General features: G+C 43.1%; 9 protein-coding genes, 1 long non-coding RNA gene and 1 pseudogene across 18 annotated transcripts; 5 read left to right on the top strand and 6 right to left on the bottom strand.

Moving 5' to 3' along the window:
* Positions 1-105,485: 105,485 nt before the first annotated feature.
* On the top strand, positions 105,486-108,901 carry DLX2 (distal-less homeobox 2). Its single transcript, XM_066639367.1, has 3 exons — positions 105,486-105,858; positions 106,133-106,317; positions 108,506-108,901. The coding sequence occupies exons 1-3, from the start codon at positions 105,486-105,488 to the stop codon at positions 108,899-108,901; spliced, it is 954 nt and encodes a 317-aa protein (XP_066495464.1).
* A 16,195-nt stretch (positions 108,902-125,096) lies between these two features.
* Positions 125,097-127,997, bottom strand: DLX1 (distal-less homeobox 1). The gene is made up of 3 exons (XM_066637694.1): positions 127,685-127,997; positions 126,831-127,030; positions 125,097-125,351 (listed from the first exon to the last, which is right to left on the bottom strand). Exons 1-3 carry the CDS (start codon positions 127,995-127,997, stop codon positions 125,097-125,099), a joined length of 768 nt encoding a protein of 255 aa, XP_066493791.1.
* Positions 127,998-134,823: 6,826 nt separating this feature from the next.
* Positions 134,824-237,703, bottom strand: METAP1D (methionyl aminopeptidase type 1D, mitochondrial). Of its 3 annotated transcripts, none has more exons than XM_066637643.1 (10): positions 237,663-237,703; positions 189,949-190,118; positions 185,647-185,796; positions 175,979-176,127; positions 175,178-175,220; positions 167,053-167,216; positions 138,953-139,050; positions 136,939-136,986; positions 135,684-135,762; positions 134,824-135,455 (listed from the first exon to the last, which is right to left on the bottom strand). In XM_066637643.1, exons 1-10 carry the CDS (start codon positions 237,679-237,681, stop codon positions 135,344-135,346), a joined length of 1,032 nt encoding a protein of 343 aa, XP_066493740.1. In that variant the 5' UTR covers positions 237,682-237,703; the 3' UTR covers positions 134,824-135,343. The 3 variants fall into 3 exon arrangements, with proteins under 3 accessions (XP_066493740.1, XP_066493750.1, XP_066493758.1); XM_066637653.1 differs by lacking the exon at positions 237,663-237,703 and adding an exon at positions 230,797-230,853; XM_066637661.1 differs by lacking the exon at positions 136,939-136,986.
* An 8,442-nt stretch (positions 237,704-246,145) lies between these two features.
* On the bottom strand, positions 246,146-281,125 carry HAT1 (histone acetyltransferase 1). Its single transcript, XM_066634733.1, has 11 exons — positions 280,975-281,125; positions 276,335-276,406; positions 275,212-275,287; positions 271,839-271,959; positions 259,725-259,904; positions 259,370-259,491; positions 258,762-258,866; positions 258,359-258,465; positions 253,006-253,157; positions 251,172-251,288; positions 246,146-246,638 (listed from the first exon to the last, which is right to left on the bottom strand). The coding sequence occupies exons 1-11, from the start codon at positions 280,979-280,981 to the stop codon at positions 246,471-246,473; spliced, it is 1,227 nt and encodes a 408-aa protein (XP_066490830.1). The 5' UTR covers positions 280,982-281,125; the 3' UTR covers positions 246,146-246,470.
* Positions 281,126-288,387: 7,262 nt separating this feature from the next.
* On the top strand, positions 288,388-348,107 carry SLC25A12 (solute carrier family 25 member 12). Its single transcript, XM_066612225.1, has 18 exons — positions 288,388-288,480; positions 290,600-290,653; positions 300,767-300,909; positions 305,856-305,971; positions 310,508-310,647; positions 311,906-312,052; positions 313,639-313,777; positions 314,776-314,869; positions 316,710-316,794; positions 321,882-321,966; positions 323,834-323,992; positions 328,634-328,686; positions 328,893-328,973; positions 341,025-341,165; positions 343,840-343,978; positions 345,927-346,085; positions 346,230-346,320; positions 347,506-348,107. Exons 1-18 carry the CDS (start codon positions 288,469-288,471, stop codon positions 347,699-347,701), a joined length of 2,034 nt encoding a protein of 677 aa, XP_066468322.1. The 5' UTR covers positions 288,388-288,468; the 3' UTR covers positions 347,702-348,107.
* LOC136637434 (5S ribosomal RNA) lies at positions 316,811-316,928 on the top strand (annotated as a pseudogene).
* Positions 348,108-352,744: 4,637 nt separating the features above from the next.
* DYNC1I2 (dynein cytoplasmic 1 intermediate chain 2) lies at positions 352,745-407,410 on the bottom strand. Of its 2 annotated transcripts, none has more exons than XM_066612227.1 (16): positions 407,273-407,410; positions 404,020-404,137; positions 398,067-398,181; positions 389,733-389,823; positions 380,741-380,856; positions 365,378-365,467; positions 364,951-365,113; positions 364,763-364,862; positions 364,232-364,357; positions 363,392-363,538; positions 360,375-360,488; positions 359,402-359,535; positions 358,407-358,551; positions 356,421-356,561; positions 354,455-354,580; positions 352,745-353,513 (listed from the first exon to the last, which is right to left on the bottom strand). In XM_066612227.1, the coding sequence occupies exons 2-16, from the start codon at positions 404,125-404,127 to the stop codon at positions 353,400-353,402; spliced, it is 1,830 nt and encodes a 609-aa protein (XP_066468324.1). In that variant the 5' UTR covers positions 404,128-404,137; positions 407,273-407,410; the 3' UTR covers positions 352,745-353,399. The 2 variants fall into 2 exon arrangements, with proteins under 2 accessions (XP_066468324.1, XP_066468323.1); XM_066612226.1 differs by lacking the exon at positions 407,273-407,410 and adding an exon at positions 407,026-407,198 and having other exon boundaries at positions 352,746-353,513.
* On the top strand, positions 407,106-464,793 carry LOC136636893 (uncharacterized). The gene is made up of 3 exons (XR_010793565.1): positions 407,106-407,495; positions 423,303-423,438; positions 461,452-464,793. It is a non-coding gene; the product is annotated as an uncharacterized lncRNA (long non-coding RNA).
* CYBRD1 (cytochrome b reductase 1) lies at positions 450,356-471,196 on the bottom strand. Its single transcript, XM_066612228.1, has 4 exons — positions 471,005-471,196; positions 458,412-458,620; positions 454,323-454,477; positions 450,356-454,220 (listed from the first exon to the last, which is right to left on the bottom strand). The coding sequence occupies exons 1-4, from the start codon at positions 471,189-471,191 to the stop codon at positions 453,944-453,946; spliced, it is 828 nt and encodes a 275-aa protein (XP_066468325.1). The 5' UTR covers positions 471,192-471,196; the 3' UTR covers positions 450,356-453,943.
* A 5,452-nt stretch (positions 471,197-476,648) lies between these two features.
* On the bottom strand, positions 476,649-508,256 carry DCAF17 (DDB1 and CUL4 associated factor 17). Of its 4 annotated transcripts, none has more exons than XM_066634726.1 (15): positions 508,170-508,256; positions 506,942-507,172; positions 505,516-505,619; positions 501,750-501,840; positions 498,499-498,635; positions 492,977-493,055; positions 492,237-492,326; positions 490,403-490,510; positions 488,226-488,331; positions 487,592-487,734; positions 486,250-486,359; positions 484,389-484,476; positions 480,658-480,741; positions 478,805-478,960; positions 476,649-477,166 (listed from the first exon to the last, which is right to left on the bottom strand). In XM_066634726.1, the coding sequence occupies exons 2-15, from the start codon at positions 507,113-507,115 to the stop codon at positions 476,975-476,977; spliced, it is 1,662 nt and encodes a 553-aa protein (XP_066490823.1). In that variant the 5' UTR covers positions 507,116-507,172; positions 508,170-508,256; the 3' UTR covers positions 476,649-476,974. The 4 variants fall into 4 exon arrangements, with proteins under 4 accessions (XP_066490823.1, XP_066490824.1, XP_066490825.1 ...); XM_066634727.1 differs by having other exon boundaries at positions 508,110-508,189; XM_066634728.1 differs by lacking the exon at positions 492,237-492,326.
* Positions 508,257-508,395: 139 nt separating this feature from the next.
* On the top strand, positions 508,396-548,187 carry METTL8 (methyltransferase 8, tRNA N3-cytidine). 3 transcript variants are annotated; one of them, XM_066634723.1, is made up of 10 exons: positions 508,396-508,477; positions 524,622-524,777; positions 527,076-527,167; positions 535,395-535,768; positions 536,701-536,750; positions 538,017-538,080; positions 539,894-540,033; positions 540,760-540,866; positions 540,957-541,022; positions 544,124-548,187. In XM_066634723.1, the coding sequence occupies exons 2-10, from the start codon at positions 524,635-524,637 to the stop codon at positions 544,312-544,314; spliced, it is 1,227 nt and encodes a 408-aa protein (XP_066490820.1). In that variant the 5' UTR covers positions 508,396-508,477; positions 524,622-524,634; the 3' UTR covers positions 544,315-548,187. The 3 variants fall into 3 exon arrangements, with proteins under 3 accessions (XP_066490820.1, XP_066490821.1, XP_066490819.1); XM_066634724.1 differs by lacking the exon at positions 508,396-508,477 and adding an exon at positions 508,684-508,735; XM_066634722.1 differs by lacking the exon at positions 508,396-508,477 and adding an exon at positions 508,939-508,981.
* Positions 548,188-576,716: the final 28,529 nt, after the last annotated feature.

The following is a 576,716-nucleotide window of genomic DNA, read 5'->3' as shown; positions in this document are numbered from 1 at the left end:
TCTGAGTAGCTCCATAGGGCAGGCTGGGGCATTACTCTGGGTAAAGGGGAAAATATCCACTTACCCCCAAGGCGACCTCCATCTTGCTCCTATCCTCCACTGGATAAGCACAAGCCATGTGGCCTGGCTGTACCATCACAGGTTAGGATTGCCCTGGAAGTTATTCTTCATAACATGTCAAGGTTTTTTCCTTCATTGTCTAGCATAAAGTGGAACATGTCAAATTTTAATTTGTTTTCATATTAATAAAAAGAACAAGGTATTAAGTTCTTTTTCATCAGTGTGTGGGAGGTGCAGAAGCCTGGCTGACTCATGGGATGTAGCTGAGGTTGAACGTTTAAAGACTTGAATCAGCATATACTCTGAGTATTTTGGTCAATGAAGGACCAAGCTCATTGCACCAGACAACTCCTCAGTTTCTTTGTGTAAGCAAAATTTCTGCATAGTTGTCATTAGTTACCAGAATGCAGGGAAACTCTGTCACTTGGCACAGCAGTGGTACATCAGAACAGAGTTTGGAGAACAATCGTTCTACTAGGAATAAAATCTTCTATTCTGTTGGTGTGTGAATTAATCTGTGGCCTTTCAAGCATTACTAGAAGTTCTTCTGGCTGAGATTTATGAGCTAAAGTCACTTCACATGCTGTATTGCTCATGTGACACACAAAAAAAGAAGCAGCCAAAGATAACTTGTAGGAGGCGAACACATGACACCATTGCAGTGTTTTGCACACAGAAGGTCCCAGATCCTGGCATCTCCAAGCAGGTCTGTGAAAGATCCCTGGGGACCCACTATACTACCGGTAAGTTTAGATAGGGCTAATCTAGTCAGTGGTTTTCCACCAGTGTGCCACAGTATATTGGTGTGTCATGAATATACATGGGATGGTGCGCCATCCCATGGTCTGCAGATGTACCATGGGAGTTGGGGGGATTTATTAGTAGGGCCATTGTGGGATGTGAGCCTTCCACCAGCAGTGCAGTATACCTTGTCAATTGTCAAAAAAAGCTGATGGAGTGCCCTGACAATTTTAGCACCTTTCATTGTGCCATGAGATTAAAAAAGGTTGCAAATCACTGCAAAGTGAACCAGTTGTCTGACAAAGTATACATCAACATCATACAGGAGAAGTATGAAGATATGTGCTTATTTGGACCCAGCTATATTCCAAAGGCACATTATACAGCACTCTTGGAAGCCAAATAGTGAAGCAAGATACTGGGACTTTAAAACAGCTGTGGTAGAAGGTCCAGAGTCAATATTTCCAGAAAGCAACACCAGTGGTTGTGCCTCACAAATCTCCGCTTGTTGTGACTTGACCTGAAAAGAACTCAGACGGTTCCTGAGAGCTACATTTATAGAGCTACACCTAGAAATATTAATATAGTCAAACTGGAAACCCTATATATACATATCAATTTTATTGAACTAGTCTTCAGAGCTGTCAATATCTATAAGAGGAAAAATCCAACCAATTCAAATCTCACTCTACGCATTTCATGTCAGCTAACCAGGGTTTGCCACTGAGTAAACAATTAAGGGCACTGCAGATAGTCCTAGCTCTTTGATAAGTGTACCTGAATGACATATATTTTTCACTACCAGAACAATTGCATCCTGGACAACTGTCCGGATCAAATGCCTTCTGGTATTGGATATTTGCATCTGTTGTTTTTGTGTCCCAGACATTTGTGTCCCAAAATACTTATATTTATATTAGATGTACTTTTTATTTCTAAAACACAAACTTAGGCTTAGAGCAGGGGTCTCCAAACCCCGGCCAGGGAGCCAGATGTGGCCTGCAGCCAGCCTCTTTCCAGGCTGCAGCCAACCTCTGCTCTCCTGAAAGCCTCTGGCCCACTCAGCTGAAGATGACCAGAACTGATTGTGACTGGAGGGTATTCTGAGGGCCAGAGAGGTTGAATGAATGAGCCCATTCATTCATTTATTCACTCATCTAAGTTCCATCTCTAATTGATTGATTTAAATTTTATATTTAAATTTTTTTCCGGCCCTCCACACCATGCCAGATATTTGATGTGGCCCTCTGGCCAAAAAGTTTGCAGACCCCCTGGCTTAGAGTTACGGCTGAGATAAGAGGCTTAGGATATATACCATTGTATTTGTTACCCAGTTACAGTGGGATGTAAATAACTGGGACACATACACACAAACCAACCAAACACGAATGTTTAGGGTTGCCAATGACTGGGATGCATTTGATCAGGACACAATCATCCAGGACACAAATACCCCAGTACCAAATTTTTCCCAAACATGTATTCACCTCATGAACACATTGCCTTTTACATATACACTTCCAACTAATCTTCAGTAAACACAGAGCATCTGAAATGTGAGCAGTAGCCCTATGTCTTTTCCAAATAGAAAAAAAAGCCAACTCTGCCCAAATGGTTGAAGTAGGTCCCGTTCTCTCATATTCTATCACAAACATTGCTTCTTTCTGTGAAATCCTGCACACATGTACAAAAAACCAGACACACTTGCTTTCAGAAAAGAACATTCTGCTGCTTAACATTACCCACCGTGCATCATAGCCAATGATGATGATAATATTTATTGAAATGTATAACACTTCTCAACAGAAAAAAAAATACAAAGCAGGTTACATAGGAAATGAAATTTGAGGTGGTTCCCTTTCCCAGAAGTGCTCACAGTTCAAAAAGAAACACAAGGAAGACACCAGCAAACAGCTACTGGGAACGACACTATGCTGAGGCGAAGAGCGACTGTTGCTCACCCCCTGCTAAATATAACATTAAAAAAATGCCTCTTCACCCTGTTAGCAGGGCCATTATGTGCCCAGTTATTTCTAACTAAAATTTTAAGGTGGGTGATTTTTTTTTACTCCTGCTTAAATTCATCCACTGAAATACATTTTACTTCTAGTCATTCATTATAACTTAATTACTCCCCCCCCCCCCGAATTGGAGCCTAGCTGTAGATATTTGGAAGCTCTGGTCTCGCAGTGCTGGCGTTTTGTTTCTTTTCTGTATTCTGATGTGCTTCTCCCCACCCCCCACCTCCTGCCAAGCAATTCTCATTCACTGTTTCTTGCTCGGAACTTTTTAAAAGGGCAAAAGACCTTGCAAAGTAAAAGAGAAATGCCAGACGGGAAACGATTTTTTCTGTTAGCCTCTAAGCATTCTTGAATGAAAGGGGAAAGGGCTCCAGGAATACACACACACACACACACACACACACACACACACACACACACACACACACACACACACACTTTCTAAGAGTGCTCAGGGTTCACTGCGGAGTTCCAGTTTCACCCTTTGAAAAGCTTGATTGCATTATGCTGCCATGAACAGACAAGCTTAGCAAGTGAACAGTAAATCTAATCAGTTTGGCACAAGGACTTTCATGGGATCTGGGCAAACAATAGGAATAGTTGTGCTGGCTTCACTGACTTCAAGTGATTCACTAGTTCATCCAAAAGTGCCAAAGAGGCAACAAAGCAACCATTAATTAAGGAGGTGCAGGTCTCAAAGAAGATGGGGAGAAGTGACCCACTGGAGACAATTCCAGAAAGGCATTGTTTTAAAAGAAAGATTTAATATATTGCACCTTCCTCCAATTCCATTCTTTTTTACCATTCATTTATTGGTTCCCCAAGCTTTTGCTCCACTGGGATCTTCAACAAAACATAGAAAAACCTCAAGAACTGAAACGTGTTCCTCATAGTTCTGAAGGAGATACTGGATTACAATAAGATTGTCTGCTGGCAAGTTTTACCCAATGTCAGTCATTCCCGGAGGAAGCTTTTCAGAGGAGTCTCCTCTCAACCTTGACATTCTAGTGCAAGAATAATATTTTCCACACCTTGTTTGTTGCAAGTAACAACTTGTTGCTCAGACTTCAGACTCAGGTTCTCAGAACTGTTCCATGTTCTTGTAAGGTTGGGTAGAAAAGTTCTAGGGTTGCTCCTACTTTTTCACAATTAAGAGTACTGTAATAGCAAAAATTGTGTTAATTATGTTAATTTTATTTACACTACACCTTTAGTGCACTGGGAATGTGAGAACAAATCCAGCCCCATTTATTTCCCCTTCCTATCTTGCTAACTGGACAAAGAGGTACTTTTGAAAGTGGTGTTGCTCTTATATTTAGAACCACTGTTCCTCTTTTACTAGAGCACAGTGTCATTTCTAGTGACTGTTACCTGGTGTGCCTGTTTTTAAAGACTAGGACAGGGAAACATCTTCTCTTTCCTTTTGCACATTCCTAAAACCACTTTTATGAATTTTTTTATGTTGAAAAGTCCGTATCATAACATTTTTAGTCAATTACAATAAGAATTGATACTGATATATTTGTGAAAGAACCAAGATATAGAAAATATCACACTTTTGTTAGTTCCTTTGTTCCTTCCATCAGTGTCATGGTGTCTGGGGCAAAGCCCTACACTGGGAGGCCTCACAGTGTCCCCCACCCTTTGATGGCACATTGAGTGTTATCACTGATGACTCCAGGGTTGGCCAAGTAGTGTCCTCTGAAAGGCATGGCCCCTCAGTCAGTATCCTACCTGGTTGACACTATCCAAGTGACACTATCCAAGCCTTCAATAAACATAGCACAAATTCTTTTAAAGCATTGACTGCAGCTTTGTGATATTGGTCGTATATAAGAAGCGAAACAAAAGAGAAAGAGAAATTTGGGTGACTGAATCTGTCTTTGCTTTCTGGAAAGACATGCACAGGCTCTCTTCTTGCTCAAAGACATTTCTTCATCATGACTACAGTGAGCCAACACCTAAATATTTTGGTGTGCTTTGTCTCCACATGCCAGAGTTGAAAAAGATGCATGCCCTCCAGTGGCTTTTATGTCAGGTATTTCCACTATTGCTCCTGGGTATGTGTTATGTACTCCCGTAATGGGAGGTCGAAAACAGCATGAGAGTTAAGCAATCATACCCAATGAAGCAAATACTACCCCTAGTATAATGAACTAGCAATCTTTTAATATCAAACAGATTAACGTTCACTGAGTCATCGACAGCCAGCTCTGCAAACCACGTAAGTCAGCACATTTGGGTTTCTGCAGATTAAGACCAAAATCACTCAGGCATTTTTAAGTGCTTTAATGATCACCCAGGAATCTTCCCCCACTTCAGAGAACGTGCATTACTACTCTTCACAACTTATGTTTTTCCTGCTTTAAATGTCACTGCACTCCATCCAGCTAGTGTGGGAGAAGATGCTCACCCACTTGCCTACTTGGGATCCTGGCCCATTCTGCCAGCAGCTGTAATGAAACTCTGATGCAAGTCCATCGCGATGTGATTGCTGACAGTCCTGACAATGTGCAACCCCTGTTCTTCATTACTACTATTATCATGGCTATCACCCTTTTCTGCACTGCCCACCATTCCCAATTTCCATGAAACTGATAGTTTCAGTTTGGGAAAAGCTTTGTCAGTATACCACAGGTGGCTTTCTGGATTTGGGTGTGATTATGTTGAAGAAGCCCTGTCAATTTCACGTTGCTTTCCCAGCTCAAAAAAGGGGAGGGTCACATTCACCAGCATTGAAAGGAAAAAAAATGTTGCGGAATTGGCAAGACTGGTATGTTTTATGGACAGCCAGAGAGCCCAACCCTATCTACCTTAACTTTCCCACACTAGTGCAATTGCAGTGCAGCCCTGAGGTAAGGGAGCAAATGTTCCCATATCTTGAGGAGGCTTCTTCGACGGCCTCCCCACCACAGGATGCAAAGTTTCCCCGTTGGCACAGTTGCACAGGCACTGGATAATTAGATAGGATTGGACCAAGAGACAGGAGGACAGTGCAGGAAATAACTGTGATGTGGGTGTTCCTTCTCCTGGAAAAGAAGGAGGAATTGGGTAGAGGCACTGGGCATCATTTGACAGTGACCAGAGAAAAATCTGTGTAAACAAAGGTTAAAATATGAAAAAGCCATTCCCAGATGTGTGCAATTTTATGGGGGGGGGGGATGGTGGGCTAAATGACTATAATGCACCTGAAAGGGACATACCTGTTGATAGGCAACACAAAATATGCAAGAAGGTTGAAATATCTTTGTTAAATCCATTTTTCAGCATGGCATTGCTCATCAGTTCATCTAAACACCTGATTCAATTACATTTAAAACTGCGTGTTTGTATTTCACACATGCACACCAATGAGGAGACAGAAGTTCAGGATGCAATCCTGTGTGCACTTACTTGGGAACTTACTTCTTATACTACTATCAATGCATTTACTACATCAATGGAGCTTAATTCTGACTAGACATGCCTAGGAGTGCATTGTCAAGAGCTCTTTAATTGGGACAAGTGAAATTGGTCTTAGTCCCACAAAAGACTAAAATAAATTCACCAATCTTTAATGGCTTAAGCGTCTGTTTTATTTGGATAACTGATGCACAGCCCTTGAAGACAAAACATTCTGCATACAGTATATTTAATATATTTCAGTGTTTGGTCAAATTCTGTTTTGCAAACAGGAAGTAAACACCTGCTCCATAGAATATCCTGGGGTTTAGGGGGGGTGGCCTCAAAAATGTGAATCTATACTGTGACTTGTTTCTCACTGCCAATGACCAGCCATTTGAGTTTCATGGTTGAGGAGAGATTTAAATCTGGGTCTTCCCAGTCCTAGTCTAATGCTGCGCCCACTAGGCATCAGCTTAAAATTGCACTTACCTGGTTATCAGCAACCACTCAAATGTTATTTCAAATCTTTTAAATAAAACAGAATGAATAATGTATATGCCACTCACTTAAATTGAAATACACTTAACTAATGCAAGCATTCAGGCCATGCAGCCTAAAGTCCTGTGGGAACAATTCATCAGGCACTGCTGGGGCTTTTCCACTCCCAAGCTTTCAACAAAGCTTGTTTAGGCTCCGTCATAACCTGTGCAGTGGCAACAACTGTAGCAGTGGCAGTGCTTTCTGGAGGTTCCCCAGACTCAGTAGACTTGAATAGGTCCCATTAGGCAAGAATAAATTAAATATATCACTGTGTTTAGATTACTTAATATTTTTGAGCAAGACTTATTGATTTGATTTACGCTCCTTAAATTGCCTATTGCTGAATTATATTTCCACTCTTGAAAGGGCAGCTTCGCCATCAACTGTTGGTGAGTACAATTGCCACTCTGTTATACAAGATTCAAACCAGTGATCTATTGCATTTCCCTTTATGTTTCTGCTTTATTTTAGGCCTAGGCAGCAGAAGCCTGGCATTTTTCTGGCATTATTCACTGATTTGGCCCCATCAGTGCAGAACAGACTTTGATGGTGGTGGAAAGAGCTCATTTTTTAAAAAAAATGCTAAAACCTATAGATTGTATAAAAGGCTTTATCCTCTACACAACAATACAAGTTCGGAGAGCTTTTAAAGTTATTATCTTTAATTTAGAAGTCAATGCTGGACAGCTATGAAAGATATACAATAGGACACTGTTGTAAATAGTAGACAATAGCAGCCTGTCATTTTCTCCTTAATTTTCTGCTAGGCTGTTTGTATGCAAAGCCTCTGTATAAATGCTGAATGCAAACCATTTTCAGCAACAATGAAACAGATATTCTTACAAAGAAATTCTGACAACATCCCACTTCTGCTTTGACCAGAACTGGCAACACATTTATACACCACAGCGATGGCAATCTAAACAAGAGCAGGGCAAACACTGTCATTCTGGGGAATTTACAGGAGCACAGCAGGATTCAAAAGTCCATCCACATAATACCTCTTGGGGGGGGGGGGAAGCCCTTCATCCAAGTAGACGGTGAACATGCAAATTAACTGAAAAAGAAGACGTATGATTGGTTGAGGGCTTAACAGTATTCTAGCAGAGCAGTGATGAAAGTAGGTAGGAACCAGACTGACGTTCCAGGTGTTAAGCAAAGCATTCCACTCGCATTGTTTACTCAGCTTGGAGTACTGGCAAAACATGATGGAAGTTCTGGGAAATGTGCAGTTCACTCTCAGCATTGCCACAGGAACAGGTCCAGGTGCTTTGGCAGATAGGCTGGTGCTTGGAGCTATTTCTGAATCAAAAACTTGGGACTCCATATTGGCTACATAAAGGTAGATCAAGGACTGATTCACACATGCATAGTTATCACTTGTGGTCATAATGACAAGCCTCACTGGGTCAAGCCAAAGGACCTTGTAATCTGGCATCCTGTTTCCCACAGTGGTCTCCATGGAGTTCACAACCAGGAGGTGAAGGCAGCAACCCTCTTTTGGTTACCCATATGCAGTGGCATGACTAGTAGCCTCTTGTCAGGCTTCTCCCCCATGAATTAGTCTGATCCCTTTTGGAAGCCATCAGTGACTATCATCACATGTTGTGGTATCAATTCCACAAAATAGGATGGAAAATAAGATGTTAAAAAATGCTGTATTAAGTGTTCCATACACTGATTGAACACCACAGATAGAACTTGGGTCTCAATTTGCAATTCCTCCAAAGCACTTGTCAAATGCTTGTCAACTGAAGTAATTTGCACATTAATAATTCACCTGAGTAACCTGTGGCAAGAAACCAAATGATGTGTGCACATGAACCAGCCCTAACTTGGGGCAGGGCCGGCCCATTCATGAGGCCAACTGAGGCAATTGAGACCCACTCACCTCCACTGCTCTACCTCCCACTCCCCATTTGAGTAGGCCCCATTGAATTCAACACTTACTTCTGAGCAGGGCTGGCCCACCCATGGGATTGACTAAAACAGTTCTCTCCGCAGATTGGTGGGGAGACAGTAATCTCCATCTGCCCACCCTTCTCCCATGTTCCTGCTCCTGCTTGGACTGAAAAAGGAAGAGGGGACAGAGTGGAAGAGGAAGTGTGGAGGAGAATGGTGGGCTGAATCGTTGGAGACTCTCCTCCCCTCCACACTTCATCTTCTGCTTCATTCCTCTCTCCACAGAGCAGAAGGAGCTGAGGCTGCTACACTCTCACTTTAGGAGAGACTGGCTCACCTTGCAGGATTGACAAGGGCTGTCTGATCAGCAAGGGCTTGGCTTTCCAAGGCAACTGAGGAGGAATGGGAGCATGGTGTGGCCTGCAGGGCACCAGGCCAATCTCCACTGAGCCCCACCCTCACCAAGGAGAAACAATGTGTGCTTAGCACACAGCCAGCAGGCACTTGCCTCCTCCCTCCCACAGCAGGCAGCAACAAAGGGAAAATGGCAAAGCTGTCTGGGATTGCAGTGAGACATGCTGGGGAGGGGAAAGGCACCAGGGGGCAGGGGATAGGAATGGAGGGAAATGGGAAGGGAGGGGACTGGACTGGAAGAACAGAGGACAAGAGAGCCTGCCAGGGAGGAAGAAGGGAAGACTCAGAGGTGACGTGGAGGCTGATGTGGAGGCAGACCCTCTCCCTGTGAAAAGCCCACCCTGGGTTGGAGGGTGCAGTAAACTCCCTCCTCACCCACTCTGAGGTCGTCACAGGGGGACTGGGCACCAAAAAGGCTAGGTGCCCAGGGATGAAGGAGGTGGGCCAAGGCACAACCCCCACCCCCAGCAATCCTGCAGAGGGGGATGAGAAACTGATAACCTGACCCAGGGAGCACCCAGAGTGAGGATAGAGTATGGCAACAGCATTTGGCATTCTACCTCAGGTGCTAAGATGGAATTCTGTACTTAAGAGTAGAATGAATGTCGTGTACTGCTTCAGACTATGAACTGTCACTCTTCTGCAGGAGAACAGACGCTCAGGTGTTGGGGTCCTCCACATGTTAATTGTCAATTCACTGCTACCCGGTTTCATTCCCATCCACAGTCACTTTCATCCAAATTTGGATTTAGGTGTAATTACGTTGGCACAAAGGGCAAAACAAAAAAAGAAACTGGAAGTTGTCTGAAAGTGAAGTTACATATCTGTAGTTCTGCAATTGTTTTTTTAGAACTTTAAAAAATGCAGTCTAGACACTGAGGCTGCAATCTGAAATGAAAAACCAGCATAGAAGGCTTCTTAAGCCTTTGCCGTTTTACCACTCAGAATCAGCCACTAGGCTGCTTTTGCCTTTGCTGGGGAAAACCTCTGGGAACTGTTTGCTTTTCCAATGGCAGTGAAAGCAGTACCAAAACACAATCACAGGACCATGTCTAGTTTCATCCCAAGTGCCCACCATGTGGTTACAACGTTCATTGCTGGAGCCTGGAAGCCCCATATAAACTCCTCTCATACACAAGAATTAAGGTGATAAACTGAAAGAGGAACCAAAATAAAAAACATTTGCCATCACTATGGTCTCACCATTACTGATGTAAAGGAATAGGCACTAGTTGAAGTCCCTTGCTGATTGGAGGATCTGTGTGGACCCAGCCCTAAATCTTCAACCCTGGTGGCAGCACTAGCACCCAACATACCATCAAGGGGAAGTGGGGTTGCCATGGAGAGCTCATTGCAGAGTTTTGACCCAGAGCCCCCAACAAAATGGTGCCAGTATTGAAGTCGATCTTGATTTAAAAAGGAGACCCTTGAATGTGCCCTGTGTTCCTTGGAGAAAAGGCTGGATAGAGCAGCAAGGATTCATTTGAAGGCTATCAACATGTCTACAGTTGTTAAGAAGTTCTGCTATAATCTTTTTACCCATTCAGTATGTAAAGTGGAGTAGGGAGGTGTGGGGGAGATATAATCACATTTCATATAATGAGCCTGACAAAATTTGAAATGAATCTGTCTCACTTTTTATCTGGTTTTAACAAAGATTGTATTTTCAAGTTACCTGAATGAAACATGTGTAGTACAAAATACATTTTAGTCTTATACATATTTCATGTGAAAGCACAATCCTATGCATTTCTACTCAGAAGCAAGTCCTATTGTTTTTAATGAAGCTTACTCCCAGGAAAGTGTGTATAGGATTGTAGTCTATGGGTGCAATTGTATATACACTTACCTGGGAGTAAGTCCTATTGAACTCAATGGGATTTACTTCTGAGTAGACATGCAAAGGATTGTGCTATAAGACAAACATTACAATTGGTCATCAATTTTGATTTTAAAAACAATTTTCTTCCAATGGACATATATTTGTGGACAAGCCCATCAAAATTGCATACTATCTCACCAGTATCTACCTTGATTCTTGATCATTTTCATAGAGTTTATTTAGTATATTTAGCATATTTAGCATATGTGATATGAAATATCAATATGATCTTGTACAGTATTGTTTTCTTTCATTATTAATATTGAAAGAAGCTGTTGCACTTTTTATAAAGATTTGTTCTCAAACATCCTGAATGGGCAGTTTCCCATTTGGTTTTGAGATTATTTCCTGCCTGGTCATCTAGTTCTAATAAAATGGAATCCATTTTTGACCACAATACTTTTGTTGACTTAGGGTTGATGAAAATTCTTCCAAGACATTTCACCATTTAGAGAATTACTGAACAATCCAAGGTCACTACTGTACTAACTAACATGTAATTATTACACCGCTTATGTAAGGGTTGCACAATTCCAGGTAAATATTTTGCAAGCCAGTATGCAAGCACTGCTCTGTCCAAATGTAGGAGTCCAAAAAGTCCCCCTTGGTGGTCCTATATCTTCAGAGAAGAATGTGTGGGAATTCTACATTCTACATTTGAAAACTCTGCGTCTTGCAGGAATATTAGGGAGATAGCTCCTCATACAAGTTAAACTGCTTGATGCCCACCAACATAACTGTCATGGTTTCCCCCAAAGAATCTGAGGATTGTGAGTTTTGTGAAGGCTCTGAGGATATAGATATGCAGCTTCTTCACAGACTAAACAACAATTCTGGGATTTCTTGATTGGCAGCTATGACAGTTATATCCCCTTAAAACTGGTTTACATCTGTACAGTAGACACAGAGGCGGCATCAGGGGTCAACCCGAATGGGCATCGGACAAGGGCCCATGCCCATCAGATATCCCGCCCAGCTGGACTGACTCTTGAACTTTCACTACTGGTGATAGCAGTTTTGTGCAAGTCAAAATCAGGGGCAGGTGGAGGCACCCTGGAGGGAGGACCCCAGGGACTTCAACAACCTGACACTGACATTGTATAGAGTAGACAATTTTACTGCTATTTTTTTTACTTTATCTTCTGCCCCCAGACCACTTAGAGCCTCTCCTAGCCCCTTGATGGTTCCGAAGCCTTTAGCCATGTTAACTTCCCCCGTTACACAAAACTAAACATTTGCTCATTGAAGCCTGCAATGCTCTTGTCTGTCTTAGCCTCCAAAAATAAATAACAGCATCTTACACTCTGTAACGGAAACCTAGGCAGACAAGTTTCTAACTCTTATGCAAATCTCTTTCACTGTTGATTCCTCCTTCAGAAGCAGGCTGAGCTAGCCTCTCACCAGCAGCCTTCTTTTTTATGAGATCTGCAACAGGGTGCTGCTAAATGAGGAAAGCCAAGGAGGTCTTTTCCACCCTCTTCTCTGTTCACTTGGACTGTGTGATGCACCCTGCCCAAAACCATTCCAGCTGTCAGGACGGCAGGTGCCAAAGACAAGGAGGAAATAGTTCCTGAGCATTCTGGGATATTAGAAAGTCCCAAGCCACTGTGAGGTGCATAAAACAACACAGCCAAAGGGATTCTTTCCTTCTATGCTATCCGTTAGGAATCGTCTCTCTGGTAAACATTCCATAGTAAGTGTTATTTCATGTGTCCTCTAAAGCTCTCTTGACATACATGACCAATACAATGTATAAACTATTATCTTCTTTATTTACACTGTTCCTAGTAGATTAACTGTTTCAAACAAAAATGAAGGGAAGTTGTGGTGGGGTTTATTGTGGCTGGCATAAGATAAACACGAAAACCGCCATATACAGGGGAGAACCCTTTTCTTTATGTAACAGTTTCAGCGTTGTTTATATAAAGACCCAAAAAAGAGAGAAGGGAAGCAGTTGTTTCCTGTGTGGAGCATTTGCCTTGGCCATTGCCCAGCAATTTTATTAAAGGATTGGCAACCGCTATGCTACTTCCCAAGGAGAACGAAAAAGCTACTTGCACAAAATCTCAACTGTTCGAAAGGGGGACTTTCCTCATTTTGCTCTCTGTTGTCACGGCCCATATCATATTCACTGTTTCGCACAGGTAAAGGAAGGACTTGTACTCAGGTGTTCCTACCTCCATGCTGTCAGCTCTCTCATTGCACTGTTCCACTCACAGAAAGCTAGAAACAAGCAAACTTTTTTTTGTCTTCCACAGGAATTGTACTAGTTGTGAGAAAAGGGTAAAAGGCAGAAGAAACAATCATTGGAAATTGCAGCAGCAGACTGAAAAGTGAGAGAGCAACACTGGGGAAATACTGTATTGTCAAGGCCTAGATGGGTTAGCTGGGTTTCTCCAGGGACAGTTTCATTCTTGACATGAGAGGTAACATATTATAGCTGCATGAGACCACAGAAGAAATACCTAAGAAGGGAGAAGGAGATGAAAAGCTCTCACTGTATGTGGTAAATAAATTCTATTTTAAGCCATTTATACCCAAAGTTGCATATACGCAAAAGGGACCAAATGTGTACACCAGTGGGTCAGACAAAAATGGGTTAAACAACCACCAACAGGTAGACTTCAAAACCATGTTTTGCCCTCTTTAAAGGCAAGCAATCAGGCCCTCTTTAATCCAGGAACAGATACCCTGTTCCTGTCTTTTGGTCTGCTTGGTCACTCCAGTCATGACTTAATGTTCCTTTGTATCACCCAGCTTTCCATTCCTGGCTCTGTTCTCCACAAACACAAGTGTCATACACACACCAACCACTTGCATCTTTCTTCTCTACAAACTCCATATTGTGTGGGCTTACCGTGAACAGGGGGTTAATGGGGGCTTGCTAGGGCTTACTGGAATAAGATGCGGAATGTTCAGGAATGCTGGGAATGGACGCTAATGCCATCTGTAGACATATTTAGGCATGTTTCTATTTTGGAAGTTTGTAAGTTAAATGTCATTAAGTAGAAGAGCTTCTGTATTTACCATGTACTAAGCCTGCTGGTGCTTGCAGCGGTGTCAGGGAACTGAAGTGAGACAAAGAAAGACCAGAAAAGAGAAGGTTGCTATAATCAAAGTAGGCGACCACCAGTGTGTGTGTCAAGTGGTTTGCCGGTGAGATAAAGAGCAAATGGATATGTTTCAAGAATATTATGAAGGCAGAAGGCAGATTTGTGACGTAGGGGCCAAAGGCGAGAGGGAAGTCAAAGAGAAAATCAAGGCTATGTGCCTTATGGAGACACTGTCAATAGACTGGAAGAGGAAAAGCTTGGGTAGAAAGATGTGGGCTTCGTTGTTGTGGCTTCTGCTTGTCTTTCCCATATAGCCTGCTCACTGGTTCAGTAGACTAGAGGCAAAAACATATGCCTTATGATGAGGTAGGGAGCTGTAGAGAATGTGCACCCTCTCGTAGTTTAGACTGTGCTTGTGGTACATTTTTCAAAGAGGTTGCCACCTCTGATTTATGGTACAGGGAAAATGTGTGAGCATTCCATTCACAAAGATGTAATTATACACCTTCAGTCTCACAGAGCCGTGAGTATATCACAAGACAAATGGTTCAATGGTTCACCTTGATCAGGTTCATTGAAGTACAACCCTCCCCACTCCAGCTTGTCTATAGTACTTGTTTGCAGAGCCACAGTACTTGCATCAGAAATGTGATGGGCTACACATGCAAGTAGGAGTCAAACTACATGTGACAATGATTTCATTGCTGCCCCCCAAATTATTATTCCTAAAACAGCTTGAGGGGACTCTAGTGAGTAATGAAAAGCTTCCACTGAAAGACAATGGAAGCTTTTTTACTACTGTAAATATTGCACAGGGGAGTGCAATCCAGATCAAAAGCATGACAGGAGCAAAGCATGACAGGCCCCCTAGCTCCTCAACTTGGTTTCTCTATGGATCACCACTCCCCCAGAATGCTATTTTTAAGAATAATGAATAATTTAAGGGGACAGCACACCCTATTCATTGTCATGTGTAGGTTGCCGTTGACCCGGCGCAACTGCCCTCTTGATTGAATGTGAATAGTGGTGCTCACTAGCGGGGTGCGGGGAGTGTGGGCCACACTGGGTGATGCACATGGGGGGATGACATCATTACTGGCCAAATTTTTTTAAATATTGGCATTTTTTAATAGTACCATCATGTTATATATCATTTCATATGTAATTTCATGCAGAATGTAATGAAACAAACCCAGTTGAAATATCTCTATTCTATCAAAAATTATTATTATTATTATTATTATTATTATTATTATTATTATTATTATTATTATTATTATACCACTTTTCAACAAAAAGTTCACAAAGTGGTTTACAGAGAAAAATCAAATAGCTAATGATTCCCTGTCCTAACAGGGCTCACAATCTAAAAAGATGCAAAAGAACACCAGCAGGCAGCCACTAGAAAAGACACTGCTGGGGTGAGGGAGACCAGTTACTCTCCTGCTGCTAAATAAAAGAGGAGCACTCACTTGAAAAAGTGCCTCTTACCCAGTTAGCAAGGGTTATAGTTATAGCCAAAAAACACACCAGAGTGGGACAATGGTGCATCACCATGCCTACTGCCAGAGCGTTGCCCTGCCCACTGCATGAGAGGAGGTCCATCACGGGGGTGAAGCTCTGGCCCCCCACACTGGGTGCCACAAAACCTAGTGATGCCACTTCATGTGAATATCTGTTTTGCATTACAGTATTCTCTAGCTGTGGCTGGGGGGTTAGCAAGCAACTCTGTGGAGCAACCAGTGGTTCTAGACCTCCTTCCGTCTGATCTTTCAGCCCTGCCTTGGGTGTTTCTGGCCAGTCATGATAAAGGGGAGTGCCTTGCTGGTGAGGGGAAATCCCTTGGCTGGGCTCAGGTCCATCTTGTCTGGCTCCCAGCCTGTGTCTTTGTGCAGTGAGCCACTGCTTGTGTGTTAGCTCTCTTGGAAGAGGGCGGCCAGGTCAAGCAATCTTTCTCCCTGTGCTGTACTCTGCTCAAAAAAGCATTCCTTGGAAGTATGTGTTTATATGGATGGGATAAGGGAACTTGACCCCTGGAATCAGGGTCTCTAGCAGTTCTTTGCTTCTGCCCCTTTGCTGCTCATGCCCCTGTGCTGCTCATGCCCCTGTGACTCTTGAGTAAGGTAGGAATGTTATGGCATCCTTGTGTTATGCTGTGTTTTTGTATGTGTGTAAGCGCAGTGTCCTGAATTTGCAAATCCATGTTCGTGCGAATGTCTCAATCTGTAAGGCAGATACGAGTAAGAATATATTTTGCATTTCTCCATCAGCTTTGACATCAAGAGCAAGATGGTTTTCACACTTGAAACGCAAAATTCAATCTAATATTTTTAAGTTCAATGATGTCACCACGTTGCGAACTAACGAAATGCTGAATGTATCACTAATTAAACCAAAACCCTCCTGTTGCTCAACCAAAGGCACAATTCTTCTCATTTTTTGCAGTGACATAAACAAAAATGGAAATTAGGGGCAGGAATATGATGCCCTCTCTGTTATCTTCTGGCTGAAGTGGTTGCTTGATGTTGTAAAACCAGCAGTACTAAATACAGGACTAAATACAGTCCTGACCATTCACAAAATGCTTCCCCATTACTTCCTGGGCTTGATTATGTTTTAAATTAGGGTACATGATGGATTTTTCTAGTTCAAATAAATCCGTTGTAATGGGTCATCTTTTCCAGTTTTCAGGCCTCTCAGTTTGCTATGAAACTTTCCTTTGCCAGAAAAGTAGGTGGAGTAGGAACAGGCCAAAATAAGCCTTGATTACTTTAACTTTGGGCATGGGTTGTGCTACCAAAATGTGGAATTTGTGAGTAGGAACAAACTTCTGTGTTAATCCTTCATATTTGGAAGAAGCTGCTTGTATAAACCTGCTCAGAATCTAAGCCCATATTCCATCTAAAATAAGTAGAACTAGATGCTGAGTTCCACTGACATTTCTGTCATCTGGAGGGGAATGACAAGCACAATGAAAGCCTTTTCTTCACAGATAAATGGATGAAATAAATGGATGGTTGATGGGTAGGATTATACAGGCTGCTATCAGGACTAAGGTTTGTTTGTTTGTTCTTTTATTTATTTAAAAAAAATTATCCCACATCTTCCATCCAAATATATTCCTCCTTACAACTAATAAAACAGTGAAATAATATTAGGACAATAAATCAGCAGCAGCACAAGAAACTAAAACAGCAGCACAAAATCATTAGGAACAGTGGCCAGAGCCCTAAAAAGTACATTCAACAAATTTATTTAACTTTCCATCTGAACAAGCACAATGAAGTGGAATTTGTAACATGGCTTCTCCTTATTCATGTCTTTGGCAGCCAAACTCCATAATATTAGTCACAGCCTCGTGGCCAGGATTTTCTTGCCCTAAAGGTTTTGAGCTGTGGCTGTTGAGAAGGACCCGCAGACACAGTTAGGGTGGCGGGAGAGGTGGGACAGGGCAGGGGGAGGGCGGAATGGAGCAAGGAGGGCAGAATGAAGGTGAAATGGGACAGGGTAGAGTGGAACAGGGCAGCAATGGGGGTTGGGATGAGCAGATCTGGGAAGGGGGAGTGTTCATTGACAGCAGTGGTTCCTGAATCTGAACCCCCTTCCTGGACCCAATCTTGTGGCACAGGTCTACATGGCCGTGCACCAGTGATTTTGGTGGTATAGATCCAAGTGGACCCATCTGTGCCATGCAAGCTTACTCAGAAGAGACCTCCATTACTGTCCCTCCCCCAGGATGTCACAGTACTCATTTTGGCATCGCCCCATCAGCATGGGAGCAAAGGATCAAATTGGGCTGTAAATAGATTAGTTAATAACTGCAGATCCTTTTTTAAAAGAAAGAATAAACTTGTGGGTTTTATTTATCCAGTACCCATGGTGTATCTTCATCCGGGGCAATCATGGGACTCTCTTTTGTAAAGGCACATTTTTAAGTGTGATATACAGAACTTTAAAATGAAAGTAAATGGATGTTCATAGAATGAAAGTAATATAGTTATGGAATTGATTTCAGTTTATTCCCTGGTTATGACCAGTGTCCTTAACAGCAGTAGAAAAAGAACATAGTGAAAATGCACATTGAAGGTGAAACTACACCTTATGTAGGACATCCATGGTCACTCCTCCCAATGTCTTATGATTTTTCTAAAGGCATATCTCAGTGTATGACTTAGTTTGACATGCAGCTCTTGGGGAAGGAGGGCTAACCCTTTCCCCCATGCCAATTCCCCAGTGTATATCCCCCTCCAAAGCTGCCATTATCCATGGAGGCAAAGCATACAGCTACTGTATGAATACCTGTGTTAAAGCCCAAAGTCATGTTTCACACAGCAGAGCTAAGCACTCTCTATTGGACTAAGGCTGGGCCTTAGAATTGGCAGCCAATTGCATCGGCATCAAGCAACGTACAGATGTTAGGCTGAGATAAATTTTATAGCAAACTCTTCCACAACTGTGTACAGTAGTACTTTAATAGAGAGATGAATTTTCCAATACCAGACTAAATAGGGTCAAAGATAAACGGAAGGCGATGGGAACAAATTTTAATCCCTTTTTAATTTCAGAAGGACTGTCATGGCCACGTTGGAGTTGTCTGTCTGTAGCAACTATACTGACATGGTAACATACGAATGGGGTCTTCATTACAGGATGCATATCTTCTGAGGTGATTAATTGCGTGTGGTTTAATAAATAAGGCAACTTCTTGAAGTAGCACCTTTTCAGTTTGCCCGATGAATGGTTTTGGGTGTAACTCAAAAGTTTGCAATGTCACTACTAGAAGGTGGTGTATGAAAGGATGAAACCTGTATATATTGTATCATTTATTCTGGCACTGGTCACTGGAACCAACCGTATTGGCTTCTGCCTTTCCATTGGACTATTTCAGCGTCGTGGAGAGGGGGGATTTGCTGCCTGGGTAACAGTCTATCCTCCATATCTACCTTACCCAGGCTTCGCGCACTGGAGAGGACACTCTGTTCCAGAACACTATTCAGAGTGCGATACCATAGTCTTCCGAGACTGAAGGATGCCAACAAGAAGATTATTCTGGCACCCAAATGGCAGCCAGAGTTGGGTTAACATAGTAGGAAAAGTAGCATTTGCTATGGACCCCACATTTTCAAGGGGCCTGTACCAGCTTCCCAGGCGCACTGCAGGCCCATCAAGCAAGTGGGCAGGAAGATGGAGGTGCCAAGTTCTTTCCCCAACCTTTTTTCTTGCTTACAATATTATGTTTTTCTGTGCTTTGCTCTTAAAGAGGAGAAAATTCATTGAAATCCTATTCATGCCTACTCAGAAGTCTAGTAAGCATTTTAGCAAATGCATAGCAAATGAAAAATTTGAATCACAGCCCAATCCTAACCTGTGCTGGAATAGGCAGCACAGCTGGCCTGCAAGGGAATTGCACCAGCCCAACCAGAGGTTGGAATTATTCTCTCAGAGCCCAATCCTGTGCTTGGCGGCATGGCTCCATGCTGCTGAGCACTGTCGCAAACATGCTGTAAAGCACATTTGTGAGGGTCAGCGCCGGGCTCCCGCCCGTGTTAGCCCAGCACTGGCCAGTGCTGGGCTAGTGCGGGGCAGTTGCCCAGCTTCCGCAGCTCACCGGTCTCCTGGACCGCCAAGCTGTGGCACAGTAAGTGGGGGCGGGGGCGGAGAGGAGCCGTTCCAGGGAGGGGGGAGGCCAGCAGGGGGCAGAGAGAGGGCAGGGGAAGGCGTGCCGGGGCGGGTTGGAGGCATGCTGGGGGGAGGGAGGAAGGTGGGTCCATGGAGCTCTGCTTCACAGGATCCAAGACACTCGTGTAGGGCTCCATGCCCTACACAAGTGCCTTTACCTAAAGTGAGTAGCCCCATTGCAGGGCCGCTTACCTTACTTGGGGGAAGGGGACGAAAGTCCCCTTCTCTCGAGGTGCCTCCTGCAGTAGCCCGGCAGGCGCAGGATCCGGCGGCAACCCTTCTTGGTGCCACCGAGCCTGGGTGTCCCAGGCAGCTCAGGATTGGGCTGCCCATTTACTATGCAAGGAAATAATTTGTTTTAATTTTTTTTTTTAATTTAGGGCCCCTGTATAACATATGCTTCAGGTCCTGCGCTAGCTTAATCCAACCTGATGACAGCAGCTGTCTGTACTATACTGTCTAGCAGTGGTCTCCAAACTGGAAACCACTGTGTTCTGAAAAAGCCCTCCCTGTCCCAAGTGGCACTTGCCATTCTGCCTCCGCGCCACGTTTCTTTCAAGATGATCTGGGCACAGGGATGCAGAACAGTAAGTGCCTGTCATGGGAGGGGGGGGGCTTTTTCCAAACCCCGGATCTGGCCTGTGGGTTGGGGTTTGGAGAGCCCTCTGAAATCCACTGTTTCCTAGAAGAGCCACTATTATACAGGCAATTTTATATAAGTTTACAGCAGACTTTCATTTCTGGTTCACACACAGTTTTGTTGCACCAACTAATAGTCTGATTTATGTGCTGTAATTTCAAATAAGTAGCCAAATGCATACTGAAATGCTATGCTCATCCTTTTGTCACAAGTACAAACAAAGTGATTTTTGCTTAATAAATATAAGCACAAGATAATTGCAGATATGAGTGTTCAAAATTAATTTTGGTTCACCAGACAAGAGTCATTGAGAATCCCCATCACACCATTTTAAATAGCATCCCATGAACTGGCTGAATAAAGCATCTTCCCATGCAATGAAAAACTAGCTGTATTTCTTTCTAATTCCATGTAAACCATACAGCACGATCCTGCTAAGTAGATTAGAAGTGTGATGTACTGGACTCCCATGTAGCTTGGCTTTCATATTTGTTCATTTATTATTGCTATTTGAAAAGCAAAGAATTACCCCCCTTTATCGTAATGCTAGATTTAGTTCGGATTTAGACCTATTTTAAGATTAGATTTGGTTTAATTGCACTTAACTACGATGTAATCTTGGACACAGAGAGTGGAAATTTGTGATTTAACGCTTGTCTGGGCCTTTCACGTAGCAAATCTGTGTAACAAAAAACTATACTGATATACTGCTAATAAGTGTACTTGCAAAAGTTCCCTTTTGCAAGGAAAAATTGCTTACAATTCCTCCTGGTTGAATTATACAGGATGCAATTATACTGATCATGAGTTCTGATACATATATTGCACCAAGAAGTAGCTAAACAGTCACGTTAAGCCCTTTAGGGCTCCCAAGTTGTTCAAGAAAATGAATAAAAACAAAGTGGAAACACAAGGTATGGAGTGGGGAGAAGGTGTGAATACTGCCTTCCCATTTTATAGCCACATAATAGAAAGAAACTCCTCCCCCTCCCCTTCAGAGCCATTCTGGGCAATGAGAGCAAAATGGAGGCGTATGCCTGGAATGACTCTGAAGGGGAGGGGCTGCTTGCATGCCCCGCTGAGGTCCCCCCACAAAATGTAGTGCTTTGCACCCCCTCTAGCTATGCCACTGCTTTAAGGAAATGAAGACATGGAGTTGCAAGGATGTTGAGAGGAAGACAGCAGCCGAGTCAACCAACATCATAAGGAGGGTTGTTGAGAAGAGGGAACTGGAAGAGAGACAGACATACCAGGAGTTAGCACTCCACTGAACTGGAAATCGTATCATACTAACACATAAGCAATAGGTAAGTAAAGAGAAGCACATCAATGAAAGAAGCATTAAAGGGGAGAGGTGACTATTTAACTTCTATTCTATAGAGAATACTTTGTTTAGCGACCCTCTTCTTCTCCTTTCCCTGCAGCAAGCATAAGCATTGGATATCAAGTTGATGATGCATTCCACATTGGGATCAATTTTCTCACACATTGCCATAGTAGCTTCCAGGTCTCATTCAACAGTTTAGTTGCCATGGTGCTTTGTGAAGGCACTTCTTAAACTGGGGTGTTACCTTCATCCTTCCCTTGCTCCTCAAAATAAACAAGACCTTTATTGGTAAGTTCCTAGGAGTGACAAGCAAACAATTCTAGCTGAAGCTGGGCAACCATCTCCACAGCATCAGCAGTTACATTCCCCACCCCCCACCCCATGTATTGAAATCCTTTGCAGTGAGAGAGAAATTCTGGGCAGTGATGTAACTGTGGATCTGAGTGCAGAAGGCATGATTATGGGTGGCAATTTCCAACTGCTATAAATGCATATTGATGGAAGTCAACGTGCTGCAACAGCCCATTCTGCCTAAACACCCACATGGTGATGCAGCTGTGCCAGCACGGTTACTGATATAGGGAGTTTCTGGCTATTGGAAGTCTCTTTGGGGTAAGCAGACATTTGTCCTCTTGCCCCAGGGTAAGCCCAGCAGCTGCTATGGGGCAACTCAGATCTGCACCACTCATTTAGCTGGTCTGAGGGCACAATCCTAACCAGGTCTACTCAGAAGTAAGTTCTATATTGTTCAATAGGGCTTACTCTCACGAAAGTGTTGTTAGGATTGCAGCCTGGGTTGCTTCGTGAAAACAGATCAGGCCTGCAAAGGGGGTCAGGATTTGGCATGCACCACCATCGCTAAGCTCACCTCCTTGTAGACCCAATCCACCCTCTCCCTATCATATCACCACCCTGTTCCACCCATGCCTGCCCCTTCAACCCCCTCCCTGCTTTCCTCCAATCCACTGTGCCAGCATACCTGGGCCAACAGATCTTTGGCCAACTGTTGGCATGTGGGAGGCTGCTCCAGCCCCTTCACAGTATGCCTGAAGTATGCACTAGCAGAGCTGCTTAGCGACTGCTATAAAGTAGGCTTTGCCTGCACAGCACTAGTTATGCCAGCGGCTATGGGGTATAGGATTGGGCCAAGGACCATCTGTATATCTTATGGTGAGAGACTTTTTATTATCTGAAGTTTCTATAATATATTCAAACTGAGAACTGAATATACAAAAGATCCGTGTTTTCCAGCTTGGTTTTCACATCGCTTGTCACTGTTGAGATGCACATTAAAATCCACATGAGTGCTGACCAGACAGTGCCAAGGGAATCCTCCAGACACTTGATTACAGTTTGTTAGTATCTAAAGAAAAACATTTTAAGAGCATGTCAAATCCTAAAATTGTTTGGTTGTTTTCTCGCAACAGAAGCGTAGGCTGAATTCTAGCTAAACCACAACTTGATGTGAGACATGAAAAGCAAATGTTTACCTGCATGGCATGTAGAATCTATTTCATCGTTGTACCTGGTAGTCATAACAAATCCAAAACGTTGATTAATATGCGCTGCAAATAAATTAAGTTATTCAGAGATGGGCGCATTTGATAGTATATAAACAGTCTCAAGCTGTATCTCACCCTGTACAGTCAGATACTTCTGACTTAAAATCAAGGATTAAACACTAGAATGTTTGGGCAGAATCAACTGAAATGGGAAAACAAAGGAGATCTTTCATCTCCTGAAATAGGAGAAATCAGGAAATCTGATGAAAAACATAAGGTTGGCAGCTTCTGTTAAGTCAATCAGACTTCACACTTACAGGACACACCCTCCAAAACAAGCTGAGCAGCCACCATCTGATACTCTTGAGATAAGGGAGACCTTATTTGTCCTCATGCCTAGGAAATGACGGGAGGTATAACTCACAGTGTTGTTGGATTGAAAGAGAAGTTTTAGCAAAGGGAAAGGGAAGGACTTGCCATACAGTGGCATGTTTATGGCCAAACCTTCTCTACAGCCTTCTCATAGTTAGATTTTCCCATGGCCCACTCTCATGACCCTTTCTGCAAAGGGCTGCCAGCGTTTTGAGGTAGTTTGTGTTGACTTCAAGCTAAAACTGACATGTACTGAGGTACTTTTGGGACCGCTCATGGCATAAACAGAACAGTATTGGCTTTCAGTAGGCTGAAGTTCCCTACATATACCTAAGCTGCAGCACGAGAGCCATTTCCCAAGGTGCAGTCCACCTGACTACAATATGTACATGACTACTGAACCTTACCATGGAGTCAATCTTTCTGAGAGGAAGGGCAATGATTGGGCATGAAAGACCTGTGAAAGAACTGTGCAATTGACTCCACCCATGAGATTCAGGTATTCACATACATGGTCCGTGCACAGCAGCTAGGCTTGTCAAGCTTCCACGATTGGTCTAGACAAGTCTCCCAGAATCAGCAGCAATCTCCAGAGGACTACAGAAAGCAATCCTGGAGATTTTAAGCTGGGCCTCCAAGAATTTCCAACATTACATAATGTTTATGGGGAGGAAACCCTGCAGGATTAGCAATATCAAGAACGGGGGGGGGGGGGGGGACTCTCCGGTTGGTTACCTTAACAACAGTATAGAAGCCATTTCCCATGATGAGAACCCACATGGCTACAGCATGAACAGAAATACCAGGTGGGGGCAATTGTCTGGGTCTTTCTGAAAAGGAGAACTAGGGATAAAAGAACCTCTCAATTGGCTCTGCCCATGTGATTCCAGGATTTACACATATACCACAGCTGTATAGTGTAGTGCTTTTGGGGTGCAGTTCCCACTCTGCTGCCTTCAAGAGTGCTGGCCTAGAGTGGTTTACAATCTAAGCAGTTTAAAATGTCACTGGCATCAATATAGGAACTTCATGCAATGTCTTGGCCAGGTTGCAACTGGGGATCCACCTATGGTGTGGACAGACAAGGTTGAGGGGCAGAAGACATGGTCAAAGACAGGCTGGTGACTTGGTGCATCATCATCATCATCATCATCATACAGGTATTTATATACCGCCTTTCTTGGTCATCAGATTTCTCGTCAGACTTTATTCAATGCGGTTTACCTAGGCAGGCTGATTAAATCCCCGTAGGGATTTTTACAATTGAAAGAAGGTTCTATCTTTCAAGAACCACAACAGTCCAGATGTTTCACTCTGATCTGGTTTCACATTCTGGCCTCCATCCTCCCACGCTCAGAGCAGATGGAATAGCTTGGCTCAGCTTGTCAGCTGCTTCAAGGTCGCACGCTGCCGGTGGCCTCGAACTGGCGACCTGTGGATGTTATCTTCAGGCAAATGGAGGTTCTACCCTCTAGACCAGACCTCCTGCATCACGGTCCATTTGAACAGCTACGGAGTTACCCAAAATACGGTGCTGGCTAGGATGCAACTGTTGTGAAAGACTTCATATATCTTAATTGGTTTGTGGAGACAGAGGGTCATATTCAGGCTGCCGAGATATTATTCAGGCCCAAACTGCAACCAGACTGCACCCTTGACCCACAAAGGCTAATTGGCCTTTGTGATAGAGATAGGGCACTGTAAACTGGTTGCTAGTGGCCCTGCCACCCTACAGCAGTTCACATGTATGGCTATGGCTGCTAGGAAAAAAAGTTGCATAAAGAGGATATTGGCAGCTAAATGGGAAAGAGAAGTACATTTTACTAATCTAACTGGCTCCACTGACCATAGGCTCTTTTCTCTGTTTATCCATATCATGTTTGAAGTGAAATTGATTCCCAGTTAATGACATGAGCAAGATATTTCCACTTTGGCTTGCACAACAAAGTAAACATGATAAAGATAAAATAACTTGGATGTGGAATTGTAGAAATTGTCATGGTTGGCGTGTTGGACTAGAAGCAGGGAGGTTCTGGATTCAAATCCCTACTCAACCATAAACCTCACTTGGAGATCCTGGGCTGGTTATCCTCACAGGATAATTGTGAGGCAAAAAAGAGGTGTGCTGCTCTGAGCAACCTGGAGGGAAGAAGGAAAGGATAAAAACAGAATGAATAATAAGAGAGAAGTAAAGGTGATGTGTAGATGAAAATTAAAAATGTGGTTCAGGAAAAATGCAAAGAGGAAGCACAACAGCAGAGGAACCAGAGGAACACCCCCCTCCAAGTAACTGCTTAGAGAGGGGAAAACCATGCGATCGCTTCTTTTATGTTCCAAGGCAGACACATACTGCATCCCTGATTTCTCGTCCCTGCATTCTCATACTGCATCCCTGATTTCTGCCTTGTTCAATCCACCCAACCACTGGTATCTATTTTTAGTACGCTTGTTGTTCCCATTCTGATGTTAAAACTGGCTAACTTGATCAGGAACTGAAGCATCCTCAGAATTCAGGCAATTCTGCCTGATGGCCGGCATACTGGGGCACAGCAACCATTAGGGCAGAGACGCTGAGGAGGAGCTGCCTTTGTACAACAGCGAGCCTTTCGGATGAAGCCAAAGAGAGGTTTTCAAAGCCCTTGTGATCTGAAGATGATTTGTGCTGCAATTGCTGCAATTCAGAGATGAAAATTGGAGAACCTACACCATAACCCCAGCAGGAAAGCAAAATGCAAGGATGGGAATAAAATATGCAGGATAAAAGAGCAGCATTTGTGGGTGCTTTTTGTGAACACTCAGGCTGTCTTATGGCTCACAGGGCGAGTAGTACAGATTCAGCACGAGGGGCTGTGATTCACTTGAAACAGCTGAGGAAAGGAATATGGCTCTAACAGTGGCTCAGCCTCTCTACACAGAAGAAACAGGGTCAGCCTGACCATGAGGTGGATGTCCACAGTCACCACAGGCAGCAGATTGGTGGGAGAGCACCACCACCCACTGCTCATCTCCACCCGTCTCAGCCATCCATCACTGCTGCTGAGCCTCCTCCTCTTCCTCTTCTCACACTCCTTAACTTTGGAAAAGAAGAGAGAAGTGAAGCAGGAAAGGAAGTGTGAAGGAGCAGAGACAGATGATGCTTGAGATTTATTTGCAAGGCTCCAAAAGAGAATTAAATGGAGGCTTCTGTCATCAAGCAAGTCCAGGAATGACTCTTCTTAACAAAAACAGAAGCACTCAAAATTATCCCATCCTGATCAAGTTATCCTGATAGCTGACATGTGAAGAGTGAATGTTCACCATTTTCACTTAGGGTAAACCTAGACATGACTTCAATCACATCATTGGCAATCTGATATGCTCTGGTATGCTTTTTCTTCTAGAAATCACACGCATCAGGGAGTGATCAAGATAGGGGTAGAGGAAGGGCAAAGGCTCCCTACCACCTGTCATGGTCCCAAGTCAGAACCCCCTCCACACATAAGAGGGCCTATTCTTATCCCCAGCCCCCTTAGCAGCAGTAAGGACACCTAAAATGGTGCCCTGGGAGAGAAGCATCTCCCTGCATTTGTTTGACTTCTGAATACCTTGTTTTTTACTCAATTTGTAGCCCTTTCCACAACTTTGATACACAATCTGTGTGCCTGGCTATCCCAGTCATATAAGATGATGAATTTGCACACATGGGTCTGTAAATATGCCAGGATATAGTGTAGTAGTTCAGGAGCTGAACTTAGTACTGGAAGATCCAGGTTCAAATCCCTACTCAGCTATGAAGCTTCCTGGGTGACCCTGGGCCAGTCTCTAACTCTCAGTCTCACCTACCTCACAGAGCTTTGTGAGAACAAAAAGAAGAAAGAAACCATGTACACTACCCTGAGCTTCTTAGAAGAAGGGTGGTACAAAAAATGTGAAAAATAAATAAATAAATTTGCATTTATGCACATCAACATATAAACACAAATGAGTCCCCTAAGCTCTGGGACGTGTTAATATTTTAAGATTAACTGAAATGCCTGAAGACACTCAAGCCTGTCACCCCTAGCCTGGGTCACCTGCTCCTAAATTCTGGTCCTGGCAGTAGTTTGAGTAACTCACAATACTTTTTGGGCAATCCCTGCTATGAAGTGGGGACTTCAGTGCTTGGCTGGATGTATAGCACAGTCAGAAATTTCTGCCACTTCAGAAAACAGGGGGCAGAAAACAATAATACAGTGGACCTCATATTCCATGACAGCACCATCTCCAAGGAAAACAAAGTCTGGGAGATGACAGGAAAATTAGGGAAGAAAGCAGATTTCAGGAGGCTTCTTTTGAACAGCATCACCACTGGCTATGTGGCAAGCAGGTGCCTGGGCTGAGTCAAAAGGCTCTGCTGATGGAGCACAGCTGGGACAATTGAATTGGCAAAAGGCTGTTTTTCAGCTCATGGTACTGCAACACACACTGACCCAGCAGCTACTTCTAGGAAGATTCCTTTGTGCCACAATACGTCACCAGTCTCTTTTTTTCTCCCAGCCCTTTCCCAGCTCATTTTGGAGATTCTGGCTGCTGTGTTGTATAAAAGGGCTCCTTTTTATCAACCATTCCACTCTACCACCCACCCCCGCTCTATTTTCAGCACAGTCATAAATATTCCCTGTAGTGGTGCTTTGTGCGCTTGACCCACATACCCGACTGGCTTCCACTTAGTTGCTTTTTGTCAAAAGTGACTGTATAAAAGAACCCAACTTCTACTTCTCTTTGGTCTGAGTCATAGCAAGAAAAATGTATGATTCAGATGATTATTTTATGAACCCTGACAAAAATGATAAGCAGGCTTCATGACTCAAGGGAGATTAGCTATTTTTGATCAAGTTCTACTACCTGTGAAGGAGCTTGTGCACAGTTTGGGGTTCTCTTAGTTCCACCATTATTCTAAAATTCTCAGATGGTGGCCATGGCCAGGAATGCTTTCTATCAGCACAAACAGATGAGCTGTCTGCACCCACCCATCTTGAGAACAAGGACCTGGCAATCATCATCCATACTGTATTCACCTCTCCTGTTAATTAGTGTCATGTATTCTATGTAGAACTCTCTGGAAGACAGTCAGAATGCCACATTTGGGACCTAAAGGGCAGCCTGTTTACTGATAGACCCCAACACCACCACCTGCAAACTAGGCAATGAGGCACCTTTTAAAGTGATGGTTCTCTTATATCAGACAGGCAGAATAGCAACTGGCTTGGATCAAGCCAGTATAGTATTCCTCTCAGTGTCCATTGCTGCAATCCTCTTTGCGTCTTTTTTATTATGAATCCTCCTGGGACAGGGAACTCTTTTCTCATCCCTTTTTCTTATTTTCTCATCCCTTTTATATGTAAACTGCTTTAGAACTTCTTTAGTTTAAAAATGGTATTGAAATATTTGCCACCATCATCAGAATTATGCCATCATTGTCATGCAGCAATTGCTTGGGAAAGAGACTTTTGCAACAATGTAGTCAAATCCTCATTTTCTGCAGAGTAGTTTTAGCACAGTATCATTTTGTTATATACTGCAGTAATTTCTGCCCCGCCTTTTCATGTTAAAACCATCACAAGGTAGCTTTTAATGGATAAACAGTTAAAAACAATCTAATTAATACAGAAAATCAAATATAAAGATTCTAAAAACATATCAATACCATGTTAACAGTTTATCAGTCATCCCACAAGTATATGCTCAATTACATAAGCGTCAAGATACTTTTGCTGAGAATAAACGAATACAAAGCCAGCCATTAATCTGGGGATGTTCTTATTTGAGCTTGCCAGTTTTGAACAGATTTGAGAATTTCGTCTTCAGATCAACGTTCTATTACAACTCCAGTAAAGAACCAATTCTGTGAGCTTCTGCTGACAGTGGGCATTTTGGCATGTACAGAGGAACGTACAGAAATATTTTAGAGTCTCCTGCACAAGTGGCTGTGGTTGACAATAGCCTGTCACCGCTTATTTGGTGCCAAGGTTCTTTGCAATCAAAACATTTTTGGGAAAGGGAGGAACTGCTTTAATGGCACAGCAGGACCTGTCAGGACTTATCTCATCAAGGGTCTCAGTTAATGAAAAGAAACGAACAAGATCCTAAATAGGAGTTTGTATTTTACAGTGACTAATGGTTGCTTTGTTAATAATACTTATTCAAACAACTTCATTTTGCTTTCTAGGCCATGTTGATCAACACTTCCAACATGCAGGCCTTGTGACATTTCTAGGGCCATTCATAGCAAGAAGAAACATTCAAGAATGTTACAAGAATGGGGTACAAGAATGGGGTACAAGAATGGGTTACAAGAATGGGGTACAAGCCATGATGTGTATGTGCAACCTCCTGATTTTAGGAATGGGTTAAGTCAGAATGCCAGATGTAGGGGAGAGCACCAGGATGAGGTCTCTTGTTATCTGGTGTGCTCCCTGGGGCATTTGGTGGGCCGCTGTGAGATACAGGAAGCTGGACTAGATGGGCCTATGGCCTGATCCAGTGGGGCTGTTCTTATGTTCTTATGTAAGAAGACAATTGAAAATATTCATTCAGTGCCCCGTCTTCTGTAAGCTAGAGCTTTCTGAAAGGGCAGAAAATGCTAGAAAAGTTTTTTTCTAACTAAAGTTACTAGGGATACCCAGATACAGTGAAAAAGATGGTATAAAAATGCTGTAGCTATTATTATTATTATTATTATTATTATTATTAGCCATTAGCCATTAGCCATTAGCCATTAGCCATTAGCCATTAGATTTTTTTCTGTAAACCACTTTGGGAACTTTTTATTGAAAAGTGGTATATAAATACTGTTGTTGTTGTTGTTGTTGTTGTTGTTGTTGTTGTTATACTGACATTAACAGCCTGTTATGCATCTTCCCTAAAGTTATCTAAAGTTATCCAGCAGATACAGTTGGAACTTGGCTTGTTATGTGATGACCTGACCTTAACTTCTCACATCAGATCATTTCCTGGCTAGCCAAGTGATGGTACAGTGTAAGTTCGAACAAGTTAGTTTCGGTTTTTTGCTGTATCAAGACCTGGCATCTCTATCAGTTGCACTCCCTACTCAGTTTCTACTTCTCTGTCCTTTGTTTAACCAAAAAGTTTATTCAAAAAATATAGCTCACTCTATCTCAAAGCAACAAGGCGGACTACGATTTAATGCAGGAGTCCCGTTTTTGTCCAGCCCAATTGGGATAAATTGCATACACATTTGATCCCTGTTGCATATATGCAATGTTGGGCAGAAATGCTTAAGACACCTGTATATAACTGGGCCCCACCCCACCCAAATCAGCCCTCCCCCAAGCTCACACATCCCGCTATCTTCTCTCCCATTGTCTCCTGTTCATTCTTCTTTCTCCAGAAGCATTTCTCCAAATCATAAAACTGGCAACCTGACCTTATGAATTCTTATTCTGCTTTCTAAACCTTTAGCAGAAATTCCCAGTCATTTTCCAGATTGTTCCTCACAACTGTGTGATTTGGCTGCAATCCTATACTTATTTTCCTAGGAATAAGCCCCACTGAACATTATGGTATTTACTTCTGCATAGACATGCATAGGAGAGCTCAATTCTATGGTTTCCCCAATCATAGCATGCAGGCACACCAAAACAAATGCTGTGGTGTGGGGGGTGGCAGGTCAGGAGGCTTGGGAGGGGAAAGGGAAATTGTTTTCCACCCCTCTGTAAGCCTTCTGCTCACCAATGGGTCTCCTCGGACCTGTGTCAGCAGTTTAGCTGATGCAAGTCCAAGGAGACAAAGGGGGCGTTCCAGCTGCTACCGGGGGGGGGGTAGCATTTAGCACAAGTTGCCTATGCTAGGTGCCACCCCTCTTGCCTCCATCACGCCCCCAGCCTTTCCCTCTTTCTGCCTTGTTCAGATGTGTAGTCCACCCTCTTCAACTGCAGACTGTTCTGAATCAGCGGGGCATCATTTCATATCCAGCTTGCTTTGATAAGCACTGTGATTGCATTCACACACATCTTGGCAAGTCCAAAGTTCCCATTTGCGCATTTCTTGTTTATTCTTCACAAGTACAAGAGAGGTATGTTTCAAAAACTAGTCTCACATCTTTGTAACTGAACAATTGTCTTTCTTTTCCAGCCTGTTAAACATGACTTTCCTTTCTCACACTTGTTATCAACATGGTTGCTGAAAGATAACAAACAGCCTTGGAACATCGGCGGGTCTATTGAACTGCAACAGTTTGCTGTGGATTACAAAGTGAAGTTCGCACTCTGTAAACATACAGCAGACAGATTGGCTGCAAAGACATGCAGAGTGCAAGGAGGATATCAGGATTCTGGCAGCCCAGCAGCTGCTGGGCATTCATTCATAAGCTTGCTCCTATAAGAATGCTGAGAATTTTCTGAAATCACCATAACACAGATGTTCAGAGCCTCTTTTACAGCAACCAGCCTGCTTCAAAAACCCTCCCTGCCACCAAATCAATTTCATAAAAAGAAAGAAAATCACCATGCAAATTGTTCTTTATTAGAACAGTAGATCTGGCCATGACTCTCAGATAGTTTACTCCTGAATTGCCATCAGTGAGATCATTCCAGCAGTAGTTGGTTGAAGATAAGACCTGACACTCACATGAGGACGTTTAAGTCCAATTTCAAAAGACTGAATTTTCCCAGAAGAATTCTCTTAAGCGCAGATTTCAAAAATAAAGTCACCCTGTTACACATGTAACATGATCCTATGAATGCATCTGCAGAGTTCTCACTGAATTCAGTGATGTTTTTTTCCCCAAGTAAGCATCCATTGAACTGCAACCATAGGTACATTATTTTTCTAGGAGGTTCACTTCTGCACATGTATGATCACATTGTGCAAGCTAAGAATTTGAAATCTGGTGCAGAAATCAACATCCCAGGACAGCTTTCCAAAATAAAAGAAAAAATGTTGTTGTTGTTCAGTCTTCAAGTCGTGTTCAACTCTTTATGACCCCATGGACCTCAGCACGCCAGGCACCCCCACCTACCACTAACTTCCAGAGTTTTCCAAATTTATGTCATTGCTTCCGTAACACTATCTAACCTCTCATCCTCTGCTGTCCCCTTCTCCTTTTGCCTTCCATTTTTCCCACCATTTGGGTCTTTTCTAAAGAGTCCTCCCTTCTCATGAGATGACCAAAATATTTACGCTTCAGCTTCAGTATCTGTCCTTCCAATGAACAATCAGGTTTGATTTCTTGTAGGATTGACTGATTTGATCTCTTTTCAATCCAGGGGACTCTCAAAAGTCTTGACCAACACCATAATTTGAAAGCATCTATTCTTCAGCGCTCAGCCCTGCTTATGGTCCAGCTTTCACAGCCATACATTACTACTGAGAAAACCATAGAAAAATACCAAAAAAACAAAAGAAAAAATACCAAAAAACCAAAAGAAAAAATACCTTGGTCTTATTGTTGTAGAGCAGGGGTGCCCTAACCCCAGCCCTGGGGCCACTTGCGGCCCTCAAGGCCTCTCAATATGGCCCTCAGGAAGCCCCCAGTCTCCAATGAGCCTCTGGCCTGCTGGAGATTTGTTGGAAACCACACTGGCCCAACACAACTGCTCTCAGCGTGAGGGCGACTGTTTGACCTCTTGCGTGAGCTGTGGGATGAGGGCTCCCTCCAATTCTTATTGTTTCATGTCTGTGATGCAGTAACGGCAGCAAAGGAAAGGCCAGCCTGGCTTTGTGCAAGGCCTTTTATAGGCCTTGAGCTATTGCAAGACCTTCATTCATTCATATAAGTTCATCTTTAATATATTCATTTATGTAAACTTATGTAAATTTATTCAAATTTTAAATGTAAATTAATTCTTTCCCCCCCCCCCCGGCCCCACACAGTGTCAGAAAGATGATGTGGCCCTCCTGCCAAAAACTTTGGACACCCCTGTTGTAGAGGATCCCAAGGCTATTTGAGAGTTTCTTTCCATATCAAACTGTCTCTCTCTTTCTCTCTCTCACTTTTAGTGTGAAATAAGATCTAGCTGAGAATGCAGCATGGCTTTCTGGATGGTGGCTTCATCATTTTAGATTGCTACCAAAGCTTATCTTAAACCTAGATGCTTTCCAGCATTCATAACGGTAGCAAAAAAATTTCTGCTCAGGCAGGCACTTCAAAAGAGGTAAGGTTAATATGAGTGGAATGTTTCTTTTATGTATACACAGAATACAATATTTAAAAGAGTGTCTTTATTGTAATTGTGTGCTTGAGCATTCTATATTTTCTAACATAGCATGTGACTTATGAAGCAGCCTTCTACTAAGTCAGGCCATTGATTCATCCCACTCCATATTGTTTACACTGGCTGGCATCAGTCTTCAGGCAAACTTTTTTTGCAGCCCTACCAAGAGATGCAAGGGTCTGAAACTGGGACTTTCTGCGCACAGTGCATGGACTCTCCCACTAAGCTACAGTTCCATTCAATGGTCTGTATAGCTTCTTACCCCTAGCTAATGCAAACAGAATGAGCTATGCAAATAAATGTACATATAAGATTTCAGTGCATCATTTTATTCTGATGATGGAGTTCTTGTCTTTAGGGCATCATTCAGTATCCAATTTTGTTAGAACATTTGAATTTCCAGAACACTGAGTGTACAAAGCCTTTACTATGAGCAAAAACAGATGAGCAGAAGCCCCGCATGAGTCATCTAGTGCTGGCTGCACCATTTCAAAAGGCATACACATACAAAACCAGCAAGAAGACGACTCTGGGTTAGCCTTTAGCCCGACATGCTAGTTTTATATGCATGGGGAGTACTTTATGTGAGGCAGCATTTAGATGAGTGATGAGCAACCTCTCCTTGGTTCAATTAAGAATCAGTTCACTGTTTGTGGACTTTCTCAGCAAGTGTTTGGGAAAAAACTAGCCCACTTTCCGGAATTCTCTTCTCGCTTTTAAAATTTACACATGTATCCTGCTGCATGCATGCACATTATCATAATGACTTGGATCATAATGACCTGGTTTTACTTGACCTGCAGCCATCCCAGAGAACTGACCTTTGTCTTACAGCCCTGATCTATCATGCCAAAAGTGACACCTTGAAGAATAAACATTTCCATCCACCGAGAAACTGCCTGAGCAAATGCTGTTGCGGCTACAGCAGCACAAACTACTATCTGTGCTCTCGTATTTCCACACACCTTTCAGATTATGGTTTTTTTTTTTAATTTTTTAATTTCTCTAAGCCAAGCATCAGCACCCTTGAGATAAAGAGAGAAGGCTTTATTTCCCCTGTCAGAAAGGAACACATACACTACTAGACATAAAAGATCTTTCTGGGCATAAGCTAACTATAAAACTAGAAGAGTAGCCACATTGAACTGTTGTAGCAAAAACAGCAACGATGCCTATGGCCCACTGAATTTTTGTGAACTCAGCCTTCATGGGCAACATCCCATTTATCAGCTATATGAGGTGATCTAGAAATGTGCTAAGTCCTGTTGCTTTCAATGGGGTAGGCAGCCCAATCCTAAACGCCGCCATGCCGCTGGGTGCAGCAGTGCCAAAATGACTACCACTGCATCCAGCAGCCCCAGGGAGGGCTGGAGGTCTCCTCAGGGAGGAGGGCTGGAGGTCTTCCCCACTGGAGGTCTCCTCAGGGGAAGGGGAACATTCATCCCCTTCCCTCGAGTAAGGGTATAAGCCCTGCAATGGGCTTCCTTGAGTCTGCACTGGCTATTTTGCCAGCACAGACTGGGGAAGCTCCATGTCAGGATTTTCAGCCCGACATGGACAATAGGATCCAGTGGAGGAGGCCTCTGCTGTTCCCAGCCGCCTCCCAGGCCAGTCATTACCCCCACCCTGGAATGCCTCCCTTGACCTGAAAGGCAGTATCACTGCCTGGTGGTCATACTCACCTCTAGTAGCCCATACAGCACCCAGGCTCTGGACCCAGTGCCTACTGGTGCTGTCCCAGCATCGGCACTCCTTACTCCAGGGGTGCCATACATGTGATTTCTAGAACATTTATGGCACATAGCGCTGCTGCTGGAGCTCAGCACCAGCACTGATGGCCCATAGGATTGGGCACTTAGAGCCCAATTCTGAGAAGCCCAGCATGCGGGGCTGCAGTGGTGCCAAAAATGGTTGCTGTGGCATCCTGACCTCGCCAATCAGTTACCAGCACCTCCTGCTGCCTCCTTGGGGAAGGGGACATTCATTCCCTTCCCCTGGGTAAGGAAAGTAGCCCTACAATACTTCTATTCGAATCTGTGGTAGCCACTCGATTCCGTGGTGTCTGTTCAGCCAATGCAGAATCAATATGCCTAGCATTGCACTTTTTACACCACTCAGTTCATTCAGAAAATGAATTTTAGCCCACAAAATCTTTATGCCACAATAAATGTGATAATTCTTGCAATGTCATATTGTTGTTAAGTAAAGCAGAGGTTATAAAATAAGGATTATTGCCCAGATAAAATTGGAAAGGCAACATCTGCTCTAAAAACAGTTTCTGAGACACACCAAATATCTTAGAAATGCATTAGGCAAACAAGCAAAGGAGACACACAACTGCTATTGTTAGGCTGCATAGATAATCAATCAATTTCATCCTCATCCTACGCAGACATTTTAATTACTGACATAAATCATTATTCAAAGGCTACCAGGCTTCAAACACACAAAACAACTGTAGAAATCATTTGGTTAAAGATGTTGTCTTGAGAACATCCTATCTGAATTTAGAAGAAAAAGAAATGTTGTTGTTTTTTTTTGTTAAGCAATATCTGCAAAGCATCATGCTGCCAAATAACATTTGATTTTTAAAAAATGCAAGTAAAAAACCACGGGGAACACAGGAGGACCTTTGTGTTTATTTTTTTAATTCAAGAGCCAACTGATTTCCCACCTACCCCACCCCATTCAGGTAAATAAACGGATTTGGCCACCAGACAAGTCCGTAGAAGTGTGAATAAAAATTCATAAAACATCCAGGGTGCAGTCATTTGCAAGAAAGTTTGGGGTGGATGAATGGAGTTATGTTTTTTGCTACAGACTTTTCTTTTCCTGTCATTGAACAAGAACTCACTGTAGAAAGGGAAACTGAGATTAGTTTGAGTTAATAAAATGTCTCCCTGAGTTTAAAGACTGCTTTGTGTCATACAAGCAGTGACATCTGCAAAGCAAGGACCCAGCTGGAGGCTGTTTGAACTGTACCTCCCACCCCCCATTACCTCTATATGTAGTGGTGAGACAGGAACAGTTTCAAGGGTGGTGGTTCTGAATAATCCATTCCTTGATCCAGGCAAGTTCATGTCTGCATCCAGAGAATTATTCCACCGGGTTCCTAGCCCTTCAGCCAGCCATTCTATCAGGTTCCTTACCTTTCACCTGCTCCCCTCAGTGGGTGGGGGGGGGGAGGGAAGGAAAAGTTAAAACTGCATTTGTTTGAATACAAACAATCCCCAACTCTGTGATACAGAACCTGGCACCCTACTCATTGTACAGGGAAGTCAGGCAGGGGAGGCAGTTAACATCTGACAGGACTGTTTCTGTAATTAATTTCTAAATACAGAAGTGCCAACTTCAGACACACATCCCATCCCACCAGTGATTTTCTCCCTAATTCCACTCAGATAGAGGATAAAGTTTCCTTAAGGCCAAATCAGACATGATTTTGAATATGTCCTTTGGCATTGTGTGTTGGGGGAGGGTCTGTTAGTTGCAGGCAATTCTGATAAAGATCAGAAGAGAATGTAATCCTTTGCCCTTGATGCAGTCCCAATTCAGATCAGGAAACCCCATAGCGGCTGCCATTGGAAAGCCCTCTGAACATACTTAGCCATACTGTAGAAAGTGGGGGCAGGGGGGGCGATCTGCCCTCGGTGAGACACCGGGGGGGTGCCTGGGGGGGTGATAGGCACACCACCCCAAATCCCCGCCACGCAGAGGCCCATGCTGTAATTGGTGGCAGGACCTCCCAACCCCAAGGCTCCAAATGGCTGGAAATGACCGACTTAGAAGTAATTTGGCAGGGCATGTGATGATACGATGACATCATTGCATCACTGCCAAGCATCTTCCAGGTACCACGTGTTGCTTCCAGTAAGTACTAGGGGGTTCACACATCGCAGGGGGGGGTGACATCCGCCCTGGACGGCATCTGCACCGCTCAGAAATGGTCTTTCTTCAGTATCATTTCGCCTATTCCAGGTCTGAACTCTGAACACCTCCTACTGACTGGCAGTGGCTCTCCAGGGTTTGAGGCAGAGACCCATCCCAGCCCTACCTGGATATAAGAACATAAGAACATAAGAACAGCCCCACTGGATCAGGCCATAGGCCCATCTAGTCCAGCTTCCTGTATCTCACAGCGGCCCACCAAATGCCCCAGGGAGCACACCAGATAACAAGAGACCTCGTCCTGGTGCTCTCCCCTACATCTGGCATTCTGACTTAACCCATTCCTAAAATCAGGAGGTTGCGCATACACATCATGGCTTGTACCCCATAATGGATTTTTCCTCCAGAAACTCGTCCAATCCCCTTTTAAAGGCGTCTAGGCTAGACGCCAGCACCACATCCTGTGGCAAGGAGTTCCACAGACCGACCACGCGCTGAGTAAAGAAATATTTTCTTTTGTCTGTCCTAACCCGCCCAACACTCAATTTTAGTGGATGTCCCCTGGTTCTGGTATTATGTGAGAGTGTAAAGAGCATCTCCCTATCCACTCTGTCCATCCCCTGCATAATTTTGTATGTCTCAATCATGTCCCCCCTCAAGCGTCTCTTTTCTAGGCTGAAGAGGCCCAAACGCCGTAGCCTTTCCTCATAAGGAAGGTGCCCCAGCCCCGTAATCAGCTTAGTCGCTCTCTTTTGCACCTTCTCCATTTCCACTATGTCTTTTTTGAGATGCGGCGACCAGAACTGGACACAATACTCCAGGTGTGGCCTTACCATCGATTTGTACAACGGCATTATAATATTAGCCGTTTTGTTCTCAATACCCTTCCTAATGATCCCAAGCATAGAATTGGCCTTCTTCACTGCCGCCGCACATTGGGTCGACACTTTCATCGACCTGTCCACCACCACCCCAAGATCTCTCTCCTGATCTGTCACAGACAGCTCAGAACCCATCAGCCTATATCTAAAGTTTTGATTTTTTGCCCCAATGTGCATGACTTTACACTTACTGACATTGAAGCGCATCTGCCATTTTGCTGCCCATTCTGCCAGTCTGGAGAGATCCTTCTGGAGCTCCTCACAATCACTTCTGGTCTTTACCACTCGGAAAAGTTTGGTGTCGTCTGCAAACTTTGCCACTTCACTGCTCAACCCTGTCTCCAGGTCATTTATGAAGAGGTTGAAAAGCACCGGTCCCAGGACAGATCCTTGGGGCACACCGCTTTTCACCTCTCTCCATTGTGAAAATTGCCCATTGACACCCACTCTCTGCTTCCTGGCCTCCAACCAGTTCTCAATCCACGAGAGGACCTGTCCTCTAATTCCCTGACTGTGGAGTTTTTTCAGTAGCCTTTGGTGAGGGACCGTGTCAAATGCCTTCTGAAAGTCCAGATATATAATGTCCACGGGTTCTCCCGCATCCACATGCCTGTTGACCTTTTCAAAGAATTCTATAAGGTTTGTGAGGCAAGACTTACCCTTACAGAAGCCATGCTGACTCTCCCTCAGCAAGGCCTGTTTGTCTATGTGTTTTGAGATCCTATCTTTGATGAGGCATTCCACCATCTTACCCGGTATGGATGTTAGGCTGACCGGCCTATAGTTTCCCGGGTCCCCCCTCTTTCCCTTTTTAAAAATAGGCGTGACATTTGCTATCCTCCAATCTTCTGGTACCGTGGCTGTTTTGAGGGACAAGTTGCATACCTTAGTCAAGAGATCTGCAACTTCATTCTTCAATTCCTTAATAACCCTTGGGTGTATGCCATCAGGGCCCGGTGACTTATTGATCTTTAATTTATCAATGAGGTCTGAAACATCTTCTCTTTTAACCTCTATCTGACTTAACTCCTCGGTCAGGAGGGGCCGTTCGGGCAGCGGTATCTGCCCGAGGTCTTCTGCCGTGAAGACAGATGCAAAGAACTCATTTAATTTCTCTGCCATCTCTAAGTCTCCTTTTATCTCCCCTTTCCCTCCCTCACCATCCAGAGGGCCAACCGCTTCTCTGGCGGGTTTCCTGCTTCTAACATATTTGAAGAAGCTTTTATTATTCCCCTTAATGTTGCTGGCCATGCGTTCCTCATAGTCTCGCTTGGCCTCCCCTATCACCTTCTTACATTTCTTTTGCCACAGTTTATGTTCCTTTTTATTCTCTTCATTAGGGCAAGACTTCAAGATATGCCAAGCATTGAACCTCAGGTCTTCTGCACGCAAAGCAGGTGTTCTACCAGTGAGTTACAGTTTCTCAACTAGTTGAAATTAGCTCTTGAATTACTTTATTGAAGTACAGTCAATGCTTCTTATGTTATCCATAATCCCCACACGTCAGTGCTGCCAAGCTGTGAGCCAAGTAGCAGTTGCTAGGATTTCCAAGGTGCCAGGCATATGAGAACTGTTCACCTTGAGCAATGAAAGGAGCTCTCTCTCTCTCTCTCTCTCTTTTCATTCTGAAATGACTTCTGAAATATCTCCACCCTTTCCCTTCTTGTCATACATATTTCTCTGTAATGCTGGTTTTTATGCAGACAGCAACTTCATGAAGCCAAATGCAGTACAGTACGGTCAATCAGTGTTAATTCCCACTTTGAATTAAGAAAGTAAGCCATGGGATCCAGGTCAAAGTCCAATGTATTAATTGCAGTCTGCCTACACTCTTAGCATAGCTGGCAAAATAAAACGGTGTTAGAAGAGTGAGCTTGTGGTGGAGTTCTCATATAGCAGTGTTTCTCAAACTGTGGGTTGGGACCCACTAGGTGGGTTGCGAGCCAATTTCAGGTAGGTCCCCATTCATTTCAATATTTTATTTTAAATATGTTAGACAATGCTACCATGGTATGTGACTGCATTCTGGTAAATGCTACAGACCTGTACTTTTAACAGGCTACTACACATGTTCTTTTAACAATGATAGTATCATTTAACAGTGATAGGAACTTAGTCCTGGGTAAGTGTGGGTAGGATTGCAGCCTAGGATTGTTAAAAATGTTCCTGCTTGATGATGTCACTTCCAACATGACATCACTTCTGGTGGGTTTAGATTCTCATTCTAAAAAGTGGGTCCCGGTGCTAAATATGTGAGAACCACTGTCATATAGGATTAAAAAGCATTTGCAGTCAACCTCTGTTCTGCGCTTCTTGATTTGTTGAAAGGAACTGTGTGAGGAAGGAGTGAGGTGAGGGGATAGGGAAGTAGGTCACTGCTGCCACCACACACCCCTCTGGAAAAAGCTTCACAGAAGGTGGTGATGTGCTTCCTTACTCCCTTGCCTTGCTCCTTCCTCACATGATCCATTTAAACAAAACAGGTATACTGGGAGGTTGCAGCTCCTGTTTTGTTTAAAGGGACAGCGTGAGGAGGGAACAAAGAAAGAGGGTAGGGAAACTTCTTCCATTGAGGTTTTTAAGGGGGTGTGAGAGGTGGTGGCAGCATCTGTTTACATCACTACTCAGGACCTAGGAGAGGGGGATAAAGGGGGTAATTTGTACCCAGGCCCATGGCTGGAAAGGGGGCCCAGGAGCCAAAGGAGGGGCCCCACAAATTTCCTGGGATCTTCCATTTTCTAATCTCACCCAGATTCACTGCCCACATGGGATGCTGGGGGCATTATTGTGCGTACATATAATACTACTGCCACAAGCCAAACACACCAGGCCCAGGAATGCATACATTCCTTACAGTGTCACATCTGGGAGAAAACTGACCTGCTACAGTAGCTCTTTTGCTAGTGGATCTGCTTACCATGAAGGAGTAGTGTATAGGAGCTCAGAGACACAGCTGTGGGTCTGCAGCTGTTGCAGAAGTCAGTTTTGGTCTACACATGACACTTTCTGTTCTAGTGTGAGCCTAAATACAATGATACCTATCTCCTGCAATGAGTTTCTATATTTGAAAGTTTTTTTGAGAGACTTAGGAATGTGTTTGGTTTTCTGTATTACTGTAGCTGCCAAAGCCGGGCAAGCAGGTAGACCTGAGCTCTGCATTGGGAAGACTGGTAGACCTGGGCTCCAAAGACTGTTATCACTTCCCCTCTGCCTGTTTTACCCCCATTCTGCCCACCCCCATTGCCATCCCCCACTCTGCTTCACCCCCTCCCACTTTGGGAAGGGACCCAAAAGAAATTTTGTACCCCCTGACAAATTCCTCTCAGAGGCCCTGTCACTACTCCTTCATCTCACTCACCTTACTCCATCCTCACACAGTTTCTTTAAACAAATCAGGACATACAGAACATGGGCTGGCTGGAAATAAAATTTAGTCCAACTACAGTTTATAGAACTTGGTTTCACAGAGCATACAAATACAGGATAACTCCTGTGTGAAATCTCCACCAAAAAAACAAAAACAACCCTCACTTAATTCAGGTGGTGTTTGGGCTCAGGCCAGAGTTGGTTGGGGAGATTTGGAAAGAGAAGGCAGGACTAACTGGAGCAATGGAAAACAAGGAACAAAAGGGGCTGGACCCCTTCCAAAGTCTTCCCCCCACATTCACCTCACCTGTGGGATTTCACAGGCCTTTCAGATAATTCAGAATAAATAGAGGCCTATTTTCTGCATCAGCCCTGAGACCCTCATTAACTGTGCTTTTTAAACTATGCAAGTTCTAATGAGCATGCTAGGGAAATAGCAAGACCAGCCAAAATAGGCAACAAAGCAAAGTCTTACTTAAGAAGGTACTGACTGCAAAGCATGCTATTGTTAGAGCCTGGAGATTTTAAATCCCTCAGCAATTATATTAATGGCTTTTGCAAGCTTAAGAAACTGGAAACTCTTAAAAAGTATATGAGGGCAATGCAAAACTACATATATCAAAGTTGTAAACTGATAGATAAAGGAAACTGGCAGTAACAAGAGGATATGATTCAGAAGGAATCTGAATCAACTTAACTAATGAGTAAATACAAAGCACTGAAGTGATAGGGCTGCTTATCAGCTAGCCTGGTATACTGCAGCAAAGGACTCTTCACGAAACCATTGACATTTCTGAAAATGACTGCAACCTTAGCAACTCTGTTCCCAGAAGACTGAAAACATGTTCCATGATTACATTTTTATAACATGTTTGTGCCTTTAAGCCAAACGTGGCCAGCTGGCAATGAGTCAACTAAACCCAGCCCATGAAGGAGTTGAATAAAGCCCCCAATGCCCCCCATCAATTTTCAGCATGGTATGGCCATAATTACCACTCATAAGGAAGAAAAGACACTGATTTTCAAACAAAAAATGTACCAAGTGTCCTTGGATCAAGGCAGACCATTGATCCATCCATTCAGAGCTGTCAACATTCAGTGGCCTAATCTGTGCCATTGCTGCCCTTAGCGCTCCGCTGCTGCTCCTATATAAATGTAGTTCCAGCAGCGCTTTCAGTTTCCGAGGGAGAAAGGGCTATTCTCTGATTTTGAAAGGCAGAGGGTCTGATCCTTTCAAGCGTTTGTAGAATGCTCCGAAATGTCACGCACCTTGTAAAGGAAGCAAAGAAGTTAGAAGCAGTGTGAACACTCCTGGGACTGTCCCACTGAAACCAGCAGAAAGCTTGTTCTAGTTGTGTTCCTTTCTTTGATTGCGCCTAATACGAGACACTCTTGCTCTATATGTTGGAAATGTTCCACAGATGCCTATAGTAGAAAACCTGTAAAATTCATGCCAATATGATAGGAAACATAAAAGTTACAAAACATACGCGCGCGCACAACAGCTGCTGGGTGCCTCTGAAGTCAGTGGAAATCTTAATATTTTTGTGCACCTTTAAAAAACACTGCCCATAAAATGGGTTCCTGGGATCCAGTCTCTCTGACACTTCTCAGCTATTACAGTTTAAGGGAGTAATAGAATGACTGAAATGGGCTCAGAAACACTAAAGTTAAATCACACACACACCCCTCCTCCAAGCTGATGTTAGATGCAACATTGAAAACCTTTCATATTCCATTTTTGTGCTTTTCTCCTCCATCAGCTGGGAGGGAAGGTAAAATGGATCAGGGCTGCAGCATGAAGTAAAAGGGATAACTCCCCCCCCCCCCAACATTTCTCAGCCCTGATCTAAACTTGGTAACCCTGATTTTTGTTTTTATTCACTAATAAAGGAGAAGAAGAAAAAAATCAGCAACCCTTGCAGTTGCTTTTTACAAGGAGAAAATTACATAGGGAGTTTCAGTCATGAAATGCCAAGATAATATGTCATTTCGCCCCAACAAGGCCAAGCAGAACCTTTTACACAAACCATTTTCATTCAACTTGCTTAAAATTAAAACAAACCCATATATGCTTGCCAAAAACTTGAAATTCATAAATTAAAGATCAATAAGTCACCGGGCCCTGATGGCATCCACCCAAGAGTTATTAAGGAATTGAAGAATGAAGTTGCAGATCTCTTGACTAAGGTATGCAACTTGTCCCTCAAAACATCCATGGTGCCAAAGGATTGGAGGATAGCAAATGTCACGCTGATCTTTAAAAAGGGAAAGAGAGGGGACCCGGGAAACTATAGGCTGGTCAACCTAACATCTATACCGGGTAAGATGGTGGAATGTCTCATCAAAGATAGAATCTCAAAACACATAGACGAACAAGCCTTGTTGAGGGAGAGTCAGCATGGCTTCTGTAAGGGTAAGTCTTGCCTCACAAACCTTTTAGAATTCTTTGAAAAAGTAAACAGGCATGTGGATGTGGGAGAACCCATGGACATTATATATCTGGACTTTCAGAAGGCGTTCGACACAGTCCCTCATCAAAGGCTACTGAAAAACCTCCACAGTCAGGGAATTAGAGGGCAGGTCCCCTCCTGGATTGAGACCTGGTTGAAGACCAGGAAACAGAGAGTGGGTGTCAGTGGGCAATTTTCACAATGGAGAGAGGTGAAAAGCGGTGTGCCCCGAGGATCTGTCCTGGGACAGGTGCTTTTCAACCTCTTCATAAATGACCTGGAGACAGGGTTGAGCAGTGAAGTGGCTAAGTTTGCAGATGACACCAAACTTTTCTGAGGGGTGAAGACCAGAAGTGATTGTGAGGAGCTCCAGAAGGATCTCTCCAGACTGGCAGAATGGGCAGCAAAATGGCAGATGCATTTCAATGTCAGTAAGTGTAAAGTCATGCACTTTGGGGCAAAAAATCAAAACTTTAGATATAGGCTAATGGGTTCTGAGCTGTCTGTGACAGATCAGGAGAGAGATCTTGGGGTGGTGGTGGACAGTTCGATGAAAGTGTCGACCCAATGTGCGGCGGCAGTGAAGAAGGCCAATTCTATGCTTGGGATCATTAGAAAAGGTATTGAGAACAAAACGGCTAGTATTATAATGCCATTGTACAAATCGATGGTAAGGCCACACCTGGAGTATTGTGTCCAGTTCTGGTTGCCACATCTCAAAAAAGACATAGTGGAAATTGAAAAGGTGCAAAAGAGAGCGACTAAGATGATTATGGGGCTGGAGCACCTTCCTTATGAGGAAAGGCTATGGCGTTTGGGCCTCTTCAGCCTAGAAAAGAGGCGCTTGAGGGGGGACATGACTGAGACATACAAAATTATGCAGGAAATGGACAGAGTGGATAGGGAGATGCTCTTTACACTCTCGCATAACACCAGAACCAGGGGATATCAACTAAAATTGAGTGTTGGGAGAGTTAGAACAGACAAAAGAAAATATTTATTTACTCAGTGTGTGGTTGGTCTGTGGAACCCCTTGCCACATGATGTGGTGACGGCATCTGGCCTGGACGCCTTTAAGAGGGGATTGGACAAGTTTCTGGAGGAAAAATCCATTACGGGGTACAAGCCATGATGTGTATGTGCAACCTCCTGATTTTAGAAATGGGCTATGTCAGAATGCCAGATGCAAGGGAGAGCACCAGAATGAGGTCTCTTGTTATCTGGTGTGCTCCCTGGGGCATTTGGTGGGCCGCTGTGAGATACAGGAAGCTGGACTAGATGGGCCTATGGCCTGATCCAGTGGGGCTGTTCCTATGTTCCTAAAGTGAGGTTATAAAATGTATTTTTACAGCACAAGACTAAATTACTTGGAAGTAAGCCCCATTGAATTCAGTGGGACTTACTCCCAGATAAGTATGTTTAGGATTGCAGCCCTAGAAAGGTGCAGAGTGACTAAACTATCATTTGGTGAAGAACTAATTCTAAGTCAGTGGAGGGTGGGGGGGTTCTTGCACTCTCTCCTTGTGTGGATTAAATGAGGCCATCACAGAAAGAAATGGCATGCATGACAGCTTCCCTGGCATCCACAATTTATACCTCCTGATGGTTTCCCAGATCACTTTCTGTACAATGAACCATTCCTGAATATTAGTCATCTGGTAGCAACATGCCAATTCCCAGAGGAGTTCATCATCCAGCACTTGCTCCTATCTGTGACCCTCAAACAGGTGCTGGCAGACTCCAAATTTGTAAAGTCTGTTTGCTTTTTCATCAGAAAGTCCACCAACTGGAGTTCACCAACAGGAGCCTGGTGCAGAATGACCCCAATTGCCCTCCCTCCCCACACACCTGGTTTAAACTCTCAAGCTCAAGTTTTGCATTTAATATGACATGTAGTTTGGCCCAAAGTGGCTGGGTTTTCTGTTGTGCTTGTGACTGAGCTGTTCCTTGGTCTGACTTTCATTCCAGGACCACAAGGCCAAAGAGGCAGGGAGGATTCTAAAGAGGGCAGTCTGTGTCATCTTCTGAGAAAGAACCTCAGCAATAAACTCTGCATGTGGTGAAGACCATTCTCCATACCCAGCCTCAGCTTCAAGAGCTCCTCATATTCTGTGACACTTTTCAACCCTCAAACTTCAGCATTTCACACACAAAAAGGTAGAAAATAACATCGCAATTTTGGAAGCTTTTGCTCATGGACTATGAGGACTTTACGAAATCAGGCACAATTAGATTGCTTTGCCTAATGAGAATATGAAACCGATATTATTCCTTGTGTTCTTCTTGTGGTTAATAATAATGCTTCATTTATTTGTTCTCGTGTGCATCATTGGAACCCCACTGCTGTTACGGAAACTTCTAGGCAGAAATCGAATACAAGTAGCACCCCAAGAGCCAAACTAAACATACTGTTTGACTTGCATGGTGGTTGTGGTTGTAGCAACATAGGGGGCAGATTAGAACCATGGCATGTGTGGAGGGAGCATTTAACCAAATGGAAACTGGGTCCTCAAAGCAGCTATAAGTCTCAGGATGGAAGTATCCATTGGTACTGCTTAACTGGAAAAAACAAATAAAAGTTTAAAAAATTAAAGGATAAACTCTGGTCAAACAATACATTTAATATAATGTGTGATTTGGCTCTGACTGTAACATTTTAAAATAGGTTCTCTCTCTCTCTCTCTCTCTCTCTCTCTCTCTCGCACACACACACACACACACACACACATTCCTAAGTCAAAAGATGTATATATTGTGCAAGGTTTTTATATGCCAGAATTACTAATATATTTGTAACATCTCTTCTGGAATGTGTGAGAGGGAAAGACGCTAGGAAAGCTGTTCCTCTGTTTTATAAGAACATAAGAACAGCCCCACTGGATCAGGCCATAGGCCCATCTAGTCCAGCTTCCTGTATCTCACAGCGGCCCACCAAATGCCCCAGGGAGCACACCAGATAACAAGAGACCTCATCCTGGTGCCCTCCCTTGCATCTGGCATTCTGACATAACCCATTTCTAAAATCAGGAGGTTGCGCATACACATCATGGCTTGTACACCATAATGGATTTTTCCTCCAGAAACTTGTCCAATCCCCTTTTAAAGGCATCTAGGCTAGACGCCAGCACCACATCCTGTGGCAAGGAGTTCCACAGACCAACCACACGCTGAGTAAAGAAATATTTTCTTTTGTCTGTCCTAACCCGCCCAACACTCAATTTTAGTGGATGTCCCCTGGTTCTGGTATTATGTGAGAGTGTAAAGAGCATCTCCCTATCCACTCTGTCCATCCCCTGCATAATTTTGTATGTCTCAATCATGTCCCCCCTCAGGCACCTCTTTTCTAGGCTGAAGAGGCCCAAACGCCGTTGCCTTTCCTCATAAGGAAGGTGCCCCAGCCCCGTAATCATCTTAGTCACTCTCTTTTGCACCTTTTCCATTTCCACTATGTCTTTTTTGAGATGCAGCGACCAGAACTGGACACAATACTCCAGGTGTGGCCTTACCATCGATTTGTACAACGGCATTATAATACTAGCCGTTTTGTTCTCAATACCCTTCCTAATGATCCCAAGCATAGAATTGGCCTTCTTCACTGCCGCCGCACATTGGGTCGACACTTTCATCGAACTGTCCACCACCACCCCAAGATCTCTCTCCTGATCTGTCACAGACAGCTCAGAACCCATCAGCCTATATCTAAAGTTTTGATTTTTTGCCCCAATGTGCATGACTTTACACTTACTGACAATGAAGCGCATCTGCCATTTTGCTGCCCATTCTGCCAGTCTGGAGAGATCCTTCTGGAGCTCCTCACAATCACTTCTGGTCTTCACCCCTCAGAAAAGTTTGGTGTCATCTGCAAACTTAGCCACTTCACTGCTCAACCCTGTCTCCAGGTCATTTATGAAGAGGTTGAAAAGCACCGGCCCCAGGACAGATCCTTGGGGCACACCGCTTTTCACCTTTCTCCATTGTGAAAATTGCCCATTGACACCCACTCTCTGCTTCCTGGCCTCCAACCAGTTCTCAATTCATGAGAGGACCTGTCCTCTAATTCCCTGACTGTGGAGTTTTTTCAGTATCCTTTGGTGAGGGACCGTGTCAAACGCCTTCTGAAAGTCCAGATATATAATGTCCACGGGTTCTCCCACATCCACATGCCTGCTGACCTTTTCAAAGAATTCTATAAGGTTCGTGAGGCTAGACTTACCCTTACAGAAGCCATGCTGACTCTCCCTCAGCAAGGCCTGTTCATCTATGTGTTTTGAGATCCTATCTTTGATGAGGCATTCCACCATCTTACCCTGTATGGATGTTAGGCTGACCGGCCTATAGTTTCCCGGGTCCCCCCTTTCCCTTTTTAAAAATAGGCGTGACATTTGCTATCCTCCAATCTTCTGGCACCGTGGCCGTTTTGAGGGACAAGTTGCATACCTTAGTCAAGAGATCTGCAACTTCATTCTTCAATTCCTTAATAACTCTTGGGTGGATGCCATCAGGGCCCGGTGACTTATTGATCTTTAATTTATCAATGAGGTCTGAAACATCTTCTCTTTTAACCTCTATCTGACTTAACTCCTCGGTCAGGAGGGGCTGTTCGGGCAGTGGTATCTGCCCAAGGTCTTCTGCCGTGAAGACAGATGCAAAGAACTCATTTAATTTCTCTGCCATCTCTAAGTCTCCTTTTATCTCCCCTTTCCCTCCCCCACCATCCAGAGGGCCAACCGCTTCTCTGGCGGGTTTCCTGCTTCTAACATATTTGAAGAAGCTTTTATTATTCCCCTTAATGTTGCTGGCCATGCGTTCCTCATAGTCTCGCTTGGCCTCCCCTATCACCTTCTTACATTTCTTTTGCCACAGTTTATGTTCCTTTTTATTCTCCTCATTAGGGCAAGACTTCCATTTACGGAAGGAAGCTTCCTTGCCCTTCACAGCCTCTCTAACTTGGCTGGTTAGCCATGCAGGCACCCTCCTGGATTTAGTGGAACCCTTCTTTCTTTGTGGTATACACCTCTGCTGGGCCTCTATTACTGTTGTTTTAAGCAGCCTCCATGCACTCTGGAGAGATTGGACTCTTTTTACCCTCCCTTTCAACCTCCTTCTAACCAGCCTCCTCATTTGAGGGAAATCTGCCCGTCGGAAGTCAAGGGTTTTTGTTAGAGATTTGCCTGGTATTCTTCCCCCAACGTGCATGTCAAAACGGATCGCAGCATGATCACTGTTCCCCAATGGCTCAGTAACGTTTACATCTCTAACCAGGTCCTGCATACCGCACAATATTAAATCCAGAGTCACCTGTCCTCTGGTGGGCTCCGTGACTAGCTGCTCTAAGCCACAGTCATTTAGCACGTCAAGAAATCCGGTTTCCTTATCGTGACCAGAACACAAATTGACCCAGTCAATGGATGATGTTTAGCACAATTGGGATCATACAACCTATTCACTCCAATGTAGAGATTCTTTGCAGGTACAGGAGCTCTTATGTGTGTCCTTCATCACTCCTGTTTGCAAGTTTCAGCACGTAACTCCAGTTGTCAATCCATATTTTCTTTCCTTTCAATAATAGTTACAGTTTTGTGGTACTGTAAGTACCACATTTTTGGTACCTCATCTTTGATATGCTGATACCCAAGCTGAAATGTTCCATAATCTTCCCTCCCCCATCCCATCCTGGAACCTCACTGATGTCAGAATTGTAGTTCCTAGGGCTTCCATTTAGCAGAAGTATCACCTCCTGAGTATGGCAATTTCTGCTTACTGTTCTGTTAGCTAATTCAATTTCATATGACATCTTCTGCACAGTTCTAACATTTCTCCACCTGCTATACAGGCAATATCCTATACTGAGATCTACTTTTCATATAGCAATCAGAGCACTCTAGTTTCTGAGAAAGAACAAGCATAAATCTATAACATATATTTACAGCCCAATTCTATGCCTAGACCTAGAATTCCCAGATACAAGCCATTTTTTCCTAGTTTTTCCACCCTGGTATGTAATTCTGACTAGAAGAATTGCGTCTGATTTAGCTAGGGGGTGATTTGACAGACAAGTGTCAGATCTGCCAAGGACTGGTAAACACTGGCATTCCAGCAAACACACTTGGATTCACATTCATTTCCTTTCTACCACTGAAGGTTCTGATTCTAAAACAAATCTATTTGTCACTTCCTGAATCTGCCTTTGGGCAGGGTATCCTGCAACAGGGTGGAGCATCAGATTGTTCAAGAAAAACACTGGCCATCAGCCAGCGGAAATTTCATACATTGCGGAGCCTGCTGTCGTTCTGCTATGATTCATGGACCTCTGCAGCATGACGTGCAATGTATGCCTGCAAGCAGAAAACTAGGCAGAAATATCTCCTCATAAGAACTCATAGATACATACAGTACTGTATATATCCTGAGATGAGTTCAACGTATGCGGTTTTTATGCTTTATTAGGGATTTTTACACAATCAGAGGCAACATTGTTTTATCAAATGGTATTGAAATAATTAAGGGCCTTATACTATGCTCTGGCTATGCAGCACTGTAGGACATTGGTGGCAGAATCCGATGTTAGCCAAATTGCTTTCAGTGGGATTGACTCCAAGATAACTTTGAAGCCTGGGTCACTTTTAACGATCAGATTCCTGATACCCTTGAGAGAAAGATCCAGCACTAACATAACAACAGTTTTCAACTTTTGATGTATACTACATTAATAATCACAGGATGGGGGAGGGATAAGACAGAACTTGTGTTCTCTGTTGAACTTTGCGGAATGAGACCCCATCAAGTACTGCTAATGTAGCAAGTTTATTAAACAGTCTTGTATGCATCTCCAAAGCAGCGCTCTTAATACAATCTACAGCAGAGTTTCTCCAAGTCCAAGGGAAGAGAGAGTGGAGAGGCTGAGTTGTTAAGGGACTTATTTATTCACTGTGTTTGAATGCTACAGAGATTATGTCTGAGATGCCCTTAGACAGACATCCCTGAACAGGGCCTTTGAGAGGAATTTTATCAGGGAGTGCAAAGTTTCTTTGGGGGCCCTTGGCAAAGGGGGAGGGGTGGAACAGAGTGGGGACAGGCAAGCAGAGTGGGGGCAGGGAGAGGACAGGGTGGAGACAGCTGGAAAAGTTTTTGGAGCCCAGACTTACCCCCCCCCCCCAATGTGGCATTGGCAGCTAGATACAGTAATACGGAAAACCAAACACACTCCTAAGTCTCTCTAAAATATTTAACTACAGAAAATCTTGCAGAAAATTAGCAACATCATATTTAGGTTTGCACTAGAATGGAAGGTGTCCTGTGCATACCAAAATTTGCTTCTGTAGCAACCGTAGCCCCACAGCTGTGTCCCTGAGCTCCTATACGTTCCTTCCTGGTAAGCAGATCCACAAGTCAAAGAGCTACTGTAGCAGTATTGCTTCCTCCCAGACTTGACACTGTGTCAAGGAGTGTCATGTATGCATTCCTTGGCCCAGCATATATAGTTTGCCAATAGCTGAAGTAGCTGCAGCCATACGCTAATGGTGGTGTCCCCAGCATCTCCTGAGGGCAACAAGTCTGAGTAGATAGGAAAACGTAAGATCCCAGGAAATTTCTGGGCCCCCTTCTTTGGCTCCTGGTCCCCCTTTTTGACCCTGGGCCTGGGTACAAATTACCCCCTTTACCCCCCTCTCCTAGGCCCTGCCTCTGAAGCTTCCAGATACCAAGAGAAGCTCAGAGTACAGGCACCTCTCAATTTATGCTGGGATAAATACATTTATTATGCTGGAATTTATACATTCATGGAAATTACATATATTCAAAACACTTAAATTAAAACTATTTCCCCCATGGGAACCATGTCAATGGCATAAATTAGGGGAAAAGTCAGCAAACACTCACACTGACGATTCATGACTTCTGCTTGCCCAAAATGGCATAGACAATGCAGCATGCAGCAGGGAGGCAACACCGCAGGAAATGCAGCACAAACTCATCACCTAATGCCCCTCCTCTAAGTTCATTGCAAGTGGCATGCCAAGGTAAAAAACCATGGGAGAAAACGTCACAGGTGCAGAACTATGGAGGAATAAAGCAGAAGAAGACCAGATAGAAGTTTGTATGGGATGGGGAGGGGCTTTTGCGGCACAATTGGTGAATGGGAATTTCCAAGATGGGTTGAGGAGGGAGGCTGCTGGAAGAGGGAGTGGCTATTGATGTTGATGGCTGGAAAAAAAAATGAGGGAAAGATGCCAGTGAGGAAACTGTGGCAGCACTGTGAACAAGTTTTCATTCTCTATTTTTTTGTCGCCTGGCTTTAGAGGAGACTCCCCCCAACCCTGAAGCTGCCAGCGCCTAACAGGATTGCTCATTAGCAACTAATTAGCAGGCAATCGACCACATTGTTTCAAAAATGGTAAGCTTCTGATATTAATTTGTAAATTGCGCTATTTCAAAAACGTGTAAATCAAGACAGGGTTAATGAAGAGGTGGCTTTTCGCGCAGTTCTCCTGGTTCATATGGAAAAATTTCTGCTTAAAAAATATTCCCTTTGTCCTACTGACTGCTGTGTGTAAGTCGATACCATGCAGTCAAGTGCATACATGTAGCAGAATGGGAGGCTGCCAAAACTTGTGTCATGTAACATGCAAGCCTGGCCAGGTAATAGATGAAAATGATCCAGTGAACATTTGTCTGCTCACTCTGCTGCGGTGCATTCCTTGCAGAGGAAAACCATGCTCGCCAGTTCCCTCGGCTTGAGTAATCATTTAACAAGACTGATAGCTCCAAGCAAATGACTGGAGTCCAAAGTTTCTTGGATCAAAGGCTCATGCTAAGATTGGACTGGGAAATGCTCCGGCTGACCGGCTTACAGTAGGCTGGGTTCATTGATCCCTATGGCCTTTCTCTCTCCATCCCAACTTGCATGAATATTTCATGAACGGCCAGGGAAGACAAAGAGTTTATATGCTAGCCATTTGACCTGTGTTTGTTAAAGGGGCTTGCAAAGAAAGGATGCTGCATTTTTGTGGAAGGCAGAAAGGTATCTCTGGAACTGTGGTCTCTTCTTTTAGCCAGCTAATTGCCACTGGCTGAAGACCTCTGACAGGAACTCACACTGGAAATCAAAGGCAATTAGAAAGTGATATAGTTCAACAAAAATTGCTTATCATGGCCTTGAATTTTTGTTTTAAGTCAGGACAGTTAGAGCACAAAGCAGGTAGAAGAGCCCACCTCAGGTGTCCCGTGGTGACCCCACTCCCACTCTCCAGTGTTGTAGCTCAGCACACTCCTCCTCTCTACACTTCCTCTTCCTCCCTGTCCCCCTCTTCCTTTTCCAGTCCAGGGAGTGGAAGGAGAAAGAGAAGCGATGGAGGCAAGTTGGTGGACAGAGATGAGTGACCCTCACCAATCTGCTGTCTGAAGTGGCAGCTTCAGTTGGCCTCATGGATGGGCTGGCCCTGAACAACAGTCTCAGTAGGATGAAGGCACTATCTTGGAAGCATTTCCTCACTACTGCAAGAGGTAGATGACAAGGAGTGCTTTGGTGCAGTGGCAGTAGTAGTGTTGGCCACACAGAGACTGGCCAAGGGCCCATGCCCATTAGGGGGCCCAGTTGGTTTGGTAAACCCATGCGTCCTCAGTACTATAAGTAGTGGTAGCATCCAGTTAATCATCAGGGGTGAGCAGGATGCTGAGGACAGAACTTTGCCCCATAGCATCTGGCATACGGCTTTGGTACTGAGCAAGTGTAAGATATACCCCAGCATATGCTACAATTACAGTATATTATTGAATACCCAGTACTGTGTCTTCTTCACTGGGCCCAGCTCCCCAGGAATTTGATCAAGTTGTAAGTATTGAAGGTGGAGTTTGGCATGATATTTTAGAACAAAATGAAAATCAGAAACATGTTTACATTCTCCTGTGAAACTTAAACCCTGTTGTAAAATGGAATAGACAAAATGAAAGTAATACTAATCAGGTTTTGTTTTACTTCACTTATATCCCACCATTCCTCCATAATGGAATTCAAGGTGAGGTTCATAGGGTTCTTCCCAGGCAGCCTCCCAAGCAAGGCACTGACCAAAGGAGATCCACACCGCCTTAGGTTCATTCAGCAAGATTGCTGCATTCTGTGCCTTCAGACCATGCACTGAGTGGCATCAAGAACCTAAAGACCAGAAATGATCTCAAGATCATTTTTCTGGCAGCACAGATGGAAAACTTTCACCATTCCTGGGATGCCAAAGCAGGTTTAATTATCAAGAGGAGCATCATTTTATTTATCATCACAATGACCCTTCCTTCCTTCCCATCTACCACTATGGCTGATTAAATCCTCCCTCCCTCTCTTTCATTACTAAGGAGATTAATTGACGGTACTTCCATGTATGTTAGGTTTCTGTAAAAGAAACTTTGGAAAAATTAAATGCTTCTGCCTACACACACTTGCGCATGCTCATAACAACCTTATCTTCACCTTAAGAAAACAACATTCTCTGTGCTCAGCAAAAGCACTTTTGTCAGCAATATAAAACCACACATACAAGTAATGCCTTGTTTCTCTGTCTCTTGACAATACTGTTGCTAGCCAGTTGCGGACCTACCATTAGGTCCAATGGGACAAAACCCAGGGCGTGAGGCACCAGGACCCTGCGGAAGCTTCTCTGAGGTTCCCGATGGGGGCGGAAACTGTGCTTCCGATTTTCCGGAAGCACAGTTTAAAGCGTTGGGGAACTTCACAGAGGTTTCTCTGACACAGATGGAGGCCGTGCAAGGCTCCGTGAGCCTCAGGTGAGTGGAGGGGGGGCGGATTTCTGCGCGGGGGCAGTGGTAGCCCACCGGAGGCACCATCGTGGACCTTTGCCCCAGGCACAGGGCTGGGGAGGTCCACTGCTGTTGCTAGCTACTGTACATTGACAGGAGATAACCTAATGCCCAACAAGTGGTCATCATTACAACGCAAAAAAATTGCTGTCCAATGTAAAAATGGATGATGCAATTGAATCTTGAAAGATAGGCCTTTGTAGCAAAATGAGAAAGCCTACAGCTATTCATGTTATGTGCAAGAGGAACGCCTATGCAAGACACAGAATCCATCATACTATAAAACGCGTTGCTGCAGGAGAGGCAGGGACAATGACTCATTTGCTTTCCAGGCACAGCACACTGCAGTATGGTTTTTTCCATTCTTTCTTCTTCATTCTTTTTTTTATTTAAAAGATTGGCATCCCAAGCACAAGCACTTGTATTTGGGATCACACATCAAATACTTCTGGTGTTTATTCTCCATCCATGAAGGAGAGATGGTAGTGGTTGGTCATCCAGATGAAGAGGTCACCTGAATGCATCTCCACAGGCCTGATGCTTTCATTTGAAACTATCTTAAAAGTGGCATACAGTCAGCTCATCTTATGCATGTTTTCCACAAATACGTCCCACAGACTCACTCTCATGTTAGTGTACATAGGACTGCCACTTCAGTTAGTTCATTGTGCCCATGGCTGTGCTTATGGTGAAGAATTCACTTGGTGAAGGCAGGCCTAGATTCAGAACTTTACTGGGATTCAAGGTTACCCTTGCCTCTCCCTTTGTTGTCTCTGTTACTATAGATATTTAGACTGTAAGGTGCCCAGGGCAAGGTCCTGTGGTTTTTGTTTGTTTTTTGCTTATCTTATTCTTAAACATCTTGATGACCCTACATGGGTGTTTCCCAACTGTGGGTTGGGACCCACCAGTGAGTCGTGAGCCAATTTTGGTGGGTCGTGAAAAGTTTCTGAATTTTTTTTATTTTATTTCTAAGCATCCTTTTCCAGTTTGCAGAAGAAAATTGCAGCAGTTGGCAGTCCAGATGGAGAGACTGCTTTCATGGCTGGAATGCTAAACTCTGTAATGAGGTAATCTTCGTGGCCCCAAATTAAAATGTTCACATTTCCTGGTTTTTTCTAGTACTTGGCACGCCATAGATCAAGTGTGGCCCAGTTTCAGCCTTTTGTCTGGCCTGGAAGTCCCAAACTACATATCTTGCTCTGTACTTTGGCCTTTGGGTACCCTGGAATGACTGTAAAGGTTTGGGGGAACAGTCCTTGAACTTCATTTCTAGGAAAGTCTTGCAAATGTCTTCACCACCTACTATATGTATGATCTCTAGCAGTCTCGGGAGCACACGACCCTGATGTATTAATTATTATTATGAAGAAATAAAAATATTACTTTTTTCTAGATCACTTTTTGTGTGTATAGTAAAGCTATTTGGGTTGTGGTAGATTGTCATTTTAAAAAGTGGGTTCCAGCGCTAAAAAGTTTGGGAAACATTGCCCTAAATGCATAAACAAGCAAATAATGATAGCCAGTAAGTCCATCATTAAAATGTATGTGCAAATATGCCTCAGGGGTTTGTTTTCTCCTATGTTTTTTATTTTGTCAGGATTTGTACGCATCCACCAGTCTCCACAATTTGACTTTTCAGTTGACTTCCAGCGTTGTAGCATGAAGAGCTCTGGGCACTTGTTCACTTCTAAATCTGTCTCTTTCAAATGAATAAGGGCCAAATCCTATCCAATTTTCTAGCACTGGTGCAGCTGTGCCAATGGGGCATGCGCTGCATCCTGCGGTGGGGAGGCAATCATGGTAACCTCCTCCAGGTAAGGAAACATTTGTTCCCTTTCTTCAAGGTTGCATTGCAGCTGCACCGTCACTGGAAATTTGGATAGGATTGGGCCCAAAGGTAGAAATGTTTGACTGTGCATTTCTATGGGCTGCTTTGTGCCAAAAGACCTGAGGTGTGAAATGCAGTCAGAGGAACCACAAAATGGACATCTTAAAGTGGGAGTAATTAAAGTGGGAGCAAATCACTGTGAAGGACTCTTGCAGAGAAAAAAAAAGAAAACTGAATGTCCCACAGTCTATGGACCATTGACCGTTGACAGGTTTGCTCTGATTGTTTTTTTCCCTTGGGAGATTAGGGCAGCAGAGCTCATGAAGATGACTTCCACTTGAGAGACAATAATCCACTATTTAGATTAATGTCAGTTTAAAGAACCCTATGAATAGTTGCAAATATTGACTGGCATGTGGCAGATTAATTTGACTTCTGATATGGCAAAGACAGCTCTTCTCTTCTGCTTCTACATCGTGATAGCTTTCATCACAAATCCTGTAAACAGTAAACAGTGCCAGAAAAGTATTAATAGGGGTCAATCTGGAACTGTGTCACACATAGTGGAATAGCTAAGGGGGTGCAGGGGGTAGCAATTGCACCATGCAACAAACTTTAGGAGGGGCAACAATCTGAGCTTGACACTAGTGGCCAAAATTGTGAAAACTTTGGTATTTTGGAATACTAACATGTTATATACCATTCAATGCGGAATTTAATGCAGAATGCAATAAAACAAGGTGCATCAAAATATCTCTATTATATCAAAAGTTATACCAAATAAGCAGAAAATAAAAGCAACTGTATTATGTAACAAAAACTCGAAACTGACCAATGAGACTGATTGTTCTGAGAGCCAATTAGGTGTTAGTATGATTTTCCTCCAAACCACTAACTCAGCTTTCCCCAAAATGTATACCCAAGGACACTGGCAAGACAGGTGCACTTTTGGGTCCTCTACCTTACCATGTGAACAAACTCCTGGAGATCTGCAAACATGCAATCTGGGAGACAGTTTAGAAGATTCCACTTTCTTTCATAGAGCTGTATTAGACAGGGTAGACAGAGCAACAAAATCAGAGTTTCCTACTCATTGTGCACTCAGCAGGAAGCCACAGCCAATCCCTGTTGTCTTTTGAACATAATTGTATTGCAAATGAATTCTTAAACACCCTTTTGTCACATGTACACTTTGTATGAATTTTAGGTGTCCATCTACAAAAATGTACTGGGTGAGGAGGCTGTCTGATGACAATATTTAACATTGCAATGTCAAGCCTCTGCATAATATCAAACACTCAATTGTGTCCATGTGTTTAAAAAAAAAAAAGCCAAGCAAATCCTTATAATGTATTTTATAGATTCAAATCACACCCATGGATAAAGTTTTATAAATGGGAAAACATGGTGCACCCTGTTGGCCGATCCACACAGCTTATTTCATTCAGTGCCTTCAAGGATTAATTTCCATGTTGGTATCATAGCGATGCTCTCACCTGGGATACAAAAGATGGGATTTTATATTAAACGGGAGGGTCTAACAGCTGGGAATTGCTAATAAAAACATTTACTTTGTACTGCAATCTAGTTTGTCACTAGAATTGGATTTTAAGTGTGTTCCAGATACATAAATCCTTGTTTTAATTTCCTGTGCAGAAGCATTTAAAGTAAGGAAAATGATGCCAAGGAGGACAATTAAAGGTTTTCATGGCACTGGGTACCCAGCAAAAACTGCAGCAAGAGCCTGAAGGTCCATTGACCAGGAGAACTGATATTTCCTGGGTAATCCTGTCAATCTCGTCAGGCAAACTAAGCAGAGTGAGCTCCCTGCTTCAAGCCAAGTCATATTTCCTGACAAATAGGGGACGGTAATTCACTGAGGATTCATAGGATTTCCATGTTTTGTTTTTAAAAGAATATATGGTTTACTAAACACTGGAACAAAAATCAGGCTCACTGTGAACTTTAACATGTTTTTCCCTTGATCATATCCTGAGTCCTACTGTCAGTAATTAAAAAATCAGATGAAAGCAAAGGCAGAGAGTTATATTAAGACACAATTCAAGCTAGAGACCTTGTTCCTATTGAACCTTGGGGTGTGGCCCTCTACTCCCAATTATTCATAGGGTTACGCATTCCGTGGGGTTTGTGCCCACTAAATATGGCTAGCTTGTTGACCATTCCTAGAACAATGTTGATCAGAGCCTCTGAGAGGAATTTTATCAGGGGGTACAACTTTTCTTTTGGGTCTCTTCCCAAAGGGGGAGGGGAGGGGATGAAATAGAGTGAGGGAGGTTGGCAATGGGGGTAGGCAGAACTGGGGCAGGGAGGGGACAAATCAGGGCAGGGAGAGGGTGACAACCTTCAATAGTCTTTGGAGTTCCAGTCTACCAGGCTTCCCAATATTGAGCCCTATCTGCCTGTGCAGTGTCAGCATCTAGATACAATAATACGTAAAACCAAACAAATTCTCCCTAAAATCTTTTATATGAGAACTAGGGTGGTGTAGTGGTTTGGGAGGTGGACTTAGACCTGAAAGATCCAGGTTCAAATCCCCACTCAGTCAGAAAGCTTCCCGGGTGACCTTGGGCCAGTCACTTTCTCTCAGCCTCACCTACTTTATAGGGTTGTTGTAAGAACAAAAGGAGGGGAGCAGCTGTGTACACTGTCCTGAGCTCTTTAGAGGAAGGGCAGTATAAAAATATGAAAATTAAATAAAAATAATAAAGACAGAAAACCATTGCAGAAAACTAGCATTGTTGTATTTAGGCTCACACTAGAATGGAAAGTGTCCTTCGTATAGAAAACTTATTTCTGCAGCAGCTGTAGTCCCACAGATCAGCAGATCCACAGGCCAAAGAGCTACTGTAGCAGTCCAGTTTCCTCCCAGATCTGACATGGCAGTGTTTCTCAAATTGTGGGTCAGGACCCACTAGATGGGTCAAGAGCCAATTTCAGTTGGGTCCCCATTCATTTCAATATTTTAGTTTTAATATATTAGACTTGATGCTACCATGGCATTTGGGGAAAGTACAGACCTGTACAGACCTGTACTTTTAACAGGCTACTGTGAAGATGCTTTGAACCATGATAGTAAATAGGAACTTACTCCTGGGTAAGTGTGGGTAGGATTGCCAAAAATTTTCCTGCTTGATGATGTCACTTCCGGTCATGACATCACTTCTGGTGGGTTCTGACAGATTCTCATTCTAAACAGTGGGTCCCAGTGCTAAAAGTGTCTGAGAACCACTGTGACATGGTGTTAAGGAGTGTCATGGATGCATTATTGGGCCTGTTGCATATGGCTGCAGCTGGCACAGGGTGAGATTGGAAAATGTAAGACCCCAGGAAATTTCTGGGCCCCCTCCTTTGGCTTCTAGGACCCCTTTTTGACCCTGGGCCTGGGTCCAAATTACGCCCTGTTGTCCCCTCTCATGGGCCCCAATGTGGATACCTCAAGTTGCATACTGCAGTACCCTTCTGGGCACACAGAAAGCAGTTATCTCTCCGTACCTAGATGCTGAAATTATCTCAGCTGCCACAGTCTCATACACGTCAAGAAGTAATCCTGCTTTATCGGTGGGGCTTTTTCCCCCCTCCTCTTGCACTGCATTCTAGAGATTCTTTTCCTTATCAGGTCTTAAAGTGGGAAACCTAAAATTGAGTGTCAGAAATAGAGAACTCCTCTCAGTTCTCCTTAAAAGCAATTTGCCTGCCTGGAAATTATATGCTATTTTTGTATGTCTTCATAAAAGGCATACAACTGCTAGAGTTTAGTTCAAAGTACAGAACAGATAACAAGATCATGCTAACTATATTGGCCATTGGCATTTTTCATGAAAAATGCTAGCCTTTGGCCTTACTTCATTATTTCTCATAGGACTGATTAAATGAAAAGCCTGCTTTGTTTGGTAATAGCTATAGCTGTGGTTTGGACCCCCAAAGCAACCTCCTTGGGGATGCATTTACTGTGCCAATTAAATGCCTGGATATAACTCCTTTTGATACCGCTCAATGCCACATTCCATGATGACAAAAGGAAACATCAATGTATGACCCATGCTGCAAATTATCCTTCAGTGCTTTGTGAAACTTAGCAGGGATTTATTTCATCCTGGGTCAAAAAGGTTGGAAAAAATACTGAACCTCAATTTGCAAATATCTTTTAGAATAATGAGGATGAGATGTGTAAATTGCCTGCCATTTATCTCTCCTCTGTGTGTTGCTCGTTCTTTTTCTATTGTATTTGTATTTTTTTACTAAGTTTCTCTAAGGCTCAGCAGTGCTAATCAGTCTACAGAACAGGACAAATGTTTTCCCATTTGTGTACACACATTTATCTTGTATTGACAAATCACTGTCTGCACAGTTTTAATTTGGCCATGGGGTGAACTGCAACTTTCCATGCTCCCTATTGTCAATGTGAAAAATACAGATATATGTCCCTAATTTTCAGATCCATGAAGGCAATGGTAATTCTACTACCAGCTTTGGCATCAGGCTGATATGGCATCAGGTTTATTTGCAGCACTGGTTACCAACCTGGGGTCTGTGGACCATGGGTGGTCCGTGAGACCCTGAAAAGTGGTCCATGAGGTCTCAAAAAAAAAAAAGATAGTCTATTTCCAGCATCTTGCCATGCAAGGGCTTCACCAGAGAAGGCTGAAGTGTTGACAGAGACTGTGGGTAGTCCATTCTCCACCTTCTCTGGTGGCCTGTTCAGGAGCACTTACACAGGAGATGCTTCTCCATGGACAACAAGAGGGCAGAAAATGGAGTGCCTGCAGTGGCAGCCAGAACTCCTAGTGTCTTGCTGAGTGAGTGCTCCCCAGCGGACCACTAGAAAGGGTGAAGAACAGATCACCCTCAGCCACAGCCAGCATTGCAGTGTGAGCTGCAGTTCTCCACCCTCTCTGGTAGTCCATGGGGAAGCATTTGCAGAGGCACTTTCCCATGGACCACCGGAGAGGGCATAGAACATTGCAGCTGCAGCTGGCAACAAAAACTTCTCTATAAATAATAAATCAAATATCTCTAATAAACCTTCTCTAATTATTACAAATTTAATTGTATTTTTTGTGTGCAGGGGTTCAGAGAATTGCATGTGGTCCATGATTATTCCAATTTTTGCCTCAGTTGTCCATGGGCTCCTAAAGGTTGGGAACCAGTGATTTACAGGATTTAATTTAAACCAGGACTCACATCAACTAAGTTCCAGATCTGTTTCAGTGCCAAGTCTCAGTCATGGACCATATGAAACAATGGCCCAGTTTAAACATTACAACACACCATGATTGGGTGCCAGGGTCATGCTTCAGGCCTGAATTCTCCCTCCTTCCCTCCACTGCCAAGTTTCTGGAGGAAAAATCCATTACGGGGTACAAGCCATGATGTGTATGCACAACCTTCTGAATTTAGAAATGGGTTATGTCAGAATGCCAGATGCAAGGGAGGGCACCAGGATGAGGTCTCTTGTTATCTGGTGTGCTCCCTGGGGCATTTGATGGGCTGCTGTGAGATACAGGAAGCTGGACTAGATGGGCCTATGGCCTGATCCAGTGGGGCTGTTCTTATGTTCTTATGTTCTTTGTACATTCTAACGCCCCCTCCCTTCTTCCTGGTCACCATGCTTTTCATTTCATGTTTGGAGACAGGCTGCAGCTTGTGGCAATCATAATTTTCCCAATTGGGATATAATGGCAAACTATAGTTAAAAATCAGTAAGAAAGTAAGAGTGGGCAATGGGAGGGGCAGTGGCACAAGTTCAAAGGAAAGTGCCATTGGCCAAAACATGTTTGGCCACAAAGAAGATTGCTTTTCCATGCAATGTGCCTTTTGCTTTTAAAATCAGGCAACTGCTGCTAACCCTCACACATTTGGGATAAGGGCTTCAAGGGTTAAAAAGTGTGATTTCCAAGTTTTAAACCTGATAACTCTCATTTGAATTACAAAGCAGATCAGATCAAAACGCTTCAGAGAACATTTCGTTAAACCTGATATGAACCCAGAACCTGTGCATGTGGATCTGAGGCCGTGGAGGGTCTTCCTCCTCCTCATCATCATTATTAACAGTATTTATATACCGCTTTTCAACAGAAAGTTCACAAAGCAGTTTACAGAGAAAATCACAAAGAGTATCAACATCCAAGATTTCCAAACCATTCCCTTCACTTACAATGCTTCACTTACCATATGATAGGCACACTATTTTGTACACGAGTTATAGAATAAAAGAAACCTTTCAAAGTTTTATAACTATGTTGTGTATTGCTGAATAGTTGACTGACATTTCCTTTTTCCTCTTACAGTTGTCCCATCAATCTGTTTTATAGACTTCTTGCCTGAAAATGAAGAAATGTGTTGACCAATGTCTCCTTTTAAAGGATCTAGATAAAAGAAGATCCTTTGTCTTCTTCCACGCTGACATTTTCCAGTCAAATATTGAGACAATATGTCATTTGGTAGTGATTTTAAATGTGAATCTTTGGGCTACATCAAAAAGATATTTCCCTGGCAAATATCATTCTCTGGAGTCTGAGGAGAAAGCAATCATGTCAATACCTAACATTTCATATTCTGTATCAAGGGTGTCAAACATAAGGCCCGTGGACTGAATTTACTGAATTAGATGATAATTGGGCTTCCCAGTGTCACCCTTTCAGCAGTGCCACTTCAGGGAGGGAGAGACGGAAGGAGGCCTTAGAAGGCAAAGAACTCTAGGGGGGAAGGCACAGACCAAGAGGGGTGAGAGAAGGAGATGCTGCTAAAGCAGTAGGAGAGCCCAGTTATTACACTGGCCACCCTTCCAGCAGCACCTCTTCTGCCCAGGTGTAACCTCGCAGGGCAACTCTTAGCTGCTGAGCTGCAAAGTGATGCCTTGGCAGAAGCAATGCTGCCCAAAGGGCAACCTGCATGATAATTGGGCTCTCCCATATCTTAATCAAGGTTTTCTCTTCTGCCATTTGCAATTAATGGATTCCTACATGAGAACAAAGCACTTACGACACATTGAAAGTGCTGTGCACTTTGACTCTGCTGCCCCCCTGAAAAAGAAAACACTTTGGATTTGAAACCGATCAAAAGGAAAATTCAGTTTTTGGAATTTTGATCTGCTTCTCCAAAAGTGTTATAACTTTCAGTGAAAAGACTGAAACTTGCTCTGTGTTCTGATAGAGAATACAGAATTTTACAGCTATTTTCAACACACGCAGAAAAATAACGTACAAAACTGCTGGCCTGAGATTTTAGAGAGAGGACTTTGTGAAAAGGACTTGAGCAAAGAAACAAGCACCACACACTTAATATTTGCGGAGTTTAATGTTAGGGTGGTGCAGTAGCGCTTTCTTCCTATCTTACCATCTGCTTTCTATCTTTTCATTTATGCTTTACTTGACCCATTCATCTCATCCTGATTATTACTACTATAGCAGCTGGGAGAGCGAGGGAGCTAAGGAAAGCCCTGCCCACCATCCTTCTAAAAAGAAATGAGCTATTATTGCATCAAGCCATTCAAATGGAAGTTATATAAACTTTAAAAGGTTACATTTACTTTCAGATCATGTGCTGTGTCCTAAGTTACCCTTGCAAAAGATTCAGCTATAAAACATTATATAACAAAGTTGTCTTCTGCTTTGGAACGCTCATGTCACAGTGTATTTGTTGGTCTTAGGAAAGCATAAGTCTCTTGATTGTATTACTGCAAAACTGGGGCAATCCGAGCATGTGAAAGAAAGATGTGCTGTTGGTTACAAAATCTGTGTGTTTTGAAATGGAATACCCTGCTATCAGTTGCCTGCCTTCTGTGTTATTGTTTTTAAATGAGAAACTAGGATGATCTTGGGTACAGGAGCAGGAAATTGGAAAGCTTATTTACAACTAAAATCCACTAGCAGCCACCATGTCCCTTGTGCACAAGGTTATTTGAAGTCTAGGGAGCCAGGCTTTAGTATTACACTCTGCATCCTGCAAATTCTGTGAAAACCTAAATTACATAAGGAAATGATGTAGATATAGAGAATTGAGCATCATTTTCCCTTATTCTCTTGATGACCCAGTTCAAAACTTTTTGGAATTGATTTGTTTGTTCAGGTAGGCTTGAGGAAACACACAGAGCACTGAGAGGAGAATAGGTATGGTAATTCAGGTACTTTGCATTTATTTTAAATAGAATTACACTTGTCATAATTTATGGACTTGACAAATAAATTACAGCCAAATCCTATTAGGGCCTTACACTGCCAAAATGAGTATAATGTGGTGGAAGATCCTATGCTTTGCATGCAGAAGGAAGGTCCCAACTTCAGAGTCTGACCTCACCAGGTAGGACTGGGAAAGGCTCCCATCTAAAGCTATGCAAAGCTGCTGCCATCACAATAGTACACAGGATAGACCAATGACTTGTCTCAGTGAAAGGCAGCTTCATGTATTTAACATCTCATTCTCAAGAACAGCAGATGCAATAAATTTATTTCTGGACTGTACTACACAGGTAGAGGATCACATGATCAAATGTTCCTCCAGTTCATACAAAAAAATTCCCTACACATTCAAAAGTAGCACATTAGGTAGACAGCTAGGTTTCGGTTTTTATAAATCTAATCGCAATAACACCTGTCATTAAAGAAGGTCAATTATATTGAAGAGACCCACACTAGCTGTCAGGTTCAAGGGGACATGTCCCACCACTGACAGAAGGTGTCCAATCAGTTTTGCCATGATCGCAACCGTGTACCGAATCCACCATCAAGTGTTTTCTCCACCATTAAGTGTTTTTCCTGAGATCTCCTGATCTCAGAGGCAGGAGAAGTATAACTTAATCCTTCTAGATTTTGCTGGAGAAAGGAAGCCCACAGTTGTTTTCCAGTGGGTCTGGGACCTCTATTCCCTGCCCGCTTCATAACTCAGAGAGTCCCATTTACTCCTAGGCTCAAGATCAACCTTGGTTTCTAGGTCAAACAATGCCCCGATCTATGAATTCCAATGAAAGATCTTCCTCATGTAGAATTAGGTCATGGTGCATTGCTAAACATTTCCATATATAGAATATTTTGAAGTAATGTATCTAAGATTCAAAGCCTGCAGACAGTTTTCAATGCAGCAGAGAATGCCTAGCCTAGCACAAGCTCGTTTCTCATTTCCTCCATGACAAGTATACGACCTTGCAGGCATGCCACGGATGCTCGCTTAATGGAAAAATCGAGGCACTCAGGCCAACGTGCAATGCATGCAAGAGACAGAGATGAAGGACCACAGGTGAAACTGCACAGTCAGATGGATTCTTTTCACAGCACAGGAACATCTAAAGAGAACTGTCTGCAACGACCATCAGGTTTATTTTTATAGTTTGTCGCAGAGCTGATCTAAGACAATTTCCTGCCTGTCAGGAAATCCAAATGATGGTTCTGGGGTAAAGCATGAACAATCAATTAAATAGCTAACACGCTTTTGCCCTTCAATAGTTGCCCTCTGCCATCAGAGGCAGCCATCTCACTCTGTCCAAACCCTTTAAACAAAGACATTTTCCACACTCCACCTTTCCCTCCCCTCTAGTTGTGATTTCCTCATTTCTTTTGTTGGTTCCTTTATCACTGAGTGGCATGGAATGAAGCCACAGGGAAATGGGATCTATGCCACTTCAGTCGCAGGCAAGTCACTATGGGAGTAACCGATCTACAAATGCAGAAGTCAGACTTTCACTCTAGTATGATAACATCTGATTCCCTCCAAAACTAGCTATTACATATAAATTGATTTGATTATCAGAAACCTAGAAAGTGCGTACAGAACTGCCTTTTCAAATCCCTGGAAGAAAAGAAAAAATGTGCATGGAAAATGATAATTGCAGCACTCAGACCCCTGTTGAAGTCTACATCGAAAACAGAAGCTGGGCAATTAAGGGGCAATTTGTCACTTTTTTAAATGTTGCAGGGAACTTTTGCTGAGCCAGACTTACTTGTGAGTAAACATTCTAGAAGTGTCGACCATAGTAAAAAAGTATGGTTGTCCTATATTTAGTACAGGTGTAACCTATTAATCCACATATTTTTTATCTTTGGATTTATCTCAACGCGAATCGGGTGGGGGGAATTGAAAGTTGCACACAACTTTGCCTCATTTACCCTGCACTGGTGTCTCCAGAACACTGCAAAAAGGCTCTGCCTGGCACAGGCAGGGAAATAACCTTAGAGCCCTGGAAGAGGTTCCCCTTGCAAAGGAACAGTAACACTCCTGGAGCCCCTGAGCCTGTCATTAGCAGCTAATGAGTTCCTACACAAGAACAGAGTGTTTATTTCTGGTTTTGACCTTTTAATGACATCACTTCCTGCGTAATGACATTACCTCTGGCCCTCAGCAGGCATCATGAATGCTATTCAGCCCTCTGTACGACATGAGTTTGACATCCCTGATCTAGATGAAACTGTTGAATGAATTCATTCAAGGATCTGGCAGTGAGGGATCAGCACCATACCGATGACACTTAGCTCCACTTCTCCTTCTCAGGTGGCTTCATGGCATGCAGTGGCTTCCATCAGGTCAGATTGGTGCACTGGCTGCCTTTGAAGATGTCTAAGAACTTTGAATTATCACAAACAGGCAGCCACTAGGTTACTAACTAGCCAGCTTTTCATCAGCTACATTGACTACCAGTTCATTTCTGGGCGTAATCCTGTTGGAATGGGCAGCAATTTTTTATTATTGTACCTGTGCCAGCAGGGGACAGTGAGCCCAGTTAGTTAGAGGAGTTGGGGAGCAAGGTCTTTGTATTTGCAGATAGTACATGCTCTTTGGTTACCCAGACTGTCATTCTTGGGCCTTACTTCTTTCTGTTCACTCTACCCCTCCTCTGGAAAAGAAAAGATGTAGCTAGACAGACAAGCTGGAGGATCCACTTCCATCCGTTCCTATAAAGTTGTGTTTTCTTAAATAAAAAGAGCTTTAACTTTTGACTGCAAGCCTCATGCAAAGCTCCCTATTTGGAGTGCACCAAGTGCCCATCATTGTTTTATCTCTGCCCACAAATTCAAAGTCCTGGTGCTTACCTATCAAGCTTTTGGTTATGGTTGATGGGGTCTGTTCTTGCCTTGTTTGTTTTTATCAAGTAATTTTTAATTGTGGTTTCATTGTTAAATAAATATTAATATTACATATTATTATAGAATAGAATATATATAGAATATCAATAGAATATTCTATAGAATATCAATATTCATATTAATATAATTATGTATTGGTTATTACTAAATTTTGCAAGCTGCCTTGGGCACCTCCTGTGTGCGAGGGGAAAGGCAGGATAAAAAATTTTCTTAAATGGATAATAAATGGCTTGGAGCCTGCGCCGCCTCCCACCACCTGAGCTTGCCCAGCTGCTGCATTCATCACAGGAAGCCCCCACTAGCTCCTCCAATCTGAAATGACATGTGTGATAACCAGGGAGGAGGCCTTCTCTGTCATGGCCCCCTTATTTTGGAATGCCTTCCCCAGGGAGACTCGCTGATGGCATTGCATCACCTTCATTCACCAGCATGTAACATAAGCTGGTTTTAACACTGGCATTATTTGCTTTGCTCAATGTTCACAGTTGCCTCATTTATTATACTTTGTACTTTCTTGTACACCATCCTGATAGAGTTGCTGAGAGCCTGCCTGGAAATGCTTGTTTAAAACTCTGCTTTCAGCTAATGCAGTGCCTTAGCAGTACTAAAGAGATTTCTTGTGGACACAACCCAAATGAATAAATTGCCTTAAGTAAGACCACCGGAGGAAAAAAGAGTGGGAAGAGAAGGCTGCAATGTTTTATTCTTATGACTAAGACCTAAACTTTTTGTGTATTTGTTCTGGGTTTTAAGGTCGGGTTTTCCTAAGAACAAGTAAGTACGATCATGAATTGTAGCAAAATGCGCTATCGGTTTTCTGTGCTAGGGTGGGGCAACACAGACATGGTTTTGAGGCATGTGATTCATAAGCACTGGGAGGAATGCAATACTCAGAATGCCTTAAGGAACATGTGCTTGCAAAGCAAAGTATGTTCATCGCCAGTTCTTCTGGTAGCAAAGGAAGCCATGGCTTTGCCTGTAAACCTGGAAGCATGACTCATGGCAGTGTTTGTGCATCAGGTGTCTGTTACAAAGGAACTCTGAATCACAGACTTCCTGGCTGACACATTTGGAGGACAAGCTCCAAATGATACACACAGCACAGGAAAAGAGTTCCCTTGGCTATGGGGAGGCTGCTGCATATATTATTTTCAGCTTGGGCTGCCTGATACACATTTTTATTTTTGCTCTTTTGAAAAATTGCAAAGAAGAGCTGGCGAGCAAAATGGGTCCTCAGTCTCATGCTCTTAAGGTCACAACACATACACTCAATGCCAAGCAACTGTCAACAGCTCTCTGCTTTCTGGGAAGAATTCCTCGAATTCCCAGGTAAAACTTTTTCTGGCACACAGGCATGGAGAATTCTCACCTCTGGCAAAGCAATATTCCTAGATATGTTTCCTCCGTTTCCAAAAAGATCATTGTTTTGAAGGATGAGACTATAACATGGGTGTTGCACTACCTGGCCTTGCAGAAACTCAAAACTACAAATGCCTTAACCCGCTTTGCTGGATGGTCCTCTTAGTTAGGATTATTGTAGACTCTAGGTGCCAAAGTCAGAGCTCAATTCTATGCATGAGCTAAGTCCCAATGATTCAATGGGAATTAACCCCAAGGAAGTGTGTAGGATTACAGTCTCACAGTCCAACCCTATGCACAAAGGCTCTTACGACAGCGAAAGTCATTTCCGCAATGTATCAATGCATACAATCAATAAAGGTTACAGAGGTGTAGCTAAGTCATTTGACACCCGGGGCCCATAATTTTTTTTATCCCATATGACATAATTAATTAATTAATTAATTAATTAATTAATTAATTAATTCACATTTTTATACCACCCTTCCTCTAAGCAGCTCAGGGTGGTGTACACGGTTGCTCCCCTTATTTTGTCTTCACAACAACCCTGTGAAGTAGGTGAGACAGAGATAATAATAGTCATGACATGAAATGAATAATAATAATGGCCAGAAAATAAATGCAGTGAATATTTCCCCGCAAGCAGTGGATGAAATTCTGCATCAAATGGCATATAACATGATGGCATTATTCCTAAAAGCCACAATTTCCAGAATTTTGGTCACTAGGGTGTCACCCCTCCCCAAGATGTCTCACTGGCCTGTTTTAAGGCAGTGGTTCTCAAACTTTTAACACTGGGACCCACTTTTTAGAATGACAATCTGTCCAGGACCCACCAGAAGTGATGTCATGGCTGGAAGTGGCATCATCAAGCAAAATAAAATAATTATAAATAATTAAGGTCAGCTGACCTGGTCAGCAGAGACGTGCTCTTCAAGATTCTCCCCAAGATTGGATGTCCACCCAGGCTCCTCAGCATCATCAGATCTTTCCACAAGGACATGAAGGGCACTGTTGTCTTCGATGGCTCCACATCAGACCCTTTTGACATCCGAAGCGGAGTAAAGCAGGGCTGTGTTCTTGCACCAACCTTGTTTGGGATTTTCTTCGCTGTCCTGCTGAAGCAGGCCTTTGGAACTGCAACAGAAGGCATCTATCTCCGGACCAGATCAGACGGAAAACTCTTCAACCTCTCCAGACTGAGAACAAAATCCAAAGTCCAGCTGAAATGTCTGCGTGACTTCCTCTTTGCCGACGATGCAGCTGTCACTACCCACTCTGCCAAAGATCTCCAGCAGCTCATGGATCGTTTTAGCAAGGCCTGCCAAGATTTTGGACTGACAATCAGCCTGAAGAAAACACAGGTCATGGTTCAGGATGTGGACTCACCTCCCTGTATTACAATCTCTGAGCATGAACTGGAGGTTGTCCATGACTTTGTGTACCTTGGCTCAACGATCTCCGACACTCTTTCTCTCGATACCGAGCTAAACAAGCGCATCGGTAAAGCAGCTACCACGTTTTCCAGACTCACAAAGAGAGTCTGGTCCAACAAGAAGCTGACGGAACATACCAAGATCCAGGTCTACAGAGCTTGCGTCCTGAGTACACTTCTGTACTGCAGCGAGTCATGGACTCTTCACTCACAACAGGAGAGGAAACTGAGCGCTTTCCACATGCGCTGCCTCCGACGCATCCTCGGCATCACCTGGCAGGACAAAGTTCCAACAACACAGTCCTGGAACGTGCTGGAATCCCTAGCATGTATTCACTGCTGAAACAGAGACGCCTGCGTTGGCTTGGTCATGTCGTGAGAATGGATGATGGCCGGATCCCAAAGGATCTCCTCTATGGAGAACTCGTGCAAGGAAAGCGCCCTACAGGTAGACCACAGCTGCGATACAAGGACATCTGCAAGAGGGATCTGAAGGCCTTAGGGATGGACCTCAACAAGTGGGAAACCCTGGCCTCTGAGCGGCCCGCATGGAGGCAGGCTGTGCAGCATGGCCTTTCCCAGTTTGAAGAGACACTTTGCCAACAGTCTGAGGCTAAGAGGCAAAGAAGGAAGGCCCATGGCCAGGGAGACAGACCAGGGACAGACTGCACTTGCTCCCGGTGTGGAAGGGATTGTCACTCCCGGATTGGCCTTTTCAGCCACACTAGACGCTGTGCCAGAACCACCTTTCAGAGCGCGATACCATAGTCTTTCGAGACTGAAGGTTGCCAATACCATAAATAATTAAGGGCACAATCCTAACTGGCAGTTACGCTGGCATAGGAGCCCAGGGAGGTTCAGAAACGTGCCATAAAGCATGTTTGCACCTCCGTGGGAGAAAGCTGCATCGGCACATCAAGATGCACTGTCGCACGGAGACTAGCAGAAGCCTCCGTGGTGGCTTCCTCCCTGCCGCTTGTGCCAGCACACCCACACTGACACAAGTGGCGAAGGTAGGCGTGGGGGGCTGGGAGGAGGCGGGTGGGGGCGTTTCAGGGCAGAGGGAGGGAGGGCGATGGGCAGCCCCAGGGCAGTTATGCCAGATCCCTTCCCCAGGGAGAACAGAGCGGCTTCACGCCCATTGACCCATTGGGGCCAGCAGCCCTTACCCAGGGATAAGGGGAAGAGCTTCTCCTTGCCCCTGGCTGAGCCACTGCTGGCCATTAATCCACGTTGGATGCAGCGCAAGCCTCCTGGAATGCAAGGAATGCCTTGCATTCCCCTTTGCCTGACTTGACCAGCAGCCAAAGCATGTTTGCTTACTCGTGAGTAAACATGAGCATGTGGCTTACTTTTGCTTTCCATAGGGCTCACTACATTTGTCTGCTTGGGGGGAAGGACTTCATTCTTGGGTGTTTTTGGGGGCAGCTTTCATTGGATAGGAACCATTCTGGTGTTGTTGGATTCCTCTCAGCCTGCCCTTTCCGAAGGACTAAGGCACGTTTGCTTACTCACAAGTAAACACACGATATGGCTCGGTTTTGCTTTTCATAGGGTTCCATACATTTTTTGGTTTCCGGTTTTTTGGATATAACTTTTGATGGAAAGGAGCTAATTTTCTCAGGTTGCTTGCACTGCATTCAGCTGGAAATTTTGTATCCAACGGTATATAGCACGAAGGGGTTAATCGTAAGCTCTGTGATGTTAGCAATGTTCGGTCATTTGTCACCCTCCAAGGCTGGTACCCAGGGCGAACCACCCCCCACCCCTTGCTAGCTACGCCACTGAAAGATTATGCTGATGGAGTTCAAAGCTTACAGATATCCACTTCTTGTCATGGGATTTAGTTTGCAACATGCAGGAGTATGCATGAGTACAAAGTCTTCTTTCATTTGCAGAACTGTCAAATATTAGTTTGTTTAAAAGATTTCTATCCCACTTTTCCTGCCAAATCCATGGAGTGCTCAGGAGGTGTATAACATGGGAGGGGGAAACAACCAGGCTTTGAAGCTCTGTGACTCCTAAGCCCTTTTCAACCACCCACCCAATGCCTCCTATGAGATTATCTTAAGAGAAGAAATCTCTAACACCCTCCATTTTATTGTTCCCTACATACCAGAGATGATTCTTATGTCCTACTACCTGTGCCTAGTGAAACCTTATCCCTGTTTTGCCCACATATAGCCTTTAGGGAACATACTAACAATGTTTTTTGAGACCTCTGTCATGCGCACATACGTGCTAGAGTTTGGATCCACTCCTCAAGTCTCTGAAAATTAGGGCACGATCCAAATTGCACCCTGGGCTGGTGCCTGCCTCTTGTGCCGGCCCAGGAGTGTCACAAAAGTGCCGTAAAGCACTTTCACACCACTCTGAGGGGAGTTAAGCCAGTGCATGGATGTGTGCCGGTCACCTGTGCTACCACGGGCCCCAGGGAGAGGTAAGTCTGCACCAGCTGAGTTTGGCCGATGCAGGGGTTGGGAAGGATGTGGGAAGGGCAGGGAGGAGGCAGGAGAGAGGCAATCTGGGACAGGAGGAGGGTGGGTGGCGGGCAGTCACAGGGGTGGGCAGGGAGTGGGAGGTGGGGCCAGAATCTGGCATTTATGCCAGATCCTAACTCAGTTACCAGGCAGCCTGGAGCAGTCCTGGGCTACTTGGATTTGCACTACCTCCTGAGGCGCTACAGATCCCAGAAGCCCTCCCCCAAGGCAAGGGGAAAAGTTTTCCCTTGCTGAACCACTGGCTGTCTGAAACTTGCACTGGATACAGCTCAGGCCCACTGGCCTGTCTGTTCCAGTGCAAGTTAGGTTTGGGCTGTCCATCTCGAAGGAGGTGTCAGGTGTGTCTTGATTCCAGTGAACACACACATGGACATGAAATGCCAGTGTGCTTTCCTTCCATCTTCTGCTCCCTGTGACTATCTAGCTTTCCTTTATGCATCGCTACCCCAGTGACAAGACACTGAAGGAAGATCCGAGCTAGACAGGTCAAGACCTTGTACAAGTTCAGCAAAGGGGCAAGAAGACAAGACAGAATGGCTGTAATTCAAACATACACAGCAACATTTATGAGCAAACCCTACTTCAGAAACCAACATCCAGCAAGCAGCATTGTTCAATTAACAATGTATAATATAAGGCTGTGGTTTTCAAGCTCTCAGGGAATTTAAAGACTGCAGTAAGTCCTTGCAGGGGAAGGGGGAGGCAGCGGGGTGGAGGGAAGGCAGCGATGTGATCCCCAGGATCATGTCACTCAGGGGCTGCAGGGACTGTCATGTACTCATTAGTCCTTGCAGCAGCGTCCTGGGGATGCAGGGAGCCCTGTGCAAATGTCTGCAAGGCTCCCCAGCCTGCTAAAAGTGAAAGCGGAACAATCGCACTCCACTTCCTATTTTGCAGAGGTGGAACACGATCGCTGCGCTTTCACTTTCTGGAGGCTGGTGAGCCCTGCAGATGCTCACGCAGGGCTCCCCACACCCCCAGGAAGCTGCTGCAGGGACTGATAAGTGCATGCCAGTCCCTGCAGCCTCCTGAGTGACGCGATCCTGGGGATCGCGTTGCTGCCTTCCCTCCGCCCCCACCCCTTAAGGGGAAAGAGGCCAAGACTGTCAACTGGGGCATCGCGATACCCCAGGTTGAATAGCTCTGATATAGGGGGTGTGGGCACCTTTGGAAGCAATCCTTAGTGATGGGAAAGGAGTAGTAGATAAGAATTTCTGGATTTTCATTCAGAAATGTTGGAGGGTATGTGCTGCCACTGACTGGAGTCAAAGTTCTTTCCTTCAGGCCCCATATTTTTATCTCAGCCAGTCACGTTGATTCTGTTGCCACTTTTAAGATAATCCGTATTTTAAGAAATATCCAGTGAGTTGTTGCAGGCGCCGTAAGGGCTCCTTTAACTCGTTACTCATACTCAAGTTACTGATAACAAGATACAGGTAAGTACAGACAGTTCACTTTCCGCACACCAAATTGCTGATGATTCATGCACCGCAAGTGACAATGCTCAATGCATCATCATGAATCTTACAGGGAAGGGATAGTGTTAGCCACAGGCTGATTAGGCAATCTCTGAAAGCTATGAGGTGCTTTGAAGGAAGGAATCTGTTCATCAGCACCACATTAAGTTGACCTTAAGCTCTCAACACTCCTATGAACCAGCACCCACATGTCTTTTAAACGCGCCCTTCAGCACACTCAGGAGGCCTTTGAAATGAAAACCACTCATGTTACAGTATCTGTAAAGAGTAAAGTTGCTGTGTTACCCAGGGCAAATCTACCCAACAGACCTCTAATTATTGTTTAGAGTTTTCACTATCACTGTTCTGGATGCTGAGAATAATCTGCTGGGGTGAAGACAGGTGAAATATAAAAAAATAAGACAATGACTTGCATTGCATTTTTTTCGGCACTGCTGCAAACGTATCTTCACAAGTGAACTGTCCTCCAAGCATTCCAATATATTGAATACTGGTGGAAGCCCTTCAGTCTCCTCACCACCACTATCTGTGGGCTCCTTCGTTTGCTGCCACTCTCATCTTTGCCTTCAGCTGGGGAAAATAACAAAGCACCTCACAATCATACACCAGAGGTAAAAGTTCTGCATCATCTTCCAACTTCAGAACAAAATATTTTGTTAATTTTCTCCTGACTGAAAGAGAAGGCACTAGCCCAGAGGGTTTTTATTCTACTACTCTTATTTTGCTATTTATACAAGCTCCTGAAATAGTATTTGAGAGCTTAGGTAGCTTCATCCTGAGTAATGACAGCAGCCAGCATTTTTGACAGATTGTGTTCCCCTGGGTCACTCTTTCCAGGGCAGGGGGAAACCCAGCCAACACAGGATCAGTCCACACAAGGAGTATTTTTTCACTGAAGTAGTAAACCCAACATAGGTATGATACCCGAACACAGAGGGAGGCCAACAAGATTTCCAGGCAATTCTCAGCAATTCTCAGCAATGCCAGTTCAGTTGGTCAGGACTGGGCTGTACAGAAGGCATCTCAAAAGGCAAAGAAACCTGTAATCTGAACACTGTGTAACTGCATAATGCACACAGAATATCCAAGAGGACTAGATTCGGACATGGTATGGGTTCTGTCCCTTCTCTGCTCTTGAAGGTAAAGAGGGTGGCGAAAAGAAGTTAATTGTTAATTCCTTCTGAAACGTCATACTGAACTCCTGCTGCAAATTGTATGCCTCTGGCAGTTTGTTCATTTGGTTGCCTCGCCCTCTTTTAGTGGACACACCTAAAGGATTGTGTAATGCAACAGAGCGCACCTAAGTACACAAAAGTCCTGTACTGCAGGGCACATAATGAGGAAGCAATTGAGATTCCAAAAATGAAGTTTTCTAACTGTAGCTATTATCAAGAATTTGGACATTGTGCGGTGAAATAATCTACTGAAATTAGGCTGGAGAACCAGCCACTCGTCCCTGGGAGTAATTGCCGTTAAACTCAGTGGGTCTTACTGCTACCTTTGAATATCACGGGGAAAATTATTTTAAGCTGTCACTTGAAGATAGAAAAATCATCCAGGCTGGGTTCTACAGTGAAATGTATTGGTGTGCACATGCCTTCCTGGACAGTCACACCCAGTGGCGTCATTAGCGTTTGATTCACCCATTCGGGAGGCCAGAGTGTCACCCCTATGATGGACCTCCTCCTATGCAATGGGCAGGGCAATGCCCCAGGTGGTGGGTGTGGTGATTTATCATTGTCCTGCCCCCCACTGGTTTTTCGGCTATAACTTTCAATAGAATAGAGATATTTCGATGTGGTTTATTTCACTGCAATCTGCATGAAATTACACATTGATATATTGATATATTGATATATATAAAAACAAACATATATATATATAAACATATATATATATATATATATATATAAACATATATATATAAACATATATATATAAACATATATATATATATATATATATATATATATATATATATATATATATAAACATGATGGTATTATCCAAAAATACAAAGATTTTAAAAATTTTGGCCAGTAGTGGTGTAACCCTCCCCTCATGCATGTCACTGATCACACCTCTGGAAGAAAAGCCCATGACCTTTTTCATTGTAAGATACAGGCAAATAAGTACATTTTGGACTAGATTTTGGAAACTGGTTGAGAGATTCTGACCATAAGTCCCATAGGAATTTTGAGGTGGACTCATTTTCTCCTTCATATTCTGTTAGGCATGCCTAAAGAAAGGGTGACATCTTGAGTATGCATCTGGCAACTCAGGCATAAGACGGCAATCCTATACCCAGTTTCCTGGGAGTAAGCCCACTGGACACAATGGGACTGAGTAGAAATGCATAGGATTGTATTGTAAGTTGTATAGGATTCCAAAAACAAAATACACAGGTAAAAGTCTATACATGTGGTATTTCATATTAATCTGACAAAATGATTGGGCTGCTACATTGTTTTGAACCTATGTGGAAACCAGCTGCAGGACCCCAATAGCACCTGTTCTGGTTCCAAAATGCAGCATCAGTGCCAGGTTGCTGGAGGCCATGGGACAAAGCCCTGCACTGAGCCCCTATCTATGTGCTCCCCACCTGCCCCTTGATGCCAAATTGAGAACAACTCCTGCAACCAGCCCTGAAAGTTGAAGGGTCAGTTTGGCCTCTAATGAGCATGGGCCCTCAGACAGTGGCCCATATGGCCAACCCCTGATGTCACCTGCAAGAAAGTATTCCATTCAATGCGTACAGATCAGGTTAATGTGAAAAAAGACTTCATAAAGCTGGCAGCACAGGAACAGCTAGGGCAGGCATCACCAATGACAGTGACTGCTTTCTTTGGAAGAGTTAAGAGTTCATATCAGAGTTTCATGTTCAAACTCAAGGGGGCAGGTTGTCTCTCAGCCTGTTTTCAGGCTACTGTCACTATGTCAGCATTTCCCCTCCACAGCACTGGTGTTCCTGATGAGGGTGCAAAACACCAAGTTTCAGGTGTCTGGCCACTGGTTAACCTTTTACAGTTGCAACTGGCTCTGAAAGTGGGGAGGAGGGGCTGCTTTACACCAGCAGCCAGGTGCCTGAAGAAACTTAGAGGGTGCTTTGCTCAACCTCCAGAAACACCAGTATTCTGCAGTAAAGCCCCAGCACTGAGAATGCTGTGGTATTGCTAGATTTCCCAGTTCTTAGGCTCAACCCTCAATTCACATTTTGGGGCTCACCAGTAGACCCCAAACAAAAGAGGACAAATCCAGGCTAACCCAAAAGGTAAGCTCCCTTGGGTCTCTTTGGGAAGAAAGGCAGGATATGAATGAATGAATGAATATCCCGAAGACACCCAGAAAATGAATGGATTTAACATCAAACTCCCATAAAATGCTGCTGGAAATAATTTCTATTGCATAGATAAATCCTTGCTGGTAGTATTTTTCCAGACCACTACAAAGTTTCTTTTGTACCAGCAGATTGGTCTACCAATATTTTACTCATGAGCTAATTCAATGACATTTTATCTTTCTTCCACACCCCTCTAGTTCTGGACTAAGCTAATCTCAGATTGGCTATGATGAGAAGTAAAATGAAGATTGAGCCACCCAGAGGCTGGTATGTGGAAGTAGCACATCCCAGTGAAATGTTCAGAGTCATGACTTGAGTAATGGAACATGGATAGTGTATCCAGGAAACAGAAGTCATTGCCATTTCCTCCCAGCCATTTTTAGACTATTTTACAACTTATTGTGATGAAATTCCAGACATAGAAACCTTCAAAACTGCTTTGTGATCAGATTTTTCTAACTTCCAACTACTCTTTTGCAATATATGAAAGGGGTGAAAAGATCAACTATAAAGCAACTATAGTCACTATATGAGTGACTACAGCAAAAATTATATATAAAGGCACGTGATGGAGAGAAAAATGCAAGCAATTACCTTTAAAGGTCACAGAAGGGCTTTCTGCTGCTCCACAGTCTGGAAGCTGTTTTGTACTAGCTTCAGTTTTATAAACAAAATAATGCAGGCCAAGTAATTTGATTTTCATAGAGAATTATAGAAAATGAGCTCAGGTGGGTCTTCCCAGGGAATGTTGCTTTTAAAGGCAAAAAGGGCTCAATTGTTCATCAATGCAAGGTTTCCAAACCTTTTCCCCAATATACTGCTAGGAGTAAATTGCATTTTGCTACACTGGAACCACAAAATTATGTCCCTGGGAAAATGAGTTTTCTTCATAGATAAGAAAACTTATAGCTTACCACTACTGCCATTCCCTTGGAACCCAGAAGTGGCGATTATGGGAAACATGTCATGCAATGATGTCACCACCACACATTTCCAGATTCAGGGGCCAAATATGGGCCTCAAAATAATGGTAAGAGGGTCAAGGCAGGTGGGAGGGCTTTCCCTAGTTTACGTAGCTCTGCCTGCTGTGCTGAACCTCCTGTCATTGCTTGGAGGCCACGGTCTCACTGCCTGGTAGCAGGGGTCCCACAATGTCCCACCAAGTGCCTCTTTGGGACACATACTTTGGAAAGTGCTGCTTACAGTGAGTACAATGCAAAATGTGACTAGCTGGTACTTCTGAAGAAACAATTGGAAAGAAAACCCCAAAGATGCACTAGAAATTGTGCATTTTTAAAAATTATTGCTCCTAATGCATTTTGAGCAGATAGTCTTCTTTGGGAGCACTGATAAAACCAGGCAGCTTTTTGGATGACCTCAAAGTACAGAAGGCAGCCTGGTTTTATCAGTGCCTCGGAAGTAGCCACCTGAAATGCACTGGGGTAATAATAATTTTTCTTAAAATTATAGTGCATCCTACAGAGGAGTTTTGGGCTAGGAAGCCCTCCTCAGGGTAAGGAAACATTTGTTCCCTTGTCCCAGGGTAAAGCCTCCCTACCTTGCTGCATCTACTTGGACCTGCACCATCTATATAACTGGTGCAAGTCTGAATGGATGCAGGAAGATGGATCAAGGCTAGGAAGGGACACATAGGATATTGGCAGCGCCTCTGATACCATCCTCTTCGCACCCTCTTCTCCTCCCTGATTTCTGCCCTACTCCTTCCCCTTCCCACCTCATTCCACCCACCCTCTCACCCCCTACTCTGACTTGCTAACACCAGGGATCATTCTCACTAGTGCATAGAACCAGAGCCACTTATTGCTTGCAGCAGCAGCTATATAGCACGTTGAACTTTGAGTCAACCACACAGGTTCTTGCACTACCAGAATGCTCATTTCAGCAGTGCAAGGCCCTGTTAGGTTTGGGCCATTAACCCATTTCTGTCCAGCCCACAGGTGTACACATTTAATCCCTGTTGCATATATGCAACGTTGGGCAGAAATGGCTTTACCTCCAGGGTACTGCCCTTTAAAGAAACAGCAGTTTCTTTTTTTAATCTCAGCGCTCTTCCATAGACTTCAATATTCTGTAGCCATTGAACAGAAGAATGCTGGAAGGAGCCAGTAGCCTGATGTAAAGGCATTACAGCATCAAATTCATGGATGTGTCTGCATCATAGCTGTCTGGATGATGACAGTTCAGTGTAGACATATAAACAGGAAGACTACCCAGAGAACTGAAGTGTCTTTTCCTTCGGACACTTCAGCACCAATAGCAGCAAGCCAGCTGTGCTAATGCTGCTGGTGCAGGATTATCCCCCATCAGCAGTGTGACCAAACAGAAAGAAATGGAAGCCAAAACTTGGCAATCTTCAGCACGTGGGTTGGAGGACTGGAGCACATCTAGTCCCCCAAACTCACTACTATGCAGCAGTTCTGCATAAACCAAACTAATGAATTGATACCAGATCAGAAAAGTCTGGGACAGCACAGCTGATAAAAGGTCAAAAAATTCCAAGGGTAGTTGATCATACTTGAAAACAATAATATCAAGATCTATAGCCCAGAAAAGCTACTATGTTCAGCACATGAAGGTTTCTACATCCTCCTAATCAAGAACTTGCACAAACATTAGGCTTTAAGGCAAGAATAAACATGAAAGAGCATGCACAAAACGCAAGCCCTAAAGCCATTTAAAGACACACTCACCAAAAAATAAAAAATAAATTGAAAACCTCCTCTGAGAATAAACACAGACTGGACTCAGCCTTTTGAGTCAGCCTTTTAGTGTCTCTTTGTTCTCCACTGGAACGGGCGGGGAACAAGGGGAGGAAGTCTGATACATGAGAAAGTTCTGTCCAAAGCAAACAGTAAACATTTCTGTGAATTTCACCTCCTCCTGCTTATCAAGCTCACGGCTCAGCTGTTCCACAGGGCTTCTGAAAGAAGCAAACATGTTCACCATGAGCTGGACACAAGCCCCTCTGCTGCCTGTGGAGTATCACCGCTACTGCGGATAGAGCCAGAGATTATATATCAACCGTTGGCGAACGCGAATGGAGATAGATATTGCTAAAAGACTCGGATACAAATCTTATTTGCTCTTTAATAACACAGGCCTACAAAACTGAAGGTCAGAAAAGTTTTTCCCAAACTTTGTGGTGGTTTGATATGAATTTGGGTTGCTGATTCCAAAAATGGCATCCGTTTTGCCCTATCACGTCTAGTTTTGGAAATATAGTGTCGCCTCATTAATGAATGGTTCAAGCAGCTTCCTCATGACAGTTAGGGTTAGGGTGCACCTTACTGCCTGTCAAAGCATGCCCAATGTCAATTTGTGAAGCTGCCTTATACTGGGTCACACCATTGGTTCATCTAATCCAGTATTATCTATGCCAGGGGTGTCCAAACTTTTTGAAAGGAGGGCCAAATCATCCCTCTGTGCTGGGGGCTGGGGAAAAAAGGAATTAATTTACATTTTAAATTTGAATAAATTTACATAAATGAATATATTAGAGATGGAACTTATATGAATGAATGAAGGTCTTGCAATAGCTTGTGGCCTATAAAAGGCCTTGCACAAAGCAAGGCCGTCCTTCCCTTTGCTGCTGCTGCAGCATCACAGACATGAAACAGCAAGCAGTGGAGTTGCCCTCACACTGACAGCAGTTGCGTCAGGCCAGTGCAAGCTCCTGAAAGTCTTTGGAGGTTCAGAGACTGATTGGAGGCTCCCCATGGTCCGGATTGGGGGTCACCGAGGGCCACAAATGGCCCCCAGGCCGGGGTTTGGGCACCCCTGGCTTATGGTAAAGTAGCCTCATATCTTTATTTGTTGCACTGTTACCAAAAATGGAGAGCTTCCTCTCACTAGATTTAAAGTCCTCCCGTCTGCTATTTTATTTGGAAAATTTCATTAGGTAGCCCATGTTGACAGGTAGTACCCTTGCAGGTTGAGTTGTATTGAGACCCTTGTCCACTCTGCTTTTTACTGCCCCTTTTATACTGTGATCTGTCAAAGATATCTGGACCCCAAACTGAGGACAAGAGGAGGGTTTACTGACATGCCAAATATGTTATCTCTTAACTGACTTGTCTGTTGAAATAACTGGCATGGTGGCAACATTCCTGTATCAGCTTATTGAGTTGCATAACCGAGAAGTTGATTTGCTTCCTGTCTCACCTATTGCATATAGTCTGCAGATGTGTTGTTACATATGCCAATAAAGGATTCTTTTCTTCTTCTATCTTCTCCCCCTCTCCCACAGGTGCACCAAAATGCAGGCGCACCAAAACTGTTCATGCTGAAATTCTAGGTGTGTGAAAACAACCAATTAGATGAATTGGTCAGATGGTAAAAACCCAACAACTCAGTAGTTTTATAGGAACTAGCAAGCTGCAATCTCAACATGTGTTAGGAAGCTTGGGACACTCACAAGATCCTGATCATGCCACAGAACGTGAGCTTTGAGTGACTTCAGTGCTTTGTCATTTTGTCTGAATTATCGGGCAATTTGCTCTGAACAGAGGTGTTTCCTTTTCCTACAGTTCCCAAGGGTTTAATGAATGGCATCTTTCATGGTTATACATGGTGTATTTCATCTTTAGGGGTTAACTGCATGAAATGTGCAAATGGGTAGTGTCTCAGTACAGTTTTTAAAAAAACAAAGCAGCTTTGGGAGGAGAGATAATGATGCTTTAACATCTTCTCTAGTTTGAACCAAGTCTAGTATCCTGAAGTCTGTAAAAGAGATGCAGTTAGCTCTTGACACATCTCCTATAAATTAATGTGAATTCTTGGGGGGGGGGAGAGAGATCGACAAAAAAATTATAATCTAGTAGGGTAAACTTAGAGTGAGATGTGGGGATGAAACAATTAATACTTTCCTCACCAGCTTCCCCAGCTTCCTTCAATGGGAAAAGCCACTGGGGAAAATAATTTAGAAAAAGAGTGGCACAATAAAGGAGAAGCATTACCCACTGCCTCTGTTTCTCCACTTGTATTTTCCCATTATTAAATACGCTGATTGGTGTGTTGGAGGTGACATTGTGCCTTGATCCTTTTATGGGCATTTGCATGCAATAGGTTAGCTCTTCATCCACATCTGGATGATGTAACATGTAAATAGGTTCTTAGTATCTCCTTTGTTGATTCCTTTACTCAAGAAGACTAGTGAGAACCATCAAGTAAGGACCAGTCCCTCCCCAGAATTCTTCAAGTGAAGTGGGAATCACACTGTAGAAAAAGGACGACAGACATTAGTGTACCCTACTAGATTATAATTTTGTTTTGTTGATCCCCCCACCCCAAGAATTCACATTAATTTATAAGAGATGTGTCAAGAGCTAACAGCATCTCTTCTACAGACTCCAGGATACTAGGCTTGGTTCAAACTAGAGATGTTAAAAACATCATTGTCTCCCTTCATATTTTTTTTCCCTTTGAAACAGCATCCACTATGCCAGGATGATCCAGACTGAGACATAGTGCAGGGACAGAGGATTTTAACCTTTGCCTATGTGCCATTTTCCTGCCAAAGTCATCCCCCAAAATTGGTATTTGTCCACCCAAGTAGCCTTTACCACAACAGAATATGTGACGGGATCTGCTGCTTCCTCTAACATGTCTCAAAGCTAAGACTTCAAATGGTTTTTAAATGCATCCCTCCAACAAACTTTGGCACTCACAACTTTTCCTCTGCTAATGAACGGCAGTTGATATCAAATTACATTAATGTACCCAAGTCAGAGTGTTAACAAGTAGAAAGAAGTGCTTAATTGTTCAATGGTAACATTCTTGCAGACTCAGCCTCTTCTTTCAGTCTTCTCTGCTGTGACAACATGTAGGAGGTTTTAGAATGAAGCCATTGTGTGGTCATACAGATTCGGCCTTGTCTGGAAAGAGAAAAGATGAAGGGGGTTTTCAACATCCCCCAAAGAGATCAAAGGTTGAAATCAAGGAGGAATGACCCATCAGGCAACAGTCTAAACTAGACCCCAGAATACAAATGAAATACTTTGATACAGTTGGATATGATTTTGATGCTACTGCAATTCCTATGATATTTTTTTCCGTCATCCAGTCTTCTTCTCTCACTTTTGATAGCCAGTCACCAAATGCTACACACATACTTCTAAATGTAGAGTCTAGACCTGACAAGAATTCCCACACAGACCCCCACAGAATGGGGTTTTGACTTTGACAGTATACAACATGTTGCAGTCAGCATTTGACAGCATAATAGTCATTTGCTTATTTACATTAGTATTTTACGTGTCATAACAGCCCAGCCCTATCTTTCCCCCCACTCCTGCTGGTTCAGCCCGCAAAAAGAGGCACGCTGTATACAGCAGAAGAGGGGGGCAGATTGGTAGGTGTCAGAGGTAAAAGATTTAAATCCCTTTACACCTTTGTAAGCCTCCTGCTCCACAATGGGTTTCCTCTGACCTGCACTAACAATTTCACTAGCACAAGTCTGAGGACAGAAACGGGTGGAGAAGCTGCAAGAAAGGGGAATAGGATCTGGCGCATGTCCTCACTGCCAGATCCACCCCCTCCCACAGCCTCTGTGCCCCTGCTATGCCCCCTTCCCCACTCAGTTTTGCACCCTCTCCACCCTTTATGCTCTTCCCACCTGCCCACCCCTCCTCTCCCACTGACATCTCCTCTGGCAGGCAGTGAGAAAGCCCATGATTCATCATAGAAAGGCTTTGGCCTTCCTGCCAGCATCTCAGCAGCACACTACTCAGTGCATGGCAAGAAAAAAAAACAACTTTGCAATATTTTTTCAACAGTAGTCAGCAGTGGTGCCAGCCAACTCTAATAGGATTCGGCCATGAGACAAACTAAGATTTAGCTTATCTCTGCATAGTTGCTTTGTATTTCATTTGATATTATTTACATCACCTTCCCTTCTATCTCTTTCCTAGGGCTGGCTAGATTTGACCAAATTGACCCCCTGTGGCTGGAGGGGCCCCACAGTGGGGCAATGAGTAGAGAGCCTACAGCCAGCACCTCACTCTGGAATCTTCCATGCCATCGCAAGGAGAGCATGGCGAGTGAAGCATTGCTGCTGAACAGCCTGCCTGCCCACCCCTGGCTTGAAATCCACACACACACCCCAAAGCAGGTGGCAGATGCCTTATCACGGCTGCTCAGCCTGGCAAGTAGGGACCCTGCAGTAGTGGGGGGGCCTGCCTGCATGCATGCATGCTTTGCATTGGGCCCTGCAGCTCCTAAAGCCAGCCCTGCTCTCCTCCCAATATTTTTCAGTGAGAAGGCAGCAGCAGAATGCATTTGTCAATTCCTGACATGTAGAAGACAATTTCCTTTAGGTTAGAAGCCTGCATTTGACAAAATCCAACATATAGGCACTACCTAGCAAATGATAGAAAATTTTATGTTTTTTGACTGTACGTGACTGCTTACTTGCGATACAATTCAGCAGATTTTCTATGAAACTTAAAGCTCAGTCCTACCCAAGACTGGGCCAGCATGTAGAGGGACCTGGTACAACTGAACTGGGTGGGGCAGGGAGGGGGGCGGATCAAGGCCAAGAAGGGGCAAGGTGACCAGACATCCTCTTTTTCCAGGACATGTCCTCTTTTTTTAGCCTCATGCCCTGTAAAAGATCTTAAATGCCCTCCTTTTCCCTGTGAGTGTTCCCCTGCAGGCAGCACAAAACCTTCTTGTAATTAATATGCATAATATAGTTTTAAGTTTAATAATAAGTAATATAGTGTTTAACCACATGAAATCAATACACAAGTGTTTTTAGCTTTTATTTTGTCATGTCCTACATTTTTCTTGGATATCCTATGTTTTGAGGTGCCTTGTCCTCTCTTGCAGTTATGACATTTGTCACCCTGGGAAGGGGGTGCTATCAGCAGCTGTGGCACTATCCACCTTCCCAGCCTCAATGCTCCTTCTTGGGTCCACTTGGACTTGCACCAGCAAAATCACAGGTGCAGGCCCAAGACCACCCATTCAGGCAGCAAAGGCTTACCCCTAGGCAAGGAAACAAATGTGCCCTTCCATGGACATCTCTGGGCCTGCCCCCTGCAGGATGCAGCACACAGTCCAGTGGTGCAGCGGCATTGGCAGGGGGGATGGGGGTTAGATAGGACTGGGTTGCAAGACCAAGGCTGCAATCTTATGACAATGGGACTTCTTCAATGTAAACATGCCAAGGATCATACAGTAAAAATATCAACTCTGAGAATGAATCTGACTGTTCTAACTACAGAATTGCAACTCCAACACATTCAGCAGTGTTTACAATCTAGACAGAACATTATAAGGGAAGGAAGGGAAGCAGGTGCTCTCCATTTCACATGTGCACGTATTTGCAAAAAGGTTTAAAGCATCCCCAAAATCTCCCCAAAGGCAAAATAGGATAGCCAAGAAAACAGATGCCTGAAAAGGATGCTCTCCAGGTTAAAGAGGAAGGACAGCTGGAGCACATGTTTCTCTGCCTTGATAGATAGAAGCTGCCTCTCTCTTTGTTGACTCACCCAGTATTTAACCCTTCAACTGAGATAAGGAGCCTACCAAGCTTGTTGCTGCAACTGTGCAGCCTGTTATTTCTCTGGGCCTTTTCCTCTTCAGAAGCTTTACACACCCATAAAGCTGGGTGCAGAAAGCATGTTGGCAGCAATACAAAGATCTCTCTGATGTAAAAGCCAAGGCCTTTTTATACACTGAATAGCATGGACTGCCAAGAGGTGCAGCTTGCTAGCAGTATAGTTTTATTAACAGAGTGCCCCTATTTCAGGCTGTGAAGGCCACACTGTGTACCTACCGTAAGGATTTTGAACCATCACTGAAAACCTAATGCAAAAACTGTGCATAACCAAAGCAATGCATTGCTTACTCTGGTTGAGGTTCCATCTGTATAGCCTTGGGTTAGAGAAACTTCAGTAGGAGAATTTCCAAGGTGTTTCAACTCTCACGTGACTTTAAAACTCCACGTTCAGTGATAACACTATTTTGGCTTGCAACAATCTTCTCTGGAGAAATTGTCAACAGATTCTTGCCCTGAAATATTATGAACATGAACCTACTTTTAACCAATGTGATAGCTTAGGAAGAATTTGCCAGGTGTCCCTGGAAGAATTGTGGCTATTGCAAGAGAAGTAACTGCTTTAGATCCCATTCAGTAAACTATCTAATTAACAAATATGCTGGTGAGATACATGAAAATGGGAACAGCTCCCGCATCATCAAAAACTTGCCTAAGTGTTAAATGTGAGCTGGGCTCAAAGCTCTACAACAAAATTATTCTTCAATGATTATACCTGCAAGACTAAGTCACTATCAGAAAGGGGAGCCTTACACTTTTTGGCACTACGTATTTAAAGCTATAGTGCAACCAAGTGGACACATTGAGAACAACTGTATATACTACATGCTACCCTTCTAAAAGGTGTGTGTATACACACACACAGTACGTTGTGGTGAAGATGTTCAGTGTGGTTGAGCTTCAACCATTATAACCTACTGTTCTCTTTCCTCTGAGGTTCAATCCATCAGGCATTTCCTTGCAGCCTTTCCATCTTAAAATAAGAATTCTGTCACTTGGGCTGCAATCCCATACATACTTTCCTGGGAGTAAGCTCCATTGAACACAATGGGACTTACTTCTGAGTAAATGCATAGGCTTGGCTGTCAGAGGTGCAACATAGTTTTCTACTTATTCAAACACTCTGAATTGCATCATTTTCTAAAGTGGTCTGTCTCACCAAACTGTATCTCTGTGCTATGGAATGCTGATAAATTTGGCCATCCAGTTCAAAAGAGTCTCATCACCACTGCTGTTTTTGGCATTTGTATTAACCACGTCATGCCTAAGGAGAATTGGGTCTTATGGATAATTAAGATTGAAGAGTATTTTGTTTCATTTTGTTTCTTTCCCACTTCAACAAGTTGGTCCAATGAAGTAAGGATGAGTACCAGTAAATCAGGACCTACTGGTAGAACTTTGACAACATTTTCTGAACCCCAACCATTGAAAAAGATGGTTTCGCCCATGCTGAGCCACAGCCTGCTCTATGGGACTTCTTGTATCTGCACCAGCTACATAGCTGGTACAAATTCAGGAAGCCTGGCTTAATGACTAGAAGACCGGATTGGGGATTAGGATACAGTGGAGGAGACCTCCACCAATCCTGCCCTCTCCCAAGCCTGATCTGCCCCCTGTTCCACCCTCCCTTGCCCAGAAACACCCCTCTCTCTCTCTCTCTCTCTGTGTCCCTGCATCACTCAGCACCTTACCTCCTTACACCAGAGGATGGGGCACCAGATGCAACACCAGCAGGCTGGCAAGGCCTCCCCACTGGCACTACATCTTCACAAGCATCTTGCCAAATTCCTGTTATAAACTTGGCCTAGAGAACCTATGCCCACTTTAAGTCTAATTAGTTCCCCCAGTTTAACCACAGCAAGCTCTAGCAAATGCTACCACTGTACCCCAGCACCAATGAAAAAGGTAGCTTGCCTGTGGGCTTGCAAGGTCCCTCCAGCAGTCCTTCCAGGTGCAGTAGCACCCCTTCAGCTCTCCACCAACTAGCAATCTCAGTCCAGGCAATCAGTTCATTCATCAGTTAGGTAGTTAATTCACAAGTCAGTCCACCAGCTAGTCATGCATCCTCCAGTCCATTGGTCAAATTGCTAGTTAATCAGTCCAAAAGTCCAGTAAGTCAACAGCCAGAGAATCAGTCTAATAAGCAGAGCCATGAGTCAGTCCATGAGTTAACAGGTCAGTTAGCAAAAAAGTCAGTCCATTTAGCCAGCAAGTCTCCACTCCCTTCTCCACACTCCAACTACAACCCACTAACTCTCCCTGCCCCCAGGTGCTCCTTATATCATGTAACAGCCTGGCTCCAGTGGCTGCAGCTGTGCAGCACACTCTCTGCTGAAAGCCCAGGTCTTTCCCAAATTCACCAGAGCAGGGGTCCACTGCAGACAGCACATCCTATCTCCTGGCCCAGTGGTTCTTAAACTTTGAGGGAGCTTTACTCCCTCAGTAAGTTCTTGCGGGGGAGGGGCTAGGGCAGCGATGTGATCCCCAGGATTGTGTCACTAAGGGGGTGAGGGGGGTGCTTTGCACTTACTTTCAGAAGGCAGGGCTGCAGCAGACTACAGGAGGTGCGGGGAGCCCTGCGCAGGCTTGGAACGTTCGCTAAAAGCGGGCACAAAGCACCTCCTGCAAAACAGAAGTGGCTTGCACCCGCTTTTAGTGAAAGTTCCAAGCCTTGGGGAGCACTGCGCCGGGTTGCCCACACCTCCTGTAGCCTGCTGCAGCCCTGCCTTCTGAAAGTAAGTGCAAAGCACCCCCCTTAGCAACGTGATCCTGGGGATTGTGTCGCTGCCTCCCTCCCCCCCTTCCTTAAAGGGACAGGGAAGCGTTACACGAACTGGTGGGTCGTGACCCACCAGTTTGAGAACCACTGTCCTGGCCATATCTTCTACAATTCCAAAACAACAAGTTAGCATTAAAGCACTTTATGGCCCTTTTATGAAAGCTCACACCAGTGCAGCAATGACTGCACCAGCACAGCACCTGTTTTGAATTGTTCTATCATTCTCTTTCCCTGTTCTATTCTCTGTTGTGCCTACCAACTGTGATCCTGGCCCATGTGCTGTCCAGGGCCAGGCCCACAGAATGCTCCCCCCAGAAGACTGCCATCCCTCACTTACCAGTCACATCCAGAGCCTCATACACAGTGTCCTCGAGCCCTCTGAAAGCCGCCTGCAGCAGCGGGACAACCTTTAAACATCACTTCCAGTTTTAGTTGGAAAACCAGAAGTGATGTTGAACATTCCTCCAGAGGCCTCAGAAGGTTTTCAGAGGGCTGGAAGATACTGCATGAGGCCTCCCCAGTCCTCAGAAGTGCTCCAGAGAGTGGTGGGTGGGTGGCAGTGAGAGTGGCAGAGGCGGCAGCAGTGCAGCATGGGGTTGTGTGTAGCTATACTGCCCTGACAGGCATGGTTCCCCAGGGCATTTTCCCCCAACCCCCTGTTATGCCTACAAATCTTTTCTAGAAGCATCACTGAGGGGGAAGTGGGAGTCATGTACTGTCTCTTGTGCTTTAGATTTCATGTAGTTGTACCTTAGGAGCAGCTGTATTTTTGATGATTTCTCTGGTTCTATATGTACAATGACTATCACTGTAAACAACTAACTGGACCTGTGTACTAAGTTAAACATGCCCAAGGCACTAATCCCTTGGCTCGAAGAAGTGAGACTGACTTGTGCTAATAGCATTACGATAATAACAGAGGTGTCAAAAACAGTAACCGCAATAAGTGCTCTCCAAATACAGTACAGTTTAGTTCTGAAGATAATGGGCCTTCTAACCTTGCTGAGAAACTTGTCCTGACTCTTTGCTTCTCCACCACACCTGAGTGCTGAAAGGACATTTTTGACCCTTTAAAAAAAAAAACACAGTTTGCAATATACGTATAATATTGCCATTAAAAAACAAACCAACCAACCACCAAAACATGGAACGCCAAGACTTGGTGTGTCATGCACTAATCTACAGATTATTATTGTCTTCAGTGACAGCTTGTTTCCATTCTGTGTGAAGTAAGACAAGTGTTTTTCAGATACTTGTTTATTTTTGGAAGACATAACCATTCCTATTAGCACTGCCTCATAAGTGTATACACATATCTTGATTTTCTCAGCACTTTACAACTGAAAGACACTGAAAATCAAATTTTAGTGTTCAGTCAACTAGGTCATGATAAAATGTTTGGTCTTCCAATACTAAGATAATACTAGGGACAGAATCATATCTGAGCTCAGTCTGTAACAGTAACATCTTAGAAAGGTGACGGGCAGCCCAATCCTGAGCTGTCCGGGGCACCCAGGCCTGGCGGCACCTAGAACGGCTGCCGTCGGATCCTGTGCGCCCCAAGCTACCTCGGGTAAGGTAAGCAGCCCCGCAATGGGGCTACTCACTTTACCGCCAATCAAAAGATCAGTGGTAAGGTAAAGGCGCTTGTGTAGGGCACAGAGCCCTCCCCGAGCACCTTGGATACTGTGGAGTGGAGCTCCACGGACCCGCCTCCCTCCCTCCCCCCAGCACACCACGCCTCCCTGCCATGCCTACTCCCTGCCCTCTCTCCGCCCCCCACCAGCCTCCCCCCACCCCAGAACACCTCCTTCCCGCCCCCACTACTGGCGCCCCCACCTACCAGCCGGCGCTGGGCTAGGATGGGCAGAAGCCTTGCAGCGAGGCTAACAAACGTTTGCGACACCGCAGCATGGAGCCGTGCCGCCAAGCGCAGGATTGGAATCTGAGAGCCCAATCCCGGGCTCAGCACGCCAGCTCACCACCAGCACACACTATTGCAAACATGCCATAAGGCACGTTTGCCAGGCTTACCACCAGGTGAGCACCAGTGGTAGCCCAGCGCCTCCCTGCCCTGGGCAAGCTCTGCCACTCGACAGTCACATGGACTGCCAAGCTGCGGTAAGGTAAGCAGAGGAGGGGAGGAGGTTTTCCAGGGAGGAGGCAGGTGGGCGGAGGGTGGGGAGGCATCATGACAGGGAGGCAGGAGGTGGGGAGAGGGCAGGGGGAGGAATGCTGGGGGAAGGGAGTGGGGAAGGAGGGAGGGAGGACCAGTGGAGCTCCGCTCCACTGGATCCTGAGCGTTCATGTGGGGTTCACCGCCTGACACAAATGCTTTTACCTCACCCCTGACCTTTTGGTCAAGTAACCCCATTGCAGGGCTACTTCCCTTACCCGGGGGAAGGGGACAAAAGTCCCCTTCTCCCAAGCTGCCACCCGTGCTTGCCCGAGGCAGCAGTCATTTTTGGTGCCACCAAAGCCATGCACCCTGGGAGCTCAGGATTGGGCTGTAAGGGCACAATCCAAATAGTGCTTTAGGCCAGCACAAGTCCCTCCAGGTGTCGCAAAAGTGCCACTGTGGGAGGAGGCAGGCCAATGCACAAACATGTGCTGGCCTCCAGAGGCTGAATCCAGCCTTTGGAGCACTAGTGCCCCACAAATTTGCACTGGCCTGTCTCAGTCAGTGTGGGGGTTCAGGAAGGGTGGGGGGAAGGGGATCTGGGGGCATTCCAGGGCAGGTGGAGGCCAGGTGGGCCAGTGGGAAGACTGGGCCCGGGGGGGGGGGCAGGACCAGGATCCAGCACTTAGGCTGGATCCTAACCCCCTTCCCAAGTGGCCCAGCCTTACCCTGGGCTGCTCAGATCTGTGCCACCTCTTCAGATGGCACAGATCCAAGTAGCCCCATAGAGGCAGCTGCCACATGATAATGGGGCATGGGGAATGAATTCCCCTACTCCAAGTTGTACTGCAACCCAACCCAGCCCTGCTCTGGATGCAGCTCAAGCCAGCTGGTCTACCTGCAGGTTAGAATTGGGCTGCCCCCCCCCCCAAATTAAAGGTTGGTGTACTCAGTTACATTTGTTGCAACAAACTGCGATTTGTTGCATTTGAGCAGATGTGATGCAATGAGAGTTCTAATTCTGGTGTTAGACTTGCAATGGCTACATGTTATTAGTGTAATGTCATACTAATCAAATTGTGACCACGCCCTTGTGAGCCAGCCTTTTGTTGCCCTACTTTCAAGGATGACAAAGAGTTTTGTAGCACCAAGCAATATAGTCCAGTGGCAAAAGTGATGGATATGGACTTGAGAGAAATCAGAGTTATATTTCTGTTGTCCCCAGTGGCCACGAACTCAGTCAGAATCTATGGTGATGCTGCTTCCTTTTAGCTTTGATTTCCTATTTGTAAAACGAAAATAATGGTCAAAAAAAATGTTATAAAATGTTACAGACCCAGGCTGCAATCCTAACTATGCTTTCCTGAGAGTAAGCCCCACTGAACAAAATAGGACTTACTTATGAGTAGACCTGGTTAGGATTGTGCCCCCATTTGAACATTTTGGGTTGTATTCACAACTAGGTTCTACCCAAGCCAACATACCTGATCCTTAGTTTGCAGGGAGTGTGACAACCACCAAGCATGACCTAAGTAATTTTACAGGAGATTTCCAACAAAATATGTACGATTACTTGTGATGATGACACGTCACTGATTCAGACCATTAACAGAGAGAATTATATGTAATACTATAACATGATCAGAGCCTTAGGGATGGAATAGGATATTAATTAAGTAGACTAGTAATAGATTAAATAATCCCCTTGAAAAGGGGGGGAACCCTGTCCTTGCACTAATCTGGTTCCTGTACAAGATTTTTTTCCACTCAGAAGCTGTATACATATGATTAAGATCACTAAATTGCCTAGCATGGGAGCCAAGCAAATACCCACCTTCTTGCAAGCCCTTCCACCAGCTGCAACCACAATGAATTTAAATAAATGCCAGCCGGATGGAGTTGGTCCTTCTTTGTAAGAACATGCCACCTGCACCACAGTGCAATAAAGCTCAGCAAATGCTACCCAGGGGTTCATTTATACATGGAGGAAGCTTTGTTCTGCTGGATAAATGCCATGCCAGATGCATGAGCATGAGCCAACAGTGACCTCCAGTGGCTAATTCGACTACTTCTCCACATAGACTGTAGAGCATCAACTTTACCAATAATGTGCAGGGTTTTGAGTTCACCAGCAGCTTTTTTTTTCCAGATTGGGAATGTAGGAAGAAAATAGGGAGGGGAAGAAGGAAAATATTGGGGGGGCAGGTTGATGGAAGTCCCAGTCTGCAATTTGAAACAGTCTTAACATGGAGTTGAAGACTCTTGCACATTTAGAAAGCAAACCCATGGTCTCACTATGCCAACACCCTCTAAAGCCAGTGCAACATAGGATTCTTTGTGTGCAGAACAGCAAAGTAAACATCCAAATATCACTGCCAACCAAAGCTAGCACAGTAACTCTGATAGACAAAGAGTATGCAGCAACACTGCTGATTATGCCCACTAATCATAGCATTGTGCACTGAGCAACAATAATCCCTGCTGGCCATGCGTAGAAAGAACCAGATAACACATGGAAAATGGCAGAATGACCACTTTACATCATGCTACTTAGCACAGGAAAGAGTTAAGCTGATAGCTTAAGCTGTTAAGGGTTAGCTGCATACCTTGACTGAATCTCAGTGGCCATTGTGAACAGCCTGCCAGTAGCACACACAGCCACGCACTACTGGCCCACTGGTGGCGAGTAACTAAGCTTAAGTACATACAAGTAAAACAACTGAATGTACTACTTCCACCCCCTTTTCTTCATTTACTGTCTACCCTGGGCTGGCCCAAGACCTCCTAACACCTGAGACAGCATGCACATGTTGTCCCCCTACCCAATGATATGCCAGCCTCTGCATTTTCCAATGCTCCAGCTCAGCACTCTCCTCCCATCCACATTTCCTCTTCACTCTGCCCCCCCCCTCCTTTTCCAATCCAGGAAGTGGTGTAGTGGAAGCAAACAGGTAGGCAGAGAAAGGCGACCCCCATCAATCCACTGCCTAATGTGTCTACTTCAATCTCCTCAGGGATGAACCAGCACTGTGTCTCTCTTGTGTCAATATCTAGATTTTAAGCTCCTCAAGACAGAGCTCTGCCTTTGTCATCTATGTAAAGCATCAAGTCCATGGAAGCCATTATATAATAACGATCTACAGCTATGGAAATGATCTCTATGGATGTATTTACAAAATAATCATGATTATGAGAAAGGTTGAGAAAGGGTGCAGGTCTCTTGTCGTGTTGTGTGCTCCCTGAGGCATTTGGTGGGCCACTGTGAGATACAGGAAGCTGGACTAAATGGGCCCTCGACCTGATCCAGCAGGGTTCTTCTTATGTTGATGAGAAAAGACTTATAATCATTGTAATATAAGAAATCAAAATCAGCTAGCAAGCAGATGATCAATTTGTCATCATCAGAAACAAACCTGCTATCTCTGCAAGGTCCGAGTACTAAAACAAGAAACATACCAAACTGCCCATGCATTGGGGAAAGGGTTATCTACTCTAAGTGATCACCAGAGACTTTATTTATTTAATAAAATTTATACCCCACCTTTCCTATGCCCAAGGTGACTTACAAAGTTTTATAATAAAGTACAAAGTATCACAACAGGTTAAAAGAAAAACATCAAACAAGCCATTAAAACATTAATTTTAACATTACATAGTGAAACATAAACCAAAACAGAGCAAAATCAACAAATATCATTGAGCCAAAGGGGAACAAATTAGCCCAGAGAAGCAGTCATGTCACAGCAGAATGTCAGCGGCACAGAGAGCAATATCCACTCAGCAACCAAATGCCAGACAAAACAGGTATGTTTTGAATCCTCACCAAAAAGCCATGAGGGAGGGAGTAGTTCTCAGTTCCCCTGGGAGGGAATTCCAAAGTTGTGGTGCCACTACAGAGAAGGCTTGCCCCTGAGCTGTCACCCCTCTCACTTGGGACAGAGGAGGCACTTGTAGAAAAGCCCCCTCAGATGACATAAGAGGGCGGGCTGGAATGTAAGGGAGGAGGCAGTCTTTCAGATAGCCTGGACGGACCCACATCATGGAAGGCCTTAAAGGTTAGAACTAGCACCTTGAACTGGGACCAGAAGTGAATGGGCAGCCAGTGTAGCTGCTGAAGCAGTGGTCCAGCAGAGTCATATTGTCTAGCCTCCATAACCACCCAAGCCACCACATTCTGCACTAATTGCAGTTTCCGAACTGTTTTAGAGGGTAGCCCCAAGTAGAGTATGTTGCAGAAGTCCAGTTCTGAAGTTACTAAAGTCATTGTAGCCTGGTCCAAACGGCTTAAGTATGGTCTCAGTTGCAGGGCCTCTGAGAGAAATTTTATCAGGTGGTACAAAGTTTCTTTTGGGCCCCTTTGCAGAGCAAAGGGGAGGGTGGTGACAGGCAAGCAGAATAGGGGCAGGGAGGGGCAAAATAGGGTGGGTGGGAGGGAGGGTAGAGACAGCTGGAAAAGTCTTTGGAGCCCAGGTCTACCAACCCAGGTGGCATCAGTAGTGTCCCCAGCATCCCTAGTTGTGGTAGTGTTGCCAGCATCCCATGCAGGCAACAAGTCTGAGTAGATAGGAAAATGTAAGATCCCAGGAACTTTCTGGGACCCTTCCTTTGGCTGCCTGGGCCCCCCTTTTGACCCTGGGCCAGGGTACAAATTACCCCCTTTACCCCCCTCTCCTAGGCCCTGCTCAGTTGGCGAACCAGCCTAAGCTCAGTGAATGCACTTCTAGCAACTGCTACCACCTGGTTCTCCAAAGAGAGCTAAGAATCCAGAACTCCCAAGCCGTGCACCCATTCTTGCAAGGTGAGTGCAAACCCGTTCAAAGTGGGTAGAGCAATACCTGCACTGAGGACTTCTTGACCAGGAAGACCTCTGTCTTTTCAGGATTCCGTTTCAGCTTATTACCTTTCATCCAGTCCCTAATTGTATCCAGACAGCGCTCCAGGACTTCCACAGCAGGATGGCAAGGAGAGATAGAGCTGGGTGTCATCCACATATTTTTTGACATAGATATGTAATATAAATATGAAGATCATTCCTGATCAGCAATGAGATCCTAATTCAGACAAAGTTTCAGTTTCTCAGAATGACATGGCAGGAACTGAAGTTTTACAGAACTAATTGAAGGTTTGTATACAAGTTACCTAACCCTTACTCAGCAGACTTTACTGAGAACTGGACTATAGTGATAAAAATTTAGGTGTCCTCTCTCCTTTTGCCTCTCAACACAGTCACCCTCCCCCTCCACCACTCAGCAGAGTATTCACCTCTGTAGGTTGGGATGCTGGCTCTCAACTAAGAGGGGTCAATGTCGGGGAACAGTTCAGTGGACTCCTCACAAAAAACAATTAGAAAAATGCAACAATGTGCCCTGGAAAAAAAACTGTAGAATATAGACTTTGTAAATAGCACAGTGTCGTCATCACTACAAACTACGCAGACCATATGATCATGTAGTGACACAGAGCAAACCTCACTTGGTTAGCCACCCTGTCCCTCAGGCATTGTGGAGTACATACTTGAGTTTTGTTTTTCTGCATCATCAGAAGGCTTTTCTACTGCTCCACAGTCCTTGCTCACCCTAACAAATTTCTTCTGTGGCATCTGCTAATGGGCAGTTGGCCCAGTCTAGATCAAGTGTGCATTAAAAAGTGAATGAAGCACAAAGCGTATTTTCGCAAGCACGACGTTTCATTTCAGAAACCCATGTCAACATCGGAAGACAAACCAAGAATTACGTGCTGTCAGATGATGCTAGATGGTTTCTAAGCACTTCTGTGACTCATGCGCAGCTGGCTTGTAAACAACTTGATCAACCCTCTCAGTGCTGCCTTTCATGAATGCTGAATGCTCTCTTGGAGGTGAGCAGAGGCAACGATGAGGAAAAATACCTCCGCGGCTCTTTTACTAGCCAATTGTAGTTGTGGCTACATCATCAGCACCGGAGAAGTTTGTGAAATTTGAGACATCTTGCCATCGTTGGCACTGCACAATTCAGGCTCATGTTCCTTTTTTTTTTTTTTTAAATCCTATTACATTTGAAGTAAAATAAATTGTTCATGTTCAGAGTAGTTTCTTTTGAATGCAAATCCACTCAAATCAGTTATAAACCCATTTCTCAAAACTGACCATGAGATCTGGTTGCTCTCTAGCATCTCCAGTGCAGGCAGCCACTAACCTTTGATCAAGTCATGGGTGAAAGTTCATGATGAAATTTAACCCTTGCTGGTGCAGAATAATGCTTTGCTTTCCTGTGGTTTGGCAAGGAAACATTTGATACTGAATTTGCAAGTTTCACTGTCAGTCTATTTTCCCACCTCCACTGCAGCTCTAAGTCCTTGAACAGTGCTGTTTTCAAAGACAAAAGAAAATATTTTCCACTTGTGATTGCCTGAAGTATTCCTTTAAACATCTTTGACTCTTCCAAAATACTGGGTGACCAAGGGCTGAGTAATCATATTGACCAGTCAACACCAGAACCAAACCAATATATGCTGAGTTGGTGCAAGGTAAAACACAAATAACTCTTTGGACCAACAATACTCTGTTCCTAATCTGCTTTGTCAACCATAGTAAATAACATGATAAAGTCCAAAACCACAGCCCATTTTCACACCATAGGAAGTTCTTAAGTAGAACTAGCCAGAGGCAAATTCTGCTTTCAACTAGCGGAACATGACTCTATTGTTGGAACAACTAAGCTCAGCAACCATTGGTTGTCACCAATCAGAAATTACTTTTTTCCTTGTTCTCCCTGCTAGATATCACTAAACATACCACTTTTGCAATCCTTAATGAACATCATGTGTATACTAATTCTTAGTTATACAAATATTCCCTACATTAGTTGTAAGAGCAAGAACATATTCTCACAATATTCTTTCCCATTTTTTTTCCCAGCAAGAATTTGATGCTATCGCTTTTCACTATGATTTCTACAACTCCTCATAAGATAGCCAATGCATTTTAACCATCAGGAAAATCAGATTCTTAAGGGTCCTGCCAAAAGTTATGCTTTGCCAGTCATGGCAGTTCAAGTTAACAACCTCCATGAAAACAGGCTAGGGCAGCATTTCCCAAACTGTGGGTTGTGACCAACCGGTGGGTCCAGACTCAATGTGTGGTGGGTCGTGACCCGATGCACCCTGTCGTGCCACAGAGCATTACTGGGAGCCACCGGAAGCTGCTTCCAGATTGTGCAGGGCCCACAATCCACTCGATTGGCCTCCATGGGCCCCCTAATGCCTCACAGAAGCAACTGGAAGCTACTTCTGCTTCCAGTTTGCTTCTATGAACTTCCAGTTTGCTTCCACAAGGCATTCAAGGGCTCATGGAAGCCAATGGAGTAGGTCACAGGCCTGGCACAATCCAGAGGACCCTGTACAGAGGACAAGATGGTTCACAGTGACACAAAGTTTAGGGACTACTATACTGGGTTAGGGTATATATTGTATAGAAAAGCAAGACAGAAATCCTGAAATTAATTATGTAAATAAATTAAACTAGGAAAGTAAAAGCATACCTTTATTAGGAATACGCAATATGGTGTGCCAGCTTTTGAATTACAGTTCTTCCCAAGGCTGGATGTTCCTTCTAAACTAGAAAGTTTCAGATTTAAGGCATGATGCTGAGACCTGTCTGCAGTTTGTTTCACTGGTAATGCAATCAGACATGATGGGTGGACCTGCTCACCAGCTATCATAAAGGTATTATAACATGACCAGAAAGCATTTTTTTTTTTTGGGTGGGAATGGACCCAAAATGAATACTTTCTACTAACTGAATTTCAATTAGAGAGCAAAATGATTCTTGAGTCAACGTTCATGGACTGGAAGCCCCTCAAGTGTTAGTCATCAGGATATAGGAAGGGGCTATGACAAAGTGGTCAAGCTCATACTCTCTACCATCACTCACTTCTCATTCCCACTCCCACTTCATTTTCCACTCCATTTCTCCTCCTTCTCAAATACAAGCCTGCAGTGGAGTGCAAGGGAAAGAGAAGCTCTTCACGTACTGCCACAATTGTCAAGGCAAATAGGCAAGAAAGAGGAGGACAGGCAGGCAAGTGAGAAGGGAGAGGTAGGGCTCCTTGTCTCAGGTGCCCAAATTTAACTTGCCACTGATATTAATACCAATCTACCACCAATACAGGTTGACTATAAGCATGTATGTGAAGCACTTTGAACTCCCAGTGTTATCAATGCTAAGTATTATTACGAAGTCCCTTCTGACAGCATAATTAAGATGATTGTCCAGTGGTAGAAAAGTTTGAATGTGGGTTTAAGAGATGGGGGTTTTAAGTCTCAGCTCAGCCACGGTCACACTTAGAACCAACGCAAGCCCCCCCCCAAGCCACACCTATGGTGATGCAGTGATGTCATCCCACCACACTTGTAGGGAGGCACACACACTCACACACACACATCCCTACCTTGTCTTACCTAGCAGTACATTAGTAGTGTACCTCATTTTCCTACACCAACAATTTTTTTTATAATGACAAATTTCAGAGGATCAAAACAGGAAGTAAATAATACAGGAGAGCGGTGGCCTTCTAGGGTATCTTCTGGAAGATACTCTATCTAGAAGACCACATCTCTTCCTCTCCCCACAAACTCTTTCCCCACTCTCTCCCCACAGACTTGAACTTTTTCAAATTGCAGAAGTGGGAGCAGGAGAAGCACCTGTGGCGAGCATAGGGCCAAGTAGGGTAAAGGTGGTAGACAGGATGGTGGATGATAAAGGTCATGGGTGGGGTGGAGCTGGCCAGCAGAGGTACTCGGAGGCTGAATGCAGGGTACCCCCACTAACCCTTCTCCCCCAGTTAATCTGCCACCCAAGGAGGCTACTTTACCACTCCTCTTTCATGGGCCAACTGTGAATGTGCTAGAAAGACTAGAGCAAGCCACTATCTCTCTTCCTCAGCTATTCATTTCTACAATAGATACGAGATTAACAGGTGTGATGTCACAGGGTTATTTGAAGGATAAAAAGTGCTAAGCATTTCAAGGTGATTTGGACACATGTATGCATGTTTACTCAGAAGTAAATCTCCACTGAGGTCAGTGGCACTTACTCCTTAGTAAACACATAGTAAACATGCTTCGGACTGAAGCCGAAGCCTTAGGTCCCACTGAACATAGTTATGATCCTAAGAACATTTATGTGAAAGGTCTCTTGAATCAATATTCAAACAATGCATTTAAGACTGGTGTGGGAATCATGGATAATAACATAACAGACATGTTTTGATAATGATTAAGGTTGCCTAAGAAAAGTAATATGCATAATTTCCTTCAGAACCTATAATCTTGACAAGAATATGGCAGTATTGTTGTCCCATTCCTGTAAACCTAAGGCATGTTTTATGTAGAGAGTCATTGTATCCACTCCCATATGGATTGGTTCTTTTCTCAGGATTTTCACAGGCGAAGGAATTAATTAACCCTTGAGGATCTGCTATAAAGTGATAGATGTCTGACTAAACATCACAGGGTAGCAATTACTGTCGGTTACTGTGCCTTTTTCACTCCAGAATTGCAGAAAGCTGATTTTGTCCCAGAATGGGGGGAGGGAGTGAGAGGAGGGCCACTTCTCCATTGAGAAGTTTGAAGGACTGACATTGGCCTGGGAATCTGGGGTTGCTTCACAAATCTGATCACCATTCTAGTTTGGATAAAATACAAGCATTTCAGTGGGTGGATTCCAACGAAACGAAGGCTGCAATCCTTACCACACTTTCCTGAAAGTAAGCCTCATTGAACAAAATAGGACTTACTTCTGAGTAGACCTGGTTAGGGTTGTACCCTAAAGTTGTGATCCTGCGCACACTTACTAGGGCATGTCTCTGAGTCCCATTGAAATTATTGAGACCTACTATGGGGAAAGCAGAGTAGGAATGTAGCCACCACAAGGGCTGCAGGACTGTCTGAAGCTGAAACAGAGTCAAATGAGAAAGAACAAAGAGCTGTTTATGAGGGGGATGTTATCTATGGGTGCTTCAGAAACGTCTTTTGTGTGTGTGTGTGTGTGTGTGTGTGTGTGTGTGTGAGAGAGAGAGAGAGAGAGAGAGAGAGAGAGAGAGAGAGAGAGAGAGAGAAGGACTGGTTTCTAGGATCCCTTCTTCCAATAAAACCTACACGCTGATCTTTCAAATTCTCTGTACAGAAAACATGATTGTTGATATTTGCTTTTTTTTCTGGGCTCCCACTGAGTTCACGATGATCAAGGGAAAAATCATTGTTGAACAGACAGCTTCTCGCTTTCTCCCATTCTCTTCCAGTCTGCAGGATAAGCCTTTCCCAAATTAGTGCAAATGGACTTTATTTTTCTGACCCGTCCAAATACATTTCTGTGTGTTCTTGCTACATCTATTGTTATGAGAAGGAAATGAAACTGACTTGTGTCCATCCTGCATCCAAAGTGATGCTTCCTGTCTCTATAGGATTGAGAACTCCGAGGAGCAAGATTTTAAAAATGGCTCAGAACAGTTCGAAGACAGTGGCTGTGAAGCTGAAAAGTGATACCCTCAGGGGGATTTTAGTGGGGGGGGGGGGACACAATGTAAAGCGATTTTGACAGGGAGTGTGGAAGCGATTTCCCCGGCAGTGTTTAAAGTCCTACTTTTGAACACACTGCATTCAAGATGTAAAAAACAAAATAAAAAATCAGGGTGTTTTAAGAGCATTCGTGAGATGACTTTTATAACACTTCATATAAACCAAAGATAAATAAAGGTTGTGCTGAGAGATCAGCACATTGGACCTGGCTGAAACTGCCCCCTCCCACGTTGTTATTCAGGGCGAAAGCGATCGTGCTCTTTCCTCAAGGGTGTGAGGAATCATCTGCCATCAAACTGGAGTAGCTCTAACTAAGAAACCTGCCTTGCCAGAGGTGTTGACTTCAACTTGATTAGGATTCTTTGGACCAGTGGTTCCCAAACTGTGAGCTGTGGCTCCCCAGCCAGGGGAGCCATGGAATCTTTGCCCCCCCAAAAAAAATGTGTAGGACAGAGAGCCCAAGCCTATGCCTGTCTACTCAGAAGTAAGTCCCATTCTAGTCAATAGGACTTACTCCCAGAAAGGTTTGGATAGGACTGTGGCCTGAGGGGAGCCAGTCCCATAGCCCAGTAGGTCAAGGGAGCTGTCAGTCCAAAACGTTTGGGAAGCACTGCCTTAGACCCAGCAGTCCCCGTTCATGTTGGCGTGGCAGGCCCTTGGCAGTCCTTCGAGGCTCAGGACTAAATGGCCCCAGAAGGAAGGAAGCCAGGCCAGCCACCCGGCCTTGTCTTTGTTCCTCGCCTGAGACTCAAGAGTGCGCTGCGTTCACGTCGAAGGCTCAGGTTTTTGAATGGTAGGTGGAATGAACACACGTGCCAAAGGGGGGGCAGATGGGATGTTTGTTTCCCAGAAACATCAACCGGCTTTCCAGGAGGCTGCTGTTGCAACAAGTCTGTTCCACCACACAGGTATGTCTCTTTCTTCTGAGGATTTCGGGCGATGCGCGCTAGCACAGCGCTGTGGCTTTTAATTACTATTTTGCTCCGTTCGGTGATTGAAGAGCCTGGCGCCGAGGTACGATTACACCGTCTCCTACCTGACCTCGGAGACAGGCTCGGGAGGAATTTGTACACTAGGTGGCGCTCAAAGGCAAGGTCATCAGCATCCACAAGCTGCCCCCCCCCCACAGCCTTCCTAACTTGAGGATCACATCAGATTACTTCAACACCACACTTTAAAAGCGAGTATGCGTGTGTTTTTGTGTATGTTATCAGGATGTATGTTAGCCAACGAACTTAAATATCTTTTTTTTTCACCCAAATGCCTTCGTAAGTTTAAAATATGTCCTCACTTCAGTTTATTCTCACAACCATCCTGCCAAGTTTTAAAAGGCCAAGCGAGGTTTTGTAGTTCCAGGAGAGAACATTTGGGGTGTATAGATTTGGAATTTATATATACGCTTTCGAAGTTTTTATGAGGAGCCAGCATCTGAAATATAGGGGATAACAGTAACACCGAATAGATGTTCCCAAACGTAATTCATTGCATATTTTACACACTAACATCAGGACTTTCATTCAGTGGTCCTACTTTATTTAAGTGCAAAGAGCCAACTTCAGAGGCATGATTGCTATACCTTTTCAACTACATGCGCAAAGCAAGTTCTGTTGTGTAAACTGATGAAAGCAGGGAGAATGCTGGGGGAAGGGAACTACCATGGCTAGAGCTATTTAAAGTTGCTCAGTATCACTATCTTTGGTTCAGAGACGCCTTTACAAAAGGCAACACTTCCTACAGGAGTAAAGTTGGCCTTTGCAGCCTCCTCATCCTTCTACTCACCTCAGTCCTCTTGCCCTCTAAGCACCTCACCTTTGTTTCCCCCACATCCACTTGATAAGGTTATAAACAGCACCATGATCTCCAAATATAAAATGTATGCATGAAGAAAGATCCTGTTTACAGAGAAAGCACACACAACGAAGCATTGGTGAGTGGATTTCCTCTTATAGGGCCAGCATCACTCTTGGTGTGTTTTTAATGGATGATTATGTGTTTTAATAGGGTCAGATCTGACTAGATTAGGCAGTGTTTTTTCGAGTCTTAACAAAAGTCAAGAAAAATCAAACAAGAATCTAGGTGTGTAATGGGACCTTGCTCTCTTTTTATATCTCTTGCTCACACTCACACGCAGGGCTGAATCCTATCCCATTTTCCAGTGCCCGTGCAGCCATGCCAATGGAGCGTGCACTGTATCCTGTGGTGGGGAGGCAGTCACAGAGGCCTCCTCAAGGTATGGGACCATTTGTCCCCTTACCTCGGGGCTGCTTTGCCTTGCACCAGTGCTGGAAAGTTGGTTAGGATTGCGCCCTCAGCCACACACAGAGGACGCATGTTGGATGCTAATCTGTAATTTACAGGCTGAACAATTTCTCTCTCTCTCTCTCACACACACACACACACACACACAGGTCACATATGCTGGATGCTAATCTGCAACCTACAGGCTGAACATTTTTACACACACACACACTGGACACATATGTTTAGATACTAACCTGCAACCTACAGGCTGAACAACTTCACACACACACACTGGACACATATGTTTAGATACTAATCTGCAACCTACAGGCTGAACAACTTCTCACACACACACACACACACACACAGGACACATATGTTTAGATACTAACCTGCAACCTACAGGCTGAACAATTTTACACACACACACACACTTTTTTGTGATCGCACCCGCACGTCGTATCCTGGGCTTTGTTTTTGACGCCCCCTCCTTCCCAGCACGTGTCATATGCGAGGCGCCTGCACTGCCAGGGGAAGCAAAGGCTGGTAAGGGGGGCAGAGAGAGGCGGGAGGGATGCGAGAGAAAGAGAATGCAACATGAGCGGGGCTGCTGATTGGCTGTTGCTAGGTGACGTCGCCCGCTCTCACGTGACTGGTGTTAAATGCCCGCCTGGCAGCATCCCGGAGCCGCAGACAATCGTAAAGCGGCGGCTGAGGAGGCAGCTGAGCGTTGCTCGGGGGAGGTTCTGCGCGCAGCAACACAGAGCAAAAGTTCTGAGCGCGGCGGGAGCGGAGGGGCGATGACGGCGAGCTCCTGCCCCCTTCCTCTAGCAGCGACTGCAGAGGCGGCAGCGACCCGAAGGGATCCCCAGTGATCTCCCCTCTTCTTGCGTGGAGTCTCCAGCCTGCCACCAAACGAGAGGGGGAGGCACGTCGTGCCACCCGCCCTGCTTCCGAGAGAAGACCCACGCCGGCTGCTCGCCCTCCCTGCTGCTCGCTGCCCTCCTGCGTGTGCGTGGAGCAGGCGAGCGAGGGAGGAGGGACGCAGGGGGCGGGGACAGGGGACCAGAATGACTGGAGTCTTTGACAGCCTCGCCTCAGACATGCATTCCAACCAGATTACCTCCAGCAGTTACCACCAGCACCACGGCTTGCACAAGCCCCAGGAATCTCCCACTTTGCCCGTGTCCACGGCCACCGACAGCAGCTACTACACCAACCAGCAGCAGCAGCAGCACGGAGGCGGTGGAGGAGGCAGCACAGGTAGCAACGGAAGCAGCGGGTCGCCCTACTCACAGATGGGCTCCTACCAGTACCACGCCAGCGGCCTCAGCACGGTTCCCTACTCTTCCAAAGCCGGTAGCTACGATCTGGGATACTCCGCTTCTTACACTTCCTATGCACCCTACGGGACCCGGACGTCCCCCGTCAGCAACGATCCTGGTAAGACTCAAAGCCTGGGGGGTGGGGGGGAGGATAAACTTTCTTAGGGAGTAGCTCCCCTTTCCTTGCCCCGCTTCTGCCTCCCTAGTTTGCTGCAGCCTGGCAAAAGGGAAGGAGCAGATGTTTGGGCTGGGGGGGACCCAGGCCCTGGGCTCTGGCCCCTTCTCTCAAAGTTGCTTGGAGGCAAAAGTCATCCTCCGCCCCGCCCCCCCGCCAAAGGCAGCCTGTGTGTGTTGCCCGATTACTCACGCTGGTGTTTCCTCCCTCGAAGCAGAGAAAGAAGACGGCGAGCCCGAGATCCGAATAGTCAACGGGAAGCCAAAGAAAGTGCGGAAGCCCCGGACGATCTACTCCAGCTTCCAGTTGGCAGCCCTGCAGCGACGCTTTCAGAAGACCCAGTACCTGGCGCTGCCCGAGAGAGCCGAACTGGCTGCCTCGCTAGGCCTCACCCAAACTCAGGTAAGGCAGGAAGTCCTGACCGGGTGCCCCAGCAGCGGCTCCAGCCTGACTCTCCCTCGGGATCCTCTTGGCACAAATCTCCCGCTGCTGTTTCATTTGCGGGAGGGAGCTTGCCTGCCACACTCTTTGCCATTGAAAACCCAGAAGAGGTGTCCCCCTTTCCCATTATCTGACGGGTGTTGTGGCTCCTTCCTTCCGAAAAGCAGCACTTGGTTTACCCGGGTGGCCTCAGTCACCTACAGTACCTGTACCTGCTACTGTTGCAGGACGGCTCTGCTCCACAAACACGCACTCCCGATACACGTGGCGCAGATCTAACGAACAGAAAGACAGGAGACAATGTGTGATTCTGTTGCAGAGCCAGGATCCAAACAAGCGTTTTTAAGGGCCCGATCCTATCCAACTTTCCAGAGCTGATGCAGCTGTGCCAACAGAGGCGCACTGCAGCCTGTGGGAAGGGGGACTGTCAGGGAGGCCTCCTCAAGGTAAGGGAACTTTTGTTCCCTTATTTCAGCGCTGCATTGCGGCTGCGTTGGCACTAGAACGTTGGATAGGATTGGGTCCTCAGGCCCCTGCGATTTCGGTGGGAAAAGACAGTATTTCACTTCTTACTCTGAGTAATGGGAGGTCTCCTAAAAGAAAAGGATCACATAGGGCTGGATCGTGCCCTAGGAGCACCGGGTTGGGCATGCTCAAACCTGGGTCTAACGGGATTAATAGCTCAATCCTATACATATCTATGTAGAAATAAGCCCCACTGAATTCCACTGAGACTTACTTCGAGGTCAGTGTTTTTCGGATTGTATTTCTTTGCCAGATCGTGGACTGTATTATCGAGTTGCCCGTATATCAGACCACCTAAGATAAACACACTTTAGTCCACATATCGCGATCGATCCAGTTTACGTACCTGGCAGGCAACAAGCTCTGTTCCCTGCAGCCAGCGCGCGGGTCCTTCTGACAAAGTTGTGTAACAGGCGACCACGCTTTCCCGTTCACAATCCGAGCGAGCAGGAAATGCCAGATTCCTCCTGTTGCTTCTTCGGCTCTTTGACGAACAGCGAACTCAGGCGGTTGACCCGAAACAAAAGGATCCAGTCTTGAGTGTGCAACCTACCCTAAAAACATGGGGGGGGGACACATTTATTAGTGCAACTCAATTTGAAATAAGCCTAGGATCGTTGTATCACAACTCCTTCACACACTCACACGCAAATAAGGCTGCAATCCTATCCACACTCTCCTGGGAGTAAGACTCATTGATTCTAATGTGACTTATTTTTGTAACAGCCCGATCCTATGCCTGTCCACTCAAATGTAAGTCCTATTATATGCACTCCGGCTTACTCCCAGGAAAGTGTGGATAGGATTGCAGCCTGAGGGCCCAATCCTATCCAATTTTCCAGTGCCGGTGCTGCTGGGCCAATGGGGCGTCTGCATCCTGTGGTGGGGAGGCAGTCACAGAAGCCTCCTCAAGGTATGGGAACATTTGTTCCCTTACCTCAAGGCTGCATTAAGGCAGCACCGGTGCTGGAAAGTTGGATAGGATCGGGCCCTCACAGCCCCAATTACTGCATGTCTCCTCAGAAGTAAGTCGCATTAGAGTCAATGGGGCTTACTCCCAGGAAAGTGTGGATAGGCTTAGGCTGTCAATCCCTTGTGCCACCGCCACCCAAGGGCTTCTGCCGCCCTGTTGTTACCAGGAGAGCGCCAGCCTTGCACAGACCAGCCTGTCGTACTTTGCCGTCTTGGCTCCAGGCTGCAGAGCGCCCCGTGGTAGCAGCCCCTCACCCCCAGCCGCCGTGAAGCCCCCCCAGTGCGACTCTCTCCAGCCTTCAACACCGCCAGACCCGCGCCCTGGCAAGCTGGAGCCTGTCAGGGGAGCTGGGGGGAGGGGGTGAGGAAGGGGGGAAGGGCAACCTGATGTCTTCTGCGGTCCTCTCGCCCCCTACCCGCCCCCCACTTGCTGGGGCAGCCCTTCCGGCCTGGTGGAGGCCGAATCCAGGCAGAAAGGAGGCCTTGGGGAGCTTGCCTGCCCTGCGGTATCAATGGCGGGAAGGGGGGAGTAAGGGGGCAGGGCTGGGCGGGCGGGCAGGGGCTCGCGTGGGGCTTGGGAAGGGGGCGGGGCGGCTGCTCTGCAGGCCCGCAGCTCCTCACGGCCGCCTGCTGTCTTCCTTCCTTTGGCCAGGTGAAGATCTGGTTCCAGAACCGGCGCTCCAAGTTCAAGAAGATGTGGAAGAGCGGCGAGCTGCCCGCAGACCAGCACGCGGCCGCCGCCGGCAGCGCCTCCCCGCCCTGCTCCTCGCCCCCCGCCTCGGCCTGGGACTTCGCGCCGCACCCGCAGCGCCTGGGCAACGGGGCGGCCAGCGGCGGGGGCAGCGCCGGCTCCAGCCCCGGCGCCGCTCCGGGCGGGGCGGCCTCCGCCGCCGCTTTCCTGGGCAACTACTCCTGGTACCACCAGGCGTCCAGCGCCGCCTCCCCGATCCTGCAGCAAGGGCAGGCTCACCAGCACCACCCCCACCCCCACCTCCACCACCACCACCACCACCACGGCGCGGCTGTCAGTGCAGGGACCATCTTCTAACACGCACACACACCCAGCAAGGGGAGATCCAGGGGGAGGTGGTCTGCTTCAGCCCAGGAGAGCCGAGATAGAGCCCAATCCGAGGCCTGTCTACTCAGAAGTGAGTCCCTTTATGGTCAATGGGGCTTACTCCCAGGAAAGTGTGGATAGGCTTTTGGAGCCCTACCCACTCCACTCCTGGTGCTTTGTTGAAGGATCCAGTACTGTTCCACTCCCCACCCCAGTGTGGCTCAACAGCCGCTCTGGGCCTGGTGGTACTTTATATACCCCAGGTGAGCGTCCTCCCCTGAAGTTCTGGACCTCACCAGAGTCTGGTTGCACTCCCCTCTTACCCAACTTCAGATCACAGCACTCCTAAGCCCATCAGCGCCTTTGAAACCCCTGGCAACATTCCCACTGACAACCATGGGATCTGGCTAAAGCTGGGTGGCAAACTGGTTCCAAAATTTACCCCCTTCAGGGTCATTTCCCTCCCCCTGTGTATTTTACATCCTCTTTCATCTGCCTTGAGTTTCCCCCCCCTTGTCTTCAGCAAATACATCCCTTATTTAATAAAATACAAATTCCCTTTTCCCCATTTTTCATTGTATCACCAGTGCAGAATTTCTTATTTAATTTTTTTTATTATTATTATTTTTGTAAACGTTTTTATAGGTGCCTTTGCAGATGACCTCATTTTGATGTTGAGAAAAAGAGAAATAATTTTTATATGTAGATATTTAAAATGGAAAAAGGAACCCAGCTGTGTTTAAATTATCTTTTTTTAAATGTTTGCAGGATTTTTTCTTCACAAAGAAAACTATGTTTGTAATAAAGCTGTTTGTGCTGACTTTCCCCTCACCGCTTCTTTGTAGAAAAAAAAGGGAGAAAAATGTTCAGTTCTGCAGCCTGTATTTGTTTCTGTTTTGTGAACCAAGATTGGTTAATGCCACGATTTCTCTCTTTCTCTCTGGGCAGCTTCCATACTTTCTTGTTCTGTTGGATCGTTCCCTCTTTGCTGTCAAAAATAATAAGCTACTGATTTTTTTCCCCTCCTTGTTTAAACCTTTAAAGCATAAAAAACAAAAAAGGTATTTTCTTGGTTATTTATTACAAAAACAAACAAAACATGACTCAATGTTACTTTTACAATATGAAGAGATTATTTAAATAAATTATTGTTTGCACGTCGTCTGGTCGGTCAGTCCTGGCTTCTAAGAACTTTTTCTTCTTCTGAACCTCCCACATTCACCTAAAGGGGAACTTGGAATGGTTAGAAACCATTTCATTTCAAGTTAGGGTCGCCCAACTGATTTTTGTCCTAATTCCCCCTCGTGGTATTTCTTGCATATTAAAGAACAAAGGGCCCGATCCTATCCAACTTTCCAGCACTGATGGAGCTGTGCCAGCTGGGCATGCACTGAATCCTTCCGTGGAGGGATAATCACAGAGGCCTCCTCAAAGTAAGGGAACATCTGGTAGGGAACACCTCCTCAAGTAATGGAACATCTGATGCGGTTGCATCACTCAAGGTGAGAGACCATCTGGAAGGGTGCATCTCCTCCTGGTAAGGGGACCTCTGTTGCGACTGCATCAACACTGGAAAGTTGGATAGGACTGGGCCCAAACATGCCTCCCAGCAGAAAGAACCACATCGCCCCGTGTTCCTTTTTGGAAACACGTGGTGAAGGGACTGTCTTGAGAGAACTTCCTATCCCGACACTTTTTGCACAGATGAGGGTGGCTCATCCTCCAAAGAGAGGGGAGCGCAGACTCAGTGGAGCTTCGCAGGGCGCCTGCTGCTGCCAGCCAGCCAGCCAGCCAGTTCCCCAGCCAGCCAGCACCCTCCTTCCCTCCGCAGCCATGAATCACTCAGCACGCTCCTCCTCGCTCGCCCCTCCCCACTGCCTGTGGCGCCACCAGGCATTTAGAAGGGAGTCCGGGACCGTCTCCTGGCTGCTCCTCGCGCTGGAATCCAAGCAGTGCGGCGGCTGCCGCTGTTCAGACGGTGGGTAACTGATTCCATCCATTCCTTCCCTCTGGACGTGGCGCGGCCGGGGCACGCAGGGAGAAGTGCGTTCGCCACCTTGGTTCGAAATGCAGCCTCTTGCTCTGTGCGTGCGTGTGAGTGTGTGCGTGAATACAGTGAAGGGCTCATTGTGGGCGAGCTGGGATAGTGGGGGCTTCTCTTCCTCCCCATCCCCCCCGTAAGAAATGGCACTACATCTATGAACGTGCTTGTCAGGGGGCCAGTGGGATGCAAACCTATGCAGCTTTAGAGGCATGGTTTGGAACCCAATCCTATCCAACTTTCCAGCACCGATGGAGCTGCAGTGCAGCCCGTGGAGAAGGGGCTTTACCTTGAGAAAGACCTCTTGGATTGCCCCCCACCACAGGATGCAGCGCATGCTGTTTGGCACCTGCATCGGTGCAGGAATAGTTGGATAGGATTGGGCCCTTTGTGTACTTAGGGCCCAATCCTATCCAACTTTCCAGGAATGATGCACCCATACCAATGGGGTGTGTGCGCTACATCCTTTGGTGGGGGGGAAGCAGTCACAGAGGTCTCCTCAAGGAAAGGGAACGTTTGTTCCTTTACCTTGGGGCAGCATTCGGCTGCATCAACGCTGAAAAATTGGTTAGGATTGGGCCCTTAGTGCGCTGTTTCGTTCCTTTTTGTTTAGCACATTCATATCCCTCTTTTTTGGCCCACCTTGGAAGTTATTCTAGATACTTTAGCAGGATAACACCATTCTAGTTCTGGGCTTTGCTGATCTATTGGAATTTACCCTGCATAAAGAACATACATCTCAGAGAGAGAGCTCTATTCATACTGCAACCAAGTCTTGCCCAAAAAGAAAAATGCTGTGCTTATAGCACCATAACGACAAACTAGCTGATGTTGGGACACCAGCTTGACAACATACGGATCCTCCTTCACGCCCATTTCACGCTTCCAGCGAAGTGGGCTGTTGGTGCCTGTGGAAGCCACAGATAAACCACCTTAGCCGCCAAAGGTGCCACACATTCTTCCGGTTGCGTAATTTGAAAGTGGTCACAAAAACAGTTACATCTGGGGTCATCGTGGGCCAGCCCAGCTGATTCTTCTTGTGCTTAGGCCCAGCGGTTTCAATGAAGCTGTGCCGGTGGAACTACGGCTGCGTACAGTCCCAAGGAGCTCCTCACCAAATTGGTACTGATTTCGTGGTGCTACATTGTTTTCACTGCCCCAGTGATTCCTAAAGGTATATTCCGTTTTGACAGTTCCTCAAGTCCCTTATGAAACTGGGACTGAAACCCAACTGCACTTCAAAGGGAGTTAGAATGGGAGTCCTAGGCATGTCTACTCGGAAGTAAGTCCTATTACAATCAAGGGGATATACTCCGGGGTAAGTGTGGATAGGATTGCAACCTGGGTCCTATTGAATTGAATAGGACTTACTTCTGAGTAGACATGACTAGGACTGCTCGATCAATGATCTCCAAGGTCCCTTCCAGTTCTAACATCCGGTGGTTCAATGAACATTTTCCTTCAGTGACGCAGATGCACCTCCTTTTGTTATTTCGCTGCTGCATTTCTTAAATCTGGATCTGATTTTTTTCCCCCAAATGTGGCCTAGAAAAAGAGTCGCTTCCGTTTTTCTAGAGAAATGCGGCCAACCCTTTCTGTCTTCTCCTTGGACATGATTTCATTCAGGCTCTGCTCCCAATGGTTGGCGAACAAGAAAGAGGATCCTCCACCACGAGCTGCTTCAGGAGTTGTTTGTTTTAGTTTGGAGGGTGGGGTGGAGGGCGGGTCATATAATAGTTCCCAGTTAAGGGCCTTCCTTGGTTTTATTTTGTTTTCAGCCTTTGCCAAGGTAACTTCTATTCAGATGATCAACAGCCTCGAGAAACGTGTCGAGTCCCCAAAGTGCTGTGTCCACCCCTGGCACCAGTCAAGGTGCTCGGAGGGTTAAGGAGAGCCCAGCCTTTCTCTGCCAACTGCTCTTAACTTTGCTGCTGGGCCCAAACTGTGGTTTCTGTAGGGCCGAGGAGTGGGGGGGGGGCGAGGGAGGCACCCTTTGTTCCCGCGCGGTGGCCTGAGAGGGCCCCTTGGCAGCGGAGGGCGAGGTGGCCACTGGCCGGCTGCAAGCTCCGGGCCGAGCGGAGGGCGACCTTTGGGGCTGAGGGGAATGTGTGCTTCTCCTTGTTCTCTGGCTGGCAGCGGCGCGGAGAGCGCCCGGGTGAACCTCCAGGAGGGGAGGAGGAGGAGGAGGGAGGGAGGAGGAAGAGGCGAGCGCGAAGCCAAACAGACAGGATGACTAAGAGGCCTGAGCCCCAAAACGCCCCAGGCGGGGAATGTGGAGTCTGGGCTGGAATCACGCAACAGGCTTTGGCACCAGAGGGGGCCAGGCAGGCGGGCGGCACCGCAGCTGCTGGGCTCGACTGCCCGCACAGACAGCGGCACTGTATTCTTGCCTTCCAGTGGAGCAGCCGCAATGCTAGACATATCTACCCAGAAGTCAGTCCCACTGTGTTCTATGGGACTTACTCCCAGGAAAGTGTGTCTAGGATTGCAGCCTCCCAGCCCAATCTTATGCATGTCTACTCAGAAGTGTCCCATTGGAGTCAATGGGGCTTACTCCCAGGAAAGTGTGAATAGGACTGGGCTGTTAGTCTGTCGCGGCGCCAGGGACCAAACGACAGAACCAGCACTTATTTCGGTTTGGCAGACCACCGTCCGATAAGCCGGGCGCATCCCCTGCTTGCAGTCTCTACAACAAGGCAGATGGCGTTCATGATCCTAGGAGGGGAGGGTGCCGGGAGCTGAGGCGGGCAGGGACTTGTCGGTCACAGCACCCACCAGCCCGGGCGCGCTGGAAAGGATGGCGGGGTGGATGAGATCCTGCTCCAGGAGGGGGAAGAGAGAAAGGGCATCCTAGGACAAGTCAGCCCCCTGCGTAGTCTTGTCCCTCCGAGAGCCCAATCCTATGCATGTCTACTCCGAAGTAAATCCCATTGTAGCTAATGGGGATTGCTCCCAAGTAAATGTGGATAAGATTGCAACCCGGGACAGACAAAGGGGGTGAGGTGGGAAGGAGAGGAGGAGGAGGCGGAGAAGGGCAGGGAGGGACGGAGGCCGAGCGAGCAGGGCTGGCTGGCTGGCTGGGGGAGTGTGAGAATCGGTGCCTGCGGACGGGGCGGGCGAGCCCAGGGGCGGCCCGAGGGAGTCTCCACAGCCCCCCCCCCCCAGGCGCGGCGCTGAGCAGCGTTTCCCACACACTCCGCTCCCTCCAAGACAAGGGGTCTCTGTCAGCACTCCCTCCGCCCCGCCGGGGATGTCCGGGGCCTGCTGCAAAATGAGAAGAAATAATGGGCCAGCCTGGCCTGCCGCCCAACGATGCAACAGCCTCGCCTTGGCCATCCTCCCTGCCCAGAAAGCCCGGGACGGAAAGCAGCAGGGACAACCCCCCCCCCCCGCCCATCGCGGGAGCTGCGCCAGGCGTAGGAGAACTGGGACTACACGTGTAAGTCGCACACCTGAGCCGCACGTGTCACCCGCTGAGCACGGCTTCAGGTGCCAGCGCGGCCGCTCCCTCGGTTCGCTTACTGGAAAGCCCGTCCCTGGGCGCGCTTTCTCCAATGTCAGCCTAGGAGCCCTCAAGGGACTTAGAGCCCAATGCTATCCTTGTCTAGTCAGAAGTAGATCCCATCATAGTCAAGGGGGTTTACTCCCAGGTAAGTGTGGGAGGATTGCAACCTTAGAGGCCAGTCCTATGCAGGTCTACTCAGAAGTACCTCCCATTATAGTCAATTGGGTTTGCTCCCAGGAAAGTGTGGATAGAATTGCAGCGGTAGTCTGCAATCCTATCTACGCTTACCAGGGAATAAGCCCATTGGCTATAATGTGGCTTACTTCTGAGTAGACGTGTTTAGGATTGGGCTCACAGACCCCCCCCCCATCTTCAAATACCACACACCTTCACACTACACCATACCTTGCTGTGCAGATATTGTGTTCACGCAGTGCACACCAGGAGACACAGCCTAAGTGCAATTGAGAAGGAAGAGAAGGGACGGAAGGAATTATAGAAGAATGCCTTGCTCTGGTCAGCGTTTGGGATATAAGTGGGATGTAACTCTATACCATTTCCCAAGTTTCCCCTAAAGTGGTTTGGAGACTAAGCGAGAAACCCAGTGCCCACTTACTGAAGCCTGCTTTGAAATGTGTCTGCATCCCCCCCAAAAGCACCGACCTCTTTGTGTAAAGAAACACCTGCAGATTCGTAAACAAAAAGTCCCTTTCCATCGCCTTCTCTCACAGCACGCCTTGCAAGAGATTGAGAGGAAGTTTGATGAAAAGTCTTCCCTGATAGCCTATCGTTTGACTACTTCTAGATTGCCACAAGAGTCTGACGAGGGTTCTGTGCATTGATAGACCGCCTTTCAGCAGTTAAGTCAAGGCGGTTTATAGTTGTAAACATTAAAAAAAGAAAAACGATATATACATATTCCTTGTCTTATTATTATGCTTATTATCTCTGAAAAAGAGAGGAAGGTCTCCTCTGTGTGTGTGTATAACGTTGGGCTCGCAACCGTCTAAGAGCCCATTCCTATGCATGTCTACTCAGAAGTAAGTCACACTAGAGTCAATGAGATAAGTGTGGAGAGGACTGCAGCCTCAGTAAGAAGTAACTCCCAAAAAAGATGTGGAGGAAAAAGATAATTCTGTTTATTTCATCTGCGAAGGATTAAAGCTGTTGGTAAGGAGATTGAACAGATTTCTCCATATTGAGCTATTTCTTTTCTTCAGGTGCCAACTGTCTGTACCATTTGGGGAAGTATCAAATTGGTTTGATGGTTCACACTCGTGGGAGATTTTCCGGCAGAACCGGGTTAGGAATGGGTGTGACTACACCGGTGCCAAACTGGTAACGCGGTACTTCCCTTCAGGGTCAGTGGCTGGGTGTAGGTAACCAGAGAAGTAGCTGCACCTGGTGTGCGTGTGTGTGGAAGCATGATCCTAGCTTTCTCACGTGCAGTTTGGGGAAACTATACCTGACGGAAGGCAGGAAGGTCTCAGGAGGAGACACTGTATTTCAGCGCTAAACTGAAGACGTCTCAGGAGCGACCAGGGACGGGTCGCGCTGCTGCAATCCGCACCTTCTGGTGGCCTCGCTATCCAGAAGGGACAGAGGTCAGGCGCCTCGGGAACTGGGATGTCTCTGGCCCTGATTGGTACATTACCAGGCATTACATTCCTCCCCGGGGCTGTGGAGAAGAACCCTCCCTTTAAGCTGCCCACTGGGAGCTGGAGAGGAGAGGAGCTGGAAGACAGGACAGGGCGGCGTTTGTTGAAAATTATAACTAGAGAGAGAGAGAGAGAGAGGCATTTGCGTTCTTCTAGGCTGACACTCCACTGGGGGGGGCCTTCTTGGTGCTTTGTCTCGCAGACGTTTACTTGGAGATCAGAGGTGTCCATCCCTTTGTTAGGGCTCTGAGAGTGGTCGGGACTCGCTGCTTTTATTGGCTCCAATCATGCCGGAACATGCCAGGGACGAAGTGGACATCTTCATATCCTGGCTCTCTCTCTCTCTCTCTCTCCGGAAACCGATGGAATCCAGCCGGCGAGAGATGCCTTCAGCAACAATGAGCCCCTTTCAGACCTTGTCGCCCTGTTGCTGCGTTTATTTGTCTTTAAGAGACTGCTCCGGGGGGTGGGTAGGAAACCTCACATGTCCAAGAAAAAAAAATCGACCTCTTAAAAAAAACAACACGCATAACAGAGGGGGAGAGAGGGAAGAAGGTTCGTTTTTCCACCCCCATCCCCACCTTCTGCCGCCCAGCGGAGCTGGGAAATGAGGAGAGGGTAGTGGTGCTGATTGACTCATTCAGACGTACACGCCCCTCCCCATCCCACCCTGCTTTCCCCAGAATGATCAGGGTTGTGACATCCTGCTGGTGCTCCCCCCCACCTTCTCATCTTCAGCTGAACCCCCTGTCCTGTGGGCCCTCGGGCCAGTATCCACCCCTTCTTCCTTCCTTTTCCCTCCTGCTCCCCCCCCCAATCCCTCGGAACGTGCCTGCTGTTTCCATCGCCCCTGCTGACGGGGGAGAGGGGAACGGGGAGCAGGAGGGAAGACGCAAGATGGGGGGGGGGATAATGCGGTGTAATTAACTCCCCCCTCCCTCACCTTCCTTTTTCCAGACTGGTGGGGTCACCCTGGAATGCAACCCGAGCAAAGGGAATCATCTCCCTCTGGAACTTGTGGTGGGGGTTGAGGGGGGGCGAGAGAGGGGAGGCCCTGGTGAACACTCACCATTGAGCAGCAATTTGCTCATTTGGCCCTATTAAAAGGGGGGGGAGGGAGAGAACACCCAAGAAACTCAATTAAAGCCGCTCTGACCAAAGGAGCCTCTTTGAGGCAGGAGCCTATTTCCCCTAAAGCTGCAGCAATCATGTGGCATTAGACACTTCCGGAATCCTATAGCCAACTTGAAAAATCCCAGACCCCCTTTTTTTCCCCTAATTTTTGCTCTGATCTGTAATTTTATCCACATTTGCACGAGTTGGAGCATTCTGGCTCTCCCGCCTGAAAGCCTGCAATTACGATCTAATTCTTCGCAATTTCACATGTCCTAATATGGGCTGTAATTTTTGCGCAAGACAATTTCCTGCTATTTCAAGCATCAACATTGTCAAAGTTGTATGTACATAATAAATGGGAATATCAATGCATAGTTTTTAGCATAACATCTTGACTCCTCGATAATTATATCCGTTCGGGAGCCTACGCAAGAATTAGCCTGAATTGCACCGTAACTGCCGCTGCTTTAAAATTTTTAAAAATTACTCATAATTTTCCCAAAGATTACCAAGATCTCGAGTGCACAATGTCATCAGCGTAATGAAGAGTAAACATTTATGCTAATAATCTGCAATTTTTTTCCCCATCAGCTATAAAGACAGAGGCTATATAGCAGAAAATTTCAGTGATATTCTGCGAGAGCGGAGCTGCGAAAACCCTCCTGCGCTCAGAGGCTCAGGAATCTCGGCTACCAGGGATCTCCAGCCCACATTTTTGGGTGGATATTTATTCCTGTGGCACGGCTGTTTCTCTCCCCCCATCCCACCCCACTCCTCTGTTTCTGCTTCCCCTGCAATTTTTCCCAGCACCGTGCTACCTTCCAACCTGCCCCCCCAAGCCAAAGAATGGGATCCAGACTGAATGGAAATTGGCATCTAAGGTAAGTCAGGGTGACGGTCACACGATTTCCATGTCTGGTGGGGTGTGTGCGTGCGTGATGTTCCCCCCCCCTTTATGGTTATGTCGATACACTTCCCAGAACGATACAAGGCGGTGAGGCTGATCAGCTTATGCACCAGCTAATTCCTCCATCAAAACTTCTTGTCATGTGTCTGTGTGTAAGGGGTGGGGGCGAATTGGTCCCTAATGATTTATAGTGCAGTGGTGGAAAGATATGGGGAGGGGGGCGCTTGTCTTCGAGGAATCCGCTTTGTAGCGTAGATATATGTCAAGCAAAGTCAGCTTGTGGTTTCTGCTCTCTCAGCCTCCGCTGTGAACTGAACTGGAGGGTAATCCCGACCAGAGCCTGGCGGTGGAGCGGTGTGTGACCGTGTGAAGCTCGCTGGCTGGTGGTACTGACCGAGCAGTGGGGAGGGGGGAATCAGACGCTGTTCCCAACGCCCTCGCCCTCCTCCCCCCCCACCTGTTTGCAATAGAGCAAAAGGGACAGGATGTGAAGCTGGGGCGTGTAAGGAGAGCCTGCTAGGACGAGGAAGTCCGTCCGTCTCTTGATTGCCGTCTCTCTCGCTCTCTTCTTTGATCCTTGCTGCCCATTGAAAGGGGTTTGGTCTTGCAAATTAATCGAGCGTGCTTTAAGAAACGAAAATAATTAGGCGGGCTCGGTGCGTTTGTGTGGGTGCGGGTGCCAATTTCCGGGGGGGGGGTCTGTGTATATACCCATAGTGGTTTCTCCACCTGAGTATGGTTTGGAAGACCAACCTGTGTTCACACCTCCGTTATGGTCAAAGACGATGTCAGCAGGGGACAAGCAGCGGACTTCCCTGGAGATAGATGCGAGTGGGAAAGGGAAGGGGGGGGAGAAGACAGATGGATGTAAACCGAGTGGGACTTCATGTAAGTTCTTCAAAAGGCAGAGAATACAGCTGGGTTTTGCTAGGAGACTGACATGTCCCTCAGTATTGGGGGGGGGGGTCTTTAATACGAGGAAGGGGAGGGCTGAGCTGCAGTGGATTTTTTTCCCCTGGTAGGACATACTCAAGAGGTATCTGTTGTTTGGCAATTTTGCTCAGCCCGTCTTCATTACTTCAACATTGTGCATTCGCTCATTTGGGCAGCCCCTTCCTTTTGACAGGCCCGCTCCGTACACCTGCAAGCAATTTGCAGCCCTCCAATCCCGCCGAATGGCTGGCGGGGAGATGGCAGCTCCCTCGCACCTCTTCTCTTGCCTGCGCCTCGCCTCCCTTCTTCCCCCATTCTCAGCGCGCAGCAAATTTGGCTTTCAGAGCCTTCTCTCTTTTGTTAATGCAAAAAAGATTCCCTGGGCGAAAAAATTGCTCATAATTACCCCAGAGATGGGGAAACTGCATTAGAATAAATAAACCTGAAATTACTGTAATTATGTTGTGTTTGATGGGCTCGGCTTGTAATCAAGAAGAGAATACAGTGAAATGATGCTGACCCTCTTGGGTTCTGCAGCTGTAAAGCTCGCTTTGGGGTCTGCCTGAGCTGCAAAAAAAAAAAGGGAGTCATTTGGATGATCATTAAGCTCTGCGGAACCTATTGCAGAAGTGTTGGGAAAAGAGGGGCAGGAGAGAGGCTCCCCCCCCCCCCGCCAACAAGGGGGACAAAATATCTATCCCTAAATTGCATTTTGCCATGGGGAGATGTAGGGTTGTGTTTGCGGAGGGACAATCTTCGGAATCAGTTTTTAATCATTGTAATGAGGTATTGTTCCAATAGAAGCCCCTTTGGCTGATTCCGAGTTTAATTAATATCCTCATTACGAGCTTCTTCGAATCAGATATTTGATGAACTGCTCGTCGGGAACCAGGCAGAATTAATGAGGTCCCCGCGCCGGGATTAACACTGGCCCGCGTTCCTGCTAATGGGCGCTACCTCCAGCCCGCCTTCGCGGGGAGCAAACGAATCATTTCTCCATTTGAAGACCTGGTGGAGTCAGGAGAAGCGCGGGCGCCGTGCAGCATCCCTCGGCCGTCTGGGCTCCCAAGTATTTATTGGATCCTGCGTGCAGACCCAGGGTTGGGCCGTTCGCTTCCAGGTGTGCTCCCTAGAGACTGAGCAGTGGCTGCCCACTTTGCATGGAGGGTTCAGGATCGGGTGGCGGCTGAGTCTGACGGGGGGGGCGGCACAGGAAACCTGTCAGAGATGTTCAGAAAGTCCCTTCAGGCCAAGCAAGCGCTCCTCTTCTTCCCACCCCCCTCCCCAGTCGGAAGGCTGAGATTCTCCCCTGGCCTGTCTGGTTTCTCTCCTCGATCCTGCTCCTGTAACTCTGCCTTTCTCTCTTTCTCTCCCCCCCCCCCCCACTACACCCCGCCTGCCCGCTCTGTGGTGCCTTATCTCTCTCCGGCAAGTACATTAGCCAGAGGGCCGCATTATTTGATCACTCATCGCCCAGAATTGAAAAATGGGTGCGTGTCAAAACAAAAATCGATACAATTTATCATTCGCTTCCTCCCCGAGCAGCCTCCCGGAAATCCACTCCCCACCTCCAACACACCCACCCACCTCTGCCTCCTCCCTCCGCCGACTCCTCTCCCCACCCACTCAGCTCGGATACGGACCTCACCAGCAGGGAGCAAGAAGGACTTCCTTCCTCCTCTCTCCCTCAGATGGTCTGTCCGGGACTCTTGGCCCTCTTCGGCTCTTCTGGGAACGGGCCCTGATCCCACAAGAAGCCCGCCTGACTGGCTTTGCATTTCCCCGTTACTTTGCTAGGGCATTTTGAGAACTTGCATCCTGGTAGCTCTCCCCCCACCACCACCTATTGATCCCCATAGGAAAAACACACACTCTTGGCTCCAACAATTTAGCAGCATTCCTAGTCTGGTTGGCGTATCTGAAGACTATGTCAGTGGCATATCATTATTTATTTATTTATTTATTTATTTATTTATTTATTTATTTATTTATTATTATTATTTCTTGCATATCACAGCTGCCAGTTCTTTAGCTGGACTTGGCGTTACTACTACTACTACTACTACTACTACTTTGAAAAGCAGAGCCGGATAAATTTAAGTTCCTTCTAAAGTTCCCGGATTTAGCTCAGAAAAGTGACCTGTCGATCCATTTTCTATCTTGCCCGGTTGATCAGAAAGGAAGTCTCCCTTTATCTCGGAAAGACAATGGCCTGAAAACAATATGGAACGACCCCCAAATTCCTCCTGATAATTCCTGATAATCTTGATAATCTTGGGGAAGAGAGATAATTGATAGTGATAATTGAAGAGATAATTGAAGAGATAATTGACCACTTTCCAAATTAAAACCTTTTTGCCCTAAACCTCCTAGCTAAACTTCTCTGCCATAGAACTTATAACTTTATATAAAATATTTTATATAACTGTTATATTTATAAGTTATTTTAATATATATATATATATATATATATATATATATATATATATATATATATATATATATATATATATATATATATATATCCCCCTCGGATGCCGCTCGGATCACCACAGACAGAAAATTCTTTCTGGTTCTGGTGCCGGTCCCCACTTCTCCCCTCTGTGGCTTCCACCGGAGCTGTATAAGCGAGGTGGTGACATCACGTTTGAGAACCAGAGTGTGGCTACCAGTGTCCTTCGGGAATGCTTGAGCTGAGGAACAAAGCAGGAAGGGGGCTGACAAGCAGTGGTGTGTCTTTGGGTTTTCCCAGAAAGTGGAAACCCTCAAGGCGGCCCGACAGACGAGAAATGTTTGGGAAAGACGCACCAAAGGCACACCTGGGCTCTGCTCAAAGCACCTCGAAAGTGGCCGCCTTTCCTAATGACCGCCCTGTGGTCCAAGCCCAAGACTTCCTTTCGAAATCCCGGAGGATCCCCGCCTCCATTCTCTCCCTACCTCTGCTGCCCCCATCTCCCTGCTTCTCGCTGCCCTGCAAGCAACCTCAGAGCACCTGCCCGGCCTTCTCCTGGAGTCGTCCCGCTAGATTCCCTCGCAGATATGGCCCGAGAGTGGAGAAGGCCATTGGGGGGGGGGAAGGTGGCTCCGTGTCAGCGCTTCACTGAGAGAAGGTCTCCCAGCAGATCTTCGACTTGATCCGATTTCAGTTTCCTTGGCCTCTCAGAGTGATTTCCCCAACAAACATCATCACTGGAGATTGCAGAAGGGAAGCTGAGCAGGAACAAAGGGGGAGTCTCGTGGAGCCTCATCGAGACTGAGTTAGGGCAGAAGTTTGGCTTTCGTTGCGCTTGTTTCCAGGAATTGTACTTGCTCTGTTGGACAGCCAACAGCAGTGTGGCCTTCATCAGGTCACTACGTGGGTTTTGCTGCCCTTGGAAACTCCTCCCGGGGCACCAAGGCAGTCCCATCCGACTCGCCTGTAGTGCCTCCTCTGAAAGAGCACTCCTGATTCTTGACTCCTTCCCTCTGCAGAGGAACAGCTTCGTTCCTCAACAGCAGGCCCAGCCGCTCAGAACATTACAGCCACAGCACTAAACTATCTCGTACTTCCCTTGTTTGCTGTGATAAAATCCGACCGGTGTAGCAGGTTTAAACAGATCAGAATCAGATCCTGAGCGCAACACACACCTTGGGCGATTTTTTTTTTTAAACCATTAGGGACCAATAATTAACCATTGCATGATTTCTTCACTGACACCTCTGCACTCCACCCCCAGCTGACTACGGCTATAATCCTATCCACACTTTCCTGGGAGTAACCTCCTTTGACTATAACGGAACTTACTTCGGAGCAGACAGGCATAGGATTGAACTCTGAGGCTGCAGCCCTATCCATACTTTCCTGGGAGTAAGTCCCGTTGACTATCATGGGACTTACTTCTGAGTAGACAGGCCTAGGTTTGGGCTCTACAAGGTCTTGATGGTTCTCTCACATTTTCAGCACAAATCCTGTACCTTTCCTGGCTAGAGGATGTTTCCGAGGAGAATCCAAAGGCCCATCTCTGTTCGGCTGGGCAGGAAACTACAGAAGTGCGGAGACTCTTTTTCCAAATCATAATTTTACTGTCTCAAAAGAAACTTTTATAAGTATGTACAAATGTTTGCGGGCATGGCTGGGCAAGGGGCTGTTGGGGTTTGGGGGTGGGTTTTTTTCTTTTTTTCTCTCCCCCTCCCCAAGATACAAAGCAATAAGTTAACATTCTCAATATAAAATTAAACTTTGACATATAAAGCACTAAAACAAGAGGATCTCTGGGGTCACACATCTTCCGAGGGTTATTTTCTAGTTCTTTCTCTTTTTTGTCTTTTTTTGGTCACAAGTAAATTGCCAAAAAAAAACAGTTTTCACATAGCATCATATATCACAGCCACACCAGCAAAACAAAACAAATTTGGGGGAGAAGAAAGAAAGAAAGAAAGAAAGAAAGAAAGAAAGAAAGAAAGAAAGAAAGAAAGAAAGAAAGAAAGAAAGAAAGAAAGAAAGAAAGAAAGAAAGAAAGAAAGAAAGAAAGAAATCTGGTTCATTTTTTTTTTTTAGGAAAGCTAAAATTTGTGCAACATCTTTACCGAACAATATTCTTAAGAGCATGTGTTCAACGACCAGAGCCTGCACGTGAGAATGGGTGCAGGGGCTTCACAGTGGCAATTCTGTGAGGAGGAAGAGGAGGGGAATCAAGAAATTGGGTTTTAAAGCTGCACAGAGCCAAAGAGGCATGTTATCTTTTTTCTCTGCTGTCCGTTTAGGAAATGCCGAGTATATAGGGAATATAAGTTACACGCTGGTGTATATATTATACAATATAATCTACACGCTGGTGCTCCACCAGAAGCAAGGCGCTTTGCAGCTCACACCGGACTCTGCTTCCAAACTGCATTGGGTGAGAGTGCGATCCTAAACATACTTACTAGGGCGGAAGCCCCATTGAACCAGGTGTGACTTGACCCTGAGTCTAGTCAGGCTTGGGCTGGGCACCCCCCCCCCCATTTGCACTAGGAGCGTGTGAAGGGGGAATGCTAACACAGAGACACGCACCCATGTGGTTGTGTGTACCAAACCATAGTGTTCAAACCGTAAGTGTTGTTGGCTCCAACCACTCGACACACTACCCAAACAGAAAAGAAAAGTGAATGTAAACAACAGAGAGAGAGAGAGAGAGATCCCCTGACCATCCCTTCCTCAGTCAGTCGGGTGTGGCGTGTTTGAAACAAGCAGCATGAACAAAACAGCGTCACTTCTTCCAACCAGATCTGCCCGGAGGTTTATTTTAAAAAACAAAGATGCTGATCATTCTCATAGTGGTAATTTGTCAATAAATAATAATAATTTAAAAATCCCCCCTTTTCCCCTTCCACAAACAAAAAAAAAAAATGTACACCGAGGACTACAACGGACATTGAGGGAGGGGGGAGAATGCACAGAACAAAACAAGCACCCCCCCATAGAGGCGAATTGTGTTCCTTTTCGGAGGCCCGAGCAGCTGAGCTGAGCTGGGGGTGGGTGGGTGAAGGAAATGACCTACATCTTGTCAAGACAAACACGACAGACAGACGGACGGACGGACAGAGGACAGGCTTTTGCTGTGTTTGTCTTCCTCGTACAAACAGATTTCGCGCCCCCTCCGACGGTCCCCCCAAGCCGGGCAGGGGTAGGGAGCGCTGCTTGCAGGCTGTTGTCCGGCTGGTCTGGGGGCTGGGGTGTGCCTGCCGCGTCAGCTGTCTGCGGTGGGAACCAGCCCCGCCTGGCATCTGTGCCTGCCTCGCCCGCCCCGCGCTGCAAAGACTCCTGGATGGACGGGCGGGAGACAAAGTGGACTGGCCCGCTCTTAGCTGGCTCCTCCTGGCGCAGTCTCTGTTCAAGGAGGTTCTTCCCAGACCAACAGGGATTGACTGTTTGTTTGTTTGTTTGTTTGTCTTTGTTTATTGGTGAGTGTTGCTGCCGACGGGGCGATCGGCTGGTCCTTCGCTGTTGCCAATTGTTACAAAAACCCGACAGAAGCCCTCCGAAAAGAGAGAACCTCCCCAGGCCATCACATCAGCTGAGGCTGCTGCAGAGTCTCCTGGTGGGCCGAAGGGTACCAAGATGTGTAGCTGGGGATGTAGGTGCCCGGGGTCCCGCTGGAGCTCTTACCCGACGACGAGCTGGTGTTCCAGACTGGGGGCACTGGAGGGGAACTGGCCGACAGGGACCTGCCGTTGGCCAAGGCACTGGTCTCCAGAGCCGCTCCGCCTTGCTTCATCAGCTTCTTGAATTTGGAGCGCTTGTTCTGGAACCAGATCTTGACCTGCCCAAAGGAGGAGGAAGAAGAAGGCACAGCGTTGGAGGAGAACCAGTAGAAGGGGGTGAAGAAGTGACACCGGGGGTTGAATGGAGAAGCACAGGGCAATGGGCATCTAGGGGCGAAGGGGGCCTCTGCCCAGGGAAATACGGTACCAGCCCCAAGGCGCCAGGCAGCGCTTGGCTGTGACCCCAACAAGGGAGGCTTGATTGATACAAGTCAACGTCGTTCGCGCGGGTGGCCAAATCTCTGGAAATGAAGGCGCACCAACTATTTTCTCCTTCCTTGCTTTGCGGGGAAGCTCCGTCCCGTCCCCCCCAGGAAACAATATTTTGACCAGTCTTCTGACTAGTTTCCCAAGAATGGATGAGTAGATCGGTAGCAAATCTAAGGCTCTTGCAAGAAAAAAAAAGACATACAGATGGAAATAGGCACATTTTCCCCCTTCCTAGATTGAGATCTGTGTATTTCGGTACACAACTCCAGAGAAAATTGGTTCGGAAGAGCATCCTAGTCCTTAACACAATAACTGCGCTGAAATAACGTGGGATCTCCTTCCTCCCACCCACCCACCCACCCCTATCGGATCGTGTTCTGGGATCACGGTCGTCAAAGGTTAGGGACGGGCCTCGCATTCACAAGGAAAAAGAGTCCGAACTCAAATGACATTTTACTTCAAAGCAGAGAAAAATGTTCTGCTTTAGCAAGAGAGGTGGATCCCTTCTGGTGGCAGGAGGACATTTTTCTGTACGTCTCTCTCTCTCTCTTCTCCTTTCAACTGAGATGAGGGTTTGATGGCTGGTGGGGAGGCAAGTGTGCGTGTCTATGTGTGCGTGCGTTGTAGATGTAGGGGGAGGGAAGGACAATTTTTGCCGGAACAGCTCTTGCCATGAGCCCTCTTACTCCTCCAAGACCTGGAAGTCGAGAAATTAAACCCAGGGAGGAGGAGAAATCCAGGAGCCGCCAGAAATGGGCAACCAAGCCCCCCCCCCAGGTCCAAAATAAACCCACCTCACCTCTGCAACAACTACGGCCCGCTTTCTTGGGAGCGAAGCGAGATGGACTCAGAGAGGGGCTTACTTGCAAGTAGACCAGGCTGGTGGCAACAACTGCCGCTGAAATCTGGGGAGCGTCTCTGTGAAATCTGGGGAGCGAAATCTGGGGACTAAAATGGAGCCCTTCACCCACTACTTTTAAATAGGGAAAGAAACCACTTCTTTTGAAGGAAGGAAGGAAGAGGTCTAAAGGAGGGCAAAGATGGGGGGATCTGAAAGGCTGGGAGCTGTGATGGGAAGGGAAGGCACTTGAACGCTCCCGGGGCTCTTTTGTTCTGGGAGCTCGGCCACGCGTGTCTCCCCCCCCCGCTCTCCCCACTGATCTGCCTCTTCAGAACCGTGCGATGGTGAAGGGCGGAGGGGGCAGCAGGGGCAGGCTCGGCCCAGGGGGCACGTTGCCGCCGGGGCGGCTGCTCTCGCTGCTGCCTACCTGTGTCTGGGTGAGCCCCAAGGAGGCGGCCAGCTCGGCTCTCTCGGGCAAAGCCAGGTACTGGGTCTGCTGGAAGCGCCGGTTCAAAGCCTGCAGCTGCAAGCTGGAGTAGATCGTCCGGGGCTTCCGGATCTTCTTGCCCTTGCCGTTGAAGCGCACTTCGCCTCCTTCCACCACGGTGCTCTTCTCCGTCTCGGCCCCTGCAAGAAGCCACGCACAGGGCCGGTGAAGAGTCAGTCCGCGCGCGGGCCAGTCCCCCCCAGACCTCCGGCCTCAGCCCTGCTCAGCTCTCCCCCCGGCTGGTCTTGTTCCCCCTCCGCCTCCTCCGGGGCCGAGCCCCGGAGCCCCACCGGCCCTGGGCCGGCGAGAGAGGCTGCCGCTGCCGCTGCCGCAGGAGGAAGAGGAGGCGGAGAGAGCTGGCAGTCCCGGAGCTCCTTCGCCCGAGGAAAAAGTTTGCTATTTTTACAGGCGGCAGCACTTTAGGTTTAATTACCCTTAATTGCATACATTGTTTATAGCGCTACGCAATAAATAATTGCCGAGCCTAATAGGCGCACATCTGGGGGGGGGGGAGGAATTTCTTTCTGGGTTTTGCCAGCCGGGCATGGTGAGGCTTTGTGTGCAAACTCCAGCGGATCTGGGGCAGCATTATTATTAGTATTATTATTATTATTATTAGGCTCTCTTGGAGGAGGGAGAGTAAATTTGGGGGGATTGTTTGCTTCGGGCTTTCCCCCCTAGCTGTAATTTGGGGGTCCTCCCGCAGCCCCCCTCCCCCTCCTGCCTTGCCCCCCCCCGCCCGCCCTAACCCAGCTCCCCTCCCTCCCCTCCCCCTGCAGGCAAGCGGCACGTACCTGTCTCCTCTAACCGGGTCTGAGTCAAGCTGGCGCTGTTGGGGTAGGATTGCACTGAACTCATGTAGGGGTTGGCCGAGTGGCTGCTGACCGAGTTGACATAGGGGTAGCCCAGCGGTCTGGAGAAGGACGAAGCTGTGCTGTAGGAGCTGTCCGGCTGCGAGTGGCCGGCCGAGTGTAAACAGTGCATGGAATAGTGTCCGTGGGACATGGGCGAGGGAGGCATTTGCTGCCCGGGCGGCCCAAACTCCATAAAGACGGCCTTGCCTGAGACAGGGCTATTAAGGCTCTCTGGCATGGTGGTCATGGTCATTGCTCGCGGCTGCCTTGGGTGGCTCTCTCTCTCCCTCTCCTGCGCCTGCTTTTGGGGGGCTCTCCCTTCCTCCCTCTCTCAGGACCCAATTTAAGAGGCCCGGGGCTTTTCACTTTCCATTCATAAGAAAATGCAGTTTGTCTCTTTGAAAAAGTCTAAGCAGGATGCTGGAGATCTACACAAACTCGCCTAAAAGCTTTGACTCAGCCAAAAGCTATGAATATGCATGAGCCCGCGGAGCTGATTGGCCCACCGTCTGGCATAATCGCGCGCGATTGGCCGGAGACGCTTTTAGGGGGCTCGCCGGCTGGACCCGCGAGTGAGCGAGCGAGCGAGCGAGCAACCAGCGGAGAAGGAGAGGAGCTGGACTTGGCCGGCGCGGAGGGAGCAGCCGAGCAACCTCGGGGGGGGGGGGGAGCAGAGACTGCAAGGAGGGGCGGAAAGAAGGGGGCAGCCACCCCAGGGGGGAATTCAGGGGAGAGGGAGGCGAGGATCCAGAACCCCCCAGCCTCCAACTCCCTTCCCCACTATCACCAATGACTAATCTTCAACATAACCTGATAGCAAACAAGGAGGACAGATAAGAAGGACTTTGGCTTTCTCTCTCTCCCCCTCTCTGCCCAAGACCACCACCTTGGAGTGAGCTGTTGTGACTCAGATCTCTCCTGGAGGGGTCCCAGGTTCTGCGTCTCCAGCTATGATGAGATGAGGTCCTAACTGGGTAGGCGATCGGGCAACCATGTGACTGCAAGCCCCTCTCTCAGCCCCACACACCACACTCCTCACTGAGGTGCGCCCAAGGAAGCCAGCCCTCCGCTTGCACAAACTTGCGGAGTGTCACCGAGGTTGCTGTGAGTGAGCTGCTGATGTGCTTGAAGGCGCGCATGCATGTGGTGTGTGGGCATGCTCCGTGGAGGGTGTCTTTGCAAAAACAAAGCAAAACGTGGATGGGGATCTCTGCGCTGGAGAGAGAGAGAGAGAGAGAGAGAGAGAGAGAGAGAGAGAGAGAGAGAGAGCCAGCCAGCTTCTGTGGTCGAAGTAGCATGCCAACTTTAGAGTGCCTCAGAAAGTGCAGCTTAAGGTGAAGGAATATTACTTACTACTGGAGAAACAAACAAACTCTTCCACTCCCACCACCACAGCACTCTGCATCAGACCACCAGGAGAACAAACGAATTCTTCACTATGCTGCTCACCAAGTTGGCTGGCTGGAGAAGGTTCTTTGCTCTCTTCTTGGGACCCGTCTTCCCAATCCCAAGTGGCCGCTTTTGGTACCCATAGCCAGCATGCTGTTTCAGGGTACCCTCTCAATACCTTTGGAGGGAAGGGAGGGTTTTCACGTCCCTGTAGCATGGACTGGGTGAGACGTCCTTTCCAGGAATTTTCAGCGTGCAGTTTGGAGTGGCCGGGCTGGGAACCAGCTCTCGTTCTAGTTTGCATCTGTGGCACTGTGAAGAGTTCTGTGTCACTGGGAAGTTTGCCTAGCTAGCCCTTCAGCAAAGGAAATGGCTCACTAAGGCTGCCAGTGTCCTCACAAGCACATTCCGAGTCGATTCACAGGGCTTGTAAAGAGGCTTGTTTGAGGTCCCTCTTGGAGGGCCAACAGTCCCATCCGCACCGAGCCCCCCCCAGCTCTGAAGTGGTGTGTTTGCCTGAACCTGGGTTCAGCAAGCACCCCTACTTGCTTTTCTCGCTTGCCCAAACCTCCAAGGGGACAATGGTGGGGGGTTTTTGGAGCTGATTCGGCCAGGCCTCCTCTCTGGGCTGGATCCCAACTGACTTTTCGGCGTAGCATAATTAGAAAGTGCCGGCTAATAATTATGACTCCCCTCATTTAGCAGCGCTGTGTGTACGACTGCGAAGAAGCCGGACGGCGGGGCGAAGGGGGACGGGGGGGCGCTGGGGGTGGGGAATGATCTTGGGGAAAGTTCACACGTGCAGCTGTATTAGTTACTGATTCATTTGATTAAATGCTAGTCTCAAGTGCTCTGATCCACAGCTGAAGGCGGCCCCATTAGCATAACACTGATGTTTAATTTTCATACGCATAATTAGTCATATATTTAACACTAATAGCGAGGCACGCAGCCCTTGCCGCGTTTAAACAGCCTTGGGGGGGGGGGAGAGAGAGAGAGAGAGAGAGACTCCCCCCTCCTCCCAGTTCTGGCCTGGGCTGAACTTCTCTTTCTTTCCCCCTTTCTCTCCTCCTCGGTTACACCTAGATTTGTCGAGGGCGCGCACAGAACCCAATCTATGTAATCAAGCACACATTTTGGCATGGAAGAACACCAATAAAAATGAACATTCAACACAAATTACATTGCTGATGGCGTTACAGATATTAGTGGGGAAGCTTCCCCTCCCCACGAGCGCTCTCTCTCTCTCTCTCTCTCTCTGGCTTGCTCATTCCAAGCGCCTGAGAGCAGTTTGCTTGCTAGCGGAGGGTTGGGGGGCAGCGATCACAGGGATTCAAGGGAGCCCCCTCCCAAGTGACCTCCCCTTTAGTTTTGAACTCCTTGGGGGACGTTCCGAGGAAGACTGAACGGCACCTCTCCGGTAGCCCTTCTTCCGGTACTTTTTGCCCCACATCTCCAGCTGAGGAAGGAAGGAGCGCTGCTCTCCCACCCCCATCCCGCCATCCGGCGCTTCCTCTCTAGCTTGGACCCCGGAGTGCGTAAGTGACCGGCGCCACCAACGGGGAGGCTTGCTGTCCGGGAGGCTCGGGTGGGAGGGTGGCTCAACAGAGGGTTTCTCCACTGTCTTCGCCCCAAATAAGCCAATGACTCAACGCAGCAGCGATGTGATATACAGGATGGGGAGAAAGTTCAGGACTTTGTGAACATCGGGGGGGGGGTGACACCTGGAAAGTGGCAGTGCGGAGTTTAGGCACTTCTTTGAGATTCTGCTCTGCTGGTCCTCATTGAGGTTAATCCGGATTGATTTCTAGCCCTGGGGGAAATTATCGCAGCAGGACCCACACTCTTCAGAGGTGTGTTAGGTAAACAAAGTGGAGATGTTTACATTTGTGTGTTTGGGGGTTGGTGTTATGCCCCCAAAGAGACGCGCAGCTTCTCTTGTGGTTCTCTTGATTTTCTCTGAAAGAGAGAGAGAGAGAGAGAGAGAGGTGCATGCACTTCTAGGGCACTACTGGGCGAATACTGAGTGTTGTCCCTACTCACTGCCGGGTCCTCAACTCAAGAGAGCCGAGGTGTTCTGGGCTGTGCCTTCAGGCAGTTTGCAGTGTGGCTGCCATCCTGGACACACCGACAGTTCCTGGTCGTGTCACTCTAGTCTGTCCCATTCATTTCACGGGCCTCTTGTGCACACGCGCGGGGACGCCACCGCCCACGAAGCGGACTGCATTTCCCACTGCACCCCGTGGGACTCTGTGGTTTAGGATAGGGCTAAAAAGTCCTGCAGATGATGTGAGGACTGGACCCGATTTGTGTTTGGGCTTGCCAAGTTGACAACGCCAAAGGCTGCTTGCAGGGGCACCTGCGCATGAAGAAATTTGTGACGGTGTTGGGGAAGTGCGGGGGGGGGAGGAAGAGTCTGTTTCATCCACACCTTTAGATAGCTTTGTTTCCAGTCGAACTTGCCAGGGGGGGAGGTAAAGAATGTCAGCTGGGCACTTAAAGACCCTTCCTCAAGAGGGGCAAACTTTGGGATCTGAAGGGGGGGCAAACTTTTCGGTCGCCTCGTCTGTCAAAACCAAACCCTAGCAGAGTCTCTCTCTCTCTCTCTCTCTCTCTCTCTCACTCACACACACACACACACACACACACACACACACAGCACTTTTCTGCAATCACCTTTATAATTAGGATTATAAATGTGTACCATAAATGCCACCACCTCGGTCTAATTGCTACGCAAACAGCTTGTTACCGCAGCAGTTGGTAAAATCCTGTCGTCCTAATAAAATTAACCTCGGGGGAAACCTCCGAGAAAGCAGAAACTCCACAGTGCTGCAAGGCGCAGCCGCGGCCCAATCCGAAGGCTCGTTCCAGCAGCAGCTTGACGAGGAGACTTCTGGGGGCTGAAAACTCCCAGGATCGAGAGCAAGTGGCTGGTGCTTGCGGGAGAACTCGCCCGGTTGCATTAGTGTCTTGGCAGCTGCTAAGGGGGGAGACGGACGGGGGGCAGTCTATCTTACCAGCCCCTGGCCTGCTCAGCCGGCAACAGGCAGAATGAAACGAATGCTGGATAGCACAGTCGTGCCATCAATAGTGACGGCAACAATCACCACCCAAGGATCCGATTGGACGAGTCCACCTAGAGTGACCCCTTTGTCGAAGCTCAGAAACAAAGTCCAACTGGACGCAACGGGACTTCAGTCCCTAACAAGGGTGGTTAGGGGGTGCAGTCTCGCGGTAGCTCAGTGGTTGGACTGCAATCAGAGTCAAAAGAACCAGGCTGTGGTCTCGGCTAGAGTTTGAACTGCGAGTCAAGAGGAAGTCTGAGATATTCGAGTCCTGCCTCCCACGTCTTTTTCTGTTGAATGAAACATACATGTAGGAAACTGTCTTTTCTGTATGAAAAGAAATGCGTTTTTTGGCCTCAGTTTTTCCATCTGTGAAATGGCTCCTCCCACCGCTTGTGTGACGGTGAAGAGGAGACTGCAGATCACTTCTTAAAGCGTTGCTTCGTTTCAGTCTCTTCCAAATTGTGAGCAGAACCGCAAAGGAAATGGAACTTTAGCCCTGTCCAAGTCAACTCTGTGTCCTAGTGCCATTGATTTCAAAGGGGGACTTGAAACGATCGCTTATGAATGCTTGCTTGAAACTAAGTCCGGCTCAATTTAATGCGGCATGATCTCAAGTAAGTCTGCATAGGACTGCAGCCTCAGTTACTATTAAAAAGTGCTGAACTCAGATTAGATTGTACCCATTGTAAGCAACGAGGATGCTAGCAGCGATCTGGTCGATATAGCAATTACTGGGCGGTCAGTAACCGGGGTTATTCTGAAGTTTGCTTCCTGCGCCTGTTGGAATCCACGCTGTTGACTCCACTAGTCGTGTGAATCAGATGACTCCAAGGCGAGGCTCTCCCACCCACACCGCCCTTCTCATGCTCCGTTTTGAAAGCTGTCGTTCCCCCAAACATTCCGTGCAGTTCTTTCTATTATTTCATTATGGAATTTGGTACTGCTGCCCAGGCGATTTTACTAGGAAAGTTGGACTGATGTAGGGTCCAATCCTGTCCCACTTTCCGTGCCCGAAGCAGCCTCAATGCAGCCCTGAGGTAAGGGAACAAATATTCCCTTACTTGAGGAAGCCTCCATGACTGCCCCCCCCATCTCAGGAGGCAGTGCACGCCCCACTAGCATGGCTGCATCAGTGCTGGAAAGCTGGATAGGATTGAGCACTAAGTCATTGCACGTGTTACACGTGGGAATTGCCTCCTTCGCTCCTTAGGCAGAAATAGCTTAATTTCAATGCGATTTCCAAACAAATCTACTTTGATTATCCTGGGTCCTGAAGCAGGATGTTCACCACATTGACTCGAAAGTAAATCTAATATCGCAAGTAAACCAAATCTGCATCCAGCTACACTAAGAGCCCAAACCCATGCATGTCTACTCAGAAGTAAGCCCCGTTGTGGTCAAAGGGCTTCCTGCCAGGTGAGGAAAGGATTGCCAATCCTATGCCTGTCTACTCAGAAGTATGTCCCTTTATATTCAGTGGGGCTTACTCCCAAGAAAGTGTGTCTAGGATTGTAGCCTAAGATAGTTACTCCTCCACGGGAACTGTTTTTGTGCCTGAAATGGATGCCCTAAGCGTTCTTACTCAGGGCTGTGCCCCACAGAACTCAGTGGGTCTTACTTCGGAGTAAACTTGCTTAGGATCGCGTTCAGGAGCGGGGGCACCCTGGCAGCTTGCCTCTTCTGCGCCTGTATCAGTCATTACCAGCAAGAGATTTCTGGGACTCGCCTGCCAAAATCCCACTGGGGAGGACTCATTTCACCTAAAAAGACCCCATTTGCTTGGCAGATACCCCGCCACAAAAGAAAGGAGGGGGCGAATGCAGACCCAAAAAGATGCCCTTTGGAAGGAAGGCTGGCAGGTTTCAGACTCAAGCACCCAAACAAACCGCAGCGGAAAACCCTTTGCCCCCCTCGCCACCGCACACAGGCTCGCACACCCTTCAAGGCCCTCCTCGCCTTTGAGATCAGCGGCTGTGGGGCGCCCTGGCCGCGGAGGGAGTCCCCACTGCCCCCTCCCTTCCCACCAGCGCCGTCCAGGGCAACTGGGGTGGGGGCAGGGGGCAAGGGAAGGGACGCCCGGCCGCGAGAGCCCTCTTTGGAATCCGATTTGAATCTCAAATGCCTCCTCGGCTGCATTCAGGCGGCGTGATTAGGAAGCCCCTAATTGCCGATCATCATCAACCCCTTCCTTCCTTCTTAGCGCTCAGTTTGGGATTTGGACAGCTGGGGGTGGGATTTTTCCTCGGGGAGATCAGAGAACAAACAGGACCTCCTCCGCTCCCCCCTCCCCGGACTCCAGCTTATCATGAAACCCCAACAAAACCATCGCTCCCCGGGAAGCGGAGCGGGTCCACTGGAGAGCAGAAAGGGCTTTCTGAAATGAAATCGCTTTGCGACGCCTTTTGCAACCTATAGAAACACCTACAAAAAGCCAACAACCCAAACACAATTTGGGGGGGGGGTCTGCAAAGGGTGACTTCCTTCCCAAAAATCTACTCTGCCTTGGAGCATCAGAGGTCTTTCTTTAAAAAGCTAAGCCCCCTCCCCTATGGAAGAAAAGGCTGAGAAGAAAGTGCGGAGCTGCTGCAAGAACAAGGGCACGAGCTCAGATGCGTGTCTTGGTTTATTCGGGCTTTCCACTCCTTCCGACACCAGCGTGCTCAACGCTTGTGTTGTAAATACAGTCCATGCATGCATGATGCACACCTACAAAAGTCAAGGAGACACAGCGTGAGCATCACAACGAGGGGGTCAATTATGGGGGGGGGCGAGTCGAGCGCACACTCTGCAAACGGCTGGGTTGGCAAATCGTCCCGTCCCCCCGTCCCCACACGACGCTCCGGCGATGTCTCCATGAGTGTCAGTGGTACTGAAGGGACACCCGAACGGTGAGCTCAGCATCTCTCTGCGCTGGAGGGAAGCGAAACCGAGCAGCCCCCCACCTCCTCTTTGCCTACGCCCTTAGGGCAAGGACTCTTCCACCCTGCCCCCTGTCGTCCGCCTCGGGAGGCCTGCAGAGATTTCGCCCAGCCCAGCCGGTGCCGGACTTCCCCGGGAAGAAATCGATGCGTGGGAGCCTCTGCGGCATGCGAGGACAGCCAGGGGCGCTTCCTCCCACTCCGGCTCCGATCCCAGCCAGTCACCCGCGCCCCACAACGCCTCCAGCGGGCTCTGGCGTTTCCTCCGCCAGCTGGGTCAGGATTTCGGCTCCTCTTGGAGTGATCACGATGGTGTGCTCGAATTGGGCCGACCTGAAATACAGGGGCAGCGATTAAGCAAAGGGGCAAAGGGGAGCCCGGCGGGCAGCAGATCTTCTGGGGGGGGGGTTAGGGGAGCCCCCTCCCCAACACGGACTGGCACACACCTCCATGGCAAGGAAACCATTTCCGTTTCACACTCCTCAGGTGAAATGCAAACACTCCCATTTCTGCCAGTTCACCTATTTCTTTAGAGCGAATTCCGAATACAAAAGCAGGCACCTTTTATTGTCCACGGACACCGCCGTCCACTGGTCCCGCAGGATCCGGAATTCCGAGGAGCCTTCCATGATGATGGGTTCTGCCAACGCAAACCAAAGCAGACAGGCGTTTACTCGTAGGCGGGCCACCACCTCCCTTGCCCAGCCGGGACCTGCGTTCGGCTCAGAGACCCCTAAAACCAGTGCCTGGACCGGAGGGGGAGCAAGTGTCAGGCTTCCGGCGTGAACCTGGGGGTCTTCTCTTTTTAAAGACTGAAGAAGGCCTTTTAATCAAGCCTTAATTAAGATCCCCACGGATCATAACAACCCGAGCGCCAGTCAACCGCAGATAGGGTGAAAATATGGGAATTTTTTTAAAGCAGGCTGAAAAATGTTCATTAAATCAGCAAAACAACAATTTTCTTATTTCCCTCTAATTGCCGCGCCATTTAGGCCCGCCGTGAGCAAGGAATACATTTTTTTCACCCCCTTATAAGCCGTCTTTGATTGGTATTTGGTGCGTTCAGTCTTCCAGGGGAAGGGCTGCTGACTGGCTACTCCAGAATGCAACCCAGCCAGGAGGAGAGGGGAGCAGCCCCTCTGGGCCTCCAACACTGTCCTCCCCAGAGAGCTGGGGGGTTACCAGAGCTTTTTAGGGGACCAGGTTGGTCTCCTCTCCTCCTGGCTGGGTTGCATTTGGAGCTCTCCTTGACAAAACGATATTTAGTCTAAGGGACGAATGGCCATCTCTTCCCATCCTCCTTGCACCCCTTCGTTTCCACCTCTGCAATCTACTAACGAACTTGCTCTTTCTACTAATATATGCTTCAAAAGTGACCTACCCCACAGGGCTGCTGTGAAAAACTCGTAGAAACCCGGGTATCGCGCCGGGTAAATTCACAGCGCTTTAAATTTGTTTTCGACCTTCATGAGAAGTGATGATGATGATAATGGGCCCGATTGAGTAATGACAGTTGTGCAGTAACAACTTAATTTATCTGGGGTCGGGCTGACATTATGTGGGGAAGGGAAGCGATTAAAAAATAATAATTAAAAACTCAACCCTAAAAACGAATATGTGCTTTAAACCCCCTAGTGGGAAGGGTACCCAACGGGAACAGCCCCATAATATTTTCTCAGGAGGAATTGTTGTGTGACTTTTAAAGCCATTTCTGCCCAACGTTGCAAATGTGAAGCAAGGACCAAATGTGTACACCTGTAATAAAGTTCATCTTTATGAACCTCGCGATGGCTCCCGTTTTACTACAGCCACTCACCGATGGTGAAAGCCATGCCCTCTTCCATTAACACATCGCTGTCGTTCTCTACAAAATAAAGCAAACACGATCCACTCATCTGTTACTACAAGTGGCACCTGCTCTACTCCTGCCTTGCAAAGGCGTCAGAGCCCCGGAGCCTCTCGTTCGAATTCGAATGGACAGCATCGCTGGTTCCACGCACAATAAAACCCCGCATCTTCCCCGCCCAAAGGGGACCAAGACCCCCTCAATCGATCGCCCTTCCGCACGCCCGCGAGTCAGTAGCAAGGCGACGGGGCGAGCCCCAGAGGAGAAGGGAGGCGTTACACGGAGGCTTCTCCAGGCACACCGTAAGCCGCTTGGAAGGCCTTTCTGGGTGGGAAAGCGGCCTATAAATAGTAATATATACATCAACAAACCCACAGGACAGCAACTGAGATTTGCAAAGAGAAGAGGGAGCCCTGGGGAGGACAGGTTTTTGCAGACTGCGCTGTGTTGCTGTTCAGGTTCTTAAGTCATTTCACTAGAGAAGACGGGATGGGGGCAAAGGGCAGAAGGGGGGGTCAGAGACGTGGGAGTGGGTTTCTGCTTCGAGCCATTAGGAGCCAGGGCTAATTTTCATTTGCAAGCAAAACCAAACCAAACTCTTTCCAAGGAAGTAGTGCCCCATCCCCCCTCCCATCCTTGCCTGGACAGAAGGCTCCCTTCTCACTATTCACATAGGAATAGAGGAAAAAGACACCATGAGATGTTAAAAAACTGCTTGCCAACATTTGGAACACACTTAGGGAAGGCAAGTCTTCTTGCAGTCTAAAACTCAGAGCACGAAACAGCAATGCTCTATTTCTGAGCAGATGTGCAAAAGTGCTGGAGTGCCCATGGTCAGCTGAGTTGCAAATATTAACTCCCCCCTTCTCCTCTAAACAGGCTTTTCCCCTGTATTGCTTTGCTTGAGAGTGTCCTGCAGCAAGGGAAAAGGGGACTGTCAACACCACCTACTTTTGATTAAAAACTAGGATGGACATTATTTGTTCCTAAATAAGTGATTCAGAGTTGTGTGTGGGGGGGGGGGGGAGAGAACAGGACATAGGAGGTGGGTGTCATTCAGTGTCAGAGGAATCTTGGAGTTTTGATCATCTTCCGCTACTGTCATTACTAGAAAGATAAGTTTGCCTAACTCTCCCTCTGTAATGAAAGAGCCTTACACACTCTTCCCTAAGGAAAACTCAAAGAGATAAGGGCAATAGGTGATCACAAAATATTGTGAAATCCCTCTGTCAGTCAAGGGATGAAGCACCAAGCAACTGACAATGACCTCTCCAAAATGAGCAACAAAATGATGGTGTCCTCTCCACCATGAGGCTATTGGGCTTCTGCAGGAAAAGGAATACAGTTATGGTACTCTCCCCCTTGAAAAAGTGCCTCTTTACACCTGCAAAAGTGCCTACAGTGTGATGTCAGAGAACTGTAGGGTGAGAAAAAACATTCTCTTGCTTCAACCACATCTCATATGTTTTGCAGGATGGAGGTATGCCCTGGAGTCACTATGGTCCTATAGCATATGATATTAAAAGATACAGCCATCTTTTCCAAAGGCACAAAAAAAAAAAAAAAAAAAAAGACCCTGGCAGCAATTTTTCCTCCAATCCAAAGAGGGTAGGTACTGTAGTACAGAACTTATAACATAAGTAGATTCTGATAAACTAGATGTAGCCAAAATAGTCAGTGGATGGGCAGGAGGGGAGAAGAGCAAACACACAGCACAATTTTGGAGCCTCTTAGCATATAGCTACATCAGAATTTTGTCTTTGTTACTTTTAATTGTTCCTCAGACAAACAATCCCAATGTCCTTCCGTTCACACAAGACTATAGCTCAGATATCAGCTGTTCAGTATTCCCCCAACCATGCAGTTTTGGTTTTTTTGTTTTAACTGGAAGGGCATATGCCCCATTTGCACTTGGACACAAATGTAACCCACTTTAGTCAAATGCAAGAGTCACAAATATATTAAGGAGAAGGGGCCACCTTACCATGATGCCAAACTTCAGGGTGGCCGTGGAAGTAAGAGCCTATCCCATGCCCAACAAAGTAGGGGCAAACTCGGAAACCATTCTGCCGGGCTATATGGCTTGAAAGGAGAATGAAAATAAAATATTATATAGAGAAAAAAACACTCTGATTAAACATTAAATCAAATAAAGAACTAACTCTTTTCAGTTGCATTCATTTTTTATCAGTTCAGCCATTAGTGATCTGCACTGCCACACTAAGCTACAGTGCAACAACTCTGTGTTGCCTACAACAGGCTCTTTGAACAATGTAACACAGGGATTCTGCAGAGGACTGGTTTCCTGGCAATAGTCTGGTGGCAAGACGACAACACCCCCTAATCAAATTCCCCACAAAAATGCCCATTTGGTCACATTTAAAAAGCAGTTTGATACTTGCACATCATTTATCTCTGAAAGAGTGAAAGCTGCCTTTAAAGGCCATCATCACACATACCAGATCTCTAGCCCTAGAAGAAATGGGGAGGTGGCAGCTTTAGTTTTCAGTCGAGCCTCCAATGAATCATGAATCTATGCTTCAGCAGGCTACCCTGGCAGTTAATATTCAGAGCCATTTTTAAAAGTGAAAAGTTACATTTGTCATGGAAACAGATGGATATCTAACATGTATCAGATCAGCTTGAGAAATCGTGCAAGGTTGAAAAAATACACTGAAAATCATGACATGTAGGAATATGTGCCTACATGGATATATAGGCATTAGCAAAAATTCAAATTTGATGAATTTGCAGAATTAGTTTTCCAAGGAGATGCTTTTATTTATTTACTTTAAAATGTATACCGCCCTTTCTAAAAATTAAAGGCGGTGAACAATTATAACATACTTACATAAAATCAAAACAAAGCAATTATTAAGACTAGCTAATAAAACAACACAGATGTGAGGGGTAGAGAACAGCTTTATACGATGTCATGCCAACCTAACTATTTGCAGCAGCAGAGTCCTCAACTAAAAAGATAACTGAAACAAAAGTCTTCAACCTGCCTCCCTCCCCCAAATTCCAACAACATAGGACATCTTATAAGTGCATAAGGGAGAGAGGTCAAGAGAAGTTATGCAACCACTGAAAAAGCCTTGCCTCTGACCACTACACATGACACCAGAGGCAACATCCAAAGCAAGGCTCCCTCTGATTATCTTAAGGAGTGGGCCAAATGACACGGAAGCAGGTAGTCCCTGAGATAAACTGGTTCCAACCTGTTAAGGGCTTTAAAGGTCACCACCAGCACCTTGAATTGGGTCTGGAAATGAATGGGCAGCCAGTGTAAGCATCAGAACAGCAATCCAACAGAATCAAACCACGAAGCTCCAGTAACCACAGGTGCCGCCATATGCTGCGCCAATTGCAGAGAGTGTGACTCTACCCAGAACAAGTAAATGATTTATTACTTGTGTTGTGGGTTTATGGACCAGGAAGACAAAGACTGCCATTTTCTGTGGATTTAATTTCAATGTATTCACCCCCATTCAGCTTCTTACTGTCTCCAGGCAATGCTCCAGGACCCAATGGCCTGATGGAATGCCTGATGGAATAGAGCTGTTATCTGCATATTGATGGCATGCAACGCCAAATCCTTGGAAGACCTCTCCCAGTGGTTTCATGGAGATATTTAAAATTGTAGGGTCCAAGGAGGAATTTTTCAAGAGGGGCATACTGCAGCCTTCTTAAGGGCAACTGACAGCTCACTCTCTGACAGCTAGAAGTTAACAATCCCCACCACTCACTCAGCCAGCCCCCCTAGAGTAGCTCATGTCAGCCATGCGAGACAGGGATCAAGCAGGCAGGAGTCTCACACTCCAGAGAACCCTGTCCACCTCCCTCAGGAGTAGTAAGAAGAAAAGAGTCCCAAATAAATTGACAATTCAAAAATAAATGAGAGTCTAAGTCACCCCGAATTCAAGCAAAATGCAAAATGGATATCTCAAAACACATAACAAAAATGTTCCAGCAGATTATTGACTGGTTCCAGTCATTGGGCCTAGATATAATGGGCCCCACACCACATGAAACAAGTCTGCTGGATGGCATTCTGCAGATGATATGGTGACAGAGAAGAAATTTCTCATCTCACTTCTATCACCCCCACTGAGTAGTCTCAAAAATGAGCTCTCATTCGTGTTCATTTAGACTCATTACAAGTCTTATTTCAATGTTGCTCTAGGTGTCTACCAAGTTGCTTCATCTCCTGCTTAGGAAACCAAGGAGCCATTGTGGCTCTACACAACACAGTGGAGACTGCAAGGGGGCAATCTGATCCACAGCCCTGGCCATGTTCTTATTCCAGAGGTTGACCAGGGTCATAAATGAGTGGCTGGACCTAGTTGCTGGAAACTCCCCCAAAGCAATGAGGAATCCACCTGGATCCATCAGTCTTTGGGGTGGACCATAACATTCAGTCCACTGCCATTGTGGAGGCATGGTGTTGCAATAAGCCCACATGCTACCAGGAAGTGATAAGGGAGTAATCTGGAACTCCTCAATCGCAGATTGAGCAATTGCTTGATGAGGGAACCTTGCCAATTGGACAGTCTTGCGATGCTCCTTTGAGGAGCTCTAGAAGGCAAGGGCACATTTTTTCCTTTTAAACTCCCTTTTTCCTTTCTATTTGCTCCAGTAAGACGGGCAGATCTGAGTTTAGAGGGGGCCTAAAATAGGTCTGGTCAAGGAAGGCTATAGATAGTCTGAGAGAGACGTAACCCATCTTGCTTCTGGTTTTGCTATCTTATCTAATTGCTTTGAGGCTTCTACTCATTTGGGGGAGGGAGTCAAGGGTGTGTCAACATGCGAACACCCTCCTCCTCGGTAGAAACAATCCTGGTGAGAGCAGGAATGGTTGGCCACAGGGGGTTGGGGGATGTTATTGGAGGAAGAGATAATTGTGTTGGAGTCTGGGTGAGGGCCAGGTGCTTCTTGGCTAGGATTCCTTCACCAATACTTGAACCAGTTAAATGGGTGGTTGTCGAGGGGTAAGTAGTTAGGTTAATTCCTGTTGATGGAGAATGTACTGGGCAGAGGGGAGGTACTGCTGCCGTTGGTACAGTGAGATATGTACCAAGGAAGATATGTAGTTGGGGATGGACAGGCCATTACAGAAGAAAGCGTGTCAGTCAGACTGTCCTCTTTTCTGGTTCTTCTGCCAACCCTAGGGTCTCTGGTGGCTCTGGGCGTGCATCCTCCAACTTGAAATTGCTGCTGAATGCCAGATCAGTGACTAATAACATCAACCATGATTCTGAATGAGGGTGCTGATTGGGGGTGCTGACATGGAGATCTGGTTGGAGGAGGTGGGAAGAGTTAATCTCTCACAATTATACACCTAGGCTTCCGTGTTCAGCAGCAGCCATGACTGCAGGGGTGGGATGGGGGTTGCACTGGTCTACTATCTCTCTTACCAGATTTGAGAATTTGGGGGCTGCAAACATTATTTACAGTCTCCTATGAACACATGATATTTATATCGAATTAGACAGTTGGTCCCTTAGCCCAGTATTGCCCACTCTGAAGGCAGTGGCTATCCAAAGTCTCTGCCAGCAACTTTTTTATTAGAATTACTGGAGATTGAATTTGGGACCTTCTGACTGAAAAACATGTGCTTTTCCCCTAAGCTAAAGTACCTCCCCAAGATTATTTGCTTCAAAAAAGTCAAACTGAAACTAACAGAACTGAAACGGTAATTTTCCTTTGAAGAAATCCATGATCCAAGCAACTAGGCTTGTGATGGTGAATGACCACTTTTCAGATCTGATGCATGAATACTTTCATGCATTCCAATAAAAACAAAACTACAAAGCTAACTTGTAATCAGAACAACTGCCAATGTGGGCAAGGTTTCTGCAAACTGTCACATGCATTTCCAAGTGTTGTTGGTTTGAAACCCACTAACAGTGCAAACCTATACATGTCTAATGAGAAGGAAACTTCACTGTGTTTAATAGAACTTACTACCAGTGAAGTGTGCATTATGTCAGAATGCCAGATGCAAGGGAAGGCACCAGGATGAGGTCTCTTGTTATCTGGTATGCTCCCTGGGGCATTTGGTGGGCCGCTGTGAGATACAGGAAGCTGGACTAGATGGACCTATGGCCTGATCCAGTAGGGCTGTTCTTATGTGTATAGCAGGGGTTCTTAACCTTTTTTACTATTACAGACCCCCCCAATGGATTGCCCAATATGTCCCCATACCCCTATCACCAGACTGTCAAAATCATCATAATCATCACCAGTCCTATTAGGTACCAGTATGACTTCAAAAGTTGTCAATACCTTGGTTTTACTGTACATATTGATAGCTAGGAACAGAACCCCTCAATTCATATTGATAAAGAAGACTAATCTTACAAAAATTACACAGGTCTATACATTTTTTGTTGTCTTAAGTGTTAGACCTATTCCTGGTGTATTTGGAGTGCTGAATCTAAAAATGGTATCGGTTTTGCTCGATTGTCTCTAATTTTGGGGGTACAGCATAACCACCTTATATGCTGATTCAAACAACTTCCTTGTGAGGAAGCCATGACACTGCTTGAATCCGCATATAATTTGGCTATGCCATACCCCCCCAAACTAAAGCCAATTGGGCAAAACAGATGTTAGTTTTTGACTCAGCACTTCAAAAATACTCTAAATTCATTCAAACATCTTTAGTAACTAAAATTAAAGGGTTTTTAATTTTTTTATTTTCCAGAAACTACAAACAAAAACACACAACACATAACACACAACACAAAAACATCACTACACAAAAAAAACACAAAGGTTGCAGGAAATAATACATCACCATCGTATATCACTACAACTAATAAATCATTACATATCTTAATCAATTTCCTCTTCTAAATCTACCTCTCAATATCATTTTTCATCCATAATTCCTATATCATATCATATCAAATATAATATATATAATACAATCATCAAAATGCCTTATCATATATTTCTAAAACTTCATTTTCAACCAAGCATAAAAGGGTTTTTTCCATTACTCAATTTGTATCAGCCTTCATTATCGATCCAAAATTTCCAAAAGTCTGTCCATCTCCGCCACATTCCTCTATTAATTCATTTTTCATAGGTATTTTAAAATCCTTCCATTATCTAACATAAAATCTTCACTACAATTACAATCATAATAGCTAGGTATGCATGGTTTTCTTTATCTATAATATATAAAATAATATAAAATTTGCTACTCTAGTAAGTTTCTTATTATGCTTCCAGATCTGTTCCCATTGATCTATTGTGATATTATGGTCTATATTTTGCGCCCATTTTATCATGCATTGTTTTACTGTTTCTTCTTGCATCTCAAAATCAAATAATCCATCTTGTAATGCAGTGGTTCCATCTTGTAATGTAATAATCCATCTAGTAATGTAGTGCAGTGGTTGAGAACCACTAAGTTCTTGCGTGGGTGGGAGGGGGGAAGCAGCAGGGGCGGGGGAAGGCAGCGGCATGATCCCTAGGATCACGCTGCTCAGGGGGGCTGCAGGGGCTTGGGTACACATACCCAAGCCCCTGCAGCCTCCCAGGGGTGTGGGGAGCCCGGCGCGACCGGCAGCAGGGCTCCCCACAGCAGTGAAAGTAGATGCGGTGTGATTGCGCCCCGCCTCAGCTAAAGTGGAAGTGGAGCGCATTGCTCCGCATCTACTTTCACTGCTGCGGGGAGCCCTGCTGCAGGTCACGCCGGGGATTGCGCCGCTGGGGATTGCGCCGCTGCCTCCTCCCTGCCTCCAGGCTGCCCCCGTCCTTAAGGGGGCAGGGGCAAGGGCCTGCAGGCTGGGGCGTCGCAACGCCCCAGTTTGAAAAGCCCTGTTGTAATGCATATATTAATTTTGATCTCAATCTTTCTTTAACATAAATAGCAACACCTCTTTTTTTGTCTGAAGTCACAAAAACTTCTCCTAATTTTTCAATCACCAACAATGCCCTATTCATTAGACATCACGTTTCTATTTACTAGTCTTCCTCTCTTTTTGTCTTTTTCTTGTTGCTATTGGAGAGTGCCTCTTACTCGCTCCTCTAAGCTCTTTCCTCTCTGATTCATCTGTTGTTTCTAAGTCATCTGATTTCTTTTCATCCGACTCCATTTCTGGTCTATATTCTTCTAATTCTTTTCTTCTTGATTTCTCTTCCTCCTTTTCTTCCTTTCTTATCTCGTCTTTCATCACCGTACTCAAAAAGTTTTCAGCTTTCATTGTTGAATTTATATTATATCTCTGTGTCTGATATTGAAAAAACATAGCTCCCAGAGAAAGCCATCTGTATAGTATTTGCTTTTCTCTTAAAAATTTTGTCAGGTTTTCATATTCTTTTCTCTTCTTCCTCACTCTCCATGGAACATGTCTCAAAATGTTGACTTTGTTATCATCCACTGTCCATTCCTTTTCCTGTGAGGCCTTCAGTAATCTATCTCTGTAAAAGGTTCTGATGAATTTCACATGGATTTCTCTTGGTAATTCGTGTTTTCTCAGATAAAAAGTGCTCACTGTGTCCAATTCTTTAGATATCTCCTCCATTGGTGTATCAATCCATTCTGATATTAATCTGACAATCCGTTGCGACGTATCTTCTCCTTTCTCTTCTGGTATATTTTGCATCCTCACCATTCCAGCTGCACTATCCATTTGAATTTCCATTAATGATGTCTCTGCATCATGCTGATTTTCTTCTATCTCTGATATTTTAGCTTGATCTTTTCTTATCTTTTTTCCCAATCTCTCAATCTTTTGTTTATTTTCTTCTGATGTAATTTTCACCTCCATCAGTTGTCCACTAAGTTCATCTAATCATTTAGTTAAAGCATCCACATTAACTTGAGTCTGTACAGATTGGTTTGTTAGTTGCTGTACCATTGTCAACAGTTTTTCAATATTGTCTTGCACACTCTGTTTCCAGTCTTTCCCTTTCAGTTCCTCTTGTGCTAATTTTCCAAGTCCCGTCTCAGATGCTGGTGAGCCTCGGACTGTCACTCTTTTGCCCGCCATCTTCGTTCTTCCTTCCTGTAAAGCTCAAATATCTGTTATCAAACAAATCACTTCCACTTTCTCTTTCAATTATCTATACATCACATCGCATCACATCAACAATCAATCCTCTAGTCCAGAGGTTCTCAAACTGTGGGTCATGACCACTTGGTGGGTCACGATTGAATATCTGGTGGGTTGTGATAAGATGCCAGCTGGCATCTTGAAAAAGGGCAAAATGAAGTCGGTGGCGCCATTTTGAAAAAGGGCAAAGTGACGCAGGCGGTGCCATTTTGAGAAAGGGCAAGTAGACCCAGGCAGAGCCATTTTGAGAAAGGGCAAATCGACTCAGGGAGCAACATTTTGCGAAAGGTCAAGTAGACCCAGGCAGAGCCATTTTGAGACAGGGCAAGTAGACCCTTGGGAAGCCATTTTAGGCTTCCAGACAGAGTAAACAAACAGAAAGAGCGGCTTGCACATATGCAGGGCAGGCAGTGTGCCGCTTTTCCTCTGTGAGTGTGCTGCTGCCCAGCCCCATTCAAAGGAGGGGAGAGGAGAGGTGAGTATGCTTGGAGATTTTCAGATGCGTGCTCCCTCATTCTTGGGGGCATGTAGGACCCCTCTGTTTGACTCCCTTTAACCTTAGGCAGGCAAGAGGGGAAGTGGAAAAGCGCCCTGAGTGGGGACCATGGGTGGCAGCGGAGGAGGCTTCACCACCCACACTCTGCTGCCACGTGCTCAGCTAGGCGAGAGGGAGTGTGGAGAGGCCAGGACAAGCGAGTGCCTCCAATATAGCTACCCCACTGTTTGGCTCCTTTTAGCAGCTGGGAGGAGAACAGTAGGGCATCCCTATCTTTCCAGCTGTGAGGGGGATGCTCCATGGCCCCACCCCAAACTTCTCTGATGCACACCATTAAAAGTAGTCAAACAAATCTGATACAGTTCTTCAAGTGCCTTGGTCATCTGTTCTGCACTGAACATATGCCTGAGAAGCTAGAGACGGGGTTGGACTAGATCACTTTTTAGGTCATTCCATGATTTTGGTGATCTTCAGGGTTGTGTGTGAAATGGGCTGAAAGTAAGCACCGAGCACATGTCTGAGAAGCTACAGACAGAGGGGTGGACTAGATGACCTCTTATGTCCCTTCCAGGTCCATGATTTTGGTTATCTTTAGGTTTGTATGTGAAATTGACTGAAAGTAAAGTCAGTGTATGTGGCAGAGAAGCATTTGGAATCTTCAGGGTAATTTGTGAAATGGGGTGCAGTACTGATGATGGAAATGGTGGTGGCTGTCCTGGCAGCTGAGTGATTTCAAAGTCAACAAGGCTCACTCCTCGCTTGTAACTCTGCAGGCGCAATCCTAACCCACTTTCCAGCACTGACATAAGGGCAATGCAACTCTGAGGTAAGGCAACAAATATTCCTTTATTCTGAGGAGGCTTCTATGAGTGCCACCCAATTGCAAGATACACCACACATTCCATTGGCACAGCTATGCCAGTGCTGGAAAGTTGGTTAGGATTTGGACCTGGTTCAATCTTCAGAGAATTACAGCTCTGCCATGGTCTTTCACCAATTTTGCTTTATTGTTGCCAGCTGACAGTTCTGGCATATGTTTAAAACTTCCTACTTCTTGGTGGTGGTTTTACAGATGCAGGTTGTTAAACTTTCATATTTATTCCTGGAAGCATCAAGATATTCAGTAGAAATGGATAATTCCTTTTTAAATATAAACACCAGACCTTTTCAGAGTACAGAATCATGTCATTAATTTTGCAAACTCAGGAGCCCTGACTTCCACATTGCCCTATGCCCGCCCAAACACTGTTTCACCTGCTGGCATCCTTGTCTCCAAAGCACCATGACCCAGGTTAGTTCCAGGGAGTAAGTAATAAGATTTAAGGATCTTTCCTTTTGGAGAATATCACAAAGCTACATTAAATGATGTTCCCAACTTAACACAATGGGCAGTAAGAAGGGCTTACTTCTGATATGGTACAATGGTAGTGGGGGGGGGGGAAGAATTGGAAGAAGCTTCTGAGCTGGAATATTTTCTCCTGTCATTTACAGTTTGAGTTCCTAGGTAAGAACAGTGATGTCACTTCCTGTTTGATAAAATCACAGCCAACTCTGATATCACAGTGATGCCATGTCCTGCTTGATGATGTCACTTCCTGCCATGACCACTTCCAGGTTGATGACATCACTTCCAATGGGTCCCAGACAGATAGTCATACTCAGAAGTGGGTCCCAGGCTGAAAAGGGTGAGAACCACTGCTCTAGTCACTCATCAACAGTAACAGAAAAAAATTATAGTCAAGTAAAACCTTCTGCTTGCAATGTTCTTTAAGATCACTAGATGTCCTCAGCGTATTATCTTCCTTGCTTCAATTTTAAACACAAATTCAATTCTTGCAATGTCTTTTCGAATCCACTAGATGTCACTAGATGTCACTGGTGCACTGTTTTTGTTTTGTTCATATTTCTCTTATCTTGCTTATAGTTGTAGCCTTGGCAATGCCATTCCTTGATCTGCAGGAATGTCAGCTCTTTCAGCCAGCTCTTTCAGGCAATCCAGTCGCTCTTTCAGGCAATCCCAAACAATATCATCAAACCAAGGCAATAAACGCTCCAATACACAAACTTTCCAAGGACACTTAATTTGTAATCCACCGAAATTCAAAGCTGTAAAGTTGTAGTTATATTTATATATCCATAACAAGCTTGGTAAATCTCTTCTAAGGTTTCTCCTTACACAGATAGACAGCTTCCCCCCTCCTCCTCTTCTCATGGCAAAAAAATAATCAGGCAATGAATTACTCAGTCCACGCCAGGCATACACAAATGGAATAACACTTACTTAAGTCTTTCAACGTCTTTCCCTGCTGGGGCCTTCAGCTTGATTCAGCATGAATTCTACACCATTGCGGCCAAGACAGCGGAATCTCCTGGGAACACTCCCCTGGTCGGCCCTTATCTCCTAAGGAATCGTGCCATCACATGGAGGAGTTTGTCTCTCCTGACAAACAATCCTCGGATCTCCTCAGATCCACAGTTTTTGGGGAAAAACAGAATGCATTTCAAGGGCTCGAGAAAGACACACCTGCTCTGCTGCTGGCTGGCCCCTCCCCCAAATAAAAGGGGTTTTTTGGGGGGAGGCCTGTGTTTGGGTTTAAGCTTACACAAGGAGAACAAGCATTTTAAAGAAAAGGTCACCTATAGTAGCTCATACAATCACAGGCCAAACCAGCCATTTTCAACCTTTTTCAGCTCACGACACGCCGACAAGGCACTAAAATTGTCAAGGCACTCTACCAGTTTTTTATTTACATTAAATCACTACATTATAATTAATTGTTAATAAAATTATATTATTTCATGACAAAGAAACTCACAAGAAGCTTGGAGAGGAAAGTATATGTGATTCTGGAAAGGATGAAAAGTGTTATGTGAGAAAGTGCTGGCAAAGAGAGGTCAGACTGAGCACATAGTGGAGAGCTGTGAGGTGAGGGGCAATGAAGAGACATGAGTGAAACAACTACAGGATTCAGCTGGAGTGGGGGGAAGAGAGAACTTGAAGCAAGTGATTCTGAACCTTTGGAAGGTGGCAACAAGTGAAGGGAGGGACAGTAAGAGAGGTGCTGACTGCAATTATGAGATTTTGGGGGCAATGTGCCTGTGGGAGGGAGTGGGGTGGGGAGAAGTGCCAATTGCCTGCTCCTGTATTTAAGAAAAAAAAGTGCAACCAAAAGCCCAATCCTAAGCATGTCTACTCAGAAGCCCCATTCTAGTCAATGGGGCTTACTCCCAGGAAAGTGTGGATTGGATTGCAGCCTCAGAGCCCATCCTAGGCATGTCTACTCAGAAGTAAGCCCCATTCTAGTCAATGGGGCTTACTCCCAGGTAAGTATGGAAAGGATTGTGGCCCAATGCCCTTCCCCTAAAAGGCAAAAGGCAACGCAGGGAGCGTCGCTTTGGGGAGTTGCAGGCAAACTGTGGCAAGGAAAAGGGTCTTTCCAGGACCCTTTTAGTCAGCCAATTCTTAGGCTGATGGTCTCAGCAGACTCACTCACTTCATACCTGCTTGCCTGCTCCTGGCTCCCTCGTTCTCACTCACTCTGCCCGCCGGGACCTCCTCCAAGCTTCTCTGATAGCCCAGTCAGCACGCAGAGGAGGCAACACGGACGTAATACTCAATCCTAGGCGTGTCTACTAAAAAATGAGCCCCTTAATAATCAATGGGGCTTACTCCCAGGTAAACTGGGATCAGGTTGCAGCCTTCATCTTGCTCCAGAGCAGGAGCAAGCAACAACAGGAGGTGCAAAGCAGCCGCGACCAGTGCCTTCGCTGGCTGCCTGCTCCTTTTTCTTCTGCTGCGCATGAGGCTCAAAGCAGCTGCTTCCCCCACGTGCGCGGCTGCTGCTTGTCTGCTGTGGTCCCGTGGCACACCTGAGGCAGCAGCGGTTGAAAACCGCTGGGCTAAACCTAAGTTGCTTGGCTGCCATAGCTTTACAAGCGAACACCCTGCAAGAACCAGGTTAGACATAGGTGACTAAAGTGATACTTTTTATAGGGAACACATTAGTATGAACCTATATTGTCTAATATAGCAGGAATGCAATAAAAGCAACTTGAATCATCTTCATCTATGACAAAGAGCTGCCCATTTAGGGAAATGACTCAAAAATAAGCACAAAACTTGCAAACGAAATGCACATCATCACAGATTAGCATGCTAATTTTGGCATTAAAATGTAAACTAATTACTGTTAAATATACCTTTAAATTTCTGAACTCCCAATGGTGGCAGGTTACTGCTGTGATTATGGACATTTGAGACAGGTTTCTTAAATCAGAAGACCCTTTAGGGTGTCAAACCCATTTCACACAGAGGGCTGAATAGCATTCATGATGCCTGCTGAGGGCCGGAAGTGATGCCATGAGGGAGAAAGTGATGTCATTAAACAGGTCATAACCAAAAATAAGCACTTTTTCTCACTTAGGAAACCATTAGCTGCAAATGGCAGAAAATATGCAAATCTTGATCATATTTCAAGATAAGTGAGAGCCCAATATTCATGTGCGCTGCCCTTTCAGCAGTAACACTTTAGCATTGCTCAGCAGCTGAGAGCCTTAGGGTCAAATAAAAAGCTTCAGTGGGCTGCATCAGGCCCCCAGGTCTTATGTTTGACACCCCTGCTTTAGGGATTCTAGCCATAAGTTAATACCATTATCACAATTTAAAGCGAGTTGCAAGTCAGAAAAGTTAGTTGGACTACACTACAGAAAAGTGTAAGGTACCAACTGGCCCAATTCCTGTTCCCCAAAAGCCAAAGTATATTACAGAGACACTGCTGACTAATATTGTTTTGTACCCTTAAAATGGGCACAGCAGTGCATCCCCATCTTACTGTGGACCAGGAAAGATAAATGCATGACAAACTGCAGTTGTAAATTGGTAACACCTTACTTTGGGAAAATTGGTTCGACAATGCTGAAACAATATCTTAAGAAGTCCGGGAGCAGCTTCCATGAGATTGCCACAGAAAACTGGAATTCTGTTGGGCCAAGAAGGTATGAAGTAGACTACTTCTAAAGGGTGAACATTCTCATAACTTCAATTTCAAATACAGTAACATATGTGCATGTGAAGGTGAGGACTGTATTCCTCCTCTAAAGGCTGCTTGGAGGATGCAACAATGCAGCTTTGTTGCATCAAGCCATGTACTTGCTCCATTCCTCAAGAACATACTTTCATTACAATAGTGGTGCCTGTACAATAAATGGCACCCCAGTGTTGAAAAGTGGGAGAGTGGAGAACTAGGTCAATAACTTTTAATGATGCTCACAGATAACACCTTGAATGGATTTTTTTTTTAAAAAAAGGTTCTATAGATTAGCTACCACTTGCCTACCACACCAACAAAAATCTTTAGCTATTACAGTATTTTGTTTGATTTTGGAGCACAGCAGAATATAGATCTCAGATGCATGAGAGCTCAAATGTCTTTATGGATCTCCTAAATACTCACAGGGAGTTAAAGAATGACACAAAGAAGTAGGAACATGGAAGTTAAAGGTTTAAAAAAGTGATAGGATTTGAAAGTGTTTTTATAAAACATGCATTGCTTCACTGAAGGCCCCAAAAAGAGAAGCAGAAATTAGAAGAAGATGGAAAGTTAACCATATTCTTATCAATACATAAAATTGAACAAGTACAAGAGCAAAGCAGCCAGGAAATATTGGGTATTTGACAAGAATAAGCAACTACTAATTTCTTCTCTTGCTCCTCTGCTACAATGGAGCACTACAGGTTTTTTAAATCTCTCTCTGCTCCCCCTGCCCCAGTGTATTTGCTAGTGTCAAATAATTTAATCGTTTTTATTTGGGTTTGTCTGTCTTTTCCCTGCTTATTTTGAGATGCTAAGATAGCTTGTCTTTTTCAGGCTTCCTCTAAAACAGCAATATAACTTTTGCAACAGGAAATCACATTTTTAATATCCTAACATATATAATCTTATTCATACATTTAGTGCACATGTTTCTTTTTCTGAGTTTAACTATTAGTATTCAAGTAAAACTAATCATGGCAGAACTCTGATCTGAGGATCTATGTCATGCTATATCTGTTCATTTGGGTGACTTTTCAAAAGCATGTCAGAAATCTAATGCCCATTTAGGTCAGTGGGAATTTTATACTGAGATCATTATTGGATGCAATATTGTGAAACACTGACTTGTGGCACAAGTCCACCAACTACTATACAGATCTAAATACTTAAAACACAGTATACTAACACCTATGCTGTATTATGGGCAGTGAAGCCTCTGACTGGCTGAGCCAATTTCATGGCATGGAATGCTGCTTACAAATAAGGTTGATCTGAATGCTTTCTCCTCATCTTCTTCATTCCATTCATGGGGAGGAGCGACTGTATAATGACAAGCATGTTCACTCTTATTGGGGGTGGGGAATGATAGCAGTTTTGAGAGGCAGCTTACCACTGGTTGTTCACAGTGGCAGTTATCCCCATTTTTTTTAACCTCTCCCCCCCCCTGTTTTTGAGGGGCTTATGGGAACAAATGGGAAGACCTCTAATGTTTCTATTACTGCCCAAAAAGATGTAAGGGAAAAGACACTTGATGATGATAACCAATGGCCAGCTGCTTCCTGAAACATGAAAATTTCATGTGTACTTCCTGCCCCACCTCAAAATTGCTCTGGTTTCATTCCCCTTCATCTCTTCCCACACTTCTGAATAGAAGCCATTCAGAAAACAACCTCCCTACATTTCAGGAAATGGCTGTAAAGGTTGCTGCCCAGGTTTTGGGAACGAAGGGAAGGTTGACAGTGTGGCCAAGATCAGAGCCTCAAACAGGTCCTAGGGATTGGAGTGTGAAAGGATGACAACTGAGAAGGTATCTCAAGAGGTAGGAAAGATAGGGAACAGGGAACTTGGAAGACAAGGCTGAAGATTTTATAAAAGATAAAATCTTAAAACACATAGACGAACAAGCCTTGCTGAGGGAGAATCAGCATGGCTTCTGTAAGAGTAAGTCTTGCCTCAAGAACCTTTTAGAATTCTTTGAAAAGGTAAACAGGCATGTGGATGCAGAAGAACCTGTGGATATTATATATCTGGACTTTCAGAAGGCGTTTGACACTGTCCCTCACCAAAGGCTGCCGAGAAAACTCCACAGTCAGGGAATTAGAGGGCAGGTCCTCTCCTGGATTAGGAACTGGTTGAGGGCCAGGAAGCAGAGGGTGGGTGTCAATGGGCAACTTTCACAATGGAGAGAGGTGGAAAGTTGAGTGCCCCATGGATCTGTCCTGGGACCTGTACTTTTCAACCTGTTCATAAATGACCTGGAGACAGGGTTGAGCAGCGAGGTGGGCAAGTTTGCAGATGACACCAAACTTTTTTGAGTGGTGAAGACCAGAAGAGATTGTGAAGAGCTCCAGAAGGATCTCTCCAAACTAGGAGAGTGGGCAGCAAAATGGTAGATGTGTTTCAATGTAAGTAAGTGTAAAGTCATTCACATTGGGCCAAAGAATCAAAACTTTACAACTTTCTTTGGTCAAAAGATTCCCCTTCCTTGAAAAAATAACACCTGAGGTTTCCTCCTCCTTAATGTTCAGATCTAGGGCAGGGGTCTCCAAAGCCTCTGTCTCGCCCACACCCAGCCTGGTCTTCTGAAAGCCTCTGGACCAGTTGACCAAACACAACCGGAGCTGTGCTTGTGGGTGGGGGAATGGGAGTCTATTTAAGTGTGTGCTTTATTCCTTTTTTTCTTTATTTTTTTTTACTATTTTCCAAAAACAAATATAAACAAACATACATAACACATAACACAAAAAACTTAACACACTTCACTACACAAAAAAGGGTGCAGGAAATCATATATCATTATCATATATCACTAAAACTAAAAAATTACTTATCTCCTAATCAATTTCCTCTTCTAAATTTACCTCTTAATAGTTTGTGCTTTATTCCTGTGGTGTGTGTTGGTGCTTAGAGAAATCCTGGAAATTTGAGCCCATTCATTCATTCATTTATTCATTCATCTAAATTCCATTTCTGATGTATTCATTTGAACTTATTTTTTTCCCAACTTATTTTTGACACTGTGCCAGATATTTATGTGGCCCACTGGTGGAATAGTTTGTAGACCCCTGCTAGGGCATTGGGAGACTTGCCATGGACACTGTTTCGCCCATTAGCCACCTTGTGTTTTGAGGGGGAGAAGAAAGAAAGCTCAACGTCTAGCTCAGCCTGGCCCCAATGTGGATTAGAAAGGATCGGAAGTGCATTAGGGACCAGCAATCTCTGGAGGGTGGCCATGCCTGTGCCTATTCTGGGGGAGATATTGGCTTGAACCATGCTCTGAATCACGGCTGTAAATTCCTCCCAGTTGATAGAGGCAGGGGGCAAAGAACTCGGACTTGGGGTTGCAGATGCCTCTCTAGAGAGGCTTGCCACCTTGCACAAATCGCCCCCTTATTGAATCACCCAGAGATCGGGGCTTCTGAAGGACTGCATTGCTGCTCTGACATGCCTGCTGCATCTTGCCTGCGGTGTGGTGTTTTGGCGAAAAACAGGCTTGTCTTGTAATCCCCAATGCTTGAGTGGGAATTGGCACAGTAGTTCTGCCCGTTCCACACAGCTTCTGGGTAGCAGACTCCTGCTGTGGTGCAGTCTGCAGTTTAGGCGGGAAAGGGCTCGAGCTGTCAGCCATTGCTGAGAATTGCTCTGCAGCCAGGCACCTATGCTCTTCCTCACACCAGAGGGGAGTGTGAGCCCTATAGTTGTCCGGCTGCTTAGGGGGGTGAGAAGCAACCTGTTTTATGTCCCAACAGGGATGGCAGTCAGGGTAGCTCAGGCAGAATGGCAGCAAACCTTTCCCCCAATTTCCTCCAATTAAAAGCTTGTTTAAATATAAAAGAAGGAGACAAAACTCCATGGGGGTGCAGTTTTGAAGGTCAGGTAAGTTGACCAAGAAAAAAACCCAACCTACTGTGCCTAGAGGCAAGCTCAATCAAGAGAGCCTGTCCACTCAGGAAGACAGGAACAGAACCTGCCTGCCTGAGAGAGAGGAGCCTCCCAGATGACAAGGACTGACCCTGTCATGGAGATCACACTGGAGAACAAAAGTGCTAGGAGGCTGGCCAAGAGGCAGAGGAGTTATAGATAATTGTCTAAAAAGCAGGGACCTGAAGAAACTGTGGGGGCTGGGATGCGAAGAAAGAAGGTGTCAATGAGCAAGTAGGATGAACCATACACAGGAACAGAAAGAAAACAGAAAGGAAAATTTGGAAGGCTGCCTCCAGACTGTGTATCCAAGAGCACAGGAGGCTTAGAATATCAGGTTCACAGTGCAATCCTATGCATGTCTACTCAGAGGCAAGTCCTATTGTGTCCAATGGAACTCATTTTCAGGAAACTGTGTAGGATTGCAGTCTCAGTAGCATGGCTAGGGGGCTGTGGGCCACACCAGGTTACACACACGGAGGGGGTGGCATTGCTACTGACCAAAATCACGGTTTTTAGGAATAATACCATATTATATATTGTTCAATGAGTAATTTATAGCAGAATGAAATGAAACAAATCATGTTGAAATATCTCTATACCAGTGATTTTCAACCTTTTTCATCTCATGGCACACTGACAAGGCACTAAAATGGTCAAGGCACACCACCAGGTTTTTGACAATTGACAAGGCACACCATACTGCCAGTGGGGGCTCACATGTCCCATTGGCCCTATTAATAAATGACCTTCCCTCAAATTCCAGTGTTGGAAATGGTTGCAAATGGTTGCTCTATACTGTCAAAAGTTATAGCAAAAAAACCAGAGGGGTGGGGTGATGATGTGTTGCCACTATATATGGGAAGAAGTCCATAATGGGGGTGACATGCTAGCCTCCCACTCCAAGTGACGCAAACCCTAGTGAAGCCACAGTTCAGAGTGACAAGGGCTGCACTGAATTTTAGGAGGTCAAACATTTTTCAAGTTAAAAGAGGCTCAGGTGTGGGAGGACATGAACCCAAAATGTCATCCAAAATACCCTTCAAAAGTTAACATTTTTTGCATCAGTTCATTACTTTTCTCAAAAGCTACTTCAATACCATTTAGCAAAACAAAACAATATTCTTCTATCTGAAAGGAAACATTACCTCCACTCTGAATAGTTTCCTGACTACACCACATAGCCAATCTACTTGGCTACAAAATGATATCACATATTCCTGCTCTCACTCTGAATAGGCAAACATTTTTGCCCTGTTCCTGGTCCATAAATCACCACCAAAATACGGAGAACACTTTTCATGAGGGCTGAAGTTTGCAAAAGTCAAAAGCTTTTGATTGTAAGAAGTCTGGCTTTACTTCATTCAAAGAAGCCCACCTATCCCATAACTGCCTGAACTTCTGTGATACCTCAGAATGAGTAAGACTATTTTGATTGATAGGGAGCTAAACTGCCCATGAAACAAGTACCTATAGATGGGGCTGTCCCTTCTTGGCGAAAATGGATGCAGATATACATGGCAATATTATGATTGTACTGGTGATTAACTGTATGGCTTGACAGCACACTCTTATACATATCTACACAGAAGAAAATCCCATTGAACTCAATGGACCTTACTTCCAGGTAAGGTATATAGGATTGCAGCCTATATGTGTGAAACGTGTATCCTTGGGGCATGCATGGGATAACCCTCATGTGAGCAGGAAAGAAAATGGGGTGTGTAGGTTGGGGCATGTGAATGGAAAGGGAGAAGATACAACATACATTCACAATTTCTCCACATCGTAAAAACAATTTCAATAAGCTGTTATTAATTTGGTGAAAATTCTATTTGTTTTCAGTTATGTAGTTCACGTAAAGGTTTTTCAAGGTTTTCTTAATCACAGAGACATTCAGGATGTGATTCCCAAACAGTTTTAAGTCAGTACATCTGAACTCAGTGTCAAACAGCATTAAGCAACCTTAAACCGTTTGCGGATTGACAGCAATTCCTCCTTCATTTCAAGATCCCCCACTTGTTACTTTCAGTTTCTAAGTGGTTTATAATTCTTGACTAAGATAAGATCTTCAAGACTGGTAGGCCATTCAAAATCCTGAAGATTGACCTGTTCACAGCTCAGGTGATATATCCACGTAGTTTAATAGCCCAAAACAGCTTTGCAAAAACCCAAAAGTGTCCTGGACCACACAACCACCACTAAGGACTTATCTACTTTCCAAGTTTATTGTGGGTCAGTAGTGAGCAGAATACATAAATCAGGCTAGCAGTGTAGTGTACTTCTGAGCCATAGATCTCATGAGCCATCTATGCTGACAATAGATGCAGAATCTGCTTAAGTGAAGTCTCAGGCTGTGTTACTGTACTGCAAATTACACCTGATTGAAAAGAGACAAATCTCCCCTCTTTGACTTACCATTCTGCAAAAATGTTGCATGGCTAGAAACAGTAGCAACTGGAACTCAGAGTATCATCCTTGTCTGCTTTTCCTTGATCAAACGATCTGATTTCTTGTTTTCTATTACAGTCATTTGTATCAGTTTACTTCCAACAGTTAATTCAAGTTTATTCCAAACCATTTGTTTTTACTGCTTGGATATAAATCAGTTTTCTTCTCCTGTGCCCTTATTTTGGAAGACTTAAATCCAAGAACTTTGATTGCATTGACCCAGGCTGACCAAGATACCTGGCTATTGTTAGGCTCGTCTCTACTTTCAGGACAGCAGTGTGAGAGCTTAAGGTTGCTATGGAATGACATCAAAACAGAAAACCTGTTCATGTACACTTGACCTCTGTGCAAAAATGGCATTGTAAAACCACTTTTATAAATAGTATATACTCTCCAAGGTTGAGTTTTAAAAGATTTTTTAAGCTGAATTTGCTTTGAAGTTGCAGTTTAGGCAAAACTGCGACCCAAAAAGAGAGAACAATTGCACAAAATCAGAAGGCAAAAAAAAGGCGTGTAGAATTTGTATTATTCACAAATGTATAACATCTAAATTCCAACACATTTCAGGCTATGTGGCCCTTTTTAGACTACACAATAGTAGCTACTCATCTGTGCAAAATGTGGTGGTCTTATTGGATTCTAAAGCCACTCACTCAACCAAACTTTCCAATCTTATTTTATCTACTTAAAACTTACACAACCTGAATCATGGGATTCTGGATACATTACAAGGTCGGTTCAGTTCCATTTTGAGTAAAATGCTTGAATATGGAAGATTTCCATTTGCAGTTATAGAATCCTTTTCTGCCCCAGCCAAACAATGAAATCCAAATAACCTGCATCAACACAGATAGAAGGGATGCGTGGAGCTACAGAAGAAATGCATTGGCCTCTTCAGGGCAGAGGAAACATGGGAATCTAACTGAAGCCACTACACTCACAAACTGCAGTTGAAAAGATGAGACTGGATGAGATTGAAGGGCATTCTATCTAGAAGACTAGTAGTGGTATCAGAACAGGTTGCCCTAATGGTGTGGTGCTATCTTTATCATTTGAAGTCTTTAAGTCAAAGTTAAATTTTTTTTTAAATTTTATTTATACTCCACCTTTCTCCTGGTAAAGGAACTCATTGTGAAATCCCAACCTTAACACTGGCGGAGTGGCTGCTGTGCTGGACTAAAGTGTCTCAAATGTGCTTTAAAGCGTGTCTGTAGCACCTGGTGAGTAGTCTGCACTGGCAAGAAGGCCTGTGCCATCCCACCAGTGCTGCATTCATATACTATACTCAACAGAGCAGGTAAGCTACCGCTGGGCAGTGCAGGGGTAAGGCAAGATGGGGAGTGAGGGGGGTGTAACTGGGCAGTGGATGAGGCCCTGGAGGGGTCGGGACCAGTGGTGCTGGCCTAAGCCAAGTCCTGTATGTTCTCCCAGGCCTGAAAGCCCAACACAGAGCTTCTCAGAGTTTTGTCAGCAATTTAGCTGGCACAAATCTGAGTAGCCCCACTGCACAGGCTGGGGCTCAGCATGGGTAAGGGAACAAATGTTCTCTTTCCTCAAGGAGATCTCTAGCCTGCTCCTTCCCAGAGCTTGATACAGTGTGGGCTGTGTGGCTCTGCTGCATCAGCACTGGTTAGGTTCAGACTGTTAAGGCAGCTTACAAGACTAAAAGCATACAACAGGAACAAAACGTTAAAAACAAAACCTTAGAACAAGACGAAACACCAAGTGGATCACATACAATTAAACAAATTAAATCACATTCAGCTAAAATTAAAATTAAAAATTAAAAATTCAGTTAAAATTCAGTTAAAAAGTTAGAAGTTTTGCACTTATAGATTTGAGGAAATTTTGTGAATATACAGTAGGGGGCTTTTTTTCCACCTTACAGTGTGTGGCGGTGGGGATGGGTGGCATCTGAGGTCACAATGGCCTGGCTTATGGAATATACTTTTAAGTTATGAAGACCTACAGAGTTAATAAGGGAGCAAAGTGCCTCTGAGCATGTATAGTGCACCTTGAATAATGATAGTTAGATCTTCACTCTACATTATCACTATTTGAAATTAAAAAAAAAAACAGCTGTAGGAGCACAGGTTAAGACTTTAGGGAGGCTTTAGTTGCAGCTTCTCTATGTTTTGAAATTAGCCAAAATATCATTTAAGAAATTTAACTTAACTTACATTTATTCTAAAACAGATTGTGCAACAGTACAGACAGCACATACTAGACCAGTGATTCTCACACATTTAGCACTGGGACCCACTGGGACAGAATGAGAATCTGTCGGGACCCACCGGAAGTGATGTCATAACCGGAAGTGACATCGTCAAGCAGGAAAATTTTTAACTATCCTAGACTGCAATCCTACCCACACTTACCCAGGAGTAAGTTTCCTTTATTATTGTTAAAAGAATATACATAGTAGTTTGTTAAAAGTACAGGTCTATAATGTTTCCCCAAATGCAGTCACATATCATGCTGGCATCGAGTCTAATATATTAAAAATAAAATATTGAAAAGAATGGGGCCCACCTGAAATTGTCTCATGACCCACCTAGTGGGTCCCGAACCATAGTTTGAGAAACACTGTACTAGACAATTCTTGTATTTTCTTCCATTCAGAACATGACAATCTAGGAAATCTTTCACTCAGGTTCACTAAATGAATTTGGCTTTATTCTGTTGGCAGAGCAACAGAAGGCCCTTTGCATAGTGAGTTGCAATCTCACTCTGCAAAGTACATTGTTTTCTCCCATTTTACAGATGAATGGAAGAGACTGACTTATGTAAGACCAATAGATGAGACTATGGCTGGACTTGGAATCTGAACTGAGATTTCTCAGATCAAATCACAGCATTCTGTCTGCTGGGACATTAAGCACTGCATCTGTAAGAAAACATGTAAAAATCATTGCTTAAAGTTTTTAAAACTACCAGCCCATGACAGATGGAACTGGAGAGTGAATTCAAGACAGACTTCCATAGGACACTTTGAAATCCAGTGCTACACATCTGGCAGTACTCTGTGTGTTCGACAGATAAGTGACAGCAGAGAGGGGGGTTGAAAACTGAAGTGAAAGCCTGGCCCCTCAGGCATAAGATCCAGTAAAAGGAAAACGACAGCAAGTCCAATGCTTATAGAAATTCCAGAGAAAAGAGGCTGGATGAAATCTTGCCAAAATGCTCTCCTTGAGATGATGCCAAGAGGACTGGTATCAGGTTCGAAGTTCGACTGATAGAAAACTATATAGCAGAAAGCTGAGGTTTCTCTTACCGCCAACAGTTTCTGAAGAATCTCATGGGATCCTAGCGGAAGTATGAAAGTTCAAAGTGTGCGTGACAAAATCATGCTGGGGAAAACTTTGGGAGGCAATACTGAGTTTGTAAGCCTTCCATGATGAAAGTGAAATAAATCCCATCTGAAGTGTTTAGTGACAGAGATTCATGGTTATCTCCTTATCTTTTTCTCTCAGTTAAAATAAGAAACAGCCATGAGAGGATCTATCAGTTAAGCTGGGTTAGAAGAAGTTTGTGGCTTTGGAGAATACTGAGAGATTTGGCCATTTGAGTATGGCATGCACTCTATCTCTTTCCAACTGGCAGGCCTGTAAAGCAGACATTGAAAAAGGACATTTTGGGAAAGCGAGAATGTTTAAGAAAATATCGAGGAAATATAGGAATATTTAGGAAATTGATGTGACCCACTTGGATGCAGAAGACTTATTGAAGAAAAGAACCTCAAAGGGCCATTCAAATATGCACAGGCATACTATAGTTTTTTCAAGTGAAAATACCACCTCAATCAACAGTGGGGTAGCTCCTGTGAAAATGCTCTCAAAGATGTGCTATTTGGAACATATATCAGGAAGGATGCTCAGCTAGAAGCTTCTTCCTAATGTGAAACTTTAGGGGGAAGATCTCAAAGATGTGAACCCACTCACGCACTTAATTCTGAGATGGTGCCATACCATGGCACTTGTGCAGGTTTCAAACGGCCTTCAGTCTATGAAAATTATAGTTCTTGCGTACAGGTATATCAGAATGTTTTAAAATCAATTTTTATCAATTACACTGTTTTAAAATCAATTTTTATGTAGACTCAACATGGAGTAATTACCAGATAGTCCTTTCAGAGGTAGAAGTAATTTGCGCCAAAGTGTAGCTGGCATTCAGTTTTCACTGCTGGTAAAAAAACGAGGAAGACATGGAACACATCTAACTTGCCTAGTCTGCATTGAAGTATGGTGCAATCTTTATGCCAGGTTACACAATATATTTTCTGCCCAAATATCCTAATGGTTCAGCTCATATGATGAAACATCTTATGCTAACTCTGTGATCACAGGTACAGTTAGCTAGCAGAAGGTCCTGTGACTGCAGCAAATGGAAAAATTGTCACCTGGATCCTGGGGCTGAACCTACTTATGAACCATTGGTTCATAAATCACATTTCTCCATGAAAGTGTATTCTTAGGAAAGACGTCTTCTGTGGACAGACGAAAAACAACACAGAAAAGGATTGTGCAAACTGGCTCAAGTTTGGAGTGATAGTACTGTATTGAAATTACTGGAAGTAAACCTCATTTACCCATGCACATAGATGCTAATGTGTGAAAATCCCAGTACAGCTCTCTCTCACTGATAGAGTCCATAGCACCCTGTTAAGCTTCCATGAGCTCTGGTCCTTTGTCCAGCACTCAGGTCCAAGAGGTAAAATGTGTAAGGGCGGGTTCCCCCCTTTTTATCTAATTGCACATTCATGCAGATTTGCTAGACAGGCCTTACTAATCTCTATGTTGGGAGAAAGACACAGAAAATGCTTTTTTTAAAAAAAAAAAAAGCTTATTAAGAAGCAAGTAAGATCACAACAGTCAAATGCAAAATCGCATAATCCTCACAAGAGATTTAACAGAAGGAGGGGTAAGGAAGGGCAGCAGAATAATGGAAATCAGATCATGGGTATACATTCTTAGAAACAGCAGTTGCTTCTTTACAAGCAAACATATGAAGATATTGGGTTTATTCCTAATACAAAGCATTGGAGGGGTGGTAGATGCCAAAATACTACTACTAGTTGTGTTAATCAGACAAAAGTAGAAGCAGGATAACCAGCAATGTAGATGTAAGTCAATTTTTGAACAGACATTCTAGATTATTAATTGTTTAGTGGTAACAAATTACAAGGTATTTTAAAGGTTGGCTACCCAATGCTCTTGGGAGAGCTTGAGATAGTTCTAAGCTTGCTGCTTTGGAAAATAAGGGAATGTGTAAGTTCAGGGATTCCCTATAATGACAATGAATGGTGAAGTATAATTAGTAATATTCTTGAAAGCCCACAATTGTGGGTTTTCTCCCTAAAGAAAGGTACATTTTTAGTTTGAAACTAACACAAATTACTATATTTTTCTTACAATTGTGCTGAACTTTTATTTGAGGTGCTCTGTTTCTGAAAGGCAGACATGATGGATTGAAATAAAAGATAATTTATTGCAATGCTTACTTTCAAGTGCAAGAAGAAGCAGTGTAATTGTAATTTACAGTAGCTGTCAAAGAAAATCTATCACAGATGACATTAAAATGACTTATTTTGCCTGAGCCACTTATTGTTTAAATGTGCATAATCTGATAGAAACAGATTTCTTTCTTTAAAGTCTGCCTTTGTATTGTTCTAAGTTAATATCAAAACATATATTTATAAGTTAAAACATTTAGAAACCATTTATTGATACTCTTATCTCAGTAATTTTAACTACAAGTTTGAAATTGGTTTGATCTAATGATAACTATGTTTGCATTTGTTTGGATCTAGGCAACCAGTTTCAGGGATCCTGGTTCACTGTTTTTAAAACTATAATTTATATAGGATTTTTGCAAATTAAAAAAAAGTCTCATAAATGATACATAAAGAACAATCAGGTGAAGCGCAATGGAAACAGAAGTGGATCTGAGTTTTGGTGATCAACTTATATTGACTAAACCCAAATAGATTAGTAATTGCATAGATAAAGGAAACCAATCGTCAGTTTAATCCCCCCCCCCAAAAAAAGTATGCATTTGTCTGATAAGATTTACTACAAAATGATTTTTAAAATGTCTAATCATATAATCATATAACATTCTGGATTACAGAATCAATTTATACCCATTCTATATATTCACATATTGTATTTATCTAAAGATATGCTCTGCAATGCTATAGAGTGCCTTTGTAGGAAGAAGGAAACTTTTCAAATTTTGACATCTCCATTTTTCAAATTTTCAAATTTTGATGTCTAACATCTATAAGGCAGAAATCTACATTTGGTCCCTATCATATTTCAAGTTTTGCTTGGGTGAATATAACATTACAAAAGACCTATAGACAGACATGGCCTGTTTTATGCAACAGGCCATAAAAACCTTTAGCTGTATGAAGATTTAAACAAAGCAACATATTTAAAACACAGAGTAAGATATCAAAGGGTGGGGCAAGGGGAACGCAGATGATTGTGATCTGTTATTTTGAATGTAATTGTGACCATGGACCAATCCAGATTAATTTACTTTTCAACAGAGCTTTGCATACACATTTACATGCTGTGAAAATACTGACCTCTGCATCAATATCTCAAGAAAAAGGAAAAGGGAGAGAAAGAGAGAGAGCAAGAACAATGTCACTTCAATTCTGCTGCTGCTCTTCTTCTCTTTCTTTTTCTCCCCACTTTTTTTTTAAATACAACAAGAATTAATGTGGTGAATCTAATGAAATGCATGATCTTACATGGAGATTTATCAGATTTTCCAAGTGAACGCTGTACTTTGCTAGCACTGGCTGGAGTTCACCTGCATGTTGGTGTGGCATGTGGCTCTTTTTTGTAAAGAGTTAAGTCGTACACAAAAAAAGGGAACAAAGGTCAGCACCCAGCCGCCACTTGAATGTGAGATTTTTCTTTTTATTCCCCTTGATGTATACTAGGCTCTGTGTTATTAGTCTTAATGATGGAAAATTGTAGTGTTGATACAAATCTTTTTTTCAAAGTAGTAGGCGGGAGCTCCATTTGTTAGTAAGTTTTTTTGTGACTAAAAGCCACGGACAGTACATTTATGTAGCAGTAAAAGGCCTAGATGCTCTTTCCATAGCAGAGCTAATTATTCCCACTGTGACCTTCCTGATCTACCCTATTCCTAGTACATCTCATCTGCACGCCTGTTCCTCTGTGTAGATGGTGTCAGAGAATATGAAAAACCCTATAATGAAACCATTTTCATGATGGAGAAAGGCTACTGGAGTTGCACTTGCTACAAAGAGGCTCAATTATATGAGTAATTGTGATAATTTTCTACATTCATAGCCTTCAATGGGGGGGAAAAAGAATGAGAGCCACAAAGGAAAATTACTTTAACAAGAAAGTATAGAGAGTAAAAATGGAAGACGAGACAAAAAAGGGGGGGGGGAGAAAAAAATAAGCAGGGAGGAAAAAAAGTTTAAAAAATAGATCTGGTAGGGAGGAATAGCAAGACAGGGAGAACAACAGAAATGCTCAAAAAGCCTATGTGCAGCTGTGTTGCACAATTAAATTGAATTTTTTTCCCCTGCAGTTGATGAATGTGACTACTGCAAATGTGCCTCTGTAGTTAGCTATCATTTGTTGTTCCGTGACAGGAAAAGGATAATTACCTCTCAGAGAGAATCAAAGGCTGACATGCCCTTTAGACACAGCCATGAATGCAGTGCTCGAGAGAATGCTTGAATAAGAATCTCGTCTTCTGTGCCCCCTTCGACTTGAGAATAAATTTTGTTAAAATGCAAGAGCACCACCAGTAAATTTGTTGAACCCTAGGTGTTCAAAAATATGGAGGTGCATCCATCGACTCATCCCATTTGCAAAAATAAAACTACATTTTGAATTCACTTCTATTATATTCATGGACAGTAAGATAGTGAGATATGCATTAAATTTCTTTTCCCAGTAGGGGTCTGATTCAACATTTCCTATGAAAGAACAGAAAGACACTATCCTTTTTCCCCAGGCTAGTTAGCCTATAATTTAAAACTGTCAAAAACACAATTTTATACAAAGTCTTCAATAAAAGCTTCTCAGATATAACCCAAAGTGGTTTTACTAAAGTTTGATTCAGACTCTGTTACAATATTTTTAAAGCTATAAATACATCAAACAGATATTTTGCTGCTCTCTTTTCTTATTTCTCTTAAAGTATTTGAAGATTCATACCAAGGGGGTGGGGGTGGGAAGACAGCATCTTTTCAAGATTCTGAGCCATGCATGTCTTAGGGCCATCAAGATTCAATAAATCCTTTTTTCCTAGCAGTCAGTAGTAAACACATTAATGAAATGGTGAAAGGCCTGATTTCAGAAAAAAGAATATCCAGTAACTTGTTTTAATCAACCAGAATATGATTGACCATTCCAATGGTACCATACTGCACCAGGATCAATAAAAATAGTGTGTTGGGGGGGGGGGGGGGCTCCTACAAGATTTCCTGACTTCATATTTGTATTTATTTTTATGTGAAAAGGGAGATTTTTTTTAAAGTAATGAACATCTTTTTGGGGGGGGGGGTGTTACCATGTTTAGTCTGTTGCAGCAAAAATGATGAAGAGTCCTATGAGACCTTACAGGCTAAGTTTTATTATGGCATAGTAATACAAGAACCACTTTGTCATATGCATGAAGTGCTATTCTCATGAGAATGATGGCCTTTCTTCAAGGATGGCCTTTTACAGTTTTTCATTATATTAATAAATTCCTTGCTAACGTTATTTACTATGCAATGAATATACGAGCCTCTTCCTCCAATCATCATAACATGATTTTATGATGGTAGTCAAAGCAGGTACCAATCATACCTGCAAAGGTAAGACGGCAGCCTGTTTTAGAAATGTCTTTGGCTCTTTCGACAGGTATCTATGCTGACCCTGCCTTGCGTAATTTACTTTTAAAAATCCTTTCTTATCCAGGGAACAACATTATAGCCTGGCAGTTCACATAGTGGTATCAGACTGAAATGATGGTTCTGAATCATAAAACATGTCATCAGCTTTATACCAAACCACCAATAACCTTTGTCCCACTTGCCAGCCTTCCCTTTACTTGTCAGTATAAGGCTTACCTGATTGTGTTTCCAATTACAGAGAAAGGAGCCCCGGGTCTGCAAGCTACAATTGCTTCATCTCTACATTTCCTGGCAACCTCCACTAACTTTTGACCAGACTCATCCACATTGCCCAGTAAAATTGTTTCGGAAGTGTCACCATGGTAGCCATTGAAATACACCTAAACACATGCAGAAATGTAAAAGAGACATTTTCATTTTACAGTTACTCTCAGATACCACCTTAACTAAAGTACATCTTTAGCTTTCTTTTCAGATACATTTAATGTTAACTTTCAAAAAATAAAACAAACAGAACAGAACATGGAGGGGAGAGGTTGGGGAAAAGCTTGCTTTTGTCTATAATTGTGATCCTCATTATCATTGGAAGGTATGTAAGTGTTAAATAAAATCTTAGGGACATGCTTTCTTTAGAAATGCAAGCCAAATAACAGCACAGTCCTATGCATATTTACTCAGAAGGAAGTTCCACTGTGTTCAGCTGGGCCAACTCTAGGTAAAATGGTCATAACACTGCAATTTATGACTGCAACTCTGTGCCTAGTTAAGCTTCCCATTGAAGTCAATGGGATTTAAGCAGTTTCACCATTTTAGATTTTCAACCTCAAACTTCAGAGGAACACAAAAGACTGGACAGGTTATAAACAATGTACAAACGAACTTTAGGAACATGAAGTCCAAAGGCTGTGCCTGAAAAGGTATAATCTTCAGCATGAGAGGGAGCCACTATACAGGCCTAAGAGGACAGACACTCATGTTTCACCACTGGACCAGAGTGGGAACTACTTTTATCCATTTCATCAGGCCCATCTATTGAATGTAGTCCCCACCCACCCAATAACTCTGGGCACAGCATGCCCTTTTCTTTCAAGCAACAGATTATACTAAACAGAGCATGCAGCGAGTACTAGTTCATGGCACACCAAGTGGTAATAAGGTGATGCCAACACAAAGTTTATGGAGCTTGGAAAATTATGTGTGATCCTTACATCATGTCCTAGGGTTTAGTCTGAGGGCACATAATGCAGACAACTTGCTAAAATTAAGGGTCTGGATCTGGCCAGTATCCAGATGAGAGATTGCCTGGGAACCCCTAAGTACACCTCTGAAATCCAGCATGAAAGAAAGAGGGATGTACATGTGACAAAAATGCTGGATAGTACGAAACCAGGATTTTAGGGGAATAAAAAGACTAACAATCCAAAGCTCGGTGCATGAACTTTATGATTTCTATAGATGGTTATTGATTATGAACAGAAACTAGATGTGATTTCTCTCAGAAGGCACTGACTATAGCTACTCCCCAAGTGTGTACTAGAAGTAATGTGCACAGTAGCATGTATCATACAAAAGCCATTGTGTTATCAGTATTTTCAAAAATTAGAGCAAATAACTGTTAGGGTGAACAGTGACAGCTTCAGCATAACTTGGATACGATTGGTGATACTTTAAAAAAAGACAATCTCTAAAAGAACATATTAACATAGGAGTAGGAATTTTTTACATCTAAATACTGAATTTCTTTAATAAAGGGGGGATGGTAACTATGGCAGTATGGAGTTGCACACACTGGAAGGAAATTTTTTAAGTAACAAACAAAAATTTCACCGTATGCAATTGGATTTTGTCAGTAGCAAAATAGTTATAAATTTGATCACAGACCACATCTAGTTCTAGCACTATCTGCAACAAAATAGCTATGCACAAAAGTTACCAAGAGTTGTTTTTTTTTTAATGTATGGAAGAAGTTCCACTTTAATTGGCTATCCTTTTCTAATACATTTTTCCTAAGTTGCAAACTGATCTTCTGAGATCAATCCCACACAATGCCTGAGATATTAAGTACCTGATTAAGTGGAAATAAATGCCATTGTACTCAGTAAAATTTAAGTCCAACTAAATATACAAAGGTCAGGCTGTAAGAGTAACTATTCCTGCTTACCAAGAGAAAGTTATGCTTTGACAGAAACAAGTAAGGAAACTTATATTAGGTGCAGCCCAAAGAAATGTAAGCATTCCAAACTTCCACCACATTCAATATGGTTTAATAGCCTGAATCTATGCATATCCCCCAGAAGGGAGTCCCTCAGTATTCCATGGTTTTCTTCAGCACCTCAAGTTGTCCTCAATCGTAAGCACCCATTCCAGGATGAAATTCCTTTAGAACTTGACTAGTTTTACTTCCAAGCAAATGTGGGAAGTCCCACAACTTGCTAAAGCTGTGCCCCTCCCCCTCATAGGAGTCATGAGAGACCAACTGCATATGAGGAGGATGAGGAAGACAGACAAGGGAGGGGAATTACTGTTTGGGGATTTTTTTTTTTGCCATTGTATTGGGAATTTTAACTGATGGGAGCCACTCTGGGGCTGAAAGGCAGGATAAAAATTTCCAAAAAATCATCTTAAATGTAGTGGAACTTTCTGTGGATCACACCTAAAGGATGCATATTAACATGGCAAAATACATGTTCCATTAAAGCAAATGGAGATGGCACAGTTACGGTGTTTGGTTAAATGCTTCCAATTATTTTTAAGGACTAGAGAATAATCTGGTGGTCTTCTTTCATACATTTAATGGAGTTGTCTCAAATTCTTAATTATTCTTTTCTCCATGCATACTGCTTTCCTTCAGGCACCGGAACAGTTTTCAGGATCCTTTTGTTACTATGATTTTCTCAGTCCTTCAAGCACAAATACATATAATCCCCAAACCCCACTACTATGCTGAAAAAAATATGTATAGTTCAAAAATCCATTTTAGAAACCTTTCTAATGCCAGCTGCTGCTTCTAGACTTGGAAAAGCAGGCAACAAATAAATATTTCTTATGTTAATAATGCTTTATTAACCACAGCTGCAAACACATATTACATAATCTATATTTTTAAGGTACATAAGCAACAGTCACAGTAAGAAGGATTCAGTAGTTTTATAAATGTCAGTGGTAAAATTATATCTACTAAAATGTGGGATAGTCCTATATGATAATTGGTTAAGAGCTGTAGTGTGTTGGTGGTGTTAAACAATATATGAAGACCATGTGACTGAAGAAAACAAAACACCTTCCAGCGTTATTTCTAATTTTTTTTACAAATTAATAACGCAAAATATGTTTAGTGTTCCATTTAAATATTTAAATGTTACTTGAAAAGCAAGGATGGTGACACTGGGATTAGTTTAAATCTAGGTACAGTGCTTAATTTGAATTTTACAATCAATGTACCTTGGTGGGGGATAAGCATGATGTTAACAAGATTACCTGTGAGTTACATTCAGATGCTAAACAAATTTACTCAGAAAATTTGGCACTGTGTTCAAATGGATTTACTTCAGTGAAGCATCTTCAGAATGGCAACTTTACAAATGGTAAAGTCTAGTCTTGTGATTCAAAATTTCCAGGATCAGCTGCTTGGAAATATGAATTCAACATATGAAACTGCCCTGTATGGATTCAGACCCTTCGTCCATCTCTAATCCAATACGTACACTCGCCAGGGTTTCCAACAGAAACCTTTTCCTAACCCTACCTGGAAATGCCAAGACTTTGCAAGGGCTATGGGAGGGTGGGAATTTGCATTGGCAAAACCACTAATGACACTGAAGTATTATTCTGTAATGCAGAGCTCTTTTATTTCCATGGCAACTATGGGTCCTAGAACAACTATGTAACTTTTTTCTCTTAAAATCAGGTATGTGGTAGCTGGGAACAGTGGGGTATATCTTCTGTTAACAGAAGAAAGCTTGCACAAGGAGATTTCCTTATCCCCACAGAAGAATCCACCAATAAGTCTCTCTTGAGGGAACCTTTTGGAAGAGATTGGGATAGGGAACCAGGAGCAGGGCCTAGGAGAGGGGGGGTAAAGGGGGCAATTTGTACCCGGGCTCAGGGTCATAAAGGGGGCCCAGGAGCCAAAGGAGGGGGCCCAGAAAGGTTAGGTTAGGTCTGGGGGAGAAGCAGGAAGATGCTGTGAGGAGCAGTTGCGTAGTGTGAGGGGCCCACAGGGGTGGTTGCCCTAGGAGCAAAATTCTTAGGGGTGCAAAATTTCAAAAGAAAAAAATAGTAATAAATTAAAAATAGCCCTTTTCCACAGTGGGTTCCCTTTCTTTCTGTCCCCTTTCCCCCCTTTCTTTCAGTTCTTCTGGACTTTAATAACAAAACACCTGAATTGCAATACTGGGCTAATTCCTGAAGGATGCAATGAGGCTCTTCAGAGCCATAGGTAGGGGAGTGGTGAAGATGTTGACCACGGAAAGGAGAGAGAGACTTTGGGAGGCTTTGTTGGGGAATAACAGAATCTTTATCAATCCATCAGGCAGGCCGGGCCAAGCCTGGCTTCCAGAGTGTCCCAAGATCCACACTCTTAAGACCCAATACTGTCATTTGAGAGAAAGTTCAATGTTGATTTCAATACCATTATTGAAAAATTTGCACAAATTAAAACCAGGCAATTTTAAATAAATCGGTGTATACCAGCATTCATTTTATTTTAATTATAATGATCCATGGGTTCAGGGGCACAATACGTGCCTTACCCTGGGTGCTGGCAATACGCCACTGGTGAGGAGGGGTGAGGAGGCTGCGCCACTGGTGAAGAGGAGGGGACAGGAAGTTCTATTGCAAGAGCTTCCTTGCTGAAGCTTCCCTCTGCTCACACAAATCAGGCATAACTTAGTGATAGTTGTATTGGTGCTAAGCAGAATGAGCTATTTCTTGCTAATTCCAAGATCCAACGTTAGCTGCTTCAATAGCCCAAACCACCATTACAGCTGGAAAATGTATGATATTGGTATGCTGAAATACTAAGGGGAAAAATAATCGGAGGACAGAATCCAAAGAACTATGCAATCAGTTCTGTGTATCCAAGGAAACTTTAGTGTCTCTACTTCTCAAACAGGAGTTTCTCTGCCAAGTAATGGCACCAGGTTGTTGGGGGTCCTAGGATAAAGTCCTGCAATGAACTTCCATGGTATCTCTGTTGGCCCCCACTGGTTCACTAAGTGGTATCATCAGTAGTTAGAGGTTAGCTGGACCAGGTGGACCCTCAGATGAGCATGGATCCTCAGTCAGTGCCCAGTTAGGCTATCCCTTGGTGTGGTGCTCCCCATGTCATGTCATGGTTTGCAGATGAATAAATCTCAGTTCCTAGACACAGTTACATGTGGTGCTGCTTGACAGTAGGCAAAGTGTTCACACATGAGTACTATTTCTCTGGGCCCGCCATAAGTAGCAGGTTGTCACCAAAGGGATTTTGCCAAAAGGGATTGTGAAAGGCCTTACACTGGGGTGAAGCAAAAGAATTGTCCTTTTTAAAACGTTTTTTACTATTTGCTTGTATTTTATTTAAGCTTTGTTTTAATTTGTTGTGAGCCACTTTTGGAGAGTGCTTGCTACGATTGTGACCACTTCCGGTTTCATGAACGCAAAACTGGAAGTGATTGCAATTGCAATTTTGAGGGTCTCTGCAGTGGGGGGGGGGGCTCCCCGCACTTCCAGGAGGCTGCTGCAGGCTCTGGTAAGCGGCAGCAAGCCCCTGCACCTTTCCAAAGCGGTTGCATGCTGCCTTCCCCCCTATCCGCCCCTAGTGGGTGCACCCCCAGTGGGTAGTCTGACACTTCCTCTTTGAACAGCAAACCCATATGTCACATCATAGTCTACTTTTCATATCCCTCTAAGTCTTAAAGAGGTTTGTCCTGGGGCATGTGGAGTTGGTGGTCAAGAAATTCAAATCCCTGGGAATGTTGAATTAGTCATATGGTCCTTTGGCTATTTATATACAGTACTACTTTTCAACAACAACAAAAGTTTACAAAGTAGTTTACAGAGGAAATAAAATAAATGGTTCTTTGTCACAAAAGGGCTCACAATCTAAAGAAGATACAGAAGAAACACCAACAACAGACAACAGCAGCGTGCTGGACTGAAGAGGGACAGTTACTCTCCCCCTGCTAAATATAAGAGGAGCACCATTTGAAAAATTGCCTCTTTGCCCAGTTAGCAGGGGTACATGGCACAAAATGTGGGATAGTGATGCTTTGATACTATTTTTATACAGAGAAGTAGCTTCAGAAGCTATTTAGAGTGGGGAAGAGAGGTGTTTAATCCTTTCCCTAACACTTATTTTCCATGCCAAATCTCCCCACCCAGTTCCTTTTCCCCCATTAGATAGCAGATATATGTTTACCTACCAGGACATAACTTCACACATTTGCAGTTAATTTGTATTTTACTTGTAACTACAGATCAAACAGATTAATTTGAACAAACAACTCCTGAGGATTAGGCCTAAACATGTACAGCCAAAAGCCAATTCAGGTTAAATAGAAGACATTAACATTTATAGTTGATTTATACAACATCACCATTCTACCAGGGTTAATAACATACATCTGCTTCAAACTCTCCATGAGTTTGAAACCCAAAGTAAGTTCTTCATTCATTCATTCATTGAGATATGTAAGTTCTTGCAACGGAAGGGAGGGAGGGAGGCAGCGGGGGAGGGGGGAGGCAGTGATGCGATCTCCAGGATTGCGCCACTCAGGGGGGCTGCAGAGATTAGGGTGCACCCACCAGTCCCTGCAGCAGCTTTCCCGGGGTGCGGGGAGTCCTGTGCGAGTGCCTGCAGGGCTCCCCAGGTCAGGGAAAGTGAAAGTGGAGCAATCGTGCCTCGCCTCCGCTAAACCGGAAGCGGAGCACGATCGCTCCACTTTCACTTTCCCTGACCTGGGGAGCCCTGCAGAGGCTCGCGCAGGGCTCCCTGCACCTGGGAAGGCTGCTGCAGGGACTGATGGGGGCACCCCAGTTCCTGCAGCTCCATCAGAAGTGAAAGTGGAGCAATCATGCTCCGCTTCTGGTTTAGCGGAGGTTGGGCGCATTTGTCCCACTTTCACTTGTGAAGCTTCCAGGAGCCCTGCAGACAGTCGCGCCGGGAGGCTGCAGGAGGCTGCGGTAAGTACAGCCAAGTCCCTGAAGCCCCCTGAGCGGTGCGATCCTGGGGATCGCACCGTTGCCTCTTCCCTGCCTCATGGCTGCCCTGCCCCTTAAGGGTAAAGAGGCCAGGACCCACAGGCTGGGGCGCTGCGACGCCCCAGTCTGAAAACCTCTGACAGACGTGATTGTAAAAGGAGTTTAAAACTTCACAATATGTATACATAACTAGAAAGCATTAGTTAAAATACTTATCCTTCTATATTAAACAAAAACTAATTACAAAATATTTACAGAATGTAATTCGATCCTATTTTAATAACTGAAAATAACACAATTTATACTTCCAGCTTCCTTAGGTCCCATGTCATTCATTCTTTTAATTAAGTGTAAAGGTGGTCTCTCAATGTTCCTATGAATGATTTCAGTTAATGGTTATATTGTGTACATATAGCATGAGCCACAACCTGGTTAAGCCAAAGTATTGAGTGTTAAGCTGACAGTCCCATGGGAAATCCAAGTACCCTGGATTAACTGAGTTGTGGATCAAGTTGTGCGTTTGTGAGTAAAGGGTTCAGGGCTCTTGTGCCACAAATGGAACACAATACTACCTTCGGGGATTTTAATAAATGTAGGGAACACTGCTAGCAAAAGAGTTGCTGTCCAAATAGACTGACATACACAGGCCAATGTAGCCTCTAATGACAGAGTAAGATAATGACAGGCCCCACTCAAAATCAGCAGGAAGAGGAAGATCAATCTTGGCAGAGTGAAGGAAAAATGCTGGCTTTCTTCATGTTAGCTCATCTCATACATATCTGTCTTCAGCTGCTGCCCAGTACTGTGGTGCTCTGCATTAACTACACAGTGGATCAATAACAATTACACCTTCTCAAAAACATGACACATAGCAGGATTGGGTTGACATTTCACTTAGGCCAACATTGATCTCAGTGCATCTGATTCCAGCCCTAAATTCAAGTCAGGCCTGGGTCTAGTTGGAATAAACACAGAGTGGAAAAAACATAAGACAAAACCAGCTGCTGGTGTCTTGGCTTAGAAGTAAAGACGGCACATTCATCCATGCATGCTACATTTGCAATCTACTATTCTTCCTGTTGCTACTAGCAATTTTAAAAGTTGATCAAAGACTATTCTTAAAAAAACAAACACAAAAAAACCCCAACAAATTACTCACCGTGACATCAATGTTGATAATATCACCATCCTGGAGAGGGCGGCTTAAGTATAATACGAGGGGAAAAAACAACATTTAATGGTGACAAGCAGTTCTCAATAATAAAATATAAGAACACACACCTAATGGCAGATACACCTAAATACAACTAAGGAGCAATTGTTTGGGTAGAGCAAGGAGGAGGAAAATGCAATAATCATTTACAGTCTGAAAGCTCCAGCCCGTTCAAATGAACCCCAAACAAATCATTTAAATAAAAGAAACAACCCATAGTATAAAAGAAACAAAAAATTATAACCATGTTTATCTTATCACAATTAAGAGACTGACAGCTGGCACCTTTTACTTTGTGAAAAGGTAATGCTCATTAATAATTAGCAGTATAGTTGTGTGTAATTTTTTTCAAAATCTTGTAGGCACTTGGAAAAATTAGCATAATTTTTCTGTAGAGCGACTTTTCTCTTTTGGATGAAACACACCAGGCTGAGGCACCGTAGCAGCTGGACAAAGCACTAATCATGGCTTTTATTACTACACACGCATCTTCCTTACACGTCAGCATTGTTTTTTTACAGCATGACAATCTTTTTGACTTTTGGTGAATTTCAATAAGGCGACAACAGGCTACACAATCTGCATTTCAGTAAGGCTCTATGATAATGTTCATGCAAGCCCACTGAAATAAACAGAGGAGTGCACTAGCAGCATTGGAGGAATTTAATGCATCATCCTTTATTTAAAAACAACAGACATACCCATTTGCATACTATTTTACAGCGAGGGGGGAAAAAATAGGAGTACCTGTCAGGAATCCCATGACACACCACATTGTTTACAGAGGTACAAACGGATTTTGGAAAATTTCCATAGCCCAAGGGTGACGGGTAGGCATTGTGTCTGATTATTTCATGGTGAACCACGCAATCTATTTCTTCTGTAGTGATGCCAACCTAAAAGATTACAATTTAAAATTTGTACTGAATTCAGTGCCCCCTTAAACACACAAAAAAGGAAGACCCTTCTACAAAGAGAGTCATGAAAAGCTGATGCCTCTGACAAATATTAGGCTTACTTGCAGACAGTTGTTCCTGATAGAACTCTGATGTGTCTGAAACATTGTACAGTCCCATTGCTGGCCACTGCGGGCTTCAGGACCTGATAGAACCTTGGGCAAGGAACCCTCAATGGATCCCTTTAACTTGGAAAAGGCATGAAATGCAACTGCAAATCCTCTCCTACTACCTTTTATTCTCTCAGCTGCTCCATGCAAAGGGAAAAGGGCAGCACTCTTGGAATGGCGGGCATTGTCCCAGACTTGCAGAGGCCTCAACCATGCAACTTTCTGGAGTCAGCCCTAACACAGTCTAAATTTTCTTTTTACCACAGATGCATTCTTCACCTTATGCATATGCTGAAGTAGACTCCACAGGGTAGGGACTTTCCTTTAGGTTTATGTTACTCTACATGGGCCATGTGCACTGACTGCACCATAGACATGTTAGTGAAGACAAAGTGGCTTCTTTTGTAAAAAAAAGTTTTACAACATTTGCATTCTCCTGAAGAGTCATTTTCTTTGTAACTGTTTAGAATTCCCTGATTCAAACTTCTCACCACAATCAAAATTATTTTCATTTCTCTATATAATACTATTACATTTGGAATAGCCATCCTACTTTAATATTTCAATTCACGCCTAGAAATGGCTTGCAGTGATGGATGCGGCAGTAGCTACCACAATCTATTTAAATCTGTATTAGCATTTCCAATCTGACACCCTGATTTCAGACACCTATCGTTTCTGGAAACATTCATCTTTCAAGTTCAGGTTTTCTAGATTCCGTTTGGTATTGGAGCTGATTATTTTTAGTAAGATTTTGCAAAAAGGTCTGGCCCATTTTTGAATATGAGTAAAGTGAGGGGGAAAAATGTACACGTTAAATATTATCATTACAACCCTTTTCCCCAGAACAGAACCAGCTGTGAAATGGCAAGGGTTGGAAGTTGAAATTTGGTAGGAAAACCTCCCTTATTGTCACAAAGTGCCTTTGAGTGTTCCTGGGAAAATTGGTTGTGATTTGAATGAGCTACAAGCCTATCAAATATGACACTTTACTCAGAGGCACTATATACCCATCATGCAACCCACTTTCACTACCTTCCCTTAGCACACATCTGTATATACTTCCCAGAAACACAGCAAAAGATTTAGGAAAAAGGCTTCACGGAAAATTCAAACTGTTGCTGGATTTCATTTTCAATCAAAATACACTTTTTGTACAAAATTTAAAGCTAAGAGATATACACAGGACACCTAAGCTGTGGCAAAGCATGTTGCAATGTTAAGCAATATAGGGCTTAACTTTAAGCAATATAGGGCCTGATCCTATCCAACTTTCCAGTGCCAATACAGCCATGCCAACAGGGTATGCACTGCATCCTGCAGTGGGGAGGCAGTCATGGAGGCCTCTTCAAGGTAAGGGAACAATGTGTCCCCTTACCTGCTGCATTGCAGCTGCATCTTAGTTGGAAAATTGGATAGGATTGGTCCCTCAGTGTGCCTATTGCTCTCCTTTTCCAGATCTTAGGTAACTCCACAATTGCAGAAAAAGGCCAATGACCTTGATGCCTTTGGGCACACAGGCAAGCTATAAATAAGACAGAGAGACTTTGTCTTCTTTTATGTATAGGGCTGATACTAATTTGTGACCCAAAGGTGGCTGTTCTGCTTTTAACAGCAGTTTGCACAGGCAGTTCAGTAGGTACAGCCTACCAAAACAAGGCAGATCCAGTATGATTCAGTGATTGAAATGTTTTGATTTAATTACGTATTTGAACAATTTATATGTTGTGTTTCCTCTTTAAAACTAAGATTGCCAAAGCAGCTCACAATCAATACAACACAATGCAATAAATAAAATACCCAAACTGGCCATGTGCTTGACCACTGTAGGAGCAATGCTATAGGCCTTGAATTTGGAAACAAGGGTTCAGCACCAGCCTTAGCCACTGGTCTTCTGGGTGATCTGAAATGCTTCAAATCCCTTATCTTTAAAAATATAATTGTGATTCACCTCACAGGTTTTGGGGAATGAATGAAATTTATGGCCTCAACAGAAGCTGTACAGGTCATAAACTAACTAAGCAGCCTTAGTCAAGCTCATTTCCATTCCGTATTTCCAATATGGAGAAAATAATACTGTTTTTAATGTTACTGGAATTCCTCTGCCCATCCCTCTACCCCTTCCATCACACACCATATCATGTGTGCATGCACATACACTGTGTACCCCCTAAGAGCACCATTGGTGGTAACCTGTGCCACTTGCCTGATTGTCCCATTCTCTTTCTGCATGCTCAAAGGCGGGCTCATCTCCTACAGCAGTGATTTTCAACCGCTGTGCCGCAGCACACTGGTGTGCTGCAATTGAGCCTCAGGTGTGCCGCAGGGTCACAGGAGACGGGCAGCAGCTGTGCAGGAGAGCGGTTGCTTTAAGCATGACTCAGCAACATGCTTGGAAGAAGCAGCCAGAGGCTGCTGCTTTGAAGATCCTGTGTGGGGCAGACAGCTAGCCCCCTCAATTGGGCTTCAGACGGGGAAGGCGGAGGGGTTATGGCTCCCAAGTTCCTCCTCTCTTCCTCTGCTCTTCTGGGTTCCTGTGCCTGGCCACAACCCTGCTTTATCCAGAACCTCATCCCTGCGCTCGTTAGGGAGCCATCTCCCCTTTCGATCCGCCAGCCACTAAAGGAGAGCTGTCCCTGACCCTGACCTGTCCGTCCTGCCTGCCCAGTCTGTTGTCATCCCCCAGCTGTCTGTCCATTACACGCCCTCATTGCCCGCCTCCGGTAGCTGCTGCCAATGAAAATCTGTCAGCCCCACAGCGTCCACTCTCGAATCCTGCCGTTTCAGGTGTGGGAACCAGGATGGCTACGGTGGGGCCGGCAGCTCTGGCTGCTAGTGAGGGGCAGCTGCAGCAAGCGCAACAGAAGGCCAGGGCTCACCTCCCAGCACGTGTCCATATCCAGCCTCCACCGGGGGGGGGGGCTCTCACGTGCAACACACTGACTGGGCAGCTGGAGAAGCTCAGAGGAGCTCTGTGTGAGAACTACTTTGTGGGTGAGAGTGAGCATGCCAGTCAGGTAAGAAGCAAATGAGCAGCAGGAGTCCACCATGGGCCACCTACTGAAGGACTGGCTGTTTGAAAAGGGATCCTTGAGAGTCCCATTTCCATGCCACCTTTTGTTTGCTTGCAGTGCCCCAGAAGCGACTCTCCCTGCATTGCCTCCACTGATAGGGCACTTTTTGTCTCACATACAGAATAAGACAATTGGCACATCTCTCACCTCTTCCCCCTCCCCCTCTACCCCACCTCAGTCCCTCCACACACACACATCTCATTCCTTTCCCCCACATCCTAAAATCTTACATACGCAGTTAATACCTCCTTTCCCACCTTGGCCCCACTTTCCAAAAGTCTTGGAATCCTTTGCCTTGCATTCTCTCTCTCTGCCCCACCACCCTCAGTTGGATCACAAACCTTGTTTTGATCATACCACCTCATTGACTATCACTTCCACATTCCTCCAGTACAACATGTGCTCTGACCTCTTTGCCAACATCTTCTGACACTTCTGATAAAAATTTGACCACCTTACTTCCAAACAGGTTTTCCTCCTTTCCAGAAACCATATACAATTCCTTCTTCCCTTTCCAAGGGATGTTTGGTCCAAGGTAACTTTATAAGAAAGATCTATTCAAGTTTGCAGAAGTTTGATTTCAGCTTGTGGTGAATTTCTTTAATTGTAATGTAATAGTTTAATTAATTAATTGTACTTATTAATTGTAATGTAGTAATTTAATGTAATTAACAAAACCAGTGGTGTACCTTGACAATTTTAGCATCTGCTCAGTGTGCCGTGAGCTGAAAAAGGTTGAAAATCTCTGTCCTACAGTGTCCAGCTCCAGCATTGTCCAGCTCTGCAGCTGCTTTTTTCTAAAGTGATTAGTGGAGTGAATGCTGGGAGCAAAAGCATTCTTGGTTCCCAGCATTCTTTCTACCAACCAGTTCAGAAGTGGTGGCAGAGCTGGATTTCAGAGTAGGTAAGCACTCCCCAACCTCCTCTCCACAGTACAGGTATGTGAAAAGAAAATGGTGGTAGCCATCAAGTAGGTTGTAGACAGGAGTGGGATGCCCCCTGCTACTCTGTCACTTGATGAATCAGCTCATTGCTGATTTTTCCAACTATCCCTGCCAGTTGAAGGTTGTTTTTCCAATGGCTGGGCCTACCTTGGAAATCTATATCCTGAACTGTCCCTTTGGTTTGCTGCTTCTGCTGTTTTGACTTATTATTTCATGTTCATTTTGCACTGTTACCATTTGACTGATTCCAAACCATCTTGGGGGGCCCTTGTAAAGGCCAAAAGACAGAATAAACACACCAGTAAGATAAATGCAATAGCTACTCACATTACCTCACCCAAACAGGGAGAAATCTTGGTTTCACATGATTTTTAGGGATGTTGCCAGTAGGTCTAAATCCAATCTTTGCAATAATGAGCATCTCTGAGTGCAATTCACTTGTTTCAGATATTCATCTCTGTTACCGGCCTCCTCCTTTGAAAACATTTTTGATTTCCAGGTATTTTAAGCAAACGGGCATGTTGCATATTTTCCCTTTTCCCTCCCATTTTCGTAAATATGCTTCGGAATATACTTTTTGATCATAGATTGACTGTGGTTTTAAGTAAAGTCAGTTGGTAGAAAGCCATTACAGATTTGTACCACTTAGGGCAGGGGTCTCCAAACCCCGGCCCGGGGGCCAGATGCAGCCCGCAGCAAGCCTCTTTGCGGCCCACGGCCAACCTCTTGTCCCCTGAAAGCCTCTGGTTCACTCGACTGAACATGACCAGAACTGTGCTCTGATTGTGTCTGGAGGGTGTTCTGAGGGCCAGAGAGATTGAATTAATGAGCTCATTCATTCATTTATTCAGTCACTTAAGTTCCACCTCTAATTTATTTATTTAAATTTTATATTTAAATTCTTTTTCTGGCCCTCCACACCACTACAGATATTTGATGCAGCCCTCTGGCCAAAAAGTTTGAAGACCCCTAAGTCTGATTTAGGGGATACTTTCTCTGATCCCGGTTGTTTTGCAAATTAGGTCTTTAAGCGAATATTCAGCCCAATCTAGTTCCTTCCTTATGTAAACAGACACTCCCTGCCAGACACTAGCTGACTGCACAGGCCACTGGAGACTGATTGCCTCTTCTTTGCATTAAGAAACTCTCTGCTGTGTAAAGAACACACTGCTGCAGGCTATGGGAGTCCTAACTGCCTCATGCAGTCTGTCATGCATGCCTGTATATTTACAAAATTATTACTACTAGATTATTAATTCAACAAAGGAAAAGCTGTAGAATTGCCAAGATTATTTTGGGTGGATCCCAAGAGTGTTACTTCCACTCATGCAAAGTAGGGGGGGATTTTAACTTACTCACCCCCCTCCTCTAACAGCCTTCTCCTGCACCTTATCTCACATGTTTCTTCTGTCCCTTGGCACTGGCTTTTCAGGATGTGTGTGGGGGGGGGGCTATATGCAGTATGAAGGATGCAATGGCAAGGCCCCATTCTGTAAGCAGAATACTGCTCATGGTTTTCTGGAACTAAATTTCTGGGACAAGATGGGTTTAATCAATAAAGCAACGATGATAAGAAGGTGTGTCCCAATCCTCCTGATTGAACTACCTTGCAACTATGGACATCCTATCCTAAAAGTAACCTCTGCTTTTTGTCATGGCTCTCATGGCTTCTGTTTATTGTATTAATTTCGTATTTTTCAACTTCTTCCAACTCTTGCTAAAACCCATTCCTAATTATCGCTCTCTTTCATCTACATTCATATAGTGTCCACATGTCCGCCTTCTTCCATACCTCTTGTCTTATTTTATTGCTTCCTTTTGGTGTAATTTTCTTGACTATACAATGTCAAGAATCAATGTCACACACTTCTAATACCTTTATCCACCAAGACCAGTTTCTTATCATTATCATTCACTAGCCAGAATTACAAATAATCTTCTTACTAAGTTCTGATAGCTCTTTTTGGTTCTTCAGCTATCATCCACCTTTGACACTGTACAGCACAGCAACTGTAGATTCTGGAAATGTGATTCTTCCTTGGTTCTAGCCAGGTTTTTCTACTCATTCCCACTGGTCCTCCCTACCTCTCTTGTTGAGGTTCACCAAGGTCCTTTGCAGTTCACTGTTTATGTCTCCTGGTCCTATTATGTTTTCTCTTGCCTCTAGTTGCCTTTTTCATCAACCATCTCTGGTTTTTTTCCTGCTCTATCACTCATGTGTTTGTTCTATTATATTCCATCTATTGATGCATCAGTATATTAAAGTTTAAACTTACTAAGATAATTTCTTTTATCTACCTAACATCTTCTTTCCTCATAGTTTTCGTTCATTGTCAAGCATACTGCTATTTTTTTAATCTGCCCAGCCTGATAGCTGGTGCATAAGATTCAATTCTCACCTGAATTTTTCTGTCCATATTCAGGCACTTGCTATTTTTATCTTTTACTACTAGCAAATTTTGTCCTCATATTTCTGGCAATGTAGCTAAATTCTTGATTTAGTCCTTCAGTATATCTTGTCTCTGCAATAGCAATATTCCTCTCCTTGAGCTTCCTCATTCATACCTTTTGCCATTTGTTTTTGCCTTTAATTCAGCTGCTCGGTTTATAGTCAATGCATGTCATTTCAACCATATGACTCCTCTTTTGTTCTCTGCGCTGGCTTCCATTTCCCTTTCATCTTCAGTAAAAACTCCTTTTGCTTATATTCAGATCTCTGAACACTCTTCACTATCTTGTTTCTCTACACTTCCTCATATCCCCTCTTCTATCACTTCTTTCTTGCTGCACTCTCTGTGGAACATCCTTGAATCTGTTGGTAATGTTTTCTGTTAAATGAACAGATCCAGAAAGTCTGCCCAAACATAATCAATTAGTTAGGCTTTGCTACTGTTTGCTGACATAAAGGGAGCTTTGCAACTGAATGATATCTGAGAGTCCATTAGTGGACTTTATTAACCATATAGCCCTTTTCTAAAAATACTATTCAAAGAGAAATTGCAAGGTTTATTACAAGTCTGCAATCAGTCACACTTAAAATGTGACTTGCCATTTTGGTGGTTGGACTAGATGGTCCTTTGGTACTTTAAGTAATTATCAAATATAGCAGTCTTGTAGCAGTAGCCTTCATTTTGCTACCTTGCAAGAGTGTATTCAGTTTATGAATAAACAAATCAACACGACTAAGAGCTATTGAGATTAACTGGATCACTGTCATGTGAATAGTACAGTTAAACTAAGGTGTCAATGTTTGGAGACATGCCTAAGGGCCCAATCCTATCCAACTTTCCAGTGCTGCAGTGCCAATGGGGTATGCACTGCTTCCTGTGATGGGAAGGCAGTCACATAGGCCTCCTCAAGGTATAGGAACATTTGTTCCCTTACCTTGGAGCTGCATTGAGTTTGCACCAGTGCTGTAAAGTTGGATAGGATTGAGCCCTAAGTCCTGAAAGCACAGTTCATGAACTATTATGCTGACAGCTAAATATAAAATCTACAAATTGGGTACTGATAGTGTGCAGCATTAAGCTAAGTTGTGTTATAAAAATACTTTTGGCTAAAAGATATAAATAGCTATAACTAATGGCTATTTGATTATCAATATTCACCCTGTCCCATCTCGATTGCATCTCCCTGCATGGTAGTGCACACTGTTCTTGAAGTTCCCTGATCCTCAGAAGTCACTTTTCCTGAGGGGTGAATGTGAAAGTTTCAGTGTTTGCATGGAACATTCCATACAGTTCTTTGGATCCAGCCTATTGTATTGACTACATGCACAAGGACAAAGTTAAATTCTCTTTTTGTGATATTTTAAAAGCAAATTTCCAAATGGATTTTTTTCCATCTCCAAAGACTGAATACCATTCCCTTAATAAAAAGAGGACAACATAAAAAAATATTCTGAAGAGACTTTACCAAAAAGCAAGTCGTCCTGACATTATGCTTTATGGTGTGTTCTACAAATGGTTTTGAAGCTCATAATTGCCTATTTATGGGGAGAGGGAAGACAAAGCAGTAAAATTGCAAGGAAAAGAGTAAACAGTTCAATGCTATTTGCATAAATGCACAGTTGAAAATTAACACATATGAACAAAAGAATTTATTTTGTGACTAAACACAGAATCTCATGTGCCTTAGGATAAACACATGCAACATGGTGGGTTGGAACATATGCTCAAATAAATTGTACACCAAAACCTGATTATCAGAGAAGCCTTAGAGCACTGGTTCTCAAACTGATGGGTCGCAACCTACCAGTTCATGTAAAGCTTCCCCCGTCCCTTTAAGGGGCAGGGGAAGGGGGGCGGCAGCAACATGATCCCCAGGGTGAGGGGGTGGCTAAGGGTGATGGGGGGTGCTTTTACTTACTGTGGGCTTGGGCAAGCAGCAGGAGGTGTAGGGTGCCTTGTGCAGCCCTCTGCAGGACTCCCCTAGGCTTGGAATGTTGAGAAACAGCATGTGCAAACCACTTCCGGTTTCATGTCACAACCAGGAGGTGTTTTGTTCGCGCTGTTTCTCAACATTCCAGGCATGGGGAGCCCTGTGGAGAGCTGTGCGGTGCCCAAGTACACAATAAGTAAAAGCACCCCCTCACCTCCTTAGTGATGCAATCCTGGGGATCGTGCTGCTGTCCTCACCCCGCTCCCCGCAAAGACTTACTTAGGGATTAAATCTCCCTAAAAGTTTGAGAACCACTGGTGTAGAGGAAAGAGTGCTTTACATAGCCTGAGGTATGTGCTGAGCTGCACACAGCCTTGAAGCTGACAGAATCTGGATTCTATTAATTTCAGTGTTAATTTCATTTCATTTACTGTATTAACAACAGGTTTCTAGCCCACATTTCCAGTCTCTATATTTCTAGCTGTCAAGAGAGTAAAGTTTTTGTATCCTCTTCACTGGTACCACTGTTGCCCACCTTTTTGACCCTCAACAATATGAATCCTTGCCCACCCTGTAAAGGTTGTCAATCAAAATTGATGATTCATACATAGTCCTATTTGCTTAAGCCATTTCCACCCAACCTTGCATATACACAACAGGGATCAAATGTGTACACCTGTGGGCTGGGCAGAAATGGGTTAATAATCATGATTTAACCTGAAGTTAGAATACAGGGTTTCTTGGTATAGCTTCAGAGTTCAGGAAAGCATAATATTAACAATCTAAGCTGAAGCATACGTACATGTAGATCTAAGAAGATCTCCTTTCATCATTCTACAGACTTTAAAAGGGGATTTGAATAAAGCTGAAAACAAAAATCCCCTCAAGACAAAATGCAAAAGCAAATAAAAGAGCTGCCTAAGCTTTTCTAGGCCTTCATGTGGCTGTTACCTTTAAACTCTTCCCAGCTAGAAGCAAGACATGACGGGCCAGTTGACAAGCCTGACGAAGCCCTTGAATCTGATCTTCATTCTTAATTTCTATGTAGTCTCCCCAGTCTGGTACAATGCCTGTCGTCACATAGTCTGGCTTCTTTATGTGCTGGGAGGAAAAAGGAATGAAAATAAAGATCAGAAAACAGAGCATGACAATGGGATCATTTTTTCAGATAGAGCCTCCTGCTTCATGGCAGCTTGCCCTTTTGGTCCTGGTAGCGACCTTCCTAAGCCATCAGGGCAAACCCTCAAGGCTGCCTCAGTGTTTCTCCCACTGCCCTTTTGAACTTAACATTGCCTGTTACTAGCATCTCTGGCAGTCTGTTAACCTTACAGCACTGAAATTCAAGATACCACAGCAGTTTTTTACTCCAAGGCTTAAAACCGCTTCCGCCCCCACCGCTAATCCCACTTATTTCTATTTTACTTCCTCATTTTTGGCAACAATGCTATATTTTGGACAAAAGTCAGTTAAATCAGTCAGTTTCTTGGTGCATACATAGCTCAAAAGAGAGAAAATTTGACATTTGTATAGCAATTACATGGAAACGCATAGGAACACTGTTTGCAGGACTAAGAGTTCTTCCAGACTTAGGCAGAAGTTATTTACTCATCTGTATCATTGTACATGTATATATTTCTCAACAATTAGATGACAGGCATCACACTATCTTGTGTATTATTACACAGACAGTCCTAGAGAGCCTTTTTTCCCCCTAATCCCAACTATAATGAGGATTGGTTGGGTTACTCTGAAGTGATAAAAGACACAATGCTGAGAGGCGAGCATGGTTTCCTGTATTATCATTTTATTAAACTAATGCCTGCCATTAAAATGACAGGAGAAGAGTGTGTGTTTCAGAGCTCCCAAAGGGGTCACAGTGTACTTGGAGATATTTGGAGACTACACAGACGGCCTCTGTGTAGTCGGAGACATTCTGTACTGCAATGCACACTTTCAGTGGAAGTTGGGTCCAGTGTTAGAACTGGGGCAAGGGCCGGCTTGTAGGCCATTGGGGCAGTTTTGCCCAATTGGGCCCCACACAAGGTGGGGGCCCCGCTCTGCCCTTCCGCCCACTGCTGCTTCCAATTGGCCTGAAATTGGGTCACTTCAGAAGCAGCTCCCGTGCTCTGCTGCTTTTGATTGACCTGAAATTGGTGCCATGCAGGTGGAAGTACGGACACCTCGCTCTTTCCCTGCCCTTGCAGCTCCCAGAGCCATCCTCTCCCCCATCTCGCTCCAGAGTGTGCTGCTGCAGACGGGGCTGCAATGGGTGAGAATCGGGGAGCACTGCAGTGGGTCATGCACTGTGCCACTAAAGGAGTCCTATCCACCTGCACAGTAGTAACAGATTTTTTTTTTCTTGGTCTGGCTCCATTCAAACTAAGAGCTAAAAAAAATTAGAGAGGGCCCCACAAAATTAGAAAGGGCCCTGCAAAAATGTTTCAAATTGGGCCCTGTAGCTCTTAAGAACAGCTCTGGTTGGGGTTTTACCCCAACTGTTAGTCTAATCATGGCATATTGTCCCCATTTCCCAAACAAAAAACATGCCTTTTGTTTCTTTAATGTACTTTATGACAAAGATAATGACTATTTACATATGAAGGTGTTCTAGAACTGAGCCTAGGCACTGAGGACAGATCCCAGGGCAGAGCCCAGATGGATTCTTGCTTCAGTATTGCCTTCCCCTAAAGTACAGGACTTTGTTCTCCTTGCTTCACATTTGAAGGCATCATTATGCTTTTAACCTGAGGAATGCTCCAATCTGGTCAAGTGAATTAGATTGCTGTATGGACGAACCTGCCTTTGGATGGAAAGATGGATTCAAGAAATTACATTTTTAGAACCGTTTGTGTAAACACTCTAGAATCTGTCTAGGAGAAAGCACTTTCTAAGGTCACACTGTTGTCTCAGAGCTGTTTCGTATCTAGTGAAAATTAGTAAATGTGTGACTTAAGATCAAGCAAACATACAGAGCCTTTTCTAAACAAACTGTACAGAGAATGCATTTGCTAATGATGCCAAGCTAACCTGTCAGGGTGGCAATGAGGTTGTGATATGGTACGGTCAACAAAAAATCTCTGATCAACCCGGTCCCCTTTCTTATTTACAATCACCCACTTCAAAAAGTAGTTAGATCAGTGGAATTCAACTTGTTAAGACCTTGGAGCTTATCTGCCAACCTGCAACATGGGACCCATCTTCAAGAGCCCAGTGCTTCCCAACATTTTCAAGAGCCCAACAAGTTTCCTTTTCTTTTCTGACCCAGAAGTGCCCAACCAGCACATGCTACTACCATGTTGTTGTGCTCCTTATTTCCTTCCAGGTCAAATGAAAGGAGAGACAGGCCAGAAAATTATATGGTAACAGCATGCACTCCGTTTTGAACGGTGGAGAAAGAGAAAGGAAGTGAGGCAAGGGAGACAGCAGAGTGAACAGGAACAGGAAGGGGTGAACAGGATGTGTGGGAAGACTGGGGAAGCCAAAGCAATTAGTTCAAAGCCAAAGTCTCCAATAGGATTTCCTTCACCTAGGACCTCTTGTTTAAACTCTGTAGGCCTGAGTCTCAACATAAATTGGCAGAGGATGCACTGCTGCTACCTTTCTGAAGCCAGGTTGCAACCGACTTCTGGATCCTGACCCGCTTTTGAAGACCTCTGGGTCCTCACACACAATATCACTTCTCCGGAGCGCCTTCTCTAAGCAATTCCCTACCATGTAGTATCTTCAGGGATGTCTTGGAAAAATGTGCATTGTCCTAATGTTAGAGATTAACATACCTTCTCTTGCATAAGAAGTCAGTGAAACAAGCAATAGGCGTATCATAGGTAAGTGGCTCTTTAAAGCATAGAGAGAAAATGTGTACATGCATAAAGTGTCTCTCTAGTGTTGTATTGTGTTTATGGTGAAGTTCTATGTCATCTGCCAGCCACAGTTTGCTTTCTGCCTTTATGACAGAAAAAAACTAAGATGAGCAGCAGAGTGCTATGGCAACTCTGTCAGCTGCTCTCACAGGTCCTTCTTAGTGTTATGGCTTTATTGGTGAGAGGGACGTGGTAAATATCAGTCTAGGTTACAGACAGCAGGTGGATGTTTACTTGACTGAATGGTCCTTCATACAAAATCATTCTTCTACATTAGCACATCTGGGAAGAGAGTTCTAGCCTAGCCTTTTCCCAGATACGCTTAACTTCTATATAGAGATTTGGTATGAAGGAGCATTTAGTTATGCAAATATCTCATTCAATCTCACTACCCAGCTGTAAAATGGGAAACAGAATTTCTTGCACATCACAATGTAGTTAGAAAAATGAACAAGTATGATTTTGCTGGTCAAAAAGTGCAACATAGACAATAAACAATGCTTCAAGTTTCTAGACCTTAAGTAATTGATTTTTTTTTAAATCCACATTGCTTTGTTAGAAATTGTTGAGAAATCCAGGAAATGCTTTATTGTCAGAGAGAAATCGGTATCCTAAAAATAAAAAAATTAGTATTTATTATTTATAAATGTATGTCCCATTCAGCTTAGTAGGATTTATTTCTTAGTAAATACCCATAGAACTGAACTGCATGGTTGCAATCCTAAGCAATGGGAGTTTTGAATAAATATGCATACTATTGGGCTCAATGTATATCAATTTACTAAAAAGTGGAGTGAGTACTTTCAGTGAACACTGAAAAAAGAAAAATGGTACCACTACTATATGCTTCCCAGAATAACACTTGAATTCAAAACGTGAAAATATTGCTATTTGTTCTTCCAAGAAGCTAGTTTAACAGCCAGAAAGAGGAAAGTTTACTTGAAAAAGTACAGAGAAGGGCAGCTGGCTGACATTCTATTATGCATTTCATTTTAGCTGGAAGGAAGTCAACAAACTGCTGGTGGAAAGAAACATTTTAGGCTTGCCATGTTAAAAATGTACACTTAAAGAAATAGTTCCCATTGACTTGACTAGAAGCCAATTGCACAATAACTTTCTTTTTTTTTAAATAAGAAACAAAAAAAATCACATTTCAGCTGCAGCAGCTGAAGAAGCATCAGACTTAAACTGGCTGAGAAATTGATTTAGCACTCTCTTTAGCATAGCAGGGAGCAGCAAACTTGGCGCACTGGTGTTCCAATATCAAACCCCAGCCCTGGTAACAAAACCATGATTCAAACTCCCAGCTGTTGGAGATGAATGTACTTGATCGCTTGTGCAGTCAACCTTTATATTGACTGAAGAAAGGATCAGATAATTGAAATTACACTACCTTAGGAACCGGATGAGCCGGAGAAACCATAGCTGGCCAGACTATGCTATAAGCAGCATTTCTTTGTCTCCAAAAAAAGAGAGATCTTCTTTGCTGAATGCTTGGCTGCTTCTGTAAGTAGATATGATCAACTGGTGAAGAGAGGAGTCGCTGATAGCCAGTCATACAATCTGTGGATTGATAATATATTAAAACATCTGAATTAAAGGAATGGTAAAATAGGCATTTAATTGCTACCACTTTACTAAGACCCAGACCAGGGGTGTCCAAAGTTTTTGGCAGGATGGCCACATCGTCTCTCTGACACTGTGTCGGGGGCCAGGGGAAAAAAATAATTAATTTACATTTAAAATTTGAATAAATTTACATGAGTTTACATAAATGAATATATTAAAAATGAACTTATATGAATGAATGAAGGTCTTGCAATAGCTCAAGGCCTATAAAAGGCCTTGCACAAAGCAAGACTGGCCTTTCCTTTGCTACTGCATCACAGACGTGAAACAACAAGCAGTGGAGGGAGCCCTCATCCCACAGCTCACTCGAGAGGTCAAACAGTCACCCTCACACTGAGAGCAGTTGCGTCAGGCCAGTGTGGGCTCCAAAAAATCTCCAGAGGGCCAAAGGCTCATTAGAGACTGGGGGCTCCCTGAGGGCCGCATTGGGAGTCCTTGAGGGCCACAAGTGGCCCCAGGGCTGGGGTTTGGGCACCCCTGACCCAGACTAAACAAGCAAAAACACATGTGAAAATCAGTGTTTCCTGTGGTTGTAGCATACATTTGGATGCAAAGCCCATGTGGGTGTTCTTATCTGTGAGTTTTTTCTCCAGGAATAAGCCAAGTACCTTTTCTACTTTTTAAGTTTTCGAGTTTGGAATCAACCACATGAGTTTTGAACATATGGGTGGAAACTCACATGATTGTTCAATATTTGTGATTTCTGAATCATCAGAAGTGAGATGGCATCCTAAACTGTCTTGGGGAGGGGGCTTCTTTTCCAGAGTTCATCCTTTTCTTGCTTTCTCAGGCTTTTAAATGTTTTTAAATTCCCACCCTTTTTGGTGGGCAAATATTGCTGGGATACATGTAGGCATGGGAAGACAGCGAAAAGATGATAAACAATGCAGAAGGAAGGACTAGTGGGGCTTTTCCCACTGATAAACCCCAAGATTGGAGAGAACATATGGTTGTAAATCCCATGTGGGCTGACACTCATGGATGTACTTCACGGCTGTACTGTACTTTTGGTCTGGGCCCAAGTTACAATGTCATTAAAAATACTAACAACAATTGAGCAAGAAGTACTAACAACAATTGAGCAACATTTTGGCAAGTACAACTTATTTACAATCACAGGATAGGAGTCTTGGGAATGATTTGAGATTTTTTTTTTTCATTTTTATCCCATTCACTTCTTCCTCTGGGGAACTGTTAGGGTGATGTAAACTTTATCTTTACTGCAACCCTGTGAAGTAGTTTTCTATGAAAATGTAACCCTCCTTCAGACATTTCTTCCCCACACATTCCTGAGGATGAGTAGGGGAAGAGAGTGCACTGCTTATCCCTGCCTTGCCCAATGCTATAATAATGAGGCCAGCACCCTCTCTCTGCCCCCTTGTTCAGCATTCATTTGCAGTGACAAACACTGATCATAGGGAAAGATCTTCCTTGTGATTGCTACTCTAGCAATCTGCTTGACTGGTCCAAGGCCATCCTGTGAGCTTCATGGACAGATTTGAACTCAAGTGTCTCCTGCCCTAATCTACAACTCTTACACCACACTGGCTCTCCATTTATACAAGCTAGATAATGTATTCTAACTCTCAACAGACAGCTATCTAAACAACTTCGCAAACTGAGCTACAGAATGAGATTACAGTTTACAACTGCCCATGTTATAGTTTGCTCTTTGATTAAAGAGCAGGAGAAATCAAGGTACCTTCTGTCAGAGTTAAGTGGCCAAATCTATCAGACTCAAGGAAGTCAGGTTATTTAATGTGCTTTAAGGGGCAGCAAAAATTCTCCAGAGATACCAAGTAATCTATTCTGGGGCAAAAATGCCTGCCTTACCCTTGAAAAGGAAACTAAGCTTCTGATTATGGTGGACCATCTGAGTCAAATTCCTCTCACTATATTAATGCATTCAGATTAGCAAAAGCAAATCTATCAGCATCATTTTTCTTATGATCATATTAATCTAAATTGGAGAGTTTCATTCCCCTGATTATTACATTTTTCCTTCTTATCACTACCCTGGACAATTCTTCACAGTATCCTAAGCACATTAACTATTCCAGTTTTTCTCAGTGGGTCAGGACCCACTAGATGAGACCCAAGTCAATTTCAGGTGGGTCCCCATTCATTTCAATATTTTATTTTTAATATATTAGACTTGTTGCTACCATGGTATGTGATTGTACTTTGAACAGGCTACTATGTATATGCTTTTAACAATGATAGTAAATGAGACTTACTCCTGAGTAAGTATGGGTAGGATTGCAGTTTAGGATTGCTAAAAATTTTCCTGCCTGATGATGTCACTTCTGGTCATGACGTCGTTTCAGGTGGTTCCTGACAGATTCTTTTTCTAAAAAGTGGGTCCTGGTGCTAAAAGTTTGAGAACCTCTGAACAAGACAATAAGTAACTGATCACAGTGGGACTTATCACAGATACCCGCCTGTGGGGTGAGAAATTTCTGCCAAGAAATCAAGTTTAGATAATCGACTTTCAGCTCTGGAGAAGTTGCTTTTCAAGCAGCATTGCTTTTCAAGAGGCACCAACAGACAATGCAGAGATAATTAGAAACCGTTAATCTCCAAGGCAACCTCTGGAAAGCTGCAGCCAACCTTTTCACTTTACCTTTTCACTGCTTCTGAGACTTGCACTGAATTCCATTGAATTGAAGCAGCAAGCCTTCTCTAAGTTTACAGAGCTTGCTGCAGCCTTGTTTCATTTTGAAAATGCTTATATTTTGCAGGCATCTGTTTTGTTAAACACCAGATGTCATCCTCGTTTCCATCTGAAACAAAGTCCCAGGCTACAATTCAATGCACCATTACTTAAGAATAACATCCATGGAAAGCAATGGATGCTTCTGGAAAGCAATGCTACTCTGCTTCTGAGTAGCAACTATGTGCAGCTGCACTTAGTAATACCTTGTTACTTGACTCTCTGCTGTGAATTGAACTGCACATTCCCAGTTATGTGTTATAAGTTGTATGTTTTATGCTGAGCCTCTAGCGTAACACACCAGGCACCTTAAAGAAGAATTTGATTAGTGGTTCTCCTGTAGTGGTTCCCAACCCTTTTCACTTGCATACCCCTTGGCAGCCCATTTCAATAAATTGTACCTATCATATTAGCTAAATGTTTGTAATTAATATTAATATAAGCCCTCATCTCCTCCATATGAAAACCCATACTTCATATATTCATCACAGTATTTTCTCTTTTTGTCTGTTTGAAGAACAGAAGACTATGCCTTTTCACTATTTTGCACCAGAAGTGTCCCAAGATATTCTTGGTGACTGATCACTTTCCATATTATGTTTCAGCTTTTTTACTGTGCTGGTTTTCAATCACTGATTCATACATGAATTGATAACCAAAAATTAGCTACTGGTGGGGCTTTCACAGCCAACTAGCTACCTCCCTTCCTGCCTTGCTGGCCTTGCAAGGCATTCTAGAGCACTACTTGCCTTTTTCTGTCATTATTCAATTCTTTTACAAGCACTCCTAATGGTCCTGTTGTGTGCCCCAGGACATGGGGTACATGTACCCCAGTTTGGGAACCACTGTTCTGCTGGTATGTTGTTTACAGTGCACTTACTTGGATTGTATTTACAAAAAGGTTGTGGAGATCAGAATTTAAAAAGTTAAAAATGTATCTTATGAGCTTTTACTATATTTTTAATAAATTAGAGACTGTACAGTTCTTAGGTAACAATTAGTGGTAGGCTATTTTTCAGGATTTGGCCTCAGGTAAAATCAGACAAAACTATAGTCAAACACCCCCTTAAGTTTAACCCTCAACTTATCCGAGGGTCATAGAAAATTCTGTGATTTTGGTTCAAAAACCTGCCCTCATCTGTGAGATTGACTTACAGGCAAGTATCTGTGCTGAATTGAGCTGAATACTTTTGGATAAATATATTTGATTAGAATATATTTCACATAATAGATTATCTTTTTTTTTTTTTTTGCGGATCTAAAAAATGAAAGTAGTTGTGTTTTCCAGTTAATGAAAACTCCATTTTTCACAGATAAGAACTCAATGATACCTTGTGTGGAGATACAATGTTTTTTAATTGTATCTCTATGCTGATCAATGAGTTTTTCTTTTTTGTATCTTCTTGTAAAGTTCAGAAATTAAATTGTTTTAAAGTTAAAATGCTGAAATCTAGCTTCTGAAAATGTAGGAATACTCGGGTTTGTTTCCTTTGAGAAAACAGCTTTTGGTTCTACCTGTTTTATGGCTGTAAAATTCACCCTTTGAAGCTATGGTAGAGACTTTTTCTTCATTTTTCTTTATAAAATATTTGGCTTCTTTTATGCTTTCCTCCCTAGTATGCAATAAAACACATGAAATACAGAAACATGTCCTTCACCCATTTATTTTAATTAGAGCAGTGGGACACTCTTTCAGAAGCCCCAAAAAATACAGAACAAAAGGCCTCGATGAATAGGTGCTGCCATTTTAAGAATTTCTGCAGAGTTTGTAATGTTCTTTACAGATTCTGACAAGTGGCAAGTAAGCGAAAATTGCTTAGATTTGTATAGCACCTCAAGGGACAGCAGAAGCCCAACATATTACCAGCAACTTTCTCCTCTCCATTACCCCACAAATATAGCATGTGGACTAATAGGACAGAAATGGAACAGCAAGGCTCAAATCCAGCTCTCACAGGAAATGCTGAAATATTCAGAGGACATTATCTATTAAAGAAAAGAAGGCTGCTTCTTATGTAATTTGGGCAAATTTCGGGATGATTCCTCCATGTCTGTCAAGATGTCTTGAAGGGACATGAATAATAGATGCCCACAACAGAGATCCCATCAGGAACATGAAAATGTATGTCTTGAACACAGACCACAGTTCTTTGGTCTATCAGGGAGCCAGGCACAAATACACATTTATATGTGCCATCCTAAAGCATGAGCAGACATGGAAGACACACACAGCCGACATCTCATGCCTGTAAAAAGCAACATGAACTGTACAAGAAGCAAAATTTGCCACACAAAGTTATGCAGACAGTGGCAACTAAAGGCCCCAATCCAGAGAATGATAAGCACTGTAGAAGCCTATGTGCCTTACAGTAATACTCATAGTTTAATAGAGTGAAGGGGGCTGAAGAACAGAACCTTCTTGTAGAGGTAAAGGGCACTCTAGGAAAGTAAAAACAACTGAAGGGGAGGGAGAGTGTGTGGACTCCAATTGTCCTCTTGTTCCTCAGTGTCAGAATGGCTCTGTGAGACACATAGCACATCTTTTCTCAGCCGACCGCTATCTTCAAATTTCTTCCCAGCTGAGAATATGGTCTTTGCCTCTGTCAGATATGAGAGGAGCTATTGTGCTCTGAGTCACTGGGATTCAAAAGGAGACACATACAGGGAATGGGAAAAGCACACTCTCCAAAAAGACATTTTTGATCATTGCATTCAAATAGGATCCCTAATTTAGTTGGGGCATTAATCTTTTGCATTGTTAGGTTCCTGGTTAATTAATTTAATGGTCAATTGCAACAAGAATATATTAAAAAGTAGTTTTTAAAACAAGACAGAGCAACTTCCATTATAACATTACTGTAGATACACAGAGCAACCCCAGCTCTTAGGAGAACAACCCTATTCAGGAGTGTGCCTGTTCCCATCCTTTCTCCTTCTCCTTTCATGACTATTTCCTCTCTCTTTCTCTCTCTCACTCACATATAGATGTCCCAAAACTGGCCATTGGCCCCTGACATTTCCCATTCTAGTTTCCCCCACTGAGTGGCCTAATTTGATCTCAGGACTTCCCAAAACTATTTATGATTCTAATAACTTTAGATAGCAGCACTTTTCAGTGTACATTGTCCTTTACATTTCTATTTCAAATGACATAAACCTGTGAGTTTCGTTGGACTGAAAAAGACTGACTTCCCAAGGTCATCTAGGGAGCTTTCAAACACCTTATACACTGCATCATCGTCTAGCATTTTTTCCTACTCCTGATTTTTGTGTAATTCGGTATCTTGTTTTGCCAAGACTTCCCCTTATACATCCTCCAACCTCCCAAATGTAGCCCAAAGGAACTAGATATCCTAAACCTTCCAGATTCTCTTGCTCTTCACCACACCCCCAAATTTGGCTCCAAACCTTCCTTACAACACTTCTCGGTTATCACTGCTGTCTTAAGGTTCAGTCTTAGGTTAATCTTTGATTCAAACTATCCTTTCCAAATCTATGTCATTATCAAGACTTGCTGATATTATTACAGGTCCAGCCTTGTTATACACGGATTTTTTATTCACAGATTTGACTCAACACGAATGGCCACTGCAAATGAGAAGGAATGTGCTGATCCCTAAAGAAGGGGAAAAATGCAACCCTTTAAAATCACAGTTTAAAAAAACAACTTTTCTTACTGCTGTAGAGAGAAAGAGAGAGAGTCATGCAAGCCATTACAGGTATAACCTAATCATCCATAGATTTTTCACTCTCAGTGCAATGAGAAGTGCTCTTTAAATTAAAGGAAAACAGGTCGTTTAACAATGAGAGGGAGAGAGAGGGAGAGAGAGAGCGCGCAACAAGCGGGCTGACAATCCATCAATCATTCTCTCTTCAGGCAGCTTCAGTTCAAGACCCCTCCTTTCCCCCTGAGCAGGTGAAAGAAATATACTTTGCATTGGTAAAGGGAGGGGTCAGAGTGATGCCTTTCTAAGAACACTGAAAGAGACTGATTGAAGGATTGTCTACTTAATGATTCTTTCTTACAACGAAAAGGTCAACAAGGTTGTTTTTAAATCACCAGAGCAAAAGAACTTTGTTTTTTAAATTGATTTGCTATAGTTCGTTTTTTGCCATCCACATCAATCCTGGGAACGGAACCCTCGCGAATAATGAGACTCAACCTGTATTATTATTAGCAGTATTTATATATCGCTTTTCAACGAAAAGTTCACAAAGCGGTTTACAGAAAAAAATCAAATAACTAATGGCTCCCTGTTCCAAAAGTGCTCACAATCTAAAGATGCAAAAGAACACCAGGAGACAACCACTAGAAAAGACACTACTGGGGTGAGGCAGGCCAGTTACTCTCCCCCTGCTAAAAAGAGGAGCACCCACTTGAAAAAAGTGCCTCTTACCCAGTTAGCAGGGGACTGCAACATCTACAAGAATGTCCTTCTCTTCCTTTCTGGAACTAATGCCATAACCATGGTCCAATTGCCTCCTACCTGGACATCAGTAGCCTATTCCAGGCTTGCATTTGTTTCCGTGATATCTCCCCTCTTCAACTGATTTGGAATGCCTCTTTGGAAACTTTTCTCTCCACCATAACAATCATACCTGACCTCCCCTCACATGGAAATAAAAATCCTATGAAGTAGCCCAAATTCTGAACTTCAAAAAAGATAAATTCTGTGCCATATGTAAGTTATGTAAAGTGTGCACATTTGCAATCTTTGCTTATAATTCATAACTTATCCTACAAATCATAAGCAGGGTCAAAGCTAAGGCCAGTGCAAGATCTCCTGGCACCTGAAGCAGTGTGCTCTTGAATGACCTCAATCCCCCCAGGGCAGTGTTTCCCAAACTGTGGGTCAGGACCCACTAGGTGGGCGGTGAGCCAATTTCAGGTGGGTCCCCATTCATTTCAATATTTTATTTTTAATACATTAGACTTGATGCTACCATGTGACTGCATTTGGGGAAATGTTGCAGACCTGTACTTTCATTAAGCTACTATGCATATTCTTTTAACAATATTAGTAAATGGGACTTACTCCTGGGTAAGTGTGGGTAGGATTGCCGCCTAGGATTGTGAAAAATTTTCCTGCTTGATGATGTCACTTCTGGTGGGTCCTGACAGATTCTCATTCTAAAAAGTGGGTCCCAGTGCTAAATGTGTGAGAACCACTGCCCCAGGGAATGTGGGAAAACTAGAGAGTGCACCTCCCGCCCTCAGTTCCACTTACTTACTAGGAGCACAGCCAGCAGCCTTCCTTGCTGCATCCTGCTTCTGTTTGATATGAAAGGAAGTGGGTTTCCAGTCTGCACCATTTCTACTCATATCAAACAGTGCAGTGTGGAACACAGAGCCTACAAGTCACACTCTTGCTAAGTAAATTAAAGTGGGACTTTTCCCCATCACCTCTCCCATCTATTTGGTGCTTACAAAGTATACAGAAGCAGATTAATGCAGCCTGCATCTATGATGGGCTGGAGGGAGGCAGCAGCAGGTTTGGAGTGAAAGGTACCCTAAATCTGCCGCTTCTCCCACCACCCACCCTGATACAAGCTTTATCACATCACTTCACGGTTGGGTCAGCTGCCTTGAGTCCCTTCGGGGAGAAAGGCGGGGTAAAAATAAAATTATTATTATTATTAGGTCAGCCATGGCAAAGCTATACAGAGTACTATCTCACCCTCAGACCACTTGAAAGTGACTGGCTGTCTCCCCTCCCCCCCCAAACTTTTCTCTTACATTTCACTAGGCCATGCCCACACACTTTCAAATATATATTTTTATTATTATTAAAGCCAACACTCTCAGGATGTTGAATTCACTGCTCAATACCAAACTCTGGACTGGTAGAATACAATCTCAGGACAACAGCTCTGCCTTCTAATTCTTCCTTTTAAACTTCACCACCACTCCCGTGTTCCCAATTTCTCACTTCCCTTATTTCATCTGCTCCCAGCTTCATCTCTTCCCACTTCTGTTTTTAATACTTTCCAAATTGATTCCTCCTCTCCAGTCATCAAATCACCTCCCTCTGCTTCTTTCATATACAGTACTCCAGTTCAACAATGCCTGTTTGAAAGACCCTAGCTTTCACCTCATCATACCAAAACTTCTACCTGATTCTCCCCCATATCCAGTACCATCCTCTCATTTATCAGTATTCAACCTCTCCTACAATGTCCATTGCAATCCAGTGAGGAATATGCACACATAAAAATAGGAACTGCATGCACAAAAGTGTCCTGATGGTAAGATTCCCAAACTTGAATCACTAAACTTAAAATGCACAGTGCCAAAAGACAGGCCAGCATAATCAGCTTTGACTGCATCAATCACTTTACTGGAGGAGTGGAGTGTCAATACTTTTTGTCCACAAATGAAATCCATCCAAATAGATGATCAGTCTTACCTAAGCTGACCACACTGACTACCTGATGTATGCACATACGTCCTTAGTGGAATGTTTAATGTTGATTTCAAACCCCGCAGTCAGACTTGGTATCACTTCTATGTTCTGCACAATATGTATTAAGCAGCATTAAGGGTACTTATGTAGTAAGATCAGCTCATGCAACTGTTTTTCTTTGTATCCAATTACCATGTTGGCCTTTGTCAGGGGTGATATACAATTGTCTGTAGCATCTCCACCATCTTTGATTGTGCTCTACCAGTGGAACCCATGATAAACTGAGATAAACATTTAAGGTGTGTATATGATTAATCTAAAAGCTACATCAAAATAAGTCTTCCGCGGGTCAAACTTGGGCAAAATCTTTTAACTTAAAAGGCAGAGAGATTTTCCCAACCCCAAATGAATCAATTTCTGTTCATATATGAAGTTGCCTTATATATTGAGTTAGATCAGGGGTCTCTAAACTTTTCAGCCAAAGGGCCGCTTCAAATACCTGGCACAGTGCCGAGGGCCGGAAAAATAAATTAAATATAAAATTTAAATAAATTCATTAGAGATGGAACTTAGATGAATGAACAAATGAATGGGCTCAAATGTCCAGGACTTCTCCAAGCACCAACACAGCCCAAGAAATAAAGCACACACTTAAATGGACTCCCATTCCCCCACCCCACAAACACAACTCTGGTTGTGTTTGGTCAACTGGGCCAGAGGCTCTTGGGATCAGAGGCTGGCCGAGGGCTGGATAGAGGTTTACTGCGGGCTGCATCTGGCCCCCAGGGCCGGGGTTTGGAGACCCCTGAGTTAGATCATCTAGCTCAGTGTCATTAACACTAGTGGTTTTCCAAGTTTTCAGAACAGAAATCTTTCTCACTTCTATATCAATATGCCAGGGACTGAAGCTGGGACCTACTGCATGCAAAGCAGGTGCACTAACCACTGACCTACAATCCCTCCCCTATTCATAATTACACACTTGACAAGGACCACAAATTCAGTATTCAGTGCTGAGTTATATATTTTTATCAGTTTTCCAAAAAGAACATATGCTACAAGTTAGTAATAAAATGACACAATAAGGCAGCATTGTGAAGAATTATTCCAATTAATTGTGATTTATGTGCCAATGTTAAAGAATGCCATATCAGTAGCCTAGTCCTATCTGGGGCTTATGCTAATGGTTCTTGTGGCTGCTGAACAGAGGCTGCTGAACGTTCTCTATCCCATTTTATTGCTGGTAAACTAGTGGTGGGGGAGGTTCAGGAGAGGATCCTTGCTGGATCAGGGTGAGAAGTGGGTCAGGTTGGGGGTGGATCTCAGTAGCAGTGGTGCATGCCAAGATCCTATCCCTCCTTCCTGGCCCAGACCTGCCCCAACTTGCCTTGGATTTATGCCAGCTGAAGAGCTGACATAGATCCAAAGAGACCCATTGGACCAAGCAGCCTAAGGGGAGATAAGTAGAAAAAAAGATTATTACTTACCTTTCCTGGCCCTTCTTGTAACCTCCCCAACATATCTTTCATCAGCAGTGCTGCACATTATGGTCTGGCAGGGGATAGGACTGGGCCAAAAGTTGCTCTGTTCCGAATGCTCTGCTTTACAGCAGTAGCAGAGCACAGGATCATGCCCAGGGCTTGACTGATACAGGAGATGTTTCTCATCCTTTTGCTTTGACATAGGAGCTGCTTTTTCCTCCTGTACTAAAGCAGCAGGTATCAAGGCTCCTATTCTAGTCCAGAACAGGAATGCCCCATTAGGGGCTTTGAGGGGGTAGATGGGAGCTAGATTGTATTCCATCCTAAGGCCTATGGAGCAAGTCCCCAGCTCCCTCTTGTGACTGCTGCAAGTTGTCACAAGTAGTTTCCCATGTTTTGAATGGCAAGCAAGACTCAGCTTGCAGCACTGGTTTATTAGTCTTGCACTGGTTGCAGCAGCATCTGTTGTGGCACAAACAGGGAGCTACACAGCCCAGAATAGGTTTGGACAGCACAGCTTACAAAGAAGAATCTTGCAAGAAATATGAAAAATATACACATGTATAGTCAACCTCGATTCTTTGGCTCCCCCTTAAACATTAATACAGAAAACAAGATTAAAAATGGTATACAATGGAAATCAAAATGCAAAGGGTCTTAAGAACGCCTGAAAGCCTATTCCATATCAATATGCTTTCTTTACCATTAATGCACTTTTAAAAATCTTCAAATCTACTTCCTGTTTCCAAGCTTCTAACATTCACAGCCAATTTGACACACTAACATCATCAATCACCAGAGACAGGAACAACTGGCCGTGTTTCTCAGCGCAGTTCACACATACCACATCCCCCCCCCCCAAAAAAAAAGAATCATGTAAGGCTGGTGTAGCAAATAAGCATGGCACACAGCCTCAGTTACTTACAACTTACAGAAGTCCATTGATTTTGTACAATACCAAATGCCTGCAAACTGGGTGCAGTTTTAGTTTTAAAAATGTTACCACCATGTTACCACCATGACATACCATAAATGTCATGGGGGGAAAAACAGACAAGATGTCGCATTGTGCATGACAGAAAACGTCCTTAAAAATGTTGTAACACTGACCGTTTACCATGTTTCCCGAGAGACTGCAAATCCTTGGCAGAAATTGCAGTGAATAATTCATACCTTCACAATGTTCTGTAATAAGGGTCACCAGCATTCAAAATAAAAATTTCCATCAGTAGCTTTTATTTTTTCTTTGCTATTTGTGGTCACTATTTGTGACCACAAAGAATCAGAGTAGAATGTATGAATATCTTTTTAGCTGCTTGACCCTTTCAGTATATACATCAGTGATATTAACTGGTATTTAGTGATACATGGCATGTTGTTGAGGGTTCTCCCCTTTAATGATTGAAGGAAAAAAAATCTGTTATGAAAACTACACTTGATGATCTTTTAACTGATTCAGTCCAGAACTGGGCTGATGATGATGGAGGTGGGAAGCATATTTTAATTTTGTAGCAGGCAGCATGCCCCACATTTATTAGCCTCTTTACTCCAGGTCTATCTTAATTGTTATCTGTTCATGCATGCTACACAATATAATGAAATGCTCCTATTTCACCCACTGAGTAGTAAGAATTTTTATGTGTACTTCTATAATGACCCTTAATTAAGTTGATTTTAGTAATTCAACTGTGACTTTTCTTCCGGTCAACAAGATCCCCCCCCCCCGCCCCAAAGTGAAACATTGGCAATGACTCCTTTTAAAGTGTTTCTTATTTAATAGTTGCAAGAATAATTGCTTTATGTTTTAGAGAGCTGTAATATAGTCCATCAATAACCAGAACTCAAAGTCCACATTATTTTTCAACACACATTAGTGCAAGTGCTCTCAGGTTTCATCAAGCTATTAAAACCTGTTTAGTTAACCTTTCAATTAAGCTGCTGAAAATTTGCTGCAGCAGAAACTACAGTGTAAATAAAGGCAACAACTAATTAAAGAATGCGTATTGTATGTGCATATACAGTATACATATGCAATATGTGCACATGCACAGAGGAAATAATCTGAATAATGTAATACACTATGTTGCATTTTCAATACAGTTTACAAAAACCAATTATAATAAAAAACAACTGATGATATATCCAGTCTGTTATGGTAGCATATATAGCCATGCTTCTTCACTTCCCATTCTAAAACTCATATTTTTGTTTCATAATAAATTTTGGTTCATAAAACTTACAAAAAACTTTTAGGAATTGCAACAGGTTGATATGGCAAGGGACAGTTGGCTCTAGCATATTTTGCTGGAACATGCACAAATTTCTTCTTTAATTATAGGGTTGTTTTTTTTTTAAGATATTAAAATTTTCAACCTGTGATACTAAACATGGCATGGGGGAGATAAATAAAAACACAGATTTTATAAAGGGTGGGAAAAAACCTAGAGGACTCACTGATATACTGTTGTTGCCATATCTGTGTTATATGAGGGGGCACATGTGCTTGAACACTAAATCATGGAAGATGAAAGGTTCTTTGCAATTCTGTGTAACCTATGCAAGAGAAGTGGGGCTCACATTTCACATGCAATAACCTGTGCATTTGCAGAAGAAAAGAACAACACAAGGAGTGCCTCAGGCAGAAGCTTAAACTGATTGGACAAAGAAGAAGGACAAGAGCCCTTGAAATTAAACAAAAGCAAATTCACCCTGTTGACAGATGTTGGTTACATCAAAGCAATGAAACAACTTTTTTTTTTCATGGCAGCTAATACCACCTCATTATGTCTACAATAAAGAATTATGATATCTTAAATCAACTTCTTGCATGTAACCATCTTTAAATTCAATATAAAGTAGCAGAGGATTGAAGTTAAGAAGGTTGAATTAAACAACAAGGCTTTCACATGGTCTATCTGCACACTCGTGCTGGTCACGCCATCCTCAGTCTCTTAGTTCCAGGGGTTAAATGCTCTGGCAGCCAAATAAAACACTGTGAGAGCAGTGCAATTATGGAGACAGTCAAAGGGCAGGCTCTATTTGAAATCTATTTGCACAGACAGGTCTTCCAATTTAACTTACAGGAAACAAGTTTGTAAAGCAAGTCTCCTTTCCTCCAGATGCTTTACACCCTTTTCTTCCATGGCAGGAAATCATGGCTATGGACAGGCCTTTCACAATAAATGTCTACCCCCAAGAAAGACAATTCCCATTTGGTCTCCTCCTTCCCCCACCCTACTCTCCACAAGACAGAGCAGCCTCCCAAGGCAGATGAGCTAAAACATGAGCTAATGACCCCAGATCACTTCCAACATTATTTAATGCATAGTGAACTACTATTAGGAGACTCACAGCCCAGTCCTAAGCTTCCCCTGTGCCCAGCAGTATAGCAGTGCCAGGGAAGCTATCGGAGATCTCCTCAGGGTAAGGGAAGATTGGTTCCTTTAGTAGTGCTCCATTGGTCCTGATGGGTCTCCTAGAAGCTGTGGCTCAGGAGGAAGAACAGGCTTCGGCAACAGCTTCTGTCACAGTCCTCGCACCCCTCCCAGGTCCAATCCACCCTCCAGCCCTCCCTCCTTCCGTCCAGTTCAATCCCCTCCCCACCCTCTCCCCAGTCCTGGGAAGCTGTCCTGCTGCCTGGTGGGGATACTTACCACTTGACAGTCCTCCTGGGTATCCAACCAGCACTGAGGCCCAGTAATGGATGCTTCCTGCTGGTGAGAAAGTGCCTTATGGATCTTTTGCGACACCCAGAGCTGGTGCTGCACAGCATAGGATTGGGCTGCCTGGCTAGCTTGTCTAACCCTTAGTTAGCCTTTATCCACTGAATAAGTCTATCCTTTGGAAGCTAAAAACAAGAGGGAACATACAGTATTCCCATCAGTACCATGTTCTGCTTTCAGAGCCAGCTGTCCTAGGTGAATTAAAATTTTGCCCCTCCACTTGGAGTCTGCATATGCTGGGCAATGTAACAATACACACTGAAGAATCAAGTTTTGACTGGAATTTTATCACTTCTATCATTTATTACATTTATATACCACCTTACTTCCAAAGCAGTATACATAAGCAGTCTCAAATAGTAGTGCATCCAAAGATGCAACAGACTTAAACCTATTTACCTTCAGCAAAGTGGCTGCACTTTCTCGTAATTAAATCGTGCCAATCATGCCCCTGTTCTCATTTAACCATCCATCACTTCTTTATTCCTTCCATTTACATCTGCACAGTTGATACATTACTTTGGCACACCTGGACGGAGAAGACTTTCATTGGCTTTCTGGAGGCCATAGCCACCTTCTCTGAAAGTGCAAGCAGGGGCTTTAGTTCCAAGACATTTACACAGCTGAAGATAGCACCCCAGCATTTGGCCCTAGGCAGTTGGCTAGCTTGTCCCTATGGTTGGGTCAGTTCTGGCTGCTGCATATCTCTCCAAACCTGTTTATATAGGCTTTGTAGGCAACAAGATAATGGATATTGGCATTCTTTTCAGAAAATGTGCCACAAATCAAGACCAAAGTATAGTACCTATCCGCTGAATGCTACAATGAATATGTATACAATTATTTCATCCTTCACCCCATGCCTTGGTGGAGTTTTGACTCTAGCATACTGTCAAGGAGCAGATAGCAGCAACCAGGAGATGCAAGAAAGAGTGTTGGCCTGACCATATGGCCCAGCCAGGTCTATAAGCCTTCTTGTGCCTCTTGAGGAGTATTACCAATCCCCACAGCTATGCCAGTTTTGTATTCATGGTTGGCTACCCATAGTGTAGGCCAGACCACTGATCTCAGATAGAAGGAACATTCTTATGACTTCACATGTTGATGCTACTTCTTTTTTATCCATTTAGTTGAGGACAGGCTTTAACTGAAAGCGATTAAACCTCTTAGACAGATTGGAACTTCAGAGCTTGTCTGAACACTTTTCTTTTTGGAATATGCTGTCTGGCTACTGACTTCAGTAGTAATAGCTTGACTAGGAATTTATTTGTTGCTAACAGGCAGATAAAAGCCCTTGTGACTATGTAAACAACTACATTAAATCACCATGGTCATTTTACAACTACTGAGAAAGCTTGCTTTAAAATTTCCTCAATTTTCAACATTCATGCTGAAATCACATCCCTGAGAATAACACAGGTCTTGTGACTCATTGTGCACTGGAAGCCAAAGAGACTAGTTAAAAATAAATAAATCACTGCCCTCAAAGAAGGTAAGCTAGAGAACTCTGGAGAATCAGAACCTTCACTATGTACAGGAAGGATGACAGCCTAAGGGTACTCTAGCCCAATAATAACAACATTCAAGTAATAGTGCCTGGGTCATGACAAACCATGACCCTTCCCTAGAGCTCTTTCAGGAAGTTGGCTTGGAGCCACCTTTTATCAATAGCAATTGATACTGTGCAACTTTAACAAGCCCAGGGAAAAATGGAAAACGTAATTTTACACCCTTAAAAATAAATCCTAAAATCTTACTGTAATGATTGCCCCAGTTATTGTATATTAAACAAACAAACAAGAGACAGTAAGATCAGTTAATTTAGTGCTTCACTGAGCAAAACACTGGAGCAGCAGGGAGAATGCATGAAACATAACCACAGCGGAGTGTTACAAGTCTGTTACATTCATTCATTCACCAAAGGAATTTCATTGTCTATTAATAAAAGTGTGACTGGATTTAATGCACTCCTATTTTTGGAAACTATAATTTTGAAGAGTTTTTAAACACCAAAGGCATTTGATGAAATATATCTTTCTTTATAATCAGCAAAGGAAAAATGATGACTAAAGGAGAAAAAATTCAGTATTTACATCTCAGGATACTTTGTGCTGCCAGCATAACAACATAAAGAGAAAGTCTAAGTCAAGCGCAGTACAGAGCACAACAGAGCGATGAAACAAGTCAGATTCAAATGTTGGACAGAGCAATATTTTACAGTTTCACACATGGTTAATACCAAGGGAATACAAGCATCAACCCAGCCTGCGACATCTGGAAAATTTCAACTTTTAAAAAAAACAACAAAAAACTACAGAAACATTCCTATTAACTTGCTTGCACTTCAGTTAAGATTGGGAAGCACAATTTTCCAAGGTCTACAATTGCAACCAGAATTTACAGATTTGCTCATATCATTTATAAATTAAAGGAGCTTAGGCCGATTGGAAGCAATAGCTAAAAACTACTCAGTTTGGACATGAAAGAAAATGTTCAAAAGATTTAGTATTTAAATGTATACACACACACCCCTATTAACTGATTTACACTAAGATCAGTAATTGCTAATCAGAACAGATGGCCACAATCCATTGGGAACATTCTTAAGGCAAGTTTATCCAGCTTCTACCAATTTCAATGGTAGGAGGCCACCAATATGCACATGCTGTTTCCGATGCAATATATACACAGAAAAATATCCTAAGTTGGGTCCAAAAACATGACTCCTGACTGCATAATTGAAATGAAATGAGATTGAAACATTTTACTGATCTGAACGGTGCTTAGTTAAGATTTACTTTTCAAGATTCACTTGGAATATAACCCACAGTGGTGCTTTTTAAATAACCCTGTCAATTAGCGTATCTGTTGTACAGCAATTCAAATACCTGGACCTGTAAAAAAAAAATGCTTTCAAACTGTGTAACCTTGTACAGAAACTGAACAGGACTGCTCAGCCATGGTACCAGAGTATGAACATGCAGTACTTCCATATCCAAGGCAACATTCTTATTCTTACAACCAAATCAAATGCAACACCATCCACCTCAGTAATTCTTCATTATCCTAATTTTAGTTTTTCATTCCTTCTGTTGCACCTCTGCAGAGCTACAATAACAGTTGCTTTAGCAGAAAGGCAGCCTTACCTTAACAAGGCCGAAAAGTATAAATTATGTTAGCAATTTATCCTGAGAGAAATCTTTTAATAAACTACTGCTTGTTTGAAAATGACATCTAGCAGTGAGTGTTTCCTCCTCTATGTCAGGTTTGGTTAATTACCTGCATTATCTTGTTTTATAAGCAGCAGTTGCAGGCATCTGAAAACACAATTTTATACATTATGGGGGTTAGCCTCCCATTGAGAGAGAATTTACAAATGCAAGTTACAGACATAAATTCCTCAGCATGCCTATGGAAAAGGATACATTGCAGGTATCTTTCATTCCACTGCAAAATTAACATTAATTCCTCCAAAGTTAAAGAATAGCAGTGACTTTGTTCCTCTGTGTGTTGCAAAGAGAGGGGGGCAAGTTAAACTATAGGGGTTTTTTATTTGTTTTTATTTTTTGCAACAATAAAGCCAGACCATCACTATTTACTGATCGCATATTCCCATCAATACACAATAAATCAGCAAAATATTGTCTGGCAGTTACAAGATGTTGATGGAGTTTGCAAATATTTTTGCATTACAAGCCACATACTGTGTAATGAAGATGTTTCAGACAAAAGTCCAATTGCATCCAAAGTTTGGTAGCTTTATCATCAATGTTTGTTTTCATGTCAGGGAGCCACTAAAGTGTTGCATTCTTCCATACCTAGCATATTTTTCTACAAGTGTATGGCATTTGATTTGATGAATAAATTTAGGAGACAGAACTACAAAACCTTCTTGGAGAAGTCCAATCTCAGAGAATGGGGCTTTCCTTGTTCGAAATGTACAAATTTTCCTCTTTAGTATAAGAGTCCCTGTTTATCACAACAGTGATGCAAGAAAAACTGTTTACATTTTCCACGCCATCAACATACATCATTTATGGCAAAAAAAAAAAGTCAGCACTCCCTAGGAAATACTCAATCACTGTCAATCAAGCACACTAAAATATACATAAACCAAAGCATGCAGTGTGAACTGTATTAGGTGCAAACTGAATACAAGGTTACCAGCATAACAAACAAAAAACCAAATAATTATACAACACTCATAGACCCATTTACACATCTTGCAAAACTGTTGAAAGGTGGGTAACCATAGAAACCCCACAGACTAAGTTCAACATTTCAAAGTTTGCATTTATTTTAAAATACTGCAAATTATGTCCCTGTTAGAAGAAATTCTTGGTTTTTATTTTAAAGCACCAGATTATTTTGTAACCACTGCTCAAAATGATTTTTCCATCTCAATTATTAATAATTTGCTTTTTGAAGTTTTATTCCAGTAAAAAGACAACAGCATGATATGAAAACACATCAATATGTTTTAGCCTTGCAAATTAATGTTGCTAACTTAAGATGGAACATAAAAGATGCATAAAAAGCTCTGGTTGTTAGTGTTTTATTAGGAACACAATTCAACACAGAGCTGTGTTTTTTTTCCCCTGTTTAATGCAGATTTTTAAAGACAACAGACAAAGTAAATTAACTGTTACAGCTAAATTGATAATAGTCAATTTATGGTTCTCCCTGACAATCACAATTTACATAGCTTAATATTTAATACTATGATTAATATCAATTGCCCTATATTTTACTTCATAATTGAAATTAGTAAAATATTTATAGTTCAGTGGCTCCTACACCTAGGATGCAATGTTCAGTATGTATTTCATTATGCAGATGAGCAATTGATGTCTTCCAACATGATTTAAATGGGTCAACAGTATTTTCCTATTCACATTAATCATTCAGACAGCTAAAAGAAAAAAAATGTCTTGAAATCTAAACTAGAAGATTTCTTTTTAATCACCAACACTTACCAGGAGCCAATTGTTATCCATACCTCTGATGAGCAGGATAACAGGACAGCTAAAATAAAAATTAGAAAGGGGGGGTCTTTGTGTTCAGTTTAGCAACATTTCCATTTAGATTAGTAGGACAAATGGATTGTTGTCATATACACATGGAAGTCTATTGAGACTTCAAAGGAGGCTTGAATCAGTAGCAAACTTAGGATAGAAGAAAAGCAAGTGGTAGATTTGGTAAGAATTCAGAGTGTCATCAGAACCTTCACTGAAGCAAATGGGACAGGCTCAGAGTTATTTGGTATCCATTGTTCACAGAATGTGTCACGGCTACAGGCTCTGTTCTCAGCTATACAGGCCACAGCATGCAAGGTCAAGATTTTATACATAACCTATCATCAGAAAAACTGTAAATTGTAAATGAAGAGATACTGCAGTGCAGATGCGAAGATCTTTTGCTACGTGTCAAGGGGAAAAACAAGCAAATACAAAATAGACAAGAACAATAGGAAAAATTAATTGGGAAACTTTCAGCGCTTCATTTGATGCTGGCTTTTCTCAGCAACTGCAAGTTCACTATAAGCCAGTCACTGGAAACCTATCATGACCGAGGGGGCCAATTTTAAGTTGTTCAGTGGACCACACCAATGACACGTTTTCTGTTTTTTTCTCCGCCACTACACAAGCATCTCCATATTCTTACTGTCACATTCTTCTAATCACATTCTTGTTCAAAGGGCTTAGGTAAGATTACATATGTTTTCCATGTGGACTCCCACCCAGCACCAGTCCTGCTTAACTTTAGCAATGGAACTACATCACGTGCCCTCTGATCACTCTTGAGTCACATCCATAGTCTCACACTTCTACAATTGTACCAGCATTTGTGTAGCAGCTTCCAAACACATTAACCGCAGCAAAATGAACACTTGTGCCATCTTCACATAGGTGTATATATTTAACCCCACACAGGGTAGGGTGGGGGAAAGCACATACCCTTATGAAGTACAGCATGAGTATTTTGCAGTGAGTACGCAGGTTCAGAAGACAGCCTCACCCATATGTTTTACCTACATTGAAGCAGCCCTGAAACTTCACATGGAGCCATAAAGAACAAATTGTATCAAACCACTGGGTGCAATGGTATGGAATGATCACATATCACAACCCCTGCTACGTTAACTGGTGATGATGCAGCTGTTGAAGGAGACTCACCTCGGTATAAATGAGACAGAAATAGAAGGTTCTAGCTGGACACAGATACAAGATGGATTCGGATGGTTGATTTAACAAGGTAACTGAAATTGAGACACCACCACGGGGTGATTTTGAGGGGAGAGATGATTGGAAAGTCCTGATCTCGTTATGTTTCTAATGGGTCAGATTCATATAAAGGACCAATCAGACTAATCCAAGCCTTGCAAAGAATATCACCTCCTGGAAGCACTTTGCCATATTCAATAATTGGCAAACTGGTAAATGAAATCCTTGCATACTGACTCGTCTTTGTGAACCCTCTTAATAGTATGAGCAGAAGGTAACTGTGTAAACTGGATTAATTTTTACAAAAGAATTACTTGGATGTAAAAAATACACCCAGTGGTACCAGCTCAGTAGTAGGCTGGATGCTTTGAATGCAGAAAATTCCCAGGTTCTGACCCTGGCATCTCCAGGTAGAGACAGATAGAGAAGAATTCTTGTCTGAAACACTAGAAAACCACTGCCAGTCTGTGTTGGTAATATTGACTTAGATCAGTGTTTCTCAACATTTGTCCCCCGCTGTACCACTCTGCATGGTCTACATATTAGAAGTACCACCAGAAGCAAATGGTGATTACATCATCACCAGTTACTTCCAGGTTGGGGGGGAGGCAGATGCAATGTGACAAACACCAGTAGGAGGCCCATGGTGGATGGGAGGGCTTTTTCAAGTGGCCAAAAAGCATGCTCTGGAGCTCTCTGCCCGCTGAGCTGAGCCTTCTGTTTGCTGCATTGCATTGCTGGTCTCACTGTCGGATAGCAGGTGTCCAGGGGTCTTGCACATACCACCAAATACTACTTCAAGTATAACTGGTGGTACCTGTACCACTGGTTGAGAAACACTGGCCTAGATGAACCACTCTGACCTGATTCAGTATAAAGCAGATTTCTATTATCCTAGACTAGGAATGTTGTATCTTTTCTCAGCTCATCCCATGCCTTCTGGCTATAAAGCGAGAAGACAGAATGAGACACAAAAGAGCTACCACCTCCATATGGTGCTGAAGTTCCACAGAGCAGAAGAGATAGACAGCTGCTCATCCTGGTTCCTTTTGGGAGCTGTGGGGGAGGCAGAGTTCAGGCAAACTTGAGCAAGGGAATTACTTTCAAGGCTATGACAATATTCAATTCATTAACTATGTATATGCTGCCTTTTTAGAAGGCAGTCTCATAAGATCAAAATAGAACACACAATAAAAGACTTTTTAAAAATCACATTTATAGCAGAATAGAAGGAAAAGAAAGGTCTCTCTGTTTGGATAAGATATGGTAGTGGTTTTCCCATGTTAAACAATAAATTGTCTTGACTTAACTAACAGAACAAATGTGCTTCAAAAATCTCAGTGATGGAACAAAGAAATAGTCATATAAATATATGTGTGCACATATTTTTACACACACACACAAATGTTTTTGCTACATTGTGAGACAACCATGAACTGTCTTGGATATTCAGCAGTTCAGATCCTTTTAATCAGCAAGTAGACTATTAATCACCTCTTCAACAGGCTTCTCCAGAGACCCTGTTCTTTGACCCTCCTCTGTTCAAACAGGTGTATGAAAAATGTAGGGAAAGCACTTGGGCTATAGCAGCAACGACACACATATTTGATATGCCCTGCACCCCCTCTTCCCCCCTTCACCAAATAAGTTTCTTTGTTGGAGGGAGAGTGGGCTTGCATGAGAGAGAATCCATTACCACACAGTTTAAACAATATGAAACTAATTCTGGTACACAGGAAGAGACAAATGGGAAACAGTCACGGGGTAGCCTGCTCCTGCTATTCAAAGTGCTTTGTCAATGAGATCTGCAATCAGCACATGTTTCTGGGCTGCTTGTGGAGTCTCTCAGTCTGTCTGCACCTGCTGCTTTGCACATGATTTGCACCTGAATGTACTGCATATGAATGTGTGGCTGCTCTTAGCCCTGTGTCTGCTCCCAATTAAGCCATTTCTGCCCAACGTTGCATATATGCAACAGGGATCAAAATGTGTACACCTGTGGGCTGGGCAGAAATGGGTTAAAACATCCCATTTCTAGGTACTAATCTAGTATGAGGCTAGAACATGAAGGATAGTCAGTGGCTATTAGTTGTGATAAACTAAATGGAACTTCCACTTTCAGAGGCAGTATATCTTTGTATACCATATGTTAGGGACAGACAACAGGAGGTAGCCATTGCCTTTATGTCCTGTTTGTGAGCTTACAGAGGTATCGGGCTGTCCACTGCTGGAAATTGAATAACTTGTAAAGTAACCCATATGTTCTTAACCTTTGCACAATCTCCCCTCCCAAAGTTACTGCTGTCATTCAATATGCCCATGTGCATATTTTGTCTTTTTTAAAATAAAAAAGCAAAAACGAACACACATACAGCCAGTGGTCCCCAGAGGGGAAAATGTATATTGGCAGGAAATATAGTCACTACTTATCTTAGGTGAAGCTGACTTGGCACAAATTCAACTATACCTGCTTGGCAACCACTACCACCCTCAATCAGAGATACAGCTTAAACAATTTCAGCTTAAAAGCAATTCCACTTACTAAATACCTGGCCTGGAGTCAGCCTGAAACTGTGGTTTCAGGCTCAGATGAAACTGGTTGCCTCAGTCAGTCTCAGTTCCCTCCTGCAACTCAGAATTTTGAAAGAGACAATACCTATTTTTCCAGTAGGTAGAGGTGTTTGCTTCCAGTAAGTAAAACAGGATTACAGCCAGTCTTACTTAACATGATGGTTTACTCCTGAGAAAAATAAATAACAGTTTTCTCTAAATATAAGGAACACCTCTAAGGAATATAACACCTCTAAATCTAAGGAATTTCACCTCTATAATATAAGGAATATAATATAACACCTCTAAATATAAGGAATTTTCAACCTAATTTTGAATATATGCAATTTTAGCTTTATAAGCTGATCCTGGAACATAATCCTCGCATGAGGGGTGACTGTACACAAAACAGTAGAAGACACTTAGGACCAAACCAAGCCAGAATTTCAGCCAAGAGACTCTGATACAATATACTCTGAACTGGCATTATGAGCAAGAAATGCTCCCTTCTTGAAACGTTTACTAAGCCATACAACACCCAAGCAATGAATCATGGCTCTGCCCCTAAACGGGAATACACAGACATAGCCTTCTTAATACTAATAACGTCTCTAGGTCAGCATGAGGAGGAACTGCTGGGCATTTTGAGGAGCTCTAAGCAACCAATTGTCTGAGTTTCTCACTTTCTTTCTCTGGTCCTTGCTTCATTCTAGGCAGGGGTCCTTAGGCCTCAAAGGGGTCTGGATTATATCATGTCAGACCTCTGCATTGTGGCTGCACTGGCACTGGAAAGCTGGATAGGATTGGGCCCTTACTTGTATTGACCTCCTAATAGTGAACAAAGAGGAACCTTTTAAATGGTGGTTCTCTTATATTTAGCAGGGGGAGAGAAGTTCCTATTTTCCCCAGTACAAATAGCATTGTCTTCCAGTGGCTGTTTACTGGCATCTCTTTCATGCCTTTTTTTCTTTTCACTTCTCTTTTCTTTTCTTAAGATTGAGCCCCTTTAGGAACATTTTTATATATTTTTCTATGTAAACCATTTTATGAACTTTGTTTTTGAAAAGTGAACAATACCACAACAACCTATTCTGTTGTACGAATCCCCACCTGCACCTGAAGTGGTGAAGTTCAAACACAGGTTCACAATCTGAGAACCAAGATTTCATAATCTGTGAAGTAGTTTGAGGGGGTGAAGTAGGAAAAAGGGATTTTGGAATATGGGCGCAAAGCCACTTGAGGGCTCTGGAGGGTAATGTATTGTTCAGATGACTTTTACCTTGCCCACCATGGTACTTGTAGGAGATGTGTCCTTTACATAATTTCCTTCCTCTTTTCCTGCATGTCTCCCTCCCACTCCCTCTCCCAGACCACAGAAGGAACAGCATCCAGCTCCTGTCTCTGAATGGCAGGCATCTATTGCAAAAGAGCATCCTCCTACTTCCACAAAAGAAAACAGCATTCAGCATTCTCTGTTTCCTAAGTTACAGAAACCTCTGATACCTTAGAACAGAGGCTCCCCAACTCCCCAGGCAGGGAAGTCTGTCACTGCCCCCTTAGGGAGCAGGGCAATGGCAGCAGCCCTCCTGCAATTGCATCACTGCTGAGGGAAAGGGCTTTTTTTTTTTACTTACTGGGATTCAGTATGGTCCCTGTCAGGCCTTTGGCACCCCAGGCACTGAATTGTTATAAGATAGGATATGGCAGGAGGGGCCTTGATGTCCAGGCCTGGTATAAAATGTACTTAAACGAACAGCAGTACTGTAAGCTGATTAGCTGCACCTGTTACAGGTGGGAGTCACATGACTTGGGGACAGATGTGTGCAGAGTCATGTAGGCTGTGGTGGAGTGGTGCAATGCATCACTGGACAGCCAATCAGAGTGGGTCACAAGACTGTCTTGTGACTATGAGGTTGCCCTACTCTGATTGGCTGGCCCTGGTATATATGGGGCAAGCACAGACACCAAGGTGTGGGTTGTTTCTGTGCTGCTGGGTTTGTGCACTGATTTGGACTGCCTTCTTGTGACTGACCTGCTGCATCCCTGACTTCTGGACTGTTTCACTGACTACTCTTCTGCCTGCTCCTTTACCAATACATGCTTCTGCAACAAACAAACCTGTGTCTGCTCCTTTGGCTCTATTTGGGATTGCCTGCTTCTTGTGCTGTCTTCTGATGTTCCTGTGCCACTTTGCTATTGGGGAAAGCAAGGGCTATCCTTACCTGCTGACCTGACAGTCCTCCAGAGGTGTGGGGAGTCCACGCTGCTAAGAAGTGTCACTGTGACCCACTTCTCATTTTTGAATTTTTGAACAGTTTTGAACCATGGGGAGGCTCACAGAGGGGAATGTGGGCTCCCTGCATACTCCGGAAGGCCACAGTGACCTACAGTAAGTTTAAAAAAAGGCCCTTTTTTTCCCTGGTGACAGTGCAGTCATGGAAGTGTCATTGCTGTCCCCTCCCCCACAAGGGGGACACCCAAACTCTCCCAGAGAATTTGGGAGCTGCTGCCTTGGAAGATGTATAAGATTGTAAACTGTGAGTAAAGTATTTTCTTTTGAAACTTCAATTTCCTCTGCTCTTGTTTGTTTGTTGATAGCAGCAAACTAGCTAAGTGACAGAATTTACGATAGGAAAAGGGATCTTCCACTGATGACTCCCCATTTTCCTGCAAAGAGAGGTCTGCTTTACCCTGCAACCAATGGGCACTTGGCAAGTTAAATGTTAACAATGGTGGAGTGGGAAGGTGGAGTGGGAAGATGGAGAGTCTCCCTGGCTCCAGCATCAAAATATGTGAAGCCAGGCCCATCATACAGAACTTAACACAAATATTACTCTTACCACTTGCAGTACAATTTCCATATGATTTAACTACCATAGACACTAAATGGAAAGGAACACAAAAACTTCACAGAAACTCTGACTGTTCTGGATTTTGTCAAACATGCCCAATGCTCTTCCACTGCTTTTCAGAAGCTGTACCAGATCCTATTCACGTTGGGAGTAGAATCCAAGGTTGTCACACTAATCTACAAAATCCTATGCAGCATTTGCATTATGCTTTACAAGAGAGGAAAATCAGACACAGGAAGGGGCAGGTGAGTACAAAGAGTGGCTTCTCAATTTTGTGAGAAACATCAAGACAGAAGTTCAGCAGCAATTATCTCTGCAATACAGGGCACTAAGTAAGTGCCCAACTGACTTCACAGGCACTGCGATGGTGTGTGTGTGTGTGTGTGTGTGTGTGTGTGTGTGTGTGTGTGTGTGTGTGTGTGTGTGTGTGTGTGTGTGATTTTACATATATATCAGTAAGAGGGAAGGAGAGGAAAGAGTCAGAAGAACAGAATTCAAGTTCAGATGATGCAATGCTGTTTCTATTTCTAGCTTTCCAAGTACATACTTTTAACAGAAAGAGCTAACTCTCTTAACCATGCCTGGAATTCAGTGTTCAGACCAATCGTCCTCCCAATTCTATACCACAGTTCACCTTAAACACAACATCAGAACCTTACTGGCAATGTCAAAAGCTTTTTCAAAATTCAGAAAGAAACTAGACTTGTAAAGTAAAAAATGATTAACACACAGCCCAACCCTATCTCCCACCTACTTTATATTATTGGGGGGGGGGGGTCAGTGACCAGAAGGCCAATGAGAGGTACCTCTTCGTAGGCTACCTGGTCAGCAATGGATCTCCTTGGACACCAGCTATGTAGATGGCTTAAGTCTAAGGCAGCCATTTTCAACCACTATGCCGTGGCACACTGATATGCCATGAATTGTCCCCAGGTGTGCCGCGGGAGTTTGGTGGAAGGTCATTTATTAATAGGACCACTGGGGATATGAGCCCCCCACCAACAGCAAGTGTGTCTTGACAATTGTCCAAATACTGATGGTGTGCCTTGACAATTTTAGTACCTTGTCAGTCTGCCATGAAACAAGATTGAAAATCACTGGTCTAAGGAGAGGAAGGAGACATGACAGGCAGCGAAAAGGGGTATGGCATCCTACACATGTCACTGTCTTCAGGACCAACCCCCTCTCTCCCTTAAATCGCCCCAGTTCCTTCCCCCTTCCTGCCCCAAACCATCCATGCTGCTGCCCTACCTGCTCCATCATGGTATCAAGACAGTTCTGACATGTGCACGGAGCTGTTTCCACCAGCAGCTCTGTTGGGCGCCACAGCAGTGCAACATTTGTGCTGTCATACAAGGCCCATAGGATTGGGCTGTCAGTGAATTAGGCTGCAATCTCATGCACTCTTACTTGACTCTTGACCAAAGACATGTGTCAGGGCATCTCAATAACAACAAGTAACCATGGCCAGCTTGACTAGAATAGACCTGTCCTCTGTGATTTTGACCCAGACCTTTTAAGGCAATGTAGGCTCATGGCTGATACCACACCTTGTGGAATTAAAGTCCGTAAGTAAGTTGAGCACTGGGTAATTTATTTTTGTCTTTCTGTGCCAATCGACTGTATTGTACAGTACTGTCCTAAGTTTTAGCACTTTGAAAGGAGAAAAACTTCTCTCTTATTCACTTTCTCCACATCATGCACAATTTTATAAGCCTCTATCATTCTGTCCAGCTGGACTATTTTCTAAGTTAAAAGGACCCTAATGCTCTAGTCTTTCCTCATAGAAAAGGTACTTCAATCCCTGATCGTTTTGGTTGTCCCTTTTGTGCATCTTTCCAGCTGTACAATATCTTGTACAGTATAATTTACCAAGGCAAATCTGTGGCAAGTTTTATATTCAATTCCGTTTCTAATCATCCTAAGCATGAAAATCCCAACTGAGGGTTCAATTCAATTTTCCAGTGCCGGTGCAGCTGTGCCAATGAGGCATGCACTACATCCTGTGGTGGGGATGCATTCACTGTGGCCTCCTCAAGGTATGGGAACATTTGTTCTCTTACCTTAGGGCTGCATTGCGACTGCACTGGTGCTGGAAAGTTGGATAGGATTGGACCCTAAGGCTACAGTCTTACACATACTTCCATGGGAGTAAATCCTACTTAACTCAGTATTTACTTCTAGACAGACATGCATAGGATTGTGCTGCAAAAGTGGAAATTCCACCCAGTTTTAGAACATAGTTACTACAGGCTGACCAGTCTAAAAATTACATTTTTTTGCCAACCCTCCATTAGGGTCCAATCCTATCCAATTTTCCAGTGCTGGTGCAGTTGTGCCAGTGGGGTGTGCGCTACGTCCAGAGGTGCAGGGGCAGTCATTTGGGCCTCCTTAAGGTATGGGAACATTACCACCATGGAGCTGCACTGTGGCTACACTGGAGCTGGAAAGTTGGATAGGATTGGGCCCTAAGAGCCCAATCCTGAGCTCGGTGCACTGGCTTAACGCTGGCACACACTGTTGAAAAAGTGCCATAAGGCACATTTGTGGGCCCTAGCACCGTGCAAGTACTGGTGGTAGCCCAGTGCTGGCCAACATCCAGGCGGGTGGCTGAACTCTGCTGCTTGGCAGTTGTGCAGACCGCCGAGCACTGGAGAGGTAAGTGGAAGTGTGGAGGAGGTGGGAGGAGGGCGGGGAGAGGGCAGGGAGGAGGCGTGCTGGGAAGGCAGGAAGAGAGCAGGACCGGTGGAGCTTTGCTCCACTGGATCTAAAGCCTCCGCATCGGGCTCACCACCTGACACAGAAGTACTTGATTCACTGCCGACCTTTTGGTTGGTGGTGAATTGAGTAGCCTCATTGCTGGGCTACTCCGTTTACCTGGGGAAAGGGTTTGAAAGTCCCCTTCTCTTTAGGAGCTGCCAGCAGCTGCCTGGGACATGCAGGATGTGGTGGCAGCCATTTTCAGCACTGCCACAGCCCTGCACCCTGGGGAGTTCAGGATTGTGCTGCCAGTCACTAGTCCAGCAGCTATTAAGTGCTTCATAACTCTACTGAAAATTGGCATGATTCAGGTAGAAGGTGACAACGACAAGAAAAAAGCTTTGATGAATTCACTGTTTCTCTTTTTTTCTGCAGGTTTATGTATACAAAGTCCTACGTGATCATCATACAACTTTGTCCAACTAAAGTGTTATCTGAACTGAAAGCAGTAACCCTGGACCAGCTCGGGTTTTAGCAGCTTGTATCAATTTTCAACTGGTATCACAGAGATATGTGACTTTGAGCACAATCCTAAGCAGGTCTACTGAGAAGTCCTATTGTGTTCAATGGAACTTACTCCCAAGAAAGTGAGGATAGGACTGCAGCCTTTGAGAAGCCAGTGTTCAGCATAAACCAACTACAGAACTGGAGGACTGTTTATACTATTTGTTTTTTTCTGACATGATAAATCATGAGTTAAACAAGTTCAGAGGTGGTTTACAAGGTCAAGGAGCAGTAAAAAAATTGGGCAAAAGCTTGACTAAGGAGGTTGTTAATTGACTATGTGATTCTTTGACCTAATTGTCTACTTTGTATTGAATTTGGCAATTCTTACATGTGTTTTCCCTGTAGAGTGCATGTTTTATTATAATGGCCTGAGGCAGTGTTTCTCAAACTGTGGAATGGAACCCACTAGGTGGGTCATGAGCCAATTTCAGGTGGGTCCCCATTCATTTCAATATTTTATTTTTAATATATTAGACTTCATGCTCCCATGGTATGTGACTGCATTTGGGGAAATGTTACAGACCTGTACTTTTAACAAGCTACTATGTATATTCTTTTAACAATGTTAGCAAATCAGTCTTACTCCTGGGTAAGAGTGGGTAGGATTTCAGCCTAGGATTGTTAAAAATTTTCCTGCTTGATGATGCCACTTCTGATCATGACATCACTTCTGGTGGGTCCTGTCAGATTCTCATTCTAAAAAGCGGGTCCCAGTGCGAAATGGGTGAGAACCACTGGCCTAAGGTTAAATGCAATAAAAGTGATTTGACTACATGTTCAAGGGCTGAACTAGAGATTAAAGTTAAAGGCTCCAAAGGGTGTCATCAATCCTGGGCAATTTCAGAGGTCCATATCCATCTTTTTATGATTCAGGAGAGAAAACAGTTTAATCGTTTGGTTGGTGAAGTTCAGAGTTGCATAGGAAGTTTGAATGTGCCAATGCAGTCAGCAAGATGACATGGAAAACACCTTTCAATTCTCTCAGTATAATAGTCCATGAATGACAATCCTGCTAAGCTAATATCTAACAGTACAATCCTAGGCAGGTCTACTCAGAAGTAAACTCCACTGAGTTCAATGAGCCTTACTCCCAGGTAAGTGTGTATAGAATTGCAGCCTGATTCTCGGCTGCATAAACAAATCCTTTGTCACATAACCAGAAGCACTTAAATGCTCAGTTATGAATTACCCAAGCACTGGTCAATGCAATATTTAAGACAAGGAGGCAACACAAACATCAATTACATTAAAAATTCCAGGGAAATTTTTTTTTATTGATCATTTGAAGCTGCCTTACACTGAATCAGTCCACTAGTCCACCTACATCAATACCATCAATGCTGACTAGCAGTAGTTTTCCAGGGTTTCAGATAGGATTTTTTCCCTGCTTTAACTGCAGCTGCTGGGGATTGAACCTGGAACCTTCCACATGTAAAGCATATGGTTTTCATGGCAAAAAGTCACACAAATGTTTAACGCGAATGGGCAAGATGAAATTGTTGCATTTATCAACAGTATCTTTGGACAGTCAACTATATCAACTTCACAACTATCTACCACTCCCAAAAAACAATTACTGGAAATTCCCATACAAGAGTCCTCATTAAACAAGCCAAGGTTAATAGAAACTGGATTCTTTATCAATATACAACTATATATTAGCATTATTTGTACGACATTCACATAACCTAGTTTCTGTTCAGTACTGCCTTCTTCTTTTGAGTTCCAGTTTAGAAATGTAATTCACACGTAACTCTGCCCCTATTAAGAACCACTGAAATATGAACCTCTAAAATGGAAAAACCTAAAACTGAATGTGAAAAGATTCTACAGTGGACACAACTTGTGAGAGGTGCCCAGGAAATGATTTTTTTTTTTTTTGTAGACACTTGGTTGCCTGTGGTAGACACCTGGTTGACACTCTTGCCTGGTACACTACTGCTAAATTCAGTCTCTCGCGCCCCAGTGCTTTCCATTCTGTTCTGCAACAATGCAATTGGTCTGCAGTCAATGTTCTGCAGCAAGAAATTTGATCCCTGAAACGGATGGATGAGTCTATATCCAGTACTTTGTAGATATAAACTCAATATGGTTTCTCTAACCAAATAAACATCCTTCAGTCATTTCTCAAGTTCATATATTTACCACAAGGTTTATATATCTTCCACGAATAGGATAAATAGGTAGAAATAACAGCATTTCTATGTTCTGCTTCTTAGATTAAAAAAGTTAAACACTCAGCAGAGGAAACTGAATTTAAATTAATTCACTTTGTCCAACATTTGAGGTATGTAAAACTACTGTGACTATTTAATTCTAAATTGAAATGCAGCACCTGTTAAGCAGCTTGAGAGCAGCACAAAAACTACTACTTAACATTTTTATAGCACTTTTCATCTTCAAAGGGCCTTACATATGCAAACTAACTAACCTGCCAAAGTAGTATGTAATAATTGCCTCCTGTAACTGTAGGTTAAGTAGCTGCTTTGAAAATACACAACATGCATTTCAGGAACAGAAGCAGAAGTTTCTGGTTTTGGATCCTCTGCTTGCACACATATACCGAATGGAAGACAGAAGGCAAAACGGGCATAGCACTAGCCAGTTAGCCAAACTCTTTAGTTTGGCTAACACCTCCTGCTCCCCATTGCACTTTCTTATACCTGGTCAGTTATGCAAGATGCCATTTTATTTATCCCAGTTGTATAATCCGCAGTTAAGAAGAGCCTTCATGTTGGCAAGACGTAATGCCCTTCCTTCTATGGGGCCGGTTTAAAGGCCACAAGGCTCTGTTCCTGTGAACTGAACCATGTGGAGTCAGTTGAAGACATCCTTTTGTTCTGTCCCTTGCATAAGACCCAGCGTCAGAAAAATCTTATGCCCATCCTAGCACGTTTCCAGGGATGGGCAGTGGCAGATGTGCTTCAAGCACTTTTGTCAGTAGAGGAGGGAGAGACTCTTATCAACATCTCTTTTTTTTGTCACCACAGTCATAAGTACGTGGGAAATGAGACTGGAAGTTTAGAGCTGTATGAGAGCAGCTAATGGGGGTTTTATTGATTATTGGATTTTTTGTGTGTGCGCAATGCATTTATGGATTATGGAGCCATCTTCTGATTTTATATAAATTTTGAATTTTATTCACATATTGTTTTGATGTACATGTATATGCCAATAAAGGTTATATCATCATCATCATCATCATCATCTTCAGTCAGTTAGCTAGGACACCCACCTCCCTGTTGCCCTTTATACAGTACTGAGTAAATTGGGACTAGACTAAAGAAAAAAAATAATTTTTGTTGCAGCTTTCCAGTGCTATAAACCCAAGATAGAAGGAGGTCACCTTGCGAAAACTTCCCTCCCACGTTCACAGAAAGTCCCAAAATCCAGAAGGTGTAACACCAAAATACAGGAATGATATAACACCAAAATGCTCTCCAAAGTTGCCCCAGGTCTGCCACTGCCACCTCTGTGTACTCACACACCCTGTAAATCAAACTGGAATTCCTGCACTTCTGTGTTTGCAGAAATTGTGTCATAAGCAAGAAAAGGAGGTGGATAATCCACTTCCTGCTCAGTTTTAGTGGGTGGAAAGTAGATCAATGAGGATTGCATCTGCGGTAGGCTGGAAGGAGGGGGTGGCAGAGCGAAGGGCACCCCAAATCTACTACCCTCTCACCCTCCTTCAGTCCACCACTTATGCAATGTATGTCATCCAGCCTCATGAAATGGGCTGCCCATGGACAGATGTGGCAAACTGCTCCCCCTTGAGCAAACTGGGAGCAGACAGATAATCTGTATAAGTACTAGGTTTGTAAAAAGGCTGAAAAATCAAAACAATAGAGGGAAAGGTTCATGGATAAAAGCCAGGCACTGATCAGGGAGTTCATTGGGGTCTGTCATCATGTACTCCATCTCCTTGATGTTAGCAAAAGGGGGGAGGAAAGGAAACGGCAGAATAATTTGGCTTCTTCTACTTTAGCGTTTGTCCCATGCCGTGGCGGGGTCTGCTATTTTGGATAGGAGTTGCCATTTCTCTCAATTGTAGGCTTGGTCTGGGTCTAGGCCTGCCCTTTGGTCGTTTGCCATTGACCTCCAACTGAAGGCCCTTCTGCACCAGCGTATCGCTGTTGGCACATAGAATGTGGCTGTACCACTGAAGCCAGGTTTCTCTCAATTTGTCGGCGATTGGAGCGACGCCACACCATTGCCAGATGTCATCATTGCGGATGTGGTCAAAACGAGTGATACCACTGCTCACTAGATAAGAGGCACTTTTAAAGTGGGTGCTCATCTTTTATTTAGCAGGGGGAGAGTAACTGGCCCTCTTCACCCCAGCATTGTCTTTTCTAGTGGCTTCTGGTGTTCTTTTGCACCTTTTTAGATTGTGAGCCCTTTTGGGACAGGGAGCCATTATTTATTTCATTTTCTCTGTAAACTGCTTTGTGAACTTTCTGTTGAAAAGCAGTACCGTATTTTTTGCTCTATAAGACGCCCGGACTGTGGCAGCACTGGAGGGAACCCAAGCCCATGTGTCTACTCAGAAGTAAGTCTCAGAGTCACTGGGGCTCACTTCCAGGAAAGCGTGGGTGGGGTGGCAGTCTCACTGCCCAATCCTGTGCATACCTACTCTGAAGTCCCATTAGAGTCAGGGGGGCTTACTCCCAGGAAAGCCTCTCTCTCCCCCCCCAAGCCTGGAGCATCACAGCTTCTCTCTTCCGCCCCCCAAACCTGGAGCATCACAGCCTCTCTCTCCCCCCCAAAGCCTGGAGCATCACAGCCTCTCTCTCTCCCCCCCCAAGCCTGGAGCATCACAGACTCTTGCTCCCCACCAAGCCTAGAGCATCACAGACTCTTCCCCCCCCAAGCCTGGAGCGTCACAGCTTCTCTCTTCCGCCCCCCAAACCTGGAGCATCACAGCCTCTCTCTCCCCCCCCAAAGCCTGGAGCATCACAGCCTCTTGCTCCCCCCCAAGCCTAGAGCATCACAGACTCTTCCCCCCCCAAGCCAGGAGCATCACAGCTTCTCTCTTCCCCCCCCCAAGCCTGGAGCATCACAGACTCTTGCTTCCCCCCCCAAGCCTAGAGCATCACAGACTCTTCCCCCCCCAAGCCTGGAACATCACAGCTTCTCTCTTCCCCCCCCAAGCCTGGAGCATCACAGACTCTTGCTTCCCCCCCAAGCCTAGAACATCACAGACTCTTCCCCCCCCCAAGCCGGGAGCATCACAGCCTCTCTTTCCCCCCACCCCAAGCCTGGAGCATCACAACTTCTCTGCAACACAAACACTTTCCCCCCTCTCTCACACACACAGGCTGCCCCCTTCTCTTACACACACAGATGCTCTGCCCCCCCCACACACTCACACAGCAGGGAAGGGGCGCTTTCACTCACCTCATCCAGCATCTGAATGTAAGCCCCCCCCCCCATCACAAAGGAAAAACTGTCTCCTTGGTCAGAATGCCAGTGTTTGCTTATTGCACAAGCCCCAGGTAAATCACCATAAATCCAGAGGTTTGTTGTGTCTTGAGAATTCAAGTTGTGGTTGGACTTTCCACTTGTTCATTTGTATTGGAATCACGGAAGAACTGGCGAGGAGGTAGATGTGGTGTCAGCAGTGGCCCCTTTAAGGGTAAGGCCTGGGCATCCAGCAGAGTGTGCTGCACAGCTGCAGCCACTGGAAGGCAATAGGGCCCTCAGGGATATAAGGAGTACCTGAGGCAGAAAGGGTTTGTGGGTTTTGAAGGAGTGCAGATTGGAGAGGAGACTGACTGGGTTTATTGAATTTGGAATCTGACTATGGATTGTGATTGGACTTGGATACCCTGACGGATTTGACTAACCTACCTGGAACCTGACCTTGGACTGTAATTTGGCTTATTGGCTCTGGACTCTGATTTGGTAACTCTGATTGATGGGACTGATTTACTTGGCATCTGTGGACTGGAACTGGACTCACTTTTGCTTGCTGCACTGGTGAGTTGCACAAGGGGGACTGACCAGCCTTAAGCAGGCACGAGGCCCAGTGGATTGGAATTTAGCAGAACATCATTGTAGCAGAAAGATAATGTGATCCCCTAATTGTGTGCACCTGCTTTTGTGAGCTTCATAAATTCTGACTCTAGCGATGATGAGTTCATGGGGTTTCCAGAAAACTAGAGTACTCAAACCTTCAAGTCTCTCCATTTGTTAATGACAGTGATAATGGTTCTTAATGCCACTGTTGACTGCTGTTCACTTTACATGGTTCAAATGTTATTCTGTTATAGTTTATTAAATATTTTATTACACTATTTGGTTCAGAATATTTTTTTCCTTGTTTTCCTCCTCTAAAAACGAGGTGCGTCTTATGGTCAGGTGCGTCTTATGGAGCGAAAAATACGGTATATAAATACTAATACTGATCCAACACAGCGTCTTTGTCTCCATGACACCAAGGCAATGTTCAACTACCCTTGTCACCAGCCAGCATTCAGCTCCACAGAGTGTGACCAGTTGGATGATCATTTGGTAGATCTTCGACTTGAGATGGTCGCTGATCTTCCTGTCACAAAGGAAGATCATCTTGCGCCACTTTGTCCAGGCTGTGCTTACTCACGCAGTGGTCTTGTGACTCAGGCTGCTGTCAGCTGTGATCGTTGAGCCAAGGTATCGGAATGTCTCAGCACGTGGTAGGTCGATGTCATTTATGTGGATTGTCTCAGGTTCATTGAGTTCCATCATCATGTACTCTGTCTTCTTGACATTGAGACGGAGGCCAAACAATGCAAGATGGTCGCTCCAAGCTTGTACTTGCTGCTCAAGGTCCACCAGGTTGTCGGACACAAGAAGAACATCATCCGCATAGAGATGTGTCCATGGTGCCAGCTTTTGCAGATCACGGGTGATGACATCCATCATCATGATGAACAGTAGCAAAGAGAGAGCGCTGAGCCTTGGTAGATGCTGACGGTAATGCGGAAGTCTTTCTATGTTCCAGCGACGGCCTGCACACAACTCTTTGGGTCCTTGTACAAGAGCTTCACCCATTGAACAAGTTCTTCTGGCACTCCTTGGCTGTGCAGCACTTACCAGATGACATAGTTTGGCATGCAATTAAATGCCTTTTCAAAGTCAATAAAGGCAACATGCAGTAGCTTTTGCTTCTCTCAGTGCTTCTCGAGCAGAAGAATTTGGTAATGTTAAAATGCAGGCTGCAAATAAACAACAGCCTTGGGTATTTTCTCTTACTGATGCTGTTTCAGTCTTCGCATGCACACTTTGAGTAAGGCAAGCCCTTGTGAAGTATCACATGTTTGCAAATGTGAAAGGAAGGGTCCATGACCCAACTTTTCAGATCACGTGGGTGTTAACAAGGTTTCATTTGTAGGACTGAGTATGGGGAAGCAGTCACCCGAGTTCCTGAATCTCCTACTCTTGGAAATCAGGTGTCATAATCCAATGAGGTGGCTCAAAGCCAGGTCAGCTAGGGAAGAAGATGCTCGAACAGTAAATGATATCACAATAGGGCAACATAGTTACTAGCCTTGAATACTCAACAGCCCCTCAGGATACTGAGGCATCACAAAAGCCTCTGGGGTGAAAGGTTAAAACAGGTTAAAAAAATAAGGGAAAAAATCCAGGATTTGTACCACATTACTACTACTACCTGCACCAGCATGTTTTATCTGCCACGCTTCCTCCAAGGAATTCAAGATGGTATACATAGGGTAACTTCTAACAAACCTGTGAGGTTGAGTACAGTGGCCCATGATCATTCAGAGAGTTTCATGGCTGATTGGAGTTGTAAACGCAAGCTCTTCCAGTCCTAGCCAAATAGCTAACTCTATTTCATACTGGTTCTCTCTAAGTTCATCTCCTAGGAAGGAATAACCCTCCTATATATGATTAAGCTATTAGATTTATAACCTAATCGTATATACTAGAATTTGACGTGTTTGATTTCAATGGGCTTAAGCAACCCAAGCTCTGTACAGAAGGCTCATGCTGTTAGAATACAATTCACAGGCCCTTCCTATTCGGAACACATGGTTAAGGATTCCTCTTTCATTCTCCTAAAAGCATCAACACCTGCTATATCAGAAATTAAAACTCCCAAATTTCAGAAGCATTGCAAAAACCAAAAGCTTGCTCTTTTTAAAGGGTGAACAGAGTCGCTACTGAGGCAGGAGAAGGAAACATGCAGAAGTCCTTTTGGGCATAGAATTCATCAAGGGACCTTCAGGATTCTGGATATGGAAGAAATCTAAATGACATTTAGCCCCTCCCTTTATTTCTGATGTAAGATCGCCTGGGTCTAATCAGAACAATTCAATTTCTGATATTCTATACACATTCCTCTCAAAAAGATGCAAATTCTTGCGCAGATCCCAAGCATTTCATTAGTACGGACAGTGAATTGTGCCCAATATTTACAACACACTAGCTCATATAATCTAGTAGATAATGATGTGCTACATACACAGAGTAGTGCTAATACTGTACCATGCAGAATGTTTAGAAAGCTGTGGCAATTTCCTGCTACATGCCTGAACAGGGCTGAGAAGTGGCATTGCTGATTTGTTGTTTCAATCATATTCACCAAATGCACAGTTCTGCCCAAACAGCCCCCCACTCAGAAAAAAAGCTAATACAAACATAGATAATTAAAGATTGCTTATGAAATATTTGGCATGGTGTTATGCACTGGAATACCCTTGCGTCCTCTCGTACTATAACAGACTTCCCTGTAAGCTGTGCAGCTGCGCAGCTGTAATCAAAGAGACTATTGCAGCTTTTCTCTCTGCATTCTGGAGTTCAGCAATGATGTCATTTGCTGCTCCTATGTAACCACGGTAGGGCTCCACACACTCCAAGAAGATATTAGAAGGAACATTGACTTTAAATGCAACAAATATAGCACCACTGCTCTATTTTAATTCAGTTGAGCTTTCACGAATCTGATACATTCCACTGAAGTGAGTGAAGTGTGCACAGCAACCATGGCTGCTGGATTTCACTTTAATTCACAAATGCATCAAATTAAGAACAAATATTTTTAAAGGGGGTAAAACTCACTCAAATTGCTGGAAGCATTCTGTTAATCTAACGGCATTAACTGGATTTCTTTTAAAAGCTGTACAAGTAGTGCTATAAATAAACTACATTTTCTTTAGTCACTGTTGTTAGATGATATGTAAACAGTTATCAAGACACTGTGTATCTTTAGTGGCTTGCATTCATTTGACAAGTTACCGACAGAACCAAAAAAGGATTTCATCAGCACAATCTGCTATAGCTCAAACATAATGCTATACATAATAAGCACAAAGGGAATGATGAAAACAATAACTGAAGTTTGAACAGTTTTCTTTCAACTCCCTTGGGAATCCCAATACTATAAGTCTTGAATTCCTTACATAAGGGATCAAGTTCACCACTTACAACAGTACATCTAGGCCTAGGTCCAGGTAGTCTGCTTGACTAAACTTGATGACATATTGGCGCCACCAGGTAATAGTAGTGATCAGAAAGCCTGCCAGAAACTTGTAACTGAAGACTAAAAAATGGAATTAACACACCACTTTAGCCAAAGGGCTTCTTTCTACAGCATGCAATAACTGCAGAACACGCAGACCAAAGGCAAATTGTTCTAATCTATATATTCACATGCAGTAATGTAATATTTGGATTATTTAGGTTGCAATCCTATACACATTTACCTTGGAGTAAGGCCCATTGACCTCAGTGGAGCTTATTTCTGAGGAGACATGCATGGGATTGTGCTGTAAAAAGCTCTACACTGAGCTAATATATATATATTATTTATTTTTTAAGTGAGAATCCTATCAATGTCAATTAGAGGAAAAGATATTTTGGATGTCCCATGAAGATGGGTCAATCAAAATAAGAGGAAATAAAGAACCCACCATAGTCATCTTCTTAGCTGTTAGTTTTATGCAATGAACAACATGTTATGTTTATGGCTAGTGAACACTGGTATTTGCATACACATCCCTCTGACCAATTGAAATGCAGGGCTTACACAGAGACAAAATGCAAACTGTACAACAATTGCTTATGTACACACCATCAAATCTTAACACGAATAGTGAATTAAAACAGGGTATCTCTACTTTCACCCCCCTCTGGGACAAAGATAGCATCCTTCCTCCAAATACTGTGCAAAGTCCATCTTTCTCAAGATCTACCCACCTTCCTTACAGATGAATGCAGTGCAGATCTATCTAATCAGGAGAAGTGATAAGCTACTTTACTAGAGACAGAAAAGTATTTGAAGAGGAAGAGTAACAGGGTAAAAGGAAAGAATGTGAAAGAAATTAAGGTAGTGATATGAAAAGATATCACTTGATAGTGGCTATAACAGGGAATTGTAAGGCAGGGGTGGAGGGGTAGAGTTGCGGTCAGGGAAATATGGAAGATTTGTGAAACAGAGGGAGGACACCATGGTCACAAGCAAGCACTATTTAAAAAAGAGGCTTTAAGCATATGTTTTTGCACAATTTACTCTGCAATATTTAATATATGCACAATTTATTCTGTTAAGACAAGGAGCTATGCAGGGCAATGGTTTCCTGCCCCTGCCAATTTTTATTCAGCAACACCCCACCCCCAGCTTCTGGAATTCAACAAAGAATTTCCCACAGACTTTCACTCATGTCTTTACAACAATGAGGACTAGAAGTTTGAATTTTTAAAAATGAAAGCAGAGATTCTGCACTTAATATCAAGTCTGTTTTAATTTTACATGTGCCTCCTTTTAAAAACAAGTTACAATCATCATCATCATCTTGATTTTCCTAGCAAGTATTAATGCCTAGATATACTTCACCCCTAACCACTCACTTCTTTTCTGAAATGTGTATGAATGTTATAGTTAAATACATGATTATCAAATAAATGATTATTTGATATGTTAATAAAGATGTGAAAAATAATGCTTGAAAATTAACAGCCAATTGAAAAAAAATTTGAAAAGAATCACACTACTAGCAGAATATTTATTTTAATTCGTTTTTTGTTATGAGATGTATAAGCATAGTTCAATTTTTAATACCTACTTTAGATGTCAGAATAAGACAAACAGCCCAATCCTATTCTTTCCCCCAATACATCATGCAGCCATGCCAAAATAGACTGTGCTACATGTTATAGGGGAAAGGGACAATTCAGAGGCTTGGAGACATTTTCCCTTTCCCTCCATAAGCCCCTCGAACACTAATGGGTCTCCTCAGAGACCCACTAGCTGGCACAAGTCTGAGGAGACAAAGAGGGTGCATCAACTTGGCTTTGGAGGGGATGACATCCGGTTCAGGTTGCTTGCATTGGGTGCTACCCCATCCCACCTCTAGCACTCCCCCATGGCCTGCCCCCTTCCGCTCATCCCACAGACTTACCAGTGTCAGTGGAGCTCCTCTTCACTGCCACTGAAAGCGGGGTCCTCTCTGCTGACTGTAGCAGTAGTCTGGGTGCATGTGGAAGTGTTCCAGCAGTGGTAAGGCTGCATAGGTTTGGGTCAAGAATCATTCTAGAGATGAATCCAATTCATCTGTGCATATGAATTTGTCTGAAAGTCTAAAACTTCAGTTTTCAGCCTTGCTATTAAGTTGAAGTCAGCTTATCAGGGGGCAGTCAAAGGGACTGCTAACAGAACAGAACCTCTTATGGGGAGGATAACTTCATAACATTAGGCCCTTAGCAACTATGCATGTGTTGCAGCCTGCACTACAAATTTCAGCGGCTCTTCTGTTCATGTTACTGTGCTTTCATTGCCTTATATGTCACTCCAAAGTATATTTACTTGTGAGTGAATATATTGAGCATTACAGCCTTAATACTGATTGCAATCAATTTAGGATCACGCAGTGTGTCTGTTTCCTCACCTCTTCTTTCCAAAGTATCAGTATGTTCCATTTCCATATTGCGGCATGGAAAATTGAATCATTTTGAAGAGGATAAATTTATCCCCCTGCAAAAAGATGTGCAAATGGAAATCCTGCAAATCAGATGCCATTGTTTTACTCAAATGCAAATGTATATAGATTTAATCACTTAACAGACTTCTACGCATACAGTTACAGCATGATTCCCATCCCTTAGGCCCAGATCAAAAAACAGGAAGAAACTCACGCAGGAATCAGCATTTTCCAGTCAGTAAGGTGGGGACAGCTGGAAGGGGGGTTGCTGTCTTTCCCACCTTTGGCACTGACCACAGCAAGGACTGGACAAGTTCTATACTGTTGAAAACTGGGTTCTCCTGTGCAGAAACTGAGCAATGGAGACCCCAGATGATTGGGGTGTAGATAATGTAGCATCTGAGGAATAGGCAAAATTGGCAGCATCTCAAGCTCTTCCAGGAGCAAAACCTGAAATGAGTGACAAGTCTACAAAGACCTCAACTACCTCCAGGGCAGAGGTCCTGTAGTGTGGGTTGTGTTCTTGGAGGGCAGTGGCCAACAATAAGTGAGCCGTAGATAATATGACTACTAGGAGGCATTTGCAGAGTAGAGGCCACAGGACATTAGAATAGCGGTTCGGGCTGATGAGTGGCTTCATGGAGAGGCAGACTGTTCCAATGGAGGTTTACCTGTTCACAACCTTCACAAACTGAACCTTCACCTGAACCTTCACCCGAACCTTCACCAACTGAAAAGCACTTGGAGGTGGCATTGTTGAGAATCTCTGTTACTTTTGTGCACCTTTGCACATAACAACCAATACATTTGCTAGTACTTATTTTGTCTGCATTGGTAAATACCTGTTACTGCACTAGAATGCAGTAACAACCTGTTTCAGTTTTATTTTGGAAAGTTTATTAATTAACTAGTAATGAGGAAGTAAACTTTTAAAACTAAACCCACATTTGTTCCCAAAAGCCCATTTCTTTATTTGAACCCCTAATTAATTCAGCCCCCACTGTTAAAATAGCCACAAAAAGTGTCTCTGAACATTTTGGCATCCTCAAGTGCTCTGTCTCTGAAGCAGGTTCTGGGTGGGAGACAGCAGGTGCAGTTGTCCATCTCTGCAAATGACTGGTTCCAGGTCCAACAGGACCTCACCTGGAGAGAGGCAGAAATTGTGCAAGATATATTGTAGTAGGATGTCACTGCCACTGGAACTAGCCATTCCCCACTCTTTCAAGCAGAATCCTCTACCACCCCTTCAACAGCCCAAAGACCCTCTCTACCAAAATCCTGCAATGGTTGAGGATGTAGTTGAAATGGTCCTGCTCTGGGATGTGGGGGGACAGTTCAGGCTTCATAAGCCCCAGCTGTAGTGGGAAGGCAGCAACATTGGGTGGAGTCAGGGCATGGCAAAGGAATTGTAGGGATTAATACATAGCTTATGCTGCCCCAGGATTCATTCCTGTTTCTGGTGACAATGTTACATTGCACCAACAAAAGAGGTGCCATAGGTTAATACATTCCCAAAGAAATCAGTGTTAGTATGTTCCCCTACAGACTAAGAGAGCATAGAATTGCTTCTGTACTCAGATACCAATCAGGGCGTAGAACCAGGGGCATATAAGAACCAGCAAGGAGACACAGATCTCTACATCACTCTTCTTGCATATCTTTCCAACTATGAGCACACAAGTGAGGACTTTGTTGGTGGGGCACTTTGCACAAGGAAACACCTTGCACAAACATTATAGACCCAACAGTTCAGAAGAACAAAGAGAAATAAAGGGCAAGTGAATAACACTTGTGTTCTCAGGCGCTTACAAGTGTACGCTATTTTGGACATTGTCTATGTGGCATTATTGGTCCTGCAGAGGGATTTGAATCCCTCTCCTGGAAGCCTGGGACCTGCAGGTTTCATGTGTATACCCTCCTCCTATCCACTGGGCAATGGTGTTGCCTGACTGATGAGATTTCCTGGGCATCTCTACACTGCCCGTACAGCTCCCACTGCCTTCTACAGCCACTCCTCACCTCTTCAGCACTTCACCAATACTAGCCTTCTGGTAAGTGACTGATCCGCCAGTGGAATGCAGCTCGCCAGCATCCACCCTCTAGGCTTTCTGTCCATTATTTCCCCCCACCTTTCTCCCCATTTCCAACCACAGCAAATAAAGCAGAGGAGCCATGGCTGTCCTGAATGTGCCCATTACAGCATGAGAAATTTGGGGAGTATAAGCAATAACTTATATAAGGTATATAACCTATATAAGGAGTATAACATGCTGTATAAGGAGTAACAAAGAAATTAAGCAAACTGTAAACTGCTGCAGTGCTTTCTTTGTTATTATTTAAATGTGTTTTTTTTCCAAAAATCTATGGTGACTTTGTGCCTGCCACTTAGAAAGTGTTCATGTGCCACTAGTAGCACACGTGCCCCAGGTTGGCCACATAGAAAGATGTGAAGAACGTGAAGCAAGCAGATGATAAGCAACATTTTCCTAAATAGGGCAGTAGGAAAGCGTGAAAAGGGTAGGCAGAGATAAAGTACACAAAACTGGTTCACGTATATGAAACAACACTTAATGGTAAAGTTGTGTCTCATAATACTGTAGGCAGGGTGTTATACACAAGGAATAACTAAATTAAGGAGGCACCCAGTTAGTTAAATACATTTGCTGGAAACATTTGCCACACAAATTTTACTTTATCATTCACAGTAAATCCAAGTTAAACACTCTTTTTTGCTTTTCAAGTGGTGGCAAAGAATATGCTATGTGAGCACCGAGGCAAGAAGACATCTATTAAATAAGTGACTACTTGTAAACATGATTATTTTCTTATAGGTCAACATCCTGATCCCTTGTGTTCAAGAAGTCATAAAAAAGAAAAAAATTACAGCCTTCCTATTTGTTTTTGGGTTCAAATATAAAATCAAGCATTATCCAGAGGCTGAATATTTCTCAAGATTGAGAGCCACTTATAGGATGCGAAGAGCGTCTGCTTCATAATGATTTAGCTTCTCAAAATCAGTAAATCAGCGCATGTAAGAATACTGCAGTCTCTCATGCCCCTTTAAGACAGCTTTCAAAGGGCATTATCCTGATTTTGGTTATTAGCAATGGAAGTATCACTCTGAAGCAATTATTGTTAAGACTTGAGAACTGTTCCAATGCATAATTAGAACATTTACCATCTACTACAATAGTATAATCAATCACATCAACGTAGAAAGACTATATCAGCATTTAAACGGGGAACATCAATACTACTTTAAAGTAATGCTCAATTCTGACTAATAAGGAAAAAATGTAAGTCCTACAAGGGTCTTCTCTTCATTGGTTTACAATATGACGCTAAACATGAGCCCCAGTCCAGAAAAAGTTTTCTGTGCTAGTAAAGTCCCATTACAATCAATGGGAGGGAAGCTGCAAGCAAATTGCAATTTAAGCAGCAATCCTAGGCCCATTTAGTCTGGACAGTAGAGGACTTACTTCCTACATAGTAAACATGCATAGGATTGTCATGCAACTTGAGTTCCATTTATTTCAGTGAGGCTTAACAATAACCATAATACCACTTAAAATTTGTATCGGACATTTTGAGTGTGTAAAGTACTTTATCTGTATCACCTGGATCTTACACCAAACCTGAAGGTAAGTATAGCCATACTGCAGCTGGATAACTGAGGCTGAGTGGGAGAGGTTTGTCCAAGCAGAGAAAGTTGGTGGATAGTCATAAGTAAGCCCTACTAAGTTTAATGGAACTTACTCCCAGCTAAGTTTGTACAGGATTGCAATCACAGTGAGTTAATACTAGAGGTGAAATTTCAACTGGGAAAATCCTGATTAGCAGCTCAGTTTCTTAGACACCATACTATACTACCATGTAGTGGGACAATCATACAGATTAGGAGTCACAGTACAGAGACCTCCCAATTTGTACATTTTTAAAATAGTGCAATTTGAAAATCAGTACCAGAAGTCTAATTTATATGTGTTAATTTGCAGAATAACACAGTAAATCTTCCCATGCTTCTGCAGATTGGGCTGGCAGTATAGATATGTGCAATATTTTGTGCATTTTTTATTGGGAAACCATATCTGGAAAACTTTTATCTGCCTTGTCTGGGGAGTCTAAAGATCTAAAATCTGCCAACAAATTATTTTAGCCATCAACACTAAATGGCTGTATATGTGGTAACCTCACTGTCCCACTCTCACTGGCCTCCCTCCTTAAGTCACCAGTTGTCAATTTAAGTGTTCAATTATTTCCCCCCCCCCACCTGTACTATCTATTTATGTTCCAATGGCAAAAAATATTTTTTATTTATGTGTTTAATATATGTGCTGATTTTTGAGAACACAACCCTTGCAGAAATCAAGAAGTGCCTGTATTTAAAACAAGGCAGAAAAATAGGTTTTTAAAAGCTGAAAAATTTCAAAGGGATTGCACAGGAGCATCATTTGAAAGATTATTCTAAAAGGAATTACTCTATAAATATAGGGTTGATGATGCTCAAGGTTACAATTTAGCCCCCTTTTTTTTTCCTCACAGGAAATGAAGTTGCAGCCTGGACCAAGCCCTCCCTGATTTCTAGGACCCAGTAAAGTGCACCCTCTCCCCCCCCCCCCCACTCAAGCTTGGGCCCTGCTCTCACCAGATAACACCTAGCTGACCTAGGTCCTACAGCTCCAGCTCACCTAGTGGAATACTATAAACCTGGTCCATCTGGGTGCTGAGGGCAAGCATCTCCAAAAATAGGACTAGTTTGGTTACTCTCTCAGTGTACTGTAATGTAAACCATGAAAAATAGTATATTTTACAAGCAATCCTATGTATGTTTACTTGGAAGTCTAATTATATTCAATGGGTCTTACTCCCTAGTGCATATGTTTTGGACTACAGCTTGAATCATAGTAGCTCAGTTCATCAAAGTGAAAACAGCTTGGGTTAGACATGGTCACTTGAACAAGAAATCAAACTCATAATGGGATCTGTTCACTTCTAGTAATAATTTTACAATCTGTTTAATGTAAGACTGCCATATTTTGTGCACATAGACCTTTCCAGTATTTGCTCTCATAGAAGAGACAGACCCAACATCTATGTAAATATGATCATCAACAGCAGAAACAATAGTTCAGCGGCAGATATTTGTACGCACAATGTTTTGGACGCAATCCTTGTTATCTTCAGATTGCCAGGGAACAGGGCTCAGGTCCACCTTACAAAGCCATTACCAGTCAGAGTACACTGTACTGGGAAAGATGAACCAATGGTCTGACTTGCAAGGCAGCCTGCTACATTCACTGATATGAAGGTGGAAGAAATATGCCTGAACTATAAGCAACCATTTCCTCCAATTAGTGCGCTCAGTATGCTTAGGATACAGGTGTCAGGTGTATTTTTTAATTTTATTTTAAGAGATACACTTTATATTCTGAAGAATAAAGTTCTTCATATAAAATTACATGTTCTTCATACAGAAATGTATGTTCATATAGTTCTTCATAAAGAATAAAGTACTGGAGAATAAAGTTCTGAAACTTTATATTCTGAAGAAAGGGACATCCACTATTTGCTTTTGTTGTGATGTTTTGAAATAAAGAATAATTATTTTTCCAGTCAAAAATATTAGGACACCTATATACCCTGGGAATCTCTGACTGAATACAGGGTGGTCAGATGTCATCACGCAAAAGAGAACCAGGCACCCCAAAATGTAGGACCTCCAAGAAACATGTGGGACAGGACAGAACGATAGCTAAAAACACTCTTGTATTGATTTCATGTGGTTAATTTTAAACACTAGACTAGATCATTTATTCTTACATTTAAACTATGACATATAATTTGTTAATTACAAGACAGCTCTGTGCTGCCTTCTCACAGGGAAAAGGAGGACATTTAAATTCTTTTCCAGGACAGGGGGCTAAAGAGAGGACACATCCTGGAAAAAGAGGACGCCCGGTCACCCTTCCTGAATAGCATTGGTGTGACTTTTTTCCAGCACAACAAATGCCCCACTTGGCAGAAACAGGAAGAAAACACGTGTTATAGTTGACACACGTGTTATGATATTCGGAGTGGAAGACAACTTTTCTCTTTAGGAGCCCAATTCTGGGCATGTCTACTCAGAAGTAAGTTCCATTACGGGCAATGGGGCTTACTCCTAGGTAAGTGTGGGCAGGATTGCAGCCTGACAGCCCAAGCCCAGGCATGTCTCCTCAGAAGGAAGTCCCATTAGAGTCAACAGGCTTACTCCTAGGTAAGTGTGGCTAGGACGGCAGCCCCCTGCGAGAGGCAGAGTGGCACGCATAGGCAAAGCCCCCCCCCCCGCGCGCGGAGAAAGCCCTTACCTCTGAGCAGCGCTGGCATGGCAACCGTACTCCTGGGCGCCGCCATCTTGGACAGACGTCTTAGGTCACGTGGGCGGTGGCACCAGGTTCTTTCCCCGAACAGGTGGCGGCTTTGCGAGGCGCGTAGAGGGAAGGCAGTGCACGCCCCTCTCCCGCAGCTCGCGCGCCTGCTCTCTGCTCAGGGGTCTGGCAGGCTGCGGGAGAGGAGAGTTCCCCCTCCCTTCAGCGAGCACGCGGGGCAGCACCTTCCGTGGGCTGCAGAGGCAGCTGTGACTGTGCAGGGCAGGAGTGCAGACCTCGCTTGTGTCCCATATGCTGCTCTCGGCTGCAGTCCTGTGCGCACTTTCCTGAGAGTAAGCTCCACTGAAGACAATGGTGCTTACTTTTGAGTAGACAGTCATGGGCTGGGCTCTGAGGCTGCAGTCCTAGCCACACTTACCTGGGAGTAAGCCCCATTGACTATCATGGGGCTTACTTCTGAGTAGACAGTCATGGGCTTGGGCTTTGAGGCTGCAATCATAGCCACACTTTCCTGGGAGTAAGCTCCATTGACTATCATGGGACTTACTTCTGAGTAGACAGGCATAGGGTTGTACCCCAAGACTGCAGTCCTGTGCACACTTTCCTGGGAGTAAACTCCATTGACTATAATGGACCTTACTACCGAGTGGACAAGCATAGAATTAGGCTCTCAGTCCTGTACATGGTTATTTCCAGGACAAGTAGAAGAAGAATCTACTTAGACATACTTTCATGGGAGTAAGCCCCATTGAACACAATGGGATTTATTTCTGAGTAGATGTGCTTAGGATTGCACTGGCCAATCCTCAGGTATAAGCCCCTCAAACCTTGAGGCTATTCATTAGGGCTATCTTCTTATGAGATGGAGGGGTTTTTTGCAAATAAATAAATGATTTCCTTCAGGATCAATTTTTTAAAAGTCTTGTAAAGCTAAGTGGGACCCGTTACAGTGTCATTTTAAAAAGTGGGTCCTGGTGCTAAAAAATTTGGGAACCACTGTTGTAGAGCAGTGTGGTGTGTATGGTGTGTATATACATTAGTGATTTTCTGACAGTGTGCTGTGGCACATTAGGGCCCAATCCTATCCAACTTTCCTGAATGAGTGTAACCAAAATGCAACCCCAAGGTAAGAAAACAAATGTTCCCATACCTTGAGGAGGCCTCACTGAAGGTCTCCCCACTGCAGGATGGAGCACATGCCCCATTGGCACTGCTGCACTGACACTGAAAAATTGGATAGGATTTGGTGCTTAGTGTGCTACAAATGTGCTGTGGGAATTTGGGGGAGGGTAATTTATTAGTAAAGCCATTGGGGGATGTGAGCCCTGCACCAGCAGCGTGGTGTGCCTTGTCAAATTATCAAAAAACTGATGGTGTGCCTTGACAATTTTAGCACCTTGTCAGTGTGCCCTGAAATGAGAAAGGTTGAAAAGTGCTGATATACATAGTCTTGTTTTGCAGGCCAAGGTGCAAAACATTTCACATGACTTGATGGCTCTGTTGTGACTAGTTGGCAGGCGTCAATGTTCAACTGTAACACAGTCAGCTTCATACCCAACCCAAATCTGAGCTAACCGCATCTCCCACTCTAGATGAGCCTTTTTGTGGCTGATATGCAGGCACCTAAATCTGTCACATTGACTAGAGGGTGGGAGGGCAAAGCTGAAATTCTAAGCATTCTTAGAATGGGATAGTCTCACTTAAATGGACAAGACTTACTGGAAAACACAGTTCTGATAAAGCTATTAAATATTTTAATTGTAAATCCCAGCTTGCATCTCATCATGCTCATCAGTAGGTCATATGCACTTCTATTGCTTGCTGCAATTTCTTATGTTACTGAAGTAAAGGACTCAATAATTTCTAGGAAGAAAATGTGGAATTCTCAGCCTGTGTTCAGGATTCCCCCCAGCCACGTATGGGAGTATGCTGTTGTTACTCATTGGTGAGGGTATGACACTGTATGGAAGCACTCTTCTTTGTGTTATTGCTTGGTTTGATAGAACGTGTTCTTAGACACCTGCCACTACTGGAACATAATATGGTCTTTCACTTGCCCCCAGGAGCTCTGCATGCCTTACCCACATACCCCTTATGCTCATTAAATTGGAACCCATTCACAGTCTTCCCATTGATTACAGCAGATCCATTTTTATTATTTATTATTTTCTGCATTTTTATACCACCTGTACCTCTAAGGAGCTCAGGTGGTGTACCTAGTTCCTTCCCTCCTTTTGTCTTCACAACAACCCTGGGAGGTAGTCTAGTCTGAGATATATCATGGATCATGGCATGCTTGGCCCCTAGGTTCAGTTGTATACAAGTTCGGGGAAGAAGATAGCTGCTACAGCTGTAAAGGAGAGCCTTTGAAAGATGAGGTTTGTGTTCAGATTCAGCTTTGTTTGGAAGCAAACACTGAAGAATTCATCTTGGATTACTAAGAAGGAACATAAGGTAGCAAGCTGATTTAGAACCAAAGGAGAAGAGTGCCCCAAGTGGCCAGAAGAGGCCATTAGAGGATAGATGAGAATCTAGGAAATTGCCTTCTTTGAAAAAGTTGTCCAAAAAAAAAAAAAAAAAAAAAAAGGCAAATTTGCTCCAAGGAAGATTTTCAAAGGCACAATGTCAGTTGGTTGGCTGGTAGAATAATGGAGCTGGAGGAATCAAAGCACCATCTAGTTCTTTCTCCTAAGGGAAGTCTATCCACCCAACAGCCCCCCTGCCTTGCATGCATTAATCCAGACCGGTGTGTGCTGCAAACAAAAAGCAGGTGCAGCACATTAAAGGGACTACAGATAGTCAGGCTTACACCCCATTCAAATTAATGGAGCTAAACAGTGGAAGTATAGTGATTAAAAATTTGCTTTCGGAAAGCTATAAAGTGGCACTCATTCCAGCAGGACAAGTCATAATATACTTTATTTTGTCTAAAATTCTGTAACTTCTATACTTATTTTATATATCAGATTTATATTCAGCCTTTCAGTCAAATATTCCAAGGTGATTTATAACAGATAACAATACCAAATGTAAAAAAAAATGTATTCAGCAGTCCAACCAGTGCTGTGACCTGCATCTCCTTTTTCTTGCTTCTGTAGCCCCTTGTGACAATATCAAATATATCTGAATATTTTGCGAATGTTCCAAATTGTCATATGCTGCCACACACATGCATACATTGCCCACCTAAACAGTCAAGTGTTTTAACACAAGAAAAGAAACATTATAACACAGCATATTTGATATCTGCAGACTCCATTTGTCTGGTATAAGAGGAGGGCAATACGTATACTGTATTCCACAGTGTAACCTTATGAATCACTTTCTACATTAATCTATTTTAGTCTGTTTTTAAGCACTTGGCTACAGTATGTTCTTATGGTATAAGTGGAACATCCTAGGTACAGAATTTTTTCTGTTGAGCAGACACTCATCCCATTTCCTTTCAAATGTGTCTAACTTTTGCTATTTATCTCTTTCAGAACAACCACAAATAGTTTCTAATAAAGGTAGTCTTGAGGCTGCAGGCCCAAACACATTTATCCGGAAGGAAGCCCCATTAACTACAGTGGAATTTACCTCTGAGTAAACATACTTTGGTTTGCACAGTAAGTTGAGAAAAATATCAGAAAAATTAACTAAAAATCAAAATATACATTGTAGACTTATTACCCATATCTCTTTATCTGGAAAACACATATCAGTGGAATTCTTCTTACTCCTTGAAAAATGCTTAAAAATAAATGTACTGTGTAAGGTAAATAGGTGGAGGAAAAACAAACAGTTTTAAACTAGGCATTCACTTTATTACAATATGTTTAGAACAAAAGTGGCAGATGCTGGATCTTCTCCCCTTTTCCATTGGTCCAGATTTCATTTGTTTGCTCTAATCTACTCTAACTGCGCAGAGCAGCCTTAACTGGAGTACGTTCTTCTTATCTGAGGCATATTAACTGCATTACATTTCCCCTGATCACTACTAGAAGAAAAGATACAGCTGCTGCAGGAGCAGACAGCCCTCTGCCCTGCTCTCTGTTGTCATCCAGACTTCTTTTTGACAATGAATGATATGGGAAGCAAATGCACAGTCAAGACCCTGGGATTCTGTGTGCAGTCATAGAATAGTTAATTGATCCCAATTTTTAAAAGGCTCTTTCAACTGAACAGGGATAAAATTGTTGGTTGCCCCCCCCCCCACTCTCACATTAGACTATCATATTTCAAAAACTGAAGCTTACTCATTGTAGGGTAGGGATGCAGCATGATTCTGTGTGTGCCTTGCCAGAAAGAAGTCCCATTTAGTTCAGTGGGGCCTTTTTCCAATGTGACTAATGTATAAAACAGCCCTAAGACTTCTGAGGTGACCAAGAACAAAACAAGATGGAGAATTGGTTTGGAATCACTGCACAGAGAGGGAGCAAGAGAAAGAATTTGAAGTTAGCCCCAATCTTAGAACAAGAGGAATTGGAGAAGCTCTTAAGGGAAATTTCTGATGAATTGCTCCTATTCTGGATAGAAGGACTGAAGAAGGAAAGCCCTGAGAGGAGTCTCTGAGAGGTTTTTCATTAGAGTCCAGTTTTCAGGAAAGAGATTTGGCTGCTTCACTGACTTCCCTAGAAGCTGTGAACATCAAGAGTTTGGACATGTGGAAGCAGTGGGAAGATTCAGAGGCATATTGCCTTCTTCCTCACCTTATTTAGGAGTCTTTCCCCTCCTGTCAACATTTTTTTCTACTTTAATGCTGGGCTACATAAAAGAAATAGACCATTGTGTAGGGTTACCTGCTGCACTAATGCACCATTGTGGAACGTGCCTGCACAATGGATTCTTGATATGCAACTGTGCGCATAGGAGTCAATAACTGGCTTTCTGTAACTTTCTGTATGGAGGAACTATCTTTGAAGGCTGTTTGGAAACTTTGGCTGATCAAATGTTGCTGCGACAGTTCTGATCAATGCCAAATTGCTGGAGAACGTTATTCCATTATTATGCCATCTACTCTGGCTTCTAGTAAGTTTCTAGGTACAATTCAAAGTGATGGTTATTACCACTAAAGCTCGAAATGACAGACTACAATCCCATAAACACGTTCCTAGGTATAAGCCCTACTGATCACAGTGTGAGAGACTTCTGAGTAGACCTACATAGGAATGCATTGTTCAACCAGGATATCTGAAAGACCATCTCCCTCATTTCTTCCCATATGAATCTACCCATCTGATGAGATAATCTGCTCACAGTCTTTTGCACATCCCACCACCTTCTAAGATACATTGATGCGGACATGTGGGAGAGATCTCCATTTTGGCAGCCAGAATTTTCTGCTGCCTAAATACATTTTAATGGTTTTGATTGGTGCTGTAGTTAAAGTTTAGAGAAATCTTCACAGCTTTCAAAGTCTAATTCTGTAGTGATATTTAAATTTATAGCACACATAAATTATAGCATTTATATACATCCCTAGTGTTCAGTCCCTTCATCTTTGTTCACTCATGTTGCCATTTGTAAGAGTTAAAATGAATATCTACAGAATGTGTTTTTTTTATTATAATTTTTGTAAAAGTGACCACCTTGTTCAGCTCCAAGGTCTATGCAATGCTAATGACCTTGCATGGCATTTCTCAAACTGTGAGTCAGGACCCATTAGGTGGGTCCCCATTCATTTTAATGTGTATTTTATTTTAAAAATATTACACTTGATGCTACCATGGTATATGATTGCATCTGGTGAAATGTTACAGAAATAATTTGCACAGGCTACTATATATATGCTTTTAACAATGATAGTCAATGGGGCTTACACCCAGGTAAGTGTGGATAGTGTTTGGGGAACTTTTTTTAAGCAGATCAGCAACTGCTTGGGACAGTTATTTATCTTAAATAAATGTTTTTACTTATACTTGATTTTCTTGTATGGGGTGTTAAATTTTCCTGCTTGATGATGTCATTTCCAAGCATGACATCACTTCCAGTGTGTCCCAAAAGACTGTCATTCTAAAAAGTCGGTCCCAGTGCCAAAAAGGTTGAGAACCACTGACCTAGCAGCATTTTTAACTGTGTACATTTCTAGCGATATTAGTTATATATTATAGCGCTTTGATGTTGTTTAGACCATTTCTAAGTACCTTTTTAAGAAGGATGTTTTATTCACAGGAGCTCTGTACTGGTTGGCAACCTTCAGTCTCGAAAGACTATGGTATAAGCCTACAGCACCTGGTATTCCCAGGCGGTCTCCCATCCAAGTACTAACCAGGCCTGACCCTGCTTAGCTTCCAAGATCAGGCATGTGCAGGGTAACAGTTGCTGTAGGAGCTCTGTATGTAATAGAAAAAACAGAAATTTAAAGAAGCATATCAACTGCATTTTGCTAGACAGTATCAATGTAGAACCTTTCCACAAACTTTAATTACTGTTTGTGCATTTACTATGTAAGAACAAGAGCCCCGCTGGATCAGGCCAAAGGCCCATCTAGTCCAGCTTCCTGTATCTCACAGTGGCCCACCAAATGCCCCAGGGAGCACACAAGACAACAGGCGCAACCTGTGTCCTCGTGCCCTCCCCTGCATCTGGCAATCAGAGGCAGCCTGCCTCTAAAACCAAGAGCTTGAACATACCTACTATGACTTGAACCCGTAATGAACCGCCAGAAATTTTTCCAATCCCCTTAAAAGCATCCAGGCAAGATGCCGTAACTACTTCTTGTGGCAAAGAATTCCACAAACCAACCACATGCTGGGTAAAGAAATATTTTCTTCTGTCTGTCCTAATTCTCCCAACACTCAGCTTTTGTGGATGTCCCCTGGTTCTGGTGTTATGTGAGGGAAAAGAGCGTCTCTCTATCCACTCTGTCCATCCCCTGCATGATTTTGTATGTCTCAATCATGTCCCCCCTCAGGCACCTCTTTTCTAAACTGAAGAGGCCCAAACGCTGTAGCCTTTCCTCATAGGGAAGGTGCCCCAGCCCAGTAATCATTTTGGTTGCTCTTTTTCACATTTTCCATCTCCACTATATCCTTTTTGAGATGTGGTGACCAGAACTGGACACAATACTACACAATAACAACAACAACAACAACTAGGTATTTATATACTGCCTTTCTGGTCATCAGATTACTCCTCTGACTTTATTGAAGGCGGTTTACATAGGCAGGCGTTTCTAAATCCCTCAAGGGGATTTTTACAATCATAGAGGTTCTCTCATTCAAGAACCAACATTTCAGAATGGATCTTCCTAGTTTGGTCTCACTTCTGGCCTCCGGTTCAAGACACTTCTTGCTCACACCAAGAGCAGGCGGAATCACTCAGCTCAGCTTGACAGCTGCTTCAAGGTCTTGCCATTCTCAGCCGTTCAGGGAGCTGCTGGTGTCCTCAAACTGGCGACCTTCTGATGTTATCTTTGGGCTAACCGAGGCTCTACACTCTAGACCAGACCTCCTGCCCTGCAATATTAGCTGTCTTATTCTCAATGCCTTTCCTAATGATCCCAAGCATGGAGTTAGCCTTCTTTACTGCTGCCGCACATTGGGTTGACACTTTCATCAAGCTGTCCACAAGGACCCCAATATCTCTCTCTTGATCTGTCACAGACAGCTCAGAACTCATTAGCCTCTATGTAAAGTTTTGATTTTTTGCCCCAATGTGCATGGCATATGTATCCAAAGTAGCATCTTTTGTGGATTAAGGAAGTGTAGTATGTGTTCACTAGCTGAATTTTCAGACAGCCTGAATGGCCAAGCCTAAAAGAAAAGCTATCAAATCTCTAAATTGTTCAAAATCCCAAACCAAAAAATTTACGATGGATTAGAACAACTGTCTCCAAAAGGGGAGACCGCTGCATGCAGGTAAAGCTGTCCCTGGTGCAGACATACTTACTGTTCCATCTGGGGATCTCCTATTTGTTCCGCAGATTGCCCCTGACCTTCGCTCTGGCCTGCTGCACATGCCCGGAAATCCAGGCACAAAGCCTGCTGAAAGACCCCAGAAGTGACTGACCAACAAAGGTTGGGGGCAATATGCGGCACCTACAGGAGGCTCTCCCACAGAACTGTACGCACTGTTCATGTGGGGCGGGATTAGGCAGGATGCTGGATCCAGCCCATGGGCCAGAGTACGGAGAGCCTTGAATGTTAAATTGACCATCGTACCTGCCTCCAGCCATGTCTATGCAAGTTAAAAATTTCCTAATGTCACATGTGGAAAAGAGGTGCAGTAAATCCTCAATACCATCCCAACCTTGGAAAGGAGCAAGGGGCTGCTATTTGGATAAAGTTCTTGGATGCAAGTGAAACAAGAGCTGGTTTGTATCCTAATAAATCTCAGAAATCTGCATTCTGGTCACTCAGGATACATTCGTATCATTTGGTATGGCTCTTAAAAAATGAAAAACTCATTGAGATTAAATAGTTTCTTGAACCCCAAGTTATGTACCACCTTTGTCCAGTGAGTTTACTATACTCCATGAGTAATCATAATTTGGTGCTTTATTGCTTCATTTTAACTAGCAAATTGAAAACTTCCAAGTACTGTACAAAAATTCAGACTACCCCATTGTTAGTGCATCTTGATCTACATCCTTTATTTCAGCAAAGTGCCTCCAAATCTAAGCACAGCTTTTTTAAAATCTACAACACAAAAATAGAAAATATTCAAAATGCACAGAAAACCACAGTCATCCTGAAAGTGATTTTTAAATGTCACATGAAATTTTGCAGTGAAGCAGTGATTGTTGATGTATTTCACAACACAATGTACAGAAATCTGCAGGTTTCCTGTAAAGAACTAGAATCCTTAGGCTTGAGCAAGTCGTTCTAGGACCCTTCGATAATCTGAAACAAGCTGCTGGAAGGTCTCCTCTAATTGTTTGTGTTGCAAATTTAGGTCTATCTGGTTCAACTGGTTGGTCAGCTCTTCAGGTCTTAAACATCTTCTCATCTTAGCCAACTCTCTCTGCTTTTTCTGAAATAAAACAAAAATGCTATTTAAATAACACATTACCAACATTTCTCATGGCTAAATACTAAATATTTAACGTCAAAAATACAGAAGCCAGATTGGCTGCCTCCTTCTGTATTTTCACTGTATGTTTAATAAAGTGTACAAGGCAAATCTTGAGCTTAACTCTGTCCCTGCTTTTCTGTGTTGTACCGATGATCTCATGAATTCCAGCAGCATGAGATAAAGGTACATTAAAAAATTGATGACGGCATAGAACACAGAGTACACCAATACAGCGGATAACACAGAAATCCATTCCAGAAAGTTGAGCACCAAGTGAAACAGCACTTTAGAAAACATCTAACCAGCAAGAAAGCAGAAGTCCAGCATAGACAAAAATGGCTGTAAGAAATCAGTGCTAGAGGAAGCAGTGTTATGGGAGATGTTACTATATCCCTACGCTGTCAACCACTCTCAGTCTCCTTTTACATGGTGCATCTCAGTTTACTAGGAGGCACTCAGTTTCCTTTCCCAAGGAGAGATCAACTTCAGTTTAACTCAGTCTTTTTCAGGACTACAGATGCTTTCCACACACAGTACTGCTATAAGGCTGCAATCCTATTCATACATATCTGGAAATAAGCCCCAGTGACTATAAAGACTTAGTCTGAGTAGACATACAAAGGATTATGCCCTAAAAAATCTTAACAACCATCAAGCTGTATTTGACAATACAAACTATCAAACATTACCAAGCTGCAGTTATTGCCAAACTGCATGAAACAAGAATATAAAACATGAACTGTCTCCTGACACCTTCTCCTGATGTTAACCTGCAAAGCACTCTAGGCTAAAGCTGGGAGCAGAAGCCTAAGGACAGTGATGCTTAACCCCTCTCCCTTCCTGCTGGTTTTCAGTCCTCCCAGTCACTTTCCTGTATGTGCAAGAAAGGAGGGTGTACCTGTATCTTTTTCCCTTTGGCAAAAACACACTCAGGAAAGTCTGAGCAGATCAGTGAGAAAGGGTTAAGTAGCCCCCCTTCCCATTTATATATTGAAACTCACTCTTCACAGCTACTCTTTAGTTAAAAAATATCAGAAGACTACGTGCATCTCTTGTATATTGTTTCACACCCTCGAATCGATTAAATGGCTATGCACAGTTATTAAGAGTGTTTTGAAAACAGCAAGGTTAGAATTGATTTCAGTTTACACAGAAGGAAATATGCTTACTTCAGATTGCAGTAGGACCTAATATGTACTACAAGATATTCAGCTGTTTATTCTACAGTTTCAGACCAAGCCCTAATAAATACTGAGAAACATTTTTCTGCACCTTGGATGTCAAATCTTACTTTTAATGAGGCAACTTGTTTAACTGAGAACTGTTGTGTGCTCTCCTTGTCATCTACTGACAACCTTTTAAGTATCATTCTCGATCATTGGTTCTCAAACCCCTACAGAGAATTTATGTATTTGTGTGGTTGGGGAGGCAGGGAGTGGAGCAGCAACGGTGCCACAAGGGGCTTAGCTTACCTTGTGGACAAAGCTGGCCTCCTGCAGGGTCCTGGAGGCTCACAGTCCTCTCTGATATCCTCCAAGGCTTCTATAAATCCCTCTTTCAGCAGCTACTTCTGGTTTTCGTGTAAAAATGCAAGTAGCTGCTGATCAGAGATAAGGATTGTTTATTGAAGCCTCGGAGAATATTGGAGGGGCTGCAAGTCCCGAGCACCCTGCAGGAGGCCAGCTCTGCCCCCATGGTAAGAAATAAGCCCCCTTGGCAGTGGCAGCACTGTGATCTCTACAGCACTGTTGCTGCCATTGGAACTGGGCCACTCGCCTTAAGGGGGAATGCCCTGCTTCGGGTTCCCCTAGTGGGTCGCAACCCATCAGTTTGGAAACCACTGCTCTAGATCAGGGGTGCCCAAACCTCGAAGCCTCTCAATGCGACCCTCAGAGAGCCCCCAGTATCCAATGAACCTCTGGCCCTCCAGAGATTTGTTAAAGCCCGCAAAGGTCCGACGCAACTGCTCTCAGTGTCAGGGCAACTGTTTGACCTCTTGCGTGAGCTGTGGAATGAGGGCTCCCTCCACTGCTTGCTGTTTCATGTCTGTAATGCAGTAGCGGCAGCAAAGGAAAGGACGGCCTTGAGCTATTGCAAGACCTTCATTCATTCATATAAGTTCATCTTTAATATATTCATTTATGTAAACTTATGTAAATTTATTCAAATTTAAAATGTAAATTAACTTTTTCCCCTGGCCCCTGACACAGTGTCAGAGAGATGATGTAGCCCTCCTGCCAAAAACTTTGGACACCCCTAGTCTAAATCAAATCTACTTTTATAGTTTTTGGCTGGGATCCAAAAGCACCATATGCAGTGTCTCTCATTAAACAGGAGATGGTACTCTGATTGTACTGAATCACTCTCCCTCATTAGAAGCTATCTTCACAAGCATCCTTCCAACAATGGAGTGCAGAACTGTACAATCTCACAATAGAACTTCAGCTCCCCTACACCAGCTCCCCATCCAGAATATCAGGGGAGAGGCTTTGCATAAGAGACCTCCACCAAGAAACTAATCAGCCATACTTCACTTAAGAAGAGCCATGATGAATCTGGTCAAGGGTCCATCTAGTCCAGCTTCCTGTATCCCACAATGGCCCACCAGATACCTCTGGGAACAGTTAAGACAATCCTGTTGCCATTCCATTGCATCTGGCATTCAGAGAGATTACCTCTAAAACATGGAGGTTCCATATAGTCATCACGGCATGTAACCTGCGATGGACATTATCTCCATAAATCTGTCCAATCCCCCTTTAAAGGCATCTAGGCCAGGTGCCATCAAAACATCTTGTAGCAAGGAGTTCCACAGATTAATTTTGCACCAGGCCCCCCCCCCAAAAATACAGTATATGCTCGCCAATAAGTCAAAAATTTATGCCTAAAGATTGACCCAGAAAACCTTTGTTGACTTATACACAGGTCAATACAGTAAATAAAGCAGAAGCATCTGGGAAGCTTAGCAGTTGTCTGGTGAAGTGGGGGCTGGGATTGGGCTGAGCAGCAGGACACACAGGTGGAGGGAAAAAGAATTTTTACTAGTAATTACGGTATTCAGAGGCAGTCATTTTAGCTTCTTCTCCAAACAGGAAGAGAAGAGAAGGCACTTATGGGAATTGTAGTCTGTATGAGGACTGCAACTATAGAGCTATAGAACTTCATCACTTACTTAATGAATAAAATGTATCTTAGGCTATTTTACTATATTTTTTAATAAATTAGAGGCTGTACAGTTCTTACGTAGCAATTACTGGCAGGTTATTTTTCAGGTACTGGCCTCGGGTAAAATCAGACAAAACTACAGTCAGACACACACACCCCAAGTTTAACCCAACTTATTTGAGGGTCACAGAAAATTCAATGGTTTTGGTTCAAAAACCTGCTCTCATCTGTGAGATCAACTTATAGGCGTGTGTCTGCAGTATTCCCTACTCTTCTGCCAGTCAATTTTAGTGAACAATCCCTGGTTCCGATATTGTGTGAGAAAGAACTTTCCCTCTCTTCCGTACCTTTTTCACTTTCACTGTACCTTTTTCTGATGTGGTGACCAGAACCAGGCATGATAGAGGTGTGGCCTTACCATCAATTTGTACAATGGTATAAATACAGGCTGTTTTATTATGAATCCCTTTTTAAACAATCATGAGCATTGAAAAGGCCTTGACCACCTTGCTGGTTATCCCCAACGCCAGGTCATTTATAAACAAACTGAAAAGCACCAGTCCCAAGACAAATCCTTGGAGCACATTGTTTTTCACCTCTCTCCATGGTGAAAATTGCCCAGTTAGACCCATTCTGTTTCTCATTCTTCAGCCAGTCCCTAATCCATAAGAGGATCTGCCCTCTTATTTCCCCGACTTGCTGAGTTTTCTCAGGAGACATTGACAGAGTACTGTCAAATGCCTTCTGCAAGTCCTGATATACAACAACTTGTACAAAGTACTTCTATGCATGTACTTGGGCCCCTCTGGATAGTGAACAGTGATTCCTCCTCATCCCCCCCCCCCCCACACAAACCCTTGCAACCCTTTTTTCCTTTTTCTAGTTTTTATCTAATTTAGTAGGGACATTTCTCTTGCTGCAATCCTTCCATTCCTTACAGGACTCTAGTCTACATAAGTTTTGCAAGGGTGAATAAGTATACTAAGTTTCTAAGTGGCATACAATGCTACAGCTATAAATATTAATATGATTATCCTGATGCTGCAAGAGACCAGAAATTGGATCCTGGTCCTCATTGTGGCTGTGCTACACATTATAGTTATGCAGTCTCAAAGTGTTCTCTGCTTTAATTTCTTGTTTAAGAGATAGTGATGTTGACTGGTTGGCATTTTAACAAAAGGATTTTATTGAAAGTACTGAGATGAAACCATAAACAGAACAATGGAACAATTATCCTATCTGCAAAAGAAACTATATACAAATGAGTCTTGGCATAAACTGTTTACAATGTGACTGTTAAAAATCTTCATGAAAATTAAAAACCACCTTATAAGGGCCCATCAGTCTTCTTTTTACATCCAGTCTATAATTTCTGGACTGTTCTGCATTGCCCATGTCTGTTGCACGCAACCGAAGAATTTCATAAACCCGTCTTGTATGTTGCTAACAAAGAAGAAAAGAAAGATATGAACCAAAGATCTAGGATAGCTTCTACCCTTAATACAGAAAACTGAGAAATACATAGCTCCACCTCCTGTCTGTAAACCCCAACATGTCAGACTTCCAAACCCTCTGAGTAACGTGCTTTACAGTTGTCCTGTCAGAATATTTTTTCAATATTTAGCCAATGGCTCGTTTTTAAAGTTCTGTCAATCACAGAAATCTTCACACAAAATTTCTTCACCAAAAACACACAATTTTTTTGAGGATTATTGTACAGAAGATTCAATGGACTAAAATTCAAGTCCGGTGGAAGCAGATTTAAAAAAAAAAATTCTAATATTTTAACCAGATCCAACTATCCAGTCATCAGTTTAATCCTACGTTTTCTTTTCTAGACAAATCAGTCATGAGATGATCAAAGGGCAATTCATCAATACACCAACACTTGACATAGCAATGGTTTCATTTTCTTTGCAGTTCTTTCTACTTTGAAACATTTCATAACCTATATGGTTATGCAGGAGGTCTGGTCTAGAGAGTAGAGCCTCCGTTTGCCTGAAGATAACATCCGCAGGTCGCCAGATCGAGGCCACCGGCACCGTGCGACCTTGAAGCAGCTGACAAGCTGGGCCAAGTTATTCCATCTGCTCTGAGCGTGGGAGGATGGAGGCCAGAATGTTGCGACCAGATCAGAAAGAAACATCTGAATGTTGTGGTTTCTTGAAAGATAGACCCTTCTTTCAAACTGTAAAAATCCCTAAAGGGATTTAATTAGCCTGCTTATGTAAACCGCCTTGAATAAAGTCCAAGGAGAAATCTGAGGACCAAGAAAGGCGGTATAGAAATACCTGTATTATTATTATTGTTGTTGTTGTTATTTATATACACTCCAATAGCTCTCTTCTGAAATTACTCTTCTAGAAAAATTGATGTTCTGAAGTCATCAAATGCCCTACTGAATCTTGTACTGCAAGTGGTACTCTGCGAAAACAATTAGGAGCCACCAGCACCTCCTACACCAAACTTAGCTGTTGAAATTAGAGCTCAAAGACCACCTAACCTGTTTTACTGGTGATCAAATAAGACAATTTATGCAAACCAAGTGGCGTTGTTTAGAAACACTGACCAAGATCCAACAAGCAATCCTTAAATTCTCTTGGAGAATGTATTTACAAATCATTTTGAACCTTAAGCCCAAGACCAGTGTTTCTAAATACAGTTTCTCTCTGCCTAATAACCCATGATGTTGGTCCATGGGAGTTGGCAATACAAATTGTTTGTATTAATAATACACACAATTTGGGTAAAATTAATACTTCTGCTCTCTTTCTCTCTCACACGTTTTTTGTTCTCCCATCTTTCTCTCCCCCCACCCAAATTCCTCTTGCCTCCCCACCCCCGGTCCCCCTTTCATACTTGCTTCCTTGCCTCCCTCTTCTTTACCCTCTCTTGCCTTTCCAAGACTTAGCGTAAGGGCTGATGTCACCCTCTCATGACTGGTCTTGCAAGACCAGCCCTGGTCATTACTGCAGCATGTTGATCTGCCAGCACCACCTTGGCAAATCTCAGGTGATCCACATTTGCTATCACAGTACATGGCTCAGCTGGTACCACACCACATGACTCTTAGGAACATCCACACTACATCTAGGGCAGTGTCTGGGAAACACTGTACAAAGTTTATATCAGTATAAGCCAATTTTTTAAAAAATCATACCTTGTTTACTTTCAGCTTTTGCTGAGCTTCTGTTACCATATCTTGACTGAAACCTTGCTTGAGTTTCTCTGGAGAAAAGCAAGGTAAATCTTGACACAGTTTCACTAATACAAAGTCTCGTAGTTTCACATAGTTTTCAGATGGATCTTCGGCTACAACAAAGAACAAGTTTTGAAACTTATTTTTCCTTTCCAAGCAATCACATCTGATGTACACGTTTAAAAAATAGTGGCTTAGATCCAAAAACCTTACTCCTGTGCTCACAAGGCTTCCTAACATGAGCATAACACTCCTTCTATTGACAAAAGAAACCATCACAAACACAGGAGTAAGTCTGGATCCCAGCCAGTATTCCATTGTAGATAACGTATTAAATATTTAAAATGTAAACTAAGACATGATCAGAAGTACAAATGTATTTAAGACACCATGTGCTGTAAAAACCAGTTGACATTTTGTAACTGTCAAGGCCTATTTGAAGTATGCACAAAATAACTTTGGTGTAGCCATTTCTCATTTTCTAGATCTAACACATCTATCGTACTTTCGCTTTCTGAAGTTTTACTTATTTGACCAACTGCGCACAGATCGAAAGATCATTTCCAGACTGTAGATGGAAGTGTTGTCCTCCCCTCCTTTTAGTCTTAGGCTCCACAAAAAGCCTTCTGGAGTCAAATAAAGAGCCATTTGCTGTAGTGAAATAGAGGCTTTCCACTTATTCAATAGGCTTTGAGCAATGCAGTCTCCTAACAGTTACACTTCAGTTTGGAAGATGGAGTGTTCTGCAAGTTGCATACTAATGAACAGCCCTTGACCTGTGTTTATAGTCTGTGGGATTCTCAGTTTTTACTTTCATTCTATATTTGGACCGTTTCTCTGACGGACTTTAGAAATATCCTTTAATAAATATTGGATATACATTTAAAAACAAATTGAATAAAGAGATATCCAGTCAGTGATCATACTTAAAATTTCAATTTGTCTTTGATCATATGCTCCAAATTCTTAAAAACAAGCAATGTGAAGCCATAACAGTATGGAGGAAAACAAGAGCTACAACATAGAAAGGAGAACTATATATCTGCATGAAAAATTCAGTTGGCACACTTATTTAAATTCTAAATAATGAAATTCTAAATAATGAAATATTTCTTCAAATGCTGTTGCAGTATATAAATACTGTTAATAATGATAATTCAAGACCATCCAGTTCTTTACAGTTCTCTGTCACATGACTTTTGCAAACCAGGATGTGCAGGACTTCTGGTTTTATTTAAAGGGACTGCATGAATAAAGGGAGTACCTTTGTTTGTGTAGTCCTTTTTGCATAAAACCAGAAGTCCCATGCTTCCTGATTTGCAAAAGCCTCATGACAGAGCACTATAAAGAATTGGATGATTCACTTCCCAATCATTTTAAGTAAGTGGGAAGCGGACCAATGTGGCTTCTGTTCATGGTAGCCTGGAGCAAGGCAGTACCAGACTCAGGATGAAGCACACCCCAAATTCACCACTACCCCAACATTGACAAAAGTCATGTAAGCCTGCTTAATGGCTTGGCCAGCCCTGCTGGACATGAGTGACCCACTGGGCTAGTGCACTTTGAAGGCCCCAAACCCCCACATATTGGTAATATTCAGAAACTTTTACAGGACTCCCAGCATGACTCCTTATGTCACTTGCAGGCTAGTTCATCACTAGCATCAGTTACTTCCAAAACATAGACTGGTATAAGAGGCTCCTTTAAAATTTCAATTTTGGGGTGATTAGTGGCCCTCTTTCCTAGCTAGAAGCTTGAAATAGCTATGAATGCAAAGAACTGCTGACTTCTGGTACGATAGGAAGGGGAACGTGGCAGCAAGTTGAGCGATAGTGCCCTTGAGGATCATGCTATAAACAAGATTAGCCAAACTGTGGGTTAATAGCACAGGAAATGGTAGGCCTCGAGAAAGTCTCCACCACACACATTCTTTGTTCACTTTCTGTTTCTTTCTCACACAGGCAAACAGAGCCAGTAGGCCATGGTAATCTGAAAGGAAGAAAGCTAGAAGTGGCCTTGAACTTTTCCTTCTCCTAATGGAGACTGCAGTCAGGAGTTTTTCTCCCAACAACTTAATCCCCTATTACCCCTCATCAGGTATTGAAACTCTGTCCCCTGAGAAAGAACAGTTCACTGATGCCTCATTTAGATTTTGTTTGCACAGTACTCATGAAGATGATGATGATAATAATACAGGTATTTCTATACCGCCTTTCTTGGTCCTCTGATTTCTCCTTAGACTTTATTCAAGGCGATTTACATAGGCAGGCAATTTAAATCCCCGTAGGGATTTTTACAATTTGATAAGCTCTACAATTTACAATAATAAGCTCTAAACCTCAGTGGCAGTCAAAAAACAATGCATCCAAAGAGAAAGTTAGCAGCTGATGTTTTAGCCTTTAGGGGGCAGTCACTAGTGGTCAAGCTCAGAGTAGTTGCCAATCACCTGAACAAAGGTAGCCTACACATTTTTCAACTTAACAGCAGTTAGCCCTGGTGGCAATTTTGATCTGAGAAAAAGAAAACTGTCTTTCTGTAACTTTGCTTGCAAAGAATTGCAAATAAAATTTCATTTACTGGCTACCATCATCTTCTACATCATTGTTTTATTACCCAGTAAAGACAACTATATAAATGAAAGGGAAAATACTGGCTTGGTTAGGAAATTAATTGTTTTTAATTGTTTTGTATTTTTAATGTTTATTTGTATCTTTGTTTGTATTTTAAATTGATTGTTAGCTGCCTTGGGTGCCCTTCGGGGAGAAAGGCGGAATACAAATCTAATAAATAAAATAAAGAAAGAAGATTCATAATTTTTTTAATGAAACTGAATGCTTCAAGTCCATTCAAATTTACATGACACAGGCATTGCAAATTAGCCACACCTCCCAGTATGTGAAATGATATAGGAACAGTCTAATTGACAAAGTTACAAATTTATGAAAAAACAGACAGGTTAACAGCTTCAAACTCGCTTCAAACTTACTCAAAACCACTATTTTATAAATCCCATTATCTTGTACAACTCACTCAGTTTGATGCACCCTTTACGTAACCAACATATAACTTCCAATGCTATCTCACTTTTATAATTTCCTGTTCCCTCCTGTCTGTCCAGCCCAATTTTCCCTTAACAGCAGCAATGAGAAATGGATGAAAAATAAATTCATCTCTCCATACCTTTCAAGCTCCCTGTCAAAAACAGCATGCTCCCTGGCATATTATTCTACAGGGCAATCTTAAATCTGTTTTAGAGCAGTTTTACTGAAAAATACACACCATGCTCCAGACTATGCTGTAGACCGAGGCCTGTTGTCTGCAAATGTATAAGCTAGGTTCCATTTCTATATACTGTCAAGAATAAGGTATTGTAAATGCATGTCTTGCTGAAAGGTACAGGCAGAATATTCTATTTATGGATATACTAATTTAAGTTACAATATTGTCCATGATCACCAATTAGCACTGGATAAAATAATGGAAAGTATGTTGAAATTCCATGGGACTTTTATAAATTCCTTTGAAATTCAAGTAACAAAACACAAGTGCACATGTAAACAAGCCACACAACTTTACACATGAACTGGGATGTTTGCCAACGTGAAATGGCTAACAGTTTAAAAAAATTTGAGATTTTCAAACACAGTTAGAGATATAATACTTAGGGCACAATCCTAACCCACTTTCCAGCACTTAAATAAAGGCAATGCAGCTCTGAGGTAAGGGAACAAACATTGCTTTACCTTGAGGAGCCCTCTGTGACTGACCCCCAACTGCAGGATGCAGCACATGCCCCACTGACACAGCTATGCCAGTGCTGGAAAGTTGGTTAGGATTGCACCCTAAGATGCTGCTGTTAAAAGGAAAATAGGTCAAAGATCCTGCTGGGCATGCATAGACCAGAAAAAGAAACTCTCTAGACTGTGACAAGAGTCTTGACTAAGTATATGTATGTCAGCAGCACAATACTGGTCTTACTTCCCAACTAGTGTCTTTTTATCAAAGGCAAGGAAAAAGTATGGCTGGGATGGTCATATACAAACCAAAGTATTTAAAATGTTAAAAGAAATACAACTACTGTATACATGACCTACCTACCTACCTACTTACCTAAATAACACACTGCACAACAAATCCCATGGGCCTAACAGGCTTCCAGAAGCAAGAGCACAGGCAAGATCATGGGGAATTATGTCCAAAAGAAATCACAAGTTCCACTACATGTACCTGAAGTAGCTCTCTGGATCTTGGCCATGTTTTTATGGCCATCTTTAAATGCAAGCACAAATGGACTAATGCATAGAATTCTTAACAAGGTCAAATCTCATCATTAGAGGTGTTTGAAAATGATGTTATTATGCTCAGAAGTAAGCTCATTTTTTCAAGGAGGATTACAGCCCATCTTACTCACTGGCAACAAACACCTCTACTCATCGCTCTTTCAAAATAATGATTTGGATCTTAATGACCACAAATCACTTTCCCATTTCAGTCCCTTTGTTACTCCCCCTCCCAGCTGTTCCTATGGCTCAGCGAACCTCTGGAACAGCATGTTTTGCTATTTGCATTTCTTTTGAACAATTCATGTTGCACTGTTCTGGGGTAACAGCTTCCTAAGGGGATAGCAGAGCATGTTGGTTTAGCTTCAACTAACAGAGTTCTCTTGTACCTTAAAGGCTAGCAAAGATATTGTAGCATCAGGTGAAGTAGGTTCTACTCCATGAAAACTTGAGCCACAATAAATCAGTCATTAAAGTGTCACAAAAATCTTGTTTTGGTTCTAAGTTAGGTCTTAGAACCAAACTCTCCCAAAGTTCACTTCATTATCTTTATTATCCTTTTATCTTTTTTTAATTTTCCAAGTTCATGTTCTTCAGGCAGTCACACATTTTATCTCCAAGGTAAAAAAAAAGTGTATACTGTTATAGTTTAGAAAAACGACTTCTCACACAATCAGCATGTTTTTTTGAGGGAGGGAGGAAGAACCAACAGGAGTTTCAGTAACTTAAATCTCTTGTCAAGTCAGCTGTGTGCTATGTAATAAAAATGGCTAATTAACTGGTAATCCTTTCATGCTAAGGATTGGATTTCCATGGTGGGACGTCCTCAGTCAGGAAAGAATTTATAAAAATTACATTATATGCAGCTCTTCTGTAAGAAAGGTGGTATTAATTCTGACCTCTTCTTAAGTTAATCTATAAAAGAACATTTAATTCTAACAGATTAATTCAGAAAGTTATGCTACTGACTGACGGGAAGGTAATATTCAAAATTTCACAAATTTCCATTTTCAATGAAAGACTTACTCACATACCTGTTATATCAAGCACCGTCGGAGATGACATGTAGTATCTATGCACTGTTTCTAAAAGTTGAGCTCCATGACCTTCTCCTTGGAATGGAGGCAATATCAGCATCTGGCTGCAGCAAAAAAGATGTTTAAGAAAGTAAGCAGTACTTATTTCCCTTTACTTAATTTTGCAAGCTGGACACACACAAAACCCTTAAGATTGCCAATATTTTCCACTATAAGATTCCATCTGAGTTTTGTTAGCTGTCTTAAGATTATTTAGGGATGGAAATAAAAATAAAAAGCCACACAAGATTTTTTTTTTTAAACACAAAACAACTTAACACAATTATAAACAAGAATTGGAAACTTCAACAGTTCTCTCTTCTGAAATAAAAGGCAAGGCACGTGTTATGCTGCCAATTACCTTACACGTGGCCGGGTTTTGTCTGGGTACACATAGTAATTATAGACTGTCATATAGCCTACGGTCGCAAAGAGCGTAGCTCCATCCTTATTATACTTCTCAAATCTGCAGATAAAACAGAAAGCCAAGCAGGTCAATTACAGTCGCGCTCCCATGCAGTGTCCATTTTCTTTTCCATTCTCTGACTGAATTTTCAGTGTCAGCAAGCTACTCTGTGAGGGCCCAATGGGTACACCTGCTATGTTCTGAATGTACAATTCACTTAATTGGTGTGCAGCAACTTGGATAAATCAGACCTCTTTACAGCACTCCAGTGCACTTGCCTATTATAAAGATGAATAGGTGGCAAATAAAAGAAAACACAGGCAAAGCTCATTTTACTGTTTAAGCCCTACATTCAGAACTCCAACGGACAACAGTATTTAATTTGGCTCTATTCTCAAGATCCCACAAAACATAATGGACACAAACTTCACTCTGATAAACAATAGTTTTTTCCTTTCCTGGGAAAAATATCATTATACTGTTCCAATAATTGGCCAGCCACAATTAAAATGTAACCTTTGTGGAGGTAATAAGGTCCACTGTTGCTTTAGAACTGTACTTACACTAGAAAGTAGTTCCATCTTTCATCATCCACATCAATAAAGCTAGCTGTTTCAATAAACCACATCAAGAAGGTCTGAAGCCTTTCATGATACTCTCGAAAGCCTGGGCATGTCATGTCAGCCTAGGGAAAAAGCCAGAAGAAGTCAGGTGAAACTCTTCACAGAAGTGCCTTGCACACTAATAAAATCCTTCTGTGGGAAAGCATGTATAAGTACAGTGAAAAAGCGACTCTGCTAAAATAGTTCCATTTTACATATACCGCAAGCAACTATGTAAAAGGGTAACTCAGAAATAAGTTACAGTGAAAGCTGTTGTCACTTTAGGCCAAACAAAGTTTTTAACTTTTCTTTTTACCTTGTAGATCTGATATGTTATGTCTTCACCTGCTTCTTCATTATGCACAGAATATGTATGTAATAATATCCCAAAAGGCTTGAAATTAACCTCTTTTTCCAGCAGACCCACAAAGTAATCTGTATTTCTGCTAAAGCCTGGTGGAATTATCTCTCTAACTTTACTTTCCACATCATCTGCCTGAAAACAGAAAAAAAGATGCAGTGAGAAAATGCAGTCCAATTTCTACAAGGATAGTACAATAGTTAAATCAAGGACATTTTAAAAATTTAGATAATACATAATGTTTATGGCTTACACTTGTCAAAATGTTAGCTGCTGGGGGATGCGAGCCCCTGGCATGCCTTGTCAATTGTCAAAAAACTGAAAGTGTGTCTTGACAATTTTTGTACCTTCTCAAGTCATCCATATTTCTGCTAAAGCCTGGTGAAATTATCTCTCTAACTTTACTTTAAAGAAAGTAAAGTTACTTTCTACTACTACTACTACTACTACGGACCAAGATGGGTCAACTTCACATAGCTTTCCAAAGGCCTTTGGCCCAGACACAACAGAATGGTATACATGGGACCTTAAAACTAGATGCCCCCTTGAGGCCCTCACAAAGCTCAGAGCATAGCCCCCATCTCACCCCTAGGGCTCATCTTGAAAGACAGACAATAACTGTTCAAACCTGCCCTTCCAAGTCATCCACCATAAATGTGTTATAGAGATATTCTGGTCTTCTCAAACTAAGTTGCACTGAGAGTAACTGACTCTAGTTCCCAATGAAGTTGGAAGGCAAGAGAAAGGAAGTGTTTGGTACTTGAGGACACACACAGGTGGGACCTTGGTATCCACTGATTTGACTCACCAGTGACCACCAGGGTCCACCTTTACATGCCTGTAACAAGGGAAGAAAGCATCAAAATCCAATTTTCTACCTTAGTGCTGTTAACATTGTTAAACCACACTACTGTAGATACTTGCCTATAGTAGGTGAAATTTTTGCCAAGTAATCAAGCTCCAATTCTCACTTCACCTTATCTCCGGGTCTATCAGAGAGCAAAGCCTTTTAACTCTGAAAAGTTTCATTTATCAAGCGACAGACAGGGCCAAGTTTCTCAAGCAGCAGGCAGGCACAGCTCCTTAGAAGCAATTTGTTAACCTTTTATTCTCCTTCCTTCCTGCTGCAGCTTGGTTCTGCTTTGCAAATGCTTGCAAAACAGGTCTGTTTTTTGAAACACCAGGATGGGAATCCTCCTTTCCATCTGAAGCAGGCTACAATTCAATGCACCCTTACTTAAGAATAACACCCATGGAAAGCAGTGGGTCTGCTTCTGAGCATAAAAGTGGATTTGATTCACGGTTCTCCCGCAGTGGTTCCCAACCTTTTTCACTTGCATATCCCTTGGCAGCCCATTTCCATAAATTGCACCCTTCGTATTAGCAAAATGTTTGTAATTAATAATACCAGACCTCATCTCCTCCATATGAAAGCCCAGACTTCATGTATTTATCACAGTGTTTTCTCTTTTTATCTGTTTGAAGAACAGAAGACTCTGCCTTTGCACTGTTTTGCACCAGAAGTGTGCTGAGAAATTCTGGGTGATTGATCACTTTCCATATTATCTTTCAGCTTTTTTACTGTGCTGGTTTTCAATCACTGGTTCATACATGAATTGATGACCAAAAACTAGCTATTTGTGGGGCTTTCACAGCCAACTAGCTTCCTCCCTTCCTGCCTTGCTTGTCCCTGCAAGGTATTCCTGTCTCGCAAGGCATTCTGGAGCATGACCTGCCTTTTTCTACCATTATTCCATTCTTTTTCAAGTACCTCTAAAGGTCCTGTTGAGTGTCCCTGGGAGTACATGAATACCAGGTTGGGAACCACTGTTTTACTGGTATGTTGTTTACAGTGCACTTACTCTGATAGTGCTTACAAAAAGGTGGTGACCAGAATTTAAAAAGAATAAAAATGTATCTTATGATCTTTTACTATGTTTTTAATAAATTAGAGACTACAGTTCTTAGGTAACAATTAGTGGTGGGTTATTTTTGAGGATCTGGCCTCGAGTAAAATCAAACAAAACTACAGCCAGACACCCCCCTAAGTTTAAATCCCAACTTATCCGAGGGTCATAGAAAATTCCGTGGTTGTTGGCTCAAAACCTTCCTTCGACTTACCTGTGGGATCGACTTATAGGTGGGTGTCTGCTGCAGTCGCAAGCTTCTTGGGATTAAAGATAGCTTTAAAGATTCGCTTCCGAGTTTCTTTCTCCATTATTGCCCCCGAATGAATCAGTACAGACGCTATACCACACTCAGTCACTAGATGAGGTGAATAATGGACTCTATGGAATAAATTATTCCATTGGGTTCCATTATTCACCCAATCTAGTGGCTGAATGCGGTATAGTACCCATACCAATGCATTCTGGGATGACAAAGGAAGAGCAAGAAACCTGAAAGTGGGTCTTTCAAACTATTTTCCCACTGATTTGGTATCCACTGATTTATTTTTTTTTAATCCAAGGGGGTTCCGGAACAGAACCCCTAGTGGATAACAAGGCACGACCTGTATGCTTAAGCGCTAAGGCTGTGGCATGCTTTCCCTTCCAGGGTAAGGCAGGATGGAGCTAAGAGCTAAAAGTTAAAAACTAGATTGTGGAAGTTACTGCTAGTATAATAGAAAGTGATAGTTCAGTGTGCACATTAAATAAATTTCTGAGTCACTGTGTCCTGGATAATACTGTAATAGTAAGATACTCTGGAACAGCAGCATGAGCACTTTTTAAGTCACAACTTCAGCTCATTTTTTTTTATTATTGGGAAAATCTTTCGAGTTTTATTACACTAAGAAATTAATTACATTTTACTATTACAGTCCAAGAGCAAAATACATTATTTCTAAACCCATTCACTTCCTCCAGTAATGCTACCAAACAAAGAAAGAGAAAGGGAAAGAGTCCAGAATTTCATATAGATTCTCCTTTCCCCAAGGTGGCTTTAGCAGCTTCTTTCCTTGTCTACCATTTTGTCCTGACAAGACACAGAATGATGACAATGCCACTTTGAACCACTGTTCTGCTAGGTGAATGCATTGCAACTACCTCTCACAAGAATCTACCATTCAATGTGGGACTCCTCAGTGGACAATCTTTGATCACTGTTTCTGAGCAGCATATGTTTAAACCAATTTCACATCCTCAAAGCCAAGAAATGTGGGCATTTAGATAATGAAGTGTTGGCACCAAAAGAATAACCAACTCTTCCCACATGTAAATGTAAACCATTATAGGAAAAAAAATCCAAACACACAAAGCTTAAGTACAAAAAATAGACCAGGGAACATGTCTCAAGTTAGAATACTTTAGGCAGTATGTACATGTCAGACAAGAAAAATGTCCATACAACAAAATTTTAAATCTTAAAAAAAAATGGGGAAATGGAATAAACTTCACCCACAAAACTGAATTAAGATTAAAATTAGCCTTCTGAGTGAATGCTACAGACTATCAGCCGAGCAGACATCATAATCCTTTTCAGGCCCCCAAAAGACCACTTGATTGAATACATTTACTACTTCTCTTTAACCATGAATATTTGATGAAGTTTCACAATAACGTATTGCCGCTTCTCACCAGGCAATAAAACTTAATGAATTGGTCTCAACTTAACAAAACCCTACCCCCTCAATACAACCCCTAAAAGCCTGACATTACATTCAACAAAATGAGCTTACATTCTATTCAAACCCAGCTCTGAACAATGAGCCCAGGTTTTTACTTAATGGAGTTTGCAGTGAGTTCAGCTGTAATGTTTGTATTGTATCTATTTCCATAAGGACTGACACAAGAACACTTTGTGTTAACTTACTAAGCAGCTCTTTCACACCGTTTACATGCATGATGGGTATTAATTGTAAACCAAGACCCTTGCTACTTAGCATTCAAAACAGGGAAATTAAGACGCTTAGGACAAAATACACTACAAAAGGCTAATACAACATAGTACTAATTCCTGTCCTTTCAACTATCGTTCCCTCCAAGTAGAAGCAATGCACCTGCAAATGAATACAACTTCACTATCAGCTATATTTTGGGAGTGTAGAATATGGATGGAGTTCAGCCCAAGCACACTTTATTTTTAATGCTTTGGTGCCACCAACATTCATATTTAACCAGCTTCGTATTTCCAAAGAGCCATTATGTATATAGCTAAACAACATTTGTTTTTGTCTGCCTCTGCTGATTAGGCTGATCTGAACAAAAATTAAAATTTTCTTAAATATATATTTAAGAAAAATATAAGAATGTGCCTGCTGCTACATTAGAATTGACAAACTATATTACCTCATGCAGGGACTAAACTTTACAGAAGCAGTACAGAGGAACAGTTGTAAGTAGAAATCAGGTGTGTTCCAGTTGGGAAGGAGGACAGGTAGAAGACATAACTTTTAAAACAAAAATGTATGGGTGTTTTCCCATACGTCAGTGTTTATCAAACCTATTTGACTGGTAGCTCCCTTGACCCACTGGGCCATTGGTCATGGATCCCCATTAGCATTACAATCCTATACATTGTATAGGATGGCAAGTTTTTCATGAGGATTCTGTGACACCCTTCACTGGTTTCCATGGCTCCCCAGGAAGCCACAGCTCATAGTTTGGGAACACTGCGTAAGTTATCACTCACAATCAAATAAAACTTGTTTCCCAGTATCTTATTATCCTGTCGCATTAGTAGTTGGCATCCTTCAGTCTCGAAAGACTATGGTATTGTGCTCTGAATAGTGGTTCTGGAACAGAATGTCCTCTCCAGAGCACAAAGCCTGGGTAAAGTAGGTATGGAGGATAGACTGTTTCCCATGCAGCAAAGCTCTCCCTCCACGTAACTGAAATGGTCCAATGGAAAGGCAGAAGCCAATACGTTTGGTTCCAGCAGTGTTGCAGGAGTTACCAGAACATGACTGTGTTTAGCCGTGAACTGCCTCAGGGACTCCAGCTTCGGATTTTGCCTTGAGGTTGACTCTGGAAGCCTTTTCCATAACTGGATGTAGCCACAAGGCAGTGGAGGTTTGGGATCAGAGTTTTCCTTCTCTTGATGAGCTGCCTTCCCAGGCTGACGAGTCCCATCTACCCTGTCGCATTACAAACATATTATGTACAAGACTCAATGCGATCAAGGCCAATCTGTTAAAAATGCTCATCGTGTAAAGCAGTAATTGCTTAAGATGTTCATTTTTTTTCTTTTGCGGACTAACCATTGCTAAGTCTGATTTCATGTGGAAGTTTCTCTTTATTAGGTTTTATCATTTACTGAAAACTATATGTTTCATGTAGGAGTGCAGTTTTGTCCACAAAATTTAAGTGCAAGTTTTAAGAGCTAGATTGAATGGATCAATATGGCAACTCAAACATGACAGTGAGAAGACCCTAGTATCACCAGTGCTCATTTGTGCATCCTGATCTGTCCCTGGGTTGTCATTGCCCTACACTTTTAGATACTGCTTAGTAAAGTAGTGTGAGAGCTCAAGCATACCAGAAAGCTATAGCCTCTTCTTTAGGAATGCTTTCTCAAATTAGTGGTTGGTATGATTCACAGTGGTGAGGGGAAATAACTCTGCAAATGCTCACAGTCCCTCTTAGTACTATGACTATCTTCTGGAATGAGCCCTATTGGTGAAAGAGGACCCAGAGCAGTGCTAGAGGAAACCCCAGTTCCAGTGAGGCACTGCTTCCAGGGAAGACCACTGGAGAAAGAGGAAAAACAGTGTGAACAGAACAAGAGAAAAGCTGACGCAAAATATTTGCTCCCTTACTTTGAGTAGGTTAAGTGAAGAGGGGTTGGGGGTCAAAGAAGACTATGTAAAAGAAAATAAGAAGTTGTAGAGAAAATAAAAAAATGATAACATGGGGAAGAAAAAATGTTGCCATGGTTAGAAAGGGACAGAAGCGTTCACAGAAAAATTGAATAGAAAAGGGAACAAAAAGAAAATCAGACAGTGCCATCACCAAGCCCTGGATCCTCTCTAGCAGTAACTGCTAGGCAAATCCAGCTAATCAAAGACGCAAGACAGTTGCCAGGGCTCTGCCTCTGCAGGAAACCCAATTCTATTTTGACTTGAGTGCAGTAAGCTAAATGCACTAAAACTGTGGCAGGACTGAAGCTAACAGGAATAAAAGCGGGATGAAGGCAGCAAGAGGAAGCAGTAGATACATCCTGTACACATGGGGGAGGGGTGAAACGACACCTTCAGTAATCCAGACTTTAGATTTTTTGAGATGGTAATGGCTTCTGAGTGCCTGAAATGTTGCACCCCTGGTTCCACATTTAACCTTTAAGCAAGCGATAAGAAAAAGTTTGCAAGTGGTATAGAGACAGCCTAAGTGAAAATTTTCATATGCAAGGTAGAATAATTCATCATCTTAACAATGAGGTACCAAAGAACAGTAACGATCAATGAAGTTTTATTCAACAAGGTTTGAGAATATTAGGTAAACTCTATTTATTTAATAAGATCATCAGGGCATATCACAATGCACATGGTGCTCCTAAAATGCTGGGACTGAGCAACGCAAAATGAAGTACACTGTTCTTTTATACAGTCCTGTGAAATATTAAAAACAAGAACATGCTAGGTTTGTTCTGACTGACAAGGCTATTCTTACATTTCAATATCTTGAAAAAAACCTGTGTGTTGTTACAATAATTCCTAGTGACAAAAATATCATTAGTTTGTGCTGTGTTCATGTATTGTGGCATTCGTGTAGCTATTTTCAGTAAATAGTTCCTGATGACAGGTATTATGCAGACAGTTTCTTTTAAACCTACAGGAACTCTAAGGATACTCTTAATATATTTATATCATATACATCCTAAACATTTTTGCTAGAGCTTTGAGGAAGGATCTGAACCAGCAGCCCTAATTGCATTTCTTTACATTTGGTTTGTCTTTACCCACACCCCTACACATCCTCCTGAATTCTAGCACGTCACGGGTTTAATTTAAAAGCTTGGACTGAATTCACACATGAACAGCTATGTGGTCTCATATGCTATTCAAGAAAAAAATATGCTTCTGTGGTGAAGGAGCAAAAATCACTAGAATCACACTCTGGAACATTGCTTAGATTACATAAACACCACTTCATGAAGTCCCAATTTGTGTGCTGAAAGAAAAACAGCTCAGGTGAATATACTCTGTTGTAAGGCAAATACAAGTCCCTAAAATAATGGTTGATATTTTTATACAGAAAACCGTTATCACCTATTAATCTTTTGTTCTGAAACTGTAACTTAGACCAGGGGTGCCCAAACCCCGGACCAAGGGGCCATTTGCGGCCCTCAGGGACCCCCAATCCGGTCCATGGGGAGTCCTCAGTCTCCAATGAGCCTCTGGCCTTCCAGAGACTTGCTGGAGCCCACACTGGCCGGATGCAATTGCTCTCAGTTTGCTCTGCAATTGCTCTCAACAGACAACTGTTGGCCTCTCGCATGAGCTGCGGCTGAAGGTTTCCTCCTCTGCTTGCTGTTTCATGTCTGTGATGCAGCAGTGGCAGCGAAGGAAAGGCTGGCCTTGCTTTGTGCAAGGCTTTTATAGGCCTTCAGCTATTGCAAGATTTTCATTCATTCATATAAGTTCCATCCCTAATATATTCATTTATGCATATTTATGTAAATTTATTCAATTAAAATGTAAATTAAGTCTTTTTTCCTGGCCCCCGACAGTGTCAGAGAGATAATGTGGCCCTCCTGCTAAAAAGTTTGGAGATCCCTGAAGTAGACTGATAAAGCATGGAAGTTTGCTAAATCTGGTAATGACCCTATTAAATGTGGTATGCAAGACAGCTGACCTTGAATATCTGTATGTTTTAGTGTGGTTTGGTTACTCACCTGCTAACATATTTCCTCAATCCTGGAATCCTACTATTCCACAACTGTGCCGCGCACTGGGGGAGATGCGCTAAAATCGCGATGGTTAGGAATAATACCATCGTGTTATGTACTATTGGATGCGAAATTTACAGCTGAATGCAATGGAAAAAAACCAGAGTAAAATATCTCCTTTTTATCAAGTTACTGGCAAAAAACAAAAAATTGCATGGTGCCCTATGGAAAGTGAAGCAGACATACTGTGCGTTTACTCGTGAGTAGGCAACCTTTCTGTAGTCCGTCAGAAAAGGCAGGCTGAGAGGAATCCAAGGGCACAAGAGTGGTCCTGATCCAATGAATGTAGCCCCCAAAAGCACCTAAAAAGGAGGTCCGTCCCTCCAAGCTGGCAAATGTATTGAGCCCTATGGAAAGCGAAACTAAGCCACACAGTCATATTTACTCATGAGTAAGCAAACATGTCTTGGCTGCTGGGCAAGTCAGGCAAAGGGAAATGTGAGGCCACCAGAATGGTCCTGATCTGATGGTACCGGAGCTCAACAAATGCTCCAGAAGGCAGCACCCCCACAAACAGAATGAAACAGAGGCTTGAAAGGATAAGATGAATTCTTTTCTATTTTAGACTTGTAAAGCCAGGTGGCTCCTGATAGTGATACACTTGAAATATTAGAACTTAAATTTAACTGGGCAGGGTTGAAAATCTTACTGATTCTTTTTTTTGGGAGGGGGGGTGTTATTGCAGGCAGGTTACAGAAAAAATTCACTTGGTAGAACAGGGCTGGCTTCCCCTTATTTATTTGTTTTAAATTTGCTTTATGATGTCATTTCCAGCTGTGACAACACTTCCTGAGGGTCTTGGACAGATTGTTACTCTAAAAAGTGGGCCCTGCTGCTAAAAGTTTGAGAATTGCTCCAATAAGGTGTTTGTAAGTTGATAGCCCGGGGGGGGGGGTGACACCACTAGTGACCAAAATCACAGTTCGGAGGATTACCACCATGTTATATATCAATCAATGCGTAATTTCATGCAGAACCCAATAAAACAAACCGCGTTGAAATATCTTTATTCTATCAAAAGCTACAGCCAAAAATCCAGTGGGGGAGAGATGATGGTAGATCACCACCCCCACCTCCCGGGGTGTTGCTCCGCCCACTGCACGGGGCGATGTGCTGGCCTCCCGCACCAGGTGACCCAAACCCTAGTGACGCCACTGTAAATGGCACAATATAAGATGCTTCTTTTTCCAAGACAAGTCCCACCCGACAAGTACATGTACTAATTTTGCTAAATGAGACACCTCACTTCAAGTAGGCACTGAAGCTGTTTCAAGTAGATATAACTTAATTTAGAATGGGACATTCCAAGTAACTAGAGTGGCCAATGTCAGACACACAGCTGTAGCAATCGAATTTAAATACAGAATTTTAAAACAAATAAGAAAACCAGGTTATAAAAATGTGTTTACCTAATCTTTGTGTCATATTCTATAACAGCGATTTTCAACCTTTTTCATCTCATGGCACACTGAGAAGGCACAAAAATTGTCAAGGCACACTTTCAGTTTTTTGACAATTGACAAGGCACACTGCACTGACAACAGGAGCTCGCATCCCCCAGTGGCCCTAATAATAAATGATCCTCCCCTAAACTCTCGTGGCACCTGCAGACCATCCAAGGCACTCCAGTGTGCCACGCCACAGTGGTTGAAAAAGACTGTTCTATAAGCACAGCCAACTTCATAACAACATTTAGTGTGGCAGATATACTGTTTTACAAAGAACAATTTATGGCTTGAAGCACACTCAAGCCATTTGTGTATATATTTCAAAGCAATTCTATAAAGCTATACATTTACTTGTACCCAAGTATGATAAACATTGTCTAAGCAACCAAATAAATGTCAGTTCATTCCACAGTCTTTATTGTTGTGGAAGAACACAGTCAAACCCAGACATCTCCTTGAACCTTATAAAAGACAAGTCAAATAAATAAATAAAGCTAGTCACCTTCAGCCACCCTTTTTCATTCATGGGGGATGGGACTCTGTTTACACAAACTGAATGCTTGTCACAGATAATTGGTCACAGCAACTTCTGTAGTCTCCAAGGGCCTCAGCAATCCTATAGCTGCAACAACATTCCCATATGAATCTACCCAACCCAGGGGAAGGCTACCATGTGGGTGACATCATCATTAGATATACTACTGGAAGAAACTCATGACAAGCATTTTATATAGTGATGTCCAGCCTGTGGAATTCCTTCCCAGCTGAGATGAGTATCCCTCTGTATTTATTGATGTTTCAAAGGGATGTGAACCCTTTGTGTTTCAGTAAGGCTTCCATGAATGGAGATTTTCTTTCTGCTCCACAAATATTTCTGTTGGCTCCCAATAGTTTTTGCTGCTTTGGTTTTTCCTTCTGTAATGCTACTACATTTATTTTGTATTTACTATTGTTTGCAAATTGCCTTGTGTTTGCAATTATGTTAAATCTGTGAATTTAAATTTAAATCTGTGAATCGCCAGGCCACTTGTAGCAGCTGAAATCTATGAACCAGCAACCCAAGAGAAGCACGATTTTTAAGAAGTCCAAGAAAAAAAAGTAAACTGTGATTCATACAAATACTTTTATATGGATAGACACATATACTCCTTAGATGTTTTTTTTTGTTGTTGTTATTTTAGAATAGCTGTTGCTCCCAACCAGCATAGCATTCAGATCGAGAGTTCTCTGTACAAATCACATTCTGTTAAGGAACAATAATAAATTGCCTTTATTCATTGCTGTATGCCATCCTAATGTACCAAATCATATTTTTACTTTGTGCTCTTCATGAGTGGGGAAAAGCTCACACTTGTATTCAAGGAATAGCTATATATGTATATATGTAATATTTATATCATATTTTAAGGAACATTGGCATTAATTCCAAGTCTTTTGAAGAGTTTGAGCAATGACGTTTTATGGTCAGAGAGACATTCTTCCTGAAACTTCTTTAAGATGCTGCAAAGAAGCAGCACAAGATCCTCCTTGGAGGTCTTATGAAACACAGGAACAGTCAAATTAGGTGGAGGAATAAGCAAGGCAACTTGATTGTCTGAAAACAGAACAGAAGGTGGATACAGGATTGGGAGAAAGCAAGACAATTAGACTAATGTGACTGCTGTACTTTCTACATGGACTCAATTCAGACATGTTTCCAACATCTAAACTACGTTTTGGAGGTTGAGAACATCTAATGGGCTTTTATGCTCTTCCTGTCTTTCCTGGTTTTAACATCAAAGTAAAATACTGTTATTGCAAACTAGGAAAGAATGGGAGAAAGGAATCTGTCTACAAGAGAAAAACCTAAGTTGTTTCAACCTCCAAACCACACAGGTGTGAACTGAGTTTTGATCAAGAAGGTTTTTGTTAAATCCTAAAATCTAACATTGTTGCTAGTCTCAATTAACATGGTGGCTGACTGTTGTGGAGAGGTTGTCTGAAGCCTCTAGTCTTGCAGTATGCATGGCATCTCTCGGCTTCCCACATGACAAGACAAACATACTTATGTTTTCCATGGAATGTTTTATAAAGTCTCTGAAGGATAAGAGATAATCTGTTTCTATTTAAGCTGAACAACTAAAATGAGTATCTTTTAACAGAAGACAGTTACCCAAAAGATCTCCACACCATGCCCCAGTGTATATACAGCCCAATTTGTAAAACACCAGCAGAACTTCCCAGTGAAAACTGATAAATCTACAAATTACTATATTTGAACACAGATCAGCACATATATTTTCAGTATTCATGAGAACATTAGAAATGTCTCTGTACTGTTTTGCACATGTCAGAGGGTCCCAAAATGGGAGCCGGATGTACTGATCTAGTAGGAGATACCTAAAGACCAAGAAAGGAAAAGGAAGAACATTTTTTTTTCCTTTTGGATAAGGAAATTAACACTGGTTCGGACAGAAAAATTCCATTCAGCAATACTTATTTAAGTGGTAAATTGCACTGAAAGTTATTGAAATGGAAACATATTGTGGAAATTTTAAAGCCTAGTCAAAATGAGCTCTAACATTAAGAGTAACTGTTATAACCAATTCTCACTTGTGTAAGTGGTATAAGTGATGGTGCAGGAATTTGAAAACTGACATGGAGCGATAGCAAGGTTGGAGAAACAGAAAAGGGGTTCAGGTACAGAGGCAAACATTTCAGCTAGCTAATGCAGCATCTGAACATTTGACTTTACCTCCACACAGTCAAAGTTCTCATTAACTTTGGATGTATAGTCAACGCGAAACAGTGTTGATAAGTTACCAGCAATGTAGTACAAAAGAATCTTCAGTCCCTTGTAACCAAAGGCAACCTCACTGCAGGAAAAAAAGAAAAAGTTAGAAGAGCTGCCCCATAGTAAAATACTATAAATCAGTGGTTCCCAAACTTTTTAGCACCGGAACCTACTTTTTAAAACGACACTATTTTGGGACCTCCCTAGCTTTACAAAACTTTTTTTCAAGTTTCACTTTACCAGTTGCTCAAGCCTTTGTTTTTTTCCTTTTTACAATGGTGGTGGGGGTCGTCTTCTGGAGCTTGTGTTGAGCTCCATGTTCATCATATCAGGACCATTCTGGTGGCCTTGCACCTCCCTTCAATAAGAGCTGAGGCACATTTTCCTACTTATGAGTGCACATGTTGCTCTGTTTTCATTTTCATAGGGCTGAATAATTTTTTCCTTGTCAGCTATCAGCTTGTTATGTTTTGTAATGCACCAAAAATCGGTCCTGACCCACAGCTTGGGAACCACTGCTATAGGAAATTAACTGCTTCAATACAAAGAGCAATTTAAATAGTTTTGTAACTTTGAGGAGCAACATAAGGATGCCCAAAGACATCCTTAGTATTTTCTTGTAAACCCTTTTAATTTAGCCAATTATAACTTTGAAAACAGTCATTTTATTTTAAACAAGACACAAAACAAAAAACTGATGGGTTGACACATTTATCAACAATGTAAGCAACAGGTAACTCAACTCAAGCCATTTCCGCCAAACACTGCATATACCCAACAGGGATCAAATGGGTACACCTCAGGAGTGGGAAGAAATGGGTTAATATTGTATGGTTACATGATTATTGCCTATCATAGAGCAGAATTGGGTGTCATGGCTAACTCAGCATTCAAAATAGCTACACTCTGCTTTGCAAGAAATGCAAACAGTAGAAAAACACCTAGTTCAAGCTTTGGACTTGTGTTTTTCAAACAATAGCCTATCATACCATGTATCAAATGACTTTGAAGTAGAGTGGCCTCTAAAAAGATTGTGCTGTAGCATTTCAACAGGTATACCAATGCTCTTTGTAATCCAGCCCTTAATATCTTCATTCACTAAACAAGTAGTTGTCATTGTTCAACACTGCTAACCTTCACCAGTATATCAACATAAAAACAGTAACCATAAACCATCCAGCTTAACCTTGAAAGTGAAAAAGCAAACAAGAGGTAAACTAGGCAGAAATACTGTTGTATCCACCTACAGTTGCATTGTATGCTTTGTAGAACTGTAGATATGATTTATAGCCTATTTTTTACTATCGTTATTCATGACAGCAACTGCTATGTACACAATTTTATGAACAAAACAGGACAGCTGCAATACTTTCACAACTGCTAGTTATGGAAATTACCATAAATTTTACATATACAGGTTGAGACTAATTATTCCCGTGGGTTCTGTTGGATGGCAAAAAACACACTATAGCAAATCAATTTTAAAAAGTTTCTTTGCTCCAGTGATTTAAAAACAGCCTTGCCGACCTTTTGACTCTAATATAAGAGTCATTAAGAAGACAATCCATCAACCATTCCTCCTCCAAGAGCTTAGAGAGCTTTACTCAGCCCCTCCCTTCACCAATGCAAAGGGATCACCTTTCTTTCAAGTGCTCAGGGGGAAGGCAGGGGTCCACTGGAGAAAGAAGGATTGGTGGACTGTCAGCCAGCTGCCCTCTCTTTCTCTCTCATTAAGGAGGCTATTGTTAAAGGACTGTTCAGTTTTTAAACTGATTTTAAAGGGGTGCATTTTCCCCTTCTCCAGGGCTCAGCACATTCCTTCTCATTTGCAGGGGCCATTCGTGTTGAGTCAAATCCATGTATAAAAAATCCGTGTATAAATAGGCTGGACCTGTATACCACTAGTTTCAATGCTTCTTTTGTCATAGTTGTGCCCAAGGATAGTCATCTGGAGAAAATCTGTAGCAAAAGGAACAATATAAACTGATCCTTTGGGACCAATGAGCAGCCCAATTCTAACCTGCGCTGGTGCAGTCAGGCCACATGGCCTACACTGTATCAGAGCAGGTTGAAGGTCTCCTTAGGGTAAGGGGCTATTTTCCCTTACCCCAAGTAACACTCCAGCCTGCCAATGGTCACTTGGATCAGCACCAACTAAATCGCTGGAATAAGTCTGAGCAGCCCTACGTAGGGTATTCATGCCCGGGAGGCAGGACAGGATACAGTGGAGGCCTCCTTTGCTGATCCACCCCCATTCTCCCCCCAACAACCTGAAACACAGCCTTGCCACCTCTGTTCTGCCCCTGCCAAGCTGCTCGGTGCTTCTCTTACCTGCAGTGGTGGCCAGGGGTTGGATAAAGCGCTGGTGGAAGCCACTCCACTGGCTCCCAATTAGTTGTAAACATGCTTTACAGCATGTTTGCAACACTCTAGGCCAGTGCAGCAGTTGCTGCGCTGACACAGCCATTGCTTAGGAATACCAGCATAGTAAATCCAGTTTGCCGAAGCACAAAATATAAAATAAACACCTAAATACAAAACTAAATAGGAGACTGGTTGGTTGGCAACCTTCAGTCCTGAAAGACTATGGTATAAGCCTACAGCACCCGGCATTCCCAGGCGGTCTCCCATCCAAGTACTAACCAGGCCTGACCGTGCTTAGCTTCCTACCACAATTAAAAATCTACCCTTGCTTAAAATGCAATGAAATTCATTAATGAATTCCCATTCCCCAACAGGTTTCCACTGAGGCACCTCAACTCTGTAGGCACAATGTGCCCAGAGAACTCAATTTGTCTATTTTCTCTGATTTTAGGTACATTCCCACCGAGCAATATTAAACACCAAAGAGTGTTGGCAGCAAGTTATGTATACCAAGCATTAATGGATGTACAAATAAATTTACTCATAACAGAATGGTAAAATGCTACTATGTTCAATAACAATGTTATCAAGGAAGAGAAGTACTGTAAAATTGGACTAGAGGTTTTATTTGCAGGGCTTGGTTCTTGGATTTTGACCAAGACACTGAACAAATTTAGTTGAAGAGGGTACAAAAGACACTGAAGTACTTAAGCCCAAGCCAGATTTATGGCTACAATGGCATATAAACATTTTTATTATAATTATTCCATAAAACAAAGTAGAATCTGAGAACAGACTTACTGGCTAAAGACTGCAGATAGTTACACAGAGTATGGCAACAAATTATAAGAACAAACAAGTATGTTTATTAGAACAGTTGCACTTACAGATGTTTACAGACACAACTTTCTAAGGTCAGTACAAAATTCAAACTTTAACTTATTGGGGATATTTTCTTGAAATCACTTACTCATCCCCAAAAACTTGATGGGTGAACTCTGGATGAAATGTTGTGCTGTCATCTTCCAAATCCTCTGGGAAACGAACTGATAAGAAAAGTGTTTGATTAAAAGTGCACAGCCAATTGGTCTGCCAGCATATTTTACTTCAATCTAAAGAAATCTACAACAGTATTCTTGTTTTCTTCCATTCCATTATTTTGCCACAATAAGGCTTTTCAGTTATAGACCATTGTAATGTACCCTTCCCCCCATTAGTACAGACATTATACAATTTAGAACATTGACAACAATTTAATAGACAGAACAGGCCCTTCAGAATCTTTGGGGGGGAGGTTTGATACTCATGATTTCCTAAACAGGTTTTCTGTTTTCATCACAACACATCTTTTCCTGACTTCATTAAATCTTAGAGCTGCTTCATACAAGACATTTTCCAACTTTCATGTTAGGACATTCCTCACCAGTGAAGCACTCAAACATCAGTGAAAGATTAAATCATTTAAAGACAAAGATACAAAGACAACTGAATGTATAGTTAAGAACATTCTCAAAATGTGGTGCAGTGCAAGCAATTCTAAGCTTAGGAAGGCTAGTATTAGTAAATTGATGCACAATAGGTACTATTCTCCCAAGATAAACTATTTCACTATAATCTGCAGGTGGCAATTTTGTGATGGATAACCATCTTTGGTGTCTTATCCTGGCTATCAGTTTGTAAAGTAGCACACAATTTTTAACATTTTACATGAGGAATGGAAGATGAGTATAACTTTCTCCGGACCAGAAATTCAAAGCTGAACAGCACCCAGGTCGACACATCTTCAATGGTCCATACCACTTATTCTTTTATAGTAATTCACTACTGATACCAACCACAATGACACCCATTTGGATCATTTTGTGATATGTTCAGGAGCCAATTGTGAGGATGGAGGGTATGTCTTGCAACAGTTTTAAATACTGTTTCTGTTCATGCTCATTTTTGTTCCAGTTGCATATCACAACACTGTAAGATACATAAATTATGGCCAGAAGGCAGTGCACAATCTGAAGTTACTCCTAATGAGAGCTCAAATAAGCATTATACCATTACTGAATTCAAGTGTCACAGCTAACATGTTAAAATCTTACCTAACTTTAGATGAATTGCTTCATTTGTATTGCACTTATATTCAGCCAATTTCTTTTCCATAGCAGAGAGCCCTGGGGGGGGGGGGAGATGAGGGAGACATTTTAAAAATTTCTCTCACCACATTTCAAGAGACTTTCAATTAAAATACTTTTTTGGTTTATCTAAAAAACTTCAATTTGTTCTTTACAGATGAACAAGTACTTTTATGCACAAACTGCTATGTGAACACCAAACAAGGGAGTAGTGACTATATTAGATGCTATGGAACCACAGGAGCCCTATAGGATCCTGCAGTAGGGTCCCAGTACTTACATCAGGCATGCATGTAAACCATCAGCTGCCCTGAAATAAGAATTGTTTTCAGGCAACCAACCAAAGAAGCTTTACACAAGTTATTTCTCTTCTTCTTTTAGGCTCCATAATGACTACAAGCAAATAAGCTAATACAGTTGTTCCCAAACTTCTTATCTTCGCCACCTGCTTCCTTACATGCGGTAGATCCCAGGCTCACCATGACCAGGAAGCTGCGAGGCAATATGGGGCACAAACCGGAAACCACCTTCAGGTTATGCCGACCCATGACCCATGTCATTGGCTGCATCAAGCCACATCATACCACAGAATGCCTTACAGGAAGCTTCTGCAAGGCATTCTGGAGTGCCACGCTGCATCATGTGGCCAATGACAAGGTTAGTGTGACCCAGAAGTGGCTTCCGGTAACAGCGAGCCCACGACCTACCACAAATCGAACCACGACCCATAGTTTGAGAAACTCTGGGCTAATAGAAGATCAATAACTTCCATGAACATTTGCAAGGCTGATATGAAATAGCACAACAGATCCCGCTTGCTTTGCCAGTCACTGAGATTTCACACAACAATCAGCCACTAATGAAACGATCTTGAGCAGCTCAGTTTTACCCACATAGTTCTGCCAAGGGCTACAGACCTTTGAATAAGATTCATAGGCAGTTGTAAATCTTCTGTACAACTTTGCAAATTCATATTTTTTTAAAAACAATAAAGACATGTTAAATATTTTCAGTGGAGTTGTAGCTAAAGGAGTTCCAATAACCTAGTTTATTTTTTAACCACTGGAATGGTAAAATTAGTTTAAATTATAATTCCTTTGTCATATTTTACGTGAGTTAAATATGGGTCAAGTCATTACATAGATGAAGCGTATAAAAATGTTAATTCACACTGCAGTAATGATAAATCAAACCAGAACATGGATTAGCAGCATTCTAAAAGGAGTTTATTACCACAACACAAATTTAATAAGACTCAACAGCCCCAAACACTGCCTACTGACCAAAAATGCACAAACAAAAAACCTGTATGCATGTTCCTCTATTGTTGGGGACCTGCAATCACCCAGTTGGTAGAAACCCACAACTTGCAAGCACTCCAACATCAACCTAGAACACCAGACACCTCTCTCCAGTCTTCTCCAGTTCTATTTTCATTTTCCAGATCTGGAATATTGCAGGAGAATCAAGCAGCTACAAGTTCCACCATTTTCATAACTGTGGTGTGATTCAGCATAAAAACTATTGGGCTGTACCCTACCTCCAGAAAAGCACAAATCTGTTATCAGACACTCTTACCAATAGCCAGAGTGCTGCAGTCTTCAAGGACTCTAGCTCATGGAAAGACCCCTTATGTGGGCATAAACATTCCTTCCATGTGCAGAAAGAGAATCCAATGATAGAATTGTGCACCATTAAAAATTAGGATAGAACTCAATTGATAAAACAGGTTAGAGGAATCACAAGAGCACACGACATGCACATGCCAAGATGCAACAACATCTAACAGGCTAAAAGCCCAATCCTGTGTATGTGTACTCATAAGTCCCATTGAATTCAATAAGGCTTCCTCCAAAGAAAGTGTGCATATGATTGCAGCCTAAGTCTGTAGTCCTATGCATTTACCTAGAATAAGCCCCCCTGAATATTGGGAAACTTACTTCTGAAGAAATGTGTATAGCAGTGTTTCTCAAACTGTGGATCACAACCCACTAGGTGAGTCATGAGCCAATTTCAGGTAGGTCCCCATTCACTTCAATATCTTATTTTTAATATATTAAATTTGATGCTACCATGATATGTGACTGCATTTGGGGAAATGTTACAAACCTGTACTTTTAACAATGATAGTCAATGGGACTTACTCCTGGGTAAGTTTGAGTAGGACTGCAGTCTAGGATTGTCAAAAATTTCCCTGCTTGCTGATATCACTTCTGGCCATGACATCATTTCCAGTGGGTCTTGACAGATTCTCATTCTAAAAAGTGTGTCCCGGTGCTACTGTATATAGGGTGGCACAGTAATTTTAATTTATCATATCACAGGTCTGGAAAATTATTCCTTTCCATCGACATCATACATAGAAGAATTTGCTTAGTCCTTGTCTTATTCTCCAGGATTCTTACAACTTCAAAGTAATTTATAAATATACGTTAGCTTCAAAGAATGTTAAGCAACTATTATCTCCTTTCATTTAGAAAAAGAAAGGCTGCTGCATCTGCCAGTGATTCTTTTGCCTAGCTGCCCTGCTAATTGGGCAAAGAAGCACCTTTCAAAGTGACAGAATCTTATATTTAGCAGGGATAGAGCAACTGTCCCTCTTCATCCCAGCATGCTATCTTTTCCAGTGACTGTTGCCTCTGTTGTGTCTTTTTTTAATTTTCCCGTTCGGGGACATGGGTCTATTTATTGATTTACTGGTGTGCCCCTATATCCATGGGGCATCCATTCCAAGGAGCCCTGCACATATGGAAACCACGGACATGGGTAACCCTGTCTCCGCACACATTCTCATGTGCTAATTAACTTTATTTAAATACTTATGGGACTGAAAACGTTCTTGCTTTACCGGTAACTATAAGCATACAAACGTATAGAGAGGTGCAGCCTGAACTCTTGAAAAGGCTTAATCGAGGTTAACAGGAAGCAGAAGTTAACTGCTTCCTGTTATCCTTATCAAATTTTATCAAGTGTATGCTTATAGTGACCTGTAAAGCAAGAACATTTTCGGTCCCATAAGCATTTAAATAGTTAATTGGCACATGGGGATGTGTGCTGAGGAAGAGAGCACCACAGGATCAGTAGTTTAGAGAGGCACACTCTATGGTTCCAATCCTTGACGTCTACAGAAGTCATAGGGATCAGAATGATCAGATGTCACAACTGTAAAAGAGGACAAGGCACCCAAAATGTAGTATATCCAAGAAAAATGTAGGACATGACAAAATAAGAGCTAAAAACACTTGTGTATTGATTTCATGTGGTTAATACTGTATTTTTAAACTCAGAACTATAATTTATCACATATAATTTGTTAAGTACAAGAAAACTATGCTCTACCTGTTCACAAGGAAAAGAGGACATTTAAGTTCTTTTCCAGGACATGGGGCTAAAAAAAAAAGGACACATCCTGGAAAAAGGAGACATCTGATCACCCTAAATGGGACATTTCTGAGTAGGCATGCACAGGATGGGCTGCTTTCTAGCAGAACAGCTAGTTCAGCAATTTTTATCTCAGGACACACTGACAAGATGCTAAAACTGTCAAGGTACAGTATCTGCTTTTTGATTGACAAGACACACCATGCTGCTGGTGGGGGGCATTAAATTTCCCCCAATGGCCCTAATAATAAATGACGCTCTCCCAAACTCCCACAGCACACCTGCAGATCATTCGCAGCACACCGGTGCACTAAGGCACACTGGCTGAAAATCACTGGCCTGCTTGTTTGCATTTGATGTGGGGCACAGGTGCCCAGGAGGCTGACCCCGTACCGATCAGAGAGCAGTTCACACCCTTTTGAGTGAATGAGCCCAGTGCTATGCATGCCTACAAAGAGGCAAGTCCCATTAGCGTCAATGGGACTTACTCCCAGGAAGGTGTGGACAGGACTGCAGCCTCAGAGCCCACTCCTATGCCTGTCTGCTCAGAAGCAAGTCCCATTGTAGACAATACGGCTTACTCATAGGAAGGTGTGGATAAGACTGCAGCCTCACAGCCTACTCTGTATGTGTGGGCTATGACTTCTGTGTGGGCTATGACTTCTGTAGACAATGGGACTTACTCCCAGGTGAGTGTGGACAGGACTGCAGCCTCAGAACCCAGTCCTCTGCAGTTCTACTCAGAACCAAGTCCCATTACAGTCAATACGGCTTACTCATAGGAAGGTGTGGATAAGACTGCAGCCTCACAGCCCACTCCTATGCCTATCTACTCAGGAGTAAGCCCTGTTAAAGTCAACGGGGCTTACTCCTGGGAAAGCGTGGGTGGGACTGGGCTGAGTCCCTCTGCCTGCCCTCCCAGAGGAAGCCACCGAGGCGGCAGTCCACCAGGAGGACAGAGCCTGGGGGAGGCACAAGACGGTCAAGAGCCCCCGGAAGAAGCAAGCCCAGCAGGGCCCTTCCCGCCCAGGAGGCTCCAGGCGACTGGGGGGAAGAGGCGCTCAGAGGGAGCGGGCTCAAGCCTCGGTTGCCTCCTCAGGCGACAAGACCTCCGGTGCGGCCCGGCCCAGTCAGCGAGGCCCGGAGTCTGGAGGCGCAGGGACGGCGACGAAGGGAGGCAGGCCCCGCTCAGCCAGCCACTCCCGCCATTACCCCGACCCGCTTACCCGCCATTTCCCAGGCGGCGGCGGCCTCGGCGCCAGCGACGCCCGCCGAATCAGCCAAACAGAACGAATCAAGCCGCGCGCCCACACGCCGGAAATGGCGTCAAACAGGTTTAGGGAACGTAGTTCCGCTCGCTCTAGGATCGGGAGGAGAGACTTTCTTCACGCTCGCACACACTGGTGTGCGCATGCCCAGTGATCTCCGAACCTTCCGCGCCCCGACTTCCAAAGGTTGATTTGCATAGCCCCGCCCCCCGGTCCTTTGTCTGGCCGCATAAGGCTGCAAACCGATACAGAGAGAGAGCAAGTCCCGTTGGATCCAGCGGAACTTCATTCCAAGTAGACAAACGCCCCGTCTCCTCCTGCAGGCTTCTCACCTGAGCAGGTTTAGTGCTCAGTGGACTTAGGCTGCAGTCCTGGCTACACTTACCTGGGAGTAAGCCCCACTGACTAGAATAGGACTCGCCTCTGAGTAGAACTGCAGAGGATTGGGTTCTTAGTTTGTTATTTTGTATTGGCAACCTTCAGTCTCGAAAGACTATGGTATCGCGCTCTGAAAGGTGGTTCTGGCACAGCGTCTAGTGTGGCTGAAAAGGCCAATCCGGGAGTGACAATCCCTTCCACACCGGGAGCAAGTGCAGTCTGTCCCTGGTCTGTCTCCCTGGCTATGGGCCTTCCTTCTTTGCCTCTTTGCCTTAGACTGTTGGCAAAGTGTCTCTTCAAACTGGGAAAGGCCATGCTGCACAGCCTGCCTCCAAGCGGGCCGCTCAGAGGCCAGGGTTTCCCACTTGTTGAGGTCCATCGCTAAGGCCTTCAGATCCCTCTTGCAGATGTCCTTGTATCGCAGCTGTGGTCTACCTGTAGGGCGCTTTCCTTGCACGAGTTCTCCATAGAGGAGATCCTTTGGGATCCGGCCATCATCCATTCTCACGACATGACCGAGCCAACGCAGGCGTCTCTGTTTCAGCAGTGAATACATGCTAGGGATTCCAGCACGTTCCAGGACTGTGTTGTTTGGAACTTTGTCCTGCCAGGTGATGCCGAGGATGCGTCGGAGGCAGCGCATGTGGAAAGCGTTCAGTTTCCTCTCCTGTTGTGAGCGAAGAGTCCATGACTCGCTGCAGTACAGAAGTGTACTCAGGACTCAAGCTCTGTAGACCTGGATCTTGGTATGTTCTGTCAGCTTCTTGTTGGACCAGACTCTCTTTGTGAGTCTGGAAAACGTGGTAGCTGCTTTACCGATGCGCTTGTTTAGCTCGGTATCGAGAGAAAGAGTGTCGGAGATCGTTGAGCCAAGGTACACAAAGTCATGGACAACCTCCAGTTCATGCTCAGAGATTGTAATGCAGGGAGGTGAGTCCACATCCTGAACCATGACCTGTGTTTTCTTCAGGCTGATTGTCTGAGTGGATTCTGTTGACTAGAATGGGACTTAGTTTTGAGTAGACATGCATAGGATTGGGTTTTTATTAAATTAACATGCAGATTAACTTGAGGGCTCAGGAAGTTTATTATTTTCCATAGAAAGTCGCATGGAAAACTGAGTCATATATCCGAGTGCTTGCTGCTTAGGGCTCCATTCTTTCCTGGGAGGAAGTCCCTCTGGTTATCATAGTAGTTACTTCTGAGTAGACATGCATAGGATTGGGCGCTGAGGCTGCCCAACTCTTACCTGGGAGTAAACCCTGTTGACTAGAATAGGATTGACTTCTGATTAGACATGCATAGGATTGGGCTCTAAGTGCATTAGGACGCAATCCTAACAAACCCCTCCACAGTTGAATTTATGCTTGGTTCTGGGCTGATTCGCAGCTGCATCTACTCACTGCGGATGCCTGACTGTGCAATCTAATGTGAGTCCACTCAGCTGCACTGAGTCCACTGTAAGTATATGCAGGATTGCAGGCTGAGTATGTAAACTGAGTAGGGGCATCACAACCTTAATCGAGCCCTATCTAGTGGTGCCCAACCAGAATATCAGCAGGGCCATAGCTAGACTTTGGCAGAATTCTCAGCTCCAGTAGTTAATTTCTTTTAAAAAGAAGTGTGGACACTTCTAGAGAAACTACATCCTCTTTCATGTTAATCCTACCAGACAACTAGCCATTTATTTATTTAAAAATATATGCCCTGTGCTTTTCCTTCTTGATAGCGAGGCACTCAAGGCAATTAGCACAAATGTAAAAACAATAAAATGACCCAAAAGTACAATAAAAACCCAAAATATTAATAGTTCTAGAACAGATCAGGGAGCAGCAAATAAAAACACTAACCAGCACCAGTTATTATGACCAGTGATGAGAAGCATGCATCATACTCTGGATGTACTCATGAACTTTTTTTAAAAATTGAGATATGACATTCAAACAACATCCAAATTAAGCTTGGTTTGAGTCTTGCTGAGCCTCATGTACCATCCACCTCATTCAATAGTTGAGATTAATCAAGACTAGCTAAGAAGATTAAATATTGGAAAGCTGTGAGAAGAGATGGGATGAGCTACTAAGATTGTATCTGCATCATACATTACACATTTGTTGCATGTGTAATGTGTCAGGTAAAACTAAAGGAAAAAAATGCAGCTAATGTTTCACGTGTGAACAGGCCTGTTTTGGTGGTGTCTGAGCATAGCATCACTCAGCCTCTAAATTCTGATAGGACTGTACTGAGTCTGCCCATACTGCAGAGGAATATAGACAATAAGTGAAGAGACAGCATGTGCGCAATCACAAGCCTAATGCATCTTGTTGTGCACTGACACCACAAGCCTATGCATGAATACTCAGAAGTAAGTCCCATTGTGTTCAACTGGACAGGCAGCCCAATCCTGAGTTGCCTGGTGTCCAGGGCTGCCGCAGTGCTAAACTGGCTACCACAGTGCTAAACTGGCTGCCGCAGCATCCTAAGTGCACTGAACAGCCAGTGGCTGTTCCCAAAGTCTCCTCAGGGAAAGGGGACATTTTTCTCTTCCCCAGAGTAAGGTAAGCAGCCAGCAATTTAGCCAGCACAGCATAAAGACGGTCTCGTGTTGGACCATGAGGCCCGACAGGGGCTATGGATCAGGCAGAGCTGATCTCTGCTGATCCTGCCCCCTCCCACCTTGCTTCCTTCCCTGCCATCTTCCCCCCACCTTCCCCCACCCTGGAATGCCTCCCCCCATGCCCCTATTCACCTCCCTGCACAGCATAATGCTACATAAGGTCTCAGGATCTGTTTATGCTGCCAAATTGCAGGTTCAAAGCTCACTGCTAGGTTAGAGGCTACAACAGTCCACCACACTATCCTACAGCATATATTATTATTATACCACTTTTCAACAAAAAAGTTCACAAAGCATTTTACAAACAAAATCAAATAATTAAGTGGCTCCCAAAAGGACTCACAATCTAAAAAGAGCAGAACACCAGCAAACAGCCACAAGAAAAGATGCTATGCTGAGGAGGAAAGGGAGTTACTCTCCCCACGCTAAATATAAGAGGAGCACCACTTGAAAAAGGGCCTCTTTGTCCAGCTAACAGGAATTACTATGTTCTGTTGACACAAGCTTGATTAATGAGGGATTTTTTTTACATTCTTTATTGCTACCCATCTGAACTTTACAGACTTACTGTCCAGGAACTGACAGCACAAGTCATGCATGTTTACTCAAAAGTAACTCCATTTTTAAAATAGCACTTACCCCCAATCCTAAGTACAGGGGGCCCTCCTTATCCACAGGCTCAGCATCCATGGATTTCAGTATCAACAGATATCAAGCTGACTGCTGGAGGGCTTCAGAGGACCTCCCAGATGAAACTGGAAGTCACTTCTAGTTCGCACCAGCATCTTCTGGTCACATCTGGAGGTGTTCTGAGGCCCTCCAGTCACAGATTTAATTATCTGTGGAATTCAGTATCTGTGGGGTGGGAGATCCTGGATTGAATCCCCCACAGATACCAAGGGCCCACTGTAAATGTGCACAGAATTCCACTGTAAGGATGCAATCCTGTCTGTTGGGAATAAGCCCCATTGAGCTATATTGCAGCTGTGTCAACACTGGAAAGTTGGATAGAATTGGGCCCTTATTGAGCATATGAGAGGAGACTGGCTTAGGCTGCTGCCTAGGCCATTTTCTCCTTCTGAGCTGGAGGAGGAGGAGAAGGTAGCATACACTACCACATATGCCACTTCCTTTAATATAGCTGGGTGAGAAGGATAACAGAATCAGAAAAGTTCCTCACAGTCCAAGTAAAGCACTCTATTTATTCAGAGGGAAAAGCAGGATATAAATTGTCCAAATAAACACACAAAGGAAGCAATAGGAGGAGGAGGTGAAGGTGATAGGGAGGGACTGAAATGTGTGCACATTGATGGCAAGTGGCTGCCTTTGTAGCCCTATTGGCCAGGACTGGACCTGGTATTACTTTCTACACAGTTTTATCCTGTCAGTTTTGTTACTGAATATTTAAATTTAAGCTCTAATCCTAAATGTGTATACAGAACAATAGGCTTTAGTTCCATGCACAGCCACTGAGTTTGTGAGGTGGGCTAAAACACTCTTACTTGGAATCAACAAGAGAGGCCAGGATAAGTATGCTATGAGCATGGACATTCATAATCATGTGGGACTGGTTTTGAGGGGAAAGTATAATCTGAACTGGTTCTATTCCCATTTATCTGTACATGGAATTGCAGCTTTAAAAATTCATTCAGAGTATACAATCCCATGCACACATGTATTAAATATTACATTAAAGAATAATCACAATTTCTAACTAAGCACAACACCAAGCCATCAATCTTTGTCAGAGACTGATGGATAATCCATCCTTTCACCTAAAATTGTTGGCTTGCAACATAGGGAGTCAAACAATTCAGCTGCTATTCAGTAAATTAAGTTGGAATCCCAAAGCATTAATTTGGGAGTAAATCTCATTTAATTTAATGGTCTTAGGGGCCCAATCCTATCCAATTTTCCAGTGCCAATGGGGCATGCACTACATCCTGTGGTGGGGAGGTAGTCATAGAGACCTCCTCAAGGTATGGGAACATTTATTCCCTTACCTCAGGGCTGCATTATGGCTACACCAGTGCTGGAAAGTTGGATAGGATTGGGCCCTTAGTTATGAATAGACATGCATAGGATTGCACTATTACTATACTAGATCTGAGGTGTTCCACCCAGGACCCTCATGTGGGTAGTTAGTATTATAAGTGCTTTGCTTCACAGAGTTGTTTAAAAGAGATAATCAAAACACTGTGGTTTAAATGCCAGGAACTTGCCTAAAGAAGTGCTCACCTACCATCAACCCCCACCCAGCAAAACCCCTGCTATACTGTGGATTTATATTTCCTCTGTAGATATGCAATAGTGATTCATTAGCTCTACTTTTAGCAAGATCTTTTCTACAGCCAGCATATAAAGAGAATGTTCAAAGTATATATTTGATTAAAGCTGTAAGAATCTTTCAGCAAGCACAGCAGAGACTGAAAACCTGGAAGTGGCAAAGGATGCCTGATCTTGTTTTTTACAGTTCATAAGTTTCCATTCATCAGCTACTTACCCTATCCAGTGATCTAGCAAAATTAATGAGCTGTGATAACAGACAGCTTTTGTAAGGCAAGGGACTTGAGCTTTTGCCAAATACACGCAAAAGGACTTGAAACAGAATCCCAAGTATGCTTACTCAGAAGTAAGTATCCCTTTCTTCAACTGAGCTTTTTCCCTGCCTACTCTTAGTGTGTTGAGGATTACAGTATAGGTAGCTGAAGCATTTGTTGCAGGAGCAACCAAAACGTTTACAAGAAATAGATACTGTGATTCACAAACCCTAAGCAAGCCCAAACTGCTCCTTCCTTACAGCACAAGACTGGGATCCTTACAGCTGGGATCCCAAATATTGCCTGAGACAGACGGCAATACTATACATATTTACCTGGAATTAAGCCCTTCCTTGAACTTAATCATGGGATTTTGTTCTGAGTAGACATGAGAAGGATTGTGTTGCATGTCATGTTAGTGACCCATCTAGCCCACAGGGCAACTTGATTGACAGTAGCTTTCTTCTGCTCCTGAAGAAGATTGTGGAGTGCCAATGGGGCTTTGCAGGACAGGTGGAAGAAGAGACTACCTCTGGTGGAGGCAGGGTAGGCCAGCAGGGCACTGGCAGTTAGCTGACTGGACCTGTTCTTAGTTATATCTTCAACCAAGGACCTCCTTGAATCTGGAGAAGGTGGAAGAACAGAGGTGCTCTTGATTGGACTGCAAAGACACAGCCAATGACTTCCTGAGGAAAAACAGGGATTTTCTTTTGGGTACAGCAGTGTAGAACGGGGGGAGGGGAGAGAAAGCAGGGGATTCTGTGGGAAATTGACGGAATTTAATTGGGGAATCTGGTGGGGATCTTGGAGATTATTATTGTGGGGGGGGTTCATTTAGTGGAAAGATGGGAGGAAAATTAATTAGGAAAGTTAACTGAAAGTGAAATATTTTTTGGGGGGGAGAGGGGATGTTTGTGACTCAAAGTCCAATCCTACACTGTAATTACTCAGAAGTAAGTTCCATTTTGTTCAATGGGGCTGACTCCCAGGAAAGTGTGCATAGAATTGTACCCTCAGGCTCCACCTCTGTACTCCTGGTTGTGGGTTTCTGGTATTCGGGGTATAGTGCCATTTAGTCCTGGAATGGTCTTCCATGGGTGGAGCATGTAGGAGGAACTTTGGCGATGTGAAGCCCAGGGCAAGGGTGGTAGAAGCAGTGACGTAGCTAAAGGAGGGTGTAAAGCACTAAGTTTTGCAGGGAGCCTCCCCGCAGCGTGCAAGGGACCCCTCTCCTTCAGAGTCATTGGGGGGGGGGGAAGAAGAGCAAAACCGAGTCGTGAGGCTCCCTGCAAAACGTAGTTCTTTGCACCCCCGCTAGCTACGCCACTGGGTAGAAGCGACTTGGCAGAGCGGGCGAGACTTGCAATAGCCCCTCTTCCCCCATCGTGACTACATCTAGGAGCCCAAGCCTGCGTGTGTCTACTCAGAAGTAAGTCCCATTATAGTCAATGGGGCTTACTCCCAGAAAAGTGTGGCTAGGATTGCCACACCCTGTAACCCTCCTGCGATAGTTTTACTGCCTGTGCGCTCTTCCCACAAGAGACTGCGGCTGTGATCCTCTCCATACTTTCCTGGGAGTAAGCCCCATAGACTGTAATGGGACTTACTTCTGAGTAGAGGTGCATAGGCTGGGGGGGCTGAGGCTGCAGAAAGGCTAGCCATGGTGAGGGTCAGGCTCCTGGGAATGGGAGGAGGGGGTCCCTTTTGGCCGGATTCCCAGCGCCCTGAAGCCCAGGCAAGCAGGCGCGCCGGCGGCGGGGTCGTAGGGGGACAAGCTGCGAGCTTCGCACGGCCTGCTCATTAACATAGAGGCGGGCGGGCGGGGTGGCTGGTGGGCTGCTCTCCAGGACCGTCGGTGCTGTTGCGTGGCGAGGCTCCTCCTTCTCCTCCTCCACGATCCACTTCCCCGAAGTCAGCATGGCGGTCAAGGTGACTCTCCTCCTCTCCTTATGCGCCTTTTGCATAAGAAGCCGGCTTGCTGGGGCGCATCTCCGCAGTGGTGGGGCAAGGACTGGGGAGGGGGCGCGCGTTCCGCCCTGCCGCTTCTGAGCAGGCTGCGACCCCGGGGTGGTCCTTAGCGAGGGGTAGCTGGGGGGTATTAAGGAAGGACCCCGCGATGTGAAGGCGCCCCTGCTGGGAAGGGCGCATGGGGGGCTAAGCCATACAGCCTACAGCTGTAGAGGTCTGGTGGAGGGCATAACCCACAGTAAGTGCATCCCTCACCATAGTGGTGAGCCTTGAACCACATGGTTTGTGCTCAGCAGGATGTCTTCCCCCCCCCCCAGCATTTTTCAGTGCATGTGTTTACATATGAGATGCTATTTATTCCAGATTAGGAAAAACTAATATGTTGGTGCATTAGAAAATGAAGGTAAGGGACCAGGGCAAGTGCTGAAGAGGGACTTCATGGTCATCACCCCTGCCACGCTGAGCTTCCCCAAGATAAAGCCTGGTCCGCCTCCTAGGTAGTGCTGGAGCCTTCAGAAGTTTCAAAGAAAAATTTTGCCACTCAGGATCACTTAGTGAATGCTTTACAGTCCAATCCTATGCATGTCTACTCAGAAGTAAGTGCCATTAGAATCAATGGTGCTTACTCCCAGGAAAGTGTGGATAGGATTGAGCTGTCAATCATCCTGTCACACTAGTGCAGATGGAGTGGGAATTTTAATCCATGTTAGGGCACAGTCCTAACTGACTCCCCTCCCCTCACTGACATAGCTGTGCCAATGTGGCGTGCGCTGCATCCTGCAGTAGGGAGGCAGTTAAGGGGGCCTCCTCCAGGTAAGGGCACACTTGTTACCTGACCTTGGGACTGCATTGAGGCTGGGTCCATGCTGGAAAGTTGGTTAGGATTGAACCTCAATCACTTACAGACTTGTGGAGGTGGTGCAGTAAATTAATAGGGAGTGCACAGATGCAGTATTATGTCTGAAGTAAGACAAAAACCAAGCCTTGTCCTCAGTTATAACTTCTTAAGGATGGCTTGAAAGAAGAGAATTTGAACCTTGTAGGCCTCAAGGGAAAATGCAAAAAAAATCTGGAAAGACTCCAAAAGTCACAGTAGACTGACAACTTTATTAGGCTCAACTAAAATATCTTGAAAGTCATATACAAGCTTTTGAATTTTCCAGAACTCTTACTCAAATTTGAATTAAACAAAAACACCCAGGAGTTGGTGGAATGATAGCCACCGTAAAAGCTGGCTATTATGTTGAAGCCCTAAAAGCTGGAGTACAGGCAAGCAGTGTTGCACTTGAGATCTTGGAAGTGAGACAGGAAGTTTAGTACTCAGTATGACAGTGTGGGAGAAAGAGTGTCAAGATGGAGTATGCTCCCCACCTAGCAATCAGTATTTTAGTGAGGCCTATCTCACATTTGTGAATAGGTCTGCATAGGACTGTAGCATAAATGGTTTCAAACAGGGGAGCCTATGGAAAAATACCCTAGTCTAATCCAGATAATACACGAAGTTAAAGCTAACATGAGGAGTTTCTCGCCTCATCCACAATGTCAGTGGAATCGACCATTTTGAGATTAGAGGTGCTTTAGGGATATATAGGTTTTTAAAGTGTTGGAACTCATCCAGAAAAATAACCACATGTGTAGTGACACATGATATTCTACTGCACATGCTAATGTCAAATTGCTACCTGATCTTGTCTGGAAGGTAAGCTTAGTTTATTTGCAGATACCTACTTGTACTTATTGGCATCTACACTCTTGCTTGGAACTTACTGTGACTTTTTGGCCTGAAGACACAAGTGTTTTCTGGTTGGGGCACTTTTACTTTTGTCTTTGTTGCTGCTTTTTTCCCTTTTCCTGGCAGTCTCTCCTAAGTTTGACAGCTGACATGAGCATCTCAATTGTTTTAAAGTTCAGCAATACAAACAGATGCCTGAATGTTTGGAATTCACTTTTATCAGTTAGATAAGAGACTTGATGTTTATTACCCTTTATCAGCATAGATTGTAGAGCGAGTTTGCCCTACTGGTAGTTGAGTAACTCAACAAGTGATGCATTAACTCTTTCCTCTGCCTTGGTTTTATAGGTTCAGACAACAAAAAGAGCAGATCCCAGTGAACTGCGCAACATATTTTTGAAGGTAAACTTCAGTGTGATTATCTTTATTTTCACCTTTTATTATTCCTGATCTTTTGGTGGTATGTTGGAAAAAGTGAGGTATTAATTTCTACAGTGACCCATACAAAAAGAGCTTTGCAACCGAAATCTTATGCATGTTTACTAGCAAGTCCCACTGTGCCCAATGAAGCTTACTCCCAAGTGGTTTTACATAGGATTGTTAACTGTGCTCAGTTTGCCAATTAGATGGCTTTGGGATTAGGACGCCTTGTACTGAGGCCTGTATTTTTATTTGCTCAAGAACCACTGTAGTGTACTGAAAAAAAAATGCAGGGTTTTTGTTTAATCCAGTGGTTCTCACACTTTTAGCACTGGGAACCACTTTTTAGAATGAGAATCTATCAGAACCCACTGGAAGTGATGTCATGACCAGAAGTGACATCATCAAGCAGGAAAATTTTTAACAATCTTAGGCTGTAATCCTACCCACACTTATCCAGGAGTAAGTCCCATTGACTATCATTGTTAAAAACATATACATAGTAGCCTGTTAAAAGTATAGATGTGTAACATTTCCCCAAATGCAATCACATACCATGGCAGCATCTAGTCTAATATATTAAAAATAAAATGTTGAAATGAATGGTGACCCACCTGAAATTGGCTCATGACCCACCTAGTGGGTCCTGACCCACAGTTTGTGAAGCACTGATTTAATCCATTTTTGTTAGCTTTTCTACCTTTCTTTCTGTACTCCAGATCTTGCTGTTCTCTTATCTACATTGGTACAAGTTTTTGCAGTGCTATTTCTGTTAACTCTCCCTTTTAAAATCTGCATCTGACCCCCTCTGCTGAGCTGCATCTCTACAGATTACTCTGTACAGCTGTCTGCCTTCTCCCCTATTTATCATTCTCTGCACCCCATTTCCTTTAAAGGATCAGGTATGCATTCTGGGAGTATTACCAGATCCAGTCTTGCTTCTGAATGAGAGGGGGTGGCTGTGAGGAGTGATTTCGACAAGTGTACCAGCTGCAACATCTTCTGCAGAAAATAGATCTGGCTACAGTGATCCATGCCTTAGTAATGCTTTACATAGACTGCTATAGCACAATCTGCTTGGGGCAGCCCTTGAAGAATGTAATGAATCTTACATGGCAACTAGAGTGCTTTCAGGAATTTTCCAGTCTGAGCACATTATATCAGTGTGGTATGCGCTGCACTGGCTGCTGGTATGCTTCCAGGCGTAACTCAAGGTGTTGGTTTTTGTTTTTTTTCTAATCTATAAAGCCTGATGTGGTTTTGGCCCTGGATATTTGAAGGACCACCTTTTCACTCATGACCTGCTTGGGTGTTGCATTCATTATTAGGGGTTCTGCTCTGTATCCCATGCTGGTGGGGATGCAAAACAGGGACTTCTTGGTGACAGCACTGAGATTGTAGAACTCCCTCCCCAGGAACAACCAGCTGGTCCTGTTGACCTACTTTTAAGTGGGTGCTGAAAATGTACCAGTTTCTTTTGGTGATCCATTTATGTTTATGGTTTTGTCCTGTTCCTTGATTTGTTAACTTGTTTAGTCTTCTTGATTTTGTATTTTTATTCTGTTTTAAATTAATTGTTGTGTTGCTTGTTAAATTATGTTGTTAGCTACTCTTAGATGGTCTCTTTAGAGATAGAATGGTGAGATATAAATGTTTTAAATAAATAAGGCTTCCCAGCTCTGTCAATTCGCATACCAAGGGATTCTCAAGCATAGTAGCCTGTACAGTTGGATGCAGCAGACTGGAAAATTAGAAACCAACTCTACCTCATGTTGCTTGAATCCAGGGAGAGGAGGAGCAACTCACCCCCCATCCCAGCTGTTGACAAACCTGTTGAGGCATGATTGATCTCAAAACTGAAGAATGAAAGGGCATTTGGAACTTCCTCAGAGAGCTGCGATCAGTTTGTGGGCCTTATGTCATGCAGGCTTGCCTTGTTTATTTTCTTGCCCCTCATCTAGCCTCCCCACCCTTACTCCTGAACTGGATTGTTCACATCTTCCCTGCTGATCCTGTTTCCTTTTTTATCTTGTCAGTTAAGCCATTTCTGCCCAACGTTGCATATATGGAACAGGGACCAAATGTGTACACCTGTGGGCCTGGCAAAAATGGGTTAAGCTGTAATCCTGTGGCATTTTTAAAAGTCCATGTACAATGCCTAGAGCAGGGGTGCTCACACTTTTCTGGCTTGAGAGCTACTTTGAAACCCAGCAAGGCCCAGAGATCTACCAGAGTTTTTTTTACAATGTTCGCGCCATCATAACATATAACATTTATGTGTACAATGTATGTTGGTGTACCTTGAGCCCCACTGAGTATAACAGGACTTACTCCTGAGTAAGTACAATGGGCCTTACTCCCTGCGTTTCCTCCCAGAGGCACCTGAAGGGGGGGGTCGGCACTCCACGATCTACTCATTTTGCTTCGCGATCTACCGGTAGATCGCGATCCACCTATTGAGCACCCCTGGCCTAGAGGACTTCAGGTGTTTTACAAATAATAATATTTGTGGTCCCTCCCTTTTCTCCCTTCCCTGCCCATGGGTGGATGCACTGTTCTCAGCCTCCCCTCCCCACCTTTGCATTTGGTTTGGTGGTGTTCCATGTTAGGTGCAGAGCTACATTGTGAAGTTGGAAGCAAGTGATAGAATTCTGACTCTGAGATGCCGCATCATTCCGTCACCCTCAGGTGTAACTTGGAAAAATATATTTCATACCAAGGATCATGTGGGGTCTACTGTTATATAGGCCCTACCTGAGTGAGGGCCCAATCCTAACTAATTTTCTAGCACTGATGTAGCCCCTAGCTAACAAATGGTCCCTTACTTTGAGGAGGCCTTCGTGACTGTCTCTCCACTGCAGAAAGCAGCACATACCCTGTTACCAAGGCTGCATCAGTGCTGGAAAGTTGGATAGTATTGAGCCCTGAGTAAACATTTGGCATGTACTAGCTTGTTAGTATTCTTTTGCTTTGCAGTACTGACCTGCACACACACACTTTCTGTAGGAAGACTGTTTTTCAGAAACAGCAGAAAATGATAAAATGAGAATTAGATTAATGCATGAAAATAATGTTTTTAGATCCCTTTTTATCTTTAATTATTGTATTATAGGGTGTCTTGTAGTGTTTCTTTTGTTTCTAATAGTCCATTTGTTCATTGTTGTTTTATAATTCATAGGTATGTATAATGTTATTTTTCTATGAGTGGTGATTAGGCGAATAAAAAGTAAACACTGGAATATAAGGTTGAGATGATGATGATGATGTAATCTATTATTTTTTGAAGCTTCAGAATGTCAGAGCTGTATTTTACTGTCCAGTGTTCTTGGGGCATTTTTATGCCTGTTGATTTCAATAGGAGAAATTGAAACAAGTGCCTAACTCTCCTGCTGAAGTCAATTGCAGTTGTGAGAGTTTAACTTTGGCTGACTTGTGCCCATGGCTGTGCGGTTGTTAGTTTCTAGTATTGTTCATGATTTGGCATAATGCACAGGTTTGAATTTCTTTATCCCAGTGTGGGCTTTCAGTTTGCTTGTAGTTTCTTGCAACGTGACCCCTTGTGTTACAATATAAAGCACCTTGTGCTGAAACATTGTTAGTATTGCACTGGTTTCATGGATCAGTTCTCTTGTGCTCTTATGATTATGCAGTGCTGTGATGCCTAAAGGGTGTGCATTCCTGCCTAAAATTGGCTACCCTTGGAAATAGGGACAAGTGAAGGTGAAGATCATTAGGAGAAATAGCATTCATGTGCTCACTGTTTCATGGGGAAACAGGATATTTATGCCCTTTTCCCTGTTCCCATGATGTGCTTTATCATATGTGATACTTTATGCCTAACATCCGTCCAGTTATATCACAGGTTATAATGTTGATGTGAAGTGAATTACATGCATCTTGCGATGAGAATTTTTCAAGCGAGTGCAGAAAACAACTGGAAAGAAATTAATACGGCAATTTCTTGATAAACCTTTAGACTGTCTACATTAAATTCAATAGGATTATGATTGTAGGGCTGAGGATCTTGTGTTATAAAAAGGTTGTGTGGACATGAAACAAAGGAGATAGGAGTTGGCAGGAAAGAATAAATGTTAGGCCAGTTCCTTTGGCAGGAAAGAATAAATGTTAGACCTTTAAAAAAAAATACATAGGTATGCACTCACTCCTTTTGTGCATTCATTCAGTCCTCTTGCAAACCCCTTTTCCCACCCCTCATCTCTCCATACCAGGCCTTCTAACTGCCATTGTTCTAGGAGTGAAAAGATCTTCAGCCTATAGAGGCAATGTGATAACTCCCTTAAACTAATGGGTTATGAGATGGAAAGTTCAAGCTTCTTTCACAGACAACCCATCTTAACATTTTCAGCTAGCTATACTTGTTGTAGACTGAAGATTCTGAGTTCCTCCTTCCTTTCTGGGTTGAGGAGAGGGCCTGGAATTGTCAGTCTCTGATAATGCTCCTCCTAAGCTTTTTGTGTTTTGGCAGGTTACCATTGGGAAATATCACAGTACGTTGGTGCCTATACAGTTTATAATCCTGCCCCAGCACAAATACATTTGTGGTTTTTGTGTGTGTGAATTTTATCCCCAGTCTGGCAGTTTTTCAGCAAAACTGATATTTTTCTTGGAGTTCAGCCATCCGTGCAGTTAAGCATTCTGTAGTTCTACACCTTCTTGGATATGTATCTTGATGCACAGATATAGAAATTGCATGTCCAGAGAACATTTGCAGGGGAATCATTCACTAATGTTTGGGGAATTACTTGCTTCTGGAGTCAACTCTGAGCAGCTGGGGAAGCAGACCAGTATCTTTATGGTAGAGCAGATCCAGATTAACCCCAGATCTTTAAGTGTACATAACTTGAATTGTTGGTCTGGAGTAGCTAAGCATTAGAGTTCTTCCTAAAGGCAAACAGAAGCAAGAGGCCAGAGTATTTCCATAGGAAAGAGGGTGCTTAGTTGAAACCTGGCAAGGCAGGCAATCAACATTCAGGAGTGATGCAATCCCTAAGCTTCTGTGTGCCAGCAGTTGGGGTTGGCCAGGCTTTGGCCACCATGGGTTACCCAGAGAGGGAGAAGGAAACTTTGGGAAATACTAATATGGTACTTTGTTGAAAGTCCTGAGGGAAACTGGATAACAGTGTCTATGATCCTGGATACACTTTTTCTGGAGCAAGCCCCATTTAACATAATGGGACTTACTTCTGAGTAGATGTGCATAGGATTGTGCTGTGTGTGGCTGCCAGCTTGCCCTTGGGAGGAACATATTGACTTGCTGGTTTGCTGGGCCAGTTATAGGGCTTTGAGCAAAGAAAATAAAGTCAAGAGTGACTCTTGAATAGGAATCTCCTAATGCTGTGGTTTTCAAACTCTCAGGGAGTTTGAAGACTGCAGTAAGTCCTTGCAGGGGAGGGGAGGGAGGCAGTGGAAGCGGGGGGAAGGTAGCAACGTGATCCCCAGGATCGTGTCACTCAGGGGGGCTGCAGGGACTGGGATGTATTCCCTGCAGCAGCCTGTCAGAGGTGTGGGGAGTCCTGCGTGAGCGTCTTCAGGGCTCCCCAGCCTTCCAAAAGTGAAAGTGGAGCCTTAAGGGGGCAGGGGCCAGGGCTACCAGGCTGGGGCATCACGATGCCCCAGTTTGAATAGCTCTGTCCTAATGGATCAAAAGACAAAAAGTTGGCTTGCTGATTTTTGAAAAGATTATGGTTATGGGGTTCAGAACAAAAGAGGAGAGCAACTCCTCAATGGGGGCTTCAAAGGAGCCCTTCAAAGACAAAGGACAGATGGCAGGCAGGTTGAGTGAGGTAACAGGTTGGTTGAGTGAGATGGGGATGTGTACAAAAGCAGATGAGGTCCTGGATATGTCAACTTGCTAGGGGCAAGGAGTTGTTCTGAATTCATTAAAGTGGGCTGAGGATGGTCCATTCAACCTTGCATTGTCCTAGGTCTTTTAGGACCTTTAAAGCAGGTAACTAAGTTCCTGCTAGATATTTTGAAGGAGGAGCAAAAATGAAATGTTGAAAACATTTTGAACAAGAACGTTCTGTCTCAGTTCAAAATGGATTGTTTGCATCTGATGGAGTGTACTTCAGTTCACAAACGCCTCTGCTGAAATAAATTTGTCTTTAACAAACATGACTCTTTGTTAAAAATTGGGGGCAACTTATTTTTAATGTGTTTAGAATCGTCTTGAGTCAGCATTCTTAAACTCTTGATTTATTATGATCCCAAACTCATTTTATTAGAAGTAATTTCCATTTATTTGAAGCATATTTCAAAACAAAAGCCAGTTTGAATAAAAACAGCTTACACACAGTTTTCAGTGGAAGAAAATCCCACTTTTGAAAAGCAGTTACTGAGAATGCATCTCTATAAGCTCTTTATAGGATATTCCTGCTCAGTAATGGTGGAGTATCAGGTTGGAAGTTGTCCAGTAGGTTTCCACATATCCTTGTGGATATGACTATCATTTTTATTTTACGTTTTAGCAGTAGTGCAACTTAGGTTGTCAAAAGATATGCCATTTAACATCGGCCAAGAGTATATCTTTTTCAGGCTGTAATTCTGAATAAATTTACTAACTTCCCTAGATAAGAAATCTGAAGTATATTACACTTTTTGTCACATTGTAAAAGTCTTGCGTTTTAGGTCATGTGTCAACAAGGTGACAAAGGCTGTCATAAATCTGTACAAAACATGCCGTGCACAAAAGAATTAATTATTTTCTCAAGCTCTAGAAATTGGTCTTGTTGCCAGCACCATTCTAAATGTCATGACCTTCTCTCATGAGAGCGTTTTGTTAACAGCTCAAAGTTTTGTTGCAGAAAATAGAAACCACTTGCCTTTCATCTCTCTGTGTTCAGGTAAAGGAAGCTTCATTGGGAGCAAAAGCATTTATTTACTTTTTAAGGATTGCAGCCTTCCTGTCTTCCAAATAGTGACAGTAGCTTGTCCATTTGGTTGAGCAACGTTCCACCAGAATCTGCACCAACAAAGTGTTGTTGTCAGAGAAGGGGACCCAGGAGAGGCAGGCCGACTGAGGGGAGTAACAGCTAGTGCATAGACATCCCTTCCTGCTCCCTATTTACTGGACCGGCTGCTGAATGGAGGAGAACCTTGATAGCTTTTACTTGTTGCCAACATCCTAGGCTACACAGACCAAACAGAAGGTGGCTATCTGGGGGAAAAGGGGAGCCCTGGACAGCACTGAACCCCAGGGCTTTTAAATTAAAAATGAAACCCATAGTTACATGTGCAGGGTGAAGACAACCCGCTGAATTATCTGTAAACATGGACTAACAGCCCAATCCTATCCCCGGCACCACCGCTGGGTACAGCAGCACCAACATGGCGACAGCTGTATCCAGAAGCACTGCCAGGGCCACCAGAGGTTTCCTCGAGGGACTTTTGTCCCTTTCCCCCGAGGAACTCCCTAGGCCTTGCAATGAGACTTCTCGGACTTGAGAACCTCTGTGTCGGCCTTTTCAGCCTTCCCTCCACCCTCGCCCTGCCCCAAAAGTCCTTACCACTGCCTGGTGTTCTTCTCTTGCTCTGGATGGCACAGAGGCCAGGATCGCCAGTGGTACAGGCAGGTTGATGAAAAGCCTGATTCACCAGATGAACACAGAGCAGAGCTTGATCAGTGGCTACAGTAACCAGTAACACCCATGCAATGGAAAGAGGATGCTGCTCAAAGGCACAGCCCCCAACCTCCCATCATGTTGCTGTGTTAAATCCAGTGAAGTTGGCAGTCTGGGCTTGCAGCAAAAATAGCACATAAATGAAAATGAAGTAAATTAATTAAAATATCTTAAAATACAATAATATTGTATCATAGCTGATTATTGGCCCAGCTGGAGGTGTGCATCTCCATTGCATCAATCGCACCAATTACCGTATTTATCGGCGTATAACACGCACAGGCGTATAACACGCATCTTCATTTTAAGAGGGAAATTTCAGGAAAAAAATAAGGGTAGCTGCATTCTGTACAACGCCAATCATAAGTAGTGAGGCATTTCCCAAACGTCAGTATTTCTTTGCCCCCACCCCACCTCACCTCCATCTCTTCCCCCACCCCACCTCACCTCACCTCAATCCCTCCCCCTCCCCTCCCCAAAGAAAGGGTCTCCACTTACCATATTCATCAGCTGCCAGCGGCTGTGATAATATGCGGCGGGCGCAGCGCTGACATCACGTCACGACGCTGCGCCGCCGCTAGGCACTATTGGGAACGGGATCCCTTAAAGAGGATTCCGTTCCCTGGACATCGGCGTATAACACGCATACATCATTTGCCCCCTATTTTCAGGGGGAAAAAGTGCGTGTTATACGCCGATAAATACGGTAGGTTAAATGGGAAGTTGGATAAGCATCCACTTCTGCTGTTTGTCCAGATTTCCTTTTGATGTTCAGGCTTTAAAGTTACTCTATATGTGACATTTAGAGTCTTTCATAAATTGCTTAAGAACACAATTTTTATTGGCTACAAGCAACTCCTTTTTGAAGTGTAGTAAATATATAAATCTTTAGTTGTGGCAACTTTGAATTTTGCAAGATGTTTTCTTTATTTGTCAGAGATGTTTATTTTGCTTTTTGGCCTCCAGAGTCACCCTTGAGGTGGCAAACCTAAATTAAAATGCACAATGCAATAATTTTTTTAAAAACATAAAATCAGTTTTTTCCGCTACTCTTCATAGTCAGTTGCAGTCCCATAGCCGTGGCTATAAGGGAGGATGGGCACAAACAATTCGTATCATAAATGATTATGATAACAATATTCTAACCAATTTGAATCTTTTAATAACTGCTTCTAATGGTGTAAAAGTTTGCAGACTTTTGAGTTGCAGAACAACTTATAAAAGGTAAAGAACAGGATCAAAAGAAGGTAGTGATTTACTGGAATATATTACCATTATTGATGGAAAAGTTTTTGATTGACTCTAAACTACGTACTACAGACAGTTCAGAAGTTGCAGGCGTACATCCAGTGACGTGTGTGCTAAGCTTGTTTTTCTGCCAGATGTACTTGTGTGCAATGTTGCAGCAAACTTAGCACTTTAAAAAACATGGCAGCTCAGAAGTGATGTGCCAAGTATGAATGACAGCTAAAATGCTAACATTTTAAACATCTAATTAAGTTCCTTAGTGAAGAGGGGATGGTCTATTTGTAAAGTATGGCATCCTTTTAAATAACACCCCTATGAAACTGTATGTAATTAAGAAGATATGCACTTGTTTGCTAAAGAATGTCAGTGTGCATATGCATCTTTTTTTTTTCTCCTTTTCAATATATATATATTTTTTGCCACAGAAAATATAGGATGCAGAGTGAATGTCTTGTGGACATTATTGGTATATATCCCTAATAGTAAATTAGTTGTTCTATATAGTTTTCTGTAACTCGGTTGAAGACTCTGCAGAGCTATTGCCTAGATGGCAGTATATTTAATACAGTAATAATAGTGATGGTCTGCCATGTGCATATAGGGGTTTTGCAGTCTTTTTCCTGTTACTACAGGAAACAAACCTGTAGTAACAAACTCCCCTAAAGGTGCCCCCCAAATTGGGGAGGGACTGGAGTGACACTTCCCTGCTGATATGAAGGATATCCTTCCTTCTCCTCGCTCCCCCAATCAACCCCAGGTATCTGCGTACAAGTAGAGGCTTCCCCCCCATATGCACCGGAGGATGCATTTCCCCATAGATATAGAAACTGCAAATAAAAAGGGACCCTATACAGACAAGTGCAATTATTCCCCTGTACTCATTATCTTTGTTTAGCTTATTTATCCTGGTGCCTAGCAAGTCTGTGTCTTAATTTTACTGAATACAAAAATGCAAATACAAAAGGCAGGCAGGTAGCCTGTACCCTAGAGGGAGAGACACTAACAGGGAACTGTCTTTTTTCCTGTATCCACCAGTTCTGTGGATACAGGGGGATGCCTGCGTTTTATGCACATTCACATTCCTCTTGGATTCTGGTAGCAGTCTAAATTCTTGCCTAATTTCTGTAGTCTGTAATGGATTAATACCAGTTCTAAAACAAATGCTAACCATCTCTACAACGATAATTGATGTTTCTTTTGTCTTTAGTACACCAGTGTTGAACAAGATGGAGAACGTTACATGACACCAGAAGATTTTGTGCGGAGATACTTGGGACTGTACACGGACCCTCATTTTAATCCTAAAACTGTGCAACTGTTGGCAGGAGTGGCGGATCAGACAAAGGATGGGTGAGGACTCTGTCAGCTCATTGTAACTTTTGATTGGAAATTATGTAGTTGAGACTGCATTCCTAAGGTGAAAACCTCATGGACGGATACAACCTTCTTTAATGCATACCACAGTAGCTCCTATTTCTGAAGAATCTAGCTACCATTTAGTTTTAAAAGCAACTTGTCTCTTCAGCTGCCAGAACTACTGTGCCAAAAATGCCAAAATGATCTCTGGCTGTGTATGTAGTTCTCATCAATGGACATCAGTAACATCTTTACTTCCCAACATGACTGAAAAAAAGCACTAAACAATCAACTAAACACAAGAAAAAAAATGTATTTTTATGTTAGGATATGTACATAACATAAGAAGCCTACAATATTTATTTATAAATATTTGATGTCACTTAATAAATACCACTCTCAGAGCAATATGGAATATAGAGCTGTACCATCCAATCTTGTGTAAATAATAGAAAGTAGTTTTAAATAACATAGCTGCAATAACCAAGTACAGAACGCCCCTCCGTTTCTCTGGGGGATCAGTTCCCGGACCCCCACGGATACCAAAAATCTGCGAATTTCAAATCCACAGGTCAGGCACCCTTTTGCTCTCCAAATGCAACTGAAACTGTGCTCTGGTCATGTCTAGAGGGCCTTCAGAGGGCTGCAGAAGTTGGCCTCCCCAACCCTCAGAAGGCTGTCTAAGCCCTTTGGGCCAAAAAGCAAAATTTCTGGTTTTCTGCTGTAAACCAGAAGTCATGTTTTAGGTCCTCCAAAAGCCTTAGGAGGCTTTCAAAGGGCTGAGGAGGCCATTTGTGACTTCTCTGGCCCTCCGAAGGCCTTCAGAGGACCAAAAAGCATGACTTGCAGTTTTCAACTGAAGTTGTGCTTTTTGGTCCTCAGAAGGGCTTTCTGGATGTGACTGGAGCAGCAGGTGGCCCACCCTGCACGTTCGGAACCTATGGATATTCAAATCCGTGGTTACTGAACCAGCATATACCAAGGGCTGCTTGTTTGTTGTTTAGGACCTTAGATTGCAACTAATTCAATAAAAAAATTATTTTCAGGCTTTATTGGATATCAAAGTATCTTTATAGTAAAGCAACAGTTCTCAAACTTCTCAGGAGTAAAACTCCCGAGGTAAGCCTTGGCAGGGGTTGTTGTTTTTTTTTACTTATGGGGGGCACAGCAGGCTCCAGGAGGTGTGTGGCGTCCTATGGAGCCCTCTACAGGGCTCCGCTTATCTTAGAATACTAAAAATAAGCAGTTGGAAACCACTTCCTATATGCAATCGCAAAAGCAGAAGTGATTTCCGATTGCTTATTTTTGGTATTCTAAGACTTGGAGAGCACTGCGGAGGGCTTTGCATGGCTCATCGACCTCCTAGAGCCGGCCGTGTCCCTTTGTAAGTAAAAAACCCAGTTGCACCATTGCTGGGGGCCAATCCTGGGGATTGTGTTGCGCTTTTCCCCTGCCCCTTAAAGGGCCAGAGGCTGAGGCTCTCAGGCTGGAGCATCGTGCTGCACTAGTCTGAGAACTTCAGTAGTAAAGGGTTAATTAAAGAGTCTAAATGCTAACATGACATTATATTGAATGCGCCACGCACAGATATGATAGGGTCTTGTGAAATATGATTTGGGGGGAAGAAGTTATTAATTGTATTAATGTTATATTGCAGCAATTATTGATATTTGTTGATACTTATGTCCTTTAGAATTATCCACCTGTATTGTAGAAGTTAACAGACAACAAAAATGGACTCTCAGTGCCCTTACAGTAGCTAGAATATTTATATTACAACATTGGAAGAATAAGTGTCCTCCTGTCCTAACTTAATGCAGTGGTTCAGAGAGCGTTTGGGAACCTGTAAGTGCTTGCAGGGAGGGGAGGGGGTGGTGACATAATTGTGCTGCCACCAGATACAAATGGTTTTTTCCTACTTATCTTGGGGTCACTGTGACTCTCTGGAGGGTCTGTGAAGACTGCTACCCTCTCTGGAGGCCTCCCCATGCCTCTATAAGTCTCTAAACAGCCAAAAAAAAGCCATTTCTGGTTATGTGGCGAATGTGGGAAGCAGAAAGCTGTATTTTTTAATAAACTATAAATGTTACTTCAATAACATCTTTGAATTGTTACCAACTTTTACTAGTGAGTGAATTTAACACATCAATTTATTTTATTTTTTTAATCAGAAGGAAAAATATAGGCTAGCCAGAAGCATTTGTGGTGGACTTTAAGTTGTAGAAATTGGCATGCAATGGAAGCTAAATCACAAATGAGTAAAGAATGCATTTTATTAGTAACAAGTTCATTTGTTTCCTTTGGACCGCTGTGGAGAAGTTCTGTTCTCAATATATAGCAGGTCCCAAATCAAAAACTCTGGGATCCTTGATGTCAATAACTGGTTGAGTGCAGCATGCGAAATAGGCTGGGGCAGTCATGTGACCTTTGTAGTGTGAGGGGTCTCTGTCTTACATATATCAAACCACTGAAGGTTCCTCAAAAATGTTATCTATTAGGGCAGAGAGACACTAATCGCTATATGTTGAAGAAAACAATTTGCCTAATCAAGATAAGGTCACATGTACAGAGCTTTTTAAACATTACTTATGGACAATATTCTTTGTTGTTAAATTGCATTTGGAAACTAATTTACAGAATGTCCACTCTTCTCAGACATGGCCTTTTAACCCACTCAGTTGCAGAGCAACCCTGTGTGCCTGCTCTCCTACATTCTCTTTATGTAGGTCTCCAAATTTATTTTAGCAGGAAAGTGCAGATGACATTGGACAATAGCCAAGAAGTTAAAATACATGAGAGCAGAGGTCAAAGATGCCATTGGAGAATAATACCAGAGAGGCAATTAAAGGTTATCATTAAAATAATATGCAGCCTTGTGTGTGTGTAAATGTGTAAATTTCATTTATTGAAATTCAAAGCCTCTTAAATTCTGTAGAGTCATGTTGTGCGCAGATGTGACTTTTGTTGTTGTTAAATGCCTTTATTTCCCTTCCTGCACTATTTCAGAATGTTTTAAGAAACAAATAAAATACTGTAATCCTGTGCAACTCTAGGCTTCCTAAGGGCGCGTTCTAAGTCAAATTCTAACCGTGTTGAATATTTCTGGTGTTAGAATAAAAGCAAATTGTTGCACTTCTCCTTGGAAACTTAGTTTTCTGAAGCCATGATTTTAACAATGTGAAGTGTAAAAAGGTCATAAATACTGCTATGGGAGATTCAACATCCTTTTTGAACCATCTTCTCTTCCTCTCTATCTGTAACCTGAGATTTTTGCTTTGATACTAAGATGGAAGCTGTATGTCTTTTAGTGGTGGCTACTGAGGGATAATTGGCAATTTCCTATATTACGTAGGCTTTTTTTTTCTGTCCCTGCCTCATGGTCCTTAGAGCATTGGGTGGGCCAATGCTATAATTGCTCTCCCCTTTGCAACTTGGCTGCCTGTCTTGCTGTACCTCTTTCATAACCTTAGAAATAATTGTTTGTTTTTCTTGGCTGGGGGATATTCATTGCAGGGAGATTGGCTTTGGGAGACTCACTAAAAAAGCTCCTGACCCCCAGGAGCAGCTTTTTAAGGGGGGCAGGAGGGGAAAATGCCATGGGAAGGAGAGGAAAAGCCTTGTTCCATTAATGGAATGCTGCTCATTGCGGTTGGGGTTCAATCTATAGTGTTGTATAGGTAGAGGTGTTGCAATCCTATCGTACTCACTTGAAACAAATACCTATATGTACCAGATAGACAAATAATGTAATGCAGGTACTTAGAAAGTACCATATTATTCCATGCTTTACTCTGTAGCAAAAAATAATGATGTTAGTATTAGAAGCAGAATAGACATGCTCAGATAGAGAAGGGATCCAGTTCAGTGGTAGCAAGCATACCAAAATCTAGTGGTGATAATCACATTTCAACTGTGGAATGTATCCTTGGGTGGTGGTGAGCAGGCCACTAAGCACCAAATTAATTTGTATAGAGTATCTAGCAAAGTAAAGGTAACTGTATGGAATGAGCAAATCTGGACGTTTGCATTTGGTACTTTTCTCTCTTTCTATTTAATATCAAATGTGGTTTTATATTAAAAAAATTTTAAATTGTGTTGGATGTTCAAACTCTTTCTTTGAAAGTTTATTATTTTTCTTGCAACTTAGTTTATTATTATTTATTATTATAATAAAGTTTATTATTATTCTTTGAAGGTTTATTATCTTTTTCTCTTAAGTCTGTAATGTATTACGAGATGTAGCACCAGAGCACTGATATCAGTAATTTGATCATTTATATGTTCTAATGTTTTGTTTAGTATACCTGGAATGTTGTCTTCCACACAGGAACTTATAGCCATACGCTTATTGAACCATCAATATTTGGCTGCAAATCACCATAAAAATTCAACATGTCATTTAATAAGAGAAAAAGGTAAAATGCAATTTCAAAAGAAACATCTCGTAATACGTAACAGCTGGATCCCAGCCCTGTCTCCTGCTCCCCACCCGCCTGCCCCTGGGGCCTCCCACCGCCCGTCCTTCCCCAGCCCCAGAATGCCTGCCTTCTCCCTGCCTCCTCCCTGCCCACCCCAGAGCCTTGCGTCGGCTGAGCTCGGCTGACGTAAGGCTCGCCCCACAGTGGTGCACTGGCGCAGCTTCCTCTAGAGGCACGTTTGCAACCCTCCTAGGCTGGCATAAGAGGCTTGTGCCAACCTAAGTCCTACTTGGGATTGTGCTGTCAGTGTTCTTTTGGTAATGTGCATAATAAATTCAAATTACTTTTGCTAATAAACCTGATGCAGTACTGTATGTGTCTTAATGGAACTCTGGGTCAACTTCTGTTGAGATTTATCTTTGTTGTAAAGTGGAAGCCCAACACTGTCAGGTTCTCAACAGATTTTGTGTTACTCATCATCTCCCCCACCCTCATCTGAAGCTTGTGATTTCTGGTTTATAGGTTGATCTCCTATCAAGAGTTTTTGGCTTTTGAGTCTGTTTTATGCACACCAGATGCAATGTTCGTTGTTGCTTTTCAGTTGTTCGACAAGAGTGGCAATGGCGAAGTGACATTTGGTAAGAATGCTACTTGTACAGTACTAAAGATATTTCTCCTTAAGCAGCAAAGAAAGACACTGAGGGTGGTTCTGAATTGTATCTGAAAAATCCACCTCAAAATCCTAGTAGTTTACCCGTGAAAATGCATTCCTTAAAAGAATTGAGTGCTGCACAAAAAATGATGGAATCTAACAATGTGATCATTGTGCCTCATTACATAACTCATGCCTGAACATTTCTAAAATAACTGCTGCAAAACCTGTTTTGTCAGGGCCAGTCTGGCTATAGTTCTTTGAGACAAACAGGGTTGCACCAAATGTTCACCTGCAAATATTTTTGGGAAAAGCATTATTTTATGCTTTTGAAGGAGCTGAAATGGTTTCTGAAGAAAATGCTTACTATTATTATTAGCGCTGTTCATAACCATTGTACTCCTGGGTTGCTGCTGCTACTTCAGCACCAGTTATTAATCTCTGATCAGGACTGATCCAAATCATTCACGGGCATAAGAAGAGTCCTGCTGGATTGGGTCAAAGGCCCATCTAGTCCAGCTTCCTGTATGTCACAGTGGCCCACCAGATGTTCAGGGAGCACACAAGACAACAAGATACTTGAATCCTGTTGCCTTTCCCTTGCATCTGGCATTTTGTGACCATGCAATAAGTGTTGTGCCGTCACAAGAGCAGTGTTTCTTGGACTGGTCACATGTTGGTTCAGACACTGATTGGTCTTAACCAATCAGAAATGTGTTGCCTTTCCTGACCTTTGGGTCGAATCGAATAGTCCCATTGCGGGGTTACTTGCTTTACCCAGGGGAGGGAGATGAAAGTCCCCTTCTCCTGAGGAGCTGGCGGCGGCTGCTGAAGTGTGCAGGATGTGGTGGCAGCCATTTTCAGCACTGCTGCAGCCCCGCATGCCGGGCAGCTCAGGATTGGGCTGTAAAACCTCAATTGCACTTAGCAAATAAGAATGTCCCATTACATAGCAGCCTTGGAATTAGCAAATGCAGTTACCCTTATTCTTTTCTGGGAATACACACTGGGATAGTTAAATAAAATATAAAAAATGTAATTTGTTTTAAATATGGAATGTTCCCAAGATGGCCAGGGCATTTCTCCTTCCATGCAGTACTAGGAAACTTTTTGCATTCTACTATAGCCTGGAGAAAAGCAGTATACTTTTTTCCTTAAGTTATTATGATGGAAAGCACCTTTTATTCTGCAAAGAACTGGAATACAGGGAGAAGCAGTGTTTACCATGGTAATAAAGGCAGCTTTGCCAAAGGCATTTTCTATACTTTTGAAGGAACACACAGAGTATTTTATCATGATTGAAAAATGTTGCTTTTTTTACTCAGACCATGACATTGTTTTGAATATGTAGCAATAGGGGCTTCCTTTTCTGAATAGGAATAAATAGCAGTAATGTACTACTATCCATACTAGTTTTCTTTTGCCGAAAGTGGTATTCCTGTTCACACTTAGTTGAACCAGGGGACCTGATGGCTACAATGCATAGGATTGGTCTGCTCCTTTTGGGTTGATTTATGCAATCAGAGCTTCAAAGCTAGGCTATAGAGTCAATAACATCTGGCCACACAGATGAGGAATTCCAGGGCCTTCATCCGTATGCCATTTTTAACTCTTAGATCATTTGAATGCCACTGTTTGTCTTTAGGGGCTGCTGCACCTCACTCATCTCTGCATGCCAGGAATAATAGCTCTGCTATTGTTTGTAGGATCACATGTCTCTAGATGAACGAGAGATGTCAAAAACCTCTTATTTCACCAGCATTCTTGACTTTTGCTCAGCTTTCAGGAACTGTTGAGTCATCTGATCATCAAGCAAGCAAATCGGATGTGAAGTTAGTACAGGGGTTGTTATCCCTGATCGTGTAAAGAGGTGCAATCCAGTTCATACCTGCTTAGCCACACAGTCACTGAAACGATAAATCAGGGCGACTGGAAAAATAAAAGTACTTCTTATTGGTAGACACAACAAAGTGCCTAAGAGCACTTTATTCCCAACTGTGTTTCCATAAATGAAGAACACTGTGATAGCCTTAATGATAACACACAGCCCAATCCTACCTAACTACCCTGGCGCCTGTGCTGAAGTGCCAACAAACAGAACACTCTATTGACCTTCCTGTGAGGGCTTAATACATTTCTTTGTAACGCAGCTTTGTTGCCTTTATGATTTGTAGTTTTTCCATCTGGTGCTGTTATTGTGTTCTTTTATTTATTTTGTATTGTTGTTAGCCACCTTGGACCTTATATTGCTAAAGGGAACTGCAAGATAGACAGATCCTCAAATAAATAAATGGTACCTAATTGTTATTGAGATATAGCCTGTTGATAAAGGAGTACTGAGGTGCTCCTTTTTTAAAAATGTTGGTATTTATATACAGCATTGAAATATGCCAGGTGTGTAGATTTGATATCTTTTAAGGAAATTATTGTCTACCTGAGAGGAGTTGTAGCTTGTGTCGCCAGCCTTGTAATTGCTTTGAATTTGTTCATTAATGTACATTAATATCAGTCAAATAACATAACTTTCCTGTTTACAAAATGTCAGCAATTTAAATAAGGACAAAAACTGAAATTTTAAGAGTTAGACCTTTGGAAAATGTAGTATCATAGGTTTGACAGGAGGGCATCAATTCCCTTCTCTCCAACAAACAACTGCTTTCCACAGACTAACTCATATTGCTCATTATTGGCCTTTAAAAAAAAAAAAAAGGATTAAAAGAAAAAGCATGTAGATTTGGAGCTTTAAAACTAAGCAAAGCTTTTTACATCATAGTTCATTCAAATGAAAAATACTTCAGCGTGGAGTCATTCTAGTGTGTCTGCATTACAGATTTAACCTAGTTTGTTTTTTTTTGTTTAACTTGTATGGCTATCCACTAAAGAATTCTGCAATTTTAGTTCCATAGAGAATTTAGGGACATGTAACTGGATTCTCTACACTTTGATAAAACAGTTTCTAAGAACTCTTTGGAAGCTTTCATGGTCTTCCAACCCAGATTCAAACAGATTTAATTTTACCATGTAACTGTGTTGCTGCAGGTCAGAATGTGACTTTTGGTAAGTTGGTTTTCTTCCGTAGATAAGCGACTGTGACATGGTGACTATTGCTGCTGTTGACGGTTTGTTTAAATTATGTCATGTCACAGAGAATCAACAAAAATGTGTGACATTCCTGAGAAATGTGTGGTAGTGGAGCAAGTAGTGGCATGTTGTGATCTCAGCGCTGGTCCGAAATGTGAGAATATTCACATTATTTATCCAGTGTTTGCTTCTTTGTTTCCGTCATCCATCAGCTGTTTTGTCTCAAAGGAGGAAATAAAAATGCCTCTGAAATGAGAGAACTCTTGGTTAACATTATTAAAAGGGCAGGTGATTGAGCAAGAAACCGTTAATTAGTTGACTACCCCAAACAGGACCTCACTCATTCCCATACCATACTGTAGATAGTTTTTTTCTACTACCTTATTTTAAAATGAGACTGCTGGACCTATTTAGATGTTTTACTCAGGGAAACCTCAATCCAGTAAGAATTTTGCTGGATGGGCCCATCTTTCTCCCACCCCCTCAGCATGGGAAGGCAGTAACACCTGGTAAAGGCTCTACTGCATTTATTTGAATGTGTAGTCTTCTTGACCTCCAACTCAATCCCCAGATGTAATGAGCAGTTTTGGTTGCAGATTCAGAAAGATTCCATCTTCAAGTAAATGTGATACAGCCTGGATCAGATGTTGTCATGTGGCCCCTATGATAAGGGGGAGAGGAGCCCATACTCCTGAAATGCACAAGGGTTGAAATTTCTCATTGGAGGTTATGTCTGAAAAGGCCTAGTACTGCATCCTTCATAAACCATTAGTATAATTGGATACTACATAATTAAAAGATGTTTAGTCTATCAGAGTCATATTTTGGGTAATGATCTGAAATGGTTAATATACTTTCAGTGATAATGACACAATTTGGTTGACAATTCTTATATCTATCTTTAATAGTTGCATTCAGACAGGTGAATGTAATAATCAAGTCTCAATCATACTATGCATAGTCTGTGAAATACTGTGTTAGAGAGAGATGTAGGTATTCATTGCTTTTCAATAAGGCCTTAATTTGATACGTTGGAGAATCAAGGAATCTGCCATTGATTTTATAGCAGCATGCAAAGTGCCAGGTATTTTTAATGAAGGAAATAAACTGCATCGTAATTAAAACTGAATAAGGCAAAATCAAGAATCTGGAGGATCTACATAGTATTAATATGTAAGTACTATTAAAATCTATTCTATACCAACTGTGTTGTTGCTCTGAAAAATAGACAGATCTCAACTTAAATTTTAAAAAAGTTTCTCTGTTTTGGAAGGCTCTTCTAAAGTATGGTTTTGTTTTCTGTTAGGAGGTACTTAAGCATGGTTAATCTTTTTTTGTAATTAGCATTAATTTTCTGAAGTATGGTTTTGTTTTCTGTTAGGAGAATTTTAAGCATAGTTAATCTTTTTTTCCTAATGAACATTAATGTTCTGTTTTGAAGAAAACGTGAAAGAAATATTTGGACAGACCATTATCCACCATCACATCCCTTTCAATTGGGACTGTGAGTTCATTCGATTGCACTTTGGACATAATAGAAAGAAGCACCTGACATACTCTGAATTCACTCAGTTTTTGCAGGTCAGTTCATATTTTCTGTATGATAAGGCTTGATTCTTTCTCTTGTGCTTGGCTAACACTGCGAAACAGATACAACCAAGTAACGTAGTAGAATACTCATAAAGGTTCTAGTACAAGCTGTGAATGATCTCCTTGTAAATACATGCTGAAGACAAGAAATTTGCCTTGTGGATTGTCATATAGCCACCAAGGAATATTAAAGTCAACATGCATTTGGCAACTTTCATTGGATTAGTGGATTTCCTCAGTTAGACTTGGTTTGACTAGCCTGTGATTGTTTAAACTCTTTGCATTGCATCACATTGATAGTTACTGTTAAATTTTGATTATTTCATTGACTTTTTATAGGCTTTATCATTTATTGTGTTTTTTTTAAATTAAGATGTAACATTAAAGTGGGATGATCAGATTATATTTACATCATTAGATCAACCCTTTATAAGTGTGTTATTTGTACCTTGCATTGGCATTGATGCTGCTTGTGAATGAATCAGTTTGAATTATGCTCAGATACTAGCTAATTAAAATGCAGTTGTTTCTACTTGTAGAGTTTAGAGAATCTTATACAGTTTAATACCACAGTTACCATCACGGTGTTAGTCTCATTTGTAGATAACAGACGTGCCTAAATGTATTTCTATAAGTGCAGAAAACCTGATTTGCAGATTATTTGCTATGCTCCACAATATCATGGCAAAAATAATTTCCTGGCACCCTTGTCCTAAACACTCATGACAAGTTGTTTGCTTGTCATGATCCATATCAGAAAATCCATACCATCAATTTCATGCATGCTGGTGATTTGTGGTGACTGATCTCACAAGAGTGGTTTGTCAGTCTATCTAAAGACAAAGCCTGCATGAAAAAACGCGAAAGTTGGTTTTCAAACTATCCCTTCTTTGTAATAAACTGGGAGAAACCCTGGTTCATGCAGCAATGTTTGGATTTTTTTTTTTGTGCAGTTTTGAGACCATCTGTATTGATTGGTTGCCATGCACTGAGCTGATCATGTGTAGTATCACACCAGATGCAAACTCTGTTTAATTTAGCTTTCTTCAGGTGTCTTGAAACGGGAGCTTTTCAAGCACACTGTGCAAATGAACTGATCCACACAGAGTTGTGCTGGTTTTCATTTCAATATGCATAAAGGCCAGTGGAGGAGAGGGTGGAATCAGTGGGCACTCAGTGCTTTATTGTTGTGGTGTGCATTGAAAACGAAGCTTTCAATATAGTATTTTGTCTTTCAATATTATTTCAGGAACTGCGGTCAGAACATGCAAGACAAGCATTTGCACTGAAAGACAAAAACAAAACAGGTTTGATTACTGGCCTGGATTTCAGCGATATCATGGCCACTATTCGTCAACACATGCTCAGTAGTTTTGTGGAAGAAAACTTAGTCTCGGTAAGTATTAAGCGTCGTCTGACTAATGCCCAAATCCTAACCAACTTTCCAGCACTGGCATAGTGGGGCCAATGGGACGTGTGCTGCATCCTGCAATTGGGTGGCACTCATGGAGCCTTCCTCAAAGTAAGGGAATGCTTGTTCCCTTACCTTGGAGCTGCATTGCCCTTATGTCGGTGCTGCAAAGTGGGTTAGGATTGTGCCCTCAGTTTGTTGACTAAGGCTGTGCAATTAAGAATGTGAATTTATGCTCACGATCTAAAATACTGGGAATTTAGGGCCATCTGATCTGTAGACAAGTTTTTGATACATTTACGAGGTTTTTGCTAGCACGGCTATTGTAAAATTATCAGTGACAATAAACAGATAGAAGGGGTGGAAAAGGGAAAACATGGCTGTCATTTTGCTGTTGAGATTACTGGCAGCCCTAACTCAGCAGAATGTTTAGGATCTAATGAGATACATGAGAAATCCTGCCAAGGCCTTAGAATGTATTTGAATGTACTTGAGACAGCAAAGGTTTGTTTGATTTTTTTTAAATTGCATGGACTTTTGTTACTTAAAAATGCAAGCATTTGGGGGCCTCACCTGGTTTTTTAGACAGTAATGGAAGTGTCAGGGCTGTGCAACAGGAATAAGAAGCAAGCCAGGAATAAGAGGAGTAAGAGGCAAGCCAGTTCATTAAAGTATATTCCCTCATGACTATTTTGTGTGAATCATTCTCTGAACCAGTATGTAACAACACAGGGATGCCAACAAGAGCTTGTGAATAAGATTTTAGGAATCTAGTTGAATCCCCATTACCCAGTTTTTAGTTAGTTGAGTTATTAATAGCGCAGTCCTAACTTGCGCTGGAACAGGCATGCCAGCAGGTCTGCGCTGCATCCAGCGCAAGTTTAGGGCCGACTGTGGCTCAGCCAGCAGCAAGGGGAAACTTCTTCCCCTTACCCTGGGGAGAGCCAAAGTGACCCCAATGGGTCTACTTGGATCTGTGCTACTTCAGGGAGGGAATGGGGCTAGGAACACTGCCCAGGGAACGGGGCTAGGATCTAGCATAACTATCAGGTCCTGGCCCTGCGCACCACTCCCCATGCCCTGTGAATGCCTGCCCTGGAATGCCTCCTCCCCACCCGCCCCATGCCCCCCGACCCCTGCTTCAGCCGAGCTCAGATGACGCAATTTTACTGTGCCGGGCCTGAATCCAGCATAGGGAGGCCAGCGCAACTCCTTGCGCTGACCCCCCTGATTCTTAAGTCGATGCAAATGTTCCTTATAGCACGTTTGTGACACCCGCGGGTTGGCGCAAGTGATTTCCCCAAGCCTAATCCGGGGTTTAGGATTGCACCCTAAGTACTTTTCTATCAGCTGGACTTCCCATATAAGTTTCTTGCAATTCTAATTACCTGTCTAGCACTCTCCAGATATTCAAACAAAGGAACTGCACTATGCAGTTCCAAATGTACTCTTTTTCTAGCATTTTTCTCCCACTTTTCTGGAAATGAAACTTACAAACTTAATTATGATTTGGATTTATTCTATATTAGTCATGCTATAAAGATAGTTAATACTCTTCTTCCCCCCACAAGGTTGCAGGCGGATCTGTTTCACACCAGGTCAGCTTTTCTTATTTCAATGCTTTTAATGCCTTGCTGAACAACATGGAGCTTGTTCGAAAGATATACAGCCTTATAGCAGGAACTAGAAAAGACGTTGAAGTTACCAAAGGTAAAGTACTGTGCATTAATATGGAGATCACTGAAGTTTGATAATACATATGGAATAAAATTTAGACATCTGACCCTCCATCCGAACACGTAGAGCGCCTGTGTGAGGGTTTACTTCAGTGATTGAAATGGCCCCACACACCTGTCTCTTTGATAGTCTCCACATTGAAATGAATGAGTAAAATCTTTTAAGCTGAAGAGCCTTTTTGTGCATACCAGAATTCCTATACATGCAAGGAATTGCTGGCTCAAGGCAACTGTTTGGAATCCAGCAAGACCACCTACACAGGCCAACACACATTTTGCTTCCTTAAACGTTGCACCAATTCTTGTGTATATTTGGGGTGTTGATTCCAAAAATGCCATCCGTTTTGCCCTATCACGTCTAGTTTTGGAGACACCGCATAACCTCTTTAGTGAATGGTTCAAGCAGCTTCCTCATGAGGAAGCCTACACCATGGCTTCCTCATGAGGAAGCTGCTTGAACCATTCACTAATGAATCTATACTATATCTCCAAAACTAGATGTGATAAGGCAAAATGGGTGCCAGCTGGCTATAGCAGAAGCTGTCCTGCCTGTGATCCCCTCTGAAGCCCTGCAACCAGGGAAATAGATAAGAGTGCTGCAACCCCTCCCCGTGGGTGTGTGTGTAGCCTCCCTGCAGTTGAAGCCCAGAGGTTGAGCCCACACTGCTTCTGCCAGGCTCCCAAACACTAACTCCAGATGGGTTCTGGTCTGACCCCTCCAGGGGGGCACCTGCCAACCCTGAGTCCCAAAACAGCACTTGGAATTGGCCAAAATTTAGACCCTGTTTTCAGTGGCAGGTCTTCTTGACAACATTTCAGGCTGAGTGTCTTTCAGTAGCTATTGTTGAAGGAAGGAGAAAGGGCATTCTTGTTTAGACTCTGCTTCCTTGAACTTCTGGCAAGTGAGAGATTGTGTCTTAAAAGTGTTAAAATGAGTTATAATCGGCTATCTCTTACTCCTTTTAAAAACAGAGGAATTCTCTCAATCTGCAATCAAATTTGGACAAGTTACTCCTTTGGAAATTGACATCCTCTATCAGCTCTCTGATTTGTATAATGCTACAGGGTAATTCTGATTACATTTACTTTTCATATTAACACTTCCAAATTGTTGTATTTGTATAGAGCAGTGATTTTCAACCCTTTTCATCTCTCAGCACACTGGCAAGGCACTAAAATGGTCAATGCACACCATCAGCTTTTGACAGTTGACAAAGCACACTGTGCTATCAATGGGCGCTCACATCCCCCAATGATCCTATTGATAAATGACCCTCTCCCAAATTCCCACGGCATACCTGGGAACCATTTGTGGCACACCAGTATGTCATGGCACAGTGGTTGAAAATGGCTGGTATAGAGTTTAAAAAAAAAATTGATAACTCTGGGCTAGAAATCCTGTATTCACAGCTGGGTTTTGAGATGGTGCATGCATATTTTAGTGCACATACATCCATGTACATATGGTCTGGAACTTGTGTATCTATACCTGTGCATGCGTATACCTTGTTCTCATTATTCTTTCCTCAATTTTTGAGGGAGAAGGATTAATGGAATCCAGTACACAGTCTAGGTCACCCATTTTGCTGTCTGTATACTGTATAAGGAAGGGTACTGCTGTCCTAGTGTTCTGCCTTGTGCACAAAATTTTTCCACCCAACCAATGTATGAACCAGCTCCTTGACAAGTTAAACATCTGACTCAATCTGTTCTTTTTCAGTTTATGTTATGCTTTGAAATAACATATGTATCCTCTGTGCTAAACCCTTTTATCCGTGAAATTTACTAAAAACTATTGAGTTAAAAAGTTATCCTGTTGCAGCCCTACTGACTCTGCTTAGTAAAAATGGATGTCAGCTTTGTAATGTTAGTTGTGTGACCTCAGCTGACGATACAGGCTGTACTTCAGAGGTTCTTAATTTGTGGGGTCTGCATGGAAGGGGATCGAGGGTGTGAGGTGATCCCAGAATTAAGAGAGAGAGAGAGAGTGTGTGTGTGTATAATTCTTTTTTATTATTTTATATATATGTATATGTATATGTGTGTGTGTGTGTATATGTATATGTATATATGTGTATGTGTATATATATATTCTTTTTTATTATAATATATATATATATTTTTATTAGAATTTATTAGAATTCATATATAGAATTCGAATGCATGTTTGTGTGTGTGTATATCCCCCCCACCAAACACACACACACACATATATGTGTGTGCATATATGCATGCATGCACACATATATTTGGTGAGTTTTTTTAATTCTTCAAATTCTATAGAGCAAACACATTTTTCCTATGATATGAAATTTAGTGTTTATGATTGAAATTTAATGTTTTAATGCTTCACTTTTTGCCCATATATATTCAGTGCACTTTCAAGAAAAAAGCAAATAATTGAAATAAAATAATTTGTATATGTGATACGTATGTGACAGTCCCATTGGGCATGCATAAACTGCCTTTTTAAATGTGCATGGGTGGAGGAATCCTCTGCATGCACTCTGTATGATACAGCAGAGCATTCCCAAAGCCAAACAGAGAATACAGCATGCCCTATCAATGCAGATGAAGCTCTTTATTCACATTAGAGCCCCTCCAAACTCAAGCCTCTTGGTTGGTGGCCACTGCAGATAAAAACCTATGTAAGAGCTTTAACTGGAGCTGCATATTACATGGCTGAACATGTAACTGCAGATTGCAGTTCAGATGAATCACTTTTTTGGATACTTCTTTGTAAAAAGAAAACAGTTTACTGTAAACAGAAAACTAGCACATCAGAGAGATAGAGAAGGCTTGTCTAAGCTAGAAATTTCCCCTGTTGTGCTTGTTTTCTATGTGCAAGGAGGAATACCTTCTGGATTGTGCATGCTGTTATTCCCAACTGTGCTTTCTTTTCATAGACGCTTAACAATGGCAGACATTGAGAGAATTGCACCCTTGGCTGAAGGGGCATTGCCTTACAACTTGGCAGAACTCCAGAGGCAGGTAGGTACCTTCAAGAAAATATAAAATTCTACCCTGCACATGCCTGATCTCGTCTGATCTCGGAAGCTAAGCAGGGTCAGGCCTGGTTAGTACTTGGATGGGAGACCGCCTGGGAATACTGGGTGCTGTAGGCTTATACCATAGTCTTTCGAGTCTGAAGGTTGCCAACCAACCAACCAACCAGGGTGGTTGATGAAAGCCAGGGCATCTAAGCTGGTTGAAATAATGACGTCTTCCTCACTGAAAGAAATTTGTAAAAGTTACATTTGTATTTATTTGGTATGTGGTTTTTTTTGGAGTTTCCCTTTTGGAAATTGCCCCTCTCACACCTCCAAGCTGATTTGTTGCAAATAATAATTTGGCATGCGCATCAGATAAGCAAAATTGCCTCTGGTCCGCCTAGATTTTCTCCCTTTCCAGGAGATCTCAGAAGAGCTCTTGCAAAAATATCTGCCAAATTTGGGGATTTTTGAAAAGCAATTTGATGGTAGGGATGGGGAACTTACAAAATGCTCACTTGTTTGGGTGGTACTGTGGATACATCTGGACTGCAAGGCAAAGTATTCACAAAGGAGTCACTCATAATTAAGAGTTGGATCTCGTCTGACTTCAGAGATTATTGTGCTTGCTAAAGCTTGTATTGGTGTTAACTCTGTGTTAAAATTGTTAATAACCTAGAAAGAAAGGCACCTGAAACATCTTAGACAAAATACAAATTTGCAGTTAAAGACTCTTGCAGTCTTTAATTGAACTTTCAAATATTGATCAGGAAGAAAAACATGAGGTAGTTGAATTATTTTCCCGTGTATGCATACTTCACTATTTACAAATGACTACATTATCTGGATTGTTTGTGTTAACGCTCATTTTCAAAATTAACTTGTCTCACATTTCAATATACTTCTTCTGTTGCCTAATAATGCCATTCTGCTTTTGTTACATGTTCACAATCTGCACATGAAAGACTTGTTAGACTAATTATCTCTCATGGAAATTGACCAGGATGGTTTGGCTAGGCTGATTATTGAGTTTTGCTTATGTTGTTTGATTGTTGTTAGGCTGTTTCCATAGCAACCTGGAACGGTGGAAAAAAAGATTTTGACTTTGTGTGCTGGAAAACACTGCTTTAAAGTCATCCTGTTAAAATAAACAGATCTGAAAAATTGGATTTGGGGAACATTTGACCGTAATGAATTTTCACTTACTAAGGAAAAACTGGACTTCCTGGCATCTTCTATGCTTTGGGGGAACAGTCAAAAATTTAACATTACTTGGGCATGAATCTGTCTTTTCATGCAGCAGAAGACAGTGTAAATTATGTTTACTTGAAAAAGATTTCTACAGCAGAAATTTCAGTTAAAAACTTAATGCAGGTTAAAAGTAAGAGACATCCTGTTCCTCTTTGTGATTCAGTGAGGGTGGAGTAAGATGGGAGACATAGCTTGTTTTCTGTAAACTGTTTATCTGCTGTAGTAAAATCATGTCCTGTGTTATATAGTGAAGCTCTGCAGGTTGATTCTATGGGCTATTATATTTGATTTAATCTCAACTTGCACTTTTGTCATGGAATTGTCCTCATCATATGATTTAGCCTCTTTACCATCTAATTTCATGCTTGGTTTTTGTTGCTCTGCTAACTGGGGAAAGAGGCACCTTTTGAAGTGGCAGTCCTTTTAGCAGAGTGAGAGGTGGGATGTCCATCACAGTATCACATCTTTTTCTACTGGGTTTTTGCTGGTGTTTTTGTGCAGCTTTTTAAGATTATGAGCCCTTTTGGGACAGGAAACCATTTTATGTACATACTGAGCTATGCAAATTGATTTATAAACATTTTTGTTGAAAATTATATAAATATTCAGTAAAATAATCATGATAATTTCATGTCAGAAAGTAGTGTGTATGAATTGACCCTCAGTCACTTTCTACTCAGGTGGGTGGTCTTTTACTGAAAGTTTGCACGTAAACCCTTTAACCCTCTTACAGCCCAATCCTGAGCTGCCCGCAGCGCCCAGCTCGGCGGATCCATGGAGAGCTGCCGCTGGATCCTGCGCCTCCTGCGCTACCGCAGACGGCACCTTGGGAGAAGGGACGTTCGTCCCCTTCCCCCGAGTAAGGGAAGCTGCCCCACAATGGGGCTACTCTTTTTAGTGCCAACCAAAAGGTCGGCGCTAAAGTAAAGGCACTCGTGTAGGGCGTGCAGCCCTCCACGAGTGCCTTGGATCCTGCGGAGCTCAGCTCCGCAGATCCGCCTCTCCGCTCTCCCGACACGCCTCCCGCCCGCCCCCTGACACGCCTCCCCCATGACCCAGGCCACACATCCACCTTCCGTTCCGCAGCCCGGCAGTTCAGGAGACCGCTGAGCCGTGGAACCCGGTCAACCGCTGCGTGCTAGCCCAGCATCAGTGAGCCTTACGGCACGTTTGCGACTGTGGTCAGTGGTGCGTAGCCGTGCTGCGGACCTCAGGATTGGGCTCTAAAGCACTATATAGTATGAAGTATTAAGATGATTATTAGACTAAAGCAATTTCTAACTAATTAAAGCAGATCACTCCAGATATATGCACGCTGCATGGATGATCATTTCAGTGGTCTCCAAACTCAGGATTGCTGCGCAGTGAAAAACCCATCCCCAGTGGGAATGAAGCTTACCATTCTGCAGGGCAGTTGGATATCTTTGTCACCGATCTCCCCAGAACTTCACACTGGGTAGTTGCATCTGCCTGGAAATCTGGGGGAAAGAGCCTACTGGGGTGATAGGCAATGGAAGGGACTGCCCAGTGCAAAGTTCTGAGGAAATTGGTGAAAATAAATAGCTGCCCTATATAACAATAAGCTCTGTTCATGCAGGCAAAGGCTGTGTTCAGGCACTGAATCCAGCCCACGGGCCGGGGTTTGGTGCCCGGTGCTTTAGATGGAAAGGGATGATGTTTTCATGTAACAACTCTATGATATTCTTATGAGTGGGGATTCCTTATTAGGATTTTTGTTGTTGTTGGGGTTCTCTGGCCCAAATCCTAACCAACTTTCCAGTGCTGGCTTGGCTGTGCCAATGTGCTGGCTTAGCTGGACGTGTGCTGCATCCTGTAGTTGGGGGGACTCACAGAGGCCACCTCAAAGTAAGGGAATGTGTGTTTCCTTATTCAGGAGCTGCTTATGTTGCTGCTGGAAAGTGGGTTAGGATTGCGCCCTCTGTGTCATACTGCGGAGGAATAAACAGCTCATAAGATATGGTGCATTTCCGCTTTGTCTTCTAGGAAAGTTCATTTTGCAGGACTGCTATACTGCTGAACAAGGGAATTGGAAGACTATCCATGCTGGTGATAGCCTGTCTAATAGACTTGGGCTGTGTCTTGGATCCCTATACTAGGAACAGGACTTTGCCATGTGTCCTGTCCTGTGTCATAAGTTACCTCAGCATAGTGGCCTATAATAGCAGGCCAATAGATGAATGAAGAGTAAATACAGTTGGCACTTAATAGAGAAGAGCAATAGAGGTAATGCTAATGAATTCTTAACTTTTTATTAGCATACCTTTTCTGCCTGTTTAGCAAAAATAAAAGAGTGGTATGGTCTTTCACTCATACCTGCTGCTGCTATTGTCACTGAAAGATTTTCTTTGTCTAGCTGCTAAATATCTGTGTACAGTGGCTTCATGGAGAGATGCCAGTGACAGTAATTTTCTATTTATAAATATTCATTGTCTGAAAGCCATAGCATTAATTATGCTAATTTACATATCCTATCTGAACACTGGCGTGCTCCAGGCTCTAGCAAGCATCTTCACAAATTGACTGAAAGTTCTATTTCCATTACAAGAAAAGAGAATACAGACTCAGGGTCGACATATCATTAGGACACACATCAATGTGTAGTTTTGATAGGATTTTCTGGAGGATTACAAGGGAAATAACAACCATGGGAAGATGGAAGAAAAGAAGGGGCACGGAGCGCAGACAGAACTTCAGCTGGAAATACTTTGCTATGCCTGCTGGTTTTAATTTTGCTGTCTTTAAGCCAAACCCCAATGCTAACTCTAAGCAAGGGAGATTTATCTGGAGGAAGCCCAAGAGCTTCCCATTGAAGGCCATACAAGGAGAGTACCCGGGAAGCTGTAACATCACTTTCTGTAGTATTTTTTTATTATTTTGAATAGTTATATACTGCTTGTCAACAACAACAAAAGTTTTCAAAGCATTATTATTTAGTAGAAGCAATGAGAAGATGTCAATCTCTTTGGGACAAGAAACAACGAAACGAACATCAGACACCATCAACAGCTACTGGGAAAGATTGTATACTGGGATGTATAGTTATGGCTGCTCTCTCCCTGCTAAAATCACCACTTCCACAAATGTCTTTTGTTCATTCTGCTATGTGAAAATGAAAATGTTGGCTGCCCAATGGCTATGCCATAACATATCCCCCATTTTTCAGCCCATTCCACCCCTTGGCTCTCCTTGGACTTATGCCTCTGTATTGCTGGGGTATGACCAAGGTGACTCACAGGCCATCAGGGGGCCTAAGCAGAGGTAAGGGGAAAATATTTCCCCTTACCTCTCAGGCTTCTGATTTCAAACCCCTCCTCCCTCCAGTAGCATGCAGCACACACTTGCAAAACATGGCTGCATGATCTAGCATGGTGGAGTATAGGATTGGGCAGAAAATCACATTGAACATAAAAGGACATGGAGTGCTTAATTCCACCTAAGAATACATTCTGTAGATGGGATAACGGAAGAAAGTCATTGGTTTCCATATGTGCCTTCACAAAATAAACATTTTTTTAACATACCATCTCTAGGTTATTGGAGATTGAACTCTTTTGTTTAAACTGAAAAAGTACTGCTTTGGTTTATTTATAGTGTAATCATAGGCATGTTTACTCGGGTGTAAGCCCCATTGAGTTTAATGAGATTTACCCCCATGTCAGTGTATATAGCATTACAGCTCCTGTCTTATTTTTACCAGATTAGTTTTTACACAAGCTCAAAGCACAGCTGCTTTCAGTTCTCCACTCCTTTTCCATAATATTATATCTTCTCTTTTTCTGCTCCACTCCCTGTCCCTTCCTCCTCCTTCACTCACAGCAATCTTACGGTGAACTGGGCAGACCTATCTGGCTCCAGGTAGCTGAGTCGGCTTACAGATTCACTCTGGGCTCAATTGCTGGAGGTGAGTGATGGGTCTGTGTGCTGTTCTCAAGGCTTGGTTGCTGTAATACTATCTTGCCGTGCTGATGCAGGTCAGGTACGATGCCGTTCATTGTTCCTCAAGGTAAAGATGGTGAGGCTCTGAAGAGAGCTCTTTATTGTTACCTCCCTCCCCCCCCCCAACCTATGATCAGAAGTCCTGACGGAACATGGATCTGGCACTGCTGGCTCCAGACAGTCCTTGGAGCAAAACCTGCAGAATGACATAAATAGACTTCTCAGATGCAGCCTCTGACTCCCCTTTAATTATAGTTGATGTGACTGATACCAAAACAAAACTGAAGTAAAAAAAAGAGACAGGAAAAAAAGATGAGGCCCTAATCTCTTCCCTTATGGATTTTTATTAGTTTCCATTTAATTACTAATTTATCTTTCAAACAGAATGTAAGAGGCCATAAAACAAGTGCACACTCACTTCATTCATCTCATATGCCATTCATGTCTTATGCTGTTAAATGTAGATTTTTATAAATAAATATCAGCAGTTAGAGTTTTGAATTGAATCTTTAGTTATAGATAACAAGACAGCCTGGTCTATATGTGCAGCAGAATGAGGATTTTGGATGTAGCAAGGTGATGGGATTTTGGATATATTTGGGGGGAATAACACTTTTGACTATGCCCTGGAATTCCATATTTTATCAGTGTGAGAGAGTCTAAAATATTCTTTGTGGTGTACCATTTTACTCCCTGAAGGGATCTTTTTACATAGGGAATATGTAGACCAGGTCTAACTGTTTAGGAATGAAGATGAAGGAAGAATTCAACTTGTTCTGTCCAGACTCGTCCCCAGCTAAACGAGCCTTTATTAAAGAGATGACTTTGGTAGCAGTTAGGAGGCCAGAATCAATCAAATCTCCTAATCTTTTGAGATGCTGACAAATGTGAGATAGGTAGTTGGAGTATCTTATTATTTCCCTGCTGAAAAGATTTCTGTCTGATCAGAGAATTTGTCTGCACAACATGTCGCACCAGGTGTTTTGTACTTAACTTGACCAAGGCTTAGCTTCAGGGTTCATTTTTAAATGTCCAAGTCCTGGAACATGTGAAGTAATAGAGTTCCTGTGAATGCATGCAGATTGTCCATCATCACTAGGTAGCCCTAATTACCCCAAGCGCCTAGAACTATGAGTAAGATTGTTCTTACTCTGCACAACAGCAGAGGCCTGCTCAATCTCTTTTATATTGGTGCTGTTCTAGAACAGGGGTGTCCAAAGTTTTTGGCAGGAGGGCCACATCATCTCTCTGACACTATGTCAGGAGCCGGGGGGGAAAAAGAATTAACTTACATTTAAAATTTGAATAAATTTACATAAGTTTACATAAATGAATATATTCAAGATGAACTTATATGAATGAATGAAGGCCTTGCAATAGTGCAAGGCCTATAAAAAGCCTTGCACAAAGCAAGGTTGGCCTTTCCTTTGCTGCCTCTACTGCATCATAGACATGAAACAACAAGCAGTGGAGGGGAGCCCTCATCCCACAGCTCACACGAGAGGTCAGTCGCCCTCATGCTGAGAGCAGTTGTGTCGGGCCAGTGTGGGCTCCAACAAATCTCTGGAGGGCCAGAGGCTCATCAGAGACTGGGGGTTCCTGAGGGCCGCATTGAGAGGCCTCAAGGGCCGCAAGTGGCTCCAGGGCCGGGGTTTGGGCACCCTGTTCTAGAAGTTAACTTTTCTCTTTGTTTTCCCTCCCGCTTTCTGGTTCTTATAGCATATGTGACATGGGTTGTGTTGTGCTTGCAGAAAGAAGTAACTCTTGTCCTTTATGCCATATTTTCATACGCAACTTGCATAGTTTAAACATTGTCTCTGTTTGGTTTACAGCTGTAGGAGCCACGGCTGTGTACCCCATAGATCTCGTGAAGACACGCATGCAGAACCAGCGCTCATCCGGTTCAGTGGTGGGAGAGTTGATGTATAAAAACAGTTTTGATTGTTTTAAGAAAGTTTTGCGTTATGAAGGCTTTTTTGGTCTCTACAGAGGTAAGTGCTAAAGATACAGGGGCCTCTTAGGAGAGTGGAAAGGTGGCGTTCAAGTGCCCATATAATTTTGATTTAAGTCATTTATTTAATTAAGGGCCCATAACAAATATCTCTACAGGTGACTATTTTATGGAAGAACTAACATCCTGGTCCTACAACATGTACCTCGCATGTACCTTGAGCCAAACCAATACTTACATATATTTGCTCCTTTAAAATGGAGAAACTATTCTCAGGTAGTTGCTCAGTGAATGGGAGGTGCTACAATTAATGGAAGGAAAGAGGTTCTTCTGTGATCAGAGCTCCTTTTCGAGCTTGTCAGCATTGTCTGCTTCAGCTGACTGTAGCTCCCTGGGTTTCACACAGGATTTTTTCTTTGCCTTTACTGGAGATGCCTGGACTGCATGTGGGACTATCTGCAAAGCAGATGCTCTGCCACCAAGCTGTAGCCCCTCTTAAGGGGCAAAATACAGCCCCACATGTCTGCAGGAGCACCTCTTGCTTCTAGAAATAAATTGGGTTTTGAATGTGAAAAATAAAAGACCACTTTAACAGAACATCCTTCCACACAACTCTTGCATTCTAATGAGGCACAAGTACAACTTCCCACCTGCCAACTATGGATATGGAAAGAGTTCTGTTTTCATTGATATCTACGTTATATTTGGGAGGGCTCAAACAACTATATTTTTTTTTCTTGGGGACGACTCATTTAACAGAAGTGATCACTGGTTTCCATTTTGTGCAAACACAAAGAAGCTCACTGTAGCAGAGACTTGCATATTTTATGTTTGAAGCTCAGTAAAGCTTCACATACACTGATGACACTATGTACATATTTAAATAAATGTGTGAGACCTTCAAGTGGAATCAGTGCAAAAGAGGTAGTGTGCAATATTTCAGTATTCAAACAAATTTTATTTCCTATATACCTCTGTCATCCTGGAACCCAGCTCCATAATAATGTCTGAAATTATATTCTGAACTTCCTTGGTAAAGTTCTGCAGACTTGAAGATTAATTCACACTTTACCTGCATTTTTAACTTAAATGTCCGGGTTCCCCTGCAATAAGCATGGAAGAGGTGTTTTTTCCATTTGTTGCTTCTGTGAGTAATACAGGGAGATCTGGTCATGTCACTGCTCACACACAGTTCATACATGACAGCACCGCACCTCTGCTTTGCCACTTAAATTTGTTAGGCATGAGCCTAATAAAGTAACATGTAAGGCTGTGTGACATTCAGATTTACTGTGAGTGCATATGTCCCCGCGTGCATGCCCTGCATTTAACTGTGTACTAATGGCTGTGGGAGGTGTGCCTCAGGTATTTTTGTCGATTAGTTCCTTTAACTGTAGGCACTACTGTGCTCAATATTCTTTTAACCAGAGATCAGAGACTCTGGCTGGGAGAGCAGCATTTCTTTTTGTTGTTGTCAGCCACCCTTTGTGTGCTAATAACTACCTTTCTCTAGCATAAAAAGTCTGTTAAGCCTCACACAAAAAGAACTACTTTGAACAAGACTAAGCTACAGCATATATTAGCTGCTGATCTTTTTTGTGTGTAGGTACACATTTGCTTTTGGTTTCTTAGGAAAATGGAATAAGGGTGGATGATAAATCCTGCATTACTTATCGGAATGATACTTTCTGCTGAGAGCTGGTATGCTGGTTGTGCAACCTGTGTCCTTTCTGTTCAGGAAGGGGTGGCCTTATCATGCAGAGCTCGTCTGCTAATCTGGCAGGCAGGCAGGCAGACTGGCAGATTAACTTCATTTCCACTGAAACTGCAGTGGGATAAAATGAATCAAGATGACTCAGCAATTTATTATACTCCTCTAAGCTCTTACGTGAGTTGAACGGCTGGAGGGGGTTGGGCCAGAGGAGACAGGTAACCCATGCATGTACTGTCATGGTTGGAAAGAGATGGATTAAAAGTTATTAAAGCCTTGTTTAACTCCAAGCAAGTTAAGGCTGCCCTCTACTGATCTGTTTTCTTAAACTGGTCTTCTCTGAGACAAGTACCCTTAAATTATTTTAAGTAAAGAAAGGGACTTGTAAGTAATGAAGTCCAATCCCTGCAGAAGTGGGGATCGTATGCTTAGCTATTTAAAGCAATGAACTAGAAAGCCCATGGATATGTAGCTGGAAGTGACTTCAAGAGAGCTTTCGGTCAGTCCTCTTTTCTTGGGAATTAGTTAATTCTTAATATGACCAAGTGCTTGTGTGTGCCTGCTCCTAATTGTACAGTATAGTATGAAATAGACCTGGTGTAGCATAGTAGCTAAAAGCCTGATCTGTGAATCAGGAGCTCCCTGGTTCAGACTTTTCAGACTCAGTTCCCTGTTTGCAATATGAAGTTAATAAGGCTTCCTTTACAGGTTTGTTGTAAGTACATCCAAACAATACATGTGAAATTTTGCATAAGTTTCAGAAGCAAAAGCAAAATGCTTATTATTTCAAATATAAGAATACAATGGGACATCCTCATCTCCAGGTTCAGGAGCCACAAATGTGACTTACTGCGGGTTCCAAACCTGTGGCTGGAGGGCTTCTCCAAAACTTCCACACACAACAGGAATCGCCTTCCGGTAGCATCTGGGAGGCGTTCCAAGATGCGTGGAAGTTGCCCTCTGCTTGCATGCTCCTCAGAAGGCCTCCAGGAGGCTTCTAAGACACACTTCAGGTTTTATGAAAACCAGAAATGCATCTCAGGAGCCTCTGGGAGGTGTTATGAGGCGCACAGAGGCTGCGTGTGACCAGAAGGCACTTTTGGTCGCGACTATAGGTCCTCTAAGGGGCTCCCCCTGTGGATCTCATTATCCACAGGTTCAGTATCTGCATGGGGTCTGGAAATGGAACCATGCAGATACTTGAGAGCTCACCTGTATGACTAACTTTGGGTGTTCGGAGATGCAGAGCTGGGATTGGGGGAGCAGGACAGGAAGCACAAGTGCCTCATGCTTCCTTTCTGTTTGGCTTCTTTGTAACTTATGAAGGGGAACTTTTGAATCTTTCCCTCTTTTCTACAGATGTGCAAGCTGTACCCCATGGGAAGCAAGCCCATGCATAGGGAAGAAATGGGAGTTTCTTTCTAGGTGTTTTGAAAGTGCACTCAAAACTAAAGTCCACAGTTCATTTATGTATGAGGATATTAAGGGAAAACATGATGCTATTCTTCCCAGTTAAGTAAGAAATGAACAACCTTTTGACAGCCAGTCTTCTGACCATTTAGTCCTGAGACACTGCAATGAGCATTTCAGCACACGGCACTTCTTTTTCAACATCGTTAAAGTTGTGTTTCATTAAAATGAGTTCATTTAATGGCATTAAACATATTGGATTACTTTTATTTGTGTTTCTGCTCTTTCACTGACACGACAGCCCTGCTAATTACAGTGGCCCTTCTGGTTCCACTACTACAACATTTCTGTTTATGGACCTACACCTCTATTATACCCAAAGGAAGCTTCACTGAATACACATGTTCTTAACTAGATGCAAGTTTATAACTTTTTTGTACTGATTTGCTTCCTGTATACTTGTTGAAAAACTCAGTGGGCTTGTTTTGTAACTGAATACTCACTTTCCCCTTAATGCTTAAACTTCTGCCTCTGCATTAATGATGTAAGTAACAATGTAGAATATGGAATATAGTTTAGAATGGATAGTCTTTTGGATAGTGAAAATAGGTATGTAGATGTGGCATAGATGTGTCTTGACTTTATGAATTAGGTATCCTAGAAAAGTAACACTACCCAGCTACATCTATTGCAGGGGTGGCCAAATTTGCTTAATGTAAAAGCCACATACAATAAACTTCAGGTGTTTGAGAGCTGCAAGAGAGATGCTTGAGAGCCACAATATTTTAAAATGCTTCAATATATTTACTCAACATGAACATTAAACCTATGTTTTAATCTAGTGGACTCTCAGTGAATACCAGGTAAATAATTATAAAACTTGAACATTTTTTACCTTTAATTTTAATTGTGATGCAAAAAGGAACTCAGCCAACAGATTTCTGAGTCACGCACATTATATGTCAAAGCCGCATGCAATTTGGCCACCCCCGATATATAGTAATACTTTGTTCGACTCTCTGCTGAACTCACAATTTCTGGCATTTTCATTTTGCTTTCAAACAGCAGTTCCTATCAACAAACAAACAAAAACAAAATAACTGCAACCCCAAAATCCCTACATGATTTGATTGGAAGTGAATGGGACCTACTAGGAACTGATTATCAATTGATCAAATCAACAAGGAGCATCTTGTGGTAAAAGAGAACCATACTGTGTACTTTGAGCATACTGCTAGAACAGTTTGGAAATAACTCAGCAGCAATAAAGCTGATTTCGGTGCATAGCAGGGAAGTGATACGGGACAATAGATTTATGAAACTGTCAATGAGCCTGTCTTTTGCCATTGCAACAGAAGTCTTGAAATACTTGCTTGCAAGGTGGTGCAGTGAGCACACAGTGGGACAGCCAGCTCCATACGGAGAAGCGTAATTGATGTCAAGGGAAACCCCAATGTGGAAATGGATGGCTTTATATGCTGTTAAAGAAGAAAGAAGCTAAATTGCATGGTATCTTATTTTTTGGATACTAATTGTGAAAAATCTGTTCTGTTTATACAGGCTTACTTCCACAGCTTATTGGTGTTGCTCCAGAAAAAGCCATTAAGCTTACAGTAAGTGTTTTAAAGCTGAGCCAAATCAGCCATTTTCATTACTTTTATTTGAAAGATGTATTTTCATAATACATCTGTTACAGAACTGCTGTGCTCTCTTTTTGTTCTTGTGTTTTTTTTTGTTCAGATCTTCTGAATGTGTTGTAAATTGCTTATGAGAAAAATAAGAAGTGGCATGACGGTATTAATTTTGGTTTTTCTGCTAGGTCAATGACTTTGTCCGAGACAAGTTCACTAAAAAGGATGGTTCCATTCCACTGTTAGCAGAGATTCTTGCAGGAGGCTGTGTAAGTACTGCCTTTGTGGAAAGGAAAGAGCCCCTCTGTTCCATATCCGCATCAGAATGACAGCCAACCTATAGCAATTTCTAACTGTGTAGTGGGAAGAGCTGCCACAATTTCACAACAAGGGTGACACATCTTTTTCACTTTTTTAATAGTAGGCTACTACACAAAGTTGGTTACAGCAAAGCAGATCATTCCTTTGCATTACCACTATCATCCCACAGCCACTGTTAGAAATATCAGCTATTTCCAAGAGCAGCTCTGATGATAAACACTGACCAGCCAATGCCTGGAGAAAATCTGCCTGATGATCAATACCCTTAAGTACTGATGGTATAGCTCTTTCTGCAGAAGTGTTGGTTTTGTCTCAAAGCTGATGAACTGAATGATCTTCAGTCAAATGTTTGCTTACACCGAATTTGTCTGCTTCTAGTTTTCACTCAGAGAATATCAGTTGATTTAGTAATGTGAATGCCAGGCATACACCAGCCAAAGTTAAACACTTTCTAAGTCCTATCAATTTCTACAGGAGAGATTTAGTTTGTGTTTCATTCTCCCATTTAAATTCTGTTTAGATTTGATTGTGCCCTCAATTTTTAGATGTCTGGTAAGGGCTGCTAGGGGAGATAGTGCGTTTCTGGTAGGTTCCAAAGCATTATGAAATGGGACTTGAATGATAAGAATATCCACTTTGGAATTCTCAAATGTGACAAATTTTAGTTTGAGGATTTCTGCAGACTTGGTTATGATGTTTGCTCAGTGAGTGTCCCACTTACCAGCTTGTACCTCTTGAAACAGATTGCCATGTCCAGATACACCCTATCAGCCCCCCACCCCATACCTTTTGAGACTTGAACAAAACAGAGCATATAATCAGATGTGGTATATCTCCTCACCCCAACAAAATGATAAGTCACATTCAACTGAGCAGTATTGTTCCTTCTGACCACCTCTTAAAGGCACTGAAACCCTCTGAGCCTAGATCTGGGTACCCTAATCATTTCAAGTTGTTGAATAGACTTGACTGCATTCTCTTTAGTTTATCACAGATCCTTGGGAAATAAATCTATTGACCTCTGCAGACTCTGAATTCAGAGAGGCAGCCCAGGAATGATGTAGCTTTGAACTCTTTCTGATTAGGAGTGGCAGCCTGTTCACTTGTTGGCTTGTGAATTGGTGTCTGGGAAAAGTAAGGAGGGTTTTTGAGAAAGGTATATCCGTACCCCAGAGGAAAGTTAAACTTGTTCTTGAAGGCCCATTAGGAGCAGCTACAGTATATGTAAGAAATCCTTTAACTCTGCAAATGAATGTAATTCAAAGATCTGACACATCTTCTAACTTACTAGTAAGTCTGCTATAAACTACTGAGGTATGCAGTGTCTTCATGAGAAAACCTGTATAGTCTCTATAACTGTGTAAATGGTATGAAAATATATGCACATATTAAATGAGACTGGGTTCCTTTAAAAAAAAAAAAGATTGCTTGAGGATGTTTTCAGGTATGCATTCATTAGGATATTTTTCCCCCTGCTGTGAAATGTGTTCAGTCAAGAATGTTTTCAGTTTCTCTTTGGTAATGAAATCTGGTAATCAATGTTACTAACTTAATATTTTGTACCAAAATATGTTTCATACCATCAATGCCTATCTTAAACACCACGCCATCTCTTCTACTCAAGGAAAGAGTTGTAGACCCAAGTGTAGTAATGGTCACCCTGATATTGCTTTGGACTGCAGATGCGTGGCATTTGGTCCTTTGACCCTGTATTGTTCAGTGTGCCAATGCATAGCTGGAGGGTTGACCTTATTAATGACTCATGAGCAGCGACCACAGTTGGAATTGAAACTGCAGCCTGGCATCAAGGGTTATTTTGACCCTTTACTTCTGTATCTTTTCCTGTTGGAAATCCCTCCACTGTTTAATTCTGCATGTGCCATTTGCTACGATGGCTATTTTGAAGTTAAATGCTCACTTGGGGGGGAGGCGGTTTTTGGTGGGACGGTAATGCCAGATAAATGGTTAACTACCCTTAACCACTGTACCAACACTGAAGTAGAAGAGAGTCTCATAAAGAGCCAACTGGGTCTGTAAAGATTAAAAATAAAATAAAGACTAGTCTGTTGCCCTTCTTTATAGGAAACAGGAGTTCAGAACAAGAACAAAAAATAAAATATAGTAATAACACATAATAAAATCATCATAAAAAATTTTAAAACATTATCATACATCATAACAGCCTAATCGGCAACAATCAAGTTGTTGTACAAAAAGTACAACAAAAACAATACCAGCTTAAGAGCTACCAACACCGGGAGCATTTTAGGATGAGGTGAATCAACCTATCAGTGCAATAGCCAGCATCACAGATGTCTTGGGTCCTGCTACGGATTGTGGTGGATTCTCAAGGGCAAATGTTTAAGACCTTTTGTGTTTCAATATTTTGAATCAAGTAGTGCACTGGAAGAAGTGTAGACACCTAGTTTTAGAAACTGTATTTATTTATAGTTTTATTGCATGAAGTTGTGTTAGCTGTTCTGAGGGTGTGTTGCATGGTACCCTAAGATAGGATACAAGTGGTTTAGGGCGCAATCTTAACCAACTTTCCAGCACTGACATAGCTGTGCCAATGTGGTGTGCACTGCATCCTGCAGTGGGAAAGTAGTCAAGGGGGCCTCCTCAAGCTAAGGACATGTTTGTTGCCTTACCTTGGGGGCTGCATTGTGGCTAAGTCAGTGCTGGAAAGTTGGTTAGGATTGCGCCCTTAAACAATTAAATGAGCTGTACATCCCCTAAATTCCAATACCTAGCCATTCAAGTAACAGTCATTAAGCTTCATCCTGTCTTTAAATGGCTGCATGTTTTAAATAGTTTCCTCTATAGTATTTCTACATAGCTCCCTGAAAGTAGAGGTAGTTTAATGAAGAAGTCATTATAGAGTGTAGGAACCATCCGTGTGTGTGTGTGTGTGTGTGTGTGTGTGTGTGTGTGTGTGTGTGTGTGTGCAATGCTCATACCTCGAAATCTTGAAAGGCCATCTGTTTTGAAAGATGTTTTCTTTCTGCAGTTGGGGGGGGGAAGGTTTGGTCCAAGATATATTCTGAGCAGGAGGAAGTAGAGTCAGGGCTGGAAGCAGGCACCACCGCCTCAGTGGCCTCTGCCTCACGGGTGGAATTGCAAAGGGCAAGAGGTCTCATGTCGCGGGGTCATTTGTGCATTTCCTTCAGCCTCTGGCATGTCAAGAGGTGTTTGCTGTGGGATCTCAGACTTCATCTCTTCTCTCATAACCTTTGCTGTCAGGTTGAGTTTTTTTCCATTTGCCCCTCGCAGAGATTTTATTTTACATGACATTAAGGTTAAATAGGGAGCTTGAATTGTTCGTACTCCTGATCTGTATGAATAACCTCCATTCAGAATCGAATTTGTCATGTGTTGCTTTAAAGGTGTCTGTCATAATTTGGAAACAGTTTCCCATGTACAAATAGCTGAGCTTTTATTGGGATTATTATTTGAGTGGAGTTGATGTATGTTTATATTGCAGCCTGTGGTAATCATGGTAGCGTTCTCAAACTGTCTGCGGAGCTTCCTTTCTTCTGCAATACTTTTGCTGTTCCCCCTCCGCCACCGGCTCCCCCTTGGCTTGCAGTGAAGTTTCTTCCCTTTCTCCCTCTTGGTCCCTTTTGAATACTGTAAAAATGCTTCTTTGCTGTTACTGCAATCCCATTCCATTGATTTAGTGCCAGTATTATGCTAGAACAGGGCTGGCCAACCCACAGTATGCCACGTGCCACTCTTGATTTAGAGAATCTTGAATGTGCCAGTCCACCTTAACATCACTTTTAGCTATTACCATGATAGTGAAATAGAGCCTCCAAGTGCAAGGGCAGTATACCTCAGAGTGCCATAAGATACAGAGAGAGAAACACGGGAGTGCTGTTGCCTATTTGGGGCTTTCTAAAGACACCTAGCTGACTGCTGATGAGGTCACAAAGATAGCTTGTATGACTCTTTAGTTCAACCGGGCAGGTCTCGTCCCATATAATGTGTGTGGTCATTTTGCATAGCCCAATCCACTTCTGCCTGCCCATCTTCTCGTCCTCAAAGTTAATTTTAGCCACAATCTCTTTGCGGACGATTTTCCTGAAGATGGTATCTCTACCTGGCTGGGCCACATGGGCTTTGCTGATCTCATTGGTCATATCTATGCTGCCCAGCCCAGCCCTGCAGCCTTCTACAACCTGACCCGAACCTTTTCACGTTCAGGAACTTTGCTAATACTGCTCTGTATTTTATATACCCCTCTTTATCTCCCTCTTGGGCATTCAAAGCAACTTTTGGGGTAAGTGGGTGACCTGCTAGTTAGTGGAATGCAGCTCACAAGCATCTGCCCTATTGGCTTTCTCTACTGTTCTTTTCCTGCCTTTCTCCTCATTTTCCAACCAGAGCAAATTAAGCAGAATAGCCATAGCTGCCCTGAGTGTGCCCTTTGCAGCAATATAAACTTGGAAGCATGCTGTGTAAGGAGTAGTGCAAAAAAAAAGAAAAGAAAAAAAAAGCAGCACCATGTAAATGGCTTCAGTGCTTTCTTTGTTATTATTTAAATGTTTTTCAAAAAATTGGGACAACTTTGCGTGTGCCACTTAGAAAGTGTCTGTGTGCCACTAGTGGCACACATGCTGCAGGTTGGCCACTCCTGGAGCTAAATGCTCCAGTCAATCAAAGAATTACATGGAGCATTGCTTCTTCACAAAACGTATTTGTTAATAAACAGAGTATAAAATAATTTAGCAAAGAGATCTCAGGACTTGTTTCATGGTTTGTTCATTTCAGTGGCATAACTAAAGGGAACTGAGGGGTCATTTTTCCTGGGTATCACACTTTGGGAGGGGTGTCAGGGGGTGTCTTTTGGAGGCCTTCATACACAGTCTCCCTGAGCCTGAGAAGGCCTGCTAGAGGCCTTGGAAAGACTTTTCTGGTTTTCGCTAAAACCTGAGGTGCCTTTCTAAGCCTTCTGAGGCCTGGGGAGGCTTCCTCATATCTCAGATCACCTCCCAGACCCTGGGGGTTGTTCTGGATATCTGCCCCCCAGGGTTGTTAAAAAAATTTTTTGCTCCTGGCTGCCAGATCCCTTAACTTCACCACTGGTTTGTCGTGATCCAGCAAGAACAACCTTCACCTTCAAGTTGGCTTCTGTATAACCCAGTTCCAGTGGCTGAATCAGTGACTGAATTGGGGAGGGAAAGGTGGAAGGGGGTGAGATTGTCAGGAAACCTTAACCCTTTGACTTCACTAACCTTTGTTGAACTATGGTTCTTTCTTCTCTGTAGCTTCCTAAAAATGGTAGCTAAGTGGACTAGCATGGAAGATCATGGCCGGTCCATCGTCCTACATGCCCCTGGGCTGTGACATTGATCTTGGTATTTGTTTTATTTATTCACATTTATATCTCACACTTCCTCCATGGATTCCAGAGTGGCTATTAAATACATGGTTATTGCATTTTATCCTCTCAACAGGCCTGTGAAGCGCATGTGCCTGAGAGAGTGACCCAAACACCCAGTTTGAATTCTGGCCTGGACACCTGCTCTGTGCTCAGATATTTTAATCAATGGATTATAGTTTTGGATTATGGTTGTGATGGCACCAGATGCATCTTTGAAGGGATGGGAGAATGAATCCAGGTCCCTCTCCATAGGTGCTGTCAAAGTAGGTATCGCAGTCACCTATTGGGTGGCTACACTGGCACAGATCCTCATGCATGGCATCCTGCTCCATTTGGAAACCTATGGCTGCATGTTTAGACATGCATGGGCTTGGGAGAAGTGCATACACAGCTAGAGACTTTTTAGAAGTTCACCCACCAGATCAAGTGACAGCCTACAAGTGTTTGCCTATGGTATAGACCAGCCATTTTCAACCAGTGTGCCGCAGCACACTAGTGTGCCACAGATGGTCCACAGGTGTGCTGCAGAAATTTGGGGAAGGGTCATTTATTAGGAGGGCCATTGGGGGATGTGAATTCCCACCAGCAGCATGGTGTGCCTTGTCAATTGTCAAAAAAAACTGATGGTGTGCCTTGACAATTTTAGTACCTTGTCCATGTGCCATGAGACAAAAAAAGTTGAAAATCACTGGTGTAGACATTCAGAAACACCTCCAGCTGTACATGCATTTCTCTCCTGCCTGTACAGGTGCAGGCAGTCCTAGACAAGATGCAGGATCCCAGGTATAATCTATGTTATGTTTGCCACATCACTGACCCAGCTAAAATCTATGAAGGTTTCTCCCTGTAAAACTTGAATTATTTCACTGTGTGTGTACCCCCATACAAAGCTTCACTTTTGTCTGAAACTCTGTCCCTTTAAGGAACTTGCAGTTGATAGCGCATATACAAAAACATTTCAACCATGTTTTTTCAGCAAAGAAAAGGGAACTGTTAATTGGGCCAAGATTGGCTTCCCTCTCTCAAGAAAATAAAAATGTTTGATTTACTCTATTTTTCTTTATTAGGTTATTTTGCTTGCTCGCTCTGCTGGAATTTAATTTGCATCTAATTTCTGATTAAAAATAAAAACTAAACCAAGCCACCCAACCTCATGCAAAGCAGAATTTTCTTGATGTACAAGCACCACAGTCGCGATCTATTTCCAACTTCTTGTCTTGTAGAACTGAATTTCTTTTCCTCTTTCTTGTGGTAATGATTTCTGTGACAATAATAGAAAACAAATTTAGCAGAGTGCGTTTCAAGTCAATTTTGTTTTCTAATAGAACGTGAAGCAAAATTACATTGATTATTATTTTGCACAGTGCTTATGCTGTTAATGGGTTGTCAATTTGGCTTAGAATGAACCACTAACCACCCACACTCACACCCTTCTGCGTAGCAACAGTGGATTCAGGGAGGGGAAAAAAATAGTATTTTGGGTGAGAACCTCATCTTGTAATGCTAGGGACATACTCCATTATGGACAAGTCTCCAAGTAATTTTTCTTATGATTTGGAGAAGTCCAAAGAGAATTTCCTGGTACCTGTAATCAGTCTTGTTAATTACACTGGCAACCCTTTTCCTATACTTGCAGAATGGAAGAGGATCCTTGACATTCAGGTTGTTGCTGTTAGGAATACAATGTAGCTGGTACAGAATTGCCTTGGACATTTATTTCAGCATGGGAAAGGCGAGATATAATTTTTTCAAATACAGACAGACAGCTGATACCTCTGCTGTACTTAGGGCCTATTTATCAAAAGTAGAGACCTATCCATGGTATGTTATAGAATGAAAAGTCTTTGAGTTTAGTAATGTGTGTTATTTGCTGACTCAGAATGAGAGAGAGAGAGAGAATATTGTTTCTGCCCATTATTCATGCCTAGTCGTGCAAGATTACATTGCCTGCTTTGAGATGCCACCAAAGTTCAGGAACTAATTAATTCTGGCAGCAGTTTTGGGATCCAGTCAAGTAGATAATACAGCAGACTTTTCGATTTTCCTTACTGGAATTCCATTATGGAGCATTTGTGCTGGATGTCATTCTCTCTTCATCCCTACTGCTTCTAGGCCTGGCTTGTGACATTCCTACAAGTCATGAAATGCAGCCTTTTGTTGGTGAGTGCTTTTTTCCTAACATGAAGGTATTGTGGTTCGAGGGCTAGGAACCTGAGACTTCCCAACCAGAGGTGAACTAATGAGGGAAATGTTGTCTGTCTCCCCTGAAGCAACTAAGTAGCAAGCTGTGGAACAGTTCTGAAAGCAGAAACAGTGAGACGAAGCAGTTGATGGTACTTAGCAAGTGCTCCGGCTCTCCATCTTCTGGGCAAGAACAATCAAATTCTGCCAAAGATTAGGGCTCAGTGTATTCTTTTGGAGGCAGAAATGGGACTGCTTTGTGGAGAGGGGAAGTACCCCAGAGGCAGAGCTCTTGCTTTGTTCCAGATTCAGTCCACGTTGTTTCTAGTGATGAATTTCTGGTAGCAGGAGTAGGGAAGCTGGAGGTCTTGCCAGGTCGGTTTGGTAGTACTGGGTGGGTGTTCTCTTTCTGTAACATAGAAATCTGAAAAGAACAACATAGAAACTTCTGTGCTCATGAGCAGTGGCAGTTGAAAGAAATTGAGCCTTGGGGCTAGTCTATGTAAATCATCACATGGTAAAATTGATCCACTTGAGATTGCATATTTGACTAGCTTTTCAGGGAGAACATAACTAGCTGGTCAGAGCGAAGGCTAGATTAAAACCCTTTTCCTTTCCATTTAATTTTCTACATGTGGAGTTTTTTAAAAAATATATGGGGCAGCATTCCGTTATGCAAATGCCTACCTATAGTCAGAGACAGAACAGCCTAGGACCAGTTTTACCATTTATTTTATAAATTTACCCTACTCTTTAATGAAAATCATTTTCAGGCTGTCTCACAGTAACAACTAATAAACAATAAGGCAATAATTGAAACAATGACAATTAAAACAGCAGCGTAAAACAATTTTCATCAGAAATTCAAAGCTGGTTAAAATAAAAATGTGTTCACTTAGCTCCAAAACACATCCAGGTATGCTCGGGAGAGCATTCTGTAAATAGAGTGCCACAACCAAGAAGGCCCCTCTCCTTAGTTGCCACCCACCTCCTTTCAGGCAGCAGAGGGACCCAACAGAGGCCTCCAAAGAGGATTCCAAGTGTACAGGCAGGCAACATTATTTATTTAATTTATTTTTCACATCACCCTTCCTCCCAGGATCTCAGGGCAGTATACACAGCTGCTCCCCCCTTTTGTCCTCACAACAACCCTGTAAGGTAGGTAAGGCCCAAGGTCACCCAGGAAGCTTCATGTCTGAGGTGGGGTTCAAACCTGGATCTTCCAGGTCTAAGTCCACCTCCCAAACCACTACACCACCCTGGCTCTTAATGGAGCAGGCAATCTTTCTGGTCTCCAGTATCCAGTACTGTATCTATCCAGTACTCCAGTATCCAGTATCTTTAAATTCTGTGTAGAATTTAAAGCCAATTTTAAGCTTTTATCATGTGGCCTACTATTTGAGTAGAGTAGACCTTCCTGTTTAGCGTGGGGGGGGGGGAGTGAACAAACATTTCCACTTGCAGTTTGTATTCTCTCCTCTCTCAGATGGGCAAGCTGATCAAAAACATTTTTAACTGAAATGGATAAGTGCTAAAGAATTTTGACCATGTTAAGCACCTCACATTTTAATTTGCCAAGGGGATTAACTTTGATAAAGGCAGAAGAATGCTGTAAAGTAGGTAAAAAAAGCCCCGTCACCGTTACAATGACCCCTGCACTTTTCTCGAAGTGAAGGGTGGTTCCGATATAGCATACCGCAGGAAAGTCTAAACATGTCACTCCCAGGTCCGTTAACATGCTTCTGGAGTGAAACTGTCATGTTAAATCTCCCTGTGAAATTTGAAATGCAGCTTGGTGGACGTCTTGGGTTAAAAATGCACAACTTGCAGAGAGCAGCTCATGCAGCAACATCCTGTGAGGGATGGCACTTCTGCTCTGCTAATGAAATATAAAACAACTTGACAGCTGTTAAATTTGTGTCATGCCCAGGCTGGAGAAATGGGGAATGTCAGTCTGTTTGTTTCTGTCTGTATCTTACTTTTTTTTTTTCTTTTACTGTAACAGATGTGGTAATGGAGGTGCGCTCATTATTCATTCTTAAACAATGAATTTCCAGTTAAAACGGTAAAAAGCTCTCATATGCAAGCCTAAGAGCCCTGCCAATGATTTAAAGTAACAAAAGCCAATTTTTCATTCCGCTCACCTTTTACCACTAAGCAGAATTGTTAAACACTGACAACTGCCACTGCAACACTTTCATCACTTTCCGCTTATTCCGACAGCCAGGATGGTTGCGCGTAGTGCTTTAATTTTAATGCTTTAATTTTAACAAGCTCCTCTTGGATATGGGAATGCCCTTGATTGCAGCGAGTTCAAGAGGATGGGAAGCTGCCACCAGGACATGCCTTATTGACTTCTGTGCTAAAATGGCTCATCTCTGGGCTAGAAGCAGTAGTGTATTTTAAAGTGCAGGAGCTCATCATGAGCCGTGGTCACCCATAGCCGTGGTCCACTAAAACTACTAGATCAGTCATTTTCAACCACTGTGGTACATTGGTGTGCACATTGGTGCACATTTTCAACCACACATGGCACATTGGTGTGCCATGAATGGTCTCCAGGTGTGTCACGGGAATTTGGGAGAGGGTTGTTTATTAGTACGACCAGCAGGAGATGTAAACCTCCCACCAGCAGTGTGGTGTGCCTTGTCTATGGTCAAAAATCTGATGGTGTGCCTTGACCATTTTAGTTCCTTCCCAGTGTGCTGTGAGGTGAAAGGTTGAAAATCACTTTACTAGATAATAAACTTGAAATGTCTCCATAAGTTTGTTTTCTTCTCCTTGCCCTTATTCCTCCTCTGAAATGTATTGTCCTCCATTTAAAGATCTGCTAGCTTCTTTCATCCCAGACTCTTGGAAATGGATTGGAGTAGTTTAAAACAAATATATACATTGAAAGATGAAATTTTTAAAATCTGAGTTAAATATAAGGTATACTAGAATGCTAAGCCATGCGTGTTTACTCAGACATAAGTTTCAATGTGTTCCACAGTCCTTACTCTCAGATGAATTGCCTAGATTGTTGCCTTCGTGCAGAGGTCTCCAAACTGGAGATCACTATGCACCAGGAATGCCTTCCCCGGCACAACCAGCACTTACTGTTCCAGCGCGCCACGGCTCTTCTTTGCCCCAGATTTGGACAATGTGATGCTCTGGGCAGTCACATCTATGGTGCGATGCCTCAGCGAGCATTGCTCCCAGATTTCCGGGCAGATGTGACTGCCTGGAGCATTGTATTGTCCTGATCTGGGTAAGCTCCGCTCAGATCCTCCAAATCCTGGATCTGACCTGCAGGCTGGGATTTGGAGAGACCTGGCTTAGTGTAAAATGAGCTACTTGCTTTATCTCAGGCAGCCCTTGGGAGAGGCAATGGTCTAGGCCAGGTCTAGGAAAGGCAATTGTCTAGGCCAGGCAATGGTTTCTCAAGAAGAGTTTGGGAACCAGTAAGTATTTACTGGGGATGGAAGGGGAAGGGGCAGCAACACAGTTGGGACAATTGTGCTGCTACTGGAGAGGGAAGGATTTTTTCAACTTACCTGGGAGTTGCTATGGCTCTCTGGAGGGCACAGGGAACCTTCGACCCCTTCTGCAGCCCTTCTGGCACCTCCAAACTGATGAGCCTAATCTACTTCACAGAGTTGTTGTGAGGACAAAAGGATGGAAGGAACCAGGTACACCACCCTGAGCTCCTTGGAGGAATGGTGGGATAAAAAGAGATAAATAAAATAAACTGCTGATACAGGGCCAACAAGAAGCTCAGTGAATACTTTGCCTGGCCTGCTGCTCCCACTAAGGGCCCAATCCTATCCAACTTTCCTGCACTGGGGCAGTTACAGTGCAGCCCTGAGGCAAGGAAACAAATGTTCCCTTACCTTGTGAAGGCCTCCATAACTACCCTCCCATAACAAGATGCAGCAAACACCCCATTGGCACAGCTACACCAGGCTGGAAGGTTGGATAGGATTTGGCTCTAAGTGTCTAAGGAGGCTAGGATCCAACATTTCATTTGTCTTGAAAAAGCACTTAATATTTCTATATGGAAAAGAAAGCATTGCATAACTTTTATTTTAATAAGTGACAATATATGTTGATTGACACTGATTTTCCACCTCAGCTTGGCTGTGTGTCTGTCATTTACTTGTTTACAGTACTGGCTTTAGTGGAGCATCCCATTAGTGTCTGAACTAAACATGTCACATGCTGCTGGTGGGCTGATTGGAACCAACCAGCCTGAGGACTGTCAAAATAAACTCAGGATCTTGTGTGTGTGTGTGTGTGTGTGTGTGTGTGTGTGTGTGTGTGTGTGTGTGTAAAGCAAATATAGACGCAGGTTCATTGTGTGCAAAAGATCACACATTGCTATTAGGCCAATGGGCTAATTAATGATGTGCCTTATTTGAAGAGATCAGTTTTATTTTTTGTTGTCTTGCAGGCAGGAGGTTCACAGGTCATCTTCACGAATCCCTTGGAGATTGTCAAGATTCGGTTGCAGGTGGCAGGAGAAATCACAACAGGGCCCAAAGTTAGGGCCCTCACCGTTCTAAAGGACTTGGGGATTTTGGGCCTTTATAAGGTATGGTGTGGCGTTTGAGTGCTCTGCTTGTTGCATCGTGTGTGCTAAATTTGTAGGAGAAGCTGTTGAAACAAAAAAAAAATACTGGGGGGGGAGAAATCTTTTAAAATTTGAAAACAATCTCTTCCTGCAGTGTAGCCCCATAGCTGAAAGCGAAGAGAAGCCCACATTTATATTAGTGGCAGTGGGATGCACAAAAACACTCCCCCGCTTTCTTCCACAGGCTTTTATGCCAAGCTGTAGGGAGTCTGCGATTGCAGACCTGCTTGCTGGCTGCTGGCACGGATCGGATCGTTTCAGTTCGTGGGAGTTGGGCGGGGGGAGGAACCAAAGTTTCTTTTGCTCTCCTTTTGTGTTTGTTTTGGAGGCCCAAATTGTCTTACGTTTATTTTGTGTCTCCAGTATCTCTATTGTTACGTTCACAGTGGGCTGCTCTCTTTGTCTTAATGATTTGACAACAGTGAAACAGTTGCAGCGTTTAGCAGGATTCAGATCTTTAAGAAGTTAAGTGAGGGATTTGTCAATAATGAATTCTGTTCCTTTTTAAAAAAACCCACCTAAACTCGTACTGTACTGTACTTGAGCAGAATGCCAGTCAAACAGATTCTTTCCCTGCAGGTCTACTTACTTCCATCATTACAGATCAGAGGTAATGGAGCAGAAGCTATTATTTTTCTTAAACTAGGAAGAGTATTTCTTCTCACACTCTTTGCCAGTGCAAGGGGCTAATACTTCAGTAGACATAGGCAGCTGGACTCTTGCAAGATACTGGTACAGCATATTTATTTAAGGCCTTGTGCCACCACCTGTGTACATTTGCTTCCAGAATAGTAACATTCATTCATAACTTGGCGATCAGGAATTGCACAGCTATATAGCATTTTCCTGTGTAGCTGGGCCAAAGTTTTAGTGCAGCTGGTCTTTTGTATCCTGCAAACTGACACATGGGCAGCCCTATCTTGAGCTGCTCGTTTCGCGGGGACTACCATGGCACCGAAACGGCTGCCACGGCATCCTGCACGCAACAGGGAGCCGCCGCTGGCTCCTGGGGGAAGGGGACTTTTGTCCCCTTCCCCCGGTTAAGGCATGATTCTGTCCAACCCAGAGGCTCTGGATACGAAGGAGTAGAGCTCCTCTGGTCCCTCCTCTGTCCTGCCTCCCTCCCCCAGCACACCTCCTCCCCACTCTCCCTGCCTCAGAAAGCCACTTCCTCCCACAACCCCACCTACCTCTCCGCTGCCTGGCAGTTCAGAGCTAGCACCGGCACTGGACCAGTGCTGAGATGCATACGTGCCCATCCGCATGTTTGTGACAGTTAGTGCCAATGGAGGACCTGCGGTAAGAGCTCAGGATTGGGCTCTAAGGCAGTAGTACCCCAACGTTTTTGACTGGCAGCTCCCTTGGCCTATTGGGCCATTGGCCATGGATCCCCATTAGGGCTGCAATCCTATACATTGTACAGGTGGGGCCTCCATATCTATGAATTCTGCATCCATGAATCTGGCTCAACACAGGTCTCCTGAACCAGTGTGGAGCGAGAATTATCCCCACCTGAGCCCTCCGGAGGCAACCAAAGCTCTACTCCGGTTGCCACCAGGAAGCCCTCTGAGGGCTGCCACCAGAGGGCTTTCTGAAGCCTGCAGAAAACGCGTTTCCGCCTGAGCGAAACCATGTGTAGGGAAACCAGAAGTTGTGTTTTTCAGCCAGAAACGGCCATTCAGAAGCCCACAGAGGCAGCGGGCGGATGTGTGCTACCTCTGGGCTTCAGAAAGCTCTCTGGAGGCAACTGGAGTGCTCTACAGGGCTTAAAGGGGCCAATTACAGATGTGTTTATCCGCAAAATTTGGCTTCTGCAGGGGGTCCGAGAATGGATCCCCCATGGATACCGAAGCCCCACCTGTATAGGGCAGCAGATTTTTTGTGAAGATTCCATGGCTCCCTGGCTGGTTTCTGCAGCTCCCCGGAGAGCCATGACTCACAGTTTGGGAACCACTGTACTAAGGTAAGAAGAATGCCTTTGTAAATCACACAGCCATCTTAAAGGAGGCTTGTTGTGGACCAATTTTAAAATGCAGCCCAGACTAATCTGAATGGAGTGAAGGGATTGTTATAAAGACTTGGCCACTAGGCTTGAAACAAATGTCAACAAAGGATGTGTACATATATCCATTTGTACCGTATGCCTCTTAAATTCCCCCCTGCAAACATGACCAGTGGATTTGACTGTGGGAAGAGTACTGGGGTGGTTACAAGTAGAAATACACTGGGCATAGATAAGAGGGGGCATCCTTAGATCCAGTTGTAAGCATAATCTGTAGCCCAGTTGATACGGAAGTGCAACGGCCCTGAATGGAGCCAGAAAGGATGCTGAGGAACGCCATCTCTCCCTGCACACGTTTTCAGGATTGTGGCCTTGGATTGATCCTTTCCCACCTTGTATTTCAGTCTGACACCTGATTATAGATATTTGGCATTGTGGCATTGAAGTGGTCTCCCAGAATCAAAACTATTCCATTTTAGATACAGAAAACTTGGGCCCACGTTTTTGGATTCTCTTCCCCCAACTGCACCTGAAGACTTTGAGTCTCTGCCCAAGGGCTTTTTTTGTGACCAGGCAGTTTGACTTTCTACACTCATGTGACCTGTCTGTGGTGTTTCCTTTTTCATATGATAGGGTGCCAAAGCGTGTTTCCTCCGAGACATTCCCTTTTCTGCCATCTACTTTCCTGTTTATGCTCATTGTAAACTGATGCTTGCAGATGAAAATGGCCATGTAGGAGGGCTTAATCTCCTTACAGCTGGTGCTATTGCAGGTAAGTTTACAGCATAATTTGCAAAAGACATTTGTCCTCTGCCCACCCCACCCCTGTTCTTGGCAAGTTAATATTCATCAGAACCATGCATAGGAAGCTAATACACTATTGTATCTAACTTAATCTAAATTTGATCACTTTTATCCTTGGTGGGAGGTAGTGTAATTTTGATGAGAACTAATTACATTTGCATAATGTGGATAAACAGCTTAATGCAGCTCAGCAACTTGTAGTAAAATGTGGTCTGTTGGCCTCAGTGGGGATGTTTGCAGTTGTTTCAAAGCTCTCCACCTTGGATACTGTGTCTAAGTTCCAAAGAAAGATAGCAAAGTAAAATCTTGCCTAGTTTTATTTACCAAGAGTTAGGAGAAAACTCAATTTTGTAGTTTGTGCAAACTGAGGATTGATAGCATTTTAGAGGTTAAGGCAATGGTTCCTAAACTTACCAGTATCATGATACCCCTGCAGTCTCTTCTTCCTGGCTCAGCTAGGTGCCGCCATCTTGGATCTTGTGAAATCTCACTAGATCCAGGATGGTGGCACTCAAATGCCACAAGATTTTGCAGGATTCAAGCTCTTGGCACCTGGAAGAACAGGTAGGAGGGGACATCCCCCCCACCACATCCCTGTGAGCAATGGCATTCCTAGCCCCTATGGCACTTGCAGCCACACCTTCAAGGGCGTCACCCCCCCCTTGGAGGTGCTGCCCCCTCATGCCCACTGCCTTCCCCTAGAAGTGTTCTGAAGACTGGAGAGAGAACACCTTCTAAGGGCTGAAAATTGTCACTTCCAGTTGTGGGCCAAAAACCGGAAATGACCATTTTTGGCTCTCAGAACACCTCTGGGGATCAGCGTGCCGATACTATTGGTGGCCAACTGAGTGCTGCGAGGGGGGGTGCCACAGTGGGAGTGGGTGGCGGCAAAGTGCTGCCCCGCCCAAGCCTAGCGCCCAGGGCATTTGTCCTCCTTCCCCCCCTCAGGTACGTCTCTGCCTGTGAGTGCACTGTGACACCCTAATGCAGTGATTTTCAACCTTTTTCGTCTCATGGCACACTGACAAGGTACTAAAATTGTCAAGGCACACCATCAGTTTTTGGACAATTGACAAGGCACACCTTGCTGTTGGTGGGGGGCTCATATCCCCAATGGTCCTATTAATAAATGACCCTCCACCAAACACCCGGCGACCCTTGGCAGCACACCCGAGTGCCTCGGCACAGTGGTTGAAAAGGCTGCCCTAATGCATCATGACACACTTTGGGAACTCCTGGATTAAAGTCTTGGTAGCAGGAAGCCAAAATTATTTTGCCTAGAACTTGAAGAATCTATCAAAACACTTCAAATGTATGGCATGCAGTGGGGATCACTCAGATGGCTCTCCCTGCCCCCCATCTGCTGTGTCCAGCAGAATTCCATGTAGCCACATGTGATAATAGCTGTATGTGAGGTGTGGAAAGGCTTCAGATTATATTGCAGCCACTGCCTCCTTTCCAAGCCTGTAATGCAGAGGCTCCTGCTCTTTGTGAGAAGGTCAGGATTGTGGTAATTACTGCTTTAGACAGTGTCAGATTGGAGCCATATGTTTCATTGATAGTCATGTAAATAAAACTGGACGGGGGGGGCAGACCCAAAAGTTTTGTCACACTCAATCCCTTGTTTCCATAGTAGGTACTAAAAGTGTTACACTGTTAATGGAATAATGCAGCTTTTAACAAATGCATCAATATTGCAAAATGTTTCAAGGTGCTTCTGATCAGCAGTGGCCCTAGCAGTATATAGCTATATGGCAAAATGTATCCTGGCACGAAGTGCACAGCTACACAAAAAAATAGACAGCTTAAAAAAAAACTTGAATCTCAAGTATTTGAAGAATGGCAATGCATTTGCTGAAGTTGTGCTTTACCTTTCTGATGTTTGGTCTCAATTCACTGCTGCTTTCACTTGGAAGGTGTGCCTGCTGCTTCCCTGGTGACCCCTGCTGATGTCATCAAGACCCGACTGCAAGTGGCTGCTCGTGCTGGCCAAACAACATACAATGGAGTTATTGACTGCTTTGTAAAGATACTTCGAGAAGAAGGCCCTATTGCTTTCTGGAAGGGAGCTGGAGGTAGGGAAAAAGGAGTGGGAGGAGATGTGTGTGAATTTAATGTTTGTAATCAATACTGAAATAGAGGACTAAGTCCTTGTAGCCCCTTTGAAACCTGTGCTCTACCTTGACACCATTTACACCTATCTTGTTCTCTTTTTACAGCCCGCGTGTTCAGATCTTCACCTCAGTTTGGTGTCACCCTACTGACCTATGAACTACTGCAGCGATGGTTCTATGTTGATTTCGGAGGCATGTAAGTGTAACTGTTTAAGGGCCAATTACTATCCAGTTTTCCAGTGCCAGTGCAGCTGTGCCCATGAGGCATGCACTGCATTCTGTGGTAGGGGGGCAGTCACAGAGGCCTTCTCAAGGTATGGAAACATGCCCTTACCTCAGGGCTGCATTACAGCTGTGCCGGTGCAAGAAAGTTGGATAGGATTGGGCCCTCAGTCTTGTAAGACCCAGTTCAGTAGTGTGTAGCAAGATAAAATGCATTAAGATTCAATCTAGCAGATGAACCTCACTAAGTACAAAAACCGGTGACATGGGTGATTATATATGGTCTAATAGTCCAGTCTAACTATTAGTAGCAGTATTCATATCAGTCTGCAGCATTGTGGAATACCACCTTATGTACTTACACAGAAAGACTTAACTGTTTGTCGATACAAGCATGATTAGGCCCCTCTGAAATTAGTGGGATATAAGTCATGACTCTTTGGATTCAATCCTCAGCTTGTGAGAACAGTAAACCTGTTCTAGATGCCTAGAAATATAATCCTCCACCACCACCACTTTCAAGACACAAGATAGTAACTATTTAACTGCAAGGGAATTTTCCTTTATTATTGAATTTTAAAATCTCATGGACTATCTTTCTGAGAACATCTACAATCTACAGTATTAAAGAATTGTGTCCAAACACAATTGCTTTAGTCCTGATGTGATTCAAATATGCTAATATTTATCTGAATGTTAAATTTAAGAGCAATAATTCAACACTCAAGAGTATTTAAACCCACTGACTTTAATGGAAATGGTGAACTACTCTCAGACTGTGGCTGTTAAACTCTCAGTATACTGAACTGTTGCTTGTAAAGAGACTTGGGGCCCCATTCTTTGGTGGTGGGGGCAGTTGCAGAGGCCTCCTCAAGGTAAGGGAACATTTGTTCCCTTGGGGCTGCATTGCCTTTGGATAATGGGATAGAATTGGGCTCAATAGAATTGATAGTGGAATAGACTAATCCTGTTTTACCAGATGTTAGGCAATTATACAAAAGGGTGCTCCAGTGGAGGGAACCTGAACCTAAACCCTACATCTACAGTAGGTTGATTCCAAGTGAATGAAACTAGTGGGACATTCCTGGGATAGGGAATGGTAGATCTGGGTTATTACAGCTGTCAACTGATACTGAATTTTCTGTTTGCCTTCCACTAGCAAACCTTCTGGCTCAGAACCTCCACCCAAGTCTCGGATCTCAGACCTGCCTCCTGTTAATCCTGATCACATAGGAGGATATCGACTTGCTACAGCTACTTTTGCTGGCATAGAGAACAAATTTGGCCTCTCTCTTCCAAAGTTTCGATCAGCTGCTGGTCCTTCTTTACAACCCAAAGCAGCAACGGAATCCTGAGTTGACCTTTCAAGCCAAACAAAATGGTGCAATAGACACAGCTGCAACTACTCCACTTCTCCTCCAGTCAGTTGCATGGTGCTGAATGGAGAATCAACACTGAATCACTCCTTTCTATAGAATATTCAAATAATCATTTGCACACAGGAGACTGATTCAAGCTTTAAATTCTCTGCATAGATGTTTCTTCCATCCCAAAGGCATGAATTAACCAGGGCTTGGCTTTGCACAGCTTGCACTTCATGTTACTGTACATATTGTACATCTTTGTACAGAGACATCATGGCATTAAAACGCAACTGAATTTGTAGAAACTAGTGTTGCAGTTCTAAATAGTTTGAAATGTACAGAAAGTTTTGAAAGTGTTTTATTAAAATCATGTGGAAATAAAATTTACTTAACAAAAGTACAGGATGATCATTTTTCAATTCATTGAAAAGAGGTTTTAAAAAATCCAGTACTGCACTATCTTGCTATATTCCCACCTAAAGGAATGGGGTGCAAACCAGCTAAAAGCAGTGTCTGTTCTATGGCAATATAATTGAGTTGGGCCAATGGGATGCTATTGGGTCCCCTGCCTGTGCCTTGCAGGTAACTTTGGGTAGGAGGCAGAAGGGTGGGAAGGCATAGAGCAGGCCCTTCAGCCATGGCAGGATGTAGGGCATCAGTTGCCCCAGCCTATGTGGCAAAGAATGTCTCCACCTACTGCAGGACTTTTAAAACTGGGGTGTTGTGATGCCCCAGCCTGAGAGCCCTGGCCCCTGCCCCCTTAAGGGGTGGGGGCAGCAAGGAGGAGGCAATTGCTCCACTTTCACTGCTTAAGCTTTGGGAAAGCCCTGCAGATGGTTGCGCAGGGGTCCCTGCACTCCTGGGAGGCTGCAGGAGGCTCTGGTAAATACAGCCAAGCCCCTGAGCTGGGATTCCTGGGAATCGCGTCACTACCTCCCTCCCCGCCTCCACAAGGAATTAGAGCAGCTCAAACTCTCCCAGAGAGTTTGACAACCACTGACCTAGTGGTTGGTCAGGGTAGTGAAGAAGTCCACCATTGGTCCAAACTTGTGCGTCAGGAGTACAAAGGTCTTGGGCTGCAATCTCCACTCCTCCTGATTAATGTCTTGTCTGCTTAGCCAGTCTGCTGCAGTGTTGTGTAATCCTAGGCTGGAGGATCCTGTTGGACTGGAGGTGGCTCTCTGCTCATGTGAAGAGCTTGCATGCTTCCCAATACAGGGCAGAGGCTCTTGTTCTGCCTTGCCCGTTGATGAATGCCTTTGCTATGTGTTGTCTGTGTAGAGGAGGAGGTCTGTGTGCTGCTTGTGGTGGGAGGCTCTGCAGTGCCAGGAAGATGGCTCCAAGCTGATAGTCTTGGTTACCTCTGCCTTCATCCATTGCCCTTGAGCCATCTGCCGGAGCTCCCCACACAGATGGACATCATTGAAGGTTAGTGTCCTATATGGGTCCTGTATTGGCAACACAGTCTGCATGGCTTTATCCATCATCTGAGGTCAGTGTGGGTCCGGGTCCTGGTCTAGGGTCACCTGTCTTTTTTGTGGTTGCCTGTGGTCCTGGTTGGGGAGGAGATGGTGCTGCAGGACTCTAGCTCTGAACTGGGCCCAGGGTATCATGTCCTGGCATGATGTGAGCATCCCAAGCAGTTGCACCAGTGTTAGTATGTTTGGCTTGGCGGTCCTCCAGACAGATGCTTCCAGATTTGTGATAATGTGGTATCTCTCCACAGATAGTAGGACCCTGTATGTCTGTGTGAGAGCCACCTCCAGTTGCTCTATGATCTCTGACAGCTAGAGGTGGCTCTTGCTGAAGTAATGACACACCCATGGCTCTGGAGGCAGAGTATAGTCTGCTGAATGTCCTGCATCTCCTGTGCATGAGGTTGCAAGTGGGTCAGGATGTTGTTTGGGTAAGGGTACACAGCTACCCCCTGTAGATGCATGTGTTGTGCAGGTGCAGTGCTGTTCAGACCTTGGAGAACATCCTCTCAAAAAGGTTTGCCACCCCTGGTCTGGGAGTCTCTCCCCTTGGAGGCTTTGGATCACATGGCCCTACCTTCTGCTAAGACAGGGATCTCTAAACTTTTCAGCCAAAGGGCCACATCAAAGGGCTGGGAAAAAATTGAATATAAAACTTAAATAAATACATTAGAGATAGAACTTAGATTAGGGGTGTCCAAAGATTTTGGCAGGAGGGCCACATCATCTCTCTGACACTGTCAGGGGCCAGGGAAAAAAAGAATTAATTTACATTTAAAATTTGAATAAATTTACATATGTTTAAATAAATGAATATATTAAAGATGAACTTATATGAATGAATGAAGGTCTTGCAATAGCTCAAGGCCTATAAAAGGCCTTGCACAAAGCCAGGCTGGCCTTTCCTGGAGGTCTGGTCTAGAGGGTAGAGCCTCCATTTGCCTGAAGATTAACATCCACAAGGTCGCCAGTTCGAGGCCACCGGCACTGTGCGACCTTGAAGCAGCTGGCAAGCTGCAGCTGAGCTGTTCCATCTGCTCGGAGCGTGGGAGGATGGAGGCCAGAATGTTAAACCAGATCGGAGCGTAACATCTTGAATGTGGTGGTTCTTGAAAGAGAGAACCTTCTTTCAATTTGTAAAAATCCCTGCGTGGATTTAATAAGCCTGCCTGTGTAAACCGCCTTGAATAAAGTCTTGAATAAAGACCAAGAAAGGCGGTATATAAATACTGTATATTATTATTATTATTATTATATTTTCCTTTGCTGCCATTACTGCATCACAGCCATGAAAAAACAAGCAGTGGAGGGAGCCCTCAACCCACAGCTCACGCAAGAGGTCAAACAGTCGCCCTCATGCTGAGATCAGTTGTGTCGGGCCAGTGTGGGCTCCAACAAATCTCCAGAAAGCCAGAGGCCATTGGAGACTGGGGGGCTCCTTGAGGGCCGCATTGAGAGGCCTCGAGGGCCACAAGTGGCCCCAGGGCCGGGGTTTGGGCACCCCTGACTTAGATTAATGAATAAATGGGCTCAAAAATGTCCAGGATTTCTCCAAGCACCAACAGCCCAAGAAATGAAGTTCACACTTAAATGGATCTTCATTCCCCCACTTCACGAGCACAACTCCGGTTGTATTTGGTCAACTGGGCCAGAGGCTCTCAGGGGAACAGAGGCTGACGGCAGGTCGGATAGAGGCTCGCTAAGGACCACATCTAGCCCCCGGGCCGGGGTCTGAAGACCCCTGTGCTAAGAGAAGGAGCTACCTACAAGCAAAGACTGAGTCATCTGGGAACCACTGAAGAATTGGAATCCATGCCTTGTTGCACATGCTGTCTTTCCTCAAAGAATCTTTCAGCCTGTTTTTAGCACTCCAATCAAATGTTGAAAATGAATAAGCACTTGAAGACATTTTAACATATTAACCACAAGTGGGACTCTACAAGAAATTGCAAAGGGGGGGGGTGGCGGCCCATTCCATTGCTTTTGATCTCAATTCCCATTATCTGAAAAGGCTTCCTTAGAATCCAAACCCAGTTGCTTTGGAAGCAAGAGACAGACTATGTCCTTATTCTCAGTTTACACAAACAATAGGAATATTTGAGCTTTGGCCATATTTACAACCAAGAGTCTAGAATAGCAGTTCTCAAAATTTTAGGAATGAATGTAAAGGGCCATTACAGCCCATTACATTCCTAAAAGGAGTCGTAAGAAGCCCCAGAGCATTCACAGTGTGGTACAGCACTAAGTACAAAACCAAATATCAGCAGAGTCAGAATTGGAGGGGAATGAGGAAGGACAGCCACAAGCAGGGAATGGATGAGCAAACTGAGCAGGGGCAGATGGCAGCCACTTTATGGTGTGCTCACGAGGCCCCTAGGAGTACACTTTGAGAAAAGTTGGTCTAGAAATCAACTTAATGTGATAGCAATCTTACTGCCCAATCCTATGCATGTCTACTCAGAAGTAAGTCCCATTAGAGTCAATGGGGCTTACTCCCAGGAAAGTGTGGATAGGATTGGACTGTTAGTCCTGTATGTAAATAAAATATTATATGCATAATCCATCTTTGAGTATCGGAAGTCTCACATTAATCAAGGCTAGTTCATGCTCATTAAACACACTTATTTTCCCAGAATGCTCTAGGAATGACACTAAAAGGGTGGCTGGCAGTTGGCAAAAGTGAGAAGCAGAGGCAAACAAAGGGGGAAAACTACCACAATCTTGTTAAGCTCTCCAAAATCTTTTCTGGAATTTACCTACTTCCAAAATCACACTGTTTGGGAGCATTCAACGTCCCGCCCCCTCAAAGTCAAGTCAAAAGTCTCAGTATTGCTCAGTCAACTACTTCATGGTGTGAGAAAAATAAAAAGGGCATTAGATGTTGTCCTTATGAAAATAACACACTCATTTTTCTGTGGTGCACAAGACTTTTACAAAATTTGTGTTCTGTAAACTGTTTCATATCACGGCCTAGATAATATCTGCCAGTAGAACAGATTTTTCAGCAGAAAAACAGGAGCCATAAGCTCCTTCACCTTCTGTTTTGAAGAACAGCTCCATTTCTGTGCTGCTTCAGAACAAGAACGAACTCTGCTTTTGTTCTCCCACTTTCCCCACACATCCCACTTCTCAGCCCAGTCTCCCCAAATCACCCCCCAAATCACCAAGCAGCTATTCTTAGAAGCTAAGGAGAACATTAATTTGTGTAAGCAGGTTTTCAGGGTCAGTTTCAAGGCATAATTTAACATATACACAAGTATACATGGTAATCTAAGTGACAGCAAAAATGGTCTTATGCCACCATCCCAAGCACAGTCCTTATAGTTTGTAGTAAATTTTCCACGCAAAAGAAAATGCCAGGGATTTATCTTGAGGACTCCATCCTTTGGAGCAAGCTTCTCAGGATATAACCCTCATATACCATTATTCTCATTTTAAGCAAAAGATGCATTAAGGAACGCATATCAAGTCAGTTAATTTAGTAGAAGTCCCACATTTGGAAATTAACTACACACATCAAATTATAGGCCAAAATATTTAAGCAACACCCCCCACAGCTTCCCCCTTGAATAAACAATTGGCAACATCATTTCTAGACAAAAGAAGTCTTCAGTCTATTACCCATGAGAAAAGGTCATGTAATGTTTATTTATAAACACTGCACAGATTTAACAAAAAAATCCAAAGTACTGAGCAGCTTAGAAAGTTTCCATTGCTAAATAAAAAAGGGTTACTCTTATTCATACACATGACCTACAACTGTAGCCTACAACCTACTGCCTAATTATCGGGATAAAGGTTACTGTAAACAGATACATGCCTAACTCTAAGCAATTAGAGTACTATAGTTAACTTTCCCCCCAGGATTGATGTTCATTGAGGAAGGCTTTTATTTAGAAACTTAACTTAATTTTTCAGAAATAATTATATGCCATTGGTAATGGGACAACCCAAGTAACTTTAAATATACAAGGTGGTTAGTGTTTCAGTAGAACATCTTGCCAAGTCAAAGTGATAAGTTACATTGGTCAGATTAAGCATTGTGTGCAATTTAGATATTCAAAAGCAACTCTGCAAGATTCCTTTTCCGTTCTCATTGTACACTTGTCAAATCCACAGTTTTCTTTGAAGTTCTGTTGCAGACTAACACATGCTATGCTGAAGCCCTCTCTAACCCATTCCCTCATTCACTACTAGATTCCGTTTTCAAAGCTTTAGGAAGGAATTCGGGTTGCTGCTTCCTCTTCTGCATCAGCTCTGTTTGCATTTATTTCTGCTAATGTTCGACCAAAACGCGTCCACTCATCATTTCGGGGAACAGCAATTTGCTGTAAAGAAACAAAAGTTATATAGGAGCATTAATGAACAAATGATTGGATGGGGCTGGATGTACAAAACAAAGTTTCAAGTCCTCAGGTATAACAAAACTTGGGAAAGTTGCCATATCTTAACGCAGAGAGTAAAAATACTGTGAGTTCCTTGAAGGAACAACAGATACTTAAATCACCATAGGTGGTGACTAATTCACACTTCTAATTTTGGCCTCATCTGGTGGCAAAACAGGAGGAGGCCTTATAGGCAGATCCAACATGTGCACACACTGCTCCTACACTTCTATGTACCAATTTTCCAAGATCTTACCCTCTGAATCTTACCATAAGTCAAGGGGAAGAACTCTAAGCTGTAGGCAGGACAATTTATTACCTCAAGTCTAAGCATGCTTTGCTGAGAACCTAAACAGAAGAAGCTATTGTGGGACAGACATAGCTGTGGTCTGACCTGCTCTATCTCCTATTCAAAATCTTGAGGTTTCAAATGGAGTGGGAAATGGAGAGCGGCTTATTTTTTTTACCATTTGGAAGTGGGTGGAGGGTGTGCTTTGAGCCAGATCTGGTCTGCAACAGCTGTGTATTCCATGATGTGAAGAGAAGCTGGGATGAGCAGCATTTGAGACAATGGGCAGCAGATACTTGAGGGTGGGGAAGATAGAAGCTTGACGTATTCTTTTGTTGGGACGGGTTTCCAGTAAAAATGAATTGCCAAATGGGGTTCTAACTATTACAATTCAAAGCTTCATTTCACTTAAATATGATTTCTTTTAATATTAGGCTGCTGTTGCTATAGATAAAATAATCTGTATCTTTACATGCACAGTTACATGCCCATCTGAAAATGAAACGAGGAAAGTGGATTCCAAAGATACCTTCCATTAGAATGAAAGACAATTTGCCTTACATTTTGTTAGAACTTTAAAAGAAACAGTCCCTACCTCTCCCACATCATAAATTACTATTTGTCCTTCTGAATCACCAACAGCAATTTCGCGTCCTGAATTTGTCCATCTTACACGATTAAGGGCAGGATTACCTTCCACAGTAATGCTTGCTGTTGGCACCTACATGGGTTAAAAAAAGTCAAATTAAACCTATTGTAACTTCATCTGGTTTTACATTTGCAAAAATTTCCAGTGTATAAATACAATTATTAAACTGGTATCATGTAGAGCAGTGGTTCTCACACATTTAGCACCAGGACCCACTTTCTAGAATGACAATCTGTCAGGACCCACAGGAAGTGATGTCATGACCAGAAGTGACATCATCAAGCAGGAAAATTTTTAACAATCCTAGGCTGCAATCCTACCCACACTTACCCAAGAGTAAGTGCCATAGTCCCAAATAGTCCCATTTACTATCATTGTTAAATGAATATACATACAGGTCCAGCCTATTTATACACGGATTGTTTATACACGAATTTGACTCAACAGGAATGGACCCCTGCAAATGAGAAAGAATGTGCTGATCCCTGGAGAAGGGGAAAAATGCACCCTTTAAAATCAGTTAAAAAAACTGAACAGTCCTTTAACAACAGCCTCATTAATGAGAGAGAGAGAGAGGGCAGCTGGCTGACAATCCATCAATCCTTCTCCCCCCAGTGGACCCCTCCCTTCCCCCTGAGCACGTGAAAGAAAGGTGATCACTTTGCATTGGTGATGGGAGGGACTGCGTGAAGCGCCTTTGTAAGCTCTTGGAGGATTGATGGATTGTCTTGTTAATGACTCTTATCTTACATCACATAAAGGATTGATGGATTGTCTTGTTAATGACTCTTATCTTACATCACAAAAGTCAGCAAGGCTGTTTTAAAATCAATGGAGCAAAGAAACTTTGTTTTTTAAATTGATTTGCTATAGTGCATTTTTTGCTTAGAACGGAACCCATGCAAATAATTAGTCTCAAACTGTAATAGCTTGTTAAAAGTACAGGTCTGTAACATTTCTCCAAATGCAGTCACACACCATGGTATCAAGTCTAATAGATTAAAATAAAATATTGAAATGAATGGGGACCCACCTGAAATTGGCTTGCAACCCACCTAGTGGGTCCCAACCCACAATTTGGGAAACAATGATGTAGAGAGTTTAATGACTATCATTTGTGCTAACACACAGAGCAAAAATATTCTGCCATGCAATGTTGGTAATGATAAAATTAGGGCCCCAAGTCTCAAACACAAGTTTACTGTTCTTTGGATAAAAGTTAGTAAATATATGTTAAAATTTAAATATATAACAAAAGCTATTTTAAGTAGTCCTCATTCACCCAAGCCTGATTTTTTGCAAAAACAACTAGCACTAAACTAGCTCTAGTTTTAACTTACACTGTGCCAGTATCATTTCTTTAATTCTGTAAAGTATCTAGTACACTGCTTGTGCTATATTTTGTTGTAGAAGCAGTAATAACAAAGTGAACATGCATTTATGAGTACTACAAAATGTCAACTGTCTGCTTATATGATGATGTGATAAGCTAACTTTGTGAAGAACCTCACTGAAGAGGCAGAGAGAGAATACAATCACAACACATGAAGCTGATCTTATCAGATGCCAGGAGAAATAAATCCAAGTATGGACAAAGAAGAGGTGATACATTGACAAGAGCAGATGGCATATGCTGCAATCCTATTCTTGCTTCTTAGAATGACAGATGGTGTTGTAGTAGTAGTAGTAATCAGCATCATCACTAAGGCCAAGGGTTAGCTGTATACCAAACTTGGTGTGACAGGAAAAGACTGCATATACTAGTTAGATTTGCTTCTTGGAGCACAGTGACCTACGAAGGCAGATAATTTAAGACATCTTTGCTATTCAAGTTAATGCAGCACCTTATCTTTTTGAAGACAGCTAAACCACTCTTGCTAGCTTTGGAATACTGAACAAAACTCTGCCTTACCTCAGTATCATTGTTGAGATTCCACAGGTCAAGCCTTCCCATTCCGTCCACACAAGCAAAGAGAGCAGGGTGGGTGGGTGACCACATCACATCATAAACATAATCTGAGTTGTCCTCGAATGAGTACAGAGGTTTGTTATTCTGAAAAAGAGACATACATATACATATGTAAACAGAAATGTATAGCATGATTTACCAATCAAATTTAAGGATAAGTGGAATAGTAAAGAGCTCTTTATACACATGAGCAGCAATAATTGAAGCAGCACTTTTAATTTTGAACACAGGAACACAGGAACACAGGTTTAGCAATGTTTCTTCCTTATGCTGTGCAGGCAATACCCATAGTAGAAAAGCAACTCTCATCCCAAGATATCCTGGTGGTATCATTTTAAATAAAACAGACAAGATTTCAATTTTTAAAAACTTCCTAGTCTTCAAAGTTGTAGAGGAAAAATCTGAAAGAATGCCACTTTAGTTCAGAAGTTACAAGGCAAGTGGACTTTTTTCATCCCTAGAATGTTTGTCACGAAGAAGAAAAACAATACTATAATATCTTTGCATTGAAAATCATGCAGGAGTGATTTTGGTCAAACAGTAGGTGGACTAGATCCACTCCAAAGCAATCTGGGCCATTCATGAAGTTAGCAAACCACCATCTGCTTCAAAGAGTTCACACTGATAAAAACAGATCTTAGCCAAAAGGCCAAGAAGCAAGGGCATGTGCTGCATCCTGCTGTTGGGTGTCACTCATGGAGGCCTCCTCAAAGTAAGGGAACGTTTGTTCCCTTACCTCAGAGTTTCATTGCCCTTATGTCAGTGCTGGAAAGCACTGACATAAGGGGTTAGGATTGCGCCCTATATTACTCTTAGTCATCACATGAAGAGGTTTGTAGTCCCTTAAAGCTTATGCTAAAAATAAATTGGTCTGTTTTTTAAAGTGCTAATAGACTCAACCTGTTGTAGCAAACACAAAAATACAGCTATCCTTCTGGAAGCATTTCTTTGATTAGTATATTTACATGCATATAATGTGGCACAACAAAGCCAACATAAAGAACATAAATATTTTGAAAAGTTCACCATATTTAATGACTAAAAAATGATTTATCAAAATACAACACAACTAGAGAGAACCTAAATTAGTGAATTTAGAAGATAGTGGAAAGATGCACGTTTTCATGAATGCGCAGCCTAATCATATGCTTCCTGGTGCCTGGGGGAACAGCGGTGCCAAAATGGTGACCACTGTATCCTGTAGGTGCCAGGAAGCTGCCGGAGGTCTCCTTGAGGGAAGGGGACTTTCGCCCCCTTCACCTGAGCAAAGCCCCAGCCTCTGCAATGGGCCTCCTCGAGTCTGTGCCGGCTAATTCATTGGCACAGACCCAAGGAGCTCCATGTTGGGCTTGCAAGTCCAACACAGAGCTTTGAATCTGGCCTCCATGACTCAACTTCATGGCTGGTTCCTCCCTGGCTGGTTCCTCCCCCAGTCCTGGCCTCCTCCCACCCAGTGCAACCCCCCCCCCCAACCTGCAAAGGTGCTTCCCTGGCTGGCAGCGAGACTTACTGTCAGCTGTGCTGCGGAGTTGTCCTCCCAGTGCTGAGGTCCAGCACTGGCACTACCTCCTAACCTGGTGCCATAAACATGCTTTATGGCATGTTTACGACACCTAGCGCCAGCACTACAGGGCCATAGGATTGGGCCTTAAGTTAGCTCAATGTGCAAAGACGAAGAAGAAACTTTTGATGGCTACATATCATAAATAGGTATAGCTTCACTGCTGTATTCAAGACATGTATTACAGTACTGACACTAAACACTTTTATTATGTCTAACCAGGTTAATGACAGAAATATTAAATTTAATTACTATTTGCACAGAATGGTTTCCATTAACATGCATTCCATATAGAAAAACAATTAAACCACAATGAAAATGTTGACCTAACAGATTAATACAAGGTAGGCACTCCAATGTTTAAATACCTTAGTAGTCCAAAGCTTGACAGTCCAGTCAAAAGAAGAAGTGACAAAAAGATGAGAGAAGTCAATGGGTCCAACAGCTGCATGGCAATTGATACCTGTGATTGGTCCCTGATGACCTTCAAACATCTCACTGATTCCAGCTTTGCTGTTTAAAAGGCACACACAGTGAATATGAATTTCTCAAAAACAAAATACTCGCACAAAATGCTATTAGCCATTCCAAACATACAAAATGAAACTTCACAAGTTCACATAAAGTAGATTTGAATAAAGTTATATTTTTAAAAAATGATGTATTAAATAGATTTTATACAGAGAAAAGCAACCAACAGATACTGTATTTAGGAAATACTATGTCATCTGATTAATTGCAAGCTAAATTTTTAGATCATGAAGACTAAGATGTTGCTGCCTCCAATAAGCATGAAGCTTCTAGAGATACGAGATGCTGGAGCAATTTTCAGTGTGAAACCAGGGACAATATATCCCCAATAGTATCAGTACGGATTAAATGGAAGAACCATCAATTTTGGTTAGTTTGAAACCAAAGTGCTGTACAGCAAGGGTTGATGTGTGTGTGAGCTGGAACCTGGGCCTCAATTTCATTTAAGAAAGCAATTGATAAGATACAGCCAGACAATTTCAAAACAGATTGAACAGCAGGAGACATGCTGCCCAATTTAAGATTGGTGCGTGATGTTACTGTACAATTATCTACAGAAGCGAGAGTTTAGGGATGTTCTGCCACAATTCAAATGACCAGTACAATGGTAAACATTCTTCATTCTCCAATTCAAAATCCATTCTTACACAGAAGCAGGGAGATATTGATGCTAATAAGAGGTTTCTAGAACATGAATGAATGCCTTTTTTAAAGAGTTCAGGTACCCAGAAACCTCTACCAGACAGAGTAGGCCACCCAAAATCTGCATGTTACAGAACAAGCTGGGCGGTCAACTGCCTGCTTTAAAAATGGAATCTCAATTTCTATTCACCTGCCATGGCGACATGCTGTGTACACAGAGCCTTCTTCACTTCCAACGACAAAGTTGTTGACATCTCCAACAGGGAAAGACATACAAGTGACAGCTACAGCCTTGGATTGCTTATGAACTAGCTCCATGCTATCCTGAGGAGAAATATATCAACACACATTTTTGTTTCAGCTTGTCTAACATTTTATAAGAATTAAATAGGACTTTTGATAATAGCTTCCAAAGAAACATTTGTTCTAGAGACCCTTGTTCTCATATCAAAAGCACTTAATGTAAAGGTACAGACTATGTAATGACAGTATTTCTCAGAATGTATTTGAGGACATATATGACCTATACTTACCACCTACATTTCATAAATAATGTTCTTTCCACCAGGTACACTACAGATTAGCTATCGTATTTGTATCTCCCTTCTCCGAGTAATTCAGTGTGCCATACATGGATTTTATCTTCAGAAACCATACAGTAAGGTAGGTTGAGAGCTGACTTACTTACACTAAAACCACCAAGTGAGCACAAGTGAATGAATGTAGTTGACCTTGCTCTAAACATTATCCATTACACCAGTGGTTCCCAAACTTTTTCAATTGGTGATTCCCTTGATCTACTGGGCCATTGGCTGTGGCTTCCTATTAGGGCTACAATCCTATAAAATGCATAGGGCAGTGGGTTTTCACAAGGATTCCGCAGCTCCCCTGGCTGGTTTCTGCGGCTCCCCAGGAAGCCACAGCTCAGTTTGGGAACCACTGCATTACACACTAATGGTTCTCCCATGAAGGAAAATATTTCTGAATAATTAGAATTTGGATATTATAAGTTTTAAACTGTAACAACAAAATATTTAGCTGGGAAAATATTAATTAGTACAATCATCAAATCTACTAAGAAATTCTTATTTCAATTGAATATTCAAGCTTTTGCATGTTTGAGAAGGTAACATTAATATTATGATAGGCCTTGAATATTTTACCTGTGGTTGTGAAAGCATGTCCAGACTCCATGAACAGATCTTCCCATCAGTTGAGATGCTGATGAGGTTATGGGCATTCTGTGTCCCAACCACATTCACACAGTACACAGGGTGCTAGAATAAAAGTGTACTACATAGATTAGCAATGATTCTCAGACCTTGAGATCATTAGGAAAGACATTGAGAATAAGACAGCTAATACTGTAATGCTGTTATACAAATCGATGGTAAGGTCACACCTGGAGTATTGCGTCCAGTTCTGGACGCCACATCTCAAAAAGGATATAGTGGAGATGGAAAAGGTGCAAAAGAGAGCAATCAAAATGATTACTGGGCTGGGGCACCTTCCTTTAAGAAAAGGTTACAGTGTTGGGGCCTCTTCAGTCTAGAAAAGAGGCACCTCAGGGGGGACATAATTGAGACATACAAAATCATGAAAGGGATGGACAGAGTGGATAGAGAGACGCTCTTTTCCCTCTCACATAACACCAGAACCAGGGGACATCCACGAAAGTTGAGTGTTGGGAGAGTTAGGACAGACAGAAAAAAATATTTCTTTACCCAGTGTGTAATTAGTTTGTGGAACTCTGCCACAGGAAGTAGTGATGGCATCTTGCCTGGATGCCTTTAAGAGGGGATTGGACAAATTTCTGAAGGAAAAGTTCATTACAGGTTACAAGTCATAGTAGGTATATGCAAGCTCTTGGTTTTAGAGGCAGGTTGCCTCTGATTGCCAGATGCAGGGGAGAGCAGCAGGACACAGGTTGTCTTGTGTGCTCCCTGGGGCATTTGGTGGGCTACAGTGAGATACAGGAAGCTGGACTAGATGGGCCTTTGGCCTGATCCAGCAGGGCTCTTATGTTCTTAGAGTAATTTCAGACATTAGACATATTCTTAGGACTTTTTAAAAATGAACTTATAAGTTAAGGGTAAGAGATATGATGAGCTTGGATATGTCAACACACTGTTTCCCCACAACAGAGCACCTGATTCCCAATTGGGCTGCCTAGGGAACCTGGCAAGGTATAGGAGTCCTGCACATAGGCTGTGTGCACCCTGTAGTGTCCTAAACTTGGCTGAAGACAAACAAGGCAGTACTGGACAGGTTCTGCTAAGAGATCATCTGTAAAGAACGTCACACATGGGGAATATGTGACAAAAGGAGGGCTTGAATATTAGTCAAATGGGGTAAAATGTGATGCATCAGGAGGAGAGGAGAGTCAAATAAAGGTTTTTAAGAAAGTGACTAACTTAACAACAATCCTCTAGCACAGGAGTGTCCAAACTTTTTGGCCACATCATCTCTCTAACACTGTGTTGGGAGCCAGAAAAAAAAAGAATTTACATTTCAAATTTGAATAAATTTATATAAATGAATATATGGAACTTATATGAATGAATGATGGTCTTGGAATAGCTTAAGGCCAATAAAAGGCCTTGCACAAAGCAAACCCAGTCTTTCCTGTGCTGCAGCTGCTGCATCACAGATGTGGAACAGCAAGCAGTGGAGGGGTCCCAAAGCTCACGCGAGAGGTCAAACAGTTGGCTGAGAGCAGTTGCATCAGGCCAGCACTGACTTCAGCAAGTCTCCGGAGGGCCAGAGGTTCATTGGAGACTGGGGGCTCCCAGAGGGCCAGATTGGGAGTCCTCGAGGGTCACAAGTGGCCCCAGGGCTGGGGTCTGGGCACTCCTGCTCTAGCACAAGGTATAGATGAGGGAACTGCTTGATCAAGGAAGCTATTAATGTTGAAATTATTAACTAATAACCTCCATGCATTCTAGGGTCTGATGTGTTGCCAGAGAAAACAAACATATATCTGAACTGAAATGCAGTTAGATTATAGATATGACAGCTCCCCACCCGAAATATGGATATGCAGAACACTTGAAAGCTAGAGAAAGCACTCATGAATGAATAGGAATAGTGCAAGACTGAATACAGGTAGTCCAATACAGGTGAGGTTCCAGAGGTCTGTACTTAATCTGAAACATACTTAAGTTGATACATTATTTATGCAATGTAAATAAAAAATCGTGAACATTCTGTAGTAGTTGAAAAACCATACAGAAATATTTCTATAAATAATCTCTAAAATATGCAAATAGTGAATGTGCGGTAAACTTGCTTTTGATAATGTAACATACAAAATGGGTCTTAGAGCAGCTTAGATGGGGATGGGCTGCATTTGTATTAGGGCCCAATCCTACCCAACTTTAAAGCACCAATGCAGACCTGTGGTAAGGGAACAAATGGCCTCTGTGACTACCCTCCCCCCCAACTGCAGGATGCAGCATGTGTATCATTGGCATGGCTGCATCGGTGCTGGAAAGTTGGATAGGATTGGGCCTTTAGTTGCATTTTACAAAAGTTACAATTTGCATTAATTTGAGAGGTACATGTTCTATTACACACTGCATTGGATCTCCTTCACCCACCACTTCTGCATATTCAAAATGCAGAATCTCTGTGTGTGTGTGTGTGTGTGTGTGTGTGTGTGTGTGTGTGAGACACAGCGTCTCTCTCCAACTCACAAACTATTGTGTAAATGCAAAAACAGAGCAGATGAACTGTGCAAAATTGCAACGTTGCCATCTTTAATTTGGGATGTCCTTGAGTTGAGGACTACCTGTAGTATGAGAGGGGCGAGTTATTTGTCAAGGCAAGGATGGGATCTAATTTTTGAAAAGAAGCTTAATAAAAATGTGTTTTTGTTTTCTTTACGTAATATAAGTACTGAATGTGTCTTAAATATAGAAAACGTATAAATCTCATATGTATAAATCTCATATGGTAAGCCTTCTTTCACGTTTTTCTTTGTTGTATAAGCCAGCCTCAGGATGCTTGGCTTATACAACAAAGAAATATGTATAAGAAGGCCTGCCATAAAAGATTTATACATTATCTAAAGAAAACAAAAACACAAAAGACGCTCACGTCCTGGACAAACACTGCCTTAGATTAATGGTTAATTTATAAATAAGCAAGTATTTTTTACAAATAATACTCTGCCACCTACCGTGTGAGCAGCAGCTGAAAGGGGAGTTCTTTGAACTGGAGTGCGCTTATTGCTGCGGTTATCCCACAGCACAATTTGTCCTGAGTATGTGCCACCGACGACCAAATTTGGATGAAATTTTGCAAAGGTAGCAGACATGACAGCTGACTATAAAAGAAGGGAAAAACCAAACATTATTTCCATATGATTATTGACAAGCAGCATCTGTTTTCTAAATCACATTTCATACTGGATCAAGAAAAGAATACAATTTAGGATAAGTCAGACATTTAAATTGTTCTTTTAACTATGAAAAGTAACCATATCACATTATATGGTTTTACTAGGGCTAAGTGGAACTTCAGAATGACATTTTACAAAAATACTTCTCTCAAGCTTGAGATAAGCTAGACATACATTTTACCTCCCATTAATCCTCTTTATAACACCATCTGTTTTCTGCTTGAAACATGTGTTTTAGTTTAACTTGCTTTAAATCCTCAGGCCATGTACATTTTTATTCAGAGGTCTAAGGTCTGGTTGTATACTTTTTTAACCACAATACTTTCAAAACCTTCTTGTACTTCACACATGCACTGCTTCATTTTTATATAACCAGAATAAGAAATACAGAACTATTCACATGCTTAAATAATCTAAATGTTAGAAAAGTTGCTATATATGAACGTTTTAAATGGATGAATGGATTCTTCAGCTCTCAACATGTGTTTGCGAACACATACAGTTTAAAGTTCATGCCTGCCCAATGAAATCATTATGTCGACAAGGAGAAGTCGGCGCTTGTCCACATTCATCAACATAAAATCCTTGCCCTGGGAGGGATAGGAGCTCACATCATACCTGGCAATGAAAGACATATTCTGGAGTCGTTTTTTTGTATTTCATGTTCCACACAAGGGCTACCCCATCAGGCTCATGAGGGGCATCTTCGTTGTTGTTATAGGAGGCAACCAACAACTCTGGGTACTAGAAATAAAAACAAAGTGGGTGTTAAAGAGGTGAGACTGCATCATGTTACAGGCAACTAATAACTTGTGAAATAAGATTAAAAATGAGTAAGATCAGCTCTATCAGGGAATATTAAACAACTACATCTATACACTAGCAACTCCAAGATTTAACTTAACAATTCTGCACTAAGACACACGACAAAACATTTTGGCTCTGTAGTTTGGTATATGCAGCTGCATCAATTTTGTCATGTATACAGTGCTATTCCTTTATTATGCTTTCTGCATATTTTTCTACACATAGGTGCTGTGCATTCAGTGGATACAGGTGATAATCTGTTATAGTAGGTAAATGAGAGAATGGCATCTGCTAAAGAGGTTCTACTAGAAAGATTTTAAAACAAAAACGTGTTACTGTTACCTGAGATGACCAGTCCAAGCAACTAACAACACGATGCTTTGACCAACGCTCATCAAAAAATTGCCTGTTTAAGGATAGTTTAGCACCTGCCTGAATTTCTCTGCAAGAACAATTGAAGAAAGTAAACTCACAGTAACGTTCAGTTAGACTGAACAAATCTAACGCCATGTTTTAGACTCCCATATTACCCTTCTTTGTCTTCCAAGTCTCGCCCACTGTAGTCAAAGAAAATGTTAATTTGCTCAGAAAGAGCTCTTTCCACAATCCTTGTAGAATGGTCAAAGAAGCTCAAAAATTCTTCAGAATGCAAAATCTGTTGCTTTTCTTCTTCTGTCAGCTCATGAGGAGCAACTGGAGAAAAAAAAAAGAGATTTGGAGTTTTATTTAATATTGCCAGAAATTATACTGAAGTGATTTTTCAAGTGTAGGTTTATATTTTAGACAGCAACAATAACTGAGTACATTTAAAAACCGTTAGCCACTTCATGCAGTGCTTATTGTTTAAACTATCATTTATAGTTCTGCACATATTAAATGGGAGACAAAGTCAAGGAAGAGCTTAATAAGAACAAACATGGAGTTTAATTTGCATTGTGTATTCAAAATGGTTTGTACCTTCCTCTTCCTCCTCTTTTTTCAAGGTTTTTTCTTCTTCAGGCTCCACCGGTGGTTTTTGTACCACAGCATCATCTTCATCTTCTTCATCTGAAGAAAGCAAGGGTGTCAGTTTGACTGTGCAATAATATTTCAGGTAAACCATATACAACATAAAAATGAAGAGATTTCTACATACAGTATTTATTCCACCTAAAGCAGCTTTCTTTCTCAAATGCAATAGTTTAAATAGGGATTGTGCTTATTAAATAACAGGACAGGAAACTGGACAGTTTGTTACATTTTTCAACATACCCTCAACTGTAAACCTGTGTAATCTATAGTGAACAAGCAAGTGTTAGAGATTTCCAATTTGAATTCCTAACCTCTTCCGAGCATTTGTCATTCCAGACAGAACATGCAACTGGCACACAGTTTTGTGTAACATGCTGACATATTAATGCTGTCGAATAAAGAAAATCAAGTGTCTTAAATAGCCTGCAGAGCTGCTGCTTCCTTGTGATATGAAACCATCAGTGCCTAATGGTTTTTCTTACAGGAAAGATGGCTTACATTATTTTTCAGGATACTAGTCGGAGAGGCAAATTTTGCTAAAGATAATAGCAGAAAGATTACATTTTCTTTTCTGTCATTGTAAATGCAAGTCTCATTATCAGTATCATGTTTACCAATGAGCATTTTAAAAGCAGAGTGTGTTTTCCTTAATTGCAACAAATAATGTGAAGTGCTAGTGTTCTGGAATATAGAGAAGGTTTACAACACTTTTGGCATTTCTAGATTTACATCTTCAAATAATGCAACCCAGAAAACAACTTTAGATTATTTAGCGTTATTGAATATGCATTTCCTGCCTTTTCTTCATCTGCTTCCTAGGGTAAGTCTTTCAAAAGACTACTTTTTATTGGTTAAACAGCTATGCCATTTGTCTATAACAAAAAGGCAGCAAGAGCCTGCAGCATGCCTTCATCAAAAGTAATGAGACAGGATTCAACAGGGACTTGTTTGTTGCTGCCATGCCTCTGACTCATGTTCAAAGCCACCTATGGGAAAAAAGACCATACAAGTGGTCAAGAGATGGGAACCAGCTGCCAAGCCATGGTCCCAGCAGCCAGACCAGCTGACTAGACAGCAGCAACCAGATGGTACTGCTGAGATTGTCTCTCCCTGCTCTGAGGTGGCAATGGGATGGCACAGCATTTTTCTGCCTGACTGCTTCCAATCATGTTTTTTCTCCAATGGCAAGACTGTGCAATTACTAGCTCTCCAGGAGGTCTACAGACAAGCCTTTACCCTGCAAACAAAAATACAGCTTGTAAGCCCTACCAGCTGCCAAACCACACACACAGTGATAGGCTAGAAAGATTTTTTTCAGATCTTGCTAACTCCACAGTTTGGGCAATAAAAATATAACTGTACCTGAAGGAACGAATGCTTTAAATGACACCATATAACGAACACAATAATACAAGCTCGAACTTAATCAAAATGATAATGACGTATGCCAATCCTACATTATATGAAATTGAGCGATTTTTACGTTCTGACAAGTTTACAGAACTAGGATAAATGGCATGAATGATTTCAATATATGCTCATACTTCTGAACCAAATGGTGAAGGTTAAAATCTTTCCTTTCAAGGGCCTCAATCAGCCACAAAGGAAAACAGTAATCACTGTCTTTTCAGCCAGCCCAACCGCATTTGTCAGCCCTTTCTCCGTCAATGCAGCCAGAGCAATCAACCTGCCAAACGTTCAGAATGGAAAAACAATCTGAAAATACAGGGTATAATGCACCTGCCAGTGAAAATGGCCATTTCAAGAAAAGCTAGTGATCTCAGTGACCCTGCTGAGGAGGCGGTGGTGCAAAGGGGAAAGAACGCGTAAAAGAATTCTTAGTGATCTCCACTCTCTTGCACATTGACATTTCCTTACAAAGCATGCCAATTACAGCTTTTGTGCTACTTAAAAAAAAATGAAAGCTTTTTTGGGCAAAATAATCACACAGAGAAACAGAAAGACACTGCTCCTTTTTAGATGAATTTGTACATACAATGGACTATTAATCAGAAAACTGGATAACGGAGCGATTCTATGCCATGTGCCTCAAACAAAACTGGGTTTCCCTTGAAGTGCTGGGTTGGGGGAAATTGATAAATGCTTAATTTTCATTTAATAGATACAACACTGTGAACAGCAAATTGCAAGACAATGCCTAGATTAAAGAATCTAGTTGAATTAAGTATGGACTTTTCTTTATACTCAAGCTTGTGAAGCAAACAATGCCACAGAAGCTTCCAAGCATATGTTCCCCTTATTCTTCATAAATTGTTGCAAACTGCAGTACCATAAGTTAAAATTAAATTTCAGCCTCCCATCTTTGCCACATCACTCCAATCTGAAGTATTATTGTCAGCGACAGGAGTCATACTTTTGTCAAATGCAGATGGTCAGCCCTTTAGTGCCCAGGTGACTTCTTCTTTTACATATATGACAGAGAAGAGATCTTGTAGCCCGTTGCCCCTCCCTTTTCACATTTCCAATGTAGATGGCACATATTATGCAAATGAGATCCAAATTCCTTCTCATGTTATACTCTGTATTTGCTGTCAGTTGCTAGGAATTACTTCTGTTGCATCTGAGCACTAGATATGTTATAACAGCAATTACTTAAATATACATTAGAGGTAGTAGAGTAGTTTCTCATCTCCATTTAAGACATCTTATTTTTAGATATATGTATATGCCACTAAACAGATGACAGGCAACTTTAACCCTATGACGGTTATCTTAGATCATTTAATAGCATACTGGCAATGGAAACAAAGCTAATAAAAAAAGACCATACCCATAAGACTGAGTTATCCCAGAGCAATAAATGCATTGTCATAGCCCAGTTTTTATTCACACATCAAATAAAAACAAAATAGAAATACAAGTTCACTTTATTATATACATGTCATTTATTCAAACAAGCCACCACTATAGCACAAAACCCTCATTTTCCTGGATTTCTGCAAATTTGTGCTGGACTTCGAATCAACTAAAGTTTCTGGTTGCCACCATTCTTATCGAAAGAACACATTCCCAACATTGCAAGAGCCTTAGAGGCACTCAGAAGCAACACTCGCAGCTTTTCAAGTATCTCTGAAAACCAGCATGCTTCCAGAAATAAGCCCTTTTCCATTTCTCACCAGATCAGGTTTGCTCACTATTGGTACAACTAGAGAGCGCAGTTGCTAACCCTCGACTCTCTCTCCTTTGCCCTCAGTACAGTTCACTGACAAATCAAGACCTTCACCCTGTACAACACTGTGAAAATTGGACCTCCAGTCCACACTCTGGTAGTCTTCTACCTTGACTACTGAAATCTCCTCCTGTGTCTTTCAGTTGTCATGAGACAACCCCAACTCTAGCCAGCAATCTGTTGCTGAAATCATTACCTCTTATTGTTCAGGGTTTCTCTCTACTTCAATTCCTACACCAATTTCCGATCCTCCAACACCTCATTCTTACCTTAAGAGTCCCTCATGGCCTTGCTCCCTCCTTATCATTCCTTCTTTGTGTAACTATACGTCCCTACTCATGATCTTCATTTATCCAGGTCCTTCAGCTATCCATATCCCTTAAATGAGTCCACTTCTTCTCTAATTCCCCTTATGTCTGGACTGTTATTCCAGAAAGTCTATGTAAAACAATCTTTTTCCCTTCCTTCAATGACACCCTCAATAATGTACCTCTTCTGTGCTAAGTCACTGCAACCTTTCTCCTGGCTAAAACTAAGTCTATATGTGTAAACTGAATGCATAGTCTTCTCTCTACCACAATTATCACTGTTTCTATACCACCCCCCATCCTGCTGCCTCCCTATGTGCTGAATTTAAGTTGTAAGTTCCTTGTGCTAGGACCCTGTCTTTTTGATGGTTTGTTGGTAAAGCACCATTAAAAACCAACGGCACTACAGTATACTAAAAAAATTCACCACCACCATTCAAACGAAGCGCTGTTGCAGACCAGCAATGGAAGTGGACCCAATGTTTTACAAATTGCAATACATAGTTATTTCTGTACACCAGCATACATTCTTCAAAAAGCATGTTATCAAGGAAAACAATTTCTTAATGGCTCAAGTTTCCCTTTCCCCCTCCCCCCACTTCAGAAGTCTCCTGTGGTTCCAGATACAACAGTACAAGGTGATACATGTTATGAAAAAAATCAGACAGCACAAAACACTGAACATTCAGCCACCATTCATTACCACTAGCAGTACTAATTTTGGGTTGTTATAAAACACATGCCCATGTGTACAGTACAAAGTCTCTCATTTGAGAAGCTCTTATATCCAACCTCATCTCTTTTGTTACTTTAACCTGTTTATTATTCTGTATCTAAGATTTATACCAGTGTTGCACAAATGCATTATTTATTTCACAGTTTCTTTAAAATCCAACACTAACAACTTTTTAATAGCCATACAGGAACAACACAATGAGAAGTGGAGCTGTATGTCAAATCATTTTATTGATGAATATTCATTACAATATGCAAAGTGGTTAACTCCATGTTTTTCCCCCTGACAGTGGATCTAAGGTTATAAGCCAAGCATTAAAGAGTGCATAAAAGTAGCAGCTACTTCTAAAATGCCAAATCCCTTGTCAATGAATGGTAAATTCAGGTTTAATGAACCAGTGAATTTTTACTTTGTGTTAACATCAAAATTGTGATGTATTTTGGCGAGATAGAAAGAAAAACAGGGTTGTAAATTGAATAGCACCCAGCAATAAGACTAGGGAGTGAAGTTCCAGTTGTCTGCGTAATCTGTTGCTGCAGGGTAGGTTAATCAAAGTTAAATCATCTGTGAAATGGGTGGCTTTTGTTAAGCTGAAGGTATCTTCAGATCACATTTGCTATCTGTATTTCATTTTATATTTTAGGCAGGTACAAGATAAAAAATGTTTCTTAAAAACCAAACTGCGATAGGAAGTGATGTGCAATACAAAACACTTTATTTACACAAGTACCTGGGAGATCCACATCCTGAATTCTTTAGGACAGAAGAGGATGACAACATCAAAGCATGATTTCTTTAGAAGTTTAAGGGTGCAATTGTATGCAGGCTCACCGGGGAGTAAGGTCCACTGAATATAGTGGAATTTATTCCTGAGTAAACATGTAAACGACTCTACTCCAAGACTCCTCAACAGTGATAAAGTCAATTAGTAAACCTGAATTGTATTGTTTACTACAGAGGTAAAGAGCAGCACCATTTGTTCTACCCTCTGTCTTCTCCTCTTCTATATATCAAAGGCTGAATGGGACCACTATCAGTAATACTGCAAGACAACAGCTACAGGCTTTCATTCAGCTGAATCTAGTTGATGGTTACAGATATCAGTGAATAACTGGCAGGCAGTCTGAAATCACTTTGATACATGCCAACATCTATCTAAACCTCTAGCAACTATGGTAACTGGACGTTTTTCCTTTGTGTATTTTTCAGTTCAAGAGAACAGCAAAAAGACTACCACATTTTTCTTTACTTCTGCTCTGCCTTACAAGGTGCCCCCGTGCATTGGTTAGTGCTGGAGACAGAACTGATTGTTAGACTTCATATTTTTGGAAAAAAAATAAGGTGGAAAACAGTGTTTTTTCTTTCCCCAACACAACTGGATGCACCTTGAAGTCAGCACAGGAGACCTAATGAAACCCTTCAAATTCTGTTTATGTAACGTCTTCTTCACTCTATTTTAAGACTATATAAACTGCAGACCTGCAGTTATTACAACATGAATAGATTTTTTTTTACTTCCCTTATCGCCCTGCCCTCCCCCTCCCCGTTTGCTTACTATCTAGCCCAGTGGTTCCCAAATATTTTAGCACCAGAACCCATTTTTTAAAACACCATTTTATCAGGACCCACCTAGCCAGTGGTGTCACTAGGATTCGCGTCACCTGGTGCGGGAAGCCTGCGCGTCACCCCATGCAGTGGGTGGGGCAACGCCCCAGGTGGTGGGCGTGGTGATGTACCATCGCCCTGCCCCCACTGGTTTTTTGTCTGTACCTTTTGTTAGAACAGATATTTCAATGTGGTTTGTTTCATTGCATTCTGCATGAAATTACGCATTGATTGATATATAATATGATGGCATTATTCCTCCAAACTCTGATTTTAGTGATTTTGAAAACTTGCAGAGTCACACGCACACCCCTGTGTCAACTTACTAACAACTTACTGCAGCAGTTCTCAAACTTTTAGCACTAGGACCCACTTTTTAGAATGACAATCTGTCCAGGACCCATTGGAAGTGATGTCATGGCCAGAAGTGACATCATCAAGCAAATTAAAATAAATAATTGCAAATAATTAAAATAAAAGAAATAATTAAAGAAGGGGGAGCTAGTCCTGTTCCACCAAGTGAATCTACTCTGAAGTAAGTCCTATTGTGGTCAATGGGGCTTGCTCTCAGGAAAGTGTGGGTAGGATTGCAGCCTGTGAACCCAATCTTATGCATGTCTACTCTGAAGTAAGTCCTATTGTGGTCAATGGGGCTTACTCTCAGGAAAGTGTGGGTAGAACTGCAGCCTGTGAGCCCAATCCTATGCATGTCTACTCTGAAGTTAGTCCCATAGTGGTCAATAGCACTTACTCTGTAGTCTGCCTGCAATAACAACCCCCCAAAAAGAATCAGTGAGATTTCCAGCTCTCACAGCGCCCAGTTCAAAGTTCTTCTATTTCAGGCATATCAATACAAAGACCCACCTGGCTTCACAAGTGCAAAATAGAAAACTTTTCCCTTACCAGCTGAAGCCTCTTTTTTGTTCTTTTTAGTAGGGGGGAGGAGGGGAGGCTGCCTTCTGGAGCATCTCCAGCTCCATCGGATCAGGACCATTCTGGTGTCCTCACATTCCCCTTTGTCTGGCCTGACCAGCAGCCAAGGCACATCTGCCACTCGCAAGTAAACACGACTGTGAGGCTGCTTGGGTTTCCATAGGGCTCAACAGACTGCAGCTGGGAGAGAGGCAGGGACCTCCTTCTCCCTTTTGTGTTTTGGGGGGCTGTATTCATTGGATCAGGACCATTCTGACGTCCTTGGAGTCATCTCAGCCTACCCTTTCCAACGGACTACTCACAAGTAAACGTGGCCACATGGCTTCGTTTGGGCTCAGACTCGCAGCTGGGAGGGATGGGACATTCTCCAGTGTTTTTTGGAGGCTGCATTCATTGGATCAGGACCATTGTGGTGTCGTTGGATTCCTCTCCGCCTGCCCTTTCCGATGGACTATGGCAACTACGCCTACTCACGAGTAAACATGTGACACAGCTCACTTTCACTTTCCATAGGGCTCCATGCATTTTTTCCTTCCAGTTTTTTGGCCATAACTTTTGAACGAAAGGAGCTATTTCAATTCTGCTTTTTGCACTACACTATGCTGGCCATTCCGCATCCAACGGTGTATGGCATGATGCGGTAGCTCCTAACCCTGCGATGTTAGCACATCCTCCACCCAGGGCACGTCACCCACCAGCGCGTCACCCGGTGCGACCTGCACCCCCCTAGTGACGCCAGTGCATCTAGCTTTAGAGACTTAAAGGTTTCACTTTATCAACTGCTCAAGCCTCCATTTTTATCCTTTTTACTGTTGGGGGGGTGCCTTCAGGTGTGTTTGTTGAGCTCCACGTTCATTGGATAGGGACGTTGCTGGTGGCCTTGTGTTTCCTTTTGCCTGGCCTTCCATAAGAGCTGAGGCACATCAGCCTACTCATGAGTAAAAACATGTGTGTGGTTCAATTTCACTTTCCATAAAGTGTAGTACATTTTCCCTGTCAGCCAGGAGGGGGGGACTTTTGAGTGTTTTTTTGGGCCTGCTTTCATCAGATGAGGAAAATTCTGGTGGCACTGCGTTCTTCCAGGCCTGCCCTTTGAATTGGATTGAGGCATATTTGCATACTCACTAGTAAACACACACACATGCAGCTCCATTTCAGTTTCCACAGGGCTCAATACATTTTCCTTGGCAGCTATCAGCATGTTTCACGACCCACTAGGGCAGGGCTTTTCAAACTGGGGCGTTGTGACGCCCCAGCCTGTGGGCCCTGGCCCCTGCCCCCTTAAAGGGCAGGGCAGCCTAGAGGCAGGGAGGAGGCAGTGACACGATCCCCAGGGTCCCGCCGCTCAGGGGGGCTGCAGGGGCTTGGGTACACGTACCCAAGCCTCTGCAGCCTCCCAATGGTACAGGGAGCCCAGCGCGACCTGCAGCAGGCTTCCTGCAGCAGTGAAAGTAGATGCGGAGCGATCACGCTCCACTTCTGCTTTAGTGGAGGCGGGATGCGATCAGTTGGCATCTACTTTCACTGCTGTGGGGAGCCCTGCTGCAGGTCGTACCAGGCTCCCCGCACCCCCGGGAGGCTGCAGGGGCTTGGGTACGTGTACCACAGCCCCTGCAGCCTCCCTGAGCAGCGCAATCCTGGGGACCGCACTGCTGCCTCCCCCCTCCCAGCCACACAAGAACTTAGTGGCTCTCAAACTCTCCCAGAGAATTGGAGAGCCACTGTACTAGGGAGTTGCACCCACAGTTGGGAACCCCTGATGTAGTGTTTAGGAGAATTTGAAAGCTTACTATCCACAATTTGTTATCATTTTGGTTGGTTCTAATAGTAGGAGACTGTGGCTACCAAAGTCTTTCCAAACAGGCAGAAGTAGCTACCTATAATTTTAGTGCAGCAAAACGAAAGATCTGGGTGAGGCAGTAATAGGTTCAAGTTACACCCTGCTACACCAGATATTTGTAGGTGATTAACGTGGGGGGGGGGGAGATGCATACATTATTCTTTCATTCCCTAGGAATTGTTTGTTCATGTTCTGGGATCACTGCATCTTATTTCAGAGCACATGACCCAGAGGAACATAACACACAGAATTCTTTCCAGGGGTGTTATACTGCTGTGGGAGCACTCTTATAGGTATTAGATGGACAGACTATTTCTAAGAACATAAATATTGTCACACTGGGCTAGACCAATAACCCATCTACCCAATATTCTGTCTCCAACAGTGTCTGGAAATGGATGCTTGAAGATGTCTATGGAGCAGAGAGATTTCTCGCCAGGTTGTTCATTTCTGGCATCTGTGACAGATTTGGTGATACCTAGCATGAGATGACCACTAATAATCTATCTGCTATGACTTTTCTAATCATTTTCAGATTCTGAAAGAAAAAGATCCATGTCATTCTAAAGACAACTTCCTATATTCGTACATGTACGTATGTTATTAGAGCTTCTACAGACATTTCCAACAGACTTGGGTCATACATAAGGAGCATTGCAATACAGAGAGGCATCCAGAGTTTAAGTGAAATTATCGGCAACCAAGACTAAGTAATTTTTCCTTTGATTAATTCTTGTAGCTAGAGTTGAGAACAAATTCAGCTACGCTCTACTTAGAAATGAACACTGACAGTATTCACACATTTAAGGCAGTACAGGTTGAGTATCCCTTATCTGAAATGAGTGGGACTAGAAGGAGTGTTTTAGATTTGGATTATTTGCATATACGTGAATGTCGCTGCTTCCACAGGCGCACATCCCCTCTATGCAAGCTACCGTGTCTGCCTGTTGTTGGCGTCTGTCTGTTGATGGCTTCTCCAAAAACCCACAGAGAAAAGAGAAGGAAAGCCAGGCAGGAGATATCTCCTTAGTCTCCACCTCCCCCCATGATGCCACACCTTCAGGATACAGATGCTTATCCGTGAGGGTTCAATTTCCAGACCCTCCCGGTGGATACTAAAAACTGTGGATAATGAAACGTGCAGTTTTTGGGACCCGCTAAAGCTCCAAACGCAACTGGAGCCTTGCTCCAGACACATCCAGAGCCGTTCTGAGCCTCAGAGAGGCTGCACGTGGCCTCTGAGGCTCAGAAAGCTGCCCAGAGAGTCTTTCCAGTGACTTCAGAAGTTTTTTTGCCTATTTCCAGTGACTTCCAGTTTTGGTGGAAACTGAATAGAACTATTCTATTGGACTATTCCAGTTTTGGTGGAAACTGGAAGTCACCAAAAAAATAAAAAAAAGGCTCTTTGAGACTCAGAAATCTCCCAGACATGACCAGAATAGATAGGAGTATATGAGGGTTTGGCAAATCCACAGATGCCAAATTCATGGATGAAGAGGCCCCACCTGTAGACTCAGGCATCAAGAGTGCCATGGGAGCAAGATTGGCCAATTGAGATCCCATCACTCTGGGGATCCACAGAAAAGTGGGAGGGGATAAAGAAATTAGCAGGCACCACTCCATTTCTATGGGAGACAGTTGGGCGGACGGAGAAGGAGGAACATCAGGAACGTGCAATCTTTTCTGACAATGCAATCTTATCTGCCAATCAATGAGCTGTGTGACGTTTTCCTTCTTAATGGTGTAACAAAGTGGTTTCTTCTCTCCTTGAGTAGTCAAGATGGAAGTCACTCTGATCTTAGTTAGCCTGTCCACAGGAGCCCTTAGACCAACCATTTTCGATCACTGTGCCATGGCACATTGGTGTGCCGTGAATAGCCCCTAGGTGTGCTGCGGGCATTTGGGAGAGGGTCGTTTATTAGTAGGGTCATTGGGGAATATGTGCCCTCCACTGACAGCACAGTGTGCCTTGTCAATTGTCAAAAAACTGATGGTGTGGTTTTGACCATTTTAGTGCCTTGCCAGTGTGCCATGAGATGAAAAAGGTTGAAAATCACTGCCTTAGACCTAAGTGTTAGATGCCAACAGAAATAACGATCTGTCTTGCCCTTTAAATTGCTTCTCATGGATTAGGATCAATATAAAAATTGTACAATTTTCCATTTGTGGCATCTTGTCGATACTCAAAAAGAATTTGTATTTTGGAGCATTTCAGATTTTGGATAAGGGATTGCGTATCCCTGCATTAACAGAAGCTTGGTTCATTTATACCAGAGAAGCTATAAAGCAGCAAAGGTCATCTGGAAATCTTCAAGAAGAGGCAGATAGCATAATGTAGTGCCTCTAAACTAATGCTCTAATTACAGGTCCTGAGAAAGTGTTTTTGTTTTTTTTTAATTTAAACAATGATTATATAATCCTGGCAAATTCTGTTTCACCATCAAAATTTTAAAAACACTCTTGATACTATGTGTTGCTGATACCATTAGAGTGTAAGCCTAACAGGTACACAACATCTTCAGAATAGTTTACAGATATGACTAGGAAATAGCAACATCACTATGGAGAAGACTCTTTTATTATGGCTTGCTTTTCCTCTTAAAACATTATCCAGCTGGCTGCATTTATGCTTGTGTATTATGTCTATGCTTGATTGTATTGATGGTCTTATTGCTTTTGCATATTGATTGAGCTGCCTTGATTATTTGGTTTTCCAAAGGCAGGATATAAAATACTTTAAAATGAATAAAAATAAATTATAGGAAGTGGCTGCAGCAGCTTTGGACACCAAGAGAAGTAAGCATTGAGGGCAAGAGGTCAGCAGTTTCTTTCTATCCCTTGGCACCAAGAATCACTGCCACCACTTTCTCTAATGGCCATAGAAGAAAATGTTGGTCATGCAGAATCACCACTGGAGGTGGCAGCAGCAGCACTAGATGCTGAGGTAGAATGTTCCTGCTCATCCTCTTCTCAGTGTCTGGCGCTGCTACCTTCTCCTCTAATGGCCATTGGTGAGAATGCTAGAAGCCCAGCATTCCCTCCAAGACTACTACAGGAAGCAGAAGCGAATTATGAGGGAGAGAGGTGGGTGAAGCAGGCAGGGTTTGGTGGCTACTCTTCCCATTATTCCAATGAATAACAAAAATGCCAATTGACAATATTGTAAGAAATAATGATGTTCTTTGAAGAACTTGGAGGGTGTGGGGAAGAGAAAGAAGAGAATGTAGGTCTAAAAATGGCAAAGTCTAAATATCCAGCACGTCTCTTTAGGAGCTCAGAGGAATAAGATATGCAGGTAGAGCTACATCAGTAAAGGATGTGAGTGCAGAGAATTTATACCTCTAGATGCTCAAAATTAGAATGTGGGCAAAGACTCCCTGCACTACAAGTAGGAAACATCCAATGAACTCATTGTTGGGAGATTTAGAATGGAGAAAAGAAGGTACTAATTCATATTAGCGGCATAGCAAGCAGGGGTGGTTCACCCCAGCTACCACCCATGCTGGAGTATCACATGAGAAGTGTCACATGAGGCCCAGCCAAGATGGTGGCTGCTGCCTCTTAATGTTTCAGCAGCCTTCTGATTGGCCGTCACCAACACTGCCTCTTAATGTTTAGCAGCTTCTCAATCAGGAAGCCACTGAAACACTAAGAGGCGGCAGCAGTGCAATCTGACGGCCCCACCTGTTACGTGAAAATCCCCTTTTCCCTTTTAAGTTGTGATTTTTATATCTGGTTATGTATTATGGACTAAAATATCATACAGGCCAAGCAAACAGGCCCAATTTCCAAAAACCCTGGTAAAAGTCACAAGTTTACACAACCTCTACCTCTCCATGCACACAGCAACAAAGACTTTAGCAGCAAAGTCTAAAGAGTAAATTGTTGTCTCAATCACTGTAAATCGTTGTTTAAATGTTTCCTATTGTTGTAGCTTAATCACTTAAGTACCGCATGCAAACTGCCTTCCCCCCTCCCAGGAGGTCAGCCATGGCTGATAGCTGACTTCCTGATCATTCTGTTTTTCTTGCATGCTCCACGTGTCCCACTGTGTGTAGTGAGCATGCGCATCCAGGACAGCTCTAGGCCACATCCGGGTCATTCAGGTCAGCAAAAACCCTTTTAAGAGAGAGCTTCGCACATGCTAGCCCTCTCTCTGGCTGCCCTTTCAAGGCAGAGGTCCTCCATAGGACTCTCCACTCCCCCAACTGCTTCTCAGGACAGGTAACTATATGCGTCTGGAATTCCTTCCTTTCCCCCCCCCCCTTTTCTCCCCTTCACTCCATCTTTAGTCAGCAACTGGGTTATGCAGACCAGGGACCCCTAAAATCCTTCCCTAAAATCTATCCTTTTCTGATCTCCTCAGAATGCACCAAATACACTCCACACACAACCACCATGAAAGTTAGGTACACTGTATCCAGGTACTAGGATTCAAGTAGACATATACTTACCATTTTTCCATGTGCATTATGTATACCTGTGTGTTTTTGCAATAAAAATATAATCCTATTGAAAGTTATCTTTCTCCCAGTCTCTTTTCAAGCTAAAAAGGAATTTCTTTGCATTACGCTGTCTTGTTATCTAGCCTGCGATCCTGAAGTTTCCAAAAAGGGTAGTATATTAATTCCCCTAAACAAAACAGCCCTTTTTGGTAACACACCCTTCCTCCTCCTTTGGAGACTCTCATTGAGAGCCTATGCTTCACAGTTTGTGTAATGAATTGCCACAAGATGTGGTGATGGCCACTAGCTTAGATGGCCTTAAAAGGGATTGCATAAATTAATGAAAAAAAAAGTCAGATAGTTATTATCAGTCATGATGGCTATACAGGTTGAGCCTAGTTATCCATAGATTTTTAATCAGTGAATTTGATTTAATGCGAGTTCTCTGGGGTTTTAATGCGGGTTCCCTTTGAGTCACATTCGGCTCAACCTGAAGCCTCCGGAGGCTCTTCTGAGGCTCATGGAGGCTGCATGCAGAAAGGTTTCTGGAGGTCCTAGAAGGTCACTTCCAGTTTTTGGTCAAAAACCAGAAGCACCCTTCTAGGACCTCCAGAGGCCTTTCTGAGGCCCCCAAAAGCATTGAAGGTGACTTCTAGTTTCACCTACCAACGCTTTCAGGGGGCCTTTCATTCTGAGGCCAGTGGAGGTTGGTGTTTGGTCAAAAACAGAAGTGCCCTTCTAAGACCTCCAGAGGCCCTTCTGTGGCCTGTGGAGGCTGTGCACAGCCTCCATGGACCTCAGAATAGCTCTGGACATGACTAGAGCAAAGCTCCGGTCGCATTTGGAGCTCAATGGACCCCAAAATCCACGCAGAATTTGGTATCCATGGGGGTCCAGGAATGACACCTTACTGGATAATGAGGGTCCACCTGTACCTCCAAATACCAGTTTCATGGAAGCAATCATAGGAGAGAAGTATGCCTGCTTGTGGGCTTTGTAGAGGCAGCTGGTGGGCCACTGTGGAACAGGATGCTGAACTAAATGGGCATTTGGCCTCGTCCAGAAGGGCTTTACTTATGTTAAATAATCACATAAAACTGACTATACAAGTGTTTTATAGATTTTTATATACAGGCACTCCCCATTTCCTCTTGCATTTAAAGAGCCTATGTGGATTGAAGGAGCCCACCTGATCCTTTTGCTTTCCTGTGGAAGACGGAGCAAGTAAAGAAGGTCAGGTGCCAAACCACAGTTCTTTGAGGATTCTACAGCAGCATTTTGTTGTTTTATTTTAAAAGGTAGGAGGGAAAAATTTCTTCTATGAAGGGTAAGAAATGAACGTGAACAAAGGGTGAATGTGATCACCTGAGCAATTGAATCTGGCTTCTCCATCAATGCTTCTCCCCGACTGCCAACTCTCACTGCCTTTAAAGCTGGTTCACTGTTGTTGGAGGAAGAAGGTGATACTATCTTCAGCTGTATCTTGCTGGGGGGCAAAGTTAGCCCACCTTTCTTGCTTTCAAAGCCTTTCTTGCTTTGTTTACAGAGCAACGAGTGCAAGAGGCTCCTCTCACCTCTATTCCAACTTACTTCGCCTGCCCTGTTTTTTCTCGCTAGTCTCAAACTCTTCCACAGAGCTGCCCATGTGCAGAAAAGCATGCAACTTACATAAAAACAGACATGTAAAGGTCACTGGACCAGAACCATTAAGTCAGAGGATGCCTTTAGATACTGCTTAACCAATTTGTCTTATTTTTCTCATAAACTTGTTGTACATGTTCCACTGCTCTTTTCAAAGCCACAGACACACAAGTCAGAGTTATATGCACACCTAGCCAAAAATCACATGTGTAGCTTTAGGTTTCTTGAATGCTTTTGGTGCAGTACCTCCCACTACCAAAGGAGGAAGTTGGTTTGGTCTGCCAATTGGGCTGCCAAAACTGTTGTAATAAAAACTACAAAGAAAGTTGGAGTCACTATGCACATGAGTGTCTTTGCATTGTGCCACTGTTGGTTCAACTGTTTACATTTTCTTCTCAAATAATTTGAGTTATAGAGTTAAACAATAGACAAAGGATGAAGCCAGCATTCTATCAAAATCCAGCCTCACTTGCAGAGATAGTAATTTCTGCAAACATTTAAAGTTGAACTAACAATCTACATCTTGAATTTCCTGTAATAAATGAAATATTACATTTCACTTTATCCACATAGTATTTTTTAGAATGAAAAGTAGAAGTATAGATACTCACCTTCCTTTGGTTGAGTCATAACTGGGGTTTGGGTCTCCTTTGTGTACGTGACAGTTTCTCGAGGAGGAAAGTCAACTTGCGTAATTTTGGACATTGCAAGTTTAATGGGTCCACGTCTAAAGAAAATGAACAAGGACTTTATAAAAAGGAAGGTCTGAATGCTGCTTCTACAACTTGTTTAGATTTCTACAGAACTTCAGATTTTGTGCAAAGAGAACCTGTCATCTCACTCAACAACAATTTTAAAAAGGGAAAGATGTTTTTCTTTAATAAATCCAAAAAAGTGGGAAATACACAAGAAAAAAAAGACTTTGGTGGGTTGTGTTTTGTCTTGGTTTGCTATTTTTTGTTTCAGCTGACAGAAACATTAGCCCAGATAATGAAAAACTCAGATAATATTTAAAAAGTTGCATTCATAAACAATATAAAGTAAGCAAATACAACAGAAATTTAATTTCAGAGATTTAGTTACCAGGTCTTTCTATGTTTAACTAAAAATACTGCAATTAAGAAAACCACTATGTGGTAACTTTCCAAAAGCAATTATTGCTTGTTGTAATTTCCAGGGAACTATTTTATTGAGATACAACTGAGATGTATTGTTTTCTCAATATCTGGTTATATGCAGAAGGCGTTCTGGCTACCCAACACCCGAGGATCATAAAGAGCTGAGATTGAGTTCACCAGTTGGCTGCCTTCCAAATTTCAAGGGAATTATTATAATTCATATTTATGGTACTTCTTCCTACACATTTGTCGTATTTTGGATTGCACCCTAACATATTACAGAGGGAAGCTCCATCATCAGAAGCTCCTCTCACTTGCTAAGGAAGCACTGCCATCTCACAAGGACCCCTTGCATGATCATAGCAGTCCTTTCATGACCCAAAGGAGCTTCCAACAATGGATCTGTCCTCTGTTACAAGGGATACATAACAAATTCACTGCTGAGATAAAGCAAAGTAGGACAGCATTATCTTCATTATCTCTTTGAGTTTAAAACAATAAATAAATTAGAGTAAACTGCAATTGGTTTTGAGTTTACTAATCCTAGAGCAACAACTGCCTATTTTTTTCCTTTATGTACCGATACATAATCTCTCACAGGAATTGAACTTAAGATTTGAGTGTCATTTGAGTGTCAAATACTTACAAAAAAACCCAGAATCAGTCCTGAGAAAATCAATTGCACTAAAATGCTGAACATAAGAAGCTGCGGCAATTAAGAAATCTACATGCATGAAATTGGTGCTCAATTTTTGTTCAGTCTTGAAATATGCAGAGTTTTTATTTAAGATACAGTTTTGGAATTCAAAGTGGAAACTCCTGATCAATTAACTGAATAGCACACATCACTATTGATAATATGGATTTTACCTTAGTAGACCACAACTAAATTTGTTTTATTACACTGCAATAAGTAAACTCATCTGAATTATATAAAACACACTTATCATTGCAGAAAGATGGAAGATAATAAATCTCTGCTATACCCCAGATCGGAATCAGAGTGGAGTTGTAGAACTGATGGATCAGTATCCCAATGCAGCGTCCTGATACACACAGGTTGGAGAACAACCATGCAGCATTAGCAAAAAAGGTCAGAGATTAGTGAAGCAAATACATCCTATGAAATGTTAACGTTACTGTAAGTTTGCAGACATTTAATGGCTTCAGAAACACCACAATGCCAGAGGTGTCAGTTAGTGGAAACTGAATCAACATTCAGTGCTACAATACATGCAATGAATAGACCAGTTAAAATACAAACATCACTTAGATTAATTAGTAGGGCTGTGACATTTAGCTGATCCATTAGATTTGATTTAAAATATTTTAAATTGACACAAAAGCACCATCTTTAAAAAAAAATTGGGCAGAAGAGTTTTAGGTGCTTATTTCTGAATAGAAGAGCTTACAAAATTGATAGATGGCAGCCACCACATTGGAAGACACACTCTCCCACACAGAGGGAAGTGCCTCTTCTAAGATGGGGCCTAATGCAACAAGTATGGGCAATAGTTAGAAACAAGGAAGGAGGATTTTTTCCTTCAGAACTATTATTTACCCTTATGCAGATTAAATTGGAATTTATAAAATTGACTAGGTTTTTTTAATCAAGTGCCAGCTCTAGCAATTAGTGATACAATAAAGTTGCTTTAAAGACAGAAATCTGAGGATCTGTAGGCCATAAAGTAGCTTCACAAAATAGAGAAAAGAGTTTACTAACACAGTAATGACAAGTGAGCCATATGGATTTAGTGGAGTCATCTGAGATCTAGTTTGTTAACATATTGCAGTCTTGCCCCAAGCATTAAATATGTTCAGGAAATTGTCATATTGGTAAAGGAAATGAGTCAACACTTAAACCTTAGGGTACAGAAAGAAAGTGCTTTTCCACTGGGATGTACTCCTACTAGCATTTCCAAGATGTGACATTGCTATAATTATGGGTTAAGCAGTGCCCTGGGCTTATAAATGTCATTTAATTTAAAGTCAGTTTAAGACGGTCAATGTTGTACAAAAGAGCAAGCCAAACAGCCCAATTCTAAATATGCTTACTCGAAAGTAAGTGCCAGTGAGTTTGAGATGTACTTTCTAATAAGTATGCTAAGAACAGAAACCTTTAATACAAGATTTCAAACAATGACTATACTATACAACATAACAAAATGAAAAATTAGATTTAACTTAAATAAATCACCATTTTATAAATGTTAGTCTCATGGACTATTGACAATGCCAGGAAGACAAAGCAACCATAAAAAATAAATATACCTGAAAACCAGTTGGATGCCTATTTTTACATACTTTACCACCACAGTTTGCAACACTTGAGAAGGCTGATATAATCTTGCACAGACATTTATTTATATGCATGGAAACATATGCACAACCCCATTAAAGTGGAAACAAACATCTTGAATAAAGAGATTTTCTGTTGATACTGCAAGCAATCAAGCTGCTTTCATGTAACTAGACCAATTGAGAGATACTGTTGAATTAAAAAAGAATCTATGTTACTATAAATTGGCTCCATTATGCTTATGAGGACTACATTTGGAAAGATTCATGTTTTTAACTTCACTAGTAGTCAAGACACTAAACACAGTGTGTTTTCAACTTAAGCAGGCAGGTATGTGTGGACACAAAGGGCCACCCTCATCTGGCCACCCATAAGATCTGAGACCTTCCAAGGGGTAGTTGCAAGGGGTAAAACTGTTGTCCAAATAAGTGGCACTTCTGACCACTCATGCTACATTAGGCTTCTCTGTTTTTTAAGACAACTTGTCAGTCTCATGCCCACCCCCTATGTTCCTAGCAAGCCCAACAGCAATCTCATGTAACCTACACAGAAAAGCAACAAGATTCAATGTTAAATGGACAAAAGAAAATTGCAAAATAACAATAGGTAGAAGGATAAGGACTGGATGTGGCCTTTAGGTTCTTCAACCTTGAGCCTCTCTGGAGAATCTCAAGAGTGCAGGTAGACTTAGTTCTGCTCTCATTCATCCATTCACTCCATTCCCTCTTTCACAGATGCTCACCAAGTTAATTTCTTTCTTTTTTCTCTAACAACCATACATCCTACAGCATCTCTCACCAAACCCACATCACAGAAAAGATTTAAAAGAAACTTTCTGGAGTTCTTCAAACAATTTTGTTTACAAATTGTGACCTGCTCCCTTTTAGCCTTTTTATGGAGTCTTAGTTTGGAGTCTTAGGAACAAAAGTTGAGATGCCTTTTACCTTTTGTTGTTTGGCAGGGTAGCTAGCTAGAGAAACTGCTTGGCTATGCACTTCAAAGAGAGGGAAAGGTGTGAACACTAAGCTGTTGCCAGGCAGATAAAAAGGGGAGAAACTGCTCTGGAACATGGCCAGTGAGAAAAGCTTATAGTCTAAGTCTCTCTCTTTCATGGCTAGCCTGGACAGGCATCAATATAGATGGGCACACTGCAAGGGCAAAGTGATTACTGCATATACTTTGAGAAATTTAGGCCTTAAAATTGATTCTAAAAATCTGGGTTGACTTATAAACTAGTGTATATCGTAAATCTGGTCACAAACTTGCTCTTAGAGCAGTGTTTCCCAAACTATGGGTTGTGATCCACCAGTGGGTCACAACCTGATTGTTGGTGGTTTGTAAAACTAAAGATGACAAGGAAAATATATTGACCCTACAGAAAGTGAAACAGAGCCATACTGCACGTTTACTGAGATGACCATACCTCAGTCCATTTCGAAGGACGGGCTGAGAGGAACACAAAGTCACTGAAATGGTCCCTAGCCGATGAATGGAGGTCCCCAAAACCACTTGACAAAAAAGTCCTACCTCTCCAAGCTGAAATGAAAATGCATTAAGCCCTATGGAAAATGAAACAGCAACAGGTGCATGTTTACGCATAAGTAGGTGGACCTCCCTCAGCCTTTATCAAAGGCTAGGTAAAGAGGGAACACAAAACCACCAGAATGGTCCCAACCCAATGGAGTTCAACAAATGTACCAGAAGGTACTTCCGTGCCTCAACACAGTAAAAAGGATAAATACAGATGCTTGAGTGACTGGTAAAATAAGACTTTATTTTAAGTCTCGTAAACTTAGGTTGGTCCCAATAGAGCGTTGTTTTAAAAAGTGGGTCCTGGTGCTAAAACATTTGGGAACTACTGTCTTAGAACAACACTGAGTTTAAAGAAAAAAGAGGCAAGAGATTGCCATTACACAAACACCCACCTGAGCTACACAGAGTGTGTTTGCAGCAACACCAGCTTGGGTAGGTTGAGGAAGGAAGTCTTGTATGGAATAAGATGTTTCATTCCATTGCAGCAGCATCAAGTAGCCCTGCTGGAATTGCCTTCATAAAGGCAATAACCTCCCCCAAACTCAACTTATCCATGGGTCATAGGGAATCTGTGGAATTTGGGCTACAAACGTTTCCTCAACTTATCTACAAGATTGACTTATACTTGCATTTATGCTGCAAACAAACCAGAATTATAAGTTGAGTCATCACACAAAATCACAAGTAAGGTAACCTTGGTTGATAAATCAACTTCAAAACTGTTCAGATTGTGGTTTGATATCAGCTTGACTGAAATAAACCATGGTTTGCCGTTTGTGCCAGTTGGGACAATCAAACTAACGATAGTAACAGAAAATAAGCCATGCTTCATGTGACATCTGAACTGACTTAGTAAGATTAATGCAAACTATTAATTTAGCCTCTGAACAATATACATGCCCTCCTTTGCCAAAAATCCTACTATCTCATTGAATGGTTTTCTGCACATAATTTACTTACATAAAGCAGGGGTTTATGTCAGTTTATATTTGTTTTGAAATGGCACATTCTCTGCCCCCCCTTCCTCAATTAGACAAGATGGTTTCACTATTAAAACAAAGGCTTCTTGGCTTCTATGGCTTTCATGAAATGCAGTCATGCAGGCACCCATGATCATACCCTCTAATCTGCAATATGCATTTTATCTGGGCTTCTTTCCAGTCATTTTAAATAACCTTCAGGCGTCCTGGAGGGAGCTGACCTTCTTGATTCTCTTTTTTAGCTTCATTTTAACATATCTGCCTCATAATTGAGATAGTACTTAAATTAAATGTGACTGTGTTCAAAATCTACTCAATTTTACTGTCATATGACTTGGAACAGGGTTGTGATCACTGTTCCCAAGAGATTCAATACATCTTTCACTAGATCCTAGTGCCACCTCATAAAATTAAGCAAAGGAATACATTTGTGAAACAAGTCATTCTCTATGTTGTTCACACCAGCTAAGGCAGCCATTTCCAACCACGGTGTCGTGGTGCATTGGTGTGCCACAAATGCTTCCCAGGTGTGCCATGGGAATTTGGGAGAGGGTCATTTATTTATTAGTGGGACCACTGGGAGATATGAGCCCCCCATTGGCAGCACAGTGTGCCTTGTCAATTATCCAAAAACTGGTGGTGTGCCTTGTCAGTGTGCCATGAGAAGAAAAAGGTTGAACTAAGGTTCCTGCGCTAAGGTTGTTAAGAACAAATTATGCATATATAGTTCTCATTTACATCATAGTGGGTATAACTAACAGTGGCAAGAGAGCCATGGAGCATACAAGTGGCAAGAGAGCCACAGAGCACTATGCCTTCCTGTTTCAGCAGGCGTAAAACAAGAAGCTTCAGATCATGGAGAAAGTGCCATAAATAGGCTCCTGCCACACAGTCTAGGGCAGTGATTCTCATGCTTTTAGCACCGGGACCCACTTTTTAGAATGAGAATCTGTCAGGACCCACCGGAAGTGATGTCATGACCAGAAGTGACATCATCAAGCAGGAAAATTTTTAACAATCCTGGGTTGAAATGACTGGGGACCCACCTGAAATTGGCTCGCAACCCACCTAGTGGGTCCCAACCCACAGTTTGAGAGACACTGGTCTAGGGTTTCCAATACAATCCTGGTGGTTTGTGAAGGAGTGGGGAAGTTCCTGCCAGTGTTACATGAACAGCAAAACTTTGGTATTCACCAGAAACATTTAGTGTGTGTCCCTTACTCTACGAATTTGAAAAACAAGAATTTATATTTTCCAATAAAGAGCAGAAATTTTTCCCATGCCATGGGCTCTAGTCAAACACAAAATAGATCAGGTTATATCCTAACTTACCCTGAAAGGTTCCCTCTTGCGAAAGGACAGTTATACTCACACAGGGAATTATTCCATTTGTGACCCTTGGTGTGACTCACCATGTGTGAGCAAAGAAGTTTCTGATGGAGGTGCCCTTCACAGTAAGTTAGGATATAGTGCTTTGACTAAAATCAAGAAATAGTTTTTACGTGAGTTGTGAAAAATAATGGCCATGATGTGAATGAGGATGTTCACACAGGGTGGCAGATTGGAAAAAGCTGTGAACGGGTGACGGCAGGCTCCCCCCAACAGAGTCAGACCCCTTACCCTGCTCCTTTCTCTGCATGGACCCTTTAAACAAAGCAGGAAATGTAAAACATGCTGGGAATGTGCTCCACACTGAATGCTTTATCTGAAAGGCCCAAAGGGAGGAAAGACCAAAGCAAAGGGTATGCAGGTTTTGGGGAGGGGTGCAACAGTGGCGAGAGTGGCACTTCTGGGCTGCTGAAGTGGCCCAATAGCTTCAGCTGGCCCTGGAGAAACTCAATTATAAATCAATACAAGATCACTAGTGACCTGCATTTGACTGATGCAGGACTGCACCCTTACATTAAACAATGAAACTGCATATGACTGCATGAATCTCTAAACATTGATACAACTTCTCTTACTTTGTAGCCACAGAGAAAAAACAAATTACAAGGCTGCGGCCGAAAAAGATTAATTCTAAAAATCAATTCCAAAAATCAATTCCAACTTTTCACAACACCTGTTTTTAGGAAACTGGACTCTTCAATGGGACACCTTAGCCTAATTTTAATCTAGGCCAGGGTTTCTCAACATTTGTCCTCCACCATGCCACTTCACATGGTCCACTATTCGAAGTATCACTGGAACTAACTGGCGATAACATCATTGCCAATTACTTCTGGGTCAGGAGGCCAAACACCAGTAAGAGGCTTGGGGTAGATGAGAGGGCTTTTTTGAGCGTAGAAAAGCATGCATTGGATCTCCTATCACTGTTGCGTTGCTTTCCTGGTCTCACTGCCAGGCAGCAGGGGTTCAGAAGTCCTGCAAGTACCATCATACACCACCTCAAGTACTACTGGTGGTACCCATACTACTGGTTGAGAAACACTTATCTAGGCCAATTTAATACTACTATATCTTGTCACTGAAAACATGAAACCTCTCTGCAATATAGGGTCATGCTCAGAACATCAAGGGTCAAAAGAATACATACAATTTAGAATGAACGTTAGAGCATATGACCAGTATGGACGTATGTATGAACACATACAGAGCAACAAGTTGAATTTAAACAAGAAACTGACTGGGGTGGGGGGAGCTGATTACAAACAGATCTGGAAGCAAGTTTTGAACATAACTAGTACAGTAGTATCTTCAAAATAACTGGGACCAAATGCAGAAGTCAACATAGCCAAGTGGCCACACTTGCCAAACGGGCCATTGGCACCCACTACTCCCCACCTAAATTCCTTTCCTTTCCCCCTTTTTCTCATTCTGTGAAGACTTAATCTGCAACAAACACAAATACATGGACATTTTAAGATTCAATACAAATGTATAATATACATGAATTTTATAGCAGTACAGCATTTTACTAATGTATTTTTTCTCCATTAGTCTTAGCACTTGAGTGCAGAACACAGAAATCTACACTGACAATGTTCACATGAATTTCATTCCAGGATGTATCACTAGACAAATATCAGTAAATTATAAAAATCAAACTACAGTTTGATTCAGCTATCTGTGGATCCAGAAGGATACTCCCTCCCACTCGCACACCCATTAATGTTGTATACATCCTTGCAAAAGTGAAAATGTTCTTCCTTTTACAGGTCACGAAAAGCATAAAAATATAACAATGTGGAGACAGGCTGCAGGCAGCCTGAATGCTTTAAAACTAGATAGAACATTAACTGGAGGCAGGAAAAATTAAAAGGAAGAACATTTTCACCCCATTAAGGATCTAAACCTGAAATGGATCCCTACAAATACAGGGATCTGCCTGTATTTTAGAATAAAACATAGGCCTAATCCTTCCCTTCTCAATGCACATACTCAGGACATTACCCGAAACAAATGTGGAAACACTTCTCATTTCCTCACCCAGCCTTCCATCTCCATTCCTGGGCTCCAGCTGGGAATTTACTTAATCTGAACTACACCAGCCTCCCATCCTGGTAGTGGCTAGCATACAAAGGGAAGTCCACTGGACTCTATGACAGATGAGAAGAATCTTCTCTGTTATTTTGAAAAATGTTTTCATTCAATAACATAAAACAGAGTGTTAATACAGTACTGAACTCTAGTACGCATAATATTTTATAGTGAAAACTTTAAAACAGCATACCTAGAACCAGCAGCACCATCACCGGAATCCTGACTTCCAGCCTCACTTGGTGTGCTCACAGATTTGGAAGATGGAGACATAGGAGGAGGGACTAAATAGTGAAACAGACAGGTATCCGCTGTTACTAGTCGTAGAGGTTGCACAGCTTAGGATGTTTCCAAATCAATTTAACATGGAAGCATTAAAAAGTGATGGTAAACAAAAAATAAATGGATGAAAATGAACAATAGAAAAAAAAGGGGAAAAGACAATGTTAACATTCCATGCTGGAGAGTCATGCAGTTTTTAGCATTTAATGCATATGGGGTTATATAAAATTATAATTTATACAATAAGCTAGAAAAAAAATTCTACTATATTTTTATTTCTTAAAATTATGCTAGCAAACATTTCTAGAAATTAAAACAATATGCACTGAATTGAGTTTTGTTATACCTTATTCCAATTGTTGCGGAAGTGGAATGACAAACAGGAAGTGAGACCCTCCAACAAAACTTTCAACTTGCTAAGGAAAACCACTCACTTGGTCTGTTCAGCTATATCAGAACTTCAATCACTAATGTGGTTAAAGTGAAGTTCATTTTAAGTGTTTAAAAACTTAGGGCCCAATTCTATTCAACTTTCCAGAACCAACAGAGCCACAAAGCATCCCCAAGGTAAGGGAAAAAACATTCCCTTACCTTGAGGAGGTCTCCATGACTGCCTCCTCCACTGCAGGATGCAGCAATGCCCTGTTGGCACGGCTGTATCAATGCTGGTAAGGATACATTGGGCCCTTAGTGTATCCTTGGATAGGATTGGGCCCTTAGTGTAACTTGAATGAAAAATAACTAGCAGCACACAGTATAAAATATTTTTGTTTTTCACTACCCAAGTAACTGGATGATGTACAACATCCAGTGAAAAATTCATACTTTTAAAACTCACTTTCTCTACATTGCTTTTATTCAACCTTCATTTTCATATCAAAACACTGCAGTGGTAAGTGATTTTTCATGTTGGAAATATTAAGTATGACAGGAAAAAATACATTGTTAAATATGTTGAAGCAAAAGGAAAGAGTAATTGAACTCTACCATACAGATGCTTTTTGAACTACATAAAGAACTAGAACTGTGTTCTAACCTCAGAAATAGATTATCATTCTGAACAATATTTCCAAACAGAGAGGATCTTTTTAGGCCAAGTATCAATGATAAAGAATCACTTGCCTTGGCACGCACTACTATTCAAAATTTCTTGAATATTAGAAGACATGTTTTGGCCACGTGAAAGTATATTTAAGTAAGCACCTTAATTTTAATACAATGCTGGAAGAACTAGTAAAAGCTTAAAATTGGTTTTCATGTGCTGTTACTCCAAGTTACAAGGTATCTGAAAAAAAATAAGGACTGACAAGCAATGCTGGATACCAACTCCCTTCAGAGTCCCTTCGGGGAGAAAGGCGGGGTAGAAATAAAGTTATTATTATTATTATTATTATTAACTCAACTCACTAACTGGTAACATTAAAAAGGACACATTTGACTTATTCTGTTAACCAGTTTGTTATTTCAACTGGTTATTTACTACTGCCATCTATTGGTTTTTACAGTATGATGGCTTTAGAACCTAAATACCGCAGAGTTCATTTTTTTGACATTCAAAAAAGATAGTTTTTGAGGTGGTTCTGATTCTTTCTGGCTGAAAGAACTCAGAAGGTGGAATTAGGGGTCTCCGACTTGACACCATGTGGCATACCACAGGGATGTATTCACATTCCCCATGTTCTTCAATATCTACAGAAAGTTGCTAGGGGAAATAGTAGACATTTTGAGATGGGGACCATCAATATTGCTGAGGACATTTTGTGATCTGTGTGTGCGTGTGCTCCCATCCACTCCAAGCAGGCAGTAAAAGTACTGCCTGGGGGCAGATGGAAACTGAAGGAGGGCTAACAAGCCAGAATTAAATCCAGACAAGACTAGATGTCCTCTTTATTTGGAGATCTGCACTATGGGTACTGCAGCAGTTTCCAAACTTACCAGTGCAGATATTCTCTCAGAATCAGGAAGTGAATGATGATAACATGAAACGCTTCTTGCAGTAATGTCACTGCCATTCACTTCCTGGTTCCAAGGCCTAACATGAGCCTCTGAACCGTAGTAAGAGGCATGTAGGGCAGGGCAGGGCATGTAGTATGGCTTTTTCAGTATGTTGTTTTTGCACACTGCAGCTCTGCTCTCCATGCTGAGCCTCCTGCCAGTCTGGAAGCTTGAGCTATGTCCTAGCTGCCAGGCAGCAGGTGACCTGTGATGCCCTGGCAATTGCCTTGCAATGCCCCAGGGTATTGCAATGCACAGACTGGGAACCGCTGGGGTACTGGAACATTAACCTGTTCTTAACATTTCCTCTGCAGGAGCAGGTTTGCAGCTTGGAGACTTCTCCTGGACTCTCCACTGCTGCTGAATGGTCAAAAGGCAGCAGCAGCCAAAGGAGACACCAGCTTAGGTTGGTGCATCAGGTGCGATCACACCCAAGTCAAACAGACCTGACCACAGTGGTCCATGCATTGATGGCATCAAGACTCTATTATTGCAATAGACTCTACACCAGTCTGCCTTTGGAGGCTGTTCAGAAGTTATAGTTGGTGCAGAATGCAGCAGCCCTCATGACTGCTGGAATGGCAGATTGATTCAGTCTGATAGTTGCTCCTACGGCTGCACTAGCTTCCAGTTCAATTCTAGACACAATTCAAGGTGCTGTTTTGATCTACAGAGCATGTTATGGCTCAGGTTTGGGGTATCTGAGGGACCACCTTTTTCATATGAGATGGCCTGCCCCCTGAGATCAACTGAGAGGGCTAGGTTTCTGGCAACCAGAGCTCAGTCCTTCTTTACAGTGGCACCAGAAGTACAGAACAGTCACCCTTTAGAATTGAGAACTTTGCTCTCCCTGTCTACCTTCCAGCAGCATGTCATAACAAGTGTTTCAACTACTTAGATTGCTCTGGAATGGATTTGATTGTTCATTCTGTTTTTTGCTTTGCCCTTTTGCTTTTGTTTCAGATTTGTTTTCTGTTCCTGCTTGTTGTTTTTTAAAAGAAAAAACAAAAAGTGATGCTTTTATGTTATATTTCTGACTTCTTATGCTGCTTTGTTGTACCTTTATTTGCAGCTCTTACTGTGCTGAGTTATTGTTAATTTTATTTTGTATTTTATATTGTATGTTGCCTTGGAAACCTTGCTCACAAAGGGAGAGGAGGGATACAAATCTTTTAAATAATGTGCATGAAATGGAAAAAAAATGTGTTTTATGTTACACTAAGCATATTTGCTAGGAAGTAGATCCCTTTCAATTCAGTTGGATTTCAACAAGGGCAGCAGAATGAGTCAGGAGAATGGCTTATGTCATTTCAGACTGCATTTTGAAGGGACAGAACAGAAGATCAAGAGCACCACTTTTGAATGCTCCCTGATGTGGGGATCCCCCCAAAACAGAAATGTTACAGTCCACTCTCTGCTATGGACACTTTCCACTTGCAATAAGGAATTTTTGCATATAGAAGCATTCAAAAATCCAAATCCCACATCTGCAGTTTGAAGTGGTTTAATTCATTCTGCTTCATCTCCATAAATACCATTTAGGATTAGACTGTTAAAAGGAAAGCTGAGTGCAACCCGTTTTAGATAAATTAGTATTTCATTAATAAAATTTTAGGTTTTTCAATAAATAAATCAGTATTACCAGTATATAAATCATAATTGGCCAGTGAACATTTTAGTTCAAATCACATTATATGGAGGTGGCAAAGTTCCAACCACTAATATATTGGTATTCTGCTATGAAACTAGTTCTATTTCACAAGCTCTGGTCCCAAGATCTGTAGAAGCTCCAAGCACAAACTGGATACTCAAGTGAATTAGCTCTCATTCATGACAGTTTCAGTGGCAGCTTGATATGAACAATGAAATATATCCCTGCAGTTGCCCTGACACTAAAGTGGAATGAGAAGCCCTTGAACACACAGCAGGTACGATCACTAAGCCATATGATCAGCGAGCAGTAATTTTTCACATAGAACTTACTTCTGAGTAAACATGTATAGGATTATACTGTGCCATTGTGGACAGTGGAGCTTACTTCCTAGTAACTGTGTTTATGATTGCAGGCGCAGGGCCCAATCCTATCCAACTTTTCAGCACCGATGCAGTCAAAATTCAGCCCCAATGTAATGGAACAAGTGTTCCCTTACCTTGAGGAGGCCTCTGTGAATGCCTCCCCACTAAAGGATGCAGCACACACCCCATTGGCACAGCAGCACCAGCACTGGAAAATTGGATAGGATTGGGCCCTTAGTCAGAAATCTAGTCACATTCCCAGACGAGTACCAGAGACATCCCTCTCTTTAGAATATAGTCTCTATCTCAAAAGGCAGTGTATGTCACAATGACATTGAACTACAAATGCATGATTTTACTAGTCATGAAAGTAGCCCATTCCAAGAGATGACTAGAAGGAGAAGCAAGTTTATTTAGCAGGCATTTATATACCTTCTTGCAATGTTGCAATGCCCCCTTGTGGCAGATGGCTCTATTGCTTCTAAGCTTACAGGTATCTTACAAGAAGCTATCTAAAGATTTCAGGAACTGTTTGCATAAAGAAAAGTCACTACAGATGTTTTGGAAATAATAAGGCCCAGAACAAAATATTCAAAAACCATGTGGAAATAGGCATTTCTCATAGAATACTTGTATGTTTGGATGCAGAGCCTACATGGTTTCCTTTGCAGTGAGATATCTGTGTTTTCCCATGTACTTTTTTCCCCATGTTTTTCAAGTACTTTTTTTACTTGTTATTCCATAAGTTCCACATGGGCTTTGAAGGCAAGATAGAAAAATTCATGTTGTTCTCAATATCCATGAGATTTGAATCCTTGGAAGAGATGAGATGCCACCCTAAACTTTTAAGCTCTGGGATCCACATTTTAAAATGTGTTTTAAAATCTGATGCAACCCTCTAGACCAGGGGTGTTCAAACATTTTGGCAGGAGGGCCACAACATCTCTCTGACACTGTGTCAGGGGCCAGGAAAAAAAAGAATTTCCAATTAAAATTTGAATAAATTTATGTAAATGAATTTATTAGAGATGGAACTTATATGAATGAATGAATGAAGGTCTTGCAATAGCTCAAGGTCTATAAAAGGCCTTGCACAAAGCAAGGCCAGCCTTTCCTTTGCTGCCCCTGCTGCATCACAGTTGTGAAACAGAAAGTAGTGGAGGGAGACCCTCGTCCCACAGTTCAGGTGAGAGGTTGAACAGTCGTCCTCACGCTGAGAGCAGTTGCGTTGGGCCAGCATGGGCTCCAGCAAGTCTCTGGAGGGCCAGAGGCTGATTAGAGACTGGGGGCTCCCTGCGGGCCAGATTGGGAGCCCCCAAGGGTTGCAAGTGGCCCCCGGGCCAGGGCTTGAGCACCCCTGCTCTAAACAAAAAAAAGAGATCAAAAAGAAATATTTTATTGGTGAATAATACATTATTTAATAATCATTCGGGTCCTTTTTTAATGTTTCAAAAACTTTTTGTGACCCACCAAAAATTAGCTCATGGCTCACTGGTGAAGCACGACCCATAGTTTGGGAAACACTGCCCTATAGTAGGGCCTAGACTATCTTTCAATGGATCCTTCCTTCCCTGTCCTGCTCTTGTTTTCAGTTTTAAAGAGCAGCCATTTCTGATCACTTGCTTTTGGGACGTTGGAGAGACAACAGTGAAAGTGGCTTTTGCTCTATGATATTTTGTTCATTATGGATCTGGGAGAGGAGGGAGGGGAAGCCTCCTTTGGAACACCCAATGGAACCTCTCTCATCAGCACTTCAATCTTCTTCGTGCTAGAGAGAGAAGGCAAAAAGGTACTCTGTGCACTGCTGTTTATATTACTTCTCAGCAGGCATTCAAAAGTCCCATTGTGCTTAATGGAGCATATTCCTAAGAAAAGAAGTACAGTGGGCCCTCCTTATCCACGGGCTTGGCATCTGCTGATTGGAGCACCCATGGATGCTGAGCCTGTACTGCAGAGGGCATCACAGACACAACAAGACGACACTGCCCCATGCAGCACCTCAGAAGGTCTCCTGGACATGACTGGAAGTTGCTGGCTGGCACAAACTGGAAGTGGTTTCTGGTTGCATCCGGAAGGCCTTCTGAAGAAGCTGGGATGCTGGTGAGACCTCCAGAGGGGCGGACACGGCCTTCTCTGTGGATTCTAGCATCCACAGATTTCAGTGTCCACGGGGGGTGGTGGTGGTCCTGGAATGGATGGATACATTGGTCCCCATGGATACAAGGGCCCATTGTATAGGTTTGCAGACCAATTTGTAGGAAAGAATTGCAATTTTTCTTGTAAATCACCACTTTTCAGCATGCATCAGTCTCCTTGCTGAAAGTGCCTGCATTGAACACATGACTTCCTTTCATCAAGCAATCCTTTTTTCTTTCTCTCACCCAGTTCGCAGAGGAACCATCTTCCAAAATGTGGCTAAAGACAGGATGTGGGTGTGTCTCTTTCCCCTTCCATGCCTACCTGGAACTGATGGATCCTTTTAGCAGATCCAGCCAGAACCCTTTGACAAGCCATGAACTTGGGGGTTTCAATCAGAGCTGCAGCCTGTGGTTGGGGTTTGTTCAAAATTCACAAATCAACAAAGATTCTCAAAGGTTTGGACTCACCCTTTACCACATACACACATCATTATGGCCTTGCTGAATAAAACAGCTCCATTTTACCCAGATAAAAGGCAACTTCCTTCTCCCAACATGAATGTGGCAGGGGGCAGGGGGATGTGGGCAGGGGGAGGGAGGCAGAGGCAAGGAAAGTCTCAAGGACACCCTTAGGAGGGTGACGGGGGGGGGAGGGTGAGAAACAAGTTGAAAGCAGGGTGAGAAACGGGGGGGGGGAGGGTGAGAAACAAGTTGAAAGCAAGGTCAGCCCAGGTAGACATAACCTCTCTATGCCTTGGGTAAAACTATCATTGAGTTCAAAAGGACTTAGTCTCAGGAAAGTGTTTCTAGGATAGCAGCCCAGAGAGGCCACAGTGGCTACTTTTTTTTCCCCTCCAGGCAGGTAGAGGCCCTCTCATGAAATGCATTGAATAACAGCCCTATGAATGCCTACTCAGAAGTAATTCCCATTGTGTTCAGTGGCACTTGCTCTCAGAAAAGTATGTATAGGCATGGTTCAGCACAAAGAGGGTTACCATTACCCTAATTTGATCCTCTTCAATTCACCTCTTAGCTGTTCTGAAGGGAGTGAATGCTGTCACTTCCAGGAGCAGGATATTTATTAATCTGAACAATTTATATCCCACCTTTCCCAATCGGAAACAAATGTCCAAGGCAGCTATGTACCACCCTTAGAAGGGGAAACTCCCAACCCTTCCAGTAGACAAGTGCTGCTGGGATACATGCAAACTTAGGAAGGATTGCCAAAGGATGACAAAGTAGGAACTAGCACAGCTTTTGCCACAAAGAAACCTCCAGATTGCACTGCACTTGTGATTGCAAATCCCATGTGGATTGAAGCTCACGAATGTATTTTCTCACAGAATAACCGCACTTTTTTCTGAGACTGAGTTGGAGCCAAAGATTCCTTGAGTGATTAGAAAGGCACCTCTGATTACACAAGGCACCTTTCCCCGATTTCCACTACCCTACTACTTTCCCTATTCCACAACATTCCAGAGCATCATTTGGTCTTCAAGAGCAGATTTTTCAGGGGGCTACAGAGGAACAGGAAGCAAAGTCCAGTTCTTCAAGCAGAACTCTGGATCCAACACATTGTCGCAAAGGCATTTTTAAACATTGAGTTTCAAATGCAAATATATTTTTAGTAGAAGAAATTCCTGTTTTTACTTACTCTCCTACCAGATCATTTAAGTAATTCTGTCTGATCACCTAAAAAAGGCGTTCAAGAACTAACAGAGAAGTGACTTAGTAAAGCAAAAAGGATGATAACATTTGCCAATTTTGTTGTTCAATTGTGATTTTTGTATTATACAAATCCAACTCTGGATATTCTTGTGATAATATCATCCAAGGTGCTTTAGGCATTTCGTTTTCCATAGGAATAGTATTAAATATGATCAAATGATGCATCAAATAGTGAAATAAGATGAACTATAAGATCTGCAGATGGCATATTTAAAAACAGATCTTATCAGTAATTTCTGAAAAACTAGCAAGAACTTGTGGCAAAAATGAATAGATACATGCAAGAACGAATAACTCAACTTTCATGCCAACATTAGTGCCATGGTGGGAGGGACATGTACATTATACTTTTAAAAAATTCTTCTTACCCATTGGAGCATCTGGTGTCAAACCCATGCTTTGAAGTAAGGCTTCAGCTTCTCGTCTCTTTTTTTCAAGATCAGATTCATCTTGTATAGGAAGACTCTCTTTCTTTTGATCAGTCTAAAAGTTTTTAAAACAAGTTTTATAAGACAATGTATATAATTCCATTCACTACTTGCTTTCAAGCACAAGAAAAAATAGAGAAAAAAAGAAAACAGGAAAAAAGAAAAGGGATTTTCACCAGTCTCCTCATCCCCAGCCTTCTGCACCCCATTCAGTTCTGTTATGGATCATACTGCAAGATGAAAGGCTTGGAGGGGGGAGGAGCTTTACAGAACTGTGCTGAGGAGATGAAGAAGTTCATTTTCATAAGTGTTCCTCTGCCCGCTCAAAGTTTTTTGCTCAGTACCTTACAGAAGGATGTACTGTAAATTAGCTCAGCTAATAAGATTGCAATTTCTTTCGCATATCAGCAACAGAGAAATTGATAGTTTACAATGCATGAGAAAAGGAAAAGAAATAATTTAAGCTTGTTAAAGATGGCAATGCAAGTAAGAATCACTTCCAAACAACCAGTCAGAACAGTTTGTATAAAAGATACCCATCCACTGAACTCTTTTTTTTGCTATTGCTAGTGTCAACGCTCAAGGAGATGAATATGAAATGGTAAGCTTCTAATGTTTTATGGATGCATTTACAAGACTCAGAAACTTCTCAAACAGGCAATACAAGAAAATTTAAACGTATGATTTTTTAAAAGATTACACTTAAAAGTGTAAAAGTGGGCAAGAGGTCTGGTCTAGAGGGTAGAGCCTCCGTTTGCCTGAAGATAACATCTGAAGGTTGCCAGTTTGAGGCCACCCGCACCGTGAACGGCAAGACTTTGAAGCAGCTGACAAGCCTAGCTGAGTTATGCTGAATTATTCCACCTGCTCTTTGGCCGCTGTCAGCCTGTGTGGGAGGAAAATGGAGGCCAGAATGTGATACCAGATCATAAAAGATCCATCTGAAATTTTGTGGTTCTTGAAAGACAGAACCTTCTTCAATTGTAAAAATCCCTATTGGGATTTAGTATAGCCTGCCTATGTAAACTGCCTTGAATTAAAGTGTGAAGAGAAATCTGACGACCAAGAAAGGCGGTATATAAATACCTGTATTATTATTATTATTATTCAAGGAAGCATACAATACAAAGATATATGAAATGCTACAGCTAGGTGTACAAATCCTCCCAAAGCCAGGAAGCACAGATGAAAGTTAAATTCCACTGATAGGAATAAAAGCCATACACATCCATCCAATGGCAAAAAATAAAAATAAAAAATGTTCAGGTAGCATAATTTACATGCAATTTTGCAAATTAAAGCATAACAAAATGGGAGGAAAAGTAGTTTTATGTAGTGAAATAACTACCCATGGTATTTATAAACATTCCTGTATCAAATTTGATAACAAACTTCCAACTCAGTAACTTCAGAGTCTATCTTCACCTGAACTTTTCAGCATGCATATTAGATGAGCAGTAATTTTTAATTGCGTTATAATAAAAACCACCAACTAAACAGGCTAATTCCAGCACTGTGATTATTCTCCATTGATTCAACTAAAGATCAGTCAGTGCTTTTGAGAATGCAAATAGCAATATTTAACTTCTCCCGTCTAAGATTTCTAGAAATCTAAAAATCCACAAATATTTATAAAACCCAAAGATACAGGTTGCATCAAATGCAACTATCAGAAAGCAAAAACTAACTATTTTTTAAGAAATCACAGGTATGTTGCACTGAGAGGAATTTTGCTTCCCATTGGTGTACTTAGCACTGCTTAATCGCATACGGTTTGGGACTTTCAAACAGGACAAGCTGCAAAATTTACAGTCAAGTGCCTCAGTACAAAGTACAACTTCAACATGTCTTGAATGTTGTGCTGAAATAAGACTACAAACAGCTCATGCAAAAAATCCATACAGCATTCTTACCAACTATGAACATGAACCATGTTTGAGATTTTGTACTGACTTCCAATTTGGCCTCAGTATATTAAGAGTCTTATATAGTTGGCTAAACACCAGGGTGACATTGCTCACACTACACAAGTAATTATTTTGTTTGTTTCAAGTGCTTTATCACAAAAAAAGTAATCTCCAAGTCAAAACATTTTTTAAAAGTCATAATTTTGTTGGTTTAAAGTATCATTACAATTTTCTCAAACACTGCTTTTACAGCAAAACTTCCCAATGCAACACAATAATTGTATGTCAAATTATACATGTTTTCCTTGATTGTCCAGTATTGCAAAATTGTTTCCACACAGTTCATCCTTTAACATCGCAATACTGCTGGAATATAAAGGGCATAGGAAAGACATAAAAGTCAGTTCAGCACTCCCATGCTTTGACAACTAACATTTGAGAATATCCATATTGTGCACTGTGACAAACTCACAGAGATGCCATAGGATGTCCCTGTCAATCCTGGGCTCCGCCATCTTGGATCGTTCAAGATCTTGCAGGATTAGCACAAGAACTCACATGATCCAAGATAGCAGCGCCTGGGAGAGCCAGGAAGTAAAGGCTCCTGCAAAAAAAGGGCACCATGACCATGGTATGTATGTGTCTTAGTGCACACACACCCAAGTATTTAACATGACTAGGGAATCTCAACTTCACTCTCTAACGTCTCCCTAGAATGTCGTCTCCTTGTACAAAAGTCATCTCAGGGAATATTTTCTTATAGACTATGTGGAGAGCATCTGTCTCCTAACTGAAGAATTAAAGCCTATAAGCCTGTACAAAGTACACATTTTGCCAAGTTTCAGGCCGATGGTGAAGAAGAAGCCTTATCCCTGAAGTGCCCCAATGCTGCCATCTTCCATCTACTCTTAAGCCACTGGATGACATTAGGGAGCAAGGCAGGCTTATTTTTCATGCGAAGTCAAGCTCCTTTTTGACCTTATGGCAGCTTCTGCAGTTTTGGGGGAGATCCTGCAAGCAAGGTAAAGAAGACTGACCCTGGAGAACAATCTTGTTCTATTTCTAATCTGTGACTTCATCTCAAATTAACTTGGAACAGGGTGAGGGAACTAAGGAAAAGGACAAAAAGTAGTGTCATATTGTAAGGCAAAGAGAAAGGAAGTTGCTTAAGCTTTTCATCATACTTTCCACCCATCAAATTTGAAAGTCACTTATTTAGCCAACAGATAATTGCGTTTATGCCATATGGTTAGGCTTCAAAAAAAAGTTCTAAAGCAGTTTATTTATAGCAAACACACATTCTTGCAGATAAGTCCACAGAAGTTAGCATTTCATTAAAACATTTAGTATTTTGTTAGGTATTTGTTATCCTGTTACACACTGATGACATAAGAAAAAGCCAACACTCTTTTACAAAACCACCCGGGAAGTAGCCTGAAGGTACATAGTACATTTTAAGAACATAAGAACAGCCCCACTGGGTCAGGCCATAGGCCCATCTAGTCCAGCTTCCTGTATCTCACAGCGGCCCACCAAATGCCCCAGGGAGCGCACCAGATAACAAGAGACCTCATCCTGGTGCCCTTCCTTGCATCTGGCATTCTGACATAACCCATTTCTAAAATCAGGAGGTTGCACACACACATCATAGCTTGTAACCCATGATGGTTTTTTCCTACAGAAATTTGTCCAATCCCCTTTAAAGGCATCTAGGCCAGATGCCATCACCATATCCTGTGATAGGGAGTTCCACAGACAAACCACAAACTGAGTAAAGAAATATTTTCTTTTGTCTGTCCTAACTCTCCCAACATTCAATTTTAGTGGATGTCCCGTTATGTGAGAGTGTAAAGAACACCACTCTATCCACTCTATCCTTCCCATGCATAATTTTGTATGTCTCAATCATGTCTCCCCTCAGATGCCTTTTTTCTAGGCTGAAGAGCCCAAGCGCCGTAGCCTTTCCTCATAAGGAAGGTGCCCCAGCCCAGTAATCATCTTAGGGCGCAATCCTAACCCCTTACGTCAGTGCTTTCCAGCACTGACATAAGGGCAATGCAGCTCCAAGGTAAGGGAACATTCCCTTACTTTGAGAAGGCCTCCGTGAGTGACACCCAACTGCAGGATGCAGCACATGTTCCATTGGCACTGCTATGCCAGTGCTGGAAAGCACTGACATAAGGGGTTAGGACTGCGCCCACAGTCACTCTCTTTCGCACCTTTCCCATTTCCACTATGTCCTTTTTAAGATGTGGTGACCAGAACTAGACACAATACTCCAGGTGTGGCCTTAGCACTGATTTGTACAACAGCATTATAATATTAGCCATTTTGTTCTCAATACCTTTTTTAACGATCCCAAGCATAGAATTGGCCTTCTTCACTGCCGCCACAGACTGGGTCGACACTTTCATCGAGTTGTTCACCACCACCCCAAGATCTCTCTTCATTTTATGTTTGAAGCCAAGCACTCTGGCCCACTGAGGCCCAAATCCTAACCCACTTTCCAGCACTGGCATAGCAGTGCCAATGGGATGTGTGCTGCATCCTGCAGTTGGGTGGCACTCACGGAAGACTCCTCAAAGTAAGCGAACGTTTGTTCCCTTACTTTGGAGCTGCAACGCTGTTATGTCAGTGCTGGAAAGTTGGTTAGGACTGCGCCTTAAGTTACATAAATGATCATCCAGGATCCCTAAATAACCTGTTCCAGAGTCTCTAGAAGAAAAATGTGGTGTGTTCATTTTTACTGAGAAACTTCTTATACTTCATTTAAAGGTCTAGTTCATTTCATCCAAAATTCTTAGAAAGTTACACTAGTTTAACACAATATACAAGACACAAAAAATGGATTTTAAAATATCCCAGATAACTAGGAATAGCATACTAGGCTGCAATTCTACACACTTCGTTGAGAGGAAGTCCCACTGAACTCAATGAGGCTTACTTCTGAATAGACATGCAAAGGATTATACTGTTGCATCAGCTTATGTATGTTCATTCAAAAGCAAGTTCCACTGTATTCAGTAGAATTTACTCCCAGGAAAAATTGCACACATTTGCAGCCTTGATGTAACATGAGCTACATACTGTCTTTCTGGCAACCATTTGGAAAGCGGATGACCCCGATATTAAAATATGCTCCTCAAGAAATTTCTGTTTCTCCCCTGCTGAACCAGATGCTTCCTCTCAGCTAAGGTCTTTTGGAAAAAGGTTCCAAAGGCAGTGCTTTTGCTGATATCATCACTCCTGCTGTAGGAAAAGTACCAGAGCTCCACTCTCTGACTCCTTGACCACACCCGCTTATTGCTGTAAAAACACTTATGGTAAATAGCGTAGGTGGAGAGGCACAGCACAATCTGGACCAGAATCATGGTGGAGGCAAAGTAACAACATCTACCTAGCCCATCACTGGACGTCTGCTCCAGATAGTTACCCACTCCCCCATGCTCTTTATTTACCAATGCTTTTAAAAGGGCCAGCTCACCTCTTAATCATAGTATGCTGCTTAGTCCTTACTATTAGAAAAGATATCGGATTGTACCACTACCATGTCTGAATTCTGAGTATTTTTTTAACTTAAGGAGAGAATCACTTACAAATTGCCATCTATTTCATTTACAACATTATAAAAAGAAATCCAATCAAGGTAATTAAGTCATCTTAGATACTTCCTGTGCATCTAATATGCTCAGTGATGTTTTAGATAATTTAGATTTGGTATTTAACCTGCAGTTTGCCATTTTTATCCAAGATGAGAGTAGAAGCAACTGAATTTAACTCTTTACTTCCATGTAATGTTTTAGCTGCTGAAAATCACTGTTATAAAGCAGAAATTTAACCCTAAACTGCCAGTTTGCAGAAAACAACTTAAATTCTGACTCAAATTGCAGCCCTTGCAACTGCTGTACATGAGTAGACTTAAGAATTTCACATCACAGGTTGTGAAAATAATTTTCCAATTAATGGAACCTGACAAGAGTCCTTACTTCCTTTTTCTTTCTTTCTTCCTCTTTTCTCTTCTTCTCCTCTCTGATTTGAGCTAAGCGTTGCTTCTTGCGCTCCAGCTCTGCTTTCAGCTCACTTTTGTCCGACATGATTAGGAACCTGCCAACAAATGAGTTTATCATATGCAGAATTATATATACAGAAATGAAGTTGAAAGTCCTTTTGTGAATCTATCAAAATACAATTCCTCAGCACAAGTGCACTATCATAGGAAAACCAGGACACTGGTGGACCTTCTCCATACCACATATTTGTTTTGCACAAAATACAAGAACTTCCATCTCTGCTTTATTGGCATGTGAACTAGTCAAGCATTCCAAGGTAAAAACCTCTACTAAAAGCAAAAAGGAGAGCACTGAAATGCAGTATATGCTTATAACCAGACAATATTTTTTGTAACAAAGATAAGCAAATACATCTCTGAGGCCACTTTGACATCAGCAACAAAAATCTTAACATAGGACAGTATACAAATGGGGAAAAGTACAACTATAAGTACACTTCAATGGGGGAAGGCAGGAAACATCTGATATCTGCAAAATCTAATATGCTATGCAAGGATGCAGTTTTTTTAAAGCTCTGACACTCCTAGTAATTGCAAGAGATGTTACAAACTATAGTACACCACGCTACAAGCTGTGACTTTATGCTTTGACTTCACACTTATCCAATACAGGTGCAAGTGCATATTAACCCACTTCTGCCCAGCTAACAGGTGTACACATTTCAGCCCTGTTACGTATATGCAACATTAGGCAGAAATGGCTTAAAATTAGAATATAGATTTGAAGAGAAGTGGGGAATACAGTTAAGAGAATAAGCCACACTCCACTAAATTTATTAGTATGGAATCCAAAATTTTTTGCTTCAAAAAAAACAAAACACTCTTAACAGTTTTTTATACAGAAAAAGATTACCTGGAATTGAAAAAAGTAATGCAAATGATCGTAAACTGAACTCCTGCAGTTATGTACTTTAGCACCAATACATAGCAATTCATTCTATTAGCCCAGAAGGGATATACGGTGACATCCCAAATACATCTACTCTTCAGTTTTAATTTCTAAAGTGAAAGGTACTGGGCTGCCTCAAGCCTGCCCAAAATTAGATACTGTCCTGAAAGCCTTTAGGTCAGTGTTTCTGAAACTGTGGGTCAGGACCCACTAGGTGGTCCATGAGCCAATTTCAGGTGGGTCCCCATTCATTTCAATATTTTATTTTTAATATATTAGACTTGATGCATTTAGGGAAATGTTAAAGGTCTGCACTTTTAATAGGCTAGTATGTATATGCTTTTAACAATGATAGTAAATAAGACTTACACCTGGGTAAGTGTGGATAGGATTCTAGTCTAGGATTTTTCTGCTTGATGATGTTACTTCTGGTCATGACATAAATTCCGGTGGCTCCAGACAGATTCTCATTCCAAAAAGTGAGTTCCAGTGCTAAAACTCTGGGAACCACTGCTTTAGGTATGTGAACACACGGTGGGGGGGGTAGTCTTTGATACCTGCTTGACTGGGAAATGTATTTTACTTAGTCCTATCACTTTAAATAGCTTCCAGAATAAGACTAGAGGGTTCAGTGTTTCTCAACCAGTGGTACAGGTTACACTACTAGTGCGCGAGACGGTGGCTGGTGGTACTCATGGGACCCCTCGACACCTGCTGCCCAGCAGCGAGATCAGGAACACAACACAACAAACAACAGTAGGAGGCATGCCTCAGCAGACAGAGCTCCAAAGCAAGCTTTTCTGAACTTGAAAAAGCCCTCCTGTCCACCTGAGCCGCTTACTGGTGCCTGTCATGTTGCTCTGGCCTCCCAGCCCAGAAGTAACTGGTGATGATGTCACTGTCAGGTACTTCCAGTGGTACTTCAAAATGGTGGACCATGTCCACTGGTGCTGTGGAGGACAAACATTGAGAAACACTGGACTCAGCAACTTTGAGTCTAATTTTGAAATATTGTTTTTGTGACAGCATGCACTTTTCTCCTATTCTTGTCATAAAAAGCCACAGCCACTCAAACATTTTACTGTATATTTAGGTAGTCACCCTGACCTTTTTCCCCCGCTGGAAAACACAAAAGTGAGGCACAAGGCAAAAATACACAGCTGGACTGCTTTCTGTGTAGAGACAGGTCCTGCAGGGGCGGATCCAAAAAGGGGCCATGGGTGTGTTGCACCTCCAAAATGACACCAGAGGGGACGGACACCTACCCAGACAGTAAACAGTCCAAGCACGGCTAGGAGCCCAGGTCTACCCAGCTAAAGAGGTGGAGTGGGAGCCCAGGTCTACCTAGCCAGTAGGTAGGTAAACTTACAGATCTCGGTAGATCCCCCCAGATCTCCGTAGATCCAAGTCCAGGCGGGAATTCAGGTCTACCCACCCAGCAAACCTGAGCCACAGAAGACATGAAGTTCAACCTAGAGACCAGGTCTACCCGCCTGGTTGACCTGTGCTCTAGAGTTGGTAGTGCTCATGGTCCCTTCCAAACACAAACACTGGATCTGCCCCTGTTTGGGGGGGGGGGCCTTCTGCACACACCCACACAGTTGCTTTGAAACTGTTGCACAGCCCAATCCTATGCATGTCTACTCAGAAGGAAGTCCCACTAGAGTCAGTGGAGCTTACTCCCAGGTAAGTGTGGAGAGGACTGCACCCTTGACAACGCAGTGACATCAGCAGAGGTGGGCGCGCCCTAGCGCGCGTGCTGTTCCCAGAGGCGGAGAAGCCGCCCAAAGGCCAAGACTCTGCTGCCCTGCGGAAGAAGGCAGGAAGAAGCCGCGCGCGCGTGGCAGGTCGTCCCCCACACCAACCGCCCCTCCCTCCCGCGTGCACGCGCCGAAAGCGCCGACCGTTGCCCCCTCCCCCCACTCCCAGCCCAACCGCCTCCGGGGCCACACAGGCGAAGTGGGACAGCTCCCGAGGCAGCCCAAGCCAGGCCCGGTAGGTGGGGCGGGGGCGGCAAACACGGGCTGTGCTGACCTGGCACGAGGGCTTGGGGCCCGTTGAAGGCTTCTTCACAAAGGGGGGGGGAGGAGGAGACAACGAAGAGCTTCCGAGCACGGAGACCTGGAACCAGCCCCGCCGGAGAGACACCTCAGCATCGCCTGACGGAAAGCGCATGCGCCGGAATGACCCTCCACAAAGCGGGCCAGCCGCTCTGTACCGGGTGCTTGGAATGTGGAGGACTGCGCGTGCGCAGGGCGAGGGACGGTTGGGGAGCACCAACCTTTGACTTGGTGCGTGCACGCGCCTTCCCGCTCTCAAGGGGCGCCCGACCACCGCCTCAGAGCCCACGAGGAAGTCTTCTGTCAGGTGACAAGACAATGTAACTTCTTCAATCCGCTTATGACCCCATGTACGTCGTTTGGGGGGGAAGACTATAATTCCCAGCAGGCAGCACGGCAAAGGCACCTCCCCTTACCAGCTGTCAACAGAAAGCTGTCCTACGGGTAAGAGGTGGAGCAGTGCATGCTGGGAAGTGTCAGATGAGGATCTGCCTGGTACACACTGGGACTGGCAAGCGCCTTTGTTACTGATTGGGGCCCAATCCTATCCCATTTTCCAGTGCTGATGCAGCAGTGCCAATGGGGCGTGCACTGCATCCTGTGGTGGGGAAGCAGTCACAGAGGCCTCCTCAAGGTATGGGAACATTTGTCCCCTTACCTCAGGCCTGCACTGCAGCTACACCAGTTCTGGAAAGTTGGATAGGAGTGGGCCCTGGCAGCACTCAGAAGTAAGTTCCATTCGAGTCAATGGAGCTTACTCCCAGGAAAGAATTTGCCTTTAATAATTCACAGGCCAATCCTATCCACACTTTCCTGGGAGTAAGCCCTATTAACTCTAATGGGACTTACTTCTGAATAGACATGCATAGGATTGGCCTGTAAAGCAGGAACTGGCAGTTAAGCTGCTGGCCAGGTAACAGTTGAGATGATGCACATTCTTTGTAACCCCAAAGATGCTTTCCACAGCTGCAAGCAAAACGTTGGGACTAGATCCTACAATGTGCTTTAGGGTCCAGTCCTATCCAGTTTTCCAGTGCCGGTGCAGCTGTGCCAATGGGGCATGCGCTGCATCTTGTGGTGGGGCAGCAGTCACAGAGGCCTCCTCAAGGTATGGGAACATTTGTTCCCCTACCTCGGGGCTGCATTGCAACTGCACCAATGCTGGAAAATTAGATAGGATTGGGCCCTTAATCAGTGGCTTAAAGACGAGAAACATTTCAAATTATGTTTTGAATAAACTTTATTTAAGAAATTTATATCCCACTTTTCCCATGCCAAAGCAAATGCCCAAGGCGGCTTACAAAGCTTTATTATCGAGTACTAAGTATCACAACAGGTAAAAAAAAAGGGTGTCAAACTTGTTTCATACAGAGGGCTGAAGTTAGCATTCAGGGTGCCTGCTGAGGGCCGGAAGTGACATCATTAACCAGAAAGTGACATCATTAAGCAGCTGATGGTCAGAAATCAGCACTTTGTTCTCATTAACTGCATTAACTGCAAATGACAGAAGAGAAAATATGCAAATGTTCATCATATTTCAAGATATGGGAGAGGTCAATTTTCAAATTTTCAAATATATGGGAGAGGCCAAAGTGACATTAAAGATTTTTATATTCAGCATTAGAATCAGGATCAGCTTGATGGGGGCTCTCAGGCGCAAACCCTGGTAGGGGCTTCTTTTACATACAGGTGCAGGCACATATATCTGCTATCCACTCCTGTGACTGCCTAGAAACTGGGTAGGAGTTCTCCTTTGCACCACTGAAGAGCTCTCCTTAAATGTGGCTGCTGTGGCAGCTGCTTCCACCACCCTCATTGCCTGGTTGGTGTCCTGTGGCTTACTAGGAAGTGGGGAATGGAGCAGCCATTGCTGCAGTTCATCTTCTTTCTCAAAGACATGGCATTTGGAAATTTTAAAATGGCCAGTGCCAGGAAAAGGGGCACACAGTTCCAGTGCTACTCCTCTCTGTACCTACCAGTAAGTCATGGGATGCTTACTTGGTGATGGGTGGAGCAACTGCAGACAGTCGGGAGGGATGGCCCTTTGGAACGTGCCTAATCTGGACTGATGTGTGACACATGCACTGTTCACCATGAACAAATGTGAAAAATGCATGGGTATTTGTGGAGAGTCTTGTAAAGAGAGACTGGGGACTACTCCTTACATAAACTTTTATTCTCGGTTTCTGGTATACTCTTGTGTAAAAGAAACACGCCTTGGATAAAAAATGTGTGCATTATCACTGCCTAGCTTTCACAATACGCATGAATGGGGACCCAATCCTTTTCCAGTGGCCCTTTCTGTACAGTATTTTATAAAGAAAAGTGGTGATTCATATGAACCTGATACTATAAAATTGTAATCTTAAGAACACATACTAGATAGTAAGCTCACTCACTGGGATACAGACAAGAATGAGATAATCAAACTTTGAAAAGTTTTAGAACATAAGAACATAAGAACAACCCCACTGGATCAGGCCATAGGCCCATCTAGTCCAGCTTCCTGTATCTCACAGCGGCCCACCAAATGCCCCAGGGAGCACACCAGATAACAAGAGATCTCATTCTGGTGCCCTCCCTTGCATCTGGCATTCTGACATAGCCCATTTCTAAAATCAGGAGGTTGTACATGCACATCATGGCTTGTAACCCGTAATGGATTTTTCCTCCAGAAACTTGTCCAATCCCCTTTTTAAAGGCGTCCAGGCCAGATGGCATCACCACATCCTGTGGCAAGGAGTTCCACAGACCAACCACAAGCTGAGTAAAGAAATATTTTCTTTTGTCTGTTCTAACTCTCCCAACACTCAATTTTAGCAGATGTCCCCTGGTTCTGGTGTTATGTGAGAGTGTAAAGAGCATCTCTCTATCCACTCTGTCCATCCCCTGCATAATTTTGTATGTTGCAATCATGTCCCCCCTGAGGCGCCTCTTTTCTAGACTGAAGAGGCCCAAACGCCATAGCCTTTCCTCATAAGGAAGGTGCCCCAGCCCCGTAATCATCTTAGTCGCTCTCTTCTGCACCTTTTCCATTTCCACTATGTCTTTTTTGAGATGCGGCGACGAGAACTGGACACAATATTCCAGGTGTGGCCTTATCATCGATTTGTACAACGACATTATAACATTAGCCATTTTGTTCTCAATACCTTTTCTAATGATCCCAAGCATAGAATTGGCCTTCTTTACTGCCGCCGCACATTGAGTCAACACTTTCATCGACCTGTCCACCACCACCCCAAGATCTCTCTCCTGATCTGTCACAGACAACTCAGAACCCATCAACCTATATGTGAAGTTTTGATTTTTTGCCCCAGTGTGCATGACCTTACACTTACTGACATTGAAGCGCATCTGCCATTTTGCTGTCCATTCTGCCAGTCTGGAGAGATCTTCTGGAGCTCCTCACAATTACTTCTGGTCTTCACCACTTGGAAAAGTTTAGTGTCGTCTGCAAACTTAGCCACCTCACTGCTCAACCCTGTCTCCAGGTCATTTATGAAGAGGTTGAAAAGCACCAGTCCCAGGACAGATCCTTGGGGCACACCGCTTTTCACTTCTCTCCATTGTGAAAATTGCCCATTGACACCCACTCTCTGTTTCCTGGCCTTCAACCAGTTCTCAATCCATGAGAGGACCTGTCCTCTAATTCCCTGACTGTGGAGTTTTTCCAGTAGCCTTTGGTGAGGGACCATGTTGAACGCCTTCTGAAAGTCCAGATATATAATGTCTACGGGTCTCCCCCATCCACATGCCTGTTTACCTTTTCAAAGAATTCTAAAAGGTTTGTGAGGCAAGACTTACCCTTACAGAAGCCATGCTGATTCTCCCTCAGCAAGGCCTGTTCGTCTATGTGTTTTGAGATCAACTTGTTGTTTTGAGATCAATGTGTTTTGAGATCAACCAGAGAAAGGCTGAGAAGTGCATCAGTCCAGCCATGAAAGCAACCCCTTTTTGGTTAAATTGTCAGTACTTATCAGGGAAAACTTGAATGAATAACTACTCACCATTTCTTATATTAGGAGACAGCTTACCTTGCTCCAAAGCTGGTTGACAGCAGGATATACAAAGGCATTCTCAGGATGATTTTATACATCTGCTGGTGGGAGTGGTGCAACATGACACCATAATCTCAGTGTCAGTTGTACAGATATCCTTAATAACTGTCTCTCTTTTTGACAGACTTTAGCAGCTTTACTGACAATGCTCATGGAAGGAACACTATTGCCAATCATTTTCCAGAGATGACTGTAGCTTGATACTCTGGGCCAACAAACAAACAAACAAACAAACAAAAAATTGGTTATTCAACTTGAATTGCTTAATTATCTACTAGAAAATAAATTGTAATGCAGAGAATGTAGATATTACTGGGAGCCCTGGTGTACAATGAATGCCAGAGATTCCGGATGATTAATGGTAACTAGTATTAATCTAGGCATACAGAACAACATTTTGTATGTTGGAATTTGAATTTGTCTGATGTGCAGCAGCCAGCCATTTCTCACATAATTAACCACTTCATGTAGTTCTGTGTCAGAGGTGGTGAAATCTTGTACAAATTGAAGTAATGAATCTGAAATTGGTTTTTAAGCTTGTAGTGTTGTTTTGTAATTGTCAACATCCCCAATAAGTTGAGTTGATTCAGGCTCTGAGACTTTCAGTGGAAGTCTTGAAAATGTGTCTGTTACTACAAGTGTCTGGTCTCTACCATACCTAAGGGTTATATTGCATCAGAATAAGTCTTGATACCTTATTGGTACAAAATTCGAACAATTACAGTTTATCAAAGATACCAAGGTTTTATGATCCATATAAAACTTAAAGGACTGCAGCTCACAGAGGTACTTTGAGAACCTTTTACAAACTGCTGTTAACATTCCTTTTTTATCTGGACATGACCAGACTCTGGATCTGTTAATATTCTGAAATAATAAGATACTGGCTATAGCTCTTCTTCATGTTGCAGTGGCATAACTAGAGGGGATGCAGGGGAAGCAATTGCACCAGGCTGCAGGCTGCCTGGGGACAACAGTCTGGCCACTCTCCTGTGCGATTGTGCCCTCCTGCAATTGTCACTCGTGCATCTTGCAAAAAGTACTGGGAAGAACAGCACACTGCAAGAGAAGCAGTGGCAATCGCAATCTCTGGCTGTTTGCTGCCCTTGCTCTGGAGGCTTGGGAGGCAATTGGGGAACTTGGGGGGCAAGCAGGAGGGGGATGGAGTGGAGGAGACGGAGGATTTTTTTTATTTTTCAATTTTTAAATAAAGTGGGTGATATCACTTCCAGGTGTGATCAGAGGGCATCATTTTAACTTTGTCCTAGGCTCCAGGGTGGCTAGCTACACCACTGATTGGATTAATATTCTTCCTAAATCATAGCTACTAGCATTGGCACATACAACAATTCAGAGTTTGACATTCACATACAAGTATTACTTCTCTATTGGAAGCTGTTTTACACTTGTGAAGGTTTCATCTTGTTTGTGGTCCCAGTACCAGATGGCATTTGACCAGTTCATTCAAGGAATGTAGCACTTCTGCCAATATTGGCAAAGATCTGCACAAATGGTATACTATGCCCAAAAATCTTTTCAGTTCTGTAGTGTATCTTGGTTGGCTAATTCTTGAGTTAAGGACTTACTTCTTAGAAACAGAGTTTACAGTTAGTCTGTGTGATGTCCCAGATGTTAGTTCTTTCTGGTGCAGTAGGCACTTGTTTTCATGCAGCTTTAGACTTGCAACTTTTAAAGTTGCTAAGACTTTAACCTATCTCTCATCGTGTTCTCCTTCAGTAAGGCATGTATGGGCAGCCAGGTGGGCTAGTTATCTTTGTAGGTTTGCTTCCAAGGCTGCATTAAAAAATGTTTCTTTAGAATATACTGCCAATTGCACACCAACATTTCTAAACTATAGCATAGTCTTATATATTCTTACTTTCATTCCAGTAGATCAACTGATTTTCAGTATATCTGAGAGATCCCTTGAATTACTAAAAGCTAGATGACACCGAACTTCTACCACCTCGCCATTCATAGAATTCAATTACTGTGTCAACATGTAGACTTTATATGGTTTTATACCTTTTGTTTGGGTGGCTATATAATTGTCATGATCTCTAAATAATTCTGTGAAGCACACTTGGGGTATTTAGATCTAAGGCCATTGACTTGGTAGAAGCCTTGTTAAAATTTGCGGGCTTCTAAGTAAACAGGATTGGAGCAGATGCAAGGTCTGCTGATTTAAGGGGGACTTACTTTCACGTAGGTGGGATTTCAGCATTAATTGGACTAGGTATTGACTGTGTGTCTGACCAGTTCTTAACAACCCATTGTCACCTAACTGAATAGTGCAGAATGGATGTTTAGGAGCTCTTGCAGAGGCTGTTAACATTAGTTCAGTCACAGTAACATTGTTTGGGAGTGTGTGTGTGTGTGTGTGTGTGTGTTTTCCAGCTGTGATAATTCTGCACATCCTTTTGGTGAACTGCTATATTTCTCTAAATTCGACAGTCCTTGTATTTCAGAGATCTACTGAAGTGCATTAACCAATAGTCTAGTCTTTTGGAAAATAAAAGTCTTCCTGCCGTATTATTGTTATTATTGTTCTAGTCTCTGCTTTTCCCTTTATATTTGTTACACTGCTAATACATTCTTTTCCTATTATTCCCCTTGCCTGATACACATTTCCTTCTTTAGTGTCAAAATAAGGTGATTGTGAATTACGAGTAGCTCCTGAGATGAGCACTCCTGCAATCTACTAACCTTTGCCACAAAAAACACACACTCATGAATGGACAAGCACTTAGGAGTGATTCACTGCGGAACATTATAGAAAATGGGCATACAGGTTAAAAAAATACGAGGCAAGTTCCTCTTTCCTTAGTTTGGTATAGAAGGTACAGTACTCTAATTTTCTTCCTATTATGTGGTTAAGAGAAGAGAAAATGAAAGCTTTTTAAAAGGCCCAAAACCTCTGCTGTTGCAATGGTTCCTAAAAGCAAAAAAAATGAAAACACCAAAAAAGATCAGCAGAAAAGGAAGCATTTTAAGATGTATTGTAGATTACTGTATATCTTTTTCTTTTCATCTGTACCCTTTCCATTAGTCTGCATTTGGTGTATGTCCCAGCTGTTGTGGGGGGAGGGGGGAGACATGGAGGGATATGCCAAGTTTTCCAAAAGACAATATAAAATTAAATTTTATATGACTGCTTGATCCACAATGCAAAAATCCCTCTTCAAATTGATTGAGAATACGAGGATAAGCTTTTCAAGAGATGAGCCAGTTTGTAAAGATTTTCATTTTACAATGTCTTATCTGAATTGTGCTTTGCAATTTTGTTTCAAGTTTTGTGTACTGATAAATATAAAAAAGACTGAGCATCTGAATTAAAATGCAGACGTCATAAAGGGAGGCTCTCCTTTTCTATTTTTTAGTCCATCAAATTAAGTGTTTTAATAGCAGATGTTTCAATATATTTTATCTTCCCTCAATCTTTTAGGCCCCTGTTCCTTCCCCTCCTCCTGTCCCCTTTAAGAGACAATTAGCTGTGAGGGAGAGATGAGCACAGATAAGCGAGAGAAGAAAGACAGCCAGCAGTACTCCCCTTCAAAAAGCATTTTCTGCCTATCTGCAGGAGAACCATCCCAGTTCTCAGCAGTCTGAGCCTGACTTTTACATGTCGCCGCTTTTGATGTGATGTGTATAACATTGCCAGGATAAAATAATGAGAAAGCACACACCAGATAATGCTAGAGATTTAAACCATTACAGCACGTTGTTGCTTAAAGCCTGAGAGGTGCATGTGTAAGGTGTATTTTGCTGGTAAGTTTGTTCAGAACAGTTAGTGTTCTCTTGCTGACAAATTTTTATTCCGTAAATACTTTTAACCATAGGTGCCATCTCCACAGGTCACCATGGCTCTTAACATTCAATTTCCTGTGGAGTCAATCTGTCCGGTCTGTCAGTCTTCGGTAAGATGCTCAGCCTTTATTTTTAACTGAAAAGCAGCTTTGTATTGTTTCCAGAGGGAAAATCACATGGGCTCAAATGCTGGTCTAAAAGTACTCCTGGCAACAGAGATAAAGGTCCTTTTTACACAAGGTATTTTGGATATAGAAGGCAGCACCTCTGCATTTGCAGCCTGTTCATCTGGATAGACCATAATGGCACAGGAGAAATTGCTCTAAAACACTGCTGGGGTTATTTTATTCTGTTCCTCGTTTTAAAATCTCCAAATGTAAACTCTGCATATACAAAGTATGTCTGTGTCTATCTATATACCCAACCTTATGTGTGTTTACTCAGAAATCAGCTTGCAAAGATTAGAATAAAGCAGAGACATCACTAGGTTTTGTGACACTCAGTGCAAAAGCTCACTGTGTCACCCCCATGATGGTTCTCTTCCCATACCAAACCATACAGAAATAAATTACAATATCATACACACAGCCTAAATGCATTACTAGGGTTGGTGTCACCCCCATTAACCTTATTTATTTGTTTGTTTGTATATTTAAATATCTAATAGTACAGGTCACCCAACAAATCAGTAACCAACAAAAAACCAGTGGCCAACACTGGGACACTATCACATCTGTGAGTCATACAACTGCAAAAGAGTTCTAGTATTGTTGCAAGGCAGATAACTCAGAACGACTTGGTACACAGGGATGAAGGTTCACAGGCTTTTATTTGAATTGTATACATTTGGCCACAGAACTCATGTCCAAAGCATGGACCCCGTCTGAACACTGGTCCTTAACCTTTATACCACATGGTGCTTTGTCTGAAAATCTAGACTTCTTATTCGCTGAAAGTTTGACATCATAGATGGGGCTAACTCTTAATAGGCTATAGATAAAATACCATTTACACAGAAGATAGAAAATAGGTGGGCAATAAGTGAGCAAACCATTGATTGGTTCTGATTTACATACAGGTGGGGTTTCACCTTAAAACTTAGCCAAAATTACACAATTTCCAAAAGTTTTCAAAAACCAGTAGGGTTTGCTGTAACATCCTCATTAAAGAGAACACAAAAACACTTAGACACGGGTGTGGAGACCCTATTTTGGCAGAACTTCTGACTCATTTATTGGCATATATTCCCTTCAAGCCCTTCCTAATTAGGATGGCCTTACTTGAGCCACCCATCTTATCTCTTCTGGTTTTAGTAAAACACTGTGGGTTCCTTTGCAAATCTTTGTGAACCAAGTTCATTAAACTTCTTTTAACAGTTTCACTCTTAATTCTATATGACTATTGTGACCAGTTACTTTGAGTACATGGGTGGGATCTATAGTGGTGTATATCCTTGCTAGAAGTGACCTCTTCCCTCTTCTGCCTAGCTGCTAAAGTGTAATCTCTTTGAGCGAAGGCTTCAGCCAGCTTCTTGTGATTTTTCATATATTTTAACATAAAACAAGCCAAACTTTCACTGCATCACATTTTCTTTTTAACAAATCCTTTTCCCATTTACCTTCAAACAAGTTACTCAGACATTACATGCACTAGGCCTCTCTTTCTCTTTCTCTGCACAAACCTGCACCAATCCTTCTAAACATTCATTTCTCCATTTCAGTTGCAATTCAAACAAAGACTGATTCTCAAGGATGCTCTTGTTTATCTAATTAAAAGTATTCTTTTTTTCTAAATTCATCTCCTGCAGGTGTTTGTGGCTAGCTAGCCAGACACCGTACTAGTTTGCCAAGAAACCTTGCCAACTGATAAGGATGTTACTTCTTTTTGTCTGTTTTCTTAAGGCTTTTCTAAAATCAAGCATTTTGGTTCTTTAAGACTTACTTCTAATAACTACCATGTCCCCATATGTCCCCATATATGTTGGTTACACTTTAAGGCAAAGACTATTTTATCTATATGTGTCTTTTCCTTTGAAAGCATAGAAGAATAACATAAGTGAGCATTGGCACCAGGCATAGTAGTGTCCTTGGCAGACATGTGCTTCTGCCAAGATGGAGTTTATCTATCTTTGCCTTAGATATGACTCCCTTTTCCAAATTCCAAAGTGTATCAAAATCCCAGCTTCTGTGAAACTTCTATGAAACTAGAAAAACAGCTTCTAAAAATAATTCTTTCAAGCAGTTTTTACCATTCTCTGTGTTTCCATGCTTTAGCCAGACTTTTAAGCTTTTGAGCTTTTGTTTCTAAAATCAAGCAGCTCTCTACCATTGTGTGTTATGCTATAATATCTCTGGGCTATAAGGTTTTTAAAATAATTCTTTCTACTCTGCTTATACTTTACTTAGCTATCCAGTGACTTTACAGTCTAGGGTCAAAGGTCATCGTGCCTCAGTATTAGCTCTGATGCTTGGAAATGAGATAACTCATACTAACGTTTTAGTGGTTTCATGCTGTGTCATAATAACACCTCATTGTCTCTCAGAACAATCAGTCTCTTTGGTCAGTTTTGAGTTTAAAACATCCACTTTTTGTTACATAAGGCAGCTGTGTTTTCCTTTTCTGGTTATGTGACTAATCTTTGTTAAGTGTATTTTGGGTAGAGGAATTGTGTTCGTTTTGCATTGTTCACTCTGGCACCAGGGGACAGTGGGGATAACATCAATGTTGTACACCCAGGAAGGAGGAAAGGGTTTGTACCGTACTTTGCTACACCGGTGGCTATTGTGAAGCCTGCCGGAGCAAGTAACAGCCCTATCCCAAGCTGCCTGGAGTGCTGGGCTGCCATAGTGTCAAAAACAATTGTTGCAGTATCCTGTGCACCCCAGGCAGCTGCTGCCATCTCCGCAGGAGAAGGGGACTTTCATCCCCTTCCCCCAAGTAAGGGAAATAGCCCCACAATGGGGCTACGTGATTCTGCAGGGGCTCTTGATTTGGTGGGGATTCTGCAGGGGCTCTTCAATTTGAATTGAAGAGTCCCGTGTTGGGTTGCCTGGCCCAACATGGACTCAGGATCCAGTGGAGTTGACCTCTGCCAGTCTCGCCCCCTCCCGCCCTGTTCCCTCCCTCTGCCATGCCTCCTGCCCGCCCTCTGCCTGGCCTTCCCCCCAGGACGGCTCCCCCCGCCCACCTTTTCACTGCCTGGCAGTCTGGGCGACCACCAGAGGCAGAACATGGGGCCAGCGCCAAAGCTGGCCCGGTGCAGGCTTGCACTGGGCCACCTCTGGCGCTGGGCCAGTGGTAAGGGTTTGCAAACGTGCGCGCCGGTGGTAAGCCAGTGCACTGAGTTCAATATCGTGTCCTAAGTTAACCCAGAAGCAAGATGGGGGTGTAGAGGGGGTTGAAAAGGGCCAGTGGGGCTGGGTGAGGCTGACAGGGGTGGGATTTGGCAGATCGGTCTCAAGAGGGGGGCAGGATTAGTGGCACCAGCTCTTGCTGTATCCAAATCTTCCTGGACCTGATCCACCTATGTGGGTGTGCACACGTGTGCAAGTGATATCCTGGTGCAGATCTGAGTTTATGTGTTGCAGCTCTTGGGGCTCAAGGAGATGAATGTAGCTTGTGCCAGGGCCACTGCATCACCATGCAGGGATTCACTTTGGATTGCGTTGCTATAGTCATATTATGAGCATGTGTGTGTGCACACATGAAATGATTACATGTGTCATAATCTGTTAGTCTTTAAAGTGCCACAAGACTCTTTTGTCTCTGCTAAACAAAAACTTCCTTTTAAAACATCCAAATTGTGCATTTCCTAAAAAGGCATTCATGGAATGTTCCAAGGACCTTGCGCTTAGGCCCATGAAATCTTTTAAAGCAAATTTCATACATTTCCATTAAGGAGACAAATTGTGTCTTATAGACAAGGATCAAATGCATCAGAGAGCAAGGATGCCATAGTAATGATAGGAGGTGAGCCACGGAGGGTGGAAGAATTGATGGGACACTTCCAGTTCAAAGAATTCTGTGCTTTTCATTTTTGCTGGAAATAATGTAAATGATGTAACCTTCGCCTCCCAGTTGCAAAGTTATCAGGCAAGGCAGACATCACCAGATGCATCATATGTCTGACGTTGAAATGACTATAAGGTTATTTTCTTCTATTTCTTTCCTCCTGAAAAATCTTTAAGATTTTATTGTAATGTATGATGGGGGGGGGGGGAAGCATGCATAATGTTGCAGATGACAAAGCCTTGGCTACAATCTCTCTATGGGATTATTGCCATTCTGTCTTCATGCTGATTGAAATCCAGGATGTTTATATCAAAGCCATTATGAGACACTGGCAAATACCTTTCTGCCCCACTGGAAATGTAATCTTTCTATTGAACATTTTATCCTGGTGACTTTCATCTGCACTAGGAATGGGCAGTTTTGCATTTGAATCAAGTAAGGTCACTGCTTTGCATAAGATGGTGCGGAATATACTCTGCTTTAGATGAAATTGATCCTTTGCTGGGTTGAATGGAATACATGGCAATAAATATTTGGACGTAATTAGGCTCTCTTTATGTCTTGGTGAATGTCAACCGACAGTGAAGTAGCTTTCTCAGTCCCAAGGTTTAGGAATAAAACCCAGTTAATTCCAGTGTAATGATTCCAGAAACAGTCAGGTTCCTTCTTGATAATAATTTGCCTTAAATTCCCACTTTTGAATATATAAATTATGTTGATAGAATCTGCAATAAAATCAGTGGGTGCTTCCAGACAACAATGAGAAAGCATGTTTTTTAACATTTATTTTTCACTAAAGGCATTTTCAGTTGGGGTGCTCAGTCTGGGATTGTCACGCTTTGTTCACTCGCTCTTTGTGGAGCAGTTGTGGTTTCCCATGGCTTTGTCATCCATATGTTGTCCACTTTTATTTTCTCTGTGCTGAAATTGTCACACATTTGCTAACACAAAAAATCTGAATATTTTTCAAAGAGCAATAAAGCAACACAGTTACTGAGTGTGTGGAATGCTGTTAGTAATGATACTGTTCTGTCATTTTTGAATGTTGCATGCCCTGATGATATGACAGAGACTGGAGGAAGTAAAGAGGTGAGGGTCAGTCTACTGGGTCTCAAATGCATGCGATGTCAGCTGTGTGTCAGCACATATACGTTCATGTGACAGGAACGTATAGCTGCAAGGAAATTCAGTGCCTAACTGGCACCTCAAGGAATCCATCTGGAACACTGCATTAGCACCTTATTCAATGGCATTGCATACTATCCTCAGGAAAAGATATTTCTTCAAAACAGATAGTAGCACTCTCTTGCTCCAACAGCACCTGCCTGTTCCTGCTATGGTCATCATTAAAGAAAAAAATGAAAGTAGTGAGACTGACTAAGGGCCCAGTCATATCCAACTTTCCAGCTCCAGTGTAGCCACAATGATGCCTCCTGGCAAGAGAACACATGTTCCCATATCCTAAGAAGGTCCCAGAGTCTGCCCGTCCACCACAGGATGCAGTGCACACCCCACTGGCACAATTGCACCGGCACTCGAAAATTGGATAGGATTGGGCCCAAAGTCTGCTCCCCTCCACCCCCACACTTTCTTCTGACCACCATGAGGTAGTCTTTGTTGTCTGCTGCAGTAGCCCAGAATCATGTGGCTACGTGCAGTTCAGTCATGATGCCATAATGAATGCTTTGCTGCCAGAACACTAATTCGGCATCAGAGACCAAGCATAAATTTGAGCTCTTAGGGCCCAATCCTATCCAATTTTCCAGTGCTGGTGCAGCTGTGCCAATGGGGCGTGCACTGCATCCTGTGGTGGGGAGGCAATCACAGAGGTCTTCTCAACATAAGGGAACATTTGTCCCCTTACCTCAGGTCTGCATTGCAGCTGCACCGATGCTGGAAAGTTGGATAGAATTTGGCCCCCATTGGCACAGCTGCACCAGAAGTGGAAAATTGGATAGGACTGGGCTCTGAGTCACCTATAAAAGAGCAAATTATAATGTATAATATGTACATTATAAAGTATAAATCTATCTAGAACATCTCCTTTGCTGACATTTATATAGTTAAAGAACATGGATTCCACCAATTTCAGCAGGGTTGGAGAAGTATAGGTTTCTTGGGTATTGTACCTAACAATTCTTAATGCTGTAACAAAATACTTTCAAATATCCAGTCTCTGACCTCCTCAGTATGGTGAGGAGAAGATGTTAAAGGCTGAACTAAAATTTGGTTTACTCAGATAGAAAGCTGCATTAGGAGTTGCTTTTCTAGTCAGAGCAGACTTGTCAAACCACTTTCCCACTTGTCAGTGGTGAAGAAGGGTTTAAAAGCAGTTTAGAAATTGGGATGGGTTGGTACATGAAGGGAAAATCAGGTGCTGTGTTTTATCATGGATCAGGACTCAAGCTTATTTCTGAAGTATCATTCACGATGTTGCTGCCTCTTTGTAACTGAAAAAAATAGTATGCTAAGGATCACAAAATAAGGAAGAATACATTGTGAGAAGAGATATTATGCCCTTCTATACTTCATCATACAACGTATGCAACCCTGTATTCTTCAACAGCCCAATCCTATACATCTTTGCTCAGCAGGACGTTTCACTGAGTTTAGTTACATTTACTTCCAAGTAATTGTGCATAGGATTGCAGCTTTTTGGGGTTAAGAACATTACTTGGGAATCAGTTTAAAAATATTTGTCTGGGAGCAGTTAAACTGTTTTGGAAAGTCACTGTATTAGCTGTTCAGAACAGAGCCTTGGAACAAAATTGTTATTCCAACTGCAGAGCAGCAGGTGAAATCAGCTAATGCATAAGTGCATTCCGCTAAGATTAAATAAAATTTGCAAAGCCTGATGTGCTAACAGCACATGGAAAAGTATCCATCAAACAAAAGATTATACTTCTTTGTGAGGAAGCCTTTCCAGCAAGAAATTGAACACGGGCCTTGGCATCTGAAATCAGTAGGTCTCCCTGTTGAACTAAGGAAAATTGTGGCTTCTGGCAGTGGCAAAACTACTTGACACTTTGGCACACAACACTTGTAACCCCCTGTTACAGTTGTGTGTATGTGTTTTAATCAAATGCCTTTCTGCACGTCACTCTCCACTGAGCTTTTGAACTCATAGGAACCCAGATACAGTGAATAATACAAAAGAGAGGAACAGCCTCCTTTGATTAGGGCTGTGACAAATGTTCATGGTAAAAAATGTTCAAGGGGGAAACACAGCTTCTGGAAAGCGTGAAGCATTCACCACGGGCCCCTTAACTGTGACTTACTTTTTCTTGTTATTCAAATATGTGGTTTTCCCTTCTGTGTGCTTTGGTGCCATTTTTCTTGCTTGGGCTTCTATCCCTGAGTGATCCTAGCCAGTCAGGGATCACGTGGAAAACATGGTGATACCACAGTGCCAAATTGCCAGTCAGAATAGTTGTGATGTCGTTAAGGAAAAACTAAGACACATTGTCCACAACTCAATTCATGCTTACCTCCAATGCAATTGCGTACTGCTGTGGCCACTTCCTCTAGTGGGTGGTGGTGGCTGCACTGGATGGCAGTGGAGGTGCTGGGGGCCAGCTAGATGTAGGTTGTGGGCCAGGAAAGATGGTGGTCAGACATGGGTACAGACCCCCTGGCCATCTTGTGATTTCCCTGAGCCAGCCAGTAACCTCATGTCAGGGTCATTTCTGGCCTTAGGAACACCTTCACAGAATTATGCCCCTCCTCTGCCATCCAGTGCAGCCACCACCAGCCACTAGAGGAAGTGGCTACAGCAGTACTGGATGGCATTGGAGGTACTGTATAGTTCTTGGTGTTGCTGTTATTAATTTCTAAAATATGTTCCAAATATCTGGATATAAAATAAAGCATATTGATTTAGAGGTAAGGTTCATATTCAAATGGAACTTCCACCTAGGAAATTGCCTTAGGTAGGGGGTGGTCCATGTCATACTGGTACCTGAACTCATCTCAATTCTGCCACCTCCTGATTTCATTGCCTACTTCCTATCCCTGAGAGTGCACACATGCTATCACATGTGCAATGTACAGTGACTGACATTGGCTCTCCAAGGTTTCCAAGAGAGGTCTTTTCCAGTCCTACCCAGAGATGCCATGGATAGTACCTGGAACCTTCTATATGTCAAGCGAAGTATATTATCACTGAACTACAGCACCACCCTAAGAGGAACCTATTAGCAGTAACTGAAAATGAAGGAAAAACGAATTCAAAACATGCAAGTTCACATTCTTATAAAGACTATAATATATATGATATAAGCTCAACATAACATAGCAAAACCCAAACCAGCAACTTTAACGGGCCAAAGCTATCAAAACATTCAAAATATATTCTCTCTCTGTCCAAATCCAGGGCCATATCAACCACAGGGCAAGAATGGATAACCCTTGAGCAGACCATCCACCATCACTAGACCGTGACCAAAGGACATTACAGCCATCAACCCCAGCACTCCGGTAAAGCCCTATACTAGGCTGCCATCCTGCAGGTGTGTGTGCATGCTTGCATAGCTTAGTAAACATATTTTTCAACCAGAAGGCAATGTGTAGGGAGGCATTCTCTCTCACACTATGATCAGGCATGATTGAACCACAATCAAGCACTTTGAAGCCCATTGATTTGATGGCAGAAAGTTAACCAAGTTCCATTTTTCTCTATTGAAATCAATGGGACATGAATGTGTTTAATTTTAGATGAATCATACCTCACATTACGAATGTGGCATATAGGAAGGAATGAATCCATCTTTAACGTTTCGTCTGAGCTTATTCAGCCTGATCCATCAACTGTTTATCTGGAAGTAAGCCTCCTTATTTCAATGGGATTTACTTCAAAGTAAGTATACTGAAGATTGCAGACTTTGTTGCATGTTTTCAATGGAAGCCATTGCCAATATTTCACTTTCAATCCAAACTAATTTGTCTAAATGAGCAATCACAGTCTGAACATTTGCTTCTCGTCAAAGGAAGCTGATCTGTCATAATCTAATTACTATGTCAGAAAACTGACAAGCAATTTAACCAACAATGAAAATATACTGTAAATAACACGCATATGGAATACATCCAGGATGTTTTATATGAGATCAGTAATTTCTGCTACGTTAACTACATCTTAACAAATAATATTTGAAAACAGGCAATATTTGTGTCTTGAGGTAGTAGTTTTGATCCTGTAATACCGACAGCCTAATTCTAGTGTGTGTGTGTGTGTGTGTGTGTGTGTGTGTGTGTAGTTGTGATTCTTAGGTTGCAATCCTATCCACACTTATCTGGGAGTAAGCCCCATTGACTATAGCTGGACTTACTTCTGAGCAGATATGCATAGGATTGGGCTCTTAATTAACTAATACAGATGTAGTAATTCCTTGCCTTAGCTTGTAGTAGTCAACACAGCAGCTAAAGTGCATCAAAATTCTTGCCTGCTCTATTGCAAAAATAATTTATTCTGTCTCTATATTTATTTGAATATCTGTTAGGGGAGTAGGCGGTGAAGGTCTATCTGATGCTTTCCAAAACTAATATATCAAACTCACTTGTAACTCTTGCCTTTCATAACATTTTCCACTTTACATGCACTTATTATTATTGTATTGGTCAACTAGATGCTAATTAATGTATTTGGACAATTACTCGTGAAAAAGTATTTGGTGAGCAAGTTGGAAACTGCAGGGGAAAAACTATCAAATGCCATAAGTGGTATTGCATCCTGCCAGCTTGGTGGTTATAGATCTTGCCTATGCTGTGGCATGACTCATGTCATAACACAGGCTGCAGTGAGGATCTGCCAACAACACTCGGAGCTACACATTGCTGGCACTAGAGTGTTGGAGGCACTGGGCCCCCATGGCCCTCCCACCCTCCCTGATGATGCATCTGGTATTACCACTTTCACCAGTGTCACCAGTGGTGAGAGTTCAGCTGTTGGCCAAGCAAGGTGGGCACTCGGACAGGCGTAGGCCCTTGGCCGATGTCCAACCTGGCCAACTTCTGACACCACCCCTGGAGCTAGGGTACATTTGTTAGGGTACACTGTAGTGTGGGCAGCAACAGTGTGAGCATGAACATATTGCAGTGTATGCCATGGCACAGATACCGCTGTAGTTTTTGTTGTTTATTTTTCCAACCTATTATCCTGGGATGACTTGCTTTGTGAATGACTTTTGCTTCTTGACTGTAGGTGTGTGGGGGGAGGCACTTTAAATGGAAAGTAAAACAACTTCCTTCCTAACTAGACATGTAGATTAAAGCTGCAAATCCTTTATCCATGGATATTAATACAGAACTTTGTTCAGGCTGTGTTGACATTTCAATTTAAGTACGCTGCTTTGATAGTGGATTTTAAAATATTATTACTTCTGTGCTAATAATATTTTAAATGATAATGATGTAAATTGTAATTTTGTATCATGCACTGAAAGCTCGCATCAAGTTAATATTTGTGTCAAGTGCATTTAATTCTAAATACATAATTGTGTTAAGTACTGATAATAGTGGCAAGAGGGGGGAAGGAAAGAGAAACACTAGCAGCACATTAGAAGAAAGGAAAACTACAGGGAAAGAAGATCTGGACAAAAGAGTTTGATGAAAAGAGAAGTCAAGCAGAGAGAGAGAGAGAGAGAGCGAGCAAAAACTAGTTTGGAATTTGAGAGAGAGAGAGGGCGAGTGGCAAACCGTATACTATGCAGTGGCTCGCTCAAGAATTCCTTGATTGCTGCTTGTATTTCCTATGCACTAACTAAAGCATCAGGAGGGTGCAGCATCCAGTTGGCAGCAGGCAGAAAAGACAGGTATCATAATAATCAGGAATATTTAGAACTAGCACTGCTGAAACAGTTTACAGACTCCAGAACACATACAAGTAAGTAACAACACAATACTATGCACATCTGCTCAAAAGATAGCCTCATTAAATTCAATGGGAGTTACTCCCAGGCTAGTGTGTATACCACAGTTAAAGAAAGTACTATGGTCACCTCTGTGGTCAAGGCACCCTGTTGCGGCTGACAACAGGGTTGCCCACCTCCTTTTTCATTGCCCGCTTCATAGTGTGGCTAGGAGGAAATGCTTAGTTTCAAGGTGCTGGTTTTGACCTTTAAAGCCCTATACTGCTCTGGGCCAGGATATCTTAGAGACCGCCTACTCCCGTACAATCCGGCTCGCCCTCTCAGGTCATCAGAGAAGGCCTTTTTACAAGTGCCACCACCCAAGGAGGTCCGGGGGGCGGCTGCAAGAAATAGGGCCTTCTCTGTAGTGGCACCAACATTATGGAACTCCCTTCCCCTTGACTTGAGAATGGCTCCCTCTCTTGAGAGTTTCCGGCGAGGCCTGAAGACACTGCTGTTTACACAAGCCTTCTGATTCTTTGGCCTTTTTAACATTTTTTACACATTTTGTAGTTTTTACAGGTCTGATTCCTCTGTAACTTGCTCTTTTGTACTCTTTTTATTCTGTCTTTTAATCTGACTACTGTTTTTTAAGGTCGCTGTTAATGTGTTTTTAATGTTTTTATCTGCTATTTGTTTTAATTTATGTTTTTAAATGTGTTTTTTATATGTTATTAGCCGCCCTGGGTCCCTTTAGGGAGAAGGGCGGGATATAAATAAAGTTTATTATTATTATTATTATTAGTTCTTCAATCTTATCTTAACTCCTCTTTTGAGGTCTCTGTTATATTGCAATTTCTGTTAGCCTCCACTGACCCTAACATCATTTTCCAGATAGCTACATTTATTTCACAAATAGTGGCGTCCAACTTGAAGCGTGTCCCTACTTCTTGAAGTCCCTGGTTTATAACTGTCAATTTTAGTTTGGTATGTTATGGTTCTCTAGTCAGCTCTTTTAAGTTTTTGTTTGTTTGTTTGTTTGTTTTGTATATGTAAGTGTGTATGTATTGTAACTGTATGCCAATAAATGTACTGAAACTGAAACAGGGTTGCCTGGGTGCTGACATCTTGAATTGTGAGAGATCACATGAGATTTCATGTGATTCAAGAAAGTGGCACCTGGGAAGCTGGAAAGAAGAGGACAGGAAATTGCCGGGGACATTCTTTCACCCCTGTTAGTTTGCCATAGCGCCCTGGGCACTACAGTGCACAATTTGGGAACCACTGAGTACATAGGATTGCAGTCTCTCTGGTCTCCAGAGTGCATGGAAGTACTGACACTACATAGAAGTCTGGGGGGGAGGGGGGAACAGTGTCTAAGGGGAAGTTGTTAGGGCACTTTTCTATCATTAATACATAAACATGCTATATTGACATGTCTGCCATAACAACACAAGTATCTAAAGCATTGTGCGGCATAAGTCTAGCCAGACAGTAGAACACATATCTGAAACCACAGCACAGAATTCCGAGATGTCTAGCAAAGACAGGGTTAACTTCTTTTGACAACTCTGCTGAAAAATACTGGCAAGAGACTTGCAGCAGCAACTAGGAAATGTAAACATGAGCTGAAGATGATGAAAACTAATTAGCGAAGTCTTCTGGAATCAAATCTTAACATGATGTGATTATATATCAAGAGGCGAAACACAATGTTTAGACTACATGTAATTCCAGTAATGAAGCACAGTGCATAATTTCTGACCCAACTGATCCCATGGGATTTTAGAATTTCTGTTTTTAACAACAAATCGTTGGTAGTGTTTCACTGCTAGGTGACAATATTGTAACAAATATCAAGAGACCAGTTAAGTACTGAAATGTGAAGGAAAGCTTACAGTGGGAAGACCTTTGTTCTATGGGAAAAAAAGATATATATTTTTCTGCCTGGAGAAATCACAAACAGGAGCTTTGTGTTGTAGATACTATTGCTGTGAGTCTAGAGGCCTTTCGTGGTATATTTAATCCTGCATTAATCAACAGCTGTTGAATATGGGCTTCCTGTATTAGATTGTTCTTGGAAGCAGCATAGGCCCACTGGGTTGATTGTGGGTCCTCCCATTACTTGAAGATGTAATTAAAGCCTGGTCTATACATGCAGCAGAATGGAGTTAGAGAATGAATGGCCTGTACCACTATAGAAGGCAGGCAAGCGATCATCTCTTCAAATGTATTGTCTCCTCTAGCACCATAAACTTGTTGCAAATGGAAAATATTAGCATACCTGCTCAGGAACGTGGAGGAATGGGCCTAGATGTGTATTCCAAACCACTGGCATACCTGGGGAGGGTCAATGAGGACAAGTGTCCCTGGAGGGCTAAGACTGCAGGGGCACCACCACCACCCACTGCTCTGAGATGCACCTGCTTCTTTCCCCCTTTTTCAAAGCAATGTGGAATGTTTTCACTTGGAAAAATAAGCAAAGAAAGCAGGTGCCATTCTGATGACAGGTCAGGGGCAGCACTTGCATGCCTGGCCCAAGGGCAGCACAAGGACCAGGAACACCAATGCCCCAAACAAGTGTGTCAAAGGATTGTTGACCATTGGTTGTGATGCTCCTAGGAGGAATAGATATTTTTGCAGGACAAGAGAAGACAAAGAGAGTGAAATGTTCTGCCCCTCCTGAGCAGCCCATCGTTACACCAGGGTGCCTGGATCTGCACCAGCAAATTCGCTGGTGGAAATCTGAGTAGCCCCATTGAGATGGCTGCTGCGCAGCATGGAGTAAGGGAAAATAAATCCCTTCACTCCAAATTGTGCAGGATCCACCTCCTACCCTGCACTGGATATGGTGCAGGCCAGCTGCCGTGCCTGTTCCAGCACAAGATAGGATTGGGCTGCCCATCTTTAAAGGCCTCACTAGTAATAAGGAAGCTTACTCTTTACCACATTGATTCTTAGGCTGCAATCCTGTACACATTTTCTTGGGTGTAAGCCCCAACTATTATATTAGTATGTATTTCTGTGTAGACATGCATAGAATTGTTCTCCTAGTGCCTTTAGGGAGCATAAGAACATAAGAACATAAGAACAGCCCCACTGGATCAGGCCATAGGCCCATCTAGTCCAGCTTCCTGTATCTCACAGCGGCCCACCAAATGCCCCAGGGAGCACACCAGATAACAAGAGACCTCATCCTGGTGCCCTCCCCTACATCTGGCATTCTGACTTAACCCATTCCTAAAATCAGGAGGTTGCGCATACTCATCATGGCTTGTACCCCATAATGGATTTTTCCTCCAGAAACTCGTCCAATCCCCTTTTAAAGGCGTCTAGGCTAGACGCCAGCACCACATCCTGTGGCAAGGAGTTCCACAGACTGACCACGCGCTGAGTAAAGAAATATTTTCTTTTGTCTGTTCTAACCCGCCCAACACTCAATTTTAGTGGATGTCCCCTGGTTCTGGTATTATGTGAGAGTGTAAAGAGCATCTCCCTATCCACTCTGTCCATCCCCTGCATAATTTTGTATGTCTCAATCATGTCCCCCCTCAAGCGTCTCTTTTCTAGGCTGAAGAGGCCCAAACGCCGTAGCCTTTCCTCATAAGGAAGGTGCCCCAGCCCCGTAATCATCTTAGTCGCTCTCTTTTGCACCTTTTCCATTTCCACTATGTCTTTTTTGAGATGCGGCGACCAGAACTGGACACAATACTCCAGGTGTGGCCTTACCATCGATTTGTACAACGGCATTATAATACTAGCCATTTTGTTCTCAATACCCTTCCTAATGATCCCAAGCATAGAATTGGCCTTCTTCACTGCCGCCGCACATTGGGTCGACACTTTCATCGACCTGTCCACCACCACCCCAAGATCTCTCTCCTGATCTGTCACAGACAGCTCAGAACCCATCAGCCTATATCTAAAGTTTTGATTTTTTGCCCCAATGTGCATGACTTTACACTTACTGACATTGAAGCGCATCTGCCATTTTGCTGCCCATTCTGCCAGTCTGGAGAGATCCTTCTGGAGCTCCTCACAATCACTTCTGGTCTTTACCACTCGGAAAAGTTTGGTGTCGTCTGCAAACTTAGCCACTTCACTGCTCAACCCTGTCTCCAGGTCATTTATGAAGAGGTTGAAAAGCACCGGTCCCAGGACAGATCCTTGGGGCACACCGCTTTTCACCTCTCTCCATTGTGAAAATTGCCCATTGACACGCACTCTCTGCTTCCTGGCCTCCAACCAGTTCTCAATCCACGAGAGGACCTGTCCTCTAATTCCCTGACTGTGGAGTTTTTTAAGTTTAAGTTTAACCTCTGTGGAGCAGAGGTTAACTTGGCCTTCACTCCTTCAGAGAGACAAGGAAGCATCCAGTACAGGCAAACCTCATATGCTCAGATGTCTTGCTTAATCAGTTAAGAAACACCTATTCTACAGAGCTTGGAGGCAAACTCTCCACACCTATCTGCATGTAAAAATGGGAAGAGAGAAAAACTCTAAAGGACTGAAGGTCTCTTCCCCAATAAAGTTTAGTTAAAGACATACCTTTTCCCTCTCCCTTTTCTTCTGTTTCAAATTGCCTCTGCAGCAGATTTTACAAGACATAGCCACTTTGGATGGGAATTTTGGAAAAACAGCTCAAGGACAAAGAGCAAAATTCCTCCTCCCCATATGCCATGATCAAGTCCAAGCCTGACCCAGCCACAAGGGATTCTCCTGCTTGCTCTACTTTACAAAAAGTGGTGGCATGGCTGCAGGAGGATGACAAGTCCAATGAAAATAGTGAGATAGCGACAGAATACACATACAACAGCTTGTGTATGCTGATGGGGGTGGGGTGCAGCAGAATGTGGGCAGCGTATTTCCCTATCCCTGCCGCTCTTCATTGGCTGACATCTGTGGCAGACCAGAGAAACTCTGAGCACAATGGTATTGCTCCACATGGCTTCTATAACTAAATATTAACTAGAAGACACCAAGAGGAGACTCTGTTTCTCAAACCAATGAGTAACGCCATCTCATTGAAAGAGAGGGGATGGCCCGCAGTATGAGGTACATATTGCTGCTTGTGTTGAAATAAAGCTGGATTCATGAGAGTTTCCTGGAGGTGAGACTTCTTTGGCCCCAGCCAACACACTGCTCCATTTCGTTTTGGCAAAGTTTCACAGAATTCATTCATGTAATCTGGGAATGTATCTACAGACATTACAAGTCATTACATCATTGGTTTTAGTGCTTAAGTGACCCATAGAGTTCACAGACTAATGACATTTGATGCTATACATAGCTACCAAGAAGATTCTAGGTTGGACAGTAAAGGTTAGAGAGAAGACTTCCTGGACAAGCTCATCTTGCTGTTGCAATGCCATAGACTAGTATGACCATTTGTGGCAATAGGTTAGAAAACCATTGCTGCAGCCTTTTCCAAACAATTATTTGTAAGCACAGTGGCTCACAGGACTGAGCAAAAAGCTTCCATGGCTGTAGTCTTGGATCAGACCTGTTAATAGGTCGTTTGAGTAACTTGTATGAAAAATACAAAAAGCACAAGATATACAAAATGTCTTCCACTGACAGATGTGAAATGGAAAGACTTCAAAAAAAGAGATGGCAAGAGGGATATTTTCTAAAAAGCCAACAATCAAAGAGTTTTCCGTCAATAGAACCCTTCTTATTTTTAAGGAGTTTAAAAAATGCAACAGATTGGAAGAGATTGTTTGGGATTTTCTTCTTTCATGGCTGCCTGTTGCTCTCATAAGAAACTTCCAGCTGATTTGACATAGTCTGCTGTGAGACGGATACCAGGATTTACATGATTGGGAGGAGGAACAACTGGACTGAGCATCAGGAAGAATAATAGCTTCCCCCAGAGAGAGAATAAAAGGAAAGGGGAGAATGAAGCAGCTAAACAATACTATCTTCCTATTCAATTATTTTAATTCAGCTCCTATTTTGAATTCTATTACATCTAAAAAAAGTCAGGGATGTCTATGGCTTGGAACCAAAGGCTGAGATTAAAAAGGGAGCAATTTCAATTTCATCATCAATCCATGCATAAAAGTTGCTGTTCCATTTTGCAAATATTTTGCTTTTTACATGAAGCAGATGAAGCTGCAATTCATAACATGTATGTTATGTTATGTTATGCCTGCCATTAAAATTTGGTAGATGGAAATGTGTTGGGGGGGTTGAATGGGAATCCATTTTAAGAGGCCCTTCTCTCTGTGTGTAACATGACACTGACTTGGATATCAGCTTGTACAGCTTTGCCATTTTGACTCCTACAATCTGCATCCCCACAGGAAAGCTTAACTTGGATGTTGATTGGCACCTGTACCAGGGGTGACCAACCTTTCAACTTTAGGACCCCTGGACCTTTAACAATTGTGCAGAAGAGGGAATTTCAGCAGGTGCAGCTTGTCATCTCACAGATCTCACAATTGTTAAAGGTTCAGGAGCCCTACAGTTGAAAGGTTGGTCATCCCTGACCTAGCTGAACAAAGAGGCAGGAAGAAAACACTAGCACTCTACTGGGTTGTGCTAACACCTGGTTATTGGTCAAGAAGACCATTCACTTGACCTTGGCCAAGGGGAGGATCATGATGCTGGATTTCCTACCTTTGGATGAACTAATCAGAAGGGTCAAATCTTGACACATTCACTTACACCTAACCCCAAATCCTTTGTAAGGAGATAGCTAGTTTGAGTGAGTACACATTCTGTTTTACCACTCTTATGTTACTGACTACCAGCGGCGTAGCTGACCAGCATACTGGTCATCCTACTACCCCTGACCTTTCGCTCCAGAAGTGACTGTAATTACTTCTAAAACACTCAGGGTGAAGCTGCCCACTTCAGAAGAAGCAGCTAGCCTCACTCTGAGCGTCCACGCCAAGAATGGCAGCAAGGGGCGGGGGCAGGTGAACCTGTGAGTGCTGCCCGGGATCACAGCATCCCTGTGACCCCCTTCAGCTATGCAACTGCTGACCACCTGTCTGGCTTCCCCTGGAGGTGAACAAGGATACTGCAACCAAGTACACTTACAGCTCAATCCTAGGCATGACTACTCAGAAGTCCCATTGTACTAAATGGAGCTTACTGCCAGGAAAGTGTTATAAGGAGTGTAGCATAAGAGCCCAATCCTGGGCTTGGCATGCCGGTTCACTGCAGGAGCTCACTGTCGCAAATGTGCCATAAGGCACTTTTGCGAGGCTTACTGCCAGGTGAGCACCGGTGGTAGTCCAGCACCTCCTGGATAGCTGAGATGCAGTAAGGTAAGCGGAGGTGTGGGGGGAGTTGGGGAGGAGGCGTTCCAGGGAGAGGGGAGGTGGGTAGAGGGCGGGGAAAGGGTGGGAAGGTGGCGTGCCGGGGGAAGGGAGGTGGGAGCGTTCGTGTGGGCCTCATCACCCAACACAAACACTTTTACCTCACCACTGACCTTTTGGTCAGCAGTGAATTGAGTAGCCCCCTTGTGGGGCTACTTCCCTTACCCGGGGGAAGGGGACGAAAGTCCCCTTCTCCTGAGGTGCTGTCTGCAGCTGCCCGAGGCATACAGGATGTGGCGGCAGCCATTTTCAGTGCCACTGCAGCTGCGCGCCCCAGGCTCTCAGGATTGGGCTCCAAGTCTCCTATGTACAGATGGTTTCCAGAGGTTTGTTTGTAATTTGAAACCAGTATAGATTTATAAGATCTATAGCAGGGTTCTCTAAACTTTTCAACTGAAGGGCCGCATCAAGTATCTGGCAGTGTCGAGAGCCGGAAAAAAAAATTTAAATGAATACATTAGAGATGGAACTTAGATGAATGAGTAAATGAATGATTGTGTTCAAATTCCCAGGATTTCTCCAAGCACCAACAGAGCCCAAAAAATAAAGCACACACTTAAATGGACCGCCATTCCCCCACCCCACAAGCACAACTCTGGTTGTGTTTGGTCAACTTGCCAGAGGCTCTCAGATCAGAGGCTGGCTGCAGGCCGGGTAGAGACTGACCGCAGGCCGCATTTGGTCTCTGGGCCAGGGTTTGGAGACCCCTGATCTATAGGAACAGCTGGTTTTTGACAGCCCAAAGCTATTCTGACTATGTGGAAGCATCAACTAAGGATGTGCTGTTTCTATGTGAAAGCAATGATGCAGCTGTTCATAACTTGGATGTCCATAGCTCAGGTAGCATGTGTAAGGGCTGTCTAGGTAAGGCTATGTCCAGGTTGTTGCATTAGTTTTTTGTTTTCATTTTGCCTCTAAATTCAAGTGCTGGTTTTTGTCCATTTGATCTTTCCCCATTTCCCCCCCTTTTTTGGTCTTTCTTATTAAACATCCAGAGCAGAGCTACGACCCATCATCCCCAGATAGATTAATCAGGGTTACCCCAGGCAAGTGCGAGTGCTAAAAAAAGCTGAGGTTGGCCAGTTTGTTAGCTTCCCATGTTATTGCTATAGCAACTGGTTTCTGGACTGAGGGATAGTGTTAATCAGGGCTTTTTTTCTAATGGAACGCGGGGGGACGGAGTTACAGCACCTTTTTGCAGGGGCCCCTCCCCTTTGGAGGCATTCCGGGGTGGGGGAGCAAAACAGAGGCATTAGCTGGGTAGGTGCTGGGGGGTGCAGGATGGGCAGGTGCCTGGCCCCTGCCTGGCCGCACAATGACCCCCTCCTGCTCCATCCCCAAGCTCTCGCCTGAGCCCAGCCTGCCTCCCCTCCCCCTGCGCTCCGCTTCCCTGCTCAGCTTCCAAGCCGGTGGAGGGCACGGGGAACACGCGCCGATGCCGAGAAGGAGGATGGACAGCCAGCCAGGGCGACGGGCTGTGGCACCCATGGAAGGCCCAGGTACTGGCTTGGCGGAGGACGAGGGGAAGGAAGCTGGCTGGTGCAGCTCCTGTGTCAATCTGCAGCACAAGCCTAGGTGTGTCTACTCAGAAGTAAGTCTCATTGTGCTCAATGGGGCTTGCTCCTGGGAAAGGGTGCATAGCCTTGCAGCCTGAGAGCCCAAGCCTATGCATGTCTACTCAGAAGTAAGTTCCATTGTGTTCAATGGGGCTTACTCCTGGGAAAGTGTCATAGCCTTGCAGCCTGAGTAGACAGGCAGAGGAAGAGCTCTGAGGCTGCAGTCCTCTCCACAGTTTCCTGGGAGGAAGCCCTACTGGGACTGACTTCTGAGGAGACAGCCATAGGCTTTGGCTCTGAGGCTGCAGTCCTCTCCACACTTTCCTGGGAGGAAGCCCCATTGACTCTAATGGGACTGACTTCTGAGGAGACAGGCACAGGATTGGGCCCTGAGGCTGCCATCCTATCCGCAGTAAGCCCCATTCACTAAAGTTGACTTCTGAGTAGAAATGCATAGGATTGGGATCTTAGGCTGCAATCCTAGGCACTTTCCAGGGAGTAAGCTCCATTGACTAGAATGAGACTTACTTCAGAGTAGACATACCAAGGATTGGGCTCTTAATCCTGGCAGAGATATATATCTGCACCCAATTTCACATGCTAAGGACAGGTGAAAAGGGATTCTACGTGTGTACAATGTGCTGTCCAGCCTTGCCAGAGATCCTCCTCATCTTTCCCCCACACGCATGCCCTCCGCCAGCCAGCGTTTGCAGCTCCTCTCCAGCAATGCACAATAGCTGCTCAGGGCAGCAGGGAACATACAATTGCATGCCAAGCGCCTTCCCAAAGACACAGAGTATTCTGATACCTGAATTAAACCATATTTAATCACTTGTTTGCAAATGTAGCTGTTTCTATGTGCACCTAAGAACCTAAGAACCCCTCTCATGTAAGAATTCCTTTTTTGTTCTTACTCCCACAGTTGCTTAGAGTAATTTTACTACATGGAACTCATGTAAGCCATTTTTCGGAATCCATTCACTGCTTCCTCTCCTTGTAGTGCCACACTACATGCTACAAGTGCACCTGTACAGTATTTTTCCCCATGTGTAGAAAAAGTAGCTAGGGGGAAGGGGATGTGGAGATTGACAGCCCAATCCTACGCATGTCTACTCAGAAGTAAGTTCATCTTTAGGGGGAAGCACATAAAGATTTTATTTCTCCAGTAAAAAGTGGTTTAAAAATAAATAAATAAATAAATAAAAGATTAACAAGTTGTGAGTTCCTGCACCTTTTCTTTTACAAAAAAAGCACTGGTGTTAATAATAAATATCCCTCAGTCCAGAAGCCAGTTGCACACATAAGTGGATACTTTTAAGTGGACACCTCCCAGATGGATGGTAGGGTTAGGAAGGGCACCCTCCATTTTAGAGTCTTTTCTCTTCCAGGAACAACCCCTTATGTTTCGTTGGAAGTTACCCAAGGCTATGTGGGAAGATCAAGTGTATGGGGAGTGTATATCACTTTCTTCCTGCACTACTGCATGGCAGGCCACTGATCCAGATCACCACCAGAAGATGATGTTTTAAAAATGCAAGTTCTGTACCGGTATGCAAAATGGGATTCCTACCAGTATTACTGTTGCCTGTTGATTTTTCAGACAGATTTTTTCATCATTTCATCTTCACTGTGGTGGGCAGAATATATAACATTTTTTATATACAATGTCTCTAGATGTACAGTATATATATGTGGGGCTGATAGGAGCTCAAGACCTTTTTGTTCCTTCTTGCCCTTTCACTTTTATGATTTCTTGGTTTGGTTTCTGCTGTTATTTTGTTGCTGCTGCTGTTTTTGCATTTTATTGGATTTTGTACTGAATTTTATTATATCAGATTGTTGTTAGCTGCCTTGAGCCTTTTACTATGAAGGTGAAAGGAGGGGTATAAACATTTTAAGATGAATAGACACATTCTAAAGAGAATTTGAAATAATTATAATGGTTGACTTTTCTCAGAATACCTATACAAACCCTTTTTAGATGTAAATACATGGATGTGAATCTGTGTTTGGTGCCAAAACCTGCTACTGTATAAGGCAGTCTAGAGGGCATCTAAAGTGACTGTAGGTGGCAGTCTAGGGCAATGTGTTGCATGGGGGCTGCATTCCTTTTTTTGTTTTGTTTTTATGCAGCAGCATATCACTTTGTGGACTTTGTGTTCTTCTCAGTGTTCTCTCTCTTGAAGAAATTCCGGATTTCCGTTTGTTCAGCTAAGGGCACAATCCTAACCCCTTATGTCAGTGCTTTCCAGCACTGACATAAGGGCAATGCAGCTCTGAGGAAAGGGAACAAACATTCCCTTCTTTTAAGAAGGCCTCCATGAGTGACACCCAACTGCAGGATGCAGCATATGTCCCATTGGCAACAACAACAACAACAGTATTTATATACCGCTTTTCAACAAAAAGTTCACAAAGCGGTTTACAGAGAAAATCAAATATCTAATGGCTCCCTGTCCCAAAAGGGCTCACAATCTAAAAAGATGCGACACCGGCAGACAGCCACTAGAAAAGACACTGCTGGGGTGAGGTGGGCCAGTTACTCTCCCCCTGCTAAATAAAAGAGGAGCACCCACTTGAAAAGTGCCTCTTAACCAGTTAGCAGGGGTTAGCACCACTATGCCAGTGCTGGAAAGTACTGACTTAAGGGGTTAGGATTGCGCTCTAAATTTGTCTTCGCAAAGATTCATTTAATCTTCATCAGCGCCCAAAATCTTACAGGCAGAGAACAAACCCACTGCACACAGGCCATCTCCCCAAAGCAGTGAAATGTATGTTGCAGCTGTGGATAATTTGTTGATGGAATCCATACTTGTTGGGTCGATCGGCATGTGCCTTGAAACATCTTAAGTGCAGGAAGAGGCTCAGAGTACAATAAGATGTACCAGTGTCTGACAGTGAGTCCTTCTCCTTACATCATTCTGAGGGCTGGTGACTGCTGAATGCTACCACGCATCTGTGGTGCTGCTTGCCACCTAGTGGATATTGTTCAGATACACATGTAAGAGAGACTGGCAACAAAATACAGTACTGCAGTGTGTTTCCAGCCCCTAAGAGGAATGCTCCTATTCAGGGCTCTAGCCAACCTGGAAAAGGAACCTTGTTGAGGCCTTGTGAGAGGGAAATAGTTTCAGGATTGGGAGGAAGACAAAATGGATGTGTTTTTCTGTCCCCACACTTGCCTAGACCCTATCCTGGTGGACTATCCAGTGCTAGAGGGTAGCTCTGGGTCCAACTGTCAGAAAAAATAGCTCTCACCAAAACAAGAACTCTGTAGTGTTTAATCTCTCAATGAAGTCTAGTCAGGAAGAAGTTGACATTAAAGGAGGCGATGGTAACTCATCATAAAGAGTACATAAAGGAGTCACTCGTCATAAAGAGTTGCGTGAATTGACTGCATATCATTTGCCCAGGCCTTTTTTAAAGCTGACGGGTCAGGGAGAGAAGTCATGTCAAGAGGATTAGATCAAATGAAAGAAAATGCAGGGAAAAGTTTCAAACACTCAGCTGACAGTGAATGAGTCACACATGAATTTTACAGTCTAAAATGGCATGCTACAAAAAAGAATTATTATTTGACCCAATACCAAGGAATGATTCTTTCCAGATGGAGACAGGAAGAAATACAGAAAAAAAAAAATCAGGCTAGGATTTTTGAAAGGATCCCAGAGAGAGCATAATTAGCCAAAAAATGTTTGTGAACAGGTCTATGTTCAGTCCATCCAGTTATAATCCCCAGTCCAAACATATTGGAAAGGTTCATCTCTGAAGGGATAGAAATGAGGGAATTGGCTGAGGGACACGTCTTGAAAACCAGACTTTGGAAGTCCTCATTTAAAAAGGGAAGAAACTGATTTTAAACCAGCAAAGGTGGAACATTGGATGTTATGAAGAAAGAGGATTATATTATGGAGGCCAACTATCAGTTAGAGACAAGCTTGGAACCAAGGAGAGCCTGAGGGGTAAGGGTTATATATGCCTTATTGGAACATTGGATATAGTATCTCTTTCTTCCCAATCAATAGGTTTTTGTGCACCCAGGGTAGGAGATCTGTCTCTAAAATCCTGGAAGAAAAGTGCATTCCCTGAATCAGGACCAAAATCTGTTTCATCAGAAATTATATTGCAATCTCTAGTTGCAGGTATCTGCAAATTTGGACTGAAGTATAATGGCTTTTTAACGTGCTTTGGAAATGAAGGTTGTGTATTTTTAAAGATTTATATCCTGCCATTCTCCTTAATGAAAAGGAACCAGGGAGGCTTACAAGATCAATAAACCATAAAAACAATTAATAAAATAAATATGAAAAACAAAAAGCAATAAAACAGCAATAAAAACAGCCATAAGCAAAAAACTAACAAGCAGAAAAAAATTTCAAGTACCAAATGCTTTTAAGTTTCAGTAGGGCGGAAGAATAGACGTATGTACGAGTTTGTGTTTGGACCTCAATCAATCACAAATTTACATCACAGCAACTCAGATATTTGGAACCAGGCTAGAAATGGCCGGTGGCAAGACAGGGAAAAGAGAAATAATAGAGGATTGGGGCTGCAGCTAACTGTACTAGAATGGGACAGGTGAATTTAACCAATACCCCATTTTCTGTGGTTCCCCCTCCTACTCATTTCTGTGTCACACAACAGATTTACTCAGCACCACAATATCCTGGCTATCCTTTGCTCAGTATAGCGATGTTTGCCCATCCTGATACATACTTCAATCCTGTAGTCCTATTTGTGATGTTGCTGCAGCGTACAGACTCCGAACTGTAGCCTGCTACATAAGGAAAAAGCTAACCAGGTGCAGTTCCGTGCCACAGCCTCCTATCTTTCCAGCCAGTTGTCTCAGAAACTTGCGCTGGGCAACAGCTTGCACTGCCTGTCACCCAGCAATCTCTGTGCCCTGATTTCTGGGTGGAAGCAGCTGCCCAGCAAGAGTTTCTGAGAAGATCAGCTGGAAAGATAGGAGGCTGCAGTATGGAATGGAAAGTGCTATGCCTGGATGGTTTTTTCCTTACACTGGATCTGGCCCATGGGCCATGGTTTGGAGGCTACTTTACTATACTATGTCAGTACAATGGTCGTTGCATCCAAATGTACATCCTGATTGCTGCTGATGCAGCAGAGATTTCCTTCAATTTGTGCCATCTTTATTTCCTGACAATAGATTTAATACATTGAATTACCTATCACTGAATTGAATTTACCTATCGTTAATGTACAATGTACATTAATGTCCAAGAGCATCAAATGGTTCCATAGCAATAGCACCAGGCATTGCTGTTGCAATAGGATGAAAACTGACCATATTGGAATTTGGCTGTTACACTGGGTTAGCCTCCTGCTTGTGTTGTAAAAAAATGTTCCGTGTGATCATTAATAGGCACGGCCTTAATCTTACTTTCATCCTAGTAGTAGGAGACACAAATCCATCTTTAGGCCCTCTGGAAGATTAAATATATGTAGTGCAAAAGAAACCCAATTGCTTCAGTAATATATAATCCTCAGCTAATTTTTGCTCTATTAGAATGATTTAGGAGTTGAATTTTAACCTATATGAACTGAGGAGATAAATACAGAGAACCAGGGGAAAACAGCACATTAAGTAACTTTTCTACTGACAATTTCATTATATTTGTGTCATCTACAGATCCCAAATGCTGCTGGTGGGATAAAACTCTGTGGCTACTTACTCATTGCTGTATTCAATTGTTATATTCACTTCTCTTTTGATTTGTTGCTGTGTAATGGCATTCATTTTAGTACAAGAATTCAGATAGTGCATCACAATGTAAAGCATTGCTAGAAAAGCAGTAAATAAGAAAACCATTATACATTGGCTCACACAGTACATTGGCCCTACATTGGCTATCTCTTTCTTATATATGTTAAAAAAAATCTGAGTCCTTCAGCTGATAATAGGATCATAACCTGAGTGTAGATCACTTTTCATAGTCTGTCTGATTAGCTAAAACAGCTCTCTGGTGGCTAAAGTTGCATGTATCTGAATAGGGCTAGTTACTGCAAATTAACATCCAGTAGGCACAACTAACACTGGCACATAGGACCTTCTCAGAGGGCTCTTATAATTCACTGCTTGAAACAGCAACATTGGTATTTTAGTCTCCAGAAATGTTTTCTCATAATTGGTATTGCAGTGGCCCACAAGACTTCAGCATATTACAATTCTAACAACTGATTCTTAAAGTATTTTTTCTGCATTAATTCAGCATTCAGGTAGAAAGATGCAGATTATGTTTTGGACTAATGAACCCCTATGACCACATTTAACCACTATACAGGCACAATATTTTTATGGATAATCACTTAACATGGATAAAGGTATCAAATGCCAGAAAAACACTGGCTACTCCCTCATCCTATCCACAGCCCCGGACCATGAACATAAAGCAGAAGATAGTAGGACCATGCGCATCAAGAGCTCATAATGCATTGCATTTACCTTAGGCTGCAATGCTATGCAGACAGGTGCTGTTTCAGTATAATACATTCTGGAGAACCTGAGAAATATAGTATGCACCTGAAGTTCAACAGGGGCGCAAGGTTCTGCACTTTGACACACACACACACACACACACACACACACACACACACACACACACATCAAAGGCACAGGTGTAGAATGGGTGACACCTGGTAATTGGCCCTGGGGGGCTTCTCTGGGCCTCCCAATGCTTTATAAGGTATTAAAACATCACTTCTGATTTCACGGAGACACTGGAAGTGACTTTTTTTTACTGTCGGGCTCAGTCTGATCCCGTAGAGACAGAGGACATCAGAGACCCCGCCAGAGGTGGGAGAGCTCTGCTCCCCTCGGCTCCAGAGGGTATGGGGGAGGTGTTCACCCATATCCACGTTTCATTTAATTGCAGGGGGTTCCAGAACAGAACCCCTGCAGATATAGGGGCACACCTGTACAATGTGTGAAAGCGTTCTTGGTGTTGCAGTGGATCACAAGCTGAATGTGAGGCAGCAGTGTGATGTAGCGGCAACAAAGGGAAATGCAATTTCAAGTTGCATTACATAGAAGAACCATGGCTTCCAAGTAACAAGAAGGGTTGAGAGAACTCAGTATGCATAGCTTGGAAAAGGTAAAGCTAAGGGGTGTGTGTAGACATGATAGTGCTCTTCAAATATTGAAGGACTGTCACATGGAAGTGAGCAAGGATTTGTTATCTGCTCCCCAGAGAGTAAAACTAGATCTCATGTGCTTAAGTTGCAGGAGGGAAAATTTCAGTTGGTTATCAGGAAGACAATCATTGGAACAGTTACTGTGGGAAGAGGTGGGTTCTCTCTTATACTGGCATACTTGGAGAGATCAGGGTAGCAAATGTCCCAGCGTGCCACTCAGGAGGCACTGCTGCAACCCCACCATCCATTCTCCCTTCCCCAGGCCTTTACATGTCTTTCTAATGTTTTTGCGGGCCTTCTGTGGCCTCCGGAGGGCCTAAAAAGTCACTTGTGGTTTTCAGCGAAAACCAGAAATGACATTTTTAGGCCTTCCAGAGGCCTGAGAAGGCTTCCAGACCAGCCTGGGGGAGGGCAGCATGGCGCCCACACTTTTTCATCCTGGCACAGGTGCCAGCATCACACCTGCTTCCTTGCTGGAGGTGTTCAAAGAGAGGCTTGACATGTATCTTTAAAAGATGCTGTTGAGAGGATTTTTCTGCTTCAAGCAGCTGGTTGGACAAAACTGCCTTGGAGGCCCCTACTAACTGTGTGTAATGAGACTACTGCACTTCTAATTTCCTGTAGATTTTGATAATTGTGTTTCTCTGGATTGCATTAGTTTACCCAAACATAGATAATTTGTTAAGGTTACCGGTAACTGGCAAGTGGAAGTGGTATTGGTCGCTGCCCCCCCCCACAAAAGCCCCCTCCCTCACCTGAGGCTCATGGACCCTCATACGACCTCCACCCACTTCAGGGAAACCTCTCTGAGGTTCCCTGACACTTTAAACTGTGCTTCTGGAAGCACAGTTTCTGCCCCCATTGGGAGCCTTAGAGAGGGTTCTGTGGGGTCCTAGCAGTTCGTGCCCAGGGCTTTTGCCCCATCGGACCTTATGGCAGGTCCACAACTGCAGGTGTCCCCCAGTCTCAACATCTGGGTCTAATCTATCAGGAAGGAGCGGAACCACTGCAAGACAGTGCTTCCAAGCCCCAATCCAATCATCCAGTCCAGAAGGACACTATGGTAAATGGTGTCAAAGGCTCCTGAGAGGCCTTGCAGGACGAACAGGGATGCACTCCCCATGTCTAGTCCCCAGCACAGGGTCATCAGGTGACTAAAGCCATCTCCATCCCATAGCCTGGTCAGAAACTAGACTGGAAGGGGTCCAGATAATCAGCTTATTCCAGAATTCCCTGGAACCAAGATGCCACCACTTGCTCAATCACCTTACCCAAAAATGGGAGGTTGGGCACAGGTTGGAAATTGTCCAAGCCATTGGGTCTAGGGAGGGCTTTTGGCAGCACCCCCTTCTCAAGAGATGAATTTACTATCCTCCCCACCCAGCTAGAGATGTAAAATTTCCAGAAATTTTGAAGCTCAGAAAAAAACCCGTTTTTTTCCGGAAAAAATGGAAATTTTCAGAAAAATTGAAAAAATGCTACATTCGCACCTTTTTTCTTTTCCAGATTGAAAGTCATTTTAGGAACATAAAATATGACTATGGACAATTTGACTTGGCATAAAATTATCACAACTAGCATATTAAAAATATAGTGTATCCAAACAATTATTACAAACAGAATTTACTTTTTTTATAATATTTATTTGTAATTGTAACAAATGGAGCAACAATCTCGTGAACTGTTTACTAGTTTATGTGGAACAGGCAAGAAAACCTCTACAAAACAATTTTTAAAAATTCAGAAGTAATAATTAGTCATATTTCCTCTCCACAGTATTACATAAAAAACCCATTCTCATAAAAGGAATTGAAGAGGGGGGAATTGTATAGAAGGGAGTGGGACTAAGTTTCAATGAATGGGCATGAAATTCAATCAGAATCATTTTCTGAGCTGTAATTATCAGTTTCAGTCTCTGCTTCTGCAGCTACTCTTTTGTGTCTGTCATTATCACAGTTATTATAGATTTCTAAAAACTGAAGGTTTGCCCAGATTGAAACAAGCTTCTCTACCCTTTCACATGTTAGTTTATTTCTTGATGTAGTGTGAGTGTTTCCAAACATAGACCAGGTTCTTTCACATGCTGCAGAAGATGGAGGAATCTGAAGAAGGTGAGAAGCAAGACGAGTTAGAGGCTGTGTTGTGCAAAGACCTTGCCACCATGTTTCAGGAGGAATTTGTTTGGCAGAATCCTAGATTGCATTCCTGGACCAAATTTCTGAAGATGTTCTGTATTCTGCAACATCTGAAACTACCTTCCCAACCTCAGGTCCTCAATGTGATGTTTGTTTTGTAATCCAGTCAAATGCAGTAACTGCTATCATCACTTCTATTTCCACCTTAGAATCTTGGATCCAGCAGATTTGCAGCAGCGTGAATTGGATGGCGACAAAATTCTTCCCTTTTTAAAATAAAATCTTTCACTTTACTTTCTTCTATAGTTGTAAGTGGCGATATACTGAGATTTTCAAAAACAGTTGTTTTTATCTTGGTCGTTAGTGCACTTTTGTCAGAAATTCCTTATCTATCTGATTCAGATGCAGTGATTGCTGCAGCAGTTGGCTTTAGAATCTTCAGGGAATTTTGCAGCTGAACCCAGAAGACATCCTGATCCAGAACACTGTTTCTTACACTCCTGGGTACTTTAGGATCTCCAACTATTACTGTTTCTTGAAGAGCTTCTTTGTTTTTTAGTAAACTTTCAAAGGAAATCACCACTCCAGCCCACCGAGTTTGACTACAGAGTTTCAGTGTCACTATTTTATTCTTTACATTTTTTTCTACTTGCTTCTTCTTGAAAACTGCAGCTACAATATGAGTACCTTTTACATGTTTTAGAACTTCTTTTGCTCATCTGTAGATCATTTGAAGGGTGTCCAGTTTCATCATATCATTAAGAAGCAAGTTGAGCCCATGAGATGCACATCCTATTGCAGTAATATGTGGATACTTCTCCATTATGATCTCCCATGCTGCTTTCATATTGCTGACATTGTCAGTCAGCAAAGCAAATACTTGACCACTCCCAATTTTCTGAAGGACTTCACCTATTTTACAGCTGATATACTCTGCAGTATGTCTGTTCTCCCCTGTTTCAATGCTTTTGTAAAAAACTGGTTGAGGTGTTGTTATAACAAAATTTGTAATTCCTTCTCCTCTCACATTTGTCCATCCATCTGTAAGTAGTGTAAGACACGGTGCTTCATTAATTTTTCCTTGTATAGATTTCATGACACGTTCATATTCCGACTCCAAGCCTCTTTTGGATGTCTGCTGAGCAAATGGTATGATGGTCCTAGTAATTTCAAAACTTCCTGCCAGTATGTATTTTCAGTGATTGAAAATGGTGTTCCAGAAGAATATATTGCTCTTGCAAGAACTTGATCAATTTTTTCCTGATCTTCAGTTGTCATCTTGTCTACAAATGAAGTTATTGAATAATTTTTGGATGCAGCTGTTTTCAGTATCTGTTTACTTAAAGATGCTGCTGATGGGACAACACTTTGTGTTGCTGCTGATGTTACAGATGGAGTAGAAAGAGGACTTCTTGAATGAGAACGTTGAGAAAAACTAAGTGCATTTTCATGATTGTGGTCCATGAAGATCCATGAAGGATTTTTTAATATCTACAGGACACTTGTTACATACAAAATGTGTTTTGTCATCCTGGTAGCATTTGGAAATGTGTATTTCATCTGACAATATTTGCAAATCACATTTTTCTTCTCAGAAGAACTTGTAGTGTGAAATTGCCTCCCTATGCTAGATGTTGGTCTCACCATTTTCCTGAGGGGAGTAGGAAAGAAAAATAATTTAATGGCTAGTTTGCAAGAAGACACTAATCTATGATTGTGGGTGGGAGAAGTAAAGAACCAGATTAGGAGTAATTAAATCATTATTTACACAACGTTTATAAAGATTAACTAATGTAGCTAAATGTTTCTGTTTTCTGGAATTAGATAAATGTAAACTCTTACCTTTTAAAATTAAGTATATACTTTCAAGTCCTTTTTGTTGCTCTGTATTTTCTTCCAATGCGTTGAGGCCTTGTGCAGAGGACAGAATGGAACCAAACATACCCACCCACATGCAAAAATAAAACTGAAACCTTTTTCTTTTCTTGTGACAATGGCAGCACCTCCTAAAGGAAGAAATGCATCTTGTTCTTGCATTGGAGAGTTCTGTTTGTAATCTCGGACTTAATTGTCCTCAGTGCACAGAAATTAGAATAATCTGATACCATACATATTTTTTAGAAATGATTTGGAAAATATTTGAACAGCTTGTCTTAAAATATTTTATTCATCATGTTAAAATAAAACATTCCATAATCAATTTTTTCTTTTTTCAATTTTTCCAATTTTTTTGGAAAAAAACAAAAAAGTGTTCAGGAAAAAAAAAATGGAAAAAAACTGAGGTTTTTTCCCAGATTTTTCAGGTTTTTTTCCAGGCCTTCACATCTCTACACCCAGCCCACCAAACCTCCTGGGCAGAACATAATAACCACACAGGGCAAGGGTCAAGAGGATAAGAAACAGGTCTTGCATACCAGAGAATCCTGTCCACATCCTTAGGCTGTATAAATTGAAAAGAATCCCAAATAACTGGACAGTCAGTTGCCCAAGGGACATTTGGTGCCTCTGTCAAAATGAAGCCTAAGTTGAGTTGAATCTGAGCTATCTTATTCACAAAATGCTTTGGGAAAGCATCACAGCAAGTCTGGGGAGAACCTCCCTGATTCTCCTGTGGTGTTACATGCAACAAGCCCAAACAATATGGGACAACTCTGCTGGACGACATTCTGCCATGGCAACAGTGGCAGAGAATAAATCCTTCTTAGTCACCATCACTGCCAAAGAAAAGCCATTATGTTGTAATTTTGTCTTGTTCTAATGAGATTCATCCCAAACCTTCCCCCAGTGCCACTCTAGACACCTGTTGCGCCATTTTACTGCCCTAAGCTCCTCAGTAACCCAAGGAGCTGATGGGGCTCTACGACCCAACCGAGGTCGCATAGGAGCAACTTCATCCACTGCCCTGGCCATTTCCTCATTCCAGAGGTCAACCAGAGCAGTGGGTGAATCACCAGCCCTAGTAGCAGGGAAATCCCCCCAACTGTTACAAATATCAGATTAGTACCTCATTAATAAAGTAGTAAACATTACAGAACACAAAAGGCAGAAGAAAGGTTATCGAAAATTAAAAGTTCTTTTGAATAATTTTCTCTCTAGTCTTTAAAGTATCTTCTAGAAGGTGTATAGGAATTTTAACTGGTAATTCTTAACCATGTTAATTGGATGTTCTTCTGGATGCCTCTAGATATCATCAGTTGACCTATCTGTTGGGATTTCCCCAAGGACTGTGACAGGCAGAGATGTCCTTTGGGGATTGTAGCCTAATTGCTGAGAGGCAATAAGAACATAAGAACAGCCCCACTGGATCAGGCCATAGGCCCATCTAGTCCAGCTACCTGTATCTCACAGCAGCCCACCAAATGCCCCAAGGAGCACACCAGATAACAAGAGACCTGCATCATGGTGCCCTCCCTTGCATCTGGCATTCTGACATAACCCATTTCTAAAATCAGGAGGTTGCGCATACACATCATGGCTTGTACCCCGTAATGGATTTTTCCTCCAGAAACTTGTCCAATCCCCTTTTAAAGGTGTCCAGGCCAGTCGCCATCACCATATCCTGTGGCAAAGAGTTCCACAGACCAACCACACGCTGAGTAAAGAAATATTTTCTTTTGTCTGTCCTGACTCTTCCAACACTCAATTTTAGTGGATGTCCCCTGGTTCTGGTGTTATGTGAGAGTGTAAAGAGCATCACCCTATCCACTCTGTCCATCCCCTGCATAATTTTGTATGTCTCAATCATGTCCCCCCTGAGGCGCCTCTTTTCTAGATTGAAGAGGCCCAAACGCCATAGCCTTAAGGAAGGTGCCCCAGCCCGGTAATCATCTTAGTCGCTCTCTTTTGCACCTTTTCCATTTCCACTATGTCTTTTTTGAGATGCGGCGACCAGAACTGGACACAATACTCCAGGTGTGGCCTTACCATAGATTTGTACAACGACATTATAATATTAGCCGTTTTGTTCTCAATACCTTTCCTAATGATCCCAAGCATAGAATTGGCCTTCTTCACTGCCACTGCACATTGTGTCGACACTTTCATCGAGCTGTCCACCACCACCCCAAGATCTCTCTCCTGATCTGTCACAGACAGCTCAGAACCCATCAGCCTATATCTAAAGTTTTGATTTTTTGCCCCAATGTGCATGACTTTACACTTACTGACATTGAAGCGCATCTGTCATTTTGTTGCCCACTCTGCCAGTCTGGAGAGATCTTCTGGAGCTCCTCACAATCACTTCTGGTCTTCACCACTCGGAAAGGTTTGGTGTCGTCTGCAAGCTTTGCAACCTCACTGCTCAACCCTGTTTCCAGGTCATTTATGAAGAGGTTGAAAAGCACCGGTCCCAGGACAGATCCTTGGGGCACACCGCTTTTCACTTCACTCCATTGTGAAAATTGCCTATTGACACCCACTCTCTGTTTCCTGGCCTTCAACCAGTTCTCAATCCATGAGAGGACCTGTCCTCTAATTCCCTGACTGTGGAGTTTTTTCAGTAGCCTTTGGTGAGGGACTGTGTCGAACGCCTTCTGAAAGTCCAGATGTATAATGTCTACGGGTTCTCCCACATCCACACGCCTGTTGACCTTTTCAAAGACTTCTATAAGGTTCGTGAGGCAAGACTTACCCTTACAGAAGCCATGCTGATTCTCCCTCAGCAAGGCCTGTTCATCTATGTGTTTTGAGATCCTATCTTTGATGAGGCATTCCACCATCTTACCCGGTATAGATGTTAGGCTGACCGGCCTATAGTTTCCTGGGTCCCCCCTTTTTCCCTTTTTAAAGATAGCCGTGACATTTGCCATCCTCCAATCTTCTGGCACCGTGGCCGTTTTGAGGGGCAAGTTGCATATCTTAGTCAAGAGATCTGCAACTTCATTCTTCAATTCCTTAATAACTCTTGGGTGGATGCCATCAGGGCCCGGTGACTTATTGATCTTTAATTTATCAATGAGGTCTGAAACATCTTCTCTTTTAACCTCTATCTGACTTAACTCCTTGGTCAGGAGGGGCTGTTCGGGCAGCGGTATCTGCTGAGGCTGCCGCAATGAGGCTACAGACTTAAAACTGAGATGATCTCAGTTTCACATACCTTCCCACCCCATTCCAAGCCACTGAAGTATAGCTTCAGGAAGTTAGTTGTTGGATCAAACTCTGACTCTGAATGTTGTATCCAGAACAAACATCTAATTTGAAGCACTGGTCTGTAAGAAGTCTCAGTCCATCCATCCTTGCATTTCATTTATTATGGTCTTTGGTGTACAGCAGGGGTGCCCAAACGTTTTGGCAGGAGGGCCACATCATCTTCCTGACACTGTGTCAGGAAAAAAAAGAATTTACATTTAAAATTTGAATAAATTTACATAAATGAATATATTAGAGATGGAACATATGAATGAATGAAGGTCTTGCAATAGCTCAAGGTCTATAAAAGGCCTTGCAGAAAGCAGGGCCATCCTTTCCTTTGCTGCCACTGCTGCATCACAGATGTGAAACAGCAAGCAGTGGAGGGAGCCCTCGTCCCACAGCTCACATGAGAGCTTGAACAGTTGGCTGTCAAGCTGAGAGCAGTTGCATCAGGCCAGCATAGGCTCCAGCAAGTCTCTGGAGGGCCAGAGGCTCATTGGAGACTGGGGGCTCCCTGCAGGCCAGATTGGGAGTCCTTGAGGGCCGCCAGTGGCTCCAGGGCCCGGGTTTGGGCACACACGATGGATACAAAAATTGCTCTGATGTACCTGTGTCAGTTGGATCTGGCAATGGTGGTCCATGCCCTAGTGACATCTTGGTTAGACTATTGTAACAAATGCTACATGGGACTACCCCTGAAAATGGTTCATCCAGGAAGGATGAAATCACAAAGTGCTTAAGTACCTCAGGAACTACATATTGGTTCTGATTCCAGGGCTACAAACACAGAAGCATGCTTATTTTGGGGCATGTGTATGTGTGCCTTAACTGAGTTCAGCTGCTATATCATGCCTGCACTGCCACTGGTGGTATTAGAGTGCAGAGCAGTAGTCACACCTCAACCATGGGCACCTATTGTTCACCCAACCCAAAAAGCCAGACTCCCCTTCCCACACCTCACGGTGCTGGTGAAAGAATACATGGAAGTGGTTTTATAAATGAATTGGTTGGGGAATGGGATACCTGTTGCCATATTCCATTGGTGGATTAATGTGGCAGAGAAACAAGCCAGTTGCAAGGAAGAAAACACCCAAGGAAAGAATATTTTGGGAAAATCAATTGTCCTACAACCATTACAGTGTTGCTAATTAACCTGCATATAATTCCAGTCCACATTAAATGCAGTTCAGCAGTTAGTAGAAAAATCTTAGGTCTGGGGCACATTTAAGGTAGGATTTGAATAGCTTTTATTGCAATATAAAAAAAATCTATTGTATCAAATGTGTTCTTTTGCTCTGCAAAAACATACTACAAATAATACATAAACATTCAAATGGATTTCAAAATCCAGAACACATGAAAAAGTCTTTTGCAATTAAAGTATTTGATAATAGCTTAGTCCCCTCTATAAGACTCAGGTTATAATTACCATATTTCTATTTACAGTACTATATGCAGTCATACTATATAATACATGTACAAGTACCTGGTACATTCAACTACTTGATTTTATAAACAAGGCAGCTGGTGATATAGGATGCTACTAAGGCCATTTTAAATTTGCAAAATAAGGAAGACTTACATAATACACATTTTTAGTACTTTGTTTCTGTCAGAATCCGGATTTGCCCACATATTGTGGAAGGCATGGGATGGCATCAGATTCCTCCCCCAAAACTTAACACTAAACCAATGAAGTGAGGAAGTATCACTTTAGAAGCTAAGCACCCAGAATAGCCACACTCTGTGCTCAGATTTCTTTCATGCTGACTCACTGCAGCATTGCTACTGCCAGCAAATTAGCAGTCTAGGGACTGCAAAGGGATTGTCCAGCTTGGATACGTCATAGGGAGTGTTCATCTCTTTTCCTGTAGCAGAGTAATTTTGTCATGCTAAACTCTACAGATGCTCTTTTTAACTTAAATGTTTAAATTAAATGTCCATTTCCCATAAGAGAGTGCAACATGTAAATGAACACAAAACCCAACTTTTTTTACTAATTTGAATAAAAAACCAATGTGTTCTATTTTAGAACATACTCAGAAGCTGTACAAAACTACCAGATCTTAGAAAGGGAACAAGTGGCAATTTGATCCCCCAGTTCTATTTAAAATTATGAACTTCTCTGCAAATTTTCCTACAGAGTACACATTAGCAATTTCCAACATGTATGACATTTGACAAGATTTCTGAGATTTCCAGTTATATGCTACATGATGGCAAGTCACCTACAGAAATAATTTTAGACCAGCCAGTTCCTTTGCAAATTCTCAACACAGTGCTTTCAGAACTGATGCTGGCTGGAGATATAAAAAATGACTCTTCGATATATTGCTTATCACCATCTAAAGTTAGGGTGGTCTCTCTGCCACTTTTTATGCACTGGAACTGAGATGAGAGGGGAGTTGCTCTGCTGGATCCTGAACTCTTGGGCCAGAAGGCCTGACAGAATCACTTAAGTCTGTGCCGGTAAAATAGCCGGCGCAGACTTGAAAAGGACCGTTGCGGGGCTTAGGGCTTTCCCCAGGGGAAGGATACAAAAGTCCCCTTCCTCCAAGGAGACTTCAGGCAGCCTCAGCAGTGCTGCTGGATGCAGTAATAGCCTTTTCAACAACACTGCACCCAGTGGAGCTTGGATTGGGCTGTTAGTCTCCACTGGAGCCTGCAGGCTGCCTGCCTGCTCATCTTGCTCCAAGCTTACTGCTTACAGCATTTGGTTAAAGCAAGAAATGTTATTGCTTCACATGACTGCAATGAAGAAAAATGAAGGTAATGGGTGCAGGGGTGGTAGAAACTGCGGAGAGTTACCACTTATCCACTCTTTCTAGTATCCACGGGATGCAGGAATGTATCTCCTGTGGATACTGAAGGACTCCTGTATAAATCTGATCAAACACAGGAATTAATGATATGATATTCATAAAGATCCTTTAAGACTTCACAATGCATTTGGATAATGTCCAAAGCTTTGGCACAGCAGTGGCCCAGACGCAGAAATATCACCTGTAAGAAGGCAGCTTGTGCAAGGGGTCCCTGTCTGAACTGAACTCTCCTTCCATGAACAAAGGACACTTCTGAAGATGTGGCCTCCTATGTTTCTAAACACAGGTGTAGGCATTCCCCTCCTTCCCAGTTTCATCCCCCCAAAACGTTAGCTGCACATTGTCCAAGGAGAAGGAGAATAGAAGCATGGGCAACAGGACATTTTCAAGGTATTGGAAGTAAGATGTTCTGCTGATTCAGAAGAATGACAATTTCACCCACAAGCACAGATTAGTCACATTCTATAATAAAATGAGATTATGGCAACAGCTTTGATCTTGGTTGTTTGGGGTTTGCTTTAAAGTGCAAATCTGGATCACTGCCCAGAGGTAGGGAGTATTTAACCTTTTACTTCCATGCTGCTTTCCTGCCAAAAATCTCACTCTCTTTCTCTCTCTCATAGACACACATATATTCCACTAAAGGTGCCACTGAAGTGCTAAAGTAAACCCAACATTGTTTAACATCTCTTAGCAAAGAGCTACATAGACACAGCTATAGGGCTAGTTATAAGTTAATTGAAACAAAATTTCACCTAATAAACAGGAACAGAGTTCAACTTCTGGCTTCACCAGTTGGAGTGCAAAATGAAACAAATTCTCTTTATACAATTCACAAACTGGACTAGTGCTGTTTAGCTACATGTCTGAAAAATGTAGCTTTCCAGAATAATCACTGAAGAAAACATCTGAACACACTGCAACTTCAAAGGGGCCAAATCAAAGGGAGCATTTACTCCAAACACTGTGAATAAGATGCAGGTATTCATTTCATTGGGGTACATGCAGAAAAGCATGTAATTGATTACATACTACAATACCGTTAAGGTTCAAGCATGTGGGCTTACATGTGATACAGAGAGTAATATACAAACACCTAAAGTGCCAAAGTTTGCAAGAAATTTGGGAAAAAGATGTGTTAGATGAGGTTCAGCAGTGCCCCAGCACCTGGTGCAGTGACATCACATGACATCGTGACATCACTTCCAGGTTCTCTCAGAGGAGAAAGGGATGGTGGCCGCTTTGCTACAACCCCTTCTCCTGCAGGGATTCCCCCTTGAAAAGGGTACCTCTTAAAGAGCACCCCTTGAAGGGAGCGCCACTGAGCAGAAGAAATGATGGGCAGCTAGACTGCCAAGTTTCCAAAATACAAGGTGGCAGCTTTGTGATCTGGCTGCGCCCCCATTCCTTCTGCTCAGTGATGTACTCTTTCAATGGGCTTTTGGAAAACAAAAAGGTTTTCAAGGTTTCCAGGGAAGCCATTGCATGAAGATTTGCCCACACTTTCAAAACTCTCTACCAGTGGAGCTCAGATCTGTTTTTGTAGTTGCACAAGTGCCGCTGGAGTTCTGTGTTAGCCACAATATAGGTTTTTAAAAGAACCAACACAGTAGTGTAACTTCATCAGTTGCACTACTTTTCTAGAAATCCTTCTGGTAATCTCATAGCACCTTAAAGATACTTTCTTGCCATGGTGATGTTTTTGAATTCTCTTATAAAAGAAGGGAAGGCATAGAGAAACAAGTACTACATTGGCAGACTCTTTGTTAGGGAGATCTGCTGGTATACAGCTTAATACTACAAGATGTGTTGGAAAACTGGCATATTTCATTCCAGTCCCACATTTCTTTTGATAAAATAAGATACCAGATAGTTAAGTACATATTATTTTAAAATTATAACCCTTATCAGTTTCAGTTATTCAGAACATGTTCATATCAGCACTAAGCAAATCATGTAATATTGGATGACTAGGATTTTTTTTTTTTTTTTAAAGATAGCCCTTTTTGGTATTAGAAAATTTACTTCTGTAGCATCCACTGTTTTTACATTGTCGACCTCTGGCCAGCTTCATCGAGGTTGAGATTTCGTTTTCTGGCTGCTGCTTCACTGCTGTAGTCAGTCATAGTTGAATCCTCGCCTTTGAGCCTTCCTTCAGAATGCTGTTCAATTACTGAACTCTGTTCAAGGGGACGCTTCCAATGGGGCCTTGTTACCATCCACAAAACAAGAGCACCAAAGACCAAAATCAACACACCAAGTATGTTGACAAACACAGCTTCTTCTGGCAAGGCACTATACGGAAGGCTAGCAGGTGGTTTCCTTTAGAGAAAGAAAGGAAATGTGTGTAAACGCATGACATACCAAAAAATAAAATATAAAAAATGAGAGACCATCACCAATGATTTTTAAAGCAATACTTACAAAGTAAAAAGGAGCTTTTCTGTAATGCCCATAAATGCCGTTGCAATTACAGTTCCAAAGATGAAAAGGCCAGAATAAACATGAAGGGGCATAACAGCTGCCCGAAGTGAAACTGGAGTAAAGGGAAGCAGGAAGACTGCAAAACCTAGAACAAGCTAAACACAGATAATATTTAGTTATTTGATGGATCAGTGTATTTTATTTAACATGATTAAAAGTCTGTGGGTGGCTTAAACTTCTGTGGGTCAGAGCCCACTTCTTTCAATGCATGAACTGTTCTCCCTTGACAGATTTTGTGTGCGAGTTACAAAGTGAGGCTAGAAATCCCAGCAATGCAACGTAGTGAGCTGTGTCTCACTACTGTGTAGAAAGCATAAATGCAAACAAGATTCAGTCCCGCAGGTGGGTGTAAACCTCTGGTACCAAATATGTGAAGCAAGATAGACAGCATACAAACACAACATTGCTTCTTGTAGTGAGCTAGCCACTGCCAGCCTCTATTAAACTCAAAGCTGTCTGGCTCAAATCTGCATACGAGTTCCAACTCAGCCGTATCATGCTGGACTCTCCCTTTAAAACCCTCTATGGAAAATTTCAAGTGTGTTGTTGACTATCCAGGAAAACTACCGTAGATACTCACCTACAGTAGTAAAATTTTTGTCGCATAATCAAGTGCCAATTATCTCTGGGTCAATCAGAGGGCAGAGCCTTTCAACTCTGAAAAGTTTCAGCAGGCAGGCAAGATGTCATTTGCTTCTTCAACTTCACTGGCAAATTCCAGCCAAAGTTAACCTTTTATTCTCCTTCCTTCGTTCCCTTTTGCAAATGCTGCAGCAACCTGGTTCTGCTTTACAAATGCTTGCAAAGCAGGTCTGTTTTTTTCAACACCAGGATGGGATCGTCCTTTCCATTTGAAGCAAAGTCCCAGGCTACAATTCAATGCACCCTTACTTAAGAATAACACCAATGGAAAGCAGTGGGTCTACTTCTGAGTAAAAAGGGTTGCAAATATATGTAGCTGCATCTCTCTCTGCTGTGAATTGAATTGCACACTCTCAGTTATGTGTAATGGGTTGTATGTCGTATGTAGAGCTTCTGGCTTAACACACCAGACACCTTAACGGTGGATTTGATTCATCATTTTCACTTGAATATCCCTTGGCAGCCCATTTCCATAGACTGTACCCTTCATATTAGCAAAATGTTTGTAATAACACAAGCCTTCATCTCCTCTCAGACTTCATGTAATCATCACATACTTTCTCTTTTTATGTGTTTGAAGAAGACTCTGCCTTTGCACTGTTTTGCACCAGAAGTGTGCCGAGAAATTCTGGGTGATTGATCACTTTCCATATTATCTTTCAGCTTTTTTTACTGTGCTGGTTTTCAATCACTGGTTCACAGATGAATTGATGATCATAAACTAGCTATTGGTGGGGCTTTCACAGCCAACTAGCTACCTCCTTTCCTGCCTTGCTGATCCTTGCAAGGCATTCCTGCCTTGCGAGGCATTCTGGAGCACGGCCTGCCTTTTTCTGCCATTAATCCACTCTTCCAAGTACCTCTAAAGGTCCTGTTGAGTGTCCCTGGGAGTACATGAATACCAGGTTGGGAACCACTGTTTTACTGGTATGTTGTTTACAGTGCACTTACTCTGATAGTGTTTACAAAAAGGTGGTGAAGACCAGAATTTAAAAAGAATAAAAATGTATCTTATGATTTTTTCTATGTTTTAAATAAATTAGAGACTACAGTTCTTAGGTAACAATTAGTGGTGGGTTATTTTTCAGGATCTGGCCTCGAGTAAAAATCAGACAAAACTACAGTCAGACACCCCCCTAAGTTTAACCCCCAACTTATCCGAGGGTCATAGAAAAATCCATGATTGTTGGCTCAAAACCTGCCCTCGACTTATCTGTGGGGTTGACTTATAGGCGTGTGCCTGCGGTGCTTATCCTAGGGTTTATACCAGGCCAGACAAGCCAACTATAGGCTCTTGTGATGGCTCATGAAGTTGCTAAACCAGTGGTTCTCGAACTCTTGTGTAGAGTTTACAAACCGCTAACTGTTCGTAGGGGCAGGGTGAGGCAGCAAAACAATCCTCAGGATTGCGCCATTGCCAGGGACTGAAGGGCTTTTTGTTCAACTTACACCCCCTTGCACCAGCCTCCTAGGGGTGCAGGGAACCCTACGGAGTCCTCTGCAGGGCTCCCTGCATCTCAGAATGTTCAAAAAATGCAATCACGACCCACTTCCGGGTCACAATTGCAAAACCAGAAGTGGGTCGCAATAGCATTTTTTGAACATTCCGCGATGCGGGGAGCCCTGCAGAGGACTCCTCAGGACTCCCCCCCAGAAAGCCGGTGCCAGGGGTAAGTTGAACAAAAAGCCCCTCAGTCCCCAGCAGCAACACGATCCTGAGGATCATGCTGTTGCTTTCCCCCATCCCTTAAGGGGAAAGGGGCAGTGGTTCTTGGGCTGGTGAGTCACAACCCAACAGTTTGAGAACCACTGCACTAAACTACAAACAAGGGCAGCATCAGCCAATCAGAAGATCCACAGTAGTGGTAACAGTGGTACTACCTAGTACCAATAGCCTAGAACCCATAAGCCTTGTTGACAAAAACACTGCAATTAACATCTGCAGGATGAAGAGGTCTCATACATTCTTGGACAGATCACTGCAGTTTAGAAGCTCCTATGTGGAACAGCTGCAGTACCTTAAGAATATACGGAAATACTTCATCTTCCCTTTTAAAACTTGATGTAGCCACAAAAATGCTAACCATCCTAGTTAAGCTGTATCTTTCATAATAGGATCTTAGAAAACTGAAAGCACTTCAAAAAGCAGGGCAGGGCCTGGCCTGTCTTAAGTTAACACAAGAATGGCTTCCTTTGTTCCTTATTAAGCTGACATGCTATTTAACCAATATCAATGAACAGTGGTTGACATGCATTTTTCAGCATCTCTCTCTGCTCATCCACATTAGCTCAAAATGGCATACTACCAATATAAATGAATCTATCAGCTGCTATCCCGAGGGGATACTTTCCCTTGGAGCCATATGACCCGCTTTTGATGGACATGAGATTTAAGCCTGCATTCTTACAGTGGGTTGCACCACGTCAGTGCATTGGTATGAAATACAGAAAAAAATAATTATGCTATTACTTATTTGATTTGTACCCAGCCGTTCTCCCTGGAGAACACCCAAGGCTGCTACAAGGGTGCTACTACCTGCATGGCACTCACTTTTTGAATAAGAAAATGCATCTTAAAGATACAATGTTGGCATGCTCTTATCTTTTATGAGCAGCTGATTCAGCAAAGTAACTACCAGAAATCTACAGCATCTGGTTATGAAACCTAAGCTTTGTTGGTTACCTGTGTTTGGGTACCCAAATTAAAAAAAAATGCTATTGTTTATGTGGATGAGCTATTAAACTTCTGCTGCAGCAAACCTCTCAGTGAACAATCTTCTCACTCCCTCCATTCTTTCCATTTCTTCCATCACTTCTTCAGAGGGCTCTTGCAGCATTTCTATTTGCCAGATGGTTTTAGAACTTTACATCAAACAGTACACACACCTCACAATCCCTACCCTCTCTTTAAAAAACAAATTTTGCTTTTCTTCCCCTGCCAGTTATTTTTGTGACTTTGTATTGGGGAATTATTTTTATTTCTTCTTCCCCTTCCCCCAGTCAGCTATGATTCTAAGAGGAAAAAGTATCAAAATTTTAAATTTATTCGCTATTTTCTAATCAGTTAGAATCCTGTGGTGTCAACTCCAAAATGTTGGCAAACTATTTCCCCTCTTCAGGCCAGGTGCTGCCTGATTACCAAGGGGAAAAATGTGTTTTTAGATCCTGAATTGAATGAATTTGCATTCCAGAAATCAAATCTGAATAAACACAACTTGCATCATTTGTTCTACTTATACACATGCACTCAAGAATTTGGCTGACCTGGGTGCAAAATCTTATGTTTCCAAGTTGTGGTAAACACAATTTATGAAAACATGCTGTTAAAGATCCAACAAAACAATATCTCATGCCACCTTTAAATACCGTTTAGAAAAGGTGTCTTACCTGTAGAGCATATAGAATGACAGCAATCAACCCAATCCAGCTGTGCAGACTGTACATGTTAGGAATCTTCTTGGCATTATGGAAATCAAAAACAGCCACCAAAGCAATAATTGCAAGTGTCAGAGCAATGGTATGTAACCCAGCATGGATATACTTCATCAAGAGTTTGCTGCATTTCCAGGTCCATGGTAATCGGTACACGATAATTGCTAGAGATGAAGAAAGAGGGAACTATTCAGAAGTTTAGAAAAAAATAAGCTTTCCTAAAACACATAAGACATTCTTACATTACAACTGAGAATATGGATATACCACTTTTCAGCAAAAAGTTCTCAGCAGTTTACATAAACCAAACTCTCCCCCTGCTAAATACAAAATGCAATCATTAGTTTAAAGGATGCCTCTCAGCCCAGTTAGCATGAGTAAGATTATTCAAATTATATCAGAATTATACACCAGCTTTGGGGTATTTAGCCACAGACCTGATTCACACTGTTACACCCAGAGCCCAATCCTGAGCTCTGTGCACTGGCTTACTGATGCTGTGCACTGTTGCAAACATGCCATAAGGCACTTTTGTGGAGCTTAGCACAAGAGCCAGCCCAATGCGAGCCCGCGCTGGGCCAGCACTGGGAAGGCCAGCAGTCCACTGCTCAGCAGTCACCCAGACTGCCTGGTGGTGGAGAGGTCAGTGAGGGTGTGGGGAGAGGCATTCCGGGGCAGGGGAGGCGGGTAAAAGACGGAGAAGAGCTGTGGCAGGGGAGGAAGTGGGAAGGGAGGGGGCAGGACTGGTGGAGCTCTGCTCCACTGGATCCAGAACCCTACATCAAGCCTCTTGGCCTGATATAGAACTCTGTTACTCTGAGCCTGCTCGATAGCAGGCGCAGAATCAAGTAGTCCCATTGTGGGTCTACTTTCCTTATGCAGGGGAAGGGGACAAATGTCCCCTTCTCCTGAGGAGGCGCCTGCGGCTGCCCGGGGTGTGTTGGATGCCGCATCTGCCATTTTGGGGCAGCTCAGGATTTGGCTGTCAGAATCCTGACCCTTCCCCTAAACAAGAAGAGGCACCAGATCTTTACAGATAAAGCTGCACTGTTAGGTAGTTCTCAAACTTTGTAGTGTGGGACCCACTTTTGAGAATGACAATCTGTCTGTTATCCAGAAGTGATGTCATCAACCTGGAAGTGATGTCATGGCCAGAAGTGACATCTAATAGCAAGTGCCCTCATTATTATGCCAGAGCCGGAAGTGATGTCATCAAGCAAGAAGTGACATCTCTTTTAATACAGTCAACACCATGTTTCACATACTCTTGCACTCACCCCAGCAGCTCTTCAGTCCTGAAGCTTCTCTAGGGCCTGACTAGAAACTTTCAAAATGGCAGTGCCCATGTTTGCCAACTTCCAAAATGACTCACTTACCATCTTCCATGATGGTGGCCAGCAGCCTATCATGACCCGCCAGAGATTGGGTCGGACCCACAGTTTGAGAAACAGTGCACTATTCCTGGGCAAAAGCTTGCTACAAAATGAGCAGCACGATCTAGCAATGGAAAACTCTGCTAAGTTAATACATTCATTTTCCCTTTCAGTGGCCTATTCCTTCCACAATATTCCTTTGCTTTCTTTACTTGCTTCCCATGACTGTTAAGAAGGCTGTTAAGAGGCTTCGCTTCTATGCATATATGCTTGCACAAATTAGAAAGCTTGTCCCAGGGTGTGCCCTCCACATCTGCATCCATATGTGTTTGCAAATTACATACAGCAACAATTGTTATTAGTTCCTCCTCAGCTGGTTTTTTTTTTGGAGACCAGAAATTTACATCTGTAAATTTACTTCTGCTTTTTGAAGACCAGAAATGTACACTGGGTGCTTGTGGAATTAAAGTTAACATTTTGCAGTGTTGCTTTTTAACCCCTTCCCCTTAATGTCAACATTGCTGAGCAGGCCACTCTCTTACTGCTTTCAGACTGGCCACTAGAGTTCAAACCTGATAGTTGCTCATTGACCTGGTCATTCAGCGAACTTATCAGTACTGGAAACTGGAATCATCATGAGATGAAAATTTGATCAGTAGATTGACTGGCAATATCACAAACAGCACAATCCTATCTTGCACTGGAACAGGCAGGCCACGAGGCCTGCGCTATATCCCGTGCAAGATTGGGGCCTGAAGTGGCTCAGCCAGAGGCAAGGGGAAACTCTTCTCCTTACCCTCGGATAGGCCACCACAGCCCCAATGGGTCTTCTCAGACTTGTGACATAAGTCACAGAGAGCAGAGCGGCTTGCAGCTGCTCTGCACTGCTCTGCTCTGGGAACAGGGTTGGGATCCTGCATAACAACCGGGTCCCAGCCCTGCCTCCCACTCCCCGCCCGCCTGCCCCAGGACTGCCCTCTACCTGCCCCGGAATGCCTCCCTCCCAGCTCCTCCCACCCACCCTAGACCCAGGTTGGCTGAGGTCGGCCAACACAACCCTTCCTTCCTAAGTCGGCGCGGATACTGTATGCAGCCTCTGCGGGCCAGCGCACGTCCCTGCGCTGACCCAGCTGACTCTCTAAGACGCGCAAATGTGCTTTATGGCACATTTGCGACCCTCATAGGCCAGTGCGAGGGACTTGCGCTGGACCAAGGTGCAGTTAGGATTGCGCCCAAAATCACTGAAATCTAAGTACCAGTGTCAGTCTTGCTGTGGTGGTTGTTCACACAGGGGCCAGATGCCTGTTGTCTTCTGCTCCCTTTGTCTTAAACATAGGAAGCTGTCACGCTGAGTCAGATCATGACTGACTTCATTTTTTTAAAGCATAGTATTGTTTACATTTTACAGAAGTGTTATTACTTCAATTTTTTTTCAGTCAGGGGCCTCTTCTGCAACATGCCAGAAACTGAACCTGGGACCATATGCTTCAAAGCACACATCATAGCACAATAACCTCATCTCCCAAATGGAAAAGCTACCTTCAAACAATACCCCCTAGACAGCAGAATGGTTTTGTGGTGGACAGATATCTGTGCTTAATATTGTCTTTCCCTCCCCCCAGGAGTCAATGTATATGCAATGACTGATAAATACTACAAAACGACAAACTTGAAGAACACCTTCCCCAAAGGGGTCCTTGATCAAACCTTCCATATTCTTGAGAGTCTCTCTTCCACAAACAAAAAGACTACGAAGAAATTACACTGTATCCCTTTGGTGATGAACTTCCATCCTGCAACTTTAATTACCACCTGGAATCTCATCACTGTGAATGGAGTCACTGAATCACATGCGCAGTGGAGGACATTTAGAATTAAAGACAAAGTTCAAGTTGTTCCAAGAAACACTCTGTGGGATTTATTCCATGCAAAGTTACAAGGGAGCCACTATTAAGCAAGCAAAGAGATTGTTAACCAGGGACAGAAGAATACAGAAGATGCATGTGATTAAATACCTGATACACCTCTTCAATTCATTGGTTAAGTAATACACTAAAGCCAATCATTTCTCAGTAGCCAACTACCAGCACAATGCAAAGGAAAAATGTCACAAATGCACCAGTTATTAAACTATCAGATAACACTATTAGTTAGTTTTAGTGAACCTTTATTGGCATTAAAATAAATAAGCAACAACAACATCAATAGCAACCGCCTGCACAATGGCTGAGTTGCCAAAAGTGACAATCAAAACAGGGGACTGATAAAGGAAAAAAGGAGGGGGAACAAAGGAAGGAATAGGATCAGGGTGGAGGTTTGAGCCTGGAAACTACAGAGAGAAAATCAGCTACAACATCCGTAATGGCCACAGAATTGTCACACAGGAGAACGGATAAGGGGTCAGTAAAAGTACCCGAAGAGGGAAACAACGGGATTCAGGTGCATAGCTCAAAGAGATTGATGGGCCGGGCAACGAAGGAGTATATGATCCAGAGTGTCCGGTTCTAAAGAACAGAAGAGACATAACCTGTGATCACGCAGCAAATTGGAGAATCTGCCAGAGTGGACAGCTGAAGGGAAGATATTAAGTCTCGCCAGCATAAATGCTCTCCTCTTAATAGGATTGGTCAGCTTGCTGAAATAATTGGAAGGGCGGGCAAGTGAGAGGGGGAGGCCAAAAAATTGAGAACAGGTGGGGTTAAGGTTTGAAAAAAGATGATTGAATTCGGATTCCCAAAGTTTAGACTTGATAATTGAATGGGCCTTATTAAGCTTCATATCAGCGAGCAATTCCGGGGAGAGGTCTAGTGATAGAAGCTTAGAATCAATGAGCTTAAACCACCGTGAAAGATAGGAGTCCTTTAATAGGTCTTTTAGAAGGGACTCAGACTGAATGCTTAGATGAAGGCGGAGCCAAAACTTGAAAGTAAGGGACCACGCCATGCTGGAAGGGAGGTGGATCCCTAGTTCAAGCATAAGGGTGGAAAGTCTAATTAAATTGGGAACCCCCAAAATACGCCTAAGGAAAGAGGCTGCCACTTGGTCCAGATCTTGGTTCGCAGCCTCAATCCAAATAGGTACCCCATACAACAATTGGGAAAGAATTTTAACTTTAAATATGTGGAGGGCAGCGGGAACGTACTGATTGCCACTGGAAAAATGAAATCAGGAAATCACGTTTAGGTGAAGTAAAGATGAAGAAATGGCAGATTTGTTGGTGAGGGAGCCAACTGTGACGGAAATGAAAAGTAATCCCCAGATATTTGAAAGTTTGAACTTGCTGGAAAGAAAGGTCACCTATCTTCCAAGGAATCCTGAAAGGAGGACAAAGAGTGACAAAGGCCAGATCTGGTGACAGACAGAAGAACTGCGTCATCTGCGTAGAGAAGAATAGAAAGAGGAACACCATTAAGGGACGGAGGAGAGTTCTAACAACTAGATAGGTGGAGGGGAAGATCTGCCAAAAATAAAGAGGAGAGGAGCGAGTATACAGCCTTGGCGAACTCCTTTATTAATGGAAATTTGTTCGAATGTAGTGCCCAGGCCATCAAGACGAACCCTACAGAAATTGAAAGAGTGTAGGTGGCGAATTAAAAAAAGAAGGCGGGGATCTATCCCACTACTGGCCAGTTTGTTCCACAACATAGCCCTATTAATAGAGTTGAAAGCTCCACGGAGGTCTATAAAAGCCGCAAAGAGTTTGGCACCATGGTGGACAGAATACTTCTCGGCCAAGTGGGAGAGCAAGAAGGCGTGATCAACAGTAGAAGCACCTGGACGGAAGCCAATTTGTTCTCTACCAGGTAGGGCTTTAGAAAGGGCCCAGGATGATAGTCTGGTGAGAAGGTATTTGGAGTAAAGCTTCCCAATAAAGGAAAGAAGGCTAATTGGCCTATAACTGCCTGGGTGGGAAGGGTCACCTTTCTTAAAGATAGGGACAAGAGTTGAAGAGAGCCAAGAATCAGGAAAAAGGCCAGATTGGTTAATTAAAGTAAAGAGATTAGATAGAGAGTCCGACCACCAAGATGAAAATTTCGCTTAGGATGTCATCAGGGCCGGGAGCTTTCCTGGGCTTCAAAGTGGATAACACTATTACTTACTCATAGATTGAAAAGTTATTTATTTCTAATCACTAACACAGCAATTTTCAAACTTTTTCATCTCACAGCACACTGACAAGGTATTGAAATTCTCAAGGCACACCATCAGATTTTTGATGTTTGACAATGAGCCAGTGGGGGGGGGGGCTCACATCGCCCACTGGCCCTACTAATAAATGACCTTCCCCCAAATTCCTGTGGCATACCTGTGGACCACTCACAGCACTCCAGTGTGCCATGGCACAGTGGTTGAAAATGACTGAGGAGATGGCAGCCTCTTTACTACTAAAGATGAAACTTCTGTGGTTTCGGTAGAATTCATACATGCCCCTTTCACCCCTACTCTACAGTACATGCAAAGCTTTGATTAACTGATTAGCAGGCCATTCACTGGGTCTTTTAATGATCCCAGGGTCTCACTTTTCCTTCACAGCACTTTCTGTAGAGAAATGGTCAAAGGCACAACACCTAGTAAAACATTATAGGAACAGAACATCAATTGCAAGTCCACCCATGTAGTATATGGAATGGAATGCAAGTACCCTGGATGTCATACTCACTACACTGGCCAAGCAACACAGACCTTGTACTTGCCTTCTAAAATTATAAATCAGCAACAAGAAGTTCAAGCAACCTGTTATTAAATATTTTAAATCTGACTGCCATAGCCTCTGATAGAAAGATTTCCTACTGAGGAATCACCAAATCCTGGGGTTTGACAGAAGAGAAAATGGGCCAATCTTGATCATATTTTCAAGATATGAGAGAGCCCAATTATAATGAAGGCTGGATAAATTGCTTCCAGGGGCCACATTCAGTCTGTGGGCCTTATGTTTGACACCCCTAGCAGCTATGGGTCTCAATCTTCAGAAAACCACCTAGGCTGCATCCTACGCACACTTACATGGGAATAAGTCTCACTGAATTCAGTGAGACTTACCTCCGAATAGATATATCTAGGATTGCGCTGTTAGTTTGTGTATCTTTCTAAGTCTTCAGAGTGAACCACACTGTTGTTGTGTTGTTGACCACACTGTTGTGGTCCACCACCTCTAGCATTCTCCACTGCCTGGGCTTGTATTATAACTGGATGTATATATTATAACTGGATTGTATTGGCCCTCTGGATGGTGAGGGAGGGAAAGGGGAGATAAAAGGAGACTTAGAGATGGCAGAGAAATTAAATGAGTTCTTTGCATCTGTCTTCACGGCAGAAGACCTCGGGCAGATACCGCTGCCCGAACGGCCCCTCCTGACCGAGGAGTTAAGTCAGATAGAGGTTAAAAGAGAAGATGTTTCAGACCTCATTGATAAATTAAAGATCAATAAGTCACCGGGCCCTGATGGCATCCACCCAAAGGTTATTAAGGAATTGAAGAATGAAGTTGCAGATCTCTTGACTAAGGTATGCAACTTGTCCCTCAAAACGGCCACGGTGCCAGAAGATTGGAGGATAGCAAATGTCACGCCTATTTTTAAAAAGGGAAAGAGGGGGGACCCGGGAAACTATAGGCCGGTCAGCCTAACATCTATACCGGGTAAGATGGTGGAATGCCTCATCAAAGATAGGATCTCAAAACACATAGACGAACAGGCCTTGCTGAGGGAGAGTCAGCATGGCTTCTGTAAGGGTAAGTCTTGCCTCACCAACCTTATAGAATTCTTTGAAAAGGTCAACAGGCATGTGGATGCGGGAGAACCCGTGGACATTATATATCTGGACTTTCAGAAGGCGTTTGACACGGTCCCTCACCAAAGGCTACTGAAAAAACTCCACAGTCAGGGAATTAGAGGACAGGTCCTCTCGTGGATTGAGAACTGGTTGGAGGCCAGGAAGCAGAGAGTGGGTGTCAATGGGCAATTTTCACAATGGAGAGAGGTGAAAAGCGGTGTGCCCCAAGGATCTGTCCTGGGACCAGTGCTTTTCAACCTCTTCATAAATGACCTGGAGACAGGGTTGAGCAGTGAAGTGGCTAAGTTTACAGATGACACCAAACTTTTCCGAGTGGTAAAGACCAGAAGTGATTGTGAGGAGCTCCAGAAGGATCTCTCCAGACTGGCAGAATGGGCAGCAAAATGGCAGATGCGCTTCAATGTCGGTAAGTGTAAAGTCATGCACATTGGGGCAAAAAATCAAAACTTTAGATATAGGCTGATGGGTTCTGAACTGTCTGTGACAGATCAGGAGAGAGATCTTGGGGTGGTGGTGGACAGGTCGATGAAAGTGTCGACCCAATGTGCGGCGGCAGTGAAGAAGGCCAATTCTATGCTTGGGATCATTAGGAAGGGTATTGAGAACAAAACGGCTAGTATTATAATGCCGTTGTACAAATCTATGGTAAGGCCACACCTGGAGTATTGTGTCCAGTTCTGGTCGCCGCATCTCAAAAAAGACATAGTGGAAATGGAAAAGGTGCAAAAGAGAGCGACTAAGATGATTACGGGGCTGGGGCACCTTTCTTATGAGGAAAGGCTACGGCGTTTGGGCCTCTTCAGCCTAGAAAAGAGACGCTTGAGGGGGGACATGATTGAGACATACAAAATTATGCAGGGGATGGACAGAGTGGATAGGGAGATGCTCTTTACACTCTCACATAATACCAGAACCAGGGGACATCCACTAAAATTGAGTGTTGGGCGGGTTAGGACAGACAAAAGAAAATATTTCTTTACTCAGCGCGTGGTCGGTCTGTGGAATTCCTTGCCACAGGATGTGGTGCTGGCGTCTAGCCTAGACGCCTTTAAAAGGGGATTGGATGAGTTTCTGGAGGAAAAATCCATTATGGGGTACAAGCCATGATGTGTATGCGCAACCTCCTGATTTTAGGAATGGGTTAAGTCAGAATGCCAGATGTAGGGGAGAGCACCAGGATGAGGTCTCTTGTTATCTGGTGTGCTCCCTGGGGCATTTGGTGGGCCGCTGTGAGATACAGGAAGCTGGACTAGATGGGCCTATGGCCTGATCCAGTGGGGCTGTTCTTATGTTCTTATGTTCTTAACTGTGTTACTGATGAAGGTGGAAGCGGACATATTTAACATTACAATATTAAATGTTCTAAGGTCAACCACTTATTTATATATTAGCTACCTTTATATGAGGACCTATCTATTTGAACAAACTGAAAAAAAAAATTGGGAAGTGTACATGTTTGGACAAATTGGAATTCAAAAACCTTTAAGGCTCTGTATCTTTATATGTGCTCTAATTTATGTACAGTAAATTCCAAGGACTGCACATCCACTATATAAGTCACAAAGAAAACTCTGTTCTCAGATGGAATGTTCTGGAACATGAACCAATGGGTATTTCTCTATGCTATAGGAAGCACAATATTTACATTTGTAGACTTCTTTTCAAGTTAACTGTATATACAGATCTTAGCAGTTTCACAAGTTCCCCCCCCCCCCGAAAGTGTAAAAGAAAAGTATATTCAAGCTGAAAAGATTGTAGCCTTGTTTTCAAACCTAACACACTGATAGGAAAAGCAATATTTTAAACACAGGGGAACAAGGGAAGTTAAGCAAATATTCTCATGTAGTCAGTTTTAGAATGTTTACTTGCCAACAAGTCCCATTAAGCTCATAGAGCTTACTCCTCTGACTGTGTGCACAGGACTAGAGGCTTAGGGCACAATCCTATCCAATTTTTCAGTGCTAGTGAAGCCTTGCCAATTAGGTGTGCACTGCATCCTGTGATTTGGGATAGTCAGAGAGGCCTCCTCAAAGTATGGAAACATTTGTGCCCTTACCTCAAGGCTGCATTGCAGCTGCACTGGTGCTGAAAAGTTGGATAGGATTGGGCCCTTAGAGATGTAATAATAAAACCAATGACTAAAATGTTAACAAAAAAGCTATTACCATTATAAACAACTCACATTCCTTTGTCTTTGGCGTATATACCTGCTTTAAACACATTAACTGAATTTGTAAAAAAACTCAATTTTAAAAACTCAAAATCAGTTTATTACAGTTCCAACTAGTAAAACCTAGGAACTAGGAAAGACAATTCATCACCTTTGGAGATCCTAGTTCTAAGTAGCTGAAACTAGAACCTATTGTGTATTTTTATACAGTACATTCTAGTTTTCCTAGTTAGAACTAGGATCTCCTACAATGGTTCAGAATGTCTAGTCAGAACTATAATCTCCAAAGATGCTGCAGATTATTATTATTATTATATGGCTACCACTACAGTAATTCAAGTGAATGAATACACACCTCAACTTGAAGAACAGTTTAGCTTAAGGGCACCAATTTGGTTCAACTGCATTTTCACCAGAACATAAAACCTTTCCCCATAGTCTTCAGCTCTTCTGAAACTCAATACCTCCTTGGTCTTCTCATATTTTTGCTATGCATTTTTATTCTCACTCATCTCTGCAAAGAGTTTCCCATTTCTCCAATGTTAAGTACTTACTCCTCTCCAACTTTGGGCCAGTGAGTATCTCTTAGCATAACCTAACAGGGCTGTTGTGAGGACAAAAGGAACCTAACTGTGTACGCTACCCTGAGCTCCTTGGAGGAAGGGCAGAATAAAAATGTGAAAAATAAATAAATAATCAAGATTCTTAGGCAAAGCCACAACAATACAATGCATTAAAAACTTTTTGTATTCCTCCTTCAGTGATCTTCAGTAATTTGACAAATTAATGCGCCCCCCCCCCCACAAAAGTGTGGGTGTAGAAACTTGTGTGGGAGACAGATGCAGGTATCCATTGCACAAATGCTTATGATATTTGGGCAACAGATTATGTCTGTCTAGAAGCTATTATCATTTTTATTAGAGATCACTTTATTTAAGCAAAAAATTACTTTCCCAACTAACATTTATTTCAATTTCTGTGTTCAACATCTTTATGCCAGATGCAGACTCAATGTGAAAAATTAACTTGTAATTCTCAACCCACACAATTAGTTTTACAAGTTTTAATTTCTTAACAGTTCTTATCATTTAGAAAGGCTTTCTACCATAATGAACCCTTGCTTGTTTATCTTCAGTAACCTAGTGATTTATTCTTCAGTTTTCCTGTTCCCCATTGTCAGATGCTGATAAAACTAATCTGTACCACGTTACGCAATCATAGCAATTCAGTCCTCCTATTACGTTTTTAACACTACAAAGTTTGGGGTTAAAAGAAACAGGAAAAGAAAAATTCAAAGAATGGCAGCCACAATAGTCTGTTGAAGCAACCACAACTTGTGCAACCTTATGCATACAAACCTGGGAGTTTTTACTTGGAAATAAATCTGCACAAAATTTCACTGCAAGAGTCTTGTGGCACCTCAGCAGACTTATTGTGTTGTCAACTTTCAGGGTCTAAGATCCATTTCATCACATGCATGAAGGACATGGTTTTGGATTGAAAACATTGGTTATTTAGGCTGCAATCAAACACTTACCTGAAAGTAAGTCCCACTGTACCAAGCAGAACTTCCCAGTAAACACACTTGGAACTGTGCTCCATGTTTCAAAACTCAGCAAAACACAAAACAAAACACAAAACAAAACCAACTGGGCAACCACTAATTGCAACTTGTGGAGCAAAAATTCACAAGTCAGTTCTTTGCAAGTTGTGCAATGGTATTTTTTTTTCAAACCAACAACAGCCTGTGTACAATATTCTATCACACACAACTTATTTCACTCTCATCTACACCATCCAACCATCCCTGTCACATAGTAATTTCCCCCCCACTGAATTTACAACCTCATAGCTACGATCCAACTGATCTAAAGTAAATCAAATTCCAATAAAAATAGCTGCTCAAACTCACAAGGATTGAACGCACACAGAATGAATCTGACGGAGTCCGGATGTGATGATGATTGCCCCACCAAAAAATGCAAAGTCAGGGGAAAGCCAAACTTAAGTGTCACCCTCTTTTCCTGGCCGATTTCTAAGCAGTTATTATTTCCATAGTAATAAGGCAGAGCTAGTGGAGAGGAATCTATGCAGATTGCTTTTTTTAAAATGACACCTTCTGTGCTACAGGCACTTTTTCTCCAAGATGCACAGCACAATCCAATGCATGTCTACTTTATTCTTCTTCTTTGCATTTTTATACCACCCTTCCTCCAAAGAGCTCACGGTGGTGTACACAGCTGCTCCCCTCCTTCTTGTTGTTCTCACAACAACCTTGTGAGGTAGGTGAGGCTGAGAGAAAGTGACTGGCCCAAGGTCACCCAGGAATCTTTTGAGATCCAGGGATTTGAACCTGGATCTCCCAGGTCTGAGTCCACCTCCCAAACCACTACACCACCCTGGCTCTCAGAAGCAAGTCCCACTGAGTTCAATAGAGCTTACTCCCATGTAAGGGTGTGTAGGATTGCAGCCTAAGTCTTTCAGAGGTCTGAGGACTACATACTTCTAGTGCACTCAGGGAGGGGAGGAGAGAGAAGGGGGCTTGCCCTACTGCAACAAGGACTGCAGGTGAAAGCCAACAGTCTGGAGAAAGTTTCTTCTTGAAGTGGAAGCCTTGGCCAGCCCATGATAAACAGCAGCCCGGGAGCAATTACACCTCCGGGCAACTGCACCTTCAGGAAGCGGAACTTCTTTCACCCCGGGCAGAAACTGCGATCCTAAGTGGACTGCCTTCGGGGCTGCTCGTCTCTTAGGGCACAGGGCTATGCCTGTCTACTCGGAAGTAAAGGCCTTCTGTGTTCAATGGGGCTTACTCTCAGGAAAGCGTGGAGGGGGTTTCGTGGCAGCCTGACTCTGAGCCAGCGAGCCTTTCAGAACCTGCACCGAACACTCCGGCTGCAACCCTAGCCGTACTTTCCTGCGAGCAGGCCCCACTGAACACAATGGGGCTTACTTCTGAGTAGACATGCCCAGGATTGGGCTGTTGGGCGCTTGCGGAGTCCCAGCCCAGCAGCAGCGACACTTGCTCCGAGGCGAGTCCCGCTGGTGCAGTGGCACCCCAGATGCTCCCAAGATACTCAGTGGGACTTTCATCTTCACCCCGCCGGAGCAGAGCAGTCCCCTTCTCAATGCTGGGGCTGTAGAAGGGGGTCCCCCTTTCCCCAGCACCTCTTCGCCACACAGCCCCAGCCACCCACTCCCCTTCTCCGCACCGATGCCCTGGACGAAGACGAAGCCCGTGACGACGAGGACCGGGTGCCAGTTGAACTCCTCACTGCCCCCGTTCCAGCCCAGCCCTTCGCGGTACCGGAGGACCCAGACCAGGGCGAACACCACCGACAGGAAGCCCAGCAGCAGCGCCGACCCCAGGAAGACCAGGAACAGCCAGAAGCGCTCCATCTTCCCCTTGCAGACCCGAGCAAACTCTGCGCTGGGGCGGAGCCGGCGCAAGGGCCAGCTGGACCCGAGCGAGGGTCCTGCCCCCCGGCCAGGCGTGGCCTCCTTCCTTCCCCCACCCCCAACCCGGGAGGGGAAGAGAGATAAGCCGCTCCCTCCCAGCCTCAGCGCGATCGGACTGCCCAAAGCTATGCATGTCTACTCAGAAGTAAATCCCATTAGAGTCAATGAGGCTTACTCCCAGGAAAGTGTGGATAGGGTTGGGCTGTGAGTGGGCTCCCTCCCAGATTCAGCCAGGAAAGTTCAGCCAGCGGGCAGGCACGTGGCTTCCACGCTGTTTGTTTCTTGTTCCGTCCTAACTCAACGCACTGCGCCCCTGTGGGCTCCGGCTTGGAGCTCTGCCCCTTAGATGCAGCAGCAGGGCTTACCTTTGAGTAAACACGCACAGGATTGTGCTGACTGTTTAGGGTTAGCAGGTCGCCAATCACAACAGCCCAATCCTAGGCATGTCTACTCAGAAGCAAGTCTCATTAAAGTCTATGGGACTTACTCCCAGGAAAGCGTGGCTGTTAAGGCATTTCTGCCCAACGTTGCATATACGCCACAGGGATCAAATGTGTACTCCTGTGGGCTGGGCAGAAATGGGTTTTAAAGGCGGATCCCCCCCCCTTTATTATTGCTATTATCATTTCTTAGCATTAATGGCACTACTAGGGTATTGGATTAGCAAAGTGATACCCAGGGTGGGCTGCTTGTGGGCACAGGTAGAGCTGGCCTCTGCCTTCAGATCTCCCATCCCCATGGAGGCCAGGGCTACTGTCTGCTCAAAGTAGACCTAGTCTCAGGGTACATGAAAGGGAGGTGCAGGGGATACATCATACCTGGGTCAGAAAGAGGGCCTGGGAGCCAACTTAGGGCCCAATCCTATCCAACTTTCTAGCACTGGTGTAGCCACAACGAAGCCCTGAAGTAAGGGAACAAATGTTCCCATACAGTGACAAGGCCTCTGTGACTGCCTCCCCACTACAGGATGGAGCACGCACCCCTTTGGAACGCCTGCACCAGCATTGGAAAATTGGATAGGATTTAGCCCTTAAGGAAACCAGAAACTTCCTGGGGTCTCCGAAAATGTGTGCATATACTGTGTGTTCACATTTTATGTAAGCCTACATACCGTAGATTTATGTATCTTAATTTGTAGAAATTATGATCCAATTATTGTGTGGCAGTGTTTCTTAAACTGTGGGTTGGGACCCACTAGGTGGGTCACGAACCAATTTCAGGTGGGTCCCCATTCATTTCAATATTTTATTTTTAATATATTAGACTTCATGCTACCATGGTTGTTGGCAACCTTCAGTCTCGAGAGACTATGGTATCGCGCGCTCTGAAAGGTGGTTTTGGAACATCGTCTAGTGTGGCTGAAAAGGCCAATTCGGGAGTGACAATCCCTTCCACACCGGGAGCAAGTGCAGTCTGTCCCTGGTCTGTCTCCCTGGCTATGGGCCTTCCTTCTTTGCCTCTTAGCCTCAGACTGTTGGCCAAGTGTCTCTTCAAACTGGGAAAGGCCATGCTGCACAGCCTGCCTCCAAGCGGGCCGCTCAGAGGCCAGGGTTTCCCACTTATTGAGGTCCATGCCTAAGGCCTTCAGATCCCTCTTGCAGATGTCCTTGTATCGCAGCTGTGGTCTACCTGTAGGGCGCTTTCCTTGCACGAGTTCTCCATAGAGGAGATCCTTTGGGATCCGGCCATCATCCATTCTCACGACATGACCGAGCCAACGCAGGCGTCTCTGTTTCAGCAGTGCATACATGCTAGTTGAGCCAAGGTACACAAAGTCATGGACAACCTCCAGTTCATGCGCAGAGATTGTAATGCAGGGAGGTGAGTCCACATCCTGAACCATGACCTGTGTTTTTTTCAGGCTGGTTGTCAGTCCAAAATCTTGGCAGGCCTTGCTAAAACGATCCATGAGCTGCTGGAGATCTTTGGCAGAGTGGGTAGTGACAGCTACTTCGTCGGCAAAGAGGAAGTCACGCAGACATTTCAGCTGGACTTTGCTCTCAGTCTGGAGCTACCATGGTATGTGACTGCATTTGGGGAAATGTTACAGACCTGTACTTTGAACAGGCTACTCTGTATATGCTTTTAACAATGATAGTCAATGGGACCTACTCCTGGGTAAGTGTGGGTAGGATTGCAGTCTAGGATTGTTAAAAATTTGCCTACTTGATGATGTCACTTCTGGTCATGACATCATTTCCGGTAGGTCTTGACAGATTCTCATTCTAAAATGTGGGCCCCAGTGCTAAAAGTTTGAGAACCACTGGAATTATGTTCCAATGGAGAAGGGAAGAGGCCCAAAGGAAACTTTGTACGTCTTGATAAAATTCCTCTCAAAGGTCTACCAGCCACTTATTGGCACACTTGACACCTTGAGAGTATTTGACCCTGCCCCCCCAAGCAGATTGCTCCCCCCCATTGATATGCCACTGTTTAGTAGTTATATAATACTTTTTAAAGCAAGCACAGTTTTTCATGTATATCATTTTGATGTCATCTTTACAATAGCCTTGTTGGGTATGTAGCACCTGCCCATCCATGAGGTGAAATGAAGCAGTTGCCTCAAACAGCAAACTGATAGGGGTTACCTGTCTCTGTCCACTGGCTGGCCCCCAGCCAGGAAGGAAAGGAATCTCTTTCTCCTTTCATCTCCTGGATTGAAAAAGGAAAATGGGAAGAGAGAGAAGAAAATGTAGGTGAGGATGGGAGGAGAATGCTGACCAGCTGGGAGGAATAGATATATCACTGTGTAAGGGCCAGGCCATGGCTATCATTAGGCCAACTAGGCAGCCAACTAGGGCATAGAACTTTGAGGGCCACTATTTTATACAGACTAATTTCTTTAGGACATGTAAAACATGCATCTGACAATTCTATTTTAAGATAAACGCCATGACAGTGCTATGGAAAATTTATTAACATTTCAAATTAATTATGAAAAAAACTATTTCATTCAGCCTTGCCTAAAATGCAAAACAGCCTGGTATTAGCCCTGTGTAAGGGGAAGGGCAACATTTGGCATGCCACCTCAGTGTCAGGTGGCCTTGGGCTAGTGTTTTCATTATTTCTGTCCTGTTGCTGGTCTGGTTTGGCTACAGCCACCTAGTGAGTTCATGGCAAAGACAAGATTTGACCCAGAAAAGTCCCAATTTGTAGCAGACTCTTAGGGCCAAATCCAATCCAATTTGCCAGTGCTGGTGCAGCTGTGCCAGTTGGGTGTGCACTGCATCCTATGGTGGGAGGAACAGTCACAGAGGCCTCCTCCAGGCATGGGAACATTTGTTCCCCTACCTCAGGGCTGCATTGAGGCTGCACCAGTGCTGGAAAGCTGGGTAGGATTGGGCCCTCAGGCTGCAATCCTATACAGACTTACCTGGAAATCAGCTCCATTGAGCTCAGTGGGAGTTACTTCTGAGCAGACATGCCTAGGATTGTACTGTAAGCCATGCCCATTTATAATATCAGGTTCATCATGGATCTGATGCAGTCTACCCTATGATCATGTCATGATAAGAAAGCAAGGGTTTATTTGTGTTCAGGGCTAACTTCCACATATACAGCAATTGCTAGCAATACCATGTACATGACACATAGCTGCCAAAGCCTACTTGTGCCCTCTAGCTGTTGTGGTTGAGAACAGCCTGCTCAGTCTATCCTGTTACTTCCAAGAGTGGGGTTGTGATGTGAATCTCGCTACAGTAAAGCAAACTTGGGCCCAGACATGCTGGCTCAGATCTCCCATAAGATTTGGAATGCTGGTTGAGAGGTGATCGAGGAAATGGCAGAAGAAGAAGGTGAGCATACCTGATTTTTTTTGAAACATATTTTGTGCAGAAAATCTCACATGAGGTTTCAGCATTCTGAAAGAATCTGCACCAAGAATCTGAATTGACCCAGGATATTTTAAAATACTTCTGCACACAATTTTTATGTATTTGAATGTGTAGGCCACCTCATTTCAAAGACCATGGATAGATCATCTAACATTACACATATGTTAAGAATGGCTAAAGCCAGAACATCTTTTTCAAAACTGAATCTCTACCATTGGGCTCAGCCTAAATTTTAAGGCCTTGCAACAGGTTGTTTACATGGTGTCACTCCCAACAACAAAGAAGCTCCACAGTTGTGGGGCAATCTGTGGGGACACCTTTCTGCACATTTTTCAGCTACTAAGAGCACTCTGAATCTTGATGTTTGTGATAGGCTATAGAACAGGAAGCAGTCTGTTAGGTGTAGTACTAATTCCATTTGGTTACAGCATCACTTTCTCATGGAATTTCAATTTATTTACTTATATGCTGTTTCCACAAAAACAACACAGGGTAGGAAAGAAGCATATGAGTAACAGAGTATAGAGGAGGAAGGAACTGAGGGTATATCATATTAGGTATAATATGATATCATCCTGATAGCAGAATTCTGAAGGAATTGCCACAGGGAAAAAACAAGGTGTGCCCCAAAGTCATTATTCTGACTTAGTGTGGCAGCTTAAATATTTCCAAATGCCATCATAACTGCCCGCTATAGACTGAAATATAATAGGGAATGGCCTCTGCAACAACAACAAGAGTCAGTCCATCAGGCAAATTACAAAGGCTGGCTGACACCCTTACCATAACAAACTACAGTGACAAACATAAATTATGCTGGCTGATTCCGTAATGAGATACATAAATATGCTTCAGCTTGAGTCCTGTCAAGCTTTGTACATGCCTGGCCTTTCAGTAGCATTCAGCTTGATATCAACAAATGGAATAGTTGCACAGTGAAAGAGGTAGGCCAGAGAGTAACTGAGTGAAGAGGTAGATATGTAGACTTACTAAAATGCACATGGTGGCCCATGTTTTACGAGGTATTCCTCACACATTTTGTGAAGTACATGGGGTATTTTTAAACATTCTTAATGATTTTTAGATGTTTTTCCTCCCAAACATGTTTCAAATGAGAGTGCCCAATACAAATGCATTTCACTTATGAAGACATTGCTGAGACTTTTTACAACACTGCTATAATGAGACCTGCAAAAGTCAGGCCAGTTAAAAAGAATCTACTATGGTATATTGACAGTAAGGCATTAATATTTCATCATTTGTGGTGGCCAGGAGCAGATATTGCATTCAGTTTGCACATTTAATGAACTTGTCTATTCTCCATTATTTCAGATGTTATATGCCAGACTCAACTAAGTTTTTTTGCACAAATGATGTTTTTAAATAATTTAGAATAAAAATACTTTTCTGTCTGCCTGTTCTTATATAACTTACTTTGCTTGTGTGGCCCAGGTGCTACAAATACCCCTTGAATTTCAGACCATCCATTCAGCACACAGCAGGTGAAATGAGGCAAATAAAAAATATTCATGGAGGCAAGCTTAGGAATGTGAAATTTATTCTCTTAGCATAAATAGCACTTCTACCAATGTGTGAATAATATTGTAGAAAATTTCCATTCTGTTTACAACTTCAGGAAAGGGATTATTCTTATGGCTGGCAGTGGAGGTACCTTGGATTTCAATGAGACAGTCCAGATGTTCTCCTAGAGTAGGTCTAGAAATGAACATTTTCTGTTTACACTTGGGAAGCTGTTCCATCGTCCCCAAAGCAGGAATTACTTGCTTTGCTGAGCATCTCTCTCCTATCACACAGCATTAGGGAAACTGAACTATGGTCAGAGAAAGCTGGTGTGATACTTTTGCACTCTTCAGGGTATGCTAATCTATTCTAAAAATACTCAAAAGTTCTCCCCAGTTTTTTACAAAGCTGTTGCCCTCTTTTCTTCTTCTTCTTCAAGTTTTCATCTTCGTTTGAACTATTGCAGATCATTTGATACACATAGCAGCTGAAGATTCTGTTGGGCTTTTGTTCAATGTGCAACACTATATTTCGGTCGACATAAACTTCATGGCTATATGTCTGCATTAAGAGAACAAGGTAAATAATAATTTTAATTTCTGCTAGGTAAGGTGGCATTCATATTCCATACAGGCTCTTTGTGGTGATAAACACCTCAGACATGACATCATCTTGCAGTAAGCAGGTTATAATGTTAAACATTTGCTTAGAGAAATTACCAAAAATAGCTCTACCAGCCAGTCTGCATTTTATATCACCACACTATAGAAAGTTGTCTGAAGGGGCTGCGCACTGTTTCTACTCCAGAATGAAGAAGCCTGTGTGAACACTGTTATAGGCTCATTGGGACAAAAGTTATGTGGTGGTAATCTGCAGTTCACATATAAACTTGAATAAGCTTCAATCCTCAGTCCACTTACTCTGGAATAGTCCTGAAAGACTGACTTGGATGGACCTACACAAGTACTCTAGAGTAAGTGAATTGCTGCCAAATGATGCAATCTTTTTTGTTCAATATAATTTGAACAAACATAGAAGTGGGGATGGAGAAGGAGGAAAGAGTTTTGCAGTATCTGAAATGCTACCCAAGCATAGCCAAGGTACATAGATATGGTCACCAAAATCCCATGAGTCTCATTGATTCTAGCTAGACCCCTTTTTGGAAAAAAAACAAAAAGCATATTCTAGTTCCCAAGTAAATCTGAAATCAAAACATCATTTTCTCCATAGTCTGACCTAGTCAGCACTGAACAAATTACTCTGTTTTCACATTAGAGAAGACTGAGATTCTGTCCCCTCAAATACATCTTTTGTAGGATAAGTTGTGGATACAAGTTTTCTTATGACGCATTCCTGTCCTTTGATTAGCGCTGATGGAGTGTGAGCTCTGCTGGCGCAAAAATGCTGGAAAGCACTTTGTGATGGTGTTAAGTGTGCTGGTGGAAATGCCAGAGCCTTCCTGAACGCACCAACACAGCAGAGGACACCCACTGGAGCAGGCAAGTTCTGCGCTGTGCAGCATAGGGGCAGGGGGAAGGTTGGGAGGGTGCAGAAAAAAACACGTCAATTGGGCCCAGGAGGGGGGACAGGATCAGTGGTGCTGGCGTGTGCCATATACAATCCCTTTTCCTGGGCCTGATCCGCTAACACAGACCAACTTGGACTTGTACCAGCTATATCGCTGGTGTGGGTCCAAGTTGACCCATAGCAGTGGTTGGGACTTCCCCAGGGCAAGGAGACAAAGGAGTTGAACTCCTCTGTAGGAAGCAGCATAGCTCACACTGCACCATTGCATTGGTGCAGGGAAATTTAGGATTGGGCTATTATGGTGCGTAGAGACTTATCAAAAAACAAAAGCTAATATGATTTTTTTCTTCTGGCAGGGAAAGTCCAGCTTCCTTGCATCTGTGCTGCAATTAGAAGGAATATTCACCTCTATTTGTTCTATTCTCACACTTCAGGTGGAATAGCTGCCTTAAAAAATTGTTGAAGTACTGCTTGCATATTTAAGGGATTGGTTTTTGCAGACCTCAGCCCTGGTAAAGAATAGATATAGCATGGTGAGTTTACTACATGGGATGTTTACTGGACCCTTGAGTTCAGTATGAGACCCTTGAGTTCAGTATGAGAATTCGAATGACACAGCCAGCTGGATACTAGAGGTGTTAGTGAAAACTAAAATTAATGAATTCTACTCACCACATCCCAAGACTCTACAAAAGGAATGCTCTTAATCTGCGTCCCACGGTCGTTACAGCGGAAGTCAAGGTGAGCTGTCCCATGAGCTCCTATCTGAGTAACTGTCACAACGGTCAGTAAATTCAATTCATCTTCATAGTCCACCATTTTAAAAGTCTTTTAAAAAAATATGAAGTTACATCAAAACAACAAATGACCATTTTTAGTTACACTTTAAATACTTCCTAGAAGGGAAAAAGACGGAAGAAAAATGTAAAAGAGAGATTTTTAACAGTTGCTTTTCTCACTAGTGGTTATTGCTTGTAGCAGAACCTGTAGGCATCTCTCCAGCTGACATCTTTTCAATGCATTTCTCCCAGGGTCTCTGGAAGATCATCTTCATTCTATATGTCCCAACTGCCCTGACAGTGTACAGATGGCAAGTTAAGTCATTTCTGCCCAATGTTGCATATACACCACAGGGACCAAATGTGTACACCTGTGGGCCAGGCAAAAATGGGCTAAATAGGGCTACTTTGGTTATTGAAATGACAGTTCTAGATAGTGTCCCCCAACCCAGTTCAAAGCTGTGTATACAAAAACAAAATATGCAGGTGGATTGGCTCCTTCCATTTAAATGAAAAGGAAACCATTTTGGATGGGAACCTCTGTAAGTACACTGAAAGCTCTCAATTGGCACTATTAGATACTGGTGATTGTCTGAAATCCATATTAGTCAATACAACCGTTCCAACTGACATACATATATAAACTGGTTTATAGAACTAGTTTCTGAGGAAGTTATTTTTAATTAAGCAACTGGGACCATGACTTTGAGAATTTCACCTCTTAAGAGCTTTATCCTGAAATCAACTGTTAAACATTCTGTTGCATTCATTCTGCTATTAAATTCAGGGCAAAATGTTATCAAGTCAAACAGGAGGCACACTGTGGGTAAAACTCTCCCTGTCTGTGTGATTTTCACCTCTCTCTTTTTCTTTTTAAAAATTTGGCAACTGAATATAAATGATCTACAGGTTTTAAAGGCTATGAAGGAACCCTTGCCATGTTTTCACCCAGACAATATTCATTTCCATGGAAACAAAACTCGAAATGGTTTCCAGAAGCAAAGGAATTAGAATTATTTGCGGCTGTGTCATTTCAGCTACAGTTCCTGATGGAGGGTGAAAAATGGTTGCCAAAAATAGCTGCTAATGATGCAGAGGGCACAATGCTCAGATTGGCTCTGTTTTTCCTGTGTTCTATATCATCTTCCTGTGAACCGAAGGCTCTCAAATAGCATGAAATCAGTAGCAGGCAATACAGTGTGTAATTGAACTGGATATTCAAATCATCAAGATTCTCACCAGTCAATTAGATCCCTTATATCTCCTTTCAGGATATCCAAGACAGTACCAGCCTCAGTTACTAAAACTGTTTTTGGAAAAAGGTTTATATTTCCAGGTGTCTAATGGCAGAGTCCTCACTGCTAAGGAGTTGACTAGGAAATGAAGGGCTCAATCTTAAATTTTTATTCCATGACTGGGAGGAGCTTCCATTCACAGAAGGCAAGCTTTGTTAATGGTAGGATGCCTTCCATGAGCGGAAGGCCTTCTTATTTATTGGAGCAAGAATTCGATATTCAGTTCAAGGAGGTTTGCACTTCAAAATGATATGAATTATTGTTTGCCTCACTTTCAACTGAACTTAGAGAATATATTTCAGGACACTGAAATTAAAATGTTATTGTGAGTAAAATACACAAGCACAAGTAAAATATGCACAAGCAAGCACTACAAAACCAGTATGGCTCGTTTCACTGGTTGCCTTATTCAAGATCACATTTCTGCCAACTGCCTCAGAATTTAAGTTACCTCTTGTTCTGGGTCATCATCCAATAACTTAAAACGCTTCTTCACCACTCGGCCAGAAGCTGTCACTGTTGTAGAGTTGTTAACCTTTGCAATTAGAAATGGGGAGATAGGAGGAGAAAAATTAGATCAGTGGTTCTCAGATTTTTTAGAGGCCCTACAGGCTGCTGCCTGATTTATAAATGACAAGGGGTGTGGCTATGGGGCAGCAGTGCTCCCCACCAGCTTATTTAAACCCTAGATGCACATAACCTAATCGGCACTGTCAGTTCTGTGAACCACCCAAAATTGGGTCACAACTCACTGGTGGGTCCTAGACCCATTGTTTGAAAAGCGCTAAATTAGATCAAGAGTGAACTAAAGGTAGTGCTATCAGAAACACTACAGAAACACTATGTTTTCATTTTTAGCTAAACACGGATGCCAAATTTTACAGTTGCCGCTGCAGTTGGACAAACTACTTAATGGTATTAAAATATCAGAAATATTTGGAAAATGCATACAATATTATCTAGAAAACACAGGCATAATATTATTACATACCATTTGCTGATAAAGTTTAAAAAACTCTATTCATCATAAGCAAATATATAATTTTAAAACACACAGACATTTGTGAATAATTGTATGTAATGACACTGCAGAAATTAATAAAAGAGCCCAACTATTAACGCATGGTTTTCATTTTTCTCTCAAAATAATGAGGCATACTGACTACTACTTAAAGCATCACTACAAAGCATCCAAGAGAACAATGAAGTCAACAGAACACTCTGTACTACTGCAGAATCAACACAGGCAATAGCCACTGTTCTCCAGAGATGTAGCTTTTTGGCTGTGCTGGGTATTTATAGCAAAAGAAGCAATTTTGGGTCTTCTGAGTGTAATATTCTTTGCCATTATTTATTCAATATCATCTTAGAAGCACTATTACACTGTTTCTTACTCTCTCCTTATTAGCTATATTATTTTTTTCTTGTAACAAATGCATGCATCCATTCATTTAAAAAACGGATGGGTTATTCCAGGGGTAGGCAACCTTAGACACTCAAAGAGCCATTTGGACCTGTTTTCCGGAGAAAAGAAAACCTCGGGAGCCACAAAAACCTTTTGACATCTAAAATGAAGATAATACTGCATATATAGTTTTTTTTACCTTTATGCTATGTATAAAAAAACTATAGTGTGTTGCATTTTTGAAATGAATGAACTGCTACAGAGAAAACAAAAAACTATGTTTAAAAAAATTTGGCAGCAGCGGCCAGCCAGAGGCGCATCTGCCCGTTGTGCGGGTGGGGGCCCCCGGAGGGTCTGGCAGGGGGCTCGTGCAGCCCAGGGAAGGCGGCGGCGTGCGGCTCTCCCCCGAGGCCATAGGTGCCCGCTGAGGAGATGAACATGAGTGAGCTGGCAGCCGCCAGGTGCTTCTGCAGCTGCTGCTCACCCCGCCGCAGCGCGGGCTCCCTCCCGGACGCCGCGGCGAAGGGGCCGCCAACCCCGACGCCGGGCTGGGAGGAGGCGGAGGTGAAGGGCACCTCCGGGCCGGCCGGGCTGAGCTTCAGCGCCATGTGCTTGGGCCCGAAGGGGGCGGCCGCTGCTGGGTCCACAATGCCCGGGTCCTTGGGGTGGGCGAGGGGGAAGCCCCCGACGCCACTGCCCGTGCAGGGCAGCCAGGTGCAGGCTGGGGCTCCTCTTGCAGCTCAGCGTGGGCTCCATGCCTGGGCGCTGCCCATCCAGCTGGGCCGAGGCCGGAGCTGGCCCCTCGGGCTGTGGCCTTCCTGCCCCTGCCTACCGCCGAACCCAGCATGGCCACCTTCCCCAACACGGAGCGTCGGAGCGGCGGCTCTTTAACTTCTTTTGTCTGCTGCATGCCCCGATGCCACTTCCGCCTCCATCCTCTCCATCTGGCCTCCAGCAATTGGCAGAGCTCGGCACATTTGAGCCACGCGGCCGGGAACCCCAGTCCAGGACCGTGTGCGGGTGGGATTGGAGGGACGCCAATGATTGGCAGGGGCTGTGGCCGTGCGATTGGCTCCCATTCAGACCGGGCGCCCAGCGGGGAACCGCCTCGTGCTCCTGCCTGCCTGGGCTCGCTCCTTCCTTCCCTCCCCCTCCTCCGCACGCGCCCTCCCCCGCCAAAAGAGAGGCGCTCTGTCACCCCCTTTGCCACTTTCACCCGGACTCCGGAGCCGCAGCAAACAGCTGAAAGAGCCGCATGTGGCTCCGGAGCCGCGGGTTGCCGACCCCTGGGTTATTCAGAGTAACATGTTGTTTGATAATATATGATACTGAGTGTTCTCAGTTGAATCCAGTCAACCATCTCTGTGATTCAATCATCAGTGTTTCTCTGTTTCGTCTCCTCCATTCGTGCCATGAATCAATAAATAACTAGTTTCTAGAAGCAGGGCCATGGGAATAGGAAACCAAGACAGAGCGAAGGTGAAACCCATCAAGCTTTTGTGGTCATATTTCTGACTGAGTAGAAGAACCCCTCCCCCCTAAATACATTTTGCGTTTTCTAAAACCTTATTTGAATACTCTGGCCACATGTCAAATTTTCCACCATACACATGAAGAACTAAAATTCTGTTTTCAAAACAAAGGTTCGGTTCAAAACTCCAGTTTTAGTGCTGCTTAGAACACGTACATGCATGAAAAAGCCTGAAAATGGGAGCAACCTACACCTGAATACAAAGAAGAACATAAGAGTTGTGGAGCAGGCCTACAGCATCTACACCAGCATTTCTTATAGTAGCCCAACAGCCACCTCAGGGACGCTCACAAGCAGGAGAGGCACACTTAGCTCTCCTGCAACCAGAAATTCAGAGGCATACTGCTGCTAAATCTGTAGCATACAGTCATCATAAGCAGGAGTCATTGATAGAGCTGTCCTTCATAAATTTGTCCAATCCTCCTTTAAAGCTATCCAAACTAGTGGCCATCACCACATCTTGGGCATGTAGCATCATGTGCTTTTCAATACTGCCTAAGTATCTGAAAAAATTTGCCTTGTGCCCATGTTTGTGAACTGCGTTTAAAATTATGACTCAGAGAAACATCACAGCTTCAAATGCAAGTTGTTAATATTTCATAGTGATCTTCCAGGTCTTTCCAACACTGACTATTGCTTTTAAGGTCTGTTTCTATACCACTTACCTTTCAGATCACTTGAAGACATTTTATACTCGCTCGCTTACTCGATGCAGAAATTCTGCCCAGCATTGAGGATGCCTGTCACTACAACCACTAACAGTTGAGTCACACTGCACATTCATTATTTGATAACTTTCAGCCATGGTTATGAACTGTCTTAGCTGAAAACTATTGTGTCTAATTTGTCATTAGGCAAAATAAAAGCTTTGTTGGGGAAGATAAATCAGAAATGGCTGAGAAACATCTGCTAGTCAAGAGGGATGAAGATGCATGTGCAAATCCACGCTAAGACTTCAATCCTACCCACAAGTACCTGGAAGTAAGCCCCATTGACTATAATGGGACTTGTTTCTGAATGAATATGTATAAGATTGGGCTCTAAGGTTGTGATCCTATACATACTTTCCTGGGAGTAAACCCCATTGAACATAATTGGATTTCTGAATAAACATGCATAGGATTATGCTGTGATGGTAATTTGTCCCATTTAGGCAGACTTTCTAATTAGATCAATGCTTCTACAACATATTGGATTTACAAATATAACAGATTATTTTTATCCAGTTTTCTTCTTATTTTCTCACATTATTATCCCTGTCAGCTTCAATGATAAAGTCTTCTGCAACTTCCTGCTGTTCTGTACTATTCTCAGTTTCCTTCAGCTTTAAAACTCTGTTGAGAAGAGGAAAAAACATGTAATCACATACACTAGAAGGCCTAATTCAGAGAAAAAAAATCTCTCCAAATTGCTATTCTGTGTTTTCTGTGTAGTACAATAGATGCAGATGTGTGTTGTTTGTAAGCACTATTGCATAACAATATCAGCATGTCCAAGTCAGTATATTTTTATCAGGTTATCTAAGAGTGATGGCATCAGAATATATTATGGGTTGGACTCATTCATTTAATCCATCTCACCTAATCTCACAGTCATCTCCACACCAAAGGAGATAAGAAAGAGAGCTACACGGTATGATGTACAACTCTGGTAGACAAGCACTATGTTGGTAGACAAGCCCCACCAAACCCAAGAGTCATGAAATGAATGCCAGTGATGCGCACAAATGGCTGGAACAGTTACAACAGTTTGTGGCCAAGAAGAGGGTACCATTAGCTTGAGGGCTCCGGTTAGGGGCTGGAGCCAAAAAGCAGAGCTCATGAGAGGGGGTTAAGGGGGTAATTTGTACCTGGACCCAAGGTCAAAAGGGGGGCCCAGGAGCCAAAGAAGGGGGCCCAGAATTTCCTGGGATCTTACATATTCTGATCTCTCCCAGACTTGCTGCCCATGTGGGATGCTGAAGGCGCTATTGTGGGCGCATGGTGTTGGCTGCTGCCGCCACAAGGCATATGTGTCAGGCCGAGGAAGACACTCTTTAACACAGTGTCAGTTGTAGAAGCAAACTGGCCTGCTACAGTAGCTCTTTGGCTTGTGGATTCAGTTGCCATGAAGGAGTGTATAGAAGCTCAGTGACACAGCTGCTGGACTATAACTGCTACAGAAGTGTTTTGTACACACTGGACACATCATTACAATGATACTAATTTTCTGCAATGATTTTCTATATTTAAAGATTTTAGAGAGATTTAGGAGTGTGTTTAGTTTTCTGTATTAACTGCCTTTGCTGTGTGGGCAGGGAGACCTGGGCTCCATAATAGGAAGCCTGGTAGACCTGGTCTCTAAAGACTATTCTGGCTGTCACTACCCTCCTCCTGCTCTGTTTTGCCCCCTCCTCTTTTGGGAAGGGGCCCAAAAGAAACTTTGTACACTCTGATTCATTCCTCTCAGAGGCCCTGATTTTGCTGCCCTGCACCCTAAATTCAGGGCACAAGGGGTTGCCCAGCGCAACTTTCTGACAAGATAGGCTTGCAAGACTTGGAGAGACAAGGACCCAAATCCATCGCCCTTTTGTCATCCCCCGCACACACACAGTCCACTACCGATGCAACTCATATCACCTAGTCTCATGGACATGTCACTCCTGTCTCGTATCTTGTACACTATGGGATTAAACACAAGAACAGCCCCGCTGGATCATACTAAGCATCCATCTAGCACAGCCTCCTCTTTTAGTAATGGCCAGCTAGATGCTTCTGGCAAGCTCATATGCAGGGACTGAAGACAAGAACCCTCCCAACTATGTTATTTGTAAGTTTCTTTTCTACACATAGAGACAAATGCAAAACCTCCATGGAAGTCTTGTTTAGCTATCATGATTGACTGTTGTTGATAGATCCATCTTCCATGAATCTGCCTAACCTTTAAAAATAAAAATCTTTAAGACCACTGAAAACTCAGCCAATTAGACCTGGGCAATGGTCTGATTTGCCCAGACCATCAACCTGGCAAACTGATGCCAGACTGATCAGTTTCCTTCCTCCCCGCAATGAAGATTGGACAGCAGCTTGATTACAACCTGGAACAGGCCAATTTCAGCAAACTCTTACTTAATCAAATTCGGCCCCACATGGAGCATTCTTCCAGAACTGTCTGGGTGGAAAGATATCCAATCGGGTTCCAGTGAGCAACACTGCATATCTTGTATGCCATTTTTTGCCTGAAATAATGGAAAGAAACTTCTGAGTGCCTCAAACAAACACTGAGAAAACCCAAACCATTTCTACGCAGACAAGTTCTTTGTCACATAGTGTCCCCATCTTACCCCAGGGAGCTTAGGACAGCACACATGGTATTACAGTTTGCCCTTGTTATCCAAAGAGAGTCCATTCCAGGATCCCCCGTGGATGCCAAAAACAACAGATAGTAAAATATGGGGGGGGGGGGAAACATAGTCCCTTTAGACATGTTTATTAAAAAGCTTCTTTTACCTTTGCGCAGGCAAGCTGGAAGATTGCAGGGCAGTCTATGATGCTTCTGGGAATGCTACAGACTGCCCTGCTGCCCTCCGGGATGCATGTGTGAAGGTAAGGGAAGCTTTTTAAAAACATGTCTAAATGACTTTAAAGGGACCACAGTTTTTTTTTTTAGTTACTCAATGCAAATAGCCATGGCATCTGCACTGAATCAAATCTGCATATCCAAAATCCACTTATGAAAAGGGTGGAACTGTCCTATTTTATTTCCACAATAGCTCTGAGGCACATTAGGCTGAGGAGGAGGCTGAGAAGGAGAGGAAATTGTAAATCAGTAGTAGATGTTTTCTTTGCATCCTTGAGTCCAGCCAACAAAAGATACATCAGGCAACCCACCCTCTTCAAAACAGTGAACAGGGTTGGTTATGAACATTACTTTTGGAGCTCAAAGAAATTTGACTGAGGGCTCAATCCTATCCAACTTTCCAGTACCAATGTAGCCACAATGAAGCCCTGACGTAAGGAAACAACCTCCATGACTGCCTCCTCACGGCAGGATGCAGTATTCTTTTAAAAGTAAACACAGAATGCACTATTTTGACAGTAATCTCTCCAACTATTATTAATTTCACTGGGAAATATTCCACATTGGCCAAAGTCATGTATCCTTGCAACAGCAGTGATCAGACAGGCGTATAAGACCTTGCTAGCCTCCTGGGGCCCTCTCCACATCTTGGGTCCCTCTCATGTTGGACCATTACATCAATGCCCTCTGCCCACCGTCTGACTAGTTCCCTACATTCAAACAAAAATAGGGCAATGTAATTTCAATAGTGATTCTATATAAGATTCTCTGTTGAAAGGGACAATCTGTGAAATACTTGTGGAAAATGGAAGGTTATGGTTGTTTCACTGTCAGTCAGTAGATGTTTAGAATAATAAAAACGTGAGAAGAATGGTTATTTGAACATATTACCAAAGTGTGGTCTTTCAAAGAACAAACATGGAAGATTCCTCTTTGGCTTTTCTTGTTAGGAGTGATGATGTAATGCCAAGGAAATCCTCCAATTTGAAATGTGTTTTCCAGGGAAGATACTTCAAAAAGAAGAGGTGGAGTCTCTGTGAATAGCATTAACATTAAGATTACTATTAACATTAGTCACTTTATCCGTCCATTTATTATTGAGTAAAACCTTAAAAGCTGGACAAACTTGAGAGCCTAATCCTATCCAGCTTTCCAGCACTGATGCTGTTGTGCCAATGGGGTGTATGCTGCATCCTGCAATGGTTCGAGAGTAGTTGCGAACATGCTTTACGACATGCTTGTGACATTCTTGGGCTGGCGCAGGCCGAGCACTCCATTCGGATTGCACTCTCAGTTTGATTTTTAAATGTATAATTTATTGGATGAGTTTTTAATATTGTAGCCCAAGTCTCTGTGACTGGGGCAGGACAGCAGTTGCAAGAAATAATTATATATATGAGTGCCATAAAACAGCAGCTGTGCTACAAAAGAAATTCAAAATTAGTGTTCCTAGCAGCATCAGAGCTTCTTACAGAATAGGAAAATAATCAGTCATGATAATGAAACAATAATTCTTTATAAATACCTGTTATTTTTATGTTGCAAGGAATACCAAAAGGGTATTTTCCCACAATCCCAACATTGCCATTCCAGTTGCATTCCTGTCCCAGATCCACTTGTTGCTCCATGAACTAAATACAATACCAAATTTGATTAATTCGATATGTATATTATATTCTGTTCACAAGGACGTTATTGCAGTATATTGTCTTCCAAGGAAGACGATCCATACTTTTTTGCCAGCTAATACCTTGCTTCTCAATTTGAACTTAAAAAATTCATGGACAGCAATATTCACAAACAGAATTAAATATTAGATAGCATGAAACTTTAACATCTAATTAACAAATAACAATAATGCATCTCTCTCCAAGATTGAAATCATGAGCTGGTCTCTTGATCAGCACCACTCTTCTCAAAGGGGCTTGTCCCAGCTGGCATTAAGAGGACAGGGCTGTTAAAATATATGAGATGGAGCCTAAGATTGCCTGCCTCTGAAGGAAGAAGTCTTCCTCTGGTGGAATATCCTAAGATCCAACCCTAGTTTAGTTCTGAGGTTCACTGCCAGTAGTAGTAGATTTCCTTGCATGATTAAGAGATACATTTGTGCTCAAGTCTACAAAAGTCCCTACTGTCCATTGATTCCTTAGGAGGACCCTAAGAGCCCAATCCTATCATTGGGCAGTGTCAGTGCTGTGGCTGCAGCACCAGCGCTGGGTGTCAAAGTGCTGTAGAGTGCTTTTCAACACTATGCAAGTAAGCAGCACCAGCAGGAAGGCCTGTATCATCCCACGGGCACCACATCCTGCCCAAAAGCCACTGAGGTAAGTATGTAAGGTGCTGGGTGATGGGGAAGAGCATTCCAGTGGTGGGGGTATTTCGAGGTGGGGGAGAGCCTCCAGTTCAGACCCAGGAGGTGGTGGTGATGGAGGAGGCCTCTGCTGCATCCTAATCCCTGTCCTGAGCCTGAAAGCCCTCAAAATGGGGCTACTCAATTCTGCGTCAGCGATTTAGCTGGCTCAGCTCCGAGCAGCCCCACTGAGCAAGCAGGCTGGGGTTCTACACAGAGTAAGGGAACAAATACTCTTGCCTGCTCAGTTGCAGTGCTGGATACAGCATGGGTTCAGTGACCACACTGCACCATTGCTGCACAGGATTGGGCTGCCCACCTTTTAACATATCTATGATGGTTTTGCTCGCTCTTCTTCTAGCAATTGACAGAACTACTTCACTCCAGTTTGCCTCTGTAAATGGTTCTGGAATTTGATCTATATAAAAACACAGTAGGACTTCTTGGTGAGATTCTTATTACCTCATACATGTTCTTTTTTATACTTGTCCCTCTCCATTCCTTAGTTGTGTCCCCTTGCTGTCTGTCTTAAGATTTGAAGTTTGGAGGAGGGGACAGATCTGCTTTTGCTTATGTTATAATGTACATTGGGTGTGTGAGTGCTTTGTTGTTACTGGGGCAGATAGGTATATGTGCAGAGGCTCAGGCAATGTGCTACAAGCACCACAGGGAGGTGGGCTGGAGTTCATAGACAATACTTTGTCTAACTCGAACCATACTACAACTCAGAACTAAGGAAGAGACCAACCAGAGAGTGAGCCAGGCCTCCAACACCAGAATGGTATTAGCTTTTGGTCAATCGGGCACTGGCCAAGGGTCCATGGCAGAAGACCCACTTGGTTGGACCTATCCCTGAACCCCTCAATACCAGTGACCATGGTGATATCTAATGTGCCATAAGGAGATGGGGTGGGGGGTTGCATCATGCAGGGGCCCTTCTCACACACTCAGAGTAGCAGTAGCTGCACCATTAAAACTACCCCAAGGCTGAAATCCTGTCCCACTTAGCAAACCACTGCTTCTCATAGTTGTGAAGTTGTCACTCCTCTTAGAAAAATTTAGTTCCACAAGATCAGTCTAGAGTGGCTTTCCCATTGAACTAAAGGGAAGTGAAGCACTCTTTTGCCATGAAGGCCACCTAGTGCAGAAGCTTCCTTGGGGGTACATTAGCAAGGGTTACGAGTAAGGGCCTGGCTGCATCTGCACTCTGCCCCGAGACCTTGAGAGAGTTGTCTCTGCTCTCTGCCAGTGCTGCAGGAGCCGTCCCAAACACATTATCACTGAGCAACTCTTCTGGCAAAATGCCAAATGCCACTATCCACCCCCGACTACTGCTATCACTTTTTCCTTACCTGTTCACATATAGACTGGAAGTCATACAGCCTGACAAGCCCTGCACTGTGCATCACAATCAGCATTCTATGAGACACGGCAACATCTGTCATGCTGTTCCCAAAGATCTAGTTTAAGAAAAAGAAAATACATCATAACCAAGGAGATAAGTAGAGACTCTTGACAAGATAACCAAGACCCAACATACTTATTATCAAGTTATTCACTGATTATTTCACCGAAGTAATTGCCTGCCTCCTGTTTTCAAATAAGGCATGATCAAGAACATGTGGCAATGGACTGGAATATATTTTTCTTCTTTGGAGGTATAAAATTTCAGAAGGTATCTTGACAAGTGATTAATTCCCTAAGATTTGAGGTAAGGAATTTGAGATAAGGGGGTCCGTTGAATTATTGAAATGCTCTCCCATGCCCTTTTTCAGTCTGCTTATTGTACTGCCAGTGAGACTAATATGGTTTTGGCACTTAAAGTCCAAATTTTGCACCAAGGAAGCCACAATTGTATAAAATTATATAACCACATTTGATTGTTTAAAATAAGTTCGTCTGTTTAAAGCAGGAGTTCTCAAAGTATGGGTTGAGAGCTGTTTGGAAGGGGTTGGAAAGGTCTCAAGAACTAGGCTCAATCTCTGGAGTCTCACCTTTCTCAATTGTTGGAAAGGAAAGGCTGAGGAAGAAACCCTGTCACTTGTCTGAAACCCCCAAAAGCCATTGCCAGTATGTGTAGGCAATAAAGAGCTAGATGGATCTCTTGGCTTATATTCCATGGGTTCTCCAAGTATGAGTAACAACTAGCTGTAATGGTGTGTGTGTGTGTGTGTGTGTGTGTGTGTCACACAGTCTATTATTTTCAGGTATTGCAGTAATAAAGTTTGAGAATCCCTGGGCTAAAGTTATTCTCCTCCCAAGAGTCAGGATTCAAAATAATAATGAATTTATTTTTAGTTAGGAGTAAACGGCACAGGAGAATTAAGGGCAGAAAGGGTGTGGAAACTTGGATTCAGTGGAAGCAAGATCTTATAGGACAGAAGTCACTCCATTCCCAGAGCCTTCACCACTGCCCACATTTCCAGGGTTTTTGTTGCTACCACGTGATCTAGACACTCTCTCCTCAGATGTCAATTTTGCATAGACAATAGCGCCAATACAACTGTGGTAAATCTGTGAATGTGTAGCAAACCTTGAGCCAAACTAGATGAGAGGACAGAATTTTGTGACATTTGGCAAAAAGCAACTGCACTGGGGTGAGGGGGGAGAAACCAAGAGAGAAGTCTCTCTCTCTCTCTCTCTCTGTTTTTCTAATGAAATCACCTTCACTGAGAGCTGCTATTTTCCCATTCAGAAAGCATACAAATGCACAATGTTCATGTACATATTCCTCAATGCCACAATTAGTAGTTTCGGGGACTGGGTAAATGTGATTTTCAGCAAGAAAACAGTGTTGAAGAGGGGAAATACAGCAACCTCCATCCTTCCCCACCTCCACAGCCCCATTCCAAATGTAGTCTAGTCTTACTAATGAATGCTGTAGCATTTGGTCTTGTGCAAGGCCACAGTGTTGTTTTTCACACACTAACAATGCATATATTGAAGCTTTAAAAAACAAACAAACCTGGCTATATCATTTGGACTAAAACAGTGCCTCAAAATAAAACCAAGCATTTTGAGGTGTTTTGGGGCCTATATTGTATCACGGGGGGTGAGGGGGAGAAGAAATCAAGCCTTCCCAACCTTTAGGAAAAACAATCAGGAATTAATGGGATTTGTACTGATCTCCAGTTCTACTTTCTGATTGTATTAAATTACAGACCATCACTAAGGTGACAGACTTACTTTTTTGTCAATTTCCAGCATTCCAATAAATGAAAGTGGCAGAACTCTGAATACAGCAAGAAAGAAAAGCACAGACTGTTGGATGCCTGCCTAGAAAAGAACACACTGACAATAATTATCCTTCAGTTTGTGCGGCATGATGGGAAATATGCAAGTGTGAAGTAGCTCTCCGTTCCTAGACATTCACAAGGGCATACATCCAACTCAGACAGACATATATATATATATATATGCTCTACTCCTTCACTTATCTCACTGAAAAAGCTCTACAGTCAAGTTTTACTCTTAAAAACCCCACTGATGGGTTGGAGTGGTATAAACTGTGAAAATGATGTGGGGTCAAATCCCCGAATAATCTTGACAGATGCCCCAAGAGATCTGCAAAGTGCCAGGAGGCAAGGCTTAGATTTCAGGCCTAGGATTCCCTTGCCTGAAGATAGGGAAATGGTATTATTATGCTACATAAGCATAACCACAATGGTCAGTCTGTGATGTAGCTAAATTCAAAGAGGGATTCATAAAATACTCTTGGACGAAACAGTAATTGATCCATTTCTGCCCGGATCACAGGGTACACATTTGGTCCCTGTTGTGCATATGCAACATTGGGCAGAAATGGCTTAAGTAACAAAATCAAGGAGTAGCATTTCCCCAAACTTTTTCTTTCTAATGCAACACGGGGCAGGAGGCAGGGCTCACAAGAATGAATATTTAGGCACAACATTTTTGAGTTGATATACCTGCCGTGCAGCTGCTATGATCTTATGCTGAGCTGATTTTACAACCATGATCTCTTGAGGAGTGTCCCAGCTCAGATATCTATTGGGAATAAAAAGTAAAATTGATCATGCTGTGCCAAAATAAAATATTATTTTTTTTTCAGAAAGTTAAAAATTATTTGTGTTTGAATTACTATGTTTGAATGAGAGACCCTGCCCTGTCACAATGTTGGATGAAGCATCCACATCCCTCGTCACCAGATCTCTCAGACCCCAAATGAACATATGGAGCTGCTTTACACAGAGTCAGATCCTTGATCGATCCAGCTCAATGCTGTCTGCCAGGGGCAGTGCAACTTGGCAGGCTGCTGCTGCAACACTTTGGAAAGGGAAACTAAAAACACCTTACTATGCTCCATTGCATAGTTTTTCAAACCCAGAAATGTGGGACTCCTAGTTTTATTTAAAGGATGAACGAATGGACTCTTTCAATTGCACAGTTCCTGTATATAAAACCGGAAGTTCCACATTTCCAAGTCTGAAAAATAATCTGCGCGAGGAACACATAAAAGTGGTGGATGATCTGCTTCTCACTCAATGGAGCAGGAGGTGGATCATTGTGGCTCGTGTTTGAGGTAGGCTTAAGGGAGGCAGCAGGCAAACTCAAGGTAAAGGGCACCCAGACTCAGAGTGAAGAAGGCCTCCTCTCGCCCTGATGCAAGCTGCATCAGATGGCTTCATGACAGGGCCAGCAGCGGCTCTCCAGGATTTCAGGCAGAACTCTCTCCCAGCCAAGCTGGAGTGGTCAGGAATTGAATTTAGGACCTTCTTCAGGCAAGGCATGTGCTTTACCACTGAGTTATGACCCATCCTGTAACATGGATAGAAGAAACTGACATCATCAAGTTGTTCTGTGAATAAAATGATATATCCTGGATTTGATTCACTCTTCCAGCTGCTTAAGCATTATGATGGAATAGAAGCCACCAGATTTATCTGAATTATTATATTGATATGATAACAAGTGCTGGCAAAGCACCAGATTCCAATTTAAAAAATCCAATAAATCAGAATTATTCTGGGACCAGTAATCTTTTGGGATCAGAGCACCAATCATTCTTGCAAATCTCCACAGGAAAACTGTTCTCAAGTAAAGGCCTTGTCATAATCTGTTACATGTTTATACCCCAAATCTAAGCACGCCACAGGAAAGTATGGTCCACTGATTCCAATGGGAGGACCTTAGGGAGGGAGGACCTTATTTTATAAGGGAGGACCTTATTTTATATGCATATTTAATCAGAAGTAAGACAGTCAACGGGTATTAATCTCTCATATACTTGCATACAATTTATTGTGGCTTAAACCAGTACACAGTACCAGTACAGTACAGTACAGTACAGTACCAGTACAGTATTGTGGCTTGACCCTGGGGGCTGGGGGCCAAGAATAGGCCCTCAGTTTGGCTGTACTTGTCGTAAGAGGCGACTAAACAGCCACCGGGTAGATGGGACTCGTCAGCCTAGGAAGGCAGCTCATCTAAGAGAAGGAAACTCTGATCCCAAACCTCCACTGCCTTGTGGCTACATCCAGTTCTGGAAAAGGCTTCAGGAGTCAACCTCGAGGCAAAATCAGGAGCCGGAGTCCCTTAGGCAGTTCATGGCTGAACACAGTCACGTTCTGGCAACTCCTGCGACGCCGCTGGAACCAACCGTATTGGCTTCTGCCTTTCCATTGGACCATTCCAGCGACGTGGAGAGGGGGGATTTGCTGCATGGGTAACAGCCTATCCTCCATACCTTCTTTACCCAGGCTTCGCGCACTGGAGAGGACACTCCAACTTCGCCATACGGCGTCGGCACAACACGGGAAGCAGCAGTTTACCGGTTATAAGTCTTTGCTCGATTGGCGTAGAGCATGACGCCAGGGGCTGCTTCCGACGGTGGGAGAGATCATTGCATCTCATTGGGCAGCTACCGCCCGCCTTAAGCTGGGCAGTCCCCAGCCAGTAAGGTGTTGCCTCGCCACGGTCCGTTAACCTCATGGGGTGCGTGGGGTTTAGGGTGAAAACCGACAAGCGGATCGACAACTCTGCACCATGCAACAGAAAACAGAAAACTACTGCCCTAAAGCTGGGCACCTGGAACGTTAGGACAATGACACCTGGCTTCTCTGATGACCTGCAAGAAATAGACGATGCACGCAAAACAGCTGTCATCGACATGGAGCTGAGCAGACTGCAGATGGACGTCGTCGCCCTTCAAGAGACTAGGCTGCCAGATTCCGGATCTGTCAAGGAGAGAAATTTCTCATTTTTCTGGCAGGGAAAACCACCAAACGAAACCAGGGAACATGGCGTTGGCTTTGCGGTCAGAAATACCCTGCTGAAATCCATCATCCCACCTACTGTGGGAAGTGAAAGAATTTTGTCCCTGCAGCTCCAGTCATCAGCAGGACCTATCACTCTCATCAGTGCTTATGCACCGACTCTGTCGTCTCCAGCAGAAGCCAAAGACAAATTCTATGATGACCTGGCCACCACTGTCAAGAAAATCCCTGTAAAAGAGCCATTGTTCATCCTCGGCGATTTCAATGCTAGAGTTGGTGCTGATAACAGTTCATGGCCCACTTGCTTAGGTCAGTTTGGCACTGGGAGGATGAACGAAAATGGCCAACGCCTGCTAGAGTTTTGCTGTCATCACGGTCTCTGTGTCAGCAACACATTCTTCAACACAAAGCCCCAACATAGAGTCTCTTGGAGACATCCAAGATCAAAGCACTGGCACCAGCTCGACCTGATCCTCACCAGACGCTCCAGCCTTCCCAGCATCAAGATCACACGCAGTTATCATGGTGCTGCCTGCGACACTGACCACTCCCTGGTGTGCAGCAGAGTGAAACTGCAAACAAAGCGACTGTATCACACGAAAAAGGAAGGAAGACCTCGCATTGATACCAGCAAGACCCGGGATCAGAGAAAAGTGGAGGAATTTGCACAAGCGCTTGAGGAATCTCTTCCAGGCCCGGCCGACGCAAACGCATCCAGCAGATGGGAACATTTCAAGAATACCGTTTACAACACCGCCTTGTCCATATTCGGCAAGAAGACCAACAAGGCGGCAGACTGGTTTGAAGCCCACTCTGAGGAGTTGACACCAGTCATTGAGGAAAAGAGGAGAGCTCAAGCAGCATACAAGGTCTGTCCCAGTGAGCGCAACCTGCAGGTCCTCCGAACTGCTCGCAGCAAAGTCCAACAGACTGCCAGGAGATGTGCTAACGACTACTGGCTCCAGCTCTGTTCCGAGATACAGATAGCAGCTGACACGGGCAACATCAAGGGGATGTATGATGGTATCAAGCAGGCCCTAGGTCCAACACTGAAGAAAATTGCCCCTCTGAAGTCTGCCACAGGCGAGGTCATCCAGGATCGGGCGCAGCAGATGGAACGCTGGGTGCAGCACTACTCTGAGCTATATTCCAGAGAAAATGTAGTCACCGAAGAAGCACTGAACAACATTGAGTGCCTGCCTGTGCTGGAAGAGCTTGACAGTGAACCAACCCTAGAAGAACTTCACGTGGCCCTGGACTCCCTTGCCTTTGGCAAGGCACCTGGAAAAGACAGCATCCCTGCTGAAGTCCTAAAATGCTGCAAAGAGATCATCGTCACTGAGCTGCATGAAATCCTCTGTCTCTGCTGGAGAGAAGGTGGAGTACCTCAAGACATGAGGGATGCAAACATCATCACACTGTACAAGAACAAAGGTGACAGGGGTGACTGCAACAACTACCGCGGCATCTCTCTCCTTAGTGTTGTAGGAAAGCTGTTTGCCCGAGTTGTACTAAAGAGGCTCCAGGTACTTGCAGAGAGCGTCTATCCAGAATCGCAGTGTGGATTCCGAGCCAACAGGTCCACCACTGATATGGTATTCTCCCTTAGACAACTGCAGGAGAAATGCAGGGAACAACGACAGCCACTCTTTATAGCCTTCATAGATCTCACAAAGGCTTTCGACCTGGTCAGCAGAGACGGCCTCTTCAAGATTCTCCCCAAGATTGGATGTCCACCCAGGCTCCTCAGCATCATCAGATCCTTCCACAAGGACATGAAGGGCACTGTTGTCTTCGATGGCTCCACATCAGACCCTTTTGACATCCGAAGCGGAGTGAAGCAGGGCTGTGTTCTTGCACCAACCTTGTTTGGGATTTTCTTCGCTGTCCTGCTGAAGCAGGCCTTTGGAACTGCAACAGAAGGCATCTATCTCCGGACCAGATCAGACGGAAAGCTCTTCAACCTCTCCAGACTGAGAGCAAAATCCAAAGTCCAGCTGAAATGTCTGCGTGACTTCCTCTTTGCCGACGATGCAGCTGTCACTACCCACTCTGCCAAAGATCTCCAGCAGCTCATGGATCGTTTTAGCAAGGCCTGCCAAGATTTTGGACTGACAATCAGCCTGAAGAAAACACAGGTCATGGTTCAGGATGTGGACTCACCTCCCTGCATTACAATCTCTGAGCATGAACTGGAGGTTGTCCATGACTTTGTGTACCTTGGCTCAACGATCTCCGACACTCATTCTCTCGATGCCGAGCTAAACAGGCGCATCGGTAAAGCAGCTACCACGTTTTCCAGACTCACAAAGAGAGTCTGGTCCAACAAGAAGCTGACGGAACATACCAAGATCCAGGTCTACAGAGCTTGCGTCCTGAGTACACTTCTGTACTGCAGCGAGTCATGGACTCTTCGCCCACAACAGGAGAGGAAACTGAGCGCTTTCCACATGCGCTGCCTCCGACGCATCCTCGGCATCACCTGGCAGGACAAAGTTCCAAACAACACAGTCCTGGAACGTGCTGGAATCCCTAGCATGTATTCACTGCTGAAACAGAGACGCCTGCGTTGGCTTGGTCATGTCGTGAGAATGGATGATGGCCGGATCCCAAAGGATCTCCTCTATGGAGAACTCGTGCAAGGAAAGCGCCCTACAGGTAGACCACAGCTGCGATACAAGGACATCTGCAAGAGGGATCTGAAGGCCTTAGGGATGGACCTCAACAAGTGGGAAACCCTGGCCTCTGAGCGGCCCGCTTGGAGGCAGGCTGTGCAGCATGGCCTTTCCCAGTTTGAAGAGACACTTTGCCAACAGTCTGAGGCTAAGAGGCAAAGAAGGAAGGCCCATAGCCAGGGAGACAGACCAGGGACAGACTGCACTTGCTCCCGGTGTGGAAGGGATTGTCACTCCCGGATTGGCCTTTTCAGCCACACTAGACGCTGTGCCAGAACCACCTTTCAGAGCGCGATACCATAGTCTTTCGAGACTGAAGGTTGCCAATAAAACCAGTACATTCTATTGAATTCAGTGGGATTTATTTCTGAGTAAATACAAAGGGTAGGTATTTCTGTTATTAGAGGCATTTGAAATGGTTATTTACCTTTCTCAGAAGTAAGTCCATTGTGTTCAGTAAAACATAGGCTATTCATCGGAAACAAACACCTCTATTACACACTAACTCAAGTGATCATACAGAAAGCCTTCCTTTCTTACCTAAATTTGCAGCGAGAAGCAAGATACACTTTTTCAAGTATTTCTCCTGTGTTTGCAGAAAGACGAAAAAGCCAGTTATGCGCTGTTAGAACTGCCAAGGAAGGTGTGTAGTCTGATGGGTTGGGCAGCACTTCACCCTATATTAAAAGGATTTAGCTACATGAAATAAATAGGCAGAGAAAAGTAAAATATACAGTGTTTCAGAGTAACAATAAAGGTGTTTACAGTAAAAAAACACACTGCTGATGGGCAGCCCAATCCTATCCCCAGCAGCTCTGTTGCATGCAACAATGCCAAAAAGGCTACTGCAGCATCCAGCGGCACCACCAAGGCTGCTGGCAGTCTCTTTGGGGGACTTTTGTCCCCTTCTTCTGAAGAAAACCCCAGGCCCCACAATGGGGCTTCTCAAGTCTGCTCCGACTATTTCGCCAGCGCAGACTCAAGAGCCTCCGTGCTGGGCTTTGCAGTCCAACATGGAGGATAGGATATGGCAGGGCAGAGCTCTGCAGGTCCCACCCCCCTCCTGGGCCAGTTCTTCTCCCCATCCCATTCCGCCCACTCCCCAACTTCCTCCCGCTCTGAAAAAAACTGCTGGCCAGTGCTGCAGGAGCGCCAGTCGGCCCTCCACATGGAACTGAGATTCAGTGCCGACTGGCGCTGGCCCAGAGCCCCTCCGGGTGCCACAGGCATGCCTTACAGCCACTACTGAGAGCCCACAGGATAGGGCTCTAAGGCCCTTAGCCTACAATCTTAATTAAGTACACTTGTTGGAAATAGCCATCATTGAAATCAGTAGTACTTAATTCCAAATATACAGGTTCCTGGAACAAGCCATACAAGCATAAAGAACAGCTTTTTGACAGTATAGCTCAGTGGTTCTCAAACTTTTCCCAACATGCAGGTTTTTCCCAACAAACTTTACCAACAAACAAACTTTTCCCAGCAGACTTTTCCCAACTTTTCTCAAACTACACCCCAACATGCAGGTGCCACCCCTATTCCCCCCAGGCAAGACGGAGGAATGCAGGCTGTGGCATTTGGACACCCCCCCCCCCCACAAAGAGCAGGCTGGGTTCCCCCCTTCCCAAGCGGAGGGAAGTGCTGTGCTGCCTGCACTTACAGGTGGAGCCCTCTCTAGGTCAAGTTTCCCTCCTGGTTTGAAGCCTGCCAGGAGCGCGCCCTGCACTGATGAGATGTACCACCTCTGCGGCTGCCCAGCCAGCCTTCTCTCGGTTTGGCTTCCCTCCTGCTCCAGGGAGGACATGGCCAGCAAGAATGCTCAGTGCGGCAAGAAGCTCCATGCTTGCTGGCGGGTCCCTCCCTGGAGCACGAGAGAGGCCTGAGCCTAGAAAAGGCTGACTGGCAACAAGATTCAGCGGCGCCGCGTGCTTTCCAGTCAAGCCTTTTCTAGTGCCAGAGGACACTGGAGAGGGCTTGGCTGGGAAGCACATGCAATGCCACCCAGCCAGCTTCTCCAGACCGAGAGGGAAGCCCGGGACAGCAGTCACATTCTACACAGCACTCAGTGCAATCACTGGCAAGCCTTCTCCAGAAGGGGAGGGAAGCCCAAGTGCACGCAGCGCAGGAAGCTGGAATGGCCGGGCTGGCAACCTCTCCCACCAGAGGTAAGCCCCATGCCGATGCTGGGGAGGCTCCGCCACCTCTCCCCACCATATTTCACATGCCCTCCTCACCTCACACTGCCCCACCCACCTCGTTCACAACCACAGAAAAGCAGCAAGTAGGGAGGCAGCACATGCAGCTGAGCTGAGCTGCTATGCCCACCTCTCTCCCCAAACCCCTGGGGGCTTTCCCCACCTCCCCAGGGAGTCCCAGTGCACAGACTAAATACCTCAATCACAGCTGACACTGCATAGAAGGCTCAGTGCAGGGCCAGCCGTAGGAGTTATGGGGCCTAATGCAAAATATTTTTGCGGTACCCCCCACGCCTACTTACCAGGATAAGAGGCAGCAGCAAGGTACCCAGCAGTGGCATCATGGAAGCCAACTGCTTCCATGGAAGCCAACTTCCTTCAGCTGCTTCCATGGAAGGGGCAATTCCAAACCAATTAGACCAAAGGGCAGGAGGGAAAGGGAGCTGTCCAGCAGCAATGCTCCTCTTGCAATGCTCTCCTTGTGATGCCTCAGCATAGAAGATTCCATGCCAGAGCATCAGCTACAGAGTAAGGTGCTGGCTGCAGCGGAAGGCACTCCACTCTCTGTCCCAGTGCGAGGCCCCTCTAGGCACAGGATCCAATTTCACCAAATTGGTCAAATTGCCCTAAGGCTGGCCCTGGCTCAGAGGCTCGTTACCCAGCATTTGGCTGCAATACCATATATGTCGCTGATATTCAGTTGATGACAAGACCATATAGTCACCTGCACCTTGCATGGGATTTGGACTTAGGAGACAACCCCATGCACTCAGCCACGGGTGCTTGGCATAAATCACAGGGCTCTCAGCCTCTGCTCCTTATCTGTGAAATGAGAATAATCATTACCATAATAACCAAGAGGCAACAACCACAACTCAACTAAAAGGGTGGTTGTAAGGATGAAAGAGGCAGGGCCTCAATTCACAGAGCTCCTTTAGGTGCAGCCAAGGCACATCACTGTTCCTTGGTCAGCAGTTGATCATGAAGTGCTGCTAAAGCTCCCTGTGTTTCAAGTTTGCCATGCACTGTGGAGGCTGCTGCTTGAGAAATGCCATTCCAAAGCTGAGATCACAAAACCAAGTGTACAGTTTATTTGGTGTATCAGTATCTAAGACTTGACTCTCCAATTTATGTAAAAAGGCTAAAGGCAGCTAACAACAAGAAATAAAAATACAGTGAGACACAATAAAACCATTCAATAGCCCAAATATACAAAAACCAATTACATTAACACAGTGCTCTACCTGCTCATTCAGCAGTATAAAACAGCAGCTAGTAGAAACAACACTTCAGCAGTTTTAGGGTAAAAAGAAAGCAAGGATGTTAGAAGCAGGGCAAAACAAGAAGCAGGGCCAGTCTTTGGAGCTGTGGGATCTGATACAACAGTTTGTCGTGGGGGGAACCCCCTGCGCTTCCCCCCACTTACCGGGACAAGCAGCAAGTGTTCCCAGGGTCGTAAAATTTTTAAATAAATAAATAAAAGATGTTGCCAGTTTCAGTCCCAAAAAGATTATTTAATTCAGAAGGCTTCTAATTAAAAGGGGAACGTATGCTGACACAAACAGTTCTCCAAAGTAGAACTGTTGAAAGTCTTACCACTGGGCATTCCAGTAATAAAGCATCCTCTATTTTTTCCGATTTGGGACATGCAGGCATTTGATAAATTAGCCTTGGCTCTGGTGTAATGCTGAGGAAAAAAAGAAATTAGAATGTATCACATTCCATTATTCAAAAGGTATTTTCCTGTACTGTCCTAAATCATTACCAAGTCATTGGGCAACCAGCATTCAGACTCCTTTCCCCAGCTCAGTTGTACTATACCGAACAGTGAAGCCTCCCCTCCTCCTTCTTATATCTTGTTTTTCTCTACTTGCACATGAGGCTACATCTGTCAAAATCTCTTCAGTTGTTGTGTGGCTATTTTGCCAACTCCATAAAGGAATGTGTGTACGTTTGGGCTTCCTCTGGCTGCTGGGCAACCACCTCCATCGTAACTGAATGCCATTGCCCAGAGGATTGTTGAGCAGCAGCCACAACAGTGGTTGAGATGCTTTGCATCTTGAGGTCTGGAACCCCCGTCGGGAAGAAGAGTGGTCAAAGTCAAAGGCCCTGTGTTTGCTCAACAGACTGCCCTGGTCTCCCAGCATACTATCCTCTTTGGCTACAATTCGGCAAGTCTATATTAACATGTTTAACCAAATAATTTTGACAAAACCACAGAAAAATATTAGAACTAAACAGAAAGATGGGTACTTTAAAGCCCCCCCCCCATTGCATGCATTTTCAGTTCAATTACAAAACAACAGAAGCAGCAACATTTAAGTTCTTTAGAATGCATACACAAGACAGTAAAAACCAAGATTTACAGTATAAACTGCATCAGTGACAACGCTATTTGCTTTTTTCCCCAGGTTTAGTGACAGTATAACAAACTTAGGGCGCAATCCTAACCCCTTATGTCAGTGCTTTCCAGCACTGGCACAGCGGTATCAATGGGACGTGTGCTGCATCCTGCAGTTGGGTGTCACTCACGGAGGCCTCCTCAAAGTAAGGGAATGTTTGTTCCCTGACCTCAGAGCTGTATTGCCCTTATGTCAGTGCTGGAAAACACTGACATAAGGGTTAGGATTGTGTCCTTATTCACTTAAAACATAAATTTGGGTTAGGATTTGTACATAACAATTTGAGTTTCTCTTTTTAGATAAAACTTCTTTATTAAAAATGGGGGAGGGGGGAGCTTACAACTTAGACTTCAGAGCTGTACATCAAGAGCAGCTCCACAAATAGGAGTGAACATTCTCAGCTATGTCTCCTTCACTGAGGAAATCACCCCATAAGAAATCCCTTCCCATATCCCTTTCAGAAATGAATATATCATTTCAGGACATTGTCTGAGTACACATGATATAGCCATTGTGTTGAAACTTCACTGGTCTCAGTTTGATCAGTGCCTGGATAGATGACTGCCTGGAAATCCCATGTCACATGAGCCACGTGTGCTGCCATGATGGAAGAAGGTTAGATATAAATGTAATAAATAAATCTTTAAAAGTATATTTTTATTGAAAATTTTCCTTTACAATTGTGATCAAAATAGACTAAAAAAAGTGAAAAATCAAATAGTGTTCACATAATAAACAAATCTAATTTTGTCTTAAACACAATAGCACACAGCATAATACTAATGTCTACTCAGAAGCAAGTTCCACTGAATTGGGCCTTACTACTAAGTAAGGGCCCAATCCTATCCAACTTGCAGCACTGATACCGCTGGCACCAATGAGATGTGTGCTGCATCCTGCAGTAGAAGAGCAGTCAGGGAGACCTCCTCAAGGTAAGAGAATGTTTGTTCCCTTGTGCCTGCATCAGTGCTCGAAAGATGGATAGGATTGGGACCTGATTTTGTTTAGGATTGTGACCAAAATGTATTAAATTGGATTTACTAAGACATCCAATTTAATACATTTTGGTCACAATCCTAAACAAAATCAGGTTTTACTAACATAATCTCTTTCGAGGGTTGAACTCATTGACTTAGAATGGTTACACCAGTTTCTCACAAAACATGAGCTTTAAGAACTTGCTACTTACTTAACAGCTTTTAACTTAACCAAACCTAGCCTTAAGGCTACCATGTCACACATTGCCAGTCAACACCACTGAAATCTACTTTTGAGTAAATCTGCTGAGGATGTGGTGTTACTGTATGTTTACTAGCATAACCATTTCTAATATTTATTCCCAAATATTGACAGTTTCTATATTAAATTCCAAGATAACAATTCTTTATAGACCATCTTCCAAAACAAAACGATAGAACAAAACTGTTGTCTTACGTCTTACAAGGAGATTCCATCTAACTATCATGGCCAATAGCCATCTTTAAAACCTTTCTTGCATAAATGTGTCAACTGAAACCAACTAGATCAGTGGCTATCACAATACCCTGTGGCAATGAATTTCATAAATCACTCTTTGTATGAAAAGTACTTTCTGTGGCACTGTGGCCAGTTCTCAACCTACTATCAATCCTTTTCATTCGATGACATTTGTTCAGCACCACTATATACATCACACTTTTCAGCCGAAAACTGGAAGGAGATTGAAATCGCTACCTACAGCATTTCTGAGGCACGGGCAGGCCTGCAGAGGGGTCTGGTAAGGGGCAACCCCTGTTAATTATTTTAAAAGCAGTTTTTCCCTGCATCAGCACAACTGCAGGAGCACTGGTGCCACCCCCCCCCTTCCCTGCAAACACGAAGTCCCAAACTCTCCTGGGTGAGGGTGCCCTTCCTCACCCACCAGTTAGGAAGGACCCTCAGTTGCCAAAGGAATGTTCCAGAAAGCCACGTGACCTGACCAACTGCAACTTTTAAGCACTCACATTTGCCCTTGTAGTGTCTGTCAGAGAGAGAAGGGCAACAACACTCTGCTTTGATCAGAAAGCACCAGGCAAGTGACGAATAAAAAGCAAGTGCTTATTTTCTAAAAGGCAAAAAATTAAAAAGAAAGGGCAGGGGAAGGACAAAATCAGGTCTTTTAATTTAGACCAGATCAGGTCTTGAAATTAGAGGCATACTTGAAAACAATAAAAAACTAGAGTAACTGTATAGCTAGGCAAGACCCCTGCTTAGCTGCAGTTCCTGTGGTCGGGGAAGGGCTGGCCAACAACTGGCCAACAACTCTATACTCGCTAGAATAGATTACATGAGGGTTCAAAAAAGTTCTTTTCCACTGCCGAACTACCCTTACCGTCAATAATTTTTTCCTGATAACCAATCAGAATCTCTCTGATAACCAATCAGAAACTCTCCTGGAGAGTTTGGGAACCTCTGCTGTAAATGAAATCAGAAGTCCTGCCATTCTCAGTTTCACTGCAGCATGCATGGAGCACAGTAAGGAGAAGCTTCTTCCTTGAGTGAGTGCGTGGGAAGCAAATCAGTGTGGCTGGGACTGGTGGCAGGTTGAAGGAGGCAGTGGTGGCAGACTAGGGGTGAAAGGCACCCCAAATCCACCACCGCCTCAGACTCTTTACAATCTGCTACCAACACAGCTGGAAGAAAATTGAATCAAAATAAGTGAATTTTATCTGAAAATAAATAAAGACAGGTTATTCTCTGGCAGCAAGAAATACGCCACACCATTGATGGAGTGAAAATATTTACGACTTCATACAATTTTGTCATAAGCACTGTCTGTGGCTGCAACACATATTCTGTGCAATTTAACAAGCCTCCACTGTATAATTATAGCTTTACCCATATGGGATCACACAAACGAAGTTATACGGCTGTTCTCAGGAACTGGCAGAATAGGCAACTGAGCAAGAAAATAAGCAATTAAAAAAACAACCATCAAATACCTGCTCACACAGCATCGGTAATTATCAAAGTAAATCTTTCCACTTTGATAAGCAATTGGAGTGGTGGAATGGGTTGTCCAAACATTCTTGAATGTTGTAGTTTCCTGAAACAAATCACAGTATTTTATAAAAAGTTGTGGTTTAGCAAACATTTAAAATAGCCAGTTAATTATATTTAGATATTGTTGAAGGTTTTTCGAAATTTGATACTAAATTTTTTACAATTAATGAAAAAATTCAGAAAGACTTGACTTTAACTTTAGTTAAGCAGAGACCATAGAACTGTGATTGCCTTCAATACAAAAGGATTTCCTTCTTAAATTTAAAGCATCCATGTTCATTTTACATGCACTTTCAGTGATTAGCTTCTCTACTGTTATACTGTGCAACCAAATTTCAGATTTAAACATAATACGTACTACATGATTTATGGTCCAATCATATTAGATGCTACTGCCACTGGAAGTATTGTTCTGGTGGCTATACATGACATCATAAATGCCAATCTGGAAGCGCACATAGTTGCATGCTTCCAGTCTGCCACTAAAGGTGGCAGGGAGGACCCTATGTCTCTGTGTGTGGTGGTGGTGAAGAGAAGCCCTGTCAAAATTAGTAAGTTGGTGGGGTGTGTGGAATGGGGTGTGATGGGGACATGTTGAAGGCAAAAGTGATTGCATCTGATGAGAGCAGCTTACACTTGATGCTGTCCCTCCGGAACTAGCTGATGTCCCCCCTGTCTCCTCAGATTTCCACCTCAGAGATCTGAGGAGACCCATTGGCAATCATTGTACTTACAGAGGGGTAAGGGATTTCCCCATCAAGAATTTTTGGGGGCTAGGGATGACAAAGTAGCAGCAGATCTTTTCTTCCTCTAGACTGAAATTTTAATTCATTGTTACAGTTTCTCAGCCTATCTGCATCCTGAGGGCCCAATCCTATCCAATTTTCCAGCACTGGTGCAGCTGTGCTAATGGATGTGCACTGCACCCTGTAGTGGGGAGGCAGTCTTAGAGGCCTCCTCAAAATAAGGCAACATTTATACCCACACCTCGGGGCTGTATAGCTGCTGCACCAGTGCTAGAAAGTGGGATAGGATTGGGCCCTTAGTTAACAACTCCAAACTATTCAGCCTTTACATTTGTGTATGAGTAAGAGAGTGTGTCTGCAACACAAAGTCCTTCCTAGTGTCAGGACAACAACTTCTAAACCTTTTTTGCATTAACAACCCCTGAAAAGTGTCCCTTAGGCTGCTTCACAAATTAAAGATCTTCTGTATGGAGTCAATGTAGAAAAGAGCACCAAATCCACATATAAACTATCACAGATGATGATCTATGTACAGATTTCAGTCTCAGTTTCTACAGAGAATAAGGAATGTGTACTCAGTGGGAGCTGGGACACAGCTGTAGGCTTCAGCAGTGGTTACCTGACATACTAGCTTCCTCAGGATCCCCATGTTTTTCCTATAGACAATGCCGGCATCTTTTGTAAAAAATCCTTGTAGCCTTCTAGTTAGTAAGCAGCAGATATTGTGAACTTTAAACCCATCAGAAGAGAGAGGAGTTGTTGTGGCAGAAGAGGTAGATGAACTGGAAAACATTCTGGCAAAGGATCCAACTTCCACTTTGTTTATGGTTCATTCAGGAGGCAAAAATGGCTAAAGAGAAGAAAAAAAAAAACATATTTTCAGTGTCCCTGCCACATCAGTTCCAACTTAGATGAAAGCGTGCACGTATGACTCTCTCTGGGTGTACTCAGCGTAATACAAGTACAAATAGGGATCTGACTGTCTACGAAGCTGAACTCAGGAAGACAGGCAGAAGTGACAACAAATCTCCTTCTGAATTCTGAACTTAGGAGAGCCACCCCCCTCTTCCCGGAATATTTTATTATCACTTACAAGTCTCTAATGCCACAACCCTGCAACAATAAAGCCTTGAAACGTACTCATTTTCAAACCCCTCTTCCTAAAGATCAATACAGGGGTGACCTATTAATCCTTGCAGTCATAAAACTGCAATCACGATTACTTGGGGTTACCAGATACAAAGGGGGGGGCAAAGTACCTGTAGCTTAACCATTGTATTGATGAGGGAATTTTGGCAGGCACAGCTTTTCAAACCCTTCCATGTGGAGCTGTACTTGCCAAAATGGTTAAAGGTATGGGCACTCTCTCCCTATTTGTATCTGGTAACCCTATGCTTACTAGAGAGTAAACACTTCACAGTAAGTAAGCAAAGGATGGCTGGAACTTAAGATCTAAAACTGCGAAGCAAGCACAAAAGCACAACAGAATCTTGCCACACCTGAGATACAGTTTCAGCAGGTCAAGAGTTTATGCCAAAATAAACTGGTTGGTCTTGAAAGAGGCCACAGGGTCCCCTTGTTGCTTTTAGCTGCAAGACCCTTACATGGCTGGCGCCTCTGAGAACTGAGCGATTAAGGCTGCAATCCTAGACACTCTTTCCTGGGAGTAAACCCCACTGGACACTATGAACTTTCTTCTGAGTAGACATACATAGGATTGTTCCCTAAGGCTGCAATCCTAGACACTTTTTCCTGGGAGTAAGCCCCATTGGACACTATGGACTTACTGCTGAGTAGACATGCATGGACGTGTGCTGTTACAGAAACCACTGTTACTGCCCACTTACGCCTCCAGCACCCGCCATGCCTGCACCCAAAATCATCCCGAGGAGCAACAGCAGCCGCACACTACAAAACAGGCAGTCACATAACACCCAGCGCATCATCATCACTTCACTTCGCGCAATGCTCGATGGGAAAAGTAGTTTTCATAGCTCTAACCTTACAGGAAAGAATTCAGGCCTGGAGACTACAACTCCCGAAACCCCCCTTCCTTATGCACCCTGGAGGAGGCCACGTGCTTTCTTCTATTTGTTTCCTAAAGCGCGTGGCACGAAGGTTCTGCCGGCTGCAGGGACTGTGCGCATCAAGGGAGGTAGGAAGGTGGAGGGGCGTGGGAGTGGCTGCTGTGAAGGAGGCTTCCAACACGTTTCTCATGGCTGTGTCCTGTGCATGTATGGAGAGTGCACCAGAGCAGTAGACTGACAGTCCAATCCTATGCATGCCTACTCAGAAGTAAGTCACATTCTAGTCAATGGGGCTTACTCCCAGGTAAGTGTGCATAGGATCAGAGCCTGACATGCTTCTCCATTTGAAGGAACACGTGCAAAGGTGACCGGCACCAGTTTGCATGGTAAGTGCTTTCACTTCTTCCCCCCTCAATGTTGTTATTATCTGAAAAACATGGAAGGAAAAAGTGATCACAACTTGACTTGGGTATGGCTGAAACTGGGCACCATCAAGAAAAGAAACTGAAGTTCTGATTTTTGCTGCACAGGAACAGACACTGCAAACAAATGTCATGAAAGTTAAAATCCAGAAACTAGGTGGAAACCCTAAATGCAGACTGTACCATGAAAAAGATGAGACTGTGTCTCAGGTGAGATGTGAATGTAGTAAGATCACACAGACGAATTACAAAGTTTGGACATGATGGAGTCACAAAATCAATCCACTGGTCATTATGTAGAAATAATAATTTGCCAGCATCAAAAAATGTCTGGGAACAACAGATTGAGAAGGTGTTGGAGAATGAACAAGCCAAGATCGTGTAGGACAGTGTTTCTCAAACTGTGGGTTGGGACCCACTTAGGTGGGTTGCAAACCAATTTCAGGTGGGTCCCCATTCATTTCAATATTTTATTTTTAGTATATTAGACACTCAATGCCCCCATGGTATGTGACTGCATTTGGGGAAATGTGACAGATCTGTACTTTTAACAGGCTATTATGTTTATGCTTTTAACAATGATAGTCAATGGGATTTACTCCTGGGTAAGCGAGTAGGATTGCAGCCTAGCATTGTTAAAAATTTTCCTGCTTGATGATGTCACTTCCGGTCATGATATCACTTCCAATTCTCATTCTAAAAAGTGGGTCCCAGTGCTAAAAGTTTGATAATTACTGCTGTAGGACTTTAAAATTCAAACACACTGACACCTTGAACATAATACACCTGATATGATAATAGAAAATTGAAACGTCTGGCTAGTTGACATTGCAATTCCTGGAGATTCCAGTGTTGATGGAAAAAATGACAAAATACTGAGACCTGGCCATTGAAATCACATGATTACTGATGAAACATACCAAAGTGGTCCCCGTTGTCATCAGGACACTTGGAACAATCTTGAAAAATTTTGCGAACTACTTGAAACAACTGCAGCTTACTAAAATAACACCATCAGATCTGCAAAAAGTGGTACTTTTGGGAGCATCATACATACTGTGCCAGTGCCTAGTTGATACTTGGATCTCAGGCTGAGACTTGTATCAGTTGCTACAAAACCAGTTAACAACTGTGTCTCATGTAGTTTGGAATAATAAGAATAACAACCAGTATTTGTATGCCCTTTTTCTTGGTCATTGGATTACTTCTTTGACTTTAATGCAAGGCTTTAATACAACAAGACTGTAATGCAATATTTTAATTAAATTTTTTTTAGTACAATTAGATTACAATAATAAATGATTTGTGTTCGATTGTACGTGCTTTAAAAAAGTTGTAAACAAAATCACTTGATCTGGGCTAATGTCATTGATTTCTGATGCAAATGCTCAGGGCTGAATTCGAAGTTATAAAGACTAGACTTTCATAAGACTTGAGGCAAGTTTATGGTGTTGGTGTGTCAACCAGGATGTGAAAAGTTGCATCTCTTAAAGCATGCATGAAATAGATTAAGGCTCAAATCCTAACCAACTTCCCAGCACTGACATAGCTGTGCCAATGGGGCATGTGCTGCATTCTGCAGTTGGGTGCTAGTCATGGAGGCCTCCTCAAGGTAAGGAAATGTTTGTTCCCTTACCTCTGAGCTGCATTGTCCTTACCTCACTGCTGGAAAGTTGGTTAGGATTGCACCCCATTCTCTTATTTCCCTTGACGCCAAAGAAGGCTGAAATTCTGTACACATATGCTTACTGAGTAATGAGGGTGAACTCAGTAGGACTTACCTTTGAGGGGAAATGCATAGTATTGGGCATAGCACCTGGGACTTTATTTACTCCCCAGAGCCAGCATGGCATTTTTCGCTGTGTGTGTGTGTGTGTGTGTGTGTGTGTGTGTGTACTGGTGAAGAATATACAGTACTCTAATAAACAGGATTGTTAATAGGGGCATGGTGCAATGAGTGTCTCTTGCTGTTGTTTCAAGTTTGGCACTGGCTTTCAGTTGGTTTCTGGGCTCTGTTCACATTGCTGGTTTGATCTACAATACCTTGAATGTTTTGGGACCTTGATATCTGAAGTCACCTCCTCCCCCAATTAACTTGCCTGCTAATTAATACCTTCTGAGTTCCTCATCTAAGTGGTTGAAGGTTAGGTGGGTGGCTGTGGAAAAGAAGGTTCTTCTGTTCTAGCCCTATGGCTATAGAATTCCCTCCCTAGAAAAATTTGTTTGGTACCAGCATTCGTTTGTGTTTTTATTTTTTTTGTTCCGGACTACTGAGTTCATGTGCTAACCCAAAGCTATGGCTTACATGAACACATCTAAGGGAACTCTGGTCACATGCACTCCCTCTTCACTTACTTTTGTGTGATGAGTGAAAACATTTGCTTTTAGTGCAGACTGTAGTTTACAATTGTGGCCTGATACTGTCTTGTTATCTTGGTTTATTCTTTTAAAATATATTGCAATGCATCCACTACTGTTGTATCACAAAAAAGGATGGATTTCTTACATCTGATTTGAAACTAATAATTTGAGCTTTCTTTAATAACTGAAGCAACACACACTAGGAAAACTATCAGGGCTGAACTAGATGTGACAGCAGCAGACCTTTGTGCAGAATCAGGTCTGCTGCTGAATTTCTCTAAAGCGGCAGCAGGTGGGGGGGGGGTGTTCCTAAAAGTGCAGCATGAACCGGAGGGAGTAGCTGAACTCTTCCTCCCCCAATAGCTTTTGACGACTGCTTTTCTTTTGGTGGATCTTATGTTCAAAAATAATCCCAGTCCTGTGGCGAAACATGAATGCATGTGTTCGAGCTTGCACATACACACACCCAGGTGTTTCAGAAGAAAAGTGTAGAGGTGAAGGTTTCTGTTTCTCCCACTTGCTGCTGCTATGGTTTTTATCCCCCTCACACCTCTTGCTTTATGCGGTGGAATGTTCATATTCATTGTCAGCTCAGAATTTTCAATTGATGATGTTGGATTTCTAGAAATTTCTGAATCAAATGTTTTGGGGGGGGAGGAGGAAGAGAGAATTTTCTAATGTCCAAGCAGTCGGGATCTGTTTTAGCAGGTTTGCATTACATGTGCTTTTGGTTTTAACTCTCTCCCTCTCTGCCTGGTTCATGCTCACTGCTACACAGTTGCATAGAGAGCGAGCACTGCTTCTTCACTGTATTCATCTAAAAGAGTTAAGCGTAACTTTGAAAAGGCATTAAACTTTGCTGGTGTTGTGTCCATTCATTATGTTGGTAATTAATTTTATGGAACAGCACATGTTTTAAGAAATGGAAATTTTTCTGTGTGAAAAATATTCTACTTCATACCATCAAACGAAGGCCAGTTCAAATGTTGGCTGGGAGTCAAATGACGAGAAATCACATTATGTATACTGCAAACCATAAAAGGTTGTGTGTAAGAGACAGAGTGCCAGTTTCTATATTCCTTGCCATCTTCCAGAGTCTGTTAAGAAAATTCAACTTATGTATATTCTTAGAAAATGGAGTTTAAAAAGTCGACTTGCATGAAGTAAAACTGAATGTAATGTATTCCGTTTTTGTTTATAGGCTAAACACATACAGCTGTGGGCCCTGACCTGTTTCCCCTTAAGGGGCGGGGGCAGCCAGGATCCAGGAAGGAGGCCGCTCAGGTGGCTGCAGGGGCTTGGGTACACTTACCAGAGCCTTCTGCAGCCTCCCGGGGATGCGGGGAGCCCTGTGCGGCTGCTTGCAGAGCTCCCTGATGCTTCACAAGTGAGAGTAGAGCGATCACGCTCCGGTTCCTCTAAACCGAAAGTGGAGCATGATCGCTCCACTTTCACTTGTGAAGCATTGGGGAGCCCTGCAGGCAGCTGCGGCCCCCGGGCAGCCCCCAGCTGCAGCTGCCTTCCCCTTGCTGCCTCTCCCCCTGCAAGAACTTACTGCAGCTTTCAAACTCCCTGGGAGTTTGAAAACCGCAGGCATACAGTATTAGCTAATGGGCACAGTCAGTATCACTGACAATGGCTTGGTATATTTCCTTTGGCTGTTGGTTCAGTGTTTGAGAAGTGTGTGTCGTGAGCTCCTTTGTGTGCCATGCTGAAGATTGTCTCTCCTCATTTTTGAGACTTGCAGTCTGATTCCGTGCATATTTACTTGGAAGTAATTCCTACTTAGTTCAAAAGGGCTTACTCCCAAGACTAGGGGGTTTCCAGACCCTAGCCTGGGGGCCAAATCTGGCCCTAATGAGGATTTATCTGTCGTTGTCCCCTTCCCCAGCCTCTCAGGGCTAAAAATAATGCACTTGTTGGTATTTTCTTCATTTTGCCGCTAGAGGTGCTGAATGCAGTGCAATGTAATGGAAAGAAATTATTCCATTACATTCAGCACCTCTAGTGTCTGAATGAGATATATATACTGAGAGACCTAGAATATAAATAAAAATGTTAGTTAAACTTACAACAGAGCAGAAACTGACAGAAAAAAGTTTGAGATTTATGTCGTAGGTTGCTTGATGCTTTTTCAAAATCCATTCCTCCCTTTTCCTGTGCAAATCAAATTTTCCCTCTGCTCTTCTTCTCCTCCCACCCCCACCCACTTATTGTATTCAGTCAAACTCTCAGCATATCCATCCTCCATGTATTTATTATTTATTTTCTGGTCCTCCACACTGTCAGATATGTCACTGTGATGTGGCCCTCTTGCCGAAAAGTTTGGTCATCCATGCCTAAGACAGTTAAGAAGCCTGAGCTGTAAGGAGAGGGATTCTGTTTTAATGAGCTTAATATGTTTTTACTGAGTATACTAGCTGAGCGGATTTCAAACTTTTCACTTCCGCAACCTGCTTTGCTGGCCACGGCAGTTGCATTGCACTTCAGAATGCCTTAAGGCTTCTGGGTCACATCCCAGAATGCACCACAGCCAATGAAGTGGATAGTACTGGCCATATGACCCACTAAAAATTAGATCAAAACCCTCAGTTTGAGAACTGTTCTATAGTCTATTTGAAATTCACTAAACCTCTTTCTAAATTCTTAAGTTGTAAATCAACACAGTGATCTCATTGTACCTCATAAAATATTGGCTCTCCTTGCTGAGACAAACATAAATGCAATATATAATGAATAAAAAAGGGAAAATACTGGAGAAGATATCCACTGAAAAGTTCAAATCAAAGAGATTTCATTATTCTCTTGAATTGAAATATGAGACTAAGGGCCCAGTCCTAACCAACTTTCCTGCGCTGACACAGCTGCAGTGCAGCCCCAAGGTAAGGTAACAAACATTCCCTTACCTTAAGGTGGGCCTCCATGACTGCCTACCCATCACAGGATGCAGTGTATGTCCTATTGGCAAAGCTGCATTGATACTGGAAAGTTGGATCAGATTTGGTCCTAAGCTCAATTTTATGCTTAGCTTTATTTACCCTAGAATGTGTAAAGTGCAATCCTATACACGGTTGCTTGGAAGTAAGTTCCATTGTGTGTCCAGTGGAGTTTACTTGCATAATAAATGTGTTTTGGGTTGCAAGTGTTCTCATCCATACTGAATGCATACATTGTCACATTAAAAAGCAATTGTTCATGCATTACTGTAACACATTTATTTGATTTTACATAAGATCAACCCCACTGGATCAGGCCATAGGCCCATCTAGTCCAAATTCCTGTTTCTCACAGTGGCCCACTAAATGCCCCAGGGAGCACACAAGACAGCAAGAGACCTGCATCCTGGTGCCCTCCCTTGCATCTGGTATTCTGTTTATAGCTCCCCCCTTATCTCTTGGAGTGAGTGTAACAAAATATTAATTGCAAATAATGATTCCACACCATCTTGCCATATCACAGCTCATCAAAAACCACTTTTCAATAAGAAGCTCATGCACTGCTTAGACTTGAACTTTGGCAAGCCTTCGGGGCAGAGAGTGCTAGAGTCAAGAGTCAGTCAAGAAATGACTTCTGTCTGCATTCCCTTATAGTCCTGACTTAGCACCTAGATCAGGGGTGTCTGACATAAGGCTCATGGGCTGGATGTGACCCCTGGAAGCTCTTTATCTAGGCCTTGGGCTCTCTTAGTACCACCTTCAGCTGCTGAAAGAGCAAAGAGCATGATAATTGGGCGTTCCCATATCTTGAAAATGTGATCAAGATTTTGTTTATCCCTTCTTCCATTTGCAGTTAATGAGTTCCTAAGTGAAAAAGTGCTTATTTCTGGTCATGACCTGCTTAACGGCGTCATAATATCACTTCCGACCCTCAGCAGGCATCTTGAATGCTATTTGGCCCATTGTATGAAACAGGTTTGACACCCCTGACCTAGATAGTGAACTTCAGAGGGTATTTCTGATTGCACTTAAAGAAATAGATCATTGGGATAGATATACAGGGCTCTGTAGGACCAGTGCTTGGATTTTGAATTGAGGCTGGAAAACAACAAAGAACTGGATACTGGAGCACCAATGACTTACCTCCATCAGAAGATGGACTGCAATGTTTTATGTTGGCTGAAGTTTCTCAAATGTAAGTGAAGGCAGCTTCATGTACATATTTGTGGGTTCTTGCTGCAGCAACTGAAGAAATACACAATATAATGATTTCCAGTTTTCCAGTTCTAAAGCTGGTCTTTTCACTGATGGCTTCCTCTTCAGACTGAGACAGATCATTGAATGAGTCAGTGGAATTTTCCTGCATTTTCTTGTATATAGACAACATGACTGATTAAACAAAGAATGTACTGTTGTCTTAGTTAGGCATCTTGGCTTGCTCTTTTATCAGTATCTGAAGTAGATTATCTTACAAAAGGCAATGAGAGCAAATTTCAAAATCAGAATTTGACAGGGGCACTTCAGTTTTGCTTGGTTTTTATAATCTATTCAAGGAGATGATTCTTGGTTGGTTTTTCTTGAATGAATGACTCGGCATCAGTATGAAATAGTTAAATGCTGTTTCAAGTTGGAAGGCACATACTGTCACATGTTGACTGCTAGCTGTCTGATACTGTCAAATTGCTACTGCAGATTTGTTGGAAGTCAAATGGTGATCTTTGTGTTAAATGTTCACAGACCTAGAGAACACTTGGTGACCTTCTACTGTCAAAATTATTTGAAGATAATTGAGGGGGCAAATTCATCTTGGCTCTAATTGCAAGCAAATTAGAAAACATTTTAGAAAACTCCAGCAGCCTAATCCTAGGCCTGCCTAACCAGAAGTACATTCCATTATGTTCAGTGGGGCTTACTCTCAGGAAAGTGCATGTAGACTGCACCCTAAATCTGTAAAACTTTGCTGAGTGTAATATAGTAGTTAACAGGCTAAGTGGTGGGCAGCAAAACCCTGATCTGAATCTTGGGCCTGCCAACTCGGTGGCCTTAAACTTGCTTGTTTTAGTCCCTATTGTGTAATATCAGGGGAGAAATACTGACTTGTCTTACACCCCAGCAAGGTAGGATGCATTTTTTTAGTTTTTAAAAATTGTTTAAAACTGCTTTTATTTAAAATGTTTTTGGTATCAGCCGGGAGCCCCAGAACCTTACTTGGGTAGGCTGCCTCAGAATGTCAGATGCAAGGGAGAGCACCAGGATGCAAGTCTCTTAGAACATAAGAACAGCCCCACTGGATCAGGCCATAGGCCCATCTAGTCCAGCTTCCTGTATCTCACAGCGGCCCACCAAATGCCCCAGGGAGCACACCAGATAACAAGAGACCTCATCCTGGTGCTCTCCCCTACATCTGGCATTCTGACTTAACCCATTCCTAAAATCAGGAGGTTGCGCATACACATCATGGCTTGTACCCCATAATGGATTTTTCCTCCAGAAACTCGTCCAATCCCCTTTTAAAGGCGTCTAGGCTAGACGCCAGCACCACATCCTGTGGCAAGGAGTTCCACAGACCGACCACGCGCTGAGTAAAGAAATATTTTCTTTTGTCTGTCCTAACCCGCCCAACACTCAATTTTAGTGGATGTCCCCTGGTTCTGGTATTATGTGAGAGTGTAAAGAGCATCTCCCTATCCACTCTGTCCATCCCCTGCATAATTTTGTATGTCTCAATCATGTCCCCCCTCAAGCGTCTCTTTTCTAGGCTGAAGAGGCCCAAACACCGTAGCCTTTCCTCATAAGGAAGGTGCCCCAGCCCTGTAATCATCTTAGTCGCTCTCTTTTGCACCTTTTCCATTTCCACTATGTCTTTTTTGAGATGCGGCGACCAGAACTGGACACAATACTCCAGGTGTGGCCTTACCATCGTTTTGTACAACGGCATTATAATACTAACCGTTTTGTTCTCAATACCCTTCCTAATGATCCCAAGCATAGAATTGGCCTTCTTCACTGCCACCGCACATTGGGTTGACACTTTCATCGACCTGTCCACCACCACCCCAAGATCTCTCTCCTGATCTGTCACTTGTTGTCTTGTGTGCTCCCTGAGGCATCTGGTGGGCCACTGTGAGATACAGGAGGCTGGATTAGATGGGCCTATGGCCTGATTCAGCGGGGTTCTTCTTATGTTCTTAACCAGATCCCCGCGGATGCCAAGGTGTGACTGTAAAGTCTGTTTTAAGGAATGGATGCAGTACATTTTAAAAGGGAAAGGTGTTCAGCAGCAGAGTGGGAATGGAAGAAGTACTGAAGAAGAACCAAGAAGTACTTACTTCCACAAAAGAACTAAGAAGTTTCTTTCAGCACCCTTGTTCTGGTCCAGTTCTATTGCTGTATTTCCAGAGTGTGGAGGTACACAGGGGCATGGTGAGCTGATGGGCACAGGGTGCCATCTGTGCCCGTTTGCTACTTGAAACACCTAATTCGCCTTGCCTTGTGGTTGGACCAGCCATGACAGCAGCAGCAGTTCTTGATAGCAGGTTGCAAGTGTGTCAGAAGTTCTTGAAAGCGAAGTACAAGTGCATCAGAACTTTTATGTAGACAAAAACTTGACTGCGCAGAGGGTTGGCAAGATTCATGCTGGACTGTATTAAGCATGATAAATATTTGCACTGAAGGCAGATAAATGTAGTCATGGGTGATCTTTTCTCTGGAATTCTTGTGCTAGTTGTTATAAATGTATCTCATCCACCAGTGATTTTTTTTTTTTAAGTCTGAGATGAGAAGGGAGGGAAGGAAGTTTGCCAGTGAAATTCACAGATTATTTTCAGAGAAGCCCACTATGTGGCCTGACTATTCTAGCAAGCCCACTTCTTTCTGCTTGCCTGAATTGACACACACAGAAGTTCTGTAGCCTTGCAGTATGGCGGGTGTTTTGTTTGAACAATACCAAAGTGAATAGTCTTGAAAAACAACAAGGCAAATTATGCAAGGCTGAATGATATGCTGATAAACTGTTTCAGTCGTGCACTTTGTAAATACTAAGCCTTCAGTTTTACAAATCTGTGATAGAATTTTGGGAACATATCCTGGCTGTGCATGTGTCAATTTTTCCGCTCTGCTTTTAATGTCTCTGCTTGAGTGGTTGAACCCATAAAAAGAGCTGTGAAATAAAATGCTTTGAAGAAATGTAACCTATTGTATGGGATAAGAAATGTCAAGCAGAAGAACAACATGTCACAAGAGCAGGCAGCTCCTGTGGTTCTGATTTTATTTTTAAGGTGTAGCATTATGAACATGTTAAGAGGAAGTGTGTGCGTGTTTACTGGAAAACCTCATGTCCATATTAAAGCAGGAATACAAAATACATTTTTTCCTTCTATCCCAGTGGTTCTCAAACTTTATAGCACGGGGACCCACTTTTTAGAATGACAATATGTCTGGGACCCACTGAAAGCAATATCATGGTTGGAAGTGACATCATCAAGCAAATTCAAATAAGTTATAAATTATTTAAAGTAAATTAAATAATTAAAGTAAAATAAATAATTAAATAAAGGAAGATGTGATGGGGAAGCCAGCCCTGTCCCACCAAGTGAATTCTCTCTATAGCCTGCCTGCTAATTCAATTTAAGTTCTTATGCAGGCATGCCCCCGTATCCATGGATACAGGGGGCTTCTCCCCCCTCCTCTGGAGGGTTTTCTGAGCCCAGCAGAGGCCTCATGCAGAATGTATGACTGTAGGGAGTAAAACAAGCGGCTTCCAGTTTTTCATGAATGTCTCATAAGACATTAAAACATGATTTCCGGTTTTCACGAAAAACCTGAATTTGCTTTTTTACTCCCTGTAGTCATTCTGAGCTGCATGTGGGGACTGCGGACCTGATCCACAGATAACTGAAACTGCGGATATGGGATCCGCGGATACGGAGCCCCCATGTATTTAAACAAATTCAGTGTGATTTGGGCTGAAATCCGTTTTAAATCCAACATTTTTTGCAAGGGGGTATCTGGGCTAGACTGAGATTCAAAGGTTCCCTCTAAACAGCATTAAAACCCCTGAGTGATGATGCTTCACTGGTGGAGGGGAGGAGTCTGGAAAAGGCAACAGACCTTTCCAGTAAGTTGGTGGTTCCCAAATCTATAAGCACCAGAACCCATAGTTTAACCCATTTTTCCCCAGCCCACAGGTGTGCGCATTAGTTCCTTATTGTGTATTTGGGCAGAAATCAATTAAAATGAGAAACTATCAGGACCCACCTAGTTTCCAGGTCCTAAAAAGGAAAAGAAATCACATTACCTATTTTTATCCTTTTAGTGTGTGGGGGAGGGGGGAGGAGACTGCCTTCTGGAGCATTTGTTGAGCTCCACTTTTATCAGATCAGGACCGTTCTGTGGCCTTGCATTCTTCTTTACCTGACCTTCAACACGAGCAAACCATTGCTTACTCATGAGTAAACACAAGCATGTAGCTTAGTTTTGCTTTTCAGTACATTCGTCAGCTTGGAGGGTGGAACTTTATTCTTGGGTGTTCACCGGACTGGTGATACCATTCTGGTGGTATTGGATTCCTCTGGGCCTGCCCTTTGCAGTGGACCAAGGAATGCTTGCCTACTCACAACTAAAACATGTTGTGGCTCAGTTGTAGGGCTCCATGCATTTTCCTTCTCTTTTATCTTGTCAGTTTCAGCTTCACGACCCACCACCAATCGGTTCGTGACCCACTGTTTGAGAAACCCTGTTCTATCCTACATTTTGCAATGTTCAGTGGGCCCTCCTTATCTGAGATGGTTTCGTTCCAGACATCCTCCCTCCCCCCCCTCCCGGCAGATAAGGAATTCTGTGGATGCTGGGATCCACTCCCAAAGCTTTCACAGTTACTTATCTGGAGCCTCCAGAGGCCTTTCCTGGGTCTTGCTAGGCCGACAACCCACTCTGTTGGCCTCCATGGGCCTCAGAATAACCCTCAGAAGCTACACTTGGTTTTCAGAAGCAAATTTTGGGGTTCTTTTTTTTTTTTAAACTCACACCAACTGGTGTTTAACTGATCCCAAAATTATTCTAGTGGAAATTGTGCATCCGTGTGTATGTGTGCATAAAGATGAACATACATTAATAAATAAAATGGTTGGAGGGGAGATGTGTTGAACAGCATAGCTCAACTGAGCCCCGTCATACATGGAGTTTGAAATGGTGCAAGAGTGAGAGAGAAAAATCTACTGTACTCGTATTCTGATCCCAATGTAGTACATTTCACTGTCAGATTCTCAGGAGAGAGGGGTTCTTGAAGAACATTCATGTTAGCCACTTAACATTACAGTAGCATTTAATGGGCTAAAATCTCCTTTCAGTTAGACCATGGACTGGTTGACCATGGACTGGTTGGGATTATACGTTACTGCCCAAACTGGTCTCCTGCAATTACTGACTTGCACCTTCCAATACTATGTACTTGCCTTGTCTCTTCCCCTCACGTCCTTGCTACTTTTTCTAATCATGGGGAGTAGGGGCTGTTCAGATTATCCTTTAACATCTGAACTCCCCTTCCCAATTATAGAAGTGTGTGCTCACAGTGTGCACATTATCTTGGCCCTTCCCTTGCTTCCCCTCTCTTAGTGTTTACTTTTGTTAACTGTGTGGGGGGATTCATCTGACTCCCCATACAGTTAGGAATACTTGCTCGGAAGCAACAAATGAGCATGTTAGTGAGTAAAGTATCTTTCAAATAGGCCAATGTTCTCTATTTTGCTTAGGGAATTGAGCATTAACTCCAAACATCAACGTTTGGGTGATACCACCTCTGTACAATCCACCTCATGTGCTTAAGGATGTGCGTCCTCATAACATGTGCATGTTTCCTCTATGTATTCCATGAGGGGGCCATGCCATGAACACAGTAGCTAGGAACTGAGGGCAAGCAAAGGAAGGGACCACAGAACGCACATACTGTAAGTGCATACATTTTTAACATGTGAGCCTTGCTGGCAGAGATAGTATCGCCCAACCAGGAGAGTGCTGTGAGGAGCTGCCAGCATGCATTTCTTTAAATGTATGATGCCAGTCAGATGGAGAAGTTATTGCCTGAACAGAGCCTTGGATGAAAACTCTCCATCTAATCTAGCTAATACAGGAGGTCTCATGTGCATGCCGTAGCCAGCCTGTGGATGTTGATTTAAAATCACTCCACATGGTGGCAGTTACTGTGTGAAAGCATGTGCAATGGCTTTCTATGTGACTGAAGCAGATTTTCTGCATGCTAATGCAAACCTGTTTTTCAGGTGTTGAAATTGGCATGGGGAAAATTGCCTCAGTGATGTGGTGAACAATTACATACAATTGGTTAATCACAATAAACTATCAGGTGGAACGGTTTAAAGCACTCTTTGCATGCTGCTTGTAGGGTGTGTAGACTGATCCTCAGAGGGCCCGACATAACTTAGTGTGAAAACACTCAGTAATAGGACCAGAGGAGACTCTGCTAGGATACTTTAAAGTCGCTTTGAATTCCCTCAGGAGGAGAAAGGTGGGATAGAAATGTGGTAAATAAAGTGTGTGAATAAAAACACACTGAGCAGCAAGTTTAACTCATCTTGAGATACAAAATAGAAATTGGACTAATGTCTGCTCAAGTAAAGCGTTCAAATCGTATTGGAATCTTTTTTTTCTCCCAAGAAAAATGAAAAGGGAATTGGTTCTGACCTCTGTGGGTGCTGTAGTAGTCATCTCCATTCATTCTCTTGGGAGCAAAGGCTGGAAAGGTATTTCAAATTCCTAAGCACTGGCACCATCATATTTTAAGATGCCAATGATGTGTCAAACTGAATAAATACTTTAAATTCCAAGATGCCTAGAAATTGTCGTTCTAGGATGGCTATAGCAAACTGAAGTATTGCTTGTCCCCTTTTGAGGGTTCTAACCTAACCTGTATGTGAAGCACAGAGTGCCATCAGAAGTTTCTTTCCTGCCCAGAAAGAATATGTCTCTTATGCAAGAACTCCTTCCACTCTTGCAAGGGACTCCTCTGTGAAGAGATTGCTCTTCCAGGAATGGAAGGACTTTCCTCTTTATGAACTGGTTGGAATACAACCCTATATGTTACAAATGTGTAGGACTGCAGGAGGAGACGCATTCTGTACTGTGAGAGATAAGTTCTGACACATTCATTTTCCTCTTTGACTGCCTAAACGTTTTAGGCCGGTTCTAGTTGCTGCTATGCAGTTGATCTAGAACAGCGTTTCTCAGTGTTTGTCCCCCACCCAGTGGCTCAGCTAGCAGGAGTGGGAACCACACTTAGGGGGAGGGGGTGACACTGCTAGTGACCAAAATTTTGAAAATTGCAGTTATTAGGAATAATACCATCAGGTTTTATACCATTCGCATAATTTACAGCAGAATGCAATGAAATGAACTGGAGTGAAATATCTCAGTTCTATAAAAATTTATGGCAAAAAAAAAAATACAATTTATTATGTAACAAAAAGTAGATTTCCTTCATTCGAAACGAACCAATGAGACTGATTGTTTGCGGAACCAAGGAGATGTTATGATAGAGCATGGAATCAATAAGGTGTTAGTATGATGACACCCTTGGAGGGGTGACACCACTAGTGACCAAAATTGAAGAAATCATGGTTTTTAGAAATAATACCATATACATAAATTTGATGCAGAATGTAATGAAACAAACCGCATTGAAGTATCTGTTGTATCAGAAGTTATAGCCAAATAACCAGAAAAAGAAAGTACAACTGTCTTATGTAACAAAGTGGATTTCTTTAACTCAAAACTAACCAATGAGTTTGAGTGTTCTGAGAGCTAACGAGGTGGTATTATGACACAGCATGGAACCAATAAGATGTTACTATGAGTTAGCTCCCTTTTCCATGTATCAGAGCTAATAAGGAAACTCCTATTCAGTTGTGTGAGTGTTGGCCACTTCCTTTTGTTGGTTACTGATTGGTTGGGTGACCTGTACTGTTTTATAGTAAAATAAATAAATAAAGTTAATGGGGGTGACACCATGACTTACCAGACTGGACGACACCAACCCTAGTGATGCCACTGGTGGGAAAGTTGGGTGGTGTTGGTCATTGGCTTAGGTGACTTTTAAAGTGGATTCTAAACATTCATGGTCTATCAGTAGTTATTAAGCATGATGGCTACATTGAACCTCCAGATACGGGAGCAGTATTTCTCTGAGTACTATGTCCAGGGGAGTAATAGCAGGGGAGGGCACTGATGATTATCCATTGCAGGTAGGGAAATAAATCACTATTATTCATTTCATATCATGACTATTTCTGTCTTTCAGCCTCACCTACCTCACAGGGTTGGATGGTATAGGAAGGATGGTATAAAAATGTGAAAAATATAAATAAATTACATTTAGTCATAAGAGGGGTCAAAAATTTATGGGCCCTGGGTGTTAAATGACCTAGCTATACCACTGCCCCCGCCATATCACTTTGCATGGTCCATCTTGGAAGTACCACCAGAAGGAACTGGCAATAATGTCATCACCAGTTACTTCCAGATTGGGAGGCCAGATGCAACGCAATAAACAAAGGTAAGAGGCTCGGGGTGAATGGGGGGGGGGGTTTAACTCTGCCCACCCAGCTGAGCCTCCTACCACTATTTGTTGTGTTGCACCGCTGGTCTCACTAACAGGCAGCAAGTGTCATACCATCGGACTCCAGCTCAGGTACCATTGGTGGTACAAGTACCACTACAGGTTGAGGTTCATTATTCGCAAGGGTTCCGTTCCAATAACTCATGTGGATGACAAAAAACGCACTATAGCAAATCAATTTAAAAAACAAAATCTCTTTGCTCTGATGATTTAAAAACAGCCTTGCTGACCTTTGTAATGCACACCGAGGCAGTCAGTGTCTCTCCAGGCACTCCAGGCTTCACTAGGAGGCAACAATCCCTCCCTTCATCAGGAGCCCCAGCAAGGCGGACAGAATGGAGAAGGTGATAATCGCTGCCATTTAGCCTTCTTTCACGTGCTCAGGGGGAAGGGAGGAGTGAAGCCTACAGAGAGAATGAGTGATGGATTGTCAACTGGCTAGCCTCTCTGGCATTATTAAAGGACTGTTTTCCTTTAATTTAAAGGGCCCTTCTCATCAGCTTTGACACAGAAAAATCTGTGGATACTTAGGTTATACCTGTAAACACTTGTATGATTGTCTCTGCAACAATAAAAAGCAGTTTTTTAAACTGTGATTTTAAAGGGGTGCATTTTTCCCCCTTCGCCAGGGATCAGCACATTCCTTCTCATTTGCAGGGGGGTCATTCGTGTTGAGTCAAATCTGTGTATAACAAGGCTGGTCCTGTAGTTGAGAAATGCTGATCTAGAATGCATCTGTCTGCCAGAACCTAGCATGAAACTGGAGTTTCATAATAAAGTTTAACACTCTTAAAAACTTAATGATAACTTGGAGGAAAGTACCTTAGATGTACAGTGGTTGCCACAGGTCAACTGGAAGTTCTTTTAGGCAATTAAAATAATTGAGTTTCTGTAATTGTATCGTTGCATTTAATTGTCTTCCCTTCAGGTCTTTTGTCAAAATGCTGTTTGCCAAAAGGTTCTCTGTGTCCTGGCTGAACAACAGCAAGATGGTCCAGCGCTTCCAGAATAATGGACGACCAATGGCTCCTCTTGGATCACGAATCTTATCAGATCCTGATAAAGTGTTTGATCATAATATGTGGTAAGAAGGATACAGGTTACTACTGTATTGTCTGTTGAACATTTAAATTGGATAAGTGTATATGCCGATATACCTGTAGCACTTGTTAAAATTGACCCCATATTAACTTTCTGTAGTTCAGAACCTAGCAGCTACAACCACCATACTGGAAGAGTTGGTGTCCTGAAGCATGTCCTGTTACACTTCTAATATTTCAATGCAGTTTAAAATATATTTTACTGCATTTGTCACGGTCAGAAGAGAAAAATCTGATAGCCAAGTAAAAACTTTTTTTATTAATCCTAAATTTGTTTAGTAAGACAGGTGCTGGTCAAAATAGTATTTTAGGAGATGCATGCATATCTAATTTGCTGTATGGAAATATGTCTGTATCCTGTGTTAGGGCTGAATCCTCTCCAACTTTCCAGCTCTGATGCAGCTGTGCCAACATCCTGTGGAGAGAGAGTAGCAGTCATAGAGGCTTTCTCAAGATGAAGGGATGTTTGTTCCCTTACCTCGGGGCCGCATTGCAGCTGCATAAGTGCTGGCAAGTTGGATAGAATTGGGTCCTTAGTCTTGAAAGCAATGCACTGGACAAAATGTCTTCCTGGAATCCTTTTTGATAAGCATTTACAGGAACATGGAGATAGCACCAGGTTAATAAATCAGTAATTGGTTCAATACATGAGTATTGGTTACAAGTAATGTCAGTAAGTTTCTTTTCCACCATTGCAAGGATGCTGTAGCCTCCAGTGGCTGTTCGGTTTGGGAGAGGGGAAGTGTATATAATGGATACCTGTGATCAATTCACAGATCAGCGTGTTGGTGAGGGTGCTTGGCTTTGTCCAGACCAAAATGGAAGCTGGGGTTAACTAGTCGCTTCAGGGTCAAATTTCTATATGGCACAGAAGTAAAGGCTTAAATACCCTCTGCTTCCATACTGATACAAACCATGGTCCTATGCATCTGCCACACACTTGGAGAAAATGGCTTTAGGAGGGGACTGGTGTTGCTACCCCAAGGACAGGACTCTCTAGAGATGCCCTCACCACACAACACTTATTGCCACATAACACTTCCTTACTGTTGCAATGCAGTGATGTCCATGGGCCCGCCGGAAGTAGTTTGGCATTGATGCAATGATGTTGTTACGCGCACCACAGAATTGCTTCAAGGGCCACCATTTGCAGCCATTCGAAGCCACAGGTGTGCGGGTAAACCCATCTGCCGTCAACCATGATACGGAGCTCTTCTCCCTTGGGGGCTCAGACAATGTGCCCATCACATCCCCCAGGCCGTGGCATGGGGTGATCTGCCCCAGCTGCTTAGCTACACCACAGCTCATATTAGTATAATGTGAGGTCATATGGACTTGTGCTATCAACTGGTGTACTCTCTCTAAAAAGTTGCTTTGCTTTTTAGAACATAGCCATTAAACTGTTAACCTCTGAATTTTTAGGATTGAAATTCCTTGGGAATGTCTTGCATTGCTCTGCGTTTTCCACTTTGTTTTGGCATAATACTGCATTATGGTACTGGCTCCAGTAATCATTTGCTCTAGCCTGGCTGACTTTAGAACACCAATGTTTGACTAGAGAGATTTTAGACCTTTATACCATTCAAAAGTCTGTTGCACTCTATAAAGAAAAGCTTTGTACAACAGGTTGCTATTTTTGGTTGTGTTTTGCGGTCCATTCACAGAGCCAGAATGGTGTAGTGACAATCTTGTCTGTATGACATGCTTCTGTTACCCCAAGGCGAAATTTTTGAAGCTGTAAATCTGTGGAGAAATGGTTACAAAGTTGTGTAGTAGGCATGTAACATGTAATGTATTATCTCAGCCAACTGAACTGCCATTATTTGGACATCGAACAGTGCAGGCAGATGATGAGCTCACAGGCTTGCTTTTATATTTATTTATATACATTTTAAATGACAAACTATATAGCAGAAGCAGCACTGCACTTTCCATCATTGTGCACTAAAGAATGGGCTGTGAAATGTCCCACAGAGAAAGCAACAAAAAGACAACATACCACAGAGCAATTCAGATGCTCAAGTGCTACCATGGGCTATTAGGAGAGGGCATTACGAGTAGCTGTCAGCACAGAGCCTGCTGGAACTCTCAACAAAGCAAAAGAATGGACTATATGAATTATAGGAGTTCCAGAATCTATCAGGGCCTTCTTTAAAAAATGAAGGGTGGGGGCGGGAATGGGATCTAGGCTGTACAATGCAGTTGAAAATACGTGGTGCCGGGGGGGGGGGGTGAGAAAAGGCTATGGAAGCTTTTTTAATGTATTTTCCCCCTTTTTTTAGGGACCACATGCAGTGGTCCCAGGAAGAAGAAGAAAGAGCCAGGGAAAAAGCCATAAAGAATTCACTTGTAAGAGTTCCACCAGAGCTGCAAGGTAAACTTTCTAAAATAAAGACATAAAGCTATAGAACTGCTATTATTTTGCTTGTGTCCTATAATACTGCAATCCCCTCATCTTCCTATATTTTGCATTAAGTATGTCAGATGTTGTCTTCATCCGCTGCTAGCTTGCAATTTAGCAGCTCATTCAAATTTTTCATCTGTGTACATCTGGCATGGACTGTTGTACTCTCTTCTACTCTCTGTTGGTTGCATACTCCTTACTGAGATCATAGAATAGAGTACATTATTACTATATGAATTTACTGTAAACTTTTGAGTGTATTTTAGTTGTTGTCAAGTTTTGGCAATTAATGTTCTTTGTTTTGGACAGATATGAAAGTCAGCAGATTAAAAAAAACAAGATTTTTTTTTTAAAAACTGTGACCTTCCTTTCCCCCCATCAACTTCTTATTGATTTTCAAGCAGTCTTCTTTACTTTTGTAAAGATGGGAATTCTTGCTCTGGAGGAATTTAGGGCCATTGGAAATTAGCAGAAATAGCATATGGGATAAGAACATAAGAACAGCCCCACTGGATCAGGCCATAGGCCCATCTAGTCCAGCTTCCTGTATCTCACAGCGGCCCACCAAATGCCCCAGGGAGCACACCAGATAAAAAGAGACCTGCATTCTGGTGCCCTCCCTTGCATCTGGCATTCTGACATAACCCATTTCTAAAATCAGGAGGTTGCACATGCACATCATGGCTTGTAACCCGTAATGGATTTTTCCTCCAGAAACTTGTCCAATCCCCTTTTAAAGGCGTCCAGGCCAGATGCCATCACCACATCCTGTGGCAAGGAGTTCCACAGACCAACCACACGCTGAGTAAAGAAATATTTTCTTTTGTCTGTCCTAACTCTCCCAACACTCAATTTTAGCAAATGTCCCCTGATTCTGGTGTCATGTGAGAGTGTAAAGAGCATCTCTCTATCCACTCTGTCCATCCCCTGCATAATTTTATATGTCTCAATCATGTCCCCCCTCAGGCACCTCTTTTCTAGGCTGAAGAGGCCCAAACGCCGTAGCCTTTCCTCATAAGGAAGGTGCCTCAGCCCAGTAATCATCTTAGTCGCTCTCTTTTGCACCTTTTCCATTTCCACTATGTCTTTTTTGAGATGCGGCGACCAGAACTGAGCACAATACTCCATGTATGGCCTTACCATCTATTTGTACAATGGCATTATAATATTAGCCGTTTTGTTCTCAATACCTTTTCTAATGATCCCAAGCATAGAATTGGCCTTCTTTACTGCCGCCGCACATTGAGTCGACACTTTCATCGACCTGTCCACCACCACCCCAAGATCTCTCTCCTGATCTGTCACAGACAGCTCAGAACCCATCAGCCTATATCTAAAGTTTTGATTTTTTGCCCCAATGTGCATGACCTTACACTTACTGACATTGAAGCACATCTGCCATTTTGCTGCCCATTCTGCCAGTCTGGGGAGATCCTTCTGCAGTTCCTCACAATCACTTCTGGTCTTCACCACTTGGAAAAGTTTAGTGTCGTCTGCAAACTTTGCCACCTCATTGCTCAACCCTGTCTCCAGGTCATTTATGAAGAGGTTGAAAAGCACCGGTCCCAGGACAGATCCTTGGGGCACACCGCTTTTCACTTCTCTCCATTGCAAAAATTGCCCGTTGACACCCACTCTCTGTTTCCTGGCCTTCAACCAGTTCTCAATCCATGAGAGGACCTGTCCTCTAATTCCCTGACTGTGGAGTTTTTTCAGTAGCCTTTGGTGAGGGACCGTGTCGAATGAGCCTTTGGTGAGGGATGGTCCTTGGTGCCAATGTACATGTCAAGGAGAAGTATTTTAGTCTAGGATTCAAATCTTTGGTTGCCATACTGCAGAGGCACTGTCTAAAGAGGCACAGTCTACGAAGGATTATACCTCTGAGCAGAGCCTCCTTTCCAAATCTCATCTTGTGGGGTGCGGGAAGATATGTGGGAGAAAGACACTTCTTCAGGATATCCCAGATCCAAGTCATATAGGCTTTAAAAGTTAAGATGGTTGACTAAGTGATAACTCGTAATTGACCTCTTTTAATATTTGATTAATACGTAACAATCTGTCAGGTTCATACAAAACTCAGCCACCAAATTCTGGACTGGATAAATGGTGTTTGAGGACAGTCAAACATAGACAACATTATGGTGGTTGTCTAGAAGTCACTAAAAGGGCATGGCTCTTCCCGCCCCTTTTTAAGAAAGGGGTCAACTGGCATGCTATTCAAAGTTAGTCTTTCCCTTTCTTTTGCTGGGTGTGTGAGAGAGAGGGAGAGGGGAAGAGAGAGAGATCTCATCCAGAGCAATCATTTTTAAACACTCCACCATCACTGGACTACCCTACCCAAACTACTTGTTTGCCAGAAACTAAGCTTCAGTTTATTCTGTACTGAGGGTGGTGGCATTTATCATTTCTTGCGTTTTTGCCCCATTTTTTCTGCCAAAATTTGACTCTCAAGGTGACTTACAACAGTTAAAAACCATTACAAAAATTACTGATTAAAAAGCAATAAAGGAACCATTAAAATCTAAATTGGATATATTAATAACAATAAACTATAACTGCTTTTTGTGCTTCTTCCCCAGTTAACGTACTCTAACCCCAATATATATATGTACCTACATGTGCATGCACATTCCTCTCTAAGACCTTTGAGCTTGTAATAAATTCTTCTCTTATTTGATGTTATCTAGATGCCCTATGGGGAGTTGAGAGTAGCTTCAGTCTAGTTCCTGGAAGAAAAGCACATCTAACAAAAAAAAAAGAAATTTACCCAACTAATGTTGTAACAATATAAAAAAAATTATCCCCAAGCTCAGCAATCATTGATCTCAAGCCTAATGACAAACCATTAGGCAAACAGAAATCATTTTTGAGTTTGTTATTCTGATAACATTTATGTCTTTTTACATATATGTCTTTTTTTAAAAAATCAATCACATGGTTCCATTTCAAAATAAGTTACAAGTTCAAAGCAACTCCTCCCCCCAAAAAGGCTTAAATATTCATTTTTAAAATATTCTCCAAGTTTTCCCATCAAAACTGATAGATGTGGAAGGAAATATGAGGAAGTCTTCATGCAAACAGGTCTTACATTTTGCATAATCTTTTAATATCTGCCAACCTGCTTCACTAGCAAACAATGATTGATAAGGGAAAATTTTAAAATCAGATGGAGCGTTGAGCTGCCTGTGATGAGCTCTTGCTTGGTGCAGCATGATGTCAATGTGTCATATATTTTGGAAGGTTTTTATGCCAGAAAATGAAAGTGACTAGTTTTAGTGGTGCTTCTGCAGTGTTTGTCAGCCACAGTCCCCTTGTGAACTCAAGGATATGTTAGAGCAGCAGCATATACTGTACTAGATGTCTTGTAATTTATTGCTTACAACATACTGTGAAGGACTGGAAACCTCAGACTGGAGAAATAAATACAGTAATAGAACAGTCCCTGGTTGACCTGGGCCTCCACCTAAGACTATTCAGGACCCTGTGGAGCTCATACAGGCTTACCAACCACTTACAAAGACTTCTACTGCATGAGAAAGAGCTGGCTAAGTAGCCCTGTTGCATGGTGTAATTGTACAGTCTGTATGTGTGGGCTGCCAATAGCCCATCTTGCTGCAGACTCTGTGCAATATCCACACCTTGAGAGAGCTTTGTGCTGCTTTGACTGAATGTGGCAGAATTGTTGGCATTTACTCAGACGTATGGCACAAGGTTCTTGTGAGAATGAATGAAAATTGAGAAGGATGGCTATGCCTTGCAAAACCTCTATTTGCAGCTGTGAATCTTGCAGCTCATTTCATTGTGCAAGCCCCATTGTACACACGTGTGTACCTGGCCAATGAAATTAATATATGTATTTAAAATGTACTTCTCATATTATCATTCACCTCTTTGGATATTCTTCATAGATTTTATAAGGATGGTTAGTGTTTGCTAGGGGTTTAAATAAGCAGGACACAGGCACTGGCAGTAGCTTATTGCCAAGATATATGGGACACTAAGGATTATTCTTTTTCCCCTGAATGCCAGTATCTTTAAAATGGGAATTGGTAAGATTTGCCAATAATGTTTCCTACAAAAGCTTCATCTTCTTTCTGCAAGTGGCAGCACATTTTGACCTATTTATTGTTAACAATAAGCCAGGCTGAAACTAATAAGCAGGTTATTTTAGGTCCTTGGCAATGAGTGTAAAAAGGAATAAATAAGGCATCTTTTCTTTAGCATACTGTAATATTGCTCCAAAAAAGGAGGATCTCACTGCAAACAGGAAGAACAAAAATGAATAAACTGATGACAGGCTTTCAACGTATTTCGCTGCTTTTTAAGCGTGCTGATGAGACGAGGAGCGGTTGCATTTATTTTCCTTCAAGGAATGCAGCATTTTGTATAGCTGCTTTACCAGCAGCTCAATTCTGATTTCTTTTCTTTTGGAGGATGCTGCAAATAGGGAAGGCCTAAAACAAACCAAAGTGGGCCACAAAAAAGCCAACCGCTATGCTTGATGATTACATGGGGGAATTGGTTAAGATGGACAAGCTAAATTTAGAGTGAATCCTGCATTTTCAGAGTTTGCAGCACATTAATCAAATCTAAGTAATAGTTTTTTTTCTGCTTTCTGTACTGTACCTGCTTTCTCTCTGAATTCTTTTCTATAAGGAACAAGAACTATTAAATGGGGAATAAACTAAACATTCTGGGCCCCATATACTTAGGGCCCACCTTCCTCCACAGGGATGTACCTGCCCATTAAAATAATCTGAGGACGTTTGTTCCACTGTGAACTTTTGTACCTCACTTCTGTTGCTCCCAGAAGACCTCTCTTCCCTCTGATTGCTGGGAGGGAAGGGAGTTCTCTTGGCACTCTGGTCCTTCTCCTTCCAAATGACTTTCTCAGCTGACACTACTTACTAGAGCCCAGCTCTCATCCACCCATCCATCATCATTGGCTACCTTCCTCTTGAGGGCCACAAATGGGATAGATTCTTGAATTCTGCATCCAAAAATCTCAGGAGGCATCCAAATTCTGGTCACAGGTGCACTGTGTTGTCTCAGCAACTGCTGTCTTTCGGCATAAGCTACCAACTGCTGGTTTTTTTTCCTTGTCTCTCCAGTTTCCCCTGATGACGAACTGGGGTCTGCAGCCCTCCATGTGTTGCTGGTTACTGAAATTCAGTTGTAATGCAGTGTGACAGGGCCTTCCTTCTGGAATTCCATCCTTAGGAAGCTTGTATCTTCACTTCTGGCATTCAAACATCTATTGAAAACTCATTTGCTTGGAATTCATTGAAATGAGTCTCCCCGTTGTATAATTTTGTGCTTTTTGGGGGGCTGGTTTTCTTACTGTCTCTTGTGTGTTGTGGTTTGTAGTGGTGTTCGCGTTATTAAACTTTTAATTTTAAAATGGGTTTTAAGCCACGTTAGAGCCATAAGGCAAAAGATAGCCTGTAAATCTAGAAATGAATAAATAAAAATAAAATAGATAAGTTTTACACTGGTGGCTGGATTTTGCTGTATTTCTCAACCACTTACAGCCTACTGATTTGATTTCTGTGAGTTTAGACCTGGGGTTGGCAGCAGTGGACCTGCCAGTTACTGTTGTGCTGTGTGTCTGTGTTGGTGTTGCACATATGAGCACCCCAGATTTCACTGTTTTAAAAAAGTGAATTTCCACCTCTTATAATGGCCAGGGATACTCATTATTCGCGAGGGTTCCTTTCCCAGAACTCACGTGGATGACAAAAAACGCACTGAAGCAAATCAGTTTAACAAAGTCCCTTTACTCTGGTGATTTAGAAACAGCCTTGCTGACCTTTTGTAATGCACACAGAGGCAATCTCTCTCTCTCTCTCCAGGTGCTTAGGCTTCACTAGGAGGCAGCAATCCCTCTCTTCACCAGGAGCCCCAGCAAGGGGGAAAGAACGGAGGAGGTGATAATCACTACCATTTAGCCTTCTTTCACGTGCTCAGGGGGAAGGGAGGAGTGAAGCCTGGAGCAAGAATGATTGATGGATTGTCAACTGGCTAGCCTCTCTCTCTCTCACACATTATTAAACTACTGTTTTCCTTTAATTTAAAACGTAGTTCTCATCAGTGTTGAGATAGGAAAAATCTGTGGATTCCAACCCCCCTGTGAAAAAAATGTGGATAATTAGGTTATACCTGTAATCACTTGCATGACTGTTTCAATACAACAATAAAAAGCAGTTTTTTAAACTATGATTTTAAAGGGATGCAGTTTTCCCCTTCTTCATGGATCAGCACATTCCTTCCCATTTGCAGTGGCCATTCGTGTTGAGTCAAATTAGTGTATAAGGTTGGACCTGTATATGAAAAGGTGTGTGTAGGGAGACATGAAATGACCAAGCAAGTAATAATCCAAAACTAAGTGTGTAGCAGAGTTGCAGTCCTTCTTCCCCACCCCTTCCTCCCATCTGACATTCCTGAGTTTCCCTGAAAAGAAGCTGTTAATAGTCGTGGAACCCTTGCAACAGCATGGGATGCAGCACAGGAGGAGAGAGGCAATACCCAGAAACTGCAAATAGAACACATTCTTTCTCCCCCTGCAGGTTTTGCACTGAATCTCATGCTGTTGCCTGAGTCCCTCATTCCTGCTGTTTGAAACTAGCAGATGAGTGAGGACCAGCAAATGAGGGGGAGGTGTTCTGCTGCTATTTTGAAACTGGGGGGGGGTGCCTAGTCTAGGTGAGAAGGAGACTTGTGAGTAAGTAGGACAGGAGTAGCCACTCCTAAGGGGGTCAGGAACTGGGTGGGATACCACAAAACGTTCTGCCTGGTTTTTGAGTCCCACCAGGTTCCGGTGGCATGCCAGCCTTGAGTATATTCTCAATGCAACGTGTCTGCATCCCATTCTTGTCCATCTGACTTAGAGAAGGATCTATAACTTGGTGCTTTGCATGTGGAAGATTGAATCCCTGGCATCTAAAGGATATAGAGGGTAAGAGGCTTGTAAAGATGCCTCCCTGAGACATTAAAGCAGGGGTGCTCACACTTTTTTGGCTCGAGAGCTACTTTGAAACCCAGCAAGGCCTGGAGATCTACCAGAGTTTTTTTTACAATGTTCGCGCCATCATAACATATAACATTTATGTGTACAATGTATGTTGGTGTTCCTTGAGCCCCACTGAGTATAACAGGACTTACTCCTGAGTAGACATGCCTAGGATTAGGCTGTGAGGCTGCAATCCTAGCCACACTTACCTGGGAGTAAGCCCCATTGAGTACAATGGGCCTTATTCCCGGCGTTTCCTCCCAGAGGCACCTGAAGGGGGGGTCGGCACTCCGCGATCTACTCATTTTGCCTCGCGATCTACTGGTAGATCGCGATTTACCTATTGAGCACCCCTGCATTAAAGGGTAAAGTATGGAGTTAAATGAACCCCTGGTCTATAATTTGTTTTGCTGTGTAAACTGCTTTTTGAACTACTTTTTGTTGCAAAACGGTAAATAAATATAAATTTAATTAATAACAGTAGTAGTCTGATATAAAATAAAGCAAATACGTATACCAGTAGTACTGTAATTTGTCCTTGAAGATATGGTGAATAAATCATTTTATTCACAGGCAACTAAACATGCAGAGCTGTGGTTGACATGCTTATATTTTTCTGATCTGACTATGATAATAGAAATGTTGACCCCCTCAGATCTGGACAACAGAAAGCTGATAACAAAGTGGCCAAGGGCCCAATCCTATCCAGCTTTCCAGGGCTGATATAGCTGTGTCAATGGAGTTTGCACTGCATCCTGCAGTGGGGGGGAGGGGGGAGACACCACTCAAGGTAAGGAAATGTTTGTTCCCTTACCTTGGGGCTGCATTTTGGCTGCGTCAGTGTTGGAAAGTTGTATAAGATTGGGCCCTGGCTTGACTTCAGATCGGGACTTTCCCAGTCTGAAGTTTACCTTTGTCATGAGATTGCTAGGAAGTCTTACATAAGCCACTCTCCCTCCACCTTAGCTTCTGAGCTGCAATATGGGGATAATATGTACCCTATATAGGGAAGTTGTAAGGACTGCATCAAGATAATACACACAAAATACTGTTCACACTCAAAACCGCTATACAAATGTTTATTATTTATTTGAAATTGCCACCTTTTAGATTTACAATCAATGTTTAGGTTTAAGTAACTTGGCTGTTTTTATGTCATCTGTGTTCTTCTGTATATGTTTAATCTAGAAAAATATGAGAGAGAAGCCAGTAAATACTGGAATGAATTTTACAAAACCCACAAGAACAACTTTTTCAAAGATCGCAAGTGGTTGCTCTTAGAATTTCCTGAACTTCTTCCAGGAGGAAAATGTGATCAAGTAGATTGTATACAAACAAATACAACTAAAGACTTATCTCACTCAAAATTTTCTGGAATTCCTGAAGACAGAGATCATTGTGAGGATAATTCTCTTGCGAACATTTCTTCACTGCGAGGAAGTAACTTTAGTAGGTGCCATGCCTTCTCTGTTGTCAATGACCAAAGTGACAAGTGCTCTGAAGAAAAACTGGTGAATCTGGAGCCCTTCCCTGGCTACAAAGCTGCTTACCGAATTTTGGAGGTATTGTAAATCTGTATTCTGTATCCAGTGATAGATTTTGTGACATTTTTTTGTGGTCATTCATAATTGCATATATACTCAGACTTGCAAATAACAAGCCTCACAAGAGTGTGATTTTAAATTTTAGCCCAAATTAGCTATTAAGTTTACCCAACTATTGTTCAGCTAGGTTCAGACCTAATGCAAATTCATAGTTTGCAAATTCACTTAAGGGCTCATATTTTCCCCCTATCTTTGGGCAGAGCTTTCGCCCTGACTGTGGTTGCGAATGGTATGTGAATTCAGGTGTAACTGGAAACACATAGCACAAACTGTAGTCTCCAAATCATGATTTCTGGTTCTGGCATGTCATCCTCAAACTAACCATGGTTTGTGGGCAGATTTGGGTTCAAGTAGAATATGGACCCATGGTTAGAATATCTGAACTCTCTCTCTCTCTCTCAACTCAGTTGCTTATTCAGTATTCAAAAACCATTAGTTCTGAACATATCTACTCCTGGGTTTGTGTTGAATCCTGAGCTACATTATTTTTCTTCTGGATAAGGTATTGGATGTGCATTCGCATTTACAAGTCATATTCTCTGACTCAAACTTCCTGATATGTTACTTCTTACAACTTATATTATCTCCCAAATGTCTGTTAAGATAGTTGCTGGATATGGCTTTTATGTCTTTTTTGTATGTATACAGTATTCACTTTTTATTTGTTAAGGTCAAGTAGCAACATTTTGGAAGAAATCCATAATTTCTGTATAGCTACATCGTTAAGTTCTTTGTTGACTTGTCATATAAACCCCTTCCCCTCAAAAAAAGCAGGATCTTCTGTTGCGCTTAGACCAGAGTTTTAAAATTTCCTGTTTGACCTTCTTGAAAATGTTGTAAGATAAGTTTTAACAAATTCCTTTAGCTTAAATTTTGGTTCTGTCTTCCAGGTTGGTTGTGGTGCTGGGAACAGTGTTTTTCCTCTTTTGAAAGCTACCTGGTAAGCTGTCATAGTCTGAGATGTGCACCTAAGAATGCGCTGGAATTGATATGAGAACACCTGTTTCGCATAACGTGCCACAAAGTTTCACTGTTAATAGTGTATTCATGAATTACTCAACTGATCTTGTGGCCACGAGAACACATGCCCATTAGATATGAGAAGAATGACTGCTGTTTTATCATAATTTTGTTTTGTGTTCATTCAAGTGAACATCTTATTTTGCCAAATGCACAATAGTAATGCTAATACTTAGAAGAAGCATCTATAGAGTCTGGGAAGTGCTGCCTTGCATCCCCAGCATCTAGTGAGAGAAAGATCTAACTCAGTAGCAGTTATGGGACAGAGGTGAAATGAAAACTGTCACCGCTATGTTTTCATTCAGAAATTGAGTGGCTATGATTATATCATCTACACTGATAATATTATCAGTGTCGTCTGGGCATTGACATTCCCTTCAGTCTGCTAGCAAGTGGAATTGCAGAGTTATTTTGTCAACCTTCCCTTTCCTGTTACTTTTTGGTTAGGGTTATTAAAGTATCACATAATCCTGGGTGCAGGTTTTCCAACCACCAGCAAGACCACTGCCCCCAAAATAATTTCTCAAGCAAGCACATTCATTTGTTTCTCAAGCAAGTGCATTTTATTTTTCAAGCAAGCACATTTGGCCACCTTCGCTCTCTAGCCTTTCCTCCCATCCAGGTCTGACCTTGTCTTTCCTTCTTCCTTTGTCAGACAGGAACTGATTTACATAATTTATTGTACCTGTAGAGCAGGGGTGTCCAAACTTTTGGACAGGAGGGCCACATCATCTCTCTGACATGGTGTCAGGGGCGGAGGAAAAAAGAATTTACATTTCAAATTTGACTAAATTTACATAAATTAATATATTAGAGATGGAACTTATATGAATGAATGAAGGTCTTGCAGTAGCTCAAAGCCTATAAAAGCATGCCCAGCCTTTCCTTTGCATCACAGATGTGAAACAGCAAGCAGTGCAGGGAGCCCTCGTCCCACAGCTCATGCAAGAGGTTGAACTGTTGGCCATCACTCTGAGAGCAGTTGCATCAGGCCAGCATGGGCTCCAGCAAGTCTCCGAAGGGCCAGAGGTTCATTGGAGACTGGGGGCACCCTGAGGGCCAAATTAGGAGTCCTCGAGGGCTGCAAGTGGCCCCAGGGCCGGGGGTTTGGGCACCCCGCTGTAGAGTTATCATCTGTGAATGAAAATTGCTTCACCAAAGTCACTGATACTACTTCTTCCCCTAGCCATGATCCTAGAGTCTTCATATATTGCTGTGATTTTGCTTCAGGAGCAGTGGAACTGATCAAGGTATTTATGTTCAGTGTTCAGTTTTGGAACGTGGAACATCCTGAGTTTGGTTTAGAGGCTAGTGAAGTAGGCGTCTAAGAAATCGTCCAAACGCTACAGCATCATAAAATGGCTTGTTCCCCTTTGATTGTCTTACTGTTCAAAATCTAGAGAGTGCTATTAAGTAGTGTGCCTGGGTTAGTTCATGCAATTTCCTGGCTTACATTTCCAGGAGCAACTCTTCAGCTTCCATAGGCTCATGACCTCAGGTGTTTTCACACACACCTCTATGTGCAATCCATCTGTTCCGTTTGCATGGCAAATGAATTGTGTATTGGGGCTGTGTTTGCAGGCACATAGCATCAGATGTGGTGATTTAGGGATACTGAAAAGTGCATTTGAACTCAAGATTCACTCCCATGGTCCACGATATATAGTCTGTTAACCTAGCAGCCTGGGTGAAACTCCCTTGGTCAGAGCAAGTTCTAGAACAAGGCTGAGCATCTTGATTAGCTCCAGGGACAAAGGAAGGAGATATGAACAGGGCAGGCTTTAGATGTGGGGTTCCTAAAGTGCGTGTTGTGCTCCCATAGGGTGTCTCCCCTCCTACCTATTCCCCTGGGTGCTGCCATCTTGGATCTTGCAAAATCTCACAAGATCCAAGATCGCAGTACCATCTTGGATATCACAAGATTTAATGAGATCCAAAAAGGTAGTGCCCAAATTTTATGAGATTTGGAAGCCGCCATTTGGATCTTGTGAGATTCTGTGAAATCTAAGATGGCGGCATCTGGCTCTGCTTGGAAGAAGAGGCCGCGGGGGTGTCATGACCCAGGCAAGTTGGGGAACCACAGCTGTAGACCAAGGCACATGTACGTGGTTGTCTGCAACAGCTCTTTGCAGGAGCACTGCTTCAGCTCTGCAGAATATAGACTTTCACCACTGGAGATAGTGAAAGAATGTGCAGGCTGAACTATCATGAGAGAAAGGAGCAGAATAATTGTTCGTATTTTTGCCTAAGAAAGCCTGCTACTACATTATAAAGGCGCTTCTAAAGACCGAATCAGAGAATGGTAACTGTTTTTTGCATATTTATGTTGCTTAAATAACTTGTACATTTTCTGAAAACTGTTTAAAAACATTATCCAGGGATGAGTGATCTCTTGTTGTATTCAGATAGCACTCATGTGGTCTTAAGTATTTTTTAAAAATAGGAATTGATATTTTCAGGTTTTGACAAGAGTCAGTGGCTTGTCAGAAATGCTGTACAGTAGGATGGTGTATAGCAGGGGTGGGCAAACTTTCAACTTTAGGGCTTCTGGACCTTTAACAATTGTGTGAGAGAGGGAATTTGAGCAGGTGCAGCTTGTCATCCCACAGATAACAAGCTGTACCTGCTGAAATTCTCTCTCCTACACAATCGTCCAGGAGCCCTAAAGTTGAATGTTTGTCCACACCTGCTGTACAGGAACACATGTATCCCCATGGTAGCATCTGGCCAAGTTTGTACAATCAACAGACCAAAATGGTAAAGATCTTTCAGGACTGTATGAGTCTGGGATGCAAGTGGCCAGATACATCTTTGAATGCTCCATTTTGAGAACCTGTTTGTTTGTCAGGCAGAAGCATTCACCACCTCCTCTGGACTTTAAATTGTATAATTCAAGAAAACATTCACACTTATTTCTTCTGATTCATATACATTGGCCCTTAGAAACCTTTTACAAAGCTAAATCCACTGGGGGGGTCATTCCCCACTCCCATTTCTGTATCGCAGGAGATGTGTTCTAAGTGATTCAGATCTCTCTCTTTCTTTTGATGGGGGCTGTAACAGTCACATTCGTCCTTCGATTCCTCACGGTGTTTTGCCTTTGTTCACAATGTGTGCGAGGATGCCTCACCCTACCCCTTCCCAGATGAGAGCCTGGATGTCATTCTACTCGTCTTTGTCCTCTCTTCTATTCATCCTGACAGGTAAATGAAGACTGAAGGGAGAGCAGGGCAGAGCAAAAGTGTGAAAAGTCTTTTTATTGCTAGTTTTTGAGGCTAAGTGAAAAGATGAATTTATTATGGAGCAGTTTAAAGTTGCTGTATACAGGAAATTTTTGATACTATTTCCCTCCTGTTCCTAATATGAACAGGTTGAAATACTGAACTTCATTAGTGAGCTTTTTGTCATCGCTGAAGGGCACTTTGGCAAGATGCATCCTTATTTAAGGACAGTGGATTTTTCCAAAATGTTATGAAATGACTTCTTAAACAAAATGCAACCAAATTGCCACTGTCATGCTCCAAGGATATTCTCGGCTTTGTTCTCTGAACAGCTGAGTTATCTGATTTTGCTTTTGCAGAGAGAATCTCTTTTCCCACATAGCGTATATCTTCTTCCTGTTTGTTCAGAGGCAAGCATATGACTCATGGGCAAAAGAATGCTTTGCCAAGCCTGCATGAGGGGAGAGAGTAAATTGTATTTTTCATGCACCTTCATATAAACCATGAGCACACAAATTTTCTATGCATATTTTCACCAGTAACCTTTCTTAACTAGGAATGTTATCCTCCTGAGGTAATCCGATAACTAAATGACTATGATGAACATAATAACCAGAGATGGGCCTCTTATTGAGTCCTCTCAGGTCTTGGATTGATTTTTAGAATTATGCTGGGGGATAACCTTTATGCTTCCCCCCCCCCCCACAGAATTCAAGGAATTGTAAATAGACTGGCCAGTTTATTGAAACCTGGAGGAATGATGCTGTTCCGAGACTATGGCAGATACGATGCTTCTCAACTTCGTTCTAAAGAAGGTACTCTTTCTCTGTGAGGAGACAAGCACTTTGTCTGCTTGTTTGTCTTCAAGAGGGATAGCATAATCTTTTTTGCCTTTTCCCTCACAGGCTGCTGCTTGTCAGAGAATTTCTACGTACGAGGCAATGGCACCAGAGCTTATTTCTTTACAAAAGGTACTGGGCCTGGCACCATGGCAGGATGAGGGAGGGGTGCTGCTTTCTACTACGGTTGCTGATGGAATATTTAACTTTTCAGAACTACTTTGATGCAAAAGTTTTTGCTGCTTAGTAAAGACAAAGCCTGAAAAGAGAACAAAGTCATTATGTTCATTTTTCCACCTTTCCAGCACTGACATAAGGGCAATGTGCAGCTCTGAGGTAAGGGAACAAACATTCCACCTGCTCTGGGTGTGAGCAAGAAGCGTCTTGGCTGCCCTCCATGTGAGAGATGGAGCAGCTTGTCAGCCTGTATGGGAGAACTGGAGGCCAGAAGCAAGACCAAACCAGGAAGATCCATTCTGAAATGTTGTTGGTTCTTGAAAGAGAGAGCCTCTATGATTAAAAAAATCCCCTTGAGGGATTTAGAAACGCCTGCCTATGTAAACCGCCTTGAATAAAGTCAGAGGAGTAATCAGATGACCAGAAAGGCGGTATATAAATACAGAGTTATTATTATTATTACTTTGAGGAGGCCTCCGTGAGTGACACCCAACTGCAGGATGCAGCACATGTCCCATTGGCACTGCTATGCCAGTGCTGGAAAGCACTGACATAAGGGGTTAGGATTGCGCCCATAGTGTAAGATATGTTGAAAACAAATTCTCAGTTAAGATATAATGCTGTTTCTGGTTCTGGACACTCAATGCCTGAGTCAGTGAGTGCACGTGCGCGTGCGTGTGTTCATTGTAACCCCAATAGATGTGGTATCTTGCAGAAACCATTTCCTACCAGACACAATAACGCAGTTGAACCCTGCTAACTGGGCAAAGAGGCACCATTTTAAAAAGCCTCTTCTTTAATAGCTGGAGAGTTACTGTTATTCACCCCAACACAGTCCTAGTGACTGCTTGCTGGTGTATTTCCTGCATCTCTAAATTATGAGCCCTTTTGAGACGGAGTCATTAAATTACTTGATTTTCAGCCCAATCCTATCCAATTTTCCAGTGCCGGTGCTGCTGTACCTATGGGGTATGTACTGCTCCCTGTGTTGGGGTCCAGTCACAGAGGCCTCTTTAAGGTCTGTGAACATTTGTTCCCTTACCCTGGGGCTGCATTGTGTTTGTACCAGTGCTGGAAAGTTGGATAGGATTGGGCTGTCAGTCTGTAAACTGATTTATGAACTTGAAAAGTGAAATATAAATAGCGTGAAGACCAATTGGTAGTTCAAATTAAAAAATTATTTTAAAAAATACCCCTATAAGAATTAGCACTTTTGATAGAAACGTATATTTGGAGGAATCTCCCTCTAGAATAGAGTTAATTATGGTTTCAGACAGGAAAAAGCTGTAACCCAGCGCATAATTGAGAGTGGTGTTGTTGTTTTTCAGTTCTGTGTGAAATTACCTCAGGTCTTGTTGCTTCTTATGGCTCTGTCTTATAACCTTTAAGTCTCAAGCCTTAGAAGTGGCATGTGGATGTTGGCGTTGGTGAGGGAGAGGTTTCTGAGTTGCATGAGGCCTCTTTTGTTCTCTGGAGTCCTGTCACAGTTTCTATCTGCTGTATTTTATAATTTAGTACTCTGAATTAGCTGAGGCTTGCCAAACAAGCTTTTTTTAAAAAACAAAACCCTACAAAGGACTTTTCGTTGGAATCTGAGATGTGACCAAACATTTGCTTCCCATAATATTTGATGTTAACTGTGAAAGTAAGGGAAGGGGGGGAAGACGACAACAAGTAACTGCGAGAGAGTGCTTTCAACTTCAGTGTGACTGATGAATTTTGTACACCAGGCATGAGATTCTGAACTCTAATGAAATTCATGTGGTGCCATGAAGAGTTCCCCCTCCCCCCACTTTGAAGATATGTACTGGTGCTTGATGGTTGGAACAGCAAGAAAAGGCTTGTTGTTCTGTTTCTGATGTGATGTGGTGGTGCTCATAAATTTGAGAAATGATAGTATGGCTAAGATAAGAGAAATGGATACCTAGTCCCCATGAATAAGGGATTTTGGAATTCTGCACTTCAGTTAAGTGCTGAAGTAGGTGCGGTTTCTTCAACTGCAGCATGACAAGTGGAGGGTTGTACTGCTGAACCGTGAAGTGACATCCAGAACTAGGCAGATTGGGTGGTGCTACATATCTCTGCCCTGTTCATCATTTGAATATCTAAAGAGGCTATACAGTCCTGCAGGGATTTGATGGTACAGTCTTGCCTGGAGTTGGGCTTTGGGACTGCCCAATGGAGTTGCCCATATAGGGGCAAGCAATAACTTGATCTCAGTCCTACCTCATCTGTAGAAACTTAAGAAAGCATCTGTTATTCAACAGAGCTTTGTGTTGGAATGAAGGTATCCTAGTATGTCAGCATCTGTGGGGCTGGTTCTTTGCTGCTGTAAGATGTGGGACTTGGGTTTCAGAGCAAAGAAAAATTCTTCCCTCGTGCTGACCTGGAAGATTTACACCTGATTTAGAGCACTGATCATTCCAAAAAGTAGGAACGAAGATTGACTGTCACTGCAATTCAAAGCTTGTCTCTACCAGAAACTGACATTTCTGTGTAATGAGCATCTCATCTATGCCTTGTCTGTGACACTACAGAACTTAACGGAATTGGGGAGGGCATTAAATCTGGATGCAAAAGAGGAGCAATCGGGTGATGGAGCAGGTGCTTCAGCAGATCATTTAGTTCTTGGGTTTAGTCAAAATGCCTTGGGTGGCAGGGCTAGGAAGGATCTCTGCATAGGACCCTAGAGAGCTACTTGGAAGGTCCTATCCTCTCCAGTACTGCACAAGGTGACTGGGTATCCAGGTGGCTCTTGCTCACTACTTAGTGATGGCATTGTTTTTTGGTGTTCTTTTGGAAAGAAGACAATGAAAAATAAATGTGCTGTGCTCCCCAGTCCTCACAAAATCAGGTACACCTGCTGTGCAGGGAGTTCCTAGGGATGCAGTGCTTAATCTCAATGGAAATTCTTGGTTAATCTGCCTTGACCTATGTAGTGGTGGTTTTTGCATCCAGCCCATGGTCTCAATTAGCAGCTTTTTTCTAAGTCCTGTACCTGTGTCTATAATGTGCCAATTAATTCTTGTAACACTGTTTTTTATTCACAAATGCAGATGAAATACATCAGGTTTTTTCTTCAGCTGGCTTAACTGAAGTGCAGAATCTGCTTGATCGACGTTTGCAAGTAAACAGGAAGAAAAAAGTGAAGATGCACCGTGTTTGGATACAAAGCAAGTTCCAAAAGCAGCTGTTGCCACTGACTCAGACTAGGGAAGAAGCACTTCCAGATAAACACTGTACTTAGTCTGAGCATGCTTTTCTCCAGAATGACCCGAGATGATGGCTCGCCAGGTGGACTTTTGTACAGCAATTATCTTTCTTGCCCTTTAATCCCATCCTGGCCTGAACTGAAAAACACAGCCATGATCCAGAAAAATATGACTGACTCTGAACAGCCAATGATTCTGACGTTTTAAAATGAACAGTAGCTCCTGCATCATGTGGTGATCCCCTTCTGATACCTGGAGGAGTTTTAATAATAATAATAATAATAATAAAACTTTATTTCTATCCCGCCCTTCTCACCAAAGGGTCCCAGGGCGGCTAACAACATATAAAACAAATTAAAACATAATTTCACAAACAGATAAAAACACATTAAAAAACTCATTAGCAGAACCCATGAAAACAGTAGTCAGATAAAAGTCAGAATAAAAGAGCATAAAACAGCAGTACTTAGAGGAATCAAGCCTGTAAAAAGCAACTAAAAGATGTATAAAAGATGTTAAAAAGGCCATGAAGTCAGAAGGCTTGATTAAACAACAAGGTCTTCAGGCCTCGCCAAAAGGTCTCCAGAGAGGGAGCCATTCTCAAGTCAAGGGGAAGGGAGTTCCACAACGTTGGTGCCACTACTGAGAAGGCCCTATTTCTTGCCACCGCCCCATGTACCTCCTTAGGCGGCGGCACTTGTAAAAAGGCCTTCTCTGATGACCTGAGAGGACGAGCCAGATTGTATGGGAGTAGGCGATCTCTAAGATAGCCTGGCCCAGAGCAGTATAGGGCTTTAAAGGTCAAAACCAGCACCTTGAATTGGGCCCGGAAACGAATGGGCAGCCAATGTAGCCCCCGGAGAAGCGGGCTGACAGAGTCAAACCGCCTAGCTCCAGTGACCACACGGGCCGCCGCATTCTGCACTAATTGCAGTTTCCGAACCATCTTCAGGGGCAGCCCCACATAAAGCGCGTTACAATAATCTAAAATTTTAAAAAAATTACATAGAATTGCAATCTATGTAATGGCAGTCTATGTATGTCTTTCTACTTAGCAAGTTCCCCAGTACTACTTCCTATTGTTTGGGTTAAAAATCAGAGAGCAATGCCACAAAGGCATCATGTGGCGGCAGCTATTGTACATATTCCTGTCCAATTGATTATCATAATGTACAAATATTTTCCACCAATATTGCAAACTGATTACAAAATATTTCCACCAGATTACAAACTGAAGATAGCAGGTTTTAAAGAACCTTGCAGAGGGTGGTGTGTCTATATGGATTTTAGTCTGCAATCCTATTCATGCTTTCAGCTTAGGAATGAGTCTTATTGAACCTAAGAACAGCCCCACTGGGTCAGGCCATAGGCCCATCTAGTCCAGCTTCCTGTATCTCACAGCGGCCCACCAAATGCCCCAGGGAGCACACCAGATAACAAGAGACCTGCATTCTGGTGCCCTCCCTTGCATCTGGCATTCTGACATAGCCGTTTTCTAAAATCAGGAGGTTGCACATACACATCATGGCTTGTAACCCGTAATAGATTTTTCCTCCAGAAACTTGTCCAATCCCCTTTTAAAGGCGTCCAGGCCAGACGCCATCACCACATCCTGTGGCAAGGAGTTCCACAGACCAACCACACGCTGAGTAAATAAATATTTTCTTTTGTCTGTCCTAACTCTCCCAACACTCAATTTTAGTGGATGTCCCCTGGTTCTGGTGTTATGTGAGAGTGTAAAGAGCATCTCTCTATCCACTTTATCCTTCCCATGCATAATATTGTATGTCTCAATCATGTCCCCCCCTCAGGCGTCTCTCTTCTAGGCTGAAGAGGCCCAAAAGCTGTAGCCTTTCCTCATAAGGAAGGTGCCCCAGCCCAGTAATCATCTTAGTCTCTCTCTTTTGCACTTTTTCCATTTACACTATGTCTTTTTTGAGATGTGGCAACCAGAACTGGACGCAATACTCCAGGTATGGCCTTACCATTGATTTGTACAACGGCATTATAATATTAGCTGTTTTTTTCTCAATACTTTTTCTAATGATCCCAAGCATAGAATTGGCCTTCTTCACTGCCACCACACATTGGGTCAACACTTTCATCGGCCTGTCCACCACCACCACCCCAAGATCTCTCTCTCTTGATCTGTCTCAGACAGTTCTGAACCCATTAGCCTATATGTGAAGTTTTGATTTTTTTGTCCCAATGTGCGTGACTTTACACTTACTTACATTGAAACGCATCTGCCATTTTGCTGCCCATTCTGCCAGTTTGGAGAGATCTAAGCTCCTCACAATTAGTTCTGGTTTTCACCACTCGGAAAAATTTGGTGTCATCTGCAAACTTAGCCACCTCACTGCTCAACCCTGTTTCCAGGTCATTTATGAAGAGGTTGAAAAGCACCGGACTTAGCGGGACTTGTTCTGATTAAACAACAATGGGATCAGCCTATTTATCAGTGACGTGATATGTAACACAATAGTCCACATTGACTGTAAACAAGCTATGCAGAGTCTGGATTATCTTTTGTGTGGTTGCAGGTGAGACAAAAAGAGTGAACCTCTACCACAATTTCCCCCTCCACACTGTTAGGATATCCTGTCTGTCTGACAACTCTGATATATCTTGCAATGTGAATATGTATAGAGAACCTGCCTGTGTTGCTTAAATCTCCAGATTAGGGGAAAAGAGTTTGGTAGCAACTTGAAATCTCTTTGTTTTGTTTGTCAACTTGCAGCTCCATTTTTTTCCCCACACAAGCAACCCTGTGAAGTAGGTTAAGTGGAAAAAAACAGTGTGTTGTTCAAGACCACCTAATGATCTTCATATCTAAGAAAAAGAGTTTCCCAAATCTCATATCCAAACCCAACTAGCTGCCTACTTTGCCACTATTGTTTATGTATGTTGCAGGATTAAGGGCGCAATCCTAACCCATTATGTCAGTGCTTTCCAGCACTGGCATAGTGGTACCAATGGGACATGTGCTGCATCCTGCAGTTGGGTGTCACTCATGGAGGCCTCCTCAAAGTAAGGGAATATTTGTTCCCTTACCTCAGAGCTGCATTGCCCTTATGTCAGTGCTGGAAAGCACTGACATAAGGGGTTAGGATTGTGCCTTAAATTAGCTAAGGTTCAGATCTTATGCTCCATGTAATGCTTGATGGAGATTTTGATTCCAAATTTTGCAGTCTTCAGGATTTTCATTTCAATACTGTTATGTTACTCTTAACAGATTTTTTTTTTAAGGAATACAAACATGCTTGCTTGCATTGTGAGTAGGACTGCAGAGGTGATGTTATGAAATAACAAGAAGAAAGGTTAATGTATGCAATCTGTGGCCTCTGATGGATGAACATGCCTGTTGTTTCTGCAGGAAATGTGGTAGATGGAGAGACATGACACGGCACGTCCTGTGGTGGTTATGGTTTTTGTATATGCCTTCATTTGAGCATCAACAAACAAACTCTCTAGCAAGATTTACATGTCTTTCCTTTCTCTGAAACATGCATATTTTGCTGTGCTGTGGACATGTTCAGTTCCACTGAAATGATAGTTCAGTGTAGATTAAGCATATATTTAGAGTAAGGTGGGTGTTAGTTGGGGTTTTTTCCTACTTAACTGCTCTTGGGGAAGCAGAATTTCACTTCAGAAATATATGCAGTTCATGCTCTTCAGAGTTCAAGGGCATAGCTTGCCTCAGTTCTCAGGCTAATATGTGGGCTATGGCTAAAATCAGCATTCTAATCACTTGGTCAGATATTGCTGGTTAATTATTTAATATATTAATAATATTGTCAGTTAACTCCCTATTGTCATTTAATCTGTTCCAGTATTTAGAAGAATATTATGTATTCACAGTAAGAGTATGTCTTTATCAGTCCAACAATAAAAGATGTAATCCCTCAGGTCCTTCATGTCCTTAATAATAACACCAAGAGAACAGAGAATGTTAAATATAGTAAAGCCTCATTTTTCCAAATGGGAGGTCTCCAGAATATTATTATTATTATTAACAGTATTTATGTATACCGCTTTTCAACTAAAAGTTCACAAAGCTGTTTACAGAGAAAAATCAAATAACTAAATGGCTCCCTGTCCCAAAAAGGCTCACAATCTAAAAAGATGCAAATGAATACCAGCAGACAGCCACTAGAACAGACAGTGCTGGGGTGAGAATATTTGATTAGATGATGATGCTCCATAGTCACTCAGTGTTGTTATGCCACAGAAGGCAGGAGTGTGCCATGGTAAGGCACAATGACATCAAAATCGTGTGATATCATCAGGACCTCTGAGAGGAATTTTATTGGGGTACGAAGTTTCTTTTTGGCCCCTTTGCAAGGGGGAGGGGTGAAACAGTGGGGAAGTGTGGTGACGGGTGAGCTGAATAGGGCTAGAGTGGCAAAACTGGGGGGGGGGAGGGTGGAGATAGCTGGAAAAGTCTTTGGGGCCCAAGTCTACACACCTGTGGCATCAGGAGTTACACACTCCTAAGTTTAACCAAACCCACTCCTAAGAGTCTGAAATCTTTTAAATATAGAAAATCATGCAGAAAATTAGCATCATCATATTTAGGTTCACACTAGAATGGAAAGTGTCCTGTGTGTACCAAAACTTTCTTCTGCAGCAGGTGTAATCTTGCAACTGTGTCTCTGAGCTCCTATACACTCCTTCATTGGAGTAAACAGATCCACAAGCCAAAGAGCTAGTGTAGCACACCAGTTTTCTCCCAGATTTGACACTGTTAAAGAGTGTCATGTATACATTCCTCGGCCCAGCATATATGGCTTGCCAGTAATTATGGTAGCTGCAGCCACATGCTCATGGTAGTATTCCCAGCATCCCGTGCAGGCCACAAGTCTGAGTAGACAGGAAAATGTAAGATCCCAGGAAATTTCTGGGGCCCCTTCTTTGGTTCCTGAGCCCCCTTTTGACCCTGAGCCCACGTACAAATTACCCCTTTTACCCCCCTCTTCTAGGCCCTGGACATCACACTCTTCTAACAGAAAATTGCTGTTTAGAAGCCACTGGCTGCCAGAGGCTGTCGGGTATTCATCAAGGCAGTGGGCAGGAGCCAATGTTGCCACCATCCCAGTCACCTGGCATGGACACCAGCAGCAGTACACATTGTGGGGGTGGCAGCACAACCCATGGTGCCAACCCTGTGCCTTTTCATTCTGCAGGTTCCGTGTCTCCTGGAGAGAGCGTGAGGGCCCCAGCCCTTCAGGAGGGTGTCCGGGGGGGGTGGCTACAGGAGGGATGCCCAACCACTGTGGGCCTCAGGCCTAACCCAACAGCTGCTCCAGGGGCCTTAGATCCACCCGGCCACCCAGCCCACTTAGGTGCCTCCCCAGGGGATTGTGGGGGGAGCGGTAGAGGCAGGAGGGGCCACCCAACCCCAAAAAGACCATCAACCCCAGCCCTGTGGCTAAGGGCTACATTGAGCACAACTGCCCACCCCCTCCCCTGGTTATGTGGTGGGTATGTGGGGCCAGGTTGAATAGGCCCGCTTTGAGGCTTGCCTGCCTGCACTGCCTTGTCTGTCCACATCACTTCTGTGCAGCTTGCATGCATAGAAAATGGGTGTTGCACACCTATGGTGTGGCAGGTGTACCTGTGGACACAAGTAGCTGTGCCATCCAGGGGTCTGCTGCAGTGGTGTTCTCCCGCTCCAGTGCATGTCTCCTCAGATGTGCTGTGTTCGACCTTGATGGCCTGTCTGGCAGCCCGTAGAGTAATATGTATCTACTCAGTAGTAAGTCGCATTGTGACCAATGGGGCTTATTCCTGGGTTGGTGTGTACGGAATTGCAGCTTTGGTTGCCTGGTGCACTGTGCACTGAGTGCACTCACACTGGTGCGGGTGTACTCAGGCTTCCAAGGATATTCAGCCTTGGTTGCCCAGCAGTCGCAACACAGGTACACCCTGGTCTCTGGGCAGCCACTGCGCTGGCATAGCTCAGTCCCTGCTCTGGTGCCACATCCTTTCCCTCTCTGCCTTGTTTCTCATGTTACTTCCCTGTTTGTACCTGCTAGCAGCCCCTGCCTTGCACTATTCGTTGGGATATGGTGGGGCTTCCAGCATAGGATGCCCATGCTATTGGCTCTGGCATTGGTTAGGATTGGGCTGTTAAAAAAAGCTCAATTTTGGCAGGTTGTCTAAGTCACAAATACTTAAACCTTGGATGACCTGATGTTCTAACCTTTTTATATAAGGTTATAAGACCTTAAGACCTTTTAAAAAAAAAAAAAAGACCTTTTTTATTTAGCAAGTCTTTTTAATCACAGTATGGACTGGAGTTTTAATGAGATGTAATTTTAATAATTGTGTGATCCTGGGGTTTGTTCTGTTTCAATGTTTTCATTGTTTTTATGTCTAATTTTTTAAATTTAATTAGTATATGTTTTTATTCTGTAAGCCGCCTTGAGTGTGAGAGAAAGGTGTGATATAAATTCTTCAAGCAAATAAATACTGAACCCATGAATTGCACCAGTTGAGCCATTAAAATTGTAAGTTCCTCTCTGGGAATAAATCCTGTTGGTGTTGGCAAGATTTCCAGCCCAGTAATCATCAAGCTCATCCCACTGTGAGAATGTCCTCAAATTATTTTGTTTCAGTCTTGCTACTGGGGCTAATACTGAAGTATCTGGGTCTCAAAACACTCCTGTAGTTAAACTGGAATATCCAGCTCTCTCAACAAGGTTGCTAACTTTGGGCCCAATCCTATCAAATTTTCCAGTGCTGGTGCAGCCATGCCAATGGGGCATGTGCTGCACCCTTTGGTGGGGAGGTAGTCACAGAGGCCTCCTCAAAGTAAGGGAACATTTGTCCTATTACTTCGGGGCTGCATTGCGGCTATACCAGTGCTGGAAAGTTGGATAGGATTGGGCCCTTAGTCTCTGGGTTATTGGAGGGATGGAATTTTGGGTCTTCTCTTACTTTACAGTGAGGGGGGGGGTAATGGATGAATATGATTGTTTTACTTTATTGTTTGTTTTTTGCTGTGTGTGTGTTTTTTTTAATTACATTTCCTTTATCTATGCTATGGGTGTCCAAACTTTTTGGCAGGAGAGCCACATCATCTCTCTGTGTTAGAGTGTTAGGGGGCCAGGAAAAAAAGTTAATTTACATTTCAAATTTGAATAAATTTACATAAATGAATACATTACAGATGGAACTTATATGAATGAATGAAGGTCTTGCAATAGCTCATGGCCTATAAAAGGCCTCGCACAAAGCTAGGCCAGCCTTTGCTGCCACTGCTGCATCACAAATATGAAACAGCAAGCAGTGGAGGAAGCCCTTGTCCCACGGCTCACATGGGAGGTCGAACATCATCAGTTGACCATCATGCTGAGAGCAGTTGCATTGGGCCAGCACAGGCTCCAGCAAGTCTCCAGAGGGCCAAAGCTTATTAGTGACTGGGGGCTCCCAGCGGGCTGGATTGGGAGTCCTCGAGGGCTGCAAGTAGCCCCAGGGCTGGGGTTTGGGCACCCCTCATCTATGCCAATAATGGTCTTATGTATGTATGTAAACTGGAATATTAGAATTTGGGAAGGGATCATGTTTTTTTTCTTCTCTATAACTTTAGCTTCAGGAAGTATATTTCAAGGTATATTAACTCTTTACTTTCCTGCTGGTACATACTAACTGATCTTCACAAACTGATCTTCACAATTGATCTTCACTGAGCCTCATAATACAGTATATCTGGAGTAGATATGCTAGAATCCCATTAGAGGATGATCCTTGCAAAGTAATTTAACTGAATCCTAGATTGTTTCCCACAAAATAATATTTTACAAGATTTTCTCCCAACTTTTTATTTTTCTAAAGTCCAAACAAACTTATATAAATACAAAATATGTGTGTTATAGAATGGAATTTGACCCTTGATGTACTAATATTGGGTGTATTTCAGGGAATGTCAATGTTGGCATCCTTCAGTCTTGGAAGACTGTGGTATCTGGTAATAGTGGTTCTGGGTGTCCTCTCCAGTGCGTGAAGCCTGGGTAAAGTAGGTATGAAGGATAGGCTGTTACCCATGCAGCAAATCCCCCCCCTCCGCGTTGCTGAAATTGTCCAGTGGAAAGGCAGAAGCCAATACGGTTGGTTCCAGCAGCGTTGCAGGAGTTGCCAGAACGTGACTGTGTTCAGCCATGAACTGCCTCAGGGACTCCGGCTCCGGATTTTGCCTCGAGGTTGACTCCTGAAGCCTTTTCCATATCTGGATGTAGCCACAAGGCAGTGGAGGTTTGGGATCAGAGTTTTCCTTCTCTCAGATGAGCTGCCTTCCCAGGCTAACGAGTCCCATCTACCCGGCGGCTGTTTAGTCGCCTGTTACGACAAGTACAGCCAAACTGAGGGCCTATTCTTATCCCCAGCCCCCCAGGAGTGTCAATATGAGATGGCAATTATTAATCTTTTGACTGCTACAAAAATTGAGCACAAGTTGGAAATCGGCTTTATGTCCATGGAAAATGTTGGATGATCAGTGCTCACATGAATAAAATAATGGAGCTTGTAAACAGAAATTGATATACCAAACATTTCTTTGAGAAATAGAAACCGTTAGGTATTGGTTTGTACTTTATGGCAGTGCACAATTAGGCCAGATGGTTTTTCTGTGACTGTTGATATTCTGTATTTTGTACTCTGTAATTTTTAATATAAAGTTTTTTTTTTAAACACACACACAGAAACTAGTATTGTAGATGGAGTGGGGAACAGTAAGTACTTCAGGGACTGCAACATGCCATGTAAGTGACCCACTTGCTGTCAGTCATTCCAGGCAGTGACGGCAATGCACAGGTGCTTTGCAAACAGCATCTCCTGCATGTTACCATTGCTGCCTGGAATGCCCCCTTTTAGCTACACTACTGGCAGAAACACCGCTGACAGAAGGTCTTACTCTTTCCCTCCTTGAGATGTGAAATGCTGCTGGGGCTCATGGGATGGCAGCAATTATAAGCAAATTGTTAGGTGATGGAGAGAGTTTCTTGTTCCCAAAGCATTCTCCACTTTTGCTTCCAATTTCCAGGCCAAAACATACCTGAGGGAGCTCATCCACCTCCAGATTAAGGTATGTCTTAATTCTACATGAAAACAAACCAATGGTGCACAAACTATATTACTTATTTGTGAGCAAAAAAACCCACAAAAAATCCATGGATTGAAAGTGCACCAAACTACAGCTACTCAAGTGTGAAAGCATGTTTATTTTTAAACCAGGGCTCTCTGTCACACAGAGGGAGGAATCGCTAGCAACAAAGTTTGTGCTCGATTTTTATTAGAAATCAATGTTTTTAACCAGGCCCCCTTTTTAAACTTTGGTTTTCTTTTTTTGGTACTTCAGCTGGCTTTAAAAGCAAATGAGGGCAAGCAAAAGAAAATTCAGAAGACAGCCATGCTGATGAGTAGTCACATGTTGCACCTTCCATGGTATTTAACAAAGTAAAATGAGCCTGTTTTCCTCTAGTTCGTTCCCTACTTCTAGTACAATGTTTTTTAACTGGGGGGTTGAGGGAGCTCCTAGGGGTATAATAGTGCTGTAGCACTGTTCTCCCAGTTCTTTTAGGAGAGGCAGTGGTATCATCACCAAAGGGTATACTCCAGTTTCCCCTCTTTTCCAGCTGACATTTGCTCCATCCAACTGTTTAAAACAGCAGCATTGCCTCTAGGATAGAAGAAGGAAATGGAGTGTAATTGGGTATGCTCTGAGACATGCAGATCATATACATCCAGGGAATTGACTATGTGCACAGGTATTTAAGTGTGGTGGACTATACCACAACAAATTGGCCTACTGGTTTGGGAATTGGACTTAGACCTGGAAGATCCAGATTCAAATCCCCGCTAAGCCATGAAGCTTCTTGGGTGACTTTGCACTATGTCTCAGCCTTACCTACTATTCACTACCTCAAAGGGTGGGTTTGTTTGTTTATACCTTGCTTTATCTCCCTGAATGGCATAAGAATATAAAAACAGCCCCACTGGATCAGGCCATAGGCCCATCTAGTCCAGCTTCCTGTATCTCACAGCGGCCCACCAAATGCCCCAAGGAGCACACCAGATAACAAGAGACCTGCATCCTGGTGCCCTCCCTTGCATCTGGTATTCTGACATAACCCATTTCTAAAATCAGGAGGTTGCGCATACACATTATGGCTTGTACCCCGTAATGGATTTTTCCTCCAGAAACTTGTCCAATCCCCTTTTAAAGGTGTCCAGGCCAGTCGCCATCACCACATCCTGTGGCAAAGAGTTCCACAGACCAACCACACGCTGCCACATGCTGGCATCCAAGGCGGCTTACATATGAAAAAATCACAAACATTAAATCTCAAACAATACGACAACACTAAGATATCACAGTAAAAAAAAAAAAATCCAAAACCAGTAGCATTTGGTAACAAGGGTCAGAACCCATAAAATCTCACCAGCATAAAAACCCACAATATCCAGTATTTGAAAGACCTGGACTCAGAAGACTGATATAATAATAGCATCTTGAGGCTCCACAGGAAAGCCTCCAAGAAGGTTGTGAGAACAAAAAAGAAGGGAATGAACGATGTATGCCACCCTGAGCTCCTTGGAGGAAGGGTGGTATAAATATGCGAAAACTAATAATGTACTGAAGGTGCTATGAACAGCTGAGCATTATATATATATATATATATATATATATATATATATATATATATATATATATATATATTAATGAGCTTATGAAGCTGCCTTCTACTGAGTTCATTAATCAATCTTGCTTGGCACTGTCTGTACTCACTGGTAGTCTTTGGTCTCCTGGATTGCGGGTAGATGTGGGCATTTCTTGGAGGATAGGGAGCAGACTGCTACTCTATGGAAGTGTCATTACAATTCCAGTTCTCTGCATTGAGGAACTTGCATTGCTAAAGCAATAGAGCATGATTTAAAAATAGTTTTGAATTTAAGTTGTGCAAGTCGTAAACTGCACGAGAAAAAGCCTATTCAAGTCATGCATTTTTTTTTACAAAACTTGATAGAATTATGGATTCTGCCCCTTTTATATGCAGAATTGAGATGGCTTTCTAGGGGAAAGGTATTGAACTGCATTTATGAACTACAAAATGAAAACTGCATGTCTTTACTTGAGGAAAATATTGTTGAGTTTTTCGGCTTGCTCACAAATGAGTGTGTTACGTTGGCATACCTACAGTACCTGACATTTTTCAGCACCAGCATGCAGGGACAAAAATCCTTAGATTAACTGACAAACCAATCATGCCTCAAATGGAAATCTAGAAATATACCATCAAGTTACCCAGACAGAATATAGAGAAATTCTGCTTCTCGCTATGGATTGTCTGATTTATTTACTGGGTTAGGAACCCATACATAGAAGTAGAACTGTGTAGGACAGTTATCACAAAGAAGAGTTGACATATATTCTTCAATAGAGGGCTCTAACATTGAAACTAAGGATTTATAGGTTGGCTCTTAGTATTCGTGGGGGATCTCTTCCCAAACCCCTCCACGGATAATGGAATGTGCTGGTGGAGGCCATCAAAGTACCTCTGGATGTGAGTGGAAACACCTTCTGGTTGTGTCTGGAGTGTTCTGAGGCCTGGAGATGCCATGCCTGGCCTCCCCAGGCCTCAGAAAGCCTCCTGGAACAACTGGAAGAAGCTAACAGTTGTGTCCAGAAGGTCAGGTGAAGCCCTCCAGTGTGAGTCCTGCACCCACACCAAGTCAAATCCACAGGTTCCAAACCAGCGGATAAAGAGCCCCACCTGTATTTTTGCTAAGCATTGCTAAATATCACCCAACATTGTCAAAAGGGCTCTCGAAATTCTCTGGCAGTTCTTGACAGCATGTTTTTTATGAGTTTGGATTTAGTACTCTTACCAATGCAAAAAGTAAGAAAGGAAAATGTCTTTTATTTTTCAAAAAGGAATTGAGAGTGTGCTTACTGACAACCAGACCAAGAATCAGACATATGTGAAAGTCACTGAGCTCTGGGAATTGAAATAGGGTTATAACTTCAAATGAGTTTTTTTATTTCTTATAACATGTTATATTTTGGTTTTGAAATTGTTCTTAATACTTTGACAATAATCTATGCTATAGAAAGAGAGAGTGAGGGTGGAGGAAAGATTGGGATTCGTGCTGATGATCTGTACTAGAATCCCAGTGGCAGCAAAAAGTTAATCATGTTAGATTTTGTTTGAGAGATGGAGAATTTGGAAATGGCAGTGAGAAATGAGGAGAAATAAAATCAAGTGTTGGTTCCAGGAGCAAGATAATTGGGTGATGGGGAAGAAGACTGGCCAAGAATTCTATTTTTGCCTGGCTCATAGGTGTACACATTTGGTCCCTGTTGCATATATGCAAAGTTGGGAGGAAATCGCACGCACAGAGTATCTCACAAGTAAAAGAATCAAGAACACAGTTCAAAGTGTTGTGATGCTTTGCATTTGTTTACTTGGATTCTTAGTGGGTTGGCTGTGGGAATTCAAGATGCTGCAATAAGTTGCAGGAGTACCTCCACACGCATGTTGAAAAATGCTACTCTAGAGTATTGGATGCTGCAAATATTTGTTTTGCATTGAAACAATAACAGTCTATTAAGTCTAAGAGAGTCTCCAATTTCATATACAAAGAATTTAGCATAAAAAGCTTTGGCAGAGATTCTAATTTAATTTATGTAATTTGAAACCCAAAATTAAGTGTAGTAAAATCAATTAAAATATATCCGTCATATTTCTTAGAGTTAAAAAGCCAAATTATTTTTAAGCCCACCAAATTTCCAGAGATATTTCCCTATTTTTCTTGTTGACCAAGAGGAAAGTGGATTTTGGTAACTGCTGAAAGCTTAATGTCAATTCTCTTCTTACAAAATTTCTTTCTGCTGCTTCATCTACAGCGCAATCTTATGCATGTCCATTCAGAATTATGTCCCATTGAGGTCAGTGGGAGCTTACTCCCAGGAAAGTGTTCTAGGATTGCGGACCTAGAGCCCAATCCTGTGGTCCACGGCACAGCTCCTGCCGGGCTGCGGAATGGGAGGCGGGGGTGTGGATGGGGGCATGGGGGAGGTGTTCTGGGGAGGGGGGAGGCTGGCAGGAGGCATGCCAGGGGGCGGGCAGGAGTTATGTCGGGGGGAGGGAGAGAGGCAGATCCGTGGAGCTGTGCTCCGCAGGATCCAGGGCACTTGTGCAGGGCTGCGTGCCCTACATGAGCGCCTTTACTTTAGTGCCAACCTTTTGGTCGGCGCTAAAGAGAGTAGTCCCACTGCGGGGCTGCTTCCCTTACTCGGGGGAAGGGGACAAACTTCCCTTCCCCTTCCCCTGAGGAGCCTCCCGTGGTAGGGCAGGAGGTGCAGGATTTGGCGGAAGCCCTCCTCGGAGCCGCTGAGCCTGGGCGCTGCGGGCAGCTCAGGACTGGGCTGCTAGTCTGTAAGATGTGCTGCTTCTTGTCTATACATTTAACAGTAGCTCATCACCCTGAACTGATTGGAATCTAGAAAAGTGAAGCAGAAAATTATTTTCAAAACCAATACTCCTTGATTTGGGGTAGGATTCTTCTGAACAACAAAGCACTTTCCTAGGAGTGAAGAGAAGGCCACTTAACACATTTCATTTTTACAAGGTGTATAGTATACCCAGAAATTAGAGGTGGAATTGAATGGTGATAACAAAATAAAAATGCATAATGCTGCTTTCTGCATTTCTCATGTTTATTAAAGACAAGAACAAAAAACCCTGAAATCTGCAAAAAACCTGTTTTGTTTGGCTTTTATTTATTATTTAATGGGGGGTGCATGGGTAATGACTGTGGCTGCACTGGCGGACACTGTACCACCTGTGTCACCTTCCCAGTCCACTTATAAAGCAATTATATAAGCGGTATATAAATACTGTTAATAATAATAATAAAAATAATAATTATAAATTTTGAAAAAAACAAACACGTAACACCACTTTCTGTACTTCTAACTTTGGAAAACACCGAAACACACACTGGAGGGCCTCACTTGATTTCCCAGACAGACCGGAAGCACCTTCCAGTTATGTACAGGAGGTCAGGTGGGGCCTTCCAGCATGGGTTTGAAACCTGCACCAAGTCACATCCACAGCTTTTGAACAGATGAAGAAGGCCCACCTGTATTGCAGGACTAGTTAGACATACTCTTTCTGCTTTGCTGAAAAACTGTTCAGAACACCATCAGAATTGGTTCTGAAAGTTGATCATTCAACTGACATTAATTTAGTATTTGAGCATAGTTGAAAATACTAAAAAATACTTTTTTCCCATAAAATACTAGCTTAGGAGTGCCATCTTGTTAGGGAGAGCAGCAGGAATGGTGACACCTGTAGCTTTACAAAAGTGGGAATTCTTCCCCTTTCCCCCTTTCTATGCTTTGCATCTGTGCTCTGTGTGTGCATGATTATCCTGTACAAGTGGCAGAGCAGGCCACCCTGTTCCCTTTTACAGCTGCCTTTTGTTTCTTCCTACGTTATCTTTCAGGAGCTACCCTATGGTATTGATTTTAGTACTCTTTTTTTTTAATGCAGATACATGAAAAATGATGGTACATAAGTAGATTCACACCTAAAGTGTACAGTTGATGGGGAAATTGATTAATCTTATGTAAGTCAAAGGATAATTGGTCCATCAAGTACTATATGTACTAGCTTTCATTTCGGCAAGAGACTCCAAGTGTTTTTGCAATTAGAAATAAAGTATTTATTTACAGTTAATAATTAAGCATGCCATTAAGTACCTCATTAAGAATGATAAAGTCCCTCCTTTGGCTCTTTTTTCATAAGATGAACACTTGACTATTTTGGAATTGTTCAACTATTATTTCACTAGTCATTTGACAAATGACTTTTGACTTGTCAAATATCAACATCTAATTTTAGGGGAATCTAGAGTTACGGTGATCAATAAGCCTATACCTTTATTGTTCTGTTGGTTTGAGTACTGAAATTGATTGCTCTGGATCTGCCTATATCTGCTCTACAAAAGATTACCTCTGATGAAAGAAAACGGGTGTGTGCATAGTGGGGGATGGGGTATAACAGATTTTCCATTTGTTTCTGCCAATACACAAAATGATGTAACACATTCTCCTGGCAGTTACGATCATTTAACCACCTTTCTTTAGTTTGAAAATCTCAAGAGCTGCTAATCAGCACAACAGCTTTGAAGATGATCTTTGAGAGTCATATAAAAGGACTAGAATTAGGAAAGAGATCCTTTCTGTAATCATACTTGAAATTTTCTGCAGTTAGCAAACCATTACTCTAACCCAGGGGTGCCCAAACCCCGGCCCTGGGGCCACTTGCAGCCCTCAGGGCCTTTCTATACGGCCCTCAGGGAGCCCCTAGTCTCCAACGAGCCTCTGGCCCTCCAGAGATTTGTTGGAGCCCACACTGGCCCGACACAACTGCTGTCAGTGTGAGGGCAACTGTTTGGCCTCTTGAGTGAGCTGTGGGATGAGGGCTCCCTCCACTGCTTGTTGTTTCACGTCTGTGATGCAGTAGCAGCAGCAAAGGAAAGGCCAGCCTTGCTTTGTGCAAGGCCTTTTATAGGCCTTGAGCTATTGCAAGACCTTCATTCATTCATATAAGTTCATCTGTAATATATTCATTTGTGTAAATTTATTCAAATTTGAAATGTAAATTAATTCGGCCTCCCGAAACAGTGTCAGAGAGATGATGTGGCCCTCCTGCCAAAAACTTTGGACACCCCTGCTCTAACCTAAAGGACACATGCATCCTAAGATCAGAGACTGAGTATGGCATTTTATTATTTATTATAAAGTGATGTCCTATACATCATAGAGAAGCTTATGAAATCCTTTGCAGTGTACCAATGTTGAGATTTAGAAACAATGTCCACCACCACTGGCTTTGTCCCCACTCAAGTTTTTAAAGCTGGTACTCTCATTCTCTCATTGGCAACCTTCAGTCTTGAGAGACTATGGTATCGCGCTCTGAATGGTGGTTCTGGAACAGCGTCTAGTGTGGCTGAAAAGGCCGATTCAGGAGTGACAATCCCTTCCACACTGGGAGCAAGTGCAGTCTGTCCCTGGTCTGTCTCCCTGGCTATGGACCTTCCTTCTTTGCCTCTTTGCCTCAGTCTGTTGGCCAAGTGTCTCTTCAAACTGAGGTGGTGCTGCACAGCCTGCCTCCAAGCAGGACACTCAGACGCCAAGGTTTCCCATCTGTTGAGGTCCATTCCTAAGGCCTTCAGATCCCTCTTGCAGTTATCCTTGTATTGCAGCTGGTGCAGTGGCATAGCTAAAGGGGGCAGGGTTGGACCCCACTGGATGACACCCTTGGGGGGGGCTGTGACACCACTAGGGGCCAAAATTGTGGAAAAGTTGGTATTTATGACTAAATACCATGTTGTATATCATTTGATAGGCAATTTCATATCGAATGTAACAAAACAAATTGTGTTTGTTCACATTTCTATGTATCAGAGCATACTAGAATAAGTGTCTGAGTTAATAATAATAATAATAAATAATTATAGAATAAGTGTCTGAGTTTCATCAAGTTGGCCACTTTTTTTGGTTACTGATTTGTTGGGTGACTTGTACTGTAATATAGTTAAATAAAAATAATGTGGGGACACTGAGTTATTGTACCTGGTGACACCAATCCTAGTGATGCCACTAGTGGAAAGTTTGGGGGGGGGGGGTGTTGTCAGTAGCCTAGATAACTTTTAAAGTGGACCCCAGAACCTGGTGGGAGTGGGATAATGGAGAGGGGGACATGTGGGGGCTAATTTAGGGAATAGAAAGCTTCTTGTATTGGAAGGGGAGAGATGAGCAAGAGCAATGGGTAGACGGATGACTATTGGGAGGGGTTTATTAAGTGAATTGTTGAATTCTGGTGGGAATGGGGACTGGAAATAGGAGAAGGGGTTAGAGTAACTCTCTAAAAGTCTAACTATGTAAAGTTATTATCATTGCAGAAAAAAAATGTTCTCATAGGTTCTGCTTGTATGCAAAGTCTTTCAGGTCACACAGAGTTCCTGCAGCTTGTTGAATAAGAGGAGGGGGTTGGAAGTTAATATGGAGGTGGGCAGGAAGTTTGGGCTGCCTTATGCTCATGAGAAGGCCACTGTTTCTTCTCTCTCTTGCTCCTGCCTGCCTGCTTATAACTCTGCTGAGGGCCCCCTGCCCAAGTGCACCAGCACAGTATTTGCAGATAATGAGTGGTAGGTAGAAATTCTGCCCCTTGTGGTTAAGCAAATTCCTTAATAGCTAATTCACATATAAAGAAAACTGACTTACAGATGCATAAGATTGTCATTTCAGCTAAGCATTCTTCCTGCTAGCAGAGCCCAGCTACCAGCAGGGATTAGGTGTTCCTTCAGAAATTGACCAGAAGATTTGCCTTCTACTCATCCCTGTAGCTATTACTACAGATGTAGTTTTTAATACAGTATGATCTTCATGAGCAGACATACCCGTTTGACTGAATTAAGATGGTTAAGATGGAGTGAGGGAAGAAGCGTCTTGGCTGCCCTTCAAGTGAGATGAGGGAGCTGCTTGTCAGCCAGCATGGGAGGCAACTGGGGCCCAGAAGTGATACCAGACTAGAAAAGGTCCATCTGAACTGTTGTGCAGTTCTTGAAAGATAGAACATTTCTGTTATTGTAAAAATTCCCTCGGGGGTTTAGAGATAGGCAGGCTATGTGAACCGCTTTGAATGAAGTCAGAGGAGTAATACAATGACCAGAAAGGCGGTATATAAATACCAGTATTATTATTATTATTATTATTATTATTATTATTATTATTATTATTATTATACAGAGATCGTGCCTGTGAGCCGCTGTATGCAGTGCAAACCACTGAACACTTTAAACAGCAGGCTATGCATATTAATGTTCCACCAGTGTTTTACCATGGTAAAGAGTTAGGTGGAGTCCTGGTGGCATTCCCACTTGGGAACATGTCCTAGAAAGTCACAATTAGTTGTAGCCCTTTTCATGTAGTCACTGCTTGTTTAGACAGTCTCCTGCTCCTGTTCAGTCTCATGTTCTTCCCATGGTATATGTTTATGGGTAAACACTTTAATTATGAAGTGGTTCTGAGCCTGATTTGTGTTTCTGCTGCAGTGCAGAAGCTCTTCTCCATGATGTCTTCCAAATATACCTTTCCCATAACATATAGATGAAGGAACCACTTTGGCAGGGCCAGTTATATTGTCTAGTCCTCAAGGCTCAGTGAGCAAGGAAACACATAATTGACTCACTCCATCTTTTCCTACTAGAGTTGCTGAAGGAGACATTCTCATGCATTTACATAATGTAGGAAACAGGTCACAGGATTCTCTTTGAATATTCTCATTGTCCTTAGCTCACCCCAAGCTTGAAATGCAGATAGCACTCATGAGCTATGCTTTGTGGGAAACGCCATAGTTCATAGTGTGAACATCCTTGGGTGCTGTGCAGTCTTTTAGAAATTTCAGGTACAGAGATATGAGCATGCAAAATACCATTGTGTAAAAACACAATGTACAGTATTCTGTGGATATACTAAATGTACATTTCCATTGAGATGCAGTTACAAATGTAATAGCCAGTGCAAGAAGACACGTGGAACTACACACAGTCTAGGTCAGCATGTGTGAAAACAGATTGGGATATCTATTCTAGTCTAGATGAAATACATTTGCATGCACCCAGTGGGATCCCATGAAGGTTTCTTCAGACTGTGGCCGGAGCAGTGAATCTTATTTTCTGTGATGAGAGCAGCCCTACTAGAGCGCAAATTACTCTTCAGTGGTGATGCAACTTTATTAACCTCTTACAAGTGCAGGTAAGGAATGGTGGTTATAGAAGAAAAAGGCAGCTGAGTAGCATTTTAGGCTAAACCCACCACTGCCAGAGACAAATTCTCTTTTACTTATTCCAAGCATGACATACAGTGTTCCTTACCACAAGGGCACCATTCAATTAATGACATGGATTCAATTACAATCAGTGTAGTTAACTTTTATAGTACTATGGAATACCCCTGCATACACAGTGAAGTTTGTACATATTTTCTATTTCCAAGTTGACACACATTCAGTCCACTATTAATTGTGTTCAGCTGAGCTGCCATTACATTTCTGGATTGTACTAATGAGCCTGAAAATGTCACCCTTTGAAGAGTGAGCAACAGGGGTGGGGAACAGTTCTACTTATTTATTTGCATTTTTTTAAAAACTCCATAAAACAGCAAGTTTACCAAAACAATCTGTATGATGATAGCTACAGCGATGCAGTATTTGGTTGCCTGTATGCATTTCTGATGTTTCACAACAGAAGATTAGAAAAACCATTATAACATTATAGAAACTGAAACATAACCAATGGTTGCACATAACTGCATTCTTTCAAATAAGATCAATTTTCAACAGACCTATCTGTTGTCAATCGTGCATCTCTACCTAATTGCTTTAATTTAACCATGGGAGCAATAGTGTATATTTTGTCTAACGAATCTGTTATTTTCCACTCTTGAGCTGAAACCATTCTGGCTACAGATTGTAGATATTGTAAATATTTGGCCAACTCCAAAATACTTACAACTAGATACAATTGTTTTTTATTTCATTTTTATTATATGCTATACATCAGGGGTGGTCAGACTTAAGTAAAGCAATAGCCACGTTCAATAAACTTCAGGTGTTTGATGCATTCAAGATGCATTTAAATTCTTAAATATATTGACTCACCATGAACATTAAACTTACATTTTAGTCCAGTGGACTCTCAATTTATACCCAGTAAATAATTCTAAAGCTTGAAAAAATTTTATTTACCTTTTATATTAATTATTCTGCAAAAAGCTCAGTCAATATATTTCTGCAAGTCATGCATGCATATAGAGTTGCACGTAGCTCATGAGCCACCCCTGCTATATATTTTACAAAGAGTATATATATAAGGAGACAGGAAGCTTTAAATGGGAGTTTGATTAATAATCAATAAAATAATAATAAATTGGACTTATACCTTTTGGCTCACATGTCATCTTCCTTGGGAACCATGATTCTAGAGGGATTGCACACAAGGAGACGCTATGCCATGTGTACAACACCTAGAACAGTGTCTCGTAATGGTTTTGACCATGACCCTAAATGCAGTTTTTCTCTTAGTCTGGTGACCTACCAAATTGGTACAAGATTATGATGATATAATAAAAAAACTTCCTGTGACCCTCAGAAACATCCATGTTACCCTTGTTTGGGGGCAACCTCTAATTTGGGAACTACTGATCTCTAGAGAAAGGCAAACACTTCCACTTCCAATTTGTAATTAATATGAATGCCAAATTAACTTTCCAAAAGACCCTGGTCATCCGTCTTAATTACATCCCCCTAAATTCAAACATTAGTTTAATTATAAAGTGTGTATTTTTAGCCTCTGGTGCATGCCTGTTTTGTCCTTACACAATCTAGATTTGTGCAAACACGTTGTGATGTGTACAACACTGATCAGATCTATTAAATATTGAGGCATTCTATGCATGGAGCCATCTCTATTCCAGGAGTCCCTGAAACCAAAAGTGATAATTGTTAGTGCACTTCCATTTTATTTTAAACTGCTTTTCTCCCCCTCTCTTCATAATGACACATCACTGAAGAAAAGCCCTTTCACAGCTTCTGGAATAATATAGCAACAGCAAGAAGATAGAAATCCCCTCCAAAAATAGTACTTTTTCCATGTTCCTCTTGATTAAACAGTGAAAAGAAGCCTTGGACTAATTTTTATAAGAACTCACATAGCACCTGAATAATTAGCATTTAGAGAGACTGGTCCTTTCTGTTTAATTGGGTTTTCTGAATCAATTTCAGATTCCGGTGACTGCTGCATGGATCAAGCATCTGCAGTAGTTTCTCCCAGTGAAAGAGTAACCCTTGGAAACTAGCTGGCATGTATATACATACATTTATGTTTAGTATAATAGGGTTGTCGTGCAGGACTTTGAACTGAATGGTACATGTTTTCTTAGTCATTCACTAGTGGCTATAATGATGGGCCTAGGCTGGTGGGGTTTCCAGGCATGGTAGAAACTGTAATAAGATATTAATATATTTCCTTTGAAGATAGAGGAGGTCTGGTTTATTTATTGAGCATTTAAAAATACAATAACAGTTTTAACTTCTGCCACTAGATGAAATAGGAATCAGAAAAAAATCTTATTTTTCTTGCATTCATAAAGAAATCTTATTTAATTGGGGCTCTACTGAGAAAGTGACATTTAACAAGGGCCATATTTTGAACTGAGCAAGAGTCAAAGGGCCAGCAACATTAGTTCCACCCATTTAGATCCAAGTGAGCGGAAACAAAAAAATAAACCAGACATAAAAATCCCTTCCTACCACAAACAGCAACAGAGTGTTCTCTGAGTGCAATAATCAAAGGAAGTTATTTGTGCATCCTGGGAAGAAACATGCTCCCCTGGGAAGAAACATGCTCCCCATTTTTGAAGTGTATGGAATTGGAGCTCATGCAGGTCTACATGCATAGGCTGCTGTGTAAATATGACACATACACATGTTGAGCACACTGAGGGAGTAGGTTTGGCCAGTGGGATCACATTACATCTGCACAGGGTTTTTGTCTTCAGAAATTGTGTAGTCTTGTATCTTTAAAAAGTGTGTAGATAAGGGAATTTCGGCAGGCACCACAGCCCTTTCTGAAATCCCTTTTTCCATACAATTCTTAAGGGATACAAGAGTTCTGTCCTCTTTTTGCATCTGCTCATCCTACCAGGAAGACAATCCTGGCATTTCTCCTTTTTGAACTAAATATATACAACTTGTGCATAACCACTGTGCATATACTATACCAGGACATTGTAACCCTGATTTTATTAGGTGAAGATGATGTTAATATATACATTAAGGTTCATATTTTGATTTACTGAGGCTTCCAATGCAGGAGAGTAACAGTAACTCCTTCCAGCAGTTAAAAAAAGTCTGCCTCGATTGACTTTTGGCTCACCATTTCCTAAATATGTTGTTCTTGGTATCAAACTTAAGAAGGATAAAGGGTTATTTCTCGGAGGTTCTCTTAACATATGACAATTTCAGATATGCACCTAAGGTGTTTCAGTATACCTAAAAATATGTGAATATTACATATGGGTGCTTGAAAATATTTAAATCATACAGGTATACTTATCACAGAACCTGGAGTGATTCTGTTCAATGAACACTCATAGGCAAACCCATGTTTCTTGTTGCATAATGTGTGGAACAATTTTGAATAAAGTTGAAATCTTATTTTAGTTTTGAAGCTGTCACAGTTTTTTATGTACAAGGCAGATCCTTCTTCTTGAGCTTTTGTGACTCTCTTCTTATTGCACTGTTATTACACCTCAGGTGTTATTAACTCTGGACAGGTGTGTTTATGCGAACAAGGGCTAGAGCACTTATCAATCCACTTATTAGCTATTCCCTTATGTAAGCATATTTTGCTCTCTCATCACACATTGATAACTGAAGTATTATGTGCTTTTTAGGAATGACAAGCTTTTTAGAAAATAACAAGCACTTACTATATGTGATCAATCACAAAAAATGCCACCAGTGTTTCTTTGCCTATGAATCCTTTTACACAGCGTTTGTCAAACTGTGGGTCAGTACCTACTAGGTGGGTAGTGAGCCAGTTCCAGGTGGGTCCCCATTCATTTCAATGTGTATTTTCACATAGTTCATTTCCTGGTTTCAAGGCCACATTCACCAAGTCTAGATTTTAGCACAATGTTTCACCCTATACTCTGTAGAGCATTGTCAAAGGACTAAAAATAGAATTAAAAACTAAGCTAACACCTGAGAAATACTGAAACTAACTAGAAGCAAGAATATTAAAGCTACGCTAAATGCAGACAAAAAAACTAAGACAAATATCCCTGCCAGAAGTTCAATAAAACTTGTGAATTGAGGTCTGGTCTGGTCTGAGGCAGGAGGTCTGGTCTAGAGAGTAGAGCCTCCGTTTGCCTGAAGATAACAGCTGAAGGTCACCAGTTCGAGGCCACCGGCACTGTGAACAGCGAGACCTTGAAGCAGCTGCCGAGCCGAGGTTTTCCATCTGCTCTAAGTGATCTGGTCCCATCCCTAATCGCCTCATTACCCACCTGTTCCATCCACTTGTTCAGTTCCTTTTTTCTGTGGATGGAATAGGGTGACATGTTGGGTTAAAATCTAAATTTGGCAAATGTGGCCTTGAAAACTGGGAAATGAACCTCTCACTATGTGATAGGTCCAGCCACAGAAACCCTAGTTTCAATGTGTATTTTATTTTTAATATATTAGACTTGATGCTACCATGATACTTAAGTGCATTTGGGGAAGTGTTAAAGATCTATACTTTTAACAGGCTACTATATATACCGTAGATACTCAGGTATAGTACCTGAAATGTTTGCCAAGTAATCCAGCTCTAATTCTCACTTCGCCTTATCTCATGGTCAATCAGAGGGCAGAGCCTTTCAACTCTGAACAGGTTAGTTTCTCCAAGCTTAGGCAGGCAGCTGGTTAGTTGCTATAGTTACTTTCCTGGGATGTTTCAGCCAAAGTTAACCTTTTATTCCCTTTTGCTGCTGCAACCTGATTCCCTTTTGCAAAGGTTTTGCATTTGGCAGAGATCTTTTTTTTTTGTACACCAGGATGGAATCTCCTTTCCATTTGAAGCAACAATTCCCAGGCTACAATTCAATGCAGCATTACTTCAGAATAACACCCATGGAAAGCAGTGGGTCTACTTCTGAGTAAAAAGGATTGCAAATATATGCAGCTGCATCTCTCTGCTGTGAATTGAATTGCACACTCTCAGTTATGTGTTATGGGTTGTATGTAGAGCTTCTGGCTTAACGCACCAGACACCTTAAAGGTGGATTTGATTCATGGTTCTCCTGCAGTGGTTCCCAACCTTTTTCACTTGCATATCCCTTGGCAATAATAAACTGTACCCTTCATATTAGCAAAATGTTTGTAATAATACAAGCCCTCATCTCCTCTCTATGAAAACCCAGACTTCATGTATTCATCACAGTGTTTTCTCTTTTTATCTGTTTAAGGAACAGAAGACTCTGCCTTTGCACTGTTTTGCACCAGAAGTGTGCTGAGAAATTCTAGGTGATTGATCACTTTCCATATTATGTTTCAGCTTTTTTACTGTGCTGGTTTTCAATCACTGGTTCATACATGAATTGATGACCAAAAACTAGCTGTTGGTGGGGCTTTCAAAGCCAACCAGCTACCTCCCTTCCTGCCTTGCTGGTCTTTGCAAGGCATTCTGGAGCATGACCTGCCTTTTTCTACCATTATTCCATTCTTTTTCAAGTACCCCTAAAGGTCCTGTTGAGTGTCCCTGGGAGTTCACGAATACCAGGTTGGGAACCACTGATTTACTAGTATGTTGTTTACAGTGCACTTACTCTGATAGTGTTTACAAAAAGGTGGTGAAGACCAGAATTTAAAAAGAATAGAAATGTATCTTATGATATTTTACTATGTTTTTAATAAATTAGAGGCTACAGCTCTTAGGTAACAATTAGTGGTAGGTTATTTTTCAGGATCTGGCCTGGGGTAAAATCAGACAAAACTATAGTCAGACACCCCTCTAAGTTTAACCCCCGACTTATCTGAGGGTCATAGAAAATTCCATGATTGTTGACTCAGGACCTGCCCTTGACTTATCTGTGGGGTCGACTTATAGGCGAGTATCTGCGGTATATGCTTTTGGGAATAATAGTTAATGGGGCTTACTCCTAGGTAAGTATGGATATGATTGCAGCCTTTGGGATGTTTGGGGAATTTTTTAAAACAGATCGGCAACTGCTTGGGTGGGTTAGAAGGGTTCTTCTTTATTTTAAATAAAAATTTAAACTTATACCAATTGTAAACTTTTAATTTATTTAATTAGATTTGATTTTGTTGTATGGGGGGGCATTAAAATTTCCTGCTTGATGACGTCACCTTCAGCCATGACAACAGAGAGTCACTTTCGGCCACTTCGGAGAGTCCCAATAGATTGTCATTCTAAAAAGTGGGTCCTGGTACTACAAGTTTGAGAACTACTGCTTTAACACATACATGATCCAGCAATATAAGTAATCATTTACTGTTATTTTACTATATATTAAATATTATAATGTACTAGTATGTTATTACATAGCTTCTTTCTCAGAAGTCCAAGCGGTGCCATTTTAACCAAGTTTTCTGAATCTGTCACCTGTAATTCTGTCTTCCATTCCCTCTTGAATATTTCATCTTTAAATTATAGTAATATATATACTGAATCTAGGACAAATAATTTCTGTGCCATTAATGGAGCTAGGATCCAGTCTCAATGCTCCAGCACAAAAGCAGCAGTTGCACCAATGATAGTCTCTAGCTGTTAATCTTGTCCACAGTTGTTCAAACACTGTATATTGTAAGACAACAATTTTAACTGCTAAATGTACACCCAAATGAACAGATATATTTTATTTGAGAGCTGCTGTAGGAAAAGGCAATACAGTTTTTAAAAATGACATCTGTTGGTCAAAATGACTATCATAGTTGACTTGATCTTGGCATATTGAGCCAATTAATGTAAAACGTACTTCACCTGGGCAGTTCCTCAAATTGAAGTTTATTGTCTATGAGCTTGAGTCCTAATTATGCTGTCTCTTTCCTGATATTGATTATCAATCTAATCTAGTAAGAAGTAAGAATGGGTTGGATCTGCAAAGAAATTCTTTGTCAAACTATTTCCTTTCTGGGTTCTTTCTTTTTTTTGAATCTTTGCAAATTGTAATATTTGCAAATAAGCACAAAAATACTATTTACACTGTTCTATGCTATCTAACATCAGTTCAGCTATTTATATGATGACACATTCTTACTTCATTGCTTGGGTAACCTACTATAGCTCATAGTATGAGGTGAGAAGCAGATGTGAGTTTAAGATTAAAACTACAGAGCACTGGAACTGCCCTCGCTTAAACCCACTTGGCTGACTGTATTTGCATGGTTGTTCAGAATTTAGTCATAATTTGCATGTACTTTTTAAGTACTGTGTTGCTCCCTCTGTCCATCAAGGCTTCCTCCATGCCACTTAAACACACTTTGCCATATGCTCACAGATAATAATAATAAATATTTAAGAGATATAATTCCCATGGAGACTTCCATGTCCTGAATACAATGACAGTACAATCCTATGCAAGTCTACTCAGAAGGTCCATTAATGAGTGTGTCTGTTTTTTCTTGGAATATGTACAAGATCGTAACTCAAGCCATTTCTGCCCAATGTTACCTATACACAACAGGGACCAAATGTGTATACCTGTGAGCTGGGCAAAAATGGGTTAAGCCGCTTGATAAACATTACTATAACTCAGGGGTGGGCAAATCCCAGCCCGGGGGCCATTTGCAACCCTCGGGATCCCCCAATCTGGCCCGCAGGGAACTCCTAGTCTCCAATGAACCTCTGGCCTGGCTTGTGACTGCCTGTGACTGGCCTATGATTGCCAGTTGTAACCACCAGATGCAGTCTACGGGCTGAGTTAGAGCAAGACCTTTTATAGTCTCCATGTGTTTTCTACTTTTCCCTGGGCATTATTTTAACCCAACTCCGCCATTACCTCTGAACAACTTATGTCTCCATATGTTTCTGGCTTGGTCTGGCTTGGTCTGTATGTTTCACTGTGCAAAAAGTGTGTGGCAAACAGTTCATAGTTCTTGCGCTTGAACATAACTGTATTACATTTCTCATGAGTATTATAAATTAGCTGAGTAAAATTCATTCATTCATATAAGCTCCATCTCTTATATTCACTCATTTATATAAATATATGTAAATTTATTCAAATTTGAAATGTAAATTAATTCTTTTACTTTTCCTCTGGCCCCTAACACAGTGTCAGAGAGATGATGTAGCCCTCCTGCCAAAATGTTTGCCCACCTCTGCTATAATTCTTAAGTTCCATTTTCACATCAGCAATGTTTATGGCCGTGTGCTCTTTTATACTAGTCTTTGGACTAGATCTCATTGAGAACCCCAGTTCTCTGGGTTATACCATATCAAATGGGGTATGAGAAGAAGGGGGCTCATACGCCTGAGACCCAAATCCTAACCAACTTTCCAGCATTGACATAGTTGTGCCAATGGAACGTGTGTTGCATGCTGCAGTTGGGTGGCACTCATGGTGGCCTCGTCAAAGTAAGGGAATGTTTGTTCCCTTACCTCGGAGTTGCATTGCACCTTGTGATGGTACTGGAAAGTGGATTAGGATTGCGCCCTGAGTGTTCCTTCACACAGAAACAAAACAAAAACCCCATCGCTTGGAAAATATGGTGTCAGGTTTTAACTTCACATTCTCTCTGACATAATAGTATTCTATTTTTGAAGCACCTGTAATTAATCTTATCCAGTGAGTAATTAATCTATGGAATTCCTTGCCACAGGATGCTGTGATGACACCTGGCTTAGATGCCTTTAAAAGGGGACTGGATAGATTCAGGGAGCAATCCTAACCACTTATGTCAGTGCTTTCCAGCACTGACATAAGGGCAATTCAGCTCTAAGGTAAGGGAACAAATATTCCCTTGCTTTGAGGAGGCCTCTGTGAGTGACACCCAACTGTAGGATGAAGCACATGTCCCACTGGCACCGCTATGCCAGTGCTGGGAAGCACTGACATAAGGGGTTAGGATTGCCTCACCTTTAGGGGGGTAAAGTTATCATAGACTATAAGCCATCATGACTGTATGCAACCTCTGCATTTTAGAGGTAGCCTATCTCTCTGAACGCCTGACACTTGGGAGTAGCAATGGGATGCAGGTGTCATGTTTTCTTGAGTGCTTCTTGAGGCATTTGATAGGCCATAGTGAAATACAGGAAGCTGGACTAGATGGGCCCTTAGCCTGATCCAACAGGGCTCATCATGTGGGAAAGCATTAAATCATGGGAGTTGCACTTTCAAGCAACACAACCCAAAGAATCCAGTTCTACCCAATTTACTTTAAGAAAAATGGCAGCCCTCAAAAACTATTCCTTTTCTTCTCTAGGTAAGATGAAGTTGATTTACTTAGGCTGGGCTAGTTCCCTCAACAGACTTCTTTCTTCCATAGCGAAACAATAGCCACAGTTTAGCAGGAATTTGTAAATGTTGCCTTATCTGGATGCAATTGTTTAGGGCCTTATCTAGCATCTGGCTTTCCATGTACTGGAACCCAGACATTGAAAGTTACCAGACCTGAATTCCTTTGACTTTCCCTGTTTCATTGTTATCTGATAAAGTTTCCTTTCATGTGTTATCCTGCCACCATTCTTCTCTCCCAGAATTTATACCTGTCCATTACAATTTCCTCCCTTCTCCCCCTTTTCTCAACTTTTACTGTATTTTTGTAACATTGTGTTCATTCTGTACAACACCATCCTCTCAACCCTTTTTCTCATTCTCTTCTGTTTTTATCCTTTAAAAGTGCATCTCAGAAAATCTGTGCATCTTCTTTTGCTATCATACCCAGATTTCCCATTAAATTTCCACAAGATGGACATGTAAGAGCAATATACTGGCAAAATTATTCATCTGGTGTGACCTTGCTTGACTTTACTTCAATAAATTCTCTCAGGGGCCAATCCTATTCAACTTTTCAGCATCGATGCAGCCATGCCAACGGGGCATGTGCTGCATCCTGCCGTAGTGGTGGGCAGTAATGGAGGCGTACAGTGGCTGCTTTGGTGCTGGAAAGTTTTGATAGGACTGGACCCTCTTACTGACAGAGGATTAGCTGTGTTATGGCCCAATCCAATCCAATTTTCCAGTGCTGGATCAGCTGTGGCAATGGGGCATGTACTGGATCCTGTGTTGGGGAGGCAATCACAGAGGCATCCTCAAGATATGGGAACCTTTGTTCCCTTACCTTGGGGCTGCATTGCAGCTGCACTGGTGCTGGAAAATTGAATAGGATTGGGTCCTTAGTCAGTTGGAGTGAAAACAAGAAAAAGAACCATTCTCAGCATCAGGTTGCAGGAAGCCTGAGGAAAATGTACTCCTCTGCAGCAAATCTACTGGTCATGGGCAATGGTGTCTCCCACCTTCCTAACTGCAACATAAACAATTTGTAGTGGCTGGCCAGTTCCGGGGAGGGGGTTCATCAAGTGTTGGCCTGGCCAGGTCTTATAGCATGGGCTCTCTACTGGTGCCCAACCTGGTGGGTCTCTGCTATTACTCGCGAAAAAGATACCCCACATTTCCCAACTGTTACTAGAAGACATTGCTCTGAATGAGCCACATTTAGTTCAAGGCTGGCATGGTGATGTAAGAGAAGAAATTAAACCAAAAATAGATTTGTCCTGCTTGAATTAGAGGATGTTTTTAGATAAGTCATGTTGGCAAAAAGAAATCAGCTTGGGCTGCAGCCATTTCTAGAATGTCAATCTGCCAATTTCTAAAGCTGACCAGAATTCTTATTCATATAAGTTTCTATTACATAAATAATTAAAAGCAGATTTTTTTTTCCTCTGGAAAACTTTACTATTTGTGGTCATGGATCTTATGTTTTGAATTAGAATTCCTCTCTTTTACTGTCGCCTTGTCTCCATGAATCCCAGTAAGTACAAACCCAGAATAAAAGGCTAGATTTTGAGTGCGCACACATGCCCAATTGCATCCTTTTAATATGCTTCCCAGTTCCAACAGCAGGCTGCATTAGGCGTTCGTTGTTAGTTTGACTACTTAAAAACGCTTTTATGTTGCAATATTTTACAGAACACTTGACAGTCCACAACATAGCGATTTGGAGTTACAATTATTAATGGAACGAATTGACTGGATAGAAAAATTGCAAAATTAACAGCTGATGAAAACTAAGAAATAATATACCCAACATTTGAGATGTGGGGAACAAAAAAGATTGAAAAACAGACTGAATACCAGAGCACTTCAATATTGACTTTGCTTTATGAAGATGTATCACTGGGATGAAAGGGTGAGCCTGATACACACATTCTATACACCGAGATACATAAAATACTCTGAAAAGTCCAGTTATATAACAGAAATGTCACTAGTTACCCTTGAACTGCAACCATTCTGGGCAACTCATTTAATCGCTGAAACAAGGCAATGTTTTATCTCCTCCATCTGATTCTGTTTAATTCTGTGATCTGGGCATTTCACTTCCAGACATTCTTCTCAATGTAAGTACAGGTGCAGCCTATTTATCCACAGATTTTTTATCTGCTGCTTTGTCTCAACGAGAATGGGGTGGGGGAACCAAAAGTCACACACACCTTTGCCTTCTTTGCCCTGCACTGGTGTCTTGCTTGATTTCCAGGCAGCCCAAAACACAGCAAAAAGGCTCTGCCTTGCCCAGGCAGGGAAATAGCCCTGGAGCCCTGGAAGAGGTTCCCCTTGCAAAGGAACAGTAACACTCCTGGAGCCCCTGAGCCAGCAAAGAGGCTAAAGAGGGGAAGGGGGGGCGAAAATCTCTGTAGCCAGAACACATGCAGCAAGGTGCAGCTTGTTCGCGTTCTCTCTCTCTCTCTCTCTCTCTCTCTCTCTCTCTCACATGCGCGCACACTCTCTCACTCACACAGGGGCAGGTGTGGTAGCAACAGAGGGGATTGCTTTAAAAAACCCAGGGAGTGTTTGCCAAATTCCCCCCCATTGAGATGGTGCAGGCAGTCACCAACACAAGCAACCCTTCCCACCAAGCAAAGCATAAGATATAGCCTACAATCCTCTCCACACTTTCCTGGGAGTAAGCCCCATTGACTGGAATGGGGCTTACTTCTGAGTAGAAAGGCATAGGGCTGAACTCTGATCAGCATCCCATGTGAAAGAAGCTGGGCAGCTGGCAATGGGGAGGGCTAAGTACGGAGCAGAGGGGAAGGGATTGATAACAGCTGCCTTAGTTTCCTTCCATCCGGAAGTGTCAGGCTGCAGTGTATTTGCGTAACTCTATGGAATCACGCCGAGTCATGGAAAGGAACTAACGCTGATAAATAGGCTCCACCTGTAATGCTCAATTTCCTGAAATTCAGATTTGTGTATATCTGTGATTTCCTGACACACGTGTTGTTTCCTGACACATCAGTCTCTGATAACTTCTCTAGACTGTGATATGCTAGCTGAGGGCACTGGGACAGAGCATTTTGTGTGTAAAAATGCACACAACCAATGTACAAGTAGGAGACTGGAAGCTACAGCCTGGATGCACCGTAGTCAACTGCATCAGCTGTCAAATTATGCTCAAAAATACAATCCAGTTATATTAAAATCAGTTCATGTTTTTCAGTTGACAATGGTGTGTCAAGGCAGTTGTTTATAGTCTCTTAAGCCATTTCTGCCCAATGTTGCATATATGCAACAGGGACCAAACGTGTACACCTGTGGATTAATGGCATCCTGAGGTTGTTCAACATGAATGTATGAATCTGTACTGTCAAATGATGCTCAGAGATACAATTCAGATCTGTTAAAATCAATGTGTATTTTTTTAATTAATACAAACATGTGAGTTGGAATTAAAGGCTTCAATGGGACTTGCTTACAAGTCCTTTGCTTACAAGTACCATGGTAATAATGGTGCACAAGTTGCAACTTTTGGTGTAAAAGATTATGGATTTAGTATGCTGCCACCTCCTTATTTTTATTTATTTTCTTTTAGTAAATTTATATCTTCTTTCTCTAAAATGCTTCCAGTTCCCTGGTGGTCTCCCAGCCATGAACTAACAACCAGGCTAGATCTGCTTGGCTTGCAGTCTATCCTGTGCTTTTCAAACGATGGCTTTGAAAGCGCAGTGTTAGTATAGAACTGCATGTGGATTCGGTTGTAGGAATCCTACCACTCAGTCAAACCACCACACAAATAGTAAATTAGAACAAAACAGATTAAAAAAACATCATAATGGGTATAGTTTCTTTCGACTTAGGGCCCAGTCCTATCCAACTTTCCAGCACTGGTGTAGCCACAATGCAGCCCCGAGGTAAGGGAACAAATGTTCCCATACCTTGAGGAGGCCTCTGTGACTGCCTCCCCACTGCAGGATGGAGCACATGCCCCATTGGTACAGCTGCACCGGCACTAGAAAATTGGATAGGATTTGGCTCTTACATAGCTATGTGTTAATTCCATAGATCAGGGGTGTCCAAAGTTTTTGGCAGGAGGGCCACATCATCTTTCTGACACTGTGTAGGGGGCCAGGGGGGAAAAAAGAATTAATTTACATTTAAAATTTGAATAAATCTACATACGTTTACATAAATGTATATATTAAAGATGAACTTATATGAATGCATGAAGGTCTTGCAATAGCTCAAGGCCTATAAAAGGCCTTGCACAAAGCAAGGCTGGCCTATCCTTTGCTGCTGCTACTGCATCACAGAAGTGAAACAGCAAGCAGTGGAGGAAGCCCTCATCCCCACAGCTCA

Source organism: Tiliqua scincoides, chromosome 1 (genome assembly GCF_035046505.1).
Source record: "Tiliqua scincoides isolate rTilSci1 chromosome 1, rTilSci1.hap2, whole genome shotgun sequence".
Classification (NCBI taxonomy): Eukaryota; Metazoa; Chordata; class Lepidosauria; order Squamata; family Scincidae; genus Tiliqua; species Tiliqua scincoides.
Note: the sequence above shows the minus strand (reverse complement) of the source record. Positions and strands in the feature narration are given on the sequence as shown.

Coding starts and splice junctions, on each gene's coding strand:
- DCAF17 (XM_066634726.1), bottom strand. CDS start 507,115: ATGTTTTCCAGTTCATCTACCTCTTCTGCCACAACAACTCCTCTCTCT. Junction 501,841..505,515: donor TACCGATGCTGTGTGAGCAG/GTATTTGATGGT, acceptor TTTTTTCCTCAG/CATTACACCAGAGCCAAGGC. Junction 480,742..484,388: donor AAGCTGACAGGGATAATAAT/GTGAGAAAATAA, acceptor CTAATTGCAAAG/GTTAACAACTCTACAACAGT.
- DLX1 (XM_066637694.1), bottom strand. CDS start 127,997: ATGACCATGACCACCATGCCAGAGAGCCTTAATAGCCCTGTCTCAGGC. Junction 127,031..127,684: donor GACCCGGTTAGAGGAGACAG/GTACGTGCCGCT, acceptor GGCTTCTTGCAG/GGGCCGAGACGGAGAAGAGC. Junction 125,352..126,830: donor TGGGGCTCACCCAGACACAG/GTAGGCAGCAGC, acceptor TCCTTTGGGCAG/GTCAAGATCTGGTTCCAGAA.
- DLX2 (XM_066639367.1), top strand. CDS start 105,486: ATGACTGGAGTCTTTGACAGCCTCGCCTCAGACATGCATTCCAACCAG. Junction 105,859..106,132: donor CCCCGTCAGCAACGATCCTG/GTAAGACTCAAA, acceptor CCCTCGAAGCAG/AGAAAGAAGACGGCGAGCCC. Junction 106,318..108,505: donor TAGGCCTCACCCAAACTCAG/GTAAGGCAGGAA, acceptor TCCTTTGGCCAG/GTGAAGATCTGGTTCCAGAA.
- METAP1D (XM_066637643.1), bottom strand. Junction 185,797..189,948: donor CGGCTCATCCGGTTCCTAAG/GTAGTGTAATTT, acceptor TTTTCCTCCCAG/CACATAAAGAAGCCAGACTA. Junction 136,987..138,952: donor CCCTGAAGTTTGGCATCATG/GTAAGGTGGCCC, acceptor TTTATTTTGTAG/AGAACGACAGCGATGTGTTA.
- METTL8 (XM_066634722.1), top strand. CDS start 508,956: ATGAAAAAGATGAGACTGTGTCTCAG. Junction 540,034..540,759: donor TCTTCTATTCATCCTGACAG/GTAAATGAAGAC, acceptor CCCCCCCCACAG/AATTCAAGGAATTGTAAATA. Junction 541,023..544,123: donor AGCTTATTTCTTTACAAAAG/GTACTGGGCCTG, acceptor TCACAAATGCAG/ATGAAATACATCAGGTTTTT.
- DYNC1I2 (XM_066612227.1), bottom strand. CDS start 404,127: ATGTCGGACAAAAGTGAGCTGAAAGCAGAGCTGGAGCGCAAGAAGCAA. Junction 363,539..364,231: donor AATATGTCTTTCATTGCCAG/GTATGATGTGAG, acceptor CTTCTTTTATAG/TCAGCTGTCATGTCTGCTAC. Junction 353,514..354,454: donor TAATTTATGATGTGGGAGAG/GTAGGGACTGTT, acceptor GTTTCTTTACAG/CAAATTGCTGTTCCCCGAAA.
- HAT1 (XM_066634733.1), bottom strand. Junction 259,492..259,724: donor TAACATATCAGATCTACAAG/GTAAAAAGAAAA, acceptor CTTTTTCCCTAG/GCTGACATGACATGCCCAGG. Junction 258,867..259,369: donor AGATGGAACTACTTTCTAGT/GTAAGTACAGTT, acceptor TTTTATCTGCAG/ATTTGAGAAGTATAATAAGG.
- CYBRD1 (XM_066612228.1), bottom strand. CDS start 471,191: ATGGAGCGCTTCTGGCTGTTCCTGGTCTTCCTGGGGTCGGCGCTGCTG. Junction 454,478..458,411: donor TCATTCTATATGCTCTACAG/GTAAGACACCTT, acceptor ATCTGTGTTTAG/CTTGTTCTAGGTTTTGCAGT. Junction 454,221..454,322: donor GAAAAGCTCCTTTTTACTTT/GTAAGTATTGCT, acceptor CTTTCTCTAAAG/GAAACCACCTGCTAGCCTTC.
- SLC25A12 (XM_066612225.1), top strand. Junction 313,778..314,775: donor AGACGTTGAAGTTACCAAAG/GTAAAGTACTGT, acceptor TTTTAAAAACAG/AGGAATTCTCTCAATCTGCA. Junction 346,321..347,505: donor TATGTTGATTTCGGAGGCAT/GTAAGTGTAACT, acceptor GCCTTCCACTAG/CAAACCTTCTGGCTCAGAAC.